Genomic DNA, 576716 nt, shown 5'->3' on the forward strand with positions numbered 1-576716 from the left:
TTTTGCCTTGAAGTAATGAGAAATAGGGACCTGTGAATAATTTTGAGCAGGGAATAACATAATAGAGGGTATTGCTGAAAATTAGTTTTTAGAATGTAGAAGATTGGGAGGAAACTGGAAGCCAGCTAAGTGTGCATCATAACAATTCAACATAGGGCCTAGCCTCTTGGTGGTGGAAGCCAGTGAGTGGATGTGACATCTTTAGATTGGGGAAAACAACACCCCTAAACTCTCCTTGCGTAGCATAGCTATTTAGCATTCTAATAAGTCTCTGTTATACTGGAACTTGAGAGGCAAGCACTGAGACAAATGAAAATTCAAAATTCTTTTACATCTAATTCTCAAAAAGAGGCTTACATACATGCATAGACTCACTATGCTGGCACAGTGAAATATAGAGCATATTCTAACCATAGCACCAATTCTTCCAGCAGTTCACAACAACCAGGGTTAAGCTGTAGCCCGAGGTCTCATGTGTCAGAGAATTCTACCCTTCTCTCTTACGATATCCAAGGTCAAGGCATTCTTATGCAGCCACTTGCAACTTTTCCTTGTCCTGCCCTGATTTTACCCTGGGGGAATTTACAGGCCAGAGAAGTCAGAGTGCAGTTCTTGGATCCAGGGACACAATGACTGTCAATGTGATATAGAGGTTTATCTTAGTCATTGGACTGACATCAGAAGTATGTTCTTGAGAACATGGCTCCTGGACTGGAAATAGCACAGGCAAAGATATGAACTATGTTTTATTTGTACAAAATGTATCTAAACTATGTGTCTTGGAAAGCTGGGTGATTTTTTTACACCCAGTCTTTATGCTATGGAATACATATGACTTGCTATTTACTCCCCAGTGAAGAGAATAAAGGACTGCTGAATGCCACTATGCAACTAATAATACCTATATTATTAACATAGTACCTGGCAGATATTTTAAAAAATACATGTTAACTGGACTTGTACCATTTGTGCAGTAAAGTAAATGTATCTGGCCTTTTTCTGTTTGTCCGTGCGTCAAGGTTATAGAGATGGCCTTAATTAAAAAGAAACCTGCAGACTTCCCTGGTGGCACAGTGGTTAACAATCCGCCTGCCAGTGCAGGGGACACAGTTTCAATCCCTGGTCTGGGAAGATTCCACATGCCGCAGAGCAACTAAGCCTGTGAGCCACAACTACTGAAGCCCATGTGCCTAGAGCCCGTGCTCCGCAACAAGAGAAGCCACTGCAATGAGAAGCCCGCGCACCACAACGAAGAGTAGCCCCCGCTCGCCGCAACTAGAGAAAGCCCACGCGCAGCAACAGACACAACACAGCCAAAAAAAAAAAAAAAAAAAAAAAAAAAAACGGAAAAAACCAATCAGCTCATCCCTACCATACCCAAGGCCACAAAACATTTTTGAAGGAGGTGGAGAAGGAAGGATAACCAATACAAATTAGGAACAGTAACTTCAAAAAATGATTGGAATATCTGAACTAGATTTTTAAGTTGAAATGTACTCTGCAAGAAAATATTCTCAATTGGGTATGCTGTGTATGCCCCTAGATTTGCTGATGACATCCTCCTTTAGGAAGACAGATGAAAGTGAAAGGCCTCACTCATCAAAATTACAGAGAAATGGAGTATTACAGTAATTTCTTCTTTTTGCCACCAAAGACTGCTTTCACTTGTTCATTTTATTTATTTATTTACTTTGGCCGTGCTGTGTGGCTTGCAGGATCTTAGTTCCCCAACCAGGGATTGAACCCAGTCCCACAGCAGTAAAAGCACCGAGTCCTAACCACTGGACCACCAGGGAATTCCCTCACCTGCTCATTTTATTTATTTTTCTTTTATTGGAGTATAATTGCTTTACAGTGCTGTGTTAGTTTCTGCCATACAATGAAGTGAATCAGCTATATGTATACCTATATCCCCTCCCTCTTGGACCTCCCTCCAACCCACCACTCCACATCCCACCCATCTAGGTCGTCACAGAGCACCACGCTGAGCTTCCTGTGCTTTATAGCGTGTTTCCACTAGCTATTTATTTTACGCATGGTAGTGCAGATAGGTCAGTCCTAATCTCCCATTTCATCCCACCCTTCCTTTCCCCCCATGTCCACATGTCCGTTCTCTATGTCTACATCTCTATTCCTGCCCTGCAAATACGTTCATCTGTACAATTTTTCTAGATTCCACATAAATGTGTTAATATATGATGTTTGTTTTTCTCTTTCTGGCTTACTTCACTCTGTATGACAGACTCTAGGCCCATCCATATCTCTACAAATGACCCAGTTTCATTCCTTTTTATGGTTGAGTAATGTTACATTGTATATATGTACATCTTCTTTAGCCATTCATCTGTTGTTGGACATTTAGGTTGTTTCCATGTCCTGGCTATTATAAATAGTGCTGCAATGAACATTGGGGTACATGTGTCCTTTTGAACTATGGTTTTCTCAGGGTATATGCCCAGTAGTGGGATTGCTGGGTCATATGGTAGTTCTGTTTTTAGCCTTTTAAGGAACCTCCATACTGTTCTCCACAGTGGCTGTTTCAATTTACATTCCCACCAGCAGTGCAAGAGGGTTCCCTTTTCTCCACACCTTCTCCACCTCATTTTTAACTGTTACCTACTGTGATGGCTAATTTTATGTTTCAACTCTACTAGACTAAGGGATGTCGGTGAAACATTGTCTTTGGGTGTGTCTGTTGAGGGTGTTTCTGAAAGAGATTTGTATTTAAGTCCTTAGACTGAGTAAAGAAGATTGCCCTCAACCATGCTGATTTGCATTATCCAATTTGTTGAGGGCCTGAATCAAAAATGAATGAGGTCAGATTTGTTCTCTGCCCAAGTGGGGTATGCATCTTCTGTCCTTGGACATCAACGCTCCTGGTTCTTAAGCTCCTTTGGACTCAGAGTGAATTACATCATTGGCTTTCAGTTTTCCAGCTTATGAACAGCATACCATGGGACTTCTTGTACTCCATAATCACATGAGCCAATTCTTATTATCTATCTGTCTATCTATCCATCCATCCATCCTATTGGTTTATTGGTTCTGCTTCTCTGGAGAATCCCAAAAGATTAATATTTAATATTTTTTTGCTTCATCTACTTTAACCTTAATTTTCTTTCAAAATTGTTCCATGTGTTAATTCACATAAGGAATTTGAGTAATGCCATTAAAAGTTCAGTCTTTTACTTTAGTGGGGCCCTAAACAAAACCCCACAAGCCCTCCTCAAGTTTTTGTTTGGTTCTCTCTTCCATTGTCCCTAATTGCTACTCCAAATTTTACTATTGACAAGGCTCCCAACTCTACCCCTCATGGTGGCTACCCCTCTCCTTCTCTGACTCTCAAAACATGAATTTGACTATTTTTTGGAATTGGGTCATCTCAGGTGTATTCTATTTCTTCCCCTTCCCCCAGACACTAAATCTGTCCTCTTTCCTTTTCTCCCAAATGGGAGGAAGAAAGCCTCCATAGTAAATCCTTCCATTAGTGCTAAAATTCATTTTTGCTTATCTAATAACTCAATTTCCATTTGCTCTCCTTTATCTTCAACTTCTCCCTCAACTGGCTATCTATTCAGAATGGAAAAATACTTTTTTTCTTTAATCTTGATCTATATCCCTCCTCATATTCACAATCTACTTTTTATTCCCTTTTACAGACCAGTAAAATTAAGTAAGACGAATAATCAAAAAAGGATTGCCATTTTTTTTTAACTAAAGACATACATTCAACAGGCCAAAATTACTATTATTTCATGAAAGGACTTTTTTATTTTAAAAGGGGGGCATTATTTCAGAAAAAGATTAAGTTCTTGAATCAACTTAGCTTTTTTTTTTTTTTTTTTTTTGCGGTACGCGGGCCTAGGCTCCAGACGCACAGGCTCAGCCGCCATGGCTCAGGGGCCTAGCCGCTCCGCGGCATGTGGGATCGTCCCAGACCGGGGCACGAACCCATGTCCCCTGCATTGCCAGGCGGATTCCCAACCACTGGGTCACCAGGGAAGCCCTCAATTTAGCTTTTTTACAAAGCTACTCTATTGTCCTTGTTTTTACCATTTGAATGTAGAATAGTAAACTTTTCACCATGAATTGATAGTATTTGAGAATTGATGATCTACACTCTTCAGACACTATTTAAGCCTCTGAAAACTGGCCCTTCCCAATTTCAGAAGCTGTTCTTATAGTACTCATTAATGACTTTCTAATAATCCAATCTAAAGGACACTCTTCAACCTTTCTTTGATGTCTCTGCAGCACTCTTCTAGGTCACTTTCCTAGTTATCACTATGTACTGGGTTTTTGATACTTCTGGCTGTTCCTCTCTGTCTCCTTTGAATCTTGCCCATCCACTAAACAAGAGTGGGCCTCAGGATTCCATCTCTGGATTTCTTTTCTTGCTTTATTTTTTCCTTAAATCTTACTTAATTCAGTTCTGTGTCTAAACACGTGAATTCCTAAATCAATTTCTAACCTAGATCTTCCCTGTGCACCATGTCCACATCTCCAATTATTTTCAGACATGTCTGTCTCACAGATAAGCGAAACATTACACGCTCAAAAACTTTAGTAATTAATTCCTTACTCCATACCAGGTGCACTGTCCTCCCCGACCCTTTTAGTAAGAATACCAACCACCCAAACCCACCTTGCATCTTTACTCTTTTTCACCTTCCTCATCCAATTAGCAATCAGGTTTTACTCTGTATTTCTCAAGTTAATCTCCTTTCATTTCCACTGCCTTAAAGACACCACAATCTCTCAGTAGTACTACTCTGAGACTCTTGAAGTTAACACGGAAACCACAGGCCCTTGAATGCTTACTTTGTGCAACTTCCTGAGGATAAGATCCCCAGATCTTAAAAAGGTCAAGAGCCAATTTTTTCCCTCCTATTCACTTCCACATTGTTTCCTGAGTTAAAGTGGAGGCACCACAAGATGTGTGTTGTGTAGTATTTGGAAAGGTCCACAAGGGAAGAATCTGGGGTACCAGTAATATTTAAGCTGGGTGCCAGTTATATAGAGGTTTAGTTGTGAAAATCCAGAGCTATATTCTTAAAATGCATCCTTTTCTTATACACACCATACTTACCTACAAGGAAAACATTACCACAGGATTTCAGGAGAAATCAAGTCCTATCTCTTTGGCACTATAACTCTTGTTTATGGGCACCTTACCTCCTGCCACATTCCCATCACCAAGCAATCAGTTCACTCTGTAGCTACCAGATCCTCTCACAACTTCGTCTTCAGACAGTATTCATCTTTCCTGGTACTTGTCTTTTAGCCTCATCTTAGGCATTATTTCCTCTTGAAAGATTTAACTTTCTCCTTCCCTCATCTTCTGGCACTTCATATCCCTCTCTAAAGTCCTCTGCACATTTCTATCTTTTTGTTGTAAAACAGCAGTGTATACTGCAGTGTACTTGCTTTAAAAAAAAAAAATCATCTTTTTTGGCTATGATTTTTACAGCCAATGAATTGTATACATAAGCAAGAACTGTTTCGCTGTTACTGGAGTTTGGAGCTGTCACTCCAGATTCACATTCAAGGATGTTAAAAATTACGTACTTTTAGGAATATCTCAAATGACCATGGCCCCAAATTACAGTGAGGTCAACAGCCAGAACTTCTGCTCAGCAAGACAATCAAATGATACAATGCAATTTCAGCAAAAAGCAGAGAAATGTTTTCGTGTGCATGCAGTGAAAACATACACTTTGTGTTTTTCAGAACACAGGATTCCATCTCTGCATTTCTAAGAACCTCATTATTAGTTGTGACTCTGGGCTGGGGAACCACTGGTGCAGAACAAGTAAAACAGGGAGATTTAAGGCAGGAAGATAATTTTATTGAAAAATTAAGTGCATTATCAGCTACCTTTTGTACTATTCACTGAGTTACAAACTCTGTTTTGAAAAGTTAACTGTATGGTAACTATGAGTACTTAATTTGAATAAGGAAGTGTACAGAGAGGTGTATCTCTACACATACCGTAACATTCACATTTACGTGTGCATGCACACACACATACGCACATACTCAGAGATGGGAAGATGAAAGTTTGGAGGTGATGTTTAGAATGTCTAGGTTATAGTTGAAAGTGAGGTCTTTTGCTTAAACTATTAGGAAATTAGAATTACCGAGTCCTGGTGATTTGGAATTATATACTCAGGAACTAAAGAACCTGGATTTAACCTTAATTGAACTATCCCAGAAAAGGTAACAAGTCAGAGGTAGAACAAGTGAGAGCAGTTTCCTTTAAATCCTTGATTCTAACTTTTAAATGCTGTAATATATTTGACAGGATAGATTTTACACTAGAGTAACAAATAACTCTTACACAAAGCAAAAAACAAAACAGGTTTAATGATTAGAAGAGATGAATAGGTTTATAATAACCATTAACTAAGGAAGCCCTAGAACCAGAAATAAAGATTTTAAAATTGCATGCAAAGTCTAGTTACCATAAAAATCAAAGCAATACCAAAATATCTCAGCTTCCTAGCATAGACTCCAGGTCTTTTTATTTCCAACTCTTGGTAATCAAAATATTTACACTTTCACATGCTACTGGTAATGGAGGAATAAGATTTAATTTGTCTAGGACTACAAATATCTTTCACAGATTGGAGGGCACAAAAAGAACAGTGTCTTCCTCCACCTTTTTGGGCCCATCTTGGGAAAAAAGAAAAGGCACTCCCAAAGGCTCCTTGGTAACACCTTTGCTAGGTTTGTTAATTACATAATCTGTACATTTACTTTATATGTAAAATTAATGGTCCACTCATTTCACAGATCTGGGAACCACATGGCATTGGAACTGCCTTTAACCCACATGCCAAACAACTGGATTAGACAATGACAAAAGCTTTGGATGCCAGTTTTTTAAAAAATGGGGGGTTTGTTTCCTTGAAAACTTAAGCATATGCTTAATTATTGGACTTGGCATGCATAGCCAAACATGTCATGGAACTGAAAGAACCACCATATATTATGGTGCCAGAGGACTCTGAGCAATTATGCTAGTTTTCTAACATCAGCTGCTTCCAACTCCCTTATGCCAATGTAACTTTGTTCTTCTCCCTTTATTAATTATAACTAAGTGCTCTGAACCTGGGTTTAACCTCTCTGCTGAAAGATTTGTAAAAGAAAGATGCTTAAATTATTGAGTCCTTCTCTATGATCGTCAAAACAAAGAGTAATGGAAATCTTCAACTGCCTGTGGGCAGCTGTCTATTATTCACAGAACCTTTAGAAACCATTTGCCTGAAGCCAAAGAGAACCTGCTTTATCACTAAATCTTGACTCACGTTGAGCCATACTGAAACTGCACTTGGGTAGCTGGTCTCAAGTCAAACCAAGCTTAAGTATTTCTCTATGTTTACTGCATCCATGTAGTGTGCAATTTTTGATGCTGAATAAGAGATATATGGCAATTGAAGGCTTCCCCACAAGCATCACATTCGTGGGTTTCTTGAATTTTCACCTCTGCATGGATCTTCTGATGGTTGACAAGGCTGCGCTGTTGACTGAAACTTTTGTCGCACTTCTCACACTTATAAGGTTTTTCTCCTGTATGTATTCTCTGATGCTGAATAAGGCCTGAGTTCCGGCTAAAGGCCTTCCCACATTCATCACATTTATGGGGTTTATTACCTGTGTGAACACCCTGATGTCGAATAAGATTACAGAGTTGACTAAAACTTTTGCCACACTGTCTGCACAGATAGGGTCTCTCACCAGTGTGGATTCTCTGGTGTTCAATAAGAAATGAGCTCCGACTGAAGCTTTTCCCACATACAGTACATAGGTAGGGCTTTTCACCAGTGTGGATTCTTTGATGTTGTACTAGATGAGCACTGACACTAAAAGTTTTCCCACATTCATCACATTTATAAGATTTTTCCTTAGGGTAGACTTCCTGCTGTATAATAAGATTGCAATTTGGATCAAAACTTTCCTTGGTTTCATTGTATGAATAAGTCTTCTCTCTGGTGTGGATTCTCTGATGCTGAATAAGACCTGAGCTTCTACTAAAGGCTTTTCCACATTCCTCACATTTATGGGGTTTGTCCCCTGTGTGAATTCTCTGATGACGAGTAAGGTTGCAAAGTTGACTGAAGCTTTTCCCACACTCTTTGCACTGATAAGGTCTTTCACCTGTATGGATCCTCTGATGTTCAATAAGGAATGAGCTCCGACTGAAGCTTTTTCCACATTCAATACAAAGAAAAGGCTTCTCACCAGTGTGGATTTTTTGGTGTTGTATAAGGTATGTACTTAATCTAAAGGCTTTCCCACATTCACCACATTTATGGGGTCTTTCCCCAGTGTGAATTCTCTGATGTTCAACAAGTAACGAATTTCGACTAAAGCTTTTCTTACATTTGGTACAGTGATAGGGTTTCTCACCAGTGTGAGTTCTCTGATGTTCAATCAGGTGTGATTTCCAACTGAAGGCTTTCCCACAGTCACTACATTTATGGGGTTTCTCACCTGTGTGAATCCTTTGATGTTTAACAAGGCTTCTTCTCTGGCTGAAGCTCTGTTTACATTGGTTACACTGATAGGGTCTCTCTCCAGTGTGGATTCTCTGATGTCTAATAAGGGTTGAGCTCACACTAAAGGTTTTTCCACAGTAATTACACTCATAGGGCCTTTCCCCAGTGTGGATTCTCTGATGTTCAATAACAAATGAACTGCGACTGAAACTTTTCCCACATTCATTACATTGAAAAGGTTTTTCTCCCGTATGGACCCTTTGATGTTGAATGAAATGAGCCTTGCGGACAAAACCCTTTCCACATTCTTCACATTTATGACATTTCTCTTCTGAATTTGGTCTTTTACGGATAATGCTAGTGTTTCCTCTGAACATTCTTTGTTCCTGGGTCAAAGATTCCCTTGGTATTTCCCATAAGAAGATTCCTCTCTGTTTATCTAACCTACCAACAAGTTCAAAGGTTTCTCTACCCATAGGATCCTGGTCAATTTCACTTTTGATTCTTGTAACTATTACACCCTGTGGTTCCACTTCTTCCTCAATTTCCTCAATTTCTTGTTTCACAGTTGGCTCCTCATCCTTATCTCTGTTCAAAACATCTGGAATGATAAACGGAAAATAGAAACATCAGCCTAGCTCTTGCCAGCAAGGAGAAACTGTCAGAAAAATAAGATAATTAAGATAAATGATCTACTATGTGCATAAAATGTAGTTTACTACATCACAGCATCCTTGTGATGGTTACATTAGTTCATATATATAAAGCATTTAGAACTACCTGGCAAACAGTACAAGCTATATAAATATTTAGTATTAGTTATCTGATGAAATGTTTTTCTTGGAGAAAGCGTATGAAAAGAGTGTTTACGAGGCACAAAATGCATCAGCAGGAGAAAGGAGGAAGGGCTGATAAATCAACAGCGAATTATGCAAGGTAAGATGGGCAAACAAAGAAGTAAAATAAGTAGTGGCAGGATAAACTAGCCTATCAAGGAAGAAAGGATAACATGGGAAGAAAACAGTCGGTTCAGGAAAATTTAGGATGAGGTAGCGTTATGGGAATGTGAATAAACCAAATAACTGACAGAAAAGAACACATAAAATGATGCTGAGAAGGATAAAAGACAAAAACCAGGGGAAACAACAATTCACTCATTAATAAGAATTTATTTATTGTGATCAAAAGCATTCCAGGCATTGTATAATGAGTTAGGATTTAAAGATAAGGCAAGAAGCCCCCTACCAAATGGAATGGGTGACAAATACAAATGGGGAAAGAATATAATATGGTAAAGAAAATATTAAGTAAAATAGCTCCTACATCAAGAGACAAATGGCTTTTTAAAAACTGGGTTGAAGTGACATGGACTCTATGATATAGAAAAACAGGAAAAAAAACAAAAGAAACATGGTTAGAGCTAATGGAAGAAACTAAGAAAAAGAACAGTCTGTGGTAGCTTATGACTTCACCTACCACAAATACTACAATCTTCAAGTATACATAATTCTCATGGCTTTAAAGATATAAGGCACAAGTTGGAACCATCTATTTCCAACTGAGAGTCTGCATGACATCTGAGAAATGATAATCTTGCATGCGTTGGAAGAAAGATAACATAATGGTCTATGATATAACAAAGCAGCGTAGAGGACACTTAAGTCTGCCTCTGACTTCTTTCCTGATTTTCTGTCTCTTGCTGCCTGTTGGATAACTCCATGAGAAGATTGTATCACCACCAAATTTATATTTGGCCCTAAACAATTTCCCTTTTTAGACTTCCTCTTTTCTTTCAATTTTCTAGTCTTCTAACTGTGGAGTCATCTTTGAAGTTTCTTTTCACTTACTTCAGTCATTATTTTATTCCAAAAAAACTTCTTATTTCCCTAAGAAACTTTATTTCTGCCTAAGTCTACTTACAGTGCTCTCTCTCAAATTCACTTTCAGTACACTGTGTTTTCTTTCACTCAATGAAAAAGTATGAGAGAACTCCCTCACCATTCTACCTCCTACCTATAAAATTACCTTCAGTGGTACATGAAGATATATCCCATTCTTATCCAAGGCTAATTCATCTACTCTCTCTTGATCCCACTTGCCTCTGGGCACTTGTTCAGTTATTACCATTTCTTCCTCTTTCTTCAATCTGTATTCTCCATTGACACCTTCCTACCAACATACAAATATATACAACTTTATCCTGAAACCTGAAATCCTTTTCTAGGTGAAATCCAAGCTTTGAAAAAAATCTTAACACTGTACCTCTCCGTTTCCTATGTTTTCAATGACCAACCTCTTCCCATTCAATCTATTCTACAACCTACTATAAAATCTGATTTCTGTTTCCAGAATCTAGAGAAACTTCTCATTAAATCACCAATGACTTTCAAATAACAAATACAATGGGCATTTTTTATTCCTTATTTTACTCAGCAGCATCTGATACTGTGGACTATTCCTGTTTCTTGACACTGTTTTTGTTCCTGTGCTATTATATTCTAGGTCCCTCCCTACTTCTTTTCTTTGTCCTTTTCTAATACATTTCCCTCATGTATTTTTCTTCCTTTGTCAACTGTTTAAGGTTATTGTTACCCATGTTTACATCCTTATCTTGCTCTATATACACATCCTCTGAATACTGCCACTTAAATGTCTCAAAAAGAGCTCACAATTAACATGACCATCATCATTTGCTGTCATGTCTGTCTCCACCTCTAATCATCTTCCCTTGAGAGGCATCACCATCCATCACACTAAAGTCCCAAAGCAGGAAATCATCCTAGATTTCTCCCTTTTTCTTACCATTAATCAATCACCAAAATCAATGATTCTGCTCTTTAGCATTTGCCTTCTCTCTCTGTTTTCCTTGGATTATTGCAAAAGCCATCTAATAATCCTTGGCTCTTGTCTTTAGGCTGTATCTATTTCACTGAATCCAGAGAGATCTTCATAAAATGGAATTCTAATCATGTCACCACCTATAGATTCACTAGCACTCCATTATCTCTAAAATCAAATCAAATCCCTTTACACAATGATGCTCAGCACTTCATGAGGTCTCTTAAGCTTTAATTCACCCTCCTACCCATGCTCTCACACTTCAAGTGGGCAAATTGCTTGTGCTTTAGTCTTTTATGCCATTTCTTGGCATATCTCATTTACGAAATGTCCACTAACATTGTTTACTTGGGAAACTCTTGGTTTCTCTTTAAGATTCAGTGCAAAGCAACTATAAGGCCTTCACTTAGTCCAATAGATGATTTAAGCGCTCTGTTTTTGATCACCAGCCCTTGTCCATGACTGCATTATAGTATTATTACACTGTACTTTTAACTTTGTCTTTTCCATTGGATTGTAAGTTCTTTTTGAGAAGGTAAAGTTTCTTCATAATGCTTACCCAGTGGATATTGTTCCAGGGTTTTACTCAAAGGAATAATACAAAATTACATTATTCACAGATGATATGAATGCCTACCCAAAATTCCTAAAAGAATTAAATGAAATATAATAGTGATAATAGGACTGACATATAAAACAAATACTGGTTCTTACTACCAAGAATAACCAGTTAGTAAATATTATAGAAAAATAAAATATGCTTTTCATGATAATAAAACCCATAAAACCTAGGAATGTATCTACAAGAAGTGCAAGATTCATAAAAATAATCCATACAATTTTTCTAAAGGACATAGACAATTAAATAGAGTCAACCAAATTGCTAAAGAGAGTCAACATTATAAGGATCTTATTTCTTCCCAAACCAACCAACAAACCTAACTGTATTCCAACAAAAATCCCACGAGCCAGTTAAAAAACCCCAAGTAATCTAAATTTCAACCAGAAGAATGCAGAAAACTAGTTAAGTACAGTTGACCCTTGAACAACACGAGGGTTAGGGGCACTGACCCTCCACACTGTTGAAAATCCATATATAACTTTACAGTTGGCCCTCCATATCCATGGTTCTATACCCGCGGATTCAACCAACCACAGACTGTGTAGTACTGTACTACGTATTTAGTGAAAAAAAATAATGTATAAGAGAACTCAAGCATTTCAAATCCGTGTTGTTCAAAGGTCAACTGTATACCCTGAAAGAGAATATGAGTGACTTAATCTTACCAGACATGAAATATAATGTATTGCTGAAGTAAATATAACAGAGAGGCACAAGCATGAAAACAAATAGGTCAAACAGAAAGACAGGTAAAATAAGTGAGTCTAGGCTTCCACACATGGCAGCTTAGAAATGACTAGCCATTAGACCTGGGCTTGGTAGCTATAACCACCTTCTGAGGTATCTGCCATGCTTGTATGTTCCCATCCTCTGGTCATAGCTAATTTTTCTAGAGTACACAGTTGCCTCTCAGTTTTCTAGGTAAAAGAATGAGAGAATGGGGAAAGACTTGCATTCCTAGGCCTAGCACAGTGCTTTATAGTTATTTATCGAATGAATGAGTAGTTGAACAAATAATTGGAAAGAGCCTATAATTAAAGGAGGAAAACAGTGAATTTAAGGTCTTACAGGTACAGCAATTCCCAATTCTGTCAAGGTCCAATCTGGCTCAAGTTGTCTGGAGATAAGTCATTAAAACCAAAGAAGTCTATTTCAGCTGAAAGAATTGAAAGATCAAGAACTAAGAGATCAAGCTGTCAGCTGTATCATCAACATAGTTCCTAAAGTTTTTAAAGAAAAATAGAAAGGATAGGTATGACTGAAGAGGCAAAATTACAAAGCTAGATGAGTTGTGTCAAGTAGAGCAACAGGATGAAGTGGAGGAAAACACTATAATGGAATAGTTTTTAATAATTGTAATCTCTCATCAAGGGAGCACTCATCAAGGGGATGGATATAGAGTTTACAGAGGAGGACGAACAGGCTGTGAGGGGAGAAATAATAACCGATGAAAAGCTGTATTTCAGCTACAATAAAGAAGACAGCCTAAAAGTAGGAGATCACAGATGGGCTCACTGCCATTTTACAGTAGTAGGCACAGGCAAGGCTGGGCATTTGCCTGGTATTATCAACCAGGGCACCATATGGGTGGAAAAAGCTGTCAGTGACTCAGAGATACCATAGCTAAATGGAAAAAAATACCTAGCCTGACATGGCTGGAGACTGAAGTGGTATCCTGGAAATAACAGATGAGGCTAGAAAGCTAGGCAGGGGCTGTATAACGAGGTGCTAGTATGTAGGACGAAAAATTAAGATTTTTATCCTTTAAGCTGTCAGAAATCACCAAAAGTCATAAGCAGTTAATAACACAAAATCACTTTGGTGGCAGTAAAGAGAACATATTAGAATAAAGGGAGACTGGAAGCACAGGGCTAGTTTACAGGCTAATGCAATAATTTTGTCAAAAGATATTGAGTCTTAAATTATATTCACTCAGTCACCCAAATATTTAAGAAGCATATAATACATGCCTGGCTCTGTGCTAAGTGCTGGAGGAATCAAATGAAAAAAAAAATACAGTTACTGTCCTCTTGAAGATCAGTCTGTTTAGAGAAATAACATAATGATTATAGTACACTGAAATAAATTCAACAATGGAAGCGTATACAAGATACCACAGAGAAAGGAGTACTTAATTCTGAAGAGGAGGCCCTTGAGATCTTAGTGGATTATCTGAGTTATTTATGTGGTCTTCAAAAGGAGATGACTAAGAAGTTGGAGTTCAACAGAGAAGATAATGACAATGATGATGAAGATAACAGTTGACATTTATATTGTACTTACTACATGCTGGTCAGTGTCCTAAATGCTTTACATATATTAACTGAGTTAATGCTCATAATAATCCTAAGAGGTAAGTACTATTATTATTTACATTTTATATTAAAAAAAAAGAAACAGGCACAGAAAGGTTAAGTCACAAGGCTAGTAAGTGGTGGAATCAGGATTTTTTACTTGGACAGTTAGGCTCCATACTGCCCCTCTTAAGTAGAGATTAAGATTTGGGACATACCATCACATAGCAGTAGCTGATGACCTGAGTGTAAATAAGGTCTGCCAAAGAAGGTATATAGTCTGAGAGGAAGTCTGAGAATGCAAGGCAATAGAAGGAAGCAATAAAAAGTTTCAAATATCTATAGAGAATTAAATACAGTCCAAAAAGAATCTACTGCATTTGATAATTGGATTATTACACACCAATGTTAAACAACTGAGCAAGGTGTAGAGGCACTAAAAGGGGATTAGAGATAATGGGAGGTAAAGAAGTAGAGAACACACCTTAACTACTCTTACAAAAATCTGGCTGTGAAGCAAACAAGTAGTAGGTTACAGGGAGCAGCAAGAGAGACTGTGGCTCAAAGGAGAGTTCTAGAGCCACGAACATATCTGTCATCAGAATAAAGGTACCAGGGGAGAAAGAATAGAGACTGAAACTATAAGAAAAAAAAAGACTGATAAATTCTTGGAGAATGTGAGAAGACAGGCAACCTTAAGTGTGCAATGAGGGGCAGAAAACTTGAGAGTTCATGTGTAGTGGCCACTATCTTCTCTGTGAAACAGAAGGTGAGGTCCACCACTGAGTGATGGACCCAAGGAAAACTCAAGTTTTTGGAATAGTCACTAAAAGGAACAGGGGCATGAGCAAATCAATGATAAAAAATTTGCTGAAATGTAAAAACCCAGTGGAGACTAGAAGAAAGGAAAGCCATGTATATATACAGGGCACCAATCCGTTTGGATAAAAAATTTCTCTTGCTGTGTTTAGCAACTCAGGTACGAGAAAAGAAAAGGCAGATTTTATAATCAGTACAGGATTTGAAGTTTGCAGAATGGGTAGAACATAATGACAAGGTGGCAAGAGAGCATGCTGGTGATCATTTTATATATAGGTCCATGGATTAGATAAGGAGGTGAAGTCAGGAGGCAGTCGAGAGCCTGGGGGAAAAAAGAAGTCAAGGAACAGGAAAGATTAAGAATAAATAGGTTTGGACTTCCCTGGTGGCACAGTGGTTAAGACTCCGCCTGCCAATGCAGGGGACACGGGTTTGATCCCTGATCCAGGAGGATCCCACATGCCACGGAGCAACTAAGCCCATGTGCCACAACTGCTGAGCCTGTGATCTAGAGCCCACGAGCCACAACTACTGAACCCGTGTGCAACAACGACTGAAGCCCACACACCTAGAGCCCGTGCTCCGCAACAAGAGAAGCCACCGCAATGAGAAGCCCACGCACTGCAACAGAGGAGTCCCTGCTCACCGCAACTAGAGAAAGCCCACCCACAGCAACGAAGACCCAATGCAAACAAAAATAAATAAATAAATTATTAAAGGAAAAAAAAGAATAGGTTTGGTAGGAAAAGTAGACAGGTAAGAATTTACAGTAAGCTCCACGTGGGCAGAGATCATGTCTGTTTTGGTAACCCCTGTTTAGTTATAGTCGATAAACATCTACTGCCTGAATAAAAACAAGATATTGGTCAAAGTATAAGATATTGGGGTTTAAGATTTGCCTGTAATGACAAAATTGAGGGTAGGATCATTGATGTGAGGTGCTGAATAAAAATGGAAAGCAGGGTCCCTGAAGACAATATGGTCAAGATACAGTGAGGCTGAAGTAATGACAGCATGATCGATGGTATGGGTTAGCAAAGAGAAGATTCTGAAATGTGACAAAATCTATGTGAGGAACCAAAAAAAATGACAGATGATAGTGAAAAGGAATTGAGAGGGTAGGGCAAGACAGCTGAGACCTCAAAAGAGAGAAACTGTGTTTGAAGGTAGAAGACGAATGCTTTGGGAACAGCACTGAAAAGTTAGGAGAACAATTATTTTTCCCTTTCAGCCTTGAGACAAAGGATGAGAGGAAGGAAGAGGATGTAGGAGAATAAGCAGCCCCTGCCAGAGAAGTGGTGTCCTTGGGAAAGTGCCAGGTTTCAGTTAAGGCCAGGAGGGGTAGGGAACATTATGTGAAGAGGAACAGGGGCTCCAGAAGGCAGAGTGAAAAGGGGTGGGAGGAAAGCAGTGGGAGGATGAGCCAGGAGGGAAAGTACAGAGCAATATGGGAATGAGATTACGAAGATAGGAAGCCAGAAAAGCTTGTATTTTGGTCATTGCAAGAACGGTAGGGATGAGAGTCATGGAAACAATTCATGGCTGAAAGGTTTGAATCAGAACTTTGGAACAAATCAGTTTGGTACGGTGCTAGTTCAAGTGTTCTGATTTCTTATAGTTTCTTAGATATTTTCATCAGAGAAACAGCAGATTCTTACCCAGTGAGACCAGGTTTCCATAATTCTCCATCATGACATCTTTATACAGGCTTCTCTGAGCTGGATCCAGATAATCCCACTCCTCCTGGGTAAAAAACACAGCCACATCCTCAAATGTCAGCAACCCCTGAAACAGTATGATTTCTGTAGTCAGTTCTTGTCTCAAGGACAATTCTACCACTGAAAGTAGCAGAAACAATCACTTGTCAGGGCCCGGTAGGCTAGGAGGAACATGATACTAAGAGTTCCAAATGGGGCCCAATTCTGGGAACCGACAGAATTCAGACAAGCACATCAAATTAGAGGATAACTGAGCTGGATCTTTGTCCTCTGTATTGAGGAACCTAAGGATAAGGCTTTCTGATTTACTCATTATGCCCTAGTATTTGAATTTTAGTAAGCTGCCCCAAGGCCTTCCCAACTTTCCTGCACCTTATTGCCCCACTCGATTCTCTACAAGCACTGCCTTGAGACCCGTTTCAATTCAGATTTCTCCAAGCGTCTACTTTGGGTCCAGGCATCTCGGCAGGTGTAGGAGACACAGGGGAGGATCAAAAAAGATACCTCACCTGGAAACACTCGTAAATGAAAACGATAGTTTGGAGCATTACCAATTTTCTTTAGCTGATTTATCAAGTCACTTTTGAAAAACGGAGCCAGTGGTCAGTTTGATCGCGAACGGCGCCCCAGTGTATCAGGGGGTACTTCACTGCACCGCGCTGGCCCTCAAGACCGCGACCCGAGAGATGGGGGGGCGGTGGCGCGGCCTAGCTCGGGAACGGCGAGAGAACGGGGATACCCGGAGGGGCGACTTACCTTTGGCTCTGGCGGGGGGCTAGGCGAGGCCATCTCTCGGACAGAAAATCAGGGCAGGAATCCGGGGTGGCCGCACGAAAAGGAGCCTCTGGCAAGGCCTACCCGGCCGCTGAAGATTAGGCCCGAAGAAGGCGAGGCCTCCAGGCTGGATCTGGCCAGGTCCTGCCTCGGACCCCGAGCGGTCACGACCCCAGCAGCATGTCAGATGCGCTACTTGGCCGCCCCCACCCCGAAACCCCTCCCCTGCCTGGCTGCGCCGCTTTCAGGCCTCGCTAGAGCCTCCTCCCGGTTGCCAGTTCCTGCTGCTTTCAGCCAAAGAACGCTATGCTCTCCCGCCCCCGGACCAGAAGGCGTCACCCGGAACGTTCCCGGGGCGCCCCTCAACTACAACTCCCGTCATGCTACGAGAGAGCTCCTGGGTCCAGCCTCCCCCGGCGATGGCTACGGAACTACACTTCCCTGAGTGCAAAGGGTGAGGGAGCCGCTCGTGAGTCTTAACCGAGGAAAAAAGGGAACACTTGCCACTAAGCTTACATTTGATTGGCTGATCTTGCGGCGTCACAGCCGGCTGGGGGCGGAGCTCTGTCCTGAAGCTCTCATGGAACATGGCGGGTCTCTGGGTGTGCGGCGTTGCCAGAAGAAGCTTCACGTGGATAGTCTCAGGGGCGCCACGCAGAGGTTTTTGGTCTCGATTCAGGTAGAGTGGAAGGTTAGACCGTGGGTCATGCTAACGGAAAGTAAGGAGAGAAACTGAGAAGGATGAACTAAGACGGGACTCTGGTCCTGCGCCACCAGGGAAGGGGCAGGAAAGTGAGTTAGGGTTCTGAGCTCAGAAGCTTCAGCGCCGGTTTCCGCGAGCGGTGGGGTCCCGTCACTTCTTTCGGCGTCAGTTTACTCATCTTAGAACCGTAAACCGGCGTCAGTTTACTCATCTTAGAACCCCTTACCCTTCCACTTCACTCGTTAATTTATTGAGTAAACCGTACTGCCGTGTGTTCCAGAGTGTAGTGTGGTGTCGGGAAACAAGTGACTCATTTGGGACGAGCAGCCCAGGAACATGAATGTGAAAAGTACTCGATGAACTAAATTCATTTGCGGGGTATATTTCTTCACAAGCAAGATTCAGAGATGAAGTGCAATCTCCTCATTTTGTTCGTTCATTGATTCACTCAGCAAATGGTTTTTAGACAGGTGTCCTGGCCCAGTATTTCTCTAAGTAGGATACAGCAGCGGAAACAAAATCCCTTCTCAAAGCGTAAGTACTCTGGGCAAGAGAAAACTGAGGCCGCACAGAAAGGGAGTATTTTGCTAAAAGTCAGAAAGTAAGTTTATGACAGAGCTGGATCTGGAACCCAGGCCTCTTAACTCCCCATCTACTGCTTTTCCCACAATACCATGTGAAGTTTTGTAAAGGTAAGTCTATTTGACTCAGTGTTAGGACATCAAAATTTGTAGGAACCTTAGGGTTCCGATATATGCCCTCTTAGATTTCAAACAAAAACTCCTTCAATGCAAAAGGGTTTTTATCATCAGCTTATGCATTTATTAGCTTCTCCTCTATTTTGGTTAATATTTATTATTATCTCTCAAATCTCCTTCAAGTTTGTTTCGTTCGCTCATTCAACAAGTATTTCTAGAGTGTCTACTATATGCTGGGCATCTAGGTGTGAGGGATACAGTTGTTAATAAGACAGACTAAATCTTTGTCTTCATAGAGCATATGTAATGGTGAAGGAAAAAATGCACAAATATAATTTCAGAAAGTGGTAAATTATGAAGAAAACTAGAGCACAGGCGTGTATCTTGGAGGTACTGAGGTTTGTTTTCAGACCACGGTAATAAAGTGAGGCTCTCAAAGCATGTTATACAAATTTTTTGGTTTCCCAGTGCACATAAAGTTATGCTTACACTGTACTGTAGTGTGTTTAATGTGCAATAGCATTATGTCTAAGAAAACAATATACATGCCTTAGTTAAAAAAAATACTTTATTGCTAAAAATGCTAACCATCATCTGAGCCTTCAGAGAGTCATAATCTTCTTGCTGGTGGAGGGTCTTGCCTTGATGTTGATGGCTGATGATAGTTCAGGGTGGTGGCTGCTGAAGGTTGGGGTGTCTTGCAATTTCTTAGTATAAGACAGCAAAGTTGGCGGCATTGATTGACTCTTCCTTGAATGATGATTTTTCTGTAGCATGCAATTCTGTTTGATAGCATCTTACCCACAGTAGAACGTCTTTCAATATTGGAATCAATTCTCTCAAACTCTACGCCTTCTTTATCAACTAAGTTTTTGTAACGTTCTAAATCCTTTGTTGTCTTTTCAACAATTGTCACAGTATCTTTAGCCCGAGTAGATTCCATCCCAAGAAACTATTTTCTTTGCTTATCCATAAGAAGCAACTCTTCGATGATGGGGTTTTATCATGAGATTTCAGCAATTCAGTTACATCTTTAGGGTCCACTTCTAATTCTAGTTCTCTTGCTATTTCTACTGCATTTGCAATTACTTCTTCACTGATGTCTTAAACCCCTGAAAGTCATCTGTGAGGGTTAGAAACTTCTCCTGTTTATGTTGATATTTTACCTCTTCCCATGAATCACGAATATTCTTTTTTTTTTTAACGAATATTCTTAACGGCTTCTAGAATGATGAATTATTTCCAGAAGATCTTCAAATGACTTTGACCAGATCCATCAGAGGAATCGTTATCTATGGCAGCTGTAGCCTCACAGAATGTATTTCTGAAATAATAAGTCTTGAAAGTAAAAATTACTCCTTGCTCCGTGGACTGCAGAATGGATGTTGTGTTAGCACACATGAAAACAGCATTAATCTCGTACGTCTCCATCAGGGAGCTCTTGGGTGACCAGTTGCATTGTCAGTGAGCAGTAATATTTTGAAAGGAATCTTTTTTTCTGAGCAGTAGGTCTCAACGGTGGGCTTCAAATATACAGTAAACCATGTTGTAAACAGATGCACTGTCTTCCAGGCTTTGTTGTTCCTTTTATAGAGCACAAGCAGAGTAGATTTAGCATAATTCTTAAGGGCCCTAGCATTTTCAGAATGGTAAATGAGCATTGGTTTTAACTTCAGGTCACCAGCTACATGAGTCTCTAGCAAGAGTCAGCCTGTCCTTTGAAGCTTTGAAGCCAGGCATTGACTTCTCCTCTCTAGCTATGAAAGTCCTAGATGACATTTTCTGAAAGAAGGCTGTTTTGTCTACATGGAAAATCAGTCGTTTAGTATAGGCACCTTCATTATTTTAGCTAGATTTTCTGGATAACTTGCTGCAACTTCTACTTGCTGCTTCACCCTGCACTTTTATGTTATGGGGACAGCTTCTTTCCTTAAGCCTCATGAACCAGACTCTGCTAGTGTCAGACTTTTCTTCTGCAGCTTCCTCACCTTTCTCAGCCTTCATAGAATTGAATAGAGTTGGGGCCTTGCTCTGGATTAGGCTTTGACTTAAGGGACTATTGTGGCTGGTTTGATCTTCTATCCAGACTTCTAAAACTTTCTCCACATCAGCAATAAGGCTGTTTTGCTTTTTTAACATTTGTGTGTTCACTAGAGTAACACTTTTAATTTCCTTCAAGAACTTTTTCATTGCATTCACAATTTGGCTAACTGTTTGGCCAAGAGGCCTAGCTTTCAGCCTATCTTGGCTTTCAACATGCCTTCCTCACTCAGCTTAATCATTCTAGCTTTTGATTTAAAGTAAAAGATGTGCAACTATTCCTTTCACTTGGACACTTACAGGCTGATGAAGCGTTACTAATTGGCAGAATTTCAGTATTGTTGTGACTCAGAATAGGGAGGTCAAGGAGAGGGAGAGAGACCAGGTAACAACCAGTTGGTGGAGCAGTCAGGACACACACAGCATTTATCAATCAAGTTTGTTGTCTGTATCAGCATGGTTTGTGACACCCCAAAACAGTTACAATAGTAAGTCAAAGATCATTGGTCATCACCATAACAAATATAATAATAAAGAAGTTTGAAGTATTGCATGAATTCCCAAAATGTGACAGACACGAAGTGAGCAAATGCTGTTGGAAAAATGGCGCCTGTAGACTTGATTGATGCAGGGTTGCCACAGACGTTAAGCTTTTAAAAAAACACAATATTTGCCAAGTGCAATAAGATGAGGTATGCGGTATAAGAGATTACTGAGATGAAAGGAATAGATTACGTTTCATTATGATGAGATGTGACTGGAGTGGTTTGAGGAGAAAATGGGAGGTGAGGAAGTAGAGACTATAAGCATAGTCAACTCTTTTGGGAAGTTTTGTTATAAAGGAAGCTGGAGTGGAACATGCAATCTGGGGAGAATTTCCTTTAAAGATGGGAGATCCTACAGCATATTTGTGTGTCATGGGGATACTCTAGTAGATAGGGAGAAATTGGTGAAGAATTGATGCAGAAAGAGGGATAAATAGCTGGAAGAGTCTTTGAGTAGGCACAGAGGAATAGTGTGACAAACGATTTTCTTGACTAGACATTGTTCATTTCTGGTACCCTCCAATTTCTGTAGGGATGATCAATTCCAATCAGATGCCAACTCCATAGAAGACAGGAGTTAGTTTATGAACATATAAGCACTGAAATAATGTGTCAAGACAGATTCCTTCACATTGGCCCATGTACTCAGTACTAGTTACACAAGCAGTTTTAAAGGACCCCAAAATCAATAAACAGATCTCTGTTTTCAGGAGTTTATAATCTGGCACAGTGGTTCTTAACTGGGGACAGTTTTGCCCACCAGGGGACATTTGACCATGTCTTTTGGTTATTATGACTGGAGGACAGGAATGCTACTGGCATTTAGTGGGTAGAGGCCAGGGATGCTGCTGAGCAACTGCAGTGAACAGGATAGCTTCCCACAACAAAGAATTGTCCAAAATGTCAATAATGTTTGGGCTGAGAAACCCTGATCTAGTAAGAGAAGTAGAATGTAAATAAAATTAAAATTCAGGTATGATGCAGTATGCTCTGAGAGCAATATATAGTGCTCTGATATATGTGGAATCTTAAAAAAAAAAGGATACAGATGAACTTACTTACAAAGCAGAAATAGACCTACAGACATAGAAAACAAACTTATGGTTACCAAAGGGGAAAGTGAGGGAGAGGGATGAATTAGGAGGTTGGGATTAACATATACACAATACTATATATAAAATAGGTAACTGACAAGGATGTAATGTATAGCACAGGGAATTCTATTTTGTAACAACCTATAAGGAAAAGAATCTGAAAGAGAATATATATATAAAACAATCACTGTACTGTACACTTGAAACTAACGTGATGTTGTAAATCAATCATACTTCAATTTAAAAAAAGTACTATGAGAGACCAGAGAAGCTTACAGTTATACTTGATTGGGGAACTCGAGTAAAGCTTGTGAGAGAAGAGTGTTGTCCCAGGACTTAAAGGATAAATCAGATTTCTATAAGTGGAGATGAAAGATAGTTATTTCAGATAGGATATAACTTGAGCTAACATGTGATATCAGGAAAGTGGGAAACAGAAAGTAGTTTAGTTTGGGTAATGCATAGAATGTATATAGGAGATTAGTGGGAGATGAGGTTAGAGAGGTAGATTGGGTTTGGATCTGGGAGGACCGGAAATCCCAGAGGATTTACCTTCTTCACCCATTCTTGGGAATTCTTATAGCATGTAAAATCTGAAATTAGTTTTTGTTTTCTCTTTGTGGCAGTTTAGTTCAACTATAAACTTCCAAGGGCAGGGGCCTATCTGACTCTTCTCTCAACACTGCCCAGAAGAGTAGTAAGTGTGCAGTATATTGATTTAGATTGATGGGCAAAATTAGGTCTTCTGTTGGTCAGCTTCTTTAATGCAGTGAACTAAAGATTCACGTATTTGTTTTTGATCATTCCAGAAAAGAGAAACAGCCAGTGGTGGCTGATACAGTAGAAGAGGTGAAGAAAGAACCTATTCTGGTGTGTCCACCCTTACGAAGCCGAACATACGTACCACCCGAAGATCTCCACAGTCGTTTGGAATCTCATGTCAAAGAAGTTTTTGGTTCATCTGTTCCTAACAATTGGCAGGACATCTCCCTGGAAGATATTCATCTGAAGTTCAGCTTCTTGGCACGTTTAGCTGATGACTTGGGCCATGCAGTGCCTAACTCCAGGCTTCACCAGATGTGCAGGGTCAGAGATGTTCTTGATTTCTATAATGTGCCTGTTCAGGATAGATCTAAATTTGACGAACTTATTGCCAGTAATCTGCCTCCCAATTTAAAAATCACTTGGGGTTACTGAGCAGTTTAAAGGAGGAACACGTTGAAATAATTTTTTTTCCACCTGAGAAGGGGGCTGCTTATCAGACATTTTGATACTTTACCATGTGAAATGCTGTCAGAACTGGTCTGTAAATCCACTTTTTCCTGTGGAAGGATGTATCGTCTCCCTTTTTTTTAATCATCATGAATCGACAAATATTTTCTTTTCACATTTGCTGAAACTTTTTTTTAATGGAACCAGGTCATTAATAATTTATGAAAATATATATTACATAACAAATAAGGTAACATTTATAAAAGAAACAAATCTGTGTCGTGTATTATGAAAGTTGTTTCAGTATTCGCTTTACTGTATAAGTAGAAATAGTAGGAAATAATACTGTTCAATCTAGATTAATCTCTTGGAATTAAAGTAGATTTCTTAAAGTGTGTTTGTAATTTTTTAATGTGAAATTTGCTTTTCTGCCTTGTCATTTTCTTAATTTAAGTATTATAAATGAAAAAGTTAGAATATGTGTTATTTTGGTAAAAGATAGAACAGGTTCTATACCTAAATGAATATTCTCTTCAAAGGAGATGGTGTTTATTTCAAACCCTTTTTCTTTTCTGTAACTTTTAAAAAGTGGCCTTGAGTACTTATGAGTATCCACTAGGGTGATAAGTCTGCAGACTTTCATGTACCTAATTTGTGGAAATTACTCAAATAGTGAGCTAACCAGATGATTCTGAATGATAAAAAATGAGAAAGTGATAAAATTAGGAATTATTCTTTTTCAGACTTTAGATATGGCTAGAGAGTAATGACACAAGAAGAAGGAATTGCTTATATTTTATCTTGACTACAGATAATTCTGAAAGAAAAGTGATAGGTTTTAAACAAAGGAAATTGTATTTATTTTCTTTTCTAGGGTGACTCCTTTGAAGAGGGAAGAAATTAGTTGGATATATAAATTCTGGTATGTTTATTAGAAAAATAAGTTACAGTATGGTCATGCCCTATAAATGTCATCAGTGGACAATTAGATTTTCAGTAACCTCTACATTGAAGAACTTCAGAAGTACCTGGAATGTCAAAGTGTTTGGAGCCCTGGAACTTAAACATTAGAGCTGTTTATCCCTTCTGCTTCTATGTGAAATGGGTTCAGCGTGGAAACATTTGAATTTTATATACAGGATTTGATTATCTCGTTTCCCACACAACTTTTACTTCTAATCTGGAGACACAGAAAAATGTGCAAAGGGCAAGGTGGAAGTAAGAGATGGTGAGGGCAGTGTGCAAAAGCACTTGGTTTCATGTGGAGAGCTGCAAAGCCAGCATTCATGTAAATGTTAGGGCCAAAGAAATTACTCCTTCATAACCTGGAACAGTTTCTCAAAATTTAATGTGCTTATGAATCACTTGGGATCTTTTTTAAAAGCAGATTCTGATTCTGTAGGTCAAAAGTGGGTCCTGAAATTGTCTATAAAGCCCCTAGGTTATTCTGATGATGTTTTGAGTACCATGACCCTAGAAGCTAGTATTGAGGTGGGAGACAAGTACTGCCCCCTGCAACCGCAGTCCTGGAACGTTTAGCTGGTAGGGAAGGTAAACTGCACATTCATCAATAACTCTAGAGGGCATCACTGGTTTACAGCCCAATATAATATATCAGAATAATGACCTATAGTTTTCCTGGAAAGATTAAATTAGGTTTGCTAACTTGTTTCCTGAGATAACTAAAAACATATAAAAGGTTTACTTTTTAAAAAATTAAATGATTACTATATAAAAGTGTTAGCAGTTTTACTCTGTTGGGCCGTTGAACTCAGTGTGTATGCTTACATAAAAACTAATAAAATAGAGATTCAGGTTAGTAGAATGGATGGTCTTACACAAACAGTGCTAAATAACAAAGATTCAACTGATTAATTAGAAGATTCTAATTGGCTTTATTAAATGATTCATGAATCAGGCAGCATCCCCTCCAGCAATAGAGAGCTGCTCTGTTGAGCTTCAGAAAAGGAAAGGTTTTTAAAGGCAGAGAGGAAGCAGAAAAAAGGAAATTACTAGCAAAAATGCATTGTTTTAGGCAAGATCACCCTCTTTAAGGGGAATGGATAGGGTCTATCTGGATTACCTCCTAGCGCTGACCAGGAAATTCCAGATTGGCTGATTAAAGGTCACACTCCTGGGGAAGGTCGAGTCTATGATGAGATTAGATATTGTCTGGGTTTGCTGCCCTGTGGCTTAGCACAAATGACTTCATTTTGGGTTTGTCTCCTTTTTAACAACAGTATATATTTCAAGTAGCATAAAAGAAACTTCTCCCTCTCTTTAATTTTAACGTGTCATTTATAAAAGTAGCACTTTTTTTTAGAAAATTGGGAAAGAGAAAAAATACCTTTTCCATCCACCAGATAGTCACCTAACATTCTTGTATATTAACAAGTGAAAAAAACCTTTTTTCCTGTATTTTAAAATTTGCTATGACATCCTGTCCTGTGACCCCTTCACACCATGAGTATTTCTATTCATCTTTAAATAGTCTTAAGAATAATAGATTTGATTAATAGCATATTATTCCATAAATGCATGTTACATAATTATTCAACCAATATTCTATTACTGGATTTTAAATTGTTGCCAGTTTTTTGCTTTTATGTTATTTTTTAATTTGGCTTTTCTAGTTTTTTGAGTGTGTGCCATAAAACGCCTTCCTACTCAGAAGTCATTCCACTTTGTCTTTTTTTAAAAATTAATTTTTTTTCTTGTTACACTTGTTTTTAATTACACACATACAACGTACAAGTTAATTGTAGAAATATTAGAAAACACAGATAACCAAAATTTAAAAAAACTTTCACATGGTGATGATAATTATTGACACCTAAAATATGTATTTTTACAAAAGTGGTTTTGTATAATACCATACATATTGGTTTATTACTTCTCTCTTAAAATATGTATTTGTTTTGTTAATAAGTATATTTCTCCAGAGTCATTTTGAATTACTACTTGATTCTTCATTGAAAGATACACGCTATTTAATTCATCCTGAACATACAGATTGGTTCTATGTTTTGCACATATAAACAATACTCCAGTGAACCCCACCTTGTACATATACTTTTTTTTTAACATCTATATTGGAGTATAATTGCTTTACAATGGTGTGTTAGTTTTTGCTTTATAACAAAGTGAATCAGTTATATGTATGTTCCCATATCTCTTCCCTCTTGCGTCTCCCTCCCTCCCACCCTCCCTATCCCACCCCTCTAGGTGGTCACAAAGCACTGAGCTGATCTCCTTGTGCTATGCAGCTGCTTCCCACTAGCTATCTATTTTACATTTGGTAGTGTATATATGTCCATGACACTCTCTCACTTTGTCACAGCTTACCCTTTCCACTCCCCATATCCTCAAGTACATTCTCCAGTAGATCTGTGTTTTTATTCCCGTCTTGCCTGTAGGTTCTTCATGACTGTTTTTTTTTTTTTTTTAAGATTCCATATATATGTGTTAGCATACGGTATTTGTTTTTCTCTTTCTGACTTACTTCACTCTGTATGATAGACTCTAGGTCCATCCATCTCACTACAGATAACTCAATTTCATTTCTTTTTATGGCTGAGTAATATTCCATTGTATATATGTGCCACATCTTTATCCATTCATCTGTTGATGGACACTTAGGTTGCTTCCATGTCCTGGCTATTGTAAATAGAGCTGCAGTGAACATTTTGGTACATGACTTTTTTGAATTACAGTTTTCTCAGAGTATATGCCCAGTAGTGAGATTGCTGTGTCATATGGCAGTTCTATTTTTAGTTTTTTAAGGAACCTCCATACTGTTCTCCTTAGTGGCTGTATCAATTTACATTCCCACTAACAGTGCAAGAGGGTTCCCTTTCCTCCACACCCTCTCCAGCATTTATTGTTTGTAGATTTTTTGATGATGGCTATTCTGACCGTTGTGAGATGATATCTCATTGTAGTTCTGATTTGCATTTCTCTAATGATTAATGATGTTGACCATTCTTTCATGTGTTTGTTGGCAGACTGTATATCTTCTTTGGAGAAATGTCTATTTAGGTCTTCTGCCCATTTTTGAGTTGGGTTCTTTGTTTTCTTGATATTGAGCTTCATGAGCTGCTTGTAAATTTTGGAGATTAATCCTTTGTCACTTGCTTCATTTGCAAATATTTTCTCTCATTCTGAGGGTTGTCTTTTTGTCTTGTTTATGGTTTCCTTTGCTGCTGTGCAAAAGCTTTGAAGTTTCATTAGGTCCCATTTGTTTATTTTTCTTTCCATTTCTCTAGGAGGTGGGTCAAAAAGGATCTTGCTGTGGTTTATGTCACAGAGTGTTCTGCCTATGTTTTCCTCTAAGAGTTTGATAGTGTCTGGCCTTACATATAGGTCTTTAATCCATTTTGAGTTTATTTTTATGTACGGTGTTAGGGAGTGTTCTAATTTCATACTTTTACATGTACCTGTCCAGTTTTAGCAGCACCACTTATTGAAGAGGCTGTCTTTTCTGCACTGTATATTCTTGCCTCCTTTATCAAAGATAAGGGGACCATATATGTGTGGGTTTCTCTCTGGGCTTTCTATCCTGTTCCATTGATCTATATTTCTGTTTTTGTGCCACTACCATACTGTCTTGATTACTGTAGCTTTGTAGTATAGTCTGAAGTCAGGGCGCCTGATTCCTCCAGCTCCATTTTTCTTTCTCAAGATTCCTTTGGCTATTTGGGCGCCTTTTGTGTTTCCGTACAAATGGTGAAATTTTTTGTTCTACTTCTGTGAAAAATGCCAGTGGTAGTTTTATAGGGATTGCATTGAATCTGTAGATTGCTTTGGATAGTAGAGTCATTTTTACAATGTTGATTATTCCAATTCAAGAACATGGTATATCTCTCCATCTGTTTGTATCATCTTTAATTTCTTTCATCAGTGTCTTATAATTTTCTGCATACAAGTCTTTTGTCTCCTTAGGTAGGTTTATTCCTAGATATTTTATTCTCTTTGATGCAATGGTAAATGGGAGTGTTAATTTCACTTTCAGATTTTTCATCATTAGTGTATAGGAATGCTAGAGATTTCTGTGCATTAATTTTGTATCCTGCTACTTTACCAAATTCATTGATTAGCTCTAGTAGTTTTCTGGTAGCACCTTTAGGATTCTCTATGAATAGTGTCATGTCATGCGCAAACAGTGACACCTTTACTTCTTTTCCAATTTGGATTCCTTTTATTTCTTTTTCTTCTCTGATTGCTGTGGCTAAAACTTCCAAAACTATGTTGAATAATAGTGGTGAGAGTGGGCAGCCTTGTCTTGTTCCTGATCTTAGTGGAAATGGTTTCAGTTTTTCACCATTGAGGATGATGTTGGCTGTGGGTTTGTCATATATGGCCTTTATTATGTTGAGGAAAGTTCCCTCTATGCCTGCTTTCTGGAGGGTTTTAATCATAAATGGGTGTTGAATTTTGTCGAAAGTTTTCTCTGCATCTATTGAGATGATCATATGGTTTTTCTCCTTCAGTTTGTTAATATGGTGTATCACATTGATTGATTTGCGTATATTGAAGAATCCTTGCATTCCTGGCATAAACCCCACTTGATCATGGTGTATGATCCTTTTAATGTGCTGTTGGATTCTGTTTGCTAGTATTTTGTTGAGGATTTTTGCATCTATGTTCATCAGTGATATTGGCCTGTAGTTTTCTTTCTTTGTGACGTCTTTGTCTGGTTTTGGTATCAGGGTGATGGTGGCCTCGTAGAATGAGTTTGGGAGTGTTCCTCCCTCTGCTATATTTTGGAAGAGTTTGAGAAGAATAGGTGTTAGCTCTTCTCTAAATGTTTGATAGAATTCTCTTGTGAAGCCATCTGGTCCTGGGCTTTTGTTTGTTGGAAGATTTTTAATCACAGTTTCAGTTTGAGTGCTTGTGATTGGTCTGTTCATATTTTCTATTTCTTCCTCGTTTAGTCTCAGAAGATTGTGCATTTCTAAGATTTTGTCCATTTCTTCCAGGTTGTCCATTTTATTGGCATAGAGTTGCTTTTAGTAATCTCTCATGATCCTTTGTATTTCTGCAGTGTCAGTTGTTACTTCTCCTTTTTCACTTCTACTTCTTTTGATTTGAATCTTCCCCTTTTTTTCTTGATGAGTCTGGCTAGTGGTTTATCAATTTTGTTTATGTTCTCAAAGAACCAGCTTTTAGTTTTATTGATCTTTGCTATTGTTTCCTTCATTTTTTTTTCATTTATTTCTGATCTGATCTTTATCATTTCCTTGTTTCTGCTAACTTTGGGGTTTTTTTGTTCTTCTTTCTCTGATTGCTTTAGGTGTAAGGTTAGATTGTTTATTTGAGATGTTTCTTGTTTCTTAAGGTAGGATTGTATTGCTTTAAACTTCCCTCTTAGAACTGCTTTTGCTGCATCTCATAGGTTTTGGGTTATCGTGTTTTCATTGTCATTTGTTTCTAGGTATTTTTTGATTTCCTCTTTGATTTCTTCAGTGATCTGTTAGTTATTAAGTAGTGTATTGTTTAGCCTCCATGTGTTTGTATTTTTTACAGTTTTTTTGCTGTAATTGATACCTAGTCTCGTAGTGTTGTGGTCGGAAAAGATACGTGATACGATTTCAGTTTTCTTAAAATTACCAAGGCTTGATTTGTGACCCAAGATATGATCTATCCTGCAGAATGTTCCATGAGCACTTGAGAAAAATGTGTATTCTGTTGTTTTTGGATGGAATGTCATATAAATATCAATTAAGTCCATCTTGTTTAATGTATCATTTAAAGCTTGTGATTCCTTATTTATTTTCATTTTGGTTGATCTGTCCATTGGTGGAAGTGGGGTGTTAGAGTCCCCTACTATGATTGTGATACTGTCGATTTCCCCTTTTATGGCTTTTAGTATTTGCCATATGTATTGAAGTGCTCCTATGTTGGGTGCATAAATATTTACAGTTGTTATCTCTTCTTCTTGGATCGATCTGTTGATCATTATGTAGTGTCCTTGTTTGTCTCTTGTAATAGTCTTTATTTTAAAGTCTATTTTGTCTGATATGAGAATTGCTACTCCAGCTTTCTTTTGATTTCCATTTGATTTCCATTTACATGGAATATCTTTTTCCATCCCCTCACTTTCAGTCTGTGTGTGTCCCTAGGTCTGAAGTTGGTCTCTTGTAGACAGCATATATACGGGTCTTGTTTTTGTATCCTTTCAGCCAGTCTGTCTTTTCGTTGAACCATTTAATTCATTTACATTTAAGGTAATTATTGATATGTATGTTCCTATTCCCATTTTCTTAATTGTAGGTCTTTTCCTTCTCTTGTGTTTCCTTCCTAGAGAAGTTCCTTTAGCATTTGTTGTAAAGCTGGTTTGGTGGTGCTGAATTCTCTTAGCGTTTGCTTGTCTGTAAAGGTTTTAATTTCTCCAACAAATCTGAATGAGATCCTGCTGGGTAGGGTAATCTTGGTTGTAGGTTTTTCCCCTTCATCACTTTAAATATGTCCTGCCACTCCCTTGTGGCTTGCAGAGTTTCTGCTGAAAGATCAGCTTTTAACCTTATGGGGATTCCCTTGTGTGTTATTTGTTGTTTTTCCCTTGCTGCTTTTAATATGTTTTCTTTGTATTTAATTTTTGATAGTTTGATTAATATGTGCCTTGGTTTGTTTCTCCTTGGATTTATCCTGTATGGGACTCTCTGTGCTTCCTGGACTTGATTAACTATTTTCTTTCCCATATTAGGGAAGTTTTCAACTATAATCTCTTCAAATATTTTCTCAGTCCCTTTCTTTTCCTCTTCTTCTTATGGGACCCCTATAATTCGAATGTTGGTGCATTTAATGTAGTCCCAGAGGTCTCTGAGACTCTCCTCAATTCTTTTCATTCTTTTTTCTTTATTCTGCTCTGCAGTAGTTATTTCCACTATTTTATCTTCCAGGTCACTTCTCCATTCTTCTGCCTCAGTTATTCTGCTATTGATCCCTTCTAGAGAATTTTTAATTTCATTCATTGTGTTGTTCATCACTGTTTCCTCTTTAGTTCTTCTAGGTCCTTGTTGAACGTGTCTTGTATTTGTTTTATTCTATTTCCAGGATTTTGGATCATCTATACTATCATTATTCTGAATTCTTTTTCAGGTAGACTGCCTATTTCCTCTTCATTTGTTAGGTTTGGTGGGTTTTTACCTTGCTCCTTCATCTGCTGTGTGTTTTTCTGTCTTCTCATTTTGCTTAACTTACTGTGTTTGGGGTCTCCTTTTTGCAGGCTGCAGGTTTGTAGTTCCTGTTATTTTTGGTGTCTGTCCCCAGTGGGTAAGGTTGGTTCAGTGAGTTGTGTAGGTTTCCTGGTGGATGGGACTAGTGCCTGTGTTCTGGTGGATGAGGCTGGATCTTGTTTTTCTGTTGTGCAGGTCCACGTCTGGTGGTGTTTTTAGGGGTGTCTGTGGCCTTATTATGATTTTAGGCAGCCTCTGTGCTAATGGATGGGATTGTGTTCCTGTCTTGCTAGTTGTTTGTCATAGGGTGTCCAGCACTGTAGCTTGCTGGTCATTGAGTGAAGCTGGGTCTTGACGTTGCGATGGAGATCATGGGAGATTTTCGCCGTTTGATAGTACGTGGAGCTGGGAGGTCTGTTGTGGATCAGTGTCGTGAGCTTGGCTCTGCCACCTCAGAGGCACAGCCCTGATGCCTGGCTGGAGCACCAAGATCCTTTCATCCACACGGCTCAGAATAAAAGGGAGAAAAGAAAGAAGATAAAATAAAGTAAAATAAAATAAAGTTATTAAAATAAATATTAAGAAAAAATTTTCTTAAAGTAAACAAAACAAAACAAAAAAACGGACAGACAGAACCCTAAGACAAATGGTAAAAGCAAAGCTATACAGACAAAATGACTCAGAGAAGCATACAGATACACACTAAGAAAAGGAGAAAAATGGAAAATATATATATATCTTTGCTGCCAAAGTCCACCTCCTCAATTTGGGATGGTTCGTTGTCTATTCAGGTATGCCACAGATGCAGAGTACATCAAGTTGATTGTGGAGATTTAATCCGCTGCTCCTGAGGGTGCTGGGAGAAATTTCTCTTTCTAATCCGCTGCTCCTGAGGCTGCTGGGAGAGATTTCCCTTTCTCTTCTTTGTTCGCACAGCTCCCGGGGTTCAGCTTTGGACTTGGCCCCGCCTCTGCCTGTAGGTCGCCTACGGGCGTCTGATCTTCGCTCAGACAGGACGGGGTTAAAGGAGCAGCTGATTCGGAGGCTCTGGCTTACTGAGGCCTGGGGAAGGGAGGGGTCCGGATACGGGGTGAGCCTGCGGCGGCAGAGGCTGGCGTGACGTTGCACCAGCCTGAGGCGTGCCATGTGTTCTCTGGAGAAGTTGTCCCTGGATCACGGGACCCTGGCAGTGGCGGGCTGCATAGGCTCCTGGGAGGGGGGTCTGGATTGTGATCTGTGCTTGCGCACAGGCTTCTTGGTGGCGGCAGCAGCACCCTTAGCGTCTCATGCCCGTCTCTGGTGTCCGCTCTGATAGCCATGGCTCGCGCCTGTCTCTGGAGCTCCTTTAAGCAGTGCTCTGAATCCCGTCTCCTGGTGCATCGGGAAACAAAGGGGCAAGGAAAAGTCTGTTTCCTCTTTGGCAGCACCCGACTTTTTCTGGACTCCCTCCCAGCTAGCTGTGGCGCAGTTGCCTCTTCAGGGTGTGTTCACGCAGCCAACCCCAGTCCTCTCCCTGGGATCTGACCTCCTAAGCCGGAGCCTCAGCTCCCAGCCCCCACCCGTCCCGGCAGGTGAGCAGACTAGCCTCTCGGACTGGTGAGTGCTGGTCGGCACAGATCCTCTGTGCGGGAATCTCTGCACTCTGCCTTTCACACCCCTGTTGCTGCGCTCTCCTCCGTGGCTCCGAAGCTCCCCACTCCGCCACCTGCAGTCTCCGCCCGTGAAGGGGCTTCCTAGTGTGTGGAAACCTTTCCTCCTTCACAGCTCCCTCCCACTGGTGCAGGTCCCGTCCCTATTCCTTTGTCTCTGTTTTTTCTTTTTTCTCTTCCCCTACCCAGGTACGTGGGGAGTTTCTTGCCTTTTGGGAGGTCTGAGGTCTTCTGCCAGCGTTCAGTAGGTGTTCTGTAGGAGCTGTTCCACACGTAGATGTATTTCTGATGTTTTTGTGGAGAGGAAGGTGATCTCCGCGTCTTACTCTTCCACTGTCTTGAAGCTCCTCCCACTGTAAATGTCTTGACCCTAAACCTAGGAATGGCCAACTTAGTCCTGCTTCTTTGATTTGTAATCCCATTACTATGTGTTTTGTGCATCCTACAGTATAAAGTGACAGGTACCTTTAACTCAATCATATCTGCATGCATGAAATAAATCTTATCTACAATTACTTTCGTTTTAATTAGGTTGTTTCACAGTGCAAAGGTCCTAAAGGTTTTACTTGAATGGTTTATGAATTCAGAAGTAGTCAGTAAAGTTAACTTCTGATTCCATAGAATTCCAGTGTTAATCTTAGTTGTACAGGAGCAGACTGCAGCTGCCATCAAATTTCTGCTTCCTTCTATCATGGAATATCAAGTTCTAAATATTTAACACTGATGCAACACTTATAATACACTATTCATATTCATATTTCAACAATGTCCCAGTAATGAGCTCCATAGCAATTTCACCAGGATCTATTCCTGGTTCATGCTTTACATTTTGTTATCATGTCTACTTAATCTTTACTTGAAACAATTTTTCAGTAAATTTTATTTTGTAAGGAATGTATTCATGTCATCTAAGTTGTCAGATTAGATGGCATAAAGTTGTTATAATCTCATTTTCCTTTTAATGTCTGCTGTGATCTGCAATGATAAGCCATCTTTCATTTTTGGTATTTGTTATTTGTATTGTCTCTTGTTTTTAATTTGACCAGTCTAGCTTGAAGTTGAACCAATTTTTGTCTTTGTTAATTTTTTTCTATTGTTTATTTCATTGGTATGTGCTGTTATTAGTTCCTTCTACTTACTTTGAGTTTACTTTCTTCTTTTCCTAGCTTCTTAAGGTAAAGCCTTAGGCCATTTAAGACCTGCTTTCCTAATATAACTATTAAAATAATAAACTTCCCTTTTTAGCTTTAACTTTATCCTCAAATTTTTTATATTGTACTTCCATTATTATTCAGTTTGAAGTATTTTCTATTTCTGATGTTGTTTCTTCCTTGACCCACGAATTATTAGAAGTGTGTTTAATTTTCAAACATTAGGGGATTTTCTAGATATCCTATTGCTATTAATTTCTAATTTAATTCCATTGTGGTAAAAGAAAATCTACGATTTCAATATTTTTACATTTACTAAGATTAATTTTATGGCACAGTTTATGGCCTGTCTTGCTGAACATACCTTGTGCACTTGAAGTTGTGGGGTTTAGTGTTATACAAATAGCAATTAGGTCAAGGTTACAGATAGTGTTGTTGAAATCTATGACTTTACTGATTTTAGTTAAGTTGTTTTATCCATTGCTGAGAGAGGGATGTTAAAATCTCCAGCCATGATTATGGAATTGTCTATTCCTACCTTTAAATATGTCAAATTTTGCTCCATATATTTTGAAATCCTTTATTAGGATTTATGATTTTTATGATCTTGTCTCACTACCTTTTATCTCGGATAGTACTCTTGGTCTTGAAATCTACTTTATTGACATTGCTATAGCTACTTTGGGTTTCTTTTGCTTACTGTTTCATGGTATGTTATTTTTCCTCCATTTACTTGCAGTCTGTCAATGTGAACTACACTAATAATTTTTAACCACAATCCTGAAGCTTGGTAATCCCTTCCTTGCTTTTGTTTGAAGAATTACTCTAAAAGTATGCTCTATAGTTTTACTTTAGCACATATAAATTTATAAGATTCATTTATGTATATTTATTTATGTGTATTCATTTATGACTGGCATCTAACACTCAGTATTAAGTTTGTTGAGATTCATCCAGGTTCTTACATGTAGCTGTGACTCATTTATTTTTATTGCTTTATAGTATGCCACTGTATATGCCAAAATTTATTCATTCATTTTATTGTTAATAGATACTTAGTTTCCTTTTTTAATATCTTGAAAAATCCTGCTATAGGTATTTTTGTACATATTTCTTGATGCACTTATGCACACATTTCTTTTGGGTATATCCCTAGAAATGAAATTGCAGATTCAAAAGTTATTTGTATTGTCACATTTAGTAGATAGTGCCAAATTGCTTTCTAAAGTGGTTGCACCCATTTACATTCCTCTAGTAGAGTTCGAGTCTTGGTGATCCACTTCCTAACCCACGCTTCTTGTTTTCAGAGTTTTTAATTTTTGCCAATCTTGCAGGTCTAAACATATCCCATGATTTTAATTTGCATTTTTCTGATGACTAATGAGATTAGCCTTTTTTTCCACATGCTTATACTGTGTTTCCTCTTCTGTAAAGTTCCTGTGTAAGTCTTTTTCTTACATTCAACTGAGATTTTTATAAATTGATTTTTTAAGGAATTCTTTATGTATTCTCTTTAATAATTCTTCATCAGTTTTATGTGTAGCATAAGTCTATTGCAAGTTAGTGGCTTGAGCTTGAAAGTTTTTTATAGAGTATTTGGCTGATCAGCAGTCCTTAAAACTAAGGAAGTTAAATTTACTAATAGTTTCCTTAAGTTTGTAATTTTGAAATGCTTTGTCCATCACCTCAAATAAATAAGGGCTCATAGTTTTATGGAGATAGTGCTTTTATTTTCTTGTCATGAAAAATCCCACTAATGCTCCATTCTATAGCTAGTTCAAGGACCCCTGTTTATTTGTTGAGAGGGGAAGGGAATTGGTGGGAGATTTGGTGTTGGCCAAATTCTGAAAGTAGAAATTGTGCCCAAGAAAAAGTATTTTGTCGGTTACTGTGACCACATTTGTAGTTCTTGGCTAGTTCAGAACCCTTTGGTAGCAGGTCAAAGCCCTTGACTTCTTCTTTATTTGTAGAGGAAAGATATGCCCAATAGAGGTCAAATTTGTTAATTAAAATAATTAATAAAATATGTGGGCAAATGTAAGGGCTATTCCTAAGAGGGGAAGGTTTAGAGAGCATAGAGAAGGAAAAGAGAGAAAAATGGAGGGGACTGGAGTCTATAAGTTTTAAAAGTTAATAGGAAACTAGAGCAAGAAGTGGGCAGTAATCTGTTATTTCACTTATATTAGCTTGGTTAAACTCAAAAGACATATTTGAGATTTTGACCAGGACAGCTCTAGGTAGTGCCATTCTTCCTTTTACTGCTAGAAAAAAGGGCTCAAGAAGAAAAAGTCAGGTACTTTGTCTTGTAATCAGGGCTGTCTCTTCTGGTCTGATTGGAGGTGGGTTAAAATCAGCTCTTGAATGAGAAGTAAATCTGATTTTTAACTCCAATGTTTGAAATTTAGCAGTTCATGAGAGCAGATAGTCTTTTTACTCATTTTATAATCTCAGAGAGCTGTGGAGTTCCAAGAGTGTTTAGATAAGGGTATATCTTTTCAGTTGAATTTTGTTTAGAAAGGATATCAGTAGAGACTTGTGATTATGAAGACATCAAGCCAGAAATTATATTTCTGAGGGAAAATGAAAGGCTATCTGAAATTATTAACTTTTCTTTATTCTATATCCCCCATTCCCATTTATATTTCTCTCTTATTTTAAAGACTGTTTCCTAGAATATTACAGAAGAAACTCTCTTAGCTGAATTGTGATCCTATTTTTATTTTGTTTGAAGGATGATTTTCTTTTAATGTGAGACTAATGATACATTAGAATTACATTCTGTGAAAATATTTCTTGAAGGTTGATCACATGTCATATTTATGCAATTCAGGAATGAAGGAAAAAGTGATAACATTTGAAAAGAAGTATAAATTGAACTAAAGTTAATGACTTTTCCATTTCTTTCTGTATGGATACACTGGTTGATTCATGTGATACTTAAAGAGAAGCTTAACTGATAATGTGTGGAAGGAATACTACATCTTTAGATTTATTTAGGGCAAAGACTAATTTCCTAGTGATTATCACATATAGACCCTTGATAAATTCTTGTTGAACTTCTAATCAATTACAACTCAGAGCTGGAGATATGAATTCCGTTCCTGACTCTGCCATGTATTTCTGTGTGACCTTAAGTACTCAATTACTTGAATATTTTTACAAGTAAAATATTGTACTTTGGGGCTATAAAATCACTTGTTTTTAGGCTTTTCAGAGAACAGTGTCTTATTCACCATCAAATTCCGATTCTCAGTGCTTCTCTCTCTCTAGGCTGATTCTCAGCATGTATTCATGCCTCATCTCATATCTACCTCTCTCTCTCTCTCTCTCTCTCAATACACACACATACACACTCATTAAAAACAAAATACAAAGGCATTGCCTTCCCCTACCTGCATTTGTGGTTAGTGCACAGGCCTGACTCACAACATCCGAAACTTGGATTCAGATTCAGCTTTACCTCTCCACGTGGCAGGTTAGAAGTGGTGGGAAATTAACGCAACCCTTCCCCTACCACTACCAGGAGAAACCCTCAACCAACCATTTACTGGATATTTCTCATTGCTCTTCTCCACTCCACTTCCTAGAATCGCCTCAAAATAAACTACTTGCTCATGAGTTCTTACCTCAAAGTAGGCTTCTGGAGGAACCCAAAGTAGGACACAAAGCAGACTCCTCCTTGACGCTTCTTTCAGCTACCAGCGTATTGCTCTCCTCATTCTTGAATAATTAAGCTGTCCTATTCATTCCTCAACTGCAGTAGTGCCAGGTTCTGCTGTACCACCAAGTTCTCTCTATAAAAATGCCCAAGGATTAACATGTGGCATATCCAGTAGCAGTTTCAGAACTTAACTTGCTTGAAGTATCAATTAACAATAAATAATCTTTCCTTCAACCTCTCCAGCTCCACTGATGTATAATTCTTAAGACTTTGACCTTACACCATTGTGGGAACTGGTTTAACTGCCTCTGAAGGGTTGTTGTCCTTGCATCTAATGATGGACCTTTAGAACTTGAAGTTTGTAGGGCAGGCAGTTAGGAAGAGCAGGTGGGTGTAGAACAGAGAAAGGATAAGCTGGAGCCCACAAAGCATGAGTTTATAGTTCATTCTGCCCCTGACTTTGATAGTATGAGTGTCTGCAGATGAGGCTGGTAACTGCCCTCAAAAAACTAAATTCACACAAATTTTGGTAATTTGTTTTCAATATCCTCTAATAAAAAATGTCTTCCTGTTTCCTTTATGATTACTTCTTTGACCCATGAATTATTTATTTATTTATTTATTTATTTAGCTGCATCAGGTCTTAGTTGTGGCACAGGGGATCTTCGTTGCAGTATGCGGGGTCTTTCGTTGCAGCATGCAGGCTCTTTGTTGTGGCACGCGGGCTTCTCTCTAGTTGTGGCATGTGGGCTCAGTTGCCACACAGCATGTGGGATCTTAGTTCCCTGACCAGGGATCAAACCCACGTCCCCTTGCATTGGAAGGCAGATTTAACCGCTGGACCGCCAGGGAAATCCCATGCCGTGAATTATGTAGGGCACTCATTTCAAGTGTTCCCTTGAAATAGCCCCCTGTGACTAGTGTGAACTTTATTGGACAGGTGAGTCTTAGAGAGTCAATTATCAAAGGGAAAAATTTTATATTAGCTTTTATTTTAACCATTTCCAGGGATGTTCATTTCTTTCAAGGTACATCCAATTTTCTATCTAGTGTCATATTATTTCCGCCTGAAGAATTTCCCTTAATACTTTTTTTATAGTTCAGGTCTCCTAGTAATGAATTCTACTAGTTTTAGTATGATAAATGTTTGTTTCTCCCTTATTTTGAAAATCTTTTTATTTTGTTTTATTTAAATTTTTTTTTTAATTTTTTAGGCCATGCCATGTGTCATGTGGGATCTTAGTTCCCTGACCAGGGATTGAAACCATGTCCCCTGCATTGAGAGAGTGGAGTCTTAATCACGGACTGCCAAGGAAGTCTCGAAAATCTTTTTATTTTGAAATAATTATAGGTTCACAGGAAGTTGCAAAACTGTATGCATTCGCCTTCTATTTTTTTTTTTTTTTTTTTTTTGTGGTACGCGGGCCTCTCACTGTTGTGGCCTCTCCCATTGCGGAGCACAGGCTCTGGACGCGCAGGCTCAGTGGCCATGGCTCACGGGCCCAGCCGCTCTGCAGCATGTGGGATCTTCCCGGACCAGGGCACAAACCCGTGTCCCCTGCATCGGCAGGCGGACTCTCAACCACTGCGCCATGAGGGAAGCCCCTCATTTTTTTTTTAAACATCTTTATTGGAGTATAATAGCTTTACAATGGTGTGTTAGTTTCTGCTTTATAACAAAGTGAATCAGCTATATGTATATATATATCCCCATATCTCCTCCCTCTTGTGTCTCCCTCCCACTCTCCTTCATTTTTGAGAGATATTTTTGCTGCATATAAAATTCTGGTTTTATGTTCTTTAAACCTTTCTTTCTGCAAGATTTGTCGTTCCATTTTCTTCTGACTTGCATAGTTTCTGTTAAGGAGTATACTTAAGCTTTTCTTTGTTCCTCTGTATGTAATGTGGGTTGTGGGGTTTTTTGTTTTTTGTTTTTTTTCTTCCTCCGATTGCCTTAAAATGTAAAAAAAAAAAAAAAATGAGAGCAGCTTGGGCTGCTCTGAGATTCTTTTGTCTGTGATTGATGTCTTTTACAATTTTTAGAAAATTCTTGGCCTTTATCTCTTCAAATATTTCTTCTGGTCCATCATCTCTCTCTTCTGAATTTCCAAGTACATGTATATTAGATGATTTGTTATCATCCCACAATTCTTGTGTGCTCTGTTCCTTTTTTCTTTTTGCTTTTTTTTCTTTCCCTCTTTGTTAGACCTATCTTTAAGTTTGGTGATTTTATCCAAGCTATGTGCTGTGGATGAGACCATTGAAATCATTGTTTATCTCTGTTGCTGTGGGGTTTTTTAGATTTTTTGTTTTTATTTATAGCATTCCCATTTGGTTTCCTTTTTGTTGTTGTTGTTAAAATTATCTATTTATTCATGCATGTTGTCCACCCATTTCACTAGAGCTTTGTCTTAGTTCAGACTGCTATAAAAACTATCATGCACTGTGTGACTTAAACAATAGAAACTTATTTTTCACAGTTATGAAGACTGGAAGTCCGAGATCAGGGTGCTAGCATAGCTGAGTTCTGATGAGGACTCTCTTTCTTGTTTATAGACAGTCCTCTTGCTGTATCCTCACATGGCAGAGAGATAGCAAGCGAGCAAGCTCGGGCTTCCTCATCCTCTTATGAGAACATCAATCCCATCACAGGGGCTCCACCCTCATGACCTCATGTAAACCTCATTACCTCCCCAAAGCCCCACCTCTAAATATCATCACAATATGGATTAAGGCTTCAACATATGGATTTTTGGAGAGATACACACATTCAGTCTATAGCAAGATTTAATATTATTCACAGTTATTTTAAATTCTCTGCTTGTTCTACCTGGGTTTTCTCCAGGTCTAGTTCTGTTGATTGCTTTGTCTTTTGCCATTTTTTTTTTCTTTGCTTTCTTGTGTCTGACAATTTTTTAGTTTTTATTTTTGGCTAGGTTGTGCAGCAACTTTTGTATATAGTCCATTTTTTTTCCTCCATCAGGCCCTACGTAGCCCCAGCCAGGTTATGCTGTGACTCAATTTTGATTATAGGCCTGGTAGCCAGAATGGGGACAGCTTCCAAAGGCACCTGTTGCCTTATGGGGGAAGACCTGTATATGGTCTTTATTCATGTTAGGGTGGGAGAAAGGGAGAGAGGGTAGTTCTAGCTCTTAGTGGGCAAAGGGTGGGCCTCTTCAGCAAATACAGAATGTTCAGAAACTTCTAGGGAGTGAAAATTGTTTGGGGCATCCATCAGATATCCCCATCTCATCTTCCAGGTTTGGTCCTAAACTTGACATAACATACCTGGGTTGGTTGAACATTTGTTGGCTGTTAGCTACTTTTACCATCAAATCCTGTGCTTGAATTTCAGCATTTTTCTTTTTTATTGAAATATAAATGACATATATCATTATATTAGTTATAGGTGGACAACATAATGATTTGATACATTGCAAAATGATTACCACAATGATACATACATTGCAAAATGATTACCACAATAAGTTAGCCAATATTCATTGCCACCGGTAGGTAAAAAATTTTTTTCTTGCAATGAGAACTTTTAAGATCTACTCTCTTAGTAACTTTCAAATATACAATATAGTATTATTAACTATAGTCACTACACTGTAAATTACATCCCCAGGACTTACTTTATTTTATTACTGAAAGTTTGTACCTTTTGACAACCTTCACCCATTTTTGCCCACCCTCTACCCCCTGCTTCTGGAAACTACCAACCTATTCTCTGTATCTATAAGTTCAGTGGGGGTTTTTTGTTTTTGTATTTTGTTTTGTATTAGATTCCACATATAAGTGAGATCATATAGTATTTGTCTTTCTCTGTCTGATTTATTTAACTTAGCATAATGCCCTCAAGGTCCATCCATGTTGTCACAAATGGCAGGACTTCCTTCATTTTTATGCCTGAATAATACTTCATTTTATATATATATATATATATATATATATATATATATACTATTTATTCATTCATTCATCAGTGGACACTTAAGTTGTTTCCATGTCTTGGGTATTATAAATAATGCTACAATGAACCTGGGGCTGTAGATATCTTTTTGAATTAGTGTTTTCATTTCTTTTGGATAAATACCCAGAAGTGGAATTGCTGAATCATAAGGAAGTTCTGTTTTTAGTTTTTTGAGGAGCCTCCGTATTGTTTTCCATAGTGGCTGCACCAATTTACATTCCTGTCAGTGATGCACAAGTGTTCTCTTTTCTCCACATCCTCACCAACACTTGTTATTTCTTGTCTTTTTGATAATAGCTGTCCTAACAGTTTTGATTTTGATTTGCATTTCCCTGGTGATTAGTGATGTTGAGCACATTTTCACGTATGTGTTGTCCATCTGTTTGCCTTCTTTGAGAAAATATCTATTTAGATCCTCTGCCCATGTTTTAATCAGATTGTTTATTTTTGCAATTGAGTTGTATCTCATAATTTTTAATTGATTGTCAGACATGGTATATAGAACAGTAAAAATCAATATAAATATTTACATCTTGAACTAGAAATACCTCTTCTGCTGGTCTGTTAGTGGGGTCAATCTAGTCAAGAGTTGAGCTCATTTTTTTTGTTGTCATTTTTGCTATGGTTATATTCGCTATAATCACCCACTTCAAAATCTTTTGGTGTTACACTGTGTTTAGAAGGAGGTAGGTTTGCTAGAGGATTTTTCTCAATGTTCACTTTCCACCCTCAACTTTAGGCCTTCCCTGTGTGCCTGCACATTAGAAAGTGTCTCTTTCCGTGTTTTTACACACCCTAAATGGTAGACTGTTGTTGCTTGTTACTTGGTGTTCACTAGCCTGGTGGTGGGGAGGTCATGATAGTTTTCTGTTATCCTAGATGAGCCTCAGTCTTTGACAGGCCCTGTGCCCCACTGTCTGGGGGTGGAGATTTCTCAGTGATCCTGCCCTCTCCAAGTGATGAGAGACCTCTAATTATTTGAGTCCAGGATGGTTTCCTGTCCTTCTCCAGGGGTAAGGGTTTTTTTGTTTGCTTTTTGTTTTTTCCTCATTCATTTTTTCCTGCCTCCAGCAACAGTAGGTCTCCTGTGCCTTGAGAGTGACAGGACTTGGTGTTCTTTCTCCAGTAGGGTGACCAACTCCTCCTGATTTTTCTGGGACTGTCCCGGTTTTAGCTCTGAAAGTCCTGCATCTTGGGAAATGCTTCAGTCCTAAGAAACTGGCTCAGTTGGTCATCCTCTCTCCCAGTGGCTTAAGGATTTTATTCCTCAGGGAAAAAAGGTTCAGGTGGGGCTTTGTGCCTTTCTTGCAGTGGTGGTTGCTACCCTCCTCCAGGACTGCCCAAGTCAGGAAACATTTTTCCAGTTTCTTGTCCTACCCCAATCTTTCTCATAACCATCTGGTGAGGTACATAAAGAAGAGCCTGTTATTGGGTGCAAACTTCTCTTGTGTCTGCAGCTTCTGGGTGTTTTCTGTGTTTATGCTAGCTCACACAGCCTTTAGCAATTCACTGAAAATTTAGCTGAATTCCGGTTATCTGCTTGTATGGAGGCCCCATCTTGTGCTCTGTTGCAGGTTTACCAGGTTGTTTCATCATGAAGGCACCCTTCTTTTCTTACATTTCAGGCTAGTTAGTGGCCCTGCAACCTCACCTTTTTGACAGATTCAATATAAGTTATGATTTTCAAGATTATTCACATTTTCTTGTTATTATTGATGGAACAACACTCTAGCTGCCTACATTCTAAGCAGAAATCAGTACTTGGTTTCTTTAGAAAGAATATATATATTTCAGTTTTGAGGTATAGTGTTTTATAAATGTCAATGAGATCAAGTTGGTTGGGAGTGTTGTCCAAATCTTTGGTATCTTACTGAATTTTTAAAATCGACTTGAACTGTCATTTACTGAGAGACAGTTGCTAAAATTCTCAACTATGATCATGGATTTTTAAAAATTTTTTCAATTTTGCTTCATGTATTTTGAAACTCTGTTATTACAGAGTGTATATACGTTTAAAAATATATTTTCTTGATGACTTGATTTCTTTATTATTATGAAATATTCCCCTTTATCTCTAGTAATACTCTTTGTCTTGACATAAATGGCTATAAATAAATATATATATAAATATATACTTATATATAGTCTTTTAAAAAATATATTTATTTATTTGGCTGTGTTGTGTCTCAGTTGCCGCACACAGGATCTTCGTTGTTTCATGTGGGATCTTCATTGTGGCATGCAGGGTCTTTAGTTGCAGCATGTGAACTTCTTAGTTGCAGCATGTGGGATCTAGTTCCCTGACCAGGGATCAAACCCAGGCCGCCTGCACTGGGAGTGCGGAGTCTTAGCCACTGGACCACCAGGGAAGTCCTGTATATAGTCTTGATATAAGTTGATATAAAGTTGATATACATATAGCCCCATTGGTTTCTTATGTTCAGTATCTGTGTTGCCTATATTTTTCTTCCCTTTTATTTTCAATCTGTCTGTGTCTTTTATCTTGACAATACCTTTCTAAAAAAACAGCAATTTGCTTTTTCAATTATTAGTCTGACGATCTGCATCTTAAGTGCATTAAATTTTCTATGGATTTCTCTTTATTTTTCTCTATGGGTTTTTGTTGTTATTGTTGCTTCGCCATAATTGAAAGTCACCACGTAGGAGTGAAAATTTCTTCTCTTCTATGAGGAGCTTGTCACTTGCTAGAGTTTAATTCATTTAGATTCTTTGCATTCTTGGCAATCTAATGAGTTTAACAAAACAAAAACACTTCTGTGTACCTGAAGGGCTTGTCAGTTTCTCCTTTTGCTTAGGACTGGGTAAATCCTAACTACAAAGCTATGAGTATTTTTTTTCCTAGGGAGCAATATGTCAGCCTCCTTGTTCTCCCGAGAGACTTTATTCTCATTCTTTTGAAAGATCATTCTATTTTTTATGCTCTTGTAGGTAAAATTTTAGATTCCAAGGCATTCTATTTGCAGGACTCAGGGAGGGCATTAGTAGTAGAGTCACCTGTTTCTTACATAGAGACGTTCATCAAGTCCCCCTGCTTTCAACCCCACCTCTCACTCCTATTCTCCATTGTACTTGACTTTTCAAAGGCTCTAGATGGCAGATTGTGATGTTTTCCTTGGATGTGTTAATATCATTCATGCATATTTTGACTGCTGCTTCCTCAGCCTTGGATCATTATTGTTGTGAAACTTATCACTTTGCTATATATCTTCTAGAAATTTGTTGAACACTCCTAGGAATCTTGAACTTGAAGATTATATCAGGATATTTGCTAAGTAACTGGAGAGTTAGAGCTGAATCCCAAGCAGCCTGATTCCTGGTCCAGTTTACTTTTCCTTAACCTTATCACTGCCTTATTTCATTCTCCCATATTTCTTTCTGTGTTGAGGTTTACTGAAGGCGTTAGTGAAGAATCATCCAAGGAGCCACACTGTAACAAGGATTCAGCTGACAGCTACCCCTGCAAGTGCACTCATGTTGATGAGCCAGCGCATAGCTAAAGACCTAACTCCATTTCAGATAGTGCTTCTTTGGACATCACTGGAAGATGAAAAGGGAATCCTGTTTCATTCTCAAGCCTACTCTAGGGCCAGTGAAGTTGGTGAGGTGGACCTAGAGCATGCATCTTCTCTTGGAGGTGATTATGTAGGAGTCCACCCTATGGGTCTCCTCTGGTCCCTGAAATCTGAGAAGATACTAACTAAACTGCTGAAAAGAGATGTTATGAATAACCCCTTGCAGTTCCAATTAAAACTTTATGATTCAGATGTAATGGTTACCCACACCGCCATCACTACTCCAAAGGTCAGCCTGACTTTGGAGAGGTGGTATGTAGCACCTGGTGTCACCCGAATCCAAGTCAAAGAAAGCCGCCTTCGGGGAGCCCTCCTTCTCCCTCCAGGTGAGTGGAATTACCCTGGTATTGTCATCTTTTTTTTTTCCTCTTTTAAATCCCTTATCCTCCTAGAAGTTTACTTGGATGTGGATAAAACAGAGAGCATTCCTTTCCTGACTCAGAATCAGAGTTAACTTTGGGTCAGAATAAGAACATGGTGATAACTTCATTCCAACTCAAGTTTTATCTCAGCAATTCTGGAGCCTAAGGATGTAACAGTAGTTTATGGAGTCCCTGCATTATGAGATTTCCATAGCTTTGGATTTATGTGAAATTCATTCACATTGAAGCCTAGCTATCTGAAGACCCACATCCTGATATGGAACTGTATCCCAGCTTCTTTTGGGGGTTCTGTCATGTCTGAGTTTTAATTTAGGCATAGGTTATTGCATGATTGTCACAATAAGCTGATGATATAATGGATTGAAATATTGCAAGAAATATAGAGGATGCAAAGAAACTTTATACCCTCTAGTTCCATAAATATTGCATATTTATAGGATATTCCATAAATCAGCAGCTAATATAACATGCTCCCTAATGGCTATAAAACTTTTCAGAACATTCAGTTTCTCATAGTGATCTCAACATACCAAAAAGTGGTTCAAAACACTATTGGTACATTTCTCAGAGTTTATTGTGGGGACTGAATGAAGCAAAGTTAATTTCCCAGAAGTAGCCCTCAGTAGGTCCAGGTTTCAGGTGTGTCTGAGGTTGCCTTATTCAGACATGTGTTTTGATTTGGGACACAGCCATCACATCATCAGGATGTATTCCCCCTCTCTCCCTGCCTTTTTTTTTTTTTTTTTTTTAATAGTCACCTTCTAGAACTGAGGTGGGTTAAGGAAACCTGAAGTGTTAGAGGTGGTTTCTGACAACATAGAGTGTTAGATGGCGTAAAAGGAAAAAAAGCTTCCCTTTGCAAATTCACCATGACCCATGCACCTTTTTGGGTAAATTTGAAAATTTTTTACTCCCAGTATTTAGCATATAGACCACTTTATTGTGTGTAGGGGTCAGGAAGTAAGTGGCACAAACCTCCTTGACGCTAATATTCAGTTAAGAATCTGAATATTCGGCTCAGTGCTTTGTGATAACCTAGAGGGGTGGGATAGGGAGGATGGGGGGAGGCTCAAGAGGGAGGGGATATGGGGACATGTGTATGCATATGGCTGACTCACTTTGTTGTACAACAGAAACTGACATAGTATTGTGAAGTAATTATACTCCAATAAAGATCTATTAAAAAAAAGAATCTGAATATTAGTTCAGGCCTTTCACCTTGGGATGATGTGCTGGTTTAGGGTGTGCTATTTGCGAACGCTCTTAGACATTGTGTGTGCTGGGTCTCCTGATTTGGGTGCTTATTCTGTTGGGGTACAGAAAAGTGTTGTGTTCTGTGGAGCCAAAAACGGTTGAGTCAGGTCTCAAAGAAGTTCTCAACAACAACATTTTTCCAGAAGAGGCTCAGTACTCTTAAGTACTGTCAATCAGAATATGCAAAAACATCCCTATTCATGTATTCAAGTGGTACTTTTAAACCAAGATGTATTCAGTATCACTTTATTTCTCCTTTTCTCAAGGTAAGAAAATATAGCAATATTTTGTTTTGACAATTCCCAGTACTCCTTTAAATCAAGTCACTCCTTTCAAATATGGATGGGATCAGGCTTTCTTAGCTAAAATCACTTATACAATAATAGTATATCCCCAATAAGGGTATGATAAATTACTTTCAGTATGTGAGCTCTGCTTTATTTTGGAAGCAAGCTGCCTACACAGTGAGTGTAGAATGATACCCTGACCATCCCTATTTTGGTGTAAAATTTCATCACTGTATAGTCAGATGAGTGTAACAGAGCAGTGTTAAGTCAGGATTTTAGCTAACATAATCATTTCAGTACTTTTTTTTTTTAAAGCCATATACTTCTTTAAGAACCCAATTAAATCTGTGGGTGCTCTCATCAGTAAAATGCACATATAAATGTATAGGCTTGCATGTAATTTCAGGACCTTCGCTGCTTTCCTGAAGCCTATTTGTGTAGGTTAAGAAGCCCTTGCCTAATTTCTTTGGCTTTCTTTACTCCAGCACTATAGATATGACTCATTAAGAGTCCTGAATTCTCTTTGGCTGTAGAGATTAAACATGTCAATGAACATGGTGTCCAGTGAAACTTCTGAATATTATGCTCCATTATATACTCAATCAGCTTTAATTCTGCCCCAGAAATAAAGGCTGAAAATGTGGAAATTCTACTGAAATTTTATACATTAATTCTAAAATTTGTGATGCATTTCTTCATGTTGTCATATTTGTCTTCTCTTCTTCTCACCTTCCCTTCATACTCAATTCTGTGGGGTTTTTTGTTTGGTTTTGTTTTCAGGAGAGGGCCGTTTCCCAGTGGTTATTGATTTGTTTGGTGGTATTGTTGGACTGATTGAAATCCGAGCCAGTCTTCTGGCCAGTCATGGCTTTGCTGTCTTGGCCTTGGCTTACTGTGACTATGAAGACCTCCCTTTCCAACTAGAGAAAGGAGATTTGGAATATTTTGAGGAAGATGCCAACTTTCTCCTGAGACATCCTAAGGTAAATTTGACCTTTTCAGTCAGTTTCAATCCCTATTTTTCAATAAGCATGATATTCTGTGACTTCTTTTAACTTCCAAGTATGATTCTCCCTCAGTGAACTTGAAATTCTATTACATATTTATATTTTACACATGATTTATTTTGTATCCCGTGTCTTCTGCTCAGAAAGATGAAATGCATAGTTAGCCTGTGTCTGTCATGGAATCAAAGGCATTGGCTTTGGATTCAGACAGAAATGGCTTTCATTTCTGGCTCCATCCCATCTGGTTGTGGGAATCTGGGCAAGTTACTAAGAACCCCTAATCCTCAGTTTCTTCCTCTATTAAATAATATTGTAGTGACACTACTTTGTAAGGTTATTGTGAGAATTAAAAGGAATACCAGGGCTTCCCTGGTGGCGCAGTGGTTGAGAGTCCGCCTGCCGATGCAGGGGACACGGGTTTGTGCCCCAGTCCGGGAGGATCCCACATGCCGCGGAGCGGCTGGGCCCCGTTAGCCATGGCCTCTCAGCCTGCACGTCCGGAGCCTGTGCTCTGCAACAGGAGAGGCCACAACAGTGAGAGGCCCGCGTACCGCAAAAAAAAAAAAAAAAGAAAAAAAAAGAAAGGAATACTAGAAGCCAAGTGCTTATTAGAGTAACAGGCAACACTAAATACTCAATAAATCTGATCAGTTATTATTGTTATCACCTGCTCTGATAATTAACCAGGTAGATAATCTATTTCTTTGAAGAGTGGGTCAGACTTTTTGGTTACTTGACAGGTCTTAAACATAATGCTATAGTACTTTATAATCCACATACCTTCTTTAAATTTTAAAAAGTGCTTTGCTGTTGTAAGAGGGTTGATGCATGTTAGTCCTTACTTATTGCTAATTTTTTTTTCTTAATAAGAAGCAGTCTAAGTAATTAAGACTCTGTACTGCATCCTTTCTCATATAAGGATCACCAAAGTACTGTGAGAATTGCAATTGTAAGATGAGCAACAATTGCTGACAATCTACTGATGCACTGAATTTTTAAATAGCTGTTTTTGATGCATATAATGGAATTGTCCTTGAGCTATCAAATAGGCATTGTTATCATTGTGCTAGCCCTCTGCTTGGCTTAGATGAGAAATTAAAATGTTATGTGATTCTGCTTTTCACTCTTTTAGCTTGGGTCGCCTTGTAGGTGCTGCGTGACTTTTCTATCATTCTTTCTACCAATATCACACAGATGGCTAGTTAGTGACTAAGCCAGGCCTGGAAACCTGATTTCTTTCCTAGGCTCTGAGTATTTCCATTAAACCTGCTTCACACTGTCTCTTCTGCAGGAGGATAGACCTCAGATACTTCAATTCCTTGAAAGTCTTATTTCTCCATCTGTTGATTTGAAGTGTCTTCTAAGGACTCTAAATTCCCCAACTGAAAATTTGGTGGCAGAAGTTGTAATAAGAGTTAGTGTTCTGCCAAAGGCCAGAAGTAAATTAGATAAAGCCTGCATATATCTGAGTCACCTTTTTTCTGTTCATCCATGTTATACTGGCTTTTACTTTATCTTCCATGGCCAAATCCATTCTGAGTTCTCACCTCTCCTTGCCATAACTGTGACTATATCTTTTAACTTGATATAGAATTTCAGAGCTTGAAAGTTTCTTTTAACCCAAAGGGCAGGGGGGTGGGTGGTTCAAGCCACTTCTCTTAATATGCAGGATGAAAAATGGAGTGTATATATGACTCAATTTCTTTCATTTTTTTCCCCTTTACCATAAGAATTTCTCACATTTGTGTTAGCTAGATACAAGTGGTACATTCATTCATATTTTTCTAAATAGTAAGAAAAAACCCCAAACATTACTTAATAAAATGTCTTTTTTTCCTAAGAAAATCTAGGGAATCAGTAAGGCTTTAGAAGAGATGGGACTCTCTGAAACTATCCTTGCATGGGGCCAGTGCTCAAGGAGAATGAAAGCTTTATTTTGTACCATAAAAAACATTTCATACCATAAACAACAACAACAACAAAAACTTTAACTCCTTCTTTTCCTTTGCTCTCCTATACCAAATGGGTAACTAGGAGCTGTATATTCTGCACTCATAACTAACTCATTGTCTTGTTTCCTTTTTTTCCCTGCTGGTGCTGCTTAGCTCAGGGCACCATTATTTCTTGCCTGTACCATTGCAATAAGCTTGGCTTTTCTGCCTCCAATTTTGCAAGTCAGAGTCATAAGACTGGTTTTTCTAGAGCACAGTTATTTTACTCTCTTGCTTAACCATCTCCCAATTTACTAGGCTTCCTAGTCAGGCTTCCTAGCATGTTAGATAAAATTTTCCATAATCTGACTTCTGCGTACTTCTGCCTTATCTTATGCCTCTCCTTAAAATCTGTCCTGATTCTCCTCTGTAGTTTGGAAAAGAGTAAAGGCTGCTTATTAGCATGTTCTTCAAAGTCATTCCCTGTCAAGCTGCTGTTTTCTTTTCCAGCCTTATTTTGCTACTTCCCGTCTGATACTCTAAACTCAAGTAATGAAGAGCTACTATGGTTACCTGAACACACTGCTCCTGAGTTTTAGCACGTGTTCCTCCCATGGTGAATCCATTAGGAATGTTCTGGCTATGTTTCCAGAAAAGTCACTGAGTGTGGCTTAAACATCAACATAAGGCATTTTATTCTCTCATGTAACAGATCTGGAGATAGGTGGTTCTAGCTTTAGTTTGGAAACTCAGTGGAGTTTCTTACTGAGGAGACTGGATTGACATTTCTGTAATTTCCTGGCCTTCTCCTCAAGGTCACAAGATGGCTGTGGCAGTTTCAGACATTAAGTCAACATGCCAGCATTATCGGCAATGTTAAATCCATAGTATTCAGTCAGTAGAACCTGACATATTCTTGAAGGAGCATTTTCCTTGGACATTAGTTACATATTCCAAAACTCTAGAACTGAGCATGTGGGTGGGATTAGTACATGCTTTGTTCCCACTGGCCATTGAAGTTCTTTGGTTGTTTGAGATTGTAGGGTTTTGCTAAATGATGGATAGAATCAACATCTCATTTCTATTATTTTCGGGACTATTGACCTAAAACAAATAGACCTCCAGATATTTCTCTAGCAAAGATGGGTTTATTTGAGATCAGCAGAGAACTGCAATTTGGTGTCTCAACCATGGAGAGCCACGTGCATGTCCCAACACAGCAAGGGAAAGAGAGCACTTTTATGGAGGGGAAAAGGAACTGGACGGGGGAAGAGCTATAGTAAACAAAGACTCTATGACCTTTCATTGGCTGAATCCTTGCCAGGAAAGAAGAGGAGTATTTCTTCTTCTAGTTGGACTTTGTTGTGGGGTGTGAGAGCTCCCCCTTCTAGTCTCCCAACTCTATTTAATTGAGGTTTCTAGTTTATTAATTTTTTACATTTCCTCCTTTAGATCAAGATCTTTCTCTGAAAACATCACTGATCAAGAGTCAGGTTTTCCAGTTTCAGCAGCTTTTTGTCCCTCAATGCCAGGAAGGACCTTTCCTGGGTGTAGTGTCTCACACTGGAGGGCAAGTGCATAGATTGGAAACCAGTTGAGGTACCATGCAAGTAACAGGGAGGGACAACTATCAGGTACTTTTAATCTAAAATCCATATGTTATCAAGATCATCTAAAGCATTATGTCATCATCAAAAGTTGGCAAACTTCCAATAGGCCTGGTCTGAATATCTTGGGAAAGTTGTCTCATCAGATGTCATCTGCTTCAATTCTGGGAAATCTTTACTTTCAGGTCACTAGATGATGTGCAGGTCTACTCAGGGTTTGATGCTTTCTTTAGATGTGTCACATGAATCCAAGAGTCTATTCCTTGGAGTTTGGTGCATAAGGGCCTTTCCTGTGAGGCTGAAGAGAGCTTTTATGGAAGTGTCTTTTCCAGTAGATGAAATCTCCAGGTTACAGAATGTGAATCATAAGGTCCTTGTCTCCCAAGAGTACACTGTGAAAAGATTGCTCTACCAAAACATAGTTATTTTTAATAGAAGCAATTAGGCCTTTGCAATATTGGAGTATCTCTTCTTTTATCAGTTGTGGGTCAAAAGAAGCAAGAGCCAAAACGTTGGGTGTCATTTGACTGTCACAAAGGGTGAGAGTTTATGGGTTCCAAAAAGTATGGATCTGAGATTTAGAAGGACCAATGGCAATGTTTTTGGTCAAAGTACTTAGAGGGCCTGTACCAATTTTGCTAACTGAGTCTTAATAATGCCACTGGTGTGTTCGACTAAGCCAAAGGTTTGAGGGCAGAAAGTACAGTGAAATGTGTAAAACCAGCCAAACAGCACAGACTTATCAAAGCACCTGGTCAGTAAAAGGGTTCCTTGATCACTATGAAATTGAAGAGGTACAGATAATCTTTTCCAAAAGGACTTTAGCCACAGAAGAGGCAGTAGCCTGTCTGTAAGGGAAGGCAACAGTCCATTGTGAAAACATACAGACCATGACTAAAACATATTTATATCCATGAGGTGGAGAAAGTTGTATGAAACCCATTTGTCAGACCTCGAGTGGTCTATTAGGCAGTTAAAAATGTCTGGGAGCAGTATGAACAGGCTTCCCTGGGTTGTATTTTGGACAAGTGGGACAAGTGAGGTATGTACTTTTCATGGGTTAGTTAGTGTTTCCCCAATATTGATTCATGAATGTTGTCATTTTGTCAGTAGATCAATAGTTTAACGCATGTGCAGTGGTGAGGAGTGGGAATTTTAGAGTCTCTGGTAGGACTGGGTTGTTACTTGGTCTAAACCAGAGCTTTCTCTTTTTATCAAACCAACAATTGTTGAACTTTCAATCTTGTTTTTCCTTTTCTGAGGCCAATTTTTGGACTTCTCTAGCGAGTTTTCTTAAGTTACCACTTGGGGAAATAACTCTTTAGACCATGACAAAGGTTTGGCTGCTGCTGGTCCCTTTAAGGCCAGACTTTTTTTGCAGAAATGATTTCTGCAAGGTGATTTCCTTAGCTTGCAGAGAGTCAGGGTTAAAATGGCTCCCAAAGTATTAATAATAGCTAAGGCAGCAGGTAAAAATTTCTGAACATAGGGGCCATTTAAATTTTTATTTCTGCTGGAAGTAAAGAAGCCATGTTGCTTCTACAACATTTCAAAATCATAAGTTACTCTGAAAGCATATCTGCTATCAGTATAAATATTGCCAGTTTTCTCCTTGTCTAAAGTACAAGCCCATGTAAGAGTGTATAATTCAGCCTGTTTGGCCAAAGTAGCCATAGGTAAAGATTCATCCTCAACAACATCAAAGGAGTTGAAGTAGCTTACCCAGCACAATATTTGCCACTAGCACCTTTTAAATAAGAACCACCAGTGAACCATGAGAGGTCAGATTTACTCAAAAGATTTTCCTGTAGATCATTATGAGCAGTCAGGAGGTGATCTCTCAACGTTAAGCTGTCAAAAGGGACTTCGTCAGTGATGTAGAGAAGAGTAGCAGGGTTAAGCTTAATACAATATAGAAGAGTTATGTGAGGGGCAGTTAACAAAAGGACTTCATGGGGGTGAAGTGGCTGACTGAGAAATGTTGAGAGTGATGAGAATTCAGGAAAGCTTCTAATGCATGAAGTACAAAAAAGGTTAAAGGGGATCCCACAACGATTTTCTCAGTGTTTTTTTTTTTTAAACATCTTTATTGGAATATAATTGCCTTACAATGGTGTGTTAGTTTCTGCTTTATAACAAAGTGAATCAGTTATACATATACATATGTTCCCATATCTCTTCCCTCTTGCGTCTCCCTCCCTCCCACCCTCCCTATCCCACCCCTCTAGGTGGTCACAAACCACCTAGCTGATCTCCTTGTGCTACGCAGCTACTTCCCACTAGCTATCTATTTTACGTTTGGTAGTGTATATATGTCCATGCCACTCTCTCACTTTGTCACAGCTTACCCTTCTCCCTCCGCATATCCTCAAGTCCGTGCTCTAGTAGGTCTGTGTCTTTATTCCCGTCTTACCCCTAGGTTCTTCATGACCTTTTTTTCCCCTTAGATTCCACAAATATGTGTTAGCATACGGTATTTGTTTTTCTCTTTCTGACTTACTTCACTCTAGGTCCATCCACCTCACTACAAATAACTCAATTTCGTTTCTTTTTATGGCTGAGTAATATTTCATTGTATATATGTGACACATCTTCTTTATCCATTCATCTCTTGATGGACACTTAGGTTGCTTCCATGTCCTGGCTATTGTAAATAGAGCTGCAGTGAACATTGTGGTACATGACTCTTTTTGAATTATGGTTTTCTCAGGGTATATGCCCAGTAGTGGGATTGCTGGGTCGTATAGTAGTTCTATTTTTAGTTTTTTAAGGAACCTCCATACTGTTCTCCATAGTGGCTGTATCAATTTACATTCCCACCAACAGTGCAAGAGTGTTCCCTTTTCTCCACACCCTCTCCAGCATTTACTGTTTCTAGATTTTTTGATGATGGCCATTCTGACCAGTGTGAGATGATATATCATTGTAGTTTTGATTTGCATTTCTCTAATGATTAATGATGTTGACCATTCTTTCATGTGTTTGTTGGCAGTCTGTATATCTTCTTTGGAGAAATGTCTATTTAGGTCTTCTGCCCATTTTTGAATTGGGTTGTTTGTTTTTTTGGTATTGAGCTGCATGAGCTGCTTGTAAATTTTGGAGATTAATCCTTTGTCAGTTGCTTCATTTGCAAATATATTCTCCCATTCTGAGGGTTGTCTTTTTATCTTCTTTATGGTTTCCTTTGCTGTGCAAAAGCTTTGAAGTTTCATTAGGTCCCATTTGTTTATTTTTGTTTTTCTTTCCATTTCTCTAGGAGGTGGGTCAAAAAGGATCTTGCTGTGATTTATGTCATACATTATTCTGCCTATGTTTTCCTCTAAGAGTTTGATAGTGTTTGGCCTTACATTTAGGTCTTTAATCCATTTTGAGTTTATTTTTATGTATGGTGTTAGGGAGTGTTCTAATTTCATACTTTTACATGTACCTGTCTTGTTTTAGCAGCACCACTTATTGAAGAGGCTGTCTTTTCTGCACTGTATATTCTTGCCTCCTTTATCAAAGATAACAGGACCATATGTGCGTGGGTTTACCTCTGGGCTTTCTATCCTGTTCCATTGATCTATATTTCTGTTTTTGTGCCACTACCATACTGTCTTGATTACTGTAGCTTTGTAGTATAGTCTGAAGTCAGGGAGCCTTATTCCTCCAGCTCCATTTTTTGTTCTCAGGATTGCTTTGGCTATTCAGGGTCTTTTGTGTTTCCATACAAATTGTGAAATTTTTTGTTCTAGTTCTGTGAAAAATGCCAGTGGTAGTTTGATAGGGATTGCATTGAATCTGTAGATTGCTTTGGGTAGTAGAATCATTTTCACAATGTTGATTCTTCCAATTCAAGAACATGGTATATCTCTCCATCTGTTTGTATCATCTTTAATTTCTTTCATCAGTGTCTTATAATTTTCTGCATACAGGTCTTTTGTCTCTTTAGGTAGGTTTACTCCTAGATATTTTATTCTTTTTGTTGCAGTGGTAAATGGCAGTGTTTTCTTAATTTCACTTTCAGATTTTTCATCATTAGTGTATAGGAATGCAAGAGATTTCTGTGCATTAATTTTGTATCCTGCTACTTTACCAAATTCATTGATTAGCACTAGTAGTTTTCTGGTAGCATCTTTAGGATTCTCTATGTATAGTATCATGTCATGTGCAAACAGTGACAGCTTTACTTCTTTTCCGATTTGGATTCCTTTTATTTCTTTTTCTTCTCTGATTGCTGTGGCTATAACTTCCAAAACTATGTTGAATAATAGTGGTGAGAGTGGGCAACCTTGTGTTCTTCCTGACCTTAGTGGAAATGGTTTCAGTTTTTCACCATTGAGGACGATGTTGGCTGTGGGTTTGTCATATATGGCCTTTATTATGTTGAGGAAAGTTCCCTCTATGCCTGCTTTCTGGAGGGTTTTAATCATAAATGGGTGTTGAATTTTGTCGAAAGGTTTCTCTGCATCTATTGAGATGATCATATGGTTGTATTCCAATTTCTTAATATGGTGTATCACGTTGATTGATTTGTGTATATTGAAGAATCCTTGCATTCCTGGCATAAACCCCACTTGATCATGGTGTATGATCCTTTTAATGTGCTGTTGGATTCTGTTTGCTAGTATTTTGTTGAGGATTTTTGCATCTATGTTCATCAGTGATATTGGCCTGTAGTTTTCTTTCTTTGTGACGTCTTTGTCTGGTTTTGGTATCAGGGTGATGGTGGCCTCATAGAATGAGTTTGTGAGTGTTCCTCCCTCTGCTATATTTTGGAAGAGTTTGAGAAGGATAGGTGTTAGCTCTTCTCTAAGTCTTTGATAGAAGTCACCTGTGAAGCCATCTGGTCCTGGGCTTTTGTTTGTTGGAAGATTTTTAATCACAGTTTCAATTTGAGTGCTTGTGATTGGTCTGTTCATATTTTCTATTTCTTCCTGGTTCAGTCTCGGCAGTTGTGCATTTCTAAGAATTTGTCCGTTTCTTCCAGGTTGTCCATTTTATTGTCATAGAGTTGCTTGTAGTAATCTCTCATGATAGTTTGTATTTCTGCAGTGTCAGTTGTTACTTCTCCTTTTTTATTTCTAATTCTATTGATTTGAGTCTTCTCCCTTTTTTTCTTGATGAGTCTGGCTAATGGTTTCTCAATTTTCTTTATCTTCTCAAAGAACCAGCTTTTAGTTTTATTGATCTTTGCTATTGTTTCCTTCATTTCTTTTTCATTTATTTCTGATCTTTATCATTTCCTTGCTTCTGCTAACTTTGGGTTTTTTTTTTCTTCTTTCTCTAATTGCTTAGGTGCAAGGTTAGGTTGTTTATTTGAGATGTTTCCTGTTTCTTAAGGTAGGATTGTATTGCTATAAACATCCCTCTTAGAACTGCTTTCGCTGCATCCCATTGGTTTTGGGTCATCATATCTCCATTGTCATTTGTTTCTAGGAATTTTTTGATTTCCTCTTTGATTTCTGCAGTGATCATTTCGTTATTAAGCAGTGTATTGTTTAGCATCCATGTGTTTGTATTTTTTACAGATCTTTTCCTGTAATTGATATCTAGTCTCAAAGCTTTGTGGTCGAAAAAGATACTTGATAAGATTTCAAATTTCTTAAATTTACCAAGGCTTGATTTGTGACCCAAGATACGATCTATCCTGGAGAATGTTCCATGCGCACTTGAGAAAAATGTGTATTCTGTTGTTTTTGGATGGAATGTCCTATAAATATCAATTAAGTCCATCTTGTTTAATGTATCATTTAAAGCTTGTGTTTCCTGATTTATTTTCATTTTGGATGATCTGTCCATTGGTGAAAGTGAGATGTTAATGTCCCCTACTATGATTGTGTTACTGTCAATTTCCCCTTTTATGGCTGTTAGTATTTGCTTTATGTATTGAGGTGCTCCTATGTTGGGTGCATAAATATTTACAGTTGTTATCTCTTCTTCTTGGATCGATCCCTTGATCATTATGTAGTGTCCTTCTTTGTCTCTTGTAATAGTCTTTATTTTAAAGTCTATTTTGTCTGATATGAGAATTGCTACTCCAGCTTTCTTTAGATTTCCATTTGCATGGAATATCTTTTTGCATCCCCTCACTTTCAGTCTGTATGTGTCCCTAGGTCTGAAATGGGTCTCTTATAGACAGCATATATACGGGTCTTGTTTTTGTATCCATTCAGCCAGTCTGTGTCTTTTGGTGGGAGCATTTAATCCATTTACATTTAAGGTAATTATCGATATGTATGTTCCTATACCCATTTTCTTAATTGTTTTGGGCTTGTTATTGTAGGTCTTTTCCTTCTCTTGTGTTTCTTGCCTAGAGAAGTTCCTTTACCATTTGTTGTAAAGCTGGTTTGGTGGTGCTGAACTCTCTCAACTTTTGCTTGTCTGCAATGGTTTTAATTTCTCCATCAAATCTGAATGATATCCTTGCTGGGTAGAGTTATCTTGGTTGTAGGTTTTTCTCCTTCATCACTTTAAATATGTCCTGCCCTCCCTTGTGGCTTGCAGAGTTTCTGCTGAAAGATCAGCTGTTAAGCTTATGGGGATTCCCTTATGCGTTATTTGTTGGTTTTCCCTTGCTGCTTTTAATATGTTTTCTTTGTATTTAATTTTTGATAGTTTGATTAATATGTGTCTTGGCATGTTTCTCCTTGGATTTATCCTGTATGGGACTCTCTGTGCTTCCTGGAGTTGATTGACTATTTCCTTTCCCATTTTAGGGAAGTTTTCAACTATAATCTCTTCAAATATTTTCTCAGTCCCTTTCTTTTTCTCTTCTTCTTATGGGACCCCTATAATTTGAATGTTGGTGCGTTTAATTGTCCCAGAGGTCTCTGAGACTGTCCTCAGTTCTTTTCATTCTTTTTTCTTTATTCTGCTCTACAGTAGTTATTTCCACTATTTTATCTTCCAGGTCACTTATCCGTTCTTCTGCCTCAGTTATTCTGCTATTGATCCATTCTAGAGTATTTTTAATTTCATTTATTGTGTTGTTCATCATTGCTTGTTTCCTCTTTAGTTCTTCAAGGTCCTTGTTAAACGTTTCTTGCATTTTCTCTATTCTATTTCCAAGATTTTGGATCATCTTTACTATCATTATTCTGAATTATTTTTCAGGTAGACTGCCTGTTTCCTCTTCATTTTTTAGGTGTGGTGGGTTTTTGCCTTGCTCCTTCATCTGCTGTGTGTTTTTCTGTCTTTTCATTTTGCTTGTCTTACTGTGTTTGGGGTCTCCTTTTCACAGGCTGCAGGTTCGTAGTTCCCATTGTTTTTGGTATCTGTCCTCAGTGGCTAAGGTTGGTTCAGTGAGTTGTGTAGGTTTCCTGGTGGATGGGACTAGTGCCTGTGTTCTGGTGGATGAGGCTGGATCTTGTTTTTCTAGTGGGTAGGTCCACGTCTGGTGGTGTGTTTGGGGTGTCTGGCCTTACTATGATTTTAGGTAGCCTCTCTGCTAATGGATGGAGCTTTGTTCCTGTCTTGCTAGTTGTTTGTCATAGGGTGTCCAGCACTGGAGCTTGCTGGTCGTTGAGTGAAGCTGGGTGTTGGTGTTGAGATGGAGATCTCTGGGAGATTTTCGCCGTTTGATATTACGTGGAGCTGGGAGGTCTCTTCTGGACCAGTGTCCTGCGGTTGGCTCTCCCACCTCAGTGGCACAGCCCTGACGCCTGGCTGGAGCACCAAGAGACTGTCCTCCACACGGCTCAGAGTAAAAGGGAGAAAAAATAGAAAGAAAGGAAGAAAGGAAGAGGATAAACTAAAATAAAGTAAGATAAAATAAAATAAAGTTATTAAAATAAAAAACAATTATTAAGGAAAAAAATTTTCAAAGTAAAGAGAAGAAAAAAATGGACGGACAATACGCTGGGACAAATGGTGAAAGCAAAGCTATACAGACAAAATATCGCACAGAACCATGCACATATACACTCACAAAAAGAGGAAAAGGGGAAAAAATAGTATATCTTGCTCCCAAAGTCCATCTCCTCAATTTGGGATGATTCGTTGTCTATTCAGATATTCCACAGATGCAGGGTACATCAAGTTGATTGTGGAGCTTTAATCCACTGCTTCTGAGGCTGCTGGGAGAAATTTCCCTTTCTCTTCTCTGTTCGAACACCTGCCGGGGTTCAGCTTTGGATTTGGCCCCGCCTCTGCGTGTAGGTCGCCTGAGGGCGTCTGATCTTTGCTCAGACAGGACAGGGTTAAAGGAGCTGCTGATTCGGGGGCTCTGGCTCACTCAGGCCAGGGGGAGGGAAGGGTACGGATGCGGGGCGAGCCTGTGGCGGCAGAAGCCGGTGCGCCATGCATTCTCCCGGAGAAGTTGTCCCTGGATCCCGGGACCCTGGCAGTGGCGGGCTGCACAGGCTCCCGGGAGGGGAGGTGGGGATAGTGACCTGTGCTCGCACACAGGCTTCTTGGTGGCGGCAGCAGCAGCCTTAGCGTCTCATGCCCGTCTCTGGGGTCCACGCTGATAGCCGCGGCTCGCGCCTGTCTCTGGAGCTCCTTTAAGCAGCGCTCTTAATCCTCTCTCCTCGCGCACCGGGAAACAAAGCGGCAAGAAAAAGTGTATTGTCTCTTCGGCAGGTCCAGACTTTTTCCCAGACTCTCTCCCGGCTAGCCGTGGCGCACTAGCCCCCTTAAGTCTGTGTTCACGCCGCCAACCTTAGTCCTCTCCCTGGGATCCAAGCTCCAAAGCCCGAGCCTCAGCTTCCAGCCGCTGCCCGTCCCTGCAGGTGAGCAGACTAGCTTCTCGGGATGGTGAGTGCTGGTCGGCATCGATCCTCTGTGCAGGAATCTCTCTGCCTGGTCCTCCACACCCCTGTTGCTGCGCTCTCCTCCGTGGCTCTGAAGCTTCCCCCCTCCGTCCCCTGCAGTCTCCACCCGCGAAGGGGCTTCTAGTGTGTGGAAACCTTTCCTCCTTCACAGCTCCCTCCCACTGGTGCAGGTCCAGTCCCTATTCTTTTTTCTGTTTTTTCTTTTTTCTTTTGTCGTACCCAGGTACGTGGGGAGTTTCTTGCCTTTTGGGAGGTCTGAGGTCTTCTGCCAGTGTTCATTAGGTGTTCTGTAGGAGCTGTTCCACGTGTAGATGTATTTCTGATGTATCTGTGGGGAGGAAGGTGATCTCCGTGTCCTACTCTTCTGCCATCTTCTCCTGTCTCTCTCAGTGGTTTTAACTGAAAGAGGTGGGGCCTAATGACTCTAAGGCAAGGCAGGTATCCCCATATTACAGGGTCCAGTTGCTGGCTATAATACCCTATGGGTCAATGGTGGTCCCTGTGTTATGGGATGAGTACCCCAAGGGTATTTCCTTTTTCATATACAAAAAGGAAAAAGGAAATCTGATAACTGGGATGCCCCAGGGCAGGTGGGTTCTTCCAACTCTCCTTTAAGGCCTTGAAATCTACGTCATCTGATTTTTCCCATTAAATTTCACTGGGGTTGTTTTTCTTGAATAAAACATACAGAGGTTTGGCCATAAGAGAGAAATTTGGGATCTCATTTCAGCATAACCAACTAACCCAAGAAATAGTCACAGATAGTGTTTAGTTTGGGGTTTTGGGAAACTTAGGACACTATAAAGTTTATCTGGATATAAGTGTAGTTCTTGTTCTGATATCAGATGCCCTAAACCTGGGTTTGGACAAACTGCAGTTTTTCTTTGGTAATTTTATGTCCCTTTGAGGCTAAAAGCTTTAGCAAGTGGATGCTGTCTTCCTATGAGGAGGCTGGAGAAGTAGAACAAAGAAGCAAATCATCCACATATTGCAACAAAATAGAACCTCTAGGGTAATTCATATCATCCAGATCAGCCTTCAGGATTTGAGAAATAAGGAAACAGTTAAACCTGAGGCATTAGTGTCCAAGTGAATTGTTTTTCTTCCCAAGTGAAGGCAAAAGTTATTGGCTGGCTTGGTCAACTGGAATACTAGCGAATGCACTGCATAAATCAATTACAGTAAAGAATTCACTTCCAGTGAGAATGGATGTTAGTAACATATGAGGGTTAGGAACAACAGGGGGTCGAGGGATAACAGTGTTGTTTATTACTTGGAGGTACTGGATGAACCTCCATCCTGGGTCCTTAGGTTTTCTCACAGGTTAAATAGAAGTATTAGAAAGATTAGTACAGGGATAATGGTGTCTTGAGACCTGTAATCTTCTATTATGGGCTTCATGCCTTGAAGGGCTTCTTTACTTATAGGGTATTGATTAATTCTGGGAAGAGGTTTTGAGGGACTTATCTGAATCGTGATGGGAGGCATGCTGTAAATTTTGCCAATATCAGGTGGAGATTTGGTCCGTAGGAGGGTGGTAGCTGATTCAATAGGGACAAATAATCAGAGTTTTCAGAATCAGCTCTAGGACTGTCAGAGCTGAAGCAATTAAAGATGTCAAAGGGTGATTTAATTTACATGATTGGTTACTTTGATGACTATTGTCAAATCTAGAATTATTTCCCCCTTTGGGATAAAGAAACTCTGCCATGCATACTTCTTTAAGAAGTCTTGATCTAATAAATGGATAAGGGCAGAGGAACTAAGGAGAAAAGGGTGTGTATCTCTCAAAGGGCCTAAACAAAAGGGAATAGGTTCAGAGATAGGAAGCTCTTGGGGTTCATTAGAGATCCCACTGTTTGAACTGTTTTAGTACTCCAAGGCAGGGACTGCTTTGTAGTAGTGGCACTGAGTACCAAGATTGTGGTTCCATTGTCAGTTAGGACTGGAAGAGATTCATCCCCAATCTGGAGAAATGTTTCTCCAATTCTATTAAGTGGGAAGATTAGGAAGAGCCCCTGTAGTCCACCCGAACCCCATTGTTGAGAATTCAGAGGACATTGGAAAGACTGCTTAGAGGGCAGAAGGTGCCTAAAATGCTTAAATTTGTAACAATCTTTTTTCTGACATCCTAGCTCTTTGTGACAATAGCTCTTTGTGGCAAACTGGGGGGGGGTTTGGTTTCATTTAGGGACCTTCATTTGCTGGAGTTGAAGATTAAGAATTTCAGTGGTTTTTCATTGAGGTGACTCATTTAGAGTGAGAGACAGCCGGTTTGCCAGATTCACTAGACTCTGGAGTGGAAAACTCTAGTTTCCCATCCCATCCTGGTTCTTTTTACTAGAAGGGAATGGTCCTGGTTCAGCCCATTAATAAATATAAAGTTTAAAGCTATCTGAGTGGAATCAACCTCTAAAAGAAGATCAGAATTTTCTTTAAAAATAATCTGAAGTCGATTGTAATAGTCATGAGCAGATTCATCAGGTTTTCATGTAAAAGCCTGAATTTTGTGCCAATCAACAGGTTTTGAAAAAGTCACCTAGCAATTGCCCAAGCTTGATCATATGTAAGTTAGCAGGTTGGTCTCCGTGTTTTACTCTTAGGTGTTGATGGAAATAATCAATAACAACCTGTAATAGGAATAGAAAAGAATTTTATTTGCCAAACTGAGGACTGTAGCCCAGGAGACAGCCTCTCAGATAACTCTAAGAAACTGCTCAGTTGAAGCACGGTTTTTAGCATAGTCATATACCTTATCAGAGCAAAGAACATACATCAAACACGACGGGGGTATATTCTTCAAGTGTCCAAAAGAGACAGATTTAGTATATAGAGAGTGAGACAACAGGACCCTGGTGTCTGGGAAGTGAACCTTTTCTTTCAGGGAGTGTTAATATGGATGTGGTAAGAAGGGAGTTTTTTTATCCTTATCTTCAAAACAGACATTCTTTACTTTAATGGTTGAAGCAGATGTGTTGTGCTCCCCCCCCCCCCCTTAGGTTGGCTCGGATGCAACCACTGTCAGCTCCTCCCCCTCTTTCCCCGTCTTCACCCTTCCTTTCACTCCCTTCCCCTCGCTCTTTGGTTACGTCAGACGGATACGCCGATGAGCCAATCACGGTGCTGCGTTTAGAGGCCGGCAAGCGGAACTGGTCGGATTGGACCAATAGAAGCCCTCGGATCCGGCGCGCCCCAACCGGGCAGGGGAGCCGGGTGGGCGGTGCTTTCTCGTCAGCATGTGGGCGGGGACCAGCAACCGCAGAGGCGTCGACGACGACGGCGTCAGCGACGTCTACTTTCCTCAGTCTTCGGGGTAGGCTCGGTGGCGCCGGCAGGGCTACGCGGAGCTGTAGGCGGTGGCCCTAGGGAGGCCGCGGCGCCATGGTGGGGCGGTAGACGTGCTCGGGCCAGCGAGGCGAGAGGCGGCGGTGTTCGTCCGGTCCGCAGCGCACTTCGGCAGGGGCCGGGGGTGGGGAGGACCGGGTCGGGGGTCGTCCTGGGCAGCGCGGGGCCGCGGGGCGGGGCTCGCAGGCCGTCGGGGTGCAGGAGGCCTGGGCCGACGCGAGGAGCCCCCGCAGGCCGCTGGGCCCCGCCGCCGGGCCGCTCGACGACGACGCTCTCGCGGGGGCCCCGCCTGAGCAGGACGCGGCTGCGGTGGCTGCGAGGCCGCGGGAGGCCGCGGAGGATGGAGGAGCGGAAGGAGGAGGGCGAGGCCGAGATCCAGGAGCACGGGCCCGAGCACTGGTTCTCCAAGTGGGAGCGGCAGTGCCTGGCTGAGGTCGAGCAGGACGAGCAGTTGACCCCTGAGCTGCAGGAGGAGGCGGCGGCGGCCGCACAGCCCGAGCAGAAGCAACAGAAGCTGTGGCACCTCTTCCAGAACTCGGCCACCGCCGTGGCCCAGCTCTACAAAGACCGAGTGTGTCAGCAGCCAGGACTTTCTCTTTGGGTTCCCTTCCAAAATGCAGCCACTGCCGTCACCAACCTTTACAAAGAAAGCGTGGATACCCATCAGCGAAGTTTTGATATTGGAATTCAGGTTGTGGGGTGTGAGAGCTCCCCCTTCTAGTCTCCCAACTCTATTTAATTGAGGTTTCTAGTTTATTAATTTTTTACATTTCCTCCTTTAGATCAAGATCTTTCTCTGAAAACATCACTGATCAAGAGTCAGGTTTTCCAGTTTCAGCAGCTTTTTGTCCCTCAATGCCAGGAAGGACCTTTCCTGGGTGTAGTGTCTCACACTGGAGGGCAAGTGCATAGATTGGAAACCAGTTGAGGTACCATGCAAGTAACAGGGAGGGACAACTATCAGGTACTTTTAATCTAAAATCCATATGTTATCAAGATCATCTAAAGCATTATGTCATCATCAAAAGTTGGCAAACTTCCAATAGGCCTGGTCTGAATATCTTGGGAAAGTTGTCTCATCAGATGTCATCTGCTTCAATTCTGGGAAATCTTTACTTTCAGGTCACTAGATGATGTGCAGGTCTACTCAGGGTTTGATGCTTTCTTTAGATGTGTCACATGAATCCAAGAGTCTATTCCTTGGAGTTTGGTGCATAAGGGCCTTTCCTGTGAGGCTGAAGAGAGCTTTTATGGAAGTGTCTTTTCCAGTAGATGAAATCTCCAGGTTACAGAATGTGAATCATAAGGTCCTTGTCTCCCAAGAGTACACTGTGAAAAGATTGCTCTACCAAAACATAGTTATTTTTAATAGAAGCAATTAGGCCTTTGCAATATTGGAGTATCTCTTCTTTTATCAGTTGTGGGTCAAAAGAAGCAAGAGCCAAAACGTTGGGTGTCATTTGACTGTCACAAAGGGTGAGAGTTTATGGGTTCCAAAAAGTATGGATCTGAGATTTAGAAGGACCAATGGCAATGTTTTTGGTCAAAGTACTTAGAGGGCCTGTACCAATTTTGCTAACTGAGTCTTAATAATGCCACTGGTGTGTTCGACTAAGCCAAAGGTTTGAGGGCAGAAAGTACAGTGAAATGTGTAAAACCAGCCAAACAGCACAGACTTATCAAAGCACCTGGTCAGTAAAAGGGTTCCTTGATCACTATGAAATTGAAGAGGTACAGATAATCTTTTCCAAAAGGACTTTAGCCACAGAAGAGGCAGTAGCCTGTCTGTAAGGGAAGGCAACAGTCCATTGTGAAAACATACAGACCATGACTAAAACATATTTATATCCATGAGGTGGAGAAAGTTGTATGAAACCCATTTGTCAGACCTCGAGTGGTCTATTAGGCAGTTAAAAATGTCTGGGAGCAGTATGAACAGGCTTCCCTGGGTTGTATTTTGGACAAGTGGGACAAGTGAGGTATGTACTTTTCATGGGTTAGTTAGTGTTTCCCCAATATTGATTCATGAATGTTGTCATTTTGTCAGTAGATCAATAGTTTAACGCATGTGCAGTGGTGAGGAGTGGGAATTTTAGAGTCTCTGGTAGGACTGGGTTGTTACTTGGTCTAAACCAGAGCTTTCTCTTTTTATCAAACCAACAATTGTTGAACTTTCAATCTTGTTTTTCCTTTTCTGAGGCCAATTTTTGGACTTCTCTAGCGAGTTTTCTTAAGTTACCACTTGGGGAAATAACTCTTTAGACCATGACAAAGGTTTGGCTGCTGCTGGTCCCTTTAAGGCCAGACTTTTTTTGCAGAAATGATTTCTGCAAGGTGATTTCCTTAGCTTGCAGAGAGTCAGGGTTAAAATGGCTCCCAAAGTATTAATAATAGCTAAGGCAGCAGGTAAAAATTTCTGAACATAGGGGCCATTTAAATTTTTATTTCTGCTGGAAGTAAAGAAGCCATGTTGCTTCTACAACATTTCAAAATCATAAGTTACTCTGAAAGCATATCTGCTATCAGTATAAATATTGCCAGTTTTCTCCTTGTCTAAAGTACAAGCCCATGTAAGAGTGTATAATTCAGCCTGTTTGGCCAAAGTAGCCATAGGTAAAGATTCATCCTCAACAACATCAAAGGAGTTGAAGTAGCTTACCCAGCACAATATTTGCCACTAGCACCTTTTAAATAAGAACCACCAGTGAACCATGAGAGGTCAGATTTACTCAAAAGATTTTCCTGTAGATCATTATGAGCAGTCAGGAGGTGATCTCTCAACGTTAAGCTGTCAAAAGGGACTTCGTCAGTGATGTAGAGAAGAGTAGCAGGGTTAAGCTTAATACAATATAGAAGAGTTATGTGAGGGGCAGTTAACAAAAGGACTTCATGGGGGTGAAGTGGCTGACTGAGAAATGTTGAGAGTGATGAGAATTCAGGAAAGCTTCTAATGCATGAAGTACAAAAAAGGTTAAAGGGGATCCCACAACGATTTTCTCAGTGTTTTTTTTTTTTAAACATCTTTATTGGAATATAATTGCCTTACAATGGTGTGTTAGTTTCTGCTTTATAACAAAGTGAATCAGTTATACATATACATATGTTCCCATATCTCTTCCCTCTTGCGTCTCCCTCCCTCCCACCCTCCCTATCCCACCCCTCTAGGTGGTCACAAACCACCTAGCTGATCTCCTTGTGCTACGCAGCTACTTCCCACTAGCTATCTATTTTACGTTTGGTAGTGTATATATGTCCATGCCACTCTCTCACTTTGTCACAGCTTACCCTTCTCCCTCCGCATATCCTCAAGTCCGTGCTCTAGTAGGTCTGTGTCTTTATTCCCGTCTTACCCCTAGGTTCTTCATGACCTTTTTTTCCCCTTAGATTCCACAAATATGTGTTAGCATACGGTATTTGTTTTTCTCTTTCTGACTTACTTCACTCTAGGTCCATCCACCTCACTACAAATAACTCAATTTCGTTTCTTTTTATGGCTGAGTAATATTTCATTGTATATATGTGACACATCTTCTTTATCCATTCATCTCTTGATGGACACTTAGGTTGCTTCCATGTCCTGGCTATTGTAAATAGAGCTGCAGTGAACATTGTGGTACATGACTCTTTTTGAATTATGGTTTTCTCAGGGTATATGCCCAGTAGTGGGATTGCTGGGTCGTATAGTAGTTCTATTTTTAGTTTTTTAAGGAACCTCCATACTGTTCTCCATAGTGGCTGTATCAATTTACATTCCCACCAACAGTGCAAGAGTGTTCCCTTTTCTCCACACCCTCTCCAGCATTTACTGTTTCTAGATTTTTTGATGATGGCCATTCTGACCAGTGTGAGATGATATATCATTGTAGTTTTGATTTGCATTTCTCTAATGATTAATGATGTTGACCATTCTTTCATGTGTTTGTTGGCAGTCTGTATATCTTCTTTGGAGAAATGTCTATTTAGGTCTTCTGCCCATTTTTGAATTGGGTTGTTTGTTTTTTTGGTATTGAGCTGCATGAGCTGCTTGTAAATTTTGGAGATTAATCCTTTGTCAGTTGCTTCATTTGCAAATATATTCTCCCATTCTGAGGGTTGTCTTTTTATCTTCTTTATGGTTTCCTTTGCTGTGCAAAAGCTTTGAAGTTTCATTAGGTCCCATTTGTTTATTTTTGTTTTTCTTTCCATTTCTCTAGGAGGTGGGTCAAAAAGGATCTTGCTGTGATTTATGTCATACATTATTCTGCCTATGTTTTCCTCTAAGAGTTTGATAGTGTTTGGCCTTACATTTAGGTCTTTAATCCATTTTGAGTTTATTTTTATGTATGGTGTTAGGGAGTGTTCTAATTTCATACTTTTACATGTACCTGTCTTGTTTTAGCAGCACCACTTATTGAAGAGGCTGTCTTTTCTGCACTGTATATTCTTGCCTCCTTTATCAAAGATAACAGGACCATATGTGCGTGGGTTTACCTCTGGGCTTTCTATCCTGTTCCATTGATCTATATTTCTGTTTTTGTGCCACTACCATACTGTCTTGATTACTGTAGCTTTGTAGTATAGTCTGAAGTCAGGGAGCCTTATTCCTCCAGCTCCATTTTTTGTTCTCAGGATTGCTTTGGCTATTCAGGGTCTTTTGTGTTTCCATACAAATTGTGAAATTTTTTGTTCTAGTTCTGTGAAAAATGCCAGTGGTAGTTTGATAGGGATTGCATTGAATCTGTAGATTGCTTTGGGTAGTAGAATCATTTTCACAATGTTGATTCTTCCAATTCAAGAACATGGTATATCTCTCCATCTGTTTGTATCATCTTTAATTTCTTTCATCAGTGTCTTATAATTTTCTGCATACAGGTCTTTTGTCTCTTTAGGTAGGTTTACTCCTAGATATTTTATTCTTTTTGTTGCAGTGGTAAATGGCAGTGTTTTCTTAATTTCACTTTCAGATTTTTCATCATTAGTGTATAGGAATGCAAGAGATTTCTGTGCATTAATTTTGTATCCTGCTACTTTACCAAATTCATTGATTAGCACTAGTAGTTTTCTGGTAGCATCTTTAGGATTCTCTATGTATAGTATCATGTCATGTGCAAACAGTGACAGCTTTACTTCTTTTCCGATTTGGATTCCTTTTATTTCTTTTTCTTCTCTGATTGCTGTGGCTATAACTTCCAAAACTATGTTGAATAATAGTGGTGAGAGTGGGCAACCTTGTGTTCTTCCTGACCTTAGTGGAAATGGTTTCAGTTTTTCACCATTGAGGACGATGTTGGCTGTGGGTTTGTCATATATGGCCTTTATTATGTTGAGGAAAGTTCCCTCTATGCCTGCTTTCTGGAGGGTTTTAATCATAAATGGGTGTTGAATTTTGTCGAAAGGTTTCTCTGCATCTATTGAGATGATCATATGGTTGTATTCCAATTTCTTAATATGGTGTATCACGTTGATTGATTTGTGTATATTGAAGAATCCTTGCATTCCTGGCATAAACCCCACTTGATCATGGTGTATGATCCTTTTAATGTGCTGTTGGATTCTGTTTGCTAGTATTTTGTTGAGGATTTTTGCATCTATGTTCATCAGTGATATTGGCCTGTAGTTTTCTTTCTTTGTGACGTCTTTGTCTGGTTTTGGTATCAGGGTGATGGTGGCCTCATAGAATGAGTTTGTGAGTGTTCCTCCCTCTGCTATATTTTGGAAGAGTTTGAGAAGGATAGGTGTTAGCTCTTCTCTAAGTCTTTGATAGAAGTCACCTGTGAAGCCATCTGGTCCTGGGCTTTTGTTTGTTGGAAGATTTTTAATCACAGTTTCAATTTGAGTGCTTGTGATTGGTCTGTTCATATTTTCTATTTCTTCCTGGTTCAGTCTCGGCAGTTGTGCATTTCTAAGAATTTGTCCGTTTCTTCCAGGTTGTCCATTTTATTGTCATAGAGTTGCTTGTAGTAATCTCTCATGATAGTTTGTATTTCTGCAGTGTCAGTTGTTACTTCTCCTTTTTTATTTCTAATTCTATTGATTTGAGTCTTCTCCCTTTTTTTCTTGATGAGTCTGGCTAATGGTTTCTCAATTTTCTTTATCTTCTCAAAGAACCAGCTTTTAGTTTTATTGATCTTTGCTATTGTTTCCTTCATTTCTTTTTCATTTATTTCTGATCTTTATCATTTCCTTGCTTCTGCTAACTTTGGGTTTTTTTTTTCTTCTTTCTCTAATTGCTTAGGTGCAAGGTTAGGTTGTTTATTTGAGATGTTTCCTGTTTCTTAAGGTAGGATTGTATTGCTATAAACATCCCTCTTAGAACTGCTTTCGCTGCATCCCATTGGTTTTGGGTCATCATATCTCCATTGTCATTTGTTTCTAGGAATTTTTTGATTTCCTCTTTGATTTCTGCAGTGATCATTTCGTTATTAAGCAGTGTATTGTTTAGCATCCATGTGTTTGTATTTTTTACAGATCTTTTCCTGTAATTGATATCTAGTCTCAAAGCTTTGTGGTCGAAAAAGATACTTGATAAGATTTCAAATTTCTTAAATTTACCAAGGCTTGATTTGTGACCCAAGATACGATCTATCCTGGAGAATGTTCCATGCGCACTTGAGAAAAATGTGTATTCTGTTGTTTTTGGATGGAATGTCCTATAAATATCAATTAAGTCCATCTTGTTTAATGTATCATTTAAAGCTTGTGTTTCCTGATTTATTTTCATTTTGGATGATCTGTCCATTGGTGAAAGTGAGATGTTAATGTCCCCTACTATGATTGTGTTACTGTCAATTTCCCCTTTTATGGCTGTTAGTATTTGCTTTATGTATTGAGGTGCTCCTATGTTGGGTGCATAAATATTTACAGTTGTTATCTCTTCTTCTTGGATCGATCCCTTGATCATTATGTAGTGTCCTTCTTTGTCTCTTGTAATAGTCTTTATTTTAAAGTCTATTTTGTCTGATATGAGAATTGCTACTCCAGCTTTCTTTAGATTTCCATTTGCATGGAATATCTTTTTGCATCCCCTCACTTTCAGTCTGTATGTGTCCCTAGGTCTGAAATGGGTCTCTTATAGACAGCATATATACGGGTCTTGTTTTTGTATCCATTCAGCCAGTCTGTGTCTTTTGGTGGGAGCATTTAATCCATTTACATTTAAGGTAATTATCGATATGTATGTTCCTATACCCATTTTCTTAATTGTTTTGGGCTTGTTATTGTAGGTCTTTTCCTTCTCTTGTGTTTCTTGCCTAGAGAAGTTCCTTTACCATTTGTTGTAAAGCTGGTTTGGTGGTGCTGAACTCTCTCAACTTTTGCTTGTCTGCAATGGTTTTAATTTCTCCATCAAATCTGAATGATATCCTTGCTGGGTAGAGTTATCTTGGTTGTAGGTTTTTCTCCTTCATCACTTTAAATATGTCCTGCCCTCCCTTGTGGCTTGCAGAGTTTCTGCTGAAAGATCAGCTGTTAAGCTTATGGGGATTCCCTTATGCGTTATTTGTTGGTTTTCCCTTGCTGCTTTTAATATGTTTTCTTTGTATTTAATTTTTGATAGTTTGATTAATATGTGTCTTGGCATGTTTCTCCTTGGATTTATCCTGTATGGGACTCTCTGTGCTTCCTGGAGTTGATTGACTATTTCCTTTCCCATTTTAGGGAAGTTTTCAACTATAATCTCTTCAAATATTTTCTCAGTCCCTTTCTTTTTCTCTTCTTCTTATGGGACCCCTATAATTTGAATGTTGGTGCGTTTAATTGTCCCAGAGGTCTCTGAGACTGTCCTCAGTTCTTTTCATTCTTTTTTCTTTATTCTGCTCTACAGTAGTTATTTCCACTATTTTATCTTCCAGGTCACTTATCCGTTCTTCTGCCTCAGTTATTCTGCTATTGATCCATTCTAGAGTATTTTTAATTTCATTTATTGTGTTGTTCATCATTGCTTGTTTCCTCTTTAGTTCTTCAAGGTCCTTGTTAAACGTTTCTTGCATTTTCTCTATTCTATTTCCAAGATTTTGGATCATCTTTACTATCATTATTCTGAATTATTTTTCAGGTAGACTGCCTGTTTCCTCTTCATTTTTTAGGTGTGGTGGGTTTTTGCCTTGCTCCTTCATCTGCTGTGTGTTTTTCTGTCTTTTCATTTTGCTTGTCTTACTGTGTTTGGGGTCTCCTTTTCACAGGCTGCAGGTTCGTAGTTCCCATTGTTTTTGGTATCTGTCCTCAGTGGCTAAGGTTGGTTCAGTGAGTTGTGTAGGTTTCCTGGTGGATGGGACTAGTGCCTGTGTTCTGGTGGATGAGGCTGGATCTTGTTTTTCTAGTGGGTAGGTCCACGTCTGGTGGTGTGTTTGGGGTGTCTGGCCTTACTATGATTTTAGGTAGCCTCTCTGCTAATGGATGGAGCTTTGTTCCTGTCTTGCTAGTTGTTTGTCATAGGGTGTCCAGCACTGGAGCTTGCTGGTCGTTGAGTGAAGCTGGGTGTTGGTGTTGAGATGGAGATCTCTGGGAGATTTTCGCCGTTTGATATTACGTGGAGCTGGGAGGTCTCTTCTGGACCAGTGTCCTGCGGTTGGCTCTCCCACCTCAGTGGCACAGCCCTGACGCCTGGCTGGAGCACCAAGAGACTGTCCTCCACACGGCTCAGAGTAAAAGGGAGAAAAAATAGAAAGAAAGGAAGAAAGGAAGAGGATAAACTAAAATAAAGTAAGATAAAATAAAATAAAGTTATTAAAATAAAAAACAATTATTAAGGAAAAAAATTTTCAAAGTAAAGAGAAGAAAAAAATGGACGGACAATACGCTGGGACAAATGGTGAAAGCAAAGCTATACAGACAAAATATCGCACAGAACCATGCACATATACACTCACAAAAAGAGGAAAAGGGGAAAAAATAGTATATCTTGCTCCCAAAGTCCATCTCCTCAATTTGGGATGATTCGTTGTCTATTCAGATATTCCACAGATGCAGGGTACATCAAGTTGATTGTGGAGCTTTAATCCACTGCTTCTGAGGCTGCTGGGAGAAATTTCCCTTTCTCTTCTCTGTTCGAACACCTGCCGGGGTTCAGCTTTGGATTTGGCCCCGCCTCTGCGTGTAGGTCGCCTGAGGGCGTCTGATCTTTGCTCAGACAGGACAGGGTTAAAGGAGCTGCTGATTCGGGGGCTCTGGCTCACTCAGGCCAGGGGGAGGGAAGGGTACGGATGCGGGGCGAGCCTGTGGCGGCAGAAGCCGGTGCGCCATGCATTCTCCCGGAGAAGTTGTCCCTGGATCCCGGGACCCTGGCAGTGGCGGGCTGCACAGGCTCCCGGGAGGGGAGGTGGGGATAGTGACCTGTGCTCGCACACAGGCTTCTTGGTGGCGGCAGCAGCAGCCTTAGCGTCTCATGCCCGTCTCTGGGGTCCACGCTGATAGCCGCGGCTCGCGCCTGTCTCTGGAGCTCCTTTAAGCAGCGCTCTTAATCCTCTCTCCTCGCGCACCGGGAAACAAAGCGGCAAGAAAAAGTGTATTGTCTCTTCGGCAGGTCCAGACTTTTTCCCAGACTCTCTCCCGGCTAGCCGTGGCGCACTAGCCCCCTTAAGTCTGTGTTCACGCCGCCAACCTTAGTCCTCTCCCTGGGATCCAAGCTCCAAAGCCCGAGCCTCAGCTTCCAGCCGCTGCCCGTCCCTGCAGGTGAGCAGACTAGCTTCTCGGGATGGTGAGTGCTGGTCGGCATCGATCCTCTGTGCAGGAATCTCTCTGCCTGGTCCTCCACACCCCTGTTGCTGCGCTCTCCTCCGTGGCTCTGAAGCTTCCCCCCTCCGTCCCCTGCAGTCTCCACCCGCGAAGGGGCTTCTAGTGTGTGGAAACCTTTCCTCCTTCACAGCTCCCTCCCACTGGTGCAGGTCCAGTCCCTATTCTTTTTTCTGTTTTTTCTTTTTTCTTTTGTCGTACCCAGGTACGTGGGGAGTTTCTTGCCTTTTGGGAGGTCTGAGGTCTTCTGCCAGTGTTCATTAGGTGTTCTGTAGGAGCTGTTCCACGTGTAGATGTATTTCTGATGTATCTGTGGGGAGGAAGGTGATCTCCGTGTCCTACTCTTCTGCCATCTTCTCCTGTCTCTCTCAGTGGTTTTAACTGAAAGAGGTGGGGCCTAATGACTCTAAGGCAAGGCAGGTATCCCCATATTACAGGGTCCAGTTGCTGGCTATAATACCCTATGGGTCAATGGTGGTCCCTGTGTTATGGGATGAGTACCCCAAGGGTATTTCCTTTTTCATATACAAAAAGGAAAAAGGAAATCTGATAACTGGGATGCCCCAGGGCAGGTGGGTTCTTCCAACTCTCCTTTAAGGCCTTGAAATCTACGTCATCTGATTTTTCCCATTAAATTTCACTGGGGTTGTTTTTCTTGAATAAAACATACAGAGGTTTGGCCATAAGAGAGAAATTTGGGATCTCATTTCAGCATAACCAACTAACCCAAGAAATAGTCACAGATAGTGTTTAGTTTGGGGTTTTGGGAAACTTAGGACACTATAAAGTTTATCTGGATATAAGTGTAGTTCTTGTTCTGATATCAGATGCCCTAAACCTGGGTTTGGACAAACTGCAGTTTTTCTTTGGTAATTTTATGTCCCTTTGAGGCTAAAAGCTTTAGCAAGTGGATGCTGTCTTCCTATGAGGAGGCTGGAGAAGTAGAACAAAGAAGCAAATCATCCACATATTGCAACAAAATAGAACCTCTAGGGTAATTCATATCATCCAGATCAGCCTTCAGGATTTGAGAAATAAGGAAACAGTTAAACCTGAGGCATTAGTGTCCAAGTGAATTGTTTTTCTTCCCAAGTGAAGGCAAAAGTTATTGGCTGGCTTGGTCAACTGGAATACTAGCGAATGCACTGCATAAATCAATTACAGTAAAGAATTCACTTCCAGTGAGAATGGATGTTAGTAACATATGAGGGTTAGGAACAACAGGGGGTCGAGGGATAACAGTGTTGTTTATTACTTGGAGGTACTGGATGAACCTCCATCCTGGGTCCTTAGGTTTTCTCACAGGTTAAATAGAAGTATTAGAAAGATTAGTACAGGGATAATGGTGTCTTGAGACCTGTAATCTTCTATTATGGGCTTCATGCCTTGAAGGGCTTCTTTACTTATAGGGTATTGATTAATTCTGGGAAGAGGTTTTGAGGGACTTATCTGAATCGTGATGGGAGGCATGCTGTAAATTTTGCCAATATCAGGTGGAGATTTGGTCCGTAGGAGGGTGGTAGCTGATTCAATAGGGACAAATAATCAGAGTTTTCAGAATCAGCTCTAGGACTGTCAGAGCTGAAGCAATTAAAGATGTCAAAGGGTGATTTAATTTACATGATTGGTTACTTTGATGACTATTGTCAAATCTAGAATTATTTCCCCCTTTGGGATAAAGAAACTCTGCCATGCATACTTCTTTAAGAAGTCTTGATCTAATAAATGGATAAGGGCAGAGGAACTAAGGAGAAAAGGGTGTGTATCTCTCAAAGGGCCTAAACAAAAGGGAATAGGTTCAGAGATAGGAAGCTCTTGGGGTTCATTAGAGATCCCACTGTTTGAACTGTTTTAGTACTCCAAGGCAGGGACTGCTTTGTAGTAGTGGCACTGAGTACCAAGATTGTGGTTCCATTGTCAGTTAGGACTGGAAGAGATTCATCCCCAATCTGGAGAAATGTTTCTCCAATTCTATTAAGTGGGAAGATTAGGAAGAGCCCCTGTAGTCCACCCGAACCCCATTGTTGAGAATTCAGAGGACATTGGAAAGACTGCTTAGAGGGCAGAAGGTGCCTAAAATGCTTAAATTTGTAACAATCTTTTTTCTGACATCCTAGCTCTTTGTGACAATAGCTCTTTGTGGCAAACTGGGGGGGGGTTTGGTTTCATTTAGGGACCTTCATTTGCTGGAGTTGAAGATTAAGAATTTCAGTGGTTTTTCATTGAGGTGACTCATTTAGAGTGAGAGACAGCCGGTTTGCCAGATTCACTAGACTCTGGAGTGGAAAACTCTAGTTTCCCATCCCATCCTGGTTCTTTTTACTAGAAGGGAATGGTCCTGGTTCAGCCCATTAATAAATATAAAGTTTAAAGCTATCTGAGTGGAATCAACCTCTAAAAGAAGATCAGAATTTTCTTTAAAAATAATCTGAAGTCGATTGTAATAGTCATGAGCAGATTCATCAGGTTTTCATGTAAAAGCCTGAATTTTGTGCCAATCAACAGGTTTTGAAAAAGTCACCTAGCAATTGCCCAAGCTTGATCATATGTAAGTTAGCAGGTTGGTCTCCGTGTTTTACTCTTAGGTGTTGATGGAAATAATCAATAACAACCTGTAATAGGAATAGAAAAGAATTTTATTTGCCAAACTGAGGACTGTAGCCCAGGAGACAGCCTCTCAGATAACTCTAAGAAACTGCTCAGTTGAAGCACGGTTTTTAGCATAGTCATATACCTTATCAGAGCAAAGAACATACATCAAACACGACGGGGGTATATTCTTCAAGTGTCCAAAAGAGACAGATTTAGTATATAGAGAGTGAGACAACAGGACCCTGGTGTCTGGGAAGTGAACCTTTTCTTTCAGGGAGTGTTAATATGGATGTGGTAAGAAGGGAGTTTTTTTATCCTTATCTTCAAAACAGACATTCTTTACTTTAATGGTTGAAGCAGATGTGTTGTGCTCCCCCCCCCCCCCTTAGGTTGGCTCGGATGCAACCACTGTCAGCTCCTCCCCCTCTTTCCCCGTCTTCACCCTTCCTTTCACTCCCTTCCCCTCGCTCTTTGGTTACGTCAGACGGATACGCCGATGAGCCAATCACGGTGCTGCGTTTAGAGGCCGGCAAGCGGAACTGGTCGGATTGGACCAATAGAAGCCCTCGGATCCGGCGCGCCCCAACCGGGCAGGGGAGCCGGGTGGGCGGTGCTTTCTCGTCAGCATGTGGGCGGGGACCAGCAACCACAGAGGCGTCGACGACGACGGCGTCAGCGACGTCTACTTTCCTCAGTCTTCGGGGTAGGCTCGGTGGCGCCGGCAGGGCTACGCGGAGCTGTAGGCGGTGGCCCTAGGGAGGCCGCGGCGCCATGGTGGGGCGGTAGACGTGCTCGGGCCAGCGAGGCGAGAGGCGGCGGTGTTCGTCCGGTCCGCAGCGCACTTCGGCAGGGGCCGGGGGTGGGGAGGACCGGGTCGGGGGTCGTCCTGGGCAGCGCGGGGCCGCGGGGCGGGGCTCGCAGGCCGTCGGGGTGCAGGAGGCCTGGGCCGACGCGAGGAGCCCCCGCAGGCCGCTGGGCCCCGCCGCCGGGCCGCTCGACGACGACGCTCTCGCGGGGGCCCCGCCTGAGCAGGACGCGGCTGCGGTGGCTGCGAGGCCGCGGGAGGCCGCGGAGGATGGAGGAGCGGAAGGAGGAGGGCGAGGCCGAGATCCAGGAGCACGGGCCCGAGCACTGGTTCTCCAAGTGGGAGCGGCAGTGCCTGGCTGAGGTCGAGCAGGACGAGCAGTTGACCCCTGAGCTGCAGGAGGAGGCGGCGGCGGCCGCACAGCCCGAGCAGAAGCAACAGAAGCTGTGGCACCTCTTCCAGAACTCGGCCACCGCCGTGGCCCAGCTCTACAAAGACCGAGTGTGTCAGCAGCCAGGACTTTCTCTTTGGGTTCCCTTCCAAAATGCAGCCACTGCCGTCACCAACCTTTACAAAGAAAGCGTGGATACCCATCAGCGAAGTTTTGATATTGGAATTCAGGTTGTGGGGTGTGAGAGCTCCCCCTTCTAGTCTCCCAACTCTATTTAATTGAGGTTTCTAGTTTATTAATTTTTTACATTTCCTCCTTTAGATCAAGATCTTTCTCTGAAAACATCACTGATCAAGAGTCAGGTTTTCCAGTTTCAGCAGCTTTTTGTCCCTCAATGCCAGGAAGGACCTTTCCTGGGTGTAGTGTCTCACACTGGAGGGCAAGTGCATAGATTGGAAACCAGTTGAGGTACCATGCAAGTAACAGGGAGGGACAACTATCAGGTACTTTTAATCTAAAATCCATATGTTATCAAGATCATCTAAAGCATTATGTCATCATCAAAAGTTGGCAAACTTCCAATAGGCCTGGTCTGAATATCTTGGGAAAGTTGTCTCATCAGATGTCATCTGCTTCAATTCTGGGAAATCTTTACTTTCAGGTCACTAGATGATGTGCAGGTCTACTCAGGGTTTGATGCTTTCTTTAGATGTGTCACATGAATCCAAGAGTCTATTCCTTGGAGTTTGGTGCATAAGGGCCTTTCCTGTGAGGCTGAAGAGAGCTTTTATGGAAGTGTCTTTTCCAGTAGATGAAATCTCCAGGTTACAGAATGTGAATCATAAGGTCCTTGTCTCCCAAGAGTACACTGTGAAAAGATTGCTCTACCAAAACATAGTTATTTTTAATAGAAGCAATTAGGCCTTTGCAATATTGGAGTATCTCTTCTTTTATCAGTTGTGGGTCAAAAGAAGCAAGAGCCAAAACGTTGGGTGTCATTTGACTGTCACAAAGGGTGAGAGTTTATGGGTTCCAAAAAGTATGGATCTGAGATTTAGAAGGACCAATGGCAATGTTTTTGGTCAAAGTACTTAGAGGGCCTGTACCAATTTTGCTAACTGAGTCTTAATAATGCCACTGGTGTGTTCGACTAAGCCAAAGGTTTGAGGGCAGAAAGTACAGTGAAATGTGTAAAACCAGCCAAACAGCACAGACTTATCAAAGCACCTGGTCAGTAAAAGGGTTCCTTGATCACTATGAAATTGAAGAGGTACAGATAATCTTTTCCAAAAGGACTTTAGCCACAGAAGAGGCAGTAGCCTGTCTGTAAGGGAAGGCAACAGTCCATTGTGAAAACATACAGACCATGACTAAAACATATTTATATCCATGAGGTGGAGAAAGTTGTATGAAACCCATTTGTCAGACCTCGAGTGGTCTATTAGGCAGTTAAAAATGTCTGGGAGCAGTATGAACAGGCTTCCCTGGGTTGTATTTTGGACAAGTGGGACAAGTGAGGTATGTACTTTTCATGGGTTAGTTAGTGTTTCCCCAATATTGATTCATGAATGTTGTCATTTTGTCAGTAGATCAATAGTTTAACGCATGTGCAGTGGTGAGGAGTGGGAATTTTAGAGTCTCTGGTAGGACTGGGTTGTTACTTGGTCTAAACCAGAGCTTTCTCTTTTTATCAAACCAACAATTGTTGAACTTTCAATCTTGTTTTTCCTTTTCTGAGGCCAATTTTTGGACTTCTCTAGCGAGTTTTCTTAAGTTACCACTTGGGGAAATAACTCTTTAGACCATGACAAAGGTTTGGCTGCTGCTGGTCCCTTTAAGGCCAGACTTTTTTTGCAGAAATGATTTCTGCAAGGTGATTTCCTTAGCTTGCAGAGAGTCAGGGTTAAAATGGCTCCCAAAGTATTAATAATAGCTAAGGCAGCAGGTAAAAATTTCTGAACATAGGGGCCATTTAAATTTTTATTTCTGCTGGAAGTAAAGAAGCCATGTTGCTTCTACAACATTTCAAAATCATAAGTTACTCTGAAAGCATATCTGCTATCAGTATAAATATTGCCAGTTTTCTCCTTGTCTAAAGTACAAGCCCATGTAAGAGTGTATAATTCAGCCTGTTTGGCCAAAGTAGCCATAGGTAAAGATTCATCCTCAACAACATCAAAGGAGTTGAAGTAGCTTACCCAGCACAATATTTGCCACTAGCACCTTTTAAATAAGAACCACCAGTGAACCATGAGAGGTCAGATTTACTCAAAAGATTTTCCTGTAGATCATTATGAGCAGTCAGGAGGTGATCTCTCAACGTTAAGCTGTCAAAAGGGACTTCGTCAGTGATGTAGAGAAGAGTAGCAGGGTTAAGCTTAATACAATATAGAAGAGTTATGTGAGGGGCAGTTAACAAAAGGACTTCATGGGGGTGAAGTGGCTGACTGAGAAATGTTGAGAGTGATGAGAATTCAGGAAAGCTTCTAATGCATGAAGTACAAAAAAGGTTAAAGGGGATCCCACAACGATTTTCTCAGTGTTTTTTTTTTTTAAACATCTTTATTGGAATATAATTGCCTTACAATGGTGTGTTAGTTTCTGCTTTATAACAAAGTGAATCAGTTATACATATACATATGTTCCCATATCTCTTCCCTCTTGCGTCTCCCTCCCTCCCACCCTCCCTATCCCACCCCTCTAGGTGGTCACAAACCACCTAGCTGATCTCCTTGTGCTACGCAGCTACTTCCCACTAGCTATCTATTTTACGTTTGGTAGTGTATATATGTCCATGCCACTCTCTCACTTTGTCACAGCTTACCCTTCTCCCTCCGCATATCCTCAAGTCCGTGCTCTAGTAGGTCTGTGTCTTTATTCCCGTCTTACCCCTAGGTTCTTCATGACCTTTTTTTCCCCTTAGATTCCACAAATATGTGTTAGCATACGGTATTTGTTTTTCTCTTTCTGACTTACTTCACTCTAGGTCCATCCACCTCACTACAAATAACTCAATTTCGTTTCTTTTTATGGCTGAGTAATATTTCATTGTATATATGTGACACATCTTCTTTATCCATTCATCTCTTGATGGACACTTAGGTTGCTTCCATGTCCTGGCTATTGTAAATAGAGCTGCAGTGAACATTGTGGTACATGACTCTTTTTGAATTATGGTTTTCTCAGGGTATATGCCCAGTAGTGGGATTGCTGGGTCGTATAGTAGTTCTATTTTTAGTTTTTTAAGGAACCTCCATACTGTTCTCCATAGTGGCTGTATCAATTTACATTCCCACCAACAGTGCAAGAGTGTTCCCTTTTCTCCACACCCTCTCCAGCATTTACTGTTTCTAGATTTTTTGATGATGGCCATTCTGACCAGTGTGAGATGATATATCATTGTAGTTTTGATTTGCATTTCTCTAATGATTAATGATGTTGACCATTCTTTCATGTGTTTGTTGGCAGTCTGTATATCTTCTTTGGAGAAATGTCTATTTAGGTCTTCTGCCCATTTTTGAATTGGGTTGTTTGTTTTTTTGGTATTGAGCTGCATGAGCTGCTTGTAAATTTTGGAGATTAATCCTTTGTCAGTTGCTTCATTTGCAAATATATTCTCCCATTCTGAGGGTTGTCTTTTTATCTTCTTTATGGTTTCCTTTGCTGTGCAAAAGCTTTGAAGTTTCATTAGGTCCCATTTGTTTATTTTTGTTTTTCTTTCCATTTCTCTAGGAGGTGGGTCAAAAAGGATCTTGCTGTGATTTATGTCATACATTATTCTGCCTATGTTTTCCTCTAAGAGTTTGATAGTGTTTGGCCTTACATTTAGGTCTTTAATCCATTTTGAGTTTATTTTTATGTATGGTGTTAGGGAGTGTTCTAATTTCATACTTTTACATGTACCTGTCTTGTTTTAGCAGCACCACTTATTGAAGAGGCTGTCTTTTCTGCACTGTATATTCTTGCCTCCTTTATCAAAGATAACAGGACCATATGTGCGTGGGTTTACCTCTGGGCTTTCTATCCTGTTCCATTGATCTATATTTCTGTTTTTGTGCCACTACCATACTGTCTTGATTACTGTAGCTTTGTAGTATAGTCTGAAGTCAGGGAGCCTTATTCCTCCAGCTCCATTTTTTGTTCTCAGGATTGCTTTGGCTATTCAGGGTCTTTTGTGTTTCCATACAAATTGTGAAATTTTTTGTTCTAGTTCTGTGAAAAATGCCAGTGGTAGTTTGATAGGGATTGCATTGAATCTGTAGATTGCTTTGGGTAGTAGAATCATTTTCACAATGTTGATTCTTCCAATTCAAGAACATGGTATATCTCTCCATCTGTTTGTATCATCTTTAATTTCTTTCATCAGTGTCTTATAATTTTCTGCATACAGGTCTTTTGTCTCTTTAGGTAGGTTTACTCCTAGATATTTTATTCTTTTTGTTGCAGTGGTAAATGGCAGTGTTTTCTTAATTTCACTTTCAGATTTTTCATCATTAGTGTATAGGAATGCAAGAGATTTCTGTGCATTAATTTTGTATCCTGCTACTTTACCAAATTCATTGATTAGCACTAGTAGTTTTCTGGTAGCATCTTTAGGATTCTCTATGTATAGTATCATGTCATGTGCAAACAGTGACAGCTTTACTTCTTTTCCGATTTGGATTCCTTTTATTTCTTTTTCTTCTCTGATTGCTGTGGCTATAACTTCCAAAACTATGTTGAATAATAGTGGTGAGAGTGGGCAACCTTGTGTTCTTCCTGACCTTAGTGGAAATGGTTTCAGTTTTTCACCATTGAGGACGATGTTGGCTGTGGGTTTGTCATATATGGCCTTTATTATGTTGAGGAAAGTTCCCTCTATGCCTGCTTTCTGGAGGGTTTTAATCATAAATGGGTGTTGAATTTTGTCGAAAGGTTTCTCTGCATCTATTGAGATGATCATATGGTTGTATTCCAATTTCTTAATATGGTGTATCACGTTGATTGATTTGTGTATATTGAAGAATCCTTGCATTCCTGGCATAAACCCCACTTGATCATGGTGTATGATCCTTTTAATGTGCTGTTGGATTCTGTTTGCTAGTATTTTGTTGAGGATTTTTGCATCTATGTTCATCAGTGATATTGGCCTGTAGTTTTCTTTCTTTGTGACGTCTTTGTCTGGTTTTGGTATCAGGGTGATGGTGGCCTCATAGAATGAGTTTGTGAGTGTTCCTCCCTCTGCTATATTTTGGAAGAGTTTGAGAAGGATAGGTGTTAGCTCTTCTCTAAGTCTTTGATAGAAGTCACCTGTGAAGCCATCTGGTCCTGGGCTTTTGTTTGTTGGAAGATTTTTAATCACAGTTTCAATTTGAGTGCTTGTGATTGGTCTGTTCATATTTTCTATTTCTTCCTGGTTCAGTCTCGGCAGTTGTGCATTTCTAAGAATTTGTCCGTTTCTTCCAGGTTGTCCATTTTATTGTCATAGAGTTGCTTGTAGTAATCTCTCATGATAGTTTGTATTTCTGCAGTGTCAGTTGTTACTTCTCCTTTTTTATTTCTAATTCTATTGATTTGAGTCTTCTCCCTTTTTTTCTTGATGAGTCTGGCTAATGGTTTCTCAATTTTCTTTATCTTCTCAAAGAACCAGCTTTTAGTTTTATTGATCTTTGCTATTGTTTCCTTCATTTCTTTTTCATTTATTTCTGATCTTTATCATTTCCTTGCTTCTGCTAACTTTGGGTTTTTTTTTTCTTCTTTCTCTAATTGCTTAGGTGCAAGGTTAGGTTGTTTATTTGAGATGTTTCCTGTTTCTTAAGGTAGGATTGTATTGCTATAAACATCCCTCTTAGAACTGCTTTCGCTGCATCCCATTGGTTTTGGGTCATCATATCTCCATTGTCATTTGTTTCTAGGAATTTTTTGATTTCCTCTTTGATTTCTGCAGTGATCATTTCGTTATTAAGCAGTGTATTGTTTAGCATCCATGTGTTTGTATTTTTTACAGATCTTTTCCTGTAATTGATATCTAGTCTCAAAGCTTTGTGGTCGAAAAAGATACTTGATAAGATTTCAAATTTCTTAAATTTACCAAGGCTTGATTTGTGACCCAAGATACGATCTATCCTGGAGAATGTTCCATGCGCACTTGAGAAAAATGTGTATTCTGTTGTTTTTGGATGGAATGTCCTATAAATATCAATTAAGTCCATCTTGTTTAATGTATCATTTAAAGCTTGTGTTTCCTGATTTATTTTCATTTTGGATGATCTGTCCATTGGTGAAAGTGAGATGTTAATGTCCCCTACTATGATTGTGTTACTGTCAATTTCCCCTTTTATGGCTGTTAGTATTTGCTTTATGTATTGAGGTGCTCCTATGTTGGGTGCATAAATATTTACAGTTGTTATCTCTTCTTCTTGGATCGATCCCTTGATCATTATGTAGTGTCCTTCTTTGTCTCTTGTAATAGTCTTTATTTTAAAGTCTATTTTGTCTGATATGAGAATTGCTACTCCAGCTTTCTTTAGATTTCCATTTGCATGGAATATCTTTTTGCATCCCCTCACTTTCAGTCTGTATGTGTCCCTAGGTCTGAAATGGGTCTCTTATAGACAGCATATATACGGGTCTTGTTTTTGTATCCATTCAGCCAGTCTGTGTCTTTTGGTGGGAGCATTTAATCCATTTACATTTAAGGTAATTATCGATATGTATGTTCCTATACCCATTTTCTTAATTGTTTTGGGCTTGTTATTGTAGGTCTTTTCCTTCTCTTGTGTTTCTTGCCTAGAGAAGTTCCTTTACCATTTGTTGTAAAGCTGGTTTGGTGGTGCTGAACTCTCTCAACTTTTGCTTGTCTGCAATGGTTTTAATTTCTCCATCAAATCTGAATGATATCCTTGCTGGGTAGAGTTATCTTGGTTGTAGGTTTTTCTCCTTCATCACTTTAAATATGTCCTGCCCTCCCTTGTGGCTTGCAGAGTTTCTGCTGAAAGATCAGCTGTTAAGCTTATGGGGATTCCCTTATGCGTTATTTGTTGGTTTTCCCTTGCTGCTTTTAATATGTTTTCTTTGTATTTAATTTTTGATAGTTTGATTAATATGTGTCTTGGCATGTTTCTCCTTGGATTTATCCTGTATGGGACTCTCTGTGCTTCCTGGAGTTGATTGACTATTTCCTTTCCCATTTTAGGGAAGTTTTCAACTATAATCTCTTCAAATATTTTCTCAGTCCCTTTCTTTTTCTCTTCTTCTTATGGGACCCCTATAATTTGAATGTTGGTGCGTTTAATTGTCCCAGAGGTCTCTGAGACTGTCCTCAGTTCTTTTCATTCTTTTTTCTTTATTCTGCTCTACAGTAGTTATTTCCACTATTTTATCTTCCAGGTCACTTATCCGTTCTTCTGCCTCAGTTATTCTGCTATTGATCCATTCTAGAGTATTTTTAATTTCATTTATTGTGTTGTTCATCATTGCTTGTTTCCTCTTTAGTTCTTCAAGGTCCTTGTTAAACGTTTCTTGCATTTTCTCTATTCTATTTCCAAGATTTTGGATCATCTTTACTATCATTATTCTGAATTATTTTTCAGGTAGACTGCCTGTTTCCTCTTCATTTTTTAGGTGTGGTGGGTTTTTGCCTTGCTCCTTCATCTGCTGTGTGTTTTTCTGTCTTTTCATTTTGCTTGTCTTACTGTGTTTGGGGTCTCCTTTTCACAGGCTGCAGGTTCGTAGTTCCCATTGTTTTTGGTATCTGTCCTCAGTGGCTAAGGTTGGTTCAGTGAGTTGTGTAGGTTTCCTGGTGGATGGGACTAGTGCCTGTGTTCTGGTGGATGAGGCTGGATCTTGTTTTTCTAGTGGGTAGGTCCACGTCTGGTGGTGTGTTTGGGGTGTCTGGCCTTACTATGATTTTAGGTAGCCTCTCTGCTAATGGATGGAGCTTTGTTCCTGTCTTGCTAGTTGTTTGTCATAGGGTGTCCAGCACTGGAGCTTGCTGGTCGTTGAGTGAAGCTGGGTGTTGGTGTTGAGATGGAGATCTCTGGGAGATTTTCGCCGTTTGATATTACGTGGAGCTGGGAGGTCTCTTCTGGACCAGTGTCCTGCGGTTGGCTCTCCCACCTCAGTGGCACAGCCCTGACGCCTGGCTGGAGCACCAAGAGACTGTCCTCCACACGGCTCAGAGTAAAAGGGAGAAAAAATAGAAAGAAAGGAAGAAAGGAAGAGGATAAACTAAAATAAAGTAAGATAAAATAAAATAAAGTTATTAAAATAAAAAACAATTATTAAGGAAAAAAATTTTCAAAGTAAAGAGAAGAAAAAAATGGACGGACAATACGCTGGGACAAATGGTGAAAGCAAAGCTATACAGACAAAATATCGCACAGAACCATGCACATATACACTCACAAAAAGAGGAAAAGGGGAAAAAATAGTATATCTTGCTCCCAAAGTCCATCTCCTCAATTTGGGATGATTCGTTGTCTATTCAGATATTCCACAGATGCAGGGTACATCAAGTTGATTGTGGAGCTTTAATCCACTGCTTCTGAGGCTGCTGGGAGAAATTTCCCTTTCTCTTCTCTGTTCGAACACCTGCCGGGGTTCAGCTTTGGATTTGGCCCCGCCTCTGCGTGTAGGTCGCCTGAGGGCGTCTGATCTTTGCTCAGACAGGACAGGGTTAAAGGAGCTGCTGATTCGGGGGCTCTGGCTCACTCAGGCCAGGGGGAGGGAAGGGTACGGATGCGGGGCGAGCCTGTGGCGGCAGAAGCCGGTGCGCCATGCATTCTCCCGGAGAAGTTGTCCCTGGATCCCGGGACCCTGGCAGTGGCGGGCTGCACAGGCTCCCGGGAGGGGAGGTGGGGATAGTGACCTGTGCTCGCACACAGGCTTCTTGGTGGCGGCAGCAGCAGCCTTAGCGTCTCATGCCCGTCTCTGGGGTCCACGCTGATAGCCGCGGCTCGCGCCTGTCTCTGGAGCTCCTTTAAGCAGCGCTCTTAATCCTCTCTCCTCGCGCACCGGGAAACAAAGCGGCAAGAAAAAGTGTATTGTCTCTTCGGCAGGTCCAGACTTTTTCCCAGACTCTCTCCCGGCTAGCCGTGGCGCACTAGCCCCCTTAAGTCTGTGTTCACGCCGCCAACCTTAGTCCTCTCCCTGGGATCCAAGCTCCAAAGCCCGAGCCTCAGCTTCCAGCCGCTGCCCGTCCCTGCAGGTGAGCAGACTAGCTTCTCGGGATGGTGAGTGCTGGTCGGCATCGATCCTCTGTGCAGGAATCTCTCTGCCTGGTCCTCCACACCCCTGTTGCTGCGCTCTCCTCCGTGGCTCTGAAGCTTCCCCCCTCCGTCCCCTGCAGTCTCCACCCGCGAAGGGGCTTCTAGTGTGTGGAAACCTTTCCTCCTTCACAGCTCCCTCCCACTGGTGCAGGTCCAGTCCCTATTCTTTTTTCTGTTTTTTCTTTTTTCTTTTGTCGTACCCAGGTACGTGGGGAGTTTCTTGCCTTTTGGGAGGTCTGAGGTCTTCTGCCAGTGTTCATTAGGTGTTCTGTAGGAGCTGTTCCACGTGTAGATGTATTTCTGATGTATCTGTGGGGAGGAAGGTGATCTCCGTGTCCTACTCTTCTGCCATCTTCTCCTGTCTCTCTCAGTGGTTTTAACTGAAAGAGGTGGGGCCTAATGACTCTAAGGCAAGGCAGGTATCCCCATATTACAGGGTCCAGTTGCTGGCTATAATACCCTATGGGTCAATGGTGGTCCCTGTGTTATGGGATGAGTACCCCAAGGGTATTTCCTTTTTCATATACAAAAAGGAAAAAGGAAATCTGATAACTGGGATGCCCCAGGGCAGGTGGGTTCTTCCAACTCTCCTTTAAGGCCTTGAAATCTACGTCATCTGATTTTTCCCATTAAATTTCACTGGGGTTGTTTTTCTTGAATAAAACATACAGAGGTTTGGCCATAAGAGAGAAATTTGGGATCTCATTTCAGCATAACCAACTAACCCAAGAAATAGTCACAGATAGTGTTTAGTTTGGGGTTTTGGGAAACTTAGGACACTATAAAGTTTATCTGGATATAAGTGTAGTTCTTGTTCTGATATCAGATGCCCTAAACCTGGGTTTGGACAAACTGCAGTTTTTCTTTGGTAATTTTATGTCCCTTTGAGGCTAAAAGCTTTAGCAAGTGGATGCTGTCTTCCTATGAGGAGGCTGGAGAAGTAGAACAAAGAAGCAAATCATCCACATATTGCAACAAAATAGAACCTCTAGGGTAATTCATATCATCCAGATCAGCCTTCAGGATTTGAGAAATAAGGAAACAGTTAAACCTGAGGCATTAGTGTCCAAGTGAATTGTTTTTCTTCCCAAGTGAAGGCAAAAGTTATTGGCTGGCTTGGTCAACTGGAATACTAGCGAATGCACTGCATAAATCAATTACAGTAAAGAATTCACTTCCAGTGAGAATGGATGTTAGTAACATATGAGTGTTAGGAACAACAGGGGGTCGAGGGATAACAGTGTTGTTTATTACTTGGAGGTACTGGATGAACCTCCATCCTGGGTCCTTAGGTTTTCTCACAGGTTAAATAGAAGTATTAGAAAGATTAGTACAGGGATAATGGTGTCTTGAGACCTGTAATCTTCTATTATGGGCTTCATGCCTTGAAGGGCTTCTTTACTTATAGGGTATTGATTAATTCTGGGAAGAGGTTTTGAGGGACTTATCTGAATCGTGATGGGAGGCATGCTGTAAATTTTGCCAATATCAGGTGGAGATTTGGTCCGTAGGAGGGTGGTAGCTGATTCAATAGGGACAAATAATCAGAGTTTTCAGAATCAGCTCTAGGACTGTCAGAGCTGAAGCAATTAAAGATGTCAAAGGGTGATTTAATTTACATGATTGGTTACTTTGATGACTATTGTCAAATCTAGAATTATTTCCCCCTTTGGGATAAAGAAACTCTGCCATGCATACTTCTTTAAGAAGTCTTGATCTAATAAATGGATAAGGGCAGAGGAACTAAGGAGAAAAGGGTGTGTATCTCTCAAAGGGCCTAAACAAAAGGGAATAGGTTCAGAGATAGGAAGCTCTTGGGGTTCATTAGAGATCCCACTGTTTGAACTGTTTTAGTACTCCAAGGCAGGGACTGCTTTGTAGTAGTGGCACTGAGTACCAAGATTGTGGTTCCATTGTCAGTTAGGACTGGAAGAGATTCATCCCCAATCTGGAGAAATGTTTCTCCAATTCTATTAAGTGGGAAGATTAGGAAGAGCCCCTGTAGTCCACCCGAACCCCATTGTTGAGAATTCAGAGGACATTGGAAAGACTGCTTAGAGGGCAGAAGGTGCCTAAAATGCTTAAATTTGTAACAATCTTTTTTCTGACATCCTAGCTCTTTGTGACAATAGCTCTTTGTGGCAAACTGGGGGGGGGTTTGGTTTCATTTAGGGACCTTCATTTGCTGGAGTTGAAGATTAAGAATTTCAGTGGTTTTTCATTGAGGTGACTCATTTAGAGTGAGAGACAGCCGGTTTGCCAGATTCACTAGACTCTGGAGTGGAAAACTCTAGTTTCCCATCCCATCCTGGTTCTTTTTACTAGAAGGGAATGGTCCTGGTTCAGCCCATTAATAAATATAAAGTTTAAAGCTATCTGAGTGGAATCAACCTCTAAAAGAAGATCAGAATTTTCTTTAAAAATAATCTGAAGTCGATTGTAATAGTCATGAGCAGATTCATCAGGTTTTCATGTAAAAGCCTGAATTTTGTGCCAATCAACAGGTTTTGAAAAAGTCACCTAGCAATTGCCCAAGCTTGATCATATGTAAGTTAGCAGGTTGGTCTCCGTGTTTTACTCTTAGGTGTTGATGGAAATAATCAATAACAACCTGTAATAGGAATAGAAAAGAATTTTATTTGCCAAACTGAGGACTGTAGCCCAGGAGACAGCCTCTCAGATAACTCTAAGAAACTGCTCAGTTGAAGCACGGTTTTTAGCATAGTCATATACCTTATCAGAGCAAAGAACATACATCAAACACGACGGGGGTATATTCTTCAAGTGTCCAAAAGAGACAGATTTAGTATATAGAGAGTGAGACAACAGGACCCTGGTGTCTGGGAAGTGAACCTTTTCTTTCAGGGAGTGTTAATATGGATGTGGTAAGAAGGGAGTTTTTTTATCCTTATCTTCAAAACAGACATTCTTTACTTTAATGGTTGAAGCAGATGTGTTGTGCTCCCCCCCCCCCCTTAGGTTGGCTCGGATGCAACCACTGTCAGCTCCTCCCCCTCTTTCCCCGTCTTCACCCTTCCTTTCACTCCCTTCCCCTCGCTCTTTGGTTACGTCAGACGGATACGCCGATGAGCCAATCACGGTGCTGCGTTTAGAGGCCGGCAAGCGGAACTGGTCGGATTGGACCAATAGAAGCCCTCGGATCCGGCGCACCCCAACCGGGCAGGGGAGCCGGGTGGGCGGTGCTTTCTCGTCAGCATGTGGGCGGGGACCAGCAACCACAGAGGCGTCGACGACGACGGCGTCAGCGACGTCTACTTTCCTCAGTCTTCGGGGTAGGCTCGGTGGCGCCGGCAGGGCTACGCGGAGCTGTAGGCGGTGGCCCTAGGGAGGCCGCGGCGCCATGGTGGGGCGGTAGACGTGCTCGGGCCAGCGAGGCGAGAGGCGGCGGTGTTCGTCCGGTCCGCAGCGCACTTCGGCAGGGGCCGGGGGTGGGGAGGACCGGGTCGGGGGTCGTCCTGGGCAGCGCGGGGCCGCGGGGCGGGGCTCGCAGGCCGTCGGGGTGCAGGAGGCCTGGGCCGACGCGAGGAGCCCCCGCAGGCCGCTGGGCCCCGCCGCCGGGCCGCTCGACGACGACGCTCTCGCGGGGGCCCCGCCTGAGCAGGACGCGGCTGCGGTGGCTGCGAGGCCGCGGGAGGCCGCGGAGGATGGAGGAGCGGAAGGAGGAGGGCGAGGCCGAGATCCAGGAGCACGGGCCCGAGCACTGGTTCTCCAAGTGGGAGCGGCAGTGCCTGGCTGAGGTCGAGCAGGACGAGCAGTTGACCCCTGAGCTGCAGGAGGAGGCGGCGGCGGCCGCACAGCCCGAGCAGAAGCAACAGAAGCTGTGGCACCTCTTCCAGAACTCGGCCACCGCCGTGGCCCAGCTCTACAAAGACCGAGTGTGTCAGCAGCCAGGACTTTCTCTTTGGGTTCCCTTCCAAAATGCAGCCACTGCCGTCACCAACCTTTACAAAGAAAGCGTGGATACCCATCAGCGAAGTTTTGATATTGGAATTCAGGTTGGCTATCAGCGACGCAATAAAGATGTGTTGGCTTGGGTTAAAAAGCGCAGAAGAACTATTCGTAGAGAAGATTTGATCAGCTTCCTGTGTGGAAAAGTTCCTCCACCGCGAAACTCTAGAGCTCCCCCAAGACTGACTGTAGTGTCCCCTAACCGAGCTACTTCAACGGAAACTAGATCATCTGTAGAGACTGATTTGCAACCCTTCCGGGAAGCCATAGCTCTGCATGGTAAAGCCGTTTAAACATACTTCTTTGGAAAAATGGTTAAGAGTGTGCCTGTGGACCCAATTTCACATTTAGGTTTAGGTCCAGATATATTGTCTGTTTTTTTGTCTATTCTAGTTACTACTTGCTCTAGAAATGTTTAAATAGAATGTAAGCTAAGAACTTATATGGGCAATTTTTGAATGTTAGCCAGCCTATCCTAAAAAAAAATGTTTTTAGAAAGTTGGTTTGAGCTGATTGGTGTTACAATAACAGCATTTTTTGCAACATTTATTAGAATTTATTGCTTTACACACTTACATTGTACATGTTTCCTTACTCTTCTGAGTCAAAGAGGAAGTTCTTGTGTCTTAAGAATACTATTGCATTTATAATTACCTGGAGAGCCTAGTCAGTTACGGGCAAGTAAGGCAGATAACTGTTGGGCTAGTTCTCATGGGAACTTCCTTTGACACCTTAGGTTATTGAGTGTGCCTGTAGAACCTGAGCGTCGATGACCCAAGAGGGAGTGGACAGATGTAAGAATAATTAACTTGACTTTCCTTATGTCTGTTGTCCCTTAGGGCCTTGCTTTGATAGGACTGTTAGAGAACAGGTCCATCACCATCTCCCCAGGCCAGACCTGCCATAAAAAGACACTCTTGGCTGAGGGGTTTAAGTATTATTGGAGAAGCCTGGGGTATGTAGTCAGTAAGTTTGTTGTTGCTTGTTCTCTAATACTGGCTTCCAGATAGAACTGGGAGAGGTACTTATAGGACATTCAATACTGCTGTAAAAATAAAACGACAAAATTATAAGACTTGGTTGAAGCCAAGATGAAAACATGGATTGTTCAAGTGACTAAACAGATAGAAGTAATTAGTGAGTTAGGTCATGAGTCCTGTTAAAAGTTAACATATTTCTGAGCCATAGTGTAGGTCATCTAAAATAAAATAACCTGGTGATAAAAACTGGGATGTATACAAAGGGCTTCTATATCATCGAAGCTTTAATGCTTACAGAGATTCTTGTTCTCTTTGGCAAACATTGATTCTTTATCTAAAACCCCATTCAGAACATGGGAGTTGGAAAAAGTGTTGTTTTTTTTCCCCTCCTGATTGTGAGTTTGTTTACGATAAGTTAAAAACACAAAAACATTTTATTGCAAGAAAGTCCATGATGTATGGATGCAGTACGTAAGACTGCTTGCTGTTTCTAATATAGTGGAATAGTTGATGCTGTCAGAAAGTTTGAAACTCAGGCAAAATAGAGATTGATCTGTTCCTACTGAATTAGAGTTTCACATCTTTTACCATTGTTTGAAAAAAATTACTAGAAGTGTACATAGTTTGTCAGATTAATTTTAGTGCATGGTAGTATTTGATGTAGTTGTGTTTTCCTTAAGCATTTTGATTTCCTTTGTCATCAAGTGGATTTATGATTTATTCCATATTTCTCTTGTTGAAGTGTCTTTTTTCTGTATTATACTCCACTATAGAAGGTAGTTTTAAGAAGGATAAATGCCACTCTTGTTATAAAATCTTAATGCAGTTGTACACATTGTAAAAAGGGCAAGCTAGTAGCCCTCCCCCCTCCAACTACTACTATATTCTCCACATCCCATTACATTTTCTTAAATTGAAAAAAAAAAAAAGCAGATGTGTTGTGTGTGTTTGACAGGCTGTTTTAGTTCACACAAAGTTCAAGCTGAACAATGTATAAGCCGAGATGACTTCTCCATACCTCAATGTGTGAAAATTTTTTCCATCAGGGGGAACTTTCAGGATTTTCCCAATTAGGAGTTTTCATCTAATGCTGGGCTTGGCGTTCACCGACAAGCATATGAACTAGTAGATACACGTTAGAAAAACCAGGTTTATAAGTTTGAATGACTATATTAAATTACTTACCAAACCTGTGAGGATCTTCGGTTACTTTGGGAAAATCTTTGACTATGGCTCACAGTTCAGCTTTAGTTCAGGAAATATAAAAAATAAAGGCTTTGCATCCTCAGAAGGCTTAGTTTTAAAGGGACTGGCTCTGATAAGTTCAAAGAAAAAGGGTATGTGGAGAGTTTCAGAGAAAAAGGGTATTTGGTAAGAGAATTCATATGAATAAATTGAGGGTGTAGAAGAGGTGTAGGTGGCTTTGAAGGGAAGGAGGAAAATGGTGCCCGGGGCAGAGTCTGGGCATGAGTGAGGGAGGGAGACAAGACGGCATCAGAGGCAAAGGCTGAGATGAAGAAGCCAAAGAAGAGTTTGAGGCTTCAGGAGCCATTTTATCTTTTTAAATCATTCATTTGCCTCAGTTAATCTTAAAACCTTATTTTGCAGAGAGGCAATTGTAGACTCCTGATAATGTTAGGAAGTCACTATGGATGAAAAATTAATCAACAGTTGATCTTAAGGAGAAATAGAGAATTTTATTCAAGCCAACCTGGGGATTTTAACCCAGGGGACAGTCTTTCAGAAAGGAAAAGGACTGTTCCTTTTGAGGACTGTTCCACTTGTTTAGAAGTCAAAGGCACAGTTATATACATTCTCAAGACAAAGGATCATACATCAAAATGGCACACTCATGTTTTATGTAAAGTTCGTCAAAGATACATAGTCCAAAAACTGACACCATTTCCACTAAGATCAGAAACAAGACAAGGTTACCCACTCTCACCACTATTATTCAACATAGTTTTGGAAGTTTTAGCCACAGCAATCAGAGAAGAAAAAGAAATAAGGGAATCCAAATCGGAAAAAAAGAAGTAAAGCTGTCACTGTTTGCAGATGACGTGACACTATTCATAGAGAATCCTAAAGATGCTACCAGAAAACTACTAGAGCTAATCAATGAATTTGGTAAAGTTGCAGGATACAAAATTAATGCACAGAAATCTCTTGCATTCTTATACACTAATGATGAAAAATCTGAAAGAGAAATTAAGGAAACACTCCCATTTACCACTGCAACAAAAACAATAAAATACCTAGGAATAAACCTGCCCAAGGAGACAAAAGACCTGTATGCAGAAAACTATAAGACACTGATGAAAGAAATTGAAGATGATACCAACAGATGGAGAGATATACCATGTTCTTGAATTGGAAGAATCAACATTGTGAAAATGACTGTACTACCCAAAGCAATCTACAGATTCAATGCAATCGCTATCAAACTACCAATGGCATTTTCCACAGAACTACAACAAAAAATTTCACAATTTGTATGGAAACACAAAAGACCCCGAATAGCCAAAGCAATCTTGAGAAAGAAAAGTGGAGCTGGAGGAATCAGACTCCCTGACTTCAGACTATACTACAAAGCTACAGTAATCAAGACAGTATGGTACTGGCACAAAAGCAGAAATATAGATCAATGGAACAGGATAGAAAGCCCAGAGATAAACCCACACACATATGGTCACCTTATCTTTGATAAAGGAGGCAAGAATATGTAGTGGAGAAAAGACAGCCTCTTCAATAAGTGGTGCTGGGAAAACTGTACAGGTACATGTAAAAGTATGAAATTAGAACACTCCCTAACACCATACACAAAAATAAACTCAAAATGGATTAAAGACCTAAATGTAAGGCCATACACTATAAAACTCTTAGAGGAAAACATAGGTAGAACACTCTATGACATAAATCACAGCAAGATCCTTTTTGACCCACGTCTTAGAGAAATGGAAATAGAAACAAAAATAAATGGGACCTAATGAATCTTAAAAGCTTTTGCACAGCAAAGGAAACCATAAAGAAGATGAAAAGGACCCTCAGAATGGGAGGAAATATTTGCAAATGAAGCAACTGACAAAGGATTAATCTCCAAAATTTACAAACAGCTCATGAAACTCAATATCAAGAAACCAAACAACCCAATCCAAAAATGGGTAGAAGACCTAAATAGACATTTCTCCAGAGAAGATATACTGATTGCCAACAAACACATGAAAGGATGCTCAACATCACTAATCATTAGAGAAATGCAAATCAAAACTACAATAGGGTATCACCTCACACCAGTAGAATGTCCATCATCAAAAAATCTAGAAACAATAAATGCTGGAGAGGGTGTGGAGAAAAGGGAACCCTTGCACTGTTGGTGGGAATGTAAATTGATACAGCCACTATGGAGAACAGTATGGAGGTTCCTTAAAAAACTAAAAATAGAGCTACCATATGACACAGCAATCCCACTATGGGCATATACCCTGAGAAAACTGTAATTCAAAGAGTTATGTACCACAGTGTTCATTGCAGTGCTATTTACAATAGCCAGGACATGGAAGCAACCTAAGTGTCCATCAAGAGATGAATGGATAAAGAAGATGTGTCACATATATACAATGGAATATTACTCAGCCATAAAAAGAAACAAAATTCAGCTATATGTAATGAGGTGGATGGACCTAGGGTCTGTCATGCAGAGTGAAGCAAGCCATAAAGAGAAAAACAAATACTGTATGCTAACACATATATATGGAATCTAAAAAAAAAAAAAAAAAAAGTGGTTTTGAAGAACCTAGGGGTAGACAGAAATAAAGACTCAGACATAGAGAATGGACTTGAGGATATGGGGAGGGGGAAGATAAGCTGGGACGAAGTGAGAGAGTGGCATGGACTTATATATACTACCAAATGTAAAATAGGTAGCTAGTGGGAAGCAGCTGCATCACATGGGAAGACCAGCTCTGTGCTTTGTGACCACCTAGAGGGGTGGGATAGGGAGTGTGGGAGGGAGACGCAAGAGGGAGGAGATATGGGGACATATGTATATGTATAGCTGATTCACTTTGTTATAAAGCAGAAACTAACCATTGTAAAGCAACTATACTCCAATAAAGATGTTTAAAAAATTAAAAAAAAAAAAAAGAATGTTGTCTTTCAAGGAGTTATATTGCTGGTGTATGAAGAAGGGAAAATGTTGATCTTTATGGTCAAGCAGGCATTCCTGCTTTGAGGCAATTTGGTTAATGTATAATCAGGTGTACATTGCACATAGGGAGGGCCCAATACAGACAGGGACTATGTTATGCTTAAATTTTCTTGTCTGGACTCAAAACGTAAATTTTATTCCATCACCTCAAAATACCAGTCAGAAAAGATATCCCATTCAGTTCTGAAGATTTTTGAGCTCTTGTAATCCAATTTGGTTTTAAGAAAATTAAGTTCAGGGATTTCAAAATTACCCATAATGGCCATTGATATTATAAATTGCCTGTGGTCAGGTCAGTCCATTTAATTAGAAATGTGCATGAGGAAGAACCAAGGTTTTTAAATATAAAATTGGCTAGAGTCTCAGGGAGGGGGAGGGGGTGTGCTCTCAAAATATTTATATAACTGGGATCCCTTTTCTCAGAGATTTTTCTCTAGAGTAAAAGAATAATTTTCCAACAGCTTAAACAATTTACAGCTCAATTCAAACAGCTTGCATTCACAGTGTCTGCAGGCCTAATACCAGCCAGTTCTAAGGGAACAGCTTGGTCCTGGAGGAGCCAGGCCAAAGGCTTCTCAGCTAGTTCCCATGGAACAGCTCCTATTCCAAAGGAAGGGCTGATGGCTGAACTGACTGCATTTCAGTGAAACAGCCCCTGTACCTGAAGGAACTCAGCTGACAGCTTCTCAGCCAGTTTCAGTTGAAACTCTCTGATCTCAGAGTCAGATTGAAGTGTCAAAAGAGTACTTACATACAGAGCAAGGCTTTAACCAGAAACAATGAAACTTTAAAATAGATCCCACACACAGCCTGAAGAGCTTCAAATGCAAAGAGGTGTCAACTGAAAAAAAAAAAAATGAAAATAAGAAAAAAGCACAACCTCAAATTTGAGAATTATGTTTTTGTGACAGACAAACTGAGGGCTTAAGCCCAGGAGCAGTCTCTCAGATAGCTCTGAGGGACTGCTCTGAAGAGGTAAGGGAGAAGCCAGGATATGTAGTAGTTTTGCAACAAAAACCTGGTACATCAAAAGATTACTATTAATTAAATAAAACCAGACATCTCAAGTTAATGAATTTAGTGCTTTTCTATGTACAGGAAGATGCAAGAGTCTGGGCTCACTGAAATCATTCCTTTGATATGCACCTCAGCTATCTAAAGCGAGCATCCTCTTTGTTTCCATCCCAAGTTTCCTCAGGGCTCTCCATGGGTGGTTGGGGGTGGGCAGGTGCGGCTGTAACTGACTGGTGGCTTGATGGCCACAACATCTTTTGTTTACTGATATGGCAGACCGCATTCTTATTCTACAGACCACAAGGACTCGAATCCAGGAGGAAGATGTACCCTCAAACTCCAGAGTCAGCAAGAGAAGCAGTGAGCAATAAAGGGCTCAACCATGGATACTGCAACTCTTTGCTCGCCAGCCCTAGAACCTTTGGGGGTCTCCTCTGGTCCTTGTATGAGCCACCAAATGTTGCCCTAAAACAAATAGAATGCCAGATATTTCTCCAGCAAAGATGGAGTTATTCAGGATCAGCTGAGATTGCAATTTGGGGTCTGAAACCATGGTGAAGCATGTGCAAGTCCCTGCACAGCAAGGGAAGGAGAAGGATTTTCTGGAGGGGAAAAGGAAGATGGGAGGGCTTACGGTAAACAAAGAGCCCAAGGCTTTTCACTGGCTGAGTTCTTGCCTGGAAAGAAGAGCAGTCTTTCTACCTTTTGGGCTCTGCTGTTGTTTCAGGGTGTGAGAGCTCCCCCTTCTGGTCTCCGGATTGTAGTTAATTGGGGTTTTTGTTTTTTACAGGTCCTTAGCCTGGGTATTGGGGTAGTCTCCATGTCCAAAACAGCAGAGACTGGACTCTCCATGGCTATTCACTAAAGCAAGTCACAGCTGCCGCGCTTATTAACGGGCCCAACTTTATTCTTGACATTCCACAGGTATATCATGGTCACATAAATCAGCTCTGGCCATTCTCTCCTCATTCACTATCCATCAGTACCTTAGGATTAGTAGAGTTACAGCACATTTTTGAGGATACTAGAGCTGAAGCCAGTGAGACATTTTTTCTCCCCATTGAAAAGGCCCAGGGACATTTCCTCTTCATTGTGGGAGAAGAAGATATGAATGTCAACAGCAAAGTATATGCAGAGCAAGCCATAGAACAGCTGAGGAGACATGGGAAGAACGACTGGACCCTGCTGTCTTACCCAGGGATAGGCCACCTGATAGAGCCCCCCTACTCCCCACTGTGCTGTGCCTGGAGGATCTCCAATCTCCACCTCTTCATGCACTGGGGAGGAGAGGTGATCCCACATGTAGCTGCACAAGAACGTTCTTGGAAGGAGATCCAGAAGTTTCTCGGGAAACACCTTATTCCAGTTGTGACCAGTTGTCTCTGAGAAGAGCAAATATTTCTGGAAATACAGAAGCAATAGGATGCTTTACCAGCCTCCACTTGATTTTCATGGAACAATGCTTTTGACCTCTTCTTGTAAGAGGGAAGTTATGGCAAGAGAAGGCAGGAGGACTGCGAATGGTATGCTTTGACTTTGGAAAGGGAAAAATGGCTTCCTCTTAATCTAATATCATAAACTGAGGCGTTTATGTTTTCAGAAATATAAACTTAGAGCTCTGCCTGTTCTAAAATATTTCAGTTTACATTTACAGCAATTCTTAGGGAAAAAAATTACCAAAATTGAACCATAGAATCCCCGGGCTTGTAAAACAATCATGAATAGAATCAGGTGCTGATGAGTGATTTCTTCTTTATTTTTAAATTTATTTATTTTATTTTATTTATTTTTGGCTGCATTGGGTCTTCGTTGCTGTGCGCGGGTTTTCTGTAGTTGTGGCGAGCAGAGGCTACTCTTTTTGGTGGTGCGCTGGCCTCTCATTGTGGTGGCTTCTGTCACTGCCAGGCACAGACTCTAAGCACGTGGGCTTCAGTAGTTGTGGCTCGCGACCTCTATAGCACAGGCTCAGTAGTCTGGCACACAGGCTTGGTTGCTCTGCGGCATGTGGGATCTTCCAGGATTAGTGCTTGAACATGTGTCCCCTGCGTTGGCAGGTGGATTCTTTTTTATTTTTTTTTATGGTTTTCTACTCTTTTTGTGTGTGTGTGTATATTCACTTTTTTTTTTATCATCTTTATTGGAGTATAATTGCTTTACAATGGTGAGTTTCTGCTGTATAACAGTGAATCAGCTATACATATACATATACATATATCTCCTCCCTCTTGCGTCTCCCTCCCACCCTCCCTATCCCACCCCTCTAGGTGGTCACAAAGCATGGAGCTGGTCTCCCCATGTGAAGCAGCTGCTTCCCACTAGCTATCTATTTTACATTTGGTAGTGTATGTATGTCCATGCCACTCTCTCACTTCGTCCCAGCTTACCCTTCCCCCTCCCCATATCCTCAAGTCCATTCTCTATGTCTGCGTTTTTATTTCTGTCCACCCCAGATTCCATATATATGTGTTAGCATACAGTATTTGTTTTTCTCTTTCTGACTTATTGCACTCTATATGACAGACTCTAGGTCCATCTACCTCACTACAAATAGCTGAATTCCTTAGATAGGATGTAATGAGTGACGGTGTCTGTGTTCCAGTTAAATTTTATTTATGAACACCAATGTTCATAAATAATTTTCTATTTTTTTCTAAGTGTTTACAAATGTAAAAACCATTCTTAGGGGCTTCCCTGGTGGCGCAGTGGTTGAGAGTCCGCCTGCCGTTGCAGGGGACAGGGGTTCGTGACCCGGTCCGGGAAGATCCCACATGCCGCGGAGCGGCTGGGCCCGTGAGCCATGGCCGCTGAGCCTGCGCGTCCGGAGCCTGTGCTCTGCAACGGGAGAGGCCACAACAGTGAGAGGACCGCGTACCGCAAAACAAAAAAACAAAAATCATTCTTAGTTCTGGGCAGCAGAAAAAAGGGTTGTAGGCTGGATTTGGTTTGCAGGGCATAGTCTGATGACCATGGGTATGGAGCAATGCCAATCACTTTGTCCAAGGTCAAATTGGAGGTATGTTCTCTAAAGGGCAAGTCACAGGCCAGATATTCCTGAGCTACTGAATTGCAATGGATCGAAGTAGAGGAGATTGATGGATAATCAAGGTGAAAATGAAGCAGTACAAAAGTATTTTGAATCATTTTGTAGGTATGATGGGGAGCCAATAAATAGAGTAATAGAAGCAACATGAGGACACTTCAGTTTTATCTGCCTAAACTCTTATTATTTTATCTGCTTTCTGATACCCTCTCTGTTTAGAGTAAAATTATTCCATTCAATATGTGTGGGGCTGTTAGCCTCCCTCCTCTCTCAGTCACAGAAGTTTTCACATTTCTGAGACCTGGCCAATCAGAATACCTCACTCCTTTAATTATAATAATCATGTAATTGCAATGGCTAATACCCTCTATGAGTTTTAGTATGTATTAGTTATATATGTTACATGCTATATATATTAGTTATATATGCAATATGCAATATAATAGTTATCGTAATGAGTATAATCAGTATAATTTTTCTTGTTTCCTGTTTTGGACTTTAGGAAGAATGTTGGTGTTTGGCCTGCTATATATCCTTGATTTATATTTTATGTATTTTTCTTTTAAACCAGGAAGGTTTGGGATTTTTTAAGTGTTTTTTCAGCATTGCTAGAAAAAATTATATGGTTTTCTCTGTAGATCTATTAATATGATGAATTATTTTTCTAGTATTGAATCATCTTTACATTTGTAGACTAAAACTCAGTTGGTCATGATGTATTGTTAATTAACAGTAAATAAAATCAAACTTTTTTTGTGGGGTGTTTTTGGTCAGGTATTATATCAATGTTGTACGTGTTTCATAAAAAGAATTAAAAAGTTTTCCTTTTTTCCTATAGTAGTTTAATTAGGACAGAAATTATCTCTTCTTTAAAAGCTAGTTGCTCTATCCTGGGTATTACATTGTTCCTGGCAATTTTTTTTAAAAGACAACCTGGATTTTTATTGATATTTAGTATATTATATCTTTCTCTATTATAGTGGATATTTTCAATCCAAATAAATTCTTTATATATGTATATATACTTTTTTGCATTTTATATATCAGAAAAATCAGAAACATTTAAGATTTAAATTAAACTATATGATAAAGTCTAAAAAATATAACAAAGTAAAAGAAAAAATCCCAGTTCTGGCATATTAATGTTGCTAGAGTTAAAACAAATGAATTCCACATTAATTTTATTTAATTTTTGAAATTATACAAACAAAACTTTATAGAACATTCTGGCTTTTTTTTTATTGTGGCAAATAGACAAAACATAAAATTGTCACTTTAACCATTTTTAGGTGAATATATGCTGAATTATACAGTGGTTTTAAGTACATTCATATTGTTATGCTACCATCACAATTATCCATTTCCAGAAGTTTTTCCTAATTGAAACTCAAAGCCCGTTAAACAATAAGTCCCCATTTCCCACTGCCCCAATCTCTGGTAACCATCTTTCTGTTTTTTGTTTCTATGAATTTAACTACTCTTTATATAAGTGGAAACACACAATATGTGTCCTTTTGTGCCCAGCTTGTTTTACCTTCAAGATTCATTTATACTGTAGCCATGTGTCAGAATTTTCTTCCTTTTTAAGACTGAATAATATTCCACTGTATGTATGTATACCAAAATTTTGTTTATCCATTCATCCATCAATGGACATTTGGGTTCATGTGACATTTTGGCTGTTGTGAATAATGCTGCTATGAATGTTGGTGTATAAATATGTGAGTCCCTTTTTTCAATTCTTTTGGGTATATAAGTGGAACTGCTAGATCATATTGTAATTCTATGTTTAATTTTTTGAGGAACCATCATACTGTTTTCCACTGTGACCACATCATTTTATGCTTCCACTATCAACGCACAATTGTTTCAACATCTCCACATCCTCACCCACACTTGTTATTTTCTGTTGTTTTGAAAGTACCCGTTGTGGCCGGGTATACCTTGAGTGAGGTGGCTTTATTCAGCTGAGGTAATCCCTGAAGAAGACTGACAGGTAAGATTTATGTCCCAGCAGTACTTCCAGCAGCTGGATTGTAAATCCTTTATTCCCGTAGGAGGATCACAGCATCACTGTGTCCACCGCATTGGCTTTCTGAGTTGTTACATATGGGTTCCCCCTATTTCTGAAATTTCCCTCTCTGCCTCACCTGGAGTTTAACCTTCTCAAAGCCATCCCTCTTCTAGTGGGGCTCTCTCTTTCTGAGAGTAAATATTCATAATTTGTTAGACTTATATGTCTTTTAGGTCACTGAAAGTGTGTTTGTTTGTTTTTGTTGTTGTTTCCCATTTGTAATTTACTGATTTTCAGGAGAAGGGAAGATTTAGAACTAAGCAGCCACCATATTCTTATTGAAACTGAAAGTTAGGAAAATTCGTATAATTATCTTCGGGGTTTTCTTCAAGTCTTTGGGATTATTTGGATGTAGCTGGAAGAAGAAAGAGAAATCTAGCATGATTCCCAGGTTTTGACTCAGGAAACTTGCCGGATGGACAACATTCATTGAGATAAAAAGTGTATATAAAAGAGAATGTCTCACGGGCTTCCCTGGTGGCGCAGTGGTTGAGAGTCCGCCTGCCGATGCAGGGAACATGGGTTCGTGTCCCCGTCCGGGAGGATACCATGTGCCGTGGAGTGGCTGGGCCCGTGAGCCATGGCCTCTGAGCCTGTGCGTCTGGAGCCTGTGCTCTGCAACGGGAGAGGCCACAACAGTGAGAGGCCCGTGTACCGCAAAAAAAAAAAAAAAGAGAGAATGTCTCAGAAGGTGAAGAATTTGGTTTTGGATATGTTAAATTGGAGATACTTGTCTTATGTTCAGGGGGAGATAGAATCTGGTCACAGGAGATATGCCTGAGTTGGAGATATCAATCTGAAGTGCTCAGCAGTTAAATAGGAAATCACCCAGGGAGAACATGCAGTATGAGGAGGGATGAGTGTCAAGGAGAGATTGCTGAGAAAACAATAAAATTTAATGGACAGGATAAGAAACAGCAACCTACAGAGAGGGCTAAGGAGGGCTAGTTGGAGAGGGTGAAGACATGCCAGATATGAATCATTTCACAGAAACTAAAGAAAGAAAGTCATAAGAAGCTGGATATGACTACTGTACAGTGTAGGAAACCAAATTCAGGAGGAAGTCTTCAAGAGGAAGACTAAAAAGCTTTCATGAGATTTGAAAATTAAAAAATTCTTGGTGAGCTATTTTATTGGGATAGGACAGAAAATAGAGAGCAGTTGGCTGAGTGAATTAGAAAACAGGAGGTAGAGATTATGCGTTGCAAAACTCCCAGGCAAAACAAACTGGCTCATGATTTGTGTTTTGTTTATGGTACATGTTTTGTTTTTGTTATTAATTTTAAGTTAATATTGTCGGCCCTGGAGGTATCTTGGAATGGTAACTTATTCACAAATTAATAAAGAAGAGATGGTGTGTTAATGTGTATAAGCTTGAGCTAGAAGCATCTGAAATTTAAAAAGCCTTTCTCACTATTGCAGAGATTGGCACTAGCCTTGAGGTACTGTTCAGAAGAAACCCAGATTCCCCAAAGTACACACTTATTACCTCAAAGTCCTATCCCCTAGTTTCTGATATTTGACCCAAGTCTAAACATCAAGCTCTGTCATTAAAAAATTAACTAAATTGTATTTGTCATTTAGATTTCAATTTCACATGTATATAAATGACATTATATGAAAAACATTCATCCAAATTTTTTCTAATACTTTGGGAAATAACATACTTGTATGTTATTTCAAGTGATCCTTGCCATATTGTCCACTCTATATTTACTAGAGGCTTACGTTTTACTTCTAGAATCAAGAGTCAAAGTTATAATGCCAAGAAAAAGAATGGTGGGGTTAGCTTTCAGCAATGGTGGGGTTGTGTGTACATAAAATCATATTGAGCAGATGCTCACTAAACATTCTTCCTTAAACCCCACAATGCAATATTTTAATTTTTGCTTTAAGGAATCTGATGCATTTTAAAGAAAACTAAAGAGAAAAATGGTCTTTTATATTTACCCATATTTTTATTTTTCTGGTGTACTTTATTACTGCCTGAATATTTGACTTTCTGTTTGCCGAAGAACTTCATTTAACAATTCTGCTGGCAATAAATTCTCAGTTACTTTCATCTGAAAGTGTCTTCATTCTTGAGTGACATTTTCACTAGATAAAGAATTCTGGGTTGACATTACTTTTAAAGATGTAATTCTACTGTCTTTGTCACCTTACTTCCGTTTCTGATTAGAAGCTAGCCATCAGAATGTTGTTCATCCACATGTAATGTGTCATTTTTCTCTGACTGCTTTCAAAATTTTCTGTTTATCTATGTTTTGGTATTTAGAATATGATCTTCCTAGGTGTGATTTTCTCTGAACCTGTCTTGCTTGGGGTTCACTTCTTGAGATCTATGAATTAGATCTTTCCCCAAATATTGGGGAATTTCAGATATTATTTTTCCAAATAATTTCTCTGCTTTATTCTCTTTTCTTCTTCTAGGAATGTGAATGAACACTTGCACTTTAAACTTTTCTCTGGATATTTCCCAGAAATCCCTAAGACTTTTTTTTACCCGTTTTCTTTTCAATTTTTTTTCTGTCCTTCAGGTTGGTTAATTTCTATTGGTGAGTTCTCAAGTTTTTGACCCTTTTTTTCTAACTCCAGTCTTCTATTAAACCCATCTTATGTTTTTCCCCCAAATACTTAACTTTTTTTTAGTTCTACTATTTCCTTTTTTTGGGTATATTTTATTTTATTCTTTTATATTAAAAAAAACTTTATTTAAATATAGTTCATTTACAATATTGTGTTAGTTTCAGGTGTGCAGAGTGATTCAGTGATACATACATATATATATTCTTTTTTTATATTCTCTTCCATTGTAGGTTATTACAAGATATTGAGTATAGTTCCCTGTGCAATACAGTAGGTCATTGTTCATTTTCTATTTTATATATAGTAGTGTGTATATTTTAATCCCAAACTCCTAATTTATCCCTGCCCCCCTCCTCTTTGGTAACCATAAGTTTGTATTCTATGTCTGTGAGTCTGTTTCTGTTTTGCAAATAAGTTCATTTATATCATTTTTTTAGATTCTACATATAAGTGATATCATATAATATTTGTCTTTGTCTTCCTTCACTTAGTGTGATAATCTCTAAGTCCATGCATGTTGCTACAAATGGCATTATTTCATTCTTTTTTATGGCTGAGTAATATTCCAGTGTGTGTGTGTGTGTGTGTGTGTGTGTGTGTGTGTGTGTGTTTGTGTGTGTGTGCATCTTATACTAAGTTTATATATATACACATATATATATATATTATATCTTTATCCATTCATCTGTTGATGGATATTTAGGTTGCTTCCATGTCTTGGCTATTGTAAATAGTGCTGCAATGAACATAGGGGGTACATGTATCTTTTTGAATTATGTTTTTTCTCTGGATATATGCCCAAGAGTGGGATTGCAGGATCATATGGTAGCTCTAGTTTTAGTTTTTTAAGGAACCTCATTACTGTTCTCCATTGTGGCTGTACCAATTTACATTCCCACCAACAGTGTAGGAAGGTTCGTTTTTCTCCACATCCTCTCCAGCATTAATTATTTGTAGACTTTTTGATGTTGGCCATTCTGGCTGGTGTGAGGTGGTGCCTCATTGTAGTTTTGATTTGCATTTCTATAATAACTAGCGATGTTGAGCATCTTTTTATGTGCCTTTTGGCCATCTATATGTCTTCTTTGGAGTAATGTCTTTAGAAAGCCCTGAAATAAACCCATGCACATATGGTCAATTAATCTATGACAAAGGAGAGAAGAATATACAATGGAGAAATGACAGCTTCAATAAGTGGTGCTGGGAAAACTGGACAGCTACATGTAAAACCTACACCATACAAAAACACTCAAAATGAATTAAAGACCTAAATGTAAGACCAGATACTATAACACTCCTAGAGGAAAACATAGGCAGAATATTATTTGACATAAATTGCAGCAATATCTTTTTCAATCTGTCTCCTAGGATAATGGAAATAAAAACAAAAATAAACAAATAGGACCTAATTAAAAGCTTTTGCCCAGCAAAGGAAATCATAAACAAAACAAAAAGACAACCTACAGAATGGGAGAAAATATTTGCAAACAATGTGACCAACAAGGGATTAGTCTCCAAAATATATAAACAGCTCATACAGCTCAATATCAAAAAAACAAACAACCCAATCAAAAAATGGGCAGAAGATCCATGTGTTCTGTTTTTTGTGCCAGTACCATACTGTTTTGATTATTATAGCCTTGCAATATAGTCTGAAGTCAGGAAGCATGATAACTCCAGCTTTGTTCTTCTTTCTCCAAACTGTTTTGGCTATTTAGAGTCTTTTGTGGTTCCATACAAATTTTAGAATTATTTTTTCTAGATGTGAAAAATGTCACTAATATTTTGATAGGGATTGCCTTGAACCTGTAGATTTCTTTGGATAGTATGAACATTTGAACAATAATAATTCTTTCAATCCCTGAACATTGAATATTTTTCCATTTGTTTGTATAAATGTTCAGTTTCTTTCATCAATGTCTTATAGTTTTCAGAGTAGAGGTCTTTCACCTCTTTGGCTAAATTTATTCCTAGGTGTCTTATTATTTTTGATGTAATCATAAATGGGATTGTTTTCTTGATATTACCTTCTTTATAGTTCACTATTAATGTATAGAAATGCAAAAGATTTCTGTATATTAATTTTGTATACTGCAACTTTACTGAATTCATCTATTAGTTCTAATAGTTTTTTGGTGGAATCTTTAGGATTTTCTATATATAGCATCATGTTGTCTGCAAACAAATAGTGATAGTTTTACTTCTTCCCTTACAATTTGGATGACATTTGTTTCTTTTTCTTGTTTGATTGCTGTGACTAGGACTTCCAATACTATGTTAAATAAAGTGGCAAGAGTGGGCATACTTATCTTATTCTTGATCTTAGAGGAAAAGCTTTAACTTTTATTTAACTTTTATTAACTGGATTTGTCATGAATGACTTTTATTATGTTGAGGTATGTTTCCTGTACACCAACTTTGTTGAGAGTTTTTATCATGTATGGCTGTTGAATTTTGTCAAATGCTTTTTCTGCATCTATTGAGAAGATAATGTGATTTTTTTTTTTTTTTCAGTACGTGGGCCTCTCACTGTTGTGGCCTCTCCCGTTGCGGAGCACAGGCTCCAGACGCGCAGGCTCAGCAGCCATGGCTCGCTCCACAGCATGTGGGATCTTCCTAGACCGGGGCACGAACCTGTGTCCCCTGCATTGGCAGGCGGACTCTCAAACACTGCGCCACCAGGGAAGCCCGATAATGTGATTTTTATCCTTCATTTTTTTTAACGTGGTGTATCACATTGATTGACTTGCAGAATTTGAACCATCCTTGCATCCCTGTAGCAAATCCCACTTGATCATAATATTTAATTCTTTTAAAGTATTGTTGAATTCGGTTTGCTAATATTTTGTTGAGGATTTTTGCATCTATGTTCAGGGATATTGGCCTGTAATTTCATTTTACTTTTTGTAGTGTCTTTGTCTGGTTTTGGTATCAGGGCAATGTTGGCCTTGTAGAATGAATTTGGAAGTGTTCCTTCCTCTTCAATTTTTTGGGAATAGTTTGAGAAGAGAAGGCATTAAGTCTTCTTTAAATGTTTCATAGAATTCCCTTGTGAAGCTGTCTATTCTTAAATTTAAAAAAAATTTTGTTTGTTGGGAGGTTTTTTTTTAATTTTTATTGGAGTATAGTTGAGGTACAATGTTGTGTTGGTTTCAGGTGTACAGCAAAGTGAATCAATTATACATATACATATATCCACTCATTTGTCAATTTTTTTCCCATATAGGCTTATTGGGAGTTTTTGAATTACTGATTCAATTTCACTACTGTAGTCAGTATGTTCAGATTTTCTATTTCTCCCTCATTCAGACTTGGAAAATTTCATGTTTCTAGGAATTCATTTGTTTCCGCTAGGTTGTCCAATCCATTGCTGTATAACTGTTTATAATATTCTCTTATGATTGTATTTTTGTGATATCAGTTGTAACTTCTCCTCTTTCATTTGTAATTTTATTTATTGGGTGCTCTTTCTCTCTTTTTTTTTAAATCAGTCTGGCTAAGTTTATCCATTTTGTTTATCCTTTCAAAAAACTAGCTCTTATTTTCATTGATCTTCTCTATTGTTTGTTTTTATCTCTATTTTATTTAGTTCTGCTCTGATAGTTATTATTTCCTTCCTTGTGCTAACTTTGGGCTTTCTTTGTTCTTCTTTTTTTTATTCCTCTAGGTAGAAAGTTAGGTTTATTTGAGATTTTTTTAATTTCCTGAGGTAGGCCTGTATCATTCTTAATTTCCCTTTTAGAACTGCTTTTTGCTATGTTCCATAGATTTTGAAGCATCATGTTTCTATTTGCATTTGTCTCAAGGTATTTTTTTATTTCCTCTTTGATTTCTTCATGGACCCAGTGATTTTTTAGTAACATGTTGTTTAGTCTCCATGTGTTTGTGTTTTTTCCAGTTTTCTTCCTGTAATTGATATGTAGTTTCATACCATTGTGGTCAGAAAAAAATGCTTGATATGATTTCAATCTTCTTAAATTTATTTATTTATTTATTATTTTTGACTACGTCGGGTCTTAGTTGCGGCACACAGGATCTTTGTTGAGTCATGCAGGATCTTTCATTGCAGCGTGTGGGCTTCTCTCTAGTTGTGGCATGTGGATTTTCTCTTCTCTATTTGTGGCACGCAGGCTCCAGGGCACATGGGCTCTGTAGTTGTGGCACATGGGCTCCAGAGCACGTGGGCTCTGTAATTTGTGGTATGCAGGCTCTCTAGTTGAGGCATGCAAGCTCAATAGTTGTGTTGTGCTGTTTTCATTGCTGTATGGCATGTGGGATCTTAGTTCCCTGACCAGGGATCAAACCCACATCCCCTGCATTGTAAAGTGGATTCTTTATCACTGGACCACCAGGGAAATCCTAATCTTTTTAAATGTATTGAGACTTATTTTGCTGCCTAGCATGTGATCTAGCCTAGAGGATGTGCACTTGAAAAGAATGTGTACTCTGCTGTTTTTGGATAGAATGTTTTGTAGATATCTGTTGAGTCCATCTGGTCTAATGTGTCATTTAAGACCATTATTTCCCTTCTGTCTGGATGATCTATCCATTGATGTAAGTGGGGTATTAAAGTCCCCTACTATTATTGTATTATTGTCGGTTTCTCCCTTTATGTCTGTTAATATTTGCTTTATATATTTAGGTGCTCCTATCTTAGATACATCTATGTTTATGAATGTTATATCCTCTTCTTGGATTGACCCTTTTATCATTATATAACGGCCTTTTTTGTCTTTTGTTATATACTTTATTTTAAAGTCTGTTTTGTCTGATAGGAGTATTGCTACTGGAGATTTATTTTCGTTTTCATTTGCATGGAGTATTTTTTTCCCATCCTTTAACTTTCAGTCTGTGTGTGCCTTCATCTCTGAAGTGAGTCTCTTGTAGACAGCATATAAATGGGTTTTATTTTTTTAATCCATTTAGCTACCCTAAGTCTTTTGATTGGAGCATTTAGTCCATTTACATTTAAAGTGATTTTTGATAGGTATGTACTTATTGTCATTTTATTACTTGTTTTATGGTTGTATTTGTAGTTCATTACTTCTAGTCTCTTCCCTTGTGGTTTGATTTTCTTTAGTGTTTTGTTTGTGGTTTCTTTTTGTTTTTGTAACTATTACTGGTTTTTGTTGTGTGGTTACCATGAGACGTGTGTGTGTGTCTGTGTGTGTGTGTGTGTGTATTAAACTGATAGTCATTAAGTTCAAACACATTCTAAAATCTCTATATTTTTACTCCTCAACACCATGTTTTATGTTTTTGATTTCATATTTTACATATTTATATGAATCCCTTAATTGCTTCTTTTAGTTATAGTTGATTTTACAATTTTGTCTTTAACCTTTGTCCTAGATCTTTAAAGTGGTTGATCTGATGTCTTTATTATATATTTACCTTTACCAGAGAGATTTTTTCCTTCATTTATTTCTTGTTATGGCTTTCCCTGTGTGCCCCCCCCCCCCCCCCCCACTTAAGGAAGACCCTTTAACCTTGCTTTTAAGGCTGGTTTAGTGGTGATGAACTCTTAGTTTTTGCTTGTCTGGAAAACTCTATCTCTCCTTCAATTCTGAATGATAACCTTGCCAGGTAGAATATCCTTGGTTTTAAGTTTTTTCGTTTCAGCACTTTAAATATATCAGCCACTCCTTTCTGGCCAGCACAGTTTCTGCTGAAAAGTCAGCTGACAGCCTTATGGGGATTCTCTTAGTATGTGGCCCTTTGTTTTTCTCTTGCTGCCTTGGGAGTTCTACCTTTATCATTAATTTTTGCCGTTTTGATTGTGATATGCCTTGATGTGGGTTTCTTTGGGCTTATCTTGTTTGGGACTTTCTGTGATCTTGGAACTTGATACCTGTTTCCTTCTTCAAGTTAGAAAAGTTTTTAGCCAATATTTCATAAATTACATTTTCTGCCCTTCGTTTCTTCTTTTTCTGGGATCTCTATAATGCAAACATTAGCATGTTTGATGTTGTCCCAGAGGTCCCTTAATGTATCCTCATTAAAAACAATTTTTCTTTTTTCTTTTCTGATTGGGTGATTCCCATTATTCTGTCTTCCAGGTCACTTTTGCATTCTTCTGTAACACCTAATCTGCTGTTAATTTCCTCTAGCGTATTTTTCATTTCATTTATTGTATTCTTCAGTTCTGGTTGGCTTTTTATAATATTTTCTAGTTCTTTGTTGAAGTTCTCATTGTGTTCTTCTATTCTTTTCTCGAGTTTGGTGAGCATTTTTATGACTATTGTTTTTTTGTTTTTTTTTATGGTACGCGGGCCCCTTTCACTGTTGTGGCCTCTCCCGTTGCGGAGCACATGCTCCATTCGCTCAGGCTCAGCGGCCATGGCTCACGGGCCCAGCCGCTCCGCGGCATGTGGGATCTTCCTGGACTGGGGCACGAACCCGTGTCCCCTGCATTGGCAGGTGGACTCTCAACTACCGCGCCACCAGGGAAGCCCCCATGACTATTGTTTTGATTTAATCAGGTAAATTACTTTTCTCCGTTTCATTAGGATTTTCTTTTCCCCCCTGGATTTTATTGTGTTCTTTGGTTTGGAACATATTCTTCTGTTTTCTCATTTTGTTTGAATTTCTCTATTTGTCTCTATGAAATTAGGTGAAACAGATACCTCTCTTGGTCTTGAAGGTGTGTTCTTGTGTGGGAGCATCTCTATGCAGTCTGTATGTGCCCAGTGACTTTGGTGGGAGAGCTTGATCTGAAGCAAGCATGGGCCAGAGCTTTTTCTGGGGCACACTGAATCCATCACCTTGGTGGGGGTGGGCTGGAGCCTGGGGGATGGGGGGTAGAGCTGAAGCCTGGCATGGGCCAGGGCTTCTCCTGAGTTGCACTGGTGGCTGCCACCTTGGCCAGGGTGGACTGGAGCCAGGGGGCAGCTAGAGCTAGAGCCCAGTGCAAGCTGCAGCATCTCCTGGGGTGTGCTGGTGGCCATCAACTCGACGGGGGGCAGGACAGGAATTGGAGGGGCTGGAGCTGGAGACTGGTGTGGGCTGGGGTGTAGGCTGGGGCTGTCTTGGCAGGCCAGCCAGAGCACCAGGCACTTTTCAATGTGCTGCTTCTGTGCTGGGATTGGGAGCAAGCAAGTCTGTGTACATGCCCTTTAAAAGCAGTCTTGGTTTCCTACAGCCCTTCAAAAAGCCTCACTGGTTTTCAAAACCAGACAAGGAGGATTGCTGTCTCAGTGCTAGACCCCAATGTGGGGCTTGAACCCCTTGCTCCTTAGGCAGGATTCCCAAGTTTGTGGTTTCCCCCTCCTCTTCTGAGTTGCCCACTGGTGGTATGGGTCCTGAGTAGATTGCTTCTCTTCTCCTGCCAGTCTCAGTGTGGTTGTTGTCTTTATATCCTCAGTTGTAGAAGAGCTATTCTACTAGTCTTCAGGTCATTTTTGGAGAGAGTTGTTCTACATGTAGTTGTAGTTTTGTAGGTGAGCTAGGGTTTTCCTATGCCACCACTGATCCTGCCTTCTCTTTAATTTTCTGTAATAGAATCAGGCTTCCTTTCAAACACCTGTTTCCAATGATGATGGAAGGGAAAGAAAACATAAACCAGCTCATTAAAGGTATCTTAATCTTTTCTTGTTTCATACAGCCCATGTTCAGGTAAATAATTAATTTGAAGTTCAGATATTAGCAGAAATGTTTCTATTTCCTTCAAAGATACCCTGTACCCTCTTTTCCAAATCTGGGTGCAAGAGGGCTTGTATAATCTCAGGGCAAGGGTGTGTGGCAGGAACGCTAGATCAAATAACTATTCTTGGCCAGCTTCTCTAACCTGGTGGAAGTGTAACTCATCTGGTCTCCAGGCATTGACCTTTTGTGTGTATGCATTCATAACTCATGGTTGTTCTCTCAGAATGGTCAAGGCCAGGTGGCAAACTCACTCTCACCCTCTGGCTCAGGTGGTGAAACTACTCAAATCCTCTGGGTTTGCCCCACTTGTCCTTCATTGTCCTTCAAAATTCCCTGAGTGTCACCTGTGTCCTTTATAGATCCCTGGTAGAGCTACATACCCCATACCCTGTGCTAAAGAGTCACCTCACACATTGTCATAATGGTCCCCAGGGAGGTTTGCTGGCCTTCAACTCTTAGCTGCTTTCCATGCCCATCATTGTGAGAATATGGGGACTTCCTGAACCCTTTCACACAACAGGAGTGCAAAGAGAAACTTATGTGTGCTGTCTTTGCATCTCTCTCTGCTTAAACACACAACATCCTGTTTTACTCTACTTTCCAGAACTCCAAACAGGAAGCAGGACAAAATCTTCCTCTGGGGTTTCCAGTTTCTTGTAATTCATTCCCACTTTTGGTCAAGGCCTAGACCTTTTTTCTAGGCAGGGATGCCTTCTCCCCTAGCACAACAGGTCCAGGGTCTAGCCTTAATGTAATAAAGCGTCAGAGGAAGAACAAAACAATTACGGAGAATATAAACAAATTGGGAGGTATTAGTAAAGATTTTTCCTTGTAAGTAATAAGTCAGGGTGTACACAGATACAGCTGAACTTATGCAGATGCTACTTAATGACTGAAATATTTTGGAATACATCAGTATTTGGAATGCATCAGTAGTTAGCCTTCTCATGTTACAGCTAAGTAATAGAGTCTTGGAGAAATTTTTACAATGAATTAAGAGCAGTGCTGGGATCAGAACCTGGGGATGTAGCCCTAAATTTTCTCTGTTACACTATGTTGAGATTTTTTTTCCCATAGGCTGTTAAATTCTAAGGAAATTTGAAATCTGTTTTGCTGTATTCACTAGCACTGTTTTTGTCTCCGGAGAGCCAGAAACACTTCCATTTCTATATTTACTCCTATTTAGGGAGTACATTTTTTTAGGTTCTAATGATGATTAGAAATACTGTTAGGTCTGTCACTGAAAGGGAGTCACAGTTTTCCACTGATTGTGCTGCAGCTCTGTGGAAGTTCAATGAAATCCCTTAAGTACACCTGGTGACTTTCACCCACCAGAATAGTCTTCATTCCATAATCACTTATTTTTGCTGCTTTTCTTTCCTCTCCTTCTAAGGAGACCAGAATATATCATCCCAAAATAGGCCTCTTTGCCATAAAAATACTAGCACTTTAGAAAAACAGCAGCTGCAAGAGAGCCCCTCTGACCCTCCCCCTTTTCTTCCTAAAAGCAGGAGATAAAACTCCCAGATGGAAGGTGTCCTCCCTACACCAGAAGGAAAGTAACATTCTTATCATCAAGGACAAGAAATTGAGACTGAGATAATTCTATACAAATAGACCTTGTTAAAAACAATTCTTATCTTCCTTTAGGCTCCCCACATAGTATAATTACTTTTCCACAATTGCCTCTCTTTGTTCAATCTAATATAAAACAGGTAGGTTTTGCCATTGCTTTGGGTCTTCCTTGTGAGGGCTCCTGTGTCACATAAAGCTTACACTAAATAAATGTGTATGCTTTTCTCCTGTTAATCTGCCTTATGTCAGTTAAATTCTATCCTAAAATTATATATTGATATAATCGTAGAGACAGAGACAGAGAGGGAGAGAGAGAGAAAGAGAGACAGAGACAGAGGGACAGATATTTTAAGGATTTGACTCATGCAATTGTGGGGACTGGAAATCTGCAGGGTGGGTCAGCAAGCTGGAGACCCAGGGAAGAGTTGATGTTACAGTCTTGGGTCTGAAGGCAGGCTGGAGGTAGATTCCTTCTTCCTCAGAGGAATTCAATCTTTTCTGCATGGTTCACACCTGCTACTGACAACTGCTAATGCCTCCCTTGTACATGGTTAGCACCTTACTGTCCAGTGCTCCCACCAATGTCCCCGCTCTTAATTTGCTACATTCTTTGAGGGTCCATGGAGTGCCAGGTCCCTGGTGTCTTCTGTTCTAGGCAGCAGAGTGAAGAAGGTCTGACTCTGTGCCAGCTTAGCATGCATCTCACTTTATTGCCTGGATGCTGGAGCACCCTTTCCTGTGCTTCTCTTAGAGTCTTAGTAAAAACAACACTATTTCTGCTGCGTTCCTCCCCAGCCCACCTCCCATCCTTGGATCAAGTCCTAGGAATTAGTCACTAAGCTGGGAGCCTTGCTAGCCTGCCGAGGTACCTCTCATCCTGTGTAAGAGCTGTGTGCTAAAACAGCCTCCTCCTCTCCCAGACATTGCAATCTGCCCATGACTTCCAATATTGGCCCCTTCTCCTCAAGGCTTATCCTTCACTTTTAATACATTTTATTGTACCATTCCCATTTCACAATTTAGAAAGCAGAAGCCCAAGGAAAGGTAAGTAATTTGCTTGAGGTCAGTCACAATGACAGATGTAAAGGAATCAGGGTTCCAATCTAAGTCTTTCTGATTCCAGAGGCCAGCTACACCCCACTGGCTGCAAGAGATGCAAAAATTAAAAGACATGGTACCTTCCCTCCAGGAGTTCACAACCTGGATGCACAGTCTGCAATTTGTAGCTTGGATCACTTGTATATTTTGACAATGGGCTTGACTGATGGGATTAACAATAGGACAGATTTCAGGGGTTCTGGTCCTGAGGAGGCATTTTTGCATGGGGAGGGCTTTTGCTGTCCCTTTGAAGAGTGGTTTGCAAACTGGGCTATGCTTTAGAATCTGCTTTTAAAAGTACAGATCCCAGAAACTTACCCCAAACTTATCAAGTCAGAATCTCCAGCTGAGGGGCCTGGGAATCTTTATTTAACAGACTTGTCAGATGAGTCTGAAACCCGCACCACTCTGAAGATGGATATTTGGGACTCATCTTAGAAACCACTAAAAAGGCAGCTGCCTAAGAGACCACTGACTTAGAGGAGGAGATAGAGACGGAATTGAAGCAAAGGAGAAGAGAGCCAGGAGTTGAGAGGAGGAGTCCAGGGAAGAGGTGTAGAAACCAGACCTATGTGATGAAATGAAACATTCCTTTATGAAACACCTGGATTGAAAGGCACACCAGCTAAACAGAGCCTCTGCCCAGACCCTGTGGCAGCACGTGCTCGTAGCCCTGTCCCTGGGAACTTAAAAAAAAAAAAAAAAAAAAGGAGCAGCTGATGGTTTCTATGGAGACAATCTCAACTTTGAACAGTAGGCTGGGGTATTTTGAACGATCTAAATTAGCAAGCAATAGGCAAGTGTCCAGTGCTTCTAGCCGGCTCAGTAAGCCATCCCGCTCCAGACTGCTTCCTGCAGCCGAATTCAGGGTGAGTCAGGGCTGTCGTGGCCAAGTAGAAAAGGTCTGCTTTCTGATTTCAGCAGCAGGGAACCGGGGAAGGCTGCTTTGTCTTTCTGTGTATGTTTCGCTCACCTCAGTGGGTAGCACAGTTCTCTGAAGAACCAGAAATTACTATCCCAGGTAGTTTATTGTTCAAACGCTGATTTATGTCAGATGCATAAACCTAACCAGAAGACTGTTTAGAGACTATTTTGGAGGTGAAATGCACACTTGGCTGCAAAAGTCAGGGTCCAGCCTAATGTGACCAATGGAGAGATTGTTTTTTATTTACATTTAATTAATTAATTAATTAATTTTTGGCTGCTTTGGGTCTTCGTTGCTGTGTGCAGGCTTTCTCTAGTTGCGGTGAGCAGGGGCTGCTCTTCGTTGTGGTACGCGGGCTTCTCATTGCAGTGGCTTCTCTTGTTGCGGAGCACGGGCTCTAGGTGCGTGGGCTCAGTAGTGGCTTACGGGCTCTAGAGCGCAGGCTCAGTAGTTATGGCGCATGGGCTTAGTTGCTTTGTGGCATGTGGGATCTTCCCGGACCAGGGCTTGAACCCGTGTCCCCTGCACTGGCAGGCGGATTCTTAACCACTGCGTCACCAGGGAAGTCCCTGGAGAGATGTTTCTTGACTCAAAGAATTTTTCTCTGGGCTTTATTGGGAGGAGGAAGTGCTGTGATGAAGGAAGAAAAGCAACAGGATCCTAAAGGAAATGGAATTTTTGTTTCTTGATTGGTAATATGGTAATTTTAACTTCCACGGGACCTTTCGCTCTCTTTTATTCTTTGTTTCCTGCCTTCTGATGTGTTGATGTCCCGCCAGTTCTTGACTGCCCTTCCTCTAACAGGTCAAGGTCTCCCAGTGGTGCAGGCGTGATCCCCGTCCTTCCCCCTGGGACTCTGGGGGGGTCTGAAACGTGCTCAGCAATGCAGCTATCAGCTTTCAGACCCTATCAGATTGCTTCCATTTTGCTGAGGGCTCCCTCTCCAGCCACCAGGAGGCTATGCCTGTGAGAGGCAGCTGAGTTCTTGTTTCTTGCCCTCTGGCTGCTTTCTATATTTGGTTTCACTGACAGTCTGCAGTGTACATTAACTGTTTCATGGACAGTCCTGCCTTCTGCTGCAAAGAAGTGAGGAACCCTGGAAATTGTATGCCATTGGATTTTGAGGAATTTTCCATCTTCAGAAGTAGCCTATAAATATTCAACTGGGCTTCTGTTCTGTCTTCACACTCTCTCTGAGATATGTCACTCAACTTTTTTTTTTGTGCTTTTTTATCTATCATTTATTCTTTCACTTCATTCCTCAAACATTTACTGAGCGATCACTATGTACTGGCACTATTCTAGGAACTGAGAAGTAGAGTGTTGAACGAGGTATAATTCTTGCCCGTGAGGAATGCTTTACAATCCAGAGTAGTGCTGTCCAGTAGGATATTCTGTGGTGATGGGAATATTCTATAGCTACATGGTCCAATACAGTAGCCACTAGTAACATGTGGCTACTGAGCAATTAAAATGTGGTTAGTGTGAATGAGAAGCTAACTTTTAAATGTCAATTTCATGCATTTTTAAGTGAATTGAAATTTAAGTAGCTGTACATGGCTAGTGGGTACTATATTGGATAGAGCAGAAAAGGGAGAGACAGATAAAGAAGCAGATTTTGACAATATCCTATGCTAGTTTGTAATGAGATGGTTGCTTAGACTAGTAAATAGATTGGAGGGTGGTGGTGAAAGGCTTTGATTGAATTAGATGATAAAGCGTGTCAAACACAAAGGGAAGTCCAAGTCCAAGACTGACAGGTTCAGCTGGAAAAGAAATAAGGAGCCCCTTTTAGATTCAGACAGTTTATTACTTATATAGGCAGTGAAGGCAAGAGGTGCCAAGGGTGCAGCTCTCTGGGTCCTTGTCTCACCCACCAAAAGGATGGAACTGAAGCAAAAGGAACCAGACGTCTTCAACAGAGTTGTGAGATATTCAGTGGCTGAGGAGCTGATCCTAGACTGCAACTCAGTGGTCCTAGAGCCTGCAGCTCTGCCCTAAAGGGGTGTAAGTATGAGATGGAGAGTCCCATGCCTCTCTGGAACCAGGGAGGTGGATGGGAAAGCTGCCTCATGGCAGCCTCCCACAAGATAGGGAGAGACAGATGGGAAAACTGTCTTGTGAAGCCTCTTGTAAAGACTGCTTCTCATGCCATGCTCCTGGGAGGATCACAAGGCATTCCACCCAGATTTAGGTCATATGGTGGTTCAAGCTGTTCCTGTGGAAACATGGAAGGTCTCGAGGGTGCTATGGTAGAGCCATTCCCCTGCAAAGAGTCTTAAGTGCTAGGACAAAAGATTTAGACTTTATCCTCAAATGAATCTGGCTGCCACTGGAAGTTTAAAGCAGATGAGAAAATTGATTATTTTTGAGTTTTATAAAGATCTGTCTGACAACATTGTCGAGATTAGACTGGGGAGCAAAAGCAACTGTAAAGAGAGAGAAATAATTGGGTAAAAGGATGAGAGTTTATGGGAATGGAGAGGAAAATGCACAATCATTTAATGAATACATGGGATGTGAAGGGCTCCTGTGCAGTGAAAGCGACAAAGACACATAGACAGGATCCTGCCTTCAAGAAATTTACAAAGTAACAGGAGAGCGTACACACAGCATACATTACTCATTAATATTAAGTTCAAGAATTAAGTGCTCTGGGAGACATGGTAGAGAGAGAGCCCAGAGGAGGGACAGCCCTCTTCATCTGGGTGTCCCCGCACAGTGTAGGTGCTTCATTGATGATAATGACAATTGAGTGTTGAACAGGATAAGTTTTAAGTCTTCTTACAACTTATTTTGAATATCTGTGAGGGACGGGCCCTGGCAGGCAATAAGCCTTAACAACTAACAAAGATATTAATCCCTATAGCAGTATGTGGATTAGTTGGGATTCAATTAGAATAAGACAATAGAAATGGAATACAGGGAAAGCAGGAAAAGATTGTAAAGATTCAGCATGGTGAGAGGTGACAAGGAGAAGGTTTGAGGGCAGGGTTAACTTGCCATATACCACTGGAAATATGAATGGCTGGGTCCTCACTCCCACTTCCCATCCCCACATTCTTGTATTTTTATTTGACCTTGTTTTCCTTCTTCCTCCAGAGGGAGATCAGTTGATACTTATTGCTTCAGGAAAGAGAAAAACAAAAATTTTTTCCTGGCCTTTATGTTGCAAAAAGCCTAATAGATGATGTGAATTTCAGAAGTCACAAATGGGTGTATTTCATTTGGTGTATTTCGTTTGGTCCATGCCTTGGGTTGTTTTTTCCTTTGGTTGGTTGGTTGTTGTTGTTGGGTAGTTTTGTGTGTGTGCATTTTTTTAATAGAATACATTTGAATGCATTAGATGGGCAGGTAGTCTTAGGTTCACTGCAGTCTTACATTTTGTTCATCTCTGTCCTTTATCTACAAATTTATATTACCTGCCTGGCCCCTATAGGTATCCGAATTTGGAACCACTGGTATCCATCGTAAAACAGGTTTAGAAGAATGCATAGTAACATGAATAGGGTCTCCCAACCCCAAGTCTTTGAGCACTGCCACAGTCACAGGGAGCTTCCTTGAGCTCCCAGGAAAAGCAGGATGCTCTGAATTCTGTGATTATATCTCTGCCATCTGGAGGAACAAGGACTCAAAATAGAAATTACTGTGAATTTAGAAAAATAGAAAAAAAATTACATTTCATGCACGTGTGGGTTTGTGGACTAAAGTTTACTCCTACTATTCCATTACTAGTCCTGCCACCCTGTACACCAGGGTATGTATTTAACTAAAAGCTTCAGAGTTAGGGAAAGGGAAAGATGAAGTTAAGGTCAAAGAAGAAGTAGGAAAGAAAAACAAGAGGGGGAGGCTGGGAAAAGAATGAGCTCTCATATGTCTACCCTCATCTGGGGAAGATAAGTAAGGTTTATATGTAGGGTCAGACGGTACTGGTTAAAATTCTTGCTTCATCATTAACAACATAGGCAAGCTTGGGTAAGTCATTTAACTAGCTGAGCTCAATTTCCTAATTTACAATGTAAGGATAATAATAATTTTTTATTCCCACAGGTTTTTTGCAAGGGTCAAGAGAAATAATGGTCATAAAAGGGTACTGAAAAGTGAAAAGACTTTACTATGTGGATTCATATTACCCAGTGACTAGCCATTAGTAAGTGCTCAATAGTTGTTTGCTGTTACAGAAAAAAGGGAAATGAGGGGAGAGCTGAATTCCAAACGCCACTTAAAATTACCAGCCCCTTTACTTGTCAAATAATTGTGATATTTTATTTGTCTTTTCCATTTTCCTGGAGCCATTGCTGCATTTTTTAGTTTTTTGTTAAAGACCATACCCAATGCAACAGGACATCTTGTATTACCAGCTGATGTAAATTCCACTGATAAGTAGCTTCACTGTAAAGACAGAGTGTTTCAGTGTGTGGCCTCTTGTCAAATGACTCAGAAAATGGCAGTTCTCCATCACTAATCTTCTGAGTTTTGTCCCTAGTCCTTCAATTCCCTTCTTCCCATTTTAAATTTACCCTCAAATTTATCACTCCATTGGACCATCAGACATATTTGGAATGCTTACTGAAATATAAAAGAGTTTCATAATAAGTAACAAAATGAGAAAAATTCCCTAAAAAAAATTCCGTATGAAAATTCTCTTCTTACACTATCCACACTTCACAATGTTTACAAATAATAACAAAGTGTCAGGGTGCAGCTGACTACAGTGTGTAAAAATTCATTTTTCGGAATGCAACTTCCCTTCCATATTACACCAATAGAGTTTGTTCACTCCTTTAACTCAGTCCACGGAGCATAAGGGGAGTTTGGAGGAGGTAATTCAGGAAGGAGAGGCACACATCAGCCCACCATGCTCTTCTCCACATCGAGCTCGCCACTAGCCATCAACAGCCTCCCCTAATCTTGCATCCCAAACTGAGAATGGTCTCAGCCAATTGTACGTGGTCCTTTCACACACCACCCTATGGGGCTGAACAACATGTAAAGGAACAGCTCAGTGACTGTCTCCCTCCATCATTGCATGCACTATCATCACATCACACTTGAAGTTCAAAAACTGTTTCTCTTTCTTCCAATTAAGAGCTCTTGTGGAAACCCTAGTGACATTTTGCAGAGCCTCGGAGTTCCTCAGAAACCCAGTTGAGAATCCCTGGTGTATAGGTATCAAATCTTTTTTCATGTATGTGTGTGTGTGTACAAGTGTATGTATGTATTATTTATTTTTGGCTGCGTTAGGTCTTAGTTGCAGCAGGTGGGATCTTTTGTTGCAGCGCTCAGGCTTCTCTCTAGTTGTGGTATGCGGGTTTTTCTCTTCTCTAGCTGTGGTGTATAGGCTCTGTAGTTTGCAGCACGCAGGCTCTCTAGTTGAGTCTCCCGGGCTCAGAAGTTGTAGCGTGTGGGCTTAGTTGCCCCGTGGCATGTGGGATCTTAGTTCCCCAACCAGGGATTGAACCTGTGTCCCCTGCATTGGAAGGCGGATTCTTTACCACTAGACCATCAGGGAAGTCCCCATGTGTATGTATTTAAATCCTGGATTTTTCTTGTTTCTTGAATATATAAGGGGGTGTTATATAAAGAACAGATGGCACAAGGCTTGAATAAGTCTGAGGTCTGATAGACTTACAACCAGCTTCTGAAGAGGTAATCTGTCAAACTGTGCCTTGGATCCCTACCAGATCTTCATGTGGGCACACCCTATCTTGTCAGCCTGTGAAAAGTGACTTTGTTTAGCCCATGTTCCAAAGGCAGTGACTGTGGGATTGCTGATCATGTGGCTGCTTCCTAGTCTTTGGTCAGGAAACCTGACACACCATTCACAAGCACACACTGTTGACTTATCAAGTGACCTCTCTCTCTCTTTCTCTCTTTGTTTCACGTGCTCTTGGGAGAACGCCTGCTTCTTATAGGAAGTTTCATTATAATCTAACCCCTTGCATATACCTTGGTGCAAATGGCAAAAATCTAGACATAGAATACTAATGACCATTATGGGGAATTTCTGAGAAGTCAGAATCAATAACTTAACACATTTAACAGGAGCTCCAGAAAAATTAGGAGACAAAACAGTAAGCATAGTCAGCTAAGTGCTGAGACCCCAAAATAAAATTCTAGCTCTAAGATAGATTCCTTTCAAAGACTGAAGTCTTCTGAAACCTATCTTCTTCCATCTCTCTTTTCTCTGACACTTATTTATATAACCACAGACCTTCTAAATGACCTACCCTTTCTTTCTTCAGGGGTTTCTCAGGATAGGAGCAATCTAATTTCTCTTTGTCCCTGTATCTTTCTCTCTTTCCTCAAACTCCCATACTCTACTGCAAGACTGTCTTTCTGTGATTATCTGGTTACAGCTTCTGAATTTTATGGATACAGCCATGTAAAAAGAGTCCAAGGCTAAGACTAGGCTGAGGCAAGAGGGCACCTAGAGTGCAAAGTTTTAGGACTTCAGGGACTTGGTCATGGAAGTAAATTTTGCTACCTAGGTGCCTTCTTGCTACACCTTTAGTCCTTACCTTGATAGAGTGACTGGTGACTCTGGGTCTCCATTCCAAACTGGCAAGGGGGGAACATCCCTGGCACACCTTGAATCAGGTATCCAGTCCTGATCCTGTCAGCAACGGCCCCCCGGGGTGGAGGTCACATGGTATAAACATAGCTGCTGAGGGTCCATCTCTGGGCTTTAGGGAGCAGTTCTCAGATAAAGAGGGACCCTGACTTGGGAAGAGAGTCTAATATTTTATATTACAAAAGCACTATGTAAGTAAAGTATTTTAATTACATTTTTGGTGCTATTTTTTCCTGCCCCTGTTATGAATTTCATAACTCTGAAGCATGCACATTGTATAATTTACTATATGAGTATCAATAGGGTTCCTAAAGTTTTAACACATAGTTGCTGCCCTTGAAGAATTTGCAGTCCACCTGGAAGAATAAGACCAGATGCGGGATGCACGCAGGAATGCAGGAGAGTACTTATGTTAATTAATTCAAATTAATTCAATTTGAAAATCAAATCTATATCGAGTCAATAAATTATATAGAAGTTTTGAGAAGGAAGAAGAATTTGTGGAATAGGGCACGCAAGTACCCTTTCTTAATGGTCTCTTTTTGGGAAGAAGGAAAGAGCAGATACAGAGAGTTATAGGAAGGACCAGATCAGAAAATACCAAGGGAGCACTGAAATGTCACATGGGACGTGGGGTGTTCTTATTCATATTACAGGTCCCATTTCCCTGATACATATGAAAGACCCAGGAAGTTTGAATTGATGCCACCTTCTTCTGCCAAGAACTCTGCTGGTATTGAGGGAAAACATTCACAATCATTCTATTTATTCCAAATTATTCTATTGACCATGAGTTTTGAAATGGTCAGTAATGCTGGTTGTTGATGGGGGTCAGGTGGGAGGGAGTGCGTCCTTTGCAGAAAATCACTTTCTTAAAAGAAGCACAAAATGCTTTTTTCCTTGACCCTCTCTTTCCTCCAAAGACCCGCTTTCAACAGTGAAGAACTGGGCATTAAAACCCCTCTTCTGCCCCTGCACTGCCAGAGCCTGTTTATTTTCTCCAGAATCTTTTCTGCTCACAAATCTAAACCCCAAAGGCTTCACTTTGCATTCCTCTGTAAAATAAAATCAAGGATCCCTTGGAGGATCAAGCTTTCTGAGAGAACACCTGTTACTACCATTTGTGTGAAGATATTGTTGGAAAAATGATGCATACCTATGTCAAAGTTTCATATGAGAAATTTCTTTTAGGAAAATACTGGAAAGGCCTCACTTTTTCCTTTCCTTTGAGAAACTGGTAACCCTTTCTATGAGACTAATTAGAACAACACAACTGAGAGATTGCCTTTTTTCCTTTGGCTGTCATTCATTCAGTGTCTCTGATGCTAGTTCATATTTTCCCAGATCCTATTTTATTTTTATTTGTTTATGCCTCCTTTATCTATAAGCAGGTTCAAATCCTTTGTGGAATGAGGTATAGAAGAAAGGAGGGAAAGTAAAGAAAGAAGGAATGTACAGAGGGAGGAAGGAGGGAGAGAGTACCCCAAATTTTGCTCATAAAATGAGAGTATGAAATAGCTGATCAAATGTATATTTCATTCTCTTTGCTACAAACAATATTTTATGTTTATCACTCTGTTGGAAAGCCACAAAAGCAGATCATGAAGTTTTATTTTCCCTTAAAAAGAACAAATAATGGGAACTCTGAAAAGAGCTGGCAGTCCGTCTTACAATGGCAGGGAGGGATTGGAAACTGAAAAAAGAGAAAAGAAAGAAAGAAACAACAGCATAACATGTTTCTTGTTTATGTAGGTATGGGAGTTGAAAAGCAGCACTGATCCTTCCAATAAACCCTTAATCATGCATTACCCCCTCGGATCCTAACAAACACCAGTGAAATAGGTCACCTGGGAATGATCTCAACTGAAGATATGAAGCTCAACTTACTCAAAACCACAAAACTAAGATTTCCTACAGTGTTGTAATGGATAAGACAGGAGGCTGTAGTGTCAGACCTAGCTTGAATTTCAGGTTCTACTATTAATTATTTACAAGACTTTGAGCATGTCACTTAACCTGTTTCCTCATATGTAAAATGAGAATAATGAGTACTGTCTGCAACACCCTATTTTCCCTCGTCCAAATGTCCTGTGTATTTTGCACTAGTATCCAGAAATCTGCCTTGGCCAGACCTAATATAAGCCTTGTCTGGGCCTCTTCCTTGGAACTGAAGTCTCCAACTCAGAGTTTTCTCTTTCACTGCAGGGTAGGAAATACCACTTGGTCCCTTTGCCGGTTGCCAATGTTCCAGCTGACAGCCACCCCAGCAAGTGCCCTCGCGGATGAGCCCGTGCACATCCGAGTGACAGGCCTGCCCCCACTGCAGACGGTGACACTCATGGCATCTATGAAGGATGAGAAGGGGAATCTGTACCAGTCCAGAGCCTTCTACAGGGCCAGCAAGGCTGGTGAGCTGGACCTGAAGCAGGCTCCTGCCTTGGGCGGCCACTACGTGGGGGTCCACCCTATGGGCCTCTTCTGGTCTCTGAAGCCTGAGAAGGCTTTTGAGAGGCAGATTAAGAAAGATGTGATGAACAGCCCCTTTTGGATCACTCTGGAGCTATATGACTCCGTTTATTTACAAAAGTCAGGGGAGGTTCAGCCCAGGGCCAGACAGGTGGTGCAGCGTTGGTTCTCCAGCCCTCAGATGCAGCGGGTGCAGGTCCAAGAAGGTCGTGTGCGAGGAGCCCTTTTCCTCCCTCCAGGTGAGACTAATCTTTCATGATCTAGAAGACATGGTTCATGGAAATAAAAACAAAAACAAAGGGCATCAAACTGTTGGCAAACTAGTATTTCCCACAATATTTTAAAAGTAATAAGCCGTTTCGTTGTGTGTGTGACGGTGGAACTCATTCTGCTCAGCCTGTACTTTCGCTGGCACCTACTCGACCCTCTTGTTGCTCTTTGTGATCTCATTCTCTTCTCTTTTTTCTTGCTCTTAGGGGCAGGCCCTTTCCCAGGACTCATTGATTTGTTTGGGGGCATCGGGGGTCTAGTTGAGTATCGGGCCAGTCTTCTGGCCGCCCATGGCTTTGCAGTGCTGGCCTTAGCATATTTTGCCTACGCAGACCTGCCCAAGCAGTTGCAGGAGGTGGACCTGGAATATTTTGAGGAAGCTGCCAACTTGCTACTAGCTCATCCCAAGGTATTTAAAATACTTTTCATTTTACCTGGCAACATTATAGCCAAAAAAATCAAAAATCACAAATGTCCGTTCTGCCTATATCACCAGTCTGTTTAGACTTGGGCACACACAGTTGAGTGAAAATGCAGATAATAATACGTACCTCGTAGGATTGTTGAGTTGGTTAGGATCAGCTTAGTGCTTACTGGCACAAAGAAGACAATAAATGGTGGGTATATTATGATTCTCTTCATTTGCTAGTTCAAAAATGTTCAAATATACGGTATTTCTTACAGTTCAACCTGACAGGGTAAAACAACCGTATCACCTAATGTTTATATTAAGTGACTATTTGTTAGACTCTATGCTAAATACTTTATATGCACTATCTCATTTAATGCTCATAATTACTGTGCGAAGTTAGTACTTTTGACATGGTCCTCATTTTTCAGATGAGAAGGCATACCCATCTCAGTTAAGTAAGAGGCCAACACTCCACGGCCAGTAAGTGACAGAGCCCTTGGGGCAATGTCTTTGCTCCAAACCGTTAAGTCATCCTGACTCCCCAACTTACATCGTTCTCTCCTGGAGCCTTGACTCTTCTCAAGAAGAGATAGGATATGTTTGCTATTGGAGCATCACCGGTATCCTCATCTTCAGTGTTATCATCATCATAATCAAATATACACGTGATTTTCCTAAGCATATTTGGCTCTGTTTAAAGGATTGCCTAGAAGGAATTAAATCCCAGGTAAAATGTTTTCAAGTTAATTTTTTTTTCACTTCAAATTTAACTATTTGTGACATTGTATGAGGAGAAAGGGCAATTGCCAAAATTCAATTTGTAGTCAGATTCCACAGAAGAGGTTCAATTCCCACCTCTGCCCCTTGATACTGTTGTAACCTTGAGCGAGACTTACACTTCCTGAATCCCCGTTTTCTTGTTGGAGGGCCGAGCATATAGTAAACGCTCAATAAAACCACCTTGTCACCTGTGCCCATCTGGTTTCTTCCCTCTTCCTTTCCCCACACCCTCAACCCATCCCAAAGTGTTTTAGGTTCTTTCTCAGTACATCACACCCTCTTCACCCTCCCTGCCGCTGTTTTAGTCCCTCATCATTGCTCAGCTGTTATGCTGCAATAGTGCATTAATCAATTTCCCGTCTCCAGTTATAGCCTTCCTCCCTCACTTCCCAATCCACTCCTCACGTGGATGGTTCCCAGATGTGGATGCACACTGGATTTCCTTGGGGATATTTTATAGTATCAGATTCTTGGGCCCACTCAGACCTACTGAAGTAGCTCTCAAAAAACTGGATCTTAGGGGCTTCCGTGGTGGCGCAGTGGTTAAGCATCTGCCTGCCAATGTAGGGGACGCGGGTTCGTGCCCCGCTGGGCCTGCGCGTCCAGAGCCTGTGCTCCGCGACGGGAGAGGCCACAACAGTGAGAGGCCCGCGTACCGCAAAACAAAACAAAACAAAACAAACAAACAAAAAAACTGGATCTCAGAAAGCTCAAGTTTTAAAAGTTTTTTTTTCAGCTGATTCTGATGATAGAAAGGTGCTGGGGATACAACTGTGAGCAAAGTTAACACACAGGGTCACTATGTATTTGCTATTGTTTGTCCAGAATGCCCTTCCTTTCCTCATTCATCCCTCAGACTTCTTCCCTTCCCTCTGCTCCCTGGGCCCACCACAAAGTTAAGGACTCCCTCCTGTGACCTACTACTTTTCCTAGTGGACTGGGAACTGACATTCAGTTTTTTACAGAATCTAAGTCTTTCATCTTTACACTCCCAGTCCTTCCAGGATTAGCCTTTGGTTTAACAAATATGCAACTCCTTTGTAGCTGTAAAATGCTGTTTAAGTATGAATTACACTTACCTAATATTTGAAAGAAACTGGGACACCTCTTTTACTAGCTGGAGAGAAGAATTCGATTCTTCAAAAATCTTACCTGCCTCTGCTCTTGTGATGTCTAATGTTGCTGGTGTATTAGACCCTTTTTGCCTTTATAGAGCTCTGCTTTGGGTGAAGAGTTTTAATTTCTATTTTTTCACTTAATCTTCATAACTGTCCTACAAGGCAGGTAATATTATCACCCCCATAAGACAGTAAGGCTTAGGGAGGGTAAGTAGGTAGTATTCTCTCTCAGTCGCAAAGCCGGTAAACCTTAGTGCCAGGACTCCCACCCCACATTTTCAAACTCTTCCCATCATACTAGCTTACTGGCCTGTAGGAGAGCTCCTTCTCAGAGAATGTCCTGTAATGGGTTTCCTTTATTTTCTCCTTCAGATCCAAAAGCCAGGAATTGGAGTGATCTCTGTGAGCAAAGGTGCAGAGATCGGGCTGGCCATGGCCTGCTACCTGAAGGAGGTGGCAGCCACTGTCTGCATCAATGGGTGCAATGCCATCTTTGAATTTCCGCTCAAGTACCGGGATCTGGTTATAACACCCATCCCCTCGTTGCCGGAGCGCATGGAGTTCAACATCATGGGTGCTTTGTGCCTCCGTCACTACAAGGGGAACCCCCGAGATGCACTGAATCAACACAGTGTGCTTCCTATTGAAAAGGCCCAGGGTGCGATCCTCTTCGTTATAGGGGAGGATGACGAATGCTTCAATAGCAGAGAGTACGCTGAGCAAGCCCTGGACCAGCTGCGGAGACACGGCAGAAGCAACGGAAGGATGCTGCTCTACCCCGGGGCGGGCCACCTCATAGAGCCGCCCTATTTGCCCCTGTGCTATGCGTCCTGGAGCCGCGGCCTCTTCTGCCCCCTGCTTTGGGGGGGGGACCTTGTGGGCCACGCGGCAGCCCAGGAGCACGCCTGGGGAGAGATCCAGAAATTCTTCAGGCAACACCTTGTTCAGAGCAGAAGCACACTCTAAGGGTGATGATAGGGGAGGAGAAACAAAAAAATTGGATAAGGCAGGGATGTGGGTGGGGGAGGGGACTCTTGATTTCTCTAGATTCACAGTCATCTTGAATCAAATGGAAGGAAATTGGACAAAGTCAAAGAATCAGGTGCATCTGAAATATTTCTGACAAAATTGTATGTGCTTTGAATTTTTGTAAATTGAATCTTGGTTTATATGCACCAGGTACGTTGCTATTTCAAAATTGTGATACCCTTGCAAATTGAATAACCTTTTGTACCCCGGTAAGGGAAACCTTGGATCCAGGTATTGCCAATCTAGATGAATGTTCTGGAACTTTGAAGTCACTTGTGAAATCATTTTCTGTTTAAACCATTGTGGGTTGAATTTGACATTTGATATGAAGAGTTCCTGATGCCACCATCAAGGGTAATCCTTGCTAGAGATTTCCAGTAGATACGTTAATTCTTTTTTAGAATAGTGATGCTTCTTTTTATTCCTAAAATATATTTCTTTTTTATAATTTTAATCAGGAGTGGGGCTAAATGCTCAAGTGCCTTTGGATCATTTAGTGAAATTAAATGAGCTATATTTAAAGTGATTAGAAGAGAGCCGGGCACATAGCAATTTCTATATCAGAGTTAGCTATTATCATTTTCATGATGCTTTTCTCCTATAATCTGTTAATGTGGTGAATTGCATTCATTAATGGACTAATTTTGCTTATTCATCTAATTCTACTAGATCAGTTTCTCATATTGACTAGTTTGGGCTTTAAAATTTCTTTTGAAGCCAACCTAGTCATTTATATTTTCTCAGAATTTCACCCCTATTTTCTGGAACACATTTTTCTCATAATTTTTTACATATCCCCTGTTGTTTATTTGCATGCTTTCTCCTTTTCCTTTCAGTCTGACTTGCTAAATATTTGTCTATTTTATTAACCTTTTCTTAGAATAGCTTTTGGGTTGTTTATTGGTCAAATCTAATTTTTCCTGATTCATCAGTGTATGCTTCTTTGAAATAAGTTCATTCCTTCTGCCATATTTGTGTTTTCCTGGCTTTTTGATATGCAGTGTTCTCATTTTGTTAATGTCTAAATAGTTTCTGATTTGCTTCCTCCCTCCCCCCACCCTTAAACCCAAGAGTAATTTTACCAAAGTACAAAGTATCATCCTGTAGATAACTTGCTGGTTATAAGGACCTCACTTTGCAATGGAGGGGTCAGATTGTCTCCACCTGAACCCACTGATCAAATTTAGCATCTCTAAAAATGGTCAATTTGACTTGTTGTGGTTCATGACAAGATGTAATGTGGAGCGCCCAGCACTGCTTAGAACTATTTCTAACAACACTGTTCAACTTGAAGCTAATCAAGCCCTTAGATCAAACTTCTTACTAATGTGGTAGTTAGTGAACAACTTAAATGGTGCTACAAGGAGACAAACAGAGATTGTCCATCATTCTATGACCTGGTCTCTTCACAAGTTAATTACCAACTCACCTTGTCTCTTTTCACAAGTTAATTGCATGAAAAAATATGGAATTTTTCACTTTGTGGGATTTTGCTTTCCTTTTTGCATTGGAGTGAGCTGGGGGATTGTTCAAAATTAAAAGGGACTTAAGAGGCATATCAACCAAATGCTATGTGTGGGCCTGGTTTGAACAAAGTAACTGTAAAAAGACATTTGGGGGATAATTAGAGAACTCTGAATATGACTGGATATTAAACGATACTATGAAATTGTTATCTTGTTAGGGGTCAAAATGGTATTGGGGTTATGTAAAAAAGTAACTTTTTAGAGATGCATACTGACATATTTAGAGGTGAAGCGTTGCAGTATCTGGGGATTGTTTTAAAATACTACAGGAATCTGGCAAATGTGAAAAGTTATTATATCCAGATGATTGGTATAGTGAAGTTTGTTTTCTCTACTTTTATGTATGCTTGCAAATTTTTCATAATAAAAAAGTAAGAGATATAATCGGTATATTTACTTTTCTGCCCCAACAGACAAGAACTTTAGCATGCATTACATCTTTTCTCCATGACAACCCCATTAATTTCATATTAATTTTTTTGGAACCAATAATTATTTTTAAATTAATTTTGATTGGAGTATAGTTGCTTTACAATGTTGTGTTAGTTTCTGCTGTGCAGTAAAGTGAATCAGTCATTCGTATACATATATCCACTCTTTTTAAGATTTCCTTCCCATTTAGGTCACCACAGAGCATAGAGTAGAGTTCCCAGTGCTATACATTTGGTTCTCATTAGTTATCTGTTTTATACATAGTAGTGTATAAATGTCAATCCCAATCTCCCAGTTCATCCCACCCTTGGTAACCATAAGTTTGTTCTCTACATCTGTGACTCTATTTCTGCTTTGCAAATAAGTTCATCTGTACCATTTCTCTATATTCCACATATAAGTGATATTATACATTTGTTTTTCTCTTTGACTTGTTTCACTCTGTATGACAATCTCTAGGTCCATCCATGTCTCTGCAAATGGCACTATTTCGTTCCTTTATATGGCTGAGTAATATTCCATTGCATACATGTACCACATCTTCTTTATCCATTCCTCTGTTGATGGACATTTAGGTTGCTTTCAGGTCCTGGCTATTGTGAATAGTGCTGCAATGAACATTGGGGTGCATGCATCCTTTTGAATTATGGTTTTCTCCAGGTATACACCTAGGAGTGGAATTGCTGGGTCATATAGTAGCTGTGTTTTTAGTTTTTTTTTTTTAATTTATTTAATTTATTTATTTTTGGCTGCATTGGGTCTTCGTTGCTGTGCGCGGGCTTTCTCTGGTTGTGGCGAGCAGGGAGTACTCTTCGTTTCAGTGACTGGGCTTCTCATTGCAGTGGCTTCTCTTGTTGCGGAACACAGGCTCTAGGTGCGTGGGCTTCAGTAGTTGTGGCATGCGGGCTCAGTGGTTGTGGCTTGCGGGCTCTAGAGCACAGGATCAGTAGTTGTGGCGCGTGGGCTTAGTCGCTCTGCAGCGTGTGGGATCTTCCCGGACCAGGACTTGAACCCATGTCCCCTGCATTGGCAGGCGGATTTTTAACCACTGCACCACCAGGGAAGTCCCTCTTTGCTTCTTATAAGAGGTTGATGAGGAGTATCCAGTGGTGATATTTTTCATATCTTCATTTCCAGGTGATGCCATAGACTATCAGTATTCTCCTTACTACTTGAAATAGAGTTATTAGCAACTTTAAATCTAATCAGGTTGAAGAGCCAGTTCCAGAAACGCCAGAACCAATTCAGAAAATTCATCCTTAAAACTGTTTCTTGAGAAACACTCTCAGTACCAAAATCTCAGTCAGGGTTCTCTGGAAAAATAGAAGCAACAAGATAAATATACAGAGAGAGAAAGAAATTTATTATAAGGAATTGGCCCAGGCGGTTATGGAGGCTAAGTCCCCAGATCTGCAACCTGCAATCTGGAGACCCAGGAGAGCTGATGCTGTAATTGTAGTCTGAGTCTGAAGTCCTGAGAACCACAATAGTTAATAGTGTAAATTACAGTCCGAAAGCAGACAGACTCAAGATCCAAGGAGAGCCGATGTTTCAGTATGAGACTGAAGGCAGGAAAAGACAGACGTCTTAGCTCAAACAGCTAGGCAGGAGGAGTTCCCTCTTTTTAAAGGAAGGTCGGACTTTTTGTTCTATTCAGCTTTCCATTGATTGGGTGAGGGCCACCCATATTAGGGAGGGCAATCTATTTTACTCAGTCTGTTGAATTTAATGTTAATCTCATCCAAAAACACCCTCACAGACATATGCAGAATAACGTTTGACCAAATAACTGGGATCCCTATGGCTCAGTCAAGTTGATACATAAAATTAACCATCACAGGATAGGTAGCCAGTAAATTAGTTCCATTTTACAGGTGAGTAAACTAAGCCTTGAGGAGTTTTAACATACCTAAGCCCACACAAGTACAGATGACTTTACAATGGGATTGAGTTTATAGTCTTCCTCCAAAACTCATGTAACTATTATTTCACCTGCCTGACAGCAGTATCTACCCAGGTCACAGTAGCTAGGGATGAAATAATCCAGTCTTCTGTTGTCTGTTATATTATGGCTTCCACTAGAATTTAGGTTGGATATGGTGTCTTTATAATTTTTTAGTTTGGTTAGCTCAACACATAATATTAAAAGACAGACTAGTTCAAAGAAAGAGAGCCTTACAATACTTTAACTGATAATACCACACATACAGAAAGAAAAATTCAGACCAACCAGAGGTGTGTTCTGGCCTCAGGGAGAAAGATTTAGTGAATATCCATCATTGCCCTGAATGAGAAAAACTGGGTCAGAGAAGAAAATCCACCAATAGAGGAAATATAGATGGGTCAACAATAGAAAAGTTATCTTAGCCATGGGACCAGGACTGTGCAGCAGGCCTTTCCCATGGCTTATTCAATGATCTGTATACACTATTCACCTTTAAAAGAATTTTTTTTTCATGCTAACCAAGCAATATTTTAACTAATAAAATGGTTTTCTAGACACCCTGATTACAAGATGGGGTATGGGTAGGGGATGTCAAATTCTGGACACAAATTAGTGATGATTCCACCATCAATTAATAAATGTTTTTTTGAGCTTATATGTGGTGTGATAAAGATAATATTCGAAAATGTATTTACATGCTTTTCTCATCGCATTTCCTTGCTTTTATTTTTCCGCTAGTTCTATCTGAAACTGAGTAATGATTAGTCAAATCCATTTCACTTGCCTTCATTAATCAAGGTCGTTTTAACACTTGCATGTCCTCCAAGCAGCTCCTAGCCTAAACAAGATGTTTGCCTAAGTTATTTTCCAGGACCTTGGAGTCTCAGCTGTGTATAGTTCAAGTTGAGCTAGTTAAGGGTAGCACCATCGACCCTCCAGCTGGGCAGGTGCTAGTGTCCGCTGGGTGACCTTTTGAACGTACAGAGGCCTGTAGCTTAGCTACACCTGTGCAGGACCACGATTATCGCGCACCCTTTCCCAATCACCTTTCCCCACTCTCCCCACGCCTCAGCCTTCCCTGCTTCTTTATTGGTCATCCCATAAATAACCCAGCCCCTTGTCTTCTGAGAGGTGGATTTGAGGTTCGTTCTCCGGTTTCTTCTCTTGCCTGCCTTGGGAGTAAAACTTCTGCTTCGAGCCTTGGTGACTCAGCGTTTTGGCTTGCTGTGCCTCTTGAAAAATGAACCTGGCTCAGTAACAACTTTGGTGGGTCAACCAGGAGGTAAGTTCAGATGGGAATTTTGCCTGTTGGTTTGTTGGCCTCTTGCTGGTGCTGAGAGCCTGTGCACGAATCCAAGCAGCTGCCTGGTCCATTTGTAATAGGACCGTCCTTGGGATTTCTCTGGGGAGGTGCCACCAACCTTCAGCACTTAGTTTCGTTTTGCAGTGAAAAAATGGTTTCGGGGGCTTCCCTGGTGGCGCAGTGGTTGAGAGTCCGCCTGCCGATGCAGGGGACACGGGTTCGTGCCCCGGTCCGGGAAGATCCCACATGCCGCGGAGCGGCTGGGCCCGTGAGCCATGGCCGCTGAGCCTGCGCGTCCGGAGCCTGTGCTCCGCAGCGGGAGAGGCCACAACAGTGAGAGGCCGGCGTACCGCAAAAAAAAAAAAAAAAAAAAAAAAAAAAAAAATGGTTTTGGGTGTTTGGGTTTGGAAGATGTCTTTTGGGTAACCTCGTTAAAGAAACACACCTATGCCCAGGTTGTTTGTGCGATCCTGACCCGGTCGTGGGTTGGAGACCCACCTGGTGGGATGTGGGCAGACAATATAAAAGGTTACAGCCATTGAGTTACCTGGGTTAAAGGCCCGGGATTTTGTTTTTTGATCTTGTCAGGTGGGGCAAAATCCCTTAAGGCAAGTCCCCACTGGAGGTGTGATTGCTGAAATGGGGCAGCCAATGGGATTGACCTGGGCCCATTCTCCTTTTTCAACTTCAGATTTATTTAATTGCAAGAAAAATATGCCAACTTATAGAGATGACCCAAAGACAATGGAAAACTTTCTTTCATCGATTTCTTGCAACCCACAACCTGACCTGGGCTGGTGTTCAAAATTTATTAACCACCCTCCTCATTTCAGGAGCATGTAGAATGGTGCTGGGTAGAGCTGGGGAGGAGGCAGGTGAGCTTCATTCAGAAACCCCTGGCGGCCCGATACAGGCTGCTGCCAGCACAGCTGAACCAGCAGTGCATCCTAACTGGGATGTGATGCTGGGGATAGGCCCAAACTTGGACATTATCGAGACTGCATTCTTGCAGGATTGTGAAGAGAGGGCCGAAACAAAGAAGCCTTAATGAAGCACAGGAGGGAATGCAGAAACGGAATGAGGAGCCTTCAGAATTTCTAGAGAGGATCTTTAAAGCCTATGGGCATATACAGATACAGTCCCTAAGGCCCAGAGAATTTAAAGATGGTTAATATGACTTATTGGTCAGAGGGCCTCTAATACACAGAGGAAAATGCAGAAGGTGGAAGGGGCTTTAGGAAGGGGCTTTAGGAATGCCTATGTCTTAGATTGCTGAAATTGCCTTTAAAATTTTTAATGGCAGGGACCATGTTTAGGGAAAAGGAACAATGGAGAATGAAACAACAGGCCACTCTGCTGGCGGCTGCCTTAACACAGAGAAGAGCTGGACCTCCACAAAGGACTCGGCAAAAGGTAGGGGGCCCCAGGCCCTAAACTTCCCCTGGAATGGTACCCGATAGTGGGTGTCACTCTGGCTTTCTTTCAGTTCTTCACATGTGTAAAACTCGTTTTTGCCCCAGGATGTTTGTACATGCTGCTCTCTTGGTTACTTTCTGTCTATTCATCTCCAACTCATTGTAATGTGTATGTCACTTTAAAGAAGACATAACACTTGCCCTATCTAAATTAGGTCTCCCTTCAAAGCACTAAATGTTTTGTGGTCCTCCTTTTCTTCCACTTGACCCAAAATTCCATAAGGGTGAGAAATAGGTCAATTTTGTTGCATATTCCCAGTTCTTGGCATGACTCTTGACACATAATAGATGCTCATTAAATACCTGTTGAATGATTGTATCACTCAATCCTGGGATATTTGGACCAAGAACTAGGATGCAAGCAAGAGATTTGATGTTCATTCCAAAATTCCCGTGATAGTAGAAGGGATGACAGTAAATAACAGACACGTTCTAGTACACATCTTGAGTTCAGCAGGGCAAGAATAGTGTAACAGACTTAAGGCAACCTCCTTACAACGAACTAGGGCAATCTGGTATTTGTGTCTGCCTCCAAGACACTTAAACACCCTCGAAGTTCTGGTAGTTGCATATACTAGGGAAGTCAAGGCAATTTATTGGAAACAAAAATGCTATTCCTGTCTCTTCTGCTCTTTAAATCATACCAATAATGTCTGCTCCTCCTCCTGTATATGGCATTATGCCTGCTTGCATTTCTGATTCACTGGAGCTACATACAGTCCTTCTGTCTATTATAGTCTAATTAGAGAGAGCTCTAGAATTTACCAAGAGAGGCACCCACATCTTCATAACTGCTGAGTGCAGTTTCCTCACCCTTATTGCTGTATCTAAATACACTTATCTTTCATTTACCTTCAGGCCCCATGCAAATTCTCTTTATTTCCAAGTGAGTCACAGTCTCCTTCAGACAAATTAAGTGGAACCCTGGAACCTGTCTATTTGACAAACTTGGCTCTGTCAGATCCTATTCTGGGTACAGAATCAAAGAACTGAAAGATGTCATAAATATCCTCAGGGGCTGATAGTCTCTTGAGGTTGCTTATGTCCACACACTATATCAGCCTTTCTTTTGTTTCTTCCTGCTTCCCTCTCACAGTGAGTCAGACTTCTCAGGCTCCTCTGGACTTTCTTTAAAAAGAGGAAGAAAAGCTCATTGCAGAGTTCATCCTGAGGTGATAGTGACCACTCCTCCTACTTACACAGAGGGCTTTGTCCTGGGTAAAAGGCCCATGTGGGGGGTCTCTAGCCTTATGAAATGAATCTCAAATGGCAGGCTTCCAAGATCAATGTGAAGCCAGTGAAATGACTTGGGGCTAAATCAGGGGTAACACTAAGGTTGCCTTGTCATAATGGGAGGAATCAGACTGGCTCCGTGATCCCAGGGATGTGAGCCCAGAGATGGTCCTTAGTTCCAAGTGCCCCAGTGTCGTGTCCTGTGGAGCATCCCTCACTGAAGTCATCAATAACATATCAAGGCCAGGAAACTGGAGTCTGTGGCCAGAGATCTCAGAACACTTCTAATTGGTTCTTCCAGATCGAAACCAGAGAAAGGAGGAGAAGGGTAACCCTCACTTGGTCAACTTATGTTCTTGGAAATGCCATATCTGGTAGTCAGATATTTAGATGGTCTCCCATTGTGATAAGAGATGGGCAATGTAAAATCAATAGAGTCTGCCAGTATTTTTCAGAATGTCTTATGAACAATGAAACTGAGCTCTCATTGCCGTTATTAAATAATTATATATTTAGAAGATGAATCACTGTGAAGTTGGGCAACATTATACTTAGGTAGTTTATACGAGATTGGAAGCTTCAGAGCTTACAAGTTATTCCTTCTCATAACTAGAATGCCTCTTTCTCATGATGTGCTTTGGTCAGCTACACCATCTAATTATACTCTAATACCTAAGTAGGTAGATGACATTGAAAAACCTCTGAAAAGATGTGGACTTGGTTTGCAGACATTTTGGTGTAGTGGAAAGAATGGAATTTGGAGTTGGGCAGACCTGGATTCTAATATCAATGCTGACGTGTATAGCACCGCCTTGGGGTCATCACAGCTTCTCTGGGTTCCTTGTTTTGAACAACCAGATTATGGTTGTGACGTAGCATCGGGGATGAGTAGGGCTTTCAACACTTTCCTTTCTTGCCCACTTTCCCAACTTTTAGTCAGACTTCACTCAAAAGATGTGTGTGAGTGTATATACATGTAAGTGCAAATAAGTTTAGGCCTGAGTGAGATGGGGGATGAGTTTTAGCTGAGGTAACTTTTCCTAAAAATGATTCTGACTTTTTACTGACACCTTAGGAGTATCTATGGGCAAGCTGAAGACAAAGGTGGCTTGCTAGGCATCCAGAATGTGCCTCCGAGTGTCTTAATTTCAAGAATTCTTTTGTCTAAACACACACTCCTTCATGAAAGGACATATCAGTCATGCCTCTATTAGGATTGATCCCATAGGCCTGGAACTGAGGAGGATAAACACTTATTGAGGTCACGTCATTGTGACTCTTCAAATACCTTTGCCCAGTGGATGAAGTTTCAAACAAAGGACACGAGCCAAGATACATTTTGTGATAACTTTTTTCTTTAGAAAAAAAACATGTACAAAAAAAGCTAAGAAGAACCAACGTGGAAGTGTCGAGAAAACATTCTGATAGATACAGACAAGGGAGCTCCCGCTCTCAAGGAAGTTACACATTAGTTATTACCATGCTAGAAAAATGTGATGCAGTTAAAATTCTAGAACAATTAAAAGCCACAAAGTCAAGCTGTTGCTCTGGGGCTCTAGGTTGTAGATGCTCTGATACCCTTTCTGCAAAATAATACTGTGCAAACTGTAAAATATTCATTTTCATATAAAGTCCATACAATATGATCTACAAAACTGAGTTGACAGGGGACGCTGGTACCGGCAGTTTCTTGGGAAAGAAGGCTGCAGTGTCACCTGCCAGCCCAAAGACATAATTGCAAAAAGATCTTGAATTTCTTTAACCAGGAGAGGCCATTACCTAAGAATCATACCCAACATTCCTCAAATCCAGGATTTCCTGCCATTGTTTATGTAACTTAGGTGATTTTATTAATATGTTACTTTAACTTAGAATGCAATCACATGTTAAGGAATCAGAAAAAGTTCTTTTTCAAAGCAATACTTCTTTCTACACAATTGATTTTGCGATTTATCATAAACCAACATTGTCTTCCCTGCAACTCAGAAGTTTTTTTTATTTTTAAATTCAAAAATTCTGGAGGAGGCAGCAACTGTGATAATAAAAGATTAAAGTGAATTATTTCATTTCAGTGTCTATAAAACTGAGAAAAGAAGGTTTGTGTACAAATATCACAAAACAACATCAACCATTGAATAAATGTGGTTCTTCAATGCACACCTGAAGAAGAAAATTTTTTTAAAATTCTGGCATAAATATATTAAAGCTGACTAAAAAAAAGAAAAAATCAGGGCAAGCTACATCACTTCCTCATACAAAAAATGTACAAAACATTAGCCTCTAACTAGATGAACATAATACTTGTCTTCACAGTTTGACATCAAGTAACTGTGTGCCTTGAAGTATCGAATTGGAGGGTGATTTAAAAAAAAAAAAAAGCAGCTTGTGACACGTCAGCCGTTTCAGGTAACTTCGGTCATAGAGGCAGAGTGATTCTGCGAACACAAGCAGACAAAACCTTAGTTGACTCATGCACACATTCTCCCCAGAATATCCTCTTGCTTTTCTGTCTCAAGTTCATTCTGCTCCCGCTCCCTGACATGCTCTTCCCAGGACCCTCGAATTGTTACCTCTTCTATTAAAACTTCCCTGATTTTCAACCCAAATAAGACCATGTCTTATATCATTCTTAACTATATTCTATGAAACATTTGAAGATCTAAAAGTAACTTTAGCTTCATCCCACATCTTTTTTTTAACATTGTGGCTTTAATTTTGAACAGTTCTAATCTTTGAAAAATTTCTATATGATATATTCCGAGTCATGAGTTCCAGAGCAATGAGTTTAATATTTTCGGATGCACAGGGGTTTTTGGTTTAAGGTATCTTTGAATTTCCAGAGAATGTGATCTAGATGCTTTTGAAGTTTCTTGATTTGCTTTATAGCCTTGCATGTGGTCTATTTTAAATGTTTTGTGTGTTTTGAGAAGGATTATGTATGTGCCTTAGATCAACTTTATTAATCATCTGTCTTTTATTATATTTCATTTGCTTATTACTGAGAGAAGTGTTAAAATCTATGATTGCAGCTTCGTCCACTTTTCCTTGTAGTTCCATTAATTTTTGTTTATATGGTTTGTTCATAATAACCCTTATCTCTTTGGTTTTATATAACTTATATATAATCCCACCTTTTTTCAGGCCCAAGTCTTTCTCTTTTGTTTGAACTTAAAACTTCCAGTCCATGGGATTGGTAAACACCTTAAGAAATGGTGGCTTTAGATCTAATTCATTATGGGTTTCCAGATTCCTGTTTGTTTTTAGGACACTAGAGATGTATATTCTTGAGAGTTCAACTATGAATTTTAGAAACTGAATATTCCATATTTTTCAAGGTACTTTTGTCTCCTATATTTGTGAAAATTGAGGTTTTTATATTTCTTGCCATAATGTGAAAAATTTGTTTTTACTTTTATAATATGCTTTCTTTTTTAAACTTTTGGTCAATAATTTGGTCATTTATATGTTTATAAGAGTCCATTTAAAAGTGGGTGGTAAAGATAAAGTAGTTTAACAGCCTAAGATAACTAACTGGGTGACTTCGGGCAGATTTCTTTAACTCTCCGAGTCTTTTCTTTTTTCTATTTATAATTTGAAGTCTATAATATCACTAGTTCTAAATCAAGGGGTGGCGAGCATTAGAATTCCTCTGGGACTATTTTCTTATATGGCTTTGCACCCCAGAATGGCTGAATCAGAATCTTCTGGAATAAGGTCATAGGCATCTGAGTCTTGAGATAGATTGGATCCTTCTTTTTTGTTAAAGAAAAAAATATCATCTCCCCCCTATATCGCCCTGCCCCCATCAGGAGACACGGGAGACTTTATACCACACACAGTGAGTTAACACACTGGCTCATCTCTCATTTCTCTGTTAATATAAACTGTGTTCAACAAAGACACAGTTGCTCAACGCTAAGCTTGATTACGCAGGTGAAAGTGGGTATGAGGCCACAGGACGAGGATAGCTCGGAGCTGGTCTCTCTAGGACACAACAGCTCTGTTGCATCACAAAATAATGCTTTGGAAACTCGACCATTTTTGTTCCGTTTGGATTCTGTAATTTTTTACTTTCTGGTTTCTCTTTAGTTTGGGGAAAGATTTTAGAAAATGTACCGTCTCAACTACAGAAGGCAAATACTCAAATTTGAGTTGGTCTTTTGGAGAGGAGGAAAGAGCACTGCAGCTCTGGGGCTGCGTGTGTCAAAGGGGAAAGGATGTCTCTGGAAGAAGGGAAGGGAGGGTGAGGGTGTTCCCTCCCCAGCTAGACAGTCTTCTCCTTAAGGCGCTCTAAACAGCTGGATGGACTTCACGTGTGAGAATGTGTGCTTTAAAGACAGGTTCATATCTTCTCTCAGATCCCCCTCCCGGGAAGATGGTTCTATCCCAGAAATTACAAAGGAGCAGCTTCTAGTAGAAGCCATGGCTGCTGCTGTTGCACAGGGAAGCCCTCGCCCACAGGGGAAAACACAGGGCATATTTATTTTGGAAGAGGTGTAGCTCAGTGTAAACTCTGCCAGCCCTGTGCAGCTCAGCTCACACACACTGTCCCCTAGAGCGTGTTTCCATATTCAATGCTGAGAGTTGTAGATTTCAAAATGGAATTTTCCTTAAACGTCACGCCGTGTGGTGTACAAGAGCAAGCAGGGTCTTTTTTTTTTTTTTTTTTAGGGCCTTTAGAATTAGATGGGCCTGGGTCTTAATCTTGACTGGGTGACCTTCGGCATGTTAGTTAAACTCTCTTTGCCTTACTTCATCTAAAAAGTCGAATGATAATGCAAATTGCAGGATTATTGTAAGGACTGAATGTGAGGGCTTGCAATAAATGCTCATTTTCTCTTCTTGACCCACAAATAAAGGGTATATCCTCCTAACTACCCATGTGGAAAGCAGATGCTTCGTTACTTGAATATTGTACAACTAGTAATGGAAGGCATCACTTAAGAGGCAATACTTTCCATCCGGCTTCCTGTAGCTTTATTTTGACTAGCCTGCAGAAGTCCTGTTCATCATTACTCATAAACTTCTATTTACCATGGAGTTTCAGATATTGACTAGAGCCCAGTTTTAGGTTCTCAGTTTTGACTAGAGGGTCTAGTTCAGGTTTTGGTCCTGGCTTGCATCTGTCCATCTATCACATATTTATTTCACCCCTAGTGAATGCCAGGAAATATAGAGGGTAAGAAAGACCTGGTTCATATACTTAATCTCTCAGTCCTTGTGGGAGGCAGATATGAGGGGATGACTGACATTAATTGTGAGGGGCAGTCACACCTGGGGCCCTGGGGTCTCTTTGACCCAAGCCTGGTATTCACAAAAGGCCTCAAATTGTGCCCAGATGAGGGGATATACATGGAAATAAACATACATGGACAGATTTGAAAAGTTCAACTACTGCCTGTAGTGAATAATAAACTAATGCATATTTTTAAAGAATTTTTAAAATCTATATTGCGAATAGCAGGTTTTGAAATCAGGTTGGCACCTCATTTTTCAATGTAAGTAGAATCCCCCAAAACATGGCCTGGATGTCTCTTGGCCTGGTCAACTACTACTGGTCCTGAGGGAGAAGAGAGAATTCTGGAGAAGGTTTCAGACAGAAGGTGATGCTTGAGCAGTGCTGGGTAAAAGGATGGGGCAGAAACAGGGTGCTCTTTGACCAGGACATTCAGGGTAAAGTCGACAGCATTTACAAGGACAGGTTGATATGTTTGTGGAACTTGGCAAACATCTCAGCTTGCTTTTCGAATTCACCTTTGTCATTAGTTGCTTCATCTCAAAAAATAGAGGGAACCGCTCTGACCTCACCAGGTACAAGAACATAATCAGGGAAGAAAAACTAGGGAGAGTCTATTTCACCATTTCATTACAAGGTTTTATTATTTAGCTAATTCGTCATTCAACCTGCATTAACTGGCTATATATAAATAAATCAGTAGTAAAATTTTCACTATGTTATTTCTAATTGGACCAAGTCAAAATTTTCACCTTAATACAGGTGAAGGGAAAACGAACAAAATACCTGGCACTGGGTTTAATGGAGAGCCCTAAATATTTTTCCCAAGGTGGAAATAGCTTTTTTTTTCTGGTTCATTAATAAAATTAGACTTCATTAAATGTGAAAAGAAGTAGGATAGTTTCTCAGATGTCTGATAGTTACTCTTTAAATAGTGAAATATTTTATACTATATTGATAGGAAGTATATGATAATTCCAGTGGGAGGAGATTTGCTTCTCTTGCACTCTGTAAAAATGATTTAGTAAGGAAATGCCAAATACAACAAGATTTCGAGATAGACTATTACAGAAAATAAACACTTTAGCAGGACTCAGCTACATGAAAAACGTGTCATGATATAAAAACCCTGTTTTATTATTAGTTATCCCCATTCTGTCTGCTTAAAGAGCTACTCACCCCAGTTTTCCCACTTGCTGGCTATGTGGCTTGGGGAAGAAATTTACTGTTGCTATTTTCATATTCCTCTCAATCTGTGAAATGGGAATTATCCTACTGATTCAGTAAAGTTTTTGTTCAAATAAAAATATATTTGTAAAGCACCTAGCAACTGTCTCAGGCAAAAGTCAGTGCTTTATACCATGTTTCAGGGCTCATTTCAGATGGCAAGTCTTCTCCGTGGCTTTCCCTGCCTTAGAATAAATTTCTTCTTCATCTGTGTTCACAAAGTGCTTCGTGTATCTGATTCAGCATGCCATGTTATGATTACTGATTTATATACACCTTTCCTGATCATCTGTGAGTTCCTTGAGCACAGGACTATGTGGCTAGTTATTCATCTCTGGCATGAAGCAAGGTCCTGGTGTAAATAAGTGATCAGTTAGTACTGTTGCATTGAATTTTTGATCATCATCAAAGCAGATCCAAAAGGATACTTAGTTACCTTTCTTAATGTGCTGCCAGTTTACATCTATCACTGGATGTAACAAAGCATTTCTTTCCAAATGTCCTAGTTACTAAATCAAATTGGCCTCCCACAAGGGTTGGTGTAAATTTCACAAGTGTGTTACTACATTGGAGGTCAAGGTATCCTGAAGCAGTTGGGGTTTAAGTTAGACATGACTAAGAACTTCCTGAGGAAGGGCCAAGCCCTGGAAGGAATACAGGATTAATTGAGGGAAGCTGTGAAGTTCTTGAGGGCCTTTATGTCAGATTTTTATTGTTGCTGGGTGGATTCAGTTATGTCCTGTTTTCAGTAGAGAAATGGATTAGTTGACCTCCAAGATAACAGGCCTGGAGCCTCCGGGTTTGGTTTGCTAAAACCACTTTACTGTACCTGTGCACTTAAGGTTTCCAGAGGGCTTTCTATCCTTGGGAAAGCCATTAGGGGTACTCCACGGGGGTCCTCGGGTTTGGGTTTGGAAGGAGATCCTTGTGTTCCTTTAAAGTTATGGACCACACACATTCCCTGCAGGATGAGGGGAAAAAAGATTGGGGTCAGACTGCGGCCGTCAATGCCTGGCCATCTCTGCGGGTGGCAGGCCTTCCCCCTTAGAATGTCGTTGCATAGTGACTTGTGAGCCAGTGGGTAGGGACCATGGAAAGACCTGGGGCATGGTTCAGGCTGGCTGCTGCTGAGCACATTCTAGGTGCTGAGGAAGCATCTGTTTGATCCCCAGATGGCCAGGGATGCTCAGTCTACCCCCACTGAGCTTGTTTCCTCACCTGTAAAAATGGGAATAATACCTACCTCATAGATTTACAACAATTAAAAGACGTGATGAATGTAAAGCACCTCATGATAACAGCTAACATTTACTGAGGGCCACTTATGTGTCTGGTACTGTCCTGAGGGTTTACCTTACTTCATCTAATCCGCTCAGCAATCTTATAAGGGAGGTACTATTATCCTCTCCAACTTAGATAAGGAGGCACAGAGAATTTAGGTAACTTGCCCAAGGTTACACAGATTGAAACTCCATAGCCTCTAAATCACACCACCGCTATAGGATTCTGCCTCTTAACAAGTGCCAGACATACAGCAAAAATGCAACGTTAGCTAGTCTTTAACTCTTACCTAAGATGATTACCCTTAAGTTACTTAGCAAATATTCACATCATTTATTAGTGGCACTTTTATTGCTTCCATTAAAACTCCCTCTCTAAATTGCTACCCACTTGTCTTTATTTCCAACTGAGGCCGCTTCATAACTAAGTCTGTTCTAACCGTCTTTTGTCTCTTTCCATACTCTCTTCCATTGTGCTGCATCGTTTTTTCTATATCCAGTGCCTCTGAATCTTTCCTGTAGCTCCTCAAACCCCACAGAACATTCACATGAATATTCTCTACCTGGCTCTCCTCTACCTTACTCTCCAGCTCTGCTTAAACTTCCCCCATTCAGGAAATGGGAGAAGTGGAGGGTGTAGGAGCTCTGGGGTTGGAGAGAGCAGGTCAGATTCCTGGCTTACTGGCTGGGTGGCCATTGGGCAAGTTACTTATCTGCGAGCCTCACTTTCCTCTTTTATAAAAGGAGGATAAGAATACTGTTAGGGCAAGATAAACAAAACAAACACAGAACCGATTGGTGGTTACCAGAGGGGAAGGGGGGCGGGGGGAGGGCAAAATAGGTTAAGGGGGTCAATTCTATGGTGGCAGATGAAAAGTAGACTTTTGGGGGCGAGCATCTGTATACAGACGTCAAATTATAATGTACACATGAAACATACATTATAAACCAAAGTTACCTCAGTAAAAAACATTGTAAGGGTTGTCCTGGGAGCACATGATTTGGTGTATATAAAGTGTAGGGCATGTAGTAATTGTTCAACTAACGTCCTTCCCCTTTCCCCCACTTTCATCTTCATAAGAAACACAAAACCATAATGAACACAGGCCACAAATATGCTCCTGTTCAGACTCCCCTTTTTCGGCCTCCTCCAAGTCTCTGCTTTGGAACGCTTCCGTTCTCTTCTACAAGGTCCGCTTCTCCCATTTCCCAGCTTGGTGAGTGTATATGTGAGGTTTTCCCAGCTTGGTGAGTGTATATGTGAGGTGTGTACATGCAGATACAGTGGCGGACAGTGTGGCCTCTGCCTCCTACCAGACCCGTTCAACAGCAGGTATGGGTCTTACATAAAGATCATTTGTGGAAAACAAATTTTGACACTCATCATCAATTGGGAAGGCAATACAAGACTTAACAGTAACCAAGTGGTAGGAAAGAGGGCTGCAAGTTACTGAGAGAACACAAGTTTAATGTTAAAGCAGAATTTGTGTATGGGGCCTCGGCAAACACAAAGTTTTTGGATTTCATCCCATAAAGACCCCATGAAATTGCTTGGAACAGTCAGTACCGCTTTTTCTCTTTAGCTGGGGTTGAGCTGGATCCAGGACTGATGGGGATAGCAAAAGTGTTTCTTTGGAGTTCAAGCCTTCACTTATGTACTATTGATCTCTGTTTGTAAAATCCTCTCTTCTCTTGAAGTCACCTGTATTCTCTCCCCCTTTTAAAAATCATCCTCAGGGAAATATCTTCTGAGAGTTCAACATCTCAGGATCATCTCAGCACCACTTTTCCTGCTGCTTCACCCAGAGAATTTGCATTTAAGTCCCTCATCTTTTACTTTAGAAAGAAAGACTGGATCCATTAAAAATAATTTTGAATTCAAATGGAGCTTGCCAGTTAATGTTCTGAGTGAATGCGAGCATTTTCTGTGTGTATCTGAGCAGGTAAAAATATTGGGAAACTCTGAGTTAGAGGTTGGGAGAGGCATATGTGCATTTTGTATGTTGGGGAGGACATACATACAGAATCCCTGTATGGAAGGGGTAGGACAAGGAGAAGTTAGGTCATAGGCCTGTGAAATCTATCTGCGTGTGATGTTAGTCTTAACAGGTGCCTTGGACCAGAAAGGACAGAGGGGAGGAAGGACATCCAGGCTGTGATGGCTTCTGTCTCCTAGGGGAGGCCTGCTGAATGTTATTAGGAGATTGATTTCATGCACAACATCTGCAGGCCTAGTGATTTATTGTAAATCCTTCTGGGTGTATTTTATTTTATTTTATAAATTTATTTTATTTATTTTTGGCTGCATTGGGTCTCCATTGCTGTGCACGGGCTTTCTCTACTTGCAGCGAGTGGGGGGCTACTCTTCATTGCGGTGCGGGGCTTCTCATCGTGGTGGCTTCTCTTGTTGCAGAGCACGGGCTCTAGACACGCGGGCTCAGTAGTTGTGGCATGCGGGCTCAGTAGTTGTGGCATGCAGGCTCAGTAGTTGTGGCTCGTGGGCTCTAGAGCACAGGCTCAGTAGTTGTGGCACACGGGCTTAGTTGCCCCACAGCATGTGGGATCTTCCTGGACCAGGGTTCGAACCCATGTCCCTTACATAGGCAGGCAGATTCTTAAACACTGCACCACCAGGGAAATCCCTTCTGGGTATATTTTAAATCCTTGAAGATAATTTTTAAAACTGAACCTCTATGGTATGCCCATGCAATGGAATACTACACAGCAAGAAAAAGGAATTACTGATAACATGCTTACAATATGGATAAATCTCAAAATAATTATGCTGGGTAAAGGATGCCAGGATAAAAAATACATACTGTATGATTCCATTAATATTAAATCTTAGGGTAATCTAATACAGAAGATCAGTGGTTGCTTAGGAATGAAGGGAAAGGAAGGGTGGGAGAGAAGGATGTATCTGTAGGTCAAAACTGGTCAAATTATACACTTTCTATGCCATTTATTGTACGCCTATCATACCTCAAATCTGTAAAAATTTAAAAAAGCAATATAAGTTAACCAGAACCCTTCTCCAGGAAGTATTATGTCGTTGAGAGGCCACTTACGGTGGAAATAAGATGCCTAAGAGGCATGTTCAGATAAGAGTCCCCCTAAAAAGTCTGGGTGTGGTTAGCTGAGGGTTTTCATATCTCTGAGTGGGATATGCAAGTCTGGGCCAGAGTGGAGTTTCTTGAAATGCTGGAGAAGGAGCTGCCTGCTTGCGTCAATATTTCGTTCTCTGTTCTTCCCCAAGCAACACTTAGCTTATGCTCCCAGTACGTTCTGAACAAGTATTTAGAGAATCATGGTTTGAAGGTATGCTAAATTGCTTCTGCCCAGTCCCAAGGCCAGGGTTGAAGCAAGTGGAGCAAGCCGTCCTTCCTGAAGCCATCCTACTCCTGACCCACAGGGGGAATATGCAGTCATATTTCTGAAAGAAAGGGCACAGGATACTTGGCGAGCAACTGCAACTCACAAGGTTGGGGCCAGAGGACCTTGGACTTAGACTGGAGTCTGGGGAGCCTGACTTGCCAGGATCCTGGGCAGCCTTTCAGAGGGCACCAGCGGGGAAAAAAGTAGAGGGAAGCTGACCTACCAGAAACAGGGCTACAGCAGTGCCCAGGATGAAGCCCGCGATCACATCGGAGCAGTGGTTCCGATACTCGGAGACCCGGTTGAGGCCCATCAGGAAGGCTGTGCAGAGGGTCCCGAGGCACAGCACCGGCTTGGCCAGTCGACTGCTTTTCGTCTTGATTGTGCTTGTGATGTACATCTAGGTTAGGACAGAGACCAGGGAGTGACTGGCAGCCTCTGCATATGGTGTATATACACACATGCACAGACATACACCACACACAGATGGGCCTGCACCAAAGCAAGAACGATGAATGAATGTACATGGGTCTCGGTGCTTTGTATTCTGGTGGGCATGGGAACAGAAATTACAGTGACTTGAATGACTGCATAATAATCAGGTTCAGAGCATGCAGTTTTTATGCAACAAACTAAAGAATCACTTGGGGTATTAGGAAACCCAGATAAGAATCTCAGATGCCAAATAAATCTTCTATGAGAATTAATTTTATGGAGAAGACCAGGTAGGTGAGTGGCAATACATTTCACTTTTTGTGTCCCCCATAATCTTCACACTTGAAAGATTCTTCACACTTTCAATGAATATAAAAGCATTAGTTAATTGACTGAATTAGAACTTCCAAACCTGTGTCACATAAATACGTTTCAGTTGTGCTGGGAAGTTGATTCTCACAATCCTTGTGATAGCTTGATCAGCCCTATCCATTCATTTACTCCAGCATGTTTTAAAATAAAATTTTCTATGTGGGTCGCGACATATAAAAAGTTGGGAAGTCCTGATGTAAGTAAAGGATGATGCAACTTATGACATGTGAGTTGTAGGTTGTTCTTATTCCATTGTGAGGAGCTGGGTAAGACTCCTAAGTATTTCATAGGCTCAGTTACCAAATGTGTCCCTTGTGGCTTAGAGTTAGGAAGATGTGCCTCTTTCAAACAAGTAAATACTTTGTTACACCACCTTTGGTGGTGGTTACAAGAAACCACTAGAGGGCGTAATTGATCTATCATCGCTTCTTAACAAGTGTGCTAAATGAGTTTGCAACCCAGAAAAATAGTATGCCAATGCTTAAATTACAATCTATGGTGTGCTTGTATGGCCTGAGCACATGTAAGTTCACACAGATGCATTTTAAAGTATTATAGTGGAAACTTAATTTCCTAGAATGATCCTTCAGTGCTGGTGTGAATACAGGAAGATGGGATTTTCTTTGTTACATGTAATAGATACCCTATAAAACTGTGGTTAGATCAGAGTTACATAAATTAGAGCATATCATTACACCATTCTGAGGCTGTGTAGGAAATGTCACTTAACATCTATGCTAGATATATTTAAATTTAGTTTTTTATGCTTTTATATTGTTTTTTAATTAAAGCCTTTATAAATCTTTCCTATAAGATTACAAACTTTTTTTTTTTTTTTTTTTTTTTTTTGCGGTACGCGGGCCTCTCACTGTTGTGGCCACTCCCGTTGCGGAGCACAGGCTCCGGACGCGCAGGCTCAGCGGCCATGGCTCACGGGCCCAGCAGCTCCACGGCATGTGGGATCCTCCCGGACCGGGGCACAAACCCGTGTCCCCTGCATCGGCAGGTGGACTCTCAACCACTATGCCACCAGGGAAGCCCAAGATTACAAACTATTAATAACATGGGCCTGTGGTTAGTTAGTATTCTTCACAGCATTAATTAGTACTTAGAAAATCCTTGTTGAGTAATTTCTGAAAGCACACATAATAGGGGCTCGGAAAAATGTTTACACAATTGGAATCTTGTGTCAGGGTTTCTGATTATAGTCTGTCTGTGGGGCATGATTTGAATTGGATTATATCTGAATCCTTGAAAACGTGCTATATAAGCATCTATTCTGAGTAAGATAACTTCTTTCTTCCCAAGAGAAATTTATATCTCACTTGACAAGACAGTATTTTTTGATGAGTAACAGATTTATTTTTATAATGGTGTTGTAAAAATTGATTTCATACAACAATGACTTGAGTTTGATAAAAATACAGAAAAAGGTGCAAGAGTACATTGCTTCATATGACTTAGGTCCTAGATAATCTAAGATACAAAGCGATTATTTTGAAAACTGGAAACTATGCCAAATGCCTGAAAAGACTTTGTTTAAAAAATACCTGGTGTAGATTTTTTTGGGGGGTGGGCAGTAAAGCCAGGAAATCTCACTGAGCTAAACTGGTCTGTTTGTAAATCAGACTTCTGTATTATTTATGTTCATGTTTCCTTAATATGGGGGTAGCTGAAATCACTTTTGATATGTATTCATTAAAGAGTAGATCTAAAAGAAATAATTAGACTTATTTTGGAAAATTGATCCTACAGATGTTATCCTATAAATTGGACAAAAAAGCGCCATTGTTTTAAAGAGAATATTCAGCAATTTCTTTCAAACTCTCCTAAGTGGACCAGACCTGTAGTCAGTCACCTTTACTCCACCCTGAATGTATGTATTTGGGGCGATGGCATGGACACACTTCCATCAGAAGCAGACTCAGTAGGGAGTGCAGTGACTGTCGTTGAATGAGAGGGGACATGCTCCCTGGGGGTGGGGCGAGGGCACACCCAGAGTCTCTGGGAAGACTGCGTAGTTTGAAAAGGGGTCTTTCCTCTGCCTCCTCCTACCTCACCTTTCACTGAGAATCACTAGACTAGTCACACCCTGAATATAAAATAAGTTGAAGGAAAAGGGGTGTTTTCAGCAATAGTCACTCATGATATCCAGGAGTGGAACATGATATCCAGGAGTGGAACCTTTGCACTGATCCCTCTACTTCTGTACGCTTGGTTCTAAGGAAACAGAGGTCAGAAAAAGGTGAAATGAAGTCATTTCCAAAGTGGATGCAATTAAAGAGCAGGAAAAAAAGATGGACACCATCATTTCTTTTATTTTAAGATGTGAGACACACTTTGGGCTTTCTCTGTGATGAGAGCAAAAAGTTTAGAATATTATACCCCAGTGGGGGCAGTCAAAACTTGTGTGACCCAGGGAACAGTGAGAAGTAAACTTGTGGGTGTTCGGGGTCTTTTAGGATCACCCATCTGTCCTGGCAAAGTGATGAAGAGTATTAGGAGGAGCAGAGGAAAGCCATGTCTTTATCCGGGTTTGCTGCACTGCCCGGGCAGGCGTTCACACGAGGCACACACCTGCAAATTTGTAGACAAGTGTGAGAAATGTGTGCTGTTCTAGAAACAACCAAAGCTTTGGCAAAGAGTGCTGTTCTGGGCAGTGAAAGAACCCCATACCCGGTGCCAGGAGCCTGGGCCTCCGCTCTGACTCTGTGTTCTTAGCTATTCTCTGGGCCTCAGTCTCTGCATCTGTAAAATGGGAGGATGTGACTAAGTGATTATCAACAGTCTTGCCAGAATTAACATTCTCTGGCAGGTCTTAACTTGGGATGTTGAGGGTGGGGGCAACAGCATCATATAATAAAGGAGAAACATATTGTAACATGACTTTAAAAGTCACCAGAAGTAATGAAAGAATGGGGGGGAGCATGGCGGAGAGACCCATCACAGCCACAACTCCGCGTGGGTCATACTCACCGTGGCGTATAAGGCGGAGTAAATGCTCAGAGCAGCATGTTTGGAGGGAAAGGACCTCCTAGCCTTCTCTATCACTTCCAGGTCCCCAGTACAGATGTTCCCATTGTTGATAAACTGGTGGTGCGCTCGGCAGTCTGCGCTGGTGTAGTTGGGCTTGCACACTGTCAGGAAGTACGGCGTCAGGTGCCCCGTGACCACTTGTCCGGCGTTTACAAAAATGTCAGTAGCAAAAAGCCCAAAAGCAAATACCCCTATGAGGAGATTTAAAATAATTAGGAAAGGTGACAAACCCCATCGATTGGTTTTGTCCCTGAGAGAAAAACAGCGGTGAGAGTCCACGATAACCTATCAGAAAGGTCCTCCCCAGAGTCAAATTGTCCCCTCACCTTTCTCTCTCCAGGGACTGGTGCCTGCTTCCCAAACCACTGTTTCTTCCAAATTGGTGCAGTCACGCTGCTGTTAGCAGTTCATTATTTTGTATAAGTAAATTAGAAGCAGCGTGTGCTAACGGAAAGAATTTGAATTTTGGAGTCATGCAGAGCTGGGCTCCAGACCCACCTCTGGTGACTCGTTCACAGTGTAAGTTGTTGACCTTCTCTGAATCTTGGTACCCTTATCACAAAGTGGTTGGGGGGAGTGATACCTCAGAAAGGAGTTGGAAAGATGAAATAAAATATGTGCAAAACACCCGCTGCGTGCCTGGCATTAAGTAGTTACTCAACATTAGTTCTCTTTCCTTCTATAGAAAATATCTTCCCCCTGGTCCTGTTGGAAATGCAGATACTCCTTGGAGGAGTTATCATGGCAGGTGAGAGAATGAGGTTGTTAGAGAGTCGTCCCTAAAAGAGAGAAAAAGATCACTCTAGAAACCTTGATTGAATTGGATGTTTCATTTGAGGTTGGAAACAGAAAATGAGGAGGAAGAGTGTTAAAGATGAATGTTGTTGACTGTATCAAATTACCACAAACGGAGTGGCTTAAACCAACACAAATGTATTGTTTTACAGTTCCGGAGGTCAGAAGTCCCAAATAGGTTTCACGGGGCTAAAATCAAAGTGTTGGCAGAGCCGTGTTCTTCCTGGAAGCTCCAGAGTCGAATTCATTCCTTGCTTTTTCCAGCTTCTCGCCTTCATTTCTTGACTTGTGCCCCCGCTCTCCCCCTGCCTCCCCAGCAGTCATATCATACGAGCTCTGCTTCCATTGTCACGTTTCTTTCCGTGACTCACTCTCTTGCTTCTCTCTTATAAGGTTACATTGCCTACCCGAATAATCCAGGATAATCTCAAAATCCTTAATCTAATCACACATATAAATTCCTTTTTGTCATGTAAAGTAACATATCCACAGTTTCTAGGGGTTAGGACATAGACATGTCGGAGCGAGGAAGGAGTTATTTTACCCACCATGCTGACTTGGCCTGCTTGGCCAAGAACCCCGTGGGTAGGCTATATTTCCTGGATTTTATCTGTTCTCTGGTAAATTCCACAGGAATATAGGATTACCCCCAACAAGCTTGAACATGAATAAGCAGAATTCCCTATAGGAAGTTTCACTGTGGACCTTTCAAAGCCTATACATACATCTGTAGATTACCTGTGGACTGTTTTCTGTTAACTATATCAAGAGCAGCTGTGCAGAGCCAAGGTACATACAAGTCATCTGAAGAGAGAAAGAAGACTTTTCAAGTGCGACTCAATTATGGGAGAAGTTGGCAAGTGTGAGAGGCAGCGTTAACCCTTGTAAATGTCAAGGATCTGCTATCTTTTCAATTAAATTTCTATCCAATTTTGACTTCCATATTCAATGTCTTGAATCTGCAAATTGTGCTGACTTCAGCTAAAAGTCAATCCATTAGAGCAGAAGCAAACACAAGTTTGGCTGAAACCTTCATCCGGTTTCCATTTTGACCTGTATTGATTGTTATAATTTTCTTTTTTGTGGCTTTGCCAGCGTGTGCTTTATCCGAATGAGAACTGGCTCTTTTAATACCTTCAGCCGGCTCACACTCATAGCGTCTGACCTCTGAGAGTAGGCATTCGCTGATCATTCGTGGTAATTTTCACCCACAGGTTCTGGAAGTCTGGTTAGAAATTTTTTTTTTTTTTTTGGCTGTACGCGGGCCTCTCAATGTTGTGGCCTCTCCTATTGTGGAGCACAGGCTCCGGATGCGCAGGCTCAGCGGCCATGGCTCACGGGCCCAGCCGCTCTGCAGCATGTGGGATCCTCCCGGACCGGGGCACGACCCGTGTCCCCTGCATCGGCAGGCGGACTCTCAAACACTGTGCCACCAGGGAAGCCCCTGGTTAGAAATTTTTTTACATCTTCAAGCAAGATTCTCAAAGACCAGGTCCCTGGCTTTTTCAAGGGGCAGTAAGTCTGTCTAGACATACTTTTCCAGGAAACTAGGGTAACATGTGATTTGAAAAGGGAAAAGTGACAGCATCTTCTTCTGGGATTTTATTTGTCAGAATGCTTCCAATCAGGGCGAATTCTTTCTGAGATAGAGGATTTCTAGGCTCCTTGGATAGGTGTCTGAAGGACCAGGTCCGTGGTCACAGTGAATCTGTGACGGGCAGATTTCCACTTTGCTGCCATGTGGTATTATTGCTGAAAGTTGCTTTCCCCTCTTCTCTTTGCCTCTCCTGGATTTTGTCTGCTTCTCCTGATGGCTTAACAAGCATTTGCTTTCCAAACATTTCATTCTGGTGTATTTGATGTACCTTGAGAAGGGCAGTCCCGGGGATTCCACTTGCCTGGCATGGGCCATGCCAACAAAGTGTAGTGGAAGCTGCAACGGTGATTCACAGACAATGTCAGATCCTACGGGGCTTTTGTAAGAAATTCCAGCTATTCCTCTGTTAATCCTGAGCTCCTTGTGTGGATGTTACAAGCCTCAGAAGCCAAACAGAGCTGCTTTTGTCCTCAGAGTCAGGTAGAACACTGTTTATGGTCTCCTGTACTGCAATATATGATTTGAAGGAGATGCTTTTAAAGTGTCTATAAATCCTACCTTGGTGTCTAAAATTCTTTAAGTGAGATAATTTTTTTGAAATTTTAACAGATACATTTTTCATTCCTGTAACCCTCCCTAGCTGGTTCTACTTATCTTATGGCTCTGCTCCCAACGGTGTTCCTTGTTTCAGGGGAGCTGATCGCATTTCGGAATGGACGTATAGCAGACACAAAGTCTAAAAGCAAAGCTCCTTTGGCTTGCCAGAGCTATGTGCTTGAGACACGTACTGCTGTTTTTGTTCGGAATTCTGAAAAGACTTGGACGGGAAAACCAAGAGCCATGGTCTGTAGGATGACCATTGAGTTTCTAAAATAAACCCTAGAATGGGGAAGATGAGGCTGAGGGTGTCTCCCAAGGAGACAGAACCCTGCCTGGTCTGGCTGTGAAGGAGTGAAGGGGCATCCCATGCTCCTTGCCTCATGCTGGCTGTCAAACCCCAGGGGCAGGGCAATAGAAACCTATTAGATTTTTGGAAATCAAGTTGAAGCATGTCCTGTGCCTCCCAGGGATGTAGCTCAGGAGCCCTGGACAACTTTTAGAGAAGTTCCACATCCAGCACAGTATCAGAACTACAGGAGCCTGCACTGGCAATGTTGGAGGGAGGATCAAATTGTTTGAGCCCTAGGGTTCCTCCCAAGACCCATACATTCTGGCATGGAATGGGCTAAGCACCTGTGAATTCCCACATCCCTAAGGGGTGAGGGGCATTGGAATGCTGAGAGGACCAGGAGGCTAGAAAAAATGTGGCATTAGGACAGAGACTGGCATCTGTTGATGGTGTTGTCTGCGGTCCCTGTTTTGATGATACAGATCGCTAAGGTAACCTGAGCACGCCTCTTCTTTGTGGCCTCAAAGGATCTGACACCCACCAGGCAAGTCAAAGGATGAAGAAAGAGGAAGATGAAAGTGTTTTTTTTTTTTTTAAAAAAAAAAGTCCTTTTTCCTCCCTCTGAGGGTTTTACCAGGATCCCTCTGATCTCAGACAGGATGTCTTTGGACAAATTAGGATCTTTGATCACTAGTAAATTAGGACACGTAGGTGAAACTCTGTGATCTGCTTCTTGCCAAGGAATCAGTGCAGAGTTCTATCCTTTTACTCAACCAAGAATGTAGTAGGGGAAAGCAGTGACGTACGCAGGAAATGCGTACGACAAAGATCTTCTCAGCCAAAGGTAACTGGTGTACTGGCAAATGATAATAGGGCTCCTACCGGGATCTCTTTAGGCCTCCCAAACAGAGAACTGGTCAAAATACAGAAGCCAGACTGCTTGTTGCTGAGTCCACACAGGAGGCCTTCATTAGCAAGCCTAGACCCAGGCTGCAGAGTAATAATTAGCAGGGACTGGTGGGGTGAGCAAAGAAAGGAATAAATTCCTTTTAGCCACAAAGAACCTGTGACTTTAGGTGGAGCCTCTGAACTGAAGGCCAATTATTCCATATTAAACTATAAGTGTATAATTTTCCAGTTTAAAATGGCACTTAGCTAACAGCCTCTAATAGAGCACCTCTCAACTGTCCACTAAAACAAACAATGGCAGTGAAAAAAGATGGAAACTCATAGTGCCAACCTGAAGGGATAATCAGTGAGGGATTTCTATCTCTCACACACACACACACACACACACACACACACACACACAGTTTTACCTCACGGAAAACCTGAGCTTCTCCTCTGAAGACAAAGATCATGGGAGAAAACCTAGGGAGATTTCCTTTCTCTCCTGTCTGCCCCCTGAATCAGAGATCCAGGATTTAGACTGCTCAGAAAATAGGGATGCTGTCACTCCACTGGATGAGTTCTGCTCTTTGAATTTGCCTGGGACTGTCTCCTCTCCCCCCTTATTCTTCTAAATGTATTTAGAGACACACTGGGACAACAACTATGCAGGAAGTGGCAGGGGCACTGGCGCTGGTGTCTTGCTCCTGAGAGGAACAGACACGCATGCTGGGCGCCATAGCTTTGCATGCACCGCACTGTCATGGCAGTGGCGGTATGAGGAGATGCCAGTTCACTGGAGCTGAGGCACTCCAGTAGGAAGCCTGCTGATTTGGGACTGGACTTAGCCCTGTGCACACCAACCTGCTCTTAAGCTTAAGCTCTAAAGAGTGGGCCAAGAACTTCTGTTGAGGAAAACTGAGTGTGTATAGATCTTGCCCCACTTAAGACTGAAGAGGGAGAAATAATCACACATCACATGGGGTCTTGGGGAAAAAAAATACTCCTGTTTTATTTTTATTTTTTTACATTGTATGGTCAATTTATATGGAATGTCTAAAGTAGGCAAATCCACAGATAGAAAGTAGAATAGTGGACATCAGGGTCTGGGGAGAAGGGAAAATAGTGAGTGACTGCTAATGGGCATCGGATTTTTTTGGGGGGATGAAGAAATTTTCTGGACTTAAACAGAAGAAAGATGGTTGCTCAACTTTGTGAATGTACTAAAAACCACCAAACTGACCACTTTAAAAGGGTGAATTTTGTGGTATGTGAATTGCAGCTCAGTAAAAATAAAAGAAATGATATGTTTGCATATTTGAGATATAGACTCAAATTCATAACTGCTATATATATAAAGCACTTTTGAGTTTATAAAGTTTTTGTTTTTTATTGAAGTATAGTTGATTTACAATGTGTTAGTTCTAGGTTTACAGCAGAGTGATTCAGTTACACATATATACATTTTCAAATTCTTTTCCCTTATAGGTTATTACAAAATACTGAGGCTAGTTCCCTGTGCTCTATAGTAGGTCCTTGTTGGTTATCTATTTTATATATTAGTAGTATGTATATGTTAATCCCAGACTCCTGATTTATCTCGCCACTTCCCCTTTGGTAACCATAAATTTGTTTTCTATGTCTGTGGGTCTATTTCTGTTTTGTAAATAAGTTCATTGCATCATTTTTTTTTTAGATTCTACATATAAGCAATATCATATGATATTTTTCTTTCTCTGTCTGGCTTACTTAGTATGATAGTCTCTAGATCTATCCATGTTGCTGCAAATGGCATTATAGCATTCTTTTTTACAGCTGAGTAATATTCCATTGTATAAATATACCACGTCTTCTTTATCCATTCATCTATTGATGGACATTTAGGTTGCTGCCATATCTTTGTTACTGTAAATAGTGCTGCAATGAACATTGGGGTGCATGTATCTTTTCAAATTATGGTTTTCTCAGGGTATATGCCCAGTAGTGGGATTGCTGGGTCATATGGTAGTTCTATTTTTAGTTTTCTAAGGAACCTCCACACTGTTCTCCGTAGTGGCTGTACCAATTTACATTCCCACAAATAGTGTAGGAGAGTTCCCTTTTCTCCACACCCTCTCCAGCATTTATTATGTGTAGACTTTTTGATGATGGCCATTCTGACCAGTGTGAGGTGATACCTCATTGTAGTTTTTTTTTTTTTAACATCTTTATTGGCGTATGATTGCTTTACAATGTTGTGTTACTTCCTGCTGTATAACAAAGTGAATCAGCTCTATGTGTGTGTATATATATATATCCCCATATTCCCTCCCTCTTGTGTCTCCCTCCTTCCCACCCTCCCTATCCCACCCCTCTAGGTGGTCACAAAGCACCGAGCTGATCTCCCTGTGCTATGTGGCTGCTTCCCACTAGCTAGCTATTTTACATTTGGTAGTGTATTTAAGTCCATGCCACTCTCTCACTTTGTCACAGCTTCTCCTCCACACCCCACCCTGTCCCCATTCTCAAGTCCATTCTCTACGTCTGCATCTTTATTCCTGTCCTGCCTCTAGTTTCACCAGAACCATTTTTTTTTTAGATTCCATATATATGTGTTAGCATACAGTATTTGTTTTCCTCTTTCTGACTTACTTCACTCTGTATGACAGACTCTAGGTCCATCCACCTCACTACAAATAAATCAATTTTGTTTCTTTTTATGGCTGAGTAGTATCCCATTGTATATATGTGCCACATCTTCTTTATCCATTCATCTGTCGATGGACACTTAGGTTGCTTCCATGTCCTGGCTACTATAAATAGAGCTGCAGTGAACATTGTGGTGCATGTCTCTTTTTGGATTATGGTTTTCTCAGGGTATATGCCCAGTAGTGGGATTCCTAGGTCATGTGGTAGTTCTATTTTTAGTTTAAGGAACCTCCATGCTGTTCTCCATAGTGGCTGTATCAATTTACATTCCCACCAACAGTGCAAGGGTTCCCTTTTCTCCACACCCTCTCCAGCATTTATTGTTTGTAGATTTTTTGATGATGGCCATTCTGACTGGTGTGCGGTGACACCTCATTGTAGTTTTGATTTGCATTTCTCTAATAATGAGCAGTTGAGCATCTTTTTATGTGCCTGTTGGCCATCTGTATATCTTCTTAGATCTTCTGCCCATTTTTTAATTTTTATTTTATATTGGAGTATAGTTGATTTACAATATTGTGTTAGTTTCAGGTATACAGCAAAGTGATACAGTTATACATATCTTCTGCCCATTTTTAAAATTTTTTATATTTTATTAACATCTTTATTGGAGTATAATTGCTTTACAATGGTGTGTTACTTTCTGCTTTATAACAAAGTGAATCAGCTATACATATACGTATATCCCCATATCTCCTTCCTCTTGCATCTCCCTCCCACCCTCCCTATCCCACCCCTCTAGGTGTAGTATTACTCTGCCAATTTTTTTTTTTAATTTATTTATTTTTGGCCACGTTTGGTCTTTGTTGCTGGGTGCGGGCTTTCTCTAGTTGCGGTGAGCGGGGGCTGCTCTTTGTTGCAGTGCACAGGCTTCTCATTACAGTGGCTTCTCTTGTTGTGGATCACGGGCTCTAGGTGCATGGGTTTCAGTAGTTGTGGCACGTGGGCTCAGTAGTTGTGGCTCGCAGGCTCTAGAGTGCAGGCTCAGCAGTTGTGGCACACAGGCTTAGTTGCTCTGCTGCATGTGGGATCTTCCCGGACCAGGGCTCAAACCCATGTCCCCTGCATTGGCAGGTGGATTCTTAACCACTGTGCCACAAGGGAAACCCTCTGCCCATTTTTTTGACTGGGTTGTTTGTTTGTTTTGATATTGAGCTGTATGAGCTCTTTGTATATTTTGGAGATTAATCTCTTGTTGGTCATATCATTTGCAAATATTTTCTCCCATTCTCTAGGTTGTCTTCGTTTTGTTTATGATTTCCTTTGCTGTGCAAAAGCTTTTAAGTTTAATTAGGTCCCATTTGTTTATTTTTGTTTTTATTTCCATTACTCTAGGACACAGATCCAAAAAGATAATGTTGTAATTTATGTCAAAGAGTGTTCTGCCTATGTTTTCCTGTAGGAGTTTTATAGTATCTGGTCTTACATTTAGGTCTTTAATCCATTTTGAGTTTATTTTTGTGTATGGTGTTAGAGAATATTCTAATTTCATTCTTTTACATGTAGCTGTCCAGTTTTCCCAGCACCACTTATTGAAGAGACTGTCTTTTCTCCATTGTATATTCTTGCCTCCTTTGTTGTAGATTAATTGACCATAGGTGCGTAGGAAAAAATACTCCTATTTTAAACTAGTATTGTACTGTTATCCTTCTTTTTTGTACCTCTTATCTCAGTAGGAAATTTATATGTGTGATTATTCAGTAATGTCCATCTCTCCCATTAGGATTGTAGAATATGCAAGCTCCAAAGAGCAGGGAACACATCTATTTTTGTTCAACACTGTATCCAAGCACCTAGAATCAAACCTGGTCCACAGCAAACAAATATTTGTGGAATCATGAATCAATTGCTGAAGAAGCTTCAGAGAAGATTGACAGGAGAAGAGGGTAAAAGAGCATAGGAACTTGTCCAAATTTTCTAACTCATATTGGTGTCTCACATCCCTGATTCTGTTGAACATGGGTTTGACATGAAACCACTTGGCATGTATGATGTAGAGACCATTTTTCTTTTTAATAAGTGTCACAAAATCCTGCAGAGTGCTAGGCGCCTTAGCAAACAGAGGATAGTTGAAAACTGGGGCTTTATAAGTGTCTCAGGAGTCAGAAAACTTGTAAATCATAATTTGGAAATCAAAGCACTCTTCATTTTCAATGCAGCAAGAATGAGAAAAGAACCTTAATTTGGAGTCTGAAGATCTATGCTATATACACAGGAAAGACTTCTTACTGTAGACATTTGTGAAGGACAAGAAACTGGAAATCATGATGCACCTGGGTACAGTTTTACATAGACATGCACATCTTTGGGACAAATTGCCCCGTTTTTGATTCCGAGAAGTTGCAATGGTTGTCAGTTTAAATATTAACACATGGGTACATGAAAGCATGGCTCCTACATATTTTTCATGTGGAGAAACAAACACACAGAATTAAAAAAAAAAAGGATAGTGGAAAAGACATAAAAACAAGTTATCTGGGTTAGGTTGGTAATAGTACTCTCTGAAAAGGGGAGGGGAATCTTACTCCTTCCTCAGCATATGTTCTCAACCTCTTATCAAACATTTCTGAAAAAGGACTGCTCTCCTGTCTATGTTAGCAAAACAGTGCAATGAAAGAATTCAAGAACTGTGTTGTGTGAGATTAAGTATGGTTGAACGTTTTCTCATTTTCAGAAGTTAATCAGCTTTGTGAATCTTTTGTGGTAGTTCTTCTACAACGATGTTCAAAAAACATGGAAACACACTCTCAACTCGATTCCTGGCCTTTATTTTAGTGGGAAAATTGATGAAGATCTTATCCCACACAAACAAGTACAAGCAAGTGGCATGTGGTCACCATTTTGACAGCAGAAGGGGAGACATCTAAGGAATTCTTATGTTCACTTTCCTCAAAATACATTCTGATTCAATCACCAGGTCTTAATTCTAGATCACACCTTTGATCCAAGCACCATTGCAAATGGAATAGAAGATACAAAGAAATGAAACAGTTCCTTTTTGCTTTTCTTTTTGCCACATCAAGTTCCCTAGTGGGAAATCTCAGTGGAGAAAGTAATTGTGCTGTTGCAAATGTGCTCTCAATTCAGCTGTGAAGAGCCTTCCTTCAGGAAACAACCATTTCTTTAGAAAAAGAAGACATGGTGAAATGTTTCCTCCATAACATGTTTTATTCAAACTAGAAGTTTCCTAGTGAAGACGTTTTATCTGCAGCTACCATGTTCATCCCATTTCCTAGCAAAGTGTACTGAGCTGATGAGATGTCTAAATAAGATCGCCATGGATACTAGGTAATGATGATAATAATGTAGCCAATACACTGTGTTTAGTATGTATTAGGTATTATTCTAAATGCTTTGAAATATTAGTTCATTTACTTCTCACCACAACTCTTTGAGGTAGACACCGTTATCTCCATTTCACAGATGAGGAAATTGAGGCACAGAGAGGTCAATTAACTTGACCTAGTTCACACAGCTAGTAAGTAGAAGAGCTGGGATTAGACACTAAATAGTTATGGCTCTAAATCCAAACTCTTATTCACAACCCTCTAAGCTTGTATTTTCATGTACTTAAGAAAATATATGGGTAGGTGTCAAGCCATGAAAAAAAGCACTTTAGTTCTCACCCACGCACTGAGAAGAGGCGAGGATTTAGAACATGCTCCCGATGAAATGTTTGCCTTGTCACAACAGAACAAGAATTCCTCAATATTTTAGCCAATAATTTTCCAACAAGAAGATGATAGAATACCTAAGATATGTCATCATTGAATGAGGCACTTTTCTCATCAATTTAGCAATGAATCTGACTTTGTTTCTAGTATAATACAAACACCATCAGTGCAAATTGATCTATAAACATCAAATATTGTGCTTCAAAAGGAAGTTTCTGACAGAACTAAATACATCAGTTCCTTGGATAGTTAATTTCAAGGGTTCACAGAACAAGATTCTTGGGTCTGTCTTTCCTGTGTATGTCACAGAAACACCAAAGGCTGACAGCAGTCTATTGTCTGGATGTCATGGTTTTAATCTGAAGAACAGATTTTATTAAAGTCAATCTGAACCTCAGTTACTTTATCTGTAAAAGAGGTTTTAAATAGACCTAAATCACTGGGTTATTAACGCAAATCGTAGAAAATAGTTGTAAAAAACATTTTGTAAATTGTGAGATCTATGTAGATATTAGGGACTCATTTTTATAACTGAGGGATGTGGATATCCTCAGTAATTCAAATAAGTTGATTATAAAATTATTTTGAAAACAGGAAAGGGATAAGAACCCTATAATTCTAACAACCTCAAACATATATTCAACTCTGTGTGTTATTCATCTTTTGTATTAATAAAGCACCTTTTTTACAGTACAATGGTGTTTAAAGAACACTGTGTCATTACTATAACTACGCATCGTGGTAAGGGAAGAGGAAGAGTTTTTTTTTTTTTTTTGCGTTATGCGGGCCTCTCACTGTTGTGGCCTCTCCCGTTGCGGAGCACAGGCTCCGGACGCGCAGGCTCAGCGGCCATGGCTCACGGGCCCAGCCGCTCCGCGGCATGTGGGATCTTCCCGGACCGGGGCACGAACCCGCGTCCCCTGCATCGGCAGGCAGACTCTCAACCACTGCGCCACCAGGGAAGCCCTGAAGTACTTTTTTAAACCTTCACAGCAGTGGATTTCGACGGAGGGTGATCCTGTCCCCAGGGGACATTTTGCAATGTTTGGAGACATTTTTGGTTGCTACTAATGGAGGAGGGGGTGTTACTGGCATCTGGTAGGTAAAGGCCAGGAATGCTACTATGCATCCTACACCCTACAGTGTAGGATGTCCCCTCCTCCATACAGAAAAGAATTAACTGGCCCAAGATGTCAACAGTGCTGAGGTAGAGAAACTCTGCTTTACAGCAAATAAGCTCACTGAAATGCCGTGAATTTGCACTGGTTAATGTGAAAAGTGCTAGAGAAAGCAGCAATCTTTAGTCCTTTTAGTTAGTCCTTAAGCATCAATCTTTACTTGTCCTTATAGTTAGTCCTAAGCAGCTCAGTTAGACCTTTTATTTGAGTCCAGCCTCTAAACACTGGTGCTGGGAAGGGCCCTCAGAAAAGGGTCACTTGAGTTTCATGACTAAATAACTTTCCTCTTGACAATTAGAGTAACTTACAGAGTTCTGGGCCAGGAGTCTTGTTTGGGTCTGTAATGCTCTGGTTCAGTGAGGATGACATTCAAAGAGGAGCAGACTTGTTCTCTGCACTGAGCAGAGCAACCAAGAGCAGCCTCATCACAGCTTCTTGAGACCTGAGCAGAGCTTGACCCCTGGTTGTGCCTTTGAAGTCAGCCGCGGCTCCCAGCCTCAGCATGCCTCCCCTCCCTGCATCCAGAGCCACTCCTGGTCCCTAGTAGGAAGCACCAAACGTCTTCGTCTCAAAGTCTGGTGGCTTGGCTGCTCATGGGGTCCAGAAACTGAGGTTCCCTTTATCCCCTAAGATCCATCCTGGCTTTCTCCTCCTCATCTATTTACCTAGGCTTCAAATCTGGTTCTTGTTGCTGAGTTCTAGAAATATCTCCATCAACTTATAGGCCCATGCCCTGCCTTGCTTTTGACATTTCTCCTTTAATGTCCAGCCTCTGGACTCGGAACTAAAGTCGGGTGCCTGGGCACTGCAACTGATTTTTAGACTATGCAGCCAAGGTCAACTTCCACAGTCAGCACAGGGAGCTGGCCTAGTTCCCTGGGCGCCCAGTTTCCTGGGATGGTCACTGTCCTGCTATGAAGTCACTGCCAACTCTAGACAATTCTCATTGTAGGGCAGCCTTTCCCTTCCCATTTGAAATTGCATATCTGCCTCCACAACCCCCCTATTTCCTTTTTCTACATTATTTTCCCCCATAACACTTACCTTCTCACAAACACTATGATTTACATATGATTTATGATTTTTAGTTTAATGCCTGGCTTCCCCCACTAGAATATAAATTCAATAAGAGCAAATAAATCTCTGTTTGGTTCAGTAATATGTCCTCAACACCTTAATCAGTGTTTTCCATATGGTACATGCCCAAAAAATTACTTGTTGAAGGTTGAAAATACGATCAGTCCCCCCCCATTTATAATTATAAATGCTGAATGCAAGTAGAAATGGACTGACTGAATCAAATGGAGTCTCCTTTCAGATAAAGTACATCTAAATGACTTTCAAAATTGAGAAGGATTTTCTAGTTCTTGAAAAGGCTGAGCTTGTCTCAGGGTATGAATTCTTACAACCATAAAACACTGTGACCTTTGAGGCTGCGTTTAAAATATTCGTGCTTCATTTAGATCACAATTTATGGCAATTAGCGTTACATGAATTAACGTTTACCATGGTACTTTCTATTCTGTCCAGTGCTACCTAGTCCTTAGACCTGACCTAAATGGCCTAAGACTTGCTTGGTATTTAATTAAATTTTTATTGGAAGTAATAATGGAGCAACTGTGTGATCCCAAATGAAAAGCCCATCATAAGCAGTTTCTGGATGACAGGCTATTTTAGGTGCCAAAAGACAATCTAATCTTGGTATATCTGGATCAGTTTTTTCTTTAACTCAAAGTTATTCAAGACGGCAAACAAACCAAAAACCCTCATGGAATTCTAATGCTTTTTATTCATGCTTTCAGTATTAAATTAAAAAGTTAATATTTACAAGAATATGATTACTCAAGTATATTTGTGAATGAAAAGAATTTAAATATGACTTCCTTATTTTGTCTTTGTTGCTGAAAAGAGAATGTACAGGTTTATCTCTTTTGAGAACTTAAGTCTGTGTATGGTTGTTGTTCAATTTTATGCATACCAAAGGAACTGATGTAGGAAGGGAAGGAATGGAGAGGGAAAAATGAGGAAAGGGAGAAGCCTTACATATGTGTCACTAACTTGACCACATTTGTTTTGATAAAACGTTGGTAAAATTTGTTACTTCAGGCAATTTCTTTCCTCCCTTCCCACATCATGTAACGCAGTGTGAGAAATTATACAACAGTTTAGAAATGGTTACAGAAGTTAACTATGAGGGTTTATAGCTAAAGCCTGGGAGACCAGGCATTCTCTTTTTGTTTGTTTGTTTATTTGTGGAAGTATAGTTGATTTATAATATTGTGTTAGTTTCAGGTATACAGCAAAGTGATTCAGTTTTATATATATATATTTTTCAGATTCTTTTCCATTATAGGTTATTGTAATAACAAGTTGTTGAATACAGTTCCCTGTGCTATACAGTAAATCCTTGTTGCTTATTTTATATGTAGTGGTGTGTATCTGTTAATCCCAAACTCCTAATTTATCCCCCTTGCCCTTTCCCCTTTGGTAGCCATAAGTTTGTTTTCTATGTCTGTGAGTCTATTTTATCCTCCTTATAATGATGAGAACCTTGGGGAAAAAATTTATTGTTGGATTTGTGAATCAGAGGAATTCAATCCTCTCTGTCAAGGTCAACACAATTAGCATTTGTCTACAGGAAGAGATGGTTTAATTTGAATGTTTTCCCTTTGACTTGGCTATTGACATTTTCTCAGTTAAAATTTACTTTGACTCTGTGGGGTGGGGTGAGGGGCTATCTGTTCAAGTCCCTGCCACACAGCCTAGAGAAGACAGGGAATTCGAGAGCCAAGGTGCCACTTTCAGCTCTGCTTTCGACGCCAAACACTGTGTTAAAGGACTTGGCCATCCTTTGGGATAGCCTCTATTTTTGCCACTCCTCCCAAAATGTCTAGCTCTTTTACCGATTTTAAAATTACACATATTTATGATTAAAAAATTGGAAATTACAGAATAAAAAGCAAAAAATAAAATTATTAACCTACAACTCAGGAATAACAACAGTTAACTTCTACATTTCTTCAATCTCTTTTCTATGGGATACATGTACACACACACAGATACTTACACACACAAATACATGTTCAGATACATATACACACATATGTATCATGTTGCATTCTTTTTATTTAGAAATAATCATAGGTTCCTAGTGTCTTGACTTTTTCCACATAGTGTTATATCATGAATAGTTCCCCTTTCATTAAAAATTCTTAAAGAATACCATTTTCTGAGATTGTACCTTATGATGGTTAGCATTATTTGTAAAAATTATATTATTGATATTTCTAATTTATGTTATGACAAAATAATTTTAGTCCATAAAAATTAATTTACATTTCTGATCATTTCCTTAGGAAAGATTATTTGAAATAGGATTTTGGGTTAAAAAGGAGGCTTATTTTAAGGCTACTGAAATATATTGTCAAATTGCTGTGCAGAAAGGGTATATCAACTTAGTCTCACTAGAATTGTACTAGAATCCCAAGTTTTTTCTCATCCTTGACAGCATAAAGCATTATTCTTTTAAAAAATATTTTGCTAGTCCACTGACTATTTTTGCAATGCGAAGCTGATTGTATTTGTTGAGTAACACTGTTGATAATGGGTTCTAGAATAATTACATAAACTGCAAGAGCAAAGTCATGCCATTTCAGCTTCATTAGAATAGTAAGCTGAAACAGTTGTTATTTTCTAATGCCAACTGCATGGTGTGTATTTTGGTGGCTACTGGGCTAGAATAAAAAGACTGCTAAGACCTTTACAATAACGTTTCTAATGCATTTTATTACCTTATTTTACTTTAATTTTTTCAAAGGAAACATCTCCATGTAAAGGATCTTTACTTCAAGTAGTATGTTTTTTCTCTTATGGAAAAATTTAATCCACACATACTAAGTTACCCATCTCAAGATAGACCCCTCCCCCCAACTTCAACGCTCCTATATGAAAAGTCAGAATAGACTTTTGACTTTCTCTTAGAAATTGCCTTATTTATGTACCCTAATCTTTTAGAACTAAGCTGAAGAGAGGTAATAAAGTTAATTAAACAGGAGGCAAATGAATATTTAAGAATCAGCATTTCTGGAAGCAATTTTAGGCAAATCTATGATTTAACAGAGTTTAGTTTTTGCTCTTTACTCCTCCAAAAAAATTATGGAAAACCTACTATGTGCCAGGCATTTTGCAATATGCTGTTGATACAAAGTGAAAAAGATATAGTCCCTGCTCTCCAAGGGATCATAAATTACAGTAGTCCCCCCTTATCCACGGGGGTATGGTCCAAGACCCGCCCCCAGTAGATGCCTGAAATGGTGGATCATACTAAATCCTACATATACTATGTTTTTCTAATACATATATACCTATAATAAGGTTTAATTTAGAAATTAAGTACAGTAAGATATTAACAACAATAACTAATAACAAAATAGAACAATTATAACAATGTACTGTAATTAAAGGTGAATGTAATCTCTCTCTCTCGAAATATCTTATTGCACAAATTTAATGCCTTTTCTATCTTAACTAAGCACTTACCATGGCTGTGGCTGTAATTTTTGCAGTTTGAGGTGTGACAGCAGAACTAGCATGTATTACTTTTTTCTTCTTTACAGTTTCACAAACAGAAGATTTGTTCTTACTGTTCAACCTCAGCATGTGATTTTTTTCTTTCCTTACTGAGAACTTTTACCTTTTCCCTTAAAGAAAGTGCTTTACGGCTTCTCTCTGGCATATCCAAATTGCCAGCATCACTACTCTTGTGCTTTGGGGCCATTATTATGTAAACTAAGGATTACTTGAGCATAAGCTCTGCCATATCATGACAGTTGATTTGATAACCAGACGGCCTCTAAGTGACCGATGGGTGGGATAATGTGGACAAAGGGATAATTCACGACAGAGCAGGATGGCACAAGATTTCATCATACTCAGAATGGAGCACGATTTAAAACTTATGAATTGTTTATTTCTGTAATTTTTCATTTAATATTTTTGGCTGACTGTGAGTAACTGAAACCACGGAAAGCAAAATCATGGAATGAAAACTTAAAAGTTAATAATTACCATCATCTATTGAAAACTGGGTGTCAGGCACTTTATCATAGTATTTTTCATGCTTAGAAGATCCCTAATACAGGCATTATTAGCCTTACCCACACACTCACAGTCCTTGGGAACAGTTACTTTATCCCATTTTATATCATATTCTTCATCTGCACAGTTAGAACTATAACCTACCTTATAGGGTGTTGGGTGGATCAAACGAAATTATAAAGTGTCTAGTCCAGTGTTCTGTATAATAAATATTCTCGCCTCTCCTCTTGTCTTCCTTGAAGCCACTCTGGTAGCAGGTGACCAAACTCTGGATGTCTTTGAAAGGCACCATCGTTTGGAATGAGTAGACTAGATAGACGTGACATCATATGGATGAGGGTATACCCAATGAGCCGACTGCAGACGCCCACAGGTCATTCTGCAAATACCATCAGTAAATGCCGAAGACTATTTTAATGTTAAGGGTTACTTCTTTTAACTTAGGTTTTCCTAGCCTTCCCACTCTACTACTTCCCTAACTCCCATGCCAATGTTAGAAGTTACTGCATATTTTTTAAAATTTTTATTGAAGTATAGTTGATTTACAATGTTGTGTTTAATTTCTGCTGTACAGCAAAGTGATCCAGTTATACATATATATTCTTTTCATATTCTTTTCCATTATGGTTTATCACAGGATATTGAATACAGTTCCCTGCGCTACACAGTAGGACCTTGTTGTTTATCCATCCTATATATACTAGTTTGCATCTGCTAACCCCAAACTCCCAGTCCTTCCCTCCGCCCCCCACCCCACAACCATGAGTCTGTTCTCTATGTCTGTAAGTCTGTTTTTGTTTCATAGATATGTTCATTTGTGTCATATTTTAGATTTCATTTATATGTGATATCATATGGTATTTGTCTTTCTCTTTCTGGCTTAGTAGGATAATCTCTAGGTCCATCCATGTTGCTGCAAATGGCATTATTTCATTCTTTTTAATGGCTGAGTAATATTCCATTGTGTATATGTACCACATCTTTATCCGTTCATCTGTTAATGAACATATAGGTTGTTTTCATGTCTTGGCTATTGTAAATAGTGCTGCTGTGAACATAGGGGTGTGTGAAGTTACTGCATATTTGATTTTGATATGATCATTTGCTCATGACTTGAGGAAATTCGACCCTTTTCTATAACAGGAAGTAAAGGATTAAGGATAAGCAAAGGAGCTGTGTTCTGGCCCTCACTTTCTCAGTTGTCAGTTCCATATGTTCTAAATGGTATCATGGCTTGTTTTAGCACCATGTTGATACTTTCAGAGTTTTATCCTGGCTCCCATGAACACCTGACCAGTAGGTATTTGCAGGATCTCATTAGAACACTAATAGTTACTGAGTACTCACCGTGTAGGAACTCTGAGAGATCTATATTCCTACCTTTACTCACATACACATTCATTCCCATATTTATAATCATTATCCATATACCCTCAGGATTTTTATAAAAGTCCTAGAAGGAGGGTTATAGAAAACGTCTTAATTATTCCTCATCGTGAACACTAATAAAACTATTTGTTTTCCAACTTTGGAAAGGCATTCTTTTTAAGACCTGATGGATTAGATTTTCCATACTTTATTTAAAGTTCCCTGCATAACAAAGTTACTGGGTAGCAAAGTTTTGTCAGGAAAGTTGATTATTTCTAGTCCATTTTACTGGTGTCCCCTGCTGCTGTGCCCCCTTGCCTGACTCAGCTTAAGGGTATATGGAAATATCCAGTCAATATTAAAATATATGTCCCAAGGGAATCTCAGATAAGTATTGTGTAGGAAGAAAAAATCAAAGTTGAAATCATTTGTAAAACAATTTAATAAGTATTGCTTCACTTTAAGGATCAAAAATTTGGCTTGGCACCAGGATCAGGCTCAATTTCTGTACTTCCTGGAAAATCCCCAAAACAACTCTTGCTTTTAAAGTTGATGCTTCCATAGCTTAGGTTATTTTATCAAGTGTGTTCATCTTCAGTAAGTTTAGTAAGTTTTACCTATAAGCGAGGGCTTAGTCCAACATGCCCTTGTACTCACCTATGAATCTTACGATCCTTCGGAGTAAGGGATTCAGGTAACAGCATTCTCCGGTCAGAATTGTTTTCTCCTGGGCAATCAGAGATTCTCTGGTTGACTTTATGAAATACATGGATAGCTCACCAATAAAAATCTGGAAAAGGAATGTTGAAGAATTGTCAAGTTGGATAGCTGTCTGATAAAAGAGACCCACTAGCTTAAGGAAAAACTCAAAACTTCTGAGGCTTCACAATTATATTAGAAGATATCATGTTGGAGGGATGGAGAGTTAAATAGTAATTTGCAGTTAACTCTTCAAAAGAATTAGAGAAAGCAATAATTGATAATTTCAGATAGATTTCAGGCTATAATATTAAATTCTAAAGTCATATGAAACCTAAGTTGAAATAATAAATTGAATAATAGAATCTATGATAGGGCTCACTCAGGCTGGATTTGATTTTTTTTTTTTTTTTGCGGTACGTGGGCCTCTCACTGTTGTGGCCTCTCTCTTTGAGGAGCAACAGGCTCCGGACGCGCAAGCTCAGCGGCCATGGCTCACGGGCCCAGCCGCTCCGCGGCATGTGGGATCTTCCCGGACCGGGGCACGAACCCGTGTCCCCTGCATCGGCAGGCGGACTCTCAACCACTGCGCCACCAGGGAAGCCCTTGAATATTTTTAACTGAATGTGTGCATTGCAATGATGCGGAATGACTGGGACAGCCCAGTAGGGCATTATACGCACCCATCGCGATATTACTTCATTACGTGGCAATACTACCATCTTTATTTGAACACATTTGCCTGATCAATATTCTCCTACTCTGAACTGGTTGACTGTCACACCTTTATGATTGGCACCTCTTGTTATCTTGAACTAATACGTGTATATTACCATTTAAATCATAATGCCTTTGTGTACATTGTAAGCTTCCTGATGACAGGGACCATATCTTATATTTCTTCATTATGCTTATAGCACCCAGTGCACTGTATTCCCATTTAAAATAAGGATCTGGCATGAGGGAAGTTGTCACCAACTTTGACACTGCCGCGGCTGAAGACTGAGAACCTTCAGTGAATAAAAAGTTAATAATTACCATCATCTATCGCAAACTGGATGTCAAGCACTTTATCATAATAGTTTTCATGGTCACAAAATCCCTAGTGTTGGTAGTATTACCTTTGCTTTACTGGTGAAGAATGAAAGTTCAGTGTAGTTAAGTAACTTACCCTCCAGAGCATACAACTGGCATGTGGAGGCACTGGGATTGGTATTCAGTACAACTGGGTTCCAAAGTCCACAGTTCCCACCACATCATATGCCACTTTTATTTTCTGAACCCTCATTTCAATATTTCCCCAGAAGAATGTGATCTTATAATTGTTCTTCTTTGCTATGTGTGTGCTTGTGGTTTTAGATAAACTTCACCAATGTTTTAAGAATTCCTATGCCTTATACTCTTCCTATCATTATAGAATATCTGTTTAGATGGATCAAGATGCCATCATGAATGGCACATGAGAGATGGAAGTTAAGCTATAGAATAGTAAAACTGGAATCGTCTACAGATGTTTTCCCCTTCCTTTTATGAGGGAGGAACCCAAAAGTCTCAGGGACTTGGCCACACACAGCCAGACAGTGTCTGAAGCAGCTCTAGCAGGTGGTCTATAAATAAATACTGTTATCCCATTGTACAGATAAGACACCTGAGGCGTAGAGGGGTTAAATAATTTGTACAAGGTCGTCACGAATCCTAGCTCTGAAGCCAGGAAAACCTGGCTCCAGAGTCCTTTCTCTTAACTGCTACACTTTTACTCAGCAGTGATGCAATAAAATATTTGTTGAGTTTGTGTTTAACGTTGACAACATAGAAAACAAATGCAATATGCTTTAAACACTAAAAAATGTAGATGATATTAAAGTACAAGATAGAATGGTGTAATGGAAATAGAACTATGGGCAAGTCAGAATGGGATGGAAGCTGGCAGGAAAAGACTGAGTTCAGGGTCAGACAGACAAATGATGGGCCAGCATGGATCACCTTGGCAGGTGCTGTCTATGTATGTCTAAGAATATTTTGTGCCTGACATCCCTTGGAATTAACAATGAGTTGATGCTCTGTCAGGTGAAAATATTTGAATAGTTTCAAGAACTCAGCCCTCCCTCTCTTCTCGTTAGACCTATCTCTGCCAAAACAAGGTGCCAAGGGGCTTTGTTTGTCCCCACTGCAATGACGGCACTGCATTACTGTTCTTTATCTCAGTGAACAGATGGGGATAAATTCATGCATAGTCGGGTACAGGAAATAGTATTTCCTTGAGGGAGCTTTCTCTGCTCCCACAGACTAGCTTAGGCATTCATGTTGTACGTGAGTCTCTTACCTTGTGTTTCTCCTTTCCATTTCTATCACAAATTACAATGATAGTACGATTACATGCTATCATTTTTATTCCTTGTTATGGGATGTCCCACATGTCTTATTCCGGTTATGTCCCCAGGGTATAGCCCAGTGTAAGGTACATAGTAGTTATTCAATGTTGAATGAATTAAGCGTATCAGATTAATGCAGGTTTTTTGGAATACAGGTTTAACGAGGTAGACTGTAAAGAAACTTTGCCAGGTCCCCTCGGGAAAAGGGAGATCCTGCCTTGTCATTGTTCCCACAACATATTACACAGATCTCTCTCCTGACATCTACCCAATTAATTGCAATTATTGTCTGTATGTCCCTTTTCATTTGACTATGATGTCCTTATGGGAAAGACTTGCCCTTCCTTGCATGGTAACTAGAACAGGGACTGGTATATAGTAGATTCAATCAATATTTGTTGAATGAATAAAAGACTGAATCTTTAGAGTACCTATGTATGGGTAGAACCCTCTGATCTTAACTTCTCTGAAGATTTCTCTGCAGGAAATTCCCAATATGGACCAGAAAGCATGCAATTTTTGCTGTATTGCTTAGGAATATAGTAAAAAATTAAGGATTAACGAATACAAAGTAAAGTATCTCTTTTAAACTAAATTTACTTTACTGAAGGTTGTCACTACTCACACAAGAGGCAAAAAAGCAAGAAAACGTGAGAGAAAATCTACACAAAACATGTTCTTGTTAGAACCTAGGGGTAAGACAGGAATAAAGACACAGACCTACTAGAGAATGGACTTGAGGATATGGGGGGCGGGAAGGGTAAGCTGGGAAAGAGTGAGAGAGTGGCATGGACATATACACACTACCAAACGTAAGGTAGATAGCTAGTGGGAAGCAGCCATGTAGCACAGGGAGATCAGCTCGGTGCTTTGTGACCGCCTGGAGGGGTGGAATAGGGAGGGTGGGAGGGAGACGCCAGAGGGAAGAGATATGGGAACATATGTATATATATAACTGATTCACTTTGTTATACAGCAGAAACTAACACACCATTGTAAGGCAATTATACTCCAATAAAGATGTAAAAAAAGAAAATACACATGTGCACACATACACACAGATCTAAACAAAATCACTCCGAGGCACACCAAACAAAACGTGTCATGTGAAAAGGGTACGGGGCTCAAATAAATCCGTAAGTAAAATGTCCTAAGACTCTCATGTCAAAGGTGATAAGCAGTATAAGAATTGATACTATTGGGACTTCCCTGGTGGTCCAGTGGTTAAGACTCCATGCTCCCAATGCAGGGGGCCCGGGTTTGATCCCTGGTCAGGGAGCTAGATCCCACATGCCGCAACTAAAAGATCCCCGCAGCCAAATAAAAAAAAAACAAAAATCAACAAACAAACCAAAAACAAGAATTGATACTATTGGTCAACAATATTCAAGTCACAATTGAGGTATGAAATACAAAAGAAAAAAATCAGAGCAAGGATATATGCTAACCTATATATCTAATTACCGACATAATACTTTGAGTATATTAAGTAATAATGTTTACATAAGGAAGGAAGGAAGAAAGGAAGGGGGTCATTTTATAACTTCAAGGTAGGACAGTATTCCTGGTCCATCCAGTTCAGACTGTGATGGACATAAAAGTTGCTGATAAAATAATCCAGCTCTTAGATCTCAGTGAATGGGCTTCATGGATGTTCATTTCACTGTGTTTCTCTGATCACACTCAGGGTGCTATTTCTCCATCCACTGGGTTCCACAGTCTCATACAGGGCCTGATTCTGCTTGGAGAGAGAGGGAGAGAGAGAGGGAAGATTCTGCTTGATAAAGGTAGGGGTCTCTTTTCTTTCCTGCCTGGCCCCAGCCGATGTTGGAAGCCGTCTACCCACTGGCAGATTTATGACTCTGGTTCTGGCAATGGTTGGGTTCCTCCATCTGTATCTTTGCCACACACACTCTGCCTTTATCTACCACTCTTTTCAGAGAGCAGCTGGGACATGTGGGACTCTCCATGTGTTTGGCCCTGGCTGTCCTGCCTATTATGGCCTTTCAAATTGTTGGCTAACAAGCATCCTATCACTCATAGCAAATGAGCATACCCTCTGGTGAGAAATGATCAAGGCCAAACTCTAGACCTGGCCATGAACAAACAGCAAGTGAATTCCATTGGTGCATCTCTCATCCCCCAGCTATGCTGGCTATAATCACAAGTGACATGACCTAAGACACTTAGATAACAGTAAATATACTTTTAGTGAGGATAACTTGATAAATCTGTCTTTCAAATATGGAAACCCAAATGGCAAATAAGCAAATAACCCTGGAATATAATACATCAGTTTGGTGTGTTATCTTGCAGACTTCACTTCTTTACAATCTTTAAAGGAGATCTGATAAGTCATAAATAAATGATATAAATGTAAAATATTTAGGGGATAGTGTTCAGATTTCAAAATATAAAATCTGCAGAAAAAGTCACTGGAAGATGTATTATAATTTCATATTGTAAGGGGGACTCACTGCATGTTCTATGTGGCTGTCATCATAAAGGTGTCTAGAATTCCTGGAATATATGTTTTGGCTTCACACATATGCTAGTTGTAGCGCTGGTACTTGGCAATATCAGAGTCATTGCTGTTTCTTGAATGTGGGCTGTTGAGTTGAAATCTCAGCTCCCTCCCTTCTTGATGTGACTTTGGGCAGGTAACTGAACCTTTCTGAGCTTCTGCTTTTCTTTTGTTCATGACTTTGAACATGAGGGTAGTAACTATATCAGAAAATTATTGAGAGTATTAGGAAATGTATGTCAAAACATCTATAGGTGCTCAAAGAATGTTTGTTGCTGTCACTTACTGGTCGGTCTAGGCAAGAGTGTGTATTGAAATTGCTTGAAAAATTGTCCTGGATTACGAAAACATAGCTCTGCTCTGCCCCTAACCAGATGTTCGATCTTGGACCACTTGCTTGACCTCTCTGGGCCTAGTTTCTCATCTGTCGGTTTCTTATCTGTTGGACTAGGAGAACTTTAAGTTGCTTTTCCAGCTCCAACATCTTTGCCTTTATGATAGGAACTGACAAGAGAGGGCTGATTAAGGGAACTGAAATCATGTAATTGGGCTTTAATTTCTCTCCTGTTGGTTAAGCTCTCCAGGGTCAGTGTAGTTTCTTGCAATGCTTCTTCCTTCAGCCTTCATTCACTTTTAAAATCCCAGGGGGCTTTGCCCTCACCAAGTAATCTTCCCTAAAAGCAAAGTGGACGCAGCCTGCTCCAGAGTCGTCACATTGCCTGATACCTCTGTTACCTGTGTGCCTAAGGACAGCAGAGGCTAGTAGCTCCTCCCTGGATTTCTGTGTGTCATGCTCTGAGGAAGAGGAGAGGGTTCTTTGCATACTTCTCAATATTAATGTCTAAGTAGCTTCAGAGATTTCAGTCCCAGGGATTTTTAGATGCTTCCAATATCCTCCTTGGGAAGATTCTTTACTCGTGAGCATTTCCAAGAAAGGCAGGCATGGTTTTTGCCGTAGATTTTGTTTAAAAGTGACCCAGGGGATTTTAAACGTCCAGACTATGCTGCCAGTCCTGGCTGCTGACGTCTAAATGCTCTGCTTTCATCTTTCCTGATGAGTGCCAGTGACAACCCAGATGTGCAGAGAGGTTCTGGTCCTCTGACCTGCTGAGCTGTGCTTGGTTCAAGAACTCTTGACTTCTGCTTTATCACAGCTAAGTGTAAATAAAGGAATTCAGCTCTAGACACTTCTGTGCCTTTCAAAGCTGAACGCTTCAATAGAATCAAGCATGTGGATGATGGCATTTTGGAAATCATTCAGCAACTCACATAATAAATGTTTTGTGGATTGCAGCGTCATTACTGGTCTTAATCCAGGGGTGGCATCTACCTATTCAAAACGCTCTTAAGTTGACACTTGCTATATAATGCAACACCAAGGTGGGATGCTACATTTCCAAAGCAGGGTATTCTCTTGAGCCCTTTTTTTTTTTTTTTTCCTTTCTGGACGGTGGATGCAAGAGAAATGGGAATTTAAAATGAGTTAGCTAAAATACTGCTCTTAGTAAAAACTAAAATGCATTGTGATCACCAAGTAAACTGACCATCACACAATTTTAGGCAAACAGTAGTCTTTTCAAGAAACAAATTCTCAAAGCTCCTAACACTATCATCTATTCACCAATCCTTAAAAGGGGCATCTCAAAGGTGGTAAGCAAGTCTCTCCGTGGGACGATGTTAAGGGAAAAAATAATCTGTAAGGGAATTTGGAGCACTCATCTGCCGCATGGATAGTAAATAGGAAATCCACAACAATTAATGAGGCTATCTATAACCCTTTCCCAGAAAAAAATGTCAATTGTAATGACTAAGTACATTTGCAACGAAGAAAATGTGTTCACGGTAAAAAAAAAAAAAAAAAAAAAAGTCATGAGATAATGTACAAAAGGGAAAAAGATGCGAATGATGAAGTGTTAAAAAGGGGTTTCAACAGATGAGGCTGTTCAGTACAGGCGCCCACACTGTCTCCTTTGCTCTGGCAGCTGCGTCCCTCGCCAGCCAGGCAGCAGATGTGCATTTACCCGGGGCCCACTCTCTGATCCACGCTGTGCACTGAGCTTCTGTATTCACTGCAGAGCTTATGGCCCAGAAACCCCCAGGTGAAGAGTCGCAGTTTCCTCCAGATTGTGCCTTTCTATCAAATTACGCTTGTCTCTTCCTTTCCCAGCAAATTCTAGATGAGTCTTGTGTGTGTGCGCGTGAACACTTGCACACAAACTGTGAGCTGTGTCGATTCTCTCAGGCTGGGTGTCAAACGTTCTGCTGCTTCAGTTCTAAATACTCCCATCACTTTGTTGTGAGGCCAAGAAAAGGTTTACTAGCTATTTTCTCATGCCTGGGGTGCTGGGGCTGAGATAAAATAAGGGTCAATCAGATTCTCCACCGGGTTAAATCCTCTTCTCCAAACAGGCTCTCTGCCTTTGACTCTGAGTCTGAGAGTTTATTCAGGGGGCCGGAGGCAGTTGTTAGCCAGGGTTTCCACATTGGTCAGAATGCACCCTGCGGTTTCTTGGATGTGTGGCCAACACTTTTGGCTAAATCGTTCCGGACACAATAAATCCCCCAAGCTCTAACCTTTCCTAAGTCCCTGTACAGCTTTCCCCTGTGTGGCCTTGCCTCAACATGATGCTGATCCTTTCTGACAGCGAAGCACAAAAGGAGAAATAGGAAATGACAGGTCAAACCCACGGCAGTCTCTTCCCTCCTGTCTCTCTTGTGTGTCCCTGCAAGCACCACCCATTCTTGGAGACACACGGCAGTTTAGGGTGGTAGGTTTTTCTGTGGTTAATGTGCTAGAGCAGTGGTCCCCAACATTTCTGGCACCAGGGACCAGTTTTGTGGAAGCCAGTTTTTCCACGGATGAGGGGGGGAAGTTCAGGCGGTAATGTGAGCAATGGGGAGCGGCAGAGGAAGGTTCGCTGGCTTGCCCTCCGCTTACCTCCTCCTGTGCGGCCCGGTTCCTAACAGGCTGACAACCGATACTGTCCGCGGCCTGGGGTTTGGGGACCCCTGTGCTAGAGAATACACAGAGCACCAAGGACGAGTCCAGGTTGAACTACCTTTTTTGAGAATTGCCATTAGTTTGTGTCACATAAGTCACCCCCGAGGAGTCTTGCTTTCTTTCTACTACACACACACACACACACACACACACACACACACACACACACACACAGCCATTCTGTGAAACGCCTGGCCAGGCACAGATTGAACTCCCGAAAGAAAGTCAAGAGAGCCTAGGGAGTTGGGAATCTGACATTTGGAGTCTTCCAATTAGAAGGTTCTTTTTTCATCTCTCAAGGAATATTAGAACCAAAAAGATCTTGGAGATCATTTAGCCCAACCCCACCTTTTGCGGATGAGAAATCGAACCCAAAGAGGGAACATGCCTTAGCAGAGGTCACACAATTACTGGGGGCAAAGCCACAACTGGGACTCCTCCCTTTCCTGACAGATCAGGCCTGAGACAGGATGACTGCAGTGTGAGGATAATGAAGGATGCACACTCAGGGGCAGGGGGTGTGCTGAGCTAGGCACTTGGGATCCGTGTTCAAGTGGCCCAAGAAAGACTGCTTAGGATACCCCATATCTCTCCAGGAAGGGGCAGAAGTAAACACGGCTCCTTGCTCCCAGGAGACGTCCCTGAGCATCCGGGGAGTTCTGCTCTCTGTCCTGCTGTTGCTCACTTATTTTCAGGTCTTGGGGGGAAGATCAAGCGCCACAGCAGGGTTTCAAGGTCACTCAGTTCTCTGCCATTAACCCATCAGCTGTAATCAGCGCTGGTTCCTAGCAATGCCCCTCATTCGGGAGGAACATAAAAGTAGAACCAAATGGGTGGGTACCTGTCTGATTACATACAGAACTAACTGCGACCTTCAGCAAATCATTTAGTGTAGCTAAGTCTCAAGTTACAAGTAACGTAGCTAACAACTGGCCCCCTGAACGAACTCAGAGTCAAAAATGAAGGGAATTGGGGGCTTCCCTGGTGGCACAGTGGTTGGGAGTCCACCTGCCGATGCAGGGGACATAGGTTTGTGCCCCGGTCCGGGAGGATTCCGCGTGCTGCAGAGGGGCTGGGCCCGTAAGCCATGGCCGCTGGGCCTGCGCGTCCAGAACCTGTGCTCCGCAACGGGAGAAGTCACAACAGTGAGAGGCCCACGTACCTCAAAAAAAAAAAGGGAATTGGTCCACAAACTTTCTCTATGTTCTTTGGGATGTCTCTTTTCTATTTCACTGGGATGCTGTGAGGATAAAGTAGGCAAGGACTGCAGAATACAAGTAAATTAAAAGATGTTATTCTTGCCATCATCATTTATGGAATATTCCTCAGCACATATCTTGGAGGGCTGCCATCATTATTGGTCACATTTTTCACCCAGAGAAGCAAAGGAATGGAACGGCTGACTCAGGGTTCCATACTTGAAAACTAGAGTAGAACTGTAGGTCCTTAATACTCAGTTCACTATCCATCGGCCATATCCCCATGGCTTCCCATCAGAGCATTTGACCCCATGTCAGTTTGTGTCCTTTGGGGAAAAGGAACTGGTGGAAGATATGTGATCAAAATTTGTAGGCGGAAGAAGAGTTTTTGCTGAAACTCTTAGAATGAAAGATCTATCATTTTTACCCAAAGAGAAAAGAAAATTCATCATAAAGTTCTGTTTTGTTTTTTGGCCATGTGTGTTTTTGTTTATTAGAATTGCTAGTTTCAAGTCTTATTAAAGATTGGTTATTTCATAATTATGTCAGAAGCACTGGAATGTTTTAAAAATATATCTTTCAATTTGAAAATACTGCATGGATGTAGAATTTAAACATACGTATATATAACACAGAAGAAAAAAGACTGTACCATTAGCACTCAGAGATGACAGCTATACATTTTTAGTTTATTTCTTACTAGTCTTTTATGTGTAATTATAAATTTGGGATTATACTTGTAACACACATGCTGTCTTGTTAGGGTCTATTAAATATTCAGACCCACAGACAACCACATGCTTCATCTGGCACTGGTCCACTTGGGAGGAACAATAGCTTGCCAACAGGGCAGCATCACATGCTGCTCTTTAGCACATGCCCTTGCAGTGGTCCAGTACAGTTCAGCTGCAAGGAGACTGCAGACATATCAGAGGACGCAGGAGCCACCAGCTTAAAAGACTCATCATGTCCCATAGGAGTCAATATATGGTATAGCAACTCCACAGACATAGCTTCCAAGTTCCCACACTGGACATGCCAAGTGTCCAGAGCCACTGTACTTGGAAGTCACAGCATGGCACCTTTTCAGGTAGTTATAGTTCTGAGTCCAGATGCAGTTCACCAATCAGGGGTTAATTTTGCCTAGTAACATAGCTGATACATATCTTTTTCTAAGGAAACAGAGCTAGAAAACTAAGGGAAGTCCAAATTCTCTTATAAAAGAGAAAAACTTTTATCTGCAATACTATATACAATTTTTTAGGCTTCATAAACATCATTTCACTAAATCACAAGCATGTTTCTTTGCTATTAGAGGTTTTTCAGAAACATGGCTGCCCAAAATGTGTTTAGACAATCCTCTAGTGCTGTGTATTTAGCCAAGTTTTCCTTCCACTCTTAAAACTATCACTGACATGAACATCCCTATATACAAATCTTTGTATTTATATAAAACTCTGGTTATCTCCTTAACATAAATTCAGGGCATGGAATTAATGACTGGGTCTGAAGTTTATAAAACTCTCAGTACATCTCGACCAGCTGCTCTTCAGAAAGAAAATGTCGGTTTACATTTGAATTGTATGAAAGTATCTGCACCTTTAACAACACGGGTTAAACTTTAAAACATTTGCCAAACTTATATTGGAAAAATACTGTATTTAAAGTAATTTTTCTTTGATAATTGATGAGTTTAGAAATGTTTATATGCATACAGTCAATTTATTGTTGTTAATTGTCTATTTTTGTCCTTTCTCATTTTTATTTTGGGAAGCTCATCTTTTTAAGTATTAGAAATATTTACATTGGAGTCTCATGCTGCAAAATTTGTTGCAGTCTTTACTTTTTCTTTTGGTAGAAATGCTTATTTTCAGGTAGACAAATCTATCAATCCTTTTCTATCTGCCTGCAACAACATTCCTAATTGAGGATGCTTTTGTGGGTGTGTATGTAGACTTTCTAAGTGTTTGAAATCCATATTTTTCTCACCTCATAATGTGCATTGAAAAGCTTTCCACTTATTTTAAGGCTCTGGAACAGTTTAAATAGTTATTCTTTTTTTATTATTAATTAATTTATTTTTGGCTGGGTTTTTATATTTGCGTGGGGTCTTCGTTGCTGTGCGCGGGCTTTCTCTAGCTGCGGCGAGCGGGGGCTACTCTTCATTGTGGTGCGCGGGCTTCTCATTGCTGTAGCTTCTCTTGCTGTGGAGCATGGGCTCTAGGCGCGTGGGCTTCAGTAGATGTGGCACAGGGCTCAGTAGTTGCGGGCTCTAGAGTGCAGGCTCAGTAGTTGTGGCACACGGGCTTAGTTGCTCCGCGGCATGTGGGATCTTCCCGGACCAGGGTTCGAACCTGTGTCCCCTGCGTTGGCAGGTGGACTCTCAACCACTGCGCCACCAGGGAAGCCCAGCTATGGGTTTTCTATCCCTTGAAAGTTTGAAGGAATTTGTACTATAGTTATGTGTCCCCAGTACTATTTTGTGCAATAAATTTTAGACATGTTTAAAAATTTGTATTCATTTATTCAGCTTTTCTACATTTTTAAAGGCATTGTTGTTAGTAAGTTATCTTTTCATAGAATATTATCAATTTTATTGAGAAGTAAGCATGTATTGGCATAGAATTGAATATACAATTTAAATAAAACTACAGTGTAGACTTTAAAGGTTTATATATTTTTGCTTATATATTCTTTCTTTCTTTTTTTTTAACTTTTGCCTTTCGTATATTAGACTAACCAGGGGGTTGTACATTTTACTTATTTATCCTATTGTTTTCTGATTCACTGATTTTTCATAATTTTTATTGATCTGTTTCCCTTGCTTTCCTTAAGTGTTTTTGTTTTTTTTTTTTTTAAGGGAAAAAACTATAATTACAAAAAGTAATTGCAAGAGAACCTAGGCAATGATGTTTCCTGGGACTGGGAAGAAGAGAGGAAAATATGTTAGTCAGTCAATGGATCACTCAGGGATTTATGTCTGAGTACATGAGAAAATGATATGTTTATGGGACAGGAAGAAACCAGGACCTGATTCCAGACTAATTCTAGGACTAGGTAGAGCTGCCATTAAACGGTTACAGATAGAACCCAATGTGGCCTCCAGGTTTTTTCTGAGGAGTGAAGTGTGTCACCTTTTAAGGTACTTAGAAGGGTGTCTTTTATGCTTTCTCTTAGTCCTTGGGCTGGTGAGAAAGGAAAAGGGAAAGGTAAGAGGAACACGGAGATCAGCCTTCCTCTGGGAGACGGCACATCCCCCATCACTCTAAAGAGGAGGTGATACCAGGGTTTCAGTGGAATCTCCTTCTCTGCAGGGAGAGGAAGTTGGTCTGTGATCCTGAAGACGGTAAAGATCGGTTTCCAGCCAGGTTCTTTGTTTCCGCGACTTCGAACCATTTAGTCCATGACAGACGCTGTGCCAAGTCATTTGTATGAAGCATCTTATTTAGGTCTTGACAACTCTGTGAAATAGGCGGTCACGTTATTCCCATTTTGGGGGGAGGGAACAGAGTGACTTGCCTGAAGTCATATAGACAGGATGTGAACCCTGGAAGGTCGGACTGCAAAGCATGTGTTCTTAACCACTGTGATAGATCATGTTTTATCACTGCTGACCTTAATTCCTACGGCGTAGCCTTATTATTTGAGGGGGAACTTGTCAAGTCTAGGATCAACGATCAAAATGAACTTAAAGTACTACGACTCATTATGTCCATATTATTTCCTCCTCACAATTCTATTCTACTTCTCATCTTAAAGCAAATAAAACATTTGCATAGAAAACAATACTCGAACTGAATGTCTGAGCAATCAGTACATTCCTCAGCGTGCCAGTCGGTATTTTTATTACTGCTCCAAGGAGAGGGGAGTGGGAGAGGGCAGGGAGGGGAGGAGGGAGAGTTGGGGGGGAGGCAGCTTTGGCAGAGAAAGGGAGGAAATAATAACTGAAATTACGTCCCAAATAATCTGACGTTGTAGCATGTTCAGACACAGAAATGTTTATTAAAAAACACTCACGAAGTCATTTTTTTTAAATCAAATTAAGATGTCTAAATGCGAAATCATTTTACCAGACAATACGGATCTATGAGCTTTACGCTTTTGAAATAGTCTTCCAAGAGGCCTGTCTGCCACTTTTCTTTTTGCCTCTTGAGAGAGAAGAATGCAATCAATGAAGGTACATTTGCAACTTAATTGAATGTGATGTAATGTGAGCAGAGCCAGAGCCGCCCAGAACAATTCACAGCAAACTTCAGGTCAAGGGGTTTCTTTCATCTCTGGCCTCTCTGGAAGTTCAGTCAGAAGAGCAAGAGATACAGGCCTGGGGGATTCTATTCCACTCTGATTGAGGCTTTGTATCAAGGCCAGCATTTACATTCAAGACCTCTTCTGAATACACACAACGCACAGCGTATTTTTTCAAGAGTACAGTAGCTGTTCTTAACCTGGCAGCCACTCAGGCCTGTTCATTTAAAAAATATATACGTATGACATTCAGACATTCTTTTAAAAATATATATGTATATATATTTAAATTCAGGAACCAAAAAGCAAAAGCCACCTATAAAAGACAAGACCTGTTTTAATGAGATTTTATGCACAGCTCTACTCACTCTGTTTGGGCTGAAACAGGGCATGCCTGATAAGGCTGCTGGTGAACGCCCAGGAATAGAGGAAAGAGGAGAAAAAGCAGACAGAAAATGTTGTTTAGGATCCAACAGTAGAGAAGGAAATCCTTTTCTGTACTTACAATAGCAGTTGGGGTGGCAGCCAGCACACAATAGAGCACCAGAGGGGTGATGAAACTTTCTTCCTCTGTCCCCGGGTAAGGCTTCATTAAGTCTCCGTCCTGACAGAAGAATCCTTGGATATGCACCTGAAAAGTGTCAGTGCATTCGAAGTAGTAGGCAAGCAGCACTGTCCCAGCCATGATGACAAGCTGAAAATACAGCATGGCCACACAGAGACATTAGCAGGGCTTCAGAGCAGCGCCCGCCCCTCAGAGCACACTCCCTCCATCACCCAGCAGCTCTCCTTGTATTGGTATTGGCAAGTGTGTGCGTGCCTGGCTCCATGGGCTCCGGGCTCAGGGAGTGTGTGCTTACTTGTCTGCCTTGTAACATCTGTTACATAAACCTCCCAGAAAAGAATGAACAGCTCCCACCTGAGAAGCAGACCACAGCAAGGCTTGTAGAGAGACCCAGGTTCTGCTGCGCCCCTCTCAGGGGATGCATGGGAACCACGGCAATACTGCCATTCAGGACAGAGGTGAAAAGTCAAAGGATAGTGGCACATGAATTGGCAAGATGTAGGGTGAGATCTGTTCGTGGGCAATTTCATAAAATGTTAGAGATAGACTTACTTTTTTATAAAGTATTAGAGGCAGGTAAATGACGCATGAATGAACAAACAGGAAAGCTGAAGCCTAGAAAGGTTAAGGGAAATCTTCAGAACCTTAATTACCGCTGTGGGTGAAAACACTGTACAGGTATCCTATATCAGTCACAACTTTTATCCTTTTCCAAAAAGATGTTGCCTTTATTCCAAAATGCTTTCTACCAGTAAGTAAAGAACTTTACTGATGATCACGTCTTATTATAGACATATATCCTTTATAAGGTTTGGACACAAAAAGGGACACAATTATCCTTTCACTTGATTCAGAAATGTCCCAGATACTCACCGAGGTTAAGATGTAGCCTTTAATAGGTATGAGGAGTTGGGCGAGTATGGAAATGCCATTATTTTTCTCATTCCCATTAGGAAACACCAAATGGCAAGATGAGACGGTGATAAAGGTAGACAGAAAAGAGGTCTTTGAGGTTACGAAATTACAGAAAGTTAAGCTGGAAAAGATCTTGGAGATCCTCCCATCTAAAATCTTTATTTCATAGATGAGAAAACAGAGGCCCAGCAAGGAGAACCGACGACAGCTGGATTTTCCAACAAGGAAACCAAACATGTCCTTAGACTGACAATCAGCAAAGCAGAGAAACTAAAATGGGGAAAAATATGTTAAAATGTTGATTTGTTTAAAAGTATCAAAGTAATCATTTTGGGAGAAGAATCAGAACTTGGTAGGGCATCTTTGTACATCCTTTATGGCTTAAAAATTGTTTCTATTTGGAAGTACGTAAGGGGCAGGGAGGGGGAAACCATAATCTTTTAGGTTTTAGTCTCAAGTTCTTATTCCAGCCCTGGAATGACTAACATAAGGTCACATAGCTAGATAGTGTTAGACCCAGGACTAGAATCCCACATTTTCTGATCCCCAGGGGGCAAAACACCTGGGTCACAGCATCAAAATCGCATCATACACAAAAGTGTGGAGAGTTACAGGGAGAGGCAAAGTAGCTCAACTCCAATGCAGAGAGGCACCATTTGGCATCCGTCTTTATCCACGTTCATATCCATTTCTTTAGCCACCACACTGAAGCAGAGCCTTGAACTTTGCCCACTCTCTCACACCTGCTTCTGGTACGTTGGCTCTGCAATTCCTCCTCACTCTAGCAGAAGGCATCATTTTCTTTAAGGGTCATTTGGATTAAGACTCTTCCCTCAGGACTTCCCGATGGCACAGTGGTTAAGAATCCACCTGCCAATGCAGGGGACATGGGTTCAATCCTTGGTCCAGGAAGATCCCACGTGCTGCGGAGCAACTAAGCCCGCAAGCCACAACTACCAAGCCCGCATGCTGCAACTACTGAAGCCAGCGCACCTAGAGCCCGTGCTCCGCAACAGGAGAAGCCACCACAATGAGAAGCCCGCGCACTGCAAAGAAGAGTAGCCCCCACTCGCCACAACCAGAGAAAGCCCGCGCACAGCGACGAAGACCCAGTGCGGCACCCCCCAACCAAAAAAAAAAAAAAATCTTCCCTCAACCTTCCATTTTCTCTAACTCTTTGGTTAGAAGCCTTTCCTCTTTGGTTCAGAAGCCTCGAGTATCTCCAGCGTTAACGTGTCTAAAGTACAAACGCCTCACCATCCTGTTATAAAGGTCTTTACCTTTTGGCTGTATCCATCACCACCTTTATCTCCAGGTAGGCTCCAAATCATACTTTGCAATCACTCTCTCTCACACATGACTTGTTTCTGGCTCTACAAGGACTTTGTTCCATTATCTGACATGTTCTACCCCTTCTCCCCCAGTGGACCTCCTGGCACAACTTCTGACCATCCAGTAATCTCTAGACATTCGCGTGTGTTTCTCTGTGCCTGAAGTTGTTTATTGGCACGTGTAAATTGCCAGTGCTCATGCCCGCCATCTCTACTGTTTCAAGCGTTTTGTTTATTTCTTATCTCTTCAGCAACAGAGAAGAGACTTGGATAAGGATGTTTCCTAGAGGAATGAGAGACAGGTGCTCCCAAGCTGCCCCACTGATTGGTGCTCTTGCTAGTAGCTAGTTTATAAAGTCAAGGCCATGACGTTTCTATTTCTTCTGTGCTGCACTAGTCAATTGAGTCGACCCGACAGGAGGGAACCTAGCCAGTTGACCCGGATGTTTTGGAGCTAACGCTAGGATTCCAACAGTTTGGGGGCTCTGCCTCTGGGGCTGTTTCTGTCTCCTGCACAGCCTTGATCTGATTTCTCTGTATCTCATCCATGTGGCAGGAAACATATTTCTCTCTCTCAGCTTCATCAGCCCTTAGGAGAAATAAGCTTGGAGAACAGGCAGGATCGATGGGGGCTTTTTGGATAAAACAAAAACAAAAATGGCATCTAGCTTCCTCTATTGAGGAAGAATATTATATTTTACAGGGGACATTTGTGCTACCACTTCGATTTAAAAGAGAAAAAGGTGAAAATGAAGTAAATGAAAGCAAAATAGTGTGTGTGTGTGTGTGTATATATGTATATGTATGATCTCTCTATATACGATCTATATGTATATAATATATATGTATATATGTGTATATATATATATGTAAGACGACTCAGAAAAATGAAGAATAGAAACTTTTAAAACAGAATTGTCTTAACATCAAATACATCATAATCAACAGTAACAATAAAAAAGCCAAGGTCAATATATCTAAATTTGCTATACATAGAAAAAATCTTGAAGAGCTGCTTGGCCAATTTAACTATGGAAACAGCATTCAGAGAGAACTGAATGAATGAATGAATCAAGTGCAGGGCATAAAGAACAGAGAACCTTGGAGACGCAGGGTGGTAGAGGTAGATGGGAACTTCCACAGCCTACGGGACAGAACTGACCCATCAGCATGAGTCACCTTGGCCTTGGTTCCTCCCCTGAGCAGCCAGAAACCCCTTCCTGTCACTTTAAAGCCATCCTCAAGATGCACAGAAGCAAATATAGAACAATTTGGATCTTGATTTCTAAGTTTCTTTTCTATTGAACATTCTCTTGCGACCATATATTAAAAAGAAGCTCATGCATTTACTGCAGGAACAGAAACAGCACGTTGATTCTGCTTCCACAAGCAGAGAGCTCTGCCTTGCAGCACTGATGACACACAATTAGCCGTCGGTGTCCTCCCTTCCTCTGCCCTGTCCTGGGCCATGATTCATCACTGTCTACGTTTGTGTCACTCGTGCCAGCTGGCACACTTGCCGTCTCCGCTGCCTTCTCCAGCCCCATTTAGGGAGGCATGGAGGGAGGCCATAATGTTGGTGTCACATGAGCAGATGGTGAGGCTGTGCTGGACCCAAGTGCTGGTGGAAGGGTTGACGGTATTAGTGTGAAAAAAGCAATTATGGATGTGGGAGATAATGAGGTAGAAGGAGCTCATGTACCAGGGATTTTCCTCAGCTGTTGCTTTCTAAGAATGACAACCCGATATATGAAAATGCATTAAATACTGATCATTCCACAAAGATTCAGAAGGCAGAAGCCAGCAATATCTGAAATCCAGCCTCTCAGAGTTGAGAATATTGTGTTTCTACCCAGGTTCTCTGCTGATTGGAGAAAAATGAATGTCACAGAGGGATAAGTGGGGAGGTCACAAAGCTGAGAGAAGAGGCTGAGATGACAAGTACGTTTTTCTTTGGTCGGTAGTCTGAAGCAGTTGTGGACCACTAATTTATATGACAGGATACAAGCTGGGAGAGCAGGGGATAGATAAATGGTGCTATGACTCATGTGAGTATGTATGTGTGTCCAGGGATGTAGGGGCAGACACATGACGTGGAAATGAGAGGACTGGTATCTGGTATGGAGTGTAAAGGGCGTGGTTTGAACTGGGGACTGCTGGAGCTAGGTGACCAACCATCTCAGTTTGCCCAGGACCAAGGGGTTTCCTGGGGCATGGGACTTTTCAGTGCTAAAATGGAGGTAGTCTTGAACAAACTGGGGTGCTAGGTCACTCTACCTGAGACAATGTTTCCCTCCCCAAAGAGCTTTCTTATTCTGGTCTGGCCAGGAGCTATCAAGACCAATGCAAATTAATCAGTCAACCAACAACTGTTTCTGAAAACCGCCTCTGTGTTCAGTTCCGAACTAAGTGCTGTGAAGGCGAGGAATTCTCAGACGTGCTCTCTAACCTCAAGCAATTTGAGGTCAAGCTAAGTGGGGAGTGCTCGCCAATACAGGAAACAGACAGTGATCTGTAGGAGGGTGTCAGCTGATCCCAAGCTGGGTTTCATACATGGCTGCATGGGTTTGGTGAGGGATGGGTATTGGCAGAAGGAGAACAAGGGAAGGGGCTCCTGCGTGGAGGAGGAGTGAGGGCAAGGGGATGGAGAGGGCAGCGTGGCGTGTGTTCAGGATATTGGTTTTGACTAAGCCTCAAGGACCTATGTTCAATTCCATAGCAAGATGGGATAAAGGAAACTCAGCAGAAGGAACGCTGCATCCGAGAGCTGAGGTGATAAGGTTTGTCATGGTTGTGATGCAGAAGCAAAGTCTGAGGACTCCAGGGGATGGTACACGTTAAAGATTTGCATGTTGTTCAGTATTGAGGAAGCATGTTAGGCACAAGGGTCAGTAGCTGCACAAAAGGGCTGGGCTGGGCAACCCTCAAGTGGCACTGACGGAAGTGGGAAACAAGGTAGTAAGTTAGAGGGGAAACACCTGAGAAAACTGACAGTGGAAACACCTGAGACCTCACTGGGAGCCCTTAGAAGTAAGGATAACACTTTGAGAGGGGCTGAAAGTTCTCCAAAAACAACATGGGCAAGATCCAAGGAGAAGAGGAAGGAGTAGGAGATGGAGGGGGACGTGATGGTGACGGTACAGGTGATGACCTATATTATGCATGTGTCCTAGGAACTTTTGTAAGCGCTTGACATAAATTAACTCTTCTTCTGCCCAGCCACCTTCTATGTGGTACATATATTATTTCCATTTTATAGAAGAGGAAACAGGCGCAGAGAGATTACATGAATTGCATTAAGGTCACACAACTTGGGTGAACCTAGGATGATTACTATAATTATGATGTATTTCTCCACACAAACTTGGGCAGCCTGGGAAAAAGCAGCTTACAAATACGTCAGCGTAATATTAAGGGCTAAACTATGTGCTACACACTTGAGTACTTTATGCAAATGTCTCCTAGTATCAATTTCATCTGTATGAAGGTTAATAATAATTCATAAATATGCACTGAGGCATGTTTATGTATTCTCATTTTGTTCCAAAAAGACGTTATACCAACTTCCACCAAATAAAGTAAGCAAGCATCCAAGAGCAGTTGGAACAGAAGAAGAAAGAAATATGGAGACAGGAGTTACATCCTTGAGTATAAGTTGTCTAATAGTCAACACAAGAAGGAAATACTGGTCATTTTCACATTTCACAGTAGCTATATGATAAACACCAACCAGCGGTTGAAGAGTAGAATCTTTCTGATATAGTGACTGGATAGGAATTCATCCTGAGTTCTCATAAGGGACATGATAAACAATGACAATACTGAGTATGTTGGTGCCGTTCTTTATGTGGGACCTCATATCAACTCAACATAGGCCAATGACATCACATCAAAGCTAAATGCACAAAAACAATAGTGTGAGATAGGAGGGAGGAGGTCAGCATTATGATTCGGTCTAGGTTGAACTTGAGAGATACAGCACAATGAAAGGTTAAGGCTGCTAGGCTGGAAACCTGCTCTGCTGCTTTTACTAGGTGTGTGACTTAAATTCCCGTGCCTCTGTTTCTTTGTTAGTAAAGTGGGGCTGATAATGCTACAGCACCTACCTCTTCAGGTCATCATGAGGATTAAATGAGGATTGTGTAGTATTTAGAACAGTATCTGACTCATGATAGTAAGCATGTTCTAAAAGAATGGGTAGACTATATATTCTTCACTCCTTCCTAATTATAGTTTCTCTCAGGTTAGGTTTTTAAAAACTACTGGGTAGCAGTGAATTAGATACTGCCTTTTAATAAGTTTCCTGCTAGTGAAACACAGACCTGCATCTTGTTTTAAACATGGATTTCATTGTTTAATAATACTACAATGTTATTATTAGAGTAGACTAGCGGAAGGAACCTTTGCTCAGGCTACTCTCTGTAGGACAAATCTTTTAACCTTTCCTCATCCCGGTTTCTTCTGTGAAAAAAGATTGAGTTACTTTTCAGGGTTGTAATGAGAATTGAGGCTATTACACATAAATATCAATGACACTATTTTGGCACATAGTAGATGCTTAATAAATGACATCCCTAGTTATTATTAGCTTCATTTAGTGTTACTGTGTCTTATATATGTCCCTTATTGTGGTTTTCCAAACTGCAGGTCTCAAACCATTAGTTGATTGTGAAACAAATGTATACAAGGTAGGGTTCAACTAGAATTTTTTTTTTTTCTTTTTTTTTTTTTTTTTTTACGGTACGCGGGCCTCCCACTGTTGTGGTCTCTCCCGCCGCGGAGCACAGGCTCCGGACGCGCAGGCCCAGCGGCCACGGCTCGCGGGCCCAGCCGCTCCGCGGCACGCGGGATCCTCCCGGACCGGGGCACGAACCCACGTCCCCCGCATCGGCAGGCGGACTGGCGGACTCCCAACAACTGCGCCACCAGGGAAGCCCTCAACTAGAATTTTTTAGGGAAAAAGAATGGAATAGAATTGAATATAGTAGAGTTTTATACATAGTAAGGACAAGTGTTTTCTTCTCAATTTTATTGAAGTACAGTTGATTTGCAATGTTGTGTTAATGTCTGCTGTACAGTAAAGTGACTCAGTTATACATATATACATATTCTTTTTCATATTCTTTTCCATTTTGGTTTATCACAGGATATTGAATATAGTTCCCTGTGCTATACAGTAGGACCTTGTTGTTTATTCATCCTGTATATACTAGTTTGCATCTGCTAATCCCAAACTCCCAATCCTAAGGACAAGTGTTTTTACGTGAAACTTTTGTTGAGTATGTAACATGTAGGCAGAGGGAGAATGTATAATACAAAGTGAAATATATTTCTTACTATGGGTTGTATTTAAAAATCCTTCAAGGAAATGTGATTTTATTAGATACTTGTCTCATCATAAGCAATTTCTTATACTTTAGTGCCTAAGGCACGTAGGTTCAAATCGCAAATCCACTAATTACTACTGTACGTCTTTGAACTTAACTTGTCTATGCCTTAGTTTCCTCACCTGTGAAATGAGTTCTCATGAGAGTGGTATGAGAACTATATGATTAAGTATATCAAAACCACTTAGCAGGCACTCAATAACTGTTAGCTGTTATTTTATTAAGACTTAAGTAGAATATATATTTTTTTCTGAATAAGCAAACAATACCACATGCACTAAAATACATAAGAGAATATGAAGTCATCGCATTAGCCAGGACTGAATAATCAACTAGTTCTTCCATCTATAAAATGATGCTTCTTGACAAGCATCTTATTTCCACAAATATGAATTTTCAAGAGTCAAAGTATTCTTAGTCTTGCTATTTGCAAATGATATTACCTCAAGATATGAAGGAATAAAAATAAAATATTAAGCAATCGGTCCTCTTATCAATGTATTTGATCACTGATTGTCTTATATTTTTGTATTTTATGAAAGATTTTAAAAAATTATTTTATTGTGGTAAGAACACTTAAAATGAGATCTATCCTCTTAACAAATATTTTAGTACCATATGTTATTGTTGACTATAGGTCCAATGTACAGCAGATTTCTAGAGCTTCTTCCTTTTGCTTAACTAAAACCTCATGCCTATTGATTAGTAACTCTCCATTTCCCCCTCAGTCCGGGATCTTTTAACTAATAGGCAATTAAAGTGTGGTTAAGAATGACATCCTCCTGTGAAAATTGAAAAACCTACCATGGACCAGTGCATGTATATGAGAATTCATTCCTTCTTTAAGGAGAACCAAAGGTGTACCCATAGGCAAGGATATGTAGATGAAATGAGATTGTTCAGTTATTCAGCCAGTATTTATTGAGTGCCTACTGCTTGCAGACATTGGGGAGTTTCAGTCATTGAATAACAAATAAAACTTACAAAACACATGATTTTGGGGCTCATGGGGATTTCTGTGGGGGAGACAGATATCATAAAAGCAAACCCAAGGGAATGATAATAATGACTCTCATTGACCCCATAACCAACTACATACCTTGAAATGCTCTGTTACACGATCCTCATGCCACCCTGTGAGATGATGAGTCACCCTCATTTAAAGCAGAGTACGTTCATCCAAGCTCACAGAACTAGTGAACGGTGGAGCCAGGATTTGAACCTCTGGTGTCAATTAAGCATTAAGAGATGATGCCTGTAAAATGCTTAGCCTAATGCCTACTTAGTAAGTGCTCAGTCCTTTCTCTTACTCTTTGGTTTCTGTTCACTTGTCCTTTTCAATGCTTCTTGACATGGCTCTGGGGTAGGAGTGGGGGTTGACTGATCGCCACCCCCATCACTTTCCTTTCTTGGTATTTAAGAGCACTACTTTCGCCTGCCTCTGACCATACTGGCTCCTTTCATTTTTCCTTTTCTTCTACCTGGTCTGTAAATGGTAGTGCTCTCCTAGGACCTATCCTTTCCCCTCTTTTCATTTTCTTTCCATGTATTCTTCTTGGGAGATCTCATCTTTCTATGGCTTCCACCCTTATATTGATTCCATTGACCCTCATATTATCATTCTCGGTCCTGTTTACTCTCCTGACCACCAACCTTGTGCTCCACAGACACTCCAAATACCACAAGTCTGAAATGAAATTCAGCATGTCTTCTCCCCTCAATGTGCAACTTCTCTAGAGTTCACTGTCCTGGTAAATCCAACCAACATCTTCTCAGTCACCCAGGCTAGAAATCTCAACATCTTAGACACTTCCTCCAGCTTTCTTGTTCTTCCCACCCCATACCTGGTCAGCTCCCATGTCTTTCTTACTGTAGTGCCCATCCTGTGTATCTCATTTTTCCTATGCCAACTACCATGTTCTTATGCAGGCCTCCATATTCTCTCATCTACACTACTGAAATCTTGTCCTACCTGCTCCTGCTGCCTTTGAGATCTCAACCCCTTTATGCCATTAGTTACCCTGCTACTAAAGAGTTATGATTCTAAGGCACAGCTATGATTGTGTCTTTCTACTCCAAAATCTTCAGTGATAAGTATTTCAGATAAATCAAGCAATTTTCTGTCTATTTTAACACACTGGGCTCTGTTCCACTCATGTTTTTGATAATGGAGAGAAGCCTGCCATTTGAATAGAGACCAACCCAGGAAACCCCATCAGGCATTGCTCCTCAGGTAGCAGAAAATACACAGGTCTACCTCTCAGCCTGGGCTGACTACACCTCTCTATTTGGCCACTCCTTAAAGAGCAAATGCAAATACCATAACCTTGTCTTTGCCTGTGTGTGTTTCCATCCTCCAGCATCCTGTTGGTTATTAGTGAATGATATGAAGAAATGTAGAGTGTATGATAATATTTTCAGGTAGATTTACAGCTACACTGAGGAAGGGATTATTATTGGATCTATGTCAAGCTAAACTGGGCCACAAAATTTTCTCTTTGATATTCTGCCGTTAGGGATATGTATATTTTTAATTCATAGACACAGATGAATACATATAAGGAATGTCAAATGTATAGTGACACAAAACTGGCAGGTATAGCTAATATTAGAGAAAGCAGAAAAAAATTCAAAATGATTTTGATGTTTGAGAACATTGCTTGGGGACAAATGTAAAGTCCTACAACAAGGCTTTGCTATTCCTTAACTTCAGAGGCTGGTAGAGCGGAAAGCCTAGAACTCTGACCTGAGAGGCTCACCAGCCTCGGCCTTCACTGACCCTGCCCTTCCTCAGGGATGCTTCAGACTCAGAGACCGGGAAGGTCAGAGCTCAGTAGATGTTACACGTGTGGGAAAATGAGAGTGATGAGATGAGGAGTCAAGAGAAGTCTTTGAAAAGCAAGTCCTGGATGACGTTGATGCACATTTTATTTACTTACTTAGAGAGGTGGACGGAAGCAGTTTTGCAAATGATCCCTATGGTCTAAATGGCTGCAGTCCTACTACCTTTAAAAAAAAAAAATTATCTGGTGCACCAGGTCTTAGTTGCAGCTCCTTAGTTGCAGCATGTGGGCTCCTTAGTTGCGGCATGTGAACTCTTAGTTGCAGCATGCATGCAGGATCTAGTTCCCTGACCAGGGATCGAACCTGGGCCCCCTGCATTGGGAGTGCAGAGCCTTATCCACTGTGCCACCAGGGAAGTCCCACCTACTAGCTTTTTGTTAACAAACTAAGTTGATTTGGGTGATAATCTAAGGTTTCTCAGCAGAATCATTAGAAGTCAGCAAACTACTATGAACACCAACTATGTGCCAAATCCTTCAGCTAGTTGGTAGGAACTTAAAGATGAAGGAGTTCTTAGCTTTTCAAGGATATGAGCAAGTGACCAAATGATCGGTGTTTTAAAAAAAAATTTATTATTTTTTATTTTAATTTTATTGGAGTATAGTTGACTTACAGTGTTGTGTTAGCTTCAGGTGTACAGCACAGTGATTCAGTTATACATATACATATATTCATTCTTTTTCAAATTATTTTCGCATATGTTATCACAGAACACTGAGTAGAGTTCCTTGTGCTATACAGCAGGTCTTTGTTGGTTATCTATCTGATACATAGTAGTGTGCGTATGTTCATTCCAAGCTCCTGATTTATCCCTCCCCAACACATTTCCCCTTTGGTAACCATAAGTTTGTTTTCGATACCTGTAATTCTGTTTCTGTTTTGTAGATAAGTTCATTTGTATCATTTTTAAAAATCAGATTCCACATATGAGTAATATCATATGATATTTGTCTTTCTCTGTCCAACTTATTTCACTTAGTATGATAATCTCTAGGTCCATCCATGTTGCTGCAATGGCATTATCTCATTTTTTTTTATGGCTGAGTAATATTCCATTGTATATATGTACCACATCTTCTTTATCCATTCATCTGTCGATGGCCATTTAGGTTGCTTCTATTGTCTTGGCTATTGTAAATAGTGTTGCAATGAACACTGGGGTGCATGTGTCTTTTCAGATTATGGTCTTCTCCAGATATATGCCCAGGAGTGGGATTACTGGATCATATGGTAGTTCTATTTTTAGTTTTCTCAGGAACCTCCATACTGTTCTCCATAGTGGCTGTACCAATTTACATTCCCACCAACAGTGTTAGGAGGGTTCCCTTTTCTCCACACCCTCTCCAGCATTTATTGTTTCTAGATTTTTTGATGATGGTCATTCTGACTGGTGTAAGGTGATATCTCATTGTAGTTTTGATTTGCATTTCTCTAATAATCAGCAATGTTGAGCATCTTTTTGTGTGCCTCTTGGCCATCTGTATGTCTTCTTTGGAGAAATGTCTATTTAGATCTTCTGCCCATTTTTTGATTGGGTTGTTTGTTTTTTTGACATAGAGCTGCATGAGCTGTTTGTATGTTTTGGAGATTAATCCCTTGTTGGTCGCTTCATTTGCAAATATTTTCTCCCATTCTGTGGGTTGTCTTTCATTTTGTTTATGGTTTCCTTTGCTGTGCAGAAGATTTTAAGTTTAATTAGGTCCCAGTTGTTTGTTTTTGTTTTTATTTTCATTACTCTAGGAGTTGGACCAAAAAAGATACTGCTTCCATTTATGTCTAAAAGTGCTCTGCCTATGTTTTCCTGTAGGAGTTTTATAGTATCCAGTCTTACATTTAGATCTTCAACCCATTTTGAGTTTATTTTTGTGTATGGTATTAGAGAATGTTCTATTTTCATTCTTTTATATGTATTGAGAGCGGTCCAGTTTTTCCAGCACCATTTACTGAAAAGACTGTCTTTTCTCCATTGTATATTCTTGCCTCCTTTGTCATAGACTAATTGACCATAGGTGCATGGGTTTATTTCTGGGCTTTCTATTCTTTCTATTCTATTCTGTTCTATTCTATTCCCCCTGCTCCCACCTCTGGTAGCCACAACTCTGATCTTTCTCTGAGTTTGTGAACCTTTTCAAAAATAAAACACTAATACATATTGGTATAAACTGAAAATCTTTATCATTGGAATTAATATGTGGTATGTCTTTATTTTTCTAGACTTTAAAGTACATAAAGTAGAATCACACTGTACATGCTGTTCCACAGCTTGTATTTCTCCTGACATATTTTGGCCATCTTTCTATGTTAGTACATAGAGGTCTTTACAGTTATATGAGATAATACGTTCTCATTGACACAGGTGTATTCAGGAACCAGAATAAAAGAGGAGAGGTAGGTGCAAACTCGAAAGAGGAGAGCTCTGCGTGGCAGGCAGAGGAAATCAACCTTTTATTATATACTCAAAAGGAAATAACTGAAGGATTTTGAGCAGAAAAGTGGCACCATCAAACCTGTCATCGAAGAGGGTGACCTTGATAGAAATCTGTATTAGACTGGAGCAGAGACCCTAAGCAGAGAAATCAGAGTTGGTATTGTACAAAGGTTAGTTTACGGGTCAGTTACCAGGTACTCGAGTACCAGTAATAGTGCAGTGCTATCACATTTCCAGAGCAAGCTCACGAAATCCTATTTAGCTTTCTCCCTCACAATGGAGTAGGAGTAAAATATTGTCTGTTGTACATTTAGTTTTCAACTACCATTGTGAAGATATAAAGTAATGCATTCATTAAACTTTTATTGATAAGCTACTACATGATAGGCATTAGCAGTGCACAAAATAAAGTCTCTGTCCACATGGGGGAGGCAATAGAAAAGAGTAGATTTGGGGGCTGGAGAAAGTAAGTTTAATTTCGAACATATAAATTTTGAGATGCCTATTAGACATTCAACAGAAATGTCAAGGAGGCAGTGGTGTATTGGAGACATATTTTGGAGACAAGTTGGAGACATATTTTGGGAGTCATCAGAGTATGTGATCACCCAGTTAGCAAGCACACACAGAGGAAAGGGGAGTCCAGGACATGTGACGAATGAGCAAAGGCGAATGAAGAAGCTGGTGACAAGATTAGGGTTGGTGGGAAAGTAACAGTGAGCCAAGAACAAGAATCTCCAAAGATGGGAGATGGGGTGGTCCAAGACTTCATATAAGGGCACCAAGGAGGCAGAGTGAGTGGTACTGACTGACGGTATGAGTCTTCAAGCTAAGTGACTTTTTTTTTTAATTGAAGTATAGTTGATTTACAATATTGTGTTAGTTTCTGGTATACAGCAAAGTGATTCAGTTATGTATACATATATATATACATACATATATATATATACATTATTTTTCATATTTTTTCCATTATGGTTTATCACAGGATATTGAATATAGTTCCCTGTGCTATACAGTAGGATCTTGTTGTTTATCCATTCTACATATGCTAGTTTGCATCTGCTAATCCTAAACTCCCAGTCTTTCCCCCCGCCACCTTCCTCCCCCTTGGCAACCACCAGTCTATTCTCTATGTCCCTGATTCTGTTTCTGTTTCATAGATAGGTTCATTTGTGTCATATTTTAGATTCCACATATAAGTGATATCATATGGTATTTGTCTTTTCTTTCTGAATTACTTTGCTTAGTATGATAATCTCTAGGTCCATTCATGTAGCTGCAAATGGCATTATTTTATTCTTTTTTATGGTTGAATAATATTCCATTTTATATACGTACCACATCTACTTTAACCCTTCATGTGTCAATGGACATTTAGGTTGTTGCCATGCCTTGGCTATCGTAAATAGAGTTGCTGTGAACATAGAGGGGCATGTATCTTTTTGAATTATAGTTTTGTCTGGGTATATGTCCAGTAGTGGGATTGCTGGATCATATTGTAGTTCTAGTTTTAGTTTTTTGAGGAACCTCCATACTGTTCTCGATAGTGGCTGCACCAATTTACATTCCCACCAACAGTGTAGGAGGGTTCCCTTTTCTCCACACCCTCTCCAGCATTTGTTATTTGTAGACTTTTTTATGATGGCCATTCTGACCAGTGCAAGGTGGTACCTCATTGTAGTTCTGATTTGCATTTCTCTTATAACTACAAGCTGAGTGACTTTTTTTTTTTTTTTTTTTTTGCGGTATGCGGGGCTCTCACTGTTGTGGCCTCTCCCGTTGCGGAGCACAGGCTCCGGACGCACAGGCTCAGCAGCCATGGCTCACGGGCCCAGCCGCTCTGCGGCATGTGGGATCTTCCCGGACCGGGGCACGAACCTGTGTCCCCTGCATTGGCAGGCAGACTCTCAACCACTGTGCCACCAGGGAAGCCCAAGCTGAGTGACTTTTAAGGAGAGTCTACAAGAGGCACTGAGGAGCAAGGAAAACACCCACCCTGTCTCTAAGTCCAGTAGCACAAGGGGTATAGGAAATAAAACATGGCCAGTTGGGAGGGCTTCAGGGAAGCAATATAATTAAGAAAGCCAAGTTCACGGTAAGAAGAAGAAGGAATTGTTCAGACAAGGTTAAGAAGATAAGGGGCTTTACTGATGACAGACCTGTGAGTTTTGGAGTTTGTAGGGCAGCAATGTAGGGGCTGAGGAAGGTGGGTGATGGGATCAATTAGAGATGCATGGAGCTGTGTGGGCATGAGAGACCACAGGGTGAGAGGTGATGTGGAGTCCTTGTTTTCTAATTGTGGTTAAGACAGACAGGGACGAAGGGCAGGACAGAATTAGCCCTGATGTTCTCTGAGGCAGATTAGTGGGGATGTACTGAGAAGGCAGGAAGAGACAGAGAAAGCTCCTCTGCATTGTGTTGTGAGTTAAAAAAAAAAAAAGCCTGTGTGTGCTAATCCAGGAATGTGACCATTTAAAAAATGTTTCCTAAGTTGTGGCAGTTTCGCACATCTTTAGGCATCTCTAGGCAGCATGGATTCCACCCTTATCTCAACAAATAACATGTTGAATATCCACTATGGTACCAGGCATGGAAAAGGATGGAGAGAAGGGAAAGCAGCCATCTCCAGGAAACGTCAGTCCTCAGACGCAGCTGCGCCTGTTGTCTAGCAGGTGATAAGAAGAGACCTGGCGGTTTCAAAACCTTTTCTTGCTCTTTGGGATTCCAGGAGGTGCATTTCCCTCCCTGTCTCCAGAAGAGAAAGGGCCAGTGGTCCACTTCTCCAAGTACTCCCATGCTGGAGACTGTGGTTCAGAAATGCTTGTACCATTTTATAATAAGCATCTAACAAACTGTCAGAGAATGACACAAATATAGGACCATCTTCATGGTTCAAACTGCAGAGGACCCAAACCCACGCTCCCACCCCCAACCAGGTTTCCTTTCCCCTGTGTTTTTAAAGAAATGAGAAAATGCAAGGAAAAACAGTAGTTTGAAGTCAACAGAACTAGAAATGACAAAATCATGCCACATGCGCCATAATTGTGACTGACAGCACCAGTTGTCAGAGTTGGGTCTTCAAATCACTTTCCACACGGCACTTCAGACAGTCATTACCAATCGATTAGAAGTAGGCCACCCCTGATGACATAAGGGGTACCACCTTTTCAGATGCATGACATGGGTCCTGAAACAGGTTAGGTTGCCATGAGGTTTTCAGTACATGCTTGAAGGGTTCCTGTGCTCCTTCAAAGTACTCCACATTCCTGAGACAAGAAAACTCTGGTTCCAGAGCTTCCTCTCCAGAGGAGAGGCACACGACAGGCAATCCAGCATGGGGTATTGCCAGACATTTGCTCATCAATGGTTTCTTTCAATTTTGGAGGAAGCCAGTAACTTCAGTAAAGATGGTTACCTCTTGCCCTAGGTAAGAACCCCAATTCTGTCAGCTGAGAATGCTGACTGATGACATCATGTGATTCAATTAAATTCAGAGCATTGAATGGGACAAAGATTTTTTCTTCCCTCTAATATTAGGTTAAGTTGTCCCCAAACATATTTCGTTAGGAAGGGCTTATTATACCCCTCTAGCAATCCCAGGACCACTGCTCAATTTGATTCTTAGCCTGAGAGGCTTTCTTCACCGTGTCTTTGGAAAGAATGTCCAGCTATGTTGTCAATCACATAAGCCCAGAGCTTTGGGGTTACTTAAATATTTTTTTAAATTAATTAATTAATTAATTAATTTTGGCTGTATTGGATCTTCATTGCTGCGCACAGGTTTTCTCTAGTTGCAGCAAGCAGGGGCTACCCTTCGTTGCAGTGCGCTGGCTTCTCATTGCAGTGGCTTCTCTTGTTGCGGAGCACGGGCTCTAGGCTCATGGGCTTCAGTAGTTGTGGCATGTGGGCTCAGTAGTTGTGGCTCGCAGGCTCTAGAGCACAGGCTCAGTAGTTATGGTGCACGGGCTTAGTTGCTCCACGGCATGTGAGATCTTCCCGGACCAGGGCTCGACCTGTGTCCCTTGCATTGGCAGGCGGATTCTTAACCACTGTGCCACCAGGGAAGTCCCTAAACAATTTCACTTAGAGAAGCAGACACTGAACAGATACATCATTTTTGTTCTTATGTTCTCTCTAAATTGAACTAAGATAAGAACAGGCATTAAGCTGCTTAGAGATTTGAATTAGAGAAACAATTATTTTAATACACGATAGGAGAAAAGCGTTCAGAGCCTTTAATCTCCAGATCCTTATGAAAAACTGTCATTCTTTGCCTGACTGGAGGTTCTGCACAGCAATCTAAGCCCCCTTTTCTCACTTTTATCCTCTTGGGTTGATTTTTGTTCCTTGAAAATGATTGTTCCATTTTAAAACTTTCTGAACATGGCACAATGCATAATCTGTATCATTTAGCCTCTAAATACTCTGCCATTATACTAGGGTACTTATGACTGAGCATGCCTTTTCAATGGAAATTTGTTCACTGAGATGTGAAATTACTTTAGAAGACACATTTAGAGCATTTTTTAAGAGGAGGGAACACTTCTTTTTACTTATTTATTTATTGGTTGCATTGGGTCTTCATTGCTGCGTGCAGGCTTTCTCTAGTTGAGGCGAGCGGGGGCTGCTCTTGGTTGAGGTGTGCGGGCTTCTCACTGCCGTGGCTTCTCTTGCTGTGGAACATGGGCTCTAGGCGCACGGGCTTCAGTAGTTGTGGCATGTGGGCTTAGTAGTTGTGGCTCGCGGACTTTAGAGTGCCGGCTCAGTAGTTGTGGCACATGGGCTTAGTTGCTCCGTGGCATGTGGGATCTTCCAGAGCAGGGCTCGAACCCCTGTCCTCTGCATTGGCAGGTGGATTCTTAACCACTGCGCCACCAGGGAAGTCCACATTTAGAGCATTTGATTTGAGCCAAGCATGTTGAGCTGAAAACGTTCAGGAAGTTAGTTATATTCTTACGTAGTTAATAATTGTCCATCATAAGCTATCTTTTCATTCTTGACTGCTGCCTCTGCTTCTGACCTCACAAAACAGCCAGGAGAAGGTAGGGAATCTAGTATATGAAAGAACATCTCAATGGCATCTTCACATTTTCACATCATCTTTGAGGTCAGAACGGTTATAACTAGAGTGTGCAGTCAGGGTGCTGGTTTGAGCCCTACCAACTGACACCTTACACCTCCCCTCACATCATCTGCCTCTTACTGTGTCCAAAAGTAGCTTCTGAAAACTGTCAGTACCACTGTATGAGCTAACTCAGGCTTAGCCCCACCCCTTCCTAGGCACAGGCTCTCTGCTTTCTATGAAGTAGGATAGGATCTCTGTTCTCTAGGGATCAGGAAAAATATTTTTCGCTGGATGTATTGAAGAGGAGGTTATATTCACTCATAAAGACAGAGAGGTGTGGGAGACAGAATAGTAATAATCCTGCTACTTTAATTCCTAAAGGTAGTCCAATGGGCACTCTGGGTCTGGAAGAAACATCCTTCCACCTGGGAGACCGTGAAAAATCAGTGCAGCAGGCTAAGAGGTCCCCAGGGATTGTGAACACAGAACAGCTGTTGTGTTCCCAGAGCCTAGTGTAGGTGCTCCACGCATCCTTGTTCAATAAATGAATGAAAACCAGAGGACAATCGTAAGACCCAGATGCCAGCCAGATGGGTGCCGGTCCACAGATGACCGTACCTACAGTCCATGTTCTCTCAGGTGCCTCAAGGCAACTATTAGCAACAAGCAGTGCCCTGGAAATTGCCACGTAGTAAATCTAAACCCTAGTAGAAACTGAAAACACTTTCCCGCATAAATCTCTCTTTAGATTCCCTTCCTCTCCCTGTGACAGCTGTAAAAATCCTCCTCTCAGATGTTACAGTGAAGGACAGGTTGATATAAGTACCCAGTTAGGTCATCTAGAAGCCTGAGAGGGGAGGAATGAGAGGGAGTTGGAGTTGACTTTGTGTTGCTTCTTTGAGTTTTCTCTCTCTTGTTGGAGAATCTTCTCTGGAGGTCAGATTTCTGAAGCCAGTTGTCTGAAGGGCTTGGCTCCAGATGACATGTTGTTGGGACCTCCCTCCTTTTGGGAGCCGCTGCCCATGGCCTCAGGGAAGAACCCTGACACAAGTGGAGAGGCCTTGTCATTGCAGCAAAAGCTTCTTTTTTGGTACCTCTCAGCAGATACTGTGGTAAGTGAATGGCCCCAATTCTTCTCCTCTCCCTGTGTCCACATCCTTTCTTGTTGTTCCTCTTACTGAAGAGCAGTGGCTTACTTTGGCCAAGGGGATGTGTGCAGATGTGACTACAAGCAGAGGTGTGAAAAGCACTGGTATGTCCCCATTTGCTCTTGCACCTCTGCCTCTGCCAGGAGAACATGCCTGGGTTAGGTTGCTGGAGGGATGCCTAAACTACATGGAAGAGGGCCAAGTCACCCCAGATGACAGCCAACTAACCCCAGGATGTGTGAGCCCCTGACAATAGCTGGTCGGCTCTCAGACCTATGAGTGGGCCCAGCCAAGACCAGAACCGCCCAGTAAGGTCTAGGCAGCATCCCATGAACTCGTAAGCTAAATAATACCCACTGTTCTATACCACGGAAGTTTGAAGTCGTTTCTAATGCATCATGCAATAGACATCAGGCACAGCTACTTTTTTTTTTTTTTTTTTTTTTTTTTTTTGCTGTTGAGGAGTAGTATAGTTCAGTGATAAGTGGACCAGACTCTAGAAGCCAAGAGGTCACATTTAAATCCTGCCTCAGCCACTCACTGACCCTGGGGACAGTCGCTTAAACTTTCTATACCTGTTTCTTCACCTGTAAAATGGAGACAATAGTATTTGCCAACAGGGGCTGATGTGAAGATAAAGTGAACTCATTATATATGCTGGCATATAGTAAGTACTATAAATGTGCTATTATCATTTGCTACTATGTTGATTTGCAATGGTGAAAAGAGAACCAAATAGTTTGATCCTGCAGGTCTGAAAGCCTGCTCCTGTCCTAATTAAGGAATGTCAGTGGGATTTTTCCAATTATTTTTATTTTTATTTTGCTTTACATGACGCTGCTGGTTTCTCTGGATGGTCAAGAGGTTTTAAGTTGGCCGCAGTTTCTCTTCCCTTCTTCTGAGTCAATCTGTACCACATCTGTGGATATGTATTGAGATTTTTGTCATTGAATGTCATTTTCCTCTAGATTTCAGTGTTTATACAAACTTTTCCTTGCTTTTAAAATCTTGAAAGGGATATGGGAAGGGTGACTGGAGGCTTGTGCACAAGTAGCTATTTGATCCGGAGGTAAGACAGTATAGTGTCAAATAATCGAACGCAATCTTGTTTATTTAGTCTTTCCTTGTTTGAATTTTTCATTTATTTATAGTAAGTTAGCAGATTAATATTCTTTGTCCCTTTCCTCATATTTCGAGTCTGTGTCAACGTGTGTAAACTGAAAACTAACTGGGGAAGTTCCTTGGTTTACATACTGTGTTATTTCTCTGGATCACAGGATTAGAGACTGTGGGAATTGGAAGGCACTTTGCAGATTAGCCAGTCTCTTTACTGATGAGGGAACTGAGGCTCAGACAAGCTAAGTCCCTTGTTTGAGGTACCAGAATAATTTAGCCAAAGACCCTGGATCAGAATATAGTGCTCTCCCAAGTCCAGTGGGTTCTTATTGTTTTTTATTGTTCAGTATTTGGTATGTGTGAAATTAAGAGTTTGGGATTAACATATACACACAACTATATATAAAATACACAGTACTATATAAAACAGATAACAAGGACCTACTGTATAGCACAGGGAACTATATTCAATCTTGTAATAACCTATAATGGAAAAGAATCGGAAAAAAAATGTATAATTGAATCACTTTGTTGTATACCTGAAACTAACACAACATTGTAAATTCACTATATATATATCTATATTTATTGAATTATAGTTTAAATTAGATACATAGTAAGTACCTGAACATATCACCTCATGCCATAGACACTTCCTGTATACAGCTGACCCTTGAACAACCTGGGTTTGAACTAAATACATGGGTCCACTTAAATCCAAATTTTTGTCATTACACAATCCATTGGTTGGTTGAATCCTCAGAATTGGAACTGCAGATAGAGAGGAAGCACTGATGCAGAGTGCCTACTATAATTTATACTATTATCATTTAGAATTTTCAACCATTTGGAGAGTTGGCACCTCCAACCCCTGCATTGCTCAAGAGTTAACTGCATGTGCTCTAATCTCAACCTACTGGATCCTATAGCAACCCCAACCTAAGGCATCTCCCAAAGAGGCCACCATTTTCCTGAATTTTATATTCTTCATTTCCTTGCACGTTTGTATGTGTCCCATAAAATAAAGGAATACATGTATGTATGTATGTGTGAGTGTGTGTATACACACACACACACACAGCCTACTTATGTCTTTTTTGCGCTGTCTTAACTGACTTGAAGTAATTTTTAATAAACTCTGGACACTAATCTTATCAGATACACAGGTAACAAATATTCTCATACATTAATTTATCTTTTTACTTTTTTAAAGACATCTTTTGATGAAGACAACTTCTTGGTTTTAGCATTTTCTTTAGTATGGATTTTAACTACATCAAAGGTGTATTCTATTGTATGTCAACATACAAAACAGATTGTCTCCAAATTAGAGGGATTTGATATGTACAAATGTTTGTCCTAGTCAATCATACATCAAAAATAAGCTAAAGCAATTACTTCATCAGTTATAACCTCTTTCTGATAATTAATTCAAGCCACATTGGTAGTTGAGAAATATAATTTTGTGTACCTATTATGCCACATAACTTTTATTTTCCATTTGCCCCACAGTTCACATGCAATATTTATCAAATTTGCAGTTAATTTTGATATTCTTATAAAATAAGGCAGTGGATTATTTATAGGTAACCTATCAGATCAATATGCTGTAATCCATGAAAAATAATTAAATCAAAAATAAATTGCCTGAAGTGGACGTAGTAGGAAAACCCTGCCCATGTAACTTAGGAGTTCAGTGTATCTAAGAAAGGAAAGGTTGAGTTTGGTCAGACTCGTGAACTCATGAAAAAAAAAATTAAAAGATCTCAAGATGAAGCAGACATGGGTCTAAGACATGAGAACCTAAAAGAGAAATCGGTCTAGATCATTAAAATTCTCACAAATGAAGTTCTAATGAGAAAGAAAAGGAGAAACAACTGAAAGAAACTCTCTGGGCTGTATGGGGAGCTGTATGATGAGGCCAGACTTGGCAACTGGATGTATATAAGATGAAAGGAAAGAGACAGCCAACTGAGACCAACATAAGACAGGGGTTCTCTTTTATAGTGTGTTCAGGTGTCTAAAATCCAGAGTGTAAACAGTGGTTAACAAAAACGCTACAATTAAATTTGATGTAACAAGACAGAATGATGATGTGATATTGATAGATGATATTGATGGATGGATGAGAAAGATGCATTATTTAATATTTATTTGTCTGTCTTCCCTGTCTAGAGAAAACATCTTTAGATTTAAAAGGTGAGAATGGCATTGGTCCCAAATGTAGGGAGTGATCGAAGAAAGAACAAAGTTGCTTTAAATGAGTTTAAATATGCTTTACGACAGAAATCACATTCAGGACACTGAGAAACTTGCAAATGAGAGTTTTAAGAAATAGCTGAGAGTAAAAGAGAAGCAGGAAGGTTAGATATGGGCAAACATTATTTCCAAATTTCAAAAAATGAAGTATACAGACTTAAAAGCATTGCTAATGATGATGCCTGAATTTTATAGTTATCCGGGGCATGACTGTAGAATGTTACAGGGCAACTTTCTTCGCTCTTAGAGGAGGAAGCACTGATCTCTCTGAGCCAGGATGGGTTCACTAAGCATGAGTCAGGTCATCTTAGGCTGATCTTATTTCATTCTTTAACAGAACTGCTCAATTGGCATAGGAGGGATATGAGTTATCTGTGGTCTGTCTTGGCTACATCCAAGAATCTGGCAAAAGTTGGCCTTGAGAAACCTGATGGACAAGATAGGAATGTGAACTGGATGACATGTATATTGACTATTGGATGAACTCAACATGAGTTTATTAATGAGTCAGTAGTAATACTAACGGAAGAATCTAGGTTGTGTGCATTTCTCAGTCTTATGTCAATGAGTTAGAAGTCAGCCTCACCAAATCTGTGAATGATGAATGTGAACTTTGAAGGGTTGGCATCTATACCAAAAGAAAAAAATCAGAATCCAGAAAGTCCTCAGCAGCCTGGCATGAGAAACTGAAGTTAAAGAAATTTCATAGAGATAGAAAACAGAAGGCCTAACACTTGGGTCTAAAATAATCTATTGCTGAAATATTGGGTGGTGGACATGAGAGGGGCATAAATGTAACTTAACAGAACAGCAATAAAGAAACAAGACTGAGGAAAAAAGCTTTAAAAAACCTTTCCCCTCGGCTGTTAACTCATTTGTCTTTCTTGGAAACACTGCTCCCATTAGTTTTCTTCTTTCTGCATCTTGAACCTCTCCATCCTCGCTGCTTTTGAGCACATCTTAAACATTAAAAACAAAATAAAACATAACACAGAACAAAAAATAAAACTCTCCCTTGATTTTATTACTGCCTTTAGCTACCAGACACTCTTTTAACTTTTCTACAGGGCAAAGCTACTCAGGGGTTAACTTCACTTGCTCTGGCCGGTCTTCTCAAATTGGCCTCACTTAAGTCATCAATGACATCCTCATTGAAAAACTCAAAACACTCTTCACTCCTAAGCTTATTTGATTGATGCCTCTGCAGCATTTGACGCTCCCGGTCACTTTTTTTATTCTTGAATTTCTCTCTTCCCTTAGTTTCCTTTCTTTTGTGGTTACTTTCCTGGTCTCATAATTCCATTTCAAGTCTCTTTTGCCACCTCTCTTCAAGTGCACACCTCATTCTACCACTGGCTCTGTACTTCCTTCTCATTGTTTGTTGCTGGGGGATCTCGTACTCCCAGGGTTTCAACTGCCTCATATGCTGAGATCTTTATTTCTTACATAACCCCTTTCTTGAGTTCTAGACTTTACTTTCTCCTCAACTTCTCTAATGGCTTCAATCACTTTACTTTGAATCACTATACTTTGATTATTCACAGAAACTCTAACCAGACCTCTCTCTTGAACTCTAAACCCTTATTTCTATATCCATACTCAACACCTTCCTCTAGATGTTTCTTAGACATCTTACACTCAAGATTTTCAATCTGAATCATATCTGTCCTCCTCCCTCCACCTCCTAAAACCTCTTCTTGCAGTATTTCCTTCTCTAAAAAATCACACCACCCCCCATACAAGCCAGAAAATGAAGCATTGTGCCTGATTCTTCCTTCTTCCTTTTTTTCCCCTCTACGTTCAGGCAGACTCCAAGTCTGGTCGATTCTATTTCATTAATATCCCACTGCCACTAGAGCACTTTTTCTTAAACTCAAGTCTATTTATTTCCTTTTCTGGAGGATAATAATCCCAACTTCTTAGCATGTCACCCAGGATCTGATGAGCTGGGTCCTCTCCCTACCTTTCCAATCCCATCTCATAGTTCTTCCCTGCAAATATCCAATAGACTAACCATCCATTTCTACTAAAAGTAAGGTTACCTACGTATGTCTTGCTTCTGTTATACTTTTGTGCCTATTCGTATGCTTTTTCTCTTTGCTTCAATTGTTCCTTCCATTTTTTTTTTTTTTTTTTTTTTTGCCTGATGAAATTCTTTGAGGCATAATTCCTTGTTTTCTCTAGGCAGCGTTTGAAACTTTCTCTTCTGTATTCCCAATAGAGCCTCATTTTCCTATTATAGTGCAAAACACAGAGCAGTAATTACTTGTTTTGCATGACAATCTTCACCACTAAACTGTGAGCTCCTCAAGGAAGTGACTATCTTTGTAGCCCCAGCACTTAGCATAGTTCCTGGTACACAGTGAACACTTCATTCATGTTTATGAAATAGATTAACCCAATGTGTGTGAATACTACAGTGTCACTTCCACAAATTTGTTCTCTCCTGGCTGTTAACAGTTCTAGAACTTAGAGACAGTGATAGTGCTGCTTTTCTCTGGGTGCACATTTAGAATATTTTGCTTTGATGTGATGCTGCACTTACACTGAGGCAGCAATAAACTAAAAAACATTAAAGAAGTACAATAAGAAATCTAACCCCATGTCAAAGGGGCAATGATTGAAGAAATGGGAAATATTTGTGTGAGGCACCACAAAAAGAAAATTAACAGTACCTATTGCAATAGTAGGTGATTGAAAGCAAGGCGCTTTTTTTAAAAAAATTGAGGTATAATCGACAGATGACATATTAGTTTCAGGTGTACAGTATAATGATTCAATATTTGTATGCACTGAAACGATCACAGCTGACACTATATGTAGTTACAAATTTTTTTTTCTTGTGATAAGGACTTTTAAGATTTACTCTTTTAGTGACTTTCAAATATTATAATACTTTCAGTATTGTTCACCATGCTGTACATTACATCCCCAGGACATTTTTTTTCTTTTAATATTTATTTTTGGCTGCATTGGGTCTTCGTTGCTCCGCATGGGCTTTTCTCTAGTTGTGGTGAGCGGGGGCTACTCTTCATTGAGGTGCACGGGCTTTTCATTGTGGTGGCTTCTCTTATTGCGGAGCACAGGCTCTAGGTGCCCAGGCTTCAGTAGTTGTGGCATATGGGCTCAGTAGTTGTGGCTCGTGGGCTCTAGAGAGCAGGCTCAGTGGTTGTGGTGCACAGGCTTAGTGGCTCCGAGGCATGTGGGATCCTCTCAGACCTGGGCCTGAATCCGTGTCTCCTGCATTGGCAGGTGGATTTTTAGCCACTGTGCCACCAGGGAAGTCCCTCCCAGGACTTATTTATTTTACAGCTGCAAGTTGTACTTACTGACCCCCTTCACTCATTTTGCCCACTCCCACCCCCTCAAGCCACTCCTTTTCTAATAAAACACAACTTTGGCAGATTAAATATGATGACAGATTGTTTGCTGCTTTTCTCACTAAGAAATGGAGTCGAATTATCCTACCCTTGAAGGTGGTTTGCTTGACCAACAGAATGAAAGAAAGGGACACAAATGTATTTAATATAAGTTTTATATTAAATACAAATATTAAATACAAATATGAGAGCCTTCATAAGGAAATGGAGACCCAAAGAAACAGATCTGAGTATTTTATGCTAGGCTTGGTGAGGTGCACAGCAGTGGAGGAATCTGATAGATTAAGGAGTGTGAGGAAATTGCAGTAAACTGGGGGAAACTTAGCAAGACATGTTAAGATTCTTAGCATCCCTTTGTCTTCAGAGATAAGGATGTTCGTTTTCTCTGGGTGTAGGGAGAGCACCTCTCACACGAGCATTTCTTGGCCTGTTTTCAGGGAAGAAGCGTGATGAAGGGGAGGTCAGTTAGGTCAGAAGAAACCTTGCAGTTTCTGCCTTGGTCTCTTGTAATGTTTCTTCTTGGGGTGTTTCCACTCCAGAATCAAGACACCCAAGGCACAAACAGGCCACATGAAGGTGCTGGTGGTGCCAGTAGAACTCCTGGCTGACAGCCGGTGGCGACTGCCATCAGTGAGTGAAGCATGCTGGACACCGACCCAAATGAGCCTTCAGAGAACTGCAGCCTCCACCAACATCTAACTGCAACCACGTAAGACACTTAAGCAAGAAAGACCCTTTTCAAATTTCTGATTCACGAATTAAAAAATTTTAAGCACTGAATTTGGAGTTTTAAACCGTTAAAATACGTATTGCTGTACAACAGCCACTCTGTACCTAAAACAACAACTACAGATGTTGACTGACTGGAGAGTGATCTGGTAACAAGCCATAAACCACTGTGGCAAAAATGGAGATGCGTCATTCAGCTCTCCCCCTGCCAGAAGCACGTGCTGCCCAGCCTCGAGGAACGCGACTGGCTGGCAGCCTCCAGCAGTGAGCTCCCTCAGGGCCTACCTCGTATTCTGAGCTGTGGGCGTGCTCTTTTCAGGACCGGCCCCAGCCAGTGACTGGGCAAGGCAGTTATAGCCAAAGCTGTGTTCTTGGAGTGTTCCCAGTCAATGGCTGAACGAGATGTGGTACAAAGGCCTAGCTGCTTCTGTCCAACTGTGGGGCCTCCTCAAACGAGCAACCTTTGCTCTCGCGCTTCCCCCTGGGCTGGCAGAGACCTCCTCTGGTCTGCCCCGTGGGATGATGCCTCCACCTGCCCAGTACTGCGCCCGCCTTTCCACAGGTCTTATGCCCCCATGAACTTTTCTCATGCCTCTTCCATCTCAGTGTCTGCTTCCTAGAGAATATAACATACACAACCATCTTGCATTCTCTTAGGAAAATGATAACAACAAAGAGCAACTCATTAGGACTCAGTGGCAGAACAAGCCCAGCGATACCAATGTGGCAGTGGTTCTGGGCTTAAGGTCATCGCTCGTTTTATGATTAAGTAAAACATAGCAATACCCTTGATGACTGGCTACCTGGACAGCAAAATTAAGGCTGCAGGTAAAAGGAGGGAAGGAGTGAGTTATACTGAGAGCACCAGGCATCTTGATTATGTATCTGCCTGAAGAGAAGGGGCAGAACTCAGTGGGATGACAAACATCTTGCAAAGATCCAGTGGTCTTGCGAGATATCTGCTACTTAAAAAACCTCAGTCTAAGTTTCAAACCTTGTTGGAAACCCTCGTGTAACACTGCTTGCTTAATTTAAGTATATGTGGACTGAGCAGGGACGTCTAACAATTTCCAGGCATTTATGAAGGTAGCCTTGAGATTGGATCTTCTTAGAAACCTTCAAATCACACTATCACAGAAGCCAAATTGTTCTCCTGCTTCCTTTACCAAGTTCAAAGATGACCATTTTTAAAGTATATTATGGTAACCGTGAGATGTGTGTGTGTGAGAGAGAGAAAGTAACAATTAGTACAACATTTGAAAACAGGAATTTTATACTCTACTGGCATTCTGTCCTAAATCTTTGCCCCTTTGATCTCACATTTATAGAAATATTTGCCTTTTCTCTAACAGTTGACATTACTCTTCCTGGGGAAAAGAAGAATGTCAGGGGAACAGCGTGATCTTTCTGTTCAAATATTGAAGAATTAAGAGGAATTATAGTTGTTATATAGCAATCAAAGGGTAGAAATTCCCCAATATTTATTTATTTATTTGCGGTACGCAGGCCTCTCACTGTTGTGGCCTCTCCCGTTGCGGAGCACAGGCTCCGGATGCGCAGGCTCAGCGACCATGGCTCACGGGCCTAGCTGCTCCGTGGCACGTGGGATCTTCCCGGACAGGGGCACGAACCCGTGTCCCCTGTATCGGCAGGCGGACTCTCAACCACTATGCCACCAGGGAAGCCCTCCATGAACTTTCTGTCAGAATTGTTCAAAGATGCAACAGGTTGCTTCGATAGGTGGTGTGTTCTCTGTCACTAGGGGAAACCAAGCAGTTACTTGATGGAGATGACATTAGAAGGGATTCCAGTAAATCTGGAACAGTAGGTATTAAAGTCTTTCTATGCCTGAGTTCTATAAATACTGAAGATACAGGAAGACAAATATGAAGCAATTTGGAGTGACTTCCCCAATTAAATATAAACATAATGTAACAGGAATTACATTACCATAATCAAATGTTAGTTCTGGTTTGCATTTTGTCAGGTATAAAGCTCTGCTGATACCTTTAAAATTGTTTTTCTAATAAAGTCAGCCAAGCATGAAATAACTTCTAGCTGCTTTAGTAAAGACTAATTAGAGGAAATTACACTAATGAGAGGCTAAGAAAGCAGACTGAGATGACCCCAGAAGTACTCCTCCTTTTCAGACAAGGCCAGTGAACAGCATGCCTGCTGTAAGAGAGGGGTTTCTGTTCTCATTCTCCAAAGGAAGGTTTTGGGAAATTTACCAGTAGGGGTAATTTGGGAAATTTACCAGTAGGGGGCACTGGTGTTCTATCAGCAGGAGACCTTGACTCAGAGAATAAGTGCTCTTGGTAATTCTGAGCATTTTATAATGATCACAAATCAAAGCAGAGAGGGAAACTATTTTTCTTAGAAAAATCCACATAGAAATGTCATCTGTTCTAAATGAACAGCATGTACATATTTGGTTTTTCCAATATAAATGAAAGATGCTGGAGGCCTTAAAATTTTTTTTTTTTTTTTTTTTGAGAGTGAAAAAAAATATCCCAGCAGCTGCAGATTCAGCATTTCCAAGTCCTAGGAATTGGGAAGACAGATGAATTGCCATCATGGTAAACTAGTATCACGAGTGCTTACAGCTCTCATTTAGCTGTAATGAGACTGAAATTAAACAGTTCTTTCTGTGTTAGAAATTTCTCTAATACAACAAATACTGGTCTGTTTTTCTCTCTCCCCTTTTACTGGCACAGGCAAAAGCACGTAATTATGAAAGGAATTGGGGGAAAGGAAAATACTTAGATTTGGAATGCACAGTATATGAGATAAAGAGCTGTCTTTCTTTAACACATACACAAGCCCCACATTTGGTCACGGATAGAAAGATTATTAAACAACAATAAAAATAAATGCAAAATTTCCACATCTACCATAACATAAATGCTAGATGGCAGATATAATTACTTAGGAATTATTACACTTTCTAGAAAATTTTGATATCCCATCTTTCTGGCCCCTCTATCCTCAAAATTCTTTTAGCTTTGTATCTTAGAATTCTGGGACTTCAAATTTGAGGAATAACACAAAGGAAGGAATAACACAAAGGAAGGCTACATCAAAATACATAGCTTTCTCTAATTCAATTCTATTTCAAGCAGGGGAAGACTGCCTAATTCCCACCCACCCTTAACACTCATCCAGCATTTTACCTTCATGCAACCCCTTCTAGGTACATGGCAGCACCGGCTAGGTACTCCCCTATAAAACTTGCCTTGATCTCTGGGGCCATACTCTGAACTCCTGGAACATGCGTTTCTAGTTGGGCATATTTTTCTCAATTTAATAAACCCTTCTAGCATTTCTTCCCGATGCTGCCTACAGTAACAGAAAGGAAAACAGCACAACTCTAAAAGAGAGTGGTGTTTTTGCTTCACTTTTGTTTTTGAATCAGCAGCTTTTGTGTTTCGTAAATAGCACCTGTTTTAGCCCTGCAAGTGTTTTGATCAATTAAGAGAGAGAGAAGGTGTCAGATCAAGACAGTCTCTTGTTACTTCTGACGGTTGGGTTAGAGGATGTGGCTTAACTGAATCTCCTAATACTGAGCCACAGCCTTAGGTGGACTGACCTACTCAGTCACAGAGAGCTAGAAAACCACAGTCCTTCCCCACATAGGAGGAACAGACTAGAACGCATGTTTCCTGTGGTACCTGGCTCCCACGGGGAAGGAAGAAGCAACTGAGCTACGCATGCCCAGGTCTTCTTCCAAACCCACCAACAGTGAAACTTCCACCCCAGGGGAGGGGCAATTGAAGGGGGAGAGAGAGAGGGGCCAGACGTTGTACCCTTATAAATATCTCTCCACACAACAGGAAGTACCAGGAGTGGGGAATATGCTTCTGAGAGCATAAATCATCTCAATTCATTCCCGTTTGGCAGGATGAATTGGATTTTACAATAATGAAATTTATTATAAGTAACAGAACTCTGCATCCATATCCTTAATCTTTCAACAGACCACATTTCATCACCCTGATGAATACATCTTGGTTTTATTCTGGAATGGCTTGAAATGAGACATGCTATGTCTGGCTTTTCCTTTCCTTTATTGAACCTTTTAAGGCATTTAATTTCCAGAGATAACTGGATCCTTAGCAGGGGAGGGAGGGGAGAAGTACGCTCGCATCTGTAATGATCTCTGACAGCGTGACACGGAGCACTGATTTTTACAGCAGTCACCAAAATTACAGTAATTAGAGAAAATATCCACATCTTTATAAACAGGGTGTTAACTCATTCAAAAGGAACTTAATGAGAATTTACAAGAGGAAGCTCACTTTTGCTGCTCAATATTAAACATTAATTAAAGTCAGAAGACAATAGTCAAATTGCCTCTCCACTTCAGTCACTTGGCAAGGCACAGAAACTGGAGAGGCTTCAGAATCTGCTGACTTTGCTGGCTGTGACCCTCCAAATAGGTTCTCTAAATTTACATTCAGATTTGATGCTGAATTTTACTTCCTGTTAAAGATTTTGTTAAAATCTTACTGCAGAAACTGAGAGATGAAAACTTTCAAATGCATAGCATTTTAGATTTAGGCATCTTATTTTTAAAAAGCATTTTTAAATGCCCTCTTTCTTATTAAGATAAGTAAATGAAGCCATATATGAAATAGAGTATGATCCCAACTATGAAATAAAATATGCATGGAAAATACTGGAAGGACATACATCACATTATTAGCAGTAGGTTGCTTTGAATGATTGAACAATGGATGATTCTTTTCTCCTTTTTCTTTCCTGTATTTTGTATGCATTGCTTTTATAAATGGAAAAAAATAGCTTTTAATTACTAAAAGTCTGCTTGTTCTCATGGAAGAGCTAAATCAGTGCCCCCAAATTAGCCATAAGATACTTGGGAGAACCAGCTTTTGTTTCTAAGATCTTGGGGGTGGCAAATCTGATGAACTGGAAAATAATAGATTGATTGATTCTTACACTGTACTGTTTTATGACTGAATGATTGCCGATAGACTTTATTTTCATTTCAATAGAAAATTATGCTTAAGAATCAATGTGTAATAGTGGCTTTGATCCAATAACAAACCTCTGACCCAATAGCAAACAAGACAAACTTCTTGAAGCAGACCTAATCATTTTTTCATTCTGTTAAGAACTGGCTGACTTTGACAGGGCGGGTCATGGAAATGGCCTGTTTGGTCACATGAATCTCCTTGGAGGCTGCAGCTCAAAACACTTTATACTGATTCCTAGGTAAATAATATAGTGACTTGCGGGGGAAGGAGGGAGTTTTCCTCATTTGATTCTTTCAGCTCACTTATTTTGTACTTCTCCCCTGAAATTTTCCATTAACTTCCTATTTTTCCTCCCCAGCTAACTCACTCTCCCAAAGATTTAGCTGCAACCCTGTCCAATCACCTTCTACCTCTACACTGAATTTACTATTTTATTCTTTTAGATGATGACTTGCCCATTTTCTGGCTGGCATCTATGATAAACTTAATTGGTTCTGCTTTTAAATAATCTCCTGAATATATCGTGTCACCAGTAGTCCCACTGTAATTTAATAAATTTAAATGAGGAATAAATTTAAATTTAATAAGTTTACTGTCAGTAAACTGTCAACCTCTGTCCAGTTTCTCTTCTTTTGTGTTTAAATTTGTTGATTAACTAGGCTTTATTTACCCTTTCTACTTCCTTATAAAACTTTTTTTGGGCTTCCCTGGTGACGCAGTGGTTGAGAGTCCGCCTGCCGATGCAGGGGACACGGGTTCGTGCCCCGGTCCGGGACGATCCCACATGCCGCGGAGCGGCTGGGCCCGTGAGCCATGGCCACTGAGCCTGCGCGTCCGGAGCCTGTGCTCCGCAACGGGAGAGGCCACAACAGTGAGAGGCCCGCGTACCGCAAAAAAACAAACAAAAAAATACTTTTTTTTACACTGCACTTTTAACCATATTGTCACCAAGCCTCTGAGGCAAATACTACATCTACTTACAGATGAAAAAATTGAAGAAACTAAGATCCAAGTAAGGGATTAGAACCTAACTCCTTGCTTTCAAAATCCAGAGGTCGTATGACTGCCCCCTAACTGCGTGCGACTGGCCTGGATTGGCATTTGTACCAGAGCTTCAGTCAGATGGGCTTATGTTAGGCCTGGAAGAGGGTCCTACAGCGGGTATGAAGGAAAGGGAATTAGCAACATGATTTTTTTTCACCAGTTACATTGGTTTTGCCTGCACTCTCCAGTAGGCTGGGAGCTGCAGTGTGTGTGCACGCGCGTGTGTGACTTCCTCATGGAACAAAGTGCTCCGAACATACTAGGAACTCCCCTTGAGTTTGTTGAATCGACCCAAGTTGAAACAGCACCAAGACTGAAAAGCTAGAAACCTCACACCTTCTAAATAAATTTGGGCTCTCCTGTTTCCATTCGGTCAAATGAAAAATGCACGGGTTTGGGGTGTTTTGTTTTTAATCTCAAAATGAAATTATGTGTCGCCTGAGCTACTGACCCATAATTTACTCTGAAACTCTTTTGAGGGAAAACGCTATAGGCAAGCCACAGCTCTGACTGCAGCATAATATAGATTTACTGATGGTCTCTTACATGCCTGCATTTGTGCTGGTTTGAAGGGACACATAGTCCTATACACAAGTAATCGCACACAGAGGGTCAAGTGCAGTTAGAGATGCATTTACAAGATACAGTAGTAGTAGCCCAGAGAAGGGTGTGTCTGGTCAGGAAAGGCTTCACAGGGCAGACAAAACCTCCACCACACCGTAAACCTTTCCAGGGGCAAATCATTACCTTTTTTTTTTTTTTTTTGGTACGCAGGCCTCTCACTGTTGTGGCCTCTCCTGTTGTGGAGCACAGGCTCCGGACACGCAGGCTCACGGGCCCAGCCGCTCCACGGCACGTGGGATCTTCCCGGACCGGGGCACGAACCCGTGTCCCCTGCATCGGCAGGCGGACTCTCAACCACTGCGCCACCAGGGAAGCCCCAAATCATTACTTTTGAAGTTGGGTCTTTTCACACACTGAAAATAATGTTGCCAGGATTCCAGTTGTTGAGGCAAATGCAATACCCATGCTTTGATAAGATTTTAAATGCAAATGTAGAGGTAAAAATCTTGGCTATAAACTAAGGTGTTAAAAAAAAGAATCCCATCTTTTTTTTTTAAAGTCAATATCTGAGTTTGAGCCACCATCACACTGGGCCACAGGAAATTTATTTGTTGTAACTCCTAGGACTCCCCTACAGGATCTTAGTGTATCAGATAGGCCCTTGGGATGATGGTCTATACTGGGTAGCCCTGAAGCTCACAATATCCAGCTCACATAATAGTTCCTTTAAGCTCCAGGGGCTCTGCTGCTTCTGTGTCACAGCTGGGGCACAGGCATCTCTGCTGGGCTCGGAACCCCCGGGCCCAAGGTCCAGCCTCCTTTGGTGTCCCAAGTGGTCATCACCTGTGAGGTCTTGCCAACTCACAGAAGTTCTGCCACCCAGCACGATATATGTCCCATTAGTTGAAAGACCCATCCATTTTCTTCCTCTTTTCTAGTCTTGGGGAATATCCTCTTCCTCCCTCTGTCTGCTGGCCCTCAAAGACCCACCTTCTTCCCAGTCCCTCCAGGTCTCCTAGCATAATCGCTTTAAGGAGTATAAGCTTTGATAAAAGATAAGAGAAGTCAGTAAGTTTAAGTAGCTTCAGCTCTTTTTCCCTGGCATATACCTCTGTGATTAACAAAGAACACGGAGCCCCTGGCTGCTCGCTTGGTGTTGGAACAATGCAATGGGGTGAGGAGGGCTATATGTGTGTGTAGGGTAAGCATCCCAATACATTGCTCTACCACGTGAGCAACAATTTTCCCAAGAAATCCACTTTCAGAAAAAGCTACCATGCCACCTGCCCAGTAGTACAAACATTTGACCCATCAGGTCAGAGAGTAAACTTGGGAAGTGAGATTGTAAGAGATGAAAAGCAGCTGTGGTCTCTTTGGTCCTGGAGGAAGAACACTAAACTGAGAGTAGGCGCCATGGGGTTTGGGTCTCACTTCTCTCACTAAACTTACTGTGTGACCCTGGACAAGTGACTTTCTCCCTCTGGGCCTCAGCTTTCCCAGCTACAAAAAATGCGTTGATCCTAAACCCCCTCCAAGCCCCGAGATTTGCATCTGGTTTGGTGTAACAGGAGTGGGTCTATCATGTTTATAAAAGCATCTTAATCATCATCATCTATACTATTTGGCACTTTTAAGTTATGTGGTTTGGCTAGACAGGTACAGGGGACAATGAGGGGACCATGTTAAGTGGGGCTGTATGAAGCGTCCAAAGGTGACTGTAGCATGTAAACAAGCACAGGGTGTGACAGGTCGTGCCAGAAGCATCTCACTCCCACTGATGCTGTGAGCCTTTCTATTACTGCTCACTTCTAGCTGTCTGCATCTCTTTAGGTGCAGCTGCACAGGCAAATTTTGCCATTGGGATGAGAAGTTCTGGAAATCTGGGAGTTTGTGGGTGAATCCTTGTGTGGTTGTGGTCTGGCTCTTTCTTTGGGTGGGCTGTGTGGGGTCAGAACGAGCCAATCAGTGCTGCACAGCCAGGTGAGGCGTGGTCCTTGTTACATCTGTCTGCAGGGCCCTCTATTTTTGGGAAGCAGCAATGTGAGCAGTGATAATATTTCACTCCACAAATGGCCCAAAAGAAACATGAAAGATGTCATGTGCTCGAAAGGAACTGACAGTGATTCTTTTCACTTAAGAAGGAATTGCTGGTAAAATTCATTCCTCAAATGACTCCAAAAGACAGATTCTTCAACAGGCACAAATTCAGGCCCAATGTGCTAACACAGTCTTTTACACCCACAGATCTTCTCCACGGTGTCTGTAAACGCCCGCCCTAGGCTGTCTACAGGCCCTTGGAAAGAGCCCACAGTGTATTTTCTCTCCCAAGTAAAACTGCCACCAGAATGCCCTCTTTGTAAAGAAGAAGTAAAACACTCCCTCAAAGGCTCAGTGACGGAGGCCTGAACATCAGTAACTCTGGGTTCAGTGAGAAAGGAAAAAAAATTCAGTCATCAAAATGGAAGCTTTTAATTATGTTTCCCTCCACGAACGAAAATAAATGCTCAAAATTCAATAGTGCATTGTATCTTCCTGGATATGGCGCTGGAATCCTCACTATTTTCCTAGCAGAACACTTTTAACCCTTGTTAGTGTGTAACCGTTAACAATAGCAAAGACATTTCCCACCTGATTTGGAGAGAAAATTCTTTTTGCAGAGTCTTTCTCCTTTATCCAGCCTCTTACGTTTGTCAATTGTCAGAGGCTAAAAGCACAATGGCAACTTTTTATTATTCCTCAAAATAGCTCTTCTAAGGAGGTGAGAGGCTTTGTGATTTCATCCTCATAAGACAGAGGGAGATTTAGACCCAGATACCAAGCTGCAGGTTCCAACACGTTAAGAGGAACAGGAGAGGAATTCGGGGAGGGGTTTCATCTTCTTATGTAAGTTGTTGAAAAAATTTAAAAATACAAACTAAAAACTGACTACCTGTTTTTCTGCAATGATGAAGTACTGGTCTGGTTATATACATTTAGATATTATATGTATATGTTTCACGTACATTCATATATAATTTTCTTTAAATGGACAGAACTGGGTGTTTCATTTTACACCCAGTAAAATTTAGAATCGTCATGTTGATTTCTCAGAGGAGCTGAGAAAATACTGCAGAATTTTCCCACTCTGTGTCTTAAATGCATTTCCCAATACTCCTAGGTGGCAGGTCAGGTGGAAAATAGGCTGTAGCCTCCTTTCACTGCCCCACCAGTTGGGATGGACAATTCAAAGGCTTAAGGCCCTGATGCTTTACTTAGAACTTACTATAGGTTCTTGTTGGGCGAAGGTGAATTAGTAAAAGGATTTAATAATTGGGGAAGGGGGTGTCTCAGACTATGATGGATGATGGCCTTCCCAAATTTCTGGAAATTCTATTTTCTGGATGTCATGCCCAGCACTATTATATACCAACCACTTGTTCCCATGCAAATTCAGGAGACACTTGTCCCCAATAGCTGGCGTCCTCCAGAGCTGTTGACTTCCATATTGTTTTAGGAGCTGCCATTCTGAGAGTAACTCAGACATTTCAGAGGCAGAAATATGGTGTTTCCTTCCAGGACTGTGGCTTGTAAACCTTTGTTAGTTGTGAAACATTCGCAGACACAATCTCACGTAGAGCTCCAATATTAGAAGCAGGTGCAGTGGAGGTGCCCGGGGGAAGGGGTGGAGGGAGGAAGCACACAGGCTTCCGCCTGGTCCCACCCCTTGCCATCTTTGAGACCCTCTCTCAGAGGCCTAGTTCTCCACAGAACCCAATCTGAGGGCCCCTGCTCTAGGCTATCTGCAGCACAAGCCAAGTCATATACAATTGCCCGTGATCTTAAGACACATAATGGAGAAACATGACTATCTGTTTTTGTGTCATCCTGCTGTGTATTACAAATCATGGGCAAAGGAATGAGTTTAACTCACAACCTGTCCAAGTTTTACATGGGTTTAGGATGACAGGTATAAGGTACACAGAGACTGAGTTGGGTAGAAAGTTTGTTGCATTTTGATGCGGCTAAAAGCGATATTCTTGTCAGAGCTGAAAGAAATCCACATAATACCCTATCAGGTGGAGAGTACACACAAATGTTATAGCTACGTTAGCTTTTCAAGCTAAGCCAGGAATGAGCAACTGCTCTTCCTGTTTGTTCTATTCCAGACTGCAGAGTTTGAATTTTAGCAAAACCCATGTTTCCTGCGTAGTGCTGTACCACCTTTCTCTAGCAGGAATTCCCTTAGGGCACACCAATCTAGGGGCAGAGCTGAAAGACTTTATGATGGGACTGGCGTCCATACTGCCCACTTGCCCTCTTTCTCAAATGCTGCTTTGATTGCCACATTGCTGCAGGGCTGCCCCAGCCACTGCTAATTTCTCTGGGGACTCGTGTCACTGCCTAAAGAAGTCTCACCCTGCGCTTCTGCTGAAGAAATTGCCTCACCATTGCTTCAGATGCTCCTGTTATTACACATTGGTTGCTGGTTTTCTAGGCACTGTGTGTACCACTGGGATGGCTAAGGATCTTCTCATTACACAAGGGTTTGATCTTTCCTATTTTCTCTCTTTCCCGCTTCCATTCATTCATTCCTGGGGAAAAGGGGAAATGCTTTATATTTACTCATACGTAAGTAATGTTGAGCATATTTCTTGCTAAACAATAGATTTTAAATAAATACATATTCACTGATTTTCTTGAGGGTTCATGAAAAGCACAGGCTTTGGGATGAAAGACGTATCAGTGAATCCACTTTCTGCCTCTTCTAGGGGGTGTGACTTTGGACAAGCTGCTTCACCTCCCCGAGCTTCCGCTTCCTCATCTTTAAAGTGGGATACTAACACCTACCTCACAGGGTGGCTGTAGGAAGACATGATGCAGCATGTGGCACTTGCTTAGTACACAGCTGGCGCTCAAAAACAGTAAGTCCCTTTCCTTTGCTTGAGGAATGAAGTGCTATCCTACTTGCAGTGAGAGCAGTCTTGCCCTGGAGTCCCCATGATCGAGAGAAGCTGTGATTGAATGATATAGGGACTGGCTGGGAGGCCTCGCCAAGAAGCAAGAGCCCTGATCTGGCCCTGTCCTAGGCTAAGACCTGCTCTGTGGGTGTCAGTTCACCAGACTGTAGACTTACGGTGCCTGGGCACTCGTCAAGGAGTTTCCAACAATGCCAGGTAAAGGAAACATGTCTCTGGTAAAAGCTCTGTGATAGAACTGGGTGGGATGGGGGTTGTGAAATAATGAAAACTACTAACTGTAGCAGACATGTTAACAGAATTGGTGTAGACGCATATCACTTGGTCCTCCCTAGCAACCATTTCCCCATCTTCTGGAAACAAATTCCTAACTTTCCTCGAGGAACCACCGGTTCTCAATTTTGGCTCTATTAATTTAAAGGGAATGGACCCCACAACTAGTCCAGAGTTGAGCCTTGAGGAGCTAAAGCAAATTACACATCCAACCTTCTGGCTGCACCGATTGGTTCGGGGTGGGCATATGACGCAGTGAGAGCCAAATATTTTCTGGGGCTTAGAGAATCCATTCCTTTTTCTCTTTTCTCTTGGGCTACCACGAAAGAATCTCTCTTCTTTTTGGATGGTGTAAAATGAAGCTGTGAAGCCTGAACTACTACCATGAAGGGAGAGCCTTGATCTCCTGTGTAGAAGCTGAGAATGAAGTTGGCATTAAGAAAAGCAGCTGAAAGATGGAGGGGAAAATGTCTTTGGTGAAAGTGTTTGAAACCCGGATCAAGCCTTACCTGAGGTCAGTATAATATCTGGATTTTTCAGTTATGTGAACCAATCAGTTTGAAATCTGTAATGTAAAGCTTCAACTGAGAGACCCAATATGTTGGGAAAAGAAAACTTCTGTGAATCTAATTACCCTCAAAGATAAATTACTTTCCATTTAACTAGAAGGCAGAATTATATGAAAATTATTTACTCTAAAAGATATTTGGCATTTTAATAATGTAATAACAGCTGAACTGATGTAGATCTTTGATGTTTTTCTTTGTTACTTTACTGCTCCATGGGTTATATGTATATTGTTATGAACTGAAGGTTTGTGTCCCTCCCAAATTCATATGTTGAAATCCTAAACCCCACTATGATAGTACTTGGAGGTGGGGTGTTTGGGAGGTGATTAGGTCATGAGGGTGGAGCCCTCATGAACAGGATTAGTGCCCTTATAAAAGAGACCCCACAGAGCTTTCTTGCTCCTTCTGCCATGTGAGGACAAAGGCAGAATACAAGCTATCTATGAACCAGGAAGTAGGACCCCACCAGACACCAAATCTGCCAGTGCCTTGACTTCCCAACGTCTAGAACTAAGAAAAATAAATTTTTGTTGTTTAAGCCACCCACTCTGTGTGTTGTCAAGGTGGCCCAAACTAAGATATACATATATAGTTAAATAATACTCTGGTTTGCACTGTTAAGTAGTAGAAAGAACATGAGAGTTGTAGTTAGAATTGTTCAAATCCAGATAGTACCACTTATTAGCTGTGTTAATATTTGGCAAATAGAACCTCAATTTCCTCACCTGAAAAATGGGTTTAATAATTCCCTTTTAAATTATAGGTGATGAATAATGATATTTAAATCACTGTGGTCGTTTAAGTGGAATTTGTACATAAGAGTGATCAGGAGGTCATACAGAAGTACCATCTAGAAGAGTGGCTTTTAACTAGGAGCTATTTCACACACACACCCCAGCGGACATTTGGCAAACTCTACAAGCATTTCCGGTTGCCACAGCTGGAGGGGAGCTGCTGGCACTTGGTAGGTAGAGACCGGGGATGCTGCTGAACATCTCACAATTCACAGCACAGACCCCACAACAAAGAACCAGCCAGTCAAAAATGTCACTAGTGCCAAGGTTAAGAAACTCAGATCTAGAAAATAAGGCCTACTGGTGTCAGGGGAGTGCTCAGATTGGGCCCGGATTTGCATTATTTCTGCCAAAACACTTTGGGGAAATGAAGGAGGAAAAAAGAGTGAGTACGTGAGGTAGTAGCACCGGGAGTGAAAACAGAGGGATTCCCTGCCCCTGTGCCAAGGCTGGGGGAGTTCTGCATGTGACTGATGGGTTTCAGAGTAAACGAGGGAGCTCAGGGCCCAGCTGAGGAAACATAGAGGTTATGGAGCACGGGAGAGTGCAAACTGGAGTGCCCAGCCTAGGGCTCATGCCAGTGCCACAGCAAGAGGATGAATGTCGTCCCTGTGGGTAGGGGCATGGCAAAGCTCTAGACCAGAGTGCTCCCTGCATCTGTAAGTGTGGTGAGGTGAAGCACAGTTAAAACGCTGAGAACTTGGAGTTAGGAGGAATAGGCCATCTTACTTTCATTAACCAGCTACCGACCTTCTCTAGGTTATGTATTGTTTTATAGTCCTTAAACATATTAGATTACATTATATATGTGTATACACGCTGAGGATGTTTGCAAATCCTGGCATGGTGAGGAAACAGAACACTGCCTGGTTCAGTCTAACAGATATTCCCAGGCATGACAGAGAGATGAAAGGTGGGGAAGTCCTATAAGTCATAACCTGGCCCTTTGGGGCAATGATAATCATCACAAGGTTGAAGAATAAGAAGTCCAGATTTACTGTGTTAAATGCTTCTTTTCTCACGAAGCTTCTTGGCAGCAAGTGGCTAGAGTAAATTCAGTGTCATGCCAACCCCGAGACCTGGGGCAGAGTTGCTGAGAGTAACCCAACTGGGAACTCCCCCAGACCATCCAGCTACATACATGGTGTCTTGAAGCCCCGTTCATCTACAGTGAGAGGTGAGGACAGGGTCACGGACCAGGTGTGAACAGCAAAGCTTCCTGGCAGTAATGTGATGATGTGACTTCCCTTGCTCTCTCACCATGAGGGAGAAGCTGGGTGGAGGAGAGTGTTCATCACATGACTGGTTTAATAATTACCCCTTTCTCTGCTCCTCTGTTGACTTAATCAGCTTCCCTAAAGGACACAGGGATGTGTGTGAGTTTGCATGTGTGTGTGTGTATCTGGTGGCAGCTTTAATTATCGCCACTCGTTATCCTTCCCTGTGCTCATTCCAATTGTCTTTGTGACTTGTCTTACATAAGTTGCTAAGCAGTTTCAGCAATTCTTTTCTCTTTTCTATTGGTGAAATCTTTAAAATAGTCTTTTTATTGTTCCTGCTTTAATAGTTTTAGTTTGCTACCTGCTGAGATTGCTGTAGTCTTAATCATTACATTTTAAAAGACAGCTGTTAGAAGTTCCTTTAACTGCACAAATAACATCATAACAACTGAACTAAAAATGAAATAAACTGTTTTAATTTCCCATGCTTTGCTAATATCATAATAGCTAACATTTGAAAGCTTCCCGTGTGCAAAGTACCGTGCTATATACCATATGTATCTTTTCACTTAAGTCTCGCAACATCCTCATGAGATAGTATAATGTTATTACATCTATTTTGAAGAAAAGGAAATTGTCTTAGAGAAGTTAAGTAACTTGTCCACAGTCATGCCAAATGGGGCCCTGCTGAACACCACAGGCCCAGGACTCCAGCTCAGCACTAGCCTGAGTTGGAACTCAAAGACTGTGTTCTAGTTGCTCTCTCGTTGGTTCCTTCCAGAATTTATCATTATCCACGCATAATTTTTACATTTCTGCAAACATAGCATTGACTGACTTTGTCTGCTCTTTTCACTTAGCAGAATACTAAAAACATTTTCCAAGCAGCTGTCTCATATTGATTGATAGTGCATATATTATTTCAAAAAATCAATACATCATACTTGACCTAAGCATGCTTCCATTGTAGCATATCTATATTGTTTTCAGTTTTTCACCTTTTTACAATAAATCTCTAGTAAACATCTTCATGCATGCAGTATTTTCTAATTTTGACTTATTTCTTGGGATAAATTCCTAGGAGTGAAGGTACTGAGGCAAAGGCTAGGTGCCTTTTTATAATTCTTCAAAAAGTTTTCTGAGTTATGCCCCTGTGAGTGCTTTTTGAGGCTACCAGGTTTACCATGATTTCATCAGTATGGAAATTCATCATTATTTTAAGTTTGTATTAATTCAGCAGTTGTCTTTTGTTAATAATCATTTCTTTGAAAATTACTGAAGTAGGACATTCATTTATGCTTCTTTTTATCAATTTCTATATACTTTATGTATAGTATAGACAAGGGCAAACTACGGCTCAGGGGCCAAATCTGGCCCACTGCCTGTTTTTATAAACAAAGTTTTATTCAAGTATGACCACATTCATTCATGTACTGTCTATGACTGCTTTTATGCTACAACTGCAGAGTTGAGTAGTTTCAACAGAGAACATGTGGCCTGCAAATAGAACTGGCTACATAATTTGAAGGGTAAAAAAATGAAAATGTGTGGAGCCCGTTGTTAAGAGATTATTAAGAATTTCAAAATGGCAAAGACAGAGCATTAAGTCAAGTGAAGGTCATATGCCCATGAAGCTGGCCCTGCCCACGAAGTCAGAAATATTTATTATCTAGCCCTTTGCTGATCCCTGGTATACATACTAATCTTAAATCTGTTATAATGTGTTTGAATGTTTTTCCTTGTCTGTAATTTTGTTTTTTCTAAATTATGCCACTTGTGTCAAAACACTGATGTTTGTTTTTATATAGGATAGACTTTTTAGATGGTTTCCTTCAACAACCACTGCCCCAGAGATCAGATACATAGTTAATTCTATTCACAATGTTAATTTTAATGTGTAGTATGAAATCTGATTGTGCAAATCTATTTTAAAATTGTTACTCACAATTCCAATCATAAACATTTTTCTTATTCATTGCCTAGTGATGCCTACTTTATCATAAATAAATTTATCTATAATTGGACAATTTTTGAACTTTTAAATCTGTTTCATTAATTTCTGATTGTATTTTTTGTTCTTTAGCTCAGTGGTTCTCAACCAGGAATGATTTTGCCCCCCAGGGGATATCGGTCAGTATCCAGAGATGTTTTTGGTTATCATAACTGAAGGAGGAGGTACTACTCATCTAATGAGTAGAGGCCAGGGGTGCTGCTAACCATCTTAAAATTTCAGGACAGTTCCCATAACAAAGAATTACCTGGCCCAAGTGTCAGTATGATTGAGAAACCCTACTTTAGCTTTGTACTTTATAGTGACATGCTTCATTTCTGCTTCTTTTCAAAATATCAATTGGTCTTCCTGATTGCTTATTTTTACAAATGAATTTTAGAATAGCCTCTGTCAAGGAAAAAGAAAATTCTTTTCAGATTTTGGCCAGAATTGAACTAGTGCTACAAATTAACTTATATTCCTAACCAATCAGCCTCCTATTATAGCTCTGGTTTGTAAGTAAGTCTTTACCAAGTAAAATTTCCAGTCAAACTTTCTAGCTTTCTTACTTTGTCATAAACATCTCTCAGGTTTATTCCTAAGTATTTTACAAGTTTCTTGCTCTGAAATGGGACCTCTTTGTTATTAAATGGCTATTTCTGGATACTACTTTTTATTTCAAACAATTTTACTAAAACTCATAATTTGAGTAGAGTTTGCCTGGTTTGTTTCAATTTTCAAGCCATAAAGTAATATAATTTGTAGATTCTTTCCAATGCTTATTTTTGTTTGGTTCATATAGCATAGGCTTGGACTTCCAAACTAATTTTAATTAATTATGTTGATAGAATTAAAAATGTAAAATTTCAGAAGTAAGTAAATATTCTTGACTTTAACTTAAAATGATAAATGTTTAAACAGCTTATGGGACTTCCCTGGTGGCGCAGTGGTTAAGAATCCTCCTGCCAATGCAGGGGACACAGGTTCGAGCCCTGGTCTGGGAAGATCTCACATGCTGCGGAGCAACTAAGCCCATGTGCCACAACTACGGAGGCCCTCGCGCCTAGAGCCCATGCTCCACAACGAGAAGCCACCGCAATGAGAAGCCCGTGCACCACAACAAAGAGTAGCCCCTGCTCGACGCAACTAGAGAAAGTCCGTGCACAGCAATGAAGACCCAATGCAGCCAAAAATAAACAAACAACTTACAATGATCCTCTATATGAAAAATTTAAGCTACAGATCTGTGTTCGAAAGTAGTTATTACTGGTCTTTTGATTTTATTACATAGTAAGTATATGTGTATGTATGTATGTGTGTGTAGGTGTACATAAACACGCATGCATATATGCACATATACACACATAATGGACCTCTAAAAATATTAATGTGACATGGCAAAGTACTGCTGTGCTAGCTGGGTCTGGATATGTTGGCAGTTCAATGATGTGCTTAAGCTCCTTGAAGAACAAGGTGCTATTCAGAGGCCATCAAGGGTAAAAGATTCCTCTGCAGCAGGTCAAATTGTAATTTCCCCCAGCACCCCTGCAGAATAAAATGATAGATTCTTGAATGAACTTGAACAAAAATATTTCTGACCTAATCTTTAGTGCTTCAGTGATAGCAATCCCTAAAACCTTCTTTACCAGGATCTGTTTTGTCACCTCATCCATCTCTTCACAGATTTTTCTGGAGGCCTCACAGAATAGTCAAGAGTGATTCAGCTCTACATTCTCTTCACAGGTCAAAACTGTAGACAAACACATCTCTCCAAACCGACCTACATTTGTAATTTTCTCTATGAATATATAGAGTCATAGATGTTTAGAAGAAGAGATACAATACTGAGGAAATGAATTATTTAATTAAATTATCACATACTTTTTTTCTGTCCGTATTTAACCTTCTGTGAATACTATAAAAAGAATAGTACATTTGCATCTGAGGTGCTTATGACTAAACTTTTTTCTTCACTTTTTCACAATATGCTTCCCTTCTTAGGTACAGAGCATTAGACTTAGAATCTGTTTGGCAATAAGGAGGAATGGAAGGATCGTGAAAATGAATTGCAACCCTAACGATATTAGGTAGGAACTGATGAACGTTCTACATACAAAATGCTGAGAAATATTTCCTCAAGGCTCAGGAGGTCATAGGTTTTCCCATGATTGCTCCAGAAAACAGACAGAAAAGCATACTATAATCATGTCTAAACCATGACTTTTAATTAATAAAGTTGACATTAAGGGACAGGAAGGTAATATCTGTTTATAAATTTTATGTTGCTGCATATTTACTATTTTAATATTAACCTTGCAATTTCTACAGTGTATCAATGATGTTAAAATGCTTTATTTTGAATATAGTGCTTATTAAAAGTATTTGTAAGGATTATACCTTTTTCTGAGTGCTTACTCAAAATATTTTATGCATTTGTGGATATTCAAATAAGCTCTTGATTTATTACCTAACATTAATAGAAGACTTAAAGGTTTGAAGAGTTGTAAAAATGGCTAAACTATTATAAAAATTCTGACAAGTGGTAGAAGAAATGGTAAGTTAGCATTAAAGGAGTGATCAAGTAAACTATGAGAGTAATAAAATCCCTCATGACTAAGATGGACAGAAAACATAGGAGACTGAAAATAATGGTTGGACAAAAGAAGAGGTGAAACACCTACAACAAATCAAGTAGTACCTCAATATAAATACCCAAAAAGCTGCTACCAACAAGGAAACACTGGGAAACACTCATTACAATTGACACCACCATAATATACCTGTGCTCAGTACTCACGTTACACATTTCTCATTCCTTCTGTCTATCTTATTCAAAGAAGACAGTTTCCTGTATATTTATATCGATTCTTTACAATGACCCTCGATAACACAGAGGAATACACTTTTAACAATATTTGCTCATACATTCTGAAACCTGTAGTTATATATGATGATACTATCTGACTCTCAAGAATTTGATCACTGGACTCATTAACTATTGTAACTGAGAAGAATGAGGCTGGTAATTACACTTACTATAAAATAAAATATGCCAACATTTTAATAACTATTATTTTTGCCTTCCTAGAATTACATGTTACTCCAGGTAATAGCATTCTGAATTACTACTGTCTAGATTCTGGGTAATAGAGGAGGTATCTCAAAGGCAGTAAAATGTAAAAGTTAAAGCAAAGAGTGGGGAGTTAGACAACTTAAATTTGAACCTTAAAAGTGTAATCTTGGGCAAGTTAATTCACCTGTGTTACAGTTTGCTCATCTATAAAATGGGGTAATAACAGCATCCACCTCACAGGCTTGTCTCAGGATTAAAACAAGCTAATTTATGTAAAGCACTTAACACAGTTCCTAACATGCAGTAAATATTAGATGTTTAATATAATAATATGTACCCCATCCATCCATCCAACTGGTTCTGTTTCTCTAGAGAACCCTAATACACATTTTCACTTTAGATTCTAAGGTGACTCTTTCTGTTCAAAGGACTAAAATCTTTTCAGCATATGAACACATTAAGAATGAATCTCCGAAAAGAACTGAAGTCAGAGAAGGACAGAGCTGCTGCATTGGTAAGCCACGCCCAGAGTTAAGGAGGTACAATTCAGATTTATTGTCCAGAATGGACATAAGCAAATAATCAACCAACTTATAGAATATTCTCTGGCCAAAGACTACCAGGAACACACCTGTGGTTGAACAAGTTGGGTTTGTTACTCACTGCAGTGAGAGACTGCACACCATGGGTAATCATGGGTTGTCTCAGAAAGAGGCTGTTACATTTATGATAAAAACTCTCCAGAAAGGGGGCACAGAGGGAAGCTACTTCAACATAATAAAGGCCATATACAACAAGCCCACAGCAAACATCATTCTCAACAGTGAAAAAATGAAAGGATTTCCTCTAAGATCAGGAAAAAAGACAAGGATGTCCACTCTCGCCGCTATTATTCAACAGAGTTTTGGAAGTCCTAGCTATGGCAATCAGAGAAGAAAAAGAAGTAAAAAGAATCCAGACCGGACAAGAAGAAGTAAAACTGTCACTGTTTGCAGATGACATGGTACTATACGTAGAAAATCCTAAAGATGCTACCAGAAAACTACTAGAGCTCATCAATGAATTTGTTAACATTTTAGGATACAAAATTAATACACAGAAATCTCTTGCATTCCTATACACTAACAACAAAAGAAAGAAAGGAAACAATCCCATTTACCACTGCAACAAAAAGAATAAAATACCTAGGAATAAGCTCACCTAAGGAGGCAAAAGACCTGTGTTCAGAAAACTATAAGATACCAATGAATGAAATCAAAGATGACACAGGTGGAGAGATATACCATGTTCTTGGATTGGAAGGATCAGCATTGTCAAAATGAGTATACTATGCAAAGTAATCTACAGACTCAGTGCAATTCCTATTAAATTACCAATAGCATTTTTCACAGAATTAGAACAAAAATTTTTACAATTTGTATGGAAACACAAAAGACCCTGATTAGCCAAAGCAATCTTGAGAAAGAAAAACGGAGCTGGAGGAATCAGGTGCCCTGAATTCAGACTATAGTACAGAGCTACAGTGATCAAAACAGTATGGTACTGGCACAAAAACAGAAATATAGATCAATGGAACAGGAAAGTCCAGAGATAAACCCACACACCTATGGTCACCTAATCTATGGCAAAGGAGGCAAAAGTATAGAGTGGAGAAAAGACAGTCTCTTCAATAAGTGGTGCTGGGAAGACTGGATAGCTACATGTAAAAGAATGAAATTAGAACATTTTCTTACAACATACACAAAAATACACTCACAATGTGTTAAAGACCTAAATGTAAGACCGGATACTATAAAACTCTTAGAGGAAAACATACGCAGAACACTCTCTGACAAAAATTGCAGCAAGATCTTTCTTGACCTAGCTCCTAGAGTAATGAAAATAAAAAAAAAATAAACAAATGGGACCTACTTAAACTTAAAAGCTTCTTCACATCAAAGGAAACCATAAACAAAAAGACAACCCACAGAATGGGATAAAATATTTGCAAACGAAGCAACTGACAAGGGATTAATCTCCAAATTATACAAACTGCTCATGTAGCTCAATATCAAAAAAACAAACACCCCAATCAAAAAGTGGGCAGAAGATCTAAATAGACATTTCTCCAAAGAAGACATACAGATGGCCAAGAGGCACATGAAAAGATGCTCAACATCACTAATTATTAGAGAAATGCAAATCAAAACTACAATGAGGTACCACCTCACACAAGTTAAAATGGCCATCATCAAAAAATCTACAAACAATAAATGCTGGAGAGGGTGTGGAGAAAAGGGAACCCTCCTACACTGTTGGTGGGAATGTAAACTGGTACAGCCACTATGGGGAACAGTATGGAGGTCCCTTAAACTAAAAATAGAGCTACCATATGATCCAGCAATCCCAACCCTGGGCATATATCTGGAGAAAACCATAATTCGAAAAGATATGTGCACCCCAAAGTTCATTGTAGCATTATTTTCAATAGCCAGCACATGGAAGCAACCTAAAATGTCCATCAGTGGATCAATGGATAAAGAAGATGTGGTACATATATACAACGGAATATTAGCCACAAAAAAGAGCAAAATAATGCCATTTACAGCGACATGGTGGACCTAGAGATTGTCATACTGAGTGAAGTCAGACAGAGAAAGACAAATATCATATGATATCGCTTATACATGAAATCTAAAAAATGGTACAAATGAACTTATTTACAAGACAGAAATAGAGTCACAGACAGAAATAGAGTCAAAACAAACTTGTGGTTACCAAGGGGAAAAGAGGGGGGGAGGGATAAACTGGGAGATTGGGATTGACATATACACACTACTATATATAAAAAAGATGAGCAACTAGGACCTATTGCATAGCACAGGGAACTATATTCAATAATCTCTGTAATAACTTATATGGGAAAACAATCCAAAAAAGGAGTAGATATATGTATATATATAACTGATTCACTTTGCTGGACAGCAGAAACTAACAATATTGTAAATCAACTCTATCTCAATAAAAATTAATTAAAAAAAGAATACTGACTATAGATTTTCTTATATGGTTTATATCTAAGCGGGTCTACTTTAAATCCCCATAGCATAATAGTAATAATAATAATATAAGAATATGAAAAAGAATATGTATAACTGAATCACTGTTGTACAGCAGAAATTAACACATTACAAATCAATTATACTTCAATAAATTTTTTTTTAAACTGTAAAAAAAAAAAAACAAAAGGGTGTTAGCAAGGTTTAGGATTGGGACTTTGAGAGCTTTGAGGAGGGTCCAAGGAAGTGGGCTTCTATCTCTGTTGGGTACTTTCAGAAAGCAGGGATAAGTTTTTAATTACTTAATGAATCTTATCTGAGGGCAGGGCAGACTAAACCTATAATTGATAGGGAAACAGCAGTCACTCCTACTAGCTGAGAGGGAGGATTGTTGGTGTTTTGTCTGTATTCAGATGTGAATTCAGAGTGGTCTTGTTTTCGTCTTGATCCATCATACTCACAGAATGGCCTTGTCTGATGTTGATGTCCATGAAATTGTCTGTATGCAGGAGGAGAATGCCAAAACCTCACTGAAAGCACTCTGCCAGCTCATGGGTGTCAGGGTTCTTTTCTCTTTCTCACTATCTTAATGAAGCTCATTTCTGACTGGTGTGGATGACCCCTTGTGAAATCTCCAGTCCTGTCTGTTCAATTATTACTTCCAGCAGCAACATCTGAACCCTGAAATTAACCAGGGGCTCATAAAACCATAATTATGATTACAGCATGAATATAAAATTAAATTTAATTAAGGTTAAAAATGGAAGGATGCCCAACTCAATTGTGAAGATAAATAAAGAAGAAAATTGCATTCTTCTTTTTGTTTTGTTTTGTTTTGTTGTTTTGCGGTACGTGGGCCTCTCACTGCTGTGGCCTCTCCCGTTGCGGAGCACAGGCTCCGGACGCGCAGGCCCAGCGGCCATGGCTCATGGGCCCAGCCGCTCCGCGGCACGTGGGATCCTCCCGGACCGGGGCACGAACCCGTGTCCCCTGCATCGGCAGGCGGACTCTGAACCACTGCACCACCAGGGAAGCCCACATTCTTCTTTTAACTTCTAGGTTTTAAATGTCTATTTTTACAAGTAAAACTGGCCAACAGTAATGTGTAAATTTCATCATATTCATAGGATACAAGGCCAAATTTGGGAAAAAATTGATGGGAGACTATGAATTCTCTTATACTCTAAGCCCATTATAAAGAACGAGAGGAAGAAAGATGGCAAGTCAAGTACCCCCTGTAGAGGCCTCCGGAGAAAGGGGTGGGGATGAGTGCACAGACTCCTTCCCTGTCTGTTCCTAACCACTAGTCACTACCCACACGAACCTCACAGGGCCCAGGGAGCCCCTGTGCCCTGGAATTGGAATCTGGAGGCCTCCAAGCTACTTGTGTCATAACCTACACATGTCTTTATCTTCTCCCAGATGACCCTGCAGTGCTCTGAAGAAGTACCACAGGTCACATTAATTTCTGTGAGGTGCATACAATTCTTATCCCACTACCTCAAAGTCAGCAGTATTTTTGCCTATGAGTGCCATAGTATATGGGATTGCGGCACTAACCATTGTTTGCAGTGTTAGCAAGCACGGGTGATGAATGCAGCTTAAAGCAATTGTCAGGACATAGCAATTGTACATAACATTTGGTTTTATAATTCTAAAAATAATTCTATACCTGATGGAAATGTAAGTGATTATGAAACGAATCCCTATACTTCTAGGAAGTACTGCTCATTTTTCACATCTAAGTCTCCATTATTCCTGAGCTCAAACCCAGATTAACAGTCACTGCACAACCTGCCTGCAAGAATCAGTGTTCACCTTGAGAACAGAACAAATGATTAGATCAGTGAGTCTGTGATGCAGAAGATAGCTGATGTGCTATTTTTAAAACTTGTCACTGGTATAAATCAACTATACCCCAATAAAATTAAAAAACAAAAACTTGGGCTTCCCTGGTGGCGCAGTGGTTGAGAGTCCGTCTGCCGATGCAGGGGACGCGGGTTCGTGTCCCGGTCCGGGAAGATCCCACGTGCCGCAGAGCGGCTGGGCCCGTGAGCCACGGCCGCTGAGCCTGTGCGTCCAGAGCCTGTGCTCCGCAACAGGAGAGGCCACAACAGTGAGAGGCCCGCATACCACAAAGAAAACAACAAAAAAAAACAACAAAAAAAACTTCTCACTAGTAAAATAATCCACATTTGCAGAAATTCCTTATAAGGAGGGACTATCTCAGTAGCTGAAAAATGGACAAACCTGGAATGGTCAGATTCCTTCACATTCATTTGATGTGGAAATCAAATACTTTGGCTAGAAAGAAAACTGCGCTGTCAAAAACTGCTCAAAATATGTTGCTGATTCTACCCTATGCATGTTCATGGTTTACACCAAACAGAAGTCCCTCTTTGTGAACCTTCGATTCTATGTCTGATCAATAGACAGTGGAAAGGAGACTGTGTAAAGGGAAGAAGCACAGATTATTGGGCTGTGGAGGTACTGGTGGGCTGAAGATGCCCAAGAAATCTGAGAAAGGACCCTAAACAGAGAGACAGACAAGGAGCAGATGATTCATTCACTCCACAATTACCTTAAAGGTTGATCCTGTCTATACCATATCTATGCTGAAATAGCCACACAGCACACAGCTCTACTAGACAGGAAAAACTCACAGAGGAAAAAGTTCTGCCTCTTTGGATACCATGGACCTCATGCCTTAGCTTATCTGTTTCGCTTCTGAGGAAGCTTTGTGAAGAAACTTGGAGTATAATTTATGTGAATGGAACACAAGACACTTGGGTTCTCAAAGGTTTATGTATGTCAGAATCACCTTGAGGGCTTGTTAACACATTGATTAGGGGGCCAACTCCTCGACTTTCTGGTTCATTACATCTGGAGTGGGAGTTCTGAATTTGCATTTCTAACAAGTTGCAAGGACACTGAGGCTACACGTTGGGGCCTGCCCCTTGAGACCCACAGGTCTAATTCTTCACTTGATTATTAGTTTCTGAGTTCTCTGAGGGCAGGCCTCTTTCCTAACCCGAGGTCTTAATGGGTTTGCTTAATAAATGATTGTTAGGGAGTGAAATAAGGAAGCACAGAGGGACGAAATGGCAGGCCCAAATTGGATGTTTCTCTCTGTTTAGCCAGGCCAAAGTGGGGAACTATTAAGGAGGATGACAGTGGCCAGAGAGATCTGTCATTGTAAATGTGAAAGGTACCAAATTACAGTTTATGACTAATTAGAATTTGTATGAGTGTTTTACAAAACCGCTCCAAAGGATTCATTAGAAATTTTCTGTATCCTTTTTTCTGACTGCTGTGGCAAAAGTACTTAATGGAATTACCTTTACAAGTGTATTAATTTATTCTACCCTGAGGATATTATATTCAGTGATTTGGCAAAACTAATCTGAATAACAGACACACAGTTACTAAGACTAGGCAAATTTTCCAGTAGAGACATACTTAGCCATTTAGAACAAATGAAGGTTGAGGTATAAAGATTAGAGAATGGCTGTAATGCCCAAAAGAGGTACTAGCAAGTGTTTACAGACAGAGCAGCACAAATTGACTAAAATGCAAAGCTAAAATTTGTGCTGACAAAGAAAACTGTCACAAGGGGGCAGAAAGCCCACCACCACCACTACCAAGAAGTCTTCAACCACCAACAGATGCTCAGGTTCAAGAGATGTTCTCCATACATGTGTCTCCTAAGGATGTATAAGCAAGAAACACACCTGTTCAGGGCCTTTGGTTCTCTCCGGTGGAGTCAGGCAGTGACTGCCATTCACTTCCATTCTGCCAATGAAATATCCAGTGTGTACTGTCCCTTTGAAAATTCTAAAATCTACCCCACAGACCAGAGTTGAAATCTCGCAGCCTACAGGGACCAATATAAATGAGTGAAATTGAGAGAATATAAGGTAATAGGTAGTAATGGGTCTCGGTTAACCAAAAACTCTATGTTCTATTTAAAGGGGATGCTCTTTTCCAGCTCCAGGAGATTGCTGCATTATGGGATGTGATCCCAGTGTTACCAGATCTCCCAATTTTCCAAGAGGGATCAGAACTTGGAATTTCATGTAAAGTTTCCTGTTAAAATACTGTGTGACCCAAACAAAATATGTTTGCAGGTAGGATGAGGCTGCCATCATTCTATTCAGGACCTCTCCTTAGACTACAGGAAGTCCTGTTTCCCTAGTTATGTCACTGCTTACTTCTGGATATGTATTCTGTCCCCTCCCTGAAGAGCACTCCTTCCATTTTCAAACTCTCTCATAGGCTCAGAATTCTTCCCCTAATTCCTGAAGGACAAGAGGTAGATCATGGTTCCATCAGAAATTCTTTGATCACTTCATATGTTAAGATACTGTCCATTACTGATGTATTCGCCATTGGTGGTGAGTGGGGGTGGCCTGATGTCACATAGCCTGAAGCTGACTTAAGGGGTAGAAGCTTGGGTTCTATTCCCCTTGCTTCCCCTCACTTTCTCCTCACCCCCATCATTCCATCTCAGGCTGCTGGAACAATATTCTGAAAATGCATGTAGGCTCCAAGAAAGAAAGCACTTTACCTAATTACTTAGAGTATGAAGACTATCAAACCACAGCTGGAGAAAACCAGGGTACTGGGGAAAAAAAACAAAACTGAATCAAAGAATTAGAAGGTTTGAAGACAACTCTGCTTAATTCTTCCAGGCCAGGTGCAATTAAAAGATAGACGGCAGCGCTTGTACTAATCCTGCAGGTCAGTGTGGTCTAATGCTTCTAGTTCCTTCTCTATCTCATTCCTCTTCATTTCTCGGAAGAGGAACAAGTGAGGGGAAAGGAAGGGGGTTGGATATATTTTTCTTGAGGGTTTATTTACCTGTCTATTCACTGAACCAATATTTATTACCTTCATTTGTTATGCATGGAGCTTACAGTCTACGGAGTGAGACAGAATAAAAAAGCAAATTTTAAAAATCACACACAAAAAGCAAACAACTTATAGATTGTAAAAAGCGTAATCTAGCAAATAATCAAGATAATGCAAACAATCACATTTAGCTCACACGTATATTTTGTGTCTCCATACTCCCTACCTAGGGTAGGAGCAGGTAGGTGATGTCCTTTTTTGGAGGGATTCCAACAGGGAGGGGTTATGTTCGCTCTAAGTCCTGGGCAGGCAATGGTGGGGTTACTCTGGTGGTCTACTTTATGCTCTTACAGGGGATGTCAAACCCCAAGGCCCTGTAGACCTAGTGATGCTGGGACCCACTTCTCCGCTGGTGGGTTCCTGGAGCAGCTCTGAGTTCCTGGAGGAAAGAGGGACTCCAGGTGCCGGTGGAAGTTCCAGAGAAAATATAATTATCCCACAGAAAGTCATATACTCAGCAGTTTAGCAGGAAAACCTGGGTGTCCTAGCTGGAAGCTGAATCAATGTTCACTTCCAACACCTTTCAAGAAGATAATCTGCTGACAAAGGATCCAAGTTTAAACCTTCTCCCTTCCTGTACCCACCTCTGCCCACCTTGCTGTAGAGCAAGAGAACCCTGTGTGCTTGTAACACAAAAGGACAGAAGAAGAAAGGTTGTTCTGTCCTATGCAGAGAGCTCAGACCCTGGGAGAAAGCGCAGGCTGCAGACTGGAGCGACGGAGTCTCGGGTTGGTATGTCAAAGCAGCGGGCATTTACTAAACATCCCCAGATATACTACCTTGAGAACCACTGGACAATGTCTACACTCAGAGGGGACTTCCAGAAAGTTAATGAGAAGGCTAAGGGTGTGCGCCTGGACATCGCATGTGTTTGTTGTGTGTGTGGCCAAGTCTGTTCTACTATCTTCCTTTCCAGAGGATGGATTCAGACATTCAGTCTTTCGTTGTACTGACAAAGTCTTAAGTGAAAAAGCCTTCCAGGCAATCATAGTTTTTAAACCTTTTTCAGCCTCACTTTTGAGAAATAGTCTAGCTCCTATAAATCGTGTGGTCGCTGTGACTTTAATTCTCACATCTGCCCAATCCCTGAGGAAATATGTTGGTGTAATTTGTGATCACACTCCAGCCCCCACCCGCATGACCATCTTACCCTCTTCCAACCAACAGCCAAGGTTCTCTATAAGGATACACAGAGCACTCCTCTATGTCTTTCTCACAATTACAGGAAAGGTTATGATTCCTAAACTGAGCAAAACTAAGTAAGCGGCACTAAGTAAGCGTAAACAAAACTTACGTTTGACTGAGCCTGTGTATTGTACACAAGCCCCAGATTTGTAGGACAGTCATATAACATTCACAGGACAGTTCAAATGTGGCCTCACTTCAGCGCCAGCATAGGGCCCAGCACCAAGAAAACTTACAATAAATATGTATGTAATAAATGTTAAGTAAATCATTTGACTGAATATTTTTAAGGTCAGAGACTAGTCCATGATATGATAGATCTTTTAAGTGGCTATATTTGTCATGTTCAAAGCAAATTTTCAATGAGAACTCAATAAACATCAAAAAATAGGTGAAAATATAAAACAAAATGCTTAAATGCATATATGCCCCCAATAACAATAATGACTTTCCGGTGTGCATTCATACTTATTGGCTATTTTCCTATAGATGACAAAGCACTGCTTATCCATGATTTACTTCTGTTTAGAAACACCCAGTTTCTGGCAATGACAAGACCTCTTCTTGGAAAAGAGAGTTTTCAAAAACACTTATCATATGAGCGTCTCTAAAAGAGTTTTTCTTAAAGTAAGATCCACCTGCCAATTGCATTTAGCATTATATGGAGTAATTGTTTAAAATACAGATTCCTAATCAACCATCTTATCTGAATCTAATCTCTGAGGAGTCAGGAATCTACATTTCTAACCCTTCTATTGATTCTCATACATTTTGAAGTTTTAGAACCACTGCACTAAGACCTTGAGGGTAGAGAAAGATAATTTCCAAAAAGAAGCAAAAAAATGCATTGAACTTATGAAGCCTCTTTGTAGATACAGAAGGATTTTGCAAGCATTAATGACTCCATTTTTCTTTCGATGGGCATTGAAACATAACCATTACCCACTCTAAGGTTTGTGCTAGACTAGACTGAGCTGGGGTGAGCACGGGCTCCTACATTGTCCCCAGCTGTTAAACGGTTCCAAAGTTGAATTTGACTCAAAGGTCTGTTGGGAACTCAGACATACTGATTAGCCCAGTAAGAAAATATCAGCCCTACTAGAGAAGCTAGAGAATCTCAGAAACCCATCCTGTACTTCCAGGGCTCTGAGGACCCAGTCTGGAGTGGGGTCGGTCTCCAGGGAGATGAACAGGCATGCACAGTGGCAAAGCACTAACAGAAGGGCCGGGCTGTGGCTTTGCTCTCCCAATACACGGGGGCAGCAGCTGCCGAGTGTCCATAAACGCGGCTGGACCTCAAAACCGGAGTGAATCACATTCTGCATCCTCAGCTGATCACCAGCCCAGGCACACTCCCTTAAAGGACCCAAACGGGAAGGTCAGAATCAGGGGTGATTAGCTGTGGTGCTAGCATAGAACGTGAACTTCCTTCTCTTCAACATCTCCATCACGACATAATGTTCATCTTTATCTCGAAATGCTGGATTTCCCTATTCATAATATGATGTGAAGTCCTCGAAGAGATAGGGGTTGGGGTACGTGAGCTCTACCAGTGGGTTTGAACCGGTTGCTCCCACCCCTTCACACACCACTCTGTATCTCTTGGAAACAAATAGAATAAAACCTTACATGTATTAGGGTACAAAACCAACACTTAACGCTAAATTAGCAAAACAAATACAAAAACTGCAAGGTTGGGTTTGTTTTTTTTTAACATCTAGAAATAGGGAATCCTTCTATACTGGTATAATCCTGCTGAGTTTATGAAGACAGATGGGAAATTAAGAGAAACTTACATTACCTGGGGAAGCAACCTAAGGTTATTTTAACACAGTTTGCAACCAACATTCATCTCTGTAGACCACTTAATCATGTCAGTCACAAGAAAACAAAGATAGAATTCTCATTCTCAAATTCCCTTTCCTGTTGTGATCCTACATGGAAAATATATTCTCATTTGTAAGTGGGAGAAGAAACCATTTGCTTTCAGAGGAAAGAATTATTAGAATAGGATATATTCTGAATGCCATAACAATTTGTTCTCTCATTTTTGGAATAAAAATAACTACAGAATAAAGACACACATGTTACAGAAATAAATATGTGTAATCTGCACATATGTGTAAGTCTGTATTTTTGTCTCCCAATCTCTACTTCATCCACATATGTACATATAATATATACAATATATATACACATATAATATATACAAGTCCCATTGCCTTATTTCATAGGGCAATCATACTTGAACCTGGAAGAAACCTTAGTGTTCAATCTATCCATTTCACAGGTCAGCAAATGAGGCTAGAAGGTTCAATGTGATTTCTGCAAGGCTACATGCCTATAAGGTCATGCAAGAAAGAATATAAAAGCTTAAACTCCCCAACTCCTGGCCCAATACTGTTTCCAAAGGACCATAGGGTCTTTCTTCCCTAAGGTCTCTACTGAGATCCCATACTGTACCAGTCAGAATGGCCATCATCAAAAAATCTACAAACAATAAATGCTGGAGAGGGTGTGGAGAAAAGGGAACCCTCTTGCACTGTTGGTAGGAATGTAAATTGATACAGCCACCATGGAGAACAGTAGGGAGGAGTTTCCTTAAAAACTAAAAATAGAACTACCATATGACCCAGCAATCCCACTACTGGGCATACACCCTGAGAAAACCATAATTCAGAGAGAGTCATGTACCACAATGCTCATTGCAGCTCTATTTACAATAGCCAGGACGTGGAAGCAACCTAAGTGTCCATCAACAGATGAATGAATAAAGAAGGTGTGGCACATATATACAATGGAATATTACTCAGCCATAAAAAGAAACGAAATTGAGTTATTTGTAAGTGAGGTGGATGGACCTAGAGTCTGTCATACAGAATGAAGTAAGTCAGAAAGAGAAAAACAAATACTGTATGCTAACACATATATATGTAATCTAAAAAAAAAAAAAAGGATCTGAAGAACACAGGGGCAGGACAGGAATAAAGATGCAGACGTAGAGAATGGACTTGAGGACACAGGGAAGGGTAAGGGTAAGCTGAAACGAAGTGAGAGAGTAGCATTGACTTATATGCACTATCAAATGTAAAATAAATAGCTAGTGGGAAGCAGCCGCATAGCACAGGGAGATCAGCTCAGTGCTTTGTGACCACCTAGAGGGGTGGGATAGGGTGGGTGGGAGGGAGACACAAGAGAGAGGGGATATGGGGATATATGTCTATGTATAGCCGATCCACTTCGTTATACAGCAGAAACTAACACAACATTGTAAAGCAATTATACTCCAATAAAGATGTTAAAAAAAAGTATATAAGAAAAAGGAATGTAAAAAAGCATAAAAAGTACTTTTATTGCTCCATCTGTAACACAGCCTGGGTATGGAAGACATCCCAATGGTGTGATCGAGTTAGAATAAACACTGCCCTCCTGCTGCTTCTAGAGATGGCACTGCCCCCAAATCATTCAGCCCTGACAAAATTGATACTGTTGAAAACATGCATCTGCAGGAGGTGAGTAAAAATCAATGATTTCAGATCTTAGAGTCATTTGACATTTCTTATAGCTCTTGGCAAATTCCATTCAGTTCTGTACAATAAGAGTTTACTGAGCCTTACATCAGAGGTAGCCGGTGCCCTGCCCACAGTCCCTTGGCACTCACTGTTTTCTCACAGTGATCCTCTGCCTGAGGGCTTCCTGAGATGTGGGAGTGTGCTGGATGCGTGCAGGGCTCCCAGGAATCAATGTCCCTTGGAGTAAACCTCAAACAATGATGCAGCTACCATATGATAAATACTGCAGCTTCCTCATGCCTCAATTGAGATCACTCTGAGGCGTCTCCTAGGCGGCCTCTTAGGAGTCTCCAGCATGCACTGAGCCCAGTGCTTCACCCTGGGAACCTGCTCTCACCATGTCTTAGCTTTATTCCTTTCCCATTTCTAACAGGTACTTTCAAACTACTTGCACTCAAATCTTTGTTTTAGGGTCTGTTCTGGAGGAATCCAACCTAAGACAAGCATATATGCTCTGTACAAATCACTTTTCTGTAATAGGTATCAGAGGTCTGAAGAGGAAAAATATACCACCCTAGCCCTCAAAAGATAAGACCTCTAGGAATGTAACCACAAAGGTAAGACAAGAGAAGACAGAGTACACAGCGTACTTTGGGAGAAGACTGGGGATATATATAATACAACAAAAATATGTTCACTAATGAAAGACTCTCACAATAAAAAGTGAAATTTGCCGTTAAGGAAATCAGCACGAAATTCTCTACACCAGGAAGGCATCAAACAACCTAAGTAGTAACGTTACACACATCAAAGAAAAAACCAAGGTGCTGATTTCACTTGGAAATATGTGTTGGAGGATTTGTCATTACTTACAACGCAAGCTTGAATGATCAATCTAAAAGGAAAGATTTTATACAACCCAGGGTTGTTTTTTTTTGTTTGTTTATTTGTTTGCGGTACGCGGGCATCTCACTATTGTGGCCTCTCCCGTTGCAGAACACAGGCTCCGGACGCGCAGGCTCAGCGGCCATGGCTCACGGGCCCAGCCGCTCCGCGGCGTGTGGGATCTTCCCGGACCGGGGCACGAACCCGTGTCCCCTGCATCGGCAGGCAGACTCCCAACCACTGCGCCACCAGAGAAGCCCCCCAGGGTTGTTTTTTAGTGGCAAGGGCAGGTACATAAAGCCCTAAACTGGCTGGACAAGATCAATTGGTTATTTTGCATCTTGTGCCTGAAGAGTGTCAGAACTGTCTTCTCCTTCAGTTCTGTCAAAATAGACTAATTTCCGTGGAAGGCAAACAGTTAAATTTTGTGTATGTCACTAGGCTGAAAGTCAGCCATTTGGGTTTTCACTTGAGCTAGAGACTATGCCAAGGTCAGCCGAACGTTTGCAGATTGCAGACACCAGCTACACAGCCTCCTATAAATACCTCTCCTTCAGCCCAAGACAGTTACTGAGTAAAAATGACAGAACAGAGCGAGTTGAATAAAAGTAGATAAGAAACCTTAGGGCATTCCTGAGCTGATAAAATGCTGGCTGTTTCATGGTGTGTGGTTCTAGCTGGGCTGTCTTGTGAGCTAATGAGTAGTAAAGCATCTACCTGCCATGTGCCAGGCACCTTAAAAACACTATTTCAACCTTAAAACAATCTAATGAACCAGGTATTATTTGTATTATTATTATTACCCTTTAACAAATGAGAAAACTGCAACTTGGAGATGCTTAGTAAGGTCTGACAGCTGTTTTGTCAGACCCTCAAATTCAAACTTCTCCCAAATTTCATGCTTTAGGGCTGGAAAGAAAGCACACCAAATTTCAGCTTCACAGTGTCCTGTCTTAGGACATGCCAAAGGTAAGTTTGAACAATTGAGCCCTCAACTGTTTGGTCAAATAACATGTAGTTCCAGTGAAAATGAGTGTTTAAAATTTTTTTTGTTGTTTTTGTTGGCTAAGCATTCTTTTGTCTACTATCAAAAGAAAATTAATTCCTCAGTTATCTAAATTACATGTATATACACAGAATTAATATTTATCTCCAGAAAAATCTGAAGCTTTTCAAAAAAAAGCTGCAGGATTTAATATCAAGTGATTAGGATACTTTCGGAAGGATGGTGAGCACATTAAACTTCATAAGGGGATGTACACCCCCACAAAAATAATAGCAAACAGTGTGAAAAATAAAATTGCCTGAATTGACTCAATTTTTTTTTCCCATGGAAAAACCCTCTTGTTTATTTGATTAAACAAAAATAAAATAAGCTGCATAGGAACAATTTTAAAGTCCAAAGAGACACCAACTTTGTTTTAAGGCTGCAGTAGCTGATACAGCATCTCCTTGCTACCTTCTCCAGCCTTCCCTGTGGACCAGAGCGATACATTCAGAAGCCTGTTAGCTAACACAGGAGTTTTTGAACATTTTTCCACTGGTTCTTCACCTGCTCATTGCCTGTCATGCCTGAGGCCTGCAGTATATCACTTAAGATTTAAAAGTAAAAATCCAGAGGGCAGGAGAAAAAAAAAAAAAACCCACCCCAAACAAAAACCCACCTTAAAGGTTTGGGGGAAAAACCTTTGTTTCCCCATTCTCCACTTAATTGACGGGATCCGCACCACCACCGCGATGCCCATTTTTAAAAGTGTCAAGAGGCAGTCAGCACCCAAGTGGGCTTGCAGCATGGTTTCTGCAGCCCGGGCAGTTATTGACTCAATTTTAATTAGGTGGATTTAATTAAATTTCCTTTATCAAATCTCTTAAAAATTTTTTTTCACCCTCCATTCTTCAAATCTTATCCCCTAATTTCGCTGGAATAAAGTTGTCCTACTCCACATACAGTATATTCTCTGCCTTAGTCTGGGATCCGCTTCCCCCCACCCAAGTGGACCTTGAGACAGTGATGTGGGTGCAAGGAGTTTATTTGTGAAGTGACCCAGGAAGCACCTGAAGGAGGGGGAAGGGAGACAAGGAAGGGAGGAGAGCCAGTGAAGGTGCATTAGTGAATAGGTTACCCCTAGGGGTAACTGGCATTCTACCTCGCTGGGAACCTCTCAGAGACTATGTGAAACTCCCTTCAGAACAGTCCTGCTGAGGAGTGAGGAAGGTAGACAGTTTATCCACCATCATGGCCTTCTTCACTGGTCAAGGGGAACTGAAGGTAACCCCCCCAGCAATCATGGCCTCCTTAACTTGTTAGGCCTAGCATGTTTCTACAGCTAGAGAATGGCCTCTAGACAGAGGACAGAGAAACCTGTATGTCTGTTCAGGACTGTTTGCAAGTGCCCTGGGTCAAGGAAAAATGGGCAGGGTGCTGCCCGCATTTGCTGCACTGTGTCTGTCTACAATGAATTGCTTTATTGATCGACTTAGTTTTCAACTTTACTGGACATAATGACCTGAAAGACATAGAAAAATACACATCTCTAGCCCCCTGCCCCCCTCTGATTAAGATCAGTAGTTGGGTTCAGGAACCTGAATTTTAACAAGCACCCAATTGTTCCAAAGCAAGTGGTCCCTGGGCCACTGTGTGAAAATACTGTGCTAGTGTCGACAAAGACCATAAATTCATCCCATGTGTGTTAACCAGTGTCTGGGAGAGAAAAATCTCTAAATTGGCCACAGATGGATCTTACTTCCCTATGTCCCATTTTTTCAAATATAAGCTGTTGCTTGTAAGGGGAATATAATGAGAGTATGTGGATGGTTAGCACTTTGGAAGTCTAATTCTGGAAAATCACTTTAAATATAGATGCAGCCAACTGATCATGGGTCAGGGGCAAAATTACCAGATACCCTTACGGTGGAGTGACCATGCTTTTCCAACAAGATGGTGTGATGAGTAGGAGTGAATATAGGGGGAAAATAAGAAGAGTTGACATTGAAACAGAAAATGAAGTCATTGTACCTATATGTGTTGGTCAGGATTCTTAGGAAAAAAATATCTTCAAGTCTTTGTTACAGGGAGCTTGCATATAAACCAGTGCAGCTTTGGGAAGCATCAAAGCCAGACCAACTGTTGAAACCATCTTTTTCAAAGTTTCCTGGGTTATGACAAAAGGTGACATGGTACTTCTAAAAGCAATTGGCTATGCTCAGAATTTTTTTGATGAAGTATTGTTCCTTTCACGTTCTTCTCATCTGTCTGATACATATTATGGAGAGAGGACAATGAGGGCCCTAGGGCCATGACACTTGTTCGTCTCTCTAAGAATGATGTTCTACAGTCTGGAGAGAGATGGTATCTATTGTAAATAGTGCAGATCTGAGCTCATGTTTCCTCTCCTTGGTTCCAGGTTCTCATCATCACTTCTCTCTGACATTTCCTGTTATCAGATAAGGTATAAACTTAAAATATCCAGAAGTATCCTGGTTTCCCAAAGCCTTTCGGATAAATACATTGCTTAATATGGCCTGCAAGGTACTTCATGACCTGGCCTCTGTCTGCCTTGCCAGTCTCCTCTGTCACTAATCCCTGTCTTATCCTTTAAGCTCCAGCCTTATTAAAACTCTTCCAGCTTTTCAGTTCTCTGTAGATCCTTAGTTCTTGGCTCACGCCAAGCTGTCTCTTCCTCCTAGAAGACTCCCCCCTCCTCCTTTTCCTTCAGTTGAGTGAACACTCACTAGTCTTCAGGTATCGCTGTAAATGAACTTTCTCTGGGATGCCTCCCCAGCCCCTTTGGAAGGTGAGTCAGAGCTGTTATAGGAATCTTTGTAGGCCTTGGGATCTAACACTTTTGAAGGCTCCTCCTCACATCACATTGAAGTAGATTCAGATATAATACATTATACATAATTGTTCTTGCTATAAATATTAGGAGAAGATTTTTATATTTCTGCTTTTGAAATTATTTGGCTATGAATAATTTAATTTGCTATTGATTATGACAGGGCCAAGAGTTACAGGTTTGGTTGCTAACTCAGTTAATAACCAGCTGTGTGACCTTAGACAAGTCACTAAACCTCTCTGAATCTCAATTATCTGATCTGAAACAAGAGAGATTTGCAAAGTGATCTAGGCCCCCATTTAGCACTAAGAGCCTTTATTCTTAACTGTGAGGAGAGATATTTTTGGTGCTGCTAAATGTCTGGGGGTAGGAGTGGGACAAGGATTCTTTACTCCACTGACATAACAGGCAACAAGGAGATACAGCCACTGGTAGGCACTCTGGCCAGAGCTGCCAGTTGAGTAGAAAAAGACAGTTCCACAAATATGTGTAGAAAAGACAGTAGTTCTAAAACTGAAAATAAGAACAATCATTATTTTATATAATGAACAATCTAATATACCACCCTATAACCAGAGAAAAATCCAGGGCACTCAAATATATTTTCCTAAATATGTTTTTCTAAACAAGACTGACAATTGAAGCATGACTATATTTATAGTAATGCCCCCAAGGTTTCTGTTGGTGACAAACATGTAGTATGTGCTGTAAAAAAATAAGCCAGTGTTAGAAAGAGCAACCCTCACTATTGTTTCAATTAATTCTACACTGAGACATGATATGAGACTGCAGATTTTTTGTGAATGAGTTGAAGTTACAGAAGAAGTAGCCTGTTTCTATCTTTGTACAAAGGTATTTTCATATTTCATACTATACACATCAATAACTTAGTGTAATCTTAAAAGGGAGTTATTTTTTCTCTGATAGAAAAAGTAATCAAGTTCTATGCAAAGAATGTACTTCTAATCCCAACACCCAGAGACGAACACTGATTTTTGCACATCCCTTTTCTTTCTAGGCAGTTATATAGCCACATATGCATATTTCCAAAATGGCATCACGTTTTACAGCTGTGCTGCAGAATTTGAATGGAGAGGTTATCTGGCTTGGAGGCTACAATATCTACTGCCATGACCCGAACACACCTGGCATGTCTGAGAAGTCAATGCAGCTGATGGTCCACAAAACAACATTTTCCATGAACTAATCTGCATGGAAAAAGGGGAAGGAAAAACACGAATAGAGGAGACAAGTGTGTCTGCCTTAGGTTTTGGTTCTTCCACGAGTACGTGGATTCAGTCAGGTCTGAGTCCTGTGAACAGAAGGCTGTAGAGACACAGCAGCTCCCCCTGATGTTCAGGTGACCAAGTGAAACATCAAGTTGGGAGCAGGGTTTTCTCCTATCCTCTGTGTACACAAGTACCAGTGGCTGAGATATTAGCATCCCCCATGGGAGCAAAGCCAGCAGTGGTAGGGATGAGGCACCTTTTTTTTTTTTTTTTAGATGTTGGGGGTAGGAGATTATTAATTAATTTATTTATTATTTTTGCTGTGTTGGGTCTTCGTTTCTGTGCGAGGGCTTTCTCTAGTTGTGGCAAGCGGGGGCCACTCTTCATCGCGGTGCACGGGCCTCTCACTATCGCGGCCTCTCTTGTTGCAGAGCACAGGCTCCAGACGCGCAGGCTCAGTAAGTAGTTGTGGCTCATGGGCCTAGCTGCTCCGCGGCATGTGGGATCCTCCCAGACCAGGGTTCAAACCCGTGTCCGCTGCATTAGCAGGCAGACTCTCAACCACTGCGTCACCAGGGAAGGCCGGGATGAGGCACCTTTATGTGGTTTCTTTGCTTGAGAAAATGGATATGCACGGCTGGAGCTGATGAACAAAATTCTCTAATTCTCTGGGTAACAAGAGCCCAGAGACTGCTTCATGAGCATTGGTATCAATCCCAGGCTTAACCAGGGAAGACTGGAGAGCTTCTGGAATCCTCCATGAGCAGGTGTGAGCAATAGACAGTAGAGAACAGACTTGTGGTTGCCAAGGGGGAGGGAAGGATTGAGATTTTGGGATTAGCAAATGCGAACTAGTATATATACGATGGATAAACAACAAGGTCCTACTGTATAGTACAGGGAGCGATATTCAATATCCCGTGATAAACCATAATGGAAAAGAACATCAAAAGGAATGTATATATATGTATAACTGAATCACTTTTCTGTACAGTAGAAATTACAGAACATTGTAAATCAACTATGCTTCAATTAAAAAAGTGTGCTTTTGGGGTCAAAAGGGGAGTATAAAGTCTTGAAGATTTTAGGACACAGTGCCAAGCTGCTTCTCCCTACAGATTGCTATTTCAACATTCCTATAAATTATAATTTTTATATGCTATGAGATAGATTTGAATTCGAGGGTTTTTTTTTTTGTTGTTGTTGTTTTAGAATAAATGATCATAACATTGCATTGGTTTAAAAATTAGGCTTGAATCCTAATTCCAAGATTACATCAAGAGAAATACAAAGAGTTTGGCCAGCCACACATATCGGTGACAACGTAGACTGCTTCATATTATATTTAAAGGATGAATTTTATAAGAAAAATGCATCACAAAGCAAAGAATGAATTCACCTGCAGCCTGTGCAAAATAATATACTGCAGTAGGGACACGATGTTTTCATAGCTCTTGAAGAATATAACTGTTCAGTCCAGAGTCTGTCATTATTTTGGCATGATTGTCTGGGCTCGTGACCCATAGGGTGGAATGTAAAATTCTATGAGGATCAGAGTATTGGTGCATTCATGCAACATCATGAAGAATGCTTGGTTTAAGGTGCTATGTCAATTATTAGGGAAACTGATAGGAAGCATGCTACCACATTGTGTACAGCATGGGAATAAGGTGGTCTGGAAAACGACACCAAGTAGGTGGCTGAGTTAAGGAAAGCATTCTTGGGTAGAACCTGGGAAACGGCACTTGGGTGTGGATGGTTCTCAACATTGGTATTTTGATAATATGAAAAATAGATACCTAAATATTGGCATCGTCCTTTTGCCCCAGTACTGCAAACAGTAGTCAAAATGATGATTAAATAAGGAAATGCATGGGAAAGTACTTTATAACGTGCATTTGTCATTGCAAGTTTTAAAAGACCACAGATTTTTCATTACTTTGTTTGAAACCTTACCCGATAACATCTCAATATATTCTAAAAACATTATCCCCCTAAGACCAGGAATGTTGCATATCTGAGGATTAATCTGCCAGAGTTCCTCTCTAATTGTCAGGGGTTTGGTGTCCATGTATACGTGTGTGTGAGTACGTGTTTGGTTAGTTTTATTTTTCATCTTTGTTGATTTTGTTTTATATTGGGTAGAATCTGTTATTTTAAATTATTTTTATGCTAACATTTATTAACCACTTATTACTTAACAAGCACTTTCAGGCGCATTACCTCATTTCTCAAAAGTGCTCAGGAAGAAGCTGTTTCTATTTCCACTTCACAGATGAAGCAACTGAGGTTCAAAGAAGGTGCGCAAGTTTCTAGCAGCAGTAAATGGCAGAGCCAGGACTCAAACCCAGTGCTTCTGACATCAAGTTATTTTCTCATTCTACTCTACTATGTATGAGGATAAGATTTTGATACTTTCTCCTTGCAAGAACCAGCAGAGTTTTTTTCTTTTTCTTTTAAAAGGAGAAAAAGATCTCAATGTGACTTAAATATAAATGCAATCTAAGTCTCAGAAACAAGGCAATCAGAGCTGCTAAATCTTAGCAGCTGCAAGTAAAGAGCAGAAAGCAAGGCCAAGCAACTCTTCTTTTAAAATTTGAGGCGCATGAAACAAAGATACTGAAATGGCACTCATTGTCCAAAAATGATGAGGCGGAATTCCTTAACTTCTGGCCCTGGAGAAAGACACTCAGAATCACCTAGTTCTTGCAGAACATCATGAGATTATTTACCTTCAGGCTGGGATTTATAGCAATCACCTTGTAGGTTACAGCTGAGAAAAATGAGTTGTCAAAAAAGGCAACGACAATTGCAAGTACAAGCAACTGTCAAAATGATAAAACTGTCACATCTATACATATCAAGCAACAGTTGCATTCATTATGTACAACTCCTGGTACTTAATACTGTCTGCCAAGGAAGCTAAGCTCCATTTAGAGTTTTGCTGTTAGCACAAATATATTTGAAAGAGACTTGACTGAGTTTTTCATGATTTTACAGAGAATGCAGTGAAATTGTCTTGAGAGGAATCCACTGATATCTGGGGAAGATTTGTCAAAAGGGATATCTCAGCCTTAAGTAGTTTGCAAAAGTATACCAGTATTGATTTTGGGGACATGTGAGATCTCAAACAGCTTGTATTCTTATTTTTAGGGAAAAAAATTATACTTCAATGACCAGTTTGAGTGTGTTTTCCCTCAGGGAAATTCTCCGTTTGTAGATCTTCAAGCATGGGAGGTATTGTTGAAATGACAGAGAAAAGGAGAGAGAGAAGGAAAGCATGGAGAGAGGGAGGGGGATCAGAAATATAGTAAAAGGGAGAGACAGAGGTAGGGAAGGCAGAGGGAGAGAAAGAGAAAAATGGACTAAGGACGAAAACCACAAAGAATATTTGATTATTTTGATCACTTTTTTGAAGATACTTTGTTGTACACGTATCCTCACCCAAAATTAATATTATTGATTTCAAGGAGTAAAAATGAGGATGAGGAAGTTGATGTCCTCATGTTCATTTACAGGTTGGTAACTTTCTACCACTTTACCTACACCCTCTGACTTTTCTAGCTTTTGTCTAGTTCAGCATTTGCTCTTTTTTACTTGCTCTAGTAGAACCAGATCAGTGAAGAGATGAAAGCTGGCCAGAAATATTGTTGTGCGCCATATCGGAATTTTAGTGATTCTGAAGTTCCCTCTCATTAGTGATAGAAAAGTTTATATTCCGGCCCTTAAAGTCATTATTCTCTTGTCAAGGGCCTTCCATTTAAGAGGCTTAAGCCAGCATGGAAAGGTACCTTTTTTTTTTTTTTTTTTTTTGCGGTACGCGGGCCTCTCACTGTTGTGGCCTCTCCCGTTGCGGAGCACAGGCTCCGGACGCACATGCTCAGCGGCCGTGACTCACGGGCCCAGCCGCTCCGCGGCATGTGGGATCTTCCTGGACCGGGGCACGAACCCGTGTCCCCTCAATCGGCAGGCGGACTCTCAACCACTGCGCCACCAGGGAAGCCCGGAAAGGTACATTTTAAGGATTAGCTGACACTGGGAGATGTATACGAGACGTTTTTCTGAATATCTAACATTCGAGGGCTTGGTTTCTGGAAGCACCTGCATTACCCATTGCATATCATACTTCTCAATCTGTTCTGCTGTCCTCCCACTGTTAATCCCCTCATTTCAGCCCATTACCTTCTGTATGGTTTGTGACATTCAAGGATTACCTAGAGCAATGCTCTCCTGACTTGTTACCGTCATGAGAGCTTTCCTGCTGCATGCTGCTTTGTCAGATAGCCTCTCTAGCACTGTTTCAGCCTTCTAAGTGAAAAATTCACCCAGAAGGCAGGCTTCTGCTTTGTCAGCACATTTGAATTTTAGAGACTGGTTGGCATCTATTCTCCTCACCAATTGCCACAAATAAAACACACACCCCCGGCCCCCAGTCAAAATTTTGTGCTCATATAGTTGAAATCACCAAGAAAATACACATCAGTGCTCCACCTGTGGGCACTTTGTTTCTCTCATCCCCGCCCTCCATCTCCCACACATGTTAAACATGGCCCAACAGCCATGGACCTGCAAAAAACTTGGTGAGATCCAAGTTACAGAAACCTAGTTAGTATGTAAAGTATGCAAAAAGAGCAAAACACTTAATGATTTGAGAGAGAAAAATAAGTTCTAAAAAAGTGAGTGTTGAATGAATGAATGCATTCATGGAACAAAGATGGCATGAAAACATTCTAATGCAAACATCTACAAGCAATGGTTAGCGTTTCTTTCTTTTTAATTCACAGGTGAGCTCAATCAAAAAGCATACCGAAAATAAGAGTGGTAACTGAGTAAACTGATGATAGGTGAACCTAAGTGGGACTAGAGAAAGGGGTACATGTCAATCTTAGTAACAAGGTTTGGGTTTTAATGTCCATGAGTATAGGACATCTTGAGGACTTGAGTTGGAACTGAGACTCCTATGTAAAACCCAGAATTCCTGAAAGCTTGCTTTTCACTTCAGAGAAGAAGTGTTCTATGTAAATCCACCTGCTGGCACAGGAAGACTACAAGGAAGATGAACTTTGATTAATTATACTTTGGGATTGTGCAAATTTGACTTACGAATATAGTAGTGTAAACCCAAGAGACACATGCATGTAAAAACTTTCCAAAGAGATACTCTTAAAACCTAAGGTCCAGAAGAATTCTACGGAGGAAGCAAGCTCTGCCGAAAATGAGCTAAGAATAATTAAAAATAGAAATAAACAATCCACCATGAGCTAGAGACAACGGACACAACATACAGGAGGATCACAATATCAGGAATTTCAGAAAAGAGAATAATCTGAAAGAATAAAAAATAAAAACCATAAGCATAGAAATACTATAAAAACAGATTTTTTAAATGCACATAGAACTTCTAGATATTAAAAGAAGATGGGTTAAGAGACATGGACTATAGAAAGAATGAGAAGATCCAACATACATCAAATAGAAAAAGAGAACAGAGAATGGAGGAAGAGAATATTTGAAGATGTGATGTCTGAGAGTTTTATAGAACTGGTATAAACATGGCTTCATATTCAAGACGTAAAACAAGTCCTAGACAGTATAAATACACACTTAGACATGTTACAGTGAATTTCAGGACACCAAAGAAAAATGTAAAAGCAACTGGAGAGAAAAAGTGGATTACCTATTAAGAACGGTAATAAGAGAAAAGAGTTTTTATAGCAACAATAAAGACATGGGATGGAAGGAGAGTGAAATGGATTAACATTATGAAAGTTCTGAGAGTAGAAAATAAACTAGTCAATCTAGAATTCAATGCCAAGAGAGATCACCATTCCAGATTAATTGTAATGTAAAGATGACTTCAGATAAATATTAAGAAGTTTTACAATTCACTAGATCCTTGCTGAAACAACTACTAAGGGATAAATTTCATGAGGAAATTAAATCCTGAAGGAGAAGAATAAAAGGAGGAATGGTAAGAAAAAAACCTCCAAACTGATGAATATGCGGGTAAATCACTGAAGCCCTGACTGAAAAATTAATGAAAAATTTAAGGAAGATATAAAAATCATGAATGACACTCAAGGTCCTGAAGTGACCTAAAAATAGCATTAAAAGAAGCATAGAGCTATTGATTAACCTCAATTTTTCTTGTTTATATATTTAAAATTTAGGACTAAGCTTTAAAAGAATAGAAATAAAATCTATAATTTGTAACATAAAGGGGGATTCAAACAAGGAATCTAATTTAGAAGGCAGAACAGAAAAAATAAGTCCATGCTTATTTATAAGTTAATATTGAAACACCTGAAGTATTTCCTTTAAAATCAGCAACAAGGTATGGATGTCCTCTACCACTGTCTTTATCCAATATTACACTGGGGGCCTTAGCCAAAGCAATAAGAAAAACAAATTAATTGTAACAATCAGAAAAGAAAAAACAGATCTGCTACTACTTGCAGATTATATAACTGAAAAAAAATCTAAGAAATATACAGATACTAGTAAAACCAATAATCAAGTTTAACAAAGTTTTTTCAAGAAAACTGATTTAAAATATTAATATTGTTTCTATAATGAAGCAACAAACAACTGGAAAATGTAATCATCTCCCCACAATTCCACCACTAGGCAATCCAAGGAAAGCCCTTGCACACATGTGCATAGAGACAGAAATAAGAATATTTCCTGCAAAAAAAGAAAAAATAAAAAAGCTGTAAGAGTATAAAACTTAAAAAAAATAAACAACAAAGAATCAACCAAACCATCCCTCAGTAGGTATAGTCACACAATGGGATAAAATGCAACAATTAAAAAGAATGAATTGCCAATCTGGACAAATCTCAGAAACATAATGTTGAATGAAAAGGTAAGTTGCAAAAAGAAAGTTCATTATGGTATCATTTATGTAAAATCTCCCTAGAATATAATTTATGAATATATGGACATGTAGGGAAAATATGAAAATATGCATAAGAATCATGCAAGGGAATGAAGCCTCTAACTTCATATACATACAACTGACCCTTGAACGATGCAGGGGTTAATCCACATGTAACTTATAGTCAGAACTCCAGATCCATGGTTCCTCCACATCCACGGATTCAACCAACCATGGACTGCGTAGCACTGTAGTGTTTACTATTGAAAAACATCTCCATATAAGTGGAATCGTGCAGTTCAAATCAACATTGTTCAAGGGTCAACTGTAGTTACTTCTGGGTCTAGGATAATAGGACTTCAGCCACAGCTGTAATATTTTATATTCCTTGAAAAAATATTTGAAGCACATATGGCATAATTTTAAGATTTGGTCTTGATGGTAGGTGCAATGATGTCTGTTGTATTATTTTCTCTGTTTGAATCTTTTCATAATTAAAAAGCAATGTGAAGAGATATTTATTGATCATATTGACATTTTAACCAAGTTATTTTTGATCAAGTTTTCTGATATTCCTGTTATAATGCAGGTAAATAATAAGTATTTTCTTTTGTTTCTTTTGTTTTGTTCCCATTGGATCTTACTCAAAGTTTTGTTGCACAATCTCAGAAGAGACTTTAACAATTTTTTTTTAACCTTTTGACTCCCTTTACCCACTTCTGTCCTCTTCACTGTACCCCCACCTCTGGCAACCACAAATCTGTTCTCTGTATCTATGAGCTTGTTTTTTTTTCCTTTTCAGATTCCACATATGTATTCCACATATTTATATTTCACAATCATACAGTATTTGTCTTTCTTTGACTGACTTGTTTCACTTAGTGTAATGCCCTTGAGATCCATACATGTCACAAATGGCAGTATTTCACTTCTTTTTGATGGCTGAATAATATTCCACCGTATATATACACCACAATTGCATTATCCATTCATCTATTGTCGGACACCTAGGTTGTTTCTCTATCTTGGCTATTGTAAATAGTGCAGCAATGAACATGGGGTATGTATAACAATAAGCATTTGATGAATGAAATGCATGAGAATCATGAAAGCCACTTTGAGAGTCACCTCTTCCCTTCTCAGTTTCTACTTTATTCTACTTCACTGCCTCTCTTTCTTTCTCCTGATTGTTTCAGATAAGTCAGTGATATGTCTTAAACCTCTATGCAAAGTAAGAATGACAATACAGCAAGAAAAAGAATAAGCTATCTTTCCTCTCCAAGATTTTTCTTATATTTATGTCTGTGTCAGGTTAAGGCATACAAAGACTAATTTATGTCTTTTGTTGTTTGCTCTACCCATCAAGCTCATCGTTCACACATTAGAGGGCTGAAAATCTTTAGAGATAGAGCTTCCAGAAATAAATTAAATCTCTTACTTTAAGGTTTGTTTCCTGTTCTATTTTTAAGAAAATTTAAAATAAAATTGCTACCATGAGGGTAAGGATGATGACAGGTGACTTATTCTAAATTTCCCCTAGTTTACTTTAAAATTTTATTTTTCTTATGACAAAAGAGAAAGGGTTTTAACATTGAAAAATATAGTGTTACAGCCTTCTACCATTTCCCCCATGAGCAGTGGGAGAAAGGACTCCTTTTTCTACATTACAATTTCAATATGAACAATAGTAAGTAGAACCCACAATATATATAATGTATAGTTATTGTCTGAAAGGAGTTATTCTTGGCCTTGTACAGCAAGATAAGAGTATTAAGAATATGTGTTTATGTTGAGAGATGAGTTCTTTGTTTACCCTTTCAGAGATATAGCTTGAGTCTGAGTATCTTAACTGCTATCAACACCTCTGTCCCAACCTAATCTCCTATATTTCCACCTGGTTCTGCAATACAAACAGGTTCACAAATATCACCAGAAAATAAATCATCTAGTAATATTTGTTCATCTAAACTACCAAGGGATATCTATAAGGTGAAACTCAAGGATCGGCCAAACATATATATTTGGCCCCAAAATCGGAATGCTCAAAATTATCCAACTGACTATGTAAACAGCTAAAGTTATTTCAAGAGCTAGAAGATCAACACAAAACAAAACAAAACCCAAACTTGTTTCATTGATTCATAGGCTGTGTTTAAATAACATATGTACTGAAAGTACATTTTTGATAATATCAGTAGTGGTTTAATTCAAGTGTCTGTTTTCACACAGGGAATAAAATGGATCAACGTGCATAGTCCTCCCATACTCAGCCGAAAAGATCCCCTGCCCCATAACATAAGAACAAGCTACAGCTGATCCTTGGGATGGAGAGACTATAGGGGTAGTTACCCAGAAAGGAAACTTAGGACATTTACTTTTTAGCTCTTTATATCGTCATATTTTAAACACAATTTTCAGGATAAAAACCAATCTGTTAGATGCTCTATCTCTTGGAGTAGATGCTCTATCTCTTGGAGAAGGCAGATATAATATTGTCTCTGGCAAATAAACATCTTATTTTGAGATAACCTGGAGTAGCTTTTTTTTTTCATCATATTATTCCAAATTTCCTAAAATTTCCAAGTCTTTGTCTGTTCCATAGCAAACATTATAGAAAGGGAGGTACAGTGGGGAAAGGGTGCAGGAAGTTTAACCCAAAAGATGCTGGAGAAATTGTTTGCGGGTACAAAGTTGGAGCAACTCAACAAAATCATTTATGAACAAAAGAAGTTGCACACTATACAAGTTCTCAATATCCCACTAAAGAAAACTGCCCAGTGGAGAGAGTCAACTCTAAGACTTCTTTTTCTCTATATGGGCTCCAAGGCAAAAGGCCATCAACTAACATCATCTGTAAACCTCATTTATTGAATTCCTAAACCATGATATTGATTTTCTAAAAAATAATTGAATCAAAATGCTGCATTCATAATTAATAATATATTCAAGTCACGACTGAAAATAAAAGAAATCTAATAAAACACAATTATTTTGTACCCCATACATGAACCTTGTTCTATGGCTTCCTATTCAAGAAACACTTGGCATATCTCATTAATCCTTTACCAATATGTGTGCTATCAAAATTTCATTATCATAAGATTAAATAATTTTACAAAATAATCCAAGTTCTCAGCATAAAAACTGCTACAATTATTCCAATTTGTCTGTAAAGGCAAATAAATACACCTACCTCAACAAATATAAAACACGGGATGATGGAATAACTTCGTTGAGTGTTGTTTCCTACAGCCATTTCTTACAACATGTAGCAAGGTTGCACCGTCTTAAACTGTCCAGGCTGAAATAGAAATAGATAGCATGGTGTTAAGAACCATATGTTTAGCAGTCCTTTAGGTATTTACATAAAAATATCAGCTACCCTCTAGATAAGCAAGCTGTGTACAAACAATGCAAAATACTAATCTACAACACAATCAAGTCAGACTAATAATCAGTCCAGAGAAGAGAAAGTAATGCATACTAGCCATGAACAGTCTTTGAGCCTAAATGACCAGGTAGGGAGCTCCTGTGCACACAGTTATAGTGAACAGAATTCTAATTGCCTGGTGCTGCACAGTGCCTTAACCCAGTAGACTGTGCTCATGCCATGAACGCAGTTTTTGCGACAAAACATTTGTTATTGTCCATTCTGTATGAATCTCCCCTTTCTGTGCCTGATCCTTGCAGTCTGCCATCTAGGGACGCGTTTATCTGCCTTCGCCTCTCCCTTTGGAGCTGACATTTAGCACTGAGGCACTAATCCCTGACTTCCTTCCGTGACCACTCTGCCCTTGCTCCCTTGACTGTAGGGCTATTAACTACTCTGGATTAATACATCACTGATCCCTCTCACTGGGCTCCCTCAGCCGTGTGTGTGTGTGTGTGTGTGTGTGTGTGTGTGTGTGTGTGTGTGTGTGTGTGTGTGTGTGTGTGTGTGTGTGTGTGTGTGTGTGTGTGTGTGTGTGTGTGTGTGTGTGTGTGTGTGTGTGTGTGTGTGTGTGTGTTCCAAACACAAAACATTGACTATAAGAATGGAGTAGCTGGCCTATAGCAGAGTATTTTAAATATCTGTTAGAACTCTTCTGTCCTACTTTGAACTGAGAATATTCCTGTATTAAAAGATCAGTTAATTTTGGTTCTTCTTAAAACAATAACAACAACAAATAGAGATTTTAGACTTTTCTGAAACTTCCACAGCCCAGTAAAAAGAATTTTCCACTATACCTTTTATTCTCTATCCAAAGCAATACTTGACATGTTTCAGGTATCTGCTTTCGAGAGTCATTATTTTTTGTTTGTTCTGTTTCTGTGTCAGACCTCCCAATAGTTCTTACGGATTGTGATACGAAGACTGGCAATGGGGACTGCTAGTCTATGCAACTGGCCAACCGCATTTTTTCTTAAAGGTCATGAATTAATGTTTTTAACTTAATTCTGTCTTTAAGTCCGTCCTTATGTTTTTCCAAAATAAAACTTTAAAATACATTTCCTTCTCTTTTTGAAATGCCAGCTTCTCACGCATTGACTAAAACTTTCCCTGATCAAATGTAACATTATGTGTAGTATTAAGTCCATGCCAATCATAGTGTTTAAATTATTTAATTTTTAGGCAACTTAAGTTTTTCAATTAAAATTGGATATTATCTGTTATAAAATACTCATAATATATCTGTTATTTCACCATCTATTTCATGATTTAGGAATAAATAATATTTTTTTACAATTAGAAAGGAACCCATCCATAGAACACACATTGAGCTGATTTGGCAACCATGTATTGGTTTCATTTTATCCTCACTTAATCCAAGTATCTTAGAATTCACTTATCAGTATTTATGATTTAGATGAGTCCTACTGTTAGCAACAACTAAACACAGAACCACACATCTGAAAAGAAAATTAAATTTTTAATCACCTTGAAGTAGGTAGGGGCACCAGAAAAAACAAAGGCATCAGACATACCTAGTATTTTCGATGACTTCTCCATACAATTAATAAAAAATAGCAATGAAATGGAGAATACAAGACAGGCTTTGGATATCATATAAAATTCTCCTTTCTATTCACTCTTCTGGTTCAAAATACAAACTAGCTTTTTATATGTGTATGGAGGCTACATATATGCATATATATACACATATATGTATCTATGTATGTATATTATACATAATCAGTAACTATAGTAAGGTATATTTCACATATAATTCACCCATTTCAAGTGTACAATTCAATGATCTTTTAGTAAATTTACCAAGTTGTACAATGATCATAAAACGATTTTAGCACTTCTTCCTTCACCCCCCAAAATGTCATCCCCACCATCACCTCCCTCACCACCTCTCCAGCCCAGCTAGTCACTATTCTCTATGTCTCTACAGATTTGCTTCTTTTGGATATTTCTAATAAATATAATCATACAATATGTGGTCTTTTGACCTGGATTCTTAGCATAATGTTTTTGAAGTTTATTCATGTCATAGTGCACATATCAGTAATTTTTCCTTTTTATTACTGAATGTATTTCATCGTATGGCTATAGAACCTTTACCAATTGGTGGCAATGTAGGTAGTTTCTAATTTTTGCTGTATCCAATATTAGGTTGTATCCAGTATTATGGATAATGATGCTAAGAACATCTGTATACTTTTATTGTAGATGTATACCTAAGAGTGGAATTACTGGGCCATATGCTAAATTGTTTAATTTTTTAAAGGAAACTGCAGAAGTGTTCTCCAAAGTGGTTGTGTCATTTTACACTGCCGCCAGCAACAATAAGGGTTCTCCTTTCTCCACATCCTAACATTTTTATTGCCTATCTTTTTTATTATAGTCATTCGAGTGGGTGTGAGATAATATCTCATTGTAGTTTTCATTTTGTAAATAACAAATGATATCGAGCATCCTTTCAGGTGCTTATTGCCCATTATTCTATCTTCTTTTGTGAAATAAATCAAAAAAAACAAAAGATTTGGACATTTTCAAGATATAAGTGTTCTTTGTATTATTCTGGATAATACAAAGTCCCTTATCAGATGTATATTTTGTCTTTTGACGATTAATGTGCCTTGGTGTGGATTCCTTTAGGTTTATGCTGCTTAGAGATTTCTTACTACTTGAATCTATGGGTTTATGTTTTTTTCCCAAATTTGGGAAAATGTTCAGCCATTATTCCTGGAAAACTTTTTAACCCACTCTCTCATCTCTTTCTGGGACTCCCATGACATGAATATCAGATCTTCTGTTATAGTCCATCATGTCCCTGACACTCTTAATCACCCCTCCCCAAGTCTATTTTCTCTCTGTTGTTCAGATTGGATATTTTCTATTATTCTATCCTCAAGTTCACTGACTCTTTCCTCTATCATCCCTATTATGGGGTTGAGCCAAGTCCATCCACTGAGTTTATGTTAGTTGTTATATTTCTTAGTTCTAAAATTTATATTTGCTTTTTCTTTATATTTTCTATTTCTTTGCTGAGACTATTTTTTCATGTTTCAAGCATGTCTGTAAGTATTTATTAAAGTACTTTTATGATGGCCACTTAAATTATTGTCAGATAATTTTATATCATCTTGGTTTTGGTGTCTGTTGATGGTCTTTTCTTATTCAGTTTGCGATCTTCCTGGTTCTTGGTATGAAGAGTGATTTTCGACTGACCTTGGGTTGTTACAAGACTCAGGATCCTGTTTAAAGCTTATGTTTTATCATACTTCCTCTGACACTCCTCTAGTAGCTATGCGGAATGTCACCTTGTTAGTGCCATGTGAAGGTAGAAGTTCGGGTTCTCCACTTGGCTTCCTATGACAGCTAGTTGGGGAGGGACCCCTTTTGCTGGGCAGCAGTAGAGTTCAGGCTCCTCAATAGGGCCCTATTGATACCACCCTGGCTGGGGAGGGGGTTAGGTACTTCTTTGCGGCTCCCCACATGGCCTCCACTGACACTATGGCCTTGCTATTGTTGTGTAATAATAAAACTGAATTTCCACTAGTCCCCCTCTGATACCACTCCAGGGAGGAGGAAGTAGGGATGCCTCATTACTGCCTAAAGCAGGTAAAAGTCTAGGCTCCTCCCCATGTTTTCCCCTGATACTGTAGAGCAGGGATGGAGGCCTACTCATTACTGCCCAGCATGAACTAAAGTCCTGGTTCCCTACTCGGCCTTCTCTGATATGACCCCAGCAGGAGACTAGGGGAGCCTCCTTAGAGCGTGGCAAGGGTAGAAGTCCAGGGTCCCCACTTGGTCTTTGCTGACAGAGACAGAGATAGGACTGAAGTTTTTCTGTGGTTTTTGGATATAGTCAAAGGGTTATTTTCTAAAAGTTTGCTGCATTGCTAGGCTTCCCTTTTCCAGGCCCTTTGGCTAGAGAGGTGGCAGGCTTTCTTGGGGCTGTTTTGTCTGCAAGTATCAATAACCCAGGTTGCTAGCTTCTCCAATATCCAGTCTGAGATATGAGGTAAAAAGAAATCCTGGGAACTCACTATTGTGTTGGTTGTTACGTGAAGTCCCCAGCCAGTCCACCTTTTCTTTGTCTGAGCTTTGTCTACATGTAACGTCCAAGATTTTTGGGTGATTTAGTGGGAGGGATGGGGAACGTACATCTTACTCCATCCTCTCAGAAGCAAAAGCCTCCAGAAGTCTTTTTAAAAGAGTACCAAATGGCAGTGACCAAGGTTCTCGTATAGGCTAGCCCCGCTGTGTTCTCATGAATTTGAGTCTTTTGGTGCCCAAGGTTTCAAAATACCAGAATAGCATTATTTGTTTGTTCATTTGCGAGTCCCTAATTCATGCCAGGTATCCCATTAGACACAGCTAGAAGCAATGAATTAGCCAAATACCCTGTGTTTAAGGGACTAATAGTCATTAAGAATAGATTGCTATACTTTTTTGTATATTTGTTTTTCAATAGCAGCACAAATGACCAATTCTAACTCTTGAGGTCAGGGATCTCTTATCCAACTGGCATAGTAGATACACTGTCTAGGACCCATAATACTTTTAGGGGCCTTTGAAAACATTTAAAATTTTTTTTTAAATAATAAATTTTTAGGTTAGGTACAAAAATATTTTAATGTATTATTAAATTCAGTTTTACACTAATTCAACTATAAAATATAAATTTTAACTTTAATAGAGAAAAGGGTCCACAAAGGCAAAATTTCTTAAAGTCTACAAAAGTAATAAGACAGTCCTAGCTGGGAGAAAGTTAAGGAAAGGTTTCTTAGAGGAGATAGCTATTTAAGTTGATTAAAATAAAGGTAGCTGCTCCCCTATAAGAGGAGGACAAGAGAAGCATTTCAGCTAAAGGGAACAGCAAGAGCTAAGGTTCCAAAGATATAAGCTGGCCTAACATATGTTTGGGAAACTAAAATCACTACCAGCTCAAATGAAAACATTCGAGGATAAGTATAGATGTTACCAAAATTTATGTATAATACACATAGCGTTTTATACACAAACACAGAAGCAGAACACCTCAAGGATAAGAAATACAAGGTTGGTTCATTTCCGTATCAGATAAGAACATAGGAAAAAAAGAGAATATTGACAGACAGTACTGTTTCCTAGTAATTAACTCAGACAGAGCTCTTCATTTCTAGGCAGGTAAGTATATTATAAATCAGACCTGGCTAATAAAGGAGTCAATGACATCTCATGTATTTCCATTGGATTTTCCATGTAATTCCCTCTTGTTCATAAGAAGTGTAACAATTCCTACTCACCCCAGAACAAATACAAAAATAATTGCTGATTATAAAGTATCTGTTTTAGTGAGACTGCAAATGGATGGTGATGGAGCATGGTCATAGCTAGATGGGGACAAGTTCATTGATTTCTAAGTTATGCAAAGTTGGCTCTAGCTGAGCAGTCAATGAAGTAGCAAGGAACAAAAATGCCCTTGAGAAAGAGTCACCATGTTTCAGTGGACCTTCTGCCCAGCCTGGTGTGAATCTAGTATTTCCAGTGGCCAAAGTCACAGCCTGTGGCCCTCCTCAGGGGCCCAGAGTCTATGATTTTAGGGAAGCTAGAGCTTGCTCTTTCTATAGAATATTTTGAGCTAATTTGGCTAAAAATACCATGGTGATTCCCTTCAAAGTTAGAATGATATGAATTAATCGAGTTCACTAAGACAAAAATCTAAAAAACAAATAGGCAACAAGGCCAGCAGAAATGGTGCTTTTCTGAGTAAGCCCAACAATTCTGCATTCTGAGGCCACATTGATTTAGGACAGTGTTTCTCAACCCCATCACTGTAGGTATTGTGGGCTGGAAAATGCTTTATTGTGAGGGGCTGTCCTGAGTACCGTTGGTGTTTAGTTACATCGCTGGCCTCTACCCACAAGACACCAATAGCAGCAACACTCCTCCCCCAATATTGTGACAACTAAAAATGTCTCCAGACATTGCCAGATACTCCCCTGCAAGGTGGGAAGGAGCAGGGGATGGAGATAGCCTTGGGGGAGAACCACTAATTTCAAAGGATTGAAAGCAGAGGCCCTAGGACATGAGAATTTTTGAGCTGGTGAAGAACTTGCTTCACCAGGGATAAAGGCCACAGTTTTGCCCAAGGGGACAAGCCTATTCCTGCCTAGTACCTAACAGAGGAAAATATGGAAATTGTCGAGATGCCTTACTGGCATTTGGGGAAACAAAGGTACTATAAGTGGTAGTTACTACCACTTTGAATCTCAAAAGAAAGCAGGGCTGTTTTGCCCACTGGGGACTATAGGCCCAACTCCTAGGGCCTGTGAGCTATTTAACAACCCATGAAAATATATAAGAAATTAAAAAAAGGCAGCAAAACTATGTAAAGCCAAATGAATACTATGTAAGTGTATACCTAAAAATGTAAAATTCTTGCAATTTCATTACTCAATTTAGTGTTAACAATTAATTTGAAAGTGATTTGTAGGTGAAATTCTTAATTCTAAAAATTCCTTTGCTAAGAAACTTTAAATAATTGTAAATTCATAGTTTCAAAAGAAGAGCCGTAAAAATCTTTTCATGCAAAATAAAAATTTACTGTCAGATCACTCATTATGTGTTTATCTTCATATGGAGTGGGGCCTCAAAAAGTGAGTGTCAAAAACAAGGTTAAACAACCTTAAAATAGCCCTGGAGGGATTTTGCTTTCAGCCAAGTGAAAGTAACTAAGACTGGATTTCATGCCTGGCACAACTAAAAGAAACAGACAAAATAAATGAGCCGATGGTACTCAAGGCACTGGATGTGAGGCAATAAAGGGCAGTGATCCCTGAAAGATGGGAACAAACAGAGGAAAGCCCTACAATTGCCTTAGCTTACTGCCTGGAGAGAGTCTCCAGTACACAGCACAGAGAGGGGAACCCAGAAGAATGGCCTGTGACCTCCCTGAGTTGAATAGACAGAGATGGGAATGTGGGGAGGCCCAAGGGACTGGAGTTCACAAGGCAGAGAACCAGAGAGAATTCTGCACAGATGGAGTTGGGTTGCCCTGCAGAGAGTCCCCTCGAGTCTTCAGCAGAGTACTGATGAGCATGGGAGAAACTAGCTAAGGCCGGGAGTGAAACCATCCAAAAGGATTAGAGAAAAATCATCATCAGGGCTCACAGGAGACTAAGAATACCTTCTGTTCCCACCAACCCAAGTTAAAAGACACCTAACTCACCAGATAGCAGGCAGAAGACTTTAGTTTGGGTTAACTAATAACTCCAATATTAAAACATTTCTCATCCAGGGACCAAAAGTATTCCTAGAGAGTTGTTTTTTCTTTGTCTGTCGCAGGATACCGAGTATTTATTGAGATTCTGGGCCACTGAGTGATGTGCTTTTCCCTGGTGTCACGGGGCCCCAGAAGCAAGAATATGTTGCGTAATCCACGACCCAGGGCACATCAAAGGCACCTCTGACATGAGTTCTACAACACGAACTTTCTAGGATTTCCTCAAAATTGGGTTGGTGTAAGATTGAAATGAGATTATGTCTAGCAAGGGGAAAAATAGGGCTTATTTCTATGTGATCTACATCTTAATTGGAGGTAAGGGGGGTGGGGATTGGAGTAGAAAAGGGAAAATTAAAAGGTGAAAAATGAGTTGTGAGAGTTACACTTCATTTTGTTCCCCAGTACTCAGGGTGAGCCGTAATCCCCAAATCCAGCTCATCTTTAACACGTGTTAAATAGGCATTAACTTCCTTGGTGGCACTGACCTACCCCTCACTGTTCTGGATCATTTCTATTCAGTGCATTACCTCCAACCAGGATCACAGTGTGCATTTAATTTCCCAAAGCTGGGAAACCTAACTATGTATTTTTTTTAAAAAAGCAACTAAAACATTAAGAGATAGGAAAAAATCGAAAGAGATTGTCGATGAGTGCAAAAGAGATTTCATCACAAGATGGTGTGGGATTTAGAACAGTACTACTCAGGCTTTCAAGAGAAATGCTTTACTCTGTTCAATTTCCGAGATGCTTTTCAAAGCTTATAAAGATGCTTTTCAAAGCTTGTAAAGAATGACAGTGTGAAAGCCCCACATTATAGGAGAGTAGCATTGACACCCCCCCCACCTTTTGGTCCAGTCTCTCCCTTCCACAGTGTCTCACAGCTAGATCCATGGCTCAGCCCTTGAGTCAGCCCAGAATAAGGCAGAGAGATACAAAGAGCGTGAGACCCACGATCCAGGAAAATCTAGAGTTCAGTCAAATCTTTACAAAATAAAGACTCAGGGGCCCTGTGAAGGTACCAGGGCCCCACATTGTTCTTGAGTGGCTTTTCAGACCCAGGGATAGTTCCAGGTTCCCTCTGGGCTCCCATATTACATTGGCCTGGTCTCTATGACCAGCCATTAGCTTTGTTCCTACTGCTTAAATCTGATGACTCACTCTCATACCTCAGTCTCTTTCCAAGCCTGCAGTCCTATGTGGACTACACTCAGTAACTAGGACTCAGATAGATGCTCATTTATCTAGGTGAGTCCTTTGAACCTACAAGTATGCCTGGTTCATACTTCAGCCCTAAGCCTGAATGGATAGTCTGCAGACAGCCATTTCCCCTTGCATCTAGGATCCCTGTTGCTGGACCTCTCACAGCTAAGGCACAAGATTGCCTGGCTAATGTCTGAGCTTGTTATAACTTTTAGACTGTTCCAGTCCCATTTTACAACCATCTCCACCCCATGCCCATCCCCAGCCTCTTGGCACTCCAGCCACTCACTCAGTTTCTGCAACATGCCAAGCTCTTTCTCACCTCTCATGTACTATATCTTGGAGAACTCTTTCCTCCTCCATTATTTGCTCTTCCTTCAGATCTGCAGTTAAATGGCATTTTCAATGGGTAAGTTTCCTTAATTGCCCTGACTGGTTCAGTTCTATTACACACTATCATGCTCCTTCAGAGTATTTATTGTGTAATTGTTTAATATCTATTCCTTTTCTAGGAATGTTTGTCTGTCTTGCTCAGCACTGCAACTTTTGTACTTTGCACAGTGCCAAGCACATAGTAGGTACACAGTAAATGCTGACACGAACAGTGTGCCTCAGCCATTCAGCTCCATCGTTTGATTTCACATTTGCTCTGGGTCCATTCCTTACTCCTGACGCAGTCCTAATCTAGGTCTTGGTCAATCCTTTCCAGGTCGTGCATGAACTGAACAATATGGTACTAATGTAGGTCTTGGGTCAAGCCCTTCTGCCCACCCCAACCAGTTAAGACCCTCTATACCTTGGACCCAAAGAACAATGAAGAGTGAAGTGTCTGAAAGTCCTAGAAATCAAAATGTAAGCCAGAACACATTTCAAAATGTAAAACTGAAAGGGGAAATTAGTCAGCTGGATTCTACCTCTGGGGTCTTTTGACTGTTAAAAAAAATTGCTTTAGATTGTTACTTTAAAAGGTATATGCCTTAAAGTTAAAAGTTTAAATTGGAAAAAAAGAGTCCAAGTCTACCTAAAAGTAAGCTGTCTCTGTTAGAGACTGATCTTCTATAAACAAAGAGCACAAGGATGATGCAGACTACGAAGCTCAGCAGGTGACCTGAGACAGCTGGAAGAAAGCAGAAAGCATATGAATGTCAAAATGGCTGATGGGAAGGAGTACCTAGGACCATCAGATGGGCCACCACCAGGAGAACTACTTAATAGGAAGACAGCACCCAAACCAGCAGGTGTTTCCCTAATTTCTTTTTCAATTGTTGATATTGTTGACCCCTAATTTTATACCAGGAAAAAGAAAAAAACAAAGCGGGAAGTAGCAGGCACGAAGAGCTTTTCTTAATTATGAAGCAGTGAGTTAATGTTTCTTTCAATAAAATCAAAGGCTAGAAGGAAATGAGGTTTTGATGCTCCATGAAACTGGAACCTTGAAGCATCGGAGCAAGAACCAGAAGTATGCGTGTGCACGCGCACACACACACACACACACACACACACCTCCCCCTCAGAAATGCTTAAAGGTAGTAAACGTTGCCCCTCAGGCAGTGTTGTGCTCAGCTTAAAGTCTGGGGAGGAAATAGGCAGAGAACATGCTGAATTGCTCTTAATTAAAAAGTAGTGAATGTGATCTTAAATATAATTAAGTACAGGTCTTCCTTGCTTTATGGTAGAATTCCATCCTGATAAACCCATCGTAAACTGAAAATATCCTGGTAGAATTCCATCCTGATAAACTCATCATAAACTGAAAATATCCTGTCAAAAATGCATTTAATTCACCTAACCTACTGAACATTGTAGCTTAGCTTAGCCTACCTTAAACATGCTCAGAACACTTACAATTAGCCTACAGTTGGGCAAAGTCACTTAACACAAAGCCTATTTTATAATAAAGTGTTGACTATCTCAGGTAATTTAATACTGTACTGACTGTGAAAAACAGAATGGTTGTATGGGTACAAAATGGTTATAAGTGTATCAGTTGTTTACCCTTGCGATCACGTGGCCCGCTGCGAGCTGCAGCTCAGTACCCTGCCCAGTATCACAAGAGTACTATACCTCATATGTTAGCCCAGGAAAAGATCACAATTCGAAGTACGGTTTCTGCTGAATGGCTTTCACACCACTGTAAAGTCGAAAAATCTTAAGTCCAACCATATTAAGTTGGGGACTGAGTGTTTCTCCTGTATCTGGCTCTGGTTATAAAATTTCAACTATAATTTCAAAAGTAACTGCAGTTAACAAAATTTATAATGATGTTATGATCTGTGTTATAGGACTGACTATATTAAAGGTAAAGATTGTTTTATTATGGTCTTTCACACCGTTCCAATGAAAAATGCCCATTGATAAAATTTAAGGTAAACTTGTACTATGTTAAAGTCTGTTCTAAAATGAGCCACATTTTGGAAACGCTCTGATGTACCTAGTACCGTAATGCCTTTTTACTAAACTATTTTGAAGACAGGCATTGAGAAGAGGTGCCATTTTGTCCATTCACCCATCAATGAGGTTTTATTAAATACTAAGTGCAAAGCCTTAGGCTTTGAGTGATGCAAATACAAGTCAGTCATTGACAGCCAGTAGCTTACAACCTAGTACGAATGCAAATGCAGTCTATTTATAAAATGATATAATTGACGAGAATTCATAGGAAGGAGAGGCTATTTCCATTGATGATATCTGAGGTGGACCACTGAGGACAGGTAAGTGATCAACACGCCCAGGATGGATTTCTAGGCATTAGGACTGGAATGAGCAAAGTATGGAGTAGAACAGCCCCGACCATACCTACGGTCTGGAATTACGGTTAGGCAAGTTTGGCCAGCATGTAGGAGATGAAAATAGCATTGGGTATCGCTAGAGGACTGGGGCTGGGTTGTTGAATGCAAGCTAAGGATTTTGGTTCTCTCCATTTGGTTTGGCTTACAGAATGTGAGATGGGTGTGGGTGGGTGAAACCAGAGTTAGCAAGACTTACGAGGGGCCACCATCATCTAGGTGAGACATAATCAGAACCATGCAAGAACTGGCTTCAATCTAGTTTTTTTTTTAATTTGAGATGAACAGGGAGAAGAGGTAAATAGGAGCACCTGTTTGAATTGGGGCCTCTGTAAAGTGGCCTAGAAGGGAACTTGTTATGTTATGAAGGTCAGAGGGACTAGAGTGTTCTTTCAGACTTCCAAGTCATTGGTTCCTCTACTTCCCTTTGAATTCTGTTCTGATTCGCATCTCCAGGGCCACCGTGGGTTTCTAATGATCTCTTCTAAGAGATGGGGTCACTAATTAAATGGAGAGAAACGAAGCAAAAGTTCAAGTCCAGGGTGAGAAACTGCCGGAGAAGAGAAGATAGGTCCCACAGTCTAGAATTCTAAAGAAGTTGCACAGGAAAGTCCTTTTGGGGACTGGTGGTTCCAGGATGTTAGACAGCCCTTTATGGTCTTGCTGCAGGGCTGTATGTCACAAGCTGTTCTGAGCAGTGGGGAGGCTGTGATACTGTTGTTTGGCCAAGCAAGGCTGCATTTTCCAATTTAAAGCTAAGCTGCCCAGGAGCCAAGCGGTTTGTTTTCCAGAAGACAAGGAGAGGAGAGGAGAGGAGAGGAGAGGAGAGGAGAGGGGAGGGGAGGGGAGGGGAGGGGAGGGGAGGGGAGGGGAGGGGAGGGGAGGGGAGGGGAGGGGAGGGGAGGGGAGAGAGTGTGTGTGTGTGTGTGTGTGTGTGTGTGTGTGTGTGTGTGTGTGAGAGAGAGAGAGAGAGAGAGAGACAGACAGACACAGACAGAAACATCCAAGAGTTGAGATACCAAATCTCTCCTCATATCAACTCTCTGGAACAGAGTGATTCTGTTTTTGTCATTAGATCCTCAATCCTCGGGCGCCCTCAGAAATCACAGCCAGGAAGTCCCTATGCCCTCATGACAGGGTAATTAATTAGCTCTGTTGGACCCTGCTAGAGTCTCACAGGAGACAGGAAAAGACAGTGAAAGGAATTCCCTTTCACCACAGGAGATTTCAGAGAAGGATTAGACAACCCTGGCGTTGGCCTTGGTCTGCCTGCTGTGCACCCAAGGGAGGACTGCATGTATTCTGTGACGGACCCAAACTTAGAATTCTGCATGCGTGTAATAATAATGATAACATTGTCCACTAGTCACCTTGATAAATATGTATTGAGGACTTTCCCATGCCAGGCTTTATACAGGGCTATGGTTTTAGTTTTTACATTTAACACTATAATATTTCTTGAGTTAACCTGCATATGGTATGGAGATATGCCGACCAGTCTTTTCAGTATTGCAGGCTGCTTCCCTCACCCAGCATTCCTGATCCTCCTTACTCTAGACTACTTTCTCTTTTATCTATACCACTTATCACCCCGCATACTATGATTTATTTATTGTGCTTATTATCTTCCTCCAACGGCCAGAATGTAAGTGTCATGAGCCTTGCCTATTGTGTTCACCAGTTGTACCCCAAGTGTCTCTTGGAAAGATGACATCAAATAATTACAAGTGAGATAAAAATAATGTCTCTCTGGGACCTAATGGGGGACCTAACCTCGTCTAGGGGGCCAGGAAAGTCTTCCCTGAGGAAGCAATCTTTGGCTACATAAAAGAGAGGGGAACTGTATTCGTGTCAAAAGGAAGAGCACATGGGAAGTTCCTGAAATGAGAGAAAGCAGTAACACATATGGCTGCAACATACAGAGCACGGGCAATAGACACATATTGAGGCCTGGGAAGAGAGGGCTTACAATGCAGGGCCAGGTGGGCCACGTTAAAACGTTTGCGATTAGTTCTAAGAACAATAGTAACCTACTGAAAGGCTTTAAGGAACAAACCTGACACGCCCTGATTTGCTTTTACTAAAGATTGTTCAGGATATAGAGAGTGGTTTGCGAGAGTGGGACAAGAATGAATATGGTGAGGTGGCCAGTTGAAGGGTCTTGCTATCATCTAGGCAAGAGGAGAAGGTGGCTTGGGTTAGGGCTACGGCAATAGAGACAGACAGGTCAGTGAATTCAAAAGATTAGAAGAGCAAATAATATTCAGTAATTGATTAAAGTAGGAGTGGGGGGAATATTAAAATGTCTTTTCTCATTTATTTAAATCCCTCAAACTAAACCGTGTATCTTACTTGTGCTATCTCCAGTAGTGATGACTAGCTTTCTGTTTACTCTCCTGTTAAATCACTTGCAGCCTCCCCTTTAATCTTTCCTCATGAATCCCAACCATGTCCTCTCATCCTTCAACTGGCCCAGAATTAGGCACAGCATGGAACAGACTATTCTTGAGAATCACCTCACAATATCTCCTTTTGAAATGCTGTGTTTAAAGAAAAACAACAAAACCAGTATCTTATTGTAAATTCATTCCTCAAGTAAGTTGGGATCCTTTAACATACACAAATACCCTTCCTTATTTTCTTTTTTTGCCTTTCCAATTCCTACGTATCCTTCAGAACACAATTCAATTTCTGCCTCTGCCAGGAAACTGCCTTAGTTTAGTCAGTCATTCACAACAATCTGCTTTGATCTGCCCATAGGCTGTGTACGCTTACTATCCGAGCCATTGATTTAGTGTTTAGTCACAGGCAACATTAGGACATCGATGGTAGGATAGGGTAAGGCGATGTCTTAGACCCTTCCCAGCCCACGGTTCCCTTTTGTATTCTCATTTTCATCTTTCAAACTCCAAAGTTCTTAGTTAACTGTCTATGGGCAAATGGGTTACATCGTCCAAACATGTCCAAACAGATTATAATCTGTTATAATCTGTTTATAACGGATTATAAACTACAAGAGTGATCTGACTTTTAAGTCTTTGTATCCCTCACAGCATCTAGCCCAGTGCTAAATGACAATATATGGAAAGTATTTATGTTTATTTCAAAGAGAATTGTGCAGGAGGTGACTACTACTTAGCTCCAGCTATCTCTCCTCTCACATCCCGGACCTCTACAATAATGCCCAGCTGGGCATCGAGTGGGCAGGCAGCACATGCTGGCTGTAATAACACTGTCAGAGCTTCTGTGAGGACTAGATGATTAAAGCAGAGCCAATTCATGAATATTCATATTAGAAGCGAAATGAATGAACTCAAGCTACTGATCTAATTTCAGATCAATAGACTCACCTGTCCTTTTGCTAAAATTACTTAAAAACACAAAACACTAAGTAGTTTTAGTTTTCCTTCCTTTTTGCCTTTCTATTTTTAGTGGAAACATTTATAAAGGTGTCAAAAGGCCAGGATCAAAGGGATGAAGGCAATAGAAAAATGTATACAGCATTTACTTAACAGTCATACATCCTATGAAATATTTAGATCCAATTATGCATTGTATTTTGGGGAGAAAACAGACAGAGAATTTAAGCAGAGCGCCCAGGATCCCATAGGTGGTGAGTGTCCAAGCTGGGATTTATAACCTAGGCACCTGACCCTAAAGTTTTTGTACTCAGTCACTGCATCACTTTCTTCTCAAGAAAAATGAAAAAGGAAGCAAAGGGCTTAATCTAAACCCCTGGTCCCAGCCTGCTAGCTAATGGTCAGTTTGCTCTCTGATGCACTGGTCCTTCTTAGCATCCAATAAACATCCAAGGATTGTGATTCCCTGATGTGATTCCCTGTGATTCCCAAGTTTTCCCTAATTTTAAATGAACTTCCACAAGTTGTGGACCAAGATACCTTCAATGACTGTACTTAGGAGACCTCTCGTTCTTTTCTGTCTCACTGAAATTCCACACTTCAGAGGATCGTAAAATTATTCCAGGGACTTGGTGTTACTTTGTGGCCCAATCTAAAGTTTCCTAAGAATAAACGTTAGCCCCTCAAAGGCACCTGTTTGCTGATGAAACATTCAGTATCTATAAACAAGCTTTGGGATGAAGTGAACACTTGTTCCAGTGTTCTCACCAAGTGTCCTCCTTTCTCTCTGCACTTTGCTGGCATGTAACCTACAGAGTGAAACCTGGGCAGGTTCATTACCAACCTCCCCAGTAGAATGCCACCAGAACAGGCATTTCCTTCTTGGGACAGCACCAACCATCATCACATGAGTAAAAGGAACTCTGCATCTAGATGAAAAAGCCCCAGTTCCATGGCCTTGAGCACTAGCTTTAGAGTCTGATGGGTGTGGATCTGGACAGAGGTCACAAGGAACCAAAGTAAGTAAATTAGATTAAGTCCCTGTGGCTTGCCGTGTTTTCTATGCCTTGGTACTGCTGTGGTGGCACTGGGGTAATTGTTGTGAGGGGTAATGACATGATGTGTGCAGTGGTTAGCATACGCCAGGTGTTCTGTAACATTGGTTGAATGAAAGCTCGCTACACCCCTCACTCATAGTCACTTTTCTACTCTTGTCCTTCAGTGCCAGACATCACCAATGAGGGAAACTCTGCTATACTGTTCCGCTTAATGAGAAAGGACTGTTTGTAGACAATGTTAGCCATACTTATTAAACATTCTCCTTATTCACCAAGATAAAAAGATTATTAATTACCGAGCTTTGGCTAATTCCTAGGACACCTAATTTGTTCACATCTATTTTCAGAAAACCTTCAGATTTGAATGAGTTAATTTCACTATTTTTCTTTGCCCTCAGAGAGAAACCACAGGGCAGGCAAGCAGGTAGCAGTACGCAGGCTACATCTCAGCCAGTGGGGCTTTATAAGGAGGAAATTCATTCTTGAGATTGGAGGAGAAAGGTGGGTAATGAGAGAAGGGAAGCGATGGGAGGAGACCTTCAAGATAGCAGAGGAGTAAGACATGGAGATCACCTTCCTCCCCACAAATACATCAGAAATACATCTACATGTGGAACAACTCCTACAGAACACATACTGAACGCTGGCAGAAGACCTCAGACTTCCCAAAAGGCAAGAAACTCCCCATGTACCTGGGTAAGGCAAAAAAAAAAAAAAAAAAAAAAGAATAGGGACTGGACCTGCACCAGTGGGAGGGAGCTGTGAAGGAGGAAAGGTTTCCACACACTAGGAAGCCCCTTCGCGGGCGGACACTGCGGGTGGCAGAGGGGGGAGCTTCGGAGACATGGAGGAGAGCACAGCAACAGGGGTGCGGTGGGCAAAGCAGAGAGATTCCCGCACGGAGGATGGGTGCAGACCAGCACCCACCAGCCCGAGAGGCTTGTCTGCTCTCCCGCTGGGACAGGCGGGGGCTGGGAGCTGAGGCTCGGGCTTCGGTCGGATCCCAGGGAGAGGACTGGGGTTGGCGGCGTGAACACAGCCTGAAGGGGGCTAGTGCGCCACAGCTAGCCGGGAGGGAGTCTGGGGAAAAGTCTGGAGCTGCCGAAGAGGCAAGAGACCATTGTTTCAGGGTGCGCGAGGAGAGGGGATTCAGAGCACCGCCTAAACAAGCTCCAGAGATGAGAGTGAGCCGCGGCTATCAGCGCGGACCCCAGAGACGGGCATGAGACGCTAAGGCTGCTGCTGCCGCCACCAAGAACCCTATGTTCAAGCACGGGTCACTATCCCCACCTCCCCTCCCAGGAGCCTGTGCAGTCCGCCACTGCCAGGGTCCCGGGATCCAGGGACAACTTCCCCGGGAGAACACACGGCGCGCCTCAGGATGATACAACATCACGCCGGCCTCTGCCGCCGCAGGTTCGCCCCCCATCTGTACCCCTCCCTCCCCCCTGGCCTGAGTGAGCCAGAGCCCCCGAATCAGCTGCTCCTTTAACCCTGTCCTGTCTGAGCGAAGAACAGACACACTCAGGTGACCTACATGCACAGGCGGGGTCAAATCCAAAGCTGAACCCCGGGATCTGAGCAAACAAAGAAGAGAAAGGGAAATTCCTCCCAGCAGCCTCAGGAGCAGCGGATTAAATCTCCACAATCAACTTGATGTACCCTGCATCTGTGGAATACCTGAACAGACAACCAATCATCCCAAATTGAGGAGGTGGACTTTGGGAGCAAAGATATATATATATATTTCCCTTTTTCTCCTTTTGTGAGTGTGTATGTCTATGCTTCTCTGTGTGATTTTGTCTGTATAGCTTTGCTTTTACCATTTGTCCTAGGGTTCTGTCTGTCCGTTTTTTTTTTTTTTTTTTTTTTTTACTTTTTAAAAAATTTTTCTTAAGAATTATTTTTTATTTTAATAACTTTATTTTACTTTATTTTATTTTATCTTCTTTCTTTCTTCCTTCCTTCCTTCCTTTCTTTTCTCCCTTTTATTCTGAGCCGTGTGGATGAAAGGCTCTTGGTGCTCCAGCCAGGCATCAGAGCTGTGCCTCTGAGGTGGGAGAGCCAAGCTCAGGACACTGGTCCACAAGAGACCTCCCAGCTCCATGTACTATGAAATGGCGAAAATCTCCCAGAGACCTCCATCTCAACGACAAGACCCAGCTTCACTCTACGACAAGTTACAATGCTGGACACCCTATGCCAAACAACTGGCAAGACAGGAACACAATCCCATCCGTTAGCACAGAGGCTGCCTAAAATCATAATAAGGCCACAGACACCCCAAAACACAACACAAGACGTGGACCTGCCCACCAGGAAGACAACATCCAGCCTCATCCACCAGAACACAGGCACTAGTCCCCTCCGCCAGGAAGCCTACACAAACCCACTGAAACAACCTTACCCACTGGGGACAGACACCAAAAATAATGGGAACTACAAACCTGCAGCCTGTGAAAAGGAGACCCCAAACACAGTAAGTTAAGCAAAATGAGAATACAGAGGAACACACAGCAGATGAAGGAGCAAGGTAAAAACCCACCAGACCAAACAAATGAAGAGGAAATAGGCAGTCTACCTGTATAAGAATTCAGAGTAATGATAGTAAAGATGATCCAAAATTTTGGAAATAGAATGGAGAAAATACAAGAAACGTTTAACAAGGACCTAGAAGAATTAAAGAGCAAAAAAACAATGATGAACAACACAATAAATGAAATTTAAAATTCTCTAGAAGGAACCAATAGCAGAATAACTGACACAGAAGAATGGGAAAGTGACCTGGAAGCTAAAAGAGTGGAAATAACTACCGCAGAGCAGAGAAAACAGAATGGAAGGAATTGAGGACAGTCTCAGAGACCTCTGGGAAAACATTAAGTGCACCAACATTCTAATTATAGGGGTGCCAGAAGAAGAAGAGAAAAAGAAAGGGGCTGAGAAAATATTTGAAGAGATTACAGTTGAAAACTTCCCTAATATGGGAAAGGAAATAGTCAATCAAGTCCAGGAAGTGCAACTGTCCCATACAGGATAAATCCAAGGAAAAACACGCCAAGACACATATTAATCAAACTCTCAAAAATTAAATAGAAGGAAAAAATATTAAAAGCAGCAAGGGAACAACAACAAATAACACACAAGGGAATCCCCATAAGGTGAACAGCTGATACTTCAGCAGAAACTCTGCAAGCCAGAAGGGAGTGGCAGGACATATTTTAAATGATGAAAGGGAAGAATCTAAAACCAAGATTACTCTACCCAGCAAGGATCTCATTCAGATTCGACGGAGAAATTAAAACCTTCACAGACAAGCAAAAGCTAAGAGAATTCAGCACCACCAATCCAGCTTTACAACAAATGCTAAAGGGACTTCTCTAGGCACGAAATACAAGAGAAGGAAAAGACCTACAATAACAAACCCAAAACAATTAAGAAAATGGGAATAGAAGCATACATATCAATAACTACCTTACATGTAAATGGATTAAATGCTCCCACCAAAAGACACAAGCTGGCTGAATGGATACAAAAACAAGACCTGTATATATGCTGTCTACAAGAGACCCACTTCAGACCTAGGGACACATACAGACTGAAAGTGAGGGGATGGAAAAACATATTCCATACAAATGGAAATCAAAAGAAAGCTGGAGTAGCAGTTCTCATATCAGACAAAATAGACTTTAAAATAAAGACTATTACAAGAGACAAAGGAGGATACTGCATAATGATCAAGGGATCCATCCAAGAAGAAGATATATCAATTGTAAATATTTATGCACCCAACATAGGAGCACCTCAATACATAAGGCAAATGCTAACAGCCATAAAAGGTGAAATCGACAGCAACACAATCATAGTAGGGAACTTTAACATCTCACTTTCACCAATGGACAGATCATCCAAAAAGAAAATAAATAAGGAAACACAAACTTTAAATGACACGTTAAACAAGATGGACTTAATTGATATTTATAGGACATTCATTCCAAAAACAACAGAATACACTTTCTCCTCAAGTGCTCAAGGAACATTCTGCAGGATAGATCATATCTTGGGTCACAAATCAAGCTTTGGTAAATTTAAGAAAACTGAATTCGTATCAAGTATCTCTTCCAACCACAACGCTATGAGACTAGATATCAATTACAGGAAAAAATCTGTAAAAAATACAAACACATGGAGGCTAAATAATACACTACAAAATAACCAAGAGATCACTGAAGAAATCAAAGAGGAAATCAAAAAATACCGAGAAACAAATGACAATGAAAACACGATGACCCAAAATCTATGGGATACAGCAAAAGCAGTTCTAACAGGGAAGTTTACAGCAATATGAACCTACCTCAAGAAATAAGAAACATCTCAAATAAACAACCTAATGTTACACCTAAAGCAATTAGGGGAAGAACAAAAAAACCCCAAAGTTAGCAGAAGGAAAGAAATCATAAAGATCAGATCAGAAATAAATGCAAAACAAATGAAGGAAACAACAACAAATATGAATAAAACTAAAAGCTGGTTCTTTAAGAAGATAAACAAAATTGATAAACCATTAGCCAGACTCATCAAGAAAAAAAGGGAGAAGACTCAAATCAATAGAATTAGAAATGAAAAAGGAGAAGTAACAACTGACACTGCAGAATTCAAAGGATCATGAGAGAGTACTACAAGCAACTCTATGCCAATAAAATGGACAACCTGGAAGAAATGGACACATTCTTAGAAAAGCACAACCTTCTGAGACTGAACCAGGAAGAAACAGAAAATATAAACAGATCAATCACAAGCACTGAAATTGAGACTGTGATTAAAAATCTTCCAACAAACAAAAGCCCAGGACCAGATGGCTTCACAGGCGAATTCTATCAAACATTTAGAGAAGAGCTAACACCCATCCTTCTCAAACTCTTCCAAAATATAGCAGAGGGAGGAACACTCCCAAACTCATTATACAAGGCCACCATCACCCTGATACCAAAACCAGAAAAAGATGTCACAAAGAAAGAAAACTACAGGCCAATATCACTGATGAACATAGTTGCAAAAATCCTCAACAAAATACTAGTAAACAGAATCCAACAGCATGTTAAAAGGATCATACACCATGATCAAGTGGGGTTTATTCCAGGAATGCAAGAATTCTTCAATACACGCAAGTCAATCAATGTGATTCACCATATTAACAAATTGAAGGGGAAAAACCATATGATCATCTCAATAGATGTAGAAAAAGCTTTCAAAAAATTCAGCACCCATTTATGATAAAAAAAAAACCTCCAAAAAGTAGGCATAGAGGGAATTTACCTCAACATAATAAAGGCCATATATGACACACCCACAGCCAACATCGTTCACAATGGTGAAAAAGTGAAACCATTTCCACTAAGATCAGGAACAAGACAAGGTTGCCCACTCTCACCACTATTATTCAACATAGTTTTGGAAGCTTTAGCCATAGCAATCATAGGTGAAAAATAAATAAAAAGAATCCAAATCGGAAAAGAAGAAGTAAAGCTGTCACTGTTTGCAGATGACATGATACTATATAGAGAGAATCCTAAAGATGCCACCAGAAAACTGCTAGAGCTAATCAATGAATTTGGTAAAGTAGCAAGATACAGAATTAATGCACAGAAATCTCTTACATTCCTATATACTAATGATAAAAATCTGTCAGAGAAATTAAGGAAACACTCCCATTTACCATTGCAACAAAAAGAATAAAATACCTAGGAATAAACCTACCTAGGGAGACAAAAGACCTGTATGCAGAAAACTATGAGACACTGATGAAAGAAATTAAAGATGATACAAACAGATGGAGAGATATACCATGTTCTTGGATTGGAAGAATCAACATTGTGAAAATGACTCTACTACCCAAAGCAATCTACAGAATCAACGCAATCCCTATCAAACTACCAATGGTATTTTTCACAGAACTGAAACAAAAAATTTCACAATTTGTATGGAAACACAAAAGACCCCGAATAGCCAAAGCAACATTGAGAAACAAAAACGGAGCTGGTAGAATCAGGCTCCCACTTCAGACTATACTACAAAGCTACAGCAATCAAGACAGTATGGTACAGGCACAAAAACAGAAATATAGATCAATGGAACAGGATAGATAGCCCAGAAATAAACCCACACACCTATGGTCACCTTATTTTTGATAAAGGAGGCATGAATATACAATGGAGAAAAGACAGCCTCTTCAATAAGTGGTGCTGGGAAAACTGGACAACTACATGTAAACGAATGAAATTAGAACACTGCCTAACATCATACAAAAAATAAACTCAAAATGGATTAAAGACCTAAATGTAATACCAGACACTATAAAACTCTCAGAGGAAAACATAGGCAGAACAGTCTATGACATAAATCACAGCAAGATCCTTTTTGACCCACCTCCTAGAGAAATGGAAATAAAAACAAAAATAAACAAATGGGACCTAATGAACCTGAAAAGCTTTTGCACAGCAAAGGAAACCATAAACAAGACAGAAAGACAACCTTCAGAATGGAAGAAAATATTTTCATATGAAGCAAATGACAAAGGATTAATCTCCAAAATATACAAGCAGCTCATGAAGCTCAATATCAAAAAAACAAACAACCCAATCCAAAAATGGGCAGAAGACCTAAATAGACATTCCTCCAAAGAAGATATACAGATTGCCAACAAACACATGAAAGGATGCTCAACATCACTAATCATTAGAGAAATGCAAATCAAAATTACAATGAGGTATCACATCCCACCTGTCAGAATGACCATCATCAAAAAATCTACAAACAATAAATGCTGGAGAGGGTGTGGAGAAAGGGGAACCCTCTTGCACTTGGTGGGAATGTAAATTGATACAGCCACTATGGAGGTTTCTTAAAAAACTAAAAATAGAACTACCATATGACCCAGAGATCCCACTACTGGGCATATACCCTGAGAAAACCATAATTTAAAAAGAGTCGTGTACCACAGTGTTCATGGCAGCTCTATTTACAATAGCCAGGACATGGAAGCAACTTAAGTGTTTATCAACAGATGAATGGATAAAGAAGATGTGGCACATATATACAATGGAATATTACTCAGCCATAAAAAGAAATGAAATTGAGTTATTTTTAGCGAGGTGGATGGACCTAGAGTCTGTCATACAGAGTGAAGTCAGAAAGTGAAAAACAAATACCACATGTTAAGACATACACATGGAATCAAAAAAAATGGTTCTGAAGAACCTAGGGGCAGGACGGGAATAAAGACACAGACGTAGAGAATGGACTTGAGGACACGGGGAGGGGGAAGGGTAACCTGGGATGAAGTGAGAGAGTGGCATGGACATATATACACTAGCAAATGTAAAATAGATAATTAGTGGGAAGCAGCCACATTGCACAGGGAGATCAGCTCAATGCTTTTTGTCCACCTAGAGGGGTGGAATAGGGAGGGTGGGAGGAAGATGCAAGAGGGAGGAGATATGGAGATATGTGTATATGTATAGCTGATTCACTTTGTTATACAGCAGAAACTAACACATCATTTTAAAGCAATTATACTCCAATAAAGATGTGAGAAAAAAAAAGGAAGCGATGAACCAAACAGCAAGAAAAATTAAAAAGTACCTGCAGGTTGTGCCTGAAGCTCTTAATTAACCACATTCTCCACAACACAGAGCAAACCCATCTGGGCAACCCAGGAAATAAAAACATAGCATGTAGAACTCAGTGACGGGTCAATGCTGGCAAAGTGGTAGGTTAAACCCTGAACATAATAGAAGCCCCCCAAACTCCCAAAGCAAGAGCAGTGGTGAGGCTGAAGCTAGGATGCGCTCAACTTCATGAACTAATACATCCAGTTCTTCAAATTCAGCACATCGTGCTAAGAAAACCTTGCCACCACAGCTCTACAGAACGGGAAGCGAAAGCCACAGAAACATGTACTTAAGCTGCTGGCAGAAAATTTCACAAGTTCTTCCCTAAGCAAATAAAGCCAGTCACATAATCATCTGCTTTGCCCTTTGGATGCCAGGCACTTTTGTCGCTGGTTTGTGGACGAGCCAAAACTGTTTCTAACCAAAGCATTTTATTTAAGGCCTTTCTATTAACACAAACTGGGTACAATCTCAAAATCTTACATCCTAACATTTGGGCAAGGTAGAAGATATTCCTACTGTTTAGAGAGTGGGAATAAAACACTGTCCGGCTGTGTTCAATCATGCAGGCACACCTGACTAAAAAGTGAAAATTGTAGTCAGCAGAAAAATCGTTTCCTGGATACCCAGTAGTATACGATATAACATGGACTAATGCATTACATCTTCATTCCAGATATTCTGGATATTATTTTATCCTCATTTTACAGTTGTGGATATTGAGGCTCAGAGAGGTTAAGGAACTTGCCTCAGGTGGTTACCAGCTAACAGGTATTGGAAGCTAGGATTTAAACTAGGTCCACAGGGCTCCAAAGTCCACTGAATTCCACTCCACCACGCTAGTTCCTCATCCTACACAATGCTTACCCAGGATAGCCAGGCTCTCGATATTTGGCGAAAATAAATATTGAAATGTTTACCCTCAGTGAATACTATGAATCAAATATTCAAAATAACAGAGTCTCAGAGTAGGAAGCTACCTCATGAGTCATCTAGTCCAAGAACCCATCCTATGCTTAGAATTTCAGAAGAGGACTTTTACATAGTTTGAAATAAGGTAGTAACTTTCCAGAGAGATGAGTAGTCTTGGGGTTTGGGAAAATCCCCTTATGAGACACTCTTTTCTCCTCCTTTTAATAAATAATATATTTTGAATGTCTCCCATGTGCTAGGCTGCGCTAAGCTCCAACACTGCCTTCAGAATCCCCACAATGATCTTATAAAGCAGTGTATCATTGATATCCCCATTTTACAGATAAGGACACAGGTTTAGAACCGTAGCATAACTTGTCGCACAACAAGTAAGCCTTAGTACAAGGATACAAACCTAGTTTATTCACGTGGTCTTCAAGGTATGTGGAGACACACACTGACATACAGAAGTAAACCTAATGACTTGTTACTATTCTCTAGCTTGATATCAGTAGACAGTTGTGCTTATTTGCAAGTTTGTGGACAGGTGGCGAATAACCCAATACTTTCTTCCATCTAAGGCATGTCCAAATACTTCTCTCTGGTTTCCTAGGGTCAAAACATCTTGGGGTAACTGAGCTAACATGTTACCTACCACTTACTGAGCCTGTATTTGAACATCTCCAGTGAACAAAAACACTTATAGCTTGTTCCATCTATGAGCAGCTCTGATGATCAGAAAATCATACTTATATTCAGCTGACAATACAATTCAGTTAGGAACCTCTCACTTGTATCTCTCATTGGGTCAAGGGCAAAAAATCATGCTGATGAAGTGACATTACCAAAGCAAAGAGGTTTAATACTATTCATTGAAGCACAAGTGATCTTGAAGGAAATTGAGAGAGATTCTTTTTCAAGAACAGCTTTAATAGCTGAAGGGGAATAATGTTTTATATCTAGTCAACCATCCAGCTACAGACAACTTGTCACACCGAAGTGGTTAAATTTTTTTTTTTTAGTATTTCAATGACATTTTGAATGCACATAAGAGGTTAGAATGAACAAGGAAGTTAAGGACTTTTTTAGAAATCACATTTGCATTTAACTTGAAAATCTCTCCAGTCCTATGATTTTTGCATAAACACTTATGGACTCCTGACAGCTTAATTGGATTATAAGCTTTTTATCTAGGAATTTGTCCAATTTTATGCTCTCCATGAAACCCGAGCTCTTTGCTGATCTTGGTTTTGTCCATGTTAAATAAGCAATTGTTTTTAACATCCTTAAAGGCTATATTTTAAATTCTCACATTTGTTATGCATCCTACATCATGAAATTTATAATCCTTATTTTTAGACAAACATTTGAAGACCCAAATACCATGATAAAATGCATTTCTCATGTGAAAGCATTCATTCTGATCAAAGAGTAATAAAGTACCAACTGCCCCCCCCAAAAAAGAGCAAAAAGCACAAATCAGCACTTGATATCATCAGCCAGGCAGCCTTTTGCATAGATGACTTCATGTGATTCCCCACAACCACCCTTGGAAGTGGAGTTTACCATTCTATTTTACTATGAAAGAAACAAAGGAGTAGAAAGGCTGAGTAACCTATTCAGTATCATGTAGCAACTAAGCAGAAACAGTTCTCGAGCCAGTCCTCAGATGCAACACCATTGCTTTATAGTTACAGAGAAAGGCAGCTCACAACTACCCAGAAGGGAATAGATGGTTCTGTCCTTGTTCTGCCCATTTCTAGAAGGCTCATGCTCTCCCCAGGCATACACTTTAGGAATCTCTCAACATGTTCTCAGGAGGCCTTTTCATTGATGCTTAGCACCCTCACTCCAACATCTTATCCCTTAAGGGTAATGCTCTCACTGCCACCACATTTTTCTTGGCCCAGAAAAGACTTGCATTTTGTTCGGGTACCATCATGTTACAAGAAGCAAAATAATACCTTTTTGAGGAAGAATCTTAAGTTACAGTCTGAAAAGTGAGATGTAAAGGCTATAATATCAACACACAGCTTGGAACACGAGGCCTGTTCATTTTAACCAGCTCAGTCCCCACCAATGCCCTCTTCCCCTCTGTGGATGTGTTTCACATGATGCTCCTTTGTGCTTGTGTGTGGAAGCGGCCACTTTATCATCCTCACCTCCCAGAACTTTGTTCTTCTGCACTACAGTTCTGGTACACCACCTCTTTCCATTTATCTCTTTTAGCCTCTTTGTTCCACAAAACGTTTTTAAAAGTTTCTATGAAAAAATAAATGTATGTGCCAAGTTTAAAAGGTCAAGTAAAACTAGCAATTTATGACCCCATTAGCAGTCTCCCATTTTGCCTTTCTTCACCCTGATGTCCCATCCTTGAGAGGCAATTACTTTGAAACATTTTAGTTGTTTCTTCTCATATTTAGTGACTAGATTCACACATTAAAGGGAAAATAAAGTGATTAGTATCATTATGTATGGGAAAAATCATTTTCAGTTTGATCAAAATCTAAGAGAAGTCTAGAATAAACATATCACCACAGCCTAAACTACCACTCATATCTTTCACAGCAAGACAACTCAAAATAAAATAAATCTGAGGTCAATGCCTATGTTTGTCTCTATAAGAGAGCCCAAATATTATATGACTTATCTTAAGGTCATGAAGTCTGTGGGGTCTTTTGCACCTTCAATCCCCCTCCTTAAATACCTAGCCCACCTCATTGATGATTTTGAATTTCTATGTACTTAGTCACAAACTTGATTTTTCACAGTAAAATTCCGTTTCCAGGTGCTCTTGCAAGATCAGTTACAATAAATCAAATAACATCTTATATGGATTGAGAATGAAGTCTTACATCAAGATTTTTAATTATCTATATAAGATGGGGGAAAAGGTTTTTACCTTACAGATTACTATTCAAACACAATTTTAACTCTTAAAATTGCTATATGATGAAGATATTAGCTAAATTTAGCATACACACACCAATTACATGAAATGTAATAGAGAATCCACTCAATCCCATGCCTTCATTTACTCAGCAAAGAGTCAATCTTCCAAGCTGTAGGAGAAGCTGTTGTTGCCCAGCACATACCTCCTGAGTATTACTATTTCAGTTGACCTGGCCCAACTCACAACCTGCAGCACCTACAACATCTCTTCAGCTGGGGATATTTTATCAGAAGTAGAAGATAACTGCTCAGCCACCTGCAATGCAGGCTGGAAGTGCCAGGGAATTAAAACTCCTGGAAGCAGCAATTCCTCAACCAATGTCTGATGGTAGTCAGAGTAAAATGCCCAAGATTCCCCCATCATTAGGATGAGAAAACTCTGTGGCACGCACTTCACCCTGTTTCCTAGACTTTCTCCATGGGGTTAAGCTCCAGTCACCCACAGTGGTAGCTGGTTTGAGAGTTTATCCTTTATTGGCTGTCTTCCTTCCCTGTCCCACTTTTCTACCTTCCTACTGTTATTTCCTGAACTCTTGAAGAAACTACTTGCCCTTGCCCTCTTGTCTCAGCATGTTTCTAGAGAGATCCAAACTAAGATGAACGCCAGCTCCTTCACTTGAATTCTGTTCCTATCGTTTCCCATCTTACTCTGTGCTCCATTGACTTCCTCTTCTTCCTAGGAGCCGATTTTCTCTCACTCTATGAAGAAACCCTCTTGCATCCCCTTCTGGTTGTTATCCTAATTTCCACCCCCCTTTCTTTTTCATCCATTCTAAAGAATTCCCTGTATGTTGTAACTTTCTCATCTTCACCAACTGCAATCTGGCTTCTTTATCCATCTCTATTGAAGCTCTTTTCACCAAATGTCAGCAGTGACCTTATAAATGCCAAACCTAACACTTTTATGCCCCTACTTCACTTCCCTACATTACAAAAACCATCTTCTGGACTTCCCTGGTGGCGCAGTGGTTAAGAATCCGCCTGCCAATGCAGGGGACACGGGTTCGAGCCCTGGTCCAGGAAGATCCCACATGCCGTGCAGCAACTAAGCCCGTGAGCCACAACTGCTGAGCCCGCGTGCCACAACTACTGAAGCCAGTGTGCCTAGAGCCTGTGTTCTGCGACAAAGAGAAGCCACCACAATGAGAAGCCCATGCACCACATTGAAGAGTAGCCCCTGCTCACCTCGACTAGAGAAAGCCCACGCACAGCAACGAAAACCGAACACAGCCAAAAATAAATAAATTAATTTTTAAAAAAAGACACCATCTTCTTTAAATTTCATTAACCTTGACTTTTGTGACCTCACTCTCTTGATTTTTCTCTTATATTATATATGACTGCTCCTTTGCAGACTGCTTTGGATTCTGTTCTTCCGCAAACTAAATGTTGATGCTCCCCAGGGCTCTCTTCTCAGGTTCTCTTTTTACCACACATGCTCTTTCTGGGTAATTTCATTTATCCCCCTGGTTTTAACCATCATATATGCCAACAATGCTGAAATCCGTAATGTTTACGATTGACAACTCTCTTGAATTTAGATCCATATATCCCTTTGGACATATTTACTGAATGTTCACAGGCATCTAGATTTCATACATCCAACACTGAGTTCATCAGTTTTTTAGCCCAAACCTCCTACAATATGCATCTTACTCAGTAAAACCTCCGTAAGCTCAATCACCGTCTTCTCTCCCAGGGATCATGACCTAAAAATTAACAAGTCCTGTGAATTTTACCTCCTAAATATTTCTCATATGTGTTCTCCCCTTTTCTTCTCCATTATCACACAAAAAGTAAAGTGGAAACAAAAAGTGTAAAATGGATTAGGTATTTGGATTTGGGCATTTCGAATTTGTCATTATAATATTCCTCATTAGCTCCCTCACATGGTATCATAACCTATTTGTGTTCCTTATCTCCAGGCTTTACTTCACCCATCAATTCATCCTCAATACTGCCACGAAATGATCTTTCGGTAACAAGTGGGACCATGTCAATGTCGGTCTAATCAGTACAAAAAACAATAATAAAGTTTAAGCTTCTTTATATGTCATAGAGGGATCTTTATTGTGTTAAAGGCTATCACTTGCCACTCAGAATCACTTATAGCTCTCTGCAAACACTAGGCAGCGGCTCTCCTTTGCTTTCAAATTCTGGCTATTTCCTCCATCTGGCAAGCCTCCCTCTCTGTGTGTACCTGCCCACTGACACCCTATTCAATCCATTACAGCCTCCCTCGGGTATTCCCTATGTGTTCTTCCCTGACTCCACAAAATGGAATTAATCATTCTGTCCTTAGCACGGCTTCTATTCCTTGTACGCAACTATTCTATTGTTCGTGTCACATCAAGTTCTACTTGTTTGCTTCTGAGGCTATTTCTATTACTAGATGGCAAACCCCTTCACCCACGACAAACTCAGAGCCCCCATCAAACACTAAGAGTAGTGCCCTTCTACAACTCTGAGGCACTTTATGTACTTGTAATTAGCTAACCATTATATGTTTTGATTTCCCATCTTCCCTTCTAGACTATGTGTTCCATGAGGGCAAGGTCAGGGTTTGTTTTGTTCACTGCTGTAACCCTAGCACCAGGCATTGCATCTGCCAAAGGAAGCGTTTAATAAATATTTGGACTAACTGGCTAACTTCTTGAAGACAGGGCCTAAATTTTATTCATCTCACCCCAGTTCAAATAGCACCCAGAGTAGGCATCAGTAAGTTTTTGAACTGAATTTCAGTCACCCTATCCAAGCATCATAGAAAACAAGCATATGGAATGTTTTCTGATAGTTAGAAAATCTAATTTTCTTCGCATAATTTCACATTTCTGCCTGCTCGTTATTTTGGGAATACCATCAAATCGAGAAGACCAGCGGTGAGTTAGAGCAGGGGTGGTAGGCAGACTGCTTCTGTCTTGCCATCTTGAATAAATTCATAGTAGATGCTTTTGTGATGGGAAGGATTGATGCCATGTTTGATCTCAGTGTAAGGTGTAAAATGGTAAGTTAGCACTCAGTCAGGGGCTCAGCAAGAGGGGAGCAGCAGCATGTGTGCTATATAGTTGCCGTCTCTTTATAAACCAAAGAAGGGGTAACAATAATACAGCCACACAAAAGGCTTCCCTGTCCATGCTCAAGCATTCACCCAGAATGTCAGAGAACCGGACAATTAACTCATTACTTATTAGCATGTTGCTGTGCTATGTGGTCTGATTGAATAATATTTTAAAGCAACAAGTCCTTACCTCTTACTTCTGCAAGAACTGATGCCTTCCCCTGCTTAAAGAACACTGACATAGTTTCCTTTTAAAATAAATACAAATATTTGATGCCAAATCAATAAAAAGGCCTTAGGGTATTCCAACCAGTAAATTTCTTAAAATGACCCAGATTTGTATAAACTCTGTTCTATAATGAATATTACCTTACACTTAAACACTGTCTAATATTTTTAAAGTTGTTTCCCATCCATTATTTCATCTGAGAAGGGTTCCAAAGAATTACACAGCCAACTCGTAATGGCAGCAAACACCCATTACTTTGGTGTTATCTAATTAATAGAATATTTTTTACTAGCCACACATGGCTTTCTTTTCATCTGATCTGGTCTTTAAAGACATTATCTGGACCTTTGCTTAAAGATGTAGAAGTGTTTCCATTTGACTCTATTCTCTCAAATACTACACACACACACACACACACACAAGCTATCGAGGAAAAAAATTCCATTTATTTGGAAATGGCAATGCTGTCCCAACTATAAAGCATATCTGACCCAATACTGTGAAATCTGTATGTGTGAGAATGAATACACCTCCTCAAAATGCAAGCGGGAAGTGGATTTCACCAAGAGCAGGAGGCATGGCCATAAAGCCTCCTTGAAAAGTCATTTTGTTGAAGCAATGAGATTTGGGAGCCCAGGCAGGTCAAATCACTGCAGATCTGCAAGGAAGGGAATCTGAAGAGGAACCAAACCTGAGTGGCTCTTTCTACAGTCCACAGTATCACCATCTAGTTGATAGGGACCATCAGAGACGAACAGGGTGGTGGATGGATAAGAGGCAGCAGTCCTCGGATCATGACACTGACAGCCTGTCAAGAGGTTTTGCTAAAAATGGCACCAGCTTTCTGAATGACAAAAACTTAGTCAGGGCCCTGAGTGTAAGATAAACAAGCATAAAGCATAACAGATGTTGTGAAAAGGTATTTGAGACAAGTCTCAACCAAAATTGTACAATGCTCCAACTTAAAAGCTCTCTTCACTCCACTCTGAAATACTCTTCTGAAACTAGTAGCCCAAATCAAAGATAATAATCAGAAAGGAGACCTATGCATAAAAGCTACAAAACTAAAGTAAGCAATTAAACACGAAAACCCCACAACAGGAAGAGAGGGAAAAATGAGATTAAGACCATTTTACAGAAAAAGAAACCAACAAAATGTTTAGACCAATGAATCTCAGTGGACACAAAAATATTAGAGAGCTGTAGAAAGAGCTCAAAGAAGAGATACAGGATTTTAAGTAGGCAATTATTATTGAGATTATAGAAGACTTTAAAAGTTGGCAGGGCTTCCCTGGTGGCGCAGTGGTTGAGAGTCCGCCTGCCGATGCAGGGGACACGGGTTCGTGCCCCGGTCCGGGAAGATCCCACATGCCACGGAGCGGCTGGGCCCGTGAGCCATGGCCGCTGAGCCTGCGCGTCCGGAGCCTGTGTTCCGCAACGGGAGAGGGCACAACAGTGAGAGGCCCGCGTACCGCAAAAAAAAAAAAAAAAAAAAAGAGAAAAAAAACGTTGGCAGTGCTCAAGAAAGAAATGCAGGGGACTTCCCTGGTGGCGCAGTGGTTAAGAATCCGCCTGCCAATGCAGGGGACACGGGTTCAATCCCTGCTCTGGGAAGATCCCACATGCCACAAGCAGCTAAGCCCATGCGCCACAGCTACTGAGCCTGCGCTCTAGAGCCCACGAGCCACAACTACTGAGCCTGCGTGCCACAGCTACTGAAGCCCACGTGCCTAGAGCCCGTGCTCTGCAACAAAAGAAGCCACTGCAACGAGAAGCCTGCACACTGCAAGAAAGAGTAGCCCCCGCTCTCCACAACTAGAGAAAGCTGGCGCACAGCAAAGAAGACCCAACACAGCCAAAAATAAATAAATAAAAAATAAAAAAAACAAATGCAAAAGTAAAGTAGAAGCTTGACAAATGAAAGCCTCATTAAAAGAACAAATATAAAATGAACAACTGAAAACAGAGCTAGGGATACAGTGGAGAGGCTTCAAATGACATAAGACAAGAACACAGATATTAACATGATTATAAGGAAAATGATGGATTAGAAGGCAAAGGAAATATGACATCCCTAAAACTGGTGTTCCTGAAAAAGAGTACAGAAAAAAAATGGAATAAAAACAAAGATATTAAAGAAGAAAGCAATCCTGGATTAAAGATTTGAAGCTGCAGATAAAAAGACATACCATTTCCTAAGAAAACCTGATCAAGTACTAGGGAAGCTGCTGAACTCCAAGGATAAAAAAAAATTCTATAGATATCCAGCTGTGAAAAACAGCATAAAAAAATTATGTTGCCTCTGACTTCTTTCTAACAACATTAAATATGGAATAGTGAAATGATATGGACAAAATTCTAAAGCAAATGTGACCTAAGAATTTCATAACCAGACAAACTGTTCTTGTTTTCCTAACTGCCTCTAGGAAAAGCCATAGGAACTCACTGTGGGTCCAAGACTGTATACACAAAGAGGTAACCCCAGATAACTGGAAGACTGTGTGGCCTTCTAGAATTCTGAGGACTCATAGATAAGCCCAAGAAGTGTATGAAGTGGTAACGGTCACGAGTAGAGTCAGGGTTTTTTCCTACTTAAAAGCTGAGCTTAAGAAATTTTAATTTGCCTATTTTAGCCATTCATTTATCCAACAAATATTCATCAAGTCCCTGTTATACTCCAGTGTCTATACCCTACATGCTTTAAGTATATGATCAGTAGTCCTTCATAGCAATCACGTCTTTTAACCATAACTCTGGTGAGTGTCTCCCCATTATCTGAGAACTGTGGAGGGAACATGGGAAGCATATGTCAACTGGTCAATTCTATGAAGCAAATTCCTAGAAGGGTACATAACACAGGTACTTATTATCTAAATATTTCTAATACAAAATTTTAAATGTAAAGACCCCTAAAACGGTTTAATGCTCTGTGATGGGAGTTCAGTGATGGGAGATAGTCATCTCAGGCAGAAAGGGGGAGGAGGGCTTTAACAGAACGTTTTTGTGGTAACTGGTACTTGAACCAGGCTTTAAATTACAGATGGATTTTGACCTTTGGGGATGAGGGAGAATGACTTCCAAGTAGGGGGATTGTGGGAATGAAGGCACAGAAGTGGGAAAAGTTCTGGATGTGTTCTGGAATTGAGAATGTTGGGTGGGGACCCTAGAAAGTAAGGTGGGATGAGTCTCTGTGGGACCCAGTAGAGGGCCATGAAGGCCAGACCATGGCGTTGGAGTTTCATCCTGTGATCAGTGAGGTGCTACTGAGTCCACATAGAGCAAAACCAACATTGCATTTAGGGACGATTAATCTGGCAGAAAATCTATAAAATGAATAGAGAGAACACAGGCGGGGGGCCATTTACAGGGCTAAAGGAGGGTTTAGCAAAAGATTGGGAGGACTTGGCCTGACACAGTGGAAGTAGGAACACAGTGCTGGAGAGAACGTTAGAGATTCATTCTGGGGGTGAAGCAGCAGAGAACCAAGTTGGGCAAAGGGCTGAAAATGAAAATGCCAGATGAGAGAAAGGAGGGGCAGAACCCAAACCTCAAGTGGTTACTTGGGAGCTGATAGCAGTTTCCTCGCGAGGCAAATGAGCCCATGGCAGGGTTTACCGTCAGATCAGGAGCACCTGAGACTCTCCTAATCCAGAGGCAATGAAATACAAGACTGGAGAAAAGACCTGGGCATTTACTCTATGAGGGCCCCTGAGGAGAGAGAATGGAAGACACTACCCGCTTCGCAGTTACACCAAGGGAGGGAGCCTGGGCACCTGGGACTCTGTCAGTCCACTCCAAGCAGAGGTCACCTGGAGACTGTGAGGCAGCTTGGTGCCAGCCCAGCTGCACATGTAGAGGACCCTCTACCAACACCCACTGTCAGGTGAGTGGGCATCCAAATCTGACTGCCTTTATGACCATGGTTTGCAGAGCGCCCTGAGCCAGGAAGAAGATGGTGCCTCAGATTTGGGACCATTAGGAATGGGCTCTGGGGGCAAAACACACCTGGGCTTAAATTCCCTTTCTGCCACTTAGTAACATGAGGCAAGTGATGTAACTTCACTGAGCTAGCTTGGATAGTAACACCTCACAGGGTTCTTATGGGGATGTCACAAGATAATAAAAGTGGACGGCAAAGAGCCTGAGACGTTTCAACACTTAGCAGATGAGCGCCCTGTACCCCTCACCCCATGCTTCCCAGTGTACCTGCCACATCAGCTGCTGGTTTTCTGCAAAGTCACCTCCAGTTCCTGAAGCGGCATCTTCTGTCTTCTTCCTGTACGTCCTACACTCTCCCTCTCCTTCCCTGGGACACTTTTCTCTCTGTCCTGTTTCCTAGGAATTCGGTCTCTCTTCCTCCTCCTAAGTCTTGCTCTTCTTTATTCTTAATTTGAGTATCTGTCTCTTTATGCTTTTTGCTATTCTCCTCCCTCCTAAGAGGTTACGACTGACTCAGGAGGAGCCCCAAAGGCACTTAGTACAAAAACTCATCTCCTTTTTGATTTGCAGAGCAGTTGTGAATATCATACCCTAGTATTAGGAAGAAATGGGCGTCTTTCAGAGACAGAGAGTGACTGTTTTTCAAAAGCCCACCCAAAGACACAAAACTGTGGTAATTCCCACAGAAAGCCTTACTGTGGATGAATACAAGACATTCCTCACAAATTATAAATATGCAGACATGGGAAATATACTAGACCACTAGGCACTGGGTAGGATTCTGCTCTGAGCCGCAGAGCTATGTTTGAGTGAAGTTCACATGAGGCCGTTGAACCAACCAAAAGGTAATTCCAGGCACAGCACCTATTCTGTGGGGTGAGGATGGGAGCCACTCTGAGCCACACATGCGGCTCCTACTTAGTTCTAAAGTTATCAGGTGGCTGGACTGTGACCACACTGTCAGAACTGCTGAAGTGCCCTTTTGCCCAACAACGTGATCTTACAATATCCTAGTCCTTTCCTATTAAGCAAGATAAACCAGAAACAGAAGCCTCTTTCAATTCTTAATGCCGCGTGGAATTGAAACAGGGCTTGAAAATCGCAAAGTATCAGTTTTAACAAATCATCTGTCTCCTCTATGCGCTAATGCCAAGCGTTCTGGGCAGCATTTTAAGTTTCTTGAAGGCGCAGACCTTGCCTGCTGGCCCTAGGATAAGGGTCTGTCATCACTGTGAGCTCAGAGCTTACAATGGGTTTTGTCCTAGTTTGGGGGAGGGGAGGTTAGGAAGAGATCCTTCCTTCCTCTGCTGGGGAGGAAGGGAATTCACTCCTTTGAGGCCTCAGGCTCAGAAACTGTTTCCCCAGGTTATTCAGCGGTACCTTCACGGGTGATGTTTCCCTGGTTTCTGTTGATGTAATGTCTAGGCAATTCAAGCTTGGATTTTCAAACATTTCTTCCTGCATAATCAATAGATCTCTTCTCTTTAATTGGCCTGGCTGGCTAGGTGGGCTAACCGGTGGGGGCTTCTGAGGGACCTTCATTTTCTGCCTCACAGGCTCCTGTCCAGCAAGGCTTAACATTGGCACATTATCAGGTATTCTTCTTACTTTTATTCAAGACTGCTCTGAGGGGTCTTCTCTGACCACCGTAAGCATCCACCTACCTAACCAGTCATTTGCCAGCAAATGATTCTTGAGCATCTGCTATGTGCCAGGACCTGTGCTGTCACTGGGGGTACAGAGATAAATAAACTGTGGTTTCTCAAAGCAAGAGACATATAAAGAGTCATGTTATGCTATGAGAAAGAGAGAAAATTGTGGGAAGATGGCAGAAGAGTAAGACGCAGAGATCACCTTCCTCCCCACAGATACATCAGAAATATATCTACACGTGGAACAACTCCTACAGAACACCCACTGAACGCTGGCAGACCTCACACCTCCCAAGAGGCAAGAAACTCCCCACGTACCTGGGTAGGGCACAAGAAAAATGAATAAACAGAGACAAAAGGATAGGGACGGGACCTGCACCAGTGGGAGGGAGCTGTGAAGGAGGAAACGTTCCCACACACGAGAAGCCCCTTCGCGGGCGGAGACTGCGGGTGGCGGAGCAGGGGAGCTTCAGAGCCGCGGAGGAGAGCGCAGCAACAGGGGTGCGGAGGGCAAAGCGGAGAGACTCCCGCACAGAGGATCGGTGCCGACTCGCACTCACCAGCCCGAGAGGCTTGTCTGCTCCCCCGGCGGGGCGGGCGGGGCTGGGAGCTGAGGCTCGGGCTTCGGTCGGAGCGCAGGGAGAGGACTGGGGTTGGCGGCGTGAACACAGCCTGAAGGGGGCTAGTGCGCCACAGCTAGCCGGGAGGGAGTCCGGGGAAAAGTCTGGACCTGCCGAAGAGGCAAGAGACTTTTTCTTGCCTCTTTGTTTCCTGGTGCGCGAGGAGAGGGGATTAAGAGCGCTGCTTAATGGAGCTCCAGGGACGGGCGCGAGCCTCGGCTAACAGCGCGGACCCCAGAGACGGGCATGAGACGCTAAGGCTGCTGCTGCCGCCACCAAGAAGCCTGTGTGCGAGCACAGGTCACTCTCCACACCTCCCTTCCGGGGAGCCTGTGCAGCCCGCCACTGCCAGGGTCCCGGGATCCAGGGACAACTTCCCCGGGAGAACGCACGGCACACCTGAGGCTAGAGTAACGTCACGCCGGCCTCTGCCGCCGCAGGCCCGCCCCGCATCCGTACCCCTCCCTCCCCCCGGCCTGAGTGAGCCAGAGCCCCCGAATCAGCGGCTCCTTTAACCCCGTCCTGTCTGAGCAAAGAACAGACGCCCTCAGGCGACCTACACGCAGAGGCAGGGCCAAATCCAAAGCTGAACCCCGGGAGCTGTGCGAACAAAGAAGAGAAACGGAAATCTCTCCCAGCAGCGGATTAAATCTCCACAATCAACTTGATGTACCTGCATCTCTGGAATACCTGTGTAGACAACGAATCATCCCAAACTGAGGAGGTGGACTTTGAGAGCACGATTTATTTTTTTTTCCCCCTTTTCCTCTTTTTATGAGTGTGTACGTGTATGCTTCCGTGTGAGATTTTATCTGTATAGCTTTGCTTTCACCATTTGCCCTAGGGTTCTGTCCGTCCTTTTTTTTTTTACTTTTTAAAGACATTTTTTTCTGAATAATTTTTTATTTTTTATTTTAATAATTTTATTTTATTTTATCTTACTTTATTTTATTTTCTCCTCTTCCTTTCTTCCTTCCTTTCTTTCTACTTTTTCTCCCTTTGATTCTGAGCCGTGTGGATGAAAGGCTCTTGGTGCTGCCGCCAGGAGTCAGTGCTGTGCCTCTGAGGTGGGAGAGCCAACTTCAGGACACTGGTCCACAAGAGACCTCCCAGCTCCATGTAATACTAAATGGCAAAAAACTCACAGAGACCTCCATTTCAACACCAACACCCAGATTCACTCGACGACCAGCAAGCTATAGTGCTGGACACCCTATGCCAAACAACTAGCAAGACAGGAACACAACCCCACCCATTAGCAGAGAGGCTGCCTAAAATCATAATAAGGCCACAGACACCCCAAAACACACCAGACGTGGACCTTCCCACCAGAAAGACAAGATCCAGCCTCATCCACCAGAACACACGCACTAGTCCCCTCCAACAGGAAGCCTATACAACCCACTGAATGAACTTTAGCCACTGGGGACAGACACCAAAAACAACGGGAACTACGAAGCTGCAGGCTGCAAAAAGGAGACCCCAAACACAGTAAGATAAGCAAAATGAAAAGACAGAAAAACACACAGCAGATGAAGGAGCAAGATAAAAACCCACCAGACCTAACAAATGAAGAGGAAATAGGCAGTCTACCTGAAAAAGAATTCAGAATAATGATAGTAAAGATGATCCAAATCTTGTAAATAGAAAAGAGAAAATGCAAGAAACATTTAACAAGGACCTAGAAGAACTAAAGAGGAAACAAGCAATGATGAACAACACAATAAATTAAACTGAAAATACTCTAGAAGGGATCAATAGCAGAATAACTGAGGCAGAAGAACGGATAAGTGACCTGGAAGATAAAACAGTGGAAATAACTACTGCAGAGCAGAATAAAGAAAAAAGAATGAGGGCTTCCCTGGTGGCGCAGTGGTTGAGATTCTGCCTACCGATGCAGGGGACACGGGTTCGTGCCCCGGTCCAGGAAGATCCCACATGCCGTGGAGCAGCTGGGCCTGTAAGCCATGGCCGCTGAGCCAGTGCATCTGGAGCCTGTGCTCCGCAACAGGAGAGGGCACAACAGTGAGAGACCTGCGTACCACAAAAAAAGAAAAAAAAAAGAAAAAAGCATGAAAAGAACTGAGGACAGGCTCAGAAACCTCTGGGACAACATTAAATGCACCAAGATTCGAATTATAGGGGTCCCAGAAGAAGAAGAGAAAAAGAAAGGGACTGAGAAAATATTTGAAGAGATTATAGTTGAAAACTCCCCTAATATGGGAAAGGAAATAGTTAATCAAGTCCAGGAAGCACAGAGAGTCCCATACAGGATAAATCCAAGGAGACACACCAAGACACAAATTAATCAAACTGTCAAAAATTAAATACAAAGAAAACATATTAAAAGCAGCAAGGGAACAACAACAAATAACACACAAGGGAATCCCCATAAGGTTAAAAGCTGACCTTTTAGCAGAAACTGTGCAAGCCAGAAGGGAGTGGCAGGACATATTTAAAGTGATGAAGGAGAAAAACCTACAACCAAGATTACTCTACCCAGCGAGGATCTCATTTAGATTTGATGGAGAAAATAAAACCTTTACAGACAAGCAAAAGCTGAGAGAGTTCCGCACCACCAAACCAGTTTTACAACAAATGCTAAAGGAACTTCTCTAGGCAAGAAACGCAAGAGAAGGAAAAGACCTACAATAACAAACCCAAAACAATTAAGAAAATGGAAATAGGAACATACATATCAATAGCTACCTTACATGTAAATGGATTAAATGCTCCAACCAAAACACACAGGCTGGCTGGATGGATACAAAAAAAAGACCTGTATATATGCTGTCTACAAGAGTCCCACTTCAGACCTAGGGACACATCCAGACTGAAAGTGAGGGGATGCAAAAAGATATTCCATGCAAATGGAAACCAAAAGAAAGCTGTAGTAGCAATTCTCATATGAGACAAAATAGACTTTAAAATATAAAGAATATTGGAAAAGACAAAGAAGGACACTACATAATGATCAAGGGATCGAACCAAGAAGAAGATATAACAGTTGTAATTATTTATGCACCCTCCATCGGAGCACCTCAATACATAAGGCAAATGCTAACAGCCATAAAAGGGGAAATCAACAGTAACACAATCATAGTAGGGGACTTTAACATCTCACTTTCACCAATGGACAGATCATCCAAAAAGAAAATAAATAAGGAAACACAAGCTTTAAATGACACGTTAAACAAGATGGACTTAATTGATATTTATAGGATATTCATTCCAAAAACAACAGAATACACTTTCTTTTCAAGTGCTCATGGAACATTCTCCAGGATAGATCATATCTTGGGTCACAAATCAAGCTTTGGTAAATTTAAGAAAACTGAATTCGTATCAAGTATCTTTTCCGACCACAACACTATGAGACTAGATATCAATTACAGGAAAAAATCTGTAAAAATAACAAACACATGGAGACTAGATAATACACTACTAAATAACCAAAAGATCACTGAAAAAATCAAAGAGGAAATCAAAAAATACCTAGAAACAAATGACAATGAAAACACGATGACCCCAAATCTACAGGATACAGCAAAAGCAGTTCTAACAGGGAAGTTTATAGCAATATGATCCTACCTTAAGAAACAGGAAACATCTCAAATAAACAACCTAACCTTGCAACTAAAGCAATTAGAGAAAGAAGAACAAAAAAACCCCAAAGTTAGCAGATGGAAAGAAATCATAACGATCAGATCAGAAATAAATGAAAAAGAAATGACGGAAACGATAGCAAGATCAATAAAACTAAGAGCTGGTTCTTTGAGAAGATAAACAAAATTGATAAACCATTAGCCAGACTCATCAAGAAAAAAAGGGAGAAGACTCAGATCAATAGAATTAGAAATGAAAAAGGAGAAGTAACAACTGACACTGCAGAAATACAAAAGTTCATGAGAGATTACTACAAGCAACTCTATGCCAATAAAATGGACAACCTGGAAGAAATGGACAAATTCTTAGAAATGCACAACCTGCCAAGACTGAATCAGGAAGAAATAGAAAATATGAACAGACCAATCACAAGCACTGAAATTGAAACTGTGATTAAAAATCTTCCAACAAACAAAAGCCCAGGGCCAGATGGCTTCACAGGCGAATTCTATCAAATATTTAGAGAAGAGCTAACACCTATCCTTCTCAAACTCTTCCAAAATATAGCAGAGGGAGGAACACTCCCAAACTCATTATACAAGGCCACCATCACCCTGAGACCAAAACCAGACAAGGATGTCACAAAGAAAGAAAACTACAGGCCAATATCACTGATGAACATAGTTGCAAAAATCCTCAACAAAATGCTAGTAAACAGAATCCAACAGCATGTTAAAAGGATCATACACCATGATCAAGTGGGGTTTATTCCAGGAATGCAAGGATTCTTCAATATATGCAAATCAATCAACGTGATACACCATATTAACAAATTGAAGGAGAAAAAAAAATATATCAATAGATACAGAGAAAGCTTCCAACAAAATTCAATGCCGATTTGATAAAAACCCTGCAGAAAGTAGGCACAGAGGGAACGTTCCTCAACATAATAAAGGCCATATATGACAAACCCACAGCCAATATCGTCCTCAATGGTGAAAAACTGAAAGCATTTCCACTAAGATCGGGAACAAGACAAGGTTGCCCACTCTCACCACTCTTATTCAATATAGTTTTGGAAGTTTTAGCCACAGCAATCAGAGAAGAAAAGGAAATAAAAGGAATCCAAATCGGAAAAGATGAAGTAAAGCTGTCACTGTTTGCAGATGACATGATACTATACATAGAGAATCCTAAAGATGCAACCAGAAAACTACTAGAGCTAGTTTGGTAGAGTATAGGGATACAAAATTAATGCACAGAAGTCTCTTGCATTCCTATACACTAATGATGAAAAATCTGAAAGTGAAAGTAAGAAAACTCTCCCACTTATCGTTGCAATGAAAAGAATAAAATATCTAGGAATAAACCTACCTAAGGAGACAAAAGACCCGTATGCAGAAAATTATAAGACACTGATGAAAGAAATTAAGATGATACAAATAGATGGAGAGATATACAATGTTCTTGGATTGGAAGAATCAACATTGTGAAAATGACTCTACTACCCAAAGCAATCTACAGATTCAATGCAATCCCTATCAAACTACCACTGGCATTTTTCACAGAACTAGAACAAAAAATTTCACAATTTGTATGGAAACACAAAAGACCCCGAATAGCCAAAGCAAACTTGAGAATGAAAAACGAAGCTGGAGGAATCAGGCTCCCTGACTTCAGACTATACTGCAAAGCTACAGTAATCAAGACTGCATGGTACTGGCACAAGAACAGAAATATAGATCAATGGAACAGGATAGAAAGCCCAGAGAGAAACCCACGCACATATGGTCACCTTATCTTTGATAAAGGAGGCAAGAATGTAGTTGAGAAAGGACAACCTCTTCAATAAGCGGTGCTGGAAAAACTGGACAGGCACATGTAAAAGTATGAGATTAGAACACTCCCTAACACCATTCACAAAAATAAGCTCAAAATGATTAAAGACCTAAATGTAAGGCCAGACACTATCAAACTCTTAGAGGAAAGCATAGGCAGAACACTCTATGACATAAATCACAGCAAGATCCTTTTTGACCCACCTCCTAGAGAAATGGAAATAAAAACAAAAATAAACAAATGGGACCTAATGAATCTTAAAAGCTTTTGCACAGCAAAGGAAACCAGAAACAAGACCAAAAAACAACCCTTGGAATCGGAGAAAATACTTGCAAATGATGCAACTGACAAAGGATTAATCTCCAAAATTTATAAGCAGCTCATGCAGCTCAATAACAAAAAAACAAATCCCAAAATGGGCAGAAGACCTAAGTAGACATTTCTCCAAAGAAGATATACAGATTGCCAACAAACACATGAAAGAATGCTCAACATCATTAATCATTAGAGAAATGCAAATCAAAACTACGATGTGGGGCTTCCCTGGTGGCGCAGTGGTTGAAAGTCTGCCTGCCGATGCAGGGGACATGGGTTCGTGCCCCGGTCCGGGAAGATCCCACATGCCGCAGAGCGGCTGGGTCTGTGAGCCATGGCCGCTGAGCCTGTGTATCTGGAGCCTGTGCTCTGCAACAGGAAAGGCCACAACAGTGAGAGGCCCACGTACTGCAAAAAAAAAAGAATACCCCCCAAAAACTACAGTGAGATATCATCTCACACCGGTCAGAATGGCCATCATCAAAAAATCTAGAAACAATAAATGCTGGAGAGGGTGTGGAGAAAAGGGAACACTCTTGCACTGCTGGTGGGAATGTGAATTGGTTCAACCACTATGGAGAACAGTATGGAGGTTCCCTAAAAAACTACAAATAGAGCTACCATATGACCCAGCAATCCCACTACTGGGCATATACCCTGAGAAAACCAAAATTCAAAAAGAGTCATGTACCAAAATGTTCATTGCGGCTCTATTTACCATAGCCCGGCGATGGAAACAACCTAAGTGCCCATCATCGGATGAATGGATAAAGTAGATGTGGCACATATATACAATGGAATATTACTCAGCCATAAAAAGAAACGAAAGTGAGTTATTTGTAGTGAGGTGGATGGACCTAGAGTCTGTCATACAGAGTGAAGTAAGTCAGAAAGAGAAAGACAAATACCGCATGCTAACACATATATATGGAATCCAAAAAAATATACATCATGAAGAACCTAGGGGTAAGACGGGAATAAAGACACAGACCTAGTAGAGAATGGACTTGAGGATATGGGGAGGGGGGAGGGTAAGCTGTGACAAAGTGAGAGAGTCACATGGACATATATACACTACCAAACGTAAAATAGATTGCTAGTGGGAAGCAGCTGCATAGCACAGGGAGATCAGCTCGGTGCTATGTGACCACCTAGAGGGGTGGGATAGGGAAGGTGGGAGGGAGGGAGACACAAAAGGGAGGAGATATGGGAACATATGTATAACTGATCCAGTTTGTTATAAAGCAGAAACTAACATATCATTGTAAAGCAATAATGCTCCAATAAAGATGTAAAAAAAAAAAAAGAAAGAAAAGAAAGAGATATCATGAACGTGCTATGGAAGCCCAGAGGAAGCAGTCATTAGTTTTACTCAAATGATGGGATAAGGGAAGGATTCCCAGCTGTGGTTGTGTTTAGGCGGGGACTCGAAGGATGAGGATTTCACCAAGGAGAGAAAAGAAAGAGCGTTCAAGGCAAGAGAAAGAGCACGAGCAGAGGTAACAGATGATGAAGCACTTGGCATGTTGAAAGTGCTGCAAACAGTCTGGCTAGAACACTATCTAAATGAATGAGAGAGTGGAGAAGTGAAGTTGGAAATAGGCTGGCTTACTTTATGAAGGAGTTAGCAATCTGTTCTTCAGGCCAGTGGTTTTCAAAGTGTGGTCTCCAGACCATCAGCATAAACTGAAAACTTGTTAGAAATGCAAATTCTCAGACCCCACCCCAGACCTATCTCCAGACCTATGGCATCAGAAACTTTGGTAGGGAGGTGATGAGAGTGAGGGAGGAGACGGCAGTCAGTGTGGTTAACTCTCCAGGTGACTGTCATACATTAAGGATTGAGAATCACTGTTAGGCAGAGGGGGCATCAGAGATCTCTAGTCAGAGCAACAGTATAGCACCCCTATGCTTACAGAGAACATGCTAGCATCAATATGGAGCTGGGGAGAGGTGAGAACTGGAGGTAAGGGGAACCACTCAGCAGGCTTTTGCAGTGACCTGCATAAGAGATGAGGAAGAAGTGAAGAAAGTCATCCATCCACCTTGCCCATGCCTCATCCAAGCAGGCAAGTTACAGGAGAAAAAAAAATACCCAACTGGGATCACTGGTTTCACAATAGATACATGAGCACCAACTTCACAGACGCTTTAGATACCATCAGACCACCCCACTATGCTCTCTACCCCCAAGTTTGATTCTTTTCATTTATCACAATCTGGATTTTGGTTAGAATCTCTTTCCCTACAATGAGAACTTCTTGAGGTTGGAGCCTTGTAAGTCGTGTTCCTCACTGAAATCTTAATGCCAAAAAATGGGCTACATGAAGGAATTAAAGAAGTGACAACAGAAAATGAGAGGAGACAGAGTCAAGAGGTAAAGTTTTAGGAGAGTATGGGAAGGATTCTAGGCTATTCCTGGATTCCATCTGGAAGGCTGTCCTTAAGGGCAACAGGGAATACAGGAGAAGAGCTAGCTGAGGCCATGAGAGAGTCCGTGGAGCAGCCACTCTGGCCACGTAGGATGCTGGGGCAAAGGGGAAACTAAGTCATGGAGGAAGTTCCTGGTAGGAGTGCCTGTGGTCTCGGGGGAAGAACCAGCCCAGTAAAAGCAAGTCCAAAGGCATGTGGAGTCAGGCCACGTTTAGAACAAGCCTAACGTCAAGTGACAAAACTAAAACAAGTCAGGAGTCCGATGTCCTTTATTCAAGAGAAAATACTCCATGGACTGGGGGAGTGCAGTGCCTCAGAAGCAGTGGAGCATTCTTCCCAAGGGATTTTGGGCAAGAGTGAGTTTATAGAGCATTAGAAGAGGCAATGTGGAAACAGGGCATGAGTGGCTAGGAGGTCAGGGATTTCCTTACAAGGCCGGTAGGTCCTATTTTCTAGGGCAAGGTGAGCTAGCTAAAGCCAAGTTGGAGGACTGTGATTGGTGTACGTCAGGTTTCCTTGACAGGCGTTCCCTGTAAGTGCAGGCTGGCTTAGGTTTACTTTTGTGACATGGACCAGGCTACTAAGGTGGCCTCCATTTAGGGGGTCCCAATACAAAAGTTAACCTTATCAGTAAGCTTCAGAAGTACAAGCAGAGATGGTCTGGCTACTATGGGCCAGGAGCAGGCCAAGTTTCAAATTCTGGTCTTGAATCCATCCATTCGTTGATTAATTGACTCATCCAAAATATATGGCCAGAGAGGCAATATGGCATAGTGGTTAATAGGGCAAAGTCTATAGCCAGACTGAGAAGGTTTGAAACTGAGAACTGCCATCACTAGCAGTGAGACTTGGGGGCAAGTTACTTAAGCTTCCTGTGCCTTGTTTACTTCTATGTAAGAAACTCTACGAGGTATTTTCTTGGTGAAGGAGGAAGCTTGGATCATCTAGTGAGAGGGATGTTCAGATAGAGTTCGACTGAGAAATGTGGTAAAGGTTTGGAAGAGCCACTGCAGGACAAAGAACAGAACTGCTGACCAATCGGGAGAAACAAGTCGGGGCTGCGAATGATAAATATGCAGTGATGGGGCCAATTAGCAGGTTATGCTTTTTTTCCACCTGTACTGTTAGGTATCAAAGGAACAGGAGCAGAGAAAGTCAGCAATGAAGTTGATCTGACGTGGGGAATCACGGAGTAGGTAGAGGAACTGAAATTCCAGAGCACATAGGGATAAAGGATGTTGGTGATGGACGTTCAAGAACCGGGTAAGGATACGTGTCCTAATGCAGTTTCCCAATTTCAGTTACTTACATACTTATTCATGTCTTTCCCATGTCCATCCTATTGCTAGAAAATTACCTTAAAGTCTACCATTTTTACTTAGTCTCATTCTAAGAACAAGAACAATGAAATCATGGGTTACATTCTTTTAAAATCCTCGTTCAGTAAATATATGTTTTAAAATTGTTCATCCAAATACAACCAAGAATCCTCTTGCTCATTCTGTGCTAGGAAAAATCCATCAAGATATTGTTAAGAACTTGGGCTTTGACCTGAGTTCAATTCCATCTAATACGAGTAGTGAGATTTTCCACGTAAAGTGTGATTTTTTTGGCAATGTACTTAATCTCTCTAATCAAGTTTCTAATCTGAAAACTGGCAAGGACACTATCTACTTCATAAATCATCATGAGAATTAAATAAAGTAATTCACACAAAAGGCTTACCCCCGCTCACCTCCCCCAAGTGATAGGCACAGAGTAGATGCTCAATAAAGTATGGCTATATTTGCTATATCAACTCCCATAGTGCCTAAGCACTTACGATGTTAATGATTAAATAAAATGAGACAGTACAGCTAATACTTTCACCGACTAGAATCTTCCCTGTTGCCAGAGGAGATTCCCATAGGTTCTCCTAGGAGACCCATCTGTCCTCCCAGTGTCTAAGAGGACGCCATGTCCTTTGTGGTTGGAAATTAATGCTTTTTTTCTAGTCAAAGAATCCTTATTCGTTATGACACTCCTACACAGGGATATAGGAGTGCCATTTTCTTCCAGACAGAAACTTCCATAGTTGGATCATTTTCTCATGGGATTCCTACCAGGTGTCATCCCTGTGATACCGCTAAGCAGAATATTACCTACTGACAGGCTCTGAGGTCACTCACCTGTGGAGCACACTCTCCACCTCTTCTCACGTTTGCCTGGGTCTTGTGTTGCTGCTTATTTTATTCTCTCATCCTAGTACTGAGTTATTCCTGCTGTTTGGCTAGCAAGAGGACACACATATCAAATTGTGGGGTTCAGTATGTCTTATTACACAGTCCACCAAGACAATCTTCCCTACAACACTTGGGCCAAATTCTACTGTAGGTAACCGGCTGCTATCTTCTGACCCGTTTTCCCTCACTGTCTCTAAGGGGTATGACAATCTTGTTGGTTTCTTCTGTTATGTCATATGTCATTAAACAGCTGTCATACTGTACCCTCTAGAAGGAGCCATTTATCCCACAGCAGATGAGGTTGGGGAGCTATTTAAATGAGGGGAGGTCCCTGAAGAAAGGGGCTGGTCTGTAAATATATAAGGTACCCTCCTTCTGACTTTTAAGCACTTGCCAATGCACGTAGAATGCAAAGAACATTTTACACACCCAGTGATTTCTGTGCTAACAGGGTCAATGCTGTTTTGTTTTTGCTGGTGTTTAAAACACCTGTTTCTCCTATGTGCAGTACTAAGTGAAGATTCTGGTATACGGTAGACCTCAAACACTTGAATGAATGAAACTTAGCTTTAATCCATATGGGGAATCTATTTCTTTCCTATCTCTTAACCTTGTTTTTGTGTCTCTAGGAAAAGCCAAACCCATTCAGCAAAAGTAATTTTTAGGAGAATGTATACAGTCTTAGCCCTTTAGGGTAAAAAAAGGAGGGGGCAATGACCCCCTTCTAACTCCTTCTGTACTCACATTATCCCTCTCATTTGGGATACCACAACTTCACAGGTTTTGCCTCATTCATTCTATTAAGCAGCCTATGTGTGGCAGATGTTTACTCCATTTGTTAGGGGAGCAGTTGAGGCACACGGCAGGGGAAAGCTCTCCAGCCGATACAGATCTGGATCTAGATTCCAGTTCCTCAGCCCTTGATTCTGGCCTGACACCCACCTATTTTACTTCAAAATAGCCATTTTATTAACCAACCCTAATTATATTATAATCTTTAGTTTACATTTCCATGCCTACAAAAATTAATATAACGATGCCACTTCTAATGCGAGTACAACACACTGTCTTCACTCTGCAGTCACCTCCCGCATGTTCTCCGACTAACCCCTTTGCTGCACTGTTAGCCCTGAGAGGGAAGAAGAACTCATCTTGGAGGAGCTCCCATGCGCGCCAGGCACTCTGCTAGGTCTGCTCCATCTGCGGTCTCCTTTCGTCCTCACGGAGTGCCTGCGAAGCAGGAGTTCTCACCCTCCTGTGAGAGCAAGGCCTCGGCTCAGTGAAGATAACACCTCACCTAGGACAAGAAAGCTAGGAAGTGGCAGAGCTAGGATCTGAACCCGTGTATTTATTTTTATTTCAAAGTTCACATTTTGAAGGCTATCTGTAGTGGGGTTTGGTAGGGCTGGAGCTGCCTCTATCAACTGTGACTATATCTGGGTGCCTATTCTATTGCTGGCACCCAGTCACCTGCATTTCATATTAAGCAGGGGTGGCGGGGACGGGCCTCCAGCAACTCTATTTTTATTAGAACTCATTATAACTATTTACTGTTTTCTAAATATTTTTCCTGTTTCTGAAAGGTGAAGCAATATAGCTTTCACAACAAATAGAGAAAAAACCCCTGCCCACGGCAATATTAATTGCTTTATCATGAGGCCTTTTGGGATGACTACATCATAAAGACAGAACTGTGTTCACCACCATATGCGATGTCAGTCACTTCTGGCTGCTCCTCTACATCCTTGGAAAGAAGCCAGCGTCAATGTCTCTCGTGCTGTGAGACCTGTGAGAACATGCATCGCCAGATCTAATAAGGGGTATGTTTGTGTTTTTGTTTTTTTTTTTTTTTTGCGGTACGCGGGCCTCTCACCATTGCGGCCTCTCCCATTGCGAAGCACAGGCTCCGGACGCGCAGGCCCAGCGGCCACGGCTCACGGGCCCAGCCGCTCCGCGGCATATGGGATCTTCCCGGACCGGGGCACGAACCCGTGTTCCCTGCATCGGCAGGCGGACCCTCAAGCACTGCGCCACCAGGGAAGCCCGAGGGTTATGTTTAAAGGAGAAAAAAATCATCTATTGGTGCCCTAAGAAATTGTCATCACTGAAAGCATGATGGGGGAAAGAAGCTGGCTAGTCAGTCTTCAGAAATTAGGCTTCCAGTTATTTACCAACTGAAACCTTTATATGATATTTATTCTTGAGGCATTTTAAAAGTGGTCATGAATTTTGGATTTACAATTGGAAGAGGAAATTCTCATTGATCAAGCATCTGTGTTACATACTGTGCTAGGTCCAGTACCTACTTTTGTTTAGTCCTTACAACAATTCTTTTTTTTTAATTTAAAAACACTTTTATTGAGGCATATATAATTACATACTGATACCAACTTTTCTATTAACATGAAGAATTAATCAGAATCTGAATCTCTTCTATCTCCCAGAGCAGACAAATCCTTAGCTTACTTTCTCTTTAACAATGCACTGCATCACCAATTTACATTTGAAGATTTTTTGGAATCCTTTTGGATTGATTTGGGTGTATTTGCATCCTCTTCTATCATTGTGTTTCCGATTGCTGATGAATCATTTCTTGGCAATTGAATTAACTTTAGAGTCAATTGTCAATTGCTACTTGAACTTAACTGCAGGCTTTATCTTTTATTTGCTCACAGTTTTTCCTTATATGAGCCTCTTTCTTAAATTCTGTTTTTAGTTATAGTACATTATTTTGCATTTTTTCAGAAAGATTATTGGTGTTCAACTCTTAGACTTTTCATATTATTATTTGCCCTGCCTTTTAAATGATAGTTTACTTCTTACAACAATTCTAGTAGCTGTGAGCATAAGCTTTAGGATCAGACAATCCTGTGTTTGAATCCCAGCTCGGCTGTGTGACCTCTCATGAGTTACTTCACTCTCTGTGCCTTGATTTCCTCACCTGTAAAATGGATGTCATCACACCCGGCCTGCAGCTCTGTGGTGAGGAATAAGTAATGTTTACAAAGCACTCAGCCCAGCCTAGCACCCAACATTCAGTAAACTGTAAGATCCATTAATTCTTTCAAAAAATATACATTGGACAGCTATTTGTGCCAGGTATTGTTTTTGCCTTTGGAGACACAGTGGTATATGAAACAGACAGAAGCCCTGTCTTGTGGTATTCAACATTCAGAATCGTAATTATGATTCTTAACAACGTAGTGAGTTATGGGGTAGATATTACTGGCCTCAGTTTACATGTGAGGAAACTGAGGCACAGGAATTCATTTCTCCAAGTTACCTTGGTGGCAAGAATCCACCAGCTCTACTGGTACAGACAAGATGACACAGTTGTCTTAATTACTGCATATGCGTGAGGAGTGGTCATGGTCATTCACAAACGCAGCCTCATTTATTCTGTATGCAGTCAATGTGGGTAGCCTGACACTGCAGCAAAGCTCAGCATTTACAGTCAGAGGGTTTGATTTAAATCATGACTCTGCCACTTACTTGATGTCATGTATCCTCTGTGAGCAACTTGATCTCTTTAAACCTGTCCATCTACACAGTGGGGATAACAGGATACTCAGGGCTATGTGAGGGATCAAATGAGGCAGGGAGATTCAGGAACTTTGTAAATCCTACTACATTATTGAAAGGAATATTAGAATATGACCATTTCAGAGCAGACTGTTTTCTCTTCAGAGGTAATACATACTAAAAGTTGTACCACTGCTTTTTAGAGGATATTCTCGATCTACGCTCAGAGTTGCCACGGACAGTATGCAGGCTGTGCCTTGCCCAAGGGCACTGAACCAAGGAGGCAAACAGTGACTAAAATTCAGCCTACTCTCTGTTCGGCAAGCCATGCACCCAAATACTGGACCACCTTTACCCAGAGGAACCAGCACCTTCTTCTAATGTTGCCCCAAGGCAGAGTTATGGGCTAGCAGTGTCCTTGCTTAAACTCTCTTCTCCTTTAACTATCTTCCATCTACTTCTGTCCAAATAATTCTTATTTTCTTATCCCTCCAACTTCCATTCCTTCTGGCCTGTGCTCTTCTCTCTTCTCCCTGACTTTTTTCTCACCTGGAAGTCCTTCCAACAGCTTGTTTAAACCAACACAGCACTTCTCCCTGCCAGTCACTTTTCTTGCCTGTATGTATTTACCAAGCCCGATGTGCAGAACATCCCTCCATCCCATCTGCCACCCAGTCTGCCAAAAAATGTCACCTCTTGGACTGCCCTTCAGGCCTAAAGGAACGGGTGCTATGAGGAGAGCCAGGCACTGTCACTAAGAAACCCAGTAACCACATTCAAATCCTCACCATGCAATTGTGACATAAAAGTAACCACACAACCCATTTTCACACATAGAAGTACATAAAGCTCTTAAAAGCAAATATAACAGAATAAATGCAATTCATAAAGAAAGACACGTACACCTAAGTGACTAAAAACTGAGTGGGTGGGGGGGCTTCCATGGTGGCACAGTGGGTAAGAATCCGCCTGCCAATACAGGGCACACGGGTTCGAGCCCTGGTCCAGGAAGATCCCATATGCAGCGGAGCAAGTAAGTCCGTGCCCCACAACTACTGAGCCTGTGCTCTAGAGCCCGCGAGCCACAACTTCTGAAGCCCGCACACCTATAGCCCATGCACCGCAACCAAGAGGAGCTCCTGCTTGCCGCAACTAGAGAAAGCCTGCGCGCAGCAACGAAGATGCCACGCAGCCAAAAATAAATAAATATATATATATTAAAAAAAAACTGAATAGGGAGGAAGGGATTTATGAGTGAACGATTCAATAGTAATAAGTAAATGTAGAGAAACTGGAACCTTCACTAGAGCAATAAAAGCAGCTTAATGTCAGAGGAAAAGAGAACATCGTCATGCAAAGCACGTGTTGAATGGCGTCAAATATGATCAGCAAAGGAGAACCCAGAAGACTATTTTTGTTCCCAGATTTTAACTCATCCAGGGAGATAGGCCTCCGATTTGATGTACAGACCTGCACATATTCTCTCAACTCTAATGCTGGCAGTAAAAGCTGTTCCTATAAACATGATGTTTCTTCAGGGCGCTCTGGGTACTTTGCAACCTGCAAGCAGTATCTCAGGTTTTAAAGGGAAGTGGGCTGGTGATAAATGCTGATAGAGAACATAATTATTCCCCCACTAATTCTGATTCACCTGCCACTAAGGGCTGTGAAAGGAAATAGAGGGAAGGGGAAGAGGAGGAGGAGGTGAGGGTGGGAAAAGAACTCTGAAGTAATTTACACCCACTCAGAGGTGAAGGGGAGGAATTGAAGCTGATTAAAAAAATAGCAGAGAAACTTCCCTAAATCCCTGCAACCTCAGTCACAGCACATACTATCTACTTTGTATTTCATGTGCAGAGTTTCTGGCCTGTCTCCTCTTCCCCGAACAGCCATCTGAAATAAACCACGGCTGTGTTAACGTACATGATTGACTTGACTCCCCTGCTGCTCCTTTCCTCATTGACAGCCTGCTGGGCACACAGTGGCAGGAGGGGAAAAATGGGAAGGTGAAAACAACTGCACCAGACGTAGAGAATGGCCTTGAGGACACGGGGAGGGGAAAGGGTAAGCTGGGACGAAGTGAGAGAGTGGCATGGACATATATACACTACCAAATGTAAAATAGATAGCTAGTGGGAAGCAGCCGCATGGCACAGGGAGATCAGCTCGGTGCTTTGTGACCACCTAGAGGGGTGGGATAGGGAGGGTGGGAGGGAGACAGAAGAAGGAGGAGATATGGGGATAGATGTATATGTATAGCTGATTCACCTTGTTATACAGCAGAAACTAACACATCATTGTAAAGCAATTATACTCCAATAAAGATGTTAAGAAAAAAAAAACCAACAACTGCACCAGCATATAATGGCAAACAGGGATCTCCCGAGAATGTATGTGTTGGTTTTTATCAAGAAAGGACTCCCGCAGCAATAGGACCTGCAACCTTCAAGCCAGAGATAACTCAGAGGAGGAGGAAAACATCATTCTAATCTAATGACCTACAAGATTCAGGAACACAATGACAGAATATAGACTCCAGCTCAGCAGATCTCAGGAGCAACAGGCAGAGCAATCCTAGAGGCTCCATTTAGGCAGATGACAACACTTCATTGATCTTAAGGGGGTTGGTAAAAGTGAGAAAATGAATCACACTCTGTAGAGGAAAAGAACAAAAACAAAAACCTGAGTCATTTAGCCTGGCAGGGATCGAAATAAGGAGATCCTTAAGAGAAGGGTTTGAAATCATAGTAAATGAGTACAAGTGGTGGGATACAGCGGAAAGCACTCTGCCCTGGGAATCGGATCTGGCTTCTAAGACAACGCTTCCATAATCAAATTACTTATTTAGGGTGGGTGTTCAAGTGGAAACTGATGAAGCCCTCGTTTCGGTGGCCTGTGAATTAATATTTGCTTTTTTCACTCTAGGAAAAATGGACAGAAAAAAGGGCATCAATTAATCTACAAAATTAGAATTGTGACCATGTGGGAAGCATCTAGGGAATTTTTCAGTCCTTTTAAGGATCTCTGTCATCTGACCCTGCAGAGTGATGCAGGTGCAAGTTCACTAGCCAAGGAGTCAGGGCTGATGGGGTCTCATACCAACTAGTAAGCGTAAATTGGTGTTCTTTATACCTCGGTCACCTCATCTATAAAACGAGGGGTGCAAGTTAAACCATAAACTTGACTCTTCAGAGGTCTTGTTACCCGGTGTGCCATGCTCAGTTCTCACTATTTGCTCATAGACACCCTCTGGGGTTTTCATTCCTCTGCTTCTCCCCTCCACAAATGCCATGCCCAGTCCCACCACCTCCCCTTTGCTTTTGCTGTTCTCTTGAACTAGAACTTGAATCCATCCCTACTCCCTTCCAAACTCTACCATAAGAGTAAGTTATTCCCAGCTCCTCTGATACCTGTCATTCTTTGCAATTTTCCTCTTCTTACAGACCACAACATATCACTTAGCGCTTGATTACATTATCTGATGCTGTCCTCAAATTATTTTCTATGACTTAGGCTTGTCTCTTTAACAATATATCAAATTCCTTAATTCTTCAACTTCTATATTCTTTATGGTACATAACTAGTCAATAAGGCTTAATACAGAGATATTGATACCAACCTGAATGGATACCAACCTCATTTTCATAGAGTAGGACAAAACTGCACATTTCCTAGAACTCCAGACCTAAACTTGACTTTCGTTGTTGTTTACACTCTGCAGTTTCCTCGACTATTCTTGAATATTAGTAATTCAAATATTTTGAACGTTTTCTATATTCTAAATGCCTTATATATATCATCTCACTTAATTCTCACAGCCACCCAGTAAAGTAGTATATTATTGATCCAGTTTTGTAGATGGAGAAAATGAAGCACCAGCAAGGTTAAGCAGCTTGCCCAAACCCACAGAGAAATAAAGGATAGCGCTGGGGCTTGAGCCCAGCTTGTCTAAATTCAGAGCCTGGTTGATAACCACCATACAACACTACTGTATGGCTTCAGTACGATTTTGCTTTGCTGTAGTTTCCTTCACTTCCTTACAGGGATAAACTTGAGAATAGTAGGCATAAAATAGTCATCCTTCTTCGAGTATGAAACTTTCCTATTACTTAAGCTGAAAACATTGAATAACAGTGATTTACAATTTGCTGCTCACTCAGTGCCAGACACCAGTACAAGCATTCACATATGGCATATTATTTAATCCTGATTGCCTAAGGCTAATATGTAAATATCATGTATAGTAGATACAAAGGATTCCTTTTTAAAAAAACAGATAAAATAATTGAAGCTTAAGTTCAATAATTTATCCAAAGTCAAAAGTTTTTAGATGGTAAAATTAGAATTCAAACTCAGTCCCTTTTGATACTAGAGGCCAAACTCAACCTGTAAACTATCCTGCTTTCTTGTATTATCCATTATAGTGCTTCTATGATTTAACACAAGTGTTCCTTTTTAATGAACATAAAATCAGAGGAAAAGAGTTAAATCCATTCCACCTGGCAGTAAACCCTACACTTCTTAAAGGTAATGGTATAAAGTATAAGCTAGTTTTCAAAAGCATGTGTTACATAAGGAGACAGGTGCCATGTGCAGTAAAGGGTATTGGTGGAGACAATCCATATAGATGAAAATAAAGGAACACTTTTGTTATTTCTAAGACTGTTACTCAAGCTTATCTTTCTGTAAGCTTCCTAACTGAAGCTTGATCCCAAGGGATTTATACCACAGCTAAACACTAGTTCAGTTACATGCTTTTGTAGCATGATTGCATCTATCCAGTGGTCAAACTTAGACGTGAAATAACACGAACCACAATCCTTGGTTAATCATTCAAGACAAGAAAACGTTCCAGAGACTGATGGAAAAAGAGTGAAAAAAAGCCACCTAAGTGCTAGAATTCCCCATTGCATTTTTCCTTCTTTAGGGCCTGTGCCCCGCTCATTGCTAGGGATTTAGTGGTGCTGATGGATCTTAAGCTCCTCTTAAGACTTTCAGGAGTTGTCTGTGTACAGCCCCCTCAGTTTCCAAACTATCTCTGTTTTCAAAACTCTGTTTAAAAAGCTGCAGTGTCTTAAGATGCTACTGGCCAAACAGTCTAGGAGGAATAGAGTTATGGAAAGCCAGAACAATCCCACTACACCAAATCTTTTCTTATGAAACCGACTAAGCAATGGTTCAAAAAACAATAATCAACATTGATGCAGCACTTCCTATAAGCCAGGTACTGCTCTGAGCACTTTGCTTTGACTCATTCGATCAACAACCCTATGAAGTAGGTACTATTACTATTCATCTTACACATAGGGAAACCAAGACAACGTGAGGTTAAGTAACGTGTCCCAGATCACACAGCTAGTAAGTAGCCGAGATAAAAGTTAAGCCCAGGTAACCTGAGTACAGAATCTATAGTTTTAATCTCTTGGCTAAAAATTTCTTTCGAAGCAAAGTTCTTCACTACTTGTTTCTCTAGGACTTGGCTCCCCATTTGCAAAATTAGATTAAAATGTGTACCTTTCTCAAACTTTCAAGACCCCATGGAAAGTGAGCTAAGAAACAGAAGGTAAGTGGTGATGAACCTTTCATACCCAGGAGCAGACGCTGGTGTCTGAGGGAGAACACTCACAGAGTAGGTCACAGGGCTTCCCGCCGGAGGAGAGTCCACACCCCTGCTCCTCCGGTCTCCCTTCTGCTTCCACCTTCCCAACTGAGCTTCTGAGGGCTGCTCCTTCTCAGGTGGTCTCTTTAAACCTGATGGCGCCATGCAGATACACCTGGGCCACAGAACGTGGGCAAGCCTTGGGAATTAGAGGCTTGGCATGGGCACCTGCCTTCACTGCTTTGAACCAAAAATACTGCTTTCGTTGCCTTCCTGCACTTAGACGGTTTTAATGTGATAAAATTTTCTCCTTAAAAGAAATATTAATGGAAGGATTCAAGTGATCAGGTAATCACATTTACACACACACAATTATCCCAGAATGAGTTTACAAAGGACTTTTAATAGGTATTGTTTTTAAAATACCATTAAGGCCAGGTTGTATCACTTGTTTATCATTAGTACACACAGTTGGCCTTATCCAGAATGAGAAGGGGAATAGGGACCATCACACATATATTTATTCCTGAAGTTATTTCTGATTATCAGTATAAATATTGTCACTACAAATTTGTGATGTGTGAACTGTTTATCTACATTTTGCAAATGAATAAACTGAGGATCACAGAAGTTTAATAACCTATCCACGGCTTCACATATAAATAGTGAGTGGCTGAGCTCACATTTAAAGTCAGACTGTGTAAACCAAAACCCACAGTCTTTCAAGTACCTCTCCATGCTGTTCAGTTTATCAATTCCTACTTTGCCCCTGATACACATTTTCTGAATTATCCTATTCTCCACTTAGAACATCTGAACACACTTACACATGTGCTGGTAATTCAGCTTAGCACAAATGATGGAGGATTAAGTAGACAGGTGCCCAGAAGTGATTCTGTATTATTTATATTTTCAAGCATAATCTGCTCTCTCTTTGTCAGTTGCTTTATTCTTAGTAATTGGTTAGGCATCAACAAGAATTAAATCAAGCTGAGAAAGGTCTCAATAAATGTGTGCCAGTCTTGTAAAAAAAAAATGTTCTTAACAATATATAATAAACAGTAGCTACCACTTATGAAGTGCCAGGCCTTTTATCTATTTTAATTTTTATAACATTCCTCTGAGGTTGGTATATTATTCGTTCCATTTTCTAGAAGAGGAAGAAAATGAGGTCTAAGGACACTGAGTAGCTTGCCCAGGGTTATACGGCTGGTAAGAGGCACACCTTGGATCACACCAGCTCTGTCTGACCTAAATGCCCCGATCTGCTTCATGTCATCTTGCGTGCTGGTCTCAAAGAGGAAGCTTCCTGCCATGGAAACACAGCAGCGAGATACTGAAGGGAAAATGATACATGTAGAATAATTTTGGTAATTTCAGTATTTTTTTAGCTTCCTGAGGCATAACTGACAATAATTAACCAGGCATATTTAGAATGTAAATTTGATGACTTTTGGCATATGTATATATCTATTAAACCATCACCATAATCAAGATAATGAGTATATTCATCACACCCAAAAGTTTCCTCATTGCCTTTATAATCTCCACACCCTGCTCTCCCATCCCCAGGCAACAACATGATATGCTGTCATTATACATTACTTTGCACTTCCTAGAATTTTATATAAGTGGAATCATACAGTATGTACTCTTTTTTTGGTGAGGCTTTTTGCATTCAGTATAATTATTTTCAAATTTAGCCATGTTGTATATATCAATAGTTTGTTCCTTTTTATTGCTAAGTAGTACTCCATTGTGTGGATATACCACAATTTGCTTTTCCACTGCATTTTTCATGTAATGGACATACATTTTGGTTGTTTCCAGTTTGGGGCTATTACAAATAAAGCTGCTATGAGTATTTTTGTACAAATTTTTGTGTGGATGTATGCTTTCATTTCTCTTGAATAAACAATTAGGAATGGAATGGTTAGGTGATATGGTAGATGTATGTTTAACTTAAAAAAAAGCCTTCCAGACTCTCTTCTAAAGTGGTTGTACTACCTTATATTCTCACCAGTAGTGAATGAGAGTTACAGTTGCTCCATACCTTTGCCAACATTTGGTATAGTCAGTCTTCTATATTTTCAACAAGGAATTATTGGGTCCCTAGAGTGTTTTCTGCACTGTGCAAGAGGGCATGGGGGGTTGAGGAATTAGAGGACTAGCGACTCTATCTCATAGAGCTCAAAGTCTATCTGGGGAGACAATGAAGTAGTTAGAGCACGATTACTATAATTGCATATCTAGCTAGCTAGCTAGCTAGCTAGCTAATAAGAAGGATTAATATGATAGGATAGGATATCTAAACATGATTAAAAGTATTCAAACGGGAATATAAAATAAGAGCATAACATTATTACGTATAGTTGGTCAGGTGTTGCTTCTGGTAAAAGATAACTTTTGTATCAACCTTGAGAGAACCACAGGACTTATACTGTTAGAAGAAAAAGATGGTGTTTCAGAATCCTCTATTGACAGGCTAACATGGGTCACTTATTTAACTTCTCTGTTCCTCCTAACAGGGGGTTATCATGCAAAAGACCCAAATTAAACCACAAGACAAAGGACTATGAAATCATCTCCTTCCAAAGTTCTCATCAAAGAAGTGTGTCAACCCTGCACATTACATGGGCTCAGGCAAAGAAATGAATAATTACCTACATATTTTGAGAGAGAGCACTGATTAACTTGGGCACGTCAACAGAAAAAAATGCCACCCTCCCATCACATTAAACTTGTGCTGTACTGCGTGCCAAAAACTATCCAGTCACTGCTTTGAAGGGAGTGTGGGTTTTCCATGGAAACTGAATTTGGCACTCAGTAAACTGTCTACCACAGACTGACTCAAATAATATAAAGATTTGGCAGGAGTAAATAAGATCATCATCACATCTCAAAGGAAAAATGATTTCTTCACATAGAAAAAAAAAGCATTCATTCTTTTAAGGAAACAACTTCTCAGAATTTAAACAAAAGGCTATAATGGTAGGTTGGGATGAATCATGATTCCAGTGGGGATTTTCTTCCTTGGAATTTCTTTACAACTGGATGTTTTGATGGTTGTACCATGTGAGCTGCAGACCTCTTGGTTCTTCAATAATAGAGGTCCCAGGTTTTCCTTTAATGTATCTCCAGACATAGCACCCAGGTTCTCAAAGAAACTTCCCACTATCCCAAAGTACCTATTCTTTTCTAGATTCTCTGAACTACTCTTTCTAGGAATTCTGTCAACCTTTATCTCCACCCACATCCCAGCCCAATATCCCCTACATTGCCTGATGTGATTTAATTCTTCCTCCTCTCCCTCCCTAAGTGATTCTCTTGAAATGATACTCCAACTACCTACTTGGTCTCACTCCACTTATACCCCACCCCGCCCCTCACGTGCACCAGCCATCACCAGACACGTTACATTTATGGTACCTGCATTTGCCCTTACTGGTGGGACCAGACCCAAGCTGTCTGATTTCAAAACTTGGAGGCCTCACTGTGAAGATGCTCTATTTCCTAGTGTCTCAAAAGCCTTGTGATGGACTTAAAGGTAGAGCTATTCAACATTTCTAATTTGGGGGACTTTCAGATTTATAATGTTTGGTCTCCATTTTAGAGTCTAGACCCCTAATTTAGGGATTTAGAAATATATAGATACATCGATTTGCTTACAGAGAACCATCCACAACAAATTCCTGGAGGAACTTCAGGAACACCAGTTATTGGGCATAAGCCCAGGTGAATCTACTGTACTGAAACTAAATTCAGGTCTAAGGGAAAGAATGCTGTTATGAGGCCCTTAACCATTGCCCTTAAGATAAAGCCATTTATATTCAATGTTATTTTGCAATTGTGGAAACAGATATAGAAGAATTCTGACCTAACTTCTACGGACAGACCTGAAAGCCAGCAGTCTCTGAGAGTAACCAGGTGCTGACTAGGTACTAGAAGGAATACGGTTTAGGGGTTGGCAGCGATGGAAGTAGTATACAAAAGGCAACAACTCCAATTCAGAGTTTACCCTGGGTCTGTTTTCAAAAAGGCTGTTTTTTCACAGGGATACCAACTGTCTCAAATATATTTAATTAAGTAGAGCTATTGACTCTTATTAACTACAGAAATTATTAAACAAGATTGAACAGTAAAAAATATGACTCTACAAATAACTTCTAGAATACACATCTTTGAAATTGATTGTGTTTTGTTTAGTTTTAAATTGAATATCTACTTTAAAGCTAGCAGGGATTCTTATTTCAACTTTTTATTTTTTTCCTAGTCTATTAAGGAAAAAAAAAAGTTGGATGTAGTTTCTATCTCTGTAAGATGAGAATCATCACAAAGTTGCTGTAAGATAAAAAGCTCTTAAAACAGTGCTGGGCACATAGCGAGTGCAATTAAGTGTTTGCTAGTAGTATTATGAAAACCAACAGTTGTCGACAATGGCAGTGTTTGTACAACAATGGGAAGATGAACAAGTTTTTAAATGCCTGGAAAAGGGTATATATCTTTATGATGTATGACAGTGTTCCTATAGTGAGATTAGCTTTCAGTGACAGATCAGGGAAGACTGCCAGATAAGATTCCTTGTTATGGTTCAGATGCTACCTCTGAAAAATCCCTCTCTGCACATTCGAAGAGAATTGCAAGAGCAAACCCGGAAAACAAATGAATATGAAGCAAGTTCAATGTCTGTTTTTATATGAAGGAAATAAATACCAAAAGGCTGACTGTGTGGATGGCTCCAGCCTTCCAGAGCATTGGGAAATGCTCCAGCCATGTTCCTGGCGGTGACTCTGGTCTTAGTTCTGCAAACCACGAATTAATGGACTCAACCGTACTGTCATGGTCACATTTGTGATCAGCCCTCAAGCAGCTAGCTGAGTGCACGTCCTACAGCTAAAAAAGAGGAGATGGACTCAGCCGGTATAACAGCAAGGGGAAAAGCTGCTACCCTCTGGAAGAATTCACTGTTCTCACCTGCCCACACTCACAATTCTCACAGCATAACCAGTTATAAAAATCTTGCGACTCCTGTCAATCTAAGGCCTTCAATCATTTTTCACCTTCCTTGAGCGCCACATCCCCTGCACTTGCTGACATGAAATGTGAGAACAAATGGACTGTATACATGTTGTGAGGTGAATGCAGAATGAAGCTGAGCTATGTTTACCCTGCAGTCACTTATAAAAAATTACAAACTGCTCCTTGATCATAAATTACTGTTGTAAATGTTGTTACTTGTGACTAAAATGCATGGTAGACTCAGAAGGACAGAGCCTTGGCAAGCGTAGCTTTCAATTCTTTATTAAAGGTGGCCTGGTGTACTGAAAAGACAGACCTTCAGACAGACCTGGCTCCAGATCTGGGCTCTGCTATGATGTGAACTTGATCAAGTGACTTAAACCCTCTGAGTCTCAGTTTCCTTACCTGTGGAATGAAAAGAATAAAAAGAAAAGTGCTTGACACAGTATATAGTAACTCAATGAATGCAAATGTATTGTCTGTCTGCTAAAAAGAAGCTAGATACTGTTTCTAAGATGCACTGCACTGTTCCACTGGTTAAGATTCAGGCATCAATAGGAACCTGTAAGAAACCCATTCTAGAAGGCCATGATCATTATGTGTCCTGAAGGCTATAAACAATCTGAACATGAGAGAGAACCGGTGTTAACAAGTGGCCTTCCACCCTCTGCCTAAAACGCCAGTGACTGGTGTTCATCCCCTTGTGAATCAGCTTCATTTGTCTTTGGGAGATTCAACTGTTAGAAAATGCTTATTTAAATTGAGCCCATATTTGTTTATCTGCAATAATCACCCAGTGATGGATTCTGATTCTGTCTTCTAAGCCATCAAGAATAATTCCAGTAACTCCAATGCCAGGGATGTGATTGTGGTGATGAGAGGGAAGGGCCACTAAATCCTGGAACTAAGAGAGTGGGAAAGGCCTCACAGGGTCATATTCTTTCCCAAGGTACAGAGATTCTGAAGCCAAGAGAGATTGGTGGCTGAGCTAACTGATTCTCAAACTTTTCCTTTGGTGATGACCCTACACATATCTATTTAAAGAGGGAAGAATATGACCGTAAGTAACTATTTCCTTTGTTCAGTTTAAAAAACAGAATGGGCCTAGGATAAAATTAGGGGATGGTACTTAGCATATAATAGGCACTCACCCAACCATTCATTCAGTAGCACCTATTGCTAACTGAATAGCACGCGTTAACTGACTATGTAAAGAAGAGCATGAGTAAGTCACTTAGAAAGATACCAGGCAATGAATGAAGTTCGAGCCAGTAAGGATATTTATGATGCTTCTTTGAGGAACAATAAATTTAGATGATAAAAACACAAAGACAGGGCTTCCCTGGTGGCGCAGTGGTTGAGAGTCCGCCTGCTGATGCAGGGGACACGGGTTCGTGCCCTGGTCCGGGAAGATCCCATATGCCGCGGAGCGGCTGGGCCCATGAGCCGTGGCCGCTGGGCCTGCACGTCCGGAGCCTGTGCTCCGCAACGGGAGAGGCCACAGCAGTGAGAGGCCCGCGTACCAAAAAACACAAAAACAAAAAACCCCACAAAGACATTGATAAGATACATTGGCCAATAAACTTGGAAAAAAGTAAATGGAACATTCAAACATTATCTCTTCTAAATAAGTCACAAAGCCTACAGTCAGTAATTCTAACCATCAAAACTAACAAAAGGAATTCACAGTTGGTTCCATTGGCTGTTAGGTGGGTAGGGTAAAAGAAAAAAAAAGGAAAAGAGGAATTTCGAGAGAGTGAGTACACCTCATTCCGTATCTCTTTTCTCTCACTTTGTGGATGATTATTTTTATTCTTGTGTGTGTAAAGACATTTTTTCTCCTGGGAAGCCTTAGGAGGAGGAGGCTGGAACACTACGTTAGGTGTGAAAATGGGGGTAAATCAGCCACCAGAAAGAACCCAGAGATCTTGCCTAGCCAGTAAGCAGAAGCTCAGTAAAGCACAGGCTAAAAGAAGGGAAGAACATCTCCTAAATTCTGCTAGTCATGGTAGTAAACTGAGGCAGACTGCCCCTAGTGAGGCTGTAGAGATGCCAAGGAAAACCCAGGTTTTCCCCTCAGTGTAGGACCAGCCTCCTCGGCCAGCTAAAGAAGAAACACACGAGACAGAAATGAGTGGTTTAGGTGGGAGGGATGTGGCAAAGAGTACTGGGAGGGAATTTTTCCAGAGCCACTGCATTCTCCAAGGAAGTAAAGGGCCTAGAGGTCATCTGCGGTTCTCTTTGAGGTCCTCTGGAAAATGTGTCTCATCCAGCTCACCAAGGACTCTGGTGGTGTGCAGAACACAAAGGGATTGTACAGTGGTGCTAGCTGTGCCTTTCTCCACGTGCTCAGCTAAGGTTTTTAGTTTCCCATTGGTAGTCCCCAGCCTAGCTCAAGGCTTTCAAGGGGCAGCTTCTCAGTTTCCCTACAGCCCAACCTTGCTCCCAAGGTGCTATTGACTCTTCCTCTTGGTTGTGTATGAGCCCTTCCCTGTCACCTGTGCACTCTCAGTGCCCCTGCCCAAAGACATCTGGTGGTTCAGTGGACTCTAGAGGGAAGTTCCCTTGGGAAGCGCCCTCCACCGGCCACACTTGAAGGCCAGGGTTTGTGCCTCAGCTCCGGGCAGTACAATGTGAAGTGGTTTTACTCCAAGCATCTGCCAGGAGACCAGGAGGGCTGCCACACTGCCAAAGCAGCACACCACCAAGGATACCATAACACTGGGGAAAGCACCACTCTGAAGTCCCCATCTGTGGCTATCCTTCAAAGAAGAGGTACCAGTCTTTCACCTATTAAACACGTTGAGGGCCGTGTGCTGAGCGTATGGTAAGACCGAGAAGACACGAAAAAGAGAAAAAAGGACTCTCAGGAAGCTTCCAGTGCTACAGGCCCAATTACAGCTTGCGCATTCCCAGGGGCCCAATTCTAGTGCAGGAGGGTGGTAACTTACTACCTGAGCCCCAAGCCCACGCCCTTCAGGAGTTTCTGGAAACAACTTCTCATGGGATGTCATCCAGATCTGCACTTTATCCTTGTGTCCTCGTCCCTTTTTATTTTTGAAGGGATCAAAATCTAAGACACAGGGCTTCAAGGAATTTCACAATTGGGAGGAAGACAGTCATGGAAAAAAATAACTATAACATAAATCGTGATGTGGCAAAAGCCAAGCTGCGTGGGAGTGAGGAGGAAGCGGCAATTAGGACTGTGGGTATAAGAAGACCGTGGCCTTCCTAAAACAGAAATCTCATCACTCCACTTGCTTGTTTAAAAAGCAAGAGAAAATAAGAAAGGAATTTGATGACTCTCCATTGTCCATAGGCTCAGACTGAACTCCCTGGGAATGTCTAGAGTAGGCTTCCTAATCTTCCCCCTACCTGCCCTACAGCCTCTCTCATCACTCTCTAACATCTGCTGCTCCAGCTGAAGTCGCATCTTTACCTCAAACCGCTCGAAGCTGGAATCCAGAGAGAGTGCCAGGCATCCCCTTGCAGTTCATGGGACAAGTCCTAGATCCTCTGTGCTTCACTCCTCCTCAACTTCACTTCGTCTCATGTTCCATTCAGCTCTCTCTTTTAGACCCTGTTTCCCAGAAAGCAAATTTAGTCTCTAACATGTGAGTCCAGACACATTCACTCTTGGGCAGTAATGTTCTTTGTCTCCCTCATATATTCCCCAGAACCCCAGCGAGCAGCACCTGTGTCCTGTCTGTGAGGTGAAATTTAAGATTCTTGACTATTACTGCCCAGGGCAGGTCATGCTCGCTTCTGTTGGCTTCTTGCCCATCCATGTCCTAGGATGTTAGTAATGAATCAAAACTGATACAGCTGCGCTGTCTTAGGTAATTTCTCTGGACTCAGCCTCTAACTTCTCCTCTGAACACTTGATCTTATCTGTTTTTTTCCTCCATTGGCTGCCCTCTGGATTGTTCCTTTATGCTTTCCCCCTTGAAACCACTGCTGATAGAAAATTTGTCTCTGTTGATGGCATCTGACAAAGCAGCCCTTGGGTAGGAAATCCCCAATATCCTGGAGCCCTACTTATTTAAGAAGAGGGAATCAGATATAACGAAAGTAATGATGAGAATACTGGTAGGATTAGGTGATGTCTACTGAGTGCTCACCTGTGCTAGGCGCCACACGAGGCATGTCATTTCATCCTCACAACTAAATTTTGAAGATGTTCTTATTATCTCCATTTAAAGAGAAGGAAACTGAGACTTCGGAGATTAAATAACCTCCCTAAGGTTTTGACACATCTGATTTCAGAGCCTGCACTCTTAACCACATGTTTTTTCCCTGGTTCCCTGCCTTACAGATAGTAAGCACTCCATAGCTGTTTATTAGACTGTCTAGATGATATTGGCATTTGGCCACAGAGCCACAATGAGATTTGTGGTCATTCCTAGAGAATCTTCAAAGTTTTGTGTTTCTACAGAAGCTTCCTTTTCATTTTCTGGAAAACTGGGAGGACTTGAGTAAATTCCAAGAGCCACTGCTAAGTAATGAGAATGATGCGAAACTCAGCAAAAAGTGATTGTCCTTAATGAGGTGACTTACTGTTGCTATTATTAGCTCTCCTAGCTAAACCTGAGGGAATTCTATAAGTACAAAGAAAGCAAGAAATCCCTCTCATTAAGATGGGATGCAGCTAAGTGTACATTCAAGTTGTAGGATAAAAAACGTAATGCACAAATGCCATATGGAATATATGCATATCTTACCATCAGGTTTTATGTAATGGTTGTTTAAAAGGCTATTATGCAATATGGTTTTTTATGTCTCTCACATCTATGATTTTTTAAGCTCTATTCTTTGCCGTCTCTTATATTCCCTAAGGGAGGGAAAGACACATCCTTCAATCTCAACTGGTAATTTGTATTTTTAAAAGTGAAATTCTGAAAGTACGATGACACCATGTCTGTTTTGTTTATCATAGTAGCCCCAAGTGTTTGTCCCCTGGTAAGCACTTGATAAATAATTGCATAATTGAGATCAGTCACCGTTCATTCCCACAACTATCACAGCTGCCCTCGTCGGCTAAATTTATGCAGGTTGCTGATCCTCTATGTGAATCAGCCTTGGAGCACAGATATATGCAAATGTTTACGCTGCCTCTTTTCCCATATGTTCCTGAAGCTCCCTTTGGAAGGAAGAAAAAGACCTTCTAGGAGTGAACTGGGCACTTTTTCTCACTGGGGTTCTGTTGGGAGAATGGAATGAGGTCTCCTAAATGAATGTCCTTCCTGTTCTGCGGGGATTGGACAGAACGTGATGAGGCAGCAGAATCAAAAACAGGCTGGCCCCAGAGTGTGATGCTGAAATTACCTGGAGAGCCATCTCCAGCAGCTGCAAGACTCAGACTATTCTAAGAAACATAATTAACTACAAGAGGTAGCAAAATAAAAAGGAGACCTCTCCTCCACCTCTGAAAAGCACTAGGTTAATTAGTAAATGGTCCTTAGCTCTCCCCTATAGAGAAGGATGTTCAGCAACATCTACCTACTCTGCTTTTCAATGAGTGCAGGAAAAACAGCAACCTCTCGCTGATCCTTCAGGTCTTCATTACATCAGGACCAGCCCGGATTAAGCACTATGTACCAGAGACACAAACATGTGTCATTGTTAAGAGCATCTGTTACAGAACCAGATTAAGTTCAAATCCCTGTTCCATTGCTGCTTGCCTCCACATGGACCTTTCTTATCCTGTTCTGTGTCCCTAAGGGCTGATCTATGCGGATCACATCACTGGCTCCCTTGCCTTCCTGCTTCCCAGCAGGGAGCACTATAGCAGGAGATAAGGGAGAAAGGAGAGTGTGGTATGGTTTCCTCCCCTCCTGCCTCCCTCTCTGCTACATTCCCCACCTATGTCTCAGTCTTTTACAGATGATCCCTTCCACACAGCCCTATCTATTTCCTGGATCTTTAAGTTTAAGGGCTCCTTAAATCAGACAAATCCAAGTGTACTGTCTCTCCCTTGCTGGGATCCTGGCTGATATACCCTTTGCTAGTATGTGTCGATAGTTTGGGCAACTTACTCGACCTCTCTGGGCCTCAGGTAGCCATTTATGTTGGGGAGGATGGTAGGACCTCGGTCACACAGGTGACAGGTAGAGGGCTCCAGACATGGTGTAACTGGCAAGGGTCCTATAAATTAGAAAGTCAGGAAAGACCTCTCTGAAGGAGGTTACACTGAAGCAGAAACTTGAAGAAATAGGAGTCAGCCAAGTTGAGGACAGTGGATGGGAAGTATGGGGGCAAACAGGATTCCAGGCAGAGGAAAGAGCATGTGGAGAGTCCCTGAGTAGGGAAAAAGCTTGAAATGTTGGAAGAACCACAGGCAGGTGAATTTGCTGGAGCACAGCAAGCAACAGGGGAGTGGAGAGAAAGATGGGGCTTGAGGGGAAAGTGAGAACCGGATTTTGTAGGACTTTTCAGGCCTGGTAAAGACTGGATTTTTTTTCCCATGGGCAATGGGAAGCCATTGCTAGACGCTCAACCCTTGCTCTTGATGCTGCTGTTTGCTTTGCTGATTTTGTCAACAGTACTGATTTCAGGCTCCTGTCCACTTTTCAGGACACGTCCATGACGCCTTACTCGATCTCCTGTGGTGCCGCCCAAACTGCCCCTATTGTCTGTCATCTTACTCCCTCCCCTGCTGCCCACCCCCCTCAGAACCCTCAGTATTGGTTCTGATTTACTCAAATCAAAACTATGCTAAGGGCTTCCCTGGTGGCGCAGTGGTTGAGAGTCCGCCTGCCGATGCAGGGGACACGGGTTTGTGCCCCGGTCCGGGAAGATCCCACATGCCGCAGAGCGGCTGGGCCCGTGAGCCATGGCCGCTGAGCCTGCGCGTCCGGAGCCTGTGCTCCGCAACGGGAGAGGCCACAACAGTGAGAGGCCCGCGTACCGCAAAATAATAATAATAATAATAATAAAATAAAGCACCTTATGAAGTTGGGAGGGAGGAGCTAAGGTTGAAGCAAAGCTGTATGTATTTTAAAAGATTACTTGAGAGAATAAATTCTATTCATTTCTTCTACTACAAAGACTTTCTAATATTTAGGTGCACTTTAAATGTATCTTTATCAGTGGTGGGTTGGGTTGGCAGATGCCTTAAAATGATACAGTTCAGTTCAGCCAAGCAGAGAGCAGCTCATGCACTGGCAATACTCTGTGGTCAGGGAGACTCAGAAAGTCATAAGGTACAGTTTTTTAACTGTGCGATTAAGGTTTTACCACCTAGTATCTGAATTTTCACAAAGTAAATGACAGTGCTTCATAGTTTTTCTATCTAACCAAAAAAAATAAAATAAAATCTATTTATAAAATGCCAGAGTATCATCAACAGAATATTGACAAACCATATCGAATCTCATTGCTCATTTAATATAGCTTAGGTATACAAATACAGGTACAACAGGAAAATACTGTCCCTCAAATATTTCACTACACAAACTCCAACATACTTTTATGAAAGGAACCGACTGCTGAATAGACAGGTCTTATAAATGCATCAGTTATATGGGAATTCCACTGCATGTAAGCCAAGCAGTAAGTAGCATTACTAAACTAAGAAAATAGTTGGGTTATGAAAATATGGAATCACATGTTCTAACAATGCTAAGAGGAGATTAATTTACTCTTAGCAGGAATATCTAAATGTCTTAGCCTTTATTTTTATTTTCTTAAAATGACCTGGGTTGTGTTTTTTTTAAGCACTTAGAAAATACAGATTTCTTTTTTAAGAAAAGAAAATAAAAATCAATCATTATTCCACCACTAGTCATGTTTTGATACATCTCACCCCAGATATCTGAGTTATACTGCACATGCTTTAAGGGGCCCCATCTAACAATATAGTATAAATATTCTCTCACAATATCATTTTTAGTAACACACTATAATTCATGTAACCCATTTTCTGTGACTGGTCACATATTGCTTCGAATCCTTTACTTATTAACAATGCCAAAAGACCATCTTAGGACCTGGGCTCTGCATACATACATAATTATTTCTATAAGATTAATTCCTTAAATTTGTATTGCTGGATCAAAAAAGATAAGAATTTTAAGGCTTTTTATTAAAATGTTTTTAATTGTAGAAGTAACACTTGAACATAATCTATCAAAAAGCAAAAGTCTCTTTTACCTTCTTCCCTGACCCCAACCTACAGTCCACCCTTCAGATGTAACTACTGCAAACAATTTCTTATTTATTCTCCCAGAAATTTTATATTCATACACAGAGATATACGCAATTTATACATATTACACAAATGCACCATTACACAAATGGAAGCATGCTATATCTTAGCAAGATATCTCGGAGATCAGTGCCTATATCTCTACCTCAGTCCTTTTAATGATTTCATTAGATTTGGTTGCCTGAATATATCAGAACTTACTAAAAAAATGGTCCCCATTGATGCATATTTCCATCATTTAATTTTTGCTATTACAAACAATGATATACCATCCTTGTACGTGTATTTTGCAAACTTACATAGATGTTTCGGTATAGAGGGAATTTGTTAAGTAAACGGATATATGTCTTTTAATTTTTCTAGACATCATCATATTGCCTTTTCTAAATGGTTATTTTATTTACATTTCTTAGCAACACTATAATGCAATCTTTTAATCCTTGCTACCCTGAAAGATAAGACCCTGCATTATTTATGTTGTATTTTCATTTGTATTTCTTTAATTATGAGTGAGATCAATCACTTATTCAATCTGGACCTCAAATTCTAAATTCCAAGTGAATCATCATATGGATTCTGAAGACTGGGGAAAATCTTGCCCCTGCCGTTCTTCAACTAACTAATTCACTAGCTAAAAAACTGTATTGTGATTTATATCCTTCACTTCACATTCATATTCTCCTGCTTTTACATATGATAACTTAAAACAATAACAAAAACTATTGTGTCTTGGCACTGTTAACAATGGCCAAACCGCTTACATGTTTGGGATACTTTGCTGGGAGAATCATTTAACACAGTCTTCCCACTTTTCCCACCCCAAAGCAGAGTCACTCAGCTCCACATAATGGCCTTTTGCGTGTGCCAAGATTTCAAAGTAACTTTGAAAGTGCTGTCACGAATAAACCACCATATATATTATATATGGCTAGTTAATTATGATTAAAACTCATTAAAATATAGGGTAGTAGTCAAATTCTCAAAACCACACCTAAAAAAATAAGAATTACTCAAAAATGTTCACAGTGATTATGCCTGGGTAGTAGGATTGCAGATTACTAACTTAATCTTTCTGTGGAAATGCTAAAACATCAACACCAAGTGCTCTGGGTAGGAACCTCCTACCTATACCCCTTGTAGAACATACTAGAAGGATTTCTAAAAGTTCATAATAACCATTGATTCAATGAGTATATCTGAATACTTTCTGTGAAGCTATAATTGTGCTCCAGACCAGAAGTACATATGGCAGTGCCACAGATACATATCTGCAAGAGAAATGATTAGCAATGTCGAAAGAGAGATGAGAAAAAATGCTGATTTAAATGCAACAACTACACCCTTGAGGAAGTCTAGGTCTCCATTTCTTTACTGCGAAATGATGGCATTAAGCTAAAGTAGATGAAAGTTTCTTCCTTTTTTTTTTGTCTCAGGATCCCATTACACTCTTAAAAATTATTAAGGACCCAAAAGAGCTTTTGTTTTGTGGGTTATTTCAATCAATTTTACTACGTTGGTAATTAAAACTGAGAAAATTTTAAACTATTTATTAATTCAAGGGTAACATTAATAAACCCAATGCAGGTTAACATAAAAACATATTATTGAAAAATAACTAGATTTTCCAAAACAGAAAACAACTATAAGAGCAGCTCTCCTACAATGCTGCAAATCTTCTTTATGTTTAGTAAGTGGGAGACAGCTAGATTCTCTTGTCTATGTCTACATTCCATCTGTTGTGATAACACATACCATGTAGCCTCTGGGAAACTCACTTTACACTAGTGAGAGTGAAGATGCAGGTAGCATCTTGGTATTATTACGAAAATAATTTTTACCTTGTGGACCCCTTGCAAAGGTCTTGTGGATCCACGAATTATACTTTGAGGATCTCTGAATGAGAAGATTTCTAAGGTCTCATTCAGTTCTGACATGTTATGACTGTATGATTCTCCCCATTTAAAAAATGCCAGAATGAAAAATATAGGAAAAAACTGCAGCAAACTAAGATCTAACAGGAAAAACATACCAAAAACAGGAAATTTTTCTCTAAGCTTTTGTCTTCTGGAATTTGCTCTCTCCCAAAATTCAACTGACCTTCCTGAAAAGGAAGGTTATACATATATTACAAATCTCCAATTTAATGGCCAATGAAGATTTTATTTTATTCTATGTGTTTTTGTGGGTGGGGTAAGGTGTATAAAAGGTACAAAAAATGTTACTTAGCCATGATAACTTAACCAGAGGCAGGAATTCTCTCTCTGTGTGTGTGTATGTGTGTGTGTGTGTGCACACAAGTATACGAACATTCAGATTTTATTAATAGGGCACACTTTAGTCATTTCATAAACAGATGAGATCTCTCTAAATAGAAAACAATCCTAGTGATCAGGCATTTCCTCTACAGGGGGAATTTCTATAATAAAGGAATTCTGGTGTCCAGTGCGGTTTTTAGACATATGTTACATTGAATATACCAGCCTTAGGTTGAAATGAATACATTAAATACATTTTTAATCATCACCTATGTTAAAAATAATAGTAAAGCCCTATAGAGCTGACTGGATCACCCGATTGCAGGCATTAAGAAGCACATTCATTTAATGTAAATGTGATTAATAATAAATAATTTTTCTTCATTCCTTACATGAATTTACATTAGAGAATGGTCTGTTTGCACAGTTGAATGAATGCATTAACCCTTATAAAAGGAGTAGGTTCTGGCAAAATACTCCATAAAAAGCTTTTTGAGATGGCATGGCAGGAGCAGAGGTGAGCTGAAAGTGTGCTTATCATCATTTTCCCAACTGTATTTGAAATAAAATTTAAAGCTTCAAAAAGGCATTTTAAAAACTCAGGGTTTTTGTTTTTCTTTTTGGAGTATAGTTGCTTTACAATATTGTGTTAGTTTATACTGTACAGCAAAGTGAATCATCTATACGTATACATATATCCGCTCTTTTTTGGATTTCCTTCTCATTTAGGTCACCACAGAGCACTGAGTAGAGTTGCCTGCACTATACAGCAGGTCTCAATAGATAACAAATGAAAACTCAGGGTTTTAAGGATACATTCTGGCTTCTCAAACCAAAATGGTGCCTTGCAAAATAAACAAGTCTTTAATATAGGTTCATTGCTAGTCTCTACTCCTTAGCAGGAAAAGCTGATTACTTAATTTATATAATTCATGTATGATATTCAGTTTACTCATCAGTAAAATGGGGATAAAACGAATAGTGCCCACCAATAGCAACAGGATTATTTGAAGGGCAAAGAAAACAATGCATATAAACAGCTTTTAGCAGAGTTGCTAGCCCAAACTAAGCTCTCAGTAAATGAGAGCTTCAATGAGGATGATTCTGTTTCTCTTTTTAAAATGCTACTTGGAAATACAGACCCACAGATACATGGAAATCTGAGCCTGCACTGAAAATCTATAGAAAAGAATGGCCTTTCCATAAAACAGGCATTTGGACTAGTTATCCATAGGAAAAATTAAATTAAATGTGTCCCATCTCATATCATACACCATAATTAATTCCAAGTAGATTTAAGACTTAAATGCAAAAGGCAAAATTCTACAGCTTTTAGAGGACAATACAGGAGAATATTTTATGAGCCAAGGCAGTATATGTTTTCTTAAATATGACACAAATGGGTTGACAATTAAAAGAAATAGTTAACTCTGATCACACGGAGGGGAAAAAAAAACTTCTTCCAACATAAAAATTTTTTAAAAATGCGCTGAAACTCAAACCACAAGTTGAGAGAAGATATTTGCCACACATATAACTAACAATTCATTAGTGCCCCCAATATATAAAGAATACCAACAAATCAATAACAAAAAGACAATCAAGTAGAAAAATAGGCAGAAGATGTGACTAGGTACTTCAGAGTAGGGAATCCAAATAGTGGATAAATGTATTAAATAATAATTACACTCTTTGTAATCAGGAAAATATAAATTGAAACCATAATACAGTACCATTTATAACCACCAGATTAGCAAATATTTAAAAGCTGAACAATATCAATTGTTGGCTAGGATATGTAGGAATTAGAAAATTCACATGCTCTTAGTGGTATTTCAGTTTATTTTACCCATGAAGAAAATAATTAGACATAACCTAGTAAAACTAAAGATGTGAATTATTTATAACTCAAAATTTTCCCTTAAATTCTTGCACTTTCACACAAGGACACAAGTAAAAGAATGTTCATAGGACTACTGTGTGTAATAACAATAACAAAAAAGAAAACAAAGCCACGAAATACTTAATAGCATGAAGATGGGTGAATTTTGGCCATACAGAGCAATATGAAATATAATTAAATTACAGGAATATTACAGTAAGAAGAAATAAAATCCAAGAATATGTACAATATAATTTCATTAATGTCAAGTTAAAAAATAGGCAAAATTAACTTATCGGATTTCACTGACATTATTAACAGTTTTCTAAAGAGAAGGACAAACAGTAGTGTAGAACCTGGCAGCATCCTAATGTTATCACTGATGATGTCCAGAGCAGCTACAAGATGTTTATCTGTTTAGGCCTTCACAGTTTCTGTACTGTCCCTTACAGTTTATAAAGCACCTTCACATTAAGGTTCCCTTAATATTGTAACCTTCACAACATAACCTCTTTTCATATGAGTAAAAAGTGGCTCAGAAAGGTTACATGAATTCCTCAGGTTCACACAGACATCTGAAGAGCAGAGTATGACTTTAGCCCACAGCCTTTTCTTCTAACTTTAAAGTCACTCTTTCACGCTGCCTGAAAGTTAGTTTGACCAGAGGATTCTGCAATCCACAAACAGGAGATGAAGCCCATAAATGCAATTGTAGCCCCAGTTCATTCCCAACACCACAGGCTCTGGAGACTAGCTAGTTCTAGCCTGAGCTACCTAAATGGATCTAATCTAAAGTGGATAGAAGTGAAGGCTGCTCTACGATCCAGAGATGCCTTAGGAAGAAACTTCAGACCAAAGCAGGCTGGGAACATTTGCGGTAAGCAAGAGTGTTAGGAGAGCAGTATTCCCAGGGAAATGTTTATTCTCTTTCCATAGGTTAAAAAAGCAAAAATGCAAATCGTTACAACAATTTACCCCTCCAGCTGGCAGGCAAATGCCCAATTGCTCTCTGGGATGTTTTGAGCCTGCCCTCCAGTTTTTAGGACCTCTTGGAGTTAGGAAGGATCTTGGGACTTCCAAAGTAAATAATGTGTGTAGCTTAATTATTTAGAGTTAATTTATGGCGTGGGGTGGTATTTAAAAAATGTTCAGGGGAACTGCATTGCAATGAATTGGCTTTTATTTTCCCTAAACAAAAATCTACTTTGTTCGTATCATCTTGATCCATAGGGTGACCAAATTTCCCAGTGTGTCTGGGGAGTTCTGGTCTATGCCTGATATCCTGGCATAACTACAAATGGTGCCCGCCTTCAGGAACGAAGAGTCCCAAGTTGGACAATAAATTATCGAATCACACTACTTATCCAAGACTGTCATTTATGCATGTGTTTATTTCATTCAACAAGCATCTACCGAACACTTACTCTGTGCCAGATTCTATGGTATAGGTCAGGAATACAAAATGGAATAAACCTTTGCAAGATGTTTACAATCTAAGCAAACCCATGGTTCATGGACGGATCAACTGGTTGATTTAATCATCCATTCATTGATGCAATAAGTCTCCCTCAACAAATATTTATTATCTCCATCTAAAACCTGGAAATACAATGGTATACAGATAAAAGTGGTTCCTACCCTCATCAAGTTTATAAGCTTATAGTCTATGGAAAAGATAGAATAACTAGAAATGTGATAAGTGGGAAAGAGTGGTAGTCTATAAACAGCATTAAAGAGGTGATGGCAGAATTCTCTTTGGGAGGAATAATGCTCTTGTATTTGGAAATATTCTTTTAAGGGCTTCCAGCCTGGTTTTAAAGGAAGAAGTTTAAAAAAGAGGAGCTAATCTTCTCTTTAGTGTACCAGTGTATGTGGGTTCGTGAATTTATTCTATTAATATATTTAACAAATAGTTTTTGAGCATCAGTTTATGGGTATAAAGTGGCGAAGAATGTAGAAAAAATCTTTGCCCTTAAGGACCTTACAGTCTTGTGTAAGGGTTTGTTGGAACTACCCAGTTCATTAACATCTAAAGGGTCTATAGATTTATTCTTTCATTCATCCATTTATACTGTTTACTCAACAAGATGGCCATATATCAGGTAAAGGATCCAATAAGAAATTTGAGGAAGAGTTGCGTCTGATGCCCAACTATTAGTTTTCCCTTTTTGTCCCTTCTTAAATTACCTCAAGCTATCCTCAGGTCCTTACTAAGCGTGTCAACCATTCTCCAAAGCTGGTTCTGGAGCTCCATGCAGCTGGACCCAGAGGTGACATATGACAACAAAAACTCAGAAGCATTTACAGCAAACACTCAGATGTTTTCAGAAGGGGACTAGATTTCCTTTATGAAGTATTTAGTATTGAGATACTAAATAAAAGAGTGATCTCATAGGTCTGGAAAATCTAAGAACATTCAAATTCTATTTTGATGGGGGAAATATGTAATGTTACATGAGTAATCACTAGAGCATTAACCCAGTCTAAATGCACACACATTTTACTTGAGAGAGTTCCTAACGTTGATAAGTCCTCAAAGGGGTTCATGACAGCCACTACCATCTCTTACCACACAAGAAAAGTCAAGAACCACCAGTAAAGAATGAAAGAAACATAAACTAATTATAATATAAAGCAATAAGTATTATAATAAAGGAATGTACAAAGTGGCTGCAGCAAGCTAAGCAAAACACAAGCAGCAATGGGTAAAAGAATGTACATTTCTTAAGGTTTAATTTACTTGCATATGCTTTTGTGTAAACACAAGTACTGTGCAGTGGCTCAAAGAGTGGGTTTGGGAATCAGGCAGACCTGTGTTCAAATCCTACTCCACCGCTATCTAGCTCTGTGACTTTGGGTGAATAACTTTGCATCACTAACCTCAGTTCTCTCAACTACAGAATGGGGGAAATAATTGTCCTAATTGTGGGCTCTAACATTACCCAAGGAGTCTTAAGAATGGGGTCCTACGTAGAGAATGGACTTGAGGACACGGGGGCAGGGGAAGGGTAAGCTGGGACAAAGTGAGAGAGTGGCATGGACACATATACACTACCAAACATAAAATAGATAGCTAGTGGGAAGCAGCCGCATAGCACAGGGCGATCAGCTCGGTGCTTTGTGACCACCTAAGAACTAGGGTGGGATAGGAAGGGTGGGAGGGAGGTGCAAGAGGGAGGGGATATGGGGATATATGTACACATACGGCTGATTCACTTTGTTATACAGCAGAAACTAACACAACATTGTAAAGCAATTATACTCCAATAAAGATGTAAAAAAAAAAGTGGGTCCTAACTGTGAGGATTAAATGATAAAGAACTTGGAAAAGCACCGGGATTCAAAATGCTCAATAAATGTGAACTATGATCAAAACTAAACGCAGACACACACACACACAGACACACACAGACACACACACACACACACACACACACACACAGAACAAAGAGTAAATTACCTCTGACAAACTGTCTTTAAGTCTATCCCATATATTATCAGACTATAGTTCCTTAAAATTTCCTAAATGCTAGCATATAAAAATGTGTGTTCTAAAATACATTTACATAATAATTATAGTGTTTTCAGGGTTTGAGAGCAATGAGGTTGTATTTCAAGCAGGTAAGCAGGGCAAAGTGTGAGGAATTAGGGTGGAGGACGTATACAGAGGCAAGCAACTCAAATAATACCTTGAAATGAAATTCTAGGTTTTTTTACAAATAAAAATAAAATGAGCAGAAGGTAAAACCCAACTCTTACTTCTTTCCTGGGTGCAGCCTTTAATCCACTTGGTCACTTTAGCCTCCCTTTTCATGGAGGTGAGGATGGTTTTGCATTGCAAAATAGACACTGTCACCACAAAGGTGAGATCTCATCTTCTCAATTTCCCTGCGCCACAGACTTTGAGTCAGACTTCTTTATCTTTCCACCTTGCTGGGTCCTAAATTTAGTCGGGGATCCATGTTAATAACCCATTTTTTGTCCATCTCACATTTTTCTAGATAATGTACATACGAAAAAATGCCAACCATGTGACTCTCATAAAGGAAGTAATGAGACACTCTGACCAGGTGTGATAAAAGGAAGAGGAATACAACACAATACTAGCAAACAGAATCCAACAGCACATTAAAAGGATCATACATGATCAAGTGGGGCTTATCCCAGGAATGCAAGGATTCTTCAATATATGCAAATCAATCAATGTGATACACAATATTAACAAATTGAAGAATAAAAACCATATGATCATCTCAATAGATGCAGAAAAAGCTTTCAACAAAATTCAACACCGATTTATGATAAAAAACCTCCAGAAAGTAGGCATAGAGGGGACCTACCTCAACATAATAAAGACCATATATGACAAAGCCACAGCCAACATCATTCTTAATGGTGAAAAACTGAAAAATTTCCTCTAAAATCAGAAACAAGACAAGGATGACTATTCTCACCACTATTATTCAACATAGTTTTGGAATTTTTAGCCACAGAAATCAGAGAAGAAAAGGAAATAAAAGGAATCCAAAATGGAAAAGAAGAAGTAAAGCTGTCACTGTTTGCAGATGACATGATACTATTCATAGAGAATCCTAAAGATGCTACCAGAAAACTACTAGAGTTAGTCAATGAATTTGGTAAAATAGCAGGATACAAAATTAATGCACAGACATCTCTTGCATTCCTATACACTAATGATGAAAATCCTGAAAGAGAAATTGAGGAAACACTCCCATTTACCACTGCAACAAAAAGAATAAAACACCTAGGAATAAACCTACCTAAGGAGATAAAAGACCTGTACTCAAAAAACTATAAGACACTGATGAAAGAAATTAAAGATGATACAAACAGATGGAGAGATATACCATGTTCTTGGATTGGAAGAATCAACATTGTGAAAATGACTCTACTACCCAAAGCAATCTACAGATTCAATGCAATCCCTATCAAAATACCAATGGCATTTTTCACATAAGTAGAACAAAAAATTTCACAATTTGTATGGAAACATTAAAAACTCCAAATAGCTAAAGCAACCTTGAGAAAGAAAAACGGAGCTGGAGGAATAAAGCTCCTGGACTTCAGACTGTACTACAAAGCTACAGTAATCAAGACAGTACGGTACTGGTACAAAAACAGAAATATAGATCAATGGAACAGGATAGAAAGCCCAGAGATAAACCCACGCACATATGGTTACCTTATCTTTGATAAAGGAGGCAAGAATATACAATGGAGAAAAGATAGCCTGTTCAATAAGTGGTGCTGGGAAAACTGGACAGCTACATGGAAAAGAATGAAATTAGAACACTTCCTAACACCATACACTAAAATAATTCAAAATGGATTAAAGACCTAAATGTAAGACCGGACACTATAAAACTCTCAGAGGAAAACATAGTCAGAACACTCTTTGACATAAATCACAGCAAGATCCTTTTTGACCCACATCCTAGAGAAATGGAAATAAAAACAAATAAATGGGACCTAATGAAACTTAGAAGCTTTTGCACAGCAAAGGAAACCATACACAAGATGAAAAGACAACCCTCAGAATGGGAGAAAACATTTGCAAATGAAGCAACTGACAGAGGATTAATCTTCAAAATTTACAAGCAGCTCGTGCAGCTTAATATCAAGAAAACAAGCAACCCGATCCAAAAATGGGCAGAAGACCTAAATAGACATTTCTCCAAAGAAGATATACAGATTGCCAACAAACACAGGAAAGGATGCTCAACATCACTAATTATTAGAGAAATGCAAGTCAAAACTACAATGAGGTACCACTTCACACGGGTCAGAATGGCCATCATCAAAAAATCTAGAAACAATAAATGCTGGAGAGGGTGTGGAGAAAAGGGAACCCTCTTGCACTGTTGGTGGGAATGTAAATTGATACAGCCACTATGGAGAACAGTATGGAGGTTCCTTAAAAAACTAAAAATAGAACTACCATATGACCCAGCAATCCCACTACTGGGCATACAGCCTGAGAAAACCATAATTCAAAGAGTCATGTACCACAATGTTCACTGCAGCACTATTTACAATAGCCAGGACATGGAAGCAACCTAGATGTCCATCCACAGATGAATGGATAAAGAAGATGTGGCACATATACACAATGGAATATTACTCAGCCATAAGAAGAAATGAAATTGAGTTATTTGTAGTGAGGTGGATGGACCTAGAGTCTTGTCATACAGAGTGAAGTAAGTCAGAAAGAGAAAAATAAAAACACATATATATGGAATCTAATTTTAAAAAATGGTTCTGATGAACCTAGGGGCAGGACAGGAATAAAGACGCAGATGTAGAGAATGGACTTGAGGACACGGCGAGGGGGAAGGGTTAGCTGGGACGAAGTGAGAGAGTGGCATGGACTTATATACACTACCAAATGTAAAATAGATAGCTAGTGGGAAGCAGCTGCATAGTACAGGGAGATCAGCTAGGTGCTTTGTGACCACCTAGAGGGGTGGGATAGGGAGAGTGGGAGGGAGACACAAGAGGGTGGGGATATGGGGATATATGCATACATACAGCTGATTCACTTTGTTATACAGCAGAAACTAACACAACAATGTAAAGCAATTATACTCCAATAAAGATGTTAAAAAAAAAAAAGGGAAGAGGATAAATTAGCCACCACATTTTCCCCAAGCCCATGACTCCTTCTTATTTTACTGCTATATTTTGAGAAACAAATAATCACCCGTCCCAGTGAATGCATCAAGGAAACAATTTATTACGGGTCATTAGTGGAAGATGCTCTTTGGACTCAGTGTAGCACAGGATCCTCAGATCTCTGATGGGGAGAGGAGGAGGGGCACTGTCTGGCGAGCCATTTTTTTTTTTTTTAGTGTATTTGCATTTTATGTTAGTTTTTTTTCCATCGGAATTATTTTTTCTTGACTGTGTAATATATGTCAGAAATCAGAAACCAAATCCTTCTTCCTAGTCAATATTTAGGTCATAAATGTCTACTGAGTGTCTCACCCCAGGATCACAGACAAAAAGAGAAACAAGCACAAAGAGTGTTGGGCTGGAAAAGACTTCAGGATGATCTAATTTAACTTCCTCCATCATCATGAATTCGTGGGTTTTGTTGCTGCTGTTGATGGGTTTGTTTGTTTGATCACTCACTCTGTACCAGGCATTGTGCTAAGCAGTTTATGTGGCTTGTCTCTTTAAATACTCACACAAAAACAACCCACTACTGTTTGACTTATTGTATAGGAAATTGAGGCTTAGAGGGATTAAGTAATTTACCCAGGGTCAAAGAACTGGGAAATGAATGCCTTCAGGATTTTAACCCAGGACTGAACAACTCCAGAACTTGCCCTTGTTAACAAGAGTTCCAAGGACAGTCTTTAAACTCTCGTTCACAGGCAAAACAGAAACTACCAAGCTCTTGTTCTCTCACAGTCAAGATTGCCTTATCATTTTTCATATTTTAAAACTGAGGCCCAGAGACTCAAATTAATGAACCAAGGCCACAAAAGTACCTAGTAGCACAGCCAGGGTGGAACGCGGGACTCCCTCTTGAACCGCCAACTCTCAATCCAGAACCATCTGCAAATCATTTAAATGAAATGGATTTCCCCCAACTTTTAAAGGAACTCAATGTTTCACGAGGTCACATGATTCTGCATGCCTCTATCTTTCTAACATTCCACCTAATTTCCTTTTACTTGAGTCTTCATTTGCCTACCCCTCAAATGTTGATGATCCTAGGTTTCCCCATCTTTGGCCTCTTTGCTCTTTACTCTTCTCACCAACGTCTGGCCATTCCCATGAGTGTAGTTATCACTAACTAATCATTTCCAAATTTCTGTCTTTGGCCTGGACTGTCCCCTGAGCTCCAGACCCAAGTGTACAACATCCCTTTCTGAATGTCGAAGAAGCACCTAAATTGACGGTATCTAATACTAAATATATGATTCTCTCCAATCCATTCTCCCATATTCCCTGTCTCTCCCATTCTTTCCACCTGAGACTCATGACCCACCAGGTCCACAAGTCCTGTGGACTTTTACCTCCTAAAATAGATCCTAATTTTGTGACCCACCAGGTCCACAAGTCCTGTGGACTTTTATCTCCTAAAATAGATCCTAATTTTGTCCCTTATTTTCCACTGCATTTTTTATAGCTTAAGACCTCATCATCTGTCATAAATATAACAGATGTTGCAGTAGACTTCCTGCTCCATTCCCAATCTATCTTCCATTCACACTCCAGAGTGATATTTCTGAACATAAACCCATCACATTAATCCCCTGCCTAAAACCAATTCATTGATTTTGTATCATTTACTGGGGGGGAAAAAACACCATATTCTATATCATGGCTCACAAGGATCTCCATGATCTGATCCACTGGGAACCCTCTAGCCTCAGCCCCTGCTCCCACATCATATTTTATTCTCAAAATCCCAAACCACTTTTGGTTCCCCAAACACACCAAGCTATTCTGTGTTATGCCTTTGCTTATGCTGTGCTCTCTTACAGAAAGACTTTCCCCACCTACCTCCTCCTGTCATTCTAGAGAATTCCTAACCAGCTTTAAAAAAAAAAAAAAAAAAGCTTACAGCACTGGGTATTCCCAGTTGGTCTCCTATCCAAATACTAGCCAAGCCCGACCCTGCTTAGCTTCTAAGATCAGATGAGAAGCAGCACTTTCAGGGTGGTATAGCTATAGACCTAATCAGCGTTTAAAACAGACCTCACAGGTCATCTTCCACCTCCATTCTCCTCTAGTAGCTTCTGCTCCTAGTGTAGCTATTGTTTCTTGCGCATCTTTATTCCCCGGACACTCATTGCTGCATTTTCCAGGATGCATGGTAATTATTTGTACAGATGTCTGTCTAGTCATATAGACAATGAGTGCCTTCAGATGTAAAACACATACACACCGTCTAGATATATCTACTCTGATGGTACTCAAACTCATTCAGATATTCCATGTGTCCTCATATTTATACATGCTTATTCAGATGTTTTTGCAAACATACGGAGGTTCACTTATGTTCCTCACACATCACTCCACTGTTACATGGGCTTGTATAGCTGTCACAGTGTTTGCTCAGGTGACACATATGTCCCTTAAATGTTACCTGTGTTCACTTAGATCTGCCATGTGCCCATGTAGCTGTTAATCAGCTCACTGAAATGCCACACATAGGTATCACTCATACTTGAAACAGTAGTTCTCAAAATGTGGTTCCCAGACCAGCAGCACCAGGATCATCTGAACGCATATTCTTGGGCCCAACCCCAGACCTTCTGATTCAGAAACTCTGGGGAAGAGCTCCCAGCAATGTGTGCTTAACAAGTCCTGTAGGTGATTCCCACACACGCTCAAGTTTGAGACCCACCAACTGAGATGTTACACATCCTCATTCATATGTTCTACTAACACAGGTGACACACACGTTCACTAAAATGTTACACATGTTAGTTGTTTTAAAAACAGATTCATTTAGATAGTAAATAGCTCAAACATTACACACTGATATTCAGATCGTGCTCATGCTTATTCAGAAAGTCACACCTGAGACATCACAAACCCTCATCAGACACTACACATGCTCACTGAGATGATACACATGTTTGCTGTGTTGTTAAAAATGCTTACCTAAATCTTACATATGTTAAACTATTCACTTTGATCTTCCACACTCACGTGTTTATTTAGATGCCACCTACCCTTTTTCAGGTAATACATCAATACATGTTCACTCAGACCTTACACATGTTCATACATGTTTCACAACGCACACAGATGTTTCACAAGCCCATTCTGATATTAAAGGTGCTTATTCAGATCACACGTGCTCACTTTCACGTCCATGGGACCATTCAGTTGTATGCTCACTCATTCAGAAACTGCCTTGCCCACCCCGTATGCACTGCTAACCAACCCCGGCTACAGATGAAGGGTTATATTCTGCTCTGGCCATTTCCCATCTTGAGGATGGTATCTTCTTTAGAAAGGTTCCCCTTGCCTTGGTCTCCTGTGGCACCTGCCCCCTCTCCTGACGCTGTTGCTGTGTCTCTCCCTTTGTAGACTCTCCTGGCTCATCAGCTTCCTCACAGTTTCTGTGATCTCAGGGTAGCTCAAGCTCACCATTGCTAACACGGAATTCATACCTGTTCCCCACACTCAAATACCCTCACCTACTTGGGGAAAGTTGCTCCAGCAACTGTCAGCCTTTCACCGGGTTTGAATGTGCTTTTAACCACATCTTCTGTCACCTTTGGCACCCCCCAGTTATATACCTACAAGGCTTTCCGAGTTCAGAGAAGCTTTTGATTGGTTCCACTTCATAATTTTATCATTGCCTTGGCCGCAATCAATAAGAGAGGCTTATGCAGTGACACTAGATCAACATCCAAAACAGGGAGTATTCATTGAGCACTTAGCATGAGCTCAACCTCCTTTAGTGGCCCAGAAACACTTCTGTGCTTGTCCCAAGTGTTTCTTCCTCCAATTTACAGAGAAAAAGCTATTTTATGTTTGGAATCAGAATGTTACTAATTTGAATCTTGGTTCTACCACTTACTGGCTATGTGATCTTGAGAAAGTCATTTAATGACGAAGTCCCTTGGCATAGTGACTAAGTCAGAAGTTTAGTCCCACTGATTGAGGCACCTGAGGAATAGAGGACGAGGGAATATTGAAGTTAGAAAACTGGGTACAAGGGGACAATTCTAGGATGGACAGTTTCAAGGTCTGAGAAAGGAATAGAGAGCTTGATAAACACGGATTATAGGGTCACTGTTCAGATACCACACTCTGAGTCAGATGAGCTGCAAAGCCACTGACAGCATGGCTTGGAACTTGTAGTCACTGCTTGGGCCTGACACTACCACTCGTTGGGGAGGAGGACTGGGGCTTCTTGAAGCTTCCTGCCTTAAGAGCAGATTGTTTCTAGAACTGAGATAGACTGAAGCATGCAGGGATGTCACTAGTGAGCTGAGAAAAGTAGAAGCAAGGAAATGGGGGTCCAAATTGGTGACAGAAGGGCTGCTAGCGTGGGTTTCACATTTCTGTGACATTTAAGTCATAAGGCAGTGCATATGAACCAAAAAGGCCGCCAGGCTGTACACATTCACTCCTTAAATAGGTAACATGTACAGAGTGCTTAGAACAGTGCCTGATCCAGAATAAGGACCACATAAGTGTTTTCTAGTGTGATGGTATTTATGAATTAACTCAACAAATATATAGTATGCACCTGCTATGTTTCAGTTGTTAGGGATAGACAAAATAAAACCATAACCCCTTACCTCAAGAGAGAAATAATCTGTTAATAACCTAATTTAAAGAAACATAGAAACAAAAGGAAGGAATGTCCAATTCTGCCTGGGTCTGGTGAGGCAGGGGTGTCGCAGGGAGCATCTCTGATGTGTTTGCATGGACTCTTGGGTAGTCAGCAAGAAGACGGAGAAAGTAGGGTATTCAGACAGAACACCAGCAAGTGCAAAGGTAATACATTCAAGGAAATGGAGGGAGCCAAAGGAACTATACAGAGAATGGGGAAAGGTCAGGCAACAGAGGAAGGTTAGAACCAAATCACAAATGGCCTTGAATGTCTTGATAAGAGATTAGGCCTAAATCTGTAGGCAGTAGGGAGCTACTGAAGGTTTTTTTTTTTTTTTTTGGTGGTATGCGGGCCTCTCACTGTTGTGGCCTCTCCCGTTGCGGAGCACAGGCTCCGAACGCGCAGGCTCAGCGGCCATGGCTCACGGGCCCAGCCGCTCCGCGGCATGTGGGATCTTCCGGGACCGGGGCACGAACCCGTGTCCCCTGCATCGTTAGGCGGACTCTCAACCACTGCGCCACCGGGGAGGCCCCTGAAGGTTTTTGAGCAGGAGAATGACTTGAGTTGATTTATGTTTTAGAAACATCGCTCTTGCTACAGTGTGAACGATATCAGGAGGAAGGCAAGGCAGGAAGAAGGGAGCCCTGCTAGAATATTCTGGCTGCAATTCAGATGGAAGATGATGATGATCTGGATAAAGTAGTAGCAAGAAGGATGGAGATGGGAGGACAAACACCAAAGAGAGTTAAGAGGTAGGAAAAAAAATGACAAGATTTGATGATCACTTGAACAGGGGGCTGGAAAGAAAGGAAATATGTCCTTATCACACTTACGGAAAAACCGTAGTTTTAAGTAAAGTATCCCAGTGCAGCTGGGAACTGATCTGCGCTGATATCTGGCACTTGTTCAGGGCCACCCCCTCGGTAAAAGATCTAGGAACCCTGACAATGATTCACAGATTCCAATCACTCATGCACTCTAGAGCCCTGACTGCTTCTTCTGGGATGCTAAAGCGGCATAGCTGACCTAATGAAAAGAGACAGTCACAAGACCCATTTCAGTTAGCCAAGAAGATGGAAGCACCCACCACAGCAATGCACGTACATGTCAGATGAGTCGATGAATGGAAATTCTAAAGTTAAAGCAGAAGGACCCAGGATCAAATACAAAATTGATCAGTGACTATGGTATATTTTCTGAATGTATCCAAACAGACAAGAAACTCATTACATGACTTCTGGGTGGACAGAAGCTTGACATTCTGAAATTTCAAAGCTCTATTATAGTTGCCATTACCAAAATATTCAGTTTAAAATGTCAGGGCTACATATGAAGTGGGCACTCAATTGAGTGAATAAATGAATGAATGGATTTCTCTGACATATTAAATCTAGCTTTCAAGATTTCCTGGTGATTACATTATCAGTCACATTTTCCACATGGCTTTGGTGACAGCATATTAATAACTGAGAGTGTTAATTAATGGATCAGGATTAACTTGAAGGGAAGTTTTAGTAGGATTCCCAGGTTTCTGTACATAGCTCAATCCTGTTCAACATTTTCATCCACAGTTTGGATGAAAGCACAACTGTCACTCTTATCAAAATAACCCACAGCTGGGGATGTCCCTCTCTCCTTCCTTCCCTGTCCACTGTGATGATCAGGGTAGGTCTGATCTTTAAGAGAAAAATGAGAACTAGAGATCACCTTGTTGCTTTATATCATTTGGGAAATGAAGTAGGGAAAGGGAGGAGGGAAGGGAAGTGCAGAGGGAAACAAAAGGACAAGGGGAAGAGGAAACAGGAGAAAGGAAGGAAAGAAAGAAAATAGAAAAGGAGAGGAGGGAATGGGGAGCAAGGGAAGAGGAAAGGAAAAATGGGAAGAAGGAAGTAAGGGTGGGAGAAGGAAGGAGGTAGGGAAAGAAGTAAGAGAAGAGCCACCAAACACAAACAGAATGGCAATGGTTGAAAGGAACAGAGCCTAGACAAGAGTCTTGGGCAACGGAAGACAGTCCCTAATACCTGCCTTTAAAAATATGAAGGGAGTCACGTAGAAGAGAGAATAACTTTATCATTTATTGCTGCAGAGGGCTGAAATGGGATAAATGGGAGGAATTTAAGAAGATGGTTGTTGGTTTGGTAAATGGAGAGTTTTCAAACAATCAGAACTGTTGAAAAATATAACAAATTGAAATGTCATGAGCTGCCAGCAACGGAGAAAGTTCATAAGTTATCAGCCCAAGCCTCAGGCTGGGGGAATGAACTTCTGCCTGGTATGGAGATTGGTCCAGACAACCTCACGAGTCTTATATAGCTATTCTAATGTAGACAAAGAAACACTTTGTGCTCACGTGTTTATGATAAGTTGCCCTAGCTAGCACAGTGAAGAGTAGAGAAAAGGAGTAAGGGAGAGAAAAAGGGAGAAACTCAGAGGATAAAAGGATTCATTCATTGCTTTTTTTTATCCAACAAATATTTATTGGTGGCTGAATGGGAATAAAATGATAAGTCAAAATAGATAGTTCCTGTTCTTATGGAACCTAGTCTGTTAGTGAGACGAACATTAATTAAATATCCCCTCTAATGAATGCATAAATACTGAGATAATGGCTCTAACATAAGTGTTTTTGAAGACTATATAACAAGAGAGCTTGACTGGGAAAGGGGATGGGGTGTGTCTTAGTCAGCTCAGACTGCTGTAAACCATAACAAAATACCATAGACTGTGGGGCTTAATACCATAGACAACAGACATTTTCTCACAGTTCTGGAGGCTGGGAGTCCAAGATCAAAGTACCAGCCAATTTAGCGTCTGATGAAGACCCTCTTCCTGGGTGCAGATGGCTGCCTTCTCACTGTGTCTTCATATGAAGAGAGAAAGACAGCTCTAGTCTCTTCCTCTTCTCATAAGGACACTAATCCCATCATGGGGCCCACGCTTATGACCTCATCAAAATCTAATTACCGCCCAAAGGCCCGATCTCCACAGTTTAATGTTTCAACATACGAATGGGGAGGCTGCACAAACATTTAGTCTATAAAAGGGGACAGTCAAGAAAAATTTCCCTGAAGAAGTGATCCCTGGGCTGAGATCTGCAGGAGAGGTATGGGCACAGGAATTCATTCCACGGAGAAGGTACAACATAGGCAATGTTCCTACAGCATGATGGAGCAGGGGCCCTTGGCAGCACTGAGAGGCCAGTGTGCATGGATCACAGAAAGGAAGAGTGAGAGACAGGCAGGATGAATTTCAAGAGGTAGGCAGGGCTGAACCAAGCAAGGCCACTTTATTTGATAAAGGACCATACTGATTTTTTTCTCTAACTCAACAAATTTATATTGAGAATTTAATATATGTCAGGCACCAGCTAGGCACTAAAAATACACCAGGGATGATAAGCAAGACAGATATGATGCTTACAATGCAAAAATAGTAAGTGCTGATATAGGGAAGTAGGGACACATAACTTCCGGAGGATGGGGAATAGCAAAAGACTTCCTAAAGGAAGGGATATTTTAAGTGAGTCCTGAAAGAGAAATAAAGTAGACTTTAGCAAAGTGAAAACTGAAACACAACTTATTGCAGTTTTAAGGAGCAGGTATGCAGGCCTGGAGGTAAGAGAGAGTACCTTGCGTTGGAAGAACATGACAGAAGTTCAGAAGTAGCTAAAATAAAAGGTACAAGGAGATACTAGCAAGAGATGGTGGTGAGGTTGTAAGCAAGGGATATATCGTGAAGGGACCCATACTCCATGTTAAGAAGTATAGCCCACATCCTGAGGGAAAGGGTCGTGTAGAATGGATTGGGAAAGAGAAAGCCAAACACTGGGAGGCCAGTTAGGAAACTATTAGCATAATTGAGGTGACAGTTGATGAGATCTGAATTATTTTGGAGACAAATGAGGAAAAGGGAATTGGATGGGATTGAGACATATTTAGGAGGCAGAAGTTATTAGACCTAGTGTTTGATTATCTAAGTAAGGTGTGGTAGGCAGTATCACAGCCCCCCAAAGATGTCCCTGGAACCTATGAATATGTTAGGCTATATGGCAAAGGGGAATTGAGGTTGCAGATAGAATGAGGCTGCTAATCAGATGACCTTAAACTTGGAGATTATCCTAGATTATCCTGGTAGGTCCAGTGGAATCACAAGGGTCCTTAAAGTGGAAGAGGGGGCAGAAGAAAGAGAACCAGAGATGGCAGTGTGAGGACTGACCTTGCTGGCTTTGAAGATGGAGGAAGGAGGCCACGAGCCAAAAAATAGTGGTAGCCTCTAGATGCTGGAAAAAGCAAAGAAATAGATTCTCCCACAGTCTTCAGAAGAAATGCTGGCCTGCCGACATCTTGATTTTAGCTCAGTGAGAGTCATTTTGGTCTTCTGACCTCCAGAACTGTAAGATACTAAATTTGTATGATTTAAGCACTAAATTTGTGGTAATTTATTATAGCAGCAATATGAAACTAACACAGTGACAGAGAGGAAAGATCCAGGATGATGCCAAGATTCTGTCTTTACAACATTGTGGAATGGTGCTTCCACTAGGGAACATAGGAAGAGGAGGAAGAGGTTAAGGAGATAAATGTTGATTCACTTTTGAACACACTGATTGTGGGGTTTCTGCAATACTGATGCCAGGTAAATGTGTCAGTCTGGAGAATCAAAAAAGAGTTCTAGATTAGAGATACAGATTTTAGAGTCATTAACATATGTGGTAACTTACCTGCCAAGTACAGGTGATCATCTAGGGAGAGAGAGCAAACTTTTTTTAAAAAAGGAAGAGGAAGAAGAAATGGACCTGTATGCAGAAAATTATAACACACTAATGAAAGAAATTAAAGATGATACAAATAGATGGAGAGATATACCATGTTCTTGGATTGGAAGAATCAATGTTGTGAAAATGACTCTACTACCCAAAGCAATCTACGGATTCAATGCAATCCCTATCAAACTACCAATGGCATTTTTCACGGAACTAGAACAAAAATTTCACAATTTGTATGGAAACACAAAAGACCCTGAATAGCCAAAGCAATCTTGAGAAAGAAAAACGGAGCTGGAGGAATCAGGCTCCCTGACTTCAGACTATACTACAAAGCTACAGTAATCAAGACAGTATGGTACTGGCACAAAAACAGAAATATAGATCAATGGAACAGGATAGAAAGCCCAGAGATAAACCCACGCACATATGGTCACCTTATTTTTGATAAAGGAGGCAAGAATATACAATGGAGAAAAGACAGCCTCTTCAATAAGTGGTGCTGGGAAAACTGGATAGCTACATGTAAGACTATGAAATTAGAAAACTCCCTAAACACCATACACAAAAATAAACTCAAAATGGATTAAAGACCTAAATGTAAGGCCAGACACTATAAAACTCTCAGAGGAAAACATAGTCAGAACACTCTTTGACATAAATCACAGCAAGATCCTTTTTGACCCACCTCCTAGAGAAATGGAAATAAAAACAATAATAAACAAATGGGACCTAATGAAACTTCAAAGCTTTTGCACAGCAAAGGAAACCATAAACAAGACAAAAGGTAGCCCTCAGAATGGGAGAAAATAGTTTCAAATGAAGCAACTGACAAAGGATTAATCTCCAAAATTTACAAGCAGCTCATGCAGCTCAATAACAAAAAAACAAACAACCCAATCCAAACATGGGCAGAAGACCTAAGTAGACATTTCTCCAAAGAAGATATACAGATTGCTAACAAACACATGAAAGAATGCTCAACATCATTAATCATTAGAGAAATGCAAATCAAAACTACAATGAGGTATCATCTCACACCAGTCAGAATGGCCATCATCAAAAAATCTAGAAACAATAAATGCTGGAGAGGGTGTGGAGAAAAGAGAACACTCTTGCACTGCTGGTGGGAATGTGAATTGGTACAGCCACTATGGAGAACAGTATGGAGGTTCCTTAAATAACTAAAAATAGAACAACCATATGACCCAGCAATCCCACTACTGGGCATATACCCTGAGAAAACCATAATTCAAAAAGAGTCACGTACCACAGTGTTCATTGCAGCTCTACTGACAATAGGCAGGACACGGAAGCAACCTAACTGTCCATCGACAGATGAATGGATAAAGAAGATGTGGCACATATATACAATGGAATATTACTCAGCCATAAAAAGAAAGGAATTTGAGTTATTTGTAGTGAGGTGGATGGACCTAGAGTCTGGCATACAGAGTAAAGTAAGTCAGAAAGAGAAAAACAAATGCCATATGCTAACACATATATATGGAATCTAAAAAAAAAAGGTTCTGATGAACCTAGGAGCAGGACAGGAATAAAGACACAGATGTAGAGAATGGACTTGAGGACATGGGGAGTGGGAAGGGTAAGCTGGGACGAAGTGAGAGAGTGGCATGGATATATATACACTACCAACTGTTAACTAGATAGCTAGTGGGAAGCAGCTGCATAGCACAGGGAGATCAGCTCCTCGGTGCTTTGTGACCACCTAGAGGGGTGGCATAGGGAGGGTGGGAGGGAGATGCAAGAGGGAGGAGATATGGGGATAAGTATATGTATTGCTGATTCACTTTGTTATATAGCAGAAACTAACACACCATTGTAAAGCAATTATACTCCAATAAAGATGTTTAAAAAAAAGTGGACAGGGCTTCCCTGGTGGTGCAGTGGTTGAGAGTCCGCCTGCCGATGCAGGGGACACAGGTTTGTGCCCCGGTCCGGGGAGATCCCACATGCCGCGGAGTGGTTGGGCCCGTGAGCCATGGCCGCTGAGCCTATGCGTCCAGAGCCTGTGCTCTGCAACGGGAGAGGCCACAACACTGAGAGGCCCCCGTACTGGAAAAAAAAAATGGACAAAGAATCTAAATAGATATCTTTACAAAGAAGATATATAAATGGCCAATAAGCACATAAAAAGACGCTCAATGTTATTAGCCATGAGGGAAATACAAATAAAAACCACAATGAGATATATCTTCATAACCATTAGGATATGTACAGTCAAAAAACATTTAATAAAACAAGTGTTCGTGAGGATACAGCAAAACTGGAACCTTTATACTTTGCCAGTGGGAATGTAATATGGTGTGGCTACTTTGTATAACAGTTTGCATTTCCCCAACATGTTAAATATAAAGTTTCCACATGACCCAACAATTCCATTCTTAGGTATATATGCAAGAGAAATGAAAACATACATCTACACAAAAAGTTGTACATGAATGTTCACAGCACTGTTATTCATAAAATAGCCAAAAAGTGGAAACAATTCAAATGTCCATCAGCTGATGAATGGAAAAATAAAATGTGGTATATCCCTACAATGGGCTATTATTTGGCAATAAAGACACGAATTATTCATATATCTACAACATAGATGGTCCTTGAAAACACTATGCCAAGTGGAAGAAGCCAATCACAAAAGGCACATATTATATGAATCCATTTATGTGCAATGTCCAGAATAGGCAAATCTAATGAGACAGAAACCAGATTAGTGGTTTCCTAGGGCTGGGAGTGGGACCGTTGAGAGAGAAATGAGGAGTAACTGCTAATGGGGACAGGATTTCTTTTGGGGTTGGAGATAATGTTCTACAATATATTGTCATTGTGGCTGCACAACTCTGTGAATACACTAGAAGCCATTGAATTATATACCTTCAATGGTGAATTGTTTAACACATGAATTACATCTCAATAAAGCTGTTTTGTTTGTTTGTTTTTTTAAACATAGCTGGCAAGAGAAAGCATGGAAGATGTTCACAGAATATGTTCAGGATGTGTTATATGTTCCCTGATACTAAGAAGGTAGCAATACCCTTAGAGTTCAGATCCAGATGAAGATGAAGCCAGTATAGCCATCCTGGTCCACCTCCAATGAGAGCAGAGGTCCCCTAAGAAGCCAGGGTAAGTTCTGAGACAATCTAAAGAAGTGAGTCCACTGTACAGACTGCCCCAGTACCTCCAGCTTCACCTCCTCCTTTTGAAAACTAGTCCCAGCTTCCCCTCCTTTAAGAGCCCTGTCTTTGACCTACTGAGAAACACCAGAATCCATTTTCCAACAGCTTTCAGGCAAAAGCTCATTCATTATGGCTTCGGCTTCAGTTCCAAATAGGAACTGAATTTTTTTTCTTATCAAAATTTTTCCCCCAATTCCCTTAGTATCCTTTTGTCTTCTAATTTTGACTCCAGCTGTTTGGTCTTGAGTACCCGTGTCTCTGTGTTTAGGCTGATGAGCATAGATGGCCCCAGCTGGCTGTGCGCTCTCTGGATGGATGTAATACTCTCATCTTTGACTTTCTACCTCCTTCGTCTCCCTTACTGGGTTCACAGGCAGCCCTGTGAATTAATCAAGTCACTTTTAGTTACAAGTGGCAGAAACCCCTTAAACTAGGTCTGGCTAAAAGAGAAAGAGGAATATCTTGGAAGGATATTCTAGAGTATCATTTTCTATAACTGAAGAAATCATTGAACAAATCACAGGAAAGGTACCACTGGGCCTTAGGGTAACTGGAACTGGGGATACGAATGCCATCTGGACCTTCCATTATCTCATCTCTTGTCTCTGCTTCTCTCTGCAAGCCTACTCCATTCTCGCTACAGTGGCATCCTTCAAAGCACAGCATGGCCGTCAGTAGTTCCTAAACCTCCATATCAAAATTTCCATATCACAGAGGTAAAGGTCTTATGTTTTAATTTTAATATGAAAAATCACAGAGAAAATATGCTATTGGTCAAGAAATTAGCATATAGCTAGCCCATGAGTTGCAAAATAATGCCAGACTTAACCCAGCCCAGAGAGGGGTTCTGGTCACATGGCAGGAATTTTTGTTGTTAATGTCGTCTAATTGCAACATCTCCAGTTGGCCTCAGTCCTTGCCATACTCATTGGTGTCATGCTGCATGGCTGCCCCTGAAAGAATTTGAGTTTGTAGCCGAGTTTGGGCTGAACTTCTTAAGGACAAACATTGTGCCATTTTCATTTCCCTATGCTCAGTCCCCAGCCCAAACCCTGCACACAGTATCCCAAAGAAATCCTCAAATCAAAAATTGAGTTGAATTGTATAGAGGAGCGTTGCAAAGTGAACTGCCATCTTTTGCATCAGGAAAAAATGACTCCCTCAGGGAGATAATCAAGATGGCAGAGTAAGAAAATGTATAGCTCATGTCCTCCCGTGAACACATCAAAAATACATCTACATGTGGAACAATTCTCACTGAAAACAAACTGGACCATATGGAAGCAACCCAAGGATCCAACAACAGACAAATGGCCAAAGAAGATGTGGTATACGTGTCAATGGAACATTACTCGGCCATAGAAAAGAATGAACTTCTGCCATCTGCAGCAAGGTGGATGGACCTAGAGAATATTATGCTTAGTGAAGTAAGTCAGACAGAAAAAGATAAGTGCCATATGGTATCACTTATATGTGGAATCTAAAAAACAAAACGAATGTAGATAGCAAAAAAGAAACAGATATAGGAAACAAACTAGTGGTTACCAGTGGGGAGAGGGAAGGGGGGAGGGGGGAGATGGGGTATGGGAAAGAGATACAAACTACTATGTATAAGATAGATAAGCAACAAGGATATATTGGACAGCACAGGGAATTACAGCCATCATGTTGTAATAACTTTCAATGGCATATAACCTGTAAAAATACTGAATCGCCATGCTGTACACCTGAAACTAATACAATATTGTAAATCAACTATATTTCAATTCAAAAAAATGACTCCTGTGAAGCTCTGATTTTCCACATTTTTCTTTATTAACAGAAGTCAGACACTTTATTTTCTTCCCTGTAAACTTGGTATGATAATAATACCAACCTCATAGAGTATTGTGTTGATTAAAGAAAATAAAGTAAGTAGAATGTTTGGTTCTGGGCCTGCACAGGGTAGCATTTAATAAAATAAGTCATTAACACTGTCCTTATTTTCATCATTGTCATCATTACAGCCATTCTGCTTTCACTGTTTCACTGCCCCATCCACGTGCATCAAGTGACATATGACAGCGTTTTAATCCTTCTCTCCCATGGTAGGAATTGTCACTGTGTACTTTACTGCACACAGCATCCCAACCCACCCAGATCCCAAAATTTAGGAAAGAGAAGAGGCCCTAGTAAGTCCCAAAGGCATAGCACAGACTGCGTTGCTCGAAGAACTGGAACCACCTGAACATTTCTAACAGATTTTCGCTGTTTCAGCAGTCTCCAGGCATCCCATACAGGAAGCTCTGAGTCAAAGTCCCCTTGTGTACAAAGCTTAGAATGGGCTTCATTATTGGCACTGTAGAGACTCCTTTAAAACCGCTATTCAGGGCAAATACAATTTATCTTCTATGTTCCACAGTTATTAGATCTACAGATTGAGGGACAGTAAAACTGCATCCTCCTTACGGACCAACTGTAAAGATTAATTAGGTGATATCAGCCAAGCGGAGTTCTCCTGAGAAGTACAAATAAATGTACTCCCTCTTGCTATTATGAGGCTTGGAGATATTTTTTCTCTCTGTTATTTAAGATAATGAATCTGATCATTAATAAGTAAACAGATGAAGGGCTAAAGCTTATATTCAATATGGCAAGGACTAGACATTGTATTCAATAGGGCATTCCTCAATCAAACCATCTCCTTTAAAAAAGACAACAGAATCTGTATTAAGATGCTGCCTGGTGGGCAATCAGCCGTCTTAAGGGGCCACTTCTTCAGAATGTGGACACAGCTTCCAATACCGTTTTGATTCCATCTTTTATTAAAGATCTAACTTGAGGAGGCAATTGATTTTTGTTAGTCCCTAGAGTGAATGCTTAAAGGAGGCTTCACTGTATTTATTTTAAGAGGTTCCTGCTCCTTTATGAAATGCATTTGATTTGATACACAGGAAAAAGAAAAGCCTTCATTTACTAAGTGTTATTCTTTCCACAGTCAATTTTGCATAACTTTAAGTATTTTAATGCAGGAAACCCAGTTCTGAATCACGGATCCTTTGAATCCTGTTTATTTTTCAAGCTCACTTTTTTTTTTTTTAATACTCTCTCCAACTCCGAAAATGTATCAGCTAGAAGGTTCGGATAATTTTCCACATTTACTACTTTGTACAACTACTCATATGAATATTTGGACATTTTAAAATATTTTAGTTAGGGACTTCCCTGGTGGCGCAGCGGTTAAGAATCCACCTGCCAGGGCTTCCCTGGTGGCGCAGTGGTTGAGAGTCCGCCTGCCGATGCAGGGGACACGGGTTCGTACCCTGGTCAGGGAGGATCCCACATGCCGCGGAGAGGCTGGGCCTGTGAGCCATGGCCGCTGAGCCTGCGCGTCCGGAGCCTGTGCTCCACAACGGGAGAGGCCACAACAGTGAGAGGCCCGCGTACCGCAAAAAAAAAAAGAATCCACCTGCCAGTTCAGGGCACACGGGTTCGAGCCCTGGTCAGGGAAGATCACACATGCCATGGAGCAACTAAGCCCGTGTGCCACAGCTACTGAGCCTGCACTCTAGAGCCTACAAGCCACAACTACTGAGCCTGCGTGCCATAACTACTAAAGCCCGCGTGCCTAGAGCCCGTGCTCCACAACAAGAGTAGCCACTGCAATGAGAAGCCTGCGCACCACAATGAAGAGTGGCCCCCACTCCCCGCAACTAGAGAAAGCCCGCGCGCAGCAACAAAGACCCAACGCAGCCAAAAATAAATAAATTAATTAATTTAAAAAATTTTTAGTTAAAAACAATATATTTAAGCCTTTTTATTGCTCTACTGGGATTCTCTCAACAGTATCAATGTTCACTGCCTGTTGAAGTTGGACACAGGTAAGGAAGAAGCGTTCTTGTAAATGGGACTTTGAAATAGTATGATTTACTGAGCTTTTTCCTGGGGCCTAACAAGGATGTCTGGTGTGTGATAAGATAAATTCTAGGTAGAACTAGTGGACATTCGATAAAGCAAGACTGATTTTCTAGTCTGTGCTGTGGAACCACATTTATGCAGATCTTCCACCAGATTCTGCAGGAGGAGTAGGCTGAGCTCACTGGCCTTTGCTCACCCCCAAGTCACTTCTAAAATGCCTTTTCCCACTTTTCCCCTAATGATGATTCCAGTCTTTCTCTGAATAGTAATAACAGCAATAATAATCATGGCAATGACAGGAGCTGTTTACTTATATTTGCTCATTTAATCTTCACAGCAGTCCTTGGAAGAGCACAGACATCATTCTTATTTTACAAGTAAGGAGGCTGGGGTTTAGAGAGACTAACTAGCTTGGTCAAAGTCACTCACACACATCTGGACCCAGGTCTGTCTCACTCCAAAACCCATACTCTACTCCTGTGCAACACTGCCTTTAGAAATGTGGGATTAGAAAATCCTGGTCAAATAAATAAGCATTGTATCAGTGTTGTCCCGCAAATTCAAAACCCAGAAAAGGCAAGGAGGGGCCAAGCTTCCAGTACAACGTAGTAAATGACACCTTTATTTTCTTTATTTTGACTCTGCAGCCAAACATAAATCCAACCCAATTTCATGGCAGGGCTAGGATAGCTTTCTCCCTGCAGCATTGGTTTCACACTATACAGTGACACACGCACCTAAAGGGAACTTCACATGGGTGAACCATGCTCCGTAATCCCTTTCTTGAAAAAACGAAAGCTTTCCTGCTCACGGTAACACCCCAACCCTCAAAGTAAAACAGACAAAAAATCACCAGAAAATATCCCGATGAAATTATGTCTGTAAGTAACATGAAGGATAACAGAAAAGAAAAATAAAAGGCAGAGCAGGTAAACCGAAAGACTCTGCGAAAGTAGAGAGGTAATCAGCTATCACTTCTCAAACAATAAACTGGAGAATATATTATTAATGAGCAGGTCGTATGTGGTATTTTTCATAGCAGCTGCTACATCCCCCTCCTCCCCTCTACCATCCTCACTAAGTCACTGCCCATCTGGCAGCAGCTATGCCCACCACTCTCAAAAATGATGCCCAGGCACTAATTGGATGTAAGTAACTTGATCTCAGGGACAACTCTGCAATATCCAAACATGCATCAATAAGAACATTGTATTTGGTTAAAATTGCAGATATTTCTTAATCCAGACAAAGAGAAGAGCGTGCTTGCTTCTGTGCTAATTGCTGTGCCTCACAAAGGAATGCCAGCCAAGTTAAGATCCATGATTTTGCTCCTAGTTCTTTGTCAACTCAGCTGCTCACAAGCTTCAGAGGATTCCCCTGATAACCGACTTCAACATCCCACACAGTCAGGAGATTTTATTATCTAATCTCCATTCCTCTTTCTGAAATTTAAATACATCCCTGCTCATCTTATCTTAAGCAGAAATAGAATTGGACCATGTCCATAGGTAACACAGAGGGAAAAAAACTTTTTAATCTAAATCCATTGTATCTATTTCTGCTTTCTAACTGGGGAGTGTGGGGATAAAGGTGCCATAATTCATATAACTCTCCACTCCTCCCAATCCAGTTCAGAGACTAGAGGGGAGGAAATAAGTTTGAAAGCACTTCTGATTTTAAATGGTGAATTAAACACATGCATTTAAGTCTGCTCCCTCTCAAATCCCATAAAATCTCAAGTAAAGAATTTTTTTTTTTTTTTTTTTTTTTTTGCGGTACGCGGGCCTCTCACTGTTGTGGCCTCTCCCGTTGCGGAGCACAGGCTCCGGACGCGCATGCTCAGCGGCCGTGACTCACGGGCCCAGCCGCTCCGCGGCATGTGGGATCTTCCCGGACCGGGGCACGAACCCGTGTCCCCTGCATCAGCAGGCGGACTCTCAACCACTGCGCCCCCAGGGAAACCCAAGAATTTTTTTAGTGTATGAACTCACAAAGGAAAATGGGAGAGGAGACAATAAAACAAAATGTTAAAGGCTAGAAAGTAGATGAATGGGTAGAAACAGCCTTAGACTCAAAAAAGCAAAGTTCTAAATCAGCAGCAAGGAGAGGCAAGAACAGTCTGCTTTACACTGCAGAACTCCCAATGGGCTCAGGAATCAATGCACCAAATACTTCTGGAAGGGGTAGAGAAGATGAGGCCAGCAACAGGAAGACTTGTTAAAAGAATGTTTAAGAAGCATTTGGCTCCCCAAAGTCTTTTCCAATTCTTCCTCCATCCTGGTAGAAACCTGGAGCTTTGTTCTCGGGAAAGGGAACAGAGTTTCTCTGAACTGGGGGGCACCAGGCCCAGTTGAGACTTGGGCACCGTACTGAAAACAATGCAATGACAGAGCACTGACTTACTGAATGTTCAGACCTCAGCCCTTTTTCACATCTACTCAACTCCCAGAGGTTGGCAGCCAGGCAGGGGATTGGAAGAGTCTTCCCTGGGGATTATAACCAAAGAGAAAACTCTAAACATATTGACATCGGAAGTTCCCAAAGAAAGGAGTCCATCCAGTTACCCTACAGTGAAGACAAGATTCAGCAAACCTCTTCTAGTGCCCAGAGCTTCCAAACAGCTTCACGTTCAAATCAAATCAAACCACCAGATAGAATGGAGAAAATGGAGGAGAAGAAATCACCAGTGAAATAATTCAAGAAAATTCCCTACATATGAAAGACATGAATCTCAGATTTAAAGTTCTGACCAGCATAATAGGTGAAAATACACCCACACCAAGGCATTTCACAGTGAAATTTCAGAATTCTAGGGGAAAGAAAAGAATCTTGAGAAAAAAAAAGTTTTCATACAAAGAATGAACAATCTGAATGTCACTGGAAATGAGAAGACAATGGTACAATCCCTTCAAAGTGCTAAGGAAATGGTGATTTTTAATCTGGAAATCTTCATACGTCCAACTATCACTATCTTGTGTGAGGATAAAAGACAATTTCAGACATGAAAATTCTAAAAAAAACAAAAACTTCACCTCTAGTGCACCCTTTCTTAGGAAGTGAGGGATGTGCTCCTCCAAAACAAAGAAATAAGAAAGAGGAAATCATGAAATTCAGGAAACAGGATCCTATACGGGAAAGCAGAGAAGTGAATGCTGAGGATGACAGTCAAGAGTGATGGCAGTGACGAAAGTGTGCTGCTTGCCTAGAGAGTCACCAGACCAGACTGGGGTAGGTCAGAAGACTCCAGGAAAGATTTCTGCAAGAATGTAAGATGGAAATCTTGCCTAACCAGAAAGGAAGTGCCGGGAGGAAATTTATTCCAAAACACAGAAAGTGGATGCCCTTGGGGAAGTAGAAGTGGCCAGCATTCTGTCTGAGTCCCAAGGAGAGAGGAAACGTAAGCAGGAATGGAAAGAGTGGCTTTCTCTCACAACGCCTGTGAGATCTGGAGACAGCACTTCCTGGGGCTTAGTCTGTCTGACAGTGGCAACAACAGCGTGTGTGAGGTTTGCCCCTTCGACAGAGCAGCTTTAGCACTAGCTTAACTGGGAGGCTGACAGAGCCAAGAGGGCATATTACAAAAGGCAACATCTCTAGTAACGGGAGATGGTATAGATATACCTGTGGTAGTTGCGGTACAAATAACGTCATATGACTTTACTGAGCATATCTCAGAAAGAAAGTAAAGTAGAACAAGAGAGAAGAGACAATGGCAGATTTAAATGGTGGTTGAAAAGATTTGTTCTAGAACAGTCTTGGATCATCCCTTGAAGACTCCATAAATATCTAGAGGGATTTTATGGTATGTAGGTTAAGTTCCCACATAGGAAGCATGTTTTACACACATACACACACACACACATACACACACACACCCCCCCTACCAAATCTGGGCTGCTATCCAGAGTAAAACAGACAGCGTATTAATTTACAACTGTCCTAATTATACTTCATTGCAAAAGCCAATTGGTGTTTTCAACTAGAAAATCTGCCCTACTTAAGACATTAGTATCCGAAGACAATTGATAATGGGTTTGCATTTCCACAACTGTGTTTGAATTTCAGTGCCCTGACATCTCACAGTAGGGAATTACTAACTGCATTTTCAGGTACCTGACATCTGGAATTCAGGCATAATATTGAACACAATTATCCTTCACAATAAAAGTAAACAGAGCTCAGCATGAATCTGCTAATTGTTCTTTCCTGCTGAGCTACAATTTTTAGTCCGAACAGATACTTAAAAGAGTACCAATCTGTCCATTCTTCTCACAAAGGCCAAAGTTATCTACTCAAAGCCTAAATCACATTATTTCCCTCTTCTGCTTAAAACCCTCCAGTAGAGAATAAAACACAAATTCCTTATCCTGGAAAACAATGCTCTTGATCAGCAGGTCCTGGGTTTGAGCACGCATCCCTGGGAGGACTGGTGAAAACTCAGAATGCCAGGCTCTGCCCCCGAGGCTCTGATGCAGTAGGTCTGGGATGGGGCCTGAGAATGTGCATTACTCACAGATTCCTGGCGATGCTGCTGCTGCTGGTCTGGGGACCACACTTTGAGAACTATTGCTCTCCCTGCCCACGTACCTGTCAAATCTCTAGCTCCATCTCTTAATACCACTCTCCTTCTCGGATACTATACTTCAGCCACTCCAGCCTTTCTGACCCTCAACACTTCATGCTGGTTCCAGGTCAAGGTCTCTGCACTTATGGCTCCCTCTGCCTAAATTCGTTCCTCCTTGATCTCTCCGTGATCTTCATCTTCTTAGAAGGGCCTTCTTAACCACCCTAGCTAATGGAACTCTTCACCACTCTCCATCTACACCACTGTCCTATTTCATTTTCTTGTCACTGGCACTTATCTCTATCTGAAGGTATGTGATAATTATTTGCTCATTATCTGTCTTCTCTACACAGAGGAAGCTCCATGTGGGCAGGGACCTCTCTGGCTTTCTGGTTTATCTGTAGCACTTGGAGGCAAGCGATAAATAAATGTTTAGATAAACAAGTAAATCTATGGAACAGATAAGATCTGTGGTTTGAGAGTTCTAGTCATAAGAAGACTTTCCTCACTAGCCAGACACCTAACAATGCTCCATCAGTTGGTATCTTTCCATCACTCTCATCCAAGAACCTTTTGTTCCCCCAAGTCATCTGTAATTAGAAAATTTATTCCACATGTCATTTGTAATTAGAAAATTGGACCAGGAGGTATAACTTAGCACAAAGCTGGTGGAATGTCAGTTCTGCTAAGCAGGGATACAACAAAATTAGCCCTAGTCTAACGAAAAAAAAATCAAGCTATTTTATAAAAAGAGGAAAGGTATTAGAAGCAAACTATACATTTTAACATGAAGCAAAACTGAAATTGATTTTGACGTGAAGCTAAATCTGTGATCCCAGGCATATAACCCTTGACAAATCACCAGAACTGCAAATCTGTAAAAGGAAATGATGATTTTCAAGGTTAAAAAAAATTTTTTAGAGCCATTTGAGTAATTCAGTTTTCAAACTGAACAAAAACATAAAACATCACTTCTCTTAGACACTAGATTATTTAACAACTGTCTGTTCCCTCGGCTCTTACAAAAATCTTAATTTTTACATCATTTGAGTGGTTTCTCCCAATTGTTGGCCATGAAAATTTATCTCTAGGAGACGTGTAACGTTTGGTTCAAATTCAGTGGCTCACAGTTAAGTGATCTCCCTTAATATCTTTTCTTTGGGAAGAGAAGTAAAATACTGCACTTTAGAATCAGATCACTGCTGAGGGTTTTTAATGGTACTTCATAAACTTCTATCTGTAATCTTCCACTCTCATAGTCATTGTAACAAGTGCATTTCTATTATGTGGACTTTTTTTCTGGTTAATTACTTGATAATTAGCCCAGTACTTGTCTCCACTCAGTATATAAGCATACTCACTCTTCTCTTGCTGTCCTGCTGAACCTTGCAGAATACCAACCACATGACAATATTCAGTGGCTACTTAATGAATGAATAACCAATATAGCAAACAAAGAGAAAAGGAGCATAAAGTCATACTTAGAGAAAGGAAACCTGTTTTTACCATGATCATGATCTCAGAGAAAATATTTTCTTTAAGAATAGACAGAGCCTTGATGTTTTTTCAAAGAAAGGGACATTTGTGGACACCTGTTACCACCAATGGGCTATCATATGATATGGCAATGTAATCATTAATTTGCTGGGTTATCTTGGGCAAGCTGCTTCATCTCTCTGGACCTCACTTTTCTTTTGGGGAAAATTAGGGAGTTAAGACGATTATGAGATCCAAAATCCAATGTTCAAATACTAGATCCATTTCCAATAACTCCAGGAAAAAGGAAAAATGCTACATCCCAATATCATACTTGATTTCTGTAACAGCTAATCACCTAAACTGAAATATGAGCATTCACAAACCATCAAGCTACTGTCTTGCACTTAATTGATCCACAAAGACACTGGATGCTGTGTTCAGTTTCCCCGATACATCAATACACCACCTAGTACTTCACAACTGAACAGAGACTTGAAGCCTCAGAGCCGTAGTTTGTTCCATGGCAAGGCCCGGAATCATACTTTGTTTACATGCTCTTTCCCAGCTTCATTTCTTTGGGATAGAAATTATACAGGTGACCCCGGGATCATTTCCTTTCATATTTTGAGAATTTTTTATAGTGTATATGTTTAGAATACCATCACACGAAAATAGGATATTAATATTCATGGTCTCATCTTCTTTCTCCATAAATCAGATTATATAGATTAGCACCGTCTGCTTCATACACTGACTGCAGACCCACAAAACATGAACCAGGGCATGGAAATCCGTGTAAGGAACAATTTAGGAGTGAAACAGATCAATCTACTTTTACTCTTCAAGCTGAATACATTGTAAAAATTAAGCAAAACAAAAGTCAAATGTGACAAGGATTTTAACTGGAGACTGGTAGATTTCCATCATCAAAGCCCATAGGAAAAGACAAGGCTAATCTTATTAAGGTTATCTGGGTATGCTGCAACAACCAGCCCCAAGAAACCGAGGGTTCTACAATCAATTTCTCCACTAAGGGAACTTAGTTTATTCAGGCTAATGAACTGAGAGGGAAGACACGGGACTGGAAATAACATCTAAGCATTTTTTTTTAACCGAAAATGTAAATGATCCAGGTTGCACACAAACCAATAGGTTGGTTCATTCTTAATGAAACAGGCAAATTTTCCTTTGCATGAGGCCCTGAGAAGTTGCCGATTGAAGAGAGCCTTTTCCCTGATTAGTGGCCTTTTGCATAACACCCTTCAAGATAGAGTCATTGAAATGAAAAGCATGCTGTGCACAGCTGCCTCAATTTGTGCAATAGATCGGCTGCAAAGCAAATTTCAGCTGAGACTCCTACACTGGTGAGCTGCTATTGAATTGGAAGTTCCTTTGAGAAATAACCCAGCAAAATTAGACTTGTAAAGTATCACCATGCTGTACGAGCATGCCAGGATTTATTACTTGCTGCCTAGTTCACCTGACCTAGACCCATCCCTCCATAATTGTCTTTTTGTTATATCCACATAATAATCGCAGCTACCTTTTATTTCTAGGAGCTAAACACTGTACTAGGTTCATTACCTATGTTTTCTCTACAATCCTCAGAACAATGTCAAGGTAGAGACATGTAAACAAAAGGTTTTCCCCACCGTGTTTATGCACTGTTTATCCTTCAGTAAACCAGTAAGCATGCCTAAAACTCAGCGATTTGGATGCATGCTTTCTTAAACTTTTAACTCACAGTACACATTCATGGTGAACTTATTTTCTTTAATAAAACAGAGAATAAAAAGCTTTCATACTGAAGCAAGAGCTTCTTCTCTGTGAATCTTCTCATGAGCTGCTACATTGTCTCTTCAAATAGAAAGCATCTGGGACAAGTTAATGTATAATTCAAAGGCCTGCGATGGAAACACCTTTTTACTCGTGGCAATTACATTTGGAGAATGTACCCTTTGCCATCCTGTGCCCAATCAGGAGCAATTTACCATCAATTCTACTTTACCGGTATCTACTGAATGCGTATCTCCCTCTCTATTCCCTCAGTTAGCCTTTATTATCTCTCACCTTCATTACTGTGGTGGAGCCCTTTTTCTCTGGACACACAGCTAGCCTACTTCCCAGCCTCTCTCACAGTTAGCTGACGCCATGGGATTGCATTCTGGCTAATGGAAGTGTTGTCTGCTCCTTCTGGATGACCCATAGACTCCTCTCAAGAGTATCTTTCTTTCTCTTTTGCAATCCATGAGTTGAATGGAGGAGACTCCAAAGGCCTAGAGGATGGCGAAACTACAACATATAAGGAGGCTGGGGGCTTGAGTTACAATTTAGAGGAGAGCCATCTGTCTATATGAGCCACCTGACCAGGAACTCCTGCAGTGGACTCTCACAAAAACCAGATACAAACTTTCATTGTGCTGACACTAAAACACGGGGATTATCTGACAGTAAATAGCCTATCTAATGCACAACTAAAATAGCTTCTCCCCTTATAACCCAACATCTGTGCTGAAATCATGCTTATCTGCCCCAAACAGCACTTTGTAACCATCACCTCCCTTAAAAAAATGATTCATAGATGTACTGAATAGACACACGCTGAGCTCCTATGATGTTTCAGGCTAATTTCTTATAGAATCTTACAGCTGAAAATCTTTCACCTGGCTTTCAGGGATCTCTACCTGTGTTTACAAGTTTGCCTCTCATTATACCACCCCCCAACCCTTGTCTCTAAATTCCTAACAATCTAAACTATTTGCTATTCCTGACATGATTGAGAATTTTTTTTTTTTTGGCCTCCATGCCTTTGATTCCTTTGTCCTCTCTTTCTAAATGTTACATTTACTTTCAGCTCTAGTGTAAATGCTAACAATCCCAGAAAGTTCAGCTCCTTGAACTCCCAGATCAAAGGAATCTCTCTTCAGGTCTCTCTCTCTCTCCCCTTCTCTTTTACATCCGTCCTCTAACTCCCGTACCACTTGATCTATTTCTGTTTATAAATTCCACATCTGCCTTGCTCATCACTGTATCCCCTGGAGCCAGCACCATGCCTGACACACAGTAGGTACTTTTTTGAATGAATATCACTTACACACGGGGGCTTAGCGTAGTGCCAATGTTAAATATATATCACTGTTTAGTGAATGTACAATTCAAATTTCCTCCGAGTTACCAGTCTAGGGTTCAATACTTCGCAATAGCTTTACTCTTTCCCTCCAAATGTCGGTTCTTCCTCAGCACTCTCTGATGGCTTTTCATCCCTCTCCTTGCCTAAACCAGAAACCTAGGATGACTTTTCTCTCTCCTTCACCCCCTTAGCCATCCCTGCTGATGCTACATCCTAAGCCGGCCTGGAATGCATCCCATCTTCTCCAGCCCCTATTCCCTTAGTGCAGGGTGCCACTGTCACCAAACTAGCCTTCCACTTCCCTGTACCCAAAGTTCACTAGCTAAACAGCAGCCGGGTGGTCTTTCTAGAATCAAGTGAAAATCTGCTTTTGTCCTTTGCCCACTTAAAGTCCTGAAAAGGCTCTCGGTGAATTTCACAATGAAGTTCCAGGTAAAGTAAGCACGACCTACTCAGCCCTTCACAGCTTGATTAATGCGTTAACTCCACATATATATAGAAAGCAGCTTTTCTAAGTGCCAGCTACTGTTTTCGGTGCTGAAGGATGCACTGGTAGACACCAAACAAAATCTGGGCACTCACTGAGCTTGCATTCTAGTGTGGAGACAGGCAGTAAATAAAGACAAAAAGTAAGTATATCATTTAGCACGTTAGACGGTTACAAGTTTTATGAAAAAAAATAGAGCAAATAATGGCATCTGGGAGTGTAGATTTGGAAGAAGGATTACAATTTAAATGAGGTGCTCGTGGTAGGCCCTTACTGAGAAGGCCCTTACTGGGATCATTTGAGGTGAAAGAGCCATGCAGATAGAGGAGATGACCAGTGCCAAGCCCTGGGGCAGAAGCCTGTATGAAAAGGGTGATCTTATAACTTACTTCTAGTTCCTGAATGCACCATTCTCCCTCTTCTGTGCATATGAACCCGTCTGTCTAGAATGCGCTTCCTTTCCTTCTTTATGTAACTCTTCCTCATCCTTTAGCGGTTAGCTGGGCACTGCCACTCTTTTAAACCTCAGTGTGCATACAAATCACCTGATGCGGAGCCTGGCAGTCAGCATTGCTAACAAACTCCCGGGTGGTACTGATGCTGATGGTCCCTGGGCCACAGGAGCAGCCAGTCATGGAGAGTTGGTCTAGGTCAGTGGTTCTCAGCCTTGGATCATATCAGAAGCACCTGGAGAACTCTTCAATCCCTCCCCCTGCACAACAATGCCACATCACACCAATCAGACCAGAGGGTGTGAGACTGGGATTCAGGAATCAGTATGTTTTCAAGTGTCCGGGTGATTCCAATGTGCAGGCAGGTTGAGAACCTGTGGTGTCTCTAAAGTCTCTTCTAACTCAGAAACCTATCACTGGGTTGGCTAGACCTTTCCAGACCGGGCGTCACTGACACTGCTTGGGCAAGACACAGACGTTGCCATTCTAGACACAGGTCTGTAGTACTGTGGTTTTGATCACGAGCTCTAGAAATGACAGGTGTGGGTTCATGTCCCAGCTCTGTTATTTGACCTTGGGCAAGGTGCTTTACCTCTCTCAGCCTCAATGTCTTCATCTCTAAAATGAAAGTCACTATATCTAACGTGTTGGACTAGGGAAGGATTTAAAAAGGTGCTTACACCAGCACTTTGCAGGTGCCAGTAATTTGAGACTGCTGTTGATATTAAACATGAGATTTTGCAGCACTGCAGGTTTTTGTGGGTTTTTTTAAACAAAGATGCTAGTTGTCTTCTTGCTTTTCCTCCTGAAGAGCATCCACGTGGAAAATAACAACAGCCACTAGGGAAGCCGGGATCAGCTTAAGGGTCATCAGGGGAACACTTTTCAGTAGTTAATTTCCTCCTCTGTCCTCAGCTCCCAAAGCTATTCTGAGAGGAAACCACTGTTTTACTTTATGAAACATTGGCCCATGAAAACAGAAGGGAATTCTAAGCACGCTTTTGGCACACAGACCCTTTTTTCCTATCCCCTGTCACCCTTGTTGATAGTAAGCAAACATTCACTAGGAATAACGTTCTTGTCTGTTTTCTCCTGCTAGCAGTGGATTACCGTTCTGATTGCCTTACATGAATCAAACACTCTCTTGGTGGAAGCTGCAACAGCAATGAAATCATTACAGTGGTTCCACCTAATCAGTAAGTCGTGAGCACATTTGTCTCGGTTTTTGGGGAAGGGATCATGGAGACAGTGAGGCCAGGTTTCCATTTATTCTAAGCCATGGGCACCCTGAGAAGTGAGAGCATTTTCCCTCCTTTCTGTTGATAAATCTCATCGGTACCAAATGTCTGAACATAAAGGCAGTCCTCAAATTCTGCCCCTGCCCCCCCCACCAGCCCAGCTAGCAAGTCTTGAGAAAGAAGATATGGAAAAATTTACCATAAATTCAGGTCTGTCAAAACCCTTCAATAATGGTTTAACATCCTGTTCCAATACACCCCTGTTTAAGACACCCACACCCAGACCTGTCTGCTCGGTTCACTTTCCTCAGCTTCCATCCATATACTGACGTACACATATCGACTGTCATGACTTTACTCACGTTGGAATGTTCTCTTTATTCTCTCCCACATCTAAAATGTGAGAAGTGTTTTCCCTAGAAATAATATTATTAAAATGGTTGGACTTAGTAATATTAATAGTACGATTAATTCAGTTGATGTATGTTAAGTGCTTAGAATAGTGACTTGTATATACATGGTATGTGCGCAATACCTGTTTGGCATTAACGTAACTATAACTATTGCCATAAAAACAGGTCAGCTATATTATACTTCGAAAAGGCTTTTGTGGGCTGACCTCTATTTTAGATACGTTTAAAGAGCAATCTCGCACCTTCTAAGCATTGAGCATTATGCTTTGTACGCTTTACCTCAGTGAATTCTCCCAGCAGCCCTAGAAAGATGGTACTATTACTCCTCACTTAAACAGTAAAGAAACTGAAGCTCAGGTAGGTTAAGGAACTTAAAGGCACACAGCTGGTATGTGCCAGGGCTAGGATTCACACACATGGCTATTCCATCCTTGAGTTTGTTCTCTTAGTCACAATGCTCAACTTCCTAATAGAACAGTGCTTGGTCTTCCTTGTGCATTTTTGCTGTTCTCAACCCAAAATTGTCAAGCTCATCTGAAACAAGGAAAGTGTGGAAAACTGTAACAGTCTAGAAGAGTCTAAGGAGACACGACAAGTAAATGCAATGTGTGATTCTGGCACAGAAAACAGACATTAGGTAAAAACTAAAGAAATCTAAATCAAGAATGGACTTTAGTGAATAATAATGTATCAGTATTGATTCCTCAGTTGTGACAAATGAACCAAAGTAATGTTAACAATAAGGGCAACTGGGTATGAGTTATACAATAACTCTCTATAATATTCTTGCAACTTTTCTGTAAATATAAAATTCTTTAAATAAAACATTTACTTTTTAAAAGTCAATGAACCCTTGTTCAAGGTTATACTTGGAACAATATAATTTTTCTAACTATAAGTAAGTTTTCATAGTAAAAGGATTACGTTGATTAATGTGCACTTTGGAGCTTGGCCCAATCTAGCAGTTTGTGTGTTTTCTAATCCAAATTATCTACCTTCTAAAACATCCCATTAAGTAAGTTTAGAGAGATGGTTATAAAGCAGGATCCTAGAACTCATGGTAATTCCTTCCTCTGGAATTCTGACCAGAGTAAAGAATATTTGACTTACTGTTTAAAAAAAATTTTTTTTAATGAAAACAGAGAATGTGTTATGTAGGATATGAAGGCTGGGAATCCAAGACCAATTACTGTGAGAAAAGCTCTTTTCCACAAATGTGCCAAAGCAACGTTAAGGATCAATGCAGTCTAATTCCAATGGTATAAAAAGAAGCAGGTACTCAATTCAATGTCAGTGCTCTCATTACATGAGCAGAGAAGGCACTTTTCAAATTGGAGGTCCTGAATATATATATATCTTAAAGAGGTCCGTGCAGGAAGAAAATTAAGTGCCATGGAATTCCTTGGTGGCCCGTGTAAAAAATAGGATGAAAGAGAAAGCCTGGTAATAACAATGCCTTAAAATACTCTGCAAAGTTCAAGGATTCTATTCATTGCTTCCTGGTCAGTGTGATAGTTTAAAAATACATCCACAAATTCACTGGCACTCCTCCTATCCAGAGATGGGGTCTATGTCCTCTAAGCTTGAAACTGTATGCTTCCAACAATAGCACACAGCGGAAAGGATGCAATGCTTCCAAAGTTAGATCATAAACACAAAAGTGCTTCTGCTTTGCTCACAGGAACACTTTATCTGGAAACCTTCAGCCTCTAGGTCTGCTCTGGTCCCACTGTCATTCTAGCTTCACCCACTGTTTGACCATAACCATATGAGAAACTTTGAACCAGGATAATTTAGTCAAATATTTCCTGAATTCTTGACCCACAAAAATGTGTGAAAGATGATAAAATGATCGTTGCTGTTTTAATTCTCTAAATTCTGAGCTAATGTATTATGCAGCAATAGCTAACTGGAATCGTTTGTTTATGACTGTTCAAGAAAGAGTTGGGATAACATAAAGTGTCAGTGTAGGGTAATCATGATTCATTGACTGTGTTGTGTGAAACCTGGCCACAGAATCATAAATACATAAATCTATATTAATGATAAGTAATGTGTTTTAGTTCAATATGTAATGATTTACTTATTACCCAGAGCCTCTGCCTTAATTTAGAAAATATTTATTAAGCATATACTATGTGTGAGGCACAATGACAGACATTAGGAATTCAGTGATGTAAAAGACATATACATAGTTTCCTGGAGCTTGCACTCTAGTGGGAGAAACAAACAAAAACAAGTAAAGGAACTAATGGTTACCAATTATGTTAAGTACTATAAAGGAAACCAGCAAGGTGCTTGGGAAAATCCTACTTTTGACAGGCGGTTAAGAAAAGTCTCTCTGTTATTTGTAGTGAGGTGGATGGACCTAGAGTCTGTCACACAGAGTGAAGGAAGTCAGAAAGAGAAAAACAAATACCGTATGCTAACACATATATATGGAATCTAAAAAAAAAAATTGGTTATGAAGAACCTAGGGGCAGGACAGGAATAAAGATGCAGATGTAGAAAATGGACTTGAAGACACAGGGAGGGGGAAGGGTAGGCTGGGACGAAGTGGGAGAGTGGCATGGATATATATACACTACCAAACGTAAAATAGATAGCTAGTGGGAAGCAGCCACATAGCACAGGGAGATCAGCTTGGTGCTTTGTGTCCACCTAGAGGGGTGGGATAGGGAGGGTGGGAGGGAGATGCAAGAGGGAGGAGATATATGTAAATGTATAGCTGATTCACTTTGTTATACAGCAGAAACTAACACACCATTGTAAAGCAATTATACTCCAATAAAGATGTTAAAAATAAAAAAAAGAAAGAAAAGTCTCTCTGATGAAATGGCATTGAAGATAAGAACTAAAAGTAAAGAAATAACCAGTCATGTTAAGAGCAGTAAAAATACTCCTAGAAGAGGAACAATATGGGCAAAGGCCCTGGGGTAGAAATATGCCAGGACCAGAGTAAAGTCAGGGTGGCTGGAGCTTAATGTGTAAGAGGAGTGTGGAAGAGACAGCTAGCGTTTCACCAGAGAATGCCCCTCTGTGTTGTAGGGTTGTTTGGAGGGAGTGGCTTTCCAGTAAGATTTTATTTCTCAACCTTACCCCCTTGCACACAAGCATAGCCATGTGACTGATCCCTGGTCAAAAGAATTTAGATGGGACTGCCACAACTAGATGTGGCCCGTACAAACCCTCCACTCTCTTTGCTTAAGTGCCAGTTGGACGTTAATACCCAGAGTGTCAGAGAACCAAATGTAAAGCTGCCATATGCCTGTCAATCTGAGCCCCTGAATGACTGCATGGAGCAAAGGCCCATCCTCTCTTCCTCTTTCTGCCCACCGGATTTACACGAGTAAATGCACCTCTGCTGCTATTAAGCTTGAGAGCTCAGGGTTGAGCTTTTAGGGCAGTTAGTATTATCTTAACTGACATAAGGGAGAGTGAGACAAGATTCAGCTGGAAGTCATCATGAGAGGTTGGATCACATGGTGAGGAATTTGATTTTTCCTCTAAGAGCACTGAGAACCCATTATTGTATACAGGGAAATGAGATGACCTGATTTATGTTTTAAGATCATTCTAGTCTCTGTGAACATTGGATTAGAAGGCAAAAGAGTAAAACTACTGTGGTGGCTTATTACAAAGGTTCAACGTGAAGTAAAGACATGGAAGCCCCATGTTCTGTCAACTGAGAACTCTCAGCTCGGTCCAGAAGAATGAGAATTTCTTTTAAATGAAAAGGAATAATCATCCAGTTCAAGAGGGTGATTTGTACATGATCTAGCAGCTTTTAGATTTTCTGGAACTCTTTTTTTTTTTTTTTTTTTTTTTTTTGCGGTATGCAGGCCTCTCACCGCTGTGGCCTCTCCCACCGCGGAGCACAGGCTCCAGATGTGCAGGCTCAGCAGCCATGGCTCATGGGCCCAGCCACTCCGCGGCATATGGGATCTTCCTGGACCGGGGCACGAACCCGTGTCCCCTGCATCGGCAGGCGGACTCTCAACCACTGCGCCACCAGGGAAGCCCGTTCTGGAACTCTTAATAAACATATGTTTTGGAAAACATAGTCTACTCATATACCATCTTTCCTGTTAAGGGAAGTTTACATCAGGCTCCTCACCGCTTGAGATATGTGTAAAACAACTAACTGAGGCCACACAAAGACAGTGTGATCTGTATCAAGCCAAACCATATGTTGCTGCTCCTAAAATCAAACTCTGAGCATGACCTGAGACTCTACAGCAAATTAAGATGCCATCACTATGAGGACTGAAAAAAGCTGGTAGACACGATGATGAATAAATAATTCAAGTAAAGGATACTTCCTAACACAAGCCCAGTGGGAACAGAGAAGACAGAGCACCCTAGTTGGCTGGGAGGGTGTGTAATGGGGGAAGGGGGCAGAGTCAGAGGACCAAGACTTTGAGTACAAGTTTATCCAGGCAAAGACGCATAATGTCGTATGATAATACAGGATCTATTATTTTTTGCCTGCTCTTACAATTGCTGTCTACTGGATCTTTCATTAGAGTCTTTTCTGAGAATCTCTGGCCAAATACAATGTTCAGATGATTTTAGTTATGTTTCGTGAGTTAATGCTTTCAATGCACTGTTATAATTTGTCAAAAGATATTCTAAACATGTTCCTCCAAATGGAATGGGTTAAATCAGTCTGAAACTATAGTCTAAAATATGTAAAATATACTATGCCTATAATTTAGCAGAGTATTTATTGCTTTTTCATGCTTAAAATTTTTTTAATTAATTTTTTGGCTGTGTTGGGTCTTCGTTGCTGCACGTGGGCTTTCTTTAGTTGTGGTGAGCCGGGGCTACTTTTCGTTGCAGTGCACGGGCTTCTCATTGCGGTGGCTTCTCTTGTTGCGGAGCATGGGCTCTAGGCATGCGGGCTTCAGTAGTTGTGGTGCACGGGCTCAGTAGTCGTGGCTCACAGGCTCTAGAGCACAGGCTCAGTAGTTGTGGCGCACGGGCTTAGTTGCTCTGCAGCATGTGGGATCTTCCCGGACCAGGGCTCGAACACGTGTCCCCTGCCTTGGCAGGTGGATTCTTAACCACTGAGCCACCAGGGAAGCCCCTATGATTAAATTTTAAATGTAAAGTCTGTCAAAAGGCTTCTTACTCAGAAAAACTCTCGGCTACCAATATTAAAGGAATTTAAGCCTATATAAGCCCTCAGAAGTATTAAACTGAAATAAATCCAGGCATCAGCGAGTGCAATTTACACATTTATTATCTGAAAATATATATATGTATATTTAAATTATCTTCTTTCAGAGAATATCTATCAGTTTGATGGGACTTTTGTTGTTATATTGTGTGGTTAATGTTTTTATGTGGTCTTTGAGATCTGCATGAAATCCTCAGGTTTCATGAAGGAAACTACACAACACACACACACACATCAAACCTTGTCATAACTGTGAGTGCTCCAGAATTTGATATTTGACTGACAGCTAGAAACTGTATACATTAACAATTTTTGGCTTTTACTCATTCTTTGGCTTTGACCCATGAAATTGCATGAACCTGAAGGACAAATATGCAGCTGTTCACAAATATTCAAAGTGATTCCAAAGTGGCATGACAGTTCTTGTCTCTCCTGATGAGTCTAGACTCAAGCCAGCCATACAGTATTTCTTGATTTTTCTCACCTGAAGATTTCATTCAGATTTGAAAGGAGCTATCATAGCTCAAACTGATTTCCAGAGACCCTGACCAATCATTTGTTCATCCAATCCACAAACATTAATGAGTCTTCACTATGTACTAGTTATGATACTATACATTGAGGACCCTACATAAATATGACATTATCCTTACCCTTGAGAACAGAACAATCTCTAAGATAATGCAATATATGTTTGGGGAACACAGACAAGGGACAATTAACTCTGCCTGAATGACCTCAGGCTTCAGTAGTCAAATGAATTCATCTTAACATGAATTCTCGTATTTTGCTTGGAGTATGTTCCCTCCGAGACCCCAGTCTTGAGGAAAGCCTTCCCTTAATACTTCACAGAGCCTCTAGGGGGCATTGCATATAATCTTTCCATTTTCCCACTGGGCCTCTACATCCACTGGTCATCACAGCCTCCCTCACGCTCTGTCGTTGATAGGCAAGGGCACGTCACTGTTGCCGTGACACCGAGCAGAGGACGTGCCACTCTCATATCCAGTGCCATACTTGGTTTTCCAGTCATCTAAGCAGCTTAAAGCTTCTGCCCATGATCTCTTTCTCCATAGGGCTCATTCTCAGCAGCAGTGACCACACTTGACACCCATTGCCTTTACGTTCTCTCCATTTCCTTATGTTTTATTTGAATTCAAATTTTACGTGTATTCTTCTGCAACTTGCTCTTTTCCATTACTAGTATTTTTTTAATGCAGTGTATTGATATATAAACACTAGACCATGCCCTTCAATGCTCTCTGCATTCCCCTGTATGAGTACACTTCCTGCTCTCCAGAGTGGGTACCCAGCTGCTCTCTGGGGGAGCACCAATTTTTCCACAACCTGCCAGCCCTAGAAACGATCAATTTGGCTTCTACCAATCTGACAGGTGAAAAACGGAATCTCATTATTGATTCCCTGATGAGTAGTGAGTCTGAGTATTACATTGGACACACCTTATCTGTGTCCCTCATCTCTTGACCTCGCTGGCTCCCTAGGCTCTTGGTTGCTCACTCTGCTTCTGCTGTAGCAGCAACCAAGGCACCTCACACGCCCGGAGTCACGGCTTTTCCAGAACCCAGCAGTCTGCTCAGGAATACAGGACTCCCTCTTGGCCCACCAACATGTAGTCGGGCCAGCCAGCTCTCTGACTCCTCCCGACACTTGCAGGGAAGTGAAACACTACACCACGGGCAGAGGATCCTTCTGAGTGACTACTGAAAGAGCCGAATGTCACCACACAGAGGAGTTAAGCTTCCTCAGACTAACTATGGACAGCAGAGACCCAGGGGAGGCTGGGGATCCAGGAAGATAAATTTCAGCCACCCCCTCCTTTCCACAGCCCACTCTGAGGTGTAAGACCTATGAATGAGCTGTTCCAAAGATAACCCGTGCGGCCAGGTAGACAGGCACGCCATTCAACCGGCTATCTCTTCCTGGCTTCTTGTGAGGCAGCGGCCAGAGCATCACACATCTTCTTATACTGTTGCTCCTTCCTTTCTTCCTCATCTCCCTTTTCTCTCATAAGCCTGTAGCAGCCGGTGCCCTTTTTTTGGAGGTAACAGGATTCATTAACAATTTCTGAAGAATGGAATGCTTTGATTGGATCTATGTTTCAGAAGGAGGATGCTGGAGACATAATGGAGACTCAGTAGGAATTTGGGAGACATTAAGATAAGGAGACATATTTTAGGAGTTTTTTCCATTGGGGCAGGTGCCAGAGTTAGGGCAACGATAACAGAAATAAAGAAGAGTCACACTGAAGAGAGTTTGGGGAATTAAATGTTGATTAGATCATTTCTGAAGAGAATGTCGCGCGAGAAAGAGCAAAGCATGGGGTCACAAGAGTTGTTAAAGACTGGAGAAAGAAGAGGAATTGAAAAGACTGAAGGACAGGTTGACAGGTAAGAGAATTTGGAGAAGAGAGAGTTTCAAGGAGAGCTTGACTAAGGATGTTCAACAATGCAGAAAGGTGAAACAAACCTAAGACTGAAGGAGGAGCTATGAATCCAGCCATCAGGTATCACCATAGTAACAGCATTAGAGGAGGCACAGAGTCTGGAAGAGACAGTGATTTCAAATAAAGTTACGTTGGTAAAAGAAGATGATTAAACAATGGTCCGAAGTAATCGTGAGAACCCAGGTGGAAATCCAGGTGCAGGAGATCAGAGGGCCTAGGAGCCTCCACTGAGACAGGGCAGGGTTGCAATTTTAACATAGGGCTGGGGCAATGTGTAAATATATCTCAGGCAAGAAGGTAGAAGGAATATTTCTGTGAAAAGATGGAAAATAAATATTTACTGCTAACTGAAAAGAGGTTCCAGGGAATTCAGGAGAATGGGGGTAAAAAAGGAGCAGCGAGGGGAAGTTTTCATTACCAATAAACGTAATGATTCAAAGTTTTTTGTAAAGTTAGCCTCCACTGTCTAGCTAGCTCTGGGCTTCACAGTCATCACTGTGTTTGGGTTTGTGGTTTTGTGGAAAGTGATTCTGTCCCCAATTACTATATATTATCAGTGCCTGAAATACCACCAACACAAACCTACTGCTTTGAAATTAACTTGTTTATAATTGCTTCTGGCACAATAACCTCTAATGCAGTGGTGAAGATGAGATGAGAACAATGCACTGTGGGAATTAGACTCTTGGAATGTCAGGGGCTCCAGGAGGTAGGAGAGGGTTTCTGTAAGTTTCAAGAGGAAGACATCAATGATGAAATTCACCTCCTTCATTATTTCTATTTAGGATGATGCCTTCTTTCAAAACCCATAAAACAAACTGCTCCTTTACCTAAGTTATTATAGCTACTGCAGTCACACAAAAAGGTACACACACACACACACACAGACACATACACACACAGACACACACACACACACACACTCTCTCTCTCTCTCTCTCTTTCTCCCCCTCCTTTTTACTTTTTCGTTGAGAGAATACAAAAAGAAACTTCATACCAGCCTGTGTGAATTACTACAACTCCAAAAGAGGAACTCAACACAATATGCATCAACTGTTTCAAATGTGACCTGTGCTCCATAATCAAGATGTCTGGCTGAGCTGTTTCTTAATCAGGTGTCAGAAGTATATCCTGCAGCCAAAATCTCCGATGACTGAAAGCCCCCCTCAGAAAAAAAAGTAACATGTGCTGCAAGTTATATCTTAGTTAAAATGTGATTTTTTAAAAGATGTCTTGATTGAAATTTAATAGGATGAAGAGCTCAAAAGAACACCTCACACTGGCTAGAAATCTGCTTCTGGTTTCATTGAAGAATCAAGATACTAGAATGGCAAAATGAGATCACAGAGTTATATATGTGAGGCCACAGAGTAACACTATATTTTTTAAGCGGAGACCTGAATGTGTCCATTCAAAGGCATGTAGGCCCAATCAGGGTACTACCTGTCTTGGGAAGTTACCACATTATTCCCAACATTTTGGGAACTTCCTCCACAGTCCTTTGGATCTCTTCAGTGGTGACCCTGAGACACAGGGCTTGGTTTTGAGAAATAGTCAAAAGCAGTTCAGAGCCCGGTTTGGTAAATCAGACAGATTATAGGATGGAGAATCACCACTTTTTGTTAACGAAGGGAGGGTGGTTATACATTAATGAAAATTACTTTCATACACCTTATAAACTGACTCTGGGGGAAATTTACTCAGGGAAGTTTTCCAAATGTTTTAAGAAATTGCAGTATTATTGGAATAAATATATATAGACTCTAAAATGACTACTTTACAGAGGAGGACACACATTGAGATATGTAAAGTCCCTCCAAGCTTGCTGTAGAGTGGACAGCTTATACTCAATACACAATTTTTAATGCATTTTAAATAAAATAATATGTGATAAGGGTTATCTAAATTCTTGTATATTTTAAATCTTATTACTTTATAGCCATACTGCATATTCCCTCCATGTGATTAGAGGAAGCATTTTATACACACTGAATTCAAGTCTTTTGCAGACAGGTGGCTGATGAATTACCAGATCTTTAATTCATAAATTTAACTTGTTACACTCATTTGGTTTATCGTGTGTAATACACACAAACCCTGAATGACTCACACAAACTATTTTCACTCATAAAAACATGCCAAAACCTTTTCAGAGAGTTGCTTTTGTCTCTTTTTAGAGTGCTCATTCTTCAGTGTGTATAAACAAGCAAATGCTTTGATATTCAAATTAATGAAAACAGTGGAAATGAGAAATGAATCCATCTGAAAATCTATTTGATGCATGTTAATGAAACGCTCACACACAAAAAAAGTTATCTGAGAAGCTATCTGTCTCACATACAGTGAGAAACTCCCTGCAGGTAAAACAGAACGGTTATTTTACAGTTAATCACATCTGCGTTCTAGTTTGCCAGTCCCAGAACAGCAAGTGGCTAGAAGCCTGGACTTTTAGGTGGGGAAGATACAGATTTAAACCCTGACTCAGTTGTTTGTTAGCTGTGTGACCTTGAGCAGGTTAATTAAGGTCTTTTGAGCCTTAATTTATTCATCAGTAATATGGAAATAATAGCAATGTTCATTTCACAAAGTAATTTTAAGAATTAAATAAAAGAGTGCATGTAACTTTCTTAGCATAGTATACCTGAGACCATTAGTTGTTATTAATATGATGATCAAATTGAGTATCTTTTCTTCCTGTGCATCAGTTTTCTCTCCTATAAAACAGGACTGTTAACCTAGTTGATCAGTGAGAAGTAAATGAGATGATGTAGAAAGTTTAAGGGACGTTTCAATGCTAGGCAATGCTGGATATTGTGACATACAAAATGCTATTTTGTCTGCATTACAAAGAAAAATAAAATGCCTTATTCTCCATGCCATTACAGACTGAACAAGTGCTTGCATCTCCTCTGGTAGCAGTAGGGGTTTGGTAACTTCAATCTGAAGTGGTTGTGTTTCTCCAGGCTTCCCCAGAAGATGGGGTCATGGTTGATAGACTAAATCAAATTTCAGTGGTTCCTGCCCTGTCTCTTCGGGTGGGACTGAAAGCAACCCCACTCCCCATACCCTCAGAGTCTCACTCAGGTATGTGTCTGATGGTCCCCACAAGGTATCTCATGAGTGCTCACCATGTCTCTTTTAGCTCCTGGCATCATGTGGCCCTTGTTGGGTTCTTCCTCTCCTACCCAGCTCTCCTGCAACAATCAGGCTGGTGAGGACAGGGGAAGCCAATACAAATGACCAGGGCTAGTGGTCCAGCAGGGGGTCCAGAGTCCAACTATGCTGGATGTCAACACAATCTCACCCTTGCTGGGGGGACCCCAAAAATGTTTTCACCAAGGCCTGAACCCATTCCTGGCAGCCTTGTGCACCATGGAGGAATTCTGAAATCGAGCTCTTTCCCAGGTTCTAACTAAAAAAAGAGAGGTGAGTCACCTCTCCTCTGTATCCCCAAACCTATCTTTTCTTTATCATGCCCCACCCAGTCTCTGCTTGGGGGAGTAAGGTGCAGAGCCCTTCCTCAGGTCCAATCCTCAGCAAAGCTCTCCTTGCTTCTCTCCGGCTCTCTTCATCATAAAATATTTGTGGAATATTAAACAAAAATGGTGTTGAGAAAGTAAGAAACATTCCCTGCCTTCTCTCCCCCCAGGGCCTGGGGACTCTGGCTAGATGGAGGAGAGGGTTGTAACCTGGAGAGGTAAAGTGGTTCAGGCTTTTGTGCTGTAATATTGATAGGTGGGGTCATTATTGCTCTGCAGTTTCTTTTTACTGTATCTAGAATCTTTCTTCTTTTTCTTATTCTGGCTAAGTAATTCTGCTTCTTCTCTTTCCTTTCTTCCTCAGTTAAATGGGCAACGGTGCATATGGCCCAAAGGAAAACAAAGAGGGAACTTGAGATCTGGGACCTTCAAATTTCTTTCTAGATGTCCTGACAAGTGACCAGGGAGGAAAAGGAAGAGGGATTAAACTGGACATTTCTCTCTGGGATAATGTGAGCATAAGAGACTAAGTACAAAAGCCCTTTGACCCTGTCTGGTATAACATTTACCAGAAGCTGTTTCTTCTTAACTGAGCCCAGAAGCAACAGGGGCCACCATTCTGCAGCTCAGCACTGAGTCGTATAACCAAGAGCTGCATGACCCCTCAGAGACAGGATTAAGAGATCTTCAATGACCCTGAGGCTTCTGTCAAAACAAAATTTTACCAGCCTTAGAAATCTTCAAAATCAAAACGAGGCTAGGGTATTATAAGGATCTATCATAGATCTACTTCAGGTAGTCCTTAGGGTCAAGGACAGAAATTCTGACTTGTTAATTTAATCCTAGTTGGGAAGTTCAGGCACATATGGGTGGGTACAAGATCTTGGCTCTACTCGGCAATGAGGGAACCTCATCTCCCAAATCAAACTGGATCCCTTGGCCCTCCAACAAGTTGTCCTGACTCCATAAGTTGACCTCAGAATCTGCAGATGACCTGGGAATGGCTGCAACTTGAAGGTGCCTTTGTCTTAGACACAGAGGATGCTGTGGGTGCAGCCTGGTCCAGATCTGACAGAGACACGTGACCAGAAAGAATTATGGACAGAAATAACCCAAGACAGTGTTTTTGAAATACCAGGATGAAGGAGAGACATTAAAAACAGTCTCTATAAAAAGTTATATGTTTCTGAGGAATGAAAAACTCTTTCATGGGAATATATAACCTTGTGGGTCAAGTGGCCAGTACATACTTCCAGAAAGAATTAGAAATGTTTTGCCTGTTAAAAATAATCCAGAGAGAGAACTGAAAGCCACTTCACCTAGCCAAAATTGTCAAAATAAGACCAGTGAGTAAAAGCTATAGACAGATTTCAGACATTTAAGATAAAATGTTTCAACAACTGAAAAATGGAACAGGTTACCTTTGGAGCATATATAATAATACGATTAAGAGCATAGTTTTGAGGGTCAGAAAACCATGGATTTGAATCCTAACGTCTAACATGTACTAGCTGTGTTACTCAACTTTGGGGGGCCTCTCCTTTCTCATCTGAAGGTTATGGATAATAGTGCAGACTTTCCTGGAATACTGAAGGATTAATGAGATAATGTATATAAGGCACTTACAGAATGACACTGTAAGAGGACTCAATAAATGAAAGCTATTACTATTACTGCTTTTGTATTAATAACTGGTGTAAAGCAGAAGTTGCCAACTACAGATAGAGGACACAGATAGCTTTTACATCGTGTAAACAATGTTTATTTCTAAGCAAATGTATTGCTAGCAAACAATGACTCTGACAGTTCAAAAGAGAGGATGTAATTGTGGGCACTGGTAAGAGAAGACTCAAAAAGTGTAAGCCTGTTCACTGTACCTCTCCATCCTGCCCATGTGATGTGGAATTGTATAGCCCAGCACAATAAACCAGACAGATCAATAAAGTTTAAACAAGAATTCCCACATGACGTAATGCAGAGGGAAAAAAACCCCATTAAATTGGATTATGACATAAAGGGCCTCTGTGTGTATGTTGAAAGTATCTGTAAGTGATTTTATATGACCTGAAGCAGAAGACCAAGGGCTAGTGATTACATAAATAATGGAGCAGGAAGATAGCAACAATATTTAAGGCTGCTCAAGACAATGAGTAAGCATAAAGCTGCCATTTGAAATGAGAGGATCTAACCCAATTCTATAAGGAATTAATTAGCTAATCTTTTGATTTACTTGAGACACTTGACCAAACTGCTTTCAGAAAGACAAACACAACTGTCTCAACTGGAGAATTAAAGGTAACCCCTGTCTTGAATGAAATAAGAACTTATAACATATTTCAGCCTATTATTTGGTTTCAGAGATTGTCTTTATTAGCTGGGTATCAAAAGGATGCTTCCCGGATTAGCATAAGAGAGGAAGAACTAATAAATTAAGATCTTTTCATTGTTAGCATAAAAACTCAAAAGCAAACTAATGTTAAGATGATCCTGTGCAGAATGCAGATCCGTCAAGGAAAAATTGAAATTGATCCTATTCAGAGTGTGAAAAACCCCATTCCAATAATAACCTCTTTATCCACTTGTTGGTTCCCACTAAAAGGAATTCCCAATCCCAGACTGAACTGATGAGCTCAGGTTAAGCAGTCCACATGGAGCCTTTTGTTTACGAAGTGGCCATGCTGTTTCCCAGGAGCAGAGAAACAAGTGCCCCTGCTCAACTCCTGCCGCAGACTATCGCGCCTTTACACTCACAGCAGGGCCAGGGCCTCTCCTTATCAGGCTCCTGCTGCTTCACCTCCCAGTGGCCTTCCTCAATGCCCATTCTGTCTGCTTCACTTGGAGCTGACACAGCAAATGCACACGAAGAGGTCTGCAGCATAGCAGAAGTCAGAGACTTGAAACAAAGAAGGCTCCTGTTATTTATTTATTGGCTTGTTTGTAATTCTCTCCATCCGTCGATGGTCAAGGATTTCAGTGGCTCGCACCAGGGAAAGGCACTGGAAGAAATCAATTTTCAATAACCTCAGAGATCACAGCGCACTGGATAATAAGCAATAAGTCTTTGTGAAGAACAAATCCTGCCTGAAAGAGGGCTACTGGGTTTGTGCAGAGCACAGCTGAAGACAGGTGGGAAGGCCTAATAGGAATATTACACCTCGACTCCAGTAAACTGAAACCATTTTGGATTCTGTTCCAATTGACTGTGTCATCAACATGCTTCAGAAGTGTTGTTGGGACCATTTTCTAATAGAGGTCAAAGGTTATGTCCAAAGAAATGAATGCATGAAAGGGGCTCCAGAAATTACCTTGTGAATTTGAAGACTTAGTGAAAGTCAGGTCATAGAATTCAGGCTACTTAGGAGGATTAAGTTTCATCAGGAAATTGTGATTCAACATGGACCAGAACGTTCACACTAATCATTTTTGGACGTTGAGATATAATGTAAATAGGGTTCTTCCCTTTCTAGAGGTTATCTGAAGTAGCAGCTGCTATCATATGTTCCTGGTTCCTTCTAGAATTAAATCCTGTCTTCTCAGCCTGATACACAAGGCCATTTATAATCAAGTCCCTGATTACCCTTCAAGCTGCATCTTTTCGCTACAACTTCCAAATCATTTACTCCAGCCAGACAGAAGGACTTCTTTTGCATTCATTGATTCACTTATTGATTCATACATTCATTTATTCAGTATACACACACAGCATCTCCTTTATTTATCTAAACAAGCTTGTAAGACAGGTGAAGTCTTATCATTTCTCCTAGAGCAGGCATGTGAATGCTCTGCTAAGGCATTTGAACTTAATTCCTGAAGGACATGGAGAGTCCACAAAGTACACAAAAATTCTAGGGATTTTTGTCATGGAATTGACTTGGTCTGATTTTTACTTTGGAAAGATAACTCTGGAGGCATTAGAGTGGGTAGGGTGTGGTAGGGGAAGTGATAGTGGACACAGAGGATACTGTAACGATCCAAGTAAGGGATAACAAGAGTATAAATTAACCAATCACCCTATGGTGATGGGAATGGGAAACACGGAATCAATATGAGAGACATATAGGCGGTAAATTAATGGAGGGCTAGGTGACTGATTAAAAAAGTCAGGGAATTGAGGGAGAGGGAGGTTCCAAGAGGAGACCTGGGTCAAGTGATTGGATAATGGTGGTGCCATTAACTGAAATGGGAAGTGTAGGAAAAGCAGGTGTGTGGCAGAAAATAAACCATTTTACGCCTTCCAGTTTAGATACCATGTGACATCCAAGCTGAGATGCCACCAGGCTGTTTAACACATGAATCTGGGCTCTTCTGAGCAGAAACATCAAAAATGAATTAATAGAAAGTTTTTATTTTGTTCTGTTTCTATCCTGCCCTTTTACTTTCACCTGAATGATCAAAGACTCCTTAACACCAACTTAGAAGTGTTTGTGAGATAATGAAATATAGACAACTGTTGGGTGAGTAAATTGGTACAGCCTTCCTGGAGGGCCGCTGAGCTGAATGGGTCTCAGTTAAGTGTGTCCGCCCATGTAGTAGATTTTTTTAAAGCCAGAATGGTTTGCAACTCCTCCCATCAAAAAGTAGTCTGTGTCTCTACCTCTTGAGTCTGGAATTGGCCACAGAACTTGTTTTGGCCAATGGGACTTTAGAAAACATGACACAGAGATTGAAAAGTATTTTCAGTACTCCATTGGGGTTTACCCTCTCACTGCTGGGAAACCTTCCACCACCACGTGAACAAGCTCAGGCTAGTTTCCTGCAGGAAGAACGACAATGTAGAGAGAAGCCTCAGGCACCTGGTCACCTCAGCCATCTCAGCCATGCCAGCTGAGGCCCTGGACACCCTGGGCTGTGGACTCTCCACCTTGCCACTACTGACATCTGGGCTCAGGTCATTCACTGTTGTGCAAGGCTGTCCTGTGTATGCTGCAAGGTGTTCAGCAGGAATTCTAGACTATACTTCCTTATTGTCATATGGATATATTCAAGATATCGTTTCTATAATAACAGCAAGCAACATTTATTATATGCTTATTCTGTCATACATACTAGGGTAAATATTTTACGTGGATTATGACATTTAATCCTTCCCATAGGCATAAGAAGTAGGTGTTATTAATATCTATATTTTACAGATTAGGGAATTGAAGTAAAGAAAGGTTAACTATTATGCCTACGTTCACCCAGCTAGTAAGCAGTGAAGCAGGGATTTAACTCAGGCAAGTCTCTTCTTGGTACAACTCCTTAACTACCTTTTGGAGCCAAGCGATTCAATTCTGACTTCTCATTAGATAGTAAAACAGGTTATAAAAGAATATGTGTACTGTGATATTGTTTTACTCTTTAGAATAAGGAGCACTGTATGTAGGCATAAAGAAAGCCTGCAAGGATATACACCAAAATGTTAATCATGGTTATCACCATCTGGGTGTTGGAATTCCTTATACTCTTTCTGTATCTCTAAATTAAAAAATAAACATCTACCTCTCTTCAAGGAGGTGCATAGTGAATGGAAGAGACTAACACATGTATATAATAGCTATAAAGCAAGAACAAAAATGAAACGAGCACTAATAGAAGAACAGACTAAAACATGAACGTTAAGTGGAGAATGATTATTTCTGACTGGGAGCATCTGAGAAGGTGGGGGAAGATTTTAGAAGGTTCTGAAGGATAGCTAAAATTTTGAGTGGTACACATGGGATAAGAAGGTTTAAGACATGGAGGAGGAATATGCAAGGCATGCTTGTGGAAAGGCAGGAAGTCTTATGCAGCTTCAGCAAGTAGGAGACAAGATAAGGAAGACAGTCTGGGGCCTAATATTGAAGGATACTGAGTTCCAGAATGAAGAAGCTGAGTTTCATGGTGAGCTACTGAAAATTGTTGAGGAATGGGGTGATATGACTAGAGATGAATTTTAGATAAATAGATCAGACACGAATAGTAGTTACAATGGATTGGAGGGAGTGGAGATAAGAGGCCAATTAAGATATGAGTGAAAACGTATAGGCAAAAATAATGACAGCTCTAAGTAGGACAACAGCAAAAACAGAAACAATGCTAAGAGCATTGTGTAAGGCAGAGGACAGAAGTTCATCAACATCAGGAAGACAGAATAAGAAAGCTAGAAAAGCAGACCGAAAATAAGAAGCCATGGAGACAAAAGGAAAAACTAGGAAAGGACCATGTCAAGGAAGCCATGGGAGGAGACAAAGTGAATCTGGAGTGACAGTAGTTTGAGTGAAACCTTCTATTGATAAAGAGAAGGCTAAGGAGTCCAGGAGAAAGGTGATGGATGGATGGACAAGCGCAAAGACAGTGAAATGAAAGGCTGAGGTTGTGGTCACATGGCTGTTTCATAATTTCATGTTTTAGACGTGCAATAGTTCTAGTTTGTCTAGAATCAATACCATCATTAATAAGCGTCAACTTGGACCAACTTTGACTCATAAATATGTTTTTATCGATTTAGCACTACCAATAGAGAGACAAGATCCACTGAGTGATCTCTCTTCATCTTCTGGGATCCTTCTTCTATCCTACTCCACAATACTTCAAAGTATTCTTACGATATCCTCCATCTCTGACGCTATCCCTCCACACTTGTTTCTTCCAGGACTTTCCAGAAAACACAGCACTTAATCATTTAGGATATCTTCCTCATACATAACAGGATATCAAAAATTAAACCCAAGCCTTACTTGGAGAGCTCAAATACACTTAGTTTTCATTGCTTTTCTGTCTTAAAAATTCATGACTATATGTTTAAAATACAACCTGATCTGTAACTTTCCTCCACCTCTCAGAGTAGACATAAATTCTCTCAGTACATAAGTCTTTTGCCAAAAAAGATACTGAGAAGGATTCAAATCAATTTGGAAATCACAGAACTTCTGGAATTTCCTGGAATCTTTAAGGAAGGTTTTATTTTGTTTGTTTGGGTGTGATAAACTCAAAGGCAAACGGATCTCACTATCTTGTTTCTTAAAATAATTAAGCCTCTTATTAGAAGCATCACTTTTAAATGTATATGCATCGATATGTACATATATACATATACATATGGTTATTTCTGTTTCTTTTTTAATACAAAGATTGGATTTTATAATACCCATCACTTGAGAAAAATTACCCCATGGTCATTAAGACTGCCAACTCTGGAGCCAACTCACAAAAGTTTAAATCTTAGTTCTAACACTGAGTATTTATGTGCCTTGGAAGTCATTTAGCCTCTCTCTGTTTTATTTTCTCAACTGTGAATTGATACTGTGATATTTGAATGAAATAACACATGCAACTCGGAATAATACTTGGCACATGGTAAACAATATATATGTTTTAGCTAATATTATTAATTTTCTTTTTCCACTTGCAAAAGGATAAAGGATATCACTCCAGGTGAATAAACATAAACACGTATTTTTCAAAATGGCAAAGTGGCATATTCCAATTTATTTAGTGTTCCATAATTTATTCAATGCCCTATTGATAAGTATTCAGATGCGTTTCCATGTTTTAGCTACTAAATGCTGTATTTTTGGATATATATATCCTTAAAAATGCATGCCCTCATTTCCTTAGGATATCTTCTCCAAAGTCAGATTACTGAGTGACAAGGAGTGTGCATTTTCAGTTTTGAGAATATTTACCAATTAAGTCCTAAAACTGTTGTAATCATTCACACAACCATCGGCAGTGTACAAAGTGTTTTCACACATACACACACACACTTGCCACCACTGAATGAAAACAATATTTAAACATTTTACCAGTCTGATGGTTTCAAAATGGTATCTTGGTTTTTACCTGCTTTTCTCCATCTACTAATGAAATTGAACTTCCCTTGATATAGTTATTGGCCATTTGCATTTTACCTTTTATGAGTTTCTTCTTTCACCCTTTGCTCATTTTACTATTGTCTATTTCTTATCATTTTGTAGTGCTCTTTAATAGTATGTCTATTAACCCACTGTATGCCATTTGTGCTCCTAGTATTTTCCTATCCTTCAAGGCTTTATTATCCATGTACTAATGAACAGTGACTCTTTAGACAGTGGCTCTGAATCAAAATCTTTCCTGGCCTCTGAGGATTTGTGGCTATTGATGTATGAGCATTCAGTGCCAATGCATTAGGAGATATGCATGTTTCCTATTATAAAATCAATGCTTCTAAGAATCTCCCTGAAATGAGACAGCACCACATCAATCTTCATTCTTTACCTTAAGAAGAATAAACCTTTTCCTGAAAAGGGATATCTGGTTCACTCACTATCTCATCATGAGTCCCATTTCTCCAGGACAGCCTTGTATCCCAAAGCATTGTGTTCTCTGATACCTTATAGAAATATATTAGACTCAGTAAGAAGTGTGTACCTCAAAGGCTCTAGGATCCCTGTAGTTTTCAATTAGCTCGAGATATGCCAGGTGTATCTTACCTCAAACACTCACTAGATCAAGGACTATGCTATCTCATGTCTATATCTTTTGTCTTTCCAATGAAATGGTAAGCTCAGTTGTCATTTTTCAGTTTGCTTTTCAGGAGCCCCGATGTCTTCCTGGACACAGAACAAGGTTATCTGGCATTTCTCCCTGTGAGTAATGATCTATTTATGGACCTGTTTCTCTGGCACATTTCTCTTGACACAGTTCTCAAGAAACAGAAAAAGAATGAGTGAAACTGGGCCAAACGGCTTCCCGAGCATGGCAAATAAGATGAAGGGGCAGGTGGTTCACTCAGTTAATCAACAAATACTAACTGAGTCTCCTCTATGGAACAGCCTAGGTGCCTACCTACCCAGATGGTACAATTTGAGGAGAATCACAAGAGTCCCCTAAGCTAAAGGACCTCCCTCAACAATAAAGATTCAGTTCCTAAAGATCTCAGTAACATCTTAGTCAAAATCAGTAGTCTCAGAAAAAGAAACACAGAGTAATCAAAAGCAGTGAGAAGAAAAAGAAGTGGCAGGGCTGCTCCAAGGTACGACAACATTCAAGACAAACTCCAGCATAGATGTATTTGGAGACACGCTTAAGAATGTATACATTGGGTTTTGTAGAAGTAACCAGTGTTGGAAGAGCTATGATTCTCTGTTCGTTTTTAACATGTCTGCCTCTGATGGGCAGTGCTGATACTTTGTCCGAGAGTAAGGAAAAGAGAAGGCAACTGACATTTACTGAGAATAAACAATATGCCAGGAGATTTACAGACAGCGCAGATACTTCTTACAATAATCATACGAAGGAGGTGTTATTAGCCCATTTTCAGAGAAGAAGATCGAAGGTGAGAGAGATTAAGTATTTTGCCCATGTCAAAGCTAGTAGAGCAGAACTGAAAATCATCTGCCGGACCCCAGAGCCCATGCTCAGCTTATTATTCTAGACTACGTCTCTGGGGCAGTACCAGGATATCATATTCTTTAAGCATGAAGTGGCATAATCCTTTGGGGCAAGCCTTTTATCTGACCCTGTCTTGCTAAAATATGCTTCTTAAGAGCAATCATTTGGAATCTCTAACCCAGCACATTTTTGGCTCATCCTCTTGCTTCCAATGTCCAACTAGGTTGCTCCATTAGACAACAGCTTCCAGCTCTCAGCTCAGGGTAATCCCATTCACTCATGACTCTTTTGGTTCACTTACTCATTCACTTACTCTTCCATTTATTCACCCCTTCAACAAATATTTCCTGTATACTGAAACATGTCTAATTATTAAAGAAAAGGAATGTGTCTAGTTTCAGCTGTTGCCTAACAGTCATTAAGACCTCAATCAGCCTGTCCAGGTCTTGCCTATTCATCCAGTTGAATTTTCCTGGTGATTTCCATCAAAATGGTTTTGGTTTCTCTAACTGTACAGAGGTATAAAGGGCATGACACCCTTACTTTGTTATTGAATTTGATGATTTCAAACCACACAGCCCTATCTGGCAAAGCTTCTCCTTCTATTTTAGGTTCATGAGAAACAGCCGATTCCTTCTGGATCAGCTCAGACCCCTTATTCAGTTGTCCTCTCCATTTTCCTTTTCTGCAAGCAGCCCCTCCCTCTACCCACCTACTTCTTAAAAATCAAGAATGAGAACCTTCTCAACTCCTCTGGATAATCTCAGACACACTACATATTAAAATGGGAACACAGAAAGCATAAAGCTTAATAGCTTTAGGTAAGCAATTTGGGGCAAACAAGGTAAAGTGATTCCCTGTATGAATGCCAAACGTGGACTCTGTTTACAATAGAACACTTCAGAGTCATCCCAAAGAGAAACACATCTGGGTGAATCACATTGGGTGATTTACATCCTCAGCCAGCACGTGTATTTCCATCTGATTGATACTACATGCTTTGTTCTTCAATTGCCAAATGAATAGTAAAAAATTGAGCCCTGCATCCCTGGAAGAATTACTTCATCTCCCTTCATTTTCTATAAAATGATGGCTGATGGCGCTGAATTAGAAATAATATACTAATAAGACACTTTTGCAGAGTTTTAGAGTTCACCCTCTCACAAATTATCTCAGAACAATTCTTTATGAGTTACCCTTGTCTTCATTTTACAAACAAACAATTAAATCTAGAGAGATTAAGAAAACTCTCAGGTCACACTGTAAGTGATGTAGTCAAGGCTAAAACTCAGACCTTTTGATTGAAATCTCATACTTTCCACTACATTCCACCGTTTCCAAATGATCTTTATGTTCTCTCTCAGGAGCTGGGAGTGGGAATGGGCTGCAAAGTTGTCTGGGGGGAGGGGGTGGAGTTGGGTAGTAAAGACCGCAGCAAGAACTGTCTAAAATGGGAAAGATGGCAGACAAAGACAACTGCAATGGAAAGGTAGGTCTGGAGAAAAGGGGTTGAAGCCTGGGAAGCTGTCAGAGGAGAAACTCCAAGCTGAAGTTCACATGGAATAACTGTTAAGGGGAAGTTTATGTTTCATCTCCTATAATAATGGAACAATTATTCTTTTTAACCCATGTTTTAACAATATTTAAATCACCTTGATTTATAAAATATTACCCAAGGAACTGTAATTTGATAAAACTTCTTTTTGGTCAAAAGTATAATCACTGAAGTTACAGCCATTTCCTAAACACAAATTGAGAAATAATTCTCGATTTGAAGAAAAAGAAAAGTTCTCATTTCTTCCTTCTGGATGTTCAGGAGCAAGTTTACTTGAAAGCTGAATCTACCTTAAAGGTAACATCATTATTTTTAGGATGGAGGTGGAGTGGATCTAACACCAGGGAGAGAAAAATGAGGAAAACTTGGTGGGTAGATATTTTCTTTGCTATTGAAGGATGTGACAGTGCAGAAAAATTCCTTGACAGAAAGTTTCCCTGGGGTGGCCCTACATGCTTTCTGCGAGAACAAGAGGAAAAATAAGCCCTAGTCTCATGAATCTTCCCCTTGGATCCAGTAAAAAAAGAGAATCTTGAATTCAAGGAAAAGGTAGAGGAACAAAGATTTATAGCAAAAGTGAGATCTGAGAGGAAGAGAGGGGAAAGATCCCCTCTTGGTGAAAGACTACGGGGAATTTTCTCTGCCAGATGCCCTGTTAGAAAAGGTACTAGTGATACGATAAATTCCGATTTATTCTCTAGCGACTTTACCCTTCTTGTAACACCAGACAATCAGTTCACTCAGTTCTGAATGTTTAGATTTCTCTTCTTTCAGTTCTTTTCCTATAAATTCTATTTTCTCCATGTATAAAGGTATAGAGTTTAGGTTGTTATCACTTGCCTCAAGGCTGGCTTGTCCTGAAGACTCACAGAATGACATCCTTTAACTGGCAGACTCTCTTTTACCTAGTTAAACTTTCCAAGAATTTTACATTTCCTTTCAATTAGTTTTGGTAAGTTTCTTCTACATAGTTGATATTTACATAAGTGAAATTACCTGAGTGAAATTACTTGAGTGAAAACTTCTGCTCAAAGCAAAAGAACTATAAAAAATCCAATAATTGTTCTCCAAGGAAATCCACAGAGATCAAGACCTGGCCTTGGGTGTTCAGGCAATACCGCCACACCTTTTACAGCTTCTCCAGGAGAAACTCCGGGACAACTTCAGGGCAATCCTGTCCTCCACAGAGCTGCCTCTGGCTGCTGTGCCCCAGATCACACAAATGCAACAAACCACACAGAACACTTGTCAGCATTGTACTCAGAACCGAACCTAGTCATCAGAAGTAACTTCACATTTAAAGATCCCAAGATAACAAGATTTCCTATACAAATGTACATTGCTTCAATAGTGGGTCACATATAGAGGTAAGAAGGTGCATATGCTAAATACTTTTAGTTTTCCAATCTTATTTTCCTTATAAGTACACAGTCTGCGTCCAATTTGCTCATTTTGTTGTAGCGCTATACAAATGAGTCTCTATATAAAATGAAGCTAGATTTCTTGGGCATCACTTAATTTCGTCTTCTTCCACATGAGCTGTACCCCTTAGCCTGGCCAACTGGCCCCACATAGCTAAAGAGAGGCAGAATTTAACTCAATCTGTTTAATGTTTCAAGTTTTCTGCAATGAAATGATCTCTTTCCTGCAGAAGTATGCTCAATGGCATGTGCCCCGCCCACCAGAGCCCCCTGTGTCTGAGAGCCAGTGGTTGCAACTGAGACACCTCTGCCTCGTTCAGAGCAATCTTCTTCGACCACACCCTACCTTGGGCCTCGTTTCCCAGCATACATTCCCAGATCTGCCCAGCTCTGGGTCTCTGGAACTATCTCACATTTTTAGATGTTTTCTCACTCTCCTGTCTTTTGGACTTGATTTGGACTTGATTTCTACTGGTTTCTTAGATCTACCCTCAAGGTGCTAATTATTCTTTACATTTTAATTCATTTATTCAGTAAATTTGAATTAACTTTATAGAGTGTGACAGGCACTCTTCTAAGTCTTGGGGATATAAAAATGGACAAAACATGCAGAATCCCTCATCTTGTGATGCTTCCATTCTAGTAGGAGACAGACTACAAACAGATAAACGAGTAAACATATACTAAAAAGCAAGGTGGTTAAAACCCAGCATGGTGGTAATCAATACTAATGAAGAAATTTAAAGCAGAATAAAGAGTTAAAGATGAATGGGCTGGGTATTTTAGACAAAGCGACCAGGGAAGGCTTATGTGATGACATGTGAGCAGGTGTATGAAGTGGAGAGAAAGAGAGATATGTAGATTTTTGCAAAGCAGGCATTCCAGACTGAGCTAACAGCTGGTGCAAAGGTCCTGAGATGAATGTACATCTGAGTGCTTGATATGCACCAAGGTTACCTTCTCTGCCTCAGCTCTCATGATCCTGGCCAACCACAGCTCAGATCCAATCAGCTTCTATCTTGGGTACATCTATCATGGTCACCAACAAGAGGAAGGAATGGGGCCCTGGTGCTGAAAAGGAGAGGCTGGACAGCTTCTTGTTATATGGTGTGAAAGGGGAGACTCCAGCACTGAGTGAGTGACTGGATTCTTGCCATCCACACTTCAGGTTCTATGAGTCTATGCAAGCATACATGTATGTCTACATCTAGATAATCTACAAGTACTGCTGAGGAAAGTGAGACTTAAAGCATGTATTTAACTAGGAGTGATTAATAATGCTGTCTTCATGTTTCAAAAAGGCACACATTTTCATCAATTCCCAAGCATTTCCATGAAAGTAGAATAATGCAAAGAAAGAGGGCTAACACTTATTATTTAAAGCAGGGCTTCAATGTATTGACCAAACCCCTCCATTTTCCCACCTCTTGCTATTCTCCAGAATTCCATGGTTCACCTCTGAAGGTGATATTATGACAAAGACTTGACAAAGTTTGGGAGTTACCGGCATAATGAGTCATATTTTCAGATGTTTGGTTTAAGTCTTATTGTTTAAAAAGAAGGTTTAGAGTGTTATGAAAGAAAATGTGACAACCCAGTAAAGCTTGACATCTAAGTGGTTCTGAAGGCTATATCTGTTATACATCTTGTGTATCATAAATAATGAATAATAGTAGCTACAATTTCCTTAGTCCTTATTATGTCCTAAACTCGATGTTAAAGGAAGTAATTCATATATTCCTTACAAAATCTCTTTCGGGGCCGGAGCACTTTTACTATCTCCATTTCACAGATGAGAGATCTGAGACTTAAGAGAGACCAAGGGATTGGCCTGACATCACAATTTAAGTGAACGGCAGAGCTGGAATTAGAACCCAGGTCCATCTGACCCCATAGTCCAAGCTGTTAACCCACCACGTGACCCTGCCACCATAGCAGTGAAGGATAATTAGAGTATTCATGCCCCCATCATGGAGAAAAATCATGTTAATATAAGGAAGAGTTCATGCCTTGATTAAACTTGGAAGGTAAAATGCACTTGTTTTGGAACTCATTCCTTAAAGTTCAAGATGGCAAGAAGCAAAACTGAAAATTAAATCTCTGCTAATATGTCTATAGAAGAACACTCTCTTTAGGTAATGTGGCCACCATCCCATCTCAACATGGTCAGATTGTTGCCTAACTTCAAAGTGTTACTGAAATGGGAGATTATCAGGCCATGCAGGAGGCAAAGATGGAGCTCGGGCAGGGGTTAGACAGGCAGGGAGGATGAGGGTGGGGAGGCAGTACCCGCAGCAGCTTGAGGGTGACCATATTTACATAAAGCATGAGTTTCAATTTGCTAGAGAGTCACTGGTCAAGCTAGTGTGTGTGAAGTGAGTTCCCTTGTTCCCTCTTCTGGATGTGAGGGCTGTTTTGTAGTCAGGTGTAATGGAATCAGCACTGGCTTAATAGGTTGGAAACCAGCCTGTCCTCCCAGCCTCTCCAATCACCAGCTATGGGACCTTGGACAAGTCACTTAACCTCGATGGACCTCAATTTTCTCATCTAGAAAAATAAAAACAATTGAAATAGACTAGCCCTTCCAGCAATTCCGTGAATCAAGGAGAATTTACAGCTGTTGCTGTTTATTAAGTTCAAATTAAGTCCCCTCATTATTTTATCTCTTGCTAGATAGACGGTGAGCTCCAGAAAAGCACATGGTATAGTTGGTGGCTCCTAGAAAGAGCTCAGAAAATTCCTCATTGACTGTATCTACAAAATATATATGAGGACAGATGGCCAAAGGACCCTAGGATATGTCAGCTGAGCTCTATTTTAGGATGGAAAGCAGCATTCATCCTATTCATACAACAGTAATATTTACCAAATGCTTATTAATCTAAAGAAATTGTTTTCATTTGAAATTGTAACTAAAAGTAAATGATAAAATAATATGTAAAGTATAACCCCACCTTTAAAGAAAAAAGAATAGCATATGTAAATGTTAATGGACCAAGAATGGAGGAATATACATTAAACAACTGACAGTGGTTTTCTGGGGAAGAGGCTGGGGCAGAAATATGACTGATTTTTACTTTCTACACCATGCACTTCATTATATCTGCATTTTGTATAACACTGCAGTACAATTATAATTGGTTTGGTTCTTTGATTCCTAAAATACTCTAATTGCTCCAAACTAGCCCAGCTAGGAATTGTGTCACATGTTACAAGTCAGCCCATGTAAAACACTAAACCCAAAAGATTTTCTCAAACCTAGAGATATTGCCTTACATTTACAATGAGGGGAAAAAAAGACAGATAATGTTTTTTTCCAGTTAATACAAGTGTGAATGAAAAGATCTTACATTTTTTTTCAGTTCCTGTGACCCCCAGGAGAGAAGGCTGTGGGCTGATTATTAGGGCATTTGAGTGTGTGGGTTTGCCTGGAAGCGACCGCTAGCAAAGACTGGGAGATGGGAATAATGATAAAGCATGCTCAGCTTATAGAGCTCTGAGCTGAACAGCATTACTCTCAACCAGATTTTATTTCTTGTTAATTATATCTGATTCCACTTGACTGCTGATTTCATTGAATTTAACATGTTCGGCGTGGGGGTCAGGGCTCCATGCTACTCATCAGAAACGTCAATAAAAAAAGCACCCCAGGGCTTCCCTGGTGGCGCAGTGGTTGAGAGTCCGCCTGCCAATGCAGGGGACGCGGGTTCGTGCCCCGGTCCGGGAGGATCCCATATGCCGTGGAGCGGCTGGGCCCGTGAGCCATGGCCGCTGAGCCTGCGCGTCCGGAGCCTGTGCTCCGCAACGGGAGAGGCCACAACAGTGAGAGGCTGCGTACCGCAAGAAAAAAAAAAAAAAAAAAAAAAAAGGCACCCCAGGGCTTCCCTGGTGGCGCAGTGGTTAAGAATCCGCCTGCCAACACAGGGAACATGGGTTCGAGCCCGGGTCCGGGAAGATCCCACACGCGGCGGAGCAACTATGCCCCTGCGCCACAACTATTGAGCCTGCACTCTACAGCCCACGAGCCAGGACTACTGGGCCTGCAAGCCACAACTACTGAAGGGAAGCACCGCAATGAGAAGCCCACGCACCGCAACAAAGAGTAGCCCCACTCGCTGCAACTAGAGAAAGCCCACGCGCAGCAACGAAGACCCAATGCAGCCAAAAATAATAAATAAATAAAATAAATAAATTTATTAAAAAAAGAAAAACCCCGAAACCCTGTCAGTTGTGCAAATACACTACCCCTCATCATGACAGATTTGCTCCAGCAATTATGATCACCTTTTCATCAGTCTGTGTCTGTGAGCATTTCTGGAGCACCTGATGCCATAATACCCAAAGAAAACGCCTTCTCTAACATAATGAAGGTGATATAAAATACGTGCTTTCATGTCATGTAAACATTTATGATATTCACACAAAGAGGGGTATTTATTTCCTATGCGTATACACCTCTGCTTTCTGTTGTTATTGATGAATAGGAAAAGATAAATGTACCATACAAGGAGGAAATAATAGCAGGAATGGGAGCTAACTGCTGATTTTCCATTCAGCAAACCCAGACAAGCCGCTGAAGCCCTGCACCTAAGGCTTCAGTGATGGCAGGAGGTGACAAGGTGATCTGTCATCCCAAGCCTTGGAGAAGCAGAAGATGAAGTGGGATGAGCATAGTCTTTGAACTCAGACCTGGGTTTGAATCCAGCTCCAGCTGTGAGAGCTTGGGTAAACTAACTCACCTTTCTGAGACTTGCTTTGCTCAGCTGTCAAATGGAAAGATGAACACCTATTCTAGCATGCTGTAGAAATTAATGAAATAATGTATGTAAAGCCCATTCTAGACTTGAGAGCAGTGCCTTGGATGGTACTTAGTAGATATTCCCTCAAAATGTCCTCTCTTTATCTCTTTTTCTCCTTTCCATTAATGTTTCTTTTCCTTCCTTTCTTAGTTTTGGGGCAGAAATGGCCAATTTTTTTTACCGTCTGACTTCAAATCTTCAAAATAGGACAGCAGTGCCACAAGCCAAGACCCACCAAGTTGATGAGTAGAATAATTTTCTCCTTTTTCCATTTTGTGTCTTCAAAAAAATCAAAAATATAGACATATATAAACAACCATATACATAAACTTATAAATGAAGACAATCTCTACATTGTCCCTTGGTCCTGAGGTAGATAGATAGATAGATAGATAGATAGATAGATAGATAGATAGATGATAAAGCTTCTTTCAAGAGCTTCTTTCAACTTTTATTTTCTCCTTTTGGTCTTGCTTTTATGTTGTGAATGTAACATTTACTAATTAGCAGATCAGCCAGGTCATGAAACGTTTCTTAACAGCTCATACCACCATGTTAAATGTTGTTTCCTTTGATATTTTCAGTTAGGGCCCTTGCCTTCCACAGTGTAACTGCATTCTTACACCAATGATGAAGGCTAGGAAGTGGAAATAACGGAGCCAGGACTAAGGTGAGGCCAGAAAGGTACTTACATTGGGCACAAAATTTAAAGGGGTGACCAAAAACTCAGTAATCAAGATAAACAATATTTTAATGCAATATTTTAAAAAATTAAATTAATGCAAAAAATCCATGATGAATAAAACCTCAAAATTTTAAATAAAGACGGAAACCAACCCTGCAATTACATGACTCTGCCTCCCTCAGCTCACCCTGATCTAGGCCCTGGGTAGACGCTGCATCTGAAATCTGGGGTTCTGGTCTTGGTTCTCACACTACTTAGCTCAGGCGAGTCACTGAACCTCTCTGGTTCTCAGTCTCCTCATCTTGTTTCACTTAAAAGTCTGATTAAAAAATTTCCAGTGAACTTCTGAATGAAAATTCTATGATTTTCTATAACGTGAAGCTGCATGACTGGGGCATCAGCAATGACTCGAGAGGACAAGATTCATTCACTGTCAGTCATTCAATCCAAAAATGAATTACAATCAATCCAATCAATTGCTATGTGACAAGCACTATGAAAGGTGCTGAAAATACAAAGTTGAGGACAATAGAAATACATAGAAAGGGAAGCCAACCCTACTTACTGCCCAAAGGTCAGGACTACGTTCCCTAGGAAGTGACTTTGACCTAAAGGACCAAAGGAGTTAGGCAGGGGAAGGCAAGGAGGAAATTCCAGAAAGAGAGAATAGCATGGCCAAAGACCAAAAGGTGAGAAAGAAAAATCTCAGTTGGGGAAATGTAATAAATTTAATCTGGCTGAAACATAAATAGGATGGATGAAACAAGCACACAAAAATCAGTCTTTGATTACAGAGCAATAATAAAAGTATTTGGCAGAGTGTAATGCAAAAAGCACTGGGTTATGTTCAAACCTAAGCTCTCATCACTGACCTGTTGCCAACTAGCTAGATGATGGGGCTTCCATATCCACTGGGGATTCTATTTTAGAACACAGTACAAACTTTTCTAAGAAGGAGAAAGGCTTTTAACTCCCAAAGAATGATGCAAACCTCACATTTGAGATATTTAGAGTTTACATCCCCCAGTACCAAAGCAGTGCTGTAATTAATACATGTAGTCACTTCCCTGAAAACAACTTGCTAAACAGCTAAGCACCTGTTGTGTGATGAACTGAGGCTGAAGAATGAGAGGACCAGCCTAAGGCAAGCAAACTTTCATCTTCCCAGACAGGCACAAGGAGGAGGCAACTAGGCAAATGTTATAGGCAGACACACCTAGGCTTATGACGGTGGAGTTGGTCTGCCCCTGCCATGTTTGTGTCGGTTGATTTAATTCCTGCACTTAGGAAAACAGGATTAGAGCCAGCTATTTATTAACCAACCAAAATAATTTTTTAAACAAACACTGAGGCACACAATCTCTAGAGTCCTGAAAATAAAGTCAAAATTTTATTTTTAACCTGACTGTTGTCACACATAATACCTACCATTTATTGAGCACTTACTCTGTGCCAAGATTTACAAATGTTAACTCATATAATCCCCACAATTCTATGTGATGTGTTAAGATGGTTATCTCCGTCTTAAGAGCAAGAGTAATTTGAGGCACAGAGAAGTAAACTGTGTGCCCAAAGTTGCATAGTTGATAAGCAGCAGAGCCAAAATTCAAATAGAACCTATCTAGCCCCAGAGTCTGCACCCTTGGCCACTGTGCTACATAAACAAGGTTCATCATCTACACGTCCCAGTGACACCTTAGCGCGCGGCACTCAGAGGCTCCTTATGTTTCCAGGACTCTCAAAGATCTGAACTCTCTGTGCTTTGGTAAGCACCTCCGTCATTTAGTTCTGGGGGAGAAGAGCATGAATCCATCTTTCCATGCTCTTGGAGAGAGGCATCCTTTCTCCTCCATCTCTTCTCTCCTGCTCTCATTTCCCACACGTTTTCTCCTCAGACACCAGCTCTACCCATCTGCTCCCCACTGATAAAAACTGCATTTGAGGCTCGCTGTTCCTTCCCCCTATGGTATCCTAACTCCTTCTCCCACCCGACTTCATAAATGACTGACAGGTACGTCTTGCCTGGATCTTCGTACCTCCCGTTCCCCACTGAATTCCCTGAGATACAGCTTCTGAGCATGTGCTGTACTAAAACTGCTTTCTCGATGGTCACCAGGAAACTCCATTTCATTGCCTTTTTTTTTTTCCAGTTCCCTACTTTCAATCTTTTCAACCTCTCTGCACTTAAAATCATCCTGGTAATTTATACCTTGGATGCGGAGAAGGAGTTGGTAGGATTATTAAAATGGGCTTGGTGACCTGGTTCTGCCACTTCCCGGTCTGGTAATTTTGGACAAGCTATTGGAATCTCTCTGTCTGGGCTGCCTTGGCTGTCAAATGGAGAAGAGAACTGCAGGTGGTGTGGGGATTAAATGAGATTCCACATGTAGGCACTCACACAAGGCCTGGCACATAGGTAGGATTGCTTCTGTGAAGTCTGACCACTCCTTCTCATGATTCTCTGAGGCCTTTACTTTCACTCCAGTTCCTTCCCATATTGCCTGAGTATTCTACGGTACCTGTTTCTCTCCTTAACCCCTATATTTTGCTAAATGCTGAGACTTAGTCTTTGGCTCTATGGTCCCCTGCTCCCCATCCTCTCCCTTAATCAAAACAGTAGTTGGTATTTACTGTGAAATCAGTACATGCTGGAATCTGTACTATGTGCTTTCCAGGATGTTCCAGTGTTACCCCAAAATCAGTTCCCCACAAAACAGCATTGAGCCTTTCACTTTTCTGAGCTAACCTCTCTCCTCATTCCTCTGCCACCCTTCATCCAGCTACCAAAGTTCAAACCCAAAGTGCTATCTTTGGTACCCCTCTTTCACCCCTGGAGTCAACCTGAAACAAATTCTCATGTTTTATCCATTCTGAAATCTCTTATTGGGATTTTAAGATGGCAACTCAACAAGCTGAAGCTGTACATTTAAGATTTTCCACTTCCAAAAAAATTAAGAAACAACAAAAAATTTATTTTTTGCACTGACAAAAAAAAAAAAAAAAAGATTGGAACTCAATACACTCAGGTTTGGCTCAGTAAGGGACCCAGTTCCTAGGGCTGCGTGTTTGAAGATGGGAACACGGGTGGTCTGGCCCTTATCCCAGGATGCCAAGATGCTACGAGCTCTTTAAATGAGACACTGTGGCTTCCAAACTCCCGGGTCCCAGATTATCTTAAAAGTTTGAGCAAAGCACATAAAATCAGGACATTCTGACAAGTAAAGGGGGAGAAAAAGAGAATTCACATTTACTTCCAGCTTACTATGAATCAGGAACTGTGCTAAATGCTGTTGCTACCAAGATGAGCCAATAATATAATGTTTAGATATAAAAAATGTGATGTCACAAGGTTGCTTTCTTATCGGCACTTCACAGGACAGTTTTTCATAAAGGCAGTTTTCCTGGGTCATTTTGTCACTGATCTCCCAAATGCTGATCACCTTGGAGAAATGGAAGCCATGATTTAGCGTCTACTCTTCTAATGCAGGAATCATTGCTTCATGACTGGGTTTCCTCGTTCATTAATTTAATCATTCATTCCACAAATATTTATTGAGTCCCTATTCTGTACCAAGACTGTAATGAATGCTGGAGATGCAGCTGTGAATGTCTTTCCTTCCAGACACAGGAAAGAGACCTACGCAAGTGAATTCTAGAAAAGCAGAGGGTAGTATGGGAACACACAGAGGAGGCCTCTTAGATTAGCAAGGTTGACTTTCTCACTTGTTTCCCGGACATATCTTCTCCTCTCCACCCCCACTGCCACCATCCTCATCATTTCACGCCTGTATTTCCACAATAAGCTCCTTGCCTCCAGTCTCACCACCTCCAATCCATCCTCCACACTGTGGTCACAGCTATCTTTCTCTGATGCAAATCTGATTATGTCTCAAACTCTCCCAACCTGCAAACTCTTTCCCAGCCTTTCAGATAAAACTGAAGCTCCTTTGCTTGGGATATTTCCATTCACAGTTGATCTCTGCTTATTTCTCTGGCCTGATGGTTTGCTACTCCACAGAGCTAAGAACTCACATCTCTCACTTCAGCCACACAGAACAACTTCCAGTTCTCAGATAGCTTTTTTTCTGCCTGGAAAGCCCTTCTCTTCTTGTCTTTCAAGACTTAGGTCACCTCAACCACCCTAAGAAACCTTCTTGATCTTCTTAATCTCCTTTAGGTGGATGCCCTCCCTTTGTGCTTCCATAGCATCTTGGGCATATCCCTATCCAAACACTCCACAGCATTAGTTGTTAATTAGTGTCACCTAGCTGCTGTTCATTTCTGTATCCACACTCTAGTACCCTGTGCTCTAGCCACATGGGACGGCTCATAGTTACCCTAACTCATTAGGCACACTCACGTTTCCTCTGTTAGAATGTCCTTTCTATCCTTCCCTACCTGGTAAAAACTATTCATTTTTCAAAAATATCTCAAAGACCGTCTGGTCAAATCCCATAGGGGAAGAAAAAAAATCACTTGCATGTCTACTATTTGCACTTGATTTACCCTACAACAATAACAGTTAATCAGATTGCATCATAGTTAGCTAAATACCTGTTTCCTCATCCTTGAAAGCTCGGACTATTTTTTACTTCCCCGTGTTTTTCTTTCTCCAGACTCCAGCACATAGTAAGTGCTGATGTGTGTTTTCTGAATGTTGAGAAAAGGCCAGGAGGGAGAATGGAGTATATGCCATGCATGTTAAGAGCTCACAGGACAGTACAAACCTATCTTACTCTCTAGTTATTTCATATGTGTTAATTCTGTATTGACATCTAGATTATAAACACTTTAGGGGCCAGAACGATGTTATACATTATTAGATGAACTTCAATGCTAAATATGGGATAGGTGGTCAATAAAAACTTGAAAATAGACTCTGAATATAATCAAAATGAATTGAACTTGCAGATGTAGGAAGAGGAAATACATCATAAAGAAAGAAAATAGAGCTCTAGTAAAAACCAAAAAAAAAAGAAATCTTAATCTTTTCTTGCCAAGATTTGCATTGAAAATGATGTGAATATTCACCATGCAATAAAAAGGGACATATGCTGACAATTATATTTAAACCCCCACTAGGCCAATTTCAACTTGAAAATATTTCTGGAAAGGTCTTTACTTCACCAGTTGTTTGAAAAAAGAAAAAAAAAGTCAGATTTCCATCTTACTGAATGCTTTTTAAAATTTATAAAAGTGAAGCTGTTTTAATAATATGCAACCCTTTCCAATTCCGCTCTTTTTTTTTTTTCTTTTCTCAATAACTTCTTCACCTTTGGCAATGTTGACTTACAAGTCAAGGTCTCTCTCATAACTGAACTTTCTTAATTAACCTCATGTATATCATGCTTTCTCCCACTTAAAAGAAGTTACAAAATGTTTAAAATTAAAAAAGGTCCCCAGAGCAGCAGTGAGATGGACTCTGCAAGTCATCTTAAAGTGAAGAGAATACTCTCTGGCAACCCATAGTCACAAGTACTGGATCTGAGCTTCTAGTGTTTCCTTCTGTCAGCATCAACTTGGCTTCCAGGCTCTCCACACACACGTCTCTTACAAATTCAAGCCTCCTAAGGTACAGAACCCACCCACCCCCCAAATATACCTGTCTGCCTACCCCACCTTCCAGGTGTGAATAAAACGCCAAAACAGAATTGAACATGGTATTTCCTAGACTTACAGAACTAATTTGCTCAAGGTTAGCTCAGGAATAGTCAAGCCTTCTATTCTCCAAATGTGACGTTCCAGAAATCTCCAAATTAGAGTCCCACCCGATGAATAAAAGCCACCAAACACAGGAGAAGTAAGAGAAGGGGTAGAGGAATTCAGTGAAGGTTGCAAGGGTACCTTGCTTCCCGCTCGACCTCTTCTCGCCTCAATTGGCCTCTAGTGGCTCCTCTCCTAAACAGCCATCATCTGGCCCTCTTCCAATCCCCTTTGTCCCAGTCCTGGACTCCTCACACACTGACCAGGCTCTGCTGTTTCAAAGGACCATTAGATTTGAGGCGATTCCCAGGTGCCAGCAGGCGCTCCGCACTCTGAGACCCCACCCCAATGCAACTGGCATTTTAGGGAATCCTTTTCTCGGGACCTCTTCCCTGGGACCGAAGAGAGATTCAGAACGGTGCCTGTCCACCAGCTAGATACCATGCTGCAGAGAATCTCTCCCACGAAAGAGGTTAAAAGGGAATACGGTATCCCCACAAAGAAAAATAACCCAGAATCCTCCACATATTCCACATGTTTGTGTCATAAAACCCCGGGGCAAAAATAAAGCCCCAGCCACGCCACAGCAGCCCAGCCCAGCTCCCAAGGCTGCCACCTAGGTGTGCGTGAAGACAGCACCTTCCCGAGGGAGGAGAGAACCCGGCGCCCAGCGTTTCCAGAAGGTGATTATGGCAAAGCCTTTTAGTAACTCATCACTCATCCCCGCACTGGCCCGAGCCTCCCCCCGGCTCCCGTGGCACTGGTGCTGAATGAGAAAGCCAGAGGCTGCCCCTCCAATTCTCCAGGCGACACCCGCCCCCCCCGCAAACTACGAGGCGCCTAGGCTGCGGGGTGGGGGAGGAGGAAAGGATGACAGGTGCCCACGCCTGAGGGAAAATCAAAGGCCACGCTTACAGCCAGGGCTGAGAAATCCCTACCCCCGCCCGGGAGGGAGGACTTGGCCCCAGCCACCTGCAGGGCGCCCCCGCCCGCACGCCGGCTCCCGGCGCAGCCTGTAACGCAGCCAGGAGAGTGGAACGGGACGGAGGGAGCTTCCACGCCCCCTTTGTCTCCACGTTTCCCAAATGACAGGGGAGGAAAGTTTACGAGCAGGGAGGGTGTAGCTTTCCGCTGGGTCAACCTGACACTTCGCAGGAGACGACCCTTACTGGGATCGCCCTCTTCCCCTGCACCGCCCCTGCGCCGCCTTCATCTGCACCTTAATGCCCGCAAGCTGGGTTTGAGCCACCTGCGCCGCAGCTCCCAGCGGGGAACCTGACTCGGCCGCCCCGGCGTCCCGGAGCTGCCCGCGGTTGCGGGCGCCCCACTCACCTCTCTCGGCGGACCCTCCTCCCGTGCGCCCTACTGGGCCGTCCGGCTCCCGGCAGCGAGGTGCATTCAAGCAGCGGTCGGAGACCCGCTCCCCGGGCTCTGCTGCATTCCGCCTGCGTGGGAGATCCAACCGGCGAGCGCGCGGCGCGGGCGTGTACGCGTGTGTTTGTGCGAGTGTGTGTGTGTGTGTGTGTGTGTGTGTGAGAGAGAGAGTGTGTGTGTGTGCGCGCGCGCGTGGGGCGGGGAGCGCGGGATCACGGATCCCCCTCAGCGCCCATCCCGCTCTCTGCCTCCTCCTCCGCCTCCTCCTTGAGCTGCAGCTAGCACAGGGTCCAGGTTTCAGGATCTCCTGTTTGTTTAATGAAAGGAAGGAGCAAAAGGCTAGCGGGCGAGGGGGGCGGAGGGGGGCGCGAGAGAGGAGGTGGAGGGCGCCGGGCTGCGCATGCTCAGAGGGGGACCCTGAGCGCTCACTCCCGAGCGCAGGCAGAGTGAGGAGAGCTTCGGTTGGAGGCGAGCTAGGCTCTGCCCCCCGGAGCCGCAGGGGGCTCGGCGGGGTTCCCGGAAGGCAGCTGGGAAACCCAACCGCAAAGGTGCGCCCTGCGTGGGGACTCCCTGGCGCCCGCGGTTTCAGCTCCGAGCCCTCGCAACGCCTGGCTCTCCTTCTCCGTGAATTTTTAGCGCTTGGCCGGGGCTCCCGTGGACCGCTGTGTGGCCTCTGCGCTGCGGGGCACCCAGGTGCGTGTCCCTAGTAGTCCAGGAGGAACCACAGGCAGCAGGTCGAATCTGAACTAAAACCAGTTTCCTGATCCGCGCTTCTTTTTTCCCTCTCCCAACTTCCACTCTGTGAAGAGCAGAAAGAGGCGACTGTCTCCTCGGGTCCCAAAACAGGTTTGCTGGGGCGAGGGGAGGGGCCCACGAAACCCTCTTCCAAGAACAAAGCGGAAGTGGAAGGAAGGTGAGTCTTGGAGGGCTCCAGACTCAGTCTCCTTTGGTGACAGGGTTAGATGGAAGAGACATTTGCTCTAGTCAAGAAGGCCAAAAGAACAATAGAGCCATTGTCCCCCTTGCCTCGAATGCCGAAGCGCCAAAGCAATCGTTCGCAAGTGGGGATTCTGGCTACTTGGTAAAGTGGAAGAACTGTCAACGCGAAGAAAGTCCAGTAAGAGAACCTGAGCCCGCTGTGGCGATGGCGCAGTAACCTGAGGCCAGGGGAGATGCTGCCTGAGAGGCTTTGCTGGGTGAGAGGCTTTGCGAGTGAAGTGGAAACTCTGTTTGGTGAGATTGTTCTATGAGCAAAAAACAAGCCAGTGGTTAGGACACATTCAAGAGCTTCCGTTTTCAACCTCCTCCGTGTTTGACCACCCTGTATCCCCCCCCCCACCCCATTTTCTCTCCTACAGAAGAAAAGCCATCCCAAGCAGGGAACTCCCTGTAAAGATATTATTACCTCCTGTTTGTTCAGTTTTGGTCTCTCCAGAAAAGGACTACCTTTTGGTCACCCCAGCATTGGTGGGATAAAAGACAGCCTACTCTGTGCAAATTTTTCCAAGCTTTCATTAAAGTTCACCTCTGAGCATTTCCACTATGTACTGCAGACGAGCAGATGCCTTACTGCTGAACTCTGACTCCTATCCCATTCATCTCCCCAATAATAATGCCAAGTGACACTAGAACAGCAGGACAATTAGATAAAACCCTAGAGCACACCCAGAGGAGAGAAAACAGTGTGTCTAAATACCACCAACAAAAGCAAAGTTTAGTAGAAAAGACATAGAAAAAGGAAGGAAAATAAGGATGAGAAAGGGGAAGGTTTAAAAAGTGCAAGTGCCCTGAGTGTTAGTGGTTGGTTCCTTCTCTCCACAGCTCCTTGAAGGGAGTAGAATTGCAGCATCTCTTTGCTTGAAGAACAGTGAGTCTGAGTGTCTACGAGGCAGGGGAGATCAGGTTCTTCTGCAAAACAGCAGAGTCCCTAGAGTGAAGCCCTCACAGTTCTTGGGGCTCCTACTTCCATGCCTGTTTTTATCTCAGGCCTTCCCTTGGGCACCAAGCTTCTTGGAAGGCATCCAAGACAGATCTGCTTGTTACCACTTTCCCTTCAGAACAGTGAATAGCATTCACTGGAATTTCAGGGTGTTGGTGTAGGCAGGGCCTTGAGGCAGAAAGCCATTCTCCCTGCCCTGGCATTGTGTAAGCCCGAGATGAGCGAGGGCTCTGAATCCAAGAAGTGGTGGACCTGGAACAGAGAGGTGGGGTGGGGGTGAGTGCAGGTCTCAACTCTGTGGCTCTGTCAATAAGACAGTACTGAGGCTCTTCCTCCAACAACGGTAACTGTCCAGGGCTACCTGGCCAAGAAGCACTCTCTCCTCTGTCTGAGCCCGGCCTTGGGTAAGGAGGAAAGGCACGCCACTCCCCTCGATGCCCAGGGACACTATCATCACCAACAAGGTCAAGGAGACTTTATAAATTTGGAATTGCAAATTAGGTGGAATCCCTTTATGGTGCCGCTATAAGAGGGTGAACTGCACTTCAGGAAGCGATTTTTACTGCTTGTGGAGAGTGGGGGAAGCACCGGGGACACTAAATAAGATGATGTACATAAAACACTTATCACAGTGCCTATTGCATAGCAACTCTCTGTAACTTTTATTAATTTGGTTGTTAACATTTTCATTATTACGATCTTTTCCCCTTTTTCCTAAGCTTAAACAAATAAAACAGATGAAACCCAGATGCCTTCCAATTTTCCTTGTGGCTTCCTCCATGGCCCCTCACATATCACCCTGCTCACTGATGTATTCAAATCCATGAAATGAAAAGCATGCTATAAAGCTGTGTGGCAGTGTGAATGGTGAATAACCCCAACTTTCACCCTCCACACTCAGGACCAGAGGCAAGTGGGAGACGGCAAGTGTTTGCAGTAACACACGCCCCCCCAGCACTTTTTGCCACTCACACCTCACAGGGATTAAGGACCCCTCCTGCCTGGCACTCAGCATCTCTTGCTATAAAGCCCCAGGGACATTGGCTCACCAGGCTGTGTGTTTTCACTTTTTTTTTTTTTTTTTTTTGCTTTCCTTCTAATTTTAGCCATCTAATGTGTTACTCCTCCTAGGTAATAGAATGCCCGGAGCCAGTTAATATGCACACATCTGCAGATGGTTTTGTTTTGTTTTTAAATTTTATTTATTTATTTTTGGCTGCATTGGGTCTTCGTTGATGCGTGTGGGCTTTCTCTAGTTGTGGTGAGTGGGGGCTACTCTTCGTTGCGGTGCGCGGGCTTCTCACTGTGGTGGCTTCTCTTGTTGCAGAGCATGGGATCTAGGCATGCAGGCTTCAATAGTTGTGGCACATGGGCTCAGTAGTTGTGGCTCAGATGGTTTTGAAAGAAATTAATGGTAAGAATATCAAAGGCTGCAGGTATTTTCAATGCTCCTTAAGTTCAGATTTCAGACTTAGCATTCATCCCCCTACCTAGTGGACAATTCCTAAACTTTGCACCTCTCTCTACCAACAAACAAACACGTCTAATGGCCTCACCTCCTATATCAGCAAAATAACCTAGTATTGTGGCCTGGCTATGTATGAAATTTTTTAGAGAGCTAGCTATTAAATTTTTAAGAGAACTAGCTGTTCAGAATATAGTATCAATACAAAAAATTCAAAATTAATAAAACCCAGTAATAGATATAATGTTTGAACCTAAAACTCTCCCAAACTATGAATGCTATAGTGATATCTCAGTTCTTAGAACATCATATGAAAGTAATTCCATTAGGGTAGGTATTGCTGAAATAATATAATAACTCTATGGCGATGCAGTATGTGCATAAGTTGTGCTCTGAATATTGTCTCATAATTACAAGACACAGTGTTTGAATTGCATTCTAACTATAATTTTGGTCATTTTCAAATACCACCCTGAGACAAACAGATTTATAATTTTTCTTCTTGTAAAAATTCCATATATGGTTCACTAAAAATGTTAAGCCACAACTGTAAGGGCTAAACTAGTGATTATTATAAGAATCAAAATGTGTCCAGGAATATCAAAAACTGTCATAAAACTATCCCCATAACCCTTTCCAAGTACTCTTATTGTCATTCTTAACACATCAAGTCCTTTTTTATGTCTGACTTGCCACCACCTAGGTTGGTTTGAGCCATTCAAGGGCAGGGGTTTACTCTTTTTTATGCCCCTGATGCCTCAAGAAAGGAAGCAAGTGGTATACCTTCAGTAAATGTTTAAGGAGTGAATGAATAAATACACAGCCCAAAATAAATTTCTGTGCCTAAAATGTTGACTTTGCAAAAAGACTTCCAAGTTCTGTGACACTTGGTACTCTTCATAGATGATGAAGTCAAAAGACACAGTTTTTTAAGGTTTTGTGTATGTGATTATCTAAAACTGGAAGTTGGATGAGAAAGGCAAAACAGCTTTCTGGAGATAGTTTTTATCCCCTTGGAAACATATACATCAAGCCCATCCTAGTTTTTCTGGTTCAGAAAGAGAATGCATTTTGGCTCAAAGTGCATTATTATTCAAAGGATAGCTTCGTTCTGGCCAACTTAATCCAGTCAGAATAATGTTCTAATTTATTTAACTTTCGCCCTAAGTAGGATGAAATAGTTGAGGCAATAGTGCTTAGAACTCTTTCTCTTCAAAAGAAATCATTCAAAATGTGAAAAGGACCACCCCCAGGATCTCACCCTCAGCACTCCTGTCATTATTGTCTTGAGTGAACGGAACCAATAAGAAGTTGGTTCTGTTTTCACAGATGGGAATCTAGGGACAGGGAGTGGCTGGGGAGGGGGGAGACTAAATTGGAAAAGGTCTCAGCTCTGCTCACAACTCCCTGAGCCAGGTGTAGAAGAATGGGGGCACCAGGTGATTGGTATCAGAGTGATCCTTTCTCTTGTATTCATGAACCCAGTAAGAGTTTCTTGAGAATGTGCTCAGGGAGAGAGAAAGATCCCAAGACATAAGCCGCAGTCCCTTACAACCCTGCCTCAGAAGCAACACACCATCACTTCTGCCGCATTCTATCCGTCACACAGACTAGTCCTGCTACTCTCCTCAGATTATCTTTATTTGAGGGTGCCCTATGTTTCTCGCTGGGACCCTGACTGATACAGATTTCAAGAACTTCCTTTCTTATTTATGGACTCATCTCACCCACATTGAACCTAATGCTTGTTACTACTTCATCAGCTCTGATTTCTGGATTCCCCTATATACCATGATTTGTCTTCTGAGTTACTACCTCATATGGCTCAGCCCCCAGGATCTATGTACCTTTGTTGCCGGAAATTCTACCTAGTTCTCCATGTCCTCACAGGTGGGACTCAGGTACTTATCACTGATCCCCCTACTCTCTGGTTCTACCCCTGGTGCCATCCTTGTTATCTCCCCCACATCAGAAGTTGTTAGAATCATGACTCTACCTCCCTTGTACTTCACATATTGTAGACATTCCACTGTTGGCAGTTCCTGTCTGCTGACCCTGGCCCAATCCAGGAGAGGTGAGTCTGCCAGAGTCCATCAGTTTCTCTTCTTCAGTCTGTCCTAAGCTGCCAACATGGAATCCTTTGCTCTCAATAATATTAGCGTCTTCATTTTTCTCATCTTTAAAATGACAGGTCTGAATAAATTACTCAGTCATCACTTATTCATAGTCTAGTTCAGGGGCCAACAAACTTATTCTGTAAAGAACCAGATAGTATATATTTTAGGCTTTGCAGACCATATCTCTGTCGCCACTACTCAACTCTGCAGCCATAGACAGTGTTGAGAATGAGAATGGCTGCATTCCAATTTTTTTCTTTTTTCTACAAAACAGGTGGTGTGCTGATTTGGCCCACAATCTATAGTTTGCCAACCTTGAGGCTAATTCTTCATTTTCTGCCCTTCACAAGCAATGTGTTGGGTAGAAGGAACCTGAAGAATCCTACTTTCTGTTCTGCCGGTAGGAAAATAATAAAAGCCATGAAATTGGTGCAGGAAACCTTAGTCTGCTGGCAATTTAGGGGCTCCTTGTCAGTGTGGCTTTTACGCTATCTTAAGAATACACTAGAAAATTATTTTTTTCCTTTTCTGTAAAGCAGTTGGCTATGTTTTCCACATGGAACAGTGGCAGCAACAGCAACTACTATTTTTAGCCTAAAACTGACTCGTGCAGCCCTAGAAACTTAATGAGAGGAATATTTTAAAGAAAAATGGGGAAAAAAATAATAGTGTGAGCACAATATTCCTGCCTGTGAAAATAGGGCAGGTAAATATATTCTAATTATGACTAGCACCTTAAGAAAACTGCCTCTCCAAGATCAATAAACTCAACCCCAATAAAACAGAATACCTTCTTATGCAGGTCCCCGTATAGGAGCAATGCCTCTACCGAGTTGAACTTATACAAATTTGGCCACTGGCTGAGCATTTTCACACAGTCAGCCCAAACTTATGAAATTCAGCCTATCTAAAAATTTCACCCCCCCGCCCAAAGCAATGTACAGGTTCAGTGCAATCCCTATCTGTTTGATTGGGCCACAGACTGGGTGGTTAAAACAACAGAAATTTCTTTTCTCACAGTTTTGGAAATCAAGGTGTTGGCAGGGTTTATTTCGTCAGATACCGTTATCCTTGGCTTGTAGATGGCCATCTTCTCCTTGGCTTCACATTGTCTTCCCTCTGTACATGTCTGTGTCCAAATTTCCTCTTCTTATAAGGACAACAGTCGTATTGGGTTAGGGCCCACCCTAATGACCTCATTTTAACTTAATTTCTCCTTTAAGTTCCAGTCTCCAAATACAGTCACATTCTGAGGTACTGGGGGTCAGGATTTCAATATGTGAATTTTTAGGTGACACAATATAGGCCATAACACTATCAAAATCCCAGTGGTCTTTTTGTAGATATAGAAAAATCCATCCTAAAATTCATATGGAGTTTCAAGGGACATGAAATAGCCAAAATAACCTTGAAAAAGAACAAAGTTGTAGGTCCCATACTTACTGATTTCAAAACCTACTACAAGCTATAGTAATCAAAACAGTGTGGTACTGGCATAAAGACAGACATATTGCTAATGGAACAGAATAGTGAGCCCAGAAATCCTCACATGTATGGTCAAATGATTTTCAAAAAGGATACCAAGACTACTTACTCAATGGGGAAGGGGAGTCTTTTCAACAAATAGTGTTGGGAAAGCTGGATAGCCATATGCAAAGGTTGGACCCTTACCTTATACCATGTATAAAATAAATTCAAAATGAATCAAAGACTTAAACATAAGATCTAAAATTATAAAACTCTTAGCAGAAAGCAAAGAGGAAAAGTTTCAAGACACTGGATTTAGCAATGATTTCTTGGATATGACACCAAAAGCACAAGCAACGAAAGAAAAAGTAGATAAACTGCACTACAGCAAACAAAATCTGTACATCAAAGGACACTATCAACAGAATCAAAGGGCAATCCATGAAATGGGAGAAAATATTTACAAATCATATATCTGATAAGAGGTTAATATTCAGGACATATAAAGAACTCCTACAGTTCAACAACAACAACAAAACAACCCAATTCAAAAATGGGCAAAGGACTTGAATAGACATTTCTCCAAGAAAGACATATAACATCCCATGTGCCAATATTTCATATGCCAATATGCACATGAAAAGATGCTCAACATTACTAATTATTTGGGCAATGCAAATCAAAACCACAATGATAAAAATAAGAAGTAACAGATAATAAAATGTGATTTTCATGGAAAAGAAAAAAACAAAACACAATCACACATCACACCCACGAAAATGGCTATTATCAAAAAGAAAAAAAAACAGAAAATAACAACTGTTGGTAAGGATGTGGAGAAATTGGAACTCTTGTGCACTATTGGTGGGAATATAAAATGGTGCAGTCACTATGGAAAATAGTATGACAAGTCCTCATAAAATTAAAAATATCAATTACCATATGGTCCAGCAATTCCATTTTTGGGTATATACCTGGGTATGTCATCCTGGATGTATACCTGGGTAACATACCAGGTAAGAGTCATTTATTCACTCTTACTTTTATTTAACCAATATGAATTAAATATTTGGTGCCAGTGTAATCAGAGAATTTGATGTCAAGAATTCCAGACAGTACTCTGAGGAAATTATACCTAATATTCTGACTGTGTATTTATGTTACTTTTAAATTACAAATGTATTTGTTAAATAACAATTCCATGAAAGGAATAAAGGAAATGCCTTGAGGACTTAGTTCAAAACAATCTTAAGGTGTTACTGGAATAATACAGTACAATCACATGAAAATTTTATTTTAACCATCTAACTTTGATGTAGACATGAGTTATGACATAAAGTCACTTGATGAAACTTTTGAAGAATATGTCTCCTAGTCCTTGGATCATCCTATAGCCCTTATAATTGGTAAACAATACATTAACCCAACAAAGTACCTAAACCACTCTTCTGACTAGGAAAACTCGGGAAGATTACTGAACTATATACCACACTATACAAATATCTTGACAAAATGCCAATGGTAATTAACATCACCATCGATAGCATCTGCAGATAATCGTCATCAGAATTAGTCACCTTTAGTCTACATTGCTTGGTAAACCAAAGATTCAATGAGGTTGGCTATCTGTTATTTTGCCTTGCAGTATGCCCCCTTTGACCAGCAATGCTATCCATATTTCTTCCAAGAAACCACCATTCTTCAATTACTAATCCATGTGGAGTTTGGGGTTGAAAAACCTCTCCCACTTCCAAGCATGGGCATAGAATCCCGACCTGGTTAAATCAGAATCTCCCATTGCCCTAGCCTTGTGGTGTCCATACCAGGAGAATTAGGTTAAAATCCAGGACTTTTGCTGACAGGAAAGAAAATGTCTTGGGACTTCCCTCGTGGTCCAGTGGTTAAGACTCTGTCTTCCAATGCAGGGGGTATGGGTTCGATCCCTGGTTGTAGAGCTAAGATCCCACATGCCTCACGGCCAAAAAGCAAAGCATAAAATAGAAACAATATTGTAACAAATTCCATAAAACTTAAAAAAGGAAAGAAAGAAAATGTCTCCTTTTACTGGGGATTCTAAGCATTTAAAAACTTTTAAGCCTAGCAATGCCAGGAGAGAGACCTTTACACATTTTTGAATCCTTAAACCTAGCCATGCCTTAAAGTATCACTGGACTTTTCAGTTACTTAATCAATAATTCATTTTTGTTTAAGGCATTTTAAATTAGATTTTCATTCCCTGGCCCCACTGAAAATGTCTTTATGGATACAAGAATTATGGCATCTCTTTAAGTAATAATGACAAACAAGAGGGGAAGCAAGCAAAAGATGGGAACAGTGTTTAAAGGATATCTGGCCACACTGTGACTGACTTTTAGCTCTGAACATTTTAGGTAGCCTTCCACCCATGAACGTATATCTTGTGTGTCCTCTTCCCCTTTTCTGAGTCACCAGATTCCAAGGCTGGCACTCTTCGAGGCTGACATCCACTGTTAGACAGATGGAGCTGAGTGGGGTAAGGCAGAGGCCAGGCAGACTCTGCCAACTCATTTGGCCTCAGGCCCAGCCCTACTCTACAACCACCGCTGCTGTCAATATCTAGCTAAGGCTGCTCTGAGCTCTCCTTACTGTCAGCTTCTCTAGGTTCCAGAAGATGACAGTCGTGTTGGAGACTCCTCGCTCCTCCCAGGTCTGATGGGTACATGTGTCAATCACAGCTTTGCATGGTTGGACAGGTGTCCCTTGGCACTAAGGCAGGATGAAGCTGCCTGCTATCCCAGAGGCTCCTGCACTGCAGGGGTAGTCAGGGAAAGAAGGTGGAACAGCTGTCACCCCTCTGACTGCCAGGCCGATCTGACTGGCTTGGTGGGAGTTCCCTCCTTCCCCACAGCTCCCAAAGTTGTTCAGTTGACAAGCATCAACTTCCCAGAGAAAGAGGAATATTCTTGTTTGTCCCTTGCCCCAGGTTCACCTTTTAATCTGCATCCAGAAGTGATCTAAAAGGCAATCTGACCATGTCCACACTGGTTTAACTCCTCAATGGCTTTCCCTGGCCTGATGTTCAAGGTCCTTCATGATCTTGACAAAGACTTCATACATATCAGCCCCAAATCTTATTACTCACAACACCCCCAAATCTTCCCAGCACCCCACCCTTCCAAGTGTGTCAGGTGTCTCCCCCCCAGTACCTCTTACATACTGTTCTGACTTTCCCCGTCATGGTTGTGTCTGCCTAACTCTAATTTGTCCTTCAAGTGTCAGCTCAGACACTGTCTCATCCAGAAAACTCCTCCGAATCCCCCAGGGTAGGAGGGAGGAAGTAATATCCTCCTCCTGTGGGTTCTCAGAGCACCCTGACTTCACCTCTAGACCAGCACTTCTCAAACTATATTGTAATTACACATTCATATTTGTGACTCCCTTTATAACCTGTGAGCAAACTGAAGACAGGAGTTACGTTTTTTACCTGGTATATATTAGATGCTTAGCTTATGTTTGTTGGGCGAATAAATGGCATATGAATACCTGTGCTTCCCTATTAGAATTAGGTCATCAAATGTCACAGCAAATGCCTGATTCTTAAGGGGTATCTCATCTCAGGAGAAAAATGTTACTGTCTTCTTCTGCTCATCCATAGGAGTGCCTGAGTCAGAGTAAATGTGGATTGTGCTGGTCTGGACGTAGAAGCAGCAGGAGGACTCTTGCCACTGTTTTCCTCCGCTTGTTACTAGGTCTGATAGAAAAGAACTCTTGCCTCTGGAGCATCCCGTCACCACCTTCACTGAACTAAATCACTTTTAGCTCTGTGCCCACTCCCCAGACAGCAGCACATCATGGCTGTGCACAGAGCACCAGGAAACGTAGCCCTGCTTTGGCACATCCGTGGTCCCAGTTCCCCCCACATGGCAAGTGGCTGCTGTGCCACCTCATGCCTACATTAATGAGTGTCAGCAGCATTGAGGGCAGTGGACTTCCGTGGCACCTGCAGTGTCGGCTCAATGTACCAGTTTTGTCACAGAGATCAGCATCTGTGCCAATGATGGTGGTCAGCAGCAGCAGTTGTGATGTCGAGTCTCCCTCTTCCAGTGTTAATGATTTTCCCTGGCCAGCAGCCGGAATTAAATAGGAAAATGGTTGTCTCTGTGTGGTAGAGAAGAAGGTCTTTTCATTTATACTTGTGACCGCATTTGATGCACCATTACAAACTGAAGAAGTCGAAGGAACACTGTTGGTTTTTTTCAGTGAGACCATTTTCTCTAAGTTAGTATGGCCTAAGATAACATTAGCAAATCTAGGGACTGTGTTGAAATAGAGCCCAAAACCTTGAGTTCAAATTTTGGTTGTGCTCTTTATTTCTCACTGATATTGAGTAATTTCCTTCTCAGCCTCAGGGTCATTGTCTGTAAAACAGGCACAATAAAGACACACCTTATTGGATTAATATATGAATTAGATAAGATCATGCATAGCAGCGCTCTGCAAACGTGCAGCGTGAGCAGCAGCTACTCTGCACAGCACGGTGCTTTATCCATGGAAGGTATTCAATAAATATCTATTGAATCAAAATATAAGAGGAAGATCTCTACCTTCGTACACAGAACTGAAATGTTGCCAGGATAAACGGATAAACCCTTATTTTCTCCACATGACTCTCCTCAGTTTGGGGGAAAGGGTTGACATTCACCAAATGGTTTGCAGGTGGGTGGAAAAAAATATACAGGACCTGAGTCTTTATTCTAGCGAAAAAGATGCCTCAAGGTTCTGAAGCAGCAATCACATTTCCTGGTGTCCCCACAGATTCCCACAGTCCCATAAAGTTCTGTGTTATATACACCCTGAGGAAGTTGAGGGGTGAAGAAGCCACAGGGAGTGGTGAGCTGGATTCTGCCTTGACTGCTAGCAGCACAGGGTTTTGCTGGTTGTGAGTGATGGGGGCAGTCACTACTGCCAAGCTACCAATAAAAGTCACTCGCAGCCTCACCACCCAAAAGGAATGGAAAAGGGCTGTTTTAGTTCTCAACAGATGCCTTGCTAGTAGCACCCCAGATGATGGTAGTCATGATTCAAGTAAAGCAGGAATGGGCAAACTCAAAACATCTGTCAGGTAGGCGATGAGAATCATTGAGAATCTATTCTGGGTACAGATGCAGATACAGACCTTTAAGTGAAAGGGTCTGGAGTAGACCAGAGAGTGTGTGCCCTTCCACAGGAGGCAGCTGATGGCTGTCATGCAGGAAAGGGGCAAAATATTATGGTTCTTTATTTTTCAAGAGAAGCTACTAATCAGGTTTCTGCATGGAATCTCTGATTTTTTTTAAGTTGAATAAAACTTTTTTGAAAATGCAAACAAAGAAACACTGTGTTGGCCAAGAAATCACATCTGCAAGCAGGATTCAACCTCTAGGCAGCCTCTTCTAACGTGGAGCTTCTCTGTCACTCCTCAGAGATCTCTAACTTTATGTGGGGTCATAGACCACACGAAGGCACATGCTAGTGCATGTGGATAGCTGGATGATGTTATAGTCACCAGGAAAATATGAGGGGCATTAGGACCTATAAGAAATGAGCAGTAATACCTTGGGATACAGTCTCTTGTGAAGCAGGGGCAGTAAGGTGAATGAGGGGGTGAATGAAGGCTTTCCTACGCAGACCAAAGAGCTTAGAAGCACTTGTACATGTATACACACACACACAAGCCTAAGTGTGGATGGCATTACATAGGTAGAAACAAATGCAGCCAACTCAATAAAGTACTGTAGATGAATGGAAAGAGCATTGTGCTAGAAAACATAGACTCCTCAATAACTGCAATTCACCTAGCTTGGTTTGCTCATCTGTACATGGTGATAAAAACAGTGCTTTCTTTGTAAGACTGTTGAAAGGATACAATAAGCTATGTTTGGCACCTAGCATAGTGTCTAGCAAATAGTATATTCTATTATTACTATTATTGAAGTTAAGCCCCATGCAGGCACAGACCTTCCCTTTCACACACATTTCATAGCATCTAACAGACTCAGTGTTGGATCCTCACGAAAGTCATCTGCGGTGGGTTGGCCCCAGGTGTTTGCAGATTGCTAATGAAGAAAGGGCCACTGGTATTAGCTTGAGAGGACTGGTTTGGAAAATTCAGTTGCACTGCTGCCTCCTGCAGCTTCTCTCATTAGAATTCTTCATTGGGGTGGGGGTGAGGGGCAGCAGGGCACCTCCTCAGTAGAGTGCTCTTTGCCAATAATTGAGTCCTTTCCATAGTGGGAAATTCAGCAGAAAAATGAGACTATCACCACTTTTAAGGTATCTGACATATTTCACTTCCCTACTGCCTGTGCAAGATCTTTATAAAAATGAAGAAACACTTAATGACATTTTGCAAAGGAGTCTGATGTGAGTCTGGAGTCTGATCAGCTCCAGTGGAATAGATGGAGGCTGTATAGGGGCAGTTCTGAATTTGTCAGCCTGTCTGCCTGTCAATTTCAATGTGTGTGTACTCGTACTTCCTGTCAGTCTTCAAGGCCAGTCTACTTGAGTGACTGGTTCATGGATGATCTATCATAAATGTCTGCAAATAAAAGATTAAAACAACAGACAATTCCTTACTGGCCACCAGCCATGTGTATTCTTCAAGGGGAACAAACTAGCCCAACAGGCAACAGTGGATGTGCTGTCCACTTCTTATGGCCTCTCTTCAGACACCTGAATGATTGCGCTACGAACTATAGGAGTTGCCAATGAGAAGACAGGGTATTATTTTGTGAGAAATAATAGATTTCTTCCTACCTATGTTTTAATAAATATTGAAATTTATGCTTTCCATTCTAGAGGCTACAAGCTCCAATTCAACATATTAATGGAATGCTTCTTTTGGAGAATAGGTGGAAACCTATTGTTATGTGTTGAATTGTGTTGCCCAAAATTCATATGTAGAAATCCCAAACCCCAGTACCTCAGAATGCGACCTTATTTGGAAATAGCATCCTTTCAGGTATAATTAATTAAGATAAGGTCATACTAGAATAGGGTGGGCCCCTAATTAAATATGACTGATGTCCTTATACAAAGGGGAAATTTTGACACAGAGACACTCACACAGAGAGAACACCATGTGTTCTCTTAGGGCAGGAAATGTGCTGCCATAAGCCAAGGAACTACCAGAGTTAGGAGAGAAGCCTGAAACAGATCCTTCCCTAGTGCCTTCAGAGGTAATGTATTATGGCTGTTCTGAAACCTCGATTTCAGACTTCTGGCCTCAGAACCGTGAGACAATAAATTTCTGTTGTTCTAAGCCATTCAGTTTACGGTACTTTGTTATGGCAGTCCTATAAAATAATAAATTGGGTTTTGGTCAATGGGATATAATGGAGAATCTGGATAAATAAAAGGAATTAGTTGAATCTTGTGAGCTGTGAGCTCAACTGTAAATTTTCTCCCATAATGCCACAATTTGTATTATTTTGTTACACATTTATGCATTCATGTTGAGGCATCTTCCAACGAAGAACAGTTATTGTGGACAAAAAAGTTAACAAAATGCGAATGAAAAGAGAACACCAATATCATAGAAGATAGAAGGAAGGACGTATATTAGATACAAGGATTAGTAAAATTTCTGGAACTGAGACTCAGACTTTTCTGAATGTTTCCTGATTGCCTGAGTGAAAAACAAAACATGGAAAGATCACACCATAGAAAAGATAGGAAGCCTACCAGTTTCTCAGAGATACAAAGCTTTGGCTGATACTTTATTATTTTGTAATTTATTACTATTACTTGTATGACTATAGTGGTTAGATGGGCACTAAAATAAAGGGCCAAACAGTAGTTTCTACTTAGAGTGGGAAGCATGGCTCATGCCATCCAACGTGGATTACATATACCCCAGGATGACCTTCTGCTGACTTAGCTATTTCTCAGTAAACTTTTATAACCCATGCCCTGCTAAGTTGGGTAGGTAAGTTGCCTGTTCAGTTTCAACAATATTATATTGATTAATTTAATAAGGAGTATTCTTACAAATGTCTAAAAAATGTAGGCAAAATACATTTTACACACAGTGTTAGTATAGAGCATGATAAATTACTTCGTTTTAAACAAAATATCACTATGATCTCTTTATGTAATAATGTTTTAAAAGTCACCACTTTGCCTTAGTGTCAATCTGTGGAAAATGGGAAGAATAAGACCTCATCTGAGTATTTATTTGGATGAATGCTTCCTCTCTCTTGTTCCCGCCAAGGTTTATATAACTGTGCCTGGGCCCACATTGCAATCAGCATGTATTTATGCAGGAGAGGGGGCAGGATGGGGTTAATGACCACTTTATGCACAGGTTTTATAGCATAATGGGGAAGTTTCTTAAACATAGTCTGAAAGGAAATGTAAGGGAGAAGACCTTGAATTTTTCACCATATAGGACCATACTTGGTTCCATAGGAATAGTCCCCTCTGTGTAGCTGCTATGTGCATAGACAGGATAATGTAATTCATTTCTAAAATAAACATTACTGCTAAAGAAACCAATAAAAGGACAGTTCAGACTTTCTACTTCTTATTTTGTCAATTTTAGTAAGTTGAATTTTTATAGTGAAATTTCAATTCACTGACATTTCAAATTTATTGACATAAAACTGTCCACACTATCTTATTTAAGGGTTCAAAATCATTTTTCCTAAGAATTTTAAAGGCATTACTCCATTGGCTTCTGGAATCTCAAAAGTATGCTATAGACCCAGTTTCTGTTCCTTTGTAGGAAATATATTTCCCTGCAATTAAAAAGAAATTGGTGGGCTTCCCTGGTGGCGCAGTGGTTGAGAGTCTGACTGCCAGTGCAGGGGACACGGGTTCAAGCCCTGGTCTGGGAGGATCCCACATGCTGTGGAGCAACTGGGCCTGTGAGCCACAACTACTGAGCCTGCGCGTCTGGAGCTTGTGCTCCGCAACAAGAGAGGATGCAACAGTGAGAGGCCCACGCACCGCGATGAAGAGTGGCCCCCACTCGCCGCAACTAGAGAAAGCCCTTGCACGGAAATGAAGACCCAACACAGCCAAAAATAAATAAATAAATAAATTAATTAAATAATAATAATACTTCATAGGTTTTTTAAAAAAAAAAGAAATTGGTATTTTCTTTAAATTGTTGCCCTGAAACTTGCTATGGGTCTATTTTTTTTAATTATTGAAGTGTAGTGGACTTACAATATTGTGTTAGTTTAAGGTGTATAGCAAAGTGATTCAGTTATGTGTATATGTATGTATTTTTTTCAGATTATTTTCCTTTCTAGGTTATTGGAAGATACTGAACGTAGTTCCCTGTGTTATACAGTAAATCCTTGTCGCTTACCTATTTTATGTATAGTAGTTTGTATCGGTTAATCCCATACTCCTAATTTACCCTTCCCCTCTGGTAACCATAAGTTTGTTTTCTATGTCTGTAACTCACAGACGTAGAAAACAAGCTATGGTTCCTTTTTTTTTTTAATACCACTTGTCTCTTGGGGAGACCTTTCTACTTAAAAGTCTGTGTTTTTATTCAGCTATATAAAATGCTCTTTTATCTTTGATTGACTGATCTCATATAAGTACATTTTAGAAATTCTATATAATATTCCATTTTGCTTAAATTTCTTATGCTATTTTTTGTCTTTTGATAATAAATTCTAGAATTTCTCAGCTCTTTCAGTTCTATAATTCACTCTAGCTAAATCCTTTCTTCCAGTCAGTCTATTGATTTTACTTTTGATTGATTTAACTTAAAATTTTGATATGTCACTAATTTTTAAGATCTCTCACTGGACTCTTTTCATAATTACTTGTGCCTGTATCTCTATAAAAATATTAATTATACATATGTAGAAGTATTTTCTCCATTGTTTTTTCTTTGGTATTAGTTCTTCTTTTGGTTGAGTTTAGTGCCTAACTTTCATGGTAATGTTTTTTCCTCAAATGATTGATGATTTTTGATTGTCTTCATATATAATTGATCATCTATTCATTCATTTTCATATATAATTGATCATCTTTATTCATTCATATATAATTGATCATCTTTACTCATTCATCTATGGATACCCTTGGCATATAGTGCCTGCTTCTTGTGATAATGTTAAAAAAGAAGGATATACTTCAGGATGCAGTATGTCAATAACATTCCTTTTGTGTTTCCCTGGCTACTGGGGTGATGCTATGTCTCTCTAGCCCAGCTATCCACATTTCCTGCTTGAGCCCGTGGATAAATACGTCTTACTCAACCTAAGTTGGTGATGGGACAGGAATCAACCTGTTAGGTAGCTCTGAATGCTCTTCCCCAAGCACCCAGAACTCCTCCAATTCTTTTGCCCATTTTTCTAATCATGGAGTACCCCCAGAAACACGAGTCTTCTTCCTCTTGTGTGTTTTGAGCTGCAGTTTTCTCCATCAATTCAGAGCCATATTTTCTTATCTATTTAATTATCTCTAGTCTAGTGACACATTTTCCTGTTTGCCAGAATTCTATATATTTATTAGTTTTCATATAGTATTTCAATTATTCTATGGATTTGGGTAGGAAATCCATACCTATGTCTGAGCTTAGTCTAGTGTCATGGTCTAGCTCCCCAGAAACATATCTTTTAGTGATCCTGACTGTTCTACCCTCACAGTGGAGCAACAATGGAATAATGGCAAATGAAAGTTCCAACATCTAAGAGAAATAAAGCATTCACATTAATTTTAATACATTGTTCTTGAACGGTCCCTTCAAACTACAGCAACATATGCAAAGACTAACTTCTATTATAAAAAGGAAAAGAATTTGTGTGTTTCAATATGTGTTGCTTATTTCACACATTTCTTTGCAGAAGCATAGCAAAGTAGGAATCACTGTATTTCTGTGAGATTTTTAAAAGACTGATGCCAGTAAATATTTGGTTTTTACATTCTTAAGGAGGTATAATTAAAACTAAAATGCACCGATATTAAGGGTTTAGTTCAATGAATTTTGACAGCTGTATACACCCACATAACCATCACCCCAAATCAGATATATGTTTCCGTAATCCTCAGAAAGTTACTTGAGCTCCTTTGCAATCAACCTCAAGCTCCCACCCCACCTTTATAGATTAGTTTCACCCATTCTCAAATCATTGGAATCATTATTTATGACTCTTTTTGCATAATATGATGATTTTGATATTTATCTAAATTATGTGTGTCTTGTAGTTTATTTTTAATTGCTGAATATTATTCAATTGAATGAATATATTGTACTGTGTTTATCCATTTTCTTATTGATGGACAACTGGGTTGTGTCTGGTTTGGAGATATTAAGAAAAAAAGAATTGCTGTGAACAATCTGGTACAAGTCTTTTGTAGACATATATTTTCATTTCTTTTGAGTAAATAACTAGGAATGAAGTCGCTGAATCCTAGGATAGATAGATATAAATATAAGTATAGATATATGGATAGGTAGATATAGATATAGATGTTTAACTTCATTAGACATTGGCAAACAATTCTCCTAAATTGTTGTATCTGTTTACACTCTTACTAGTAAATATTCCAGTTGCTCCATATTATCACCAACATTCAAAGTTGTCAAGCTTTCTTATTTTAGCCATTCTACTGGGTACTAATGATACCTTATTGTAGTTTTAATTTGCATTTTCCTGGTGACTAATGATATGAAGGTCCTTTCTTCATGTGATTATTGGTCGTTCATATATCTTCTTTTGTAAAGTATCTGATCAAGGCTATTGCCCATTTTTTTGATTGGGTTGTTCATCTAATTATTGTTGATATATAGGGCTTTTTTACATATGCTTATAAGCCATTCGTTAGATTTATATGCTATATTTTTTCCCACTTAGTGGTTTGTATATTTATGTCCTTAATGGTATCTTTTGGCGAACAGAAATTTTTCATTAGGCTAAATCAAATTTATCAATTTTTTTCTTTTATATAATTGCTTCTGTGTTTTTTCCAAAAAAAAAATTTTGCCACCTTGAGCGTAAAGATACTCTCTTGGGCTTTCTTTCAGAAGTTTAAGAGTTTGGGTTTTATTTTTAGGTCTATTATTATCGCAAATTAATTTTTGATATGATGTGAGAGGGACTGAGACTCTTTCTTTCATATGGATATCCAGGTATCCCAGCAACATTTGTTAAAAGAATTTTCTAGCTCCATTGAATTGACCTGGCACCTTGGTCAAAAAGAAATCAATGAAATATTTATATGTAAGTTTATTTTTAGACTCTAAGTCTCCTTACACTAATATCACATTGTCTTAATTACTCACACTTTATAGTAGGTCTTAAAGTAAAATAGTATGTCTCCAGTTTTTCACTTCTGTTATATAAAAATACACCTTTTTTCATACTGACATTGTATTCTGCAACCCTGTTAAATTTTTTAGTTTTAGTTAGTTGTTTTTCTGCAAACAACACTTTAATTTCTTCTTTTTAATATTTATGCCATTCATTTAATTTAATTGCCTTATTGCATTGGATAGGACCTCTAGTACAATGCTGAATAGAAGTGATTAGAGAAGACATCCTTTTCTTATTTCAAATTTTAGAGGAAAGAAGGGTTTAATGTTTCACAATTAAGTACAATATCATCTGTAGATGTTCAAAAGAGCTCTTTATCAGTTTGAGGATTTCTTCTATTTCTAGTTTGCTAAGAATTTTATCATGAAGGGTATTAAATTTTGTCAAATAGTTTTTCTATTGTAACTACTGAGATAATTTTAAGGCTACTTTTTTCTTAAACATCTTTATTGGAGTATAATTGCTTTAAAATGGTGTGTAGTTTCTGCTTTATAACAAAGTGAATCATCTATATGTATACATATATCCCCATATCCCCTCCCTCTTGCATCTCCCTCCCACCCTCCCTATCCCACCCCTCTAGGTGGTCACAAAGCACCAAGCTGATCTCCCTGTGCTATGTGGCTGCTTCCCACTAGCTGTCCATTTCACATTTGGTAGTGTATATATGTCCACACCGCTCTCACTTCACCCCAGCTTACCCTTCCCCCTGCCCTTTTTATATATCTTTTAAAAATTTATCTTTTATCTACAAATAACATATGCTGGAGAGGGTGTGGAGAAAATGGAATACTCCTACACTGTTGGTAGGAATGTAAGTTGGTGCAGCCACTATGGAGAACAGTATGGAGGTTCCTTAAAAAACTAAAAACAGAGTTACCATATGATCCAACAACCCCATTCCTGGGCATATATCCAGAGAAATTTATAATTCAAAAAGATACATGCACCCCAGGGAAGCTGAAAGGAGGGCGAATGAAAAAGATCCTGAAGTCATTTGGCTGACAGGGTCTTGGTGCTCCGGCTGGGTGTCAGGCCTGTACCTCTGAGGTGGGAGAGCTGAGCTCAGGACATTGGTCCACCAGGGACCTCCCGGCTCCACATAATATCAAATGGCGAAAACTCTCCCAGATATCTCCATCTCAACGCTAAGACTCAGCTCCACTCAAGGACCAGCAAGCTACAGTGCTGGACACCCTATGCCAAACAACTAGCAAGACAGAAACACAACACCACAAATTAGCAGAGAGGCTGCCTAATATCATAATAAGTTCACAGACACCCCAAAATATACCACTGGACACGGTCCTGCCCACCAGAAAGACAAGATCCAGGCTCATCCACCAGGACACAGGCACTAGTCCCCTCTACCAGGAAGCCTACATGACCCACTGAATCAACCTTAGCCACTGGGGGCAGACACCAAAAACAATGGGAATTATGAACGTACAGCCTGTGAAAAGGAGATGCCTAACACAGTAAGTTAAGCAAAATGAGATGACAGAGAAACACAAAGCACATGAAGGAGCAAGGTAAAAAAACAACCAGACCAGACAAATGAAGAGGAAATAGTCAGTCTACCTAAAGAAGAATTCAGAGTAGTGTTAGTAAAGATGATCCAAAATCTTGGAAATAGAATGGAGAAAATACAAGAAACATTTAACAAGAACCTAGAAGAACTAAAGAGAAAACAAACAATGATGAATAACACAATAAATGAAATTAAAAATTCTCTAGAAGGAATCAATAGCAGAATAACTGAGGCAAGTGACCTGGAAGATAAAATAGTGGAAATAGTGGAAATAACTACTGCAGAACAGAATAAAGAAAAAAGAGTGAAAATAATTGAGGACAGTCTTAGAGACATCTGGACAACATTAAACATATCAACATTTGAATTATAGGGGTCCCAGAGGAGGAAGAGAAAAAGAAAGGGACTGAGAAAATAGTTGAAGAGATTATAGCTGAAAACTTCCCTAATATGGGAAAGGAAATAATCAACTCCAGGAAGTGCTAGAGTCCCATACAGGATAAATCCAAGGAGAAACACGCCAACACACATAATAATCAAACTATCAAAAATTAAAAACAAAGAAAAAATATTAAAAGCAGCAAGGGAAAAACAACAAATAACATACAAAGGAGTCCCCATAAGGTGAACAATTGATCTTTCAGCAGAACTGCTGCAAGCCAGAAGGGAGTGGCAGTACATATTTAAAGTGATGAAACGGAAAAACCTACAGCCAATTTACTTTACTGGGCAAGGATCTCATTCAGATTCGACAGAGAAATTAAAACCTTTACAGACAAGCAAAAGCTGAGAGAGTTCAGCACCACCAAACCAGCTTTACAACAAATGCTAAAGGAACTTCTCTAGGCAGGAAATAAAGGGAGGGTAAAGACCTACAATAACAAACCCAAAACAATTAAGAAAATGGTAATAGGAACATACATATCAATAACTACCTTAAATGTACATGGATTAAATGCTCCAAACAAAAGACATAGACTGGCTGAATGGATACAAAAACAAGACCTGTATATATGCTGTCTACAAGAGACCGACTTCAGACCTATGGACACATACAGACGGAAAGTGAGGGGATGGAAAAAGATATTCCATGCAAATGGAAATCAAAAGAAAGCTGGAGTAGCAGTTCTCCTATCAGAAAAAATAGACTTTAAAATAAAGACTATTACAAGAGACAAAGAAAGACACTGCATAATGATTAAGGGGTCAATCCAAGAAGAAGATATAACAATTGTAAATATTTATGCACCCCACATAAGAGCACCCCAATAAATAAGGCAAATGCTAACAGCCATAAAGGGGAAATCGACAGTAACACAATCATAGTAGGGGATTTTAACACCCCACTTTCACCAATGGACAGATCATCCAAAATGAAAATAAATAAAGAAACAAAGCTTTAAATGATACATTAAATAACATGGACTCAATTGATACTTATAGGACATTCCAACCAAAAACAACAGAATACACTTTCTTCTCAAGTTCTCATGGAACATTCTCCAGGATAGATCATATCTTGGGTCAAAAATCAAGCTTTCATAAATTTAAGAAAACTGAAATCATATCAAGTGTCTTTTCTGACCACAATGTTATGAGACCAGATATCAATTACAGGAAAAAACCTGTAAAAAATACAAACACATGGAGGTTAAACAATACACTACTTAATAACCAAGAGATCACTGAAGAAATCAAAGAGGAAATCAAAAAATACCTAGAAACAAATGCCACTGAAAACACAATGACCCAAAACCTATGGGATGCAGCAAAAGAAGTTCTAAGAGGGAAGGTTATCGCAATACAATCCTTCCTCAAGAAACAAGAAACATCTCAAATAAACAACCTAACCTTACACTTAAAGCAATTAGAGGAAGAAGAACAAAACAGCCCCAAAGTTAGCAGAAGGAAAGAAATCATAAAGATCAGATCAGAAATAAATGAAAAAGAAATGAAGGAAACAATAGCAAAGATCAATAAAACTAAAAGCTGGTTCTTTGAGAAGTTAAACAAAATTGATAAACCATTAGCCAGACTCATCAAGAAAAAAAGGGAGAAGACTCAAATCAATAGAATTAGAAATAAAAAAGGAGAACTAACAACTGACACTGCAGAAATACAAAGGATCATGAGAGATTACTACAAGCAACTCTATGCCAATAAAATGGACAACCTGGAAGAAATGGACACATTCTTAGAAATGCACAACCTTCTGAGATGGAACAGGAAGAAATAGAAAATATAAACAGAACAATCACAAGCACTGCAATTGAGACTGTGATTAAAAATCTTCCAACAAGAAAAAGCCCAGGACCAGATGCCTTCATAGGTGAATTCTATCAAACATTTAGAAAAGAGTTAACACCTATTCTAATCAAACTCTTCCAAAACATAGCAGAGGGAGGAACACTCCCAAACTCATTCTACAAGGCCACCATCACCATGAAACCAAAACCAGACAAAGGTGTCACAAAGGAAGAAAATTATAGGCCAATATCACTGATGAACATAGATGCAAAAATCCTCAACAAAATACTAGAAAACAGAATCCAACAGCACATTAAAAGGATCATTCACCATGATCAAGTGGGGTTTATCCCAGGATTGCAAGGATTCTTCAATATACACTAATCAATGTGATAAACCCTACTAACAAAGCGAAGGATAAAAACCATATGATCATCTCAATAGATGCCGAAAAAGCTTTCAACAAAATTCAACTCCCATTTATGATAAAAACCCTGCAGAAAGTAGGCATAGAGGGAACTTACCTCAATATAATAAGGCCAATACATAACAAACTCACAGCCAACATCGTTCTCAATGGTGAACAACTGAAACCATTTCATCTAAGATGAGGAAGAAGACAAGGTGTCCACTCTCACCACTAGTATTCAATATAGTTTTGCAAATTTTAGCCACAGCAATCAGAGAAGAAAAGGAAATAAAAGAAATCCAAAACAGAAATGAAGAAGTAAAGCTGTCACTGCTTGCAGATGACATGATACTATACATAGAGAATCCTAAAGATGTTAACAGAAAACTACTAGAGCTAATCAATGAATCTGGTAAAGTAGCAGGATACAAAATTAATGCACAGAAATCTCTTGCATTCTTATACACTAATGACGAAAAATCTGAGAGAAAAATTAAGGACACACTCCCATTTATCATTGCAACAAGCAGAATAAAATACCTAGGAAGAAGCCTACCTAAGGAGACAAAAGACCTGTACTCGGAAAACTATAAGACACTGATGAAAGAAATTAAAGATGATACAAACAGTAGGAGAGCTATACCGTGTTCTTGGATTGGAAGAATCAACACTGTGAAAATGACAATACTACCCAAAGCAATCTACAGATTCAATGCAATCCCTATCAAACTACCACTGGCATTTTTCACAGAACTAGAACAAAAAATTTCACAATTTGTATGGAAATACAAAAAACCCTGAATAGCCAAAGCAATCTTGAGAAAGAAAAACGGAGCTCGAGGAATCAGGCTTCCAGACATCAGACTATACTACAAAGTTACAGGAATGAAGACACTATGGTACTGGCACAAAAACAGAAATATAGATCAATGGAACAGAATAGAAAGCCCAGAGATAAACCCATGCACCTATGGTCACCTTATTTTTGATAAAGGAGGCAAGAACATACAGTGGAGAAAGACAGCCTCTTCAATAAGTGGTGATGGGAAAACTGGACCGCTACATGTAAAAGAATGAAATTAGAAATTCCCTAACACCATACACAAAAATAAAATGGATTAAAGACCTAAATGTAAGGCCAGGCACTATAAAACTCTTAGAGGAAAACATAGGCAGAAGACTCTTTGACATAAATCACAGTAAGATCCTTTTAGACCCATATCCTAGAGAAATGGAAATAAAAACAAAAATAAACAAATGGGACCTAATGAAACTTAAAAGCTTTTGCACAACAAAGTAAACCATAAGCAAGATGAAAAGACAACCCTCAGAAATGGAGAAAATATTCACAAATGAAGCAACTGGCAAAGGATTAATCTCCAAAATTTACAAGCAGCTCATGCAGCTCAGTATCAAGAAAACAAACAACCCAATCCAAAAATGGGCAGAAGACCTAAATAGACATTTCCTCAAAGAAGATATACAGATTGCCAACAAACACATGAAAGGATGCTCAACATCACTAATCATTAGAGAAATGCAAGTCAAAACTACAATGAGAGGGCTTCCCTGGTGGCGCAGTGGTTGAGAGTCCGCCTGCCGATGCAGGGGACACGGTTTCGTGCCCCGGTCCGGGAAGATCCCACATGCCGCGCAGCAGCTGGGCCCGTGAGCCATGGCCGCTGAGCCTGCGCGTCCAGAGCCTGTGCTCCGCAACGGGAGAGGCCACAACAGTGAGAGGCCCGCGTACCGAGAAAAAAAAAAAAAAAACAAACTACAATGAGGTATCACCTCACACCAGTCAGAATGGCCATCACCAAAAAATCTGCAAACAATAAATGTTGGAGAGGGTGTGGAGAAAGGGGAACCCTCTTGCACTGCTGGTGGGAATGTAAATTGATACAGACACTATGGAGAACAGAATGGAGGTTCCTTCTAAAAACTAAAAATAGAACTACCATACAACCCATCAATCCCACTACTGGGCATATACCCTGAGAAAACCATAATTCAAAAACAGTCATGTACCACAATGTTCATTTCAGGTCTATTTACAATAGTCAGGACATGGAAGCAACCTACGTGTCCATCAACAGATAAATGGATAAAGAAGATGTGGCACATATATACAATGGAATATTACTCAGCCATAATAAGAAAAGAAATTGAGTTATTTTTAGCAAGGTGGATGGACCTAGAGTCTGTCATACAGAGTGAAGTCAGAAAGAGAAAAACAAATACCTTATGCTAACACATATATATGGAATCTAAAAAAAAAGAAAAAAAAAGCGTTCTGAAGAAACTAGGGGCAGAACAGGAATAAAGATGCAGACGTAGAGAATGGACTTGAGGACATGGGGAGGGGGAAGGGTAAGCCGGGACGAAGTGAGAGAGTGGCATGGACTTATGGATACTACCAAATGTAAAATAGCTAGCTAGTGGGAAGCTGCCACATAGCACAGAAAGATCAGTTTGATGCTTTGTGACCACCTAGAGGGGTGGGATAGGGAGGGTGGGAGGCAGATGCAAGAGGGAGGAGATATGGGGATATATGCATATGTATAGCTGATTCACTTTGTTATAAAGCAGAAACTAACATACCATTGTGAAGCAATTATACTCCAATAAAGAAGTAAAAAATAAATTATAAGAAAATGAAAATTAAAAAAAAATAATAACCCCAATGTTCACAACAGCACTATTTAAAATAGCCAAGACATGGGAGCAACCTAAATGTCCACCAACAGATGAAAGAAGATGTGGTATATATACATGGTGGAATAATACTTAGCCATAAAAAATGAAATAATGCCATTTGCCTCAACATGGATGCACCTAGAGATTATCATGCTAAGTGAAGTAAGTCAGAAAGAGAAAGACAAATACTATATGATATCACTTATATGTGGAATCTAAAATATGACACAAATTAACCTTCTCACGTAATAGAAACAGACTCACAGCCATAGAAAACAAACTTACGGTTACCATAGGGGAAAGGGGGTAGGGGAGGGATAAATTAGTAGCTTGAGACTAGCAGATATAAACTAGTATATAAAAAATAGATAAACAACGAGGTCCTACTGCATAGCACAGTAAACTGTATTCAATATCCTATAATAAACCATAATGGAAAATAATATGAAAAAGAATATGTATATATGTATAACCAAATCACTTTGCTATAGAGCAGAAACTAACACAAATTGTAAATCAATTATACCTCAGTAGAAAGAAAGAAAGAAAGGAGGGAGGGAGGGAGGAAGAAGGAAGGAAGGAAGATGAAAAAAGAAAGAATGAGAGAGACAGAGAGATAAAGAAAGAAAGAAAGAAAGAAAGGGAGGAAGAAAGAAAGAAAGAAAATTTATCTTTTTTTCTTTTAATTTGGTATATTACATTGGTTGAATTTTTAATATAAAACCAATTCTGTATTACTGGAAGAAGCACCACAATCTCATGATGTATTATTATTTTTTTAATATTTCTTGACTGAATTTGCTATTATTTTGTTTACAATTTTTTCATCTATATTCTTGAGAAATGTTAATTTAGCAAACTCAAAATCATCTAAATAGGGATTCAGAAAAGTCATTCCTTATTAATTTTCTTTTTACGCCTTTTCCTATAACTTTTTTCTTAGACCTATAACAGAGCAAGGTAACTTTATTACTTTCTATATTTTTCTGCATATCCCTTAGGCTCTTATTCTTTTTCTTATTATTAGCATTTACTGAATGTTTAGCATGTGCCAACTGTTGCGCCAAGTACTTTACATTATTATTGCATTATCTCATTTAATTATGCAAACAATTCTATTTAGTAGATATTATCAACCTCCCAAATTCATTGATTAGCTCTAGTAATTTTCTGGTAGCATCTTTAGGATTCTCTATGAATAGTGTCATGTCATCTGCAAACAGTGACAGCTTTACTTTTTCTTTTCTGATTTGGATTCCCTTTATTTCTTTTTCTTCTCTGATGGCTGTGGCTAAAACTTCCAAAACTATATTGAATACTAGTGGTGAGAGTGGACAACCTTGTCTTGCTTCTGATCTTAGTGGAAATGCTTTCAGTTTTTCACCATTGAGGATGATGTTGGCTGTGGGTTTGTCATATATGGCCTTTATTATGTTGAGGTAAGTTCCCTCTATGCCTACTTTCTGCAGTGTTTTTATCATAAATGGGTGTTGAATTTTGTCAAAAGGTTTCTCTGCATCTATTGAGATGATCATATAGATTTTCTCCTTCAATTTGTTAATATGGTGTATCACATTGATTGAGTTGTGTATATTGAAGAATCCTTGCATCCCTGGGATAAATCTCACTTGATCATGGTGTATGATCCCTTTAATGTGCTGTTGGATTCTGTTTGCTAGTATTTTGTTGACGATTTTTGCATCTATATTCATCAGTGATAGTGGTCTGTAATTTTCTTTTCTTGTAGTATCTTTGTGTGGCTTTTGTATCAGGGTGATGGTGGCCTTGTAGAATGAGTTTGGGAGTGTTCATTCCTCTGCAATTTTTTGGAAGAGTTTGAGAAGGATGGGTGTTAACTCTTCTCTAAATGTTGAGTAGAATTCACCTGTGAAGCCAGCTGGTCCTGGGCTTTTGTTTGTTGGAAGATTTTTAATCACAGTCTCAATTTCATTACTTGTGATTGGTCTGTTTGTATTTTCTGTTTCTTCCCGCTTCAGTCTTGGAAGGTTATACCTTCCTAAGAACTTGTCCATTTCTTCCAGGTTGTCCATTCTATTGGCATAGAGTTGCTTGTAGTAGTCTCTTCTGATGCCTTGTATTTCTGTGGTGTCCACTGTAACTTCTCCTTTTTCATTTCTAATTTTATTGATTTGAGTCCTCTCCCTCTTTTTCTTGATGAGTCTGGCTAAAGTTTCATCAATTTTGTTTATCATTTCAAAGAATCAGCTTTTAGTTTTACTGATCTTTGCTATTGTTTTCTTTTTTTCTATTTCATTTATTTCTACTCTGATTTTTATGATTTCTTTCCTTCTACTAACTTTGGGTTTTGTTTGTTTTTCTTTCTCTAGTTCGTTTAGGTGTAGGGTTAGGTTGTTTATTTGAGATTTTTCTTGTTTCTTCAGGTAGGACTATATTGCTATAAACTTGCCTCTTAGAACTGCTTTTGCTGCAACCCATAGGTTTTCCATTGTCATGTTTTCATTGTCATTTGTCTCTAGGTATATTTTTGATTTCCTCTTTGATTTCTTCAGTGAAGTCTTGGTTATTTAGTAACATATTGTTCAGCTTCCATGTGTTTGACTTTTTAATGTTTTTTTTCCCCTGTAATTGATTTCTAATCTCATAGCGTTGTGATCAGAAAAGATGCTTGATATGATTTCAATTTTCTTAAATTTACCGAGGCTTGATTTGTGACCCAAGATGTGATCTATCCTGGAGAATGTTCCATGTGAACTTGAGAAGAAAGTATAATCTGCTGTTTTCATATGGAATGTCCTATAAATATCAATTAAATATATCTGGTCTATTGTGTAATTTAAAGCTTGTGTTTCCTTATTAATCTTCTGTCTGAATGATCTGTCCATTGGTGTTAAAGTCCCCCACTATTATTGTGTTACTGTCAATTTCCTCTTTTATAGCTCTTAGGATTTGCCTTATGTATTGAGATACTCCTATATTGTGTGCATATATATTTACAATTGTTGTATCTTCTTCTTGGATTAATTCCTTGATCATTATGTAGTGTCCTTCCTTGTCTCTTATAACATTCTTTATTTTAAAGTCTATTTTATCTGATATGAGTATTGCTACTCCAGGTTTCTTTTGATTTCCATTTGCATGGAATATCATTTTACATCCCCTCACTTTCAGTCTGTATGTGTCTCTAGGTCTGAAGTGGGTCTCTTGTAGACAGCGTATATATGGGTCTTGTTTTTGTTTCCATTCAGCGAGACTGTGTCTTTTGGTTGGAGCATTTAATCCACTCATATTTAAGGTAATTATCAATATTTATGTTCCTATTACCATTTTCTTAATTGTTTTGGGTTTGCTTTTGTAGGTCCTTTTCTTGTCTTGTGTTTCCCACTTAGAGAAGTTCCTTTAGCATTTGTTGTAGAGCTGTTTTGGTCGTGCTGAATTCTCTCAGCTTTTACTTGTCTGTAAAGCTTTTGATTTCTCCATTGAATCTGAATGAGATCCTTGCTGGGTAGAGTAATCTTCATTGGAGGTTCTCCCCTTTCATCACTTTAAGTATATCGTGCCTCTCCCTTCTGGCTTGTAGAGTTTCTGCTGAGAAATCAACTGTTCACCTTATGGGAGTTCCCTTGTATGTTACTGTTGTTTTTCCCTTGTTGTATTTAATAAATTTCTTTGTCTTTAATTTTTGTCAGTTTGATTACTATGTGTCTCGGCATGTTTCTCCTTGGGTTTATCCTTCCTGGGACTCTCAGTGATTCCTGGACCTGGGTGGCTATTTCCTTTCCCATGTTAGGGAAGTTTTCAACTATGATCTCTTCAAATATTTTCTCGGCTCCTTTCTCTCTCTCTTCTCCTTCTGGGACCCCTATAATGTGAATGTTGATGTGCTTAATGTTGTCCCAGAAGTCTCTTAGGCTGTCTTCATTTCTTTTCACTCTTTTTTCTTTATTATGTTCTGCGGCAAGAATTCCACCATTCTGTCTTCCACATCACTTATCTGTTTTTCTTCCTCAGTTATGGTTACAAAATTAATGCACAGAAACCTCTTGCATTCCTATACACTAACAATGAAACATCAGAAAGAGAAATTAAGGAAACATCCCATTCACCATTGCAACAAAGAGAACAAAATACCTAGGAATAAACCTACCTAAGGAGGTAAAAGACCTGTACTCAGAAAACTATAAGACACTGATGAAAGAAATCAAAGATGACACAAACAGATGGAGAGATATACCATCTTCTTGGACTGGAAGAATCAATACTGTGAAAATGACTCTACTACCCAAAGCAATATACAGATTCAATGCAATCCCTATCAAATTATCAGTGGCATTTTTTACAAAACTAGAACAAAAAATCTTCAAATTTGTATGCAGACACAAAAGACCCCAAACAGCCAAAGCAATCTTGAGGGAAAAATGTGGAGCTGGAGGAATCAGGCTCCCAGACTTCAGACTATTCTACAAGGTCCAGTAATCAAGACAATATGGTACTGGCACAACAACAGAAATACAGACCAATGGAAAAGGATAGAAAGCCCAGAGATAAACCCACACACCTATGGTCAACTAATCTATGACAAGGAGGCAAGGATATACAACGGAGAAAAGACAGTCTCTTCGATAAGTGGTTCTGGGAAAACTGGATAGCCACATGTGAAAGAATGAAATTAGAACACTCCCTAACACCATACACAAAAATAAACTCAAAATGGATTAAAGACATAAATGTAATACTAGATACGATAAAACTCTTAGAGGAAAACATAGGCAGAAGACTCTTTGACATAAATCACAGCAAGATCTTTTTTGACCCACTTCCTAGAGAAATGGAAATAAAAACAAAAATAAACAAATGGGACCTAATGAAACTTAAGAGCTTTTGCACAGCAAAGGAGACTATAAACAAGGCAAAAAGACAACCCTCAGAATGGGAGAAAATATTTGCAAATGAATCAGTGGACAAAGGATTAATCTCTAAAATATAAAAATAGCTCATGCAGCTCAGTATCAAAAAAACAAACAACCCAATCAAAAAATGGGCAGAAGACCTAAATAGACATCTCTCCAAAGAAGACATACAGATGGCCAAGAAGCACATGAAAAGCTGCTCAACATCACTAATTATTAGAGATGCAAATCAAAACTACAATGGGGTATCACCTCACGCTGGTCAGAATGGGCATCATCAGAAAATCTACAAACAACAAATGCTGGAGAGGGTGTGGAGAAAAGGGTACCCTCTTGCACTGTTGGTGGGAATGTACATTGATACAGCCACTATGGAGAACAGTATGGAGGTTCCTTAAATAACTAAAAATAGAACTACCATATGACCCAGCAATCCCACTACTGGGCACATACCCTGAGAAAACCATAATTCAAAAATACACATGCACCGCAATGTTCATTGCAGCACTATTTACAATAGCCAGGTCATGGAAGCAACCTAAATATCCATCAACAGATGAATAGATAAAGAAGATGTGGCACATATATACAATGAATATTACTCAGCCATAAAATGAAACTGAGTTATTTGTAATGAGGCAGATGGATCTAGAGTCTTGCCATACAGAGTGAAGTAAGTCAGAAAGAGAAAAACAAATGCTAACACACATATATGGAATCTAAAAAAGCGGTACTGATGAACCCAGTGGCAGGACAGGAATAAAGATGCACTTTCAGAATGTTATCATGGAAAGAATACAGGGCCTAATTCTACACTCTAAGGTCTGGAATCAGACACTGGGCTCATATCCTGAGCCCTGCCACTGATTAACTTAGGGATATTGGTCTTTGCATTTATTAAAAAAAAAAAAAAAGGTACGATACCTATTTTATAAGTTTGTGGTCATAATTAAATGAGATAATGTATGTGAAAATGACTGGCATGCTGCCCAGCCCATAGTAACATTCACCCTCCTCTTTCTTCTCTGCTAAAAATGATCCCATACACACTCTCAGTATTACTACAAGACGTTATGTGGATAAGCTTAGATCAGCAGTTTTCACTTCAAAGAAGGACAAACACAGATAATAACTATTTAAATAATTAACAGGCTGGAACAAATCATCCACTGATGCTATGCATGGGAAATAAGAATTCTCTGCCATGACCTAATTTGTGTCCTTGGCCAATACATTTTCCCTTCTTTGTTCCAGGGAAGATTAACAACATTGTGCAAAAAAGGCCTAGTTGGGGCCTGGAAAAGTGTAGCCCAGTAAATCGTAGTTATTGCTACAAAAGTTATTATCATTTCCTTGCAATCTAGAAGACACTTCTAGCAGTATTACTATTCATATATAAGAGCAAATATGAGTGTGATTAAAGGTCTAATAAATAACCCTAAGTTCATTTCATAGTAGCTCTATTCCCCTTTACATCTCTGACTAAATGGCTCCATTGATTAGTTCTACAGACTGAACAAACATCAAGCTTACAGATTTAATTCCTAGGTGACCTTTTACCCACGACCTCTTATATCACAGACAGAAGCCTTGATGTCAGGAAGAGGTGTCATAAATGGGGGCCTTTGACCAAAAGGGCTTGATGAGGAGCTGTTCTTAGTATTTAAAACAATCCCCTCTACTTCCCACCATTTAATTGGTGGTGTTTCTCATAGATTCATTCTCCATATTCTTATTTTGAGAGGAGGGAGAAGGTTCCCTGGGGAATCTTGCACAGTCCCATGCACTCAGCGATGTCCCATGACCTTCAAATGTACAGCTCCAACTCCAGGCTAGCCTTTTATCCTCTCCCTTTCCCTCTATTCTGCTTCAGGCCAGTAACCATAGCCTCTAGCCATATTGGGCTCTCTGAGCGTCCCTCTGAAGACTCTCTCACCAGATTGAAGGGGCAGCTACTACTCCCTTCCTGGCCCTCTGAGTTCAGAGCAGTGAGAGGCAAAAGAAGCAGTCAGGGGGTGATGTGTGGGGGACACAAAGCCCTCACTGGAGCTGGCAGATGTTCAAAAATGACTCCAGCTCTTGGGGTGCTTTTCTGATCTGTTGATGACTTCCTGCTGGACCTTCCTGACCACAACTCTCTTGACCTGGCAGGGGCTCTCCATCAGCTGGCCATCACAAATAGCCTTCAACTTCTGTACCCAGGGGTTCAGCCTCAACTTCTATCTGCGGAGATCCATCTTGTATTCTGGCAGACATGCTTTTGGGCAGAATGTCTTTAAATGATCCCAGGCCAACATTCTTTTGATGGACATGAGTCCTTCCTTTTCCTCAGGATCTCGGTACCTTTGGCCTACTACTGAAGGGAAATGCATTGCTTTCCAGACGCAGCCTCTATTATGCCTCCCACTACAAGAAAGTAGCTTCAGACATCATCTTTCTTTGGTATTCTCACGCATGGATCAGACATCAGTCCACAGTGTCAAAATGCAGGAACGAATCTTCCCCTTCATTAGACCTGAGGCAAGGGAAATACAGTCCTCCCATGCATCCCCACCCCTTCGGTTGAGTTAAGTATCAGGTCTATACAAAGAAATTTCAACAAAATTTTCTGCAGCCTTCAATAACATTCCCCTCTTATAGTCTCAATATGTGTGAGTTGTTTAGTTCTATAAAACCAGTCACCTTGGAATGTACTATCTACTGTCTTTATGCCTTGATCAAAAGCTAGAGAGGATGCATCCCATGTTAATATCCTTTTTTCTTAATTGAAGGAGTCTTACAAGGTAACCTTCATGTTTCTCCCTCTTGTCCTTCAGTCACCATCTGGTGCCTACAAAGGTAAAATCCTGCCACTATTGCCCCTTTATGAACTTATATGTAATAATGCTTATCCAGCTTCAGGTCACACATACAGACTTTTTTACAGAAGCAATACTGATTTGTGAATTTTATAAGTCACAATCTCATCAGTTGTGTTCTAATCAAACAAACAGCAGGGTGGAAATAACTGGAGCTAGATAAATAAATAACTGAGTTAATTATGGACTTGCTCACTTTAAAGAAACATTAAATTATGAAGGATTATGAATAGCTGAGTAATTCTCCTGATCTTAATTCCTAGAATATAGAGCTTGGAGAACGGACACCTTGTTAGTTTGCATAATTCAGTTGCAAAGGAAGTGAGCTATGCTGGTCTCAGCCTCCTTCTCCATCTCTGCATTCCTCCTTCTCCTGATACATGGGACTCCTTGCACCCAACTTGCATTGTCAGCCCGACTCCCAGGTATGAGAAGTGTATTCATTTCTTATTGTTGCTGTAACAAATTGCCACAAACTTAGTGGCTTAAAACAACACACATATGTTCTTTCATAAATCTGGAGGTCAGAAATCTGAAATGGGTAAATCTCACTGGATAAAATCAAGGCCGCATTCCTTTTGGGAGGACCTAAGAGAGGATCCATTTTCTTGCATCTTCCAACTTCTGGAGGCTGCCAGCATTCCTTGCCTTGTGGCCCCCTTCCATATTCAAAGCTAGAACCGTCAATCAAGTCTTTCTCACATTGCACAACCCCAATTTCTGCTTCCATAGTCACATCTCCTTCTCTGACTTTGACTGACTCTTCTGCCTTCCTTTTCTACTTTGAAAGACCCTTGTGATTACACCGGACCCATCTGACTGATTCAAGGTACTCTCCTTATCTTCAGGTCAGCTGGTGAGCAATCTCAGTTCCATCTGCAAACTTAATTCCCCTTTGCCAGTAGAAAGGCATATTCATAGGTTCTGAGGATTCGATCCAGGACCTCTTTGGTCAGGGCATTATTCTGCCTACTACACAAGGAGTAATCCCACACTGCTACAGAGGTTACCTGAATCCTCCCTTGTCTTCTCCTCCCACTCAGGAAGCAGGTGTCCAACTCCAGCTGCTTGTTTGATCCTGGCATCGTGGCCAGTATTTACTCCATGATTCCAGGTGTTAATGAAGAACAGAGTTCTATGCCTGTTTTTGTAAATATAATGTTATTGGAACACAGTCATGCCCGTTCATTTACATATTGTTTCTGTTTGCTTTCATGCTACAACAGCAGAGTTGAGGAGTTACAGCAGAGACTGTATGGCCCCCAAAGTCTAAAATATTTATCATCTGGCCCTGAGAAAAAAACGTTCGCTGATCCCAATATAGAAGGCTGCCCTCTTTCTCTCTCTGATTTATTCTTACTCCTAGATTGTAGCCTTTCATGATCCTTCCTGAAAGCCAAGTATGTGGACCAGGTCCTCCCGGCTTGGGTGGACTCTGAACTTCATTTTCCATACCACCGGCCCTGTTAATCTGCCATAAACTCTGATCAATTTCTCAACCTCTAGACTAACACTTTCAGAATCAGCAAGTTTCTTGATGAGAAAAGCAATTTGCTTCTTGCCCAGATCTTGTTTCCTGAAGATACCTATTTCGGTAGCTCTCTAATGCTTTCAAACAAATACTGTTTATATTTCATCTAGCTTTTCCAGTTGTTCTCAGCAAGAAGACTGATCCAAGCAATCTGGTCCACTAGGACCAGAAGCATATTTTTAGTGCTGTTACTGAATTTTTGTTGCCTCCAAATTCTTATTATCCATATTCCTTTATATCCTGTTCTGTCTTCTTTTGTGTTGACCTTATGATTTCCTTATCACTCATAGCTTCTTTACAGCTTTCTTTATAGTACTCTGTCTCTTAGGGACTATGCTCTCTTGCTTTCTAATGAAGAAGATGGGTTTTATGAAATATTCTTCTGAATCCTACAGTTAAGTATAGCCTCAGACAAACTTATCCTTGACCCCTCAGAATAAAATTTCTTTCCCCTTGTTTTCTATTAATTTACCACAGCCCCTATTTATTTAGTTTTGTTTCTGTCTCTTTATCTTCCAACTAGGTAAAGTCTATCCAGACTTGATAAACTGGTTGTTTTTAGCCCCGCTTCTCAAAAATACAACAAACCTGCTAACCAGATTTATCCTCAACTAGAGGGCCCAATGTGGCATAGGTTGCATTCCAAGTCAAATTTTCCAGCGGTTTCTTCCATCTTCTGGTGCATCTTTGCTCTACTTATATGAAATATCCTATCCCAACTGCTTCATTCTTTCTGATTCTGAACTGAAAGAATTTAAAATTTAGAATTTAAAAATCCCTTTCAAAGCACTTACTGCAATTAAAGTTCTTACATCTCTCACTTTTTACTTTTTCTAAGTAAATATATAACAGTGAGGTATAGTATTTTAGCCATCTCACAGAGAAGCACCTATAATCAGGGACAATGGTAAGTTTTCTGACTCATTGGCCTAGCTGCTGGTTCCCTAGTTCAGGAGACAGAAGGAAGAAGTACAAAGTTTCTTCTTAACTTCTTAGATTGGGTCTCTTTCAAAAGGTGAAGACTGAATAGGTTGTTTCTCAATCCTGCTCTGTCTTGGTGGAAATTTCTCTCATATTCTTGTATTATATTCTCCCATTAATCTAGTTTTCTATAGTACCTTGGAACTTATTTTTTATATTTATATTCCCATTTGGGGACTCTATTTAGGAACAGTGAATTAAAGGTCAGAGTCTACTACCAGTAACAGTTCTGTAGAATTGAATCCTGCAGTTATCCAGGGACTGGGTCATTCCCTTGATTCCATGCAGCTAAATGTCTTTCATAAATATTCTTCTTAGGCTTTCCAGATTCAAAGGGATGACATGGTTTGTGAAATGAGTCACAAAAATGCAAATTGGCATCAATATAAATACTTGGCATAAATTAAGCTTTTTCTTAAAAATTACTGATTTGTGATGTGGTATCCAGGGATTTTGTACAGTCAAGGATTTCTTCTTCTTCTACAAGAAGTATTAGTGAGTTACAAAAGGAGCCACAGTGGATATTTTCTACCTGGGCAATTACATTCGGATGTTTTGGTGTCCAATAAATAAACAATGTTGTACAGTGGAAAGCGTCAGAAGGCCTGGATTTGAATACTTTCTTGTAGGTTTCAACTATGTGACTTTGAGCAACGCAATGAACCTCTCTTTTCTCTTCCATAAAATGAGAATGATGATCATGATACAACTTTACCTACGTCACTTGTTCAGTAAGAAAATGAATTGATATGACATGTGGAAGAAATTTGTAAATTATTAAGTCTTGTTTTAAATTATATTCATTTTTTAAACTATTTCAGAATGAAAACTGCGAACTACTCTTTGACAAGGTTAAATTTGAATGATAAATATTCATATTAATCTCTAATTATCCATTCATTCCAGAAATGACATAGAGAATCTATAATATTTATTCTCTATATGATGACAAGAGTGTTCCAGGGTAAAGAGAACTGCCTATGAGTGGTGAAGCTAGTTTAAACTTTAAAGGTAAATGCATCCTCCCATCTCCTAGAGACATGTCAGAAATCAAATACGAGCACATTTCTCAGCTTCAGGTGCCTCAGATCCATTCCCTGAATCTTCGAGCAACTTGGGGAAAGCTCAGACCAAGACATTAGGGTTAAAAACAAAAAGAAAACACAAACAAAAAATACTAAGAGCTATACCATAAGAAATCAATTTCAGATTTTTGCCTTCAATTGCATTCAAAGGAATTTCATGCTAGGCATCATGATATGTTAGGGATTCCTCCTTCCCTCCCTCCCTCCTTCCCTCCCTCCCTCCTCCCCTCCTTCTTTTCCTCCCTTTCCTTCCCTTTCCTTCCCTTCCCTTCCTTCTTTTTTTTTCCTACAGAAGATTACAAATATACATTCTTACTGCTAATGGAAAAGACTCAACCCTGAAAATGCAGTTCCTTGTTAAAACAGCAGAAGAAAAGACTGCAGTAGAAGACTACTCACTAGAATTAAGGATTTTTCTGTCTGTGTTTCAGAAGGAAATATCACTAACCCAGGAGCAAGACTTCGATAATTTACATACACAGAAAAAGGAGGGAGGGTAATCCTGAAAGAACTTCTATTGTACTGATAGCATCAAAACTGAAGGGCATTGTATCGATTTCTTGTAATAACATTGTGAAATTCATAGTAAGCTGGTTGGTATTTTTAAATATGAATTCATTTATAATATGCTTTTTGAAAATCTGGCATAACCCCATTCTGTCAAAAAACTTTGAGAAATTGTCTTTAGAAAAAGGTTTGTAAATATTTACTCAGTTTTTATTAGCATTTGTGGTTGTAAACTTGCTTAGCTGAAGTGTTATGGTTAATAAAATTAGCAATAAAAACTTCTGATTCCTCTATTTCCTCTTAAATTTCATCATGTACACATGGAATATTCATTTGAGCCTACAAATAAAATGACTACTGTTGCAAAATCTTTATTGTTATCCATTCTTCTTTTTAATGTTATTTGTTACTGGATGACTTGCCTGAACATCAAAAAATACACGATAAAGACGTAAATAATTAGAAAGTACAGAAGAATATAACAAAGAAAAAATATTCATAATCTTATTATCTGGAAATAATCGTTGTTTAATTAATATTTTTCTTATGCACGCCTTATATCTATATCCATACACACACACACTATGTTTTTTCAAAATCTGGTGATATTGTATACTGCTTTATCTTCCTTCATACTTAAAATTTCATGAATGTTATTCATGTAATTATTATTCAAAAATACATTTAATTTATGAGAAACACTTCTCATATAAATATAGTATCTAATCAATCCTCTATTGTTGCACATTTTAGTTGTTTTCAAGCTTTTCTGGTTATAAATAATGCTATAACTAGCATCCATGTACCTAAATCATTGTTACCATCTTTGATTAACTTATTCTACGTTTTCTAGAACTGTAATTATTAAACCAAAAGATATGAACTTTTAAAAAAATCTTAATTCATATGACCAAATTATGTTGCAGAAAGGTCATACTAATTTTCATTTCTACAACAGGATATTAGAATACTTTTTAAATTATATCTGCTACTGCATTTAGTTTAAACCTTTAAAAAGTATGCATTTATTAATTGATAAGTGAAAAGGGCATGTTATTATTTTAATATGTACTCCTGAATTATTAATAATGATAAGCTTTTTCTGGGTATGTAGTATCTTTTAGAATGTCTGTTCATCTTCCTTGCCCATTTTGTCTATTGCTTGCTATCGTCCTGTTCTTTTTCTGGGCTTCACAGATGTAGGGATTTTAAAAATATATCTGTATTATTTCCTAAAAATCTTTTCCCAATTTGCCAAGAGTATTTTATATTTGTTTACTTTAAGCACATAACTTTATATAGTTAATATTTTCTACTGTTTTTGTACATAATATGTAGTTTTATATCTCAATATCAGCTCAATACTTATATATAAAAACATCTAATTGTTTTGGGTTTTATTTTTAGATACTTAAATCTATATAGTATGAAGTTAAAATCAAATTGTTTTCAATACCTTTTGTTGAATAATTTGTTCTTCATTGTTTTGTAATATTTACCATATAATATATTACATTTTTATCTACAGTGAGATTTCTTTCAGGACTAACTCTATTGATGAGACAGGTATTTCTCACACAAACCCCACACTATTGTAACCTCTATAATTTTATAATACACTTTAATAATGGGTAGAGTAAGTTCTTCCCTTTTTACCCATATTTTTAATCTTGATTTTTGAATTATTTTTCATGTTATAAACAATTACATTTAATTAGAATGACTGTAAGTCTATAAATTAATTAGGGAAGAAATGATACACTTAAGATACTTTGTCTTCTCTTCTGAAATAGGTATAACTCCCCACTAATTCAAGTATTCTGTATACCTTCATGTAAAGATTTATAGTTTTCTTCATATACACTTTTTTTGTAAAAATAATTACTAAATATTTTCTGATTTGTATCACTATTGATAATGAGAAACTTTATCCCCATTAATCTTCTAATTGCTTATTTTTTGTATATAGGAAAGCCAGTTTTTTTCAAAAAGCTTATTTTATGTCTGATTACTTCACTGAATTATACTTATTGATGCTAATAATTAGGTAATTTTCTTCCTATATCTGTGCATATATAGCCATATTATCTACAAGTAATAACAATTTTATCTCTTCCTTTAAAGGGTTGTAACTTTTAAATCTATTTCTCCCCTTAAATTCAAGAGCTATGGTTAATGGCCATCATAAAAAAAAATAGTAAATAGACCTGCTTTCCCATCCTTCCAATCTTAGTGTAAATGTAACCTCTTCAGCGAGAATCTCCGACTAGATCTCTATGTAGCATCCTACAAAACCCAAGCATGTTATATAGTTTCTTGTATGGTCTTCAGTGTTTCATATAAAGTAAAATTTTGATTATCGGTTTCATATATATCTTTATTATATTAATAAATACTCCTAGTTTTGGGACTGTTTTATGAGAATGGATGCTGTGTGTTATCAAACGCATTTTTGGATTGCATTAAAATTATAATATATATAGTCTCAAATTTATTTATTCTAATTGAACCTATTTATTTAAATTATTATATAAATAGATTGCCTGATACTAAATCATTCTTGAAATTATCACATGAATCCTATTAATTATGGATGGACTTCAAATACACTGCTGAATTCAACCTTCTAGTATTTTATTAAGAATTTTTGTCTCAAATAAAAATAAAAAAAAAAGAATTTTTGTCTCTGCAGTCAGAGAAGTTTAATCTATAATTTTTTTCATTGTTGCAATCTGCTTTGTTTTTGTAATATTGTTATGGATTAAATAAAATTTTCCATCTATTTCACATATGAAACAGTTTATATATGATGGGAATTATTTGTTGCTTCATAATTTGAGAGAACTCGTAAGTTAAACAGTCTATAAATACTTTTTTAGAAGTATATCATGTACATTTTAGAATTTTTTCCTTAAGTATAGAAGTTTTTCTTCAATTTCTTTCCTTAAGCAATTAAATTTATGTGTGGTCTTATTTTCTTGAATATCTATAAATATTATTTGTTATTATCTTGTCAGATTTCAATATTTCATTGTACATGTTGAGGATAGAAAGAATGAGGGTGAAAAGGAGAGAAAATGGCAATGGTGTGGTTGATCACTGGTTGAATTAGGGGATGCCAGGAGAAGGTTGTGCAAAAGAAGCTTAAAACAAAAAGTAGAAATGTTTGAACGAACAAATCATGGGTGAGTCTGCCTTCTTTTTTTTCTCTTTAATATTGTTCATCCTGGGGAACTTGACTTAATGGCTGATATAACAGCTATTATGATGTTGCCCTTGAATCCCAGAATGGTGTGAAGCAGAAAGAGAATAATTAGAAGTAGATTCTTGAGTCTTGAAGAAGCTTTGATCTAGCAAGGGAAACTAACCCTGAGAAGCCTCATTCCTAGTGTCTCCAAGGATTGGTAATGCATGAAATTTCTACCTCCTAATCAAGAAGAGCCAACAGGATATGATAAGATGGATCTGTGAAAAGGTTGCACCTTGCCACACTCATCCTCATTTCCTCACCAACCCCAAGACACTGAACCACTGAACTCACTTTCAAAATGTTGAGCTTCAGAAAGTTGTTTTTTTAAATATATGTGTGTGTGTATATATATATGTGTATATATATGTGTGTGTATATATATATATATGCATGTATATAATTTTAGTCTCTCTTCAGGGTTCCATGGAAATTGTCCCCTCTTCGGGACTATTTGAAACTTTGCCCTAAATAAGTTGCTGGTCCTTTCATCTTTGGTCATGTTTTGAGAATTAAGGTCCTGACCTAGCATCTAATTCCCCACACTGGATCCATGATAAAGTCTGAAACGTAATGCTGTCCCTATCTGAGACAGTTATTTTTCTACCACAAACACAGAGAAAATGAAGAATGAAGCAGGCAGTGGAGGGGGGTAGGGTGCGGAGGGATTTGGGAGGGGAGAATGAGAGAGACAGAGAGAAAGAGAGAGAGAGAGAGAATCCAGTAGATAAAGTTCCTTTTGAAGACCAGCTATACTTTTCTGCCCTTAAATTCCATGAGAAAACATACGAATACCCCTTCACATAAATTAGTTCTGAAAAGTCTCCACTACTTGCAATCAAAACATTGACTAAAACACTAGCCAGAGATAATTTATCTCATACCTACCCACTGGACTTCAGCTATGACTCAAACAGCCCTTTGTGAACATTAGATCTCTGAATATTCTGGCTTCCCTCATGCTCCAGCATTACTTCACTTTCTTTGCTAAACAAACAAGCAAGCAAAAAACACCAATAAACAACTTCCTATTACCTTTATACAATGTTCAAAGTTACAGTTGTTTTTTTTAAGAGGTAATGTGGTCTTATTGAGCTATTACACATTAAAGTGTAAATGCTCTATAGCTTAAGCCTCGTAGATATTAGGGATATTTCTCTTAGAAATACAGCTCTAATTTCTAGTTGTTGAATTTTATGCAGCAGGAAAGGCTGATAGTGATATTGTGATCTCTTTCAAATTTAACTCAACATAACAGATATATGAAATTACTATTTTGGACCATATTTGGCTTCAACACTAAACATTACTGAATCTCCCTGTATCTTAATTTCCTCAGACACAAAATAAAGACAAATATCTACCTTCCACCAGATTTGTAGGGACAACTAAGCATTTGTAAAGCACAGAGCAGAGTTATGGCATTCAAGTCGTATCTATGACTGGTTATTTTAATTAATGTATTCAGGAAGTTGCTGGGTTTGCCTTATATTTAAAGTCATCTGCTCTGCCTTCTATTAAGGACAGTCCTCAAGGCATCAGGGAATCTCTTGGCTTGGGGTGGTATCACAGCAGTGTGGGGAAACGAAAGCTTGTAGTAGGGAATGACAAATAATACTTGGCACAAGTGCCACCAATCCTGGCTTCTGTGTCAATAGCAGACATTGCTAATTGAGCTCAGCACTCTTTCTCATTGATCAGTGACATAATCTCGGAGTTTTCAACAACACAGTAGTCCAGGCAATAACTCCTAACTAATTAGAGCTGGCATCAAGATTAAAGCATTTTGCCATTAATAGTCCAGGACAAAGATCAGAAAACATTTTCTGTAAAGAGCTAGAGAGTAAATATTTTTTATTTCGTGTGCCATATGGTCTCTGTTGCAGCTACTCAACTCTGCATTTGTAGTACAGAAGCAACCACAGACAATGTGCAAACAAATGGGGGTGATCGTGTTCCAATAAAACTGCATTTACAATGGTAGGCAGCGGGCTAGATATGGCCCATGGCCCAGTGTTTGCCAACTTCAGGTTTAGAGTCTCTCCTAAAATCCAGGGGAGTCACTATAATGGCAAATGCGGCAGAAATCTTTTCAGTAGAGTTTGCAAAAGAAGTGCTTTGGCAGCTCAGGTAGGTGAGGGACGTAAAATGAACCAAAGACCTGAGGACTTCCTTTGCTTAATTCTGCCTGAAATCCTGCTGAGTCCATTTTTCTCTCACATCTCAGAGATTGCTGAGGTAAGTGAGCCCCATTTCTCTTGGACCTCAGCTGATTCAGTGTGTCTGTTCCAGGTGTTTGTGCTGATGTTAAAATGCACCAGCTGAGTTCTCCTTCCCAGGCCATTTACTGTTAAGGTTAGATTACAACAGTGGTCTTTAACCTTGAGTTTGAGGTTCCTTCCTACTTACAATCCAAAAGATCACTGGAGACTCCATTGCCTCAGCAAGTAAAGTAAGCCTCAAGTGTTGCCTCCCCCATAATCATGCAATGAAACTGAGTTACAGGTAAGTATTACCAAAACCTTCTACTATCTCTTCGGGAATTCTCAGAATCCAATGTTATATTTTCTGCAACAGGGGGACATATGGATGGTTGAGTATATGGCATTGAGCAAGTCATTTTACCTTCCTGAGCCAGTTTCTTCATTCATAAAATAGAGATAATAATACCTTCCTTACCTTTTCCATAGATTTTGATGAGGTGCAATGGGTGCTTTTTTTAAAAAAAAAACTTAGGCTTAATATGTGTCAAAAACCCCACATCAGCCATTAAAATCCTTTTCAGTCTAGTTTTCACACTGCCATTGACCTCTACCAACATCACCGTAATTACACCCTGTGATAAACAGCAGGGTTAATATTGGAGGAATGAATCTACCAACGAAAACTATCACTCCCAAATCAGAGATGTTTGTCCTGACAAGTGTCCTACCTTCTTCATTCATCAGTCTCTTGTGGCAGAGAGTATGCAAAGGTCTCCAGAGGGATTCTGGCTTTCGTTGCCTTTTGGCACCAGCATCCTTCCAAGTATCCCCCATTTGCAAATCAGACAAATAGAAAGTTAATTAAATCCTACGTGTCTATGCCAAGGAAGTTGAAGATAAAATATTCTAAGACATAAAGAATTGATGTAGTGACTACTGCTGGGAAGCATTAGGGAAGAATTATTTACCAAAATAGCTTTGATTTGGTCAGGAAGAGCCCTTCAAATTCCACCTGAAGCCCCTTAAAAAAAATAAGGAACTAACAGTATTATTATAAAATCAAAGCTGCTGTTCTCCTTCCAAAGTCCCTAAATTGCATGGGAACAGTATATACGATTTCCTGGAGAAATTCAGATTCGGCAACGCTCCCGGAAGATTTGAAAACATTCATTTCAGAACAACATACATTTTCTTCATACATGCATTTACCAAATGATTGTCAACACCACCTTGTCGGTGTCAAAAGAGATCCATGGCAATAGCTTTTTCCAAGATCACTCAGCTCCTTTGTTTCTCAATTTCCCTACCCTACAAACCCTACTTTGTTCTTTGTAAAATAGGATTTACTAATATCTGCTTTCCTTCTTCATGAGGGTAAAAAGGAGCAAATGGAACAATACCTATGAAGGTACTTTGAAGCTGAACGATCCATACAGCCAGGTCCAGCAAACTTCCTAAGTAACAGGCTACAAGTTAAATAGGAAGGATGATCTCCTTGCAAGCAGCGTTTGTCTCAAAATGATTTCTGGAATGGAAAATCAAACAACTCACCTTTTATTACCTCTGCTTTTCCTCCCACTGAAGACTCAGCTGCCTCTTATTAAACACAGTCTCTGCTGTTCAATAGTTTTCCTACTATTTACTCATAAACTAACAAAGTGACCAACTTTAATGTGAAAAACAGGACATATATCATTCTTACAAAGTATATTATGTTTATTCTTCACAGAGAGTTATGGCTACAATTTGTATCTATATAAAATAAACTGGCAGTATGTTTGGCTATTTCTCGCATTGCGAAAAATAAAGCCTTTTCTGTTCAACCTCTTAGTTCCAGATGTTGGGGCTTGGGGCCAGCACGCCCAGTGGTAAGTTCAGGACCCCATTCTTTTGTTCAGGGGCTGCTGTTGAGTGTCCTGTGCTGTAAAGTGGAGGACTGGCCACACAGCTTACTCTAGATGGGTCAGGTGAAGTGTCAAGGCAGACAGCATCACTCCTGCCAGTGGGTCGAAGGCCATCTCTGTAGGGAGCCCTCATAGACATAATAAGGGAGCTAACACAGCACCTCAGCAGCAGCCATCAAACTGTGATGGAAAGTCTGCCGGTGAGACTCACGCCCTGCAGCCTCACGGTTCTGGCCGTGCAAAGTCTCACTCGGGCAGAGAATGGGCGATTCGTCAGGTTGACCCCGCCCCTCCATGAGGACGCTCCAAACATGGAGTCCACTGGCCTCCTCCCCAGTCTCTCTCCTCTCTTCACTCTGTGGGCTTCCCCCAGCCCTGCGCTCCCTTTATCCCCCAGGGTGGGGACTTGTGACTGGTCATCTATCCTCTACTTCATGTCTACTGTGGACGGATTAACTTTAGGCACTGCTCCTTCCGGGATTTCCCTTTGGATTTTTGAAATGTTTTTCTCCTTTCAAAGAGCTTGGGTCTTACACATCAATAGCTTCACCTTTCACAACTGTTTCTCTGCATTGGACTGCAAAAGCCAAATTTGGAAGATAAAAATTAAACAGTTTCTCTTTCATAATAATCCAACCATTCTCAAAGTAATGAGTGTCTCAGCAGAACTAGGGAAAGGTGATATATACTGGATATGAGTGCACTGGCATATTCCAATATATTATCTCCTGACATTAGTCAGTGCTCTCTGGAGTCTTTTCTAATAGGCAGGAGGCCCAGAATGAGGTTATAGCCTTCTGATTTTCATCTCTTCTGCTCAAGGACTTGCTCACAGGCTAAGCTGTTTCTTCCCATTCGGAAGGGGACCAGGAGAGAGCCAGGACTCACTGGCATTTTCTCTATTATACAATGTGTTACATTAAGCAATATATTTCTGTGAGGTACTGTTCTAAGAGTTTTTCTGTAATCATGTCAAGGCATTTATTGGAGGTCATAATAAAACATAAACTATACATGTATTTCTTCTTGAATTAATGAAAAAGCCTAATTCCAAAGCAGACCCCAAACAAAAAGCTACAGATATAATGACACCTCTCCCCCCCCCACACACAGCCTCCAAAGAATGCTTCTCAAAGAGTGTTACTTGAGCATAAAAAGATTTGGGAAACTCTCTAGAATAATAACCATAACTTTATTAAACAGGTACTCTATACCAGTGCTTCATATATGATAACTCATTTATCACAACACTAAAGTAAATATCCTCCCATTTTAGTTATAAGAAAATCGAGACTCCAAAAGATTAAATAACTTGCACAATTTCATATAGCCAGTAAATGTGGAAGTCAGAATTCAAGCCCTAGTTTATTCAACTCAAAAATATACCAATACATCATGATCAGTTATAGAGCTGCTTATCAATACAGATGCCCACCCACCTCCAGTGATTGCCGTTGACTAAGTCCTGGGGTGCAGGTCACCGTGCAGGTTAAGACCCTGTGAGAACTGTAAGACTCGGATTCTAGACTACCTCCAGTTTAGAATTCTGAGCACTGCTCTTGGTAGTTTTGTGACCCTGGGACATTTACTTAACTTCCCTGGGCCCCTCTTTCCTCACCTTTGAAATAGACAGGGAGAGAACTGTGACACTGTCTTCCCCATCAGGTTCTTCTGAGGACTAAATGACTCAGCAGATGTAAGCTACTTAGAGTGGTATCTTGACATGCCGGAACACAGTTATTATTACTATTATTATTATTGATCTGATGCATTACTGATCAGATCCTCTATTTCTCAGTGTGTCACATTACTCAGTGTATGTGTGTGAGATACTACTTCAGATCTGAGGATGACTGTGACGCACTCTTCTGACTTCAGGAAAATCCACGGGGGTAAATACTAATCACATACAAAAATTTCAGGACATTCTTACCTTTTTATGCTGCAAATTTGATATTAAAAAATCTTATGAACTAGCCACAAGACAACTGAAGAACATATTTTCAGTTATGCTATAATATAGAGCATCTTATAGAAAAAATTACTCTTAACTTTAAGAGAAAGCAATAATTTTATTGCATAGGAAGGATATGAACTGAGGGTAATGGGAAGCAGAAAACCAGAACATGGGGATGAGAACAGGAATAAGATTATGGGGCTTCCCTGGTGGCGCAGTGGTTGAGAGTCCGCCTGCTGATGCAGGGGACACGGGTTCGTGCCCCGGTCCGGGAAGATCCCACATGCCGCGGAGCGGCTGGGCCTGTGAGCCATGGCCACTGAGCCTGCGCGTCCGGAGCCTGTACTCCGCAATGGGAGAGGCCACAACAGTGAGAGGCCCACGTACCGCAAAAAAAAAAAAAGATTATGATTTTTTTTTTTACATCTTAACCGGAGTATAATCGCTCCACAACGGTGCACTAGCTTCTTCCCTACAACAAAGTGAATCAGTCACACATACACACATGCCCCCACTATGATTTTTTTGAGACATTATTTTTTAGAGAAGTTTTAGGTTCACAGCAAAATCAAGAGGAAGGTACGAAGATTTCCCTTATACCACCTGGCCCCACACTTCCATAGCTCACCCCCATTGTCAATATCCCCCACCAGAATGGTACATTTGCTACAACTGATGAACCAACATTGACACACCATGATCTCCCAAAGACCATAGTTTACCTTAAGGTTCACTCTTGGTGTTGTGCATTCTATGAGTTTGGACAAATATATAATAACATAAATCCATCATTATAACATCATACAGAGTATTTTCACTGCCCTGAAAGTCTTCTGTGCTCTACCTTTTCATCCCTCCCCAACCCCCAGCCCCTGGAAACCACTGATCTTTTTATTGTCTCCATAGTGTTGCGTTTTCCAGAATATCATAGAGCTGGAACTGCACATTATGTAGCCTTTTCAGATTGGTTTCTTTCACTTAGCAATATACATTTAAGATTCCTCCATGTCTTTTCATGGCATGATAGTTTATTTCTTTTTAGCACTGAATAATATTCCATTGTCTGGATGTACCAGTTTGTTTATACATTTCACCTAATGAAAACCATCTTTGTTGCGTCCAAGTTTTGGCAATTATGAATAAAGTTGCTATAAACATCCATGTGCAGGTTTTTGTGTGGACATAAATTTTCAACTCCTTGGAATAAAAACCAAGGAGCACAATTGCTGGATCGTACAGTAAGAATATTTTTAGTTTTGTAAGAAACCACCAAACTGTCTTCCAAAAAGGCTGCACCATTTTCCATTCCCACAATTAATGAATGAGTTTCCATTGCTCCACATTTTCACCAGCATTTGGTCAGTGTTCCAGATTTTGGCCAGTCTAATGGGTGTGTAGTGATATCTTGTTTTAATTTGCATTACTCTGATAACATATAATGTTAAGCATCTTTTCATTTGCTCATTTGCCATCTGTAAATCTTCTTTGGTGTCTGTTAAGATCTTTGGCCCATTTTTTTAGTTTTCTTATTGTGGAGTTTTAAAAGTTCTTTGTATATTTTGGATAACAGTCCTTGATCAGATGTGTCTTTTGCAAATATTTTCTCTCAGGCTGTGGCTTGTCTTCTCATTCTCTTGACATTGTCTTTCACAGAGCAGAAGTTTTTAATTTTAATGAAGTCTAGCTTATTTATCAATTATTTCTTTCATGGACCATGCCTTTGGTGTTGTATCTAAAAAAGTCATCACCATAACCAAGGCCATCTAAGTTTTCTCCTATGCTATCTTTTGGTGGTTTTATAGTTTTGCATTCTACATTTAGGTCTGTGGTCCATTTTGAGTTAATTTTTGTGAAGGGTATAAGGTCTGTGTCTAGATTCATTTGTGTGTGTGTGTGTATGTCCAAATGTTCTAGTACCATTTATTGAAAATACTATCTTTGCTCCATTGTACTGCCTCTTCTACTTTGTCAAAGATCAGTTGGCTATATTTATGTGTCTATTTCTGGGCTCTCTGTTCCACTGATCTATTTATCTAGAACAATTATTTGTTCACTAGACCGTGAGATATAAAGTAACTTTTTAAAACTAATGATCCAAATTTGCTAAATTTGAAGCCTCATACATGTTTAAGGCCAACCAGTAATTTTCTTTTTTCAAATTATTAAATTAGAATACAAGCTGCTGTTTACATGGGAAAACATTAGTACAGTTCAGGCAGCTCAAAATTAATATAGGTTTATGTCCAGCAAATATATTCCTTTTCATATTCCGAGTCCTACTCACAATTACAATTATTATTACATTTTGCCATTAAACTCTACTTAATTTTTTTTATTTATTTTTTTTTGTCTGCGTCAGGTCTTAGCTGTGGCACGTGGGCCTCTCTCTAGTGTGGCATGCGGGCTTTTCTTTCTCTAATTGTGGCGTGTGGGCTCCAGGGCGCATGGGCTCTGTAGTTTGCAGCACGCATGCTCTCTTTGAGGCATGCGAGCTCAGTAGTTGTGGCGTGAGGGCTTAGTTGCCTTGCAGCATGTGGGATCTTAGTTCCCTGAGCAGGGATTGAACCTGTGTCCCCTGCATTAGAAGACAGATTCTCTACCACTGGACTACCAGGGAAATCCGTCAACTTAATTTTTAAATCCCATTAATTAATGTGTTTTATAAAAGAATGTGATACATTTCTTGATTAATTTTAATTATAGCATGAATATTAAACATTATCAACACAACTTGCTTTCGATTCACATATAGAACATTTATACCTTATCTGAACTATACTTCTAGCTGTTCAATTCTTATTAAATGCATTCTTTTTTTTTTAACATCTTTATTGGAGTATAATTGCTTTACAATGGTGTGTTAGTTTCTGCTGTATAGCAAAGTGAATCAGCTATACATATACATATATTCCCATATCTCCTCCCTCTTGCATCTCCCGCCCACCCTCCCTATCCCACCCCTCTAGGTGGTCACAAAGCACCAAACTGATCTCCCTGTGCTATGCGGCTGCTTCCCACTAGCTATCTATTTTACAGTTGGTAGTGTATATATGTCCATGCCACTCTCTCACTTTGTCCCAGCTTACCCTTCCCCCTCCCCGTGTCCTCAAGTCCTTTCTCTAAGTATGCATCTTTTAAATGCATTCTTAAATCGCAACCTAGAATTAATATTTCTATCCCAAACATTTTAAACTAAAGAATTTTTATATTTTTTGGAAACCAAACCCACTCTAGCACTAATTTTTGTTGTGTTCTGTTTTAAGCTTTCAATTCTATTTGTGCTCTATTTCAAGCATTCAACTTTTCAGTGAAAATTTTATAGCTATAAAATGTATACATGCTCCTTCAATGTCTCCATCTTCTGCCTCTGTGGTACCATTAGTCATCAGTAGGGTAGGATTCTGATCAAGTAAAGAAGCATGTAGATAACGGAAATACCAGTGTAAAAATAAGGATTGTGATGCAAAACACCATGCTTATGAATTATTCTCAGCTAACGCTCTGAAAATAATATAGTGCCCTATATGCTGAAGATCTTAGAACTTATCAAAGAACATGGATGTTGGCTGAAATCCTCCCCTTTTGAGGACTGTGTCCTTTCCTTTAGAAACTATATTATATTTTAAAAATTTTGTTTAAGGAACTGGTATATAATTTTATAGATTACGTACCAGGTCATGTACCATATGGTACATGCTGTGTTGGCGTAAGAGCAGAACGAAAAGGAGAGAATTGGCGTAAGAGCAGAACGAAAAGGAGAGAATTCTGAAAAGTTTTCTAGTGGGGGTGAGTTTTGAACTGAGGCAGAAGGATGCATAGAAGTTACCTGGAGAAGAAGGGGAAAGGGCAGGGTGAGAGACTGTGGCCCGAGGCCTCAAAGCAAAGGGAGTAGCACTGCATCACTGAGAAGAGAGAGAACACATTGGCACATTCCTTGGTCCACCTACAGCAATTCAGTGTGGCTGGAGTGCAGAGTAAAAGGTGAGGAAAAAGAGATGGGCCTGCAAGAGGGATGCTGGAGCCAAGTTGTGCAGGTCCTTGGACTTAATCCACCACGTGTACAATGAGGATATAATGGTACATAAGATAGATGTGACCCCTTGTCGCTGTACAGCCTGGTGACACTAACAGGACACGGTCAGGACTACATTTTAGATCGCTCTGGGGACTTCCCTGGCGGTGCAGTGGTTAAGAATCCGCCTGCCAATGCAGGGGACACGGGTTTGAGCCCCAGTCTGGGAAGATCCCACATGCCACAGAGCAACGAAGCCTGGGCGCCACAACTACTGAGCCTGCGCTCTAGAGCCCATGAGCCACAACTATTGAGCCCACGTGCTGCGGAAGCCCACATGCCTAGAGCCTGTACTCCACAACAAGAGAAGCCACCGCAATGAGAAGCCTGCACACCGCAACAAAGAGTAGCCCCCACTTGCAGCAACTAGAGAAAGCCTGCACACAGCAACGAAGACCCAACACAGTCAAAAATAAATACATAAAATAAATAAATTTTAAAAAAAAGAAGATGGCTCTGGATCTCTGTGGAACTTGTGGAGAATAAACCAGATTGAGGAAAGGGAGATAAAAAGCCAGAAGCAGAGAGACCATTTCTCTTCAACGGCTTTCTTCCCAACAGCCAGCACAGGGCCTGGCACATAGTCAGTGTTCAATAAATACAAGCATGGCGTGAGGGGTCAAAGCAGCCCCTGATTATTGGCTCTACAACCACCCATTTAGCTGCATTCAAAGAAGCCAACCAGAAGTTTCTAATAAACAGTCTATAAGGTTAAACCTTTGAATGTTTTCTTGAAGCCCTATAAATAACAACGGCTAATCTCACAGAATATCAGTCAAACTAGCTTTTTTCTCTCCTTGGCAATATGCATACTGCACTTACTAATTTATTATTTTATTATTTTATTGCCTAATTCAAAACGTCCTGGAAAAAATCAGCAGGTCTACTTGAATTTAAAGCCTTTTTGCAAAAGAGCCAGTGTGATCTTTAGGAAAAGCACAGGATTTGGGTGCATAAGATCCAAGTTCTACTCTATGACATAAACCACAGCAAGATCCTTTTTGACCCACCTCCTAGAGAAATGGAAATAAAAACAAAAATAAACAAATGGGATCTAATGAAACTTAAAAGCTTTTGCACAGCAAAGGAAACCATAAACAAGGCGAAAAGGCAACCCTCAGAATGCGAGAAAATATTTGCAAATGAAGCAACTGACAAAGGATTAATCTTCAAAATTTAAGAGCAGCTCATGCAGCTCAATAACAAAAAAACAAACAACCCAATCCAAAAATGGGCAGAAGACCTAAATAGACATTTCTCCAAAGAAGATATACAGACTGCCAACAAACACATGAAAGAATGCTCAACATCACTAATCATTAGAGAAATGCAAATCAAAACTACAGGAGGTATCACGTCACACTGGATAGAATGGCCATCATCAAAACATCTACAAACAATAAATGCTGGAGAGGGTGTGGAGAGGGTGTGGAGAAAAGAACCCTCTTGCACTGTTGGTGGGAATGTAAATTGGTACAGCCACTATGGAGAACAGTATGAAGGTTCCTTAAAAAACTAAAAATAGGGAGGAGCTTCAAGATGGCGGAGGAGTAGGACGTGGAGATCACCTTCCTCCCCACAAATACATCAGAAATACATCTACATGTGGAACAAGCCCTACAGGACACCTACTGAACGCTAGCAGAAGACCTCAGACCTCCCAAAAGGGAAGAGACTCCAAACGTACCTGGCAGGGCAAAAGAAAAAACAGAGACAAAAGAATAGGGACTGGACCTGAACCAGTGGGAGGGAGCTGTGAAGAAGGAAAGGTTTCCACACACTAGGAAGCCCCTTCACTGGCGGAGACAGGGGCGTGGTAGGGGGTAAGCTTCGGACCCACAGAGGAGAGCACAGCCACAGGGGTGCGGAGGGCAAAGCGGAGAGATTCCCGCACAGAGGACCGGTGCCGACCAGCACTCACCAGCGTGAGAGGCTTGCCTGCTCACCCGCCGGTGCGGGCGGGGGCTGGGAGCTGAGGCTTGGTTTCGGAGGTCCGATCCCAGGTAGAGGACTGGGGTTGGCAGCGTGAACACAGCCTGAAAGGGGCTAGTGCGCCACGGCTAGCCAGAAGGGAGTCCAGGAAAAGGTCTGGAACTGCCGAAGAGGCAAGAGACTTTTTCTTGCCTCTTTGTTTTCTGGTGCAAGAGAAGAGGGGATTAAGAGCGCCGTTTAAAGGAGCTCCAGGGACGGGTGCGAGCCGCGGCTAAAAGCGCGGACCCCAGAGATGGGCATGAGATGCTAAGGCTGCTGCTGCCGCCACCAAGAAGCCTGTGTGCGAGCACAGGTCACTATCCACAGCTCCACTCCCAGGAGCCTGTGCAGCCTGCCACTGCCAGGGTCCCGTGATCCAGGGACAACTTCCCCGGGAAAACACACTCAGGATGCTGCAACGTCATGCTGGCCTCTGCCACCGCAGGCTCGCCCCGCATCCGTGCCCCACCCTCCCCCGGCCAAGGTGAGCCAGAGACCCCGAATCAGCTGCTCCTTTAACCCCGTCCTGTCTGAGCAAAGAACAGACGCCCTCAGGCAACCTACACGCAGAGGTGGGGCCACATCCAAAGCTGAATGCCAGTAGCTGTGTGAACAAAGAAGAGAAACGGAACTTTCTCCCAGCAGCCTCAGGAGCAGCGGATTAAATCTCCACAATCAACTTGATGTACCCTGAATCTGAGGAATACCTGAATAGACAACGAATCATCCCAAATTGAGGAGGTGGTCTTTGGGAGCAACGATATATATATATTTCTTCCCTTTTTCTTTTTTTGTGAGTGTGTATGTCTATGCTTCTGTGTGTGATTTTGTCTGTATAGCGTTGCTTTTACCATTTGTCCTAGGGTTCTGTCTGTCCGTTTTTGTTTTTGTTTTTGTTTTTAGTATAGTTTTTAGCTCTTATTATCATTGGTGGATTTGTTTTTTGGTGTGGTTGCTTTCTTCTTCCTTTTTTTATATTACTTAAAAAAATTTTTAATAATTATTTTTCTTTTAATAACTTTATTTTATTTTATCTTCTTCTCTTGTTCTTTCTTTTTTTATCTCCCTTTTATTCTAGGCCGTGTGGATGACAGGCTCTTGGTGCTCCAGCCACGCATAAGGGCTGTGCCTCTGAGGTAGGAGAGCCAAGCTCAGGACACTGGTCCACAAGAGACCTCCCAACTCCATGTAATATCAAACGGTGAAAATCTCCCAGAGATCTCCATCTCAACGCCAAGACCCAGCTCCACTCAACGACCAGCAAGCTCCAGTGCTGGACACCCTATGCCAAACAACTAGCAAGACAGGAACACAACCCCACCCACTAGCAGAGAGGCTGCCTAAAATCATAATAAGGCCACAAACACCCCAAAACACACCACCAGACGTGGACCTGCCCACCAGAAAGACAAGATCCAGGCGCAGTCACCAGAACACAGGCACTAGTCCCCTCCACCAGGAAGCCTACACAGCCCACTGAACCAACCTTAGCCACTGGGGGCAGACAACAAAAGCAATGGAAACTACGAACCTGCAGCCTGCGAAAAGGAGACCCCAAACACAGTAAGTTAAGCAAAATGAGAACACAGAGAAACACACAGCAGATGAAGGAGCAAGGTAAAAACCCACCAGACCTAACAAATAAATAAGAAATAGGCAGTCTACCTGAAAAAGAATTCAGAATAATGACAGTAAAGATGATCCAAAATCTTGGAAATAGAATGGAGGAAATACAGGAAACGTTTAACAAGGACCTAGAAGAACTAAAGATGAAACAAACAGTGATGAACAACACAATAAATGAAATTAAAAATTCTCTAGAAGAGATCAATAGCAGAATAACTGAGGCAGAAGAACGGATAAGTGACCTGGAAGATAAAATAGTGGAAATAACTACTGCAGAGCAGAATAAAGAAAAAAAAATGAAAAGAATTGAGGACAGTCTCAGAGACCTCTGGGACAACATTAAACACACCAACATTCAAATTATAGGGGTCCCAGAGAAGAAGAGGAAAAGAAAGGGACTGAGAAAATATTTGAAGAGATTATAGTTGAAAACTTCCCTAACATGGGAAAGGAAATAGTCAACTCCAGGAAGCACAGAGAGTCCCATACAGGATAAATACAAGGAGAAACACGCCAAGACACATATTAAATCAAACTATCAAAAATTAAATACAAACAGGGCTTCCCTGGTGGTGCAGTGGTTGAGAGTCCGCCTGCCGATTCAGGGGACACAGGTTTGTGCCCCGGTCCAGGAAGATCCCACATGCCATGGAGCAGCTGGGCCCGTGAGCCATGGCTGCTGAGCCTGTGCGTCTGGAGCCTGTGCTCCGCAACAGGAGAGGCCACAACTGTGACAGGCCCACGTACCGGAAAAAAAAAAAAAATTAAATACAAACAAAAAATATTAAAAGCAGAAAGGGAAAATTAACAAATAACATACAAGTGAATCCCCATAAGGTGAACAGCTGATATTTCAGCAGAAACTCTGCAAGCCAGAAGGGAGTGGCAGGACATATTTAAAGTGATGAAGGGGAAAAACCTACAGCTAAGAATACTCTATCCAGCAAGTATCTCATTCAGATTTGATGGAGAAATTAAAACCTTTACAGACAAGCAAAAGCTAAGACAATTCAGCACCACCAAACCAGCTGTACAACAAATGATAAAGGAACTTCTCTAGGCAGGAAACACAAGAGAAGGAAAAGATCTACAACAAACCCAAAACAATTAATAAAATGGTAATCAGAACATACATATTGATAATTACCTTAAATGTAAATGGATTAAATGCTACAACCAAAAGACATAGACTGGCTGAATGGATACAAAAACAGACCCGTATATATGCTGTCTACAAGAGACCCATTTCAGACCTAGGGACACTTAAAGACTGAAAGCGAGTGGATGGAAAAAGATACTCCATGCAAATGGAAATCCAAAGAAACTTGGAGTAGCAATTTTCATATCAGACAAAATACACTTTAAAACAAAGACTATTACAAGAGACAAAGAAGGACACTACATAATGATCAACGGATCATTATGAAGATACGATCAAGAATAAGATATAACAATTGTAAATATTTATGCACCCAACATAGGAGCACCTCAATACATAAGGCAAATACTAACAGCCATAAAAGGGGAAATCGACAGTAACACAATCATGCCAGGGGACATTAACAGCTCACTTTCCCCAAAAGACAGATCATCCAAAATGAAAATCAATAAGGAAACACAAGCTTTAAATGACACATTAAACAAAATGGACTTAATTGATATTTATAGGACATTCCATCTAAAAACAACAGAATACACTTTCTTCTCAAGTCCTCATGGAACATTCTCCAGGATAGATCGTATCTGGGTTCAAAAATCAAGCCTTCATAAATTTAAGAAAATTGAAATCGTATCAAGTATCTATTCTGATGACAACACTCTGAGACTACATATCAATTACAGGAAAAGATCTGTAAAAAATACAAACACATGGAGGCTAAACAATACACTACTTAATAACCAAGTGATCACTGAAGAAATCAAAGAGGAAATCAAAAGATACCTAGAAACATATGGCAATGAAAACACGACAACCCAAAACCTATTGGATGCAGCAAAAGAAGTTCTAAGAGGGAAGTTTATAGCAATATGATACTATCTTAAGAAACAAGAAACATCTCAAATAAACAATATAACCTTACACCTAAAGCAATTAGATAAAGAAGAACAAAAAAACCCCAAAGTTAGCAGACGGAAAGAAATCATAAAGATCAGATCAGAAATAAATGAAAAAGAAATGAAGGAAACAAGAGCAAAGATCAATAAAACTAAAAGCTGGTTCTTTGAGAAGATAAATAAAATTGATAAACCATTAGCCAGACTCATCAAGAAAAAAAGGGAGAAGACTCAAATCAATAGAATTAGAAATAAAAAAGGAGAACTAACAACTGACACTACAGAAATACAAAAGATCATGAGAGATTACTACAAGCAACTCTATGCCAATAAAATGGACAACCTGGAAGAAATGGACAACTTCTTAGAAAAGCACAACCTTCTGAGACTGAACCAGGAAGAAAGAGAAATATGAACAGACCAATCACAAGCACTGAAACTGAAATTGTGATTAAAAATCTTCCAACAAACAAAAGCCCAGGAGCAGATGGCTACACAGGCATATTCTATCAAACATTTAGAGAAGAGCTAACACCTATCCTTCTCAAACTCTTCTAAAATATAGCAGAGGGAGGAACACTACCAAACTCATTCTACGAGGCCACCATCACCCTGATACCAAAACCAGACAAAGATGTCACAAAGAAAGAAAACTACAGGCCAATATCACTGATGAACATAGATGCAAAAATCCTCAACAAAATACTAGCAAACAGAATCCAACAGCACATTAAATGGATCATACACCATGATTAAGTGGGGTTTATCCCAGGAATGCAAGGATTCTTCAATATACACAAATCAATGTGATACACCATATTAACAAATTGAAGGAGAAAAACCATATAATCATCTCAAGAGATTCAGAGAAAGCTTTCAACAAAATTCAACACCCATTTATGATAAAAACCCTGCAGAAAGTAGGCATACAGGGAACTTTCCTCAACATAATAAAGGCCATATATGACAAACCCTCAGCCAACATCCTCCTCAATAGTGAACAAGTGAAACCATTTCCACTAAGATCAGGAACAAGACAAGGTTGCCCACCTTCACCACTATTATTCAAAATAGTTTTGGAAGTTTTAGCCATGGCAATCAGAGAAGAAAAAGAAATAAAAGGAATCCAAATTGGAAAAGAAGAAGTAAAGCTGTCACTGTTTGCAGATGACATGATACTATACATAGAGAATCCTAAAGATGCTACCAGAAAACTATTAGAGCTATTCAATGAATTTGGTAAAGTAGCAGGATACAAAATTAATGCACAGAAATCTCTTGCATTCGTATACACTAATGATGAAAAACCTGAAAGTGAAATTAAGAAAACACTCCCATTTACCACTGCAACAAAAAGAATAAAATATCAAGGAATAAACATACCTAAGGAGACAAAAGACCTGTATGCAGAAAATTATAAGACACTGATGAAAGACATTAAAGATGATACAAATAGATGGAGAGATATACCATGTTCTTGGATTGGAAGAATCCACATTATGAAAATGACTAAACTACCGAAAGCAATCTACAGATTCAATGCAATCCCTAGTAAACTACCACTGGCATTTTTCACAGAACTAGAACAAAAATTCTCACGATATGTATGGAGACACAAAAGACTGTGAATAGCCAAAATAATCATGAGAAAGAAAAACAGAGCTGGAGGAATCAGGCTCTCTGACTTCTGATTATACTACAAAGTATGGTAGTGGCACAAAAACAGAAATATAGATCAATGGAACAGGAAATAAACCCCAGAAATAAACCCATGCACATATGGTCACCTTATCTTTGATAAAGGAGGCAAGAACATACAGTGGAGAAAAGACAGCCTCTTCAATAAGTGGTGCTGGGAAAATGGACAGCTACATGTAAAACTACGAAATTAGACACACCCTAACACCATACACAAAAGTAAACTCAAAATGGATTAAAGATCTAAATGTAAGATCAGACACTATTAAACTCTTAGAGGAAAACATAGTCAGAACACTCTATGACATAAATCACAGCAAGATCCTTTTTGACCCACCTCCTAGAGAGCCACCTAGAGAAATGGAAATAAAGACAAAAATAAACAACTGGGACCTAATGAAACTTAAAAGCTTTTGTATAGCAAAGGAAACCATCAACAAGACGAAAAGACAACCCTCAGAATGGGAGAAAATATTTGCAAATGAAGCAACCAACAAAGATTTAATCTCCAAAATTTACAAGTAGCTCATGCAGCTCAATATCAAAAAAACAATCAACCCAATCCAATAATGGGCAGAAGACCTAAATAGACATTTCTCCAAAGAAGATATACAGATTGCCACCAAACACATGAAAGGATGCTCAACATCACTAATCATTAGAGAAATGCAAGTCAAAACTACAATGAGGTATCACCTGACACTGGTCAGAATGGCCATCGTCAAAAAATCTACAAACAATAAATGCTGGAGAGCGTGTGGAGAAAAGGGAACCCTCTTGCACTGTTGGTGGGAATGTAAATTATTGCAGCCACTATGGAGAACAGTATGGAGGTTTCTTTAAAAACTAAAAATAGAAGTACCATACGACCCAGCAATCCCACTACTGGGCATATACCCTAAGAAAACCATAATTCAAAAAGAATCATGTACCATAACATTCACTGCAGCCGTATTTGCAATAGGCAGGACGTGGAAGCAACCTAATTGTCCATCAACAGATGAATGGATAAAGAAGATGTGGCACATATATACAATGGAATATTACTCAGCCATATAAAAAAACGAAATTGAGTTATTTGTAGTGAGGTGGATGGACCTAGAATCTGTCATACAGAGTGAAGTAAGTCAGAAAGAGAAAAACAAATACCGTATGCTAACACATATATATGGAATCTAAGAAAAAAAAAAAAAAAAGGTCATGAAGAACCTAGGGGCAAGACGGCAATAAAAACGCAGACCTACTAGAGAATGAACTTGAGGATATGGGGAGGGGGAAAGGTAAGCTGTGACAAAGTGAGGCGGTGGCATGGACATATATACACTACCAAATGTAAAATCGATAGCTAGTGGGAAGCAGCCACATAGCACAGGGAGATCAGCTCGGTGCTTTGTGACCACCTAGAGGGGTGGGATAGGGAGGGTGGGAGGGAGACGCAAGAGGGAGGAGATATGGGGATATATGTATATGTGTAGCTGATTCAATTTGTTATAAAGCAGAAACTAACACACCATTGTAAAGCAATTATACTCCAATAAAGATGTTAAAAAAAAAAAGATCGAAGTTGTACTTCTGGCTCTGCCTCTTAATGGTTCTGTGATGACAAATAAATTATAACGTTCGTGAGTTTAAATTTTCTCACTAGCCAAATGAGCATAACAATAACTCATGTGGTGGCAAAGATTAAATGACATCACATATGCAAAAGTATTTTGTACAATCTATGGAACTATAAAAATAGAAGTCATTGAAGTTATAATAAAAATAATTTGGAAAATCATTGTACTTTGTTAATATTAGAATCAACAGGTCCCAGTGTCTTGACAGTGTATATAGTAACTTTTTTCTCACTAGCATGGTTTACCCAGAATCATAGATTTACTTAATTAAGACTCTAAAGGGGTGGTCTAATAGAGTCACAGTGAGACACAAGAACTGTGAATACACTGATTTCACACTCCCAGGGGCTACCCTGGCCTCCCTGGTTAAGCAAAACCCTGAGTACGATCAATAAGACATATGCCTGAGGAAAGAATGTAGCATTGGGGTCACAGAGAACAGAAAATGTAGACTGCGTAGAAGAATTATGCCCCAGAAAACACGAGAGAACCTTTATGGGAGTGAAGTCCCTTAAAATTAGAGGAGATTCTTCACTGTTAAATCTAGCATGACAGAAAAGTGATAAACTATTACTGCTGATCTGAGTCGTGTGCTGTTTATATGGCCCACAAGTATATGTATACACGTATCGATGCTAAATGCTGCCAATATGAGAAAGGAATGGGTGGGAGCCACGATGCTTTGGGGAAACATTAGCCTTAGCTCACAAAAAGAAAAAAACCCACAGAAACAAAGAGAAACCTTCACCTTCATAGCCTAATTCTGCATCATTTTCTAATTCATAAGAATTTACATTTTCATGCAATTTGCACTCATTATTGCCAGATCCATTATGCTTATCACTACAAGTGGACTGAATCTGTATAATTTGCACTCTCTTTCCAACAGCTTTCATTCACTTCTCAGAGCATAACTAGCTAAGTTAAAGAGCAGTTAAATGTTCCTGGAGAAACTGTTAGTGATTCCTTAACACTGCCTTGACAGAGGCATATGCCCCAGTCTCCAATTATACATAAATATACTGTAAAAATATTCATATATATAAAATATTTACAGTGGTATTTTCCATATACATATAAAACACATATATAAAATATTTACAGTGCTATTTTCCATATACATATAAAACACCCATATATATAAATTATTTAAAGTGCTATTTTCCATAATTAAATACTGTTCTTAAGCAAGCCCTCAAGAGACACATTTGATACTTTGTCCCTTGGGAAGATATATTTCTGGCTGAGGAAAGCCCACATTTAACCACCATTGCATGTGCAGTTCTAGGCACAGGGCCTGGTGCAGAGAAAACCCTCAATAAGTGTAAGCTATTATTATCATTATTGTTGCTGTCTGCACTTTTCTTAAAGTGTCAAGTAGAAATCTGCACTTGGGAAGAGTACCTCCTTGCTTCCCAAGAATCTCATAAACGTCACCCTATTAACATTGGACTATCTCTCTGGTGCTGCAGGCCTGTAACTCCCCACAGAACCAGAGGGACCAATTTTATTCTGACAAATTTCCTTTGTATAATGCACTAATTTTCAGATTCCCAAAATGGAAAACAAAGCCCTTTCCCAAAGAGCAAGAATAAATCTTGTGAGAATTCTACTCTATGGGGTAGTAGAGCAAGTTTGGGCTGTAGAAAACTAGATTCAAATTCTAGCACAACCATTTTCTAAAAATAACCTTTGACAAACCTCTATCTCTTCTGTAAAATATGGATGTTAATATATTTTTGATGGTTGCTGTGAAAATTAAAACATTACATATTGACAAATACATATATCATTATATCTTGTCTATGGTAGGTGCTGCTCATCAAATGGTACCCATCAAATCCTAGCCTTCTTCCTCTTAACTTTCTGGAACTATGGGATTGAGGGTGATAAAAACCTTCTTACAGGCCATAGACGAATTTCATTTGCTATACACTAGAAGTGAACCCAGGAGTCGGTGACTTCTAGTTTCCCCTGAAGCTGGGGTTACGTCAAGCTCTGAGTGATAATGAGATTTGCCTCTTAAGTTACCAACTGATATTTCGGCTGACTTTCTGGGGCTTGTGGATCCTGAAAGTCTTACTCTTCCAAGTGGACACTCGATCCAGGGGAACTGTCACAACCCAGCACAAGTAATCTCTGGGTCTCCTCTGTGGATCTTGCCTCCAGAGCCTCTTGTAGATTTTTCAGGACAGCTTCTACGCCCTCTGAGGGTCAATTAGTAATTTGGAAACTGTCAAAAATGATTTTTGAATTTGGACAATTTAGCAGATGATCAAGCTAGAGGGACAAACTCAGGAATGCTTTTGGCAATGACAATAGCATTTGCCCCCCAGAATGATTACTTTAAAAACACACAGCTAGGTGTATTCATGGGAGTGTTTAAAAAACAATCAAAGAAACCAGTCTCTGCACCTTTTCAAGAGTTATTTTCCAGTTGTGGAAATGAACGTATGCCATTATTAGTACATTAGGATGATGCTAAAGTGTTTTTTAAGAATTTAGAAATGAAATTCACACACAATGGATATGAATAATCAACGATGGAAGTGAGCCAGAAGAATGCCTATGAAAGACACAGATGTGACTTGGGAGTAAACACGGGGACGCAGACCTGGACTGTGATACTACGCGGTAAGTGGAAGTCTAATTAATTACATGCGAAGAGGAGGGTCAGCATAATGCATGAAAAGGGAAATGCCAAGAGCCAGAAGTTGCCTGTGTTTTGTTCACCACTGTTCAGGCCGAGGAGCCCAAGCTTCCCTCACTGGGGAGGTGATTTCCGCTGTGGGCAGGGGTGATTTATTGCCTTTCCCTTTAACCATGATAAAATATCTCTCAACTAGCCACCTTCATTTGCTAGCGACCTTCTGATAACACTGGAAGGTGACAGCCTGAGGGGCTGACCCGGGCCAGGCAAACTCTCTAAGACAATGCCCCTCATAAAATCCCAGCCACTGTTCTAGCAAAACCACCCTTTCTGCCTACAACATATGGCCATGACTAGAGACCTAAAATGATAGAAAATTATTCAGAAAATCGAAATCACCTTAAACTCACAATCCAGAGACAATCACTATTAACACATTGGTGTATTTCATGTGAAATAGTTTTTTACAATTTATTTTTTACATAGCTGAGATCAAACTGTATATTTAGTTTTTCATTTTGGTTTGTTATTAGGCACTACCACCTAGATAGTTTCTGAATTGCCTAAAGTATCCATAAATATAACCATTAAAATTGTATATAGTATCACCAAGTGATTTTTTTTCAGTGTACTTAATCCTCTATTACAGGATGTTTGGGTGGGCTCTAATTGTTTCCTTCTTTTGTAAAGAATACTATACAGGTATACTAATGCAAAAGGCTTATTTTCTTTGGGGGATTATTTCCTTGGTTCGAGTCCTCACTGTTGACTTTTTTTTTTTTTACATCTTTATTGGAGTACAATTGCTTTACAATGGTGTGTTAGTTTCTGCTTTATAACAAAGTGAATCAGTTATACATATACATATGTTCCCATATCTCTTCCCTCTTGCGTCTCCCTCCCTCCCACCCTCCCTATCCCTATCCCCTCTAGGTGGTCACAAACCACCGAGCTGATCTCCCTGTGCTATGCAGCTGCTTCCCACTAGCTATCTATTTTATGTTTGCTAGTGTATATATGTCCATGCCACTCTCTCACTTTGTCCCGGCTTACCCTTCCCCCTCCCCATATCCTCAAGTCCATTCTCTAGTAGGTCTGTGTCTTTATTCCCATTTTGCCCCCAGGTTCTTCATGACCTTTTTTTTTTTTTTCTTAGATTCCGTATATATGTGTTAGCATACGGTATTTGTTTTTCTCTTTCTGACTTACTTCACTCTGTATGACAGACTCTAGGTCCATCCACCTCACTACAAATAACTCAATTTCGTTTCTTTTTATGGCTGAGTAATATTCCATTGTATATATGTACATCTTCTTTATCCATTCATCTGTTGATGGACACTTAGGTTGCTTCCATGTCCTGGCTATTGTAAATAGAGCTCCAATGAACATTTTGGTACATGACTCTTTTTGAATTATGGTTTTCTCAGGGTATATGCTGGGTCGTATGCTCCCTGTTTCTAAATCTAACTGCCCAATGGACTCCTCTACTTGGAAATTAACATGACCCCAGCAGAGCAGTGCTAAGGGTGAGCCCGCCCCTGGACTCAGCCTAGGCACTCTGATGCATTTTCTGTTTCAGGAGAAACCTGTCCTCAAGCATGAGCCAATAAGCTGCTGGCAGAGCAAAGTGACAGTGACTGATGGGAGTCGGAATTGGGGAAGAGGGAGAGAGCTGCTCTCACCACCAGCCTTTAAAACCTGGGCCTATGGATCTTGATTATTTAAGCTTCAACACAAGTCAGAGCATTGCTGCACTTCACCCTATTTCAAAAGCTCTCATTTATAACAAAGTGAATCAGCTATACATATACATGTATCCCCATATCGCCTCCCTTTGTTATAAAGCAGAAACTAACACACCATTGTAAAGCAATTATACTCCAATAAAGATGTTAAAATAAATAAATAAATAAATAAAATGTCAACTGTAGAGTAAAAAAAAAAAGTTCTCATTTATAAGCTCCTTCATTATCTTTTCAATCTTCAGAAGAGTCCTGGCTCTGAGGGAACTTCTAATATCAACCCCATTTTACTGAGGCTCAGGAAAGTCAAGTGCCTTGTCTGAAGTCATGCATGTAATAAGTGGTAAAGCCTCATTCAGTCCAGTTCTGTTGACTCTGAGTTTGTAATTTTTCCACTTCACCATGATGATTCCTCTCCAGTAGTTATGGCGGGGTGGATGGGAAAATAAACCAGGCTGCTAGAGCTTTTATTATTCTTTCTGAATGCGTTCGAGAGGCAGTGGTGGCAAGCATCAATCTGTAATTCTAAACAAACGCAGTTTAAAATCCCACGTGGACTACCCTGCACACCAACCCACCTGAGACCCCCAGTTTGAGTGATGAAGGAAGCAGCTGGAGATCTGCAGCAGTTATGGGAGATTATATATGGGAGCTCAGAAAGTCCAAGCGCTTCACTATCTATAACTGAAAATATACTGAAGGAAATGGAAGCTTGAGAGCCCATGTGTATTTTATCAGATACTTTGGACATTAAAGGAATTCCTGGGAAATTATAAATTGAAACACTTGTCACATCATTGTAATGGGAAAAAAATCATACTTAGACTCTGGAAAGAAAAGAATAAATTGCCCGTAAAATAATTCATAATAGATTTGCAGCTAGAACTGGTTATGAGAGAGTAGTGTGGTATAAAAGATAAGAAATAGAATTCCAAAAATGCATGGGTACCACTGCTAATTCTTTATACAGGAGCAAGAATAATTGTACAGAGACAGCTAATTGTTCTGCCTGATATGCAAGAAGAAGACAAATATGAGACAGCATTACTCAAGACACATAAGCGAAAAATAGACGAAATACATTTTTTCTTTATTTTTAATCCTATAAGAAGGAAATTCCATTCAAAGCAAAATCAAATTGCTCTCACAATAAAAAGTACTATGGGGCTTCCCTCGTGGCGCAGTGGTTGAGAGTCCGCCTGCCGATGCAGGGGACACGGGTTCGTGCCCCGGTCCGGGAAGATCCCACATACCACGGAGTGGCTGGGCCCGTGAGCCATGGCCGCTGAGCCTGTGCGTCTGGAGCCTGTGCTCGGTAACGGGGGGGGCCACAGCAGTGAGAGGCCCGCGTACCGCAAAAAAAAAAAGTACTATGAAAAGATAAAAAGCATGCCCTCATTTTCTCATTTCACGATAAGAGGGATGCTTCAGACAGAGAATCTAAGAATCAGTTTCAGTAAAATGTACAGGTATGTTATTTAATTAAGTGCTGTAAAGATACTTCCAGACAAGATGGTAGCAAGGGCTGCCTTCCCCCAAATTCCCAAGAAGATGTATGAAAAGGATCCACACATAAGAAAATGGGAATGGATCCCTGCGAGAATAGTACTAAATGAACGAGATTAATGGAACCTATTGAAAACTGACATGAGCTGGGTTACTGAGAAGTAGCATACCTGGAAAGCAAATGAGAGAAAGCTCCCAGATTGGAGGGTAAGAGTTTGAGGACAAGGGTAGACTGAGGAGTTGGTGGGAAATGCACCAACAGAAGCATTTTGTGGACTGGCAGCCATGGATCCGATACCGAAGACCACTACAGAGATGTGGACAAGCAGAAATGAATAAAACAAATAGAGAAGTGGGTTTTGCATGTGGTGTGATGTATGTATGGCGTGTGTGTGCACTCATGTGTGTATTGCAGGGAAGATTTCCACTGGAATCTAGTTTGTAACAGTAATAAAAAAAAAACGGAAGTCTACTCTTTCGATAGATGTGATCTATTTCCCCCCACACCCTTTGTTCTTCCTTCCTATCGGCATCTAAAGTTGCATCTGTAAAAAATGTAGACAGAAGCAGAGGAAGATGGCGGAAGAGTAAGACGCGGAGATCACCTTCCTCCCCACAGATACATCAGAAATACATCTACACGTGGAACTGCTCCTATAGAACACCCACTGGATGCTGGCAGAAGACCTCAGACCTCCCAAAAGGCAAGAAACTCCCCACGTACCTGGGTAGGGCAAAAGAAAAAATAACAGGGACAAAAGAATAGGGACGGGGGCTTCCCTGGTGGCGCAGTGGTTGAGAGTCCGCCTGCAAATGCAAGGCACACGGGTTCGTGCCCTGGTACAGGAAGATCCCACATGCCGCGGAGCGGCTGGATCCGTGAGCCATGGCCGCTGAGCCTGCGCGTCCGGAGCCTGTGCTCCACAGCAGGAGAGGCCACAACAGTGAGGGGTCCGCGTACAGCAAAAAAAAAAAAAAAAAAAAAAGGTAGGGACGGGACCTTCACAAGTGGGAGGGAGCTGTGAAGGAGGAAAGGTTTCCACACACTAGAAGCCCCTTCGCGGGCTGAGACGGGGGTGTGGCGGAGGGGGAAGCTTCAGAGCCACAGAGGAGAGCACAGCAACAGGGGTGCGGAGGGCAAAGCAGAGAGATTCCTGCACAGAGGATCGGTGCCGACCGGCACTCACCAGCCCGAGAGGCTTGCCTGCTCACCCGCCGGCGCGGGCGGGGGCTGGGAGCTGAGGCTCGGGCTTCGGTGGAGTGCCGGGAGAGGACTGGGGTTGGCGGCGTGAACACAGCCTGAAGGGGGCTAGTGCACCACGGCTAGCCGGGAAGGAGTCCGGGGAAAAGTCTGGAACTGCCAAAGAGGCAAGAGACATTTTCTTCCCTCTTTGTTTCCTGGTGCGCAAGGAGAGGGGATTAAAAGCACCGCTTAAAGGAGCTCCAGAGACAGGCGCGAGCCGCGGATATCAGCGCAGACCCCAGAGACGGGCATGAGACGCTAAGGCTGCTGCTGCCGCCACCAAGAAGCCTGTGTGCGAGCACAGGTCACTCTCCACACCTCCCCTCCCGGGAGCCTGTGCAACCTGCCGCTGCCAGGGTCCTGGGATCCAGGGACAACCTCCCCGGGAGAACACACGGCGCGCCTCAGGCTGCTGAAATGTCACGCTGGCCTCTGCCGCCGCAGGCTCGCCCAGCATCCGTACCCCTCCCTCCCCCTGGCCTGAGTGAGTCAGAGCCTCCAAATCAGCTGATCCTTTAACCCCATCCTGTCTGAACAAAGAACAGGCGCCTTCAGGCGACCTACACGCAGAGGCGGGGCCGAATCCAAAGCTGAACCCCAGGAGCTGTGCGAACAAAGAAGAGAAAGGGAAATCTATCCCAGCAGCCTCAGGAGCAGCAGATTAAATCTTCACAATCAACTTGATGTACACTGCATCTGTGGAATACCTGAATAGACAACGAATCATCCCAAATTGAGGAGGTGGACTTTGGTCGCAAGATATATTATTTTTTTCACCTTTTCCTCTTTTTGTGAGTGTATATTTGTATGCTTCTGTGGGAGATTTTGTCTGTATATCTTTGCTTTCACCATTTGTCCTAGGGTTCTGTCCGTCCGTTTTTTTCTTTTTTTTTTTACTTAAAATTTTTTTTCTTAATAATTATTATTTATTTTAATAACTTTTTAATTTTATCTTTTATTTTATTTTAACCTCTTTCTTTCTTTCTTTCTTTCTTTCTTTCTTTCTTTCTTTCTTTCTTTCTTTTCTTTCTTTCTTTCTATTTTTTCTCCCTTTTATTCTGAGCCGTGTGGAGGACAGTCTCTTGGTACTCCAGCCAGGAGTCAGTGCGGTGCCTCTGAGGTGAGAGAGCCAACTTCAGGACCTAGTTCACAAGAGACCTCCCGGCTCCACGTAATATCAAATGGCGAAAATCTCCCAGAGATCTCCATCTCAACACCAGCAGCCAGCTTCACTCAATGACCAGCAAGCTACAGTGCTGGACAACATATGCTAAACAACTAGCAAGAGAGGAACACTGCACCATCCATTAGCAGAGAGGCTGGCTAAAATCATAATAACGCCACAGACACCACAAAACACACCACCAGATGTGGACCTGCCCAACAGAAAGACAAGATCCAGCCTCATCCACCAGAACACAGGAACTAGTCCCTTGCACCAGGAAGCCTACACAACCCACTAAACCAACCTTAGCCACTGAGGACACACAACAAAAATAATGGGAACTATGAACCTGCAGCCTGCGAAAAGGAGACCCCAAACACAGTAAGATAAGCAAAATTAGAAGATAGAAAAACATACAGCAGATGAAGGAGCAAGATGAAAACCCACCAGACCTAACAAATGAAGAGGAAATAGGCAGTCTACCTGAAAAAGAATTCAGAATAATGATAGTAAAGATGATCCAAAATCTTGAAAATAGAATAGAGAAAATGCAAGAAACGTTTAACAAGGACCTAGAAGAACTAAAGATGAAACAAGCAATGATGAACAACACAATAAATGTAATTAAAAATACTCTAGAAGAGATGATTAGCAGAAAAACGGAGGCAGAAGAACGGATAAGTGACCTGGAAGATAAAATAGTGGAAATTACTGCAGAGCAGAAAAAAGAAAAAAGAGTGAAAAGAACTGAGGACAGTCTCAGAGACCTCTGGGACAACAGTAAATGCACCAACATTCGAATAATAGGGGTCCCAGAAGAAGAAGAGGAAAAGAAAGGGACTGAGAAAATATTTGAAGAGATTATAGTTGAAAACTCCCCTAATATGGGAAAGGAAATCGTCAATCAACTCCAGGAAGCACAGAGAGTCCCATACAGGATAAATCCAAGGAGAAACATGCCAAGACACATATTAATCAAACTATCAAAAATTAAGTACAAAGAAAACATATTAAAAGCAGCAAGGGAAAAACAACAAATAACACACAAGGGAATCCCCATAAGGTTAACAGCTGGTCTTTCAGCAGAAATTCGGCAAGCCAGAAGGGAGTGGCAGGACATATTTAAAGTGATGAAGGAGAAAAACCTACAACCAAGATTACTCTGCCCAGCAAGGATCTCATTCAGATTTGACGGAGAAATTAAAACCGTTACAGATAAGCAAAAGCTGAGAGAGTTCAGCACCACCAAACCAGCTTTACAACAAATGATAAAGGAACTTCTCTAGGCAAGAAACACAAGAGAAGGAAAAGACCTATAATAACAAACCCAAAACAACTAAAAAAATGGGAATAGGAACATACATATCAATAATTACCTTAAATGTAAGTGGATTAAATGCTGCCACCAAAACACATAGACTGGCTGAATGGATACAAAAACAAGACCTGTGTATATGCTGTCTACAAGAGACCCACTTCAGACCTAGGGACACATACAGACTGAAAGTGAGGGGATGGAAAAACATATTCCATGCAAAAGGAAATCAAAAGAAAGCTGGAGTAGTAATTCTTATATCAGACAAAATAGACTTTGAAATAAAGACTATTACAAGAGACAAAGAAGGACACTACATAATGATCAAGGGATCGATCCAAGAAGAAGATATAACAATTGTAAATACTTAGGCACCCAACATAGGAGCACCTCAATATATAAGACAAATACTAACAGCCATAAAAGGGGAAATCGACAGTAACAAAATCATAGTAGGGGACTTTAACACCCCACTTTCACCAATGGATAGATCATCCAAAATGAAAATAAATAAGGAAACACAAGCTTTAAATGATACATTAAACAAGATGGACTTAATTGATATTTATACGACATTCCATCCCCAAACAACAGAATACACATTCTTCCAACAAACAAAAGCCCAGGACCAGATGGCTTCACAGGCAAATTCTATCAAACATTTAGAGAAGAGCTAACACCTATCCTTCTCAAACTCTTCCAAAACATAGCAGAGGGTGGAACACTCCCAAACTCATTCTATGAGGCCACCATCATCCTGATACCAAAACCAGACAGAGATATCACAAAGAAAGAAAACTACAGGCCAATATCACTGATAAACATAGATGCAAAAATCCTCAACAAAACACTAGCAAACAGAATCCAACAGCGTATTAAAATGATCATACACCATGACAAGTGGGGTTTATTCCAGGAATGCAAGAATTCTTCAATATATGCAAATCAATCAACGTGATACACCATATTAACAAATTAAAGGAGAAAACCCATATGATCATCTCAATAGATGCAGAGAAACCTTTCGACAAAATTCAACACCCATTTATGATAAAAACCCTGCAGAAAGTAGGCATAGAGGGAACTTTCCTCAACATAATAAAGGCCATATATGACAAACCCACAGCCAACATCGTCCTCAATGGTGAAAAACTGAAACCATTTCCACTAAGATCAGGAACAAGACAAGGTTGCCCACTCTCACCACTCTTATTCAACATAGTTTTGGAAGTTTTAGCCACAGCAATCAGAGAAGAAAAAGAAATAAAAGGAATTCAAATCAGAAAAGAAAAGTAAAGCTGTCACTGTTTGCAGATGACATGATACTATACATAGAGAATCCGAAAGATGCTACAAGAAAACTACTAGAGCTAATCAATGAATTTGGTAAAATAGGAGGATACAAAATTAATGCACAGAAGTCTCTAGCATTCCTATATACTAATGATGAAAAATCTGAAAGTGAAATTAAGAAAACACTCCCATTTACCATTGCAAAAAAAAGAATAAAATATCTAGGAATAAACCTACCTAAGGAGACAAAAGAGATGTATGCAGAAAATTATAAGACACTGATGAAAGAAATTAAAGATGATACCAACAGATGGAGAGATATACCATGTTCTTGGATTGGAAGAATCGACATTGTGAAAATGACTCTACTACCCAAAGCAATCTACAGATTCAATGCAATCCCTATCAAACTACCACTGGCATTTTTCACAGAACTAGAACAAAAAATTTCACAATTTGTATGGAAACACAAAATACCCCGAATAGCCAAAGGAATCTTGAAAAAAATGGAGATGGAGAAATCAGGCCCCCTGACTTCTGACTATACTACAAAGCTACAGTAATCAAGACAGTATGGTACTGGCACAAAAGCAGAAATATAGATCAATGGAACAGGGTGGAAAACCCCAAGGTAAACCCATGCACCTAATGGTCACCTTTTCTTTGATAAAGGAGGCAAGAATATACAGTGGAGAAAAGACAGCCTCTTTAATAAGTGGTGCTGGGAAAACTGGACAGCTACATGTAAAATTATGAAATTAGAACACTCCCTAACACCATACACAAAAATAAACTCAAAATGGATTAAAGACCTAAATGTAAGGCCAGACTCTATCAATCTCTTAGAGGAAAACATAGGCAGAACACTCTATGACATAAATCACAGCAAGATCCTTTTTGACCCACCTCCTAAGAGAAATGGAAATAAAAACAAAAATAAACAAATGGGATCTAACGAAACGTAAAAGCTCTGTCACAGCAAATAAAGCCATAAATAAGACCAAAAGACAGCCCTCAGAATGGCAGAAAATATTTGCAAATCAAGCAACTGACAAAGTATTAATCTCCAAAATTTACAAGCAGCTCATGCAGCTCAATATCAAAAAAACAAACAACCCAATCCAAAAATGGGCAGAAGACCTAAATAGACATTTCTCCAAAGAAGATATACAGATTGCCACCAAACACATGAAAGAATGCTCAACATCATTAATCATTAGAGAAATGCAAATCAAAACTACAATGAGATATCATCTCACACCAGTCAGAATGGCCATCATCAAAAAATCTAGAAACAGGGGCTTCCCTGGTGGCACAATGTTTGAGCGTCCGCCTGCCGATGCAGGGGACACGGGTTCGTGCCCGGGTCCGGGACGATCCCACATGCCGCGGAGCGGCTAGGTCCGTGAGCCATGGCTGCTGAGTCTGCGCGTCTGGAGCCTGTGCTCCGCAACGGGAGAGGCCACAACAGTGAGAGGCCCGCGTATTGCAAAAAAAAATCTAGGAACAATAAATGCTGTAGAGGGTGTGGAGGAAAGGGAACCCTCTTGCACTGTTGGTGGGAATGTAAATTGATACAGCCACTATGGAGAACAGTATGGAGGTTCCTTAAAAAACTAAAAATAGAACTACTATATGACCCAGAATTCCCACTACTGCTCATATACCCTGAGAAAACCATAATTCAAAAAGAGTCATGTACCAAAATGTTCATTGCAGCTCTATTTACAATAGCCAGGACATGGAAGCAACCTAAGTTCCATCAACAGATGAATGGATAAAGAAGATGTGGCACATATTTACAATGGAATATTACTCAGCCATAAAAAGAAACGAAATTGAGTTATTTGTAGTGAGGTGGATGGGCCTAGAGTCTGTCTTTCAGAGTGAAGTAAGTCAGAAAGAGAAAAACAAATACCGTATGCTAACACATATATATGGAATCTAAGAGAAAAAAAAAAAGGTCATGAAGAACCTGGGGGTAAGATGGGAATAAAGACACAGACCTACTAGAGAATGGACTTGAGGATATGGGGAGGGGGAAGGGTAAGCTGTGACAAAGTGAGAGAATGGCATGGACACCTATACACTACCAAACGTAAAGTAGATAGCTGGTGGGAAGCAGCCGCATAGCACAGGGAGATCAGCTCGGTGGTTTGTGACCACCTTGAGGGGTGGGATAGGGAGGGTGGGAGGGAGGGAGACGAAAGAGGGAAGAGTTATGGGAACATATGTATATGTATAACTGATTCACTTTGTTATAAAGCAGAAACTAACTCACCATTGTAAAGCAATTATACTCCAATAAAGAGGTTAAAAAAAATGTAGACAGGAACACACAGCATCTCTGAAAGACCCTTCTAAATTTCATTCTCAATGGTGGGCGATCATACAGCAGGACAGTGAAGCTATGAAAAACTTGTGCTGTTCATAAAAAGGGGAAATTGTCAGGTATTTTTCTTTTTTTATGCTGTATTCATCAGGTTTTGATGTCAGAGTTATCCTTTAAAATGGATTGAAGAACACCTTTTTCCATAAACAGAAACAGTTTAACTAGCATAGAAATAACCCATTTAAAAGGTTGGCTAAAACTCAGTTGTAAAAAAAATCTGGGCCCAGAGGAGAGAACTCTTGGACCATCTTTCACGAATTTCCTTCTCTTTATTGTCACTTAATCTTTTATTTTGGGGGTGTCCCTCAAAAATTCAGTCGAAATAGTAACAGAACTGTTTTCAAACTTTTGTTCTGACCCTGAATCCCATCTTTGGAGGCCCCACTGCACAGCACACCACACACTGATTTTTTGGCAGGGGAATGTAAAATAATTGGCAGAAAAGATTTTGGAAAGATTTTAAATTTTCATTAGCGTTAAAAGTAGATAGTATATTCACATAATTCAAAATTCAAAAGATTTGAAAATGTGTACATGAAAAGTCCCCATACTTTTGTCCCCAAGCTACTTGGTTCCATTACAACACACCACTGATTTATTGTGTATCTTTAAATGATTTGTAAAATTTTAGTTTTTGACTAAATAATAATAGATTTAGTCTCAGATTTTTAAAAATCACAAGGGCCATTTCTTAAATACCTTAAACTTCTTGCTATTGGCTCAAAGTCCTATCACCTTTACCTCCCCATCTTCCATGGAAGAATGTTGGAAGGTTGTAGAAATGGGCATTTGGGATTGTGTGAGGCTAAAGAGATGGACAGGATTGATAGGACTTACATTCTTCCCAGAGTAAGCACTAGGTAACTGTACAGGAGCTCTCTTGCAGGGCATTCAAAGGAGTGTGCATTTCATGGTTCAATGACACAAAGATTATATGAGTGTGGTTTTATATGTATGTATACTACCAGTCTTAAGATCTTCTTGGATAAAATTCCAGACATTTTTCAATACATTTACAAATATACCATATATTTAGTGGTATGTATATATGTAATAATACATGGGTTCCTTTCCTAGGACCTGGAGCACTGCCTGCTGAAATGAAACCAGAGGTGTCCATTCCTCCTGGGCAAGAAGGGGTCAGGGGAGTCTGTCTAAAATTGGAGCAAAGATTATTGACGTTGATTAGAAGACATGATCATCCCAGCCTAAGGCCAGTCACCTCATGTGTTTTTGCAGCTCAGCTGCACAAGTGCTGCCACACTGAACAGAAATGCGCTCATTTGTGTTAACAGTCACAATGTGTTCCAAAGGCAGCTGAGATCTGCAGGCACAGTTGTGACTTCTGTATCTCAATGTTCAAAGGCAGCTTCACAGAGGTCCCTGGTCACCTGCTCCCTCGGCCAGGGTGATGAACTGGACAAACTACTGTACCTGGTGCTGTGTCCATTGCCTCTGAATCGGAAGACATCAGTGCTCCCTTGGATGTGCAGCTCTCCCTCCTTCATTCATAAAGCAAGTGTCCTGATAAAGTCTTGGTTATTATAGGGTATTTTGTGACTTTAAAGCACTTTGTAAATATTAAATGAGAAAACTTGTAGTGGTAGAAGAAAATGAACTGAAAGCCAAGCGCCCAGTGCTCAGCCATGGCTCTGATGGCAGTGGGAACACTGGCATGAAAAAGAACTGCCTGACACAAAATTCAATCAAACTTTAAATACAATCATGTTCATGGAAGTTCAACTAGTTTTATATCTGCCCAGAACTATTAATATTCTTACCTAATAACTATAGATGAAAAGTTGACATTTATGTAAGACAAAATAACCTGCTTGTAGAGATAAAGAAGTTTGGGTAGTCTGAAAATGATGATGATTTTTTTGCTTCAACTGTAACTTTAACTAAGAAACACAAAATTATACCAACAATATTAAAAGGAGAAAAATATAGTAGAATCCAAAGCTGAATGAGATCCAGAGAGACATCCTGCTCCTTGAGAAAACCATAAGAAGGAAAACTGTAGGTGACAAGAACCACCAAAGGCTTAGAGAACTGACTGCAGCATTATCAGGGGTCTCAGTAACCACCACTACAAAGCAGTAAACACAGGGGAAAAAGGCCTTGAAAAATCATAAGATTCCTGAGTCAGAAACAAGGACTAAGTCTTCTCGTAGTTTCAGTGTAGTTAGTAATCATTTACATTTAGAATGACTACAAGAGAGGTGATTGTAATGGTGAATATGTATGTGCTACTTAACACCATGCTGGGAACAGAGTAAATATGCAATAAGCAATAGCTGTCATTTAAAAAAAAATTATTATTACATTTGGGCTTCCCTGGTGGTGCAGTGGTTAAGAATCCACCTGCCAATGCAGGGGACATTGGCCGGGCCAGGAAGATCCCACATGCCACGGAGCAACTAAGCCAATGAGCCACAACTACTGAGCCTGCTCTCTAGAGGCCGTGAGCCACAACTACTGAGCCTGCATGTCACAACTACTGAAGCCCGTGTGCCTAGAGCCTGTGCTCCACAACAAGGGAAGCCACTGCAACGAGAAGGCTGCACACCGCAACGAAGAGTAACCCCTGCTCACCACAACTAGAGAAAGCCCACACACGGCAACGAAGACCCAACACAGCCAATAATAAATAAATAAATATTTAAAAAAATTATTATTACAGTTAATGGCAAAGAAAAGCAGAACCAAAATTGAGGGCAAACTACTGTAGAAATTCAGTACATGACAGGTTCTATTTTTAGTGAGTTTAAGGATAATGGTCATGATGTACTCTAAAATAGAGAAGAGCTAAAAGATGTAAGACAAAAAGAGTAAAAGAAAGATGCAATCCTTCCTACATCAGAATTGAACATTAATTAACTTTAACCATCTTTATTCTGGCAACTATCACGGCAAGAGTTCTTTCCAATTTAAACACACACCAGAAAGCCAAGTAGACTCTCCATCCTCAGTTACAATCTGGAGGGTCCAGAGCAACCCACCTTCAGAATCGAGAAGCAGACAGCTCGTAATCACAGACTCTATCTTTGAGTGTCTGCTTTATCAAGAATCTTTATCAAGAATTAAACCTCTGCATCTAAGTGCTGCTCCCAACCAAGAGAATGAAAAAGAAATCTTCTCTGATTAAGGATATTGCAGGTTGTGAAGTATGTTGATGTTTGAAAAGATATTATAATATAATCCAGTTCTTTAAAACTTTATGTAAATATTCCTAAATTAACCTGATTACTTTCTTTGAAAATTAAGAGACAATGATGAGGTTTGTACGAAATGTCTCCTAATCTCCTTTCCTTTTTTTTTTTAAAACATCTTTATTTTTTTAATTTTTATTTATTTAGTTTTTTCAGCACGTGGGCCTGTCACTGCTGTGGCCTCTCCCATTGTGGAGCACAGGCTCCAGACGCGTAGGCTCAGCGGCCATGGTTCACGGGCCCAGCCACTCCGCGGCATGTGGGATCTTCCCAGACTGGGGCAGGAACCCATGTCCCCTGCATCAGCAGGCGGACTCTCAACCACTGCGCCACCAGGGAAGCCCAAACATCTTTATTTTTAAGTACCACCCATTTTCCCATTTTCCATCAGTGATATCACAAATATATGCCTCTCTATTGCACACCTGTTGACTTATAAGAAATCCTTGAACATGGTCACTGCAATCCAAAATTGTACTTCCTCATTTGGGCCAAGTTTTAAATTTATCAAGTTCACATCAAACTAATAATACAGATTTTATCAGGAAAAGTAATAATTACTTTTTCCATTGTTATTTTCATATATCTTTATAAGCCTTTGTAAAACAAAAAAGTTATGGAAAACACTGAAGCTTCCAAAATGCTCCTAGATTTCCCTTGCTGTTACAATATACACACTATTACTAAATAGGAAATATATTCTGGCCCAATAACTATTCTAGATACATAAAATAAATTTGTGTTCTTATTACAAAGAATATTGGACTGATTAAAATATGAAAAACTTTCTCAAAACCTATAATCAAGCTTAAGGAGTCCTAGATATTTAAAAAGTGGCCTAGACGTTGAAGGAAATGGGATATATAAGGCTAACCCTTGATCTCTTTGAACCAATTTATATTAAACATTTACTCTCTGACTTCTAGCAATTCAGGGGTTCAAAATGAGATTAGACACAGGTCCTGGTCTCAAGGAGCTCACAGTATAACACGGAAAGTAAGAGTAATGATAACTTATATACTACTTGGCATTGTCCAAACTGCCATGGTTCCCTTAACAGTTTCGTTATCTACCAAGGGCTGCATCTAGCACTTTCTTGAAAGGCTCCTCCCATGCTGGCGAGTTGCCTGGGGGAATATTTCCAGATATTTCCTCTGGGACACACTCAGTTTGCCTTGCCTAACCACTGTTTCCAAACTTTTGCTTCAATGCATTGCTTTCTCTCCTCAGTCCCACCTTGACCTTGACACTTTGGACCTTCTCTTTCTACTTGAGCTCATCCTTGCCTTGGATTAGAATCAGGTTCCTCTTCATCCCACACCTCACAGATGCCTGCTATTCTCACTCATTCCCTGACTGGAGTGGATCCTTGAAATCCAGCTGGCCCTGAGCCCTGGGCATTCTCTTACTTCTGTTGGGAAAGTCAAGGAATCTTCTCAATGAACTCAATGTAGTGAAATGAAGTTTAGAAAAATTCAGGAACACTTACATTGATCTCATGAAGACACTGAATTGCCAAGTACTTAAGTAACTCAGAGTTAATGGCAATGATGACAGCATCATTTATCCTTAGGTACTCTATCCCTATTTACTGGTGAGGAAACAGGTTAACACAAGTTAAATAATTTGCCCAAGTTCATAAAACTTGTAAATTTGAGGGATGGAGCTAATATTCAATCCCGAAGTTATTGAGATCCAAGGCTGTATACTCCATGTAAGATTACATAGTTTTGTTTTATTTTTAATGACAGCATCATTCAGGATTCAATTAAGATGGCAAATATTATAATGGAGGAGCTATAGACCACTGCCACTCAAGATAAGAGCTGCTAATATTAACTGCTTACTATATGCCAGGTATGGGGCTATATCATTTACAGAAACCGTAACTCTGCCATTTTGTAAACTTGACAGGCATGAGGGAGTCTGATCTTGAAGGGGATTTGCCCCATCTCCATTGCTTAGATGGCATTCCTCCCCTCCCCACCATTCCTATAGCTTCCAACTCAATCTATAAGACCAATCCTTGCTAAAACAAGCTCTTACAAGTAAGTATAACTAGTAAAAATAAGTCTCAAAGAAAAGTCTGAGTTAGACTTTCCTTCTCTCTGTAAGGACATAAATCTCTGTATCATAATCTAGGGGTCCTATAATTTGTTCCAAAACCAGAGGACATATAAGTGTTTAAAAGGTATGAACCAGCAAAAGAGGGAAACCCTGGATTAGGAAAGCAATACATTTGACCAGCATAATGGTATATTGTGATGTTTATATAAGTATTACTCAGACTGTTGTCCATTGACTTAACTGCTTTAGAATCATTTAGGATCCTTTTAAATGCAGGTTCCTAGGCCTCCCTATGTCTGTCTCCAGAAACTCTGGAGGGGAAACGGGGCATAGTGATCTTTAACAATTAACAAATCCCCCTAGTGTTTTGGATGTAGACGCACACCAGACCACCACCTCCCTACCCAGTGCTTATGTAATCTTCAGTATAACATAATTTGGTTTTTCAAGTGTAGAGCAGATTAAATCAGGACTTATGTTACTTCAGAGCTCACAGAATAATTTATTACTCCAATCATTATCAGAATACACTATAGGTGTCATAGATACATTCAAATATTTAGAGAATTTACGTATTCTACTGTCATGGAGGCCCAGCACGCGCGCACACACACACACACACACAGACACACACACACACAGTTCTTCTAAAAGTAGCAAACAAAATTCAGTTGAAGCTCTTTTTTTTTCTTATTATATCATACTGATTTATAAATGCATTAGTCCAAGTACTGTAGAGAGAGGCTAATCAGTCCTTTGAGAACTTTTACACTCAAAAAAAAAAAAAAAAAGCTCTGGAAATTGCTTTGCTAAATAAATCCTTCTCCTGAAGATTCACAATACAAACTAAAGATTTGTTGCTCCGGAGTGAAAAAGAAGTTTGTTAACTTTATTGAATATTTAACAAACAAACTTATTTGGGCAGAGGATGATCTTTTTCTTCTTTTCTGCATGTTCCTTGCCGCAATTTGCTTAGCTCTGAATACATTAACTCAACAAATGTATGCTAAATATATGCAGCAACTACAAGCTAGGCAGTGTGTTAGATTCAGGGATAAAACGGGAATAAGCCAGACAGACTATTCAATAGCCACATTCATTACCATTTGAAACTTGTCAAGTCACAAAGGTTCCCCATAGCCCAAGGGGCCCTGATGCAACGCAGTCGGCTATATTGCCTCAGTGCCACCACTGACCTTACTTTAGTTACAGTTTACAAGAGACTTTGAGAATGTCCAAACAGCCTCAGCGCTGCTGCTGAGCAGGGTTTTACAAGCTGAGGGACTCCCCACGTAGCTACATGGCCAAGTAAGTTCTATAACAAGTACATTATTATAGGATCTGTTGTGTCATTCTTGAGAGCACAATGGTTACCTCAAAGCAGGCATTTGAACTAGTTGTTGAATCAAAATTTAATCTACAAATTTTATGCTGGCTGGTAATTTCTTCATATCATGGAACACTGCCAATCATTTGTAAGGCTATTTTAAATGTCCACTGACAAATGAAGTAGATAATTGGGGTAATTATTTGACAACTCTGGTGGACAATGCTTTGTTATTATACTTTCGTTGTTGCTGGATTACTATTTTTCTCCTAAAAGACACTAAACAATTCACTGAAGGAGCAGGTCTTCCTATTATTTAACCCATAGCTTTGAGAATGATTGAAAGAACGTTAAATCACTGGCTCACGTAAGAATTGATTTGGGGGGGTTTATTTATTTTTGTGACCACGCCAATGCTGGGTACTCCAGGCTGTAAATTCTGTACTGACTACATACATCCTCACATCTGTTACAATTCAGGCAGTTATGATTTTGTCTTTGCAAAAGACACCTTCCAACATGGGGACTCTCTACCCCGTAAGAGGTTTTACGATTGTGAAACATTAGATTCTCCCTTAGTTTTCATGGATGACAGAGGAGATAGCAGGAGGAATTTAGCAATTGAAGTGAGATCAAACCCTAGGGCATCTACACATACATGTAGCAATTTTTCCACTGTTTCATCTTCTGCTTTGATAGAACAGGCTAGAACATAACCATGTATACCTAAATCTGTGAAAAAAAGAAAACCTTGTGACCTCAGGAAGACTGAGTGACTCACTTTGGCACCCCAATTTCTTGACATCAGCTGGATACGCCCTACTCCTAAACACAGTAAGGCGTATTGCTACCCAATCGTCCACACACCTACATTATGGCTATTAGCTCTGAATACCTGTGCATTGTTCTCCGTGTGTGTGTGTGTGTGTGTGTGTGTGTGTGTGTGTGTGTGTGTGTGTGTGTGTGTGTGTGTGTGTGTGTGTGTGTGTGTGTATTTTCTTTTTGGGCCAAATAATGGAATGTTTTGCTTTGGAATGGGAACAAAATTGACAAAATCAGCCACTTAGACTCAATTGAATATGTTCATTTCTTTGAAAATGTTTGTTTCTTGGAGGCAGAAGAATTATCTTTCATCTATTTATTCAAGAACTATTTAGTGAAAGTCTACTATCTGCCAGATACTCTGCTAGGGCCTAGAAATAAAGCAGGAAAAATAAGACAATACCTGGAATTAAAAGTACATGTGAGGTTAGATTCTGAATGTGCAAAATAGAGAGTGTCTTAGTTTTGAAGTTGCCTGATCGGTTTGGGTCTTGTGGGCCTATCAAACTCTCCTAAGCTCACTCTTATCCCCACCCACCTTGGGGATATTGATGGAATCCTAACTCCCAGCTGAAGAATTTTCACAAGGAAGACTATGTAGAAAATATGAAGGAAAAAAACGAGGTTCACTTCGGTGGAAGACTTTTAACAAAAGTTATCTGAAGTGGAGATGGAATGAGGTGACCTAATTCCCTTGTGTAAGAGATTATGGTCACATGTACTGAATGAGAAGTCTCTCCCATAAGAAGGCCATCAGAGGTGTCACTCTGCCAATGTGAAATTTACCATTTAACATAAAAAGGAAAAAAATGCAAGTTGTGCTATGCCTTTATAACCTGAATTTTGAGAAATACCATCTGGTTTAAAGAGGGAAAACATCACGAGTAGGAAATCAACATTCCATTACCAAATGGCTAGATTTCAGTAGAAACTTTTGAAATTTTTATATCCATCATTTGTTTACATCTTAACATGTGGGTTTCTTATTTGTCTGTCTTTATTATTTTCCATGGAATAAAATCTATATTGAGTCTTCTAAAGTGCTCTTAGAGAGTATAACTACATGTGGAGTATAAATGCGATACGTGTGTGTGTTTGCACACAAATAAACTTTATAGCACTAAACAATTCATCCTTGGAGCTTGTTTGTGATAGCACTTTATGAGGTGGCTTCAAACAAGAGGTAGAAGAAACTGGAGCTATTTGTGTCTGTCTCAAGAGAATAAAAGCTTTTTCCTTGAGTTCTCTGATGCATGTAATGTCTGAGATTTATGGAAATAGCATCCTTTTCCCCTAAGAATAAAATCACCCCCAGGCAGAAGAATAACCCTGCAACATGTAACCAGCAGGTAGTCTGTTTCATCAACTACTCAAATGAAAGCTACAGAAATTTGAAAAAAACCATTAAATTATATTGCAAAAGCATCAATTTCCCTAAAAGAGTTGAGTCTATTGTGCTCCACTAAAAAAACAATGACCTAAAAGTATGAAAGTTGACTCTTTCTGCTTTGCCCCCCTGCTCTCCACAGTCCGTTCCTCTACCCCACAAGAATCCTATAGTTCCCAAGGAGGGTTTGCAGTCAAGGCTAGCCGTTCACAGTCTCGCTAGTCAGTTTTTCCTGCTGTTTACACTGCCGTGAAGCCCACCAAATGCTCCAGGTGTTCAAGAGCATTCTGACAGGTAAGTGGAGAGTGAAATCCTCCCTCCTTTCCAAGACAAAGTTACTTCAACTCCTGAGTTTCCTTCTGACCTTTCTTCAATCCCTGCAACCTGGCTTTCCCCACATAAGGTCCTGTCCAAAGCATGCTTTCCCCTCTCACAGCACTGGGCTCTCAGCCCCTCCCTTCTTCCTGACCTGCACTCCTCCCTCGGCTTCCGCATCACTTCTCAAGCCTGGATTTCCTTCAACGTGTCTGACTCTCCTTAGCTTGCTTTGCCTTCTTGTCCTTTAAATGTTGGTGTTCCTGATGTTTCACCCCTCTTTCCTGTATACTCTCCTTAATCTAGGCTGCCTCTCTGGTCCTCAGTTTACACATACGTGAAGGGAAAAAGATACTGAACTAGATAATTTTTCAGGTTAATTCCCATCCTCAAATTCTGTGATAATAATTCAGAAGCAATAAATGACAGTGGAGATAAAAAGTATATATCCTGGATGAGATAAAGATGGGCTCAGGAGAATGAATCTCAGAAAGGACATCATGAGAGAATCAGGTGCCACAGCTCAGAGAGAGCCCAGGGAGGGCCTCACAGTGGGGCCCCAAATCCTACGGATCCCACCCACTTTGGGCCCCATTGAGATTCTCTAATAAACACCAAAGGCAGCTTGAAAAAAGGAAACAAGTCACAAAAGGGAGGCTTGAGGAATGTCTGGATGAGGAATTGGATGTGTTGACTCCTTCCTTCTTGACTCAGAGAAGCAAGGTAGAAGCAACGCCCTCTAAAAGGCTCTCCCAGCTCACCTAGCTTTGCCCCAACAAGCCTAAGCACTAGATACCTGACTCTAGCATTCAGTTAGGGCTTACCCAGGATTCAAAACTAGCTAATTTACTCTTTGATCAAGGACGATATAAGGAAAACAAGAGGTGTTCTTGATAATGCAGGTGTTCTGGAATAAAAATTCTGCACACATGGTTTATGGGTAACTTCTATTTAAAAATTGTAAAGAATATTTATTTGGAAATTGATATAAATGTTGAACTCTTCCTCATTAGGTACCTGGTAAAAAGGCTTCACCGATTAACTAAAGGCTTCTGCTCTCTTCTGGTTTGGTTCATTTTTTCTCACTGTATATGTGTTGTTGGTTTCTTTCCCCAAATCCAACCCTGCCTGCACTGAGATGTCTCTGTTTGTTTGGGGTCTCTTAAAGTCCTCTTCTATCACTGCTAAAGAAGTTTGCTTATGCCAGTAAGTATACAAAATGCCTGCCACGCGTTACTTTTTACTCAGGTGTAATGGATCTGACCTGTTCTACAGGGCTCATGTTCAAATAATGTCTTTTTCCCATTTTGTCATGTTTATTTAATGATTCTCAACTGAAGAACCCCAAGAGACATTTGGCATTGTCTGGTGATCACAATGGTGGGGTGCGTGCTACTGACATCCCACAGGTAAAGGTCATAGATGTTGTTCAACATTCTGTAATGCACAGAATAGTGCCCACAAAAAGTAATTATCTCATCCAAAATGTCAATAGTTCCAAGGTTAAGTCTGATTTATAACCAACTCAGAGAGTCACCTGTCAAGATTCATGAAAAGTCTGATATTGGTCACCCAGGGACTCTCTCCCCCTTCCCTCTCTTCCCTTTTTACATGAGCCTGAAGAGAGATCCACGAAACTTCCAGTTTGGGGTAGGGAGCCCTGCCTCTCAGTCTGTGGTTACTTGATGTCCCTCCTCGTGGCCACATGGTACCAGTGGTCTGAAACACAACGGGTTTGTCCTTACCTCTTCTTCTCCGATAACAGCCCCTGATTATCGCCAGAAACATCTTGATGTGGCCAGCAGGATTTAGGACTACCTAAAAGCTTTTTTGTCTTTTCTAGAAGTAAGGAGAGCCAGGGCCTTACGCATGCTATGCCTTCATTAACCTCTTAAGGTGGTAATCCACAGGACTTTCAATTCTTGCTGATGAGGCCACAGCAATGAAAAACAAAACACAAGGTAATTTCCCAGTGCGTTCCCCTGCTTGTTAAATTCTCAGTAACCTCCCTGATTCTGGTAATGACTTCTCTCACTCTGCTGCCTGGCACTGTCTGGGACTCTGCCTGTCTTCTCCCATATGAGAACCTCTGAGTCCTGAATTCTGCCCCTGGGCATACTGCACACACTTTTACCAGCCCTACTGGGATGGGAGAGGTGAGAAAAGTAGCTCCTTTGGAGAGAAAAGTAACTCTCTGATAGGACTTAGAGCTACAAATGGGCACAGGCAGCTGAGCCCGGCTCTTCCCATGGTCTGCCTGTCATAACACAACCTCACCAACACTGACGGTTTGAGATTTTTCCCATTTAGCCCTTCCACACACAAAGTGTGCTGACGCCAAGTCCTTATCAAAATTCTTATATCATGGAATTGTAATGATGTGTGCACCCGTTGTGTCCCCCAAGAACCTCTTTCCTCCTTGAGGGAGGAAAAGACTGTCTTATTTATTTCCACAAAGTCAGCATAAAGCACAGTGGTTAGCACATAGGAAGCACTTAGAATTATAAAATGAAAAAAGCAACTGAGTAGAACATTTCCAAGTGAAATATTTGTGAGGATTTATAAAGAAAAATAGGAATGAGAAAAGCTATCCAAAGTACACAAAATGACACTATACAGACAACTTAGAAGATCAGCACACAGTTCTTCTGAAGCTTTTAGCACAATGGAATAAAAATCAGAAACAGATTATATTCTTTTTCTGTTATTTGGAAATTGTGGCAGCAAATATACTTCTCTATCTTTTATTTTTGGAAGACAGTAATAAAATGTGACACGTCACCATATGAATCATTTGTCTCACAAGGTTACTTGAAAAGTTTACCTGCCAGTTAAACAGTAGAGATGCTGGGATGGGGTTTCAGAGGCTGGCTAGCTCCAATCTCAAGGAGAAAACGACCAACATCAGTGTTCTATGGACCTATAAGCAGCTTCTCTCCAAATATCCACTTTGATCTAAAGGCAGCTTAAAAGCTGGCTGCTTTTACAGATGGTTTTCAGTTATATAAATGAGCTTTCTACTGCTCTCGTTTAGCCCAAGGTCAGGGAACTGGCACGCAAATGTATTACATTAAGAGGAATTCCGATTTTACACCATTAGGTATATATATACTTGATTCACAAGAGTGAGAAATGATGAAGTCAAGTTTGCACTTACATTTTTTACTGACTCTTGGTTCAATAAACTGCTGAACCACCTGAATTAAGTCTCTAGATTAAGTCTGAAGTCTTTATTATGTAGCAAATTACAACCTAAGTTTAAATCTCCAGTTACCTCAAAAAGTGGCATAATATTATCAATAAAATTTGTTTTTATTTACCTTATTTTAAAAGACTGCCTTTATTGAGCAAAGAATGCACTCACGTGAAGGCTGTGATATAAAAGTAATATTATAGCCAAGGTAGTTAATAAGTATCTCAGTTTATATCTCAGATGTGAAAATAAATATAACTTTATAATAATTATTAAAAACTTGACCTAATGCCTATTTCCCATTCCACCAAGATGGCAGAAACTTAATCTCAGATAATTTGGGGTTCCCTTCCCCTGCCTTAGAGTTGTGTCTAAGTTTTTTGTGTGTGTGTGTGTCTAAGTTATAAGTGACTTACACAGTGCCATGGCATTTGATGAAAGGGGTGGTACTCTAATCTGGTATTCAATGTCCTATGTCCATGCAGATTTCTTCTGAGGTAGCTATTACCTCTTCTGGTTCTCTGTCATTAATCTGCACAGGTCACCACTGAAATATCACGAGCTTCTCCCCACCTGCCCCCTTCAGGTCTAATGGCTCTCTCTCCTATTTCCCTTCAGTTTACAGGCATAAAATATATTTGAATCTTTCCCTATCACGTTAGGACACCAAAATCTGTACCCAACTGGCCAAGACCCATTCCCCCTAAATTTACCACACCTATTTTCTCTCTGAACCCTAGGCTTCCTCCAGAAAGCAGGATAGAGGGTCCATCTCCCTGAGACAATCCATCTCCCTTCCTGTAGTTGGGGTGGAAAGGTAGACCTCTTTCTCTTTAACCCTAATGTTTCGGCCATGCCTAAAGTCTTCTCCAGTCCCCCTAAGGGCCTAGGCTCTTGGAGACAGAGGTATAATACTCCCTTGTTTCTGTCTTCTGCCCTGTCCCATCCGTGCCCTGAGCAAAGAGCACAGAACTGCCAGCTCCTTGAATGGGGTAGCGGTGGAAGGTACAGGAAAAAGTGAAGTATCAGGGGGAAAAAAAATAGGTTAATATCTCAAAATGTTATTTCACCACACTCACATTTATTGAATATCCATCCCTTGTCAACATTTTTTAAATTGCCTCCTGTAGTTTGTGTGTTTTGTTTTTCTGTTTACTCATCTTTCAATCCAAAACCAATGTTTGTCATGAGACAGCTTTGCCCGATTGTCACTCCTTCCCCTTACTACGCATCCAGACGCAGCCACTTTCCTTCACACATCTAAACAGAGGGCTTGAAGGTTTGCACATAGCCCACAGCTTCATGTATGATTCCTAGCAGATATTCATCTAGTGATGGTCCACTAGGTTGAGGTTGGATCTCTCCTTCCTTAATCTGGTAGTTTCTCTCAGCGCCCTGTATTCACTACTCTGTCTCCACCTCTGTTTTCATTTCTTTGGCTGAAAGAAACATCTACACAAGAGACTACTCTCATAGTGCATCATACAATGCACTTTTCTCCAGGCTTCTCTCCCTCCTGCAATATGGTGCCTTTGGAGTTGTACACACTACGTGGATTAGAGAGGGACTCACCATTTGAAGGCTGACAGGCTGGGAAACTGTCAGAGTGGGAAGAGCCTAGCAGCCTGCTTAGTCTGGCTTAGAAGACATTTCATGCATAACTGTATAATGGCTCTGAGTTTTTCTGACTGTGTGACCCTTCATTATCCAGGAGTAGGTGTATAGAGGGAGAATCGATTCTAGTTTTTCCAATACCTCTGGAGGGACTATTTTAGGTAGAGCACATGGTATGTCTTCTAGGAAAGTGCTTCTCAATCCTTCACCTTCAATGATGCAGTTAAGAAAAGGCAGGCCAGAGTTTGAACAATAGTCTCTTCTTTAATTGTCATTGCTATTGTTAATTTTGCTATTTTTTCATATTCTTTTGGACTTTCAATGGGATTTTGATGGCATATCTGTTAGGCACACCTAATCTGCCACCTGTAAACCCACATGTCCTAAAGCTGGAATTTTTACCCGTGTCTATCTAACTCCAAACGCCCACCCTTTCTGCTACTTCCTGTTGCCATTTCAGGCAGGCTTTAAAAGAAGTGCATTCAATTCTGCTCCCTGAATACTTGAATCTATTTCAAAATAGATTCTAATCCGTTATTACAACTTTGATTTGTATTTCCTGAATCTCCTCGGGGGTTTGGTAGTAAAAAAAAAAAAAAAAAAAGTGCTTTTGTGTGCCCTGTACCTCAAAAGCATTGGTTGTTGGAAGTCGTTCCAGAGAGAAGTCAGAAAAGGCATGTAACACAATGAACACAGAACGTTAATGAAACATCTGCAGGTGATCTGGGATCCATAGTTGGGATATAATATGACAAGAGAGGAAAGAGTCTAGGCTTTTGGTCTCGATGGAGCCAGATCCAAGCCCCTGCTCTGCTACCTTAAGCAACGATCCTGAGTCTTAGCTTTTCTGATTTGTAAAATGGAGCTAATGATGTTCACTTCCCAGGGTGGCATGGAGATTGAGTTTATGTTTAAAGCTTTGGACACACACACAAAGTACATAAAAAATAGTACTTGGCTTTCCAGGTAAGATACTATTGATTCCAAGTAACGGAATACCTAATTCAGATTGGCTTAATTAATAATAAGGGAGGTATATTACGTAGATGAAAAATGGTAAGACAGAGTGGGCTTCACATGCAATTTAACACATCAGTTCTTGATATCGATCAGGGCTCCAATGGTGTGCTGAACTTGCCTTGGTTTTTCTCTCATTTGTGAGTCAGCTCTGGGTTGAAGGCAGCTTCCCTCATGCTGATGAAAATGGTTCATCACACTCTCCAAAGGGAGAGAATGAGCCTTCGTTCCAGAGTTACTCACAGGAGTCTCGAGATTCACTCTGATTTGTCACTGCAGAACCAAGTGGACAAGGAGATGGAAATCACTGAATGTCCCAGCTTCAGGATCTGCCTTGGGAGCAGGATACAAGCCCACTCTCTGCAAACCCTCAACACTTCTACTCTTTCATTTCCACTCCATTACTCCCCCACACCCCCTTCTCTTCTAAAGAAACATTTTCTAGTCTGGTTTGGGAGATGGAGGAAGGGAACCCTCGCTCTCAAAACTCTCAAATATTTTGTCTATGCCTACAGATTTTGTCTAGGCCTCTACAGATTCCTAAAATTTTAGGTTTTTGGAAACAAAAGCCAGAAAGTTCTTTGTTTCTGTGTTTTACAGTAGCGTATCCCTCCTCTGTGACAAGGATCACTTGATACTTAATTTTTCCTTTCCTCAAGTCAAAGGAGTTAGAAAGTCTTGCAATTATTTAAGCCAAACACTTAGGTTTGTCTGTGAAGGTAAGATACACTACACACATAATACTTATTTCAGTAATCATCAGCATTTTCATCTTGATGTGATTTTTTTACAGCTGCCTTGGTACTATTATAGCAATATACTCTAAGGACTACTTCGCTGATACTGTTGAACAAATAAATAAGGACATTTCTAATCCTCAGTCTACAGATTCAAGGACTTGTGCATGCACAAACTCTTGATATACTCTCCAAGGAGTCCTTGTGGGAGCCCCACGAGCTCTTGGTTTGTATTCCTATTAGCAGGTATGGTTGAATCTAGGGATTCTAGTTTTCGTCAGCTCTTCGGGATTTGAGAGCTGAACCCAACAATCTTTATTTGAGATCCTTCTTTTGTTCTTGTAGTTTAAACAGAAAACCAGCAACAACAACAACTGACTGCAAATAAATGCAGCTTTTTCAATTCCTGATCAGTGGAAGCAGAGCTGTATTTAGTTGCATATCTTGAGATATTTGGGCTATTACTTGTCCAAGTACAACATTGCTTCAGTAGACCTATGTGTAACCATCAAACAAATTTATACTCAGAAAGACAAACAAGCACACCTTCCTGGCTTCTAGAATGGCTCTTTTTTTCCTCTCCAAACTTGAAAGATGGACAAGATCATAATTCACATATGGCACTTAGTATATACTCAGTACATGATACCTTTCCTTGTTACCATTATTACGTAAAGAAAGCTGTATATTCTTCCTAACCTCCTGGTCTGGGCCTTCAGATCTGTTTCTCAATTCAGCCCCAGTGGGTGGTACTAAGGTTTTGTAGCAGAGTCCCTAACTGAAATTAGATACATGGGACTTCTCAGTAAAGCTACAAGTAAGGAGTGTTTGTTAGATTATTTTAAATACTGTTCTGTGTTGTTAAAGTTATACTGCATATGTGTTAATGTTGGATTTGGCTAAAATTCTAAGGTAGGACCCCTTGTCTGAAAACACATTGTTCAAGAAATTTGATAACGATAAACGAAGGGAAAAGGTGGAAAACTTCAAGGAAGAAATCATCTGATAGTTCATAACCATGGTTCTCGTGTACCCTTGAAGATAATGAACCATACCTAGGACTTGCCAAATCCGAGACTGGAAGTCTGGGATCTAGGTATATAACTGAATATCACCTAGGTGGACAACCCATTGGACAATGGACTCATCTTCTACTCTCTGAATAGAAGGCTTCTTCTTTTAATAGTTTGCCTATAACAGTGGTTGTCATAGAATGGGCATATATATATATGTTGAATGAATAAATAAATTAATGAATGAGCTACTTTCAGATTTTGGTATGTTCTGGCACTCCAATCACTTTCAGCCCAAGCAATGGCCTTCAACATTAGAGATTTTTAGATATGCAAAGACCCTAAAATGAAAATAGATCCCCACTGAGTCATATGTTAAAAGAAGCCATCTTTTCTCCCATAACACGTTAACCCAGAGGAGATATAAGCATGAGGACATGCTGCCAAGACCAATCTCAACCCATTTATCCCTTTAGAATACTTCGGGGAGCACAGGTGGTGAAAGAAAGGGTGTCGGGGGGAACAATGCACCTCAAATTTCTCTCCAAAAGTTTTCATTAGATTTTCCACTTTGGGACAGTCAAATGCAAAACTACAAATGGTGAGCAGACCAAATAGGGAAGTGTTCTCTGTCATTCTGTTAATCCAACTTCATCCATCAGCCTGCTGTTGGAAGGCCCTGGAGTAGAAAGACTAGTCAGTCTCCTTCAGCTTTCCAGGCTACATCCAGTTGCCCCACTCTCTGGCCTCTCCCCAGGGACCTGCACCCCTGCACCCCACAGACATGATGAAACTGTAGACCAACAGTTGAGAGTATGAGTAAAAAACTAAGTAGGACATCAGAGTAAACCATTTTCCCAACTGTGTATTAAACCAACCGTGTGTTTCACAAATTAGTTTTTCTAACCAGGGATCAGTAGTTATAAATTCATCAAAATAAACTGATTTAATAAAAGGAACAAAGGAAGAAATGAACGAAGGAAGGGAGAGAGCAAGAGAGGGAAGGAAGAAAGAATTTTTGATTTCTTTTCCATTTTAAAAACATCATGGTTGATACCATTCACCACTTTCTAGAAGGCTGAGTAATGTAACCAACCTTGACTTCTATAGCTATAATTTGGAAATGAAAAAAAAAACCCTTCATTTCTTAAAAACTAAGTAAATAGATCGCTCGTCAAAGTAAATCAAATCCATGAACTGAATTATTTACAAAACTCAAATTGACTATATTTATTTTTAATGTAATTTAATTTTTCAACTTCTGTCATTTATGTCCCCCAAACTCCCTCTTCCTTGATAGCAGTCATTATCTGGCTAGGCCGCAGCCTTGTGAAAACACTGTCAGCCAATTTCTCTGCTAGGGGAAAATCCAGAGCACGACTACCCTAAGAGTTTTCAAGGAAGTAGGTAGACTCATTTATGCAAAGTCTTGTCTTGCATTTCCCTTCAGAATAGTAGTAGATGTAGAATAAATGCATTTATATTATTAAAAAAAGAAAGAGCATAATTTTTCCACCTCTTCTTTATTTATTCAAATATTGTTCAGATTCAAAAGCCTTCCTTTGAAAAATCATTGATTCCCTGGGCTTAAGAGACTATTGCCCATAGGATTTTTAATTACCTTTTGAAGGAAAAAAGACAGTTGGATTCTGGTTTGGGCAGTCAAAGAGCAACTCACTTGATTTTTTTTTTATACTTGATTTTTTAAACAGCAGTTTTAGGTCCTTTTAGTGAGACTAGGCCTCTGTACTGCAAACTTCCCTCTAGTGTTTCTCAGTATTCTCCTCCTCCCTCAGGTGGCGCAGGATGGCTAGAGTGGGCTGGAGTTGGGGATTTCCCTTCCCCTTGGGGGGTTACTCTCTGATAATGCCCCAACAAGTTGGCTCTAGTTAAGTAGTTTCTCCTGAGGGCCGGCCTCCTTAAGAACTGGTGGATTTCAGAATGCTTCCTTTCCCACCCCCTGCTGCAAACAAGAGGGGATTTTCCTCATTTTTACTGTGAGAACCTGGTCAAACTCCCAGAGGTGAATCTCACAAAATGGTCCTCCCGGGCCCTGCGACTGGGTCCTCCCAGAGTTTTTCACTCTCAGAGTTGCTGCACTGAACGGCCAGCATTTCGTCAACTACAGTTCAGGTTTTCCTACCCCAGCAGCACTGGTTCCCCTGGCCATTTCCACTCCTGAGTCTCTGCTGGGGGAAGCCCTAACGACCAGCATTCGCAGGTCTGTCTCTCCAATCTTTGGGGCAGTGGTTAGCCCTGTGTCCTCTCCTCTCTTATGGACTCAAGAAAAGTCGATTTTTTTCAGTCTGTTCAGCTTTTCACTTGTCGTTAGGACAGTGTGGTGACTTCTAAGCTCTTACATGCAGAACCAGAAATGAACAAAACCCAATTTAATTTTTAATTGTGGACATTTTTCTTAAAATCATTACTTCCTATATAATTAATATCTATTAAATTTTGGTTCAAAGGGCACTTTTTTCTACCATGTATAAAATCAGTCACATGAGAGAGTGTAACTTTTCAGACTGTTCTATGCTATATGATAAATACATCTATTACATGAAGAAATAAATGTGTGGCGGCTGAGTGTTGGTTATTGCCTTCTGTGAGTGGCATTGTTTAAGTTTCTGGATTTCAAGCCAAATATGGCAATCCACGTGGCCTGCTCATTCCAACCACCCTTTGTCGCTTGTCAAACAGGCTTTACTGGGCAGGGGCCTACACTGTAATGAGGACTACAGGAACAAATAGATCAGCCTAGAGAAAATCTCACTTGTTTTTCCAAGCATACCTGTATTTATCCTGCTCTTGCCTTCCTATATTCTTTATTTAAATGTTACCATGATTTATTTACACTCTTGTTTTAAGCCTCTCCAGACTCTTAATAAACAAACACCAAACAAACCAACCTCCAAGATATTTAGGTTTCTTAGAGCTCAAAAGACACATTTAAAAGACTAATGTTCTGCAGGTATAACCCCCATCAGCCTTATTAAATGTTACACATGCTTAAAGTTGAAACGAGTCATTATACATCTTTAGCTCATTCACCCTCCTTTGAGGAATGAGGCTGAGGGCTCGTGCGGGTGTGGCTGTCACACATGATTCATCACCACCGCTGAAGACAGCATTTGTTTTGTGAACACCAGAGCTGTTTTCAGAGGCTTCCCTCAGCCTTTGAATTCTCCCAGTCATACTTACACAAAGCGGCCTTGTTTGAAGCTATAACTTCGCTGGTCTTATAAGTTTGTCTTGTCCTTGCTCTTGGGTTAGCCCCATCTGAGCCCATGCAGTACAAACTGGTTTATCACTGCTGCAATCTGTTCTCCACCCATGGCCTCGTTCAACTGTGCTGCATCCTTGCGGTCCTGATAGACTTTCCCAAAACTGCAGTTTAGTTTTGGCCTCTTATTTAGGTTGATGAAACGACTCAAAAGCCCCCAATGTGGCAACTTGGAGTTGGTCTAAGTTTCCCAATCACCTCATACGTAAGAAATTGCCCCTACTTGACAGACTTGTGTTTGGCGTTGAGTTTGATGCCACATCTACCATACGCTCAGAGAACATTCTTCAATTTTTAATCATTTTCCAAATTCTTTGGTCTTCAACACATTGCTGACAAGAGTGTTACTTACGTAGTAGAATTAACTGATAGCTTTCAGCTGTCTCAACCAATCTAAAGAAGCCTCTGGGTTTTTGTTTTTCCAGTTTGTTTATGTTCATGACACTGTAGTACTAATCTTCTAAAAATTAGCCCTTTGTGTTTTATATTAGCAGTACTGGCAAGGCCTACATTAATAACAGTTAATGGAATATTAATGGTTGCACTCTACTTTTTTAATTACTACTTGTATTATTCTCAGATAATGCTTCCTGGACTTAATGATTATGCTGTTGAGAGAATAGCACCCAGTTGTTGGTGACTAAAAACAGCTATCAGGAGAGTTAAACAACTGAAATCAAACTCTTGCCCCTGAGACAAACTCAAAAATATATACATTTATAAATACTTATTTAAAGCACTATACAAAATTCAAAATAAGTAAAAAATTACTTACCACCGGACAGGGTAGAACTTCTTAGTCTGATATAAAATAAAGATGAAAATTCTGCCAATTACTAAATGCTTGTCACCACTGTTGGTATTTTTAAATCAAAATAAGCAGTTTCTAGAAGCTCAGTGGATACCTGTCTGTAGCTGAAGTAATCACACAAAAACCATGCCACACTGAATACCCAGTGTTTTACAGATAAAGCACATAGAGGATTGCAACTTGGAGTGGTATCCACGCTGGGCCAGCAAAGCAGCTCAGCGTAGTGGTTAAGAATATGGACCAAGGGCCTAGGCTGACCAGGCTCACCTGCCACTTTGCCCCTTGGTAGCTGTGTTAGCAAGTCACTGTGCCTGTTTCCTCGTGTATAAAATAAGTATGATGATAACAATAAAATTCTTTGGAAATTCAAAGAATATATATGAATAAAATATAAATAAATAAAACTGATAACTACAGCTTATACTTACTACCTTACAATACCTAGACACAGTATCTGGAATGTATTGAGTGTAAGCCATAGTTGTCATTTTTATTCCAGTGCATATCTGGAGTGGTCACTGTGTCTGAGACGGTCGGTCTGTACTGGGATGCTAGTCAGCATGTGTAAAGCAATCAGAATAGCAGTCCTGAGAGTCTGTCAGGAATTCAGATAGTGGCTCTGCAGTGGTCAGGCCATCCAAGCCCCAGTGGACCCAAGGAGGCCAGTCAGTCAAAGGCTGTCAAGTATATGCTGTGCTCGAACACTTCTCCAGCGCCCTCCCAGGGGCCTGGGTGAAATCGTGTTTCTCCAGGGGGAGCGGGCCCTTAGGACAGACATAGTCCAGGTGGGGGTGGCTGGTTATTGTTGTCTGATGTACAGCTTTCTTCTTTTTTCCTTCCTCTCTCCAGCCCAGCCACTTAGCCTTTAAACTAGCTCCCCAGACTCCCTACCTCTCTGGTGGGGAGACGGGAAGATCCTCCCCCACTGCAGCTGTTCCACGGTCTATTCCAGGGAGACCTCAGTCCCTACTGAGGACACCAACCTAGGTCCAGGGTGTACTAGAGCTCTTCCTTTCCTCACCCACTCCACTGCACACACACACACACACCTGTCCAAAAGTTGCCCTCTCCAGCTTCCAGGCCCTTCTGTAGTGAGGTCCTCAAGAGGCACAAGGCCAGCAAGCCACCAGCAGGTATCGGCACTACAGCAGTGCTGTCCAATAGAACTTTTGCAATGGTGGAAATGTTCTATATCTGCTTTGTCCAATACGGCAGCCATTAGTCAAACGTGGCTACTGAGCATTTGCAATGTGGTTAGTGTGACTGAGAAACTGAATTTTTTATTTTTTGTAATTTAATCAACTTAAGTAGTCACATATAGCCAGTGGCTATTGTATTAGCATAGTTTTAGAGACAGTCTGGGTCCAAGTCCCAGCTCTGCATTTCCTGGCCCCATGACATTGGGAAAGTGACTTTAATTCTCCGAGCCTCAGTTTCTCGCTATAAGTAATACATTACTTAGCTCACAGTGCTGCTGCAAAGATAAAATAAACTCTTTCACTGAAGCACCTAGAAGAGGATATGATCTAGATTAAACTTCCAGGAATATCAGCTATTAAATGCATTTAAAAATACTTACTTACGTCTCCTCATGATTTAGAAGGGTTGTTCTCAGGGTACTGATTGGTTGAAATAATCATGCCAAAATCATGCTCAGTTGACCCTTAAAAAAATAGAGAAAAAATATCAACCAGAAGTACCTGATGGAACTATAACAAAAGCTATTCTCACCTCTACCTTGGGGAAATACAGTGACAACCATGCCTAGCTGAGCCTTGGAGAAACATGCCTATGCCTTTTTTATCGAGAGATATATTATGGGGGTTTCAAAGGCTGTCATAAGAAAATTTCTTAAAGCAATGACATATTTTGTTTGGCTGAGTCTGGAAGGTTTCAGCCTTGCCTGAAATATGTGACAGAAATATTTAACAAATAAACTGTTACCAACAATCACCTATCAAAGCAGGAAAATCAATTTAATAAATTTTTTATTGAATTCCTGCTCTGTGATACGTACAATGGAACCCACAAGAATAACGGGACATTATCTCTGCTTTTAAGAATTTCACAGTGTTTTTGGAGATGCAATATTTTCAAAGTCCAAATGGCAGAAATATGAACTAGGTTAAGTGCTGTGGGTGTTTGCATGAGAAAAACTCAATGTTGGCTGAAGTGATTGAGGGGAGCTTTGTAGATACAGGTAGCACCAGATCACAAAGACCAACAAAAGAATGTTGCTCATCTTCCAGGTCTGAAGAGGTTAGTATGGGAGGATTCATTTCTGAAGCACTTGCTTGTGGCAGGTATTGTTTAAATTGTGCAGGCTGGTAAGCAAGTTACGCATGTAAGTTTCCTTTGGATTCAATTCATCCAACAAGTATTTATTGAGCATCTAATATGTACCTGGCAAGGACACATATTAGACGCTTGTGGCATCTAATATGGTTTGTGGTTTTCTCAGATTTATAGACTTGAAATCTGCATGTGGGGTGGGGAATCTGCTTGATATATGGCAACTTCATATCCCCACAGTCATAAGTCAGAATGCCCTAGTACATGACGATGTAAATTTACATGCTCATCATAACAAATTCTTATGGAAATATCACCATTTAGATAACTAGGTGTTCACTTTAGATCATCACACAAAGGGTGGGCTTTATGTTTCATGTTTTTCAGTCTCAATGCCCTTTATTACTCCTTTTAAAAGAATTTTTTCACAACGATTCCCACTGAGTAGATCAAAATTTTGTCATTTTTAAAACAGTCACAAGTATAAGCCTATCAGAGTTTTCATATCTCATGTTTTAAGCAGTAACTTAATGTAAATTCTAAAATCACAGAATCATATAATTCTCTCCTAAGAGGATAAACCTCTGTTTTTGGCAAGATTATCTAAAATAAGCTAGGAATTTCTTTAATGGGAGGGGCCAGTAAACCACTCACCCCCCAAAAAATGTTTTAAGGATTCATAAGTAAAAATAAATAAAACTAGTTTAAAAAAAGAAAACTAGCTTAACGTTCCCCCCCACCCACTTTTCATATAGAAATACTGACCCTTCCATTTGAGCCAAAGGGGATGTGACACATACCCTCGCACCCACCCCTGCAAAAGTGTGGCTCCTGGACCAGCAGTATCAGCATCATGTGGGAACTTGTTAGGAATGCAGAATCTCAGGCCCTGCCTCAGACTGACTGAATCAGAATTCCCTGAATCTGCTCTTAATAAGATTCCCAGGTGATAGATATGCACATGATAACTTGAGAAGTATTTCTCTAAGGAACATTAAAATACTACTGAATTAACTTGAAATAAGGTGCCAGTTAACTCAACCCTGTGTCCTCAGATCCTTTCACAGATAACCACATGTAAATTGGTCCTGTAGAAGAGACAAGAATAGTGATTTCATGTTGAAACAACAAAGGATTCTTAACAGGTGCTGACATTCCCTCATCCTCAAATTAATATTAAACATGCATTTTTTAAAATATCTATTTAAAGAGATGACAGATTGCTTTCTCACCCAGGTTACCCACATGACTGTACAAGCTGTCTTTCCCATCAACTGTTTCTTTTTTTAAATTAAAGTCAGAGATATAAATGCAACCTAATAAGTACCATGAACGATCAATTAGATCATGATGAAAAGAGACTGGAAAGGTTGAGAAAGAAAGAAATATAGAGGCGGTCGAGAGAAATGGAGGGGACAGCAGTGCCCAGGCCAGCAGTTTCCTGGAACCCCTGCTTCCTTACTTCTTAGGGTGCTCCTCTCAGACAACCTGCCCCCGTACTCCAGGGTGATAGGGCCTCCATGCTCCAGGTGATGAGATGCTCCAGGAGTAGAGATGGAAGCAGGACCCTAAGCTAGGAGCACTCATCTATAAAACACACTCTAGGAAAAAAAAAAAAAAAAAAAAACACACTCTAGGGAAAATGAAATTAAGTCCCTTATTAATATAACTGGAGGTATTCAACCTCTAATTGATATTAAAGCTTAAGTAAAACTGAAATAGAAGTGCATCTTTTAGTTTGGAAAGATTAATGATTAAAAAAAAATCAAAGAGGACCTAGCTTACAGTTGTTGCCTTTTTGTAATTCTTAGCCACAACCAACAATTCCTTATGAAAAAGGTACAAAACCACTGCTTGGATATGCGTTTCTGCTCTTGTATAAAAGCAAATTTATGAAAATTCAAATTCAATATCATTGCTGACTCAACTGCTATAATGAAGGCTGACAGGTTTAATATAAATAACTAAATATAATCATGTAATCACAAGGAAAGAAAGTATAAAAAGGGCCCTAATAATAGTGGTGCTAATAAATGTTTAACAACTGGCTCTCTGGAGGAAAAAAAGCCCCAATTATAGCATTTGCCAATCTGTATGACATAAATGCTCCTAACATGGTCAGTTTCAGGCTACCATTGTGATGTCACTGAATGCAGAGTTCGGAAGAGACCCACACAATTGGTTCTCAGGAATCATAAAAGCTGTTCCAGCACACTCCTAAAAATAAATAAATGTGCAGATTTTTCTACTTATCAATAGATTGAGCAACATGTGCGCTCTGGTCCACAGGTGTGTTTACTTATACCATAAAAAGTCTTGCAGTTCTATGCTTAGTCTTAATCAAAGGTGGCCAGGGCTAAAGTTTAAACTTCAGATGAACAAGCACATGAATTCTGAAGTCTGGCTTTCCACTTTTTTGATTTGCAGCATATCAGAAAACGCCTTCAAAAGCTTGCACTTTTATGATATCCTCCTGCTCATCAGTCACTCTTAGGCTGATGTTTTTAACAGCTGATAAAGATGGGGAACGTACTCTGCATGGCTTATATTTTGCTTTCTTGGATCTCTTCCCCTGAGTTTCTGTCACTGTGTTAGATGTAATCATGAATTCTGAGGACAGACATGAAGCAACAGCCATGAATATGTACACTTTGGGGTACCTGGTCATAAGATTTGACAGCAATATTCCTCAAGATTGGCAGATAGATTAAAGTTGTGGTGGTTACCTCAAAAATAATTTTAAGGTAGACATTTATAGGCTATACAAAGCAGGCTTATAGAGATATTTGTCATAGGTGATATTTTAATCCCATCATAGAAAAACAATGTTTCTTATAAGTAACGTTTAAAACACAAGAGTCACAAAGCCTTATTGTTATACATCATGTTCAACTAGTTAGACAAAATCTATTATGCACTTACTGTAACATACATGAAAGTGAGAGTTCTCATTCAAAAAAGTGTCTAGGGCTTCCCTGGTGGTGCGGTGGTTAAGAGTCCGCCTGCCAATGCAGGGAACACGGGTTCGATCCCTGGTGCAGGAGGATCCCACATGCCGCGGAGCAGCTGGGCCCGTGTGCCACAGCTGCTGAGCCTGCGCTCTAGAGCCTGCAAGCCACAACTGCTGAAGCTCGCATGCCTGGAGCCCATGCTACGCAACAAGAGAAGCCACTGCAATAAGAAGCCCGTGTACCGCAGCGAAGAGTAACCCCCCACCTGCTGCAACTAGAGAAAGCCCATGTCCAGCAACAAAGACCCAACTCAGCCAAAAATAAATAAATAAAGCTAATTAAAACTTTAGTTTTAATTAGCAAAATCCTATATACATATGCCAATTAAATGTTTAAAAAACAAAGTGTCTAGCTAATACTTAACCAGTATCTCCCAGTCTTACACAGAAATATTAATGATAACACATTAAAAGAAGATAATTCATAAGGCCATTAGAAATGAAGGCTGTCATACAATCTAATGCCAAGATCTGAGATAAACTAGTAACAATTATATGAAATATGGACATGGCACTAACCAGCTTTGCTTTATGAAAAAGACCACGTAAAATAAGGTAGGAAAAGTCTACTATAACCTCACAATATAACACGCTTCTTAAACAGACATGTAAGGTTTGCTTTGAGAAATCATCCCTCTACAATGCTTAGAACACTGTATGGTGCAGTGTGGAGATCTCTGAACTCCCGAAACTACTCCTTCCCACCTCCACTGGCATTCTGCTATATCCTTGCAGGGTCTGTAACTCCTAGAAAATAACGGGGCAGGAAATAGGGGGAGGGGTTAAGAGTGGGCGCAATTAGAAATGGCATGGAGCATCCTAGGAAATTTAATTACGTTTTTTAACACTCCAGAAAATTAGGCAATAAAAGAGAAGCCCTCACTGGATTCATGCTTGCTAGAAAAATAGAAATTTCTCTAGGTCCTGTGGATATGAACCTTCCCTCTTCCAACAGGGATCTGAGAAAGGGATTTGATCTCTGCACAAAGAAGCACGTAGGCCAAAGTAATCTCCCTATTCGTTGGTAAACACTAAATCTAGATAGATGTCATTTTTACCAAGGTTGAGAATAAAAGTCAATATGAAACAAAACTCAATACAAACTACAGAACAAGAGGGGAAAATAGCACCCAGAAAACCTAGAGGGGAGCATAGCTCTAAATATCATTAAATGTATGATCTAAAAGAAAATTTTAGTGAAGTGTAAAAGTTATGTCACATATGAAACAAAACAAGTCATTTTAAAAGTTGAGATGAGATGAAAGGGGGATATGGATGAGATAATGAGGAACTGGAAAAACACAGAAGCAGAATTTAAGAGCACACTGAGGGAGTAAAGAGCAGAACTTATGCTGCAGAAAATTGAAGGAATGATGTGGTTAACAAATTTGAAAAGCTTTCTTAGAATGCAGGGGATAAGAACAAATATAGGCAAGTAATGAGAAAGACGACTATAGATATGGAAGAAGAAAAAGGAGAAAGAATATCCAGATGTTTAGTGATGTTTAGTGATAGTAGAGGAGTGACCAGAACAAATTGAACTTCATAAAGATTAAATCAGAATAAATTGAAAAAGAAAAAAACATCCAAGCTAGAGCTTAATCAAACCTTTGAGCTGAGGAAAGACCAGTGCCTATACTTTTTAAAGGGCTCCCAGGGACTTCCCGATGGCACAGTGGTTAAGAATCCACCTGCTAATGCAGGGGACATGGGTTTGAGCCCTGGTCCAGGAAGATCCCACGTGCCGCGGAGCAACTAAGCCCATGCGCCACAACTACTGAGCCTGTGCTCTAGAGCCCGCGAGCCACAACTACTGAGCCCACACGCCTAGAGCCTGTGCTCTGCAACAAGAGAAGCCACCGCAATGAGGAGCCTGTGCACCAAAACGAAGAGTAGCCCCCACTCTCCGTAACTAGAGAGAGCCCACTCACAGCAATGAAGACCCAATGCAGCCAAAAAAATAAATAAAATTTTAACAAAGTAAAAAAAAATTTAAAAAGGGCTCCTAAATCCAGGAAAAATGAGTTAAAGGAACACAGCCTCCAAACCTGACAAAATTTTGAGTAACCAAGATAAATACAAATTTAAAAATCTTTTAAACATCTGAACAAGGTTACCCATACCTGAACAAACTCATCTATAAAGATCTGTCTTCCAGTGAGTTCCCCCAAAAGCACATGCTAAAACAGGGGTTTGGTGATCCCAGGAAGCACTTGTAGGGGCATGGAACATGAGACAAGGCAGAGAAAGGAATCCTCAAAGGGATCTTTACTGAGCTGGTTACAGATATGGCCAACAGGGGCTCAGTCCTAATGGAGAAATCTAGGAATATAGAGCACACCTCAGTATTATCCACCTAAGGAGCCAGGAAGCTGGGATAGTTATCCTGAACTGCCATCCATCTTCAGCCCATATGCTGGGCAAAGCCCTCAGACAGAGAGTCACAGATGATTGTAGTAGGACACCATTGGCACAAACTAAAATGGTGAATACTTAGGTGATGTGAGGATGGCACTGAAATCACCTACTAATAATGACCAAAGATATACAATGACAATAACAAAAATGACAGAAGGTAGTGACTTACTGTCAGCAAAGTCTTGAGGAGAAATGAATATGTATCAATACAGTTGGCCCTCCACATGCATGGGTTCTGTATCTGCGGATTCAACCAACTGAAGATAAAAAATATTTGAAAAAAAAATTCCAGCAAGTTCCAAAAAACAAAACTTAAATTTGCCACACGAGAGCAACTATTTACATAGAATTTACATTATATTAGATATTGTAAGTAATCTAGAGATGTTTAAAGTATACAGGAAGATGTGTGTATGTTATACGCAAATACTATGCCATTTTACATAATGGACTTAGGCATCTGTGGCTTTTGGTAACCGCGAGAGGTCCTGGAACAAATCCCCTGTGGATGCTGAGGGACAGCTGTATTTGATATCCACACAACTCTTTTATGGATAAACGTCAACAGCAAGATATCTTCCCATGCAAGACCTCAAAAACTGTATTGCCCATGCACCTATCTTTTCTTAAAGAATAGTAAAAAATTTCCACATAAAAATAATATTTGGGGCTTCCCTGGTGGCGCAGTGGTTGAGAGTCCGCCTGCCGATACAGGGGACGCGGGTCCGTGCCCCGGTCCGGGAGGATCCCACGTGCCGCGGAGCGGCTGGGGGCCCGTGAGCCATGGCCGCTGGGCCTGTGCGTCTGGAGCCTGTGCTCCACAGCGGGAGAGGCCACAGCGGTAAGAGGCCCGCGTACCACAAAACATAATAATAATAATAATATTTGATCCCTTTGAAATTTCAAAGCAGAAAAAATTTTCATCCTCAGTGTAACCCAGAAAATAAACCCACTATCAGCCAGATACTTCAAGGAATTTCTACAAGATACAGCAATAATAGGGCCTGGCTTAAGAAAATACTACTCCCAGGGTCCAGTGATTGAATACTTAAAATATGTGGAGTAACTGCTGAAAAAGAAATCCAGTGTGATGGGCAGCATCTGAAATGACTCCCAATAATCCCTGCTTTTTGATAGTCACACCCTTGTGGAATTCCCTCCCATGTATGTATGTGTGCCAGACCTAGTGACTTGCTTCTAATAGAATACAATAAAAATGATGGGATATCACTTCCAAGATTAGGTTATAAAATTGTGATTTCTGTCTTGCTAGTTCTCTCCTTCCCGCTGGTGCTCTTTCTTACCTTCTAACTTGCTTACTCTGCCATGTTGTGAGATGCTCTATGAAGAGGCCCACATGACAAGGAACTGAGGGCAACCTCTGGCCAATAGCCATTGAGGAACTGAGGCCCGAGGTCTTCCAACAACCATGTGAGTGAGCTTGGAAGTAAATGCTTCCCCAGTTGAACCTTGAGATAACACTGCAACCCCTGCCTACACCTTGATCACAGCCTAGTAGTGTGATCTGATTCTATTAACATATTTGGTCTCAGTAACTCATAACTTATCTCCATTTCCTGATAGCCAAGTATGATACTAACAAGGCTCTAACAATTAAGATCCCAGAACGGCCTGTCACCCACCGAGAGACCCTGAAACAGAAGACCCAGTTAAACTGCCTGGATTCCAAGCACTCAGAAACTCTGAGATAATTAATGTTGTTTTAAGCCATTAAGTTTTAGAGTGATTTGGTACAAAGCAATAGATAATACACCTAGAAACCTCCCCCAACATGGAAATTCAGGACTTGGAAATAAGAATGGGCTATCAGGAAGCAGTGAACAAATTGAACAAATTCAAGATGCATATTAGTGCCCACATTAACCTTCCTTGCAAATGAACAGTGTGTTCAGTAGTAGAGGTGTTACCACAGTGAGCTCCCAATCATTGTGGGCATACAAGCTAGAGGTCAGCTTCAGACCCTCAGCCACCTTTATGCTGCTATCTGTAGTGTACCAAGGGTAGGCCAGTGGGAGTGGTCCACTTCCTGTGAAGGCAATAACAGGGTACTTTTTCTGTAAAAGACTATAAATAAAGCCAACTAAAAGTCAGCTTTCTATTATCACCATGCATTGGCAATTCTAAACAATGTCAGTGATGAAATACCCTCCCCATCAGGGCAAACAGCCTTCCTGCCTCCCCTTGGGGGAACACTGACTGCCACAATAAAGACCTTACAAATGCTTGGCAGGTGAAGCTCCCTGCTGTGCACAGCCTTCCTAATAACGCCATCTGCATTTTTTATGGAAAATTGGATCTTTTATCCAACACAGATGCCCTCACAGATCAGAGTAGCAAGAAAGAGCAAAAGTAAAGGCAAAGGTAAGGGCAGGCTCTGGATCAAAACAACAAATGAGACTCCGACAGTTGGCGTCAGGATCGCGCCAGTGCCCCATGCATAGATTCACCACCTGTGGTCACCTGTCAGTGGCAGTATTTATTCTCATTCATTTGCAAAATATTTATTGAGTGCCTAATCTGAGTCAGATATGTTCCCAGTCTAGGAAATCAGTAATTAACAGACATGAATAATTGCCTTTGTGGAGCTTACCTTCTAGTGGAAATTGATTGAAATAAATTAAAAAGTAAAATAAATATCAGATGATGATAAATGCTAAGGAGTAAAACTGAAGCAAGGAATGGGGGATAGCATTTTCCAATTTTAAATGAGGTGCTCAGAGAAGATTTCAGTAAGTAGGGGACATCTGAACAAAGACCTGAAAGAGGTGATGGAGAAAGCCATGTGGATATCTTAGGAAAGAACAGTCAGGTGGAAGGATAGTCAAGCGCAAAATCCCTGCCAGTGTAGTATCCTTGGAGTTATTTGAGAAACAGCAAAGAGGATGAGAGGGCTAGAGTGGAGTAAATGAGGGGACAGGAAGTAGTAGGAGATGGGATATGAAGTGGGATAATGACTGCTGCTTCTCTTCCTTTCCCAAATCTGCAAATTCCTTTCATCTGTGGAATCTAAAGTAGTAGAACTTTGCTGGCAAAGGATTCTGGGAAATGTAGTTTCAGACTTCCAACCCCTCTGATACCTGGGAGAGAACATAGGTGGGCAGGAAAAATGCTAAATACCAATAGGCAATCTGGCACATTAACTTTCCCCCACCTTCCATCCTAGGATCTGAAAATAATATTGTCAAAAATTCCTTCTAAACTTTAAGACATCGACATAACCTGAAAGAATTAAAGGAACACTTCCCTGAAAGAAGGCCTGATTTCTAGTCCATTTCTCCTGCTTGACCTTTAATGGACCCCCTAACCTCCTGGAATCTCAGTTTCCTAGTCTGTCTAGTGGACATAACAACATATGTCTCTCACACTCATGAAGATATAATGATTTTGTAAAGAGCTCATCCCAGTGTCTAGTACACTAAAAAATAAATAGCAGCTAATATTATAGATGTAAAATTAAGGGTCTTATGGGTCCTAACTCTAGCTCCACTGCCCACTAGTTACATGATATCAAGTAATTTATTTCACTTCTCTGAACATCAATTTCTTCATCTTTAAAATGAAAATAATAAGACCTACCTCCCAGAGTTATTTTGAGGATTAAATGAGATAACAGAATGATGATACTTATGCTGGTATACAGTAAATTCTCAAGGAATGCTAATTATTATGATTACCTAAGAAATCAAGGGGTTGGATTTTCTTCAAATTTTCTTCTCATCCTAACAGTCTTTGGTGCTATCGGGTGGGTCTACAAAGCAGGACTTCCAAGAGCTACCTCTTTCATAACTTGCAGGATTTACAAATTTATTTCCTTTTAAGTATATTTCTTTCTAACACACTGTGGGGAGAACACAAGAAAATTAGAAATGCTTGCCTGTCAATCACCTGTATGTCCACTGCCAAGATTCTTGTGCAAGTGCTGAAACCAAGAAGCAGGAGTTCCCACAGGAGGTGACCCTGACCCTGTGGGTCTCCTGGGTCATTTAAATTAACTCACTCCATCACTTTCTCATTTATCTGCCACTTGGTCTCTTGGTCTAGCCTTTCAGGGCAACTGCACAGTTGAGGCAGGTGGTCCCATTTTTCTGGGGCTGTTTCAGCAGGGAGCAAACCCAGCACCGAGGACTTGGCTGTCCCCAAAAAACTTGAGTGGCAAAAGTCAGTGTCAAGCAGGGAAGGTGAGATGAGATCGGGCAGCAGCCAACCAAGCACCAACCGCACTGCTTCCCAGAGCCCCGTCATGGCCCTGGGAGCAGTGAGAGCACACAGCAGGAACCCATTCCATCCCCTTCAGCCATCATAGCAATTTCATGAATATAGTCAAAAGTGGTGCAGAGAGAAACACTTTTGAAGGAGCAAGGGAGTGAATGAATACGAAGGCCCCAGCTGTGAGTACATACCCTGAACGCCTGGCCAGAACAGAGTCACAACTAAAGGCCACATTGAAATATAGCCAGCACAGGAATGTGAAACAGTTCTCCCCATCACCCCTTACAGAAGCAGTGAGGAAACAAGCTCCAGGTTTACTCTACCTAAGCGTGTTCTCAGTAGCAACCTACTAGTTAAGCTACACGTAAACAACGCTTACATTTCCTACCTCTCCACTAACCACTCCTGAACAATTTTTCTGAGACAAAGGGCCTGGAATGTAGAAACCACTTCTTCACTTGCCCCTCTGGAATTACAATGTCTATTTATTTGTTTATTCATTCATTCATTCATTCATTCATCCAACATGTAATTATTGCACACACACTTTGCTTCAGGCACTGGACTAAGGAACTGAAAATATAAAAAGAACATGATGTGATTGGTCCTGGCCCTTTGAGGAGCTTTAGTTCTAGGAAAGGAGACAAATTAATTAACCCACAATTTGCCATAAGCATTGTAGGTAAGAAAGAAGTGGCGAAGGATGCTGGAGGAAGGACATAAAAATCAGAAAGAGAAGTGAGGGAGGCTTCCAGGAAGAACTACATTTGAACTGAGTCTAGAAGAATGTGAAGGAATCAGCAAGTTAGAAAGACAGTATGGTGGGGATGTTGGTGGTGAATGTCCGAGATGGAATGACAGGCAGAGGGCACAGCAAGGGGAAAGGCACCGTGTAAGTCCCACAAGTTCAGTGTCCCTGGGAACGTGGTGGGGGATGAGGTCCGAGTCTGCAGCTCAGAAAAGAGCTACAGGCTAGAGCCAGACCTTTGCAAGTCCTCAGCCTCAAGGACCTTGCTGAAGCCATGGAAGAAAACCACATCCCCTAGGCTGTGTAGTGCAAGAAATACAGTCTTAAAGTAATTAAACAGGGAGGCCATTAGACTGACATGGCACTTGTGGTGGTGGTCTAGGACATGGGGAGGGGGAAGGGTAAGCTGGGACGAAGTGAGAGAGTGGCATGGACATATATACACTACCAAATGTAAAATCGATAGTTAGTGGGAAGCAGCCGCATAGCACAGGGAGATCAGCTCGGTGCTCTGTGACCACCTAGAGGGGTGGGATAGGGTGGGTGGGAGGGAGACCAAGAGGGAGGAGATAAGGGGATATATATATATATGTATAGCTGATTCCCTTTGTTATAAAGCAGAAGCTAACACACCATTGTATAGCAATTATACCTCAATAAAGATATTAAAAAAAATCTAAGCCCATAAATGCCTCAAGGTTACAAAATCAAAACACTGAGGACAACCACTCACACACAGCCAACAGGCTTTAGGCTATAGCCAATCAAATATTTCCTTTCTTTCCCTCCACAATTTCTCTTTATAAACCTTTCTCCTGGCTCCTATCAGCCGCATGCTCCTAACCACTTCTAGTTTGGCACTGCCTGATTCCAATTGATTTTTGCTTAAATGAACTGTTAAAAATTTTAATATGCCTCAGTTTATCTGTTAACAAGTCTACGAACCTGCAATAGACCTGATTATTTCTTAACACCCTATTCAACTCTGGACAAGCTTCATCACACTTTATCTCCCCTAATAACCAGACTCTGACTCAGCTAGCTACAATCTCCGGCCTCTGCATTTTCTAGTGCTGTCCCCAACTGTCATTTATATCAAGGTAGAAGAATAAGAACTGTCAACTCTTTACACTTTTTTTTTTTTCATTACGCGGGCCTCTCACTGTTATGGCCTCTCCCGTTGTGGAGCACAGGCTCCAGACGCGCAGGCTCAGTGGCCATGGCTCACGGGCCTAGCCGCTCCGCGGCATGTGGGATCTTCCCGGACCGGGGCACGAACCCGTGTCCCCTGCATTGGCAGGCAGAATCTCAACCACTGCGCCATCAGGGAAGCCCACAATTCCCTTTTTATTGAAATTCTACTGACTGATGATTCTGCTGCTGATTCTGCTGCTGTATATCGTAGTTCTCTGCCCAGGCTGTCTTCGGAAGGAAATGCTGACTCCCATTTTTCATTTAAAGGCTGGAAACTTTCTTGTCCATGTTGATGGAGGCCTCCCATAACCCAGGTACATATTGTCCCTCCTGAAACTGTCCAGCTCCATCATCACAGGGACTCCATGGGATGGTGGAAAGAAGATGTGGAGGAACCATGTTGACATCCAGGGTTGGTTTCATGGACATATGACCAGTGCAGTCACTCACCCACACTTGGAAGAGCCTCACATTTGCCTTAATGCTCTGCTGTCACTGCCTCAAAATTATTAACAATTTTAACAAAGGGCCCCACCCTTTCACTTTGTACTAGGCCCTGTCAATCAGGTAGCCAGCCCTGCTGACATTATAAACCCTATTGACAACAAGAATGAGCCTCAGTGTTTTATCAGGTCTAGTTTTTCAGTGCAGCAAAGCCAGTTTATCTCTTCCAACCATCACACCTATGACTGCATACGTGGTAAACCGAATTTCAGAGAAGTCCAAGGGACCATTACACTGGGAGGTTATGGTCGGACACACAACCACAGCCAGCTGAATATTACTAGGCACCATGCACAACTCCTTTACTAAACTCCAGTGCATTCAGGATAATAAAGACAGAATTCTCAAGGCACTTGAGAGCTTCCCAAGCTGTGCCCATCCCAGGTGTAACCTCAGTCAGCCTAAGAGAAGTTCCCTGGAGAGCAGTACTTGAATGATCAAAAAAAAAAATTCACAATTTACAGCAATCTGGGTCTGTTTTCAGTAAGTGTAAAGGGAGATGCCTCTTTGATTAGACCTTTTATTCGTTTAAATAGAGTTAAACTAAAAACCAGGTTAACAGAACAATGCTCTGTCTTCTTTTTTTTTTTTTAGTCTAAGAACACCTGGCTTGTTAGAAAAGCAACCTGAGAAGAAGGCATCTCTCCAATTTTGGAGAGTTTTTATACCTAATATCCTTATTCATTTAGGCTTTATCCAAAGGAGTAAAGCTGTTATGCTGGATTTCACTTGCAGTCACATGATAGCCGGTTGCCAAGGAAATCAAAATGCCTAAAATTCTGGCTACAAAAGAAAAGGAGATTTTGATATTTAGATATATAGAGACATAAAATACATCCTGTATACATATATACATATATATACATATATATATGCACGCCCATATACATATACACACATACATTTATACATATGTATATATAATGTCTTTCAACTAGTGTAGAATAATTTTGGAATACTGATTCATTTTGTTGGTTAAAATATGCTGTTAATTATAGAGGCTGTGGTGTACTGGAGCTGCCTCATTGGCTCTCAAGCCACAAGTGTACACATCTCTTCCCATCTTTACATTCAGTGATGTCATGTCAGCATCTTGAAATCAGCCATGATGGGAGTATTTATATCACGGGGACATTCGCTACAAACCAAGGCATTTCCCCCCAGAGATCCATGTACTGGTGCACTACCGTACAATGCTTACTGTAAAGGATTCTAAATGAAACTTGGAAGTTATGAAAATTAAGGCACTGTAGATTCAACTTATTAAAACCAAATAAAATTCATGAAGAATGATTAGAGTGGAAGCTTTAATTCCACATAAAGGAAGAGAGAGAACTGGGAGAATGACATTAACTCCATCAGCTCTAACCCGTTGCTGTGGACCATCTTCCAGGGAGAGCATATGACAGCCTAAGACACAGGAGTTAAATCCTTCCCTGACCCTGAGCAATATTACACCTGAAAATACGGTTAATGAGTATTAAGGGCTACCTAATGTCATAAATACAAATCACAAAAGTAGATAACTACATAAAATATATGCCTTCATTTTCTCAAACTCAATACTATTAAAAGAAATACAATTTTATAAAGACAGGGAGAATTAAAACCATTAGAACTCTATTTAATTATCCCATTATGCATAAGTGCATAAAAATAACCTAAGCATTATATATAACACAGAGAGAAACAAACTGATTAAAACCGAATAGGAACATTGTCATTTCTTTTTCACATCAAGTATAATCATGTGAAGGAACCCCTTCCCAACAGACGGCTATGAGAAATTAAACAAAGAATTTATTGCTCAGATGTCTGTGGCTGCAGAAATTTACGGCCAAAGGGGAAATTACACCAGATGTGTTCTATAGAGGGAAATGGGTCCACTGCATTTCATTAATGCTGGGAAAGTTCTTACAGGAATAATCCAGTCAATTTCACTCCATCATTTTGGCTTTTAGATATATCACTAACCACCCTCCACAGCCCATCAAATACCCAACATTTATTATCTATTGACTGATTTTATTCTGTGATTCCTAATAGAGGACAGCTAGAGAAAGGGGTAGAGAAGGTATATAGGAATCTTAAGGTCAGGTGTGTAATTTAGAAGAGAGTATTCCATATCCTCTTGTTTTATAATACAAATTAAGGAAAGCAAATCTGGACAAAATCTTCTGGACTAGTGAGAATACAGAAAAGATGCAGTGTAACCATGGATTAAAAACACTGCTCTACACTGCTCTTAATGCTCTAGGGGTAACTCTAGGCTAACTATCAATACTCCAGGGCTGTGTACCCGGCACCATTCTGAATGCTTTACAAATACTAGCCCATTTAATCCTCACAACAACCCTATCAGGTAATTATCTGTTATAGACCCCATTTTACAAATGAGGAAACTGAAGCAGGGAGAAGCTAAGTTACTTGCCCATGGTCATGTAACCAGTAAGTGACTGAGCCTGAATTGTAAAACCAGCAAGTCTAGTTCTAGACTACAGTCTATGTGTCTGTGCTCATAACCTCTACACCCTGCATGAAGGTAGATACCCACCTTGAGAAAGACAAGGAGAAGAAAATATAAAATTACCAAACAAATCATTTGGGGTAGGATTTTATTATTGTTATTTCACAGAAAGTTAGTCTTAAATGAAGTACCATATATGCATAGCACATTTCTCTTTTTTATGAGAAAATTTTCTACCTTCCCAGACTTAACTCTCATTTATCTCCTTGAAAAGACTTCCTCTTCCCCATCTCCTGGTACAGCCATCATCCGGAATACAGTGTTGCTTATGAGACAAGTTTTCAATGAATCAATCAATCAACCAATTAGTCAATGAGCGACATGACAGCCATGGAGTTAATTTGGCCTGGAATTAAACAGTACTTGATGTGGATTATTATTTTAACAATACAAGATGTTCTCAGAGCATCAGGAAAAGCTTTAAAGCTTTGTAGACTACAGCTGTGAATCCCCAGTATGAACAAAATGGAGAAATAATATTGGGGAAAAATAAAGGAGTTAGTCCTCAGTGATGTGCCAATGATGTACCAGGTGCAAGACTGTTTGCATCATTTAACTCAGTTTTTAATTCTCACAGCAACCCATTTCGTAGATGAGAAAATGGAGGATCAACAAATAAAGCATTTTGTCCAAAGTCACACTGGCTAATAAGCAGAAAATTGGGAATGTTATCCAAATCTAACTCCAAAGCTCTTTTCACTACCATCCAAAATTGCAGGTAAGTAAAGGAGCAAAGGGTGGGGCTGGGGAGGTAAGGAGGAGAGAGAAAGAATGAAGTGAGAATAAGATGAGACTTAGCCACGAGATCAGCTTATCCATGAACCTCAGTTGCTACTCTAGTTTGCCCTAGAAATATCCGTGCAATTATTTTAATCCCGCAATTTCCTTAGCTGGGATTAAAATAAGAATGACCCAGTTATCACAGTCCTCCCGACAGCAAAGTCAGGGCTGACATCCAATGAATTCAGGGCTTCACTGTGTGCTGGCATCCCTTCCCTTAAGGGAGAAAGCCTCAACAGAAGTTCTTTTCACCTCTGAGTTGGAGGTAATTGCCCCTGCAGAGGAAATCCTAGATCTCCACACCCTCAGGCAGCAATCTGGCCATTCATTTGCAGAATCTTGCCACTGACCTGGCAGCTGCAGAGGCCCCCTCAGCAGTTACAGCTGTCTGTTGGGACACCTGTTCTCCCTGATTGAAGGTGATAGGCAAGGGGTTGGTGGAGGAATACTGGCAGCAGCTCTGCTAATGCCTTATGAGTGGACAGAATCTCCCAAGGAGCTGTAGTGTGAAAGAAGTTCTGCCTGTAGTTGCATTTCTCCAGAGAAGAACCACCCTGAGTGCATACAGTCAGTTAGAGATACCCAACAATCTGATGATGGGCAGTAAAGAAACACTTCAGGAAAGAATTCCTCAGAAGGAACCATGAAGAAGTGAATGGTGCAAAGCCCTCTCCTCACTGCTGGTACGATACATTTAAAAATCTGCAGCATTCACATCCTCTTTCTCCACCCATCCCCCTCCCACTTTTTAGTAATTGGTTAATGGATGCTAAAAGCATGATGAGGAATGTAGTGTACCCAATTTATTACTACAGTTCATTTCACAGAGAGCAAGCCCACGCCCTGCCCGCTGCATTGAAGATACACTCAGAGATCGATATCACTTGGCTGCAATTTGATAAGTGCTTCTAATTTAATTTCTAGTGATGGCATTTACTTAATCAAAACTTTGGCAATGAAAACCAATTCAAACACAATATGCACTAAGCAGATTTGGAAAAGTGTGAGAAGAAACCACAGTGTGAATAGTCAGTCTTTAAATGCATGATTTCAGTTCAGTATAACTTGAATAAAAACTATCAGTCTTTTAACAAACATTAACTGTCCCAGCACTAGAGGAAAACATAATGATGACAAGATATTCTACATGGAGGGACCTTGGGTAGAAGATATGATCAAATCTATTTAGGCATCTACTGTAAGTTATTCAAGCCCTCAAGTAGTACTATTTTGTTATGCACAACCAAAAATTATTTCTGTCCCATTGGAACTCCCGAATACAGCACGACTTTCCTCATTTTATTTAAAGGCATTGTGTCTTCACAGTAAGAGTTACACAACCACACATGAAGTCGTTTAACAGCAGCGCTTTTGTTTGAAACATTGGGCCTTTAGGAGAATATAGTTAAAATAAGAAGAGAGAAAACAACTTTCATGTCAATGATGAGAGATGAAAGACCAACAGTGAATGTACCAAATTTCAACTCAAACCTTTCAAAGAAATGTCCCCATCACCTAAAAGACAGAAAAAGCACACAGTTTTGCCTCGCCAAGTAAAAGAGATTCAGGTGGCTTTCCTGGCGTTCCTTCTCTTGGAGCTGTCTTCGTTCTCCTGCCCCTTTCTCCAACATCTCAGGGCATTAGCAACTCTCAGAAGAGAAGTTCCTGAGCTCAAAACTGCAGTGTAGGGCAGACAGTTTGGGCACCCTGGAACTCCTTCCTTGGGATTCAGGAAAGGGACACATGTCCCCTGCCCCCCACCCCACACACACATGGGTAGGTGAGGAGAGAGCTTCTCGGTGAACACAATACTCGCCAAGAGGCCACCTCCCCCTCGCACACCTCTTCTTATATCCAGTTGGGAGAGGCAAGCCCTGCAGAGGGGGAGGCGGCACCTGTGACTGACAGTTCTGTCCACATAGAATATGCAGGACTTAGTTCCTTTTGTCCTTAGCTTTAGACCTTTACTGATTTCTGCATTTCTGAGCCAACTGGAAACACCCAGCTCAACACCTATCACCAAGCTGTTATATTAGTATTGGAAACAGCATAAATGCCCATCCATGGGGGAATAGAAAACTAAGATTGACCCATCCGAATTCTGTAATACTGTGCCAAGAAGAATTAATTAGATTTATGTATGTCAACATGGAGAAATCTCAGAAACATAATGATGAACATGAAATGAAGCAGAAAGATAGTATTCTCTAACTTCAGTTTTCTCATCAGTAAAACAGGGATTCCTTCATTTAAGAAATATTGAGTGCCCACTGTGTACCAGGATCTTAGGCAATAGGGATATAGCAATGGAAAATGAAGAAACTCTTCCTTCATAGAGGTTATGTTCTAGTTGTACAAAACAGGAAGATATACAATAAAATTTAAAAGCTAAATTTATAGTATGGCAGGTGATTATTTTAAGCTATGGAGAAAAATAAAACAGAGAAGAAAAAATATAGCATCAGAGGAAGAGGGCTATGAAAATTTGCATATATGATCTCACTGGAAAGGTAATATTCAAATAAAGATGTGAAAAGAGGAGGATTGAGGAATAAACCTTTGCTATAACAGACATTCAGACAAGCATGAGAGAAACCTTCTCAAACTTATTCTGATTATCACACATCCTTTCCTGTTTCCCAGGGTAGATATAAAATGTTCTCTATTTTTATATCTTTTTGGGCATTTCAGTGGGAATCTATTGGCTGGGGCTGAGAGGAGGAGGATTTAATACTACCATTCGAGCCACTTTTTAACCTGGACCTAATTTTATTTGCAATCAATATATACCTTTTAAGGGATTAGGTAGAAAGTTTTTTGATTGTTATTGAGTTATTCAGAAATAATTATGTCTAATATACCCAGTGCTTAAGCAAAAGAGTCAATAGTCAAAACTCTGATGCTGAGAATTTTTTGTAGGCTGAACAAAAGGATTTGGCTTATCTCCTGAAGAACAATCCAATATAAGTCAAAATCTCACAAGCTTGCCTCTGAAATTTATTGTTTAACCTAATGTTAGCTACAAAGCGAACCATAAAGTTAATGGCAGAAGAGATTCTGTGGCAAATGGGAGGATATCAAAATTAATGTCTAGAAAGAACTGGGTATGAAACTCCCCTTCTTAACTTAATGGAACTGCAATATTAAGCAAGATGGATCACATTTCCACATTTATAAATGGAAATACATTCCTGCTTCTCAGGAGTTGAAGAAGAGAATAAATAAATGTTTGATCTACATCTTTCCCTCTGCTGGACTGTAAGCTCCATGAGGGCAAGAAGCATGTCTGCCGTATTAACCTCAGAGCCCCAGGAAGTATCATGTGCCTCCCTGACACATAAAAAGTGCTCATTAAAATTTTATAAACTGATTTCTTGAATATATGACAATGTATGGAATAGTGGCTGGCACAGAAGAGATCCTCATATAATAAAATATTAGTTTCATCCTTTCTTTTCTTTCCTCTAGCACTCTAGGGATCTTTCTCTGCCTAAACCACCTAACCTGGTCCTACATTAATAATTATGAATCTCAAGAGTTTTTTTCCTGTTTGGGAATTGACTAGTTAGGTGTATAATAGAGATCTTCAAGCCAGAAACATGACCTATGCACTGAAAAGGACTCTCTTCACCAGAGGATGATCCTTAGGTGGGCACCGGGTCTCTCAGCCAGTTCTAGCATCCTAAAGTACAGGTTGCACCTCTTTAGAAGTCTTTCCTGTGATATGAAAATAATGCAATGATCTGCTTCCCTCAATGAGGGTCTCAATCCAGCATCTTACTCCCGAGAGACTTACACTTTCTGCCCAAACGAGGCATTTTCACTCAAAGTGTTCAGAGTACAAGAGGGATCAGCAGATGGCAATCACAGCTTCCTGGCCAGGAGTCAAGATGAAGTGGCTAGAGGCACACACAGAGCCACCTGCTCCCTCTCCATGGCTTCCATGGCATCTCAGAGTAGAGGCAGCTACTAATGGTCCTGGAGGTCTCAGCTATTCCTTAAAGGAAAGAGATTGAGGAGGGACTGTGGGTATAAATGGTATGAAGAGAAGCTGCATAGCGTAATGTTTACGTGCATTCTGAAGTCAGATTTGTTCAAACTCCAACTTCACTAACAGTTACAGCACATTGACAATAGCTTAATCTGTCTGTGCCTTAATCTGTCTGTGTCTCCTTCTGTATGATATGATACTAACAGCCAACGTCTACTGAACATGCTTTGTAGGCTAGGCACTCTTAATATGTGTCTGCATTAAATCCTTACAATAACTCAGTAAGGTAGGTGTTAGTATTATCCTCATTCTACAGATGAGGAAGCACACACATGGTGCAGTTCCATTACCTGCCCAAGTTCATACAATGGATTATATTACCTGCCCAAGTTCAAGGCCCAATGCAACCAACCAGCACTCTTGTTCACTATACATTTGTGAGAACTGAATTAGATGGTATGTGAAAAGTGCTTAAAATAGTGCCTGGAAAATCATTATGCTTTGGGAAAACCATGAATGAAACTGCCTGGCTAGAAGTTTCTATGATCCCTATGGGATCCCTATGGGATCATGAAGTCCCATAGGCAGTAGGGTTAGTTTCTATGATCCCTATGGGATCCCTATGGGATCCCTATGGGATCATGAAGTCCCATAGGCAGTAGGGTTAGTTAATGAAAATTAGAGTTTGGGATCATCTACTAGAAGCCATGAGAAGCAGTGAAGGTTGGAACAGATGAGGGGAACTCAACTAAGAGACCGTGGCAGTGATTTATGTGTGAAGTGAGAATGGCCTGAAAGAGCATGATGGCTTAGAGAATGGGAAGGCAAAAGCTCATGAGAGTACAATGGCTATTAAGAAGGGTGATGATTTGGAGAGGCAATCTCACAGAGAAGGGGACTTCAAGATGGCTTCTTGAATTGCATGAGGATAAGACCATTCCTTTACTAAGTGCCCATCATCGGATGAATGGATAAAGAAGATGTGGGACATATATACAATGGAATATTACTCAGCCATAGAAAGAAATGAAATTGAGCTATTTGGAATGAGGTGGATAGACCTAGAGTCTGTCATACAGAGTGAAGTAAGTCAGAAAGAAAAAGACAAATACCGTATGCTAACACATATATATGGAATTTAAGAAGGAAAAAAAATGTCATGAAGAACTTAGGGGCAAGACAGGAATAAAGACACAGACCTACTGGAGAACGGACTTGAGGATATGGGGGGGGGGGAAGGGTGAGCTGTGACAGGGCGAGAGAGAGTCATGGACATATACACACTAACAAACGTAGTAAGGTAGATAGCTAGTGGGAAGCAGTCGCATAGCACAGGGATATCAGCTCGGTGCTTTGTGACCGCCTGGAGGGGTGGGATAGGGAGGGTGGGAGGGAGGGAGACGCAAGAGGGAAGATATATGGGAACATATGTATATGTATAACTGATTCACTTTGTTATAAAGCAGAAACTAACACACCATTGTAAAGCAATTATACCCCAATAAAGATGTTTAAAAAAAAAAAAGACCATTCCTTTAAAAATAGGTGGGGGGTCATGAGTTAAAGTGGGCTTTCAGATAAGGTAGATGCAGTCCACTTCAGTCATGTTAAATTTTAAAAGAAAGCAAAACATGGCGGACAGACAGTAGATAAGGAGAAAGGCTTCTCTTGAATACATGCGAATAGACATGAAAAACAATGCCACTAAAAAAGAGAGCTCTGAAATGGAACCACCTGGAGAAAACCTCTGCTTTTATATTTTTCTCTCAACAACCATAATTTGTTGGGCTCTAACTCTTTATTATTTCATTTTAATACTTCCTTTTTTACGGAAGTAGGAGAGCTTTGTGAAAGATTAAGAAATATTCACATGTGCTTCTTTTCTGAATAAATCGTTATGTGAAATAATTTATTTTGGTGGATTTTGGGGGCTTGAGTCTTATCTTGAAAAGAGAAAAGAAAGGTCTTTCTCTTAAAGTGGCTTCTCAACAGTAATAACTAAAAGACAACGGGGGTAAAAAAGTTTTCACAACCTTTCATCTGAACATTCTGTTGAACCATTAAAATTATAAAAATTTGTGTGTGAGTTCTTAAATTTAAAAAGTGCACAAAATAAACTTTCTGCTCTCCTCAGAAATGATGTGATATTATCTCTGCAGGAGAAGAGACTGGAAAGGTTTAGAACATTCTTTAGGCTTTTCAATTGATGTCAAATCAAATAGGATGCCTTCATATGCCAAGAGGCTCATTTGCTGCACTCTATGCCTGCCGAAGTCCAATATGCTGAAATTCTCACTCCGTTGTTCATCTCCATGGGATGCTTTATGCCACCAGGCATTAACTGTTGAATTGCCTGTCTCAACTACCACTGTTAAACCTTCATGGTCTTAGCCACCCAGAAGAGTTATATGAGAAATGGCTCCCTTTGCAGGAAGTTGTCTTGTGCCTGAAATAGTTTAATACAGAATGAGTACTTCTACAAAAGTGGAAACAGATGGCAGCAAAGGGTGCAAATTCATCTAAAGAGTAAAACTGTTCTCTTCCTGAGAGCCCTCGCCACACCACATATGAAAAGGGTGATGCCAGCAGGTATGCAAATGACAATCTTTAATATTCAGTACTTTCTTGGCTGTGCAGCACTGGTCAAGCTACTAAAACCTTCTGGGTTCTCAGTTTCCTCATATGTAAAATGAAAAGATAATGCCTACTTTACAATATTGCTACTGGGAAAATTACATATATAAAACACCTAGAATAGTACTTAGGCATTCAATAAATGTTAGTACCTCCCTCCTGGTTCTGACTCATGATCTCCTCCTGTAAACCCTGCCCCAACAATTACCAGAATCCACTTCTCTGTGTATCCATGCTCCTTGAGGGGTCATGGGATCATATACAAAACTATAAATGGTCCACACTATTGGGCTGGGAAAATCTTAGGAAGTTTTTTTGATACCCGCTGTACCTTACACTAGAGGAGTTAAGGAATGCCCCTGTACTAGCTTAACTCAAAGTAAAAGATTTTCACATGAATTTTGCAATCAAACCCTCCAAGACAACATGAAGGTCAGACAAAAGGAGACAGCAAGGGGAAGAGGAGGGACTACGGAGGGAATATATTAGAGAGAGAAGAGATGGACCCTTATCCTTTGTCTTAAGAGATCTGTGTCCATATTTTTCCATTATTTATTGGCCTTTCATGGTCTTTAGCATCTGTTCACAAAGACATTTACTAGAGCATGTTGGTTGTGGGTCCTTCTCTCTTGTCCAGCATCTTTGGATCAACAGGAAAATACCCTAATTTCATATATCCTACATATCAACGTAGGGAAAGGCAGAGAAGCAGGAGGTATCATCAGAGAACATTGCATATTAGATAAGGAAATTCAAGACGGTAGGCTTTACCCAATTCTAGAGCTTCTATAATTCCAGACCCATAATGCTTATCTAAACAATATAAAATACTTTCCCAACCCCACTGAAGCCTTCTTAAATTTCTATCCTCCAGATCCATCACATAAACCCATTTGAATTGCTACTGTTCTAACAGTGCCATGTTTTGTCCTTAGATTAGCTATGGATTCCTAGTAAGCCAGGCATCCCAGAAGACTGCACACAACACAAAGGATTTTATGGTAACACCACCTGGAGATGCACTGATCATTTTCACCAATTTGTCCCAAAGAAACTAGATTAAAATAGTTAAATCCTTCAAGCTTATTTTACCTTAAGTTAAATGCCTTAAGGTATTAAAACATCTTAGCATTAAACCATCATGCTCAAGAGGACCCAAAGCAAACACAGAACTGAATTGGTCCAATTCATTCCTTAAACAACTTTATGGAGCATCACATAGGTGACAGGCACTATTCTAAATGCAAGAAGTACACAGAAAAATAAGACAATCTTCTGTCCTCAAGGAGATTACAGTCTGTTAAGGGAAACAGGTCCACCATTACATATATACAAAACAGCATGACACGTGCTTTAGCAGTAGTAGAGGTGCCAGGTACCCTGGGAGCACAGAGATGTCGGCCACTGAACCGGATCTTTAAGAATAACAGAGAGTGGAGGAACACTCCAAGCAGATTATGCACAAAACATGGAAATGTGGAAGAGCGTGGTGGATTGAAGAATGATAGTGTTTTAGCCTGGGTCCCCTAGCAAGTAGAACCTAAAACGAGAATTAAGGAGTTAATACTTCATTTGGGAAGTACAAGCCCAAGACCATAAAAGTAACACACAAAAAAAGAAAGGAGACAAGGGATGATACAATACAAGGGGACGTTATGAGTTACAATAGCTACAGCAAAGACACGGAGCATGTCACTCAGCAAACGTGTTCCCTCAGTACCTCTCCAGATGAACCACACCTGGGAGTAGTTCACAAATAAGGGAAAGGAAAAAAATTTATCTGTCAGTTTTCCCAACAGTCGAGGTCCCCCCACAGTGGGTCAGCTGGCCCCTTGACAGCTGATCAAGAATCCAGATCCCACACTGGGGTGTGATGTTCATCCAAGTTTGAAAGTAAGGGGATGACCTGTTGCAGGTGGTGTGACAACCAAGAAAGAGAAAGCAGGAGGCAGCTGGGGACTCTGAGAAGTCATTGTGACTAGAAAGTAGAAAGCATGGAGAGAAGAGGAGGGAATATGGCACAGAAACAGCACAGATTAATCTGTGAATGCCTTTATGTACACTGTTGAGGAGCTTCGATGTTATTCTGTGGGTCAAGAATATTTTGGGGGCTTCCCTGGTGGCACAGTGGTTGAGAGTCCGCCTGCCGATGCAGGGGACACGGGTTCGTGCCCCGGTCTGGGAAGATCCCACATGCCATGGAGCGGCTGGGCCCGTGAGCCATGGCCGCTGAGACTGCGTGTCCGGAGCCTGTGCTCCGCAACGGGAGAGGCCACAACAGTGAGAGGCCCGCGTACCGCAAAAAAATAAAAATAAAAAATAATATTTTGGGAAGGTGAAGGTCAGGCAGATATAATACAAGGTTACTTGAGTGTCTAGGTAAAAGTAGATCTGCATTTTCTATTAACTCCTTCAATATATGGCCAAGGTTAAAGAAATTCATTTCGGGCTATTCCAAGCTGAGATTTAGAGACAATCAACTGAGATGTTATAATCATACAGGGAGCAGACAAACTGTCAATGAATAAGCAATGGTAGATGCTCTGGTCTATTTTGTTTAACTGCAAATAGAAATTAGATGATCATCTGAGATGATGATTCTCAAACAACAGATGGATACCAGGTCCACATGGTATCTTGAGTTGGTCTAGAATTACGTGAGCTGGCTGGTATGACTATTGAAACTCTGTAGTAAAGTGCCTCCTTTTCACACCTGGCTTACAAAGCAATCACCCAAGGATGCAATCACATTTGGTGCTCTTTGAAACACAACCAAGAATAACATCTGGCATTTTTTGGAAGAATGATTTTTTTCACTGTATAGTAATAGCTGTTTACAGCCAACCTTTTCATAATCTAAAATCTCATTTAATCAGTATAGCAAGTTTATGAGAAAGTAATTATTCCCTTATACAAATGTAGAAATTAAAACAGACTCAGAAACATTAATGTGCTCAATACCTAAAAATAATTAGGTATTGAGTGCTATTGAAATTTGGACCTCAGTCCATTTGTCTCCAAGGTTCACATTTTTTCTGGTGTACCTTACTGACTCACAGAGAATTTTGTGAGAGGACAAAGCCTTTTTTTCACTCCCGAGAACACAAAGCCTTAGAAGTTGGAAATGAATCCAAACATCTATAATTTTCCTATGGCAAATTTCTGAAAATCTTTCTTGAACAGATTGATCTTCTTAGATAATATTATGTCTAGAGGAAATGAGTTCCACATATATGATTTGAAGTTGTTCTTCCCATTAAGGGATTTTGTTCACACCCTTAAAGCTTACAGAGTTCCCATGATTTTACTCTTTCAGAATTCCTCTCAATGATTTCAAAGATTTTTAAAAATCACACACCATCCTTCATGGTCAATGGACCTGAATTTAAATCATTATATGTATTAACTTGAACAAACAATTTAACTTCTCTGAACATCCGTTTCCTTGGTTGTAAATGAGGCCCATGATAGCTCTCTCATGGGATTTCTAGTTAATTAGATGAGATATTAATACAGAGGAAGAAACAGGCAACAGTTTTGCCCAAGAGCTGCAAAAGCATCAAGTATCAGTTACCCAGTGGAGCTCACACCTCCACCTAATCCTGACTGGACATTTGACCCTCCCAAGCCCATGCCCCTTATTTCCTTGGAGGTCAAAACAATGAAACTTTGCCTTCAGAAATAAAGACACTGTAGAGATGAGGAGTGAGTGATTAGAGTATTTGCACTTTAATCTACACAGAGAAAGAGAGGGACAGTTTGTCTCTCGTACTCTCTTCTTGCAGTTAATGTCAAATAGGACAGAATTAAAAAAAAGATGTAGGATCCTCAGACTCCCTTTTCTATCTGGGATCTCCCTCTCTGGCCCTGCCTGTTCCGACCTATGGGTCTCACCTTTCTTCCTGCTTCTGATTCCACTGTTTCTCACATTAGCCAAATTGACCCCCCCCCATCTCCCCCTCTATTCCTAGCTTTCATGTGGCAGCCAGATTCTGGTTCCTTCTCATTCTCAATTCATTTGTTCAAAAGCTGTTATGGAAGATTTCTGAATGAGATGGTGCTAGGATAATACATGTCTTATACCTTTTCCCCCAACTTCCACTGAAGCAACCAATGAACATAAAAATTAAGCTGCAGAAACATTTTTAAAATTTCAACTTGCAGGTATGTAACAATATCTGTAAGATACTTCCTTTAATATATTTTCACACAGAAAAAAGGGCTGAAATAAAGTATAAAATAACAGAATGTCACTGGTCATCATCACTGGGTAATGAGCTTATGAGAGATTTTCATTTACTTTGTTTTGTTCTTATTTGCTTTCAAAGTGTTAAGTAATTAGCCTACATTACTTCTCTAAACAGAAACAAGATAGATGTTGTTTCTTTTAAAAGAGAAGAAGAAATAGAAATAAAAAGTACCTTACAACATTATCTAAATTTTACAAATAGCAGAGACTGTAGTTCATTTTTATTTTGTCTCCTTTGGATGATAAATAGTAGTACTAAGTACTCTGAAACATGCCCCCAGGCTAATAAGTAAGAAGTGGTATATAATTCCCACAGGGGAAGAACAATGTACATTCTAATGATCTTGTAGTTATGGTAAAATGTAGATATTTGAAATATTTTATAATGAGTTTAGTACTAAAATTTTAAATATGTCACAAAACACTTGAACAGCATGACTATTAAGCTGGTTTTAATTTTCCATTTAATCATAAAGAATGCACAGATTAAATTCAGACTTCTTTTCAGCATCTTTGTATAGTCATATCTCTTTTCAGCATTATTATTATATCCCTAGAAACATTCTTCAACACACTCTGGCAAAGAGAATTTAACATCTCTCTTTATCTTCTCAAATTTCTATTTTCCAAGGAACACTGTGACCAACATTCTGTGTGTAAGAAATTAACCCAATTATGGTGCTCCAACCTTGAGGCATGACATAAAAGTTGCTTAGGGAAATAGCAAATATGGAAGGAGTTGGAAAGGAGAAGTAATGGGAAGAAATTAGAAAGTTTTATTGAGAACTTAAGAAATTATTAGAGTATTAATACTGAAGCTTCAAAAACTCCTCCAGTTTAGTCTCTAACAGCTGTAACATGATTTATAAATTTATGTTGTCTGAAATTTTCTGAATATTCGTATCTGCCTTCTGTTCTATCAAAATTCTTGTGGGCTTCCCTGGTGGCGCAGTGGTTGAGAGTCCGCCTGCCGATGCAGGGGCCACGGGTTCGGGCCCCGGTCCGGGAAGATCCCACATGCCATGGAGCGGCTGGGCCCGTGAGCCATGGCCGCTGAGCCTGAGGGCCCGGAGCCTGTGCTCTGCAACGGTTCTTGAAACTGGAGGCTGCTTTCAATCACACTTTTAAAACAGCCTCAAAAATACCACCTAATTCTCTCCAAATTTCTTTCTTCCTTTCTTCCTTTTTTTTCCCCTCCCTACAAACTGAGCACCTACTATGTTCCCAGACACTGAAAGAAGCCAGATGTGCAAATGAAATGAGACACAGACCTTGCCCTCAAAAGAGTTCATAGTCTAAAATCGAGCTGAACTTGTAAATAAAGAATCATTTCATAACAAGTTTTTGCAGTGTCTCTAGCAACAGAGAAAAAAGTGAGAAATTGTTGCTTGAGACAGTTGACAGGGAAGACCCTGGGTAAAGGGAGATTAGTTAAGAGGTTTCTGCAATTTTCCTCCAAAGACAGACTGAGTTCTTCAACTATGTTTTGTCCAAGAGATAATGTGAACAGGAGATAACCTAATGGAATAGGAAGCTAGGGGCAGGGAGTGCTAGGACCAGGCTGCTCCCAAGGGTGATCCAATCTATGGATGGAGGAATACACAAGTACCTTTGAGAACCATAGCACAGTGTGATAAAGATTATAACTAAGTTAAATTTTAATTTAAAAAATAATAAATGTCAGAACCCAAAGGCAACAACTAATTTGCCTATTGATAGTGGCTAATATTTATTATGGCAGGTTTTAGGCTAAGCTCTTTTAGGCTAAGCTCCACCCCAAATAAAGCTGGGACCTCTAAGAGCTGTGTTGTATGTAAAATAGTGAATGAAAAGTAAATCCACCTTCCAAAATGGCATGATAAAGAAATCAAATTGTCTTGGCTTTGGTGCTGGGTAAAGGAAAAAAAGATACCCTCCCTAAGAATACATAAACACAAATTACCTCTCATGCTACCAGTGTAGTATGAAAAACCTCAATCAAATAATTTAATATAAAATGGTTGGCTAGGCTCCATGCAGAAGTAAACATGAATCCTCTCTAAAGGAATTCACCTTCAATCCAGGTTTCAAAGAATTCCCACAGATAACATTCAAAAAATATATGAGCTCACCGTCTAAAATACCAAAACATACAAGAGCACAAAGAACAATCACTGAGAGACACCAAAAACAATAAGACATCAGAATCAGATCTGTACAGATTCCAGATAATGGTATTACTAGGCACAAGATATAAAATGACTGTGTCTGATATGTTTAAAGAATAAAAAAAAAAAGCTTGAGAATGTGAGTAGGAAACCAAGAGATTTAGAAATAACCAAAGGGACTGGGGAAAGAACCAAATAATCCTTCCAGATATTAAAAATATCTTCCACCTAGGATACAGAAATTAAGCAGAGAAAGTAGCTCCTGCCCTAACAATGGGAACAGGTCAGATCGCCTATAAAAGTCATGTCTGAGCCCCTCACAGAGCTGAGGTCACAATGTGAGCTACTGAACTAAAACCCAAAACGATGGCAATGCTCTCCAAGGAGAAATGAATCCCACGATTGTTTTGTCTTTGGCAGAGCAGTAGAGATAGTAGGAAGCCACGACACAAATGGGCAAGAAAACGTCTGAGATTTTAATTAAATGTTAAGGGACAGGTTTGGGCTGGTGAGATGGTTTAGAATGTCTGGGAGTCCCAGATGAGAGGGAAGTCTGCATTCACCCACAAACTCGTTTCCCCTGATCTCCATGGAATGTTTATGAAAAAGATTAGAGGCAGGAGAGGAGAGTTCAAAGAGATCACCTCTGTGGTAAAGACATACCTAAGTGTGAGGGTAAAGAGAATGAGAGCAAATCTCCATTGATCCAGAAGCTTCATGAGTAAGAGGCAGAGTCTTCTGCTGCTGCAAGAGAGCAGGAAAGCTTACTGTGCTCGACTGAGCAGAGTCCCCATCTCTCAATCTAAAGTCACTGCTCTTTTTAAGTTGTAAGAAACCAGCTTTGGTCTAAAGTTGTCTTGATCACTTTCACAAGATTCTCAAATATGGGGAAAGGTAAATTATATTATCTAACAATCTCAAAGCTACTTTTTAGGTAAATGTATAGAATAACTCTATAAAACATGAAAGTAGTTCACTGATTCTTGCAATTGAGTTGAGATACCTGGTTACCCAAAATTCTTTGGGAAAAACTGAGAATCTTTTTCTAAGGTAAGTATCAGCACTCCATACAGAAGTGTGGTAGACAAATGTAAAACAGATAGCTAGTGGGAAGCAGCCGCATAGCACAGGGAGATCAGCTCGGTGCTTTGTGTCCACCTAGAGGGCTGGGACAGCGGTGGGAGGGAGACGTAAGAGGGAGGAGATATGGGGATGTATGTATATGTATAGCTGATTCACTTTGTTATACAGCAGAAACTAACACACCATTGTAAAGCAATTCTACTCCAATAAAGATGTTAAAAAAAAAAAAAAGAAGAAGCGTGGTGGAAAACTGAGCCATTTCACCTTGAGGCAGAAGAGGCAGTTCTTAGTTATGCCACAATCATGGTCCTTCCTTGACTACTACCAAAAAATATATCTCCTCCAACTTTCAGAGACTTTCTAGACATCTGGAACTAACCCAGCTCTCTTAATTAAATCAATAAATGAGAGAAACAGAAATTTAAAATGTAAAATGCCTATATGAGATTTAAATATATTGAGAGGATTTTATTCCAGATGTGAGTGAATGATCTATCAGAGTAGGTTAGAACTACAACTGTATATGGAAGGAGATAAGAGAAGTGGGTGCCAGAAGAAGGAGGGGGGATAATTTAATTTCATAACCTAAGAAATTTGTTACAAATTAAATCCAAAAAGTAACCATGAAAAGTATAGTTTTCTTATGGGTTTTCTGCTTCTGGTTCAGTAAACTAACACCCATTATATGTCTTCGCTGAGACCCACACCTCTTAAGTCACCTTAATTTTATTTAACAAATATTTATTGAGCTACTGCTATGTGCCAACAAGCACTGTTCTCGTCATTTAGGATACATCACAACAGAACAAAGATCCCTGTCCTCAGGGAACTCAATACCAGTGAGTAGGGAGATAGACAAAAAAAAAATGGAGGGTGACAGACAAAAAATAGTAAACATAGTAAATGAGTAAATTATTTAATATGTTAGGAGGTAAGTGCTTTGGCCAAAAGAAGGACAGGAGGGATGAGAGATCACAGATGCAGAGGGTTGCCGTTACAGTATTAAACAGGATGGTCAGGGTAGACATCACTGAGAAGGCCCAACAAGAGGAAAGACAGGAGTGAAGAAGCCAAGCGGTTAGCTTATGTGCAAAACAGCATTCCTGCAGAGGAAACAGATGGTGTACCAGGTGTGTTCAAGGAGCAGGAAGGAGGTCAAGGTGGCTGGAATGGAGCAAGTGAGAGATCAAGTAGTAGGAGAGAAGGTCATCTCCTCATTCTTATTCATTTTCATTCTCACTCCCAAGCTATTAAATCCCAGTGAAAGAAATCATATAAATTGATGGTCTCTACTCAGAGATAAATTATCGAATCTCAGCTGCTTTAATCCACCTAGTTATTTTCTTCCTTTCTTAAGTCATTTCCCACAGCCGAACTTCCAATTCTCTATTCTTATCAAGGTGACGGACCTGCTCCCACATCCTTCACGCTCCACAGATGCTTTGACTCCTACTTTGTTCAGAGAGGAGAGAGGACAATGTTTGTACTCCCATGTAATTCCGCTCCTTCCCACCTGGCTCAAAGGCAGACTGCCTCCTCCTACTCACCTGGCCTGGCCCCTTGCCCCTTCGATTGTCTCTTAGTGATTCCTTCTGTCTCCTTCTTGAATGTAGGTGTCTCCTCTCAATCTACACTCTCCTTCAGCTGTTTTGTTCATGCCACTGCCTTAAACTTCCATCTATATTTTGATGATTTTCTAATCTACCTCTCTAGTTCTGACGTGCTCCTGAGGTCTAAGCAGTAATTTCCAATCTTCTACTAGACATGTTATGTTCTAATGATATCTCAAATGCAATGGGTCAAAAATCAAATGTAACTCCACCCCCAAATATTGCACTGGCCAAAAAGTTCTTTCCATAACATCTTATGGAAAAACCCAAACAAACCTTTTGGCCAACCCAACATATTCTTCCTCTGCTTCCTGTCCCAATAACGTGAGACAGCATTATTATTATAATATATAACTATAAATAAGTATTATAATAATGGCATCATTATTCTTAGTCACCTGAACCTTACAATTATCTTACTTCCCTCTTTTTCTAACCTCTCATTTATAATCAAATTCTATGAATTCCTTTGTTTTTGAGCATCTATCACCAATGCCCACCCAACGACTTTCACCAAATACCTGCATTCACAACTCTCACCAGCTGTATCAATTTAAAGAAGAATATCAGATCAGGAACATCTTATATGCTGAGACTAGCCTAAGTAACATTTGCCATTTCCATTCTTTTTGATAGAAGAGGTTTTGAATTTTTTGTTGTTTTGTTTTTGTTTTTCATTTACTGGTACCTAGTAAGGTAAGTGCTTGATCCCATTGACCCATTCATGTGAGCAAGGGAGAATTAATTGACTTCTATATAAATTAATCTTTTTTGTTTTAATTTTATTTATTTTTGTCTGTGTTGGGTTTTCGTTTCTGGGCATGGGCTTTCTCTAGTTGCAGCGAGTGGGGGCCACTCTTCATCACGGTGCGCGGACCTCTCACTGTCGCGGCCTCTCTTGTTGCGCAGCATAAGCTCCAGACGCGCAGGCTCAGTAGTTGTGGCTCACGAGCCTAGTTGCTCCGCGGCATGTGGGATCTTCCCAGACCAGGGCTCGAACCCGTGTCCCCTGCATTGGCAGGCAGATTCTCAACCACTGCGCCACCAGGGAAGCCCTACGTAAATTAATCTTAAGAGCACATCATAACAGAAAATTTTACAAGGGGAAGCACTTGAGCTGAGATGGAAAAAAAGTAAAAAATTGAAAGGCAAATAAGAGAGTTGGGAGAAAATTTCAGAGAGAGAGAGAGAATAGCATTGGAGAGCATAGAATTTTCAGACAAAGCCTGAAGTTTAAGGTGCTATGGGAAAGAGAGTGAGAAATGAAGCTAAAAAGTAAGCAAGGGCCAAATTCTATATCCACCAGAGAGCCATTGAAGAGGTTTTAGTGAGGGAGTAACCTAAGATATATAAATGTTAGGAAGATGACACTGTATGTGGGTGGAAAGACTTAGCTTAAGTCATTTTTTTTATCCCCCCAGAACCTAGTACAGTGCTTTCAAAGAATGTGTAAGAGTCAAAAATGAATTGCATTAGATTGAAGTAAATGATGGACACTCAATAGAGAGCAATGAATGGCTGTGTTGTGTGCAAAGCACAATTCTGAGCTGTCTAATTTGAAAGGGGACATATCAGGCTGTTGTGAAGTTGAGACCAGCCTTGTGAGCCCCACTCTCCCCATTTGAAGGCTGGTGGTTGCCATGGTTACAATTGCATGGGTAGGCTTATTTATAGTTATATACTATCTTTAGTGAATTCCACAACAGATGAGAGAAAAATTCAACTGTGAAGCCATCTAAGTGCATTGGAAGCACTTAGGAAGAGCAGTAAATTAAATATACACCAGAGAACCTCAAAAACACTATGGAGAGCCCCATTTTAAACAACTGCTTTGTGAATAGTGTTCTGAGTAAATTGAAAAAATTAACCCAGGCTTTGGATGCCGTCTGCTAGTTCCACCTTTACAATCTACAAGCATATCAATTCCAGGATAGATTTTAGAGATTAATTAATTAAATATTTTTACCACTTATCATACACAAGACACTTACAGGCATTGTAAGACTTACAATAATAACATAAGGTCGGTAATATTTTTATCTCCGCTTTGCACATTAGGAAACTGAGATACAACAAGGTTAATAGTTTCCCAATGCCACAAAGACCAGAGCTGGGCAAGAGCCCAGGGAGTCTGCTTCCAGTGATCTTAATCACTATGATATACTGACTTGTTTTGATATGTACAACGAAAGGTCTGGGGACCAGAATTCACTGGAGGCCAAGAAGCCAAATTTATTTCAATCTACAGTGAATACAAATCTAAAAGGATTATTTGCTAGTGGAGAACACTGAGAATTTATGCTGTAAAACTATTTATACCCAAACTTGAAATCTCAAACAAAACCAACTAGGGGCATCCTACTCCCATTTCAAAAGGTGTTGCAGCAGGATACTTTTATAAGGAAAATTTCTCTGTTTCCCAACAAATTAAATACAATTCCCAGAAAACTGATTGGGTACACACGGCAATTTTTGGAACACATCCATTAGGTACTACAAAGTAAAACAGTAGGCTTATTTAAAAAGGAATGGATATTAATGCTATTGTTTTCTTTCATGTACCTTGACAAGTCAATGAAGCAAGTACTGCTGATCCCTAGTTAACAGATGAAAAAACTAAGGCTCACACTGGACAATAAATTCCTGAAACACACATCCCTAGCAGGCAGAAGAAATGAATCTGAAACCGTAGTCCTTCTAATGCTAAAGTCCGGGAATTTTACGCTTTTATCTTTCTGTGTCATCTTGACTTAAGGGACCAAAATTTGGCTAGCTTCTAACAGAGGCTCTCCCCAAGATCAAGGAAAGTGTCTTTGAGCAACTATATAGCTTGCTGTAGGAGGTGGAATTTGCCTAGACAAGGTAAAATTTAATGCTCACTTTGTGGACAAACATGTATTATAATACCATGGCTTGTGTGGGAATAATACAATGACTTGAGTGGAAATACATGTATATCTTGTTGCAGATGTCCTTCACTGAGAGATGTTTGAATAAAAGTAATATGATAAAGTTTTGGGATTCATATTGTTGTTAGTGATAATTTAATCTAAGAATTCTATGATATTTTTTCATGCTTTTATCAAATAAATATTTACCAAGTACCTACACTCTCATTGTGGTAGATTCTGGGGATACAGTGGTGAATAAGATAAGTATATACATATTATAATTTTGAATGCTAGTGAAAACACAATCTTAGACTCACAAAACATTCATTCAATAGACCTCATCAAGTGCCTACTATGCACCAGACAGCATAGGAGGTACTGGGGACCTCAAGGTGAACAATTCACATCACTAGAGGCAACTTTAGCGATCAACCATACGACAGATGATAAACTGAAAGAACCAAGACTCCAACCACTGGGCCAACATCACACAGCAAAACTGGAGTTAAAACCAAGGTTTGGTATCTTTGACCCCTGTGCTTTCCCTATGGGTTCGAAGCACTGTGACGGCTCCTGTCATCTCTGACACTTATTCATATGACATAATCAGTGAATGCACCTTTCCTCGTAAAATGGGGGAGATGCTAGAAAAAGATAGGATCACATCTGCCATTAAAGTGTTGGAGCCACAGCCCTAACAACAAAGACTTCTCTGGCCCAATCTGTCAAGAATGCGGAGGTTGAGAAACCCTGATCTAGCCTATATTTTTTTGTAAAAAGGGCTATCAAATATATATTATGAAATAAAGATACTCTACTGAAATAAAATAGGAGCTCACATAAGGCACTTGGGGCACATAAGGCTCACCTAATGACAGAGGGAGTCATTTGATGTCACTCAGGAAAAACAGAGATTACTTTCAAATACTGAGAACTGGGGAGAGAATCTTAGAAGGTATGCCATCAATACAAGCAAGAATGAAAGGACTGTGTCCAGCTGCACCATTACTATAGACTTATACAGGTCTCAACCTGCACATTTAATTCATTTCACAGTCTGTGTACTTACCAAGTAATTAACAGACCTCTGTTTGGTTTCATACACAATATTATTTCACAGAGAAAAGGCTCCATTTGCTGAGCATCAAAAACCATGGGATGGGTGGTCTATTTGGCTTTCAGGTAATAAGAGAATGAAAGTACTCCCATTTGGTCTCAAACCAAATGTAGGTAATCCCCAAACTCTGGTCAGTGAGGTCCCAGGTCTGTAGAATATTATACTCCAGACACATAATTATAGAATCTACACCAGCCCTCACCTTATTCCTACTGCAGTCACTGTCAACTTCTCACCTCACCATTTCCGTCTCCTATTTTAAATATCTAAATTAAAATACTGATGTCCTGGCTTTGAAGATTTAGAAGATTTTTAATAATGGTGTGAACTGAACTAACTCCCTAGAAGGACCTGAAGTTAGGCATGAACACAATAAGTAACTCTAGTGGTAACAAAATATTCAATTAAAATAAGATATTAATTATTAAGTTGACTCTCTGCCTCAAAGATTCTTGTGAACAAAAATAAGAAAAGCAAAAGGATTAAAGGCAAGCAAACTGGCAAAGTTCAAAACATTTCTCAGGCAATTTCAGAAAGGAAAGAAGGAAAGAGGGAAGGGTTGTAATACTAGCATAAGACAAAAATGCAATTAAAAGCCCTGAAGGGCAAAAATGGCTATCTTGTATTGATAAAAAGATTCAAGCTATGTTAAACATTTATGTATTAAGTAACATAGCATGGAATAAATAATAGCTGTATGGAGGTTCCTTAAAAAAGTAAAAATAGGGGCTTCCCTGGTGGCGCAGTGGTTGAGAGTCCACCTGCCGATGCAGGGGACGCGGGTTCGTGCACCGGTCCGGGAAGATCCCCCATGCCGCGGAGCGGCTTGGCCCGTGAGCCATGGCCACTGAGCCTGCGCGTCTGGAGCCTGTGCTCCGCAACGGGAGAGGCCACAACAGTGAGAGGCCCACGTACCGCCAAACAAACAAACAAACTAAAAATAGAACTACCATATGACCCAGCAATCCCACTACTGGGCATATTACCCAGAGAAAACCGTAATTCAAAAAGATACATGCACGCCAATGTTCACTGCTGCACTATTTACAATAGCCAGGACATGGAAGCAACCTAAATGCCCATCAACAGAGGAATGGATAAAGAAGATGTGTACATATATACAACGGAATATTACTCAGCCATAAAAAGAATGAAGCTGTGCCATTTTCACAGACATGGATGGACCTAGAGACTGTCATATGGAGTGAAATAAGTCAGAAAGAGAAAAACAAATATTGTATATTAACACATATATGTGGAATCTAGAAAAATGGTATAGATGATCTTATTTGCAAAGCAGAAATAGAGACACAGATGTAGAGAACAAACATATAGATACCAAGGGGGAAGGGGAGGGGTGGGATGAATTGGGAGATTGGGATTGACATATATACACTACTGTGTATAAAATAGACAACTAATGAGAACCTGCTGTATAGCACAGGGAACTTGGTGCTCTGTGGTGACCTAAATGGGAAGGAAATCCAAAAAAGAGGGGATATATGTATATGTATGGCTGATTCACTTTGCTGTACAGCAGAAACTGATATAGCAGTGTAAAGCAACTATACCCCAATTAAAAAAAAATAATAGCTAATACCTGAGTGTTTACTACTTTCACTTTAACCTCCACAATAACCCAATGAGTTAAGGTAAGTATTATTAAAGGGTGAGATCATGACTCAATACCTGAAATAAAAATCACAAAGCTGATTTCACTACTTATCTAAATAAAGAAGAGTTATGCTGGTCAGGTACAAATTCTCCAAGCTGCTGATATCAGGAGAAAATTATATATCCATAATAAAACTTTATGTGCCAAACAGTGCTGCCTCAAAATATTTTTAAAGGAAAATCTGTTGGAAATGTATTGAAAATTGACAAAAAAGACACTAGTGAAAGCTTTCTATAGATCAAGTGAATAAAAAATAAGTAAAGATATAAAGGAGCTGAATATTTTAATTAATAAGGTTTATCTAGATGCCCTGATACATTTTGTCTAGAGCTTGCAACTCCTTTTTTATTTAGCATTTGGTCCCTTTTCTTCCTTCCCAGGCACTCCCCACTTGAGTGCTGAGATTTGGGCCTAGCCATGGGTCCGGTGGCCAGGAGGGGGAGTAGAGGATATGTCCTTATAGGGACATGTACTGACCTGCCAAGCAGAGGCCTCTACTTTTTTTTGTTGTTTTTTGCTGTACGCGGGCCTCTCACTGTTGTGGCCTCTCCCGTTGCGGAGCACAGGCTCCGGACGCGCAGGCCCAGCGGCCATGGCTCACGGGCCCAGCCGCTCCGCGGCATGTGGGATCTTCCCGGACCGGGGCACGAACCCGTGTCCCCTGCATCGGCAGGCGGACTCCCAACCACTGTGCCACCAGGGAAGCCCAGAGGTCTCTACTTTGTCTTTAAGCAAGAATGATTATCGCCATTAACAGAAAGGAGGGGTCGCTTATGCAGGCCCACAAGGTGCAGTGGGATCTGAGGTTTCAAATTTACGGAGTACAGTAATCCATATGTCCTCATTCCAAATCTCAGAGTCCCACAACTTTTCGATCAGATCCCTGACTTTGGCATAGCCAACTTGTTAGAGTAGATAATTCAAATCTCTCTGGAGTCCTGCTACTCTCATAATTAAGTCTTAGATCTGATTCCCAGAATTCTCTGCCCTTCCAGCTACAAGAAAAAGAGTCTCTTTATATACTGCCAGGGAGGTCCTCTGATATTCTTATTTTGTCTAAATCAACCTACAGCCTTTCATTGTCTTCTCTAATGCATCAATATTACCCAGCAATAGACATTCAATTTCATAATTCCTTTAATAATTATTTCTCCCACAACTCTCAATGCCTGACATATTGCACCAGCTAATGCATTCCCTTCCCATATTATCTCATCCCATTTTACCACCAGTGAAAATTTTAACAATGGCAGGATTCCAGCCTGCCAGAGGTTACTGGTACTCTACCCATCATGGGTTATGAGTCATCCATCTCCAGAACTGCATTATACAGAGAGCTCCCTAAAACCATTCCTTATACCACCATAGGTTTGGTTACCTGACACTCTGGAGTGAAGAACTGCATGTAGGAGGTTTATTGGAGAGGGATTTCCTGAATGACACCTGCGAGGACTAGGTAGCAGGAGAAGCTGAACTGTGATGCAAAATGCAGTTGTAGCAGAGACCTCCACTAACCCCACAGGGAACTCTGGAGAGAGGATGGCCCTTCAAAGTTGTCTGAAAATGAGGCAAGGGGCAGGCCTTGTAACTCCACATGACCTTTTATTGGATGTGGGCTGCCCCAGTGAGGGCATAACCTTAGGAAAGATAGCTCTCTTTGACTGAAGCAGCTCCCGGGGAGGAATAGCCGTGTGCCATCAGCTCAGTACACTCCCGGAAGCTGGGAGAACACATGGCAGGGTGATCTCAGAAGCTGGTGCTCCACAAACAGGAAACAACCCTTTTCCATGTCATATTGTAATTTCCATATATATTTTACCCTATAAACAGAGAAGACAACTTAGTATCTCTGGTAGTATGAGTTTCTTTTGACCACATTTTCTAGAATGTTCTGACTCCCTGAATTTTGAAACTAGCTAAGGATTTGTTTTAAATTGGTATAAACCTGCTTCAGATTACCCTTTAACACTTTTTACCTTATATATCTGTTTTCCAGAAGTTTTTAAACTTGTCATACAGACACAGATATCCAACTTATTTGAGGTTTTTTCCCAAAATTAGACTTGATTGACCCTTGGTGAGTAACCACTTATGGTTAAGAAATAAAAAATCATCAATAATATATATGAAGCCAGAAGGGAGTACAGGACCCATTTAAAGTGATGCAAGGAAAAACCTACCACCAAGATTCCTCTACCCCGCAAGGATCTCATTCAGAGATATTAAACGTTTACAGACAAGCAAAAGCTAAGAGAATTCAGTACGACAAAACTAGCTCTACAACAAATGGTAAAGGAACTTCTCTAGGCAGGAAACACAAGAGAAGGAAAAGACCTACAATAACAAACGAAAAACAATTAAGAAAATGGTAATAGGAACATACATATTGATAACTACCTTAAATGTAAACGGATTAAATGCTCCAACTAAAAGACACAGACTGGCTGAATGGCTACAAAAACAAGACCCATACATATGCTGTCTACAACAGATCCACTTCAGACCTAGGGATACATACAGACTGAAAGTGAGGAGATGGAAAAAGATATTCCAGGCAAATGGAAATCAAAAGAAAGCTGGAGTAGCAATTCTCATACCAGAGAAAATAGACTTTAAAATAAAGACTATTGCAAGAGACAAAGAAAGACACTACATAATGATCAAGGGATCAATCCAAGAAGAAGATATAACAATTGTAAATATTTATGCACCCAACATAGGAGCACCTCAGTACATAAGGCAAATGCTAACAGCCATAAAAGGGGAAATCGACAGTAACAAAATCATAGTAGGGGATGTTAACATCCCACTTTCACCAATGGACAAATCATACAAAATGAAAATAAATAAGGAAACACAAGCTTTAAATGACACATTAAACATGACGAACTTAATTGATATTTATAGGATATTCCATCCAAAAACAACAGAATACACTTTCTTCTCAAGTGCTCACAGAACATTCTCCAGGATAGATCGTCTCTTGGGTCACAAATCAAGCCTTCATAAATTTAAGAAAATTGAAATTGTATCAAGTATTTTTTCCAACTACAATGCTATGAGACTAGATATCAATTACAGGAAAAAATCTGTAAAAAATACAAACACATGGAGGCTAAACAATACACTACTTAATAACCAACAGATCACTGAAGAAATCAAAGAAGAAATCAAAAAAATACCTAGAAACAAATGACAATGAAAACACAACGACCCAAAGCCTATGGGATGCAGCAAAAGCAGTTCTAAGAGAGAAGTTTACAGCAATACAATCTTACCTCAAGAAACAAGAGGGCTTCCCTGGTGGCGCAGTGGTTGAGAGTCCACCTGCCGATGCAGGGAACATGAGTTCATGCACCGGTCGGGAAGATCCCACATGCCACGGAGTGGCTAGGCCCGTGAGCCATGACTGCTGAGCCTGCGCATCTGGACCCTGTGCTCCACAACGGGAGAGGCCACAACAGTGAGAGACCCGCATACCACACACACACACACACACACAAAAGAAACAAGAAAAATTTCAAATGAACAACCTAACCTTACACCTAAAGCAATTAGAGAACGAAGAACAAAAAACCCCCAAAGTTAGCAGATGGAAAGAAATCATAACGATCAGATCAGAAATAAATGAAAAAGAAATTAAGGAAACGACAGCAAAGACCAATAAAACTAAAAGCTGGTTTTTTGAGAAGATAAACAAAGTTGAGAAACCATTAGCCAGACTCATCAAGAAAAAAAAGGGAGAAGACTCAAATCAATAGAATTAGAAATGAAAAAGGAGAATAACAACTGACACTGCAGAAATACAAAGGATCATGAGAGATTACTACAAGCAACTATAGGCCAATTAAATGGACAACCTGGAAGAAATGGACACATTCTTAGGAAAGCACAACCTTCCGAGACTGAACCAGGAAGAAATACAAAATATAAACAGACCAATCACAAGCACTGGAATTGAGACTGTGATTAAAAATCTTCTAACAAACAAAACCTCAAGACCAGATGACTTCACAGGCAAATTCTATCAAACATTTAGAAAGGAGCTAATACCTATCCTTCTCAAACTCTTCCAAAATACAGCAGAGGCAGGAACACTCCCATACACATTCTACAAGGCCACCGTCACTCTGATACCAAAACCAAAAATGTCACAAAGAAAGAAAACTACAGGCCAGTATCACTGATGAACATAGACGAAAAAAAATCCTCAACAAAATACTAGCAAACAGAATCCAACAGCATATTACAAGGATTATACACCATGATCAAGTGGGGTTTATCCCAGAAATGCAAGCACTCTTCAATATATGCAAATCAATCAATGTGATACACCATATTAACAAATTGAAGGAGAAAAAGCATATGATCATCTCAATAGACACAGAAAAAGCTTTCAACAAAATTCAACACCATTTATGATAAAAAACACTCCAGAAAGTACGCACAGAGGAAACTTACCTAACATAATAAAGCCCATATGTGACAAACGCACAGCCAACATCGTTCTCAAGTGAAAAACTGAAAACATTTCCTCTTAGATCAGGAATAAGACAAGGTTGTCCATTCTCACCACTACTTTTCAACATAGTTTTGGAGGTTTCAACCACAGCAATCATAGAAGAAAAAGAAATAAAAAGAATCCAAATGAGAAAAGACAAAGTAAAGCTGTCGCTGTTTGCAGATGACATGATACTATACATAGAGAATCCTAAAGATGCTACCAGAAATCTACTAGAGCTAATCAATGAATTTGGTAAAGTAGCAGGATATAAAATTAATGCACAGAAATCTCTTGCATTCCTATACACTAATGATGAAAAATCTGAAAGAGAAATTAAGCAAACACTCCAATTTACCATTGCAACAAAAAGAATAAAATACCTAGGAACAAACCTACATAAAGAGACAAAAGACCTGTACACAGAAAACGGTAAGACACTGATGAAAGAAATTAAAGATGATACAAACAGATGGAGATATACCATATTCTTGGATTGGAAGAGTCAACATTGTGAAAATGACTATACTACCCAGGGCAATCTACAGATTCAACACAATCCGTATCAAACTACCAATGGCATTTTTCGCAGAACTAGAACAAAAAATTTCACAATTTGTATGGAAACACAAAAGACCCTGAATAGCCAAAGCAATCTTGAGAAAGAAAAACGGAGCTGGAGGAATCAGACTCCCAGACTTCAGACTATACTACAAAGCTACAGTAATCAAGACAGTATGGTACTGGCACAAAAACAGAAATATAGATCAATGGAACAGGATAGAAAGCCCAGAGATAAACCCATGCACATACAGTCACCTTATCTTTGATAAAGGAGGCAAGAATATACAATGGAGAAAAGACAGCCTCTTCAATAAGTGGTGCTGGGAAAACTGGACAGCTACATGTAAAACTATGAAATTAGAACACTCCCTAACACCATACACAAAAATAAGCTCAAAATGGATTAAAGACATAAATGTAAGGCCAGACACTCTTAAATTCTTAGAGGAAAACATAGGCAGAACACTCTATGACATAAATCACAGCAAGATCCTTTTGACCCACCTCCTAGAGAAATGGAAATAAAAACAAAAATAAACAAATGGGACCTAATGAAGCTTAAAAGCTTTTGCACAGCAAAGGAAATCATAAACAGACCAAAAGACAACCCTTAGAATGGGAAAAAATATTTGCAAACGAAGCAACTGACAATGGATTAATCTCCAAAATATACAAGCAGCTCATGCAGCTCAATATCAAAAAAACAAACAACCCAATCCAAAAATGGGCAGAAGACCTAAGTAGACATTCCTCCAAAGAAGATACACAGATTGCCAACAAACACATGAAAGGATGCTCAACATCACTAATCATTAGAGAAATGCAAATCAAAACTACAATGAGGTATCACCTCACACCAGTCAGAGTGACCGTCATCAAAAAATCTACAAACAATAAATGCTGGAGAGGGTGTGGAGAAAAGGGAACCCTCTTGCACTGTTGGTGGGAATGTAAATTGATTCAGCCACTATGGAGAACAGTATGGAGGTTCCTTAAAAAACTTAAAATAGAACTACCATATGACCCAGCAATTCCAGTATTGGGCATATACCCTGAGAAAACCATAATTCAAAGAGAGTCATGTACCAAAATATTAATTGCAGCTTTATTTATAATAGCCAGGACATGGAAGAAACCTAAGTGTCCATCAACAGATGAATGGATAAAGAAGATGTGGCACACATATACAACGGAATATTACTCAGTCATAAAAGAAACAAAATTGAGTTATTTGTAGTGAGGTGGATGGACATAGAGCCTGTCATACAGAGTGAAGTAAGTCAGAAAGAGAAAAACAAATACCGTATACTAACACATATATACGGAATGTAAAAAAAAAGAAAAAAAAAAGAAAAAAAGGTTCTGAAGAACCTAGAGGCCGGACAGGAATAAAGACACAAACATAGAGAATGGACTTGAGGACATGGGGAGGGGGAAGGGTAAGCTGTGACGAAGTGAGAGAGTAGCATGGACATATATACGCTACCAAATGTAAAATAGATAGCTAGTGGGAAGCAGCCGCATAGCATAGGGAGATCAGCCCGGTGCTTTATGTCCACCTAGAGGAGTGTGATAGGGAGGGTGGGAGGGAGATGCAAGAGGGAGGAGATATGGGGATGTATGCATATGTATAGCTGATTCACTTTGTTATACAGCAGAAACTAACATACCATTGTAAAGCAATTCTACTCCAATAAAGATGTTTTTAAAAAAAGTATATATATTTGAAGTACCAATAATGGTCTCAGTGCCTCTACAAAATATAGTATTTTTAATGTAACTGATTACATGGCCAAGGGTTCTGATTTTCTAGTTACCTTACAATGGAAAGAGATGGGGCTAGGGAACCTGTATTGTTCAAAACAAAAATTACTTTATTAATTAACATTTTAAATTTAGTAGGATTTATAAATTTTCACATTTTTTCCAGAAATGAAGCTTACATGTGATAGTTCAGCAAAATATCTTTGATGCTAGGGCAATTCTCACTGTCTTCCAGTCACTCCTTACAGTGATACTCATCTTTAAGGCAGCTCAGATATGCAAGACTATTTCCTAGGAAACTAAAGACCCATGACCTGATAACACGTGAAAAGATGACAAGCTCAACAAAGGGTCTGGTTCTCTCCTTCACTTTTTTTTCTTTAGCACAAACATGAAAGCGGTGATAGACTCAGTATGTGGTCAATGGTACAATGATGCTGGATGACGTTTTTTTAAAAAATCAGAACTTCTTAGCTCCTATATTCCATTTGTCTTCTTGGGCCAATTTTTAACATGAATAAAATCAGATAAATTAACCATAAGGAAACATCAATTGCATTATATTACTCTATGTCTCCTAGCCTGGATATACTATATTCATGGATACTGAATTAGATAATCAGGTAATTTCAGTAATCTTTGATGAGTCACAGAATGAAAACGTTCCAGGACATAGGAGGTGGAACAAATATAATTCCAATATTCAATGAAGAACATCACAATGTAAAACTGATAACTGTGATCACTAGGGACAAACATCAGTTCTCCAGAAAAAATGTCATCCTGACCAGTAAATAGGTTGGGTAGGTTAGGGAAATGTGAGGCATAAACTATCTGGAGATAAGCAGAGCATTTGATGAAGCCTCTCCTAATATCCCTGCAAACAGAACAGAGAAATATTACTTGGTTTCCATTGCAACTGGATGCATTAGTTGCTGGCTGAATTATCACACTGTCAAAGAACACCTACTCACTCTCTTGAGAGGTGAGGGCAGAAAGGGCTGCACCACATGTGGATGCAATGCAGATTTTAAAAACATGTGGGATGAAGTCCTAGTTCCAACACTAACCTGGCTGGCTCTCTGAGCAAGTCCATCCGGACTCTGATGGCCTGTGGCACCACTCCAATGGGATCCCCATCACATTTGTTCTGCTAATTCCTGACATCAGCTTTCAGCACAGCTTGCTAATTGAACTGCCCTCTCAGATTCTGCCCATGCCGCCAGAGTCTCCATAGAATTAATACTTCTCTGACTGTAAAACCTGGTTTGTGATGCAAACTTCCTCTCCTTCCACTGCCCCTTCATTTCTTATCAGCTCTTGATTTTGAGTTTTTAGTATCTCTAGATTTTGCCCCTTGATCTCTCTGCCTTCGACTAGCCTTAGAATAGCCTTAAGATGAAAATAGTTAATACCCAAAGTTGTTAATAAACTTCAAAGACTGCTGTCTACCAAGGACAGTTTTAGTGGCATGCCACAAGGCACTGAAAAGAATGAAGAGAATGGAATCAGAGAGGCAACTGTGCAATTAGATCCAAGGGCTGATGGAGCTGAAAGTGAAAAACAGGCCAAAAGGCTAGTGGCTGAATCAGCTCATAGAGCAGCTAGAAAGGAGCAGAGGCAGGAACCAAGGAGGCATTCCAGAGCATTCCCCATGTAAAGAACTGGGAGGCCCTGACTGGTTTTTTGAGATTTTCTATATACAAGTGTGATGACAGCCTAGGGTCAAGGTAGACAGGATACTGTTGACAGCCTTTGGAGGTGCCTAAATAAAATAGTCATGTGGTGCTCCTATGGAATGCTGCCTGAGGGGAAAAATATAATCCACCTTCTGGAAGATACCCCTACTTTATCAGCTTACTTACCATTTGGGATACAAAATTTTACACACTAGCAACTTCATCTCACTATATATCATAGGATAATTTGAGGAGAACAGCATTCAAAAGCAATAAATAGAAAGGGGTGCAGAAGGCCATAGTGGTATGATCTTTTAATAGGGATAGTTACAAACAAATTTTAAAAAACACAATTCTATGGCTGTGCACTCTGAAACTCTAGCTATTTTCTTTAATTAAAAAATAGTATATTTAAGAGAAGTGAACATTATTTCATTCCAATTCAATAATCCAAATCACAGAATAATATGAATTTTCTTTTCCAATGAGCCATCGTCTGGATGCTGTTGATTTCTGAAATAAGATCCTATATTGAAAATCTCTCAACGTTTTATGATTGCCATTTGAAAGAAACATGTTACAGAATAAAGCTGTAGTAGCTCCTAAAATCACATCAAAATTCACATTTCAAGCATAATTAGCATGAAATTTTATGGATTTAATTTGAAGAATGCCGCAAAATAATTCCTTGTTCAAAGAAAATTAGACATCTTGATCACCATCAGTTACCTTTGCTCATATTTTATGATTAAGTGAATCCTAATTCTATCCACCAAGAATTCTTTTCTTGTTTGGAAAAGCAGTCTTTCTTCTCATGAGCTCAACAACCGAAAAACGATGGAGTCAAATAAAATAAACAGTATCTAGTGATCATTAGCCTAGTTTTATTTCACACTGGCAAACATCTGGAATATTTTACAAAATAAATCAAATTCTTTTCTTTTTTTAATATATATGGCCTTTATTATGTTGACATAGATTCCCTCTATACCCACTTTCTGGAGAGTTTTTATCACAAATGGGTGTTGAACTTTGTCAAAAGCTTTTTCTGCGTCTATTGAGATGATCATATGGTTTTATTTTTCAATTTGTTAATATGGTGTATCACATTGATTAATTTACGTATATTGAAGAATCCTTGCATCTCTGGGATAAACCCCACTTGATCACAGTGTATGATCCTTTTAATGTGTTGCTGGATTCTGTTTGCTAGTATTTTGTTGAGGAGTTTTGCATCGATATTCATCAGTGATATTGGTCTGTAATTTTCTTTTTTTGTAGTATCTTTGGTTTTGGTATCAGTGTGATGGTGGTTTCATAGAACGAGTTTGGGATTTTTCCTTCCTCTGCAATTTTTTGGAAGAGTCTGAGAAGGATGGGTGTTACCTCTTCTCTAAATGTTTGACAGAATTCACCTGTGAAGCCATCTGGTCCTGGACTTTGTTAGATTTTTAAGCACAGTTTCATTTTCATCACTTGTGATTGGTCTGTTCATATTTTCTATTTCTTCCTGGTTCAGTCTTTCTATTTCTTCCTGGTTCAGTTCAGACCAGACCAGTCCATCTGGTCCTGGACTTTGTTAGATTTTTAAGCACAGTTTCATTTTCATCACTTGTGATTGGTCTGTTCATATTTTCTATTTCTTCCTGGTTCAGTCTTGGAAGATTATACTTTTCCAAGAATTTGTCCGATTCTTCCAGGTTGTCCATTTTATTCGCATAGAGTTGCTTGTAGTAGTCTCTTAGGATGCTTTGTATTTCTGCTGTGTCTGTTGTAACTTTTCCTTTTTCATTTTTATTGATTTGAGTCCTCTCCCTCTTTTTCTTGATGAGTCTGGCTAATGGTTTCTCAATTTTGTTTATCTTCTCAAAGGACCAGCTTTCAGTTTTGTTGATCTTTGCTACTGTTTCCTTCATTTCGTTTTCATTTATTTCTGATCTGATCTTTATGATTTCTTTCCTTCTGCTAACTTTGGGTTTTGTTTGTTCTTCTTTCTCTAGTTCTTTCTTTAGGTGTATTTGAGATTTTTCTTGTTTCTTCAGGTAGGCTTGTATAGCTATAAACTTCCCTCTTAGAACTGCTTTTGCTGCATCCCATAGGTTTTGGATCATTGTGTTTTCATTGTCATTTGTCTCTAGGTATTCTTTGATTTCCTTTTTGATTTCTTTCATGATCTCTTGGTTATTTAGTAACATATTGTTTAGCCTCCATGTGTTTGTGTTTTTTACATTTTTTTCCCCTGTAATTCATTTCTAATCTCATAGCATTCTGGTCAGAAAAGATGCTTGATATGATTCTAATTTTCTTAAATTTACTGAGGCTTGATTTGTGACCCAAGACATGATCTATCCTGGAGAATGTTCCATGCACACTTGAGAAGAAAGTGTAATCTGCTGTTTTGGGATGGAATGTCCTATAAATATCAATTAAATTTATCTGGTCTATTGTGTTATTTAAAGCTTGTGTTTCCTTATTAATTTTTTGTTTGGATGATATGTCTGTTGATGTAAGTGAGGTGTTAAAGTCCCCTACTGTTATTGTGTTACTGTCGACTTCCTCTTTTAGAGATGTTAGCAGTTGCCTTATGTACTGAGGTGCTCCTATGTTGGGTGCATATATATTTATAATTGTTGTATCTTCTTCTTGGACTGATCCCTTGATCATTACATAATGGCCTTCCTTGTCTCTTGTAACATTCTTTATTTTAAAGTCTATTTTACCTGATATGAGTATTGCTACTCCAGCTTTCTTTTGATTTCCATTTTCATGGAATATGTTTTTCCACCCCTCACTTTCAGTCTGTATGTGCCCCTAGGTCTGAAGTGGGTCTCTTGTAGACAGCATATGTATGGGTCTTGTTTTTGTATCCATTCAGTGAGCCTGTATCTTTTGGTTGGAGCATTTAATCCATTCACATTTAAGGTAATTATCAATATGTATGTTCCTATTACCAGTTTCCTAATTCTTTTGGGTTTGTTTTTGTAGGTCCTTTCCTTTTCTTGTGTTTCCCACTTAGAGAAGTACCTTTAGCATTTGTTGTAGAGCTGGTTTGGTGGTGCTGAATTCTCTTAACTTTTGCTTGTCTGTAAAGCTTTTCATTTCTCCATCGAATCTGAATGAGATCCTTTTCAGGTAGAGTAATCTTGGTTGTAGGTTATTCCCTTTCATCACTTTAAGTATATCATGCCACTCCCCTCTGGTTTGTAGAATTTCTGCTGAGAAATCAGCTGTTAACCTTATGGGAGTTCCCTTGTATGTTATTTTTCGTTTTTTCCTTGCTGCTTTCAATAATTTTTCTTTGTCTTTAATTTTTGTCAATTTGATTACTATGTGTCTCTATGTGTTTCTCCTTGGGTTTATCCTGTATGGGACTCTCTGTGCTTCGTGGACTTGGGTGGCTATTTCCTTTTCCGTGTTAGGGAAGTTTTCGCCTATAATCTCTTCAAATATTTTCTCAGGTCCTTTCTCTCTCTCTTCTCCTTCTGGGACCGCTATAACTTGAATGTTGTCGTGTTTAATTTTGTCCCAGAGGTCTCTTAGACTGTCTTCATTTCTTTTCATTCTTTTTTCTTTATTCAGTTCTGCTGCAGTGAATTCCACTATTCTGTCTTCCAGGTCACTTATCCGTTCTTCTGCCTCAGTTATTTTGCTATTAATTCCTTCTAGTGTAGTTTTCATTTCTGTTATTGTATTGTTCATCTCTGTTGGTTCTTAATTCTTCTAGGTCTTTGTGAAACATTTCTTGCATCTTCTCGATCTTTGCCTCCATTCTTTTTCCGAGGTCCTGTATCATCTTCACTATCATTACTCTGAGGTCTTTTTCTGGAAGATTGCCTATCTCCATTTCATTTAGTTGTTTTTCTGGGGTTTTATCTTGTTCCTTCATCTGGTATATAGCCCTCTGCGTTTTCATCTTGTCTATCTTACTGTGAATGTGGTATTTGTTCCACAGGCTGCAGGATTGTAGTTCTTCTTCCTTCTGCTGTCTGCCCTCTGGTTTCAAATTCTTTTAAGAGCATGAGACAATAGAGAAAAACTAACTAGGATTTTGTTTATGTGTTCATTCAGAAGTCAACAAATATTTATTGAAATATACTGAACATCTAAACGTTATGTTAATATTACCAAAGTTAACTATTTTATTATACTTTAAGTTATCTGTATAAAAAAGTGAATAATTTACTTGAATACTAGCTGGTATATATGAATTCAAAATGACATTTGAATTTCATTTCTAGCACTTCTTAGCAGCAATCCAAGATCAGTCACTCATCTCTTACATTGGAATTGTAGCTAAGCATAAACTTTCTAAACTAACAAACGATTACAAAGTTATAAATGGTATTTGAATCGAATCTCATAATGTCACTGATGAACTTTGGCTAGAGCTTGGCCTTAAACAACACAACACAACAAACACACTGACACACACACAGGTAGTGACCATCTGTTTAGTTAGCTGCTATCAGAAACACATTTTTCATTTTACGAAACACCTCTCCCATACTCTCAGTCTATGTGGTTTGAGGAGGGTGGCCTCTACCGTCTCTTTTCAGAGGTGAGCACGTGACCGAGGCTAGTCAATCTCAGCGTCCATCCTTCCAGTTTACTTCAAAGATGGGTTCCTGGAAGATGGCGGAACAGTAAGACACAGAGATCACCTTCCTCCCCACAGATACACCAGAAATACATCTACACCTGGAACAACTCCTACAGAACACCTACTGAACACTTGCAGAAGACCTCAGACCTCCCAAAAGGCAAGAGACGTCCCATGTACCTGGGTAGGGCAAAAGAAAAAACAATAAACAGAGACAAAAGGATAGGGACGGGACCTGCACCAGTGGGAGGGAGCTGTGAAGGAGGAAACGTTCCCACACACTAGAAGCCCCTTCGTGGGCGGAGACTGCGGGTGGCGGAGGGGGGAAGCTTCGGAGCCGCAGAGGAGAGCACAGCTACAGGGGTGCGGAGGGCAAAGCGGAGAGATTCCCGCACAGAGGATCAGTGCCGACCCGGCACTCACCAGCCTGACAGGCTTGTCTGCTCACCCGCTGGGGCGGGCGGGGATGGGAGCTGAGGCTCGGGCTTTGGTCCGAGCAGGGAGAGGACTGGGGTTGGCAGTGTGAACACAGCCTGAAGGGGTTAGTGCACCACGGCTAGCCAGGAGGGAGTCTGGGGAAAAGTTTGGACCTGCCGAAGAGGCAAGTGACTTTTTCTTGCCTCTTTTTTTCCTGGTGTGCGAGGAGAGAGGATTAAGAGCGCTGCTTAAAGGAGCTCCAGAGATGGGCACAAACCGCGGCTATAAGCTCGGACCCGAGAGATGGGCATGAGACGCTAAGGCTGTTGCGGCCACCAACAAGAAGCCTGGGTGCGAGCACAGGTCACTATCCACACCCCCTTCCGGGGAGCCTGTGCAGCCCGCCACTGCCAGGGTCCCGGGATCCAGGGACAACTTCCCCGGGAGAATGCACGGCGCGCCTCAGGCTGGTGCAACGTCCCGCTGGCCTCTGCCGCTGCAGGCTCGCCCTGCACTCCGTGCCCCTCCCTCCCCCCCAGTCTAAGTGAGCAGCTGCTCCTTTAACCCCGTCCTGCCTGAGCGAAGAACAGATGCCCCCCTGGCGACCTACATGCAAAGGCGGGGCCAAATCCAAAGCTGAGCCCCAGGAGCTGTGAGAACAAAGAAGAGAAAGAAAAATCCCTCCCAGCAGCATCAGCAGCAGCGGATTGAAGCTCCACAATCAAATTGATGTACCCTGCATCTGTGGAATACGTGAATAAACAAATCATCCCAAATTGAGGAGGTGGACTTTGAGAGCAAGATTTATGATTTTTTATGATTTTCCCCCCTTTTCCTCTTTTTGTTAGTGTGTATGTGTATGCTGCTGTGTGAGATTTTTGTCTGTATAGCTTTGCTTCCACCATTTGTCCTAGGGTTCTATCTGTCCATTTTTTTTGGTTGTTGGTTTTTTTAGTTTTTTTCTTAATAATTAGTTTTTATTTTAATAACTTTATTTTATCTTACTTTATTTTACTTTACCTTCTTTCTTTTTTCCTTCCTTCCCTCCTTCCTTCCTCCCTCTCTCCCTCCCTCCTTTCTTTCTTTCTTTCTACTTCTACTAATTCTTTCTTTCTACTTTTTCTCCCTTTTATTCTGAGCCGTGTAGATGAAAAGCTCTTGGTGCTCCAGCCAGGAGTCAATGCTGTGCCTCTGAGGTGGGAGAGCCAACTTCAGGAAACTGGTCCACAAGAGACCTCCCAGCTCCACATAATATGAAACAGCAAAAATCTCCCAGAGATCTCCATCTCAACACCAGCAGCCAGCTTCACTCAACGACCAGCAATCTACAGTGCTGGACACCCTACGCCAAACAACTAGAAAGACCTATTAGCAGAGAGGCTGCCTAAAATCATAATAAGTCCACAGACACCCCAAAACACACCAACAGACGTGGACTTGCATACCAGAAAGAAAAGATCCAGCCTCATCCACCAGAACACAGGCACTAGTACCCTCCACCAGGAAGCCTACACAACCCACTGAACCAACCTTAGCCACTGGGGACAGACACCAAAAACAACAGGAACTACGAACCTTCAGCCTGCAAAAAGGAGACCCCAAACACAGTAAGATAAGCAAAATGAGAAGACAGAAAAACAAACAGCAGTTGAAGGAGCAAGATAAAAACACACCAGACCTAACAAATGAAGAGGAAATAGGCAGTCTACCTGAAAAAGAATTCAGAATAATGATAGTAAAGATGATCCAAAATCTTGGAAATAGAATAGACAAAATGCAAGAAACATTTAACAAGGACCTAGAAGAACTAAAGATAAAACAAGCAACGATGAACAACAAAATAAATGAAATTAAAAATACTCTAGATTGGCTCAATAGCAGAATAACTGAGGCAGAAGGATGGATAAGTGACTTCGAAGATAAATTAGTGGAAATAACTACTACAGAGCAGAATAAAGAAAAAAGAATGAAAAGAACTGAGGACAGTCTCAGAGACCTCTGGGACAACATTAAATGCACCAACATTCGAATTATAGGGGTTCCAAAAGAAGAAGAGAAAAAGAAAGGGACTGAGAAAATATTTGAAGAGATTATAGTTGAAAACTTCCCTAATATGGGAAAGGAAATAGTTGATCAAGTCCAGGAAGCACAGAGAGTCCCATACAGGAAAAATCCAAGGAGAAACACGCCAGGACACATATTAATCAAACTGTCAAAAATTAAATACAAAGAAAACATATTAAAAGCAGCAAGGGACAAACAACAAATAACACACAAGGGAATCCCCATAAGGTTAACAGCTGATCTTTCAGCAGAAACTCTACAAGCCAGAATGGAGTGGTAGGACATATATAAAGTGATGAAGGAGAAAAACCTACAACCAAGATTACATAAGGCAAATACTAACAGCCATAAAAGGAGAAATCGACAGTAACACACTCATAGCAGGGGACTTTAACACCCCACTTTCACCAATGGACACATCATCCAAAATGAAAATAAATAAGGAAACACAAGCTTTAAATGATACATTAAACAAGATGGACTTAGTTGATATTTATAGGACACTCCATCCAAAAACAACAGAATACACATTTTTCTCAAGTGCTCATGGAACATTCTCCAGGATACATTATATCTTGGGTCACAAATCAAGCCTTGGTTAAGAAAATTGAAATCGTATCAAGTATCGTTTCTGACCACAATGCCATGAGACTAGATATCAATTACAGGAAAAGATCTATAAAAAATACAAACACAAGGAGGCTAAACAATACACTACTTAATAACGAAGTGATCACTGAAGAAATCAAAGAGGAAATCAAAAAATACCTAGAAACAAATGAAAATGGAGACACAACGACCCAAAACCTACTGGATGCAGCAAAAGCAGTTCTAAGAGGGAAGTTTATAGCAATACAAGCCCACCTTAAGAAACAGGATTAACAACCTAACCCTGCACCTAAAGCAATTAGAGGAAGAAGAACAAAGAAACCCCAAAGTTAGCAGAAGGAAAGAAATCATAAAAATCAGATCAGAAAAAAATGAAAAAGAAATGAAGGAAACAAGAGCAAAGATCAATAAAACTAAGAGCTGGTTCTTTGAGAAGATAAACAAAATTGAGAAACCATTAGCCAGACTCATCAAGAAAAAAAGGGAGAAGACTCAAATCAATAGAATTAGAAATGAAAAAGAAGAAGTAACAACTGACACCGCAGAAATACAAAAGATCATGAGAGATTACTACAAGCAACTCTATGCCAATAAAATGGACAACCTGGAAGAAATGAACAAATTCTTAGAAATGCACAACCTGCCAAGACTGAATCAGGAAGAAAGAGAAAATATGAACAGACCAATCACAAGCACTGAAATTGAAACTGTGATTAAAAATCTTCCAACAAACAAAAGCCCAGGACCAGATGGCTTCACAGGCAAATTCTATCAAACATTTAGAGAAGAGCTAACACCTATCCTTCTCAAACTCTTCCAAAATATAGCAGAGGGAGGAACACGCCCAAACTCATTCTATGAGGCCACCATCACCCTGATACCAAAATCAGACAAGGATGTCACAAAGAAAGAAAACTACAGGCCAATATCACTGATGAACATAGATGCAAAAATAATCAACAAAATACTAGCAAACAGAATCCAACAGCACATTAAAAGGATCATACACCATGATCAAGTGGGGTTTATTCCAGGAATGCAAGGATTCTTCAATATACACAAATCAATCAATGTGATAAACCATATTAACAAATTGAAGGAAAAAAACATATGATCATTACAATAGATGCAGAGAAAGCTTTTGACAAAATTCAATACCCATTTATGATAAAAACCCTGCAGAAAGTAGGCATAGAGGGAACTTTCCTCAACATAATAAAGGCCATATATGACAAACCCACAGCCAACATCGTCCTCAATGGTGAAAAACTGAAAGCATTTCCACTAAGATCAGGAACAATACAAGGTTGCCCACTCTCACCGCTCTTATTCAACATAGTTTTGGAAGTTTTAGCCACAGCAATCAGAGAAGAAAAGGAAATAAAAGGAATCCAAATCGGAAAAGAAGAAATAAAGCTGTCACTGTTTCCAGATGACATGATACTATATATAGAGAATCCTAAAGATGCTACCAGAAAACTACTAGAGCTAATCAATGAATTTGGTAAAGTAGCAGGATACAAAATTAATGCACAGAAATCTCTGGCATTCCTATACACTAATGATGAAAAATCTGAAAGTGAAATCAAGAAAACACTCCCATTTACCATTCCAACAAAAAGAATAAAATATCAAGGAATAAACCTACCTAAGGAGACAAAAGACCTGTATGCAGAAAACTATAAGACACTGATGAAAGAAATTAAAGATGATATAAATAGATGGAGAGATAGACCATGTTCTTGGATTGGAAGAGTCAACATTGTGAAAATGACTCTACTACCCAAAGCAATCTACAGATTCAATGCAATCCCTATCAAACTACCACTGGCATTTTTCACAGAACTAGAACAAAAAATTTTGCAATTTGTATGGAAATACAAAAGCCCCCGAATAGCCAAAGCAATCTTGAGAATGAAAAACGGAGCTGGAGGAATCAGGCTTCCTGAGTTCAGACTATTGTACTACAGTAATCAAGACAGTATGGTACTGGCACAAAAACAGAAAGATAGATCAGTGGAACAGGATAGAAAGCCCAGAGATAAACCCACGCACATATGGTCACCTTATCTTTGATAAAGGAGGCAGGAATGTACAGTGGAGAAAGGACAGCCTCTTCAATAAGTGGTGCTGGGAAAACTGGACAGGTACATGTAAAAGTATGAGATTAGAGCACTCCCTAACACCATACACAAAAATAAGCTCAAAATGGATTAAAGACCTAAATGTAAGGCCAGAAACTATCAAACTCTTACAGGAAAACACAGGCAGGACACTCTATGACATAAATCACAGCAAGATCCTTTTTGACCCACCTCCTAGAGAAATGGAAATAAAAACAAAAATAAACAAATGGGACCTAATGAAACGTCAAAGCTTTTGCGCAGCAAAGGAAACCATAAACAAAACCAAAAGACAACGCTCAGAATGGGAGAAAATATTTGCAAATGAAGCAACTGACAAAGGATTAATCTCTAAACTTTACAAGCAGCTCAATAACAAAAAACAAACAACCCAATCCAAAAATGGGCAGAAGACCTAAATAGACATTTCTCCAAAGAAGATATACAGACTGCCAACAAGCACATGAAAGAATGCTCAACATCATTAATCATTAGAGAAATGCAAATAAAAACTACAATGAGATATCATCTCACACCAGTCATAATGGCCGTCATCAAAAAATCTAGAAACAATAAATGCTGGAGAGGGCGTGGAGAAAAGGGAACACTCTTGCACTGCTGGTGGGAATGTGAATTGGTTCAGCCACTATGGAGAACAGTATGGAGGGTTCCTTAAAAAACTACAAATAGAACTACCATACTACCCAGCAATCCCACTACTGGGCATATACCCTGAGAAAACCAAAATTCAAAAGGAGTCATGTACCAAAATGTTTATTGCAGCTCTATTTACAACAGCCCAGAGATGGAAACAACCTAAGTGTCCATCATCGGATGAATGGATAAAGAAGATGTGGCACATATATACAATGGAATATTACTCAGTCATAAAAAGAAACGAAATTGAGCTATCTGTAATGAGGTGGATAGACCTAGAGTCTGTCATACAGAGTGAAGTAAGTCAGAAAGAGAAAGACAAATACCGTATGCTAACACATATATATGGAATTTAAGGGAAAAAAATGTCATGAAGAACCTAGGGCTAAGACAGGAATAAAGACACAGACCTACTAGAGAATGGACTTGAGGATTTGGGGAGCGGGAAGGGTAGCTGTGACAAAGCAAGAGAGAGGCATGGACATATATACACTACCAAACGTAAGGTAGATAGCTAGTGGGAAACATCCGCATAGCACAGGGAGATCAGCTCGGTGCTTTGTGACCGCCTGGAGGGGTGGGATATGGAGGGTGGGAGGGAGGGACACGCAAGAGGGAAGAGATATGGGAACATATGTATATGTATAACTGATTCACTTTGTTATGAAGCAGAAAGTAACACACTATTGTAAAGCAATTATACTCCAATAAAGATGTAAAAAAAAAAAAAAAAAGATGGTTCAGAGATGATCAGATGACCCACGTCAGACTAATCAGAGCCCTCCATGGAACTTCTTCTGAACTACTGGTAAAGAAGTAGTCCCTTTTATAGGATTATAGAGGCTAAGAACCATTTAAGATGATGTGGTTAAGGACAGCTTTGTGGCCATATGAAGAGAGCCTTCCTGAGAATGAATTCAAATTCAAAAATAGTATATTTTTCAATTTGTAAGACACAAAAAAAGAGAAAGCTTCTTAATGATATTAATCTAACCTCATAATTCAGCCATTTCTAAATATAGCTTGATCCCTTGAAAATATCAGTTACATGAGCCAATGGATTCCATTTTGTGTTTCTTTATTTAAACCAGCCTGAATTGAGTTTGACTTTTGCAACTGAGAGATTACAGCCATATACATATATACCCACAGACTTACTATCTTCTGTTTGTGAAATCTCTTTTTCTCTCCCTCTCTCCCTCTCTCTCTCTTCCTCTCCCTCCCTCCCTCTCTCTCTCTCTCTTCCTCTCCCTCCCTCCCTCTCTCTCTCTCTCTCACATACACACAGACACACAGTGCTTAAGAAGCCTAGTATTTGTCCTATAGATGACAAAAAGCTCTGACAATATGGTTTTCACCTTCATGGCCAGCAGAATTTTACTGAAACTCAGCAATTTTTTATCTAATTGATGTGCAGCAACATGTTCTGACTGCTTGCAGAAACTTTTTCAGCCATTGACACAAACGTGACAATACTTCAAATTCTGCATCAGCCCTCCATCTGTACACCTTCATTTCTGCCCAAGCCCTGAGACTCAGAAAACTTAACTCACATTTGTCACAGAGCTGGAGTCACATGAAGTACCTGAAAATGTTGGGCTGAAAATGATGTAAACACCTGGAGGTCCTCACCCATGACTACAGAGGCATCTCAATGCCAAGTTGAGACTGGCTTAATTGTGAGATTTCTAGGTTTTTGGCTGACAGTATATTGTCAGTCTTCTCTATTGTAGCAGAAACTCATAATTGTTTCCAGCTGCAAACAAATGTAAGGCTGACTCTAAAGAGGCACGTGTCCTTTTTTCCTTTGATCAATAGCTTCATTCTGTCCCATCAAGATGCCATCAGTACACAGCATCTCAAGGTTGGCTACATTCAATAAAATGTATATTGTGGGATTATCTGACACAATACTAGTTGCTAAATTTTCTTTCTTTATAAGATGGTTGAATTGGGACCACCAAGTTACCAAGTGGGCTCATGTTTTGGATCTCAGAGGCCAAAGCTAGAGAAGAGGAAAAGCCAGAGTATGAATCTAACCCAACATACAAGCATAGAAGACTACCTGAGTTCAAATCCCAGACTTTTGAGCAAGTTGCCTAACTCCCCCAAGCCCTAGTTTCCTCATGTGTAAAATAGGAAAATGTAAAAGTAGTACCTAATCAGAGGTTTCTGATAATTAAATTACATAATTCATTGAGGGGCCAAGAAACATTATCTATTGATATCAATAGCTAATAATATTAACTGTCAATAGACATTAGCTATTAAGAACCATTTAAAATTTATGATCAAAAACCTCTGTTAATATTATTGCTGTTATCATCTAGAAAAGTCCATTCACTTCCCTGAATTTCAGACTTCTCAACTGTAAAATGGGAGTAATAATCACTGCCAACTTCCTGAAACTGTTTTTAAACTCAAATGAGAACATTTACACAAAAGCACTTCATACAACATAAAGTGTATCAAAATATATGGTGACATTGTTCCTTCTGCTGTTGTTGTCTTTTTTTTTTTTTTTTTTACGAAGCATTTGAACTGGTTTTTATTATATACTAAGTTCTGGTAAATACTGGGTTTGTTTCTAGCCTCCCTTCTGGTCCATCCTGTGCCAGGGCTGCACTGCAAGTGGAGGGTGGAACCATGACCCCCCACCACCACCTTCGTGAAGGCAGGCTTTTCACACTGTATGGGATTGGTAACAACCTGGGTGAGGGAAGTGTGTCCACAGGTCAGTCCTCCGAGTCGCTGGGGCCCACGTACTGGCAGATGGCATCATAGTGAAGCTCCACCACCCGATTCTCTCTCTGCAGCTGCACAAGAGCCCGGCTCTGCTCTCTGTCGCGGTCCAGCAGACGGCCCACCCTTCCAGCCCATGGCCCCAGCACCACCATCACCCGGTTGCCCTGGACCTTGGGGACTAGGGTCTCCAGCATGCCCTCCCTCAGGCCTTCCAGGACCTGGCCTTCATCTGTCAGACACACACAGGTATCTGGGCTCAGGACATCTTCGATTGTCATCTTGGTGTTGTAATACTGGCCACCCTTGTGCAGCTTGTCCACAAACCGCACACGCAGGTCCCTGTGCAGCCAGTGCTGACTCCTGGGAGCTGCTTTCTCAATCTTGGCTGCAGGCCCATCCTGTCTCCATCTGAGATGCTCAGGGTCCCACCGGTCTGGATGGTGTTTCCGCTTCCTCGCTGAGTCCTCCTGCCAGACGTGGAGGTCCTGATCCTGAAGGGCCTTCCATGACGAGGTTGCTCCATTCTGTTGCCTTGGGGAAGTTTTGCTCACCTGGCTCAGATCCAAGGAGTTCTTGTCAAACTCCTGCTGGGAGACAGGCCGCAGGCAGTACTCACTAACAGTTACCATGCGGCTCCCCACAGCCAGACGGACCATGGCCCGAGCACTGTCAGCGTCGAGGCCTTCCATCTTCCCATAGAGGCCTCGGTGAGGGCCAGAAAGAACCACCACAGCTCCTCCAGGCACCAGTCCCTGAGGCTGGTCTTCCTTATCCTTCTCTTGCTCCTCATCTGGCCTCAGCAGGTGGTGGGGGCCGGTGGGGGCCAGGGCCTGGACCTCAGTCAGGTTGGTGCCCAGCCCTAACCCCTTGGGCCTCAGTGAGCTGACACGGGGATTCACCACTTGATTGAAGGTACGGCCGATGCCCTCGCCAGGTTTCCAGCCCATGCCCCGCAGCATGGCCAGCCCATAGGCCTTTACAGGGACTGCCTCATAATCAGCCTCCTCCGGCACTGTCTCAGCCCGGGGTTCGCTGTCTGCCCCTTCCCCGTCGCGGGTGCATCCTTTCCGGATCATGGGGATAGCAAGCGTGGGGTCGACACCCGCATTCTCTCTCTCCTCCAGAGACTTCGTGGATTCCTCAATGAGCTCCTTCACAGCCTGGGACAGCATCCCATCCACCAAGACCTCAGTATGTGCGGATGACCCAGGGGCCTGGGTCGGTGGCTGCCTAAGATGGCCATTCTGGATCAAAGGGATGACAAGTTCCTTGGGGGCTTCTGAGGGCTGCACACTCTGCAGCTCCCCCCGTTTCTCGGTCTTCAAGAAATCCTTCTCCGGAGACTCGTCTCCCGCCAGCCATCTCTGGGCAGACGTGTGATTGAAGCTGAATGAAATTGGGGCACGGGAGGCTCCCGCAGGCCACAAAACACCATCTTTGGTGTCCGCCATCTTCCCCTCTTCCTAGGCCGGCGCACTGCTTGCTGGGAAGTTTAGTTTGCGCTCTCTTTGCTGGGACTTGACCACCAACGCTACAACTACCTTTCCCAGGAAACACTGTGGCACCGCCAGGCGAAGGCGGATAGGGGCAGTAGGAAGTAATTGCCTCTCTTTATACTTCACAAGAGCACATGGCGCCAAGCGTACCGGGAAATGTAGTTCTTGGGGAAGGCAGGCGTTGGTAGAAGGTGGCTTCCTTCCTGCTAAGTCGTCACTCCTTCGTGTAGGCGTTTATTGGTCGCCTACTGTGTGCACGTCACTGTGCCCTACTGCTAGTGTTGGAGGGTCTCCTGTAGAGGCGGGCGGTGGCTGTGGCTCACTGCCTGTTGTTGTCTTCATTATTGGTACTGGGATAAAATAAGTGTATTTGTATGTATTTAGCGTCCAGCATGGGCCAGTCCTGGTTAGGCATAAATTCTACTCTCTAAATACTTATAATCATGGAAAAGACATTAGCAAGAATAACTTTAACACATAAAGCAGCCTTTCCTACTATTTTAACTAACAAATCCCTTTCACAATAATATAGATCGACACTGTCAGATAGAATTTTCTATGAACAATGATGCAAATGTCATACAACTGCACCATCCAATATAATAGCCACCAGTCACATGCACTATTTGAGCAATTGGGATGTGGCTAGTGTAAATAGGAAACTAAATTTTATTTCATTTTAATTAATTTAAATTGTAATAGCTGCATGCAGCTGGTTGCTACCACATTGAACAGTACAGAGAATGTCTTCAATCCCTTAGATATTTGTTAATGGGTCTGCCATTTTTTTATACTGCATGTTATAATGACATGATTTTAGGTTGAAAATGTATTATAAATTCCATTTAAATGCAATCTTCAACAATTGTACATTTACATATAATGTACAAAACTATGTACACTATGTACACTATGTACAAAAACAAGTTTTGACTTTTTACATGCCAGTTAATGTAGACTAATTATGTAAGAAAAAGTATCATTTTTAAAGTATACTATATTGATACTTGGGAGCCAAGAGTATAATTAAATTTAACTATGAATTACAGCATAAAATAAAAACTATTTTATTATGGATGTCTGATATTCTTATATTTTACATGCAAAAAGATACAATTAGTATTTTCATATTTTGTTTCATTTGTCTGCTTATGCACACTCTCCTAATTGTAACACATGTGGTTAAAAAGTCTTTATTCCCACACATGAAAAGTCTTCTAACATTCTCCATTTAAATAATAATTTTTAAATTATTCTTATATCTCCTAATGTGCTACATGAGAATTTTGATCTAATGGATGCAGCTTACAGATTTGGTGATGTTCATATTGAAGAAAATCTGAGAATTATTAATATTTTATATTCTTCATTAACTTGATATATAGCAGTTTCTGTGTTCCTTATGTCATGGTCTTAAATAATTGTCTAGCCTTAATAATAATTTTATAATTATGAATAAAAATAATTTACAGCTGTGTGATGGCCAAGTCCAGCAATGGCTGGTGGTTGATATTCAATTCACCGTGTCTGGCTAAGTGACTGAGTCACAAGCACATTCATTTGATCTCCACGTTGTGCACTAACTACATATTGAAGAACTATATGTCCACTTTTAAAGGGATATTTTTTAAACAATTATTTTATCTGCTGATCTTTAATATAAATGTAAGCAGGCACCATTATTGCTTTTGATACCATGAACTCCTTGGGACATTTTCTCTAGATCTCAGAATTTCTCAAACCACTTGTTGAGTAAGACTGTCAAAGAATACTGGAAAACTGCTTAACCTTCATGGAATGTTTAGACACCTTAAAGAGGTCCCTTGCTCTTTGGACCCACAGAAAACAACTGAAACTCTGTCTAAAATTGGGCATCAGATATGTAGACATAAATGAGAGGATCTGTGAGGAGAGAAGACCTGAGAAAAGCCAGGCCAGACTCAACATAAGAAAGAACGTGGAGGTCCAAAGAATATATCAACATGAAAGAGGAAATCTGGCACCTTGCACCAGAAATAGCAGCAGGTCCTAGGAATTAGAAGGGGCAAGGGAAGGAAGGGCAGAAGGACCTGACCTCACTCCCATTAGTTTCCCCAGCCTTCCCCCAAGCCCAGAGAGCCCAAAACCCCTAGAAAGGAAAGGGCTGTGGTAGAAATAAAAGCTATGTACTGGACATCTAAACAACTCTGCTATGGGGATGCCACTCTGAAAAGAGTTGAACACAAGAAAAGAAGGTGAAGGCATTGTCCTCCTGGCTGGTGAGAGAGGTGAGCAATGAAAATCAAGGGACAACAGGTTTGGTGAAGCAAGAGAGACTGGTACCAGCTAGAGAAGGACAACAATGAGGACAGCAATCCATGGCAGCCCAGATTCACAAGATTGGAGGAGGTGGCACAATGCTAACAACCCAAGGTGGCAAGGCAGTCAGGGGTCAGAGGTCTGGTGAGAGGCATTCAGTGAGGCAAATAATCCAAGAGCAGAAGAGCAACAGCAGGTTTCTGGGCACTGCTTAGGGACAAATGAGACCAATGAACATGGTAATAAAAGGAAAGCAAAGAGCTCACATCAGAAGCTTTGATGTTCTATAAGAAAACATTTTCCTTCTGTCAGAGAATCCCAGAAGGTAAGTGACACAGTTGAGAAACAGCTATTTTACATGTGTAAGTAATCTTGGGGATTCTTAGAAATGTTTAGGGAGAGAAATCACTTCATATATAGGCAGATAAGGGGCAGGACTTAGAGCCACTGAAATCTGAAAATCATTTTAAATGTGACCAAATACATACCATCTTTTAGTAAAGCTTAGAATATAAATATACACCATAACTTTTTCTAGGTACAGGATTATGGGTGCTTTTATTTTCTTAATTTCATCTCTTATCTGAATTTTCTAGGGTTTCTTTGAAGAACATGTAACATTTGGGTATAAAAAGCATAAGATTGGGACTTCCCTGGTGACACAGTGGTTAAGAATCCTCCTGCCAGTGCAGGGGACACGGGTTTGAGCCCTGGTCTGGGAAGATCCTGCATGCCGCAGAGCAACTAAACCTGTGCGCCACAACTACTGACCCTGCGCTCTAGAGCCCACGAGCCATGACGACTGAGCCCGTGTGCCACAGCTACTGAAGCCTGGGCGCCTAGAGCCCGTGCCCCACAACAAGATAAGTCACCGCAATGAGAAGCCCGTGCACCACAACGAAAAGTAGCTCCCGCTTACCGCAACTAGAGAAAGCCCATGCACAGCAACAAAAACCCAACACAGCCAAAAATTAATTAATTTTTAAAAATTTATTTTAAAAATTAAATGCCACTTTTCACATGTTAAATTGCAAAGACTGAAAAAAAATCTAATACTCAGTATTGGCAAATGGGTACTAAAAATCTAATACTCAGTATTGGCAAATGGGTAGGGAAGTAGGCACTCATACTCTGTTCACAAGATAATTATGCTATTTCTGGATTATGTTATTTCTGGAGGACAATTTGAGAACAAAATCAAAATTCTTAAAAATTTATTTTTATTTAAATAATTTATTAAATAATTTAAATTATTATAAATTTATAATTTATTTATATAATTATATTATAATTATATTATAAATTTATAAATTTATTTATAATAATTTACAATTTATAAATAATTTATTATAAATTTAAATAATTTATTATAATTTATTATTATTAAAATAATAATTTGTTTTATTTATTTAAAAATTTATTTTTTAAATTTATTTTTTAAAATTCTTAAAAATCTAATACTCAGTATTGGCAAATGGGTAGGGAAGTAGGCACTCATACTCTGCTCACAAGATAATTATGTTATTTCTGGATTTCTGGATTATGTTATTTCTGGAGGACAATTTGAGAACAAAATCAAAATTCTTAAAAATTTTTATGTAATTTTATCCAGGAATTCTGCTTCTAGAAATATACATAATGTAGAGAATTATCCTCTTTTTATAAAAACTACAATGTATCGATAGATAAATATGGAGATAGACAGGTAGCAAATTATACCTGCAATAACATAATAGTAATAATAACAGTAATAATACAGTTATTACTGATAGGATTATGAGTGATTTTAAGTATTCTTTTCCACATATTTCTGCCATGAAAACTATTACTTAAACAGGATAAATAAATGCTATGTTAAATAAAAGAAATTGAAAAGTTAGCACAGCATTAAGTTTCTCATCTCATTCTCTTATATTTTGTATCTTCTTATCTGTGGTTACAACCTATTCCAATTCCTGGTATCATTTGATTTCTTCAGTATTTGGGCAGCAATTTATTTTATAGTTTCCTCAATAAATATTTTTGGGATTTATTAACCAAATCTTCTTGTTCCTATTTTCTAATCTACTAAAATCTGCTTTTACCTTTATTAGTTTCTTCCTCCTGGTCTCCTTTGACTTATTTCATCATTCTCTTTACAACTGCTTGAATTGAAAGCTTAGGTACATTTATTTTTATTATTTCTAATTTACCAATTTAAAAATACAATACATAAACTCTGATTTTGAATCCAGTTCCTTATTTCAAATGATTAATATTATTTATTTTAATATCTTTTTTGCAAGAATTATCACTCTGAGTATGATACTGCAACCAAATTTGTAACTAGTATTTAGACTTAATTCTATGTGTAAATCTTTTCATTACTCCCCACCACTTTTTTATTTACATATGGTAAAATTCACTTTTGGTGTACAGTTTTGTGCATTTTGACACATGTAAACAGTTTTGTAACTACCATCACAATTAAGATATTGATTATTTCTATCAAAGTGTTCCCTCATGCCCTTTTGTAGTAAATTTAAATTCCTGCCCTCTGCCCCCAGTGCCTAACAACTATTGATGTAATTTGTCTCTATAGTTTTACTTTATCCTGTATGTCTTATTGTTGCATGTATCAGCACTTCATTTCTTTTTATTAATGAGCACTGTTCCATTGTATAGGTGTTTTGATTATCTATTTACCAACTGATGGGCATTTGGGTTGCTATAAATATAGGCATACAGGTCTTTGTGTAGACATATGTTTTCATTTCTCTTATGTAAATACCAAGGAATGGGATTTCTGGCCCTATAGTAATTATTTGTTTATAAGAAATGGCCAAACTGTTTTCCAAAATGGCTCTTTTATTTTATATTCCCCCCAGCAGTGTATAAAAATCCCAGGTGTTCCATATCCTCATATAATCACCAACACTTGGAATTGTCAGATTGGGGCTGGGGTGGGGGAAGAGTTAGGGGCAGGGTTCTTTCTTTTCTCCTTTTTGTTATTCTGCTAAATATATGTAGTATCTCATTGCTTCAGTTTGCATTTCCACAGTAACTTTCCACAGTAACTAATGATGTTAAATATATTTTAATGTGCTTATTTGCAATCAGCCATCAGAACCTCCTCTTTGGTGAAGTATCTGTTCAAATATCTTGCTCATTTTTTAAATTGGATTTTGTTATTTTACTATTGAGTTTTGAAAGTTCTTTATACATTCTGAATATAAATCCTGATATGTGTTTTGCAAATATTTTCTCTCAGTCTATGACTTTACTTACATTTTTAATAGTATCTTTCAAAGAACAGACATTTTAAATTTTGATGAAGTCCAATTTATTAATCTTTTTCTTTTATGTATATTTCTTTTGTGTTTTATGTTTTATGTGTCCCAGCTAAGAAATTTTTGTTTAACCAAGGTCACAACGATTTTCTTCTAGGTTTACTTCTAGAAATTTCATAGTTTCCGATTTTACATTTAATAGCCTATGATCCATTTTGTATTCACTGTTAAATATGGTATGATACATGGGTCATTTCATTTTTCGAATGTGGATGTATACTTGTTTCAGCACTCTCTGTTAAAAAGTCTGTTCTTCCTCTATTGAATTACCTTGGCACTTTTGTTGAAAATCAGTTGACCATATTCGTGAGGGACTATTTCTGGATTCATGTCTATTGATCTTTATCACTCTCCGTTCACCAATACTACCCTGTCTTGACTGCTATGGTTTTATAATAAGTCTCGAGTAGTCATCCAGTTTTATTCTTTAATTACAAAATTGAGGTCCTTTGTATTTCCATAACATTTTTAAATCAGCCTGTCAATTTTAACAAAAAAAGCTTCTTGGGATATCAATGAATATTGTATTGAATTTATAGATTAATTTGATGAGAATAGACATGTTTATCATGCTGAGTCTCCCAATCCATGGAAATAGCATCCCTCTCTATTTGTTTAGTTCTTTTAAAATTTTTCTCATCACTGTTTTTTGGTTTTCAACATTCAAATATTATACATATTTTGTTATATTTATTCCTAAGTATTTTATATTTTGAAGGGCTATTGCAAGTGGTGTCTTTTTACTTTAATATTTAATATTTCACCAACATTATTATAAAATACAGGGTTTCTTTTCGTAAGTGGCGCAGACCCCGGGGGGCAGGAGGCAGGGGAGGTGCGTGGAGCCTAGGAACCAAGTTACTCATGGGGGTGGAGAGAAACCACAGAGGAAAAAGCAGGCTGGATCACAGCGCTGGTCTCACTTTCACTGCCCATACTTTGTAAATTACTGTACAGTTAGAGAAGGTCTTAAAATCTGATGCTGGCAGAGGACGTGAAACCCCTTGGTCAGAGACAAAAGACTTGTATTACTCATGGCACAACCACCAGTCTGAACAATTACTCCAGGCAGAATCTACTGCTACCACCAGCTCAGGTGACTAATAAAAGAGAAGTATACTGGAGAGATCCCATTCAAGATAGCAAAATAGGAGGACAAGGAACTCACCTCCCCCAGAGATACATCAAAAATACATCTATACGTGGAACAATTCTCACTAAAAAGTAACTGGAAACTGGCAGAAAGACTCCTGTACAATGAAGGCTGTAAGAAAGATCTACATATAATCTAGTAGGAAGAGAAGAAAAGCGAACAGGGCAGGACCTGTGCCCCTAGGAGGGCACTCAAAGGAAAAGGGAGAAAACATGGGTGGAGACGTGCCCTGGGGAGAGAGCAGTAAGAGCCACAGGTCGGGCATCCCAGTCCCCGGGTCCATCCCGCACAGGGGAGACAAGCTGCCTTGGCTGGTTGGAGGACCACTGGGACTAACAGGAAGGCTGTGGGAAGTCTGGACTCCATGAGGAATGTGTACACATGCTGGCTTGCCCCCAAGGCAGGGTGGAGAGGGCAGCTAGAAGACTGCTCTAGTGGCTGCCGGTTTCCCCGCTCCGGTGAGCGCCCCAGCCAGATCCAAGCAAACACTCCAGCTCCACTTACTCCACATCACAATGTGGCACAGGATCTAGGGCTGCCATGACCAAGGAGGAAATTCAGCCATGGGATGCAGAGATGACCTGGTTCCAGGGTGGAGCCCGGTGGGCCAGTGGCAGCCATTGTTGGCGCTTACTTAAGCAGCACATCAAAAGCAGCCCAGAACTCTAACAGCAGGTGCTCTAGCACAGGTCATGCCACAGTACACACCGAGAGTCCACACAGGCCCCACCTGCCCTGTGGAGCCATTCCACGACAGGGCAGGAGTGGTGGAGGCTGGGACCAAGGATTGGCTGTGAGGGACAAAGGGGACTTTCACCCAAGGATGCACCTGCACGGAGAAAGGGAAACAGTTGAAGGCACCTGCACAGGCAGCATATGGGAGACAGCTCAAACCTCCATCTATGATCAGCACAAGCCAAGAGCCCACACAGGCCCGCCTTGCTTCATCACTCCTGCTCTCTGAGGCAGGGTTCCAATGCTGGGAGACGGGAGAGTACACACAGAGCCATCTCAGGCCTGATGCTTGGGGCTTCTGCTCCAGCATCTTGGGATCAGACCCGGCCCCTGATAGGATGGTGACAGCCACTGAGCATAAGGGAAGTCTTGCCTCATACCTGGCTCCAATTCTAGCCACTCCATCTCCAGCCCCACCCCCTACCAAGGTGATAGCTGCCAGCACACCCTGAGGAAAGACGTGACTTGCATTCATGTCACATCCAGCTCTCCCACCAAAAGATTTGAACAGATACTTCACCAAAGAAATCATCCAATCTGAACAGCAAAAGGAATAACAATTTTTTTTTAAAAAAGAAAAGAGTTTAAGAGATCTCTAGAATAATATTAAGCATACCAACACTTGCAGCACAGGGGTCCCGGAAGGAGAAGATAGAGAGAAGGGGATAAAAAATATATTTGAGGAAATTATGGCCAAAAACTTCCCACACCTGAAGAAAGAAACAGATATCCAGGTACAGGAAGCACAGAGGGTCCCAAACAAGATGAACGCAAGTGGACCCACATCAAGACATATAATTAATATTACAAAAGTTAGAGAGAGAATTCTAAAGGCAGCAAGGGAAAAACAGCATTATATACAAGAGAATCCTCATAAAATTATCAGCTGATTTCTCTGCAGAAACTTTTCAGGCAAGAAGGGACTGGCATGATATATTCAAAGTACTTAAAGGGAAAACCCTGCATCTTAGGATACTCTTCTCAGCAAGATTATCATTTAGAATCAAAGTGGACATAAATAATTGTTCAGACAAGCAAAACTAAAAGAGTTCATCAGTATTAAGCCTACCCTAAAAGAAATGTTAAAGAGTCTTCTCTAAGCAGAAAAAAAGAATCTACAGGATAGGGAAAATCCCACTAGGAAAGGCAAATATATAATAAGGACTAAGGATCAACCACTTAAGCTAGCATGCAGATTAAAAGACAAAAAACTATCAAACCAACTATAACTACAATAAACTGTTAAGTGATAAACAGGAAAATGTAAAATATAACATCAAAAACACTGAATGTGAGGAAAGGGAGTAAAACATTTTTAGAATGTGTTTGAACTTAAATGACTACCAGTTTAAAACACGTAGATATACTTATAGCTCAACATATATGAACCCCATGGTAAACACAAATCAAGAACCTACAACAGAGTCAAAAAGCCTAAAAAGAAAGAAACAAAAGCATACTACTAAAGAAAATCATCAAACCACAAGGGAAGAAACAAAAAGGAGATGAAATGAACAGAGAACTACAAAAACAACCAGAAAACAAGTAATAAAATGGCATTAAGTACATACCTATCAATAATTACTTTAAATGTCAATGGACTAAATGCTCCAATAAAAAGGCATAGAGTAGCTGATTGAATTTTTTTTTTAAAGACCCTTGTATATGCTGCCTACAAGAGACTCACTTCACAGCTAAAGAAACACAGATTAAAGTGAGGGGATGGAAAAAGACATGTCATGCAGACAGAAATGACAAGAAAGAGGGGTAGCAATACTCATACCAGACAAAGTAGACTTTAAACCAAAGGCTACAAAAAAAGGCAAAGGGCATTATATAATAATAAAGGGATCAGTACAAGAATAGACTACCACACCATTAACATATATGTACCCAATACAGGAGCACCTAAATATAAACATTTAAAAAATTTTATTTATTTGGGGCTGTGTTGGGTCTTTGTTGCTGTTCACGGGCTTTCTCTAGTTGCTGCGAGCCAGGGGTACTCTTTGTTGCGGTGCGCGGGCTTCTCATCGCGGTGGCTTCTCTTGTTGCAGAGCATGGGCTCCAGGTGCGTGGGCTTCAGTAGTTGTGGCACGCAGGCTCAGTAGTTGTGGCTCTCGGGCTCTAGAGTGCAGGCTCTGTAGTTGTGGAGCACAGGCTTAGTTGCTCCGCGGCATGTGGGATCTTCCTGGACCAGGGCTTGAACCCGTGTCCCCTGCACTGGCAGGCGGATTCTTAACCACTGCATCACCAGGGAAGTCCAGGAGCACCTAAATATAAAAAGCAAATACTGGGCTTCCCTGGTGGCACAGTGGTTAAGAATCTGCCTGCCAATGCAGGGGACACGGGTTCAAGCCCTTGTCCAGGAAGATCCCACATGCCGTGGAGCAACTAAGCCCGTGCTCCACAACTACTGAGCCTGCACTCTACAGCCCGAGAGCCACAACTACTGAGCCTGCGTGCCACAACTACTGAAGCCCACACACCTGGAGCCCATGCTCTACAACAAGAGAAGCCACCACGATGAGAAGCCCATGCACCGCAATGAAGAGTAGCTCCTGCTCGCTGCAACTAGAGAAAGCCCGCACACAGCAACAAAGACCCAAGACAGCCAAAAATAAAATAACAAATAAATAATAAATTTATTTTTTTAAAAAAGAGCAAATACCAAAGAACATAAAGGGAGAACTTTGCAATAATATAATAATAATAGGAGACTTTAACACCCCACTGTTTTCATTAGACAAATCATCTAGATAGAAAATCAGTAAGGCCACAGTGGTCTTAAATGCTACAATAGACAAGGTGAACTTAATAAATATCTACAGGACATTACATTCAAAAGCAGCAGAATACAGAAAACAAGCCTCAACAAATTTAAGAGGATCGAAATTTTATCAAGCATTTTTTTCTAACCACAATAGTATGAAACTAGAAATCAATTATAGAAAGAAAAAATGGGAAAAGAAAAAACATGTGGAGACTAAACAAGACACTACTAAAAGACCAATCTATCAATGAAGAAACCAAAGAGGAAATGAGAAAATAACTCAAGACAAATGAAAATGGAAGCACAACTCCAAAATCTATGGGATGCAGCAAAAGCCATTCTAAGAGGGAAGTTCACAGCAATACAGGCCTCCCTCAAGATAGAAGAAAAGTCTCAAATAAACACCTATCACCTGAAGAAATTAAAAACATAAGAACAAACAAAGCCCAAAGTCAGCAGAGGAAGGAAATAATAAATACCAAAGAGGAAATAAAGAATACAGAGACAAAAAAAAAAAAAAAACCCAGAAAAGATCAATGAACCAAGAGCTAGTTTTTTGAAAAGATAAACAAAATTGATAAACCTTTAGCCAGGCTCACAAAGAAAAGAGAGAGAACCCAAATAAACAAAATAAGAAATGAAAGAGAAGACACAACAACAAATACCACAGAGATACAAACAATCATAAGAGAATTCTAGGAACAGTTATATGTCAACAAATTAGACAGCCTAAAAAAAAAGACAAATTTCTAGAAACATATAACCTGCCCAGACTGAATCAAGAAGAAAGAGAAAATTTGAACAAATCAATTGAAAGGAAGGGGGAAAAAATCACATGATCATTTCAATAGACACAGAAAAAGGCTTTGACAAAATTCAACATCCATTAATGATAAAAACTCTCACCAAAGTTGGTATAGAGAGAGCATATCTCAACACAATAAAGGCCATTTATGTCAAACCCACAGCTAACATCATACTCAATGGTGAAAAGCTCAAGGCATTTTCTTTAAATTCAAGAAGAAGACAAGGATGCCCACTCTTTCCACTTCTATTTAACATAATATTGGAAGTCATAAACCACTGCAATCAGACAAGAAAAAGGACTAAAAGGCTTCAAAACTGGAAGGGAAGAAGTAAAACTGTCACTATTTGCAGATGACATGATACTTTATATAGAAAGCCCTAAAGTTTCCACCAAAAATCTATTAGAACTAATGAATGAATTCAGTAAAGTCACAGAATACAAGATTAATACACAGAAATCTGTTGCTTTTCTCTACACTAATAATGAGATATCAGAAATAAAAAGTTAAAAATACTCTGTAATGGCCTAAATGGGAAAAGAATTTAAAAAAGAGTGGATATATGTATATGTATAACAGATTCACTTTGCTGGACAGCTGAAACTAACACAGCATTGTAAATCAATTATACACCAATAAAAATTTTTAAATAAAATAAAAAGAAATAGAGAGTTAAAAAATAATCCAGTTTAAAATCACATCAAAAAGAATGAAATATCAAGGAATAAATTTAACCAAGGAGATGAAAGACCCATACTCTGAAAACTCCAATACACTGATGAAGGAAAGTGAAGATGGTACATAGAAATGGAAAGATATGCTGTACTCTTGGATTGGAAGAATTGCTATTGTTAAAATGGCCATACTCTTGGACTGGAAGAATTAGTATTGTTAAAATGGCCATACTACCCAAAGCAATCTACAGATTTAATAAAAAACCCTATCAAAATACCCATGACATCTTTCACAAAACTAGAACAAATAATCCTAAAATTTATATGGAACCACAAAAGACCCTGAATTGCTTAAGCAATCTTCAGAAAAAAGAACAAAGCTGGAGGTACCACCCTCCCTGACCTCAGACTACACTACAAAGCCACAGTAATCAAAACAGCATGGTACTGATGCATAGATCAATGCAACAGAATAAAGAGCCCAGAAATAAACACATGCACTTAAGGTCAATTAATCTACAACAAAGGAGGCAAGAATATACAATGGAGAAAAGACAGTCTCTTCAATAACTGGTGCTGGGAAAACTGAACAGCCACATGTAAAACAATGAGATTAGATTATTTCCTCATACCATATACAAAAATGAACTAAAAATGAATTAAAGACCTACATGTAAGACCTGAAACCATAAAATGGGAAGAGAACATAAGCAGAACACTCTTTGACATAAACCATAGCAATATGTTTTGCATCTATTTCCTAAGGCAAAAGAAATAAAAGCAAAAGTAAACAAATAGGACCTAATTAAATTTAAAAGCTTCTGCACAGCAAAGGAAACCATCAACAAAACAAAAAGACAACCTACTGAATGGGAAAAAATATTTTCAAATGATATGACCAACAAGACGTTAATATCTGAAATACATAAACAACCCATACAATTCAATATCAAAAAACAAACAACCCAATCAAAAAATGAATAGACATTTTTCCAAAGAAGGCATACAGATGGCTAACAGGCACACTAAAAGATGCTCAACATTGCTAATTATTAGAGGAATGCAAATGAGAACAACAAAGATATATCACTTAACACACGTCACAATGGCTATCATCAAAAAGTCTACAAATAGCACATGTTGGCAAGGATGCAGAGAAAAGGGAACCCTTGTACACTGTTGCTGGGAATGTAAATTGGGGCAGCCACTATGGAAAACAATATGGAGGTCCCTCAAAAAACTAAAATTATAACTACCATAGGATCCAGCAATTCCACTCTTGGTATATATCTGGAAAAAAAAGAAAACACTAATTTGATAAGGGACATGCACCCCAATGTTCACAGCAACCCTATTTACAATAACCAAGACATGGAAGCAACACAAGTGCCTATCAACAGATGACTGGAATGGTGTTGGGAAAGCTGGACAGCCGTATGTAAATCAATGAAGTTAGAACACTCTCTCACACCATACACAAAAATAAACTCAAAATAGCTTAAAAACTTAAATATAAGACATGACACCATAAAATTCCTAGAAGAGAACATAGGCAAAACATTCTCTGACATAAATTGTACCAATGTTTTCTTAGGTCAGTCTCCCAAGGCAATAGAAAAAAAACAAAAATAAACAAAGGGGACCTAATAAAACATATAAGTTTCTGCACAGCAAAGGAACCCATAAACAAAATGAAAAGACAACCTACTGACTGGAAGAAAATATTTGCAAATGAGGCAACCAACAAAGGCTTAATTTCCAAAACATACAAACAACTCACACAATTCAATAACAAAAACCCAAAAGAACCAATCAAAAAATGGGCAGAAGACGTAAATGGACATTTCTCCAAAGAAGACATACAGATGGCCAAAAAACACATGAAAATATGCTCAATATCGCAAATTATTAGAGAAATGCAAATCACATCTACAATGAGGTATCACCTCATACTGGTCAGAATGGCCATCATTAAAAAGTCTACAAATAGTAAATACTGGAGAGGGTGTGGAGAAAAGGGAACCCTCCTACATTGTTGGTGGGAATGTAAATTGGTGCAACCACTATGGAAAACAGTATGGAGGTCCTTAAAAAACTGAAAATAGAGTTGCCATATGATCCAGCAATCCCACTCCTGGGCATGTATCCAGAAAAGACAAACATTTTAGTTCAAAAAGATACATGCACTCCAGTGTTCATAGCAGTACAATTTATAATAGCCAAGACATGGAAGCAACCTAAGTGTCCATCAGTAGATGAATGGATGAAGAAGATGTGGTGTATATATATAAAATGGAATACTACCCAGTCATAAAAAAGAATGAAATAATGCCATTTGCAGCAACATGGATGCACCTAAAGATTATTATAATAAGTGAAGTAAGTCAGACAGAAAAAGACAAATACCATATGATATCACTTATATGTGGAAAATAAAATATGATAGAAATTAACTTATTTACAAAACAGAAACACTAACAGACATAGAAAACAAACTTATGGTTATCAAAGGGGAAAGTGGTGGGGGGGTGAGGAAGGGATAAATTAGGAGTTTGAGATTAGAAGATATGAACTACTATATATAAAATAGATAAACAACAAGGTCCTATGTATAGCACAGGGAACTATATTCAATAACTTGTAATAAGCTATAATGGAAAAAATATCTAAAATTATATATATATATATAATATATATTATATATATGTAACTGAATCACTTTGCTGTACACCAGAAACTAACACAACATTGTAAATACTTCAATTTTTTTAAAAAAGATGATTGGATTAAAAACATGTAGCATGTAACATGTACACAATGGAAAATTACTCATCCATTAAAAAAAAATAAAATTCTGCCATTTGCAGCAATGTGGATGGACCTAGAAAATATTATGCTTAGTGAAGTAAGTCAGACAGAGGAAGACAAATACTGTATGATATTGCTTCTACCTGGAATCTAAAAAATAAAACAAATGAACATATATAGCAAAACAGAAACAGAATCACAGATATAGAAAATAAAGTAATGGTTACCAGTGGGGAGAGGGAAGTAGGCAGGGGCAAATATAGGGGCATGGGATTAAGAGATACAATCTAATACGTATAAAATAGATAAGTAATGAGGATATATTATATAGCACAAGGAATTATAGCCACTTTATAATAACTTTGAATGGAATATAATTTATAAAAATTCTGAATCACTATGCTGTACACCTGAAACTAATATAACATTGTAAATCAACTATACTTCAATAAAAATAGTTCTAGTAGCTTTTTTTTTTTTGTTAAGATTTTGAGGGATTGTCTACACTGACAATCAGGTTGTAAAATAAAGACATTTTAATTTTCTTCTTTCCAATCTGCATGCTTTTTATTTGTCTTACTGTATTAAACTGACTGGAACCCAGAGTACAATACTGACTAGGAGTGGTAAGAATTAACATCCTTTCTCTTTTTCCATTCTTAGGGGGTATGCATCAAGTCTTTCACCATTAAATATTTTTGCTGTATCTATACCAATGCCAACCTCTTTTGATTACTATAGCTTTGTAATATAATTGGAAATCAGGATATGTGATGTCTCCAGCTTTGTTTTTCTTGCTCAAGACTTCTTTAGCTAGTCAGGGTTTTTTGTGGTTCTATACGAATTTTAGGATTGTTTTTTCTATTTCTGTGGAAAATGCCATTGGAATTTTTATAGGAATTGAACTGAATCTGTAGATCACTTTGGGTATACTGGACAATTTAACAATATTAATTCTTCCAATCCATGAACATAGGATATCTCTCCATTTTTTGTATCTTCTTCAGTT

General features: G+C 40.3%; 7 protein-coding genes, 1 long non-coding RNA gene, 1 other non-coding gene and 3 pseudogenes across 13 annotated transcripts; 6 read left to right on the forward strand and 6 right to left on the reverse strand.

The window, feature by feature from the left end:
- Window positions 1-3979: 3979 nt before the first annotated feature.
- Window positions 3980-17944, reverse strand: ZNF189 (zinc finger protein 189). 2 transcript variants are annotated; one of them, XM_060014413.1, is made up of 3 exons: window positions 17549-17944; window positions 16733-16814; window positions 3980-9102 (listed from the first exon to the last, which is right to left on the reverse strand). In XM_060014413.1, exons 1-3 carry the CDS (start codon window positions 17579-17581, stop codon window positions 7382-7384), a joined length of 1836 nt encoding a protein of 611 aa, XP_059870396.1. In that variant the 5' UTR covers window positions 17582-17944; the 3' UTR covers window positions 3980-7381. The 2 variants fall into 2 exon arrangements, with proteins under 2 accessions (XP_059870396.1, XP_059870395.1); XM_060014412.1 differs by having other exon boundaries at window positions 16733-16817.
- Window positions 17945-18036: 92 nt separating this feature from the next.
- On the forward strand, window positions 18037-26542 carry MRPL50 (mitochondrial ribosomal protein L50). Its single transcript, XM_060014415.1, has 2 exons — window positions 18037-18245; window positions 23456-26542. The coding sequence occupies exons 1-2, from the start codon at window positions 18154-18156 to the stop codon at window positions 23841-23843; spliced, it is 480 nt and encodes a 159-aa protein (XP_059870398.1). The 5' UTR covers window positions 18037-18153; the 3' UTR covers window positions 23844-26542.
- A 5855-nt stretch (window positions 26543-32397) lies between these two features.
- Window positions 32398-99731, forward strand: BAAT (bile acid-CoA:amino acid N-acyltransferase). Its single transcript, XM_069540803.1, is given in 5 exon segments — window positions 32398-32467; window positions 45879-46391; window positions 48770-48972; window positions 98337-98403; window positions 98406-99731. Coding segments are annotated over 5 exon segments (1380 nt in total). The 3' UTR covers window positions 98933-99731.
- Window positions 64183-68279, forward strand: LOC138414101 (uncharacterized). The gene is made up of 2 exons (XM_069540727.1): window positions 64183-64191; window positions 64421-68279. The coding sequence occupies exons 1-2, from the start codon at window positions 64183-64185 to the stop codon at window positions 65351-65353; spliced, it is 942 nt and encodes a 313-aa protein (XP_069396828.1). The 3' UTR covers window positions 65354-68279.
- On the forward strand, window positions 65567-81314 carry LOC138414102 (uncharacterized). The gene is made up of 2 exons (XM_069540728.1): window positions 65567-65596; window positions 77456-81314. Exons 1-2 carry the CDS (start codon window positions 65567-65569, stop codon window positions 78386-78388), a joined length of 963 nt encoding a protein of 320 aa, XP_069396829.1. The 3' UTR covers window positions 78389-81314.
- On the forward strand, window positions 90624-95928 carry LOC132427202 (HUWE1-associated protein modifying stress responses pseudogene; annotated as a pseudogene).
- A 16590-nt stretch (window positions 99732-116321) lies between the features above and the next one.
- Window positions 116322-131007, forward strand: LOC132427203 (acyl-coenzyme A amino acid N-acyltransferase 1-like). Of its 4 annotated transcripts, none has more exons than XM_060014419.1 (4): window positions 116322-116432; window positions 125268-125767; window positions 126005-126207; window positions 128481-131007. In XM_060014419.1, exons 2-4 carry the CDS (start codon window positions 125305-125307, stop codon window positions 129072-129074), a joined length of 1260 nt encoding a protein of 419 aa, XP_059870402.1. In that variant the 5' UTR covers window positions 116322-116432; window positions 125268-125304; the 3' UTR covers window positions 129075-131007. The 4 variants fall into 4 exon arrangements, with proteins under 4 accessions (XP_059870402.1, XP_059870404.1, XP_059870401.1 ...); XM_060014421.1 differs by lacking the exon at window positions 116322-116432 and adding an exon at window positions 116449-116584; XM_060014418.1 differs by lacking the exon at window positions 116322-116432 and adding an exon at window positions 116600-117180.
- A 918-nt stretch (window positions 131008-131925) lies between these two features.
- PLPPR1 (phospholipid phosphatase related 1) lies at window positions 131926-404392 on the reverse strand. Its single transcript, XM_060014422.1, has 8 exons — window positions 404289-404392; window positions 259542-259649; window positions 184732-184920; window positions 170844-170976; window positions 151953-152203; window positions 148393-148569; window positions 144344-144475; window positions 131926-139486 (listed from the first exon to the last, which is right to left on the reverse strand). Exons 2-8 carry the CDS (start codon window positions 259602-259604, stop codon window positions 139454-139456), a joined length of 978 nt encoding a protein of 325 aa, XP_059870405.1. The 5' UTR covers window positions 259605-259649; window positions 404289-404392; the 3' UTR covers window positions 131926-139453.
- On the reverse strand, window positions 195551-195623 carry TRNAG-CCC (transfer RNA glycine (anticodon CCC)). The gene has a single exon. It is a non-coding gene; the product is annotated as a tRNA-Gly (tRNA).
- LOC132427741 (5S ribosomal RNA) lies at window positions 341971-342089 on the reverse strand (annotated as a pseudogene).
- A 93638-nt stretch (window positions 404393-498030) lies between the features above and the next one.
- Window positions 498031-500468, reverse strand: LOC132426570 (uncharacterized). The gene is made up of 3 exons (XR_009519728.1): window positions 500396-500468; window positions 498777-498802; window positions 498031-498105 (listed from the first exon to the last, which is right to left on the reverse strand). It is a non-coding gene; the product is annotated as an uncharacterized lncRNA (long non-coding RNA).
- Window positions 500469-559625: 59157 nt separating this feature from the next.
- LOC132426571 (G-patch domain and KOW motifs-containing protein pseudogene) lies at window positions 559626-561110 on the reverse strand (annotated as a pseudogene).
- Between the last annotated feature and the right edge of the window lie 15606 nt (window positions 561111-576716).

This window comes from Delphinus delphis, chromosome 6 (assembly GCF_949987515.2).
Source record: "Delphinus delphis chromosome 6, mDelDel1.2, whole genome shotgun sequence".
NCBI classification, from domain to species: Eukaryota; Metazoa; Chordata; class Mammalia; order Artiodactyla; family Delphinidae; genus Delphinus; species Delphinus delphis.

Excerpts from the sequence above, each read along its gene's own strand:
- ZNF189 (XM_060014412.1), bottom strand. The coding sequence starts at position 17,581 with ATGGCCTCGCCTAGCCCCCCGCCAGAGCCAAAG. Across the intron at positions 16,818-17,548 it reads GCCCCCCGCCAGAGCCAAAG|GAGGAGTGGGATTATCTGGA; the intron begins GTAAGTCGCCCC and ends TTTTTTACCCAG. Across the intron at positions 9,103-16,732 it reads TGGAAACCTGGTCTCACTGG|ATGTTTTGAACAGAGATAAG; the intron begins GTAAGAATCTGC and ends TTATCATTCCAG.
- MRPL50 (XM_060014415.1), top strand. The coding sequence starts at position 18,154 with ATGGCGGGTCTCTGGGTGTGCGGCGTTGCCAGAAGAAGCTTCACGTGG. Across the intron at positions 18,246-23,455 it reads GGTTTTTGGTCTCGATTCAG|AAAAGAGAAACAGCCAGTGG; the intron begins GTAGAGTGGAAG and ends TGATCATTCCAG.
- LOC138414102 (XM_069540728.1), top strand. The coding sequence starts at position 65,567 with ATGCAAGTAACAGGGAGGGACAACTATCAG. Across the intron at positions 65,597-77,455 it reads CAGGGAGGGACAACTATCAG|AGGCCGGCAAGCGGAACTGG; the intron begins GTACTTTTAATC and ends TGCTGCGTTTAG.
- LOC132427203 (XM_060014418.1), top strand. The coding sequence starts at position 117,158 with ATGGAATTTTTGTTTCTTGATTG. Across the intron at positions 117,181-125,267 it reads GAATTTTTGTTTCTTGATTG|GGTAGGAAATACCACTTGGT; the intron begins GTAATATGGTAA and ends CTTTCACTGCAG. Across the intron at positions 125,768-126,004 it reads AGCCCTTTTCCTCCCTCCAG|GGGCAGGCCCTTTCCCAGGA; the intron begins GTGAGACTAATC and ends TCTTGCTCTTAG.
- PLPPR1 (XM_060014422.1), bottom strand. The coding sequence starts at position 259,604 with ATGGCTGTAGGAAACAACACTCAACGAAGTTATTCCATCATCCCGTGT. Across the intron at positions 170,977-184,731 it reads CTGCCACCCCAACTGCTATT|ATTTTTATTGGTGAGCTATC; the intron begins GTAAGTACAGAA and ends TTCCTTTTCCAG. Across the intron at positions 144,476-148,392 it reads CTGCTGTAGCCCTGTTTCTG|GGAATGTGTGTGGTCCATAA; the intron begins GTAGGTCAGCTT and ends CTCATCCTGCAG.